Source organism: Mirounga angustirostris, unplaced genomic scaffold (genome assembly GCF_029215605.1).
Source record: "Mirounga angustirostris isolate CCGP_5_RB_7025 unplaced genomic scaffold, mMirAng1.0.hap1 SCAF_9, whole genome shotgun sequence".
NCBI classification, from domain to species: Eukaryota; Metazoa; Chordata; class Mammalia; order Carnivora; family Phocidae; genus Mirounga; species Mirounga angustirostris.
This window is the reverse complement of record NW_026991717.1, coordinates 123,084,529-123,661,244: the sequence shown is the minus strand read 5'-3', so window position 1 is coordinate 123,661,244 and position 576,716 is coordinate 123,084,529. Positions and strand designations below refer to the sequence as shown.

At 40.6% G+C, this 576,716-nt stretch overlaps 4 protein-coding genes, 3 long non-coding RNA genes, 1 other non-coding gene and 2 pseudogenes across 17 annotated transcripts; 7 read left to right on the top strand and 3 right to left on the bottom strand.

Moving 5' to 3' along the window:
- Positions 1-280,029: 280,029 nt before the first annotated feature.
- On the top strand, positions 280,030-336,669 carry SEL1L (SEL1L adaptor subunit of SYVN1 ubiquitin ligase). Of its 2 annotated transcripts, XM_064571444.1 has the most exons (21): positions 280,030-280,208; positions 284,784-284,821; positions 285,649-285,880; positions 302,182-302,349; positions 304,767-304,872; positions 305,799-305,961; positions 308,854-308,907; positions 308,998-309,057; positions 311,012-311,093; positions 311,472-311,626; positions 315,604-315,660; positions 318,033-318,101; positions 320,680-320,757; positions 321,845-321,907; positions 323,206-323,293; positions 323,613-323,761; positions 324,536-324,701; positions 325,266-325,340; positions 326,075-326,247; positions 330,001-330,129; positions 332,408-336,669. In XM_064571444.1, the coding sequence occupies exons 1-21, from the start codon at positions 280,139-280,141 to the stop codon at positions 332,615-332,617; spliced, it is 2,385 nt and encodes a 794-aa protein (XP_064427514.1). In that variant the 5' UTR covers positions 280,030-280,138; the 3' UTR covers positions 332,618-336,669. The 2 variants fall into 2 exon arrangements, with proteins under 2 accessions (XP_064427514.1, XP_064427515.1); XM_064571445.1 differs by lacking the exons at positions 330,001-330,129; positions 332,408-336,669 and adding an exon at positions 326,416-327,155.
- Positions 303,329-303,459, top strand: LOC123862794 (U4 spliceosomal RNA; annotated as a pseudogene).
- Positions 336,670-341,033: 4,364 nt separating the features above from the next.
- Positions 341,034-361,537, top strand: LOC135361640 (uncharacterized). The gene is made up of 3 exons (XR_010405294.1): positions 341,034-341,847; positions 349,156-349,279; positions 361,268-361,537. It is a non-coding gene; the product is annotated as an uncharacterized LOC135361640 (long non-coding RNA).
- LOC123861845 (uncharacterized) lies at positions 351,033-365,076 on the bottom strand. Its single transcript, XR_006795141.2, has 4 exons — positions 364,970-365,076; positions 355,436-355,615; positions 354,718-354,904; positions 351,033-351,904 (listed from the first exon to the last, which is right to left on the bottom strand). It is a non-coding gene; the product is annotated as an uncharacterized LOC123861845 (long non-coding RNA).
- Positions 365,077-365,254: 178 nt separating this feature from the next.
- On the top strand, positions 365,255-509,456 carry STON2 (stonin 2). 7 transcript variants are annotated; one of them, XM_064571442.1, is made up of 11 exons: positions 365,255-365,391; positions 366,181-366,301; positions 391,201-391,350; positions 391,985-392,112; positions 396,636-396,911; positions 398,756-399,031; positions 418,531-418,728; positions 449,494-449,664; positions 493,190-495,028; positions 501,010-501,212; positions 502,571-509,456. In XM_064571442.1, exons 5-11 carry the CDS (start codon positions 396,824-396,826, stop codon positions 502,652-502,654), a joined length of 2,859 nt encoding a protein of 952 aa, XP_064427512.1. In that variant the 5' UTR covers positions 365,255-365,391; positions 366,181-366,301; positions 391,201-391,350; positions 391,985-392,112; positions 396,636-396,823; the 3' UTR covers positions 502,655-509,456. The 7 variants fall into 7 exon arrangements, with proteins under 7 accessions (XP_064427512.1, XP_045757296.1, XP_045757298.1 ...); XM_045901340.3 differs by lacking the exons at positions 391,201-391,350; positions 391,985-392,112; XM_045901342.3 differs by lacking the exons at positions 366,181-366,301; positions 391,201-391,350; positions 391,985-392,112.
- Positions 466,302-468,230, bottom strand: LOC123861844 (gametocyte-specific factor 1-like; annotated as a pseudogene).
- Positions 509,457-512,072: 2,616 nt separating the features above from the next.
- LOC123862473 (translation machinery-associated protein 7-like) lies at positions 512,073-516,031 on the top strand. Its single transcript, XM_045902009.3, has 2 exons — positions 512,073-513,074; positions 513,687-516,031. Exon 2 carries the CDS (start codon positions 513,704-513,706, stop codon positions 513,941-513,943), a length of 240 nt encoding a protein of 79 aa, XP_045757965.1. The 5' UTR covers positions 512,073-513,074; positions 513,687-513,703; the 3' UTR covers positions 513,944-516,031.
- Positions 516,032-521,698: 5,667 nt separating this feature from the next.
- LOC135361639 (uncharacterized) lies at positions 521,699-532,720 on the bottom strand. The gene is made up of 2 exons (XR_010405293.1): positions 524,664-532,720; positions 521,699-522,700 (listed from the first exon to the last, which is right to left on the bottom strand). It is a non-coding gene; the product is annotated as an uncharacterized LOC135361639 (long non-coding RNA).
- A 128-nt stretch (positions 532,721-532,848) lies between these two features.
- On the top strand, positions 532,849-576,186 carry GTF2A1 (general transcription factor IIA subunit 1). Of its 3 annotated transcripts, none has more exons than XM_045901338.3 (9): positions 532,849-533,241; positions 537,067-537,168; positions 546,004-546,208; positions 547,992-548,056; positions 553,519-553,594; positions 554,732-554,865; positions 557,641-557,961; positions 564,772-564,861; positions 573,729-576,186. In XM_045901338.3, exons 1-9 carry the CDS (start codon positions 533,212-533,214, stop codon positions 573,834-573,836), a joined length of 1,131 nt encoding a protein of 376 aa, XP_045757294.1. In that variant the 5' UTR covers positions 532,849-533,211; the 3' UTR covers positions 573,837-576,186. The 3 variants fall into 3 exon arrangements, with proteins under 3 accessions (XP_045757294.1, XP_054369801.1, XP_045757295.1); XM_054513826.2 differs by lacking the exon at positions 532,849-533,241 and adding an exon at positions 533,558-533,712; XM_045901339.3 differs by lacking the exon at positions 532,849-533,241 and adding an exon at positions 534,261-534,958.
- LOC123862768 (small nucleolar RNA SNORA79) lies at positions 547,227-547,370 on the top strand. The gene has a single exon (XR_006795437.1). It is a non-coding gene; the product is annotated as a small nucleolar RNA SNORA79 (small nucleolar RNA).
- Positions 576,187-576,716: the final 530 nt, after the last annotated feature.

Below are 576,716 nucleotides of genomic sequence, written 5' to 3'. Positions count from 1 at the left end.
AACTTCCTCCAGTTTGGAGACTGTGTACTTCTTGTTGTATCCTCACAGGGCAGAGAGCAGAGAGGGAGCAAGCTCTCTGCTGACTCTTATAAGGGCACTGATCCCATTCATGAAGGCTTCACCCTCATGACCTCATTTCCCAAAGGCCCCACCTTCTAACATCATTACATTGGTGGGTAGGGTTTCAACATACGAATTTTGGGGGTGTACAAACTTTCAAACCATGGCAGGCTGTTAAGGAGAGGTTGTGCATAGGCTCAGGCTGAGAAGTGGAGCAAAGTTCAGTAATCTGAGAGAAGAAGGGAACCTTAACCAAAGCTTAGTTAACAAGTGTTTTGTTTCAGTTGATGAGTGGGGACAAAACAGTTTAGCTAAACATTTAAGAGGTGAAGAATGGAAACTTGAAGGGTCTGTGTCTGGCCTTATCATGGGCAAAAAAGGGGGGTGTCCATGAGTCCTATCTAGGTCATATGAGGAAAAATGGTTCTTTGCATTAAATCATTTCCAGGAACACAAAGGGTGGGAGGATTTCTTGATCTTTGTTCTTTACCAAGAACACAGGGCTCAGGTAAAACTTAACATGGTCAGTAAGAACAATTATAGAGGTAACAAGACTGTTTGTTTAAAATCAGATCTTCCAGAAATATCCAGTTTGAATGGAATTTCTTTAATGTTTGGACATGGTGTTTTGGCTTTTAAGTAATTGGGCATTTACTTTTTTTATAGAAATCTACAACACAACACCCTTCCAGGGTGCCATTAAAATACTGCATTAACCTGACAAAGCCCTCAATTTAAATATATTATAGTGTAAAAGTAATTGTCATGGTGAGGAAACCTCTTATTTATGACCAATTCAGTAAATATCTATTAAGTGCCTACAATGTGCATCCTGCTTATTACCTACATATTTATGCAGACAAATTCCACCAACACTCAATTCCCAAAATCCAACTTTTCAATAAAATCTAGTTTAACAGCTAGTTCAAGCAACCCTACAATAAACATAATTTATACGCAAAAGGAACTTTGTCAAGGAAAACTGTTCCTTTTCCCCCCGTTACCACATCTTCACCTGCGTTGTTTCTATATGAGTTGTACCAAGAGATATTTCTTAGCTGCTGGACAAAAATATCCAGATATCTTTAGAAAATTCCTGTTAGAGAATATGCAGGCAAAGGAGCATAGGAAATCACATAAGAAATTAAAGAGATAAAAAATTAATTACAACTTAATCCCTAAAATGCTTTACAACCTATACACACAGTGTACTGAGCCAACATAATAAGCAGTATAGATTTAGATAATCCATTTTTAAATATTACTTTTAAACTGTAATCTCCTTCAATTATGGAACAAGAATAAAGCATCATTAAGCATGTAACAATGGAAGGGTAAACTGGCTGAGTTACATGTTAAAAAAGCACCCCCCACCACCACCACGTAAACACTTAGGAAGGGCCCTCCTGCCTCTCCACCTACCCCCTAATTATGTTTCTCCTTCTCCTCTCTCCGCCCACCACCCAGAATTATTTCAAAGAAACTAAAGCTCTTATTTACTGAGTTACCAGAGTGTTAATCATGTCTAATGGTTTTAACACAAAAGTAGCCAAACTTTAAATGTGTTACTTAGAGGCCATTATTGCCTTGCCTCCTTTTGTCCGCTTGGATTTCTCCTCCCATCTTGAAATTCTCTCCTGATTCCGGTAAACTTCCCTCCCTCTATTGAAATCAGCACCTTTTTCAGTGAGTCTGTGTTGGGGTAAGAGGGTTGGGGTGCAATTTAGGAAAAGAACTGCAATAGTGCAGAGACTCTTGGCTTCAGAAAGTCACCTTATTAATCCTTATGTCACCACCACCACTGTAGGGAAGGAAAAATTTTCCCCGCTACCCTCTTCAGGTGTTTCATCTGTGCTTTAGAATTAAACTGACATAAAACAGATTAACAGAAGAAAAGCATACAGATTCATATAAATTTTATGTGACATGGGAGTACAAAGAAGTAGCAAAACCTAAATGCTTTTATACTGCATTGAACAAAGAGAGGCAGTTGTGGAAAAGTAACTAAAATATTCCGGAGAGGCTAAAGGAAGATAAGAATTATTTTGACAAAGTCTGTTTATACAGAACTCTCTCAGCTTTGGCTCCCCATTGAGGAATGTTTCTTTTCTCCCAATACAAGGAGAATATCTTTCACATGGGAGTTTTTAATCTCCTGTTTTCAGGAAGAAAAGGGAAGACTAGAATGCATTTCTCTTGCACCTGCTGTTTTTCAAGTGTCTTTAGCTCAAAATAATCCCTATGCCAAAGTAGCATATTTTAGGGTGCATATGCTGCCACTCTTTATCACCTAACACAGTGCCTGACCCATAATAGATACTCCATCAATATTTATGAAGGGAGTGGGGAGGGAGGAAAGGAGAGAGGAAGAAAAGTAGGCAGAGAGGTGATGTTACTCTTCATTAAAAGGGTAGAGAACTCCCACTTCTTGGGGGGAATTTGCCAAAGAGATCAAGCAGGAAATAAAGATATGGGGTGGCAGGGGAGTTCAGTCACATTTCCTATTTCCCTCCTGCTCTATATTTGTTTGCCCTACAAGGGTAGATATGAGATGGTTGGTTCTAGGACACAAAGAAAAGTCAGCTCTGGAAGTCTCTGCTGCCAAGCTGGTCTAAGAATTAATTGCTCTCTCTTAAACAAGTTCAGGGTCCATTAGTGCAGTGATGCAGTAAGGGCCTCAGGGCTCCTTTCTCTGGACTCAAGTACTATCGTCCATCATCACTGGCTGGGGACAGTTAAGCAATATGGGAGTAAATGGAGCTGGGGTGCAGTGTTTGTTAGCTACAAACACTAGAAACCACCTACAGGTCACTGTTTGGTTTTATTTCCCATTCTGCACAATTTTCTGAGAAGGTATGGGGTAATCGGTAATTACTTAGAATATAATGGCCACAGTTAATTGTTCCTTTTTCAACCATGTCAAAACAACAACAACAACAACAATAACAAAGGAATTATGGTAATTGAGCCTGTAAATGGGCTTTGTGTAGCAGGAGGCATAAAATAACACTTAGTACTTTATTTAGAATTGTTGTATTTTTTTGTATTTTTGTTTTGTTTTGTTTTGTTTTGTTTTGTTTTCGAAACACTTGACCATTTACCAATATGTTATTTCTACTGAATACTCTTAGGGGACTGGTCTGGTCATTTTCTAATCCTTCAAATCCATTAGGAAACAAAGAAGGTTGAGAGTGTGTGGTGTCCCAAATTTGTCACTGTAGTCAGTGAATGAGTGAACTGTGCCTGTTAGACCAACCTAACCCCCACTTCCATAGAGAAGCTGCCCCAGAGGAAGCTGAGCATGGCAAGATGTTCTTCACAGTTAAGCCTGCAAAGGCAGGTTATCATTATTGATCATTGTTAGTAATCCACACATTTTTGAGAATTACGTGTTCAGTACCCCCTCACCCCACAGCTTCAAAAACAGTTAACAAATCCTGGGGCTCTTCCTAGTTTTCTTGTCCTAAGAATTAACTATTCATAAGAAAATGTAAGCTACAAACTCAGATGTAGGAATGAACATAGGGCATTGTAGATACAGATTTGCCTATACATATTACATGATTCTGTGCTTTTGTATATGATGTAGGAAAGACGTTAGGGTTCGAAGCTGGTGGCCAAGAAAGAATTCTTGAGATGTCTTTTGTGCAAAAAGGTGGGTTTATTAAAGCACAGGGACAGGACCTGTGGACAGAAAGAGCTGCCCTTGGGTCCTGAGGAGTAGCCCATTATATACTTTCAAGTTGGGAGAGGGTTAGGGATAGCTTTGGAAGCAAGGATTCCAGCACCTTGAAGGTCTAGCTATTGTTAGGAAAAGTCATTTGCTACTGTTTAATAAAACCTGAATCATAAGACCCTTCATATATATATCAGTGGGTCATATGCTTGGGAGATGATAGCCAACATGTATCTTGGGAGTAGAGATAAAGGAAGTTTCCAAAGGAATTTTTAAATGTTAAACTAGACTTACAGGATCCTGGAGGGTCAGGCTAAGATTGCCTTTTGCCCTTAGCAAAGTATTAACATCTAGGCAGCTGAGTCCCTAGAGGAATGTCATTCTGCCTGTTTCAAGGGCTTGTCAATGGGCTGTAGGTAGTAAGGAAATTTAATAATTTTTCTTCTGCCTTTGTTTCCCACATCAGTATATACACAAACACACACACACACACACACTCACACATCTTCTAAGTCATGACATACGAATCTAACAACCCAGGCTACAAAGTAAAATATATGGATGCAAATGGCATCTTCCCAATATATTCCTGTGTAAGAATCTTTCCAGTTCTAATTGTAATGGAGGGCCTCCGTAAAGCCACTCTGTGGCTCCAACCTTTTAAATAATGTATTTAAGAGCTGTGTTTCTGTTGTAAGCATTAATTTCTTGTTAACATCTTGTACTTTTCCAATTAATGATGTGCCTATCCAAACTGCATTCAGTCCCTGAAACTTCAAGAGCTCATCCCCTGCTAATTGAGAGGGTGATGTTTAGGGTGGTAACAGGGGAAGTGATATGATGAATGGTCTATAAAACAGAAAAATCTACCCCTATTCCTTTTAGCAAAATTTCAACCATCTGTGCATGGAATGGCTCTTCCCAAGTGCCATACTGATTCTTAAAATTTTTGTTCTAGGAAGTCTGAAGAGGAGAAGAAGGTAGAGATATCTATATATACCAAGAAAAGCAGATTTTGAACATCTTCATGAAAAGATAGAGGTAATCCCTTGATGAGAAGTATGCTAATTGTTTAAAAATCTGACAATATAATCAAATTATTCCAATACAAAAAGAGAGAAGGCTCTACAGAAATGTGTTATTAATAAAAAGTCCAGAATCCTAGAATTATGTTGTCTAATATGGTAACTATTAGCCATAAATGGTTATTTAAAGTTAAGTTAAAATTAATCAAAATCTAAACATCAGCCCCTTAGTTGTACTAGTCAAATTTCAAGTGCTCAATAGCCATATATGACTAGTGGCTATTGTTCTGGGCAATGCAGACACAGAACATTTTCAACATCACAGAAAGTTCTATTTGATAGTACTATTCTATAACATGGGGTTTTTTCTAGAACTACTTCAAAATTTGGATGAATCATAAAGGGTTAAATAAATCAGTTTGCAACCCACATTAAGCTAAATCATGGTACTAAGTGAACTTTGAGTTATTATCATGACATCAGTGTCTTTGAGACATTCATAAGAAGGCAAAAATACCAAATGAAAATAAAAATTTTTAATGAAAAAGATTCTAGAAATTACAGACTAGTAAAATTCATGCATTTTACTGACACACACATACTAATAGCTAATGAGAATGTTGGTATAGTCACAAAGAAGAATGTGATGATTCTTAAGAACAGCATGAGCTTAAGACAAAATATACTCCCTTCTCTTTTTGATAAGGAAATTTGGTGAGAGAATGCAATCTTACCAAAGACTTCAGCAAAGCTGTAACAAAGCTTTTAGGACACCCTTGTGGGCAAAATGAAGAAATGTTTGCTGGCTAATAAAACTGTTATGTGTTTTCACAAAGGGTAGGACATTGGGACCTAAATGATATTGATTAAAGTACCCATGTCTGTCTGGAGGGAGGTCCTGAATGACAGACCTAAGGGTCTAGTTCTTGGTTCTATCCTATTCAATAACTTTATCTAAAGTTTAGATTAAGACATAAATGTCATACTTATCAAATGAAAGATGACAGAAATTTTCGCTGGAGGACAGAATCAAGCCATAAGAGATTCTTAAGGGAATGAAAATAAAAGAGAGAGAGAGAGAGAGATGAAAAGTGACATGATAAAATTTAGCAGGAATAAAAGTCAGATACTCTATTTAGTACTCTGGGATATTTCATCAGTTTGTACCACTACTTAAAGTGAGGTTCAGTAGGTCAAGTCCAGAAGGCTCTAGTTGATCTTGTGCTCTCTATAAGCCACAGATATCTGCTTCATTTTATTCATCAAATTGTAATTTGAGGCTGCCTTGAGAGAACTACACTGATAAGATCAAGAGAAGTCACAGTCACCCCAGATTCTCTACTGTTCAGGTAGAGAGAGAGCCAGAGCCTTATAGCCCAGCCAAGAGGGAAAGAGGGAGCATCACAGGTGGGAGGTTGCCTAAGGAAGCCCTCCTCAAAATCTCCAGGCTTTATGTTCTGTGATAAGTCTCTCATGGTTTCATCTCCTCATTACTCTTCTAAAAGAATTTCATCATAGTCTTAACTACCACAATATCAATATATTTCCCTTTAAGATCATTGGAAAGACATTCTTTTAAGAGAATGCATTACTTTTCCTGTACCCTTCCTCCTCTGGAAGTCATATTTAAAGGAAATACTAAAGACTTAGGGTGGATCTTGAGAAAGGTGGCTAGGAGCATAAAAGATTCAGGAAAAAAAATTCTCAATTCAATTCAGCATAGGACAAAGAGGAAGAAAGAGAGTGGAAATGCACACAAATTAATATGCTAATTGACATGTTATAAATTCCAAATGCAAGAAGGAAATAAAGTGCTTTGGAATTGTCTTTTATGTAAGGAATAGAGATTTTTATTTAGCCTCTAGAAAAGACTGATAGAGGACGTGATAGTGAGCTTCAGCTATTTGGAGGGCAATTATATGAAAGATGAATTAAATCTATTCTGTGTTACTCCAGAGGATAGAACGAGGGCCACTGGGTAGAAGTTATGGGAAGCATATTTCAACTCAATAGAAAGGATTTCCTAATAATTAGTTCTGTCCTAAAGTGAAATGAGATCCCTCAATAGAGCAATCATCATTCTCGGTGGGATGTTCAATAGAAGCCATATGTCGGTGGCACTTGGGAAAGACTCCTGCTACTGGCAGAAGATTGAACCAAATGACCTTTAAGAACCTTTCTACTTCTGAAAGTATATGAGTCTGTTTTCTACTTCCTCTCACCTGCTAGGTGGAAAACTAAGGAGTGGCCTGGCTACTCAATATAGGATCATAAATCAGACTTTCCACTGTTTTCTACCCCCTCACTGTCTCCAAGCAAGATAATGTAGCTACCCTCTCAAAGCCTGCAATGTGGGGGAGTTCATCATGTATTAGACTATTTCTGTATCTTGGATTTTCTTGGCTTTTATATAAACAACTTAATTTGTCTCACTTTCCTCTCTTGAATACGACACATAGCATTTGTTTAACCCTTTTCTAAGCATTAAATATACTATTGAAAGCACAAGGTGAGCTTATAGTACAAAATACAATGCAAACTAAGATACATGTGGCAATTTGGGACTTTAAGTGTTTGATTCAAACAAACATTTGTAGAGTAATTTCTTGGAGATGTATATTCAATTACTTATAAAATATCTTTATTTTCTTAAAAATGGTACCTAATTAAGGATTTAGCTGAAGTACTAAGATTCTTAATGTAAGGTTTGAGATTCTATTTCGTTCAAAGTAATCTTTAACACCTACTATTTATAAGATTTATTGCTAATCACTATGGAAAATACAAAGATGAATAAAGATAAAGCCTCTGCCATGAAGAAGCTTATAGTCGAATGATATGCAAATAATTAAAGCCTCCATAGAGTTATATGTCTTTTAGAAAGAAAGTTCAAAACTGGCCAGGTATTATCAAAACAGATTTCATCCAAGAGAAGAGCAAAAAGCCATACCATAAAGGGCCATTAATGCAGGAATAATCCATTTGTTCTTTGCTCAATAGATGTAAAGAAGTCAATAAAGGCATTTATACAGGAGTCTCATAACAGGAATTATATTTAGGGAAGATTAATCTAGCACTAATGTATATACTAGTTAAAAGAAAGAACAAGCTTGTTGATTCTTGTTAAAGGGAAACTGCATGAACGAAGTTAAGAGTGGAAGGCTAAACTGAAGACATCATGTGGGTCAATCAATAGCCTTTGGAAGTTGATAGGAAGTGATTGGAGAAGTCCATGAACTTAAAATGGAGAGGATGGATTAAAAGAATTTCCAGGCATCATAAGCTTAAATAAGTATAAAGAACTTGCTGATGGGGTATGCAGGTGGTAAGGGAGATTTCAGAGAAAAAGACCCAAAGTGAGTGTGAAGTATGGTTAATCTAATCCAGTGTTTCATCTTGGTAGTTTAAGTGAAGATGGCAACCATTGGCACTGACAGGGTGGGAGTATTGGTGGAAAGTCGAATTCCCAAGTATGAAAACAGAATATCAAGTTAACTGGGTGGGACATGGGAGGGAGATAGTTAAGTGGGGAAGAAGAAAGAAATCCAATTATTAAAAGATCTGGAGAGAACCGAAGAGACTGGATTTATTAATCATGTCTGTTTATATTCTGTATTTTCTGATGCTCAGACATCTGGGGCCTTGCAACTCTTTGAGAGATGGTCTCCACCAGCTAGCCAATTCCTAGACACTATAAAGGACTCTCCTGAAAGTGCTCCCTTCATAGGAAAACCAACCCATCCAAAACCCATTCCCCTTAATCACCTCCTATATCTGTCCCTTACACTCTAGGCCAAGATCTACCAGCCCTAATCACCCACGGCCAGGTACCAGACAACTCAGGACAACCTCTACCCTCCAGAGCCTGCTGAAATTATTCAAACTAGCCAGTCCCAAACTGCTTACTCTGCTTCTCCCACTCCTTCCCACAGAAACCACAATAAGGGTTCTTGCCCATGTTTTCCCTGTTGTCTCCTAACTGATCCCAGTGCCTCCCTGTGTGGCACTGCATAGTGTGGCACACTCCTTTGTCTTGGGAACTATGAGTAACTCTTTTCAATGGCAGTTGTCTCCTGACCTTATGACCTCACCACACATAAATAGTAATAAAATCAACACTTTAAAACACTAGAGATGACCAAAATGAGAAAAGAGAAAGGTATAAGTGGATAGTAAGAATGTCAAAAGGGGGCATAATTTTGAATGAAGACATTAAAGGCAGAGATCACAGCTTGTCAGGAAGATTGGAAAAGCTTTATAAAATAGAACTGTCCCTTGAGAAGCACAAGGAAGGTTGAACTTGATGTTGGAAGAAATATACCAAACTCCAACTTGTTTCCAAACTTCTAGGGAACCCAAGGGATTATAAGAGTAAGAAGCTAACCAGATATTTATCTAGTATTTATTTCTCTTATGGGAACAATCTGCAGTTTAAATTAAACCTCAGTAGGAGCTTCAACAATGGGTGTGTAGATTAAATAAGATTTAAACCCCCCTGCAGGGGGTTACCAGTAACAAAGTGAAAGGAAATCTCAGTTTCAGTTATTATGACCAGAGGTAAAGGGTTTGGAAGTAGGTTTTTAAATGACAACACAGTAGGGTGAAAAATGGTGGCAGACGCTGTTGCATTAGTAGGACAAGAGTATGGAAAGAGATAAGTGTATGGAAAAAGATGGAAGGGGGAAGGGCTGTTACCTGTGGTTCAACTATCCATAAGAGGGACTACAAAAAAAGGGGTTCGTGGTGCCACAGGGAGAATACCAGGTAAGCATAACTTCAACCCTAGAGGAATTTAGAGGACAATTTGGTAAAAAGTGTGCCATGTAGGATCTCTGTGGTCCCAAATAGGCCTCCCCAAATGATAGTCCAAGGAGAGTACTTTCTAACACTTTAAATCCAAGTGGAGCCCTGAGACTATTCGTTTATGGGTATAAATACAATGTAGATATCATCTATGCTTAGTGGTGACCCTAGTTGGGATCGGAGGAGTTGAACTTGTAGAAAACATAGAAGATGTTGCACAATCACCAGATATTTATCTGGTATTTATTTACCATGTGAGGGCGATTTGAAGCTTAAATTAAAGCTCAGTAGAAGTGCCAGCTATGATGCCATAGGGATGTATTTAGCTTAGAGGGTTTTTGTTTTTAATCTCCAAAAGGGAAAAGCAAAAATTTCATGAAAAATAACTTTCTTTCCATCTCAGCCCCTCTTCTATCTCCAAATTTATAACTGACATTAAAAAATAAATGTAACGTATCAGAATATTTAGAGAAAGGCCAGGGAATGAAGAAAAAGAATGGCAAGGTAGGTGGATCAGGAGTGCCAACTGGCTCATGGGCAGAGCAGGTTGAGATATGAAGTAGGATGCTCAGGGAGGTCTTACTGAGAAGGAAAGACCTGAAGAAATGCTTAAAGTAGGTGAGGGTATGAGTGAGTGGCTATAAGGGAGAAGCACTTCCTAGATGCCAGGGACTATGTAAAATGCTTTATAGGCATGAGCTCATTTTCATCCCTATGAAACATTTACTACCATTATCAACACTTGACAGATGTGGAAATGGAGCAGAGAGTGTAACTTGCTTTGCCAAGGGCACACAGCTAGTAAAGGACAGAGTTGGTGTGGGGACCAGGTAGTCTTATCATTAAAGCCATTGCTTCTTTCAAAGCTCCTTCTTCCCCTTTAAGCTCCAACCTGAATTTTACCACAATCCACCCTGCTATGTGGAAGGAGGAAACTCCAGAGAATGCCAGCAAGTTGGTTACAGGAATGTTAGTGCTCTGTCAGTTCACAACCTCTAGCACAAAGAAGGAAAAGAAAGCCTTGAGCGGGCGCCTGGGTGGCTCAGTCGGTTGAGCGACTGCCTTCGGCTCAGGTCATGATCCCAGGGTCCTGGGATCGAGTCCCACATCGGGCTCCCTGCTCTGCGGGGAGCCTGCTTCTCCCTCTCCCACTCCCCCTGCTTGTGTTCCCTCTCTCGCTGTGTCTCTCTCTGTCAAATAAATAAATAAATAAATAATCTTTAAAAAAAAAAGAAAGCCTTGAGCACCAGAAAGAGAACCCCATAGCGAGGTCGTAGCCTTCAGGGCAGTGATGTCACCCCTGTGAATGTTGCCCACTTGGGGTCCTGGAATGTCCCTGGAAGGAGGCAGAGAGGAGGTGAGCCTAAGTGAGGACTTCTCCTTAGTCTCTCAGAATACCCCATTTCCTCGGTTCTAAGGGACTGCCCATTCATTCATTCTGCAATGGCGGACTGCCTCCTGTGTTCACCATACCAGGCTGCAGGTACGCACAACAGACATGGCCGCTGTGCCCACAGTATTTCCAGTCCAGGGGGGAAGGAGAGAGTGAGGAGGTCACATCTGATGGAGGAAAGGGGAATTGGGAAAGAAATTTTAAGTAATCTATCACAGCTTTCTGGAGGAAAATATTACCAGCTAAATACATGCAAAGATTAGAAAATTAATTCTAAGTTTAGAAACTTTAAACTGAAAAATGATTCATCTTTGAAGAGAGAATTTATGGATTTATCACTTTTGAAATATCTGGAGTTAGAATCTGAATGTAACATATGGCCAGCAATTAGTTTCCCTGAGTGACTGCCCTGCAGTCATCCTACCCCTCAGCGAAGATATTGTGTTGTGGTAGAAAGAACTGAGATGGAGACCTGAGTCTCCCACTCCCATATCCAGTGGATTATCCATGGATTAGCCAGCAAGGCTGTAGAATCACAAAAGCCCTTAAAATCAGAGCTCACTCCCGGATGAAAGCAAAAGGAAATGTCAAAGAGATTCAAAGCATGAGAAAGACCTAATGTGCTATCGCTGGTTTGAGGATAGAGGGAGCAATGTGATGGGGAGTGCAGGGCCTCAAGGAGTTAAAAAAGGCTCTAGCCCTACAACCAGCAAGGAAATGGAGACCTCAGTCATATGACCACAAGGAACTGAATTTGGCAGACAACCTGAATGATCTTAAAAGCAGATTCCTCCCTTGGGGCTCTGGGAAGGAAGGCAGTTCTGCCTGTGTCTTAATTCCAGGCTTGTGAGACTCTATGCAAAGGACCTCACTGAGCCACACCATACCCAGACTACTGATATATAGAACAGTTATACAAGTGGGTATTATTTAAGCATTACAGTAGCAATAAAAAATTGATATGGGGCACCTGGGTGGCTCATTCAGTTAAGCATCTGACTTTTGATTTTGGCACAGGTCCTGGTCTCATGGTCTTGGGATCTAGCCCTGAGTCAGGTTCCATGCTCAGTGGGGAATCTGCTTGAGGATTCTCTCTCTCTCTGCCCCTCCCTCCCTCCCACTCATGCATTCTCTCTCTCTCTCAAATAAATAAATAAATCTTTAAAAATTGATATATAAATCATTGTAGGATTATGGCAAATCTGTTCTATGTTGTCATATAATCTTAAGCTTAAATCTCAGCTCATCAAGGGGACAAGTTACTATACCTCTCAAAACATGGGCTTAGGAAACTAAGCCCCCAGCCCTTAAAGGAGGTGTGGTTTCACTGTGAGAATTAAATTAGTTGAGATATAAGAAAATGACTGGTATATCAAACTTTTTTTTTAATTAACTGAACTCCATAGTTTATTCAGATTTCCTTAGTTTTTGCCTGATGAGCTTTTCTGTTCTAGGATTTCACATGACATTTAGTTGTCACGTCCTTTTAAGCTCCTCTTGTCTATAACAGTTTCTCAGACTCTCCTTGTTTTTGAAGACCTTGGCAGGTTTGAGGAGTACTGGTCAGGTGTTTTATGGAATGCCTCTCTACTGGAACTCATCTGATATTTTTCTCATGATTAGCCTGGAGTAATAGGGTTTGGAGAGAAGACCACAGAGGCAAAGTGTCATTTTCACCATATCACATCAAAGGTACATGTGGCCTACATGATTTATGATTGTTGTTGTTGACCTTGATCCTCTAGATGAAGTAGAGTTTGTCAGGTTTCTCTACTGTCAGTTTGCTCTTTTTTTTTTTTTTTAATTTTTTTTTTAATTATTTATTTATTTATTTGAGAGAGAGAGAGAGAGAAACAGCATGAGAGGGGATAGGGTCAGAGGGAGAAGCAGGCTCCCCGCTGAGCCGGGAGCCCAATGTGGGACTCGATCCCAGGACTCCGGGATCATGACCTGAGCCGAAGGCAGTCGCTTAACCAACTGAGCCACCCAGGCGCCCTGTCAGTTTGCTCTTTTATCCCCCCTCCATCCAGTGCTCTTTGGGAGGAAGTCGCTCTGCATAGCTCACACTTTAGGACTAGGGAGTTATGCTCCACCTCCTTGGGGGGGTGGTATCTACATAAATTATTTGGAGTTCTTCTTCATGAGAGATTTCATCATAAACTTTTAATACACTTAATGCACTTTTAGTTCTCAAAGGCATCCAAATTCTGATTTTACAATATCATCTTCCTCTCTCTGAATACAACCCAAAAACCTGATTAGAGAAAACAGAATTATCATCCAAGGGGAGAATTTGTAATCTCTCTCAGGAATGCGGCAGTGTTGTGCAGATAGTCATTTTCAGATGACATCTGTTCTAGTCATTATCTTTCTCCCAACAAAAGTAAATTTGATTCAGTTCAAGGTTTCAAGAGGTCACACAACTGTCTCTCAACCTCTCACTAAGCCTGTTTCTCATGTCCAGATGTCACAGGCGTCAGATCACAATCTTCAGCTTTGAAAACCAGTGTTCTTGAGAGTGCTTCAACACTGTGCATTTTTGACATAAGCAGCAGGACAAAGAACACCTACAGCATTTAATTCTCTGTCTGTATTAGTCTAGACAATGGTGGTGATCCTTGGCACAACCATAATAAGCCAGAGGAAAGAGTAAAATGAAAGAATGGAATGGACAGAAGAAATGAACTTCCCAATTACAGGGCAAGATGAAGAATAGACTGACCTGCTTGCTGGTTCTAAACTGTTGAGCTGCAACTCCAAACCACCAACCAGAGCACAGAGTGTAGAAATTCCATGAGAGAAGCTACCTCTGCAGTGTCTCCAGCCTTGTCTGAAGTCAGGAGGACGAGAAATGCCTGGAAACATTTTCTGCCTACAAAATTGTTTTAGTACCACTTGCACATTGGACAGTTTGGCCAGCTCTGGCAAGCTCTTAGAGGAACATCTGTGTTTCTAAGCCTTGGTTTAGCAGACCCCAGACCTCGCACCAGTGCCATCATTACCCACTGAAATTCAGAGCAATATCAGGTATTGACAGTCTCCTGGATTTTCACACCTAAAGGAAATACACAATTAAACTATGGGCAGAGGACAGGAAAGGGAAGAGAGGTGCCAAATAATTTTTATGGAACATTTACTATAAACAACGCAAAAGCTCAGGTATGGAAAATCTACATCAAGAGCTTGTTCTGAGGATGAAAATTCACTCATGGAAGGAGAGATAGAAGAAATAAAAAGGTCTCAAAACTCTATGAAACTGACATCACCAGTTTTTTCTAGAATTATATAGTCAACTATCTTCTTAGCTGTTTCTAAGATACACAAGTAATATCTTCAAAGGTTAACTATAGTTGTCATCATCCACAATGAAGGCTTGAGCCTTGATTAGCCTGTGAAAACAGTATCATCAGTCTCAAGACTTCCTCAACAGTCCTTCTAGCCCTGTAGTTCCTGGGATAATTTAAAAGAAGACCACATGGCTTACGGTCTCACACTTATTATCCTTGAGGGTGAGGGACAAAGTGTATGCAAAACAGTCTTTAGGGTACTCTATGCCTATCTCATAGATCTATAATATTTTTTCTTGATATATATATTATAAGAAACTCTTCTCCCAGTATAGTATTTAATTATGTCCCTATTCCAGCCCCTCCCAAGAAAGTAACGTGATTACTCACATCTTATGACATATCATGGGGCAAGTGGAGAGTATGATAAAGAAGAACATGATCAACTGGTTGTTTACCACTGCAAACTTTGCCCTTTGTCCTAGAAATTTACTTTGAAGACCCTCAGGATTTCTCGATATCTTGTGAAATTCCACAACAACACAATAGGTTGAAATTACAATGTCACAATGCTGTTGTAAACAAGGTGCATGTGTTAATTCATTTCATGTAACAATACTGAGAAAATTGTTATTGTTGTCCTTGTTTTACAAATGAAAAAAGTGGGGCATAAAGAGTTAAGTAAGTTAATCAAGATTATATAACTAGTAAGTGAAGGGTTGAGTTTTGACTTTGGCAATGAGAACACATATTCTTAGTTATTATACTGTTCTTTCCCAGGACCCAGGCATATTGGTCATCTGATGTATGGGTCCCTCCCTAAGGGGATTCTACTCATTGAGTAGGAGACAAGACAAAAACCAATATATGACAACATGAATGAATACCAAGAGCAGTTATGAACTGACACCTTTATACTTAAGTAGGAAACCAGACTTTCAACTGAGGATATCCTAAGACACCAAAGAAAGAGAAATGATTGTTAATCTGTCTTCTGACCTGAGCAGAGCCACTTGTCAACATGGATAATTCTAAACTTTATCTTTCAAATTTTGTCTTTCATGCACATCCCATTGTTTTGGTCCTCAAACAGAACTGGACTCTGGGTATAAGTGTCCAACAGATAGGAAACACTCTCCCAGACTGTATTGCTGAGACAGAGGCATTTATCTTTGTTAGGCAAAGTAAAGCTCTTAACAGAGAGTATACACCAGGTCAATAAAACAGAAAGCTTTGCAGACAGTGACTTGGGCTTCTGGAAAAACCAAAGGTCTGTCTAAAAGGTAGCTTGCTAAGGGTTGTTTAAACCTGTGCACTGGTTCATGGAGTCTGGAGACGAGGAGTCTAATCATCACCTGGACAATGGAAAAATCATGGGAAGAGTGGTGACAGAGAAAGCACCTCTCTGCTCATTTTTCTCCATGTAGCAAGTCAAGTTTTTGTTTGTTTTCAATTTTCTCTAGTTTACAAGATGAAAACTTCCTACCAACTAAACTTGTTTTCATATCTGTAAGTCCTGCATATCATTGCTCTTGACTCTGACAAAATGAATCTTTTCAGTCCTGCCTCAGGCCTCTGTCCTTGCCCTTCCCTCTCTCTGATATGTCCTTCACCACATTGCATTACCCTTATCTCTTGGTCAATTTAACCACTCTTCCTTACAGTCTTAATGGAGCAATACAATGGACATCTACTATAAATTATTCAGGGATGACTAGGAGGTGATGAAACAGAACTTGCAAGTTTAGACAATTGGTTCAAAGTTTGGGTGATGAGTGGAAAAATGAGGCCAGGGGCTTTAGTATATTTGAGGGAAATAGGTTTTCTGACACAGGGAACCCTAAGCATATTTGTACTTAGAGGGATCCTGGGCTCCATTTGTTGGACGAGAGAGGGAGATCAAAGAAACAATCAAAGGAGAGATTGACTGCAATTTAAAGATCAGAGAAGGAAAAGTTAACCTTGGAAAAGAGGAGATGGGGTTATCACCATCTTGGAGTGAAGGCCCACAAGGCATTAGACAAATTGGAGAAATTTGAATATCCTCTGACCTCCCACAGCCACTTCTAAGCACATAGTATTTTCTCACCTTCATTATGAAGATGGAAATGTGGGGTTGAGAAGACACATATTCCTGTCTTGGGGCTATAAAGATAAAAGTTATGCTGAATTAAGTCAGGTTGTTGAAAATGCTTATATAAAGTGCTTCATATGCTTGGCTTGAATGCCAAATGTAGTCCCTGAAAATAAAAACACAAATGTATGCTCTAAAAAGATAAATATCCTGTAGATGCCATCAGATATGAGCCAAAGGTAGGAAAGATACAATGAAGAAGTGTAGACTTTTAAGTACTCCATTCATTTTTCTGGATGGATCAGAAAAAATCTATGAATTGCCCCTGTAGACCTGTGAATATTTTCAGTTGCCATAACAAGGGAGGCAAGTTACTTGAAATTTTTAAATCTTGAACCCTAAGCACATGGTATATCTTAAGGAGTAAAACTGCACAATTTCACAGAAGGGAAAATTCTGACCTTAACAATATGTGATGTCCCAGTGGATATGAGGATTAAATGTCTCAACAGGCAGTTGTAATACAGCAGGGAACTTACAATAACCACTGAGGCATGAAATGTGAAAGAAATAACAAAGCGTGTTCAGGTTATAAAAGGCAGCATTAAATGTTTGCTGATGTGATTGTAAGAGCTGAAGGTTTACCCATGATACACTCTATACACATGAAGGTAAGGATGAGATCGTGTGTGGAGTATGACACTGCTCAAATAGGAGCCAGAAAGAACAAGGGGACAGAGGACTAATAAGCTGAATACAAAGAAAGCAGCAATGGTGAGATGCACTTGATAAAGCAATAGGAAAAAACCCAGATGGCAATTTGAGGATTTGTAGGCTCTGAAAAAGCCAAATGAAACTGTCAAAGAGGAACATTTTCATCTGCCAAGCCAAAGCAGAACAATGGAAGAAATGGCAGGAGTAATGGGGATTTCTAAAGCAGATGTTGTTGCTGGTTCCTGGCCTGTGTTTCTGACTGGATCCAGTTCTAGAATGTATCATGGCATGTACCACTGCTGGAGTCTGACTTGGAGACACAGCAGAGCCTTCTATGAGCAGCACAGTCGGTGGACGAAAGGGGAAGGGAGAGAGATCAACACTACACAGGTTGTTGAAGCCAATGAGAGAAAACAACTTTTGAGTTCAGTTCCTGGATCTCTTCCATGCTGTTAAGTCTCCATCTAGGCACTTAGTCTCTTGTGGTCTTTCCTTCTTCATTGGGGATGGAGAGACTTGGTAATGAGTATTTATTGTACAGAAACTCCACTAGGGTGTTAGGAAAAGTATGGCATAATCAGCCATTTTACTCCTTGTTAAAGCAGGCTATACAGAAAATTGAATAACTCCAGGAATCCCACTTGAAAAGTGAGTATTATAAGAAGATTTTAAGATTAAGCAAAAATAATGGCCTTAGTCCCCATCTCAGGATGTGGGGACCATATGATTCAAAGGAAACCAAATTTGACAATGTAAAAATGAAAGCACTTCAAAAAATAGCTTTGCTACAGAATTCTCAGTGGTAGTTCAGGCTTCAAATGAATACTTAATCTTTTGGGAAATCCATCCCAGTGGCAAATCTAAAACAGTTGATGTTCATCCCCACTGAGTCTAGACACAAAAAAGTGGGGAATCTTATAATGCTCTTGTATTCGATAGGATACTTCCATTGTAAGCAACAAAAACAAATGTGCTAACTTAAGCAAAAAGGAAATGTATTAGAAGGATGTTGGTAAGAGAATAAAGAACCAGGCTTGAAACCTGGCAGTTCCAAACATGTAAGCAGCAGGAAGGACTCAAAGAGCCTCTGCCACTGAAATAGTTGAACCCAATCATTTATCCTCCTTATGTCACTCTACTCAAGATTCATAGTCCCAGAGTGAGAGTCTGCTGAGATTAGCTTGGGTCATATGTCTGCCCTTCAGGTAGAGAAAAGTAGGGAACTTTGATGTACAGTCCCCCCAAGAACAGGCAATTGAAGTGAGTTAATTCCCTACAAGAATATCAAGAACTAATACAAAAGAAAAATGGATGCTGGGCAGTGTAAAACAAATAAAACACAAGCATTTGTTTAAATTTAAAAAAAAATCTTGACATAAGAATTTTAATGAAGAAGCAACTATGGGCTATTGTTACTAATACATGTCAAAGTAGAAAAGGGCAAGCCACGCTGATGGTTAATTTCATATGTCAGCTTGACTGGACCATGAAATGCGCAGACGTTTGGTCAAGCACTATTCTGGGTATGTCTGTGAGGGTGTTTCTGATTGAAATTAACCTTTGAATCTTTAGACTGAGTATATTGTATTGCCTTCCTAATGTGAGTGGCCCTCATCCAGTCAATGAGGGCCTGAATAGAACAAAAAGGTTAACCCTCCCCTGATTAAGAGGGACCTCCTTTTGCCTTGAGTTGACAGGTTTTTCCCTGCCTCCAGACTTGAACTGAAACATCAGCTCTTTCTGGATCTCAGGCTGCCAGTATTCAGACTAGAACTCACTCTATTGGCTCTTTTAAAGTAACCAGCCTAGAGAATGCAGGTCTTGGGATTTGCCAGCCTCCATAATTGCATGAGCCAATTCTTTATAATAAACAAACGAACAATTGATTCTGTTTCTCTGGAGAACCCTGACAAATACACTCACCTCCTTGAGTAAAGATATAGAAGTACATGTTTTCCTCCCCTGCTGTATTTAGAGTAGCTTGCCTTGTTCTATAGTCATTTCATTGATGCTTTGTATCATTTGTCTTTCTGCAGTGGGCACTGGACTTGAAATCAGAAAACTAATTTTAAGTACTAGTTTTGACATCAGTTTATTTTATTATTATTTTTTTAATTTAGGTGGAAGGCTCACCTTTATTTTTTTATATATTTTTTAAAGATTTTATTTATTTATTTGACAGAGAGATAGCACAAGTACGCAGAGAGGCAGGCAGAGGGAAAGGGAGAAGCAGGCTCCCCGCGGAGCAGGGAGCCCAATGCAGGGCTCGATCCCAGGACCGTGGAATCATGACCTGAGCCGAAGGCAGCCGATTTACCGACTGAGCCACCCAGGTGCCCCTGACATCAGTTTAATCTTGTAAGAACTTGTAAGAACATTTCCCATCTGCCAGATTTGGGCAACAATATTTATATAGCATGATGGCTTTGAGAAATAAATGACGTAATTAAAGAGAAAGTGTCCAGCTGATCCTGGTAAACAGTAGGTGTTCAACTAATGTTTGTAACACCCAATATGGAATATAAATCAGGGCAAGTTCCATGTCGTCTACTTTCTTGTATACATTCCCCAAAGAGTTAGGCATAGTAGATACTTGATAAATGTCTGTGGGCAAAAATGAAATAAGCAGATAAAAACTCTTTCTTTGGTTTCTAAAATCATACACACTGCTATGTGCATGAAATGAAGTGTGAATTACAGAGTTAACCAAATAATATCAACCACGAACACATGGCATGTGATCTCAGCACAAAAATGAGCAATTGGTGAACAACACTAGAGACCAAATGAACCTAACAGACTTATACAGAGCATTCTATCCAAAAACAGCAGAATACACATTTTTCTCAAGGGCACATGAAACATTTTCTAGGATAGACCATATGTTAAGCCACAAAACAAGTCTTAGCAAATTCAAGAAGATTGAAATCATACCAAGCGTCTTTTCTGACCTCATGGCATAAAACTAGAAATCAATAACAAGAGGAAAACTGGAGAATTCACAAATACATGGAAATTAAACAACAATCTCCTGAACAACCAATGGATCAAAGAAGAACTTAAAGGGAAAATAAAAAAAGTTTGAGACAAATGAAAATGGAAACACAACATACCAGAGCTTGTACAATACAACAAAAAGCAGTTCTAAGAGGGAAGTTTACAGCAATAAATACCTACATTAAGAAGCAAGAAATATTTCAAATAAACAACCTAACTGTACACCTTAAGGACTTAGGAAAGGAATAAACTGAGCCCAAAGGTAGCCGAAGAAAGGAAATAATAAAAATTAGAACAAAAATAAATGAAATAGGGAACAGAACAATAATAGAAAAGATTAACCAAACTAAGAGTTGGTTCTTTGAAAAGATAAACAAAACTGACAAACCCTTAGCTAGACTAACCAAGGAAAAAATAGAAGGGACCCAAATCTACAAAATTATATATGAAAAAGGAGAAACAACTGATACCACAAAAATTTAAAAGATCATAGGGGGCTATAAACAATTATGCACCAACAAAGTGGATAACCTAGAAGAAATGGAAAAATTTTTTAAAATGTACAATTTACCAGAACTGGACCAGGAAGAAATAGAAAATCTGAGTAGACCAATAACTAGTGAGGAGATTGAATCAGTAATCAAAAATTTCCCAAGGAAGAAAAGCCCAGGAGCAGATGGCTGCACTGGTAATTTTACCAAGCATTTAAAGAAGAATTAACACCAATCCTTCTTAAACTCTTCCAAAAAAATTGAAAAGGAGGAAACACTCCCATCTCATTTTACAAAGCCAGCATGATCCTGATACCAAAACCACAGAAGGACACTACTAGAAAAGAAAACTACATGCTAATATCCCTGATGAGTATAGATGCAAACATTCTCAATAAAATACCAGCAAACAAAATTCAGCAGCACATTAAACAGATCATTCACCACGATCCAATGGGATTTATCCCTGAAATGTAGAGATGGTTCAACATATGCAAACAAGTCAATGTGATATATCACATTAGTAGAATGAAAGAAAAGAACTTTATGAACATTTCAATAGCTTTAGAAAAAAACGTTTGACAAAATTCAACATCCATTCATGATAAAAGAAACATATCTCAAAACAATAAAGGCCATATATGACAAGCCCACAACTAACATCATATTCAATGGTAAAAGGTTGAAAGCTTTTCCTCTAAGATCAGGAACAAGACAATATTTGCACAACATATATCTGATAATAGGTTAACATCCAAAATATGTAAAGAACTCAGCTCAACAGAAAAAAATAATAACCTAATTAAAAATGGGCTAAGGACCTGAATAACTATTTCTCCAAAAGGACAACAGGTACATGAAAGGATGCTCAATATCACTAGTCATTAGGAAAATGTAAATTAAAAACACAATGAGATATCATCCCCTGCCTGTTAGAATCATCATCATCAAAAAGACAAGAGAGAACAAATGTTGGCATATATGTAGAGAAATGGGGACCTTTGTGCACTGTCGGTGGGATTGCAAATTGGTACACCACTATGGAAAACAGTATGGAAGTTCCTCAAAAAATTAAAATATAACTACCATACCATCCAGCAATTCCACTCTGGGAATATATTCAAAGGAAATGAAACTACTAATTCAAAAAGATATGTGCACCCCTATGATCATAGCAGCGTGGTTTACAACAGCCAAGACATGGAAACAACCTAAGAGTCCATCGATGGATGATGGATGAATGAATATGCAATGGAATATTATTCAGCCATAAAAAAATCAACAAGGAATTCCCACCATTTGCAATGAAACAGATACATTTTGAAGGTATTATGCTAAGTGAAATAAGTCAGACAGACAAAGACAAATACTGTATGATCTCACTACTGTGTGGAATCTAAAAAACAAACTAATTAAAACCAGCCCATAGAAAAAAAGATCAGACATGTAGATACTGGACGCAAAGGATCATGTCAGAGGAATTAGAAGAAGGTGGTCAAAATGTGCAAACTTCCACTTTTAAGATAAGTACTAGGGATATAATGTACAGCATGATGACTATAGCTAATGCTATTAGATGATATATAGGAAAGTTAAGAGAGTAAATCCTGAGTTCTCATCACAAGGAGAAATTTTTTGCTTTTTCTTTTTTTCTTTCTTTTATTTATTGTATCTATATGAGAAGATGGATGTTAGCTGAATTTCATAATTTATGTGAATTTCACAATATATGTAAATCAAGCCATCTTGCTGTATGCCTTAAACTTACACAGTGTTGTATGTCAATTATTTCTCAATAAACCTCAAGGGGAAAATAGCAATTTTGTAAGACATCTGCAGTCTTCTAGGAAGAGGAATTCAACATCTTGCTAATAAAAGTGTAATCCTTAAGATAAATGACAGGGCCAATGCTATGGGGGGGGGGAATGTATGTTAGGATAGATTTTCTGTCATCCTCAAAAAAACAAAATTGAAGTCAATGCTGATGATATCTTAAATGTTATTGACATAACTCTAGTGAGCATGCCTTATTTTACTATCATCACCATGGATCACTTCTCAATGGAAAATAATCTGCTGACAACTGGGAAAAGTAATATTTCTATCTCATATCTCAGGATTTCAAGGGTCAACTATTCTAGTTTAATCTCTTCTTTAACTATTCATTTGAATTATGCTTATATAACCTGAAAATAAACTTTTTGTCATGTCAAATAACAGATATGATGCAATCACTTAGTTATTTTGGCCTTGCGAGGACATAGCCACAGAGAAAGATGCACAGTAGTAACTCCTGATTCCAATAGTACGATTTTTTTGGTATGGCTAGCAAAATCTGAAGGCAGTGAAAAGAAAAAAATCTCCATAGAGTCATAAAATGTAAGTATATAAATTCTATAAGAGTATCTAATCCTTTCATTTTAAGAAAACTGAAACCCAGAAAGAATATGAAGATTTCTAATTTGTACAGGACTGGTTTTGAACATGATCCAGATTATCTGACTCATTCTTTAATTCATTCTTTCAGAAAATACTAATTAAGCATCATCTTGTGCCAGGCATTGTTTAGAAACTGAAAACACAGACAGAAAAGGACAGCATTCTCACGAAACTTATATTTTAGGAGAGAGAAACAACAACAAAAAAGTAAACAAATAACTAAGAGAGTCCTAGATAATGAAAAGTGCTATAGAGAAAACAATTTGTGATAATGTGTCAGAGTGTGATGTGGATGCTTCTTCAAAGGGAGTTGTCAGCAAAGAACCCCCCAAGAAAGTGACATTTGAACCGAATCAAAGATCACGAAAAACCAGTCTTGCAAAGACCCAGGCAAAGGACATTCAAGGCAGAGCCAGAGCAAGTGCAAAGTCCTTGGAATGGCATACACTTGACAGGTTTGAGGGACACGGAGAAAGCCAGTGTGGTTGTAACATATGGATGAGGAAGAAAGTGGTGACCCAAGACGGAGGTATTTACAGCCATGATGAGAAATTGGGACTTTATTTGGAATGGAAAGAATACTCTCAGTCCAGTGCTCTCACAGTCCAGTGTTCCCCATTATCATGAAGCTAAACATTTTCTGGCAACAAATGACTCTACTTCTGGAAAAATAACTAAAAAGCAGGTTTGGCTCCTTTGCTAAAGAATTTCATTTATCTGTAACATGAGGCTGTACGGTAAGCCAAATGATTCCATAAAACAGATTCCCTTGGATGGCCCAATCCATTTAATCTACCAAAGGGGTGCCATTTGTTTCCCTTGGGCTGATGTAGGATTGTATGTCCAAGTTGGACATTATGTAGTCGTCTGGGAAACAAAAGCCCAGCAAGTGAGTAATGACGGATGGCTTGCCTCTGAGGAGTACACTTCCTCAATGAATCTGCATCAGCTGCGCCAGGCCTTCCAGCTTCTTCTCCAGAACAGGGGCCAAATCCACAGGCTCCTTAGAGACAAGAGTAATTTTTGCTCACATTTTTTTCCTGCCTGAGAAACAGAGAGAGGCAGCTCTGTTTTAAATCAAGACCCCAATCCAAGGCTCACCTCCATCCTATAATGGAAGCTAAATGAAACAAGTGAAAGTTGTTTTGACTTACACCCAATAGAATTAGAAATTCATTCAGGCGTTCAGTGAGCAATTGAGGCGGTGATCATGGGAGTGGCCAAGTCAAGGTCTATCTCAGGTCATCCCATTTTCCTCAGCTGTTACTCTTTGTTACAGCAAATAGGATCCATTTATATGTCTGATTTTCTACAGTTTAATTCCTCCACAACATCAATTCCATCTCTCGATGAGGATCTGTTTTATAAATCTTTATCCCGTCTATCTCTGCGGAACAAAAGAGAGGGAAAGTTTAGGAAATCAGAAATTAGGTGTCTTGGTTGTGGGTCAGGTTGATGTAAGAATATAGACTTTCCCTTGTGCAGTCACATTTATCCTGCAAACCTTTATTTGTATTCTCAGAATGTCACAGAAGGAAATCAGATGCTGACTAAAAATAGTGATAATGCCTGGGGCGCCTGGGTGGCTCAGTCGGTTAAGCATCTGCTTTGGCTCAGGGCCTGATCCCAGGGTCCTGGGATGGAGTCCTTCATCAGGGTCCCTGCCCAGTGGGGAATCTGCTTCTCCCTCTCCCTCTGCCCCTCCCCTTGCTTGTGCCCTCTCTCTCCCTTTCTCTCTCTCTCAAATAAATAAATAAAATCTTTTATAAAATAAAATAAATAAAAATTGTGATAATTCCAGGAAAGTAATTAAAAAGCAAAATTCAGTGGGAAAGAACCACCATAATAACAAAGTATCATTTATTAAGCACTTAATAAGGGGCAACCACCATATTATGAGTGCATTAGCTACATTTTCTTACTTATTCCTCAGCATTACCCTGTGAAATGGGTAGCCCGGAAAGTGGCAAAGTGGAATCCTGGTCTTTGTAACTGCAAACCCTATACTCTTAACCAAAATTGGAAAATATGTTAGTTAGAGGTTTTTATTTGAAATGAAAATTAATTCTATTTTAAGAAATTAGATGAACTGGAAGCACTGAATGTTCTCTGTTTTATTCCCTCTCTCAGGGGTCAACAAACTGTAGCCAAATCTGCACCCCCCCATCTAATAATGTAAATAAAGTTGTATCGGAACATAGCCTTGCCCATTTGTTTATATATTGTCTATGTCTGTTTTTATGCTACAACAGCAGAGTTGAGTAGTTGCAACAAATACCTTCTGGTGCACAAAGTCTGAAATATTTGTCATCTGACCCTTTACAGCAAATGTCTGTTGACCCCTGACCTGTATCTCCAAAAATCCTCTTCACGCAAAGATTTAGCTTAACTACAATGGGTCCTGGGATATCTTTCTCATAAACAAATTACTATACAAGATGGATATTTTACATGGTGTAGCAGATGCTGTTGGTGCCCTGGCAGACTCCCTTCATCTCCTAACTGTTCCGAGTTTGGTTCCTAGCAGCTCACAGATGTATCCTTCTCATGAGAGTTGCTCTCAGGACCCTGACTGGAGACATTCCCCTAGAAATTCTTGCAAGTTTAGACCTTCCTTCCCGGGTCACCCATTGCCAATGACTGAATGAGGTGGAATATAAAACACTAGCTCCCTTGCTCCAAGCTGGGACAATCATGTGGCCCCATGGTCCATAGTTCCCTGTGGGATCAGGCTAAGGTTGGACTTTAGTAGAATCCCCACCTTTGCAGAACTTCCTTCCCTACCCCATCCTGTTTCCTCCATTCTTTGGGGTGTCACCTGCAGCACTCTCTCACCAAATCCCTTGCAGAAGAATCCTCTTCTTAGGCTCTATTTCTTAATGACCTACTTAGGACATATGACAAATATATACAAGACATATTTATTGTGTCCATATATAATTCAGAGGAAATGTGTGAAAATATAGTCTATATTATGCAATGATGTAATGAACTTGGGAAGCTGGAGTAAGGGTAGAAAAATTTTTCCTTTACCCTCTTATATTTGGTGATGGGGATGTGCAAATTAAACTGAAAAAAAAAAAAAGACAAATTAACTAGAGAAAGGGGTTTTTGTATGCACATGGGAGCCAACAAAAAAAGTAGCTGGCTCCCTAGATGGTTGAAGTTAGAGGTTTATATACCCAATTTAAATCAAGGAAGGGGGATAGAAAAGGCTTTTATGGAAAAGAATAAACAGTTCTCTTCAGGAAAGATAAATGGGTTTTTAGAAGAAAAATCAAGAAATAAAAAAATTTGTAATGTTTGTCTATACAAATATGAGTGGACTTTCTGTCTCCTTCAGGGCCATAAAACTCCCCCAGAGAAGGGATTTCAGGTAGGTTTTATTCTCATTTTTCCTTCTGGAAGGCGATCTCTCCTAAAAAAGAAATTTATGGTAGCCTTATTTCCCAGAATTTATTGCCTCAGGGAAGCTTCAAGAAGGTTTCTTTTTCTACCTGTTGATTCTCAATTGTCTTCATCTCAAAATAATCCTTATGCCAAAGTGGCATATTCTAATCTCCTTCCTTATCAACTCTGGGGTTCCAGCTGAATCCCATTGGGAAAGAAGAAATGGAAGGGAGGAGGAGGTGACATCTTGTGCTATTCTACTCTAAGTTGGACTAATCCTCTCTGCAGATGATTCATCTAAAGGAACCTCCACTTCCTTTCTTGTCCCCACCTGTGATATTGACTGTCATCCCCAGGACAGCACATCCTCTGGCTCAAGTTTTGGTGACTACAGATGTCAAAAAAGGATTGAGAACTTTCCATTATGTTGACTTCCCTGATGCTACTGCAAGATTTATCAGCCTTCTCCTCAGTCAGGAGAGGATTCAGAGAAAGTGGCAAATGACAACTGAACATAAAAGAAATGGTCCATTTAAAAATGTATTTTGTATCTGGTTCCTAGCCTGACATGTTCCTTGCCATGTGAACCTCAGAAGCTTACTGGAGTGAGAAAAATAAGAACAGCTTTCTTCTTTAAAACAGGGCACAGTTGTCACATACTTTTTAGCTAAATTGTGTACTATTTCTGAGGTTGAAAAAAATAACCTTCTTGGAATACCCTCTCTCCGACACAATCACCTCCCTCCCCGCCCCAGCACCCTGTGAGATACTGTACCCCGCTCCTGGCACACTCACACACCCCAGGATAGACAGCCCATTGGAATGTCTGCTAATAAACGCCCTGAGGCGTTCTCTTTAGCTGAACAATTAAGAATTTCTAAGAGACTGAACCATGTGTGACCTAAATTGGCTTTAAAAATGCTATTCAGAGCAGAGGGAGCAGAATTTGCAACATAATGCCTTCCACCTTGACATTAATTATGCACCATGGTGTTCAGAGAGCAACTCTGAGCCAAGAATATAAGTGTTTGTAAAGTAAACATGTCAAGCAAGGCAGAAAATTGTAAAGAAAAAAAAAAAGAAAATATTAAATCCAATGCTGTTATGATCCATTTCTCTACTCTTTTTTTCTTCATAAATCTTCTACATTCAACCAACAAAGGGATAGCATTTCCCTCTTCAAAGAGAGATACAGTGATTCAACAATACTTATTGTTTGGATTTCTTGAAAGAGAAAAAGAGAAAAGAAGGTGCCTTTTTCCACTTTGTGATTGAAAATAAAAGGGGCTTGCTGATTTAAAGAGCTGCCTAGGGAACCTGTAGAAAGCATTCTCTATAGAAAAATTCTGTTTCTAGACAGCCATATGAACTGTAATTTCAATCCCCTTTCTGCATTATCAAGAACATTTGCGTGACAGCAGGGTCCCAGCAGTTCCTGAGTTTACCTATTCCTAATCCTTACTTCTTCATTTGCTATTATTAGCCCTTGTAGGTGGCATCTTTATCAATTGTTAGAAATAAAATTCCAATGCCACAAAAGATTCTATCTTTAGCAAGAGGCTTAATGGGAATCTTCCACTGTTTTTAAGGAAAAATCCTCAGTATCCAAAATACTCCAGTGGCTTTCAACATAATTTTTAGCCATTTTTCAATGAAATCTTACTACAAGGTTGACTTAACACACACACACACACACCCCAGATAAAAGTGGAACATCCCTAGTTGAGCTGGGTACCACCCCTTGTACACACATTCCCCCCATGTTGGCTGTGCGCATAACTACAAGCAACTCTCCAGGCACCTGCCAAGCTCAGTTTAGAAATCAATAATTTAATCCATTCACAATATATTGTTGTCTTCTGGATGAAGTATTTATACTCACTGACAATAAGCCTATTAAAACCATCTCCTTTAAAACCATTCTACAGAAAAGCATCTCTGTCTAACAAAATTTCACTCACTGGATGACAGGTGAAATACATTTTTCTGGGAAATACTATCTTTACTTCTTCAGACATATCTTTGACAAAACATCTCTGCCAGGAATCTCAAGTTGGTAGAAGCCGTGAACACATTAGAAGATCATAACTCAGAAAAGGAAAAACTCAAGGAAGAACTTATTTCTGGCAAAGCTCACAAAATTCTTAAAGCAACCAAAGCTCTCTGTGGGTCAGAAATATTTAAACTTTCTTTAAGAAGGAAATTAACAAGCACTTGAGAGATGTGAAAGATAATTTGAAGATACAGAGTGACTGAAAAAGGTAATTCTATGAGGTCAAGTGTACAGTGTCTAGGGTATAGGAAGATGATCTCTCAGCGATAGATAGACCAATACATGAGAAAGAAACAAAGGGAATGTGACTATGTTTAGCTAAGAAAGAAATAATGTAGAAATTGAATTGTGTGTATATGTTTGAAATTCCACTAAGTTAAAAAAAAGAAAGTAGACTTTTTCTATGTTGCTCCAAGAGCAAAATGAATAAAGTTTACAAGAAATGAGATTTTACACGAACATAGAAAAGGCCTTCAAACTAGAGTTGATAAAACAGACCAACTTGGGAGGTAATAAGCTTCTAGTACTAGAGGCATACAAGTCAAATAGAGAACTGGGATTCTTGAGTGGGATTTGGTGCCTGGTAGACAAGACCTTAAAAGTCCTTACCAATGCTTGATATGCATATTCTGTTTTCACGACATATGTTAAAAGATAAACTGAGGCATATTAAAATTTTAAGAGTTTACTTGAACAAAATTGACTCAAATTGGGCAGCACCAAACAGGACATGGTTAGAAGCACTCCACCCATGGGGGCTGGGGAAAATTTTTATAGGAAAAGGGTGGAAGCAAAGTAAGGGAATTACTGATTGGCTTAAAGCCTAGTTGGCTGTTTGTGACTGGTTGTTTTTAAGTTGTGATTTGGTAAATTTGAGGTATGTACAGGCTTAGGTTTTGCTTTGCTTATATGGTTACCACAGCGTTAGAGCCACCGCGGTCTAGCGACCTAGACTAGCAGAAGTCAAAACACATTCTATCAAATGTCTTCATGAAAACGTCCATGAACAACCAAGAGTGCTCTGAGTCATCATCAATTTGTTGGATGTAGTAAAATCCACATATAACATGGGAAAAAATTAGGAGCATCTTTGGGAACTGTGATGTGACCTCCCAAATGGTTGTAAATTAGATTTTCTCTCACCATTTAAACCCTCCATATCTGATCACACATTAAATCTTGGAAATGAAGGTAGTCATCACATACATCACTTTTTTTTTTAACATAAATATGTTGTCTGAAGTTGTTTTCAAACTAATAGCCTTAAGTAATAGGGGGCACACACACACCCCCAAACACACACACACAAAAAAAAAGGCATTAAATCATAGAACCTAAGAATTTGGGTTTTTTTCCACATTCTTCGTTCTAAAAACTCTACATGATATGTGTATTGTTTAACTTCAGTTTGGGCCCCCTTTCTCTACCCTGGTTATCGTTAAAAAACAATGACAAACAAAAACCTTCTCTGAATGCTCCTCTCTTTTATTCAAACTTCAGCTCCCAAGTGAAATATATCTTCCTCAGACGGACCATTCCAATTTAAAGAAGCACCCCCTTCATTTACTTTTTATTTGTTCTTCTTCTTTTTCTAAATAATTGATTTATTTTTTTAATCTCTAAGTCTGCCCTAGATGAAATTTCCATGTTTGTTTAGTTCACCATTGTAAATTCAAGACCAAAACCACAGGAGTCTCCATAAACATTGGGAAAGATAATGAACAAATTTATAAGGAGAAACTTTTTCTGAGGTTGATTATGGAAAGCCTCTTTTTAAGCTTTTCAAGATGTATAAACATTTATTTTTAAGTGCTATTTAAAAATTTTAGTTATCCCTCTTTCCATTTTAAAAATTCAATTTTAAACCAATAATTAATTGAATAACTATTATGTGTTAATGTTATGCTAGGTATTGCATGGTATATTAGTAAATGTTCCAGATAGTACATACTCAAAAACTTCACTCTCTTTGGATATATAATATGTACTCAAACAACTCTCTGTAAAATTAGGCAATAAATGATATTCTAGAGATAGGAAACCTGGCTCCACACTCACAGACATACACATGTATGCATACATGTATGCATGGATATATACATATATATGATAAGTATGTGAAAGACTAATGTAAGGTAGTATACAAGAAGGGCTACATGGGTATTATAAAATAATTGGATATCATATGTAACTTTCAATGGATCTATATTCTTTAACATTAAACTTATTTTAAGTAAATTTTCAAAAATGTTTATAAACCCCAAGATATATTTTTTGGGTTTTACTACTTGCTATCTACCATGTTTATTATTCAGTTTTTTTAGCCAGTATTTGACATTCGAAAGAGAAAAATATTCCATTAGCAGAAGAACCCTTAAAAAAATCACCTGGAAATATTCCAGAGGACATAGAGACTGAGATCTGGTTAAGAATCAATCCAGAGAAGAGGCAGAGGGGAAGGTATTCCAGATAGAGAGAACAGCATTGCTGGAGTGAGAAATTGAAAAAAAATATGGTGTCTTCCAGAAACTGACAGAAATTCAGTATGGCTGGATTATGGTAGATTCGGGGTCGGTAAAGAGCAGAAGTGGCAAGAGATGAAGCAGAAGAGGTAGGCAGGAGCCAAATCCTGAAATCTCACTTAAACCCAAGTTCAAAGTTTGGAGGACTTTAGCAACAAAGAGTTGCTTTTGAATATGGCATGAGCAGTAAAGGAGCCTGTTTCCTTTGCCAAAAAAACTCTTTCTTCATAATTAGCTTGTGATGTTTAAAAAGTTTTTAAAAATTTGAAACAGGGGTGCCTGGGTGGCTCAGTCGTTGGGCGTCTGCCTTCGGCTCAGGTCATGATCCCAGAGTCCTGGGATCAAGCCCCGCATCGGGCTCCCTGCTCAGCGGGAAGCCTGCTTCTCCCTCCTCCACTCCCCCTGCTTGTGTTCCCTCTCTCGCTGTGTCTCTCTCTGTCAAATAAATAAATAAAATCTTTAAAAAATATAAATAAAATAAAATAAAATAAAAATTTGAAACAAATACAGCAAAATGTTATGATTTATTCAAACTGAATATTTTTTAATAGTATTCCTTGTACTTTGTGTTATGTTTAAATTTGCATAATAAAAACTTAAGGGCAGCACAGACTGATGCATAAATCAATCCAATAAATAAGGTTCTCCACTTTCTGCTTTTAAAACTCCAGTATTGTTATTGTGAGGAGAGTCATAAGTCCAGACAGTGGCCTTCTCTTTAACTCTTAGAAAGCAGAACCTTTGTAAGTTAAGGACTGCCTTTCAAAGCAGAGCTGACATAAGGATAAGATCTCTTGCTTACAGCAATTCATAATGTTGCTAATGTATATTAGCAGGAAAGAGTCATATTAAAATCATAGGAAGGTAATTCGATATCCCCACAATAAACAATAAAGTGCATTTATGCCTATTGAACATCTTTCTTACAAAAGCATCTACCTATTGATATTGCTGAATCATTTCCACCTACTTACTGGCATCCTGGCCTATTCTGGCCAACAGAAGATATCTACAGACTACCATGCACCAGCCTTTCATTCCAATTACAATCTCCGGTTTCTGAACATGTATGGTAATGTACAGCCAGTGTTTTTCCATTATACATTGCTTCTGTACTTTTAAGTGTACACCAAAGCTATAATAACGTAAGGCTCCTGCCTGGGGGTAAGGGTGCTTGTCCAAGAAGCATGAACCAGCCTCATCATTTAAGGTAGCCAATTTAGTTCTGAGCTCCAGAGTATGAAGATTAGATGACCTTCTTCAGAAGCAGTATTATAGATTTCTCAGCATTTAGCTATCAAGTTATCCAAATAGTTTAACAGTCCTCAAATCACCCATTTTATTCCAAGGTTATCTCTACCAAAAGAAATGACATAAAATTAAAGAATTACTGTGGACAAGCAGTTGTGAATGGCTCTATCAGATACTCCCCAGGGCCTTCACTTCATCAGAAATGGCGCTTTACAGTGCCATGTTTCCTATCCCTAGAATACCACTTACTGTACAGTTTTACAGAGAATTATTTGTGTTCCTTCTTCTCTTGGCAGACCATGAACTCCTTCAATGGACAGACTGACTAAGGATTATTCATCTTCCAAAATCTAGTAATTAACATATTGCCTGTAAAAAAAAGTAGAAGCTCAGAAAATATTAACCAACCTCTGTTGGCTTGGAATCATCTCTTTTCCAGAAGAACTGGGCTTTGTGGAAACCATTGCTGAATCAGACACTGGCAAGAACCATTTTATACCCTACTGGCATGTGGTTCACTCCCCATGTCAAAGGTGTTCCTTTCAAGAATAAATCTGCCAAGAGCAGAGCTCAGGTGCTGACAGCCAGCTGGGTGTATCCATTTTCATCAATTGCAGAACTTCCAATGTGGTTGGGGGTGTGAGTTGAAATTAATACAAACATTTTTTCCCAGTGTCCCTAGCACTGCGAGAGAAGAAATCTTAAAATTAAAGTTTCAATATTTGGTGAAAATATAATGAATTTATAATATTCCAAAAGAAATAAGGTTTGTCTAAATCGTTTTGCCAATGGTCTCAGAAATATATGCTATATCAACTTATTTAAAACAAAAACAGAAATTCAAGAGCTCCTTTAAAAACATGAGAATTGAGGGCCTGTACTTTCTGTTATTCTTCTAATCATCTATCGTCAAAACCACAATGAGCTTTCTTCATTAATTCTGATTTTATGGAGAACTGCAGCTGCCTGAGGTGACAGCAGCAATTACACTTTCAGAAGTAGTATGCAAGGTTACATGCATTTACTTTAGTTTTTTTCCCCCTTTTTCTTTTTATAGTGTTAGTTACCATTGTGTTCTGCACCCCTCACTATAAAAATAATAATCAAAAACACCTTGAAATATAATAGGTTGAAGGTTTATGACACTCAATGCCAAGGGAACGTCAATAATCTTGCTTACTAATGGAGGATGCAAGGTATTCTAGAAAATCCTGACTCCCACATGGCCCAAATGTACTCCAGCTAATGGGAAAATAAGAAGGTCTGATTCGTGACATTTGCCATGATTTTAATGAGAGGTGAGGAGGAGGGAGTAAATAAAACAAAGTTGCATAAAAACCCTGAGAGGTTGTGAAGAGTCAGAAGAATGAGAATGAATCTAGAGCAGAGAAGAACCACTCCAGAAAGAAAATCTCCAAGAAATGAAGGAAGAGGAGGAAAATTCCAGAAATCCTTCTGAATATATGTGACCACGGTTCCCTACAGAATCTAGAGCATGAATTGTGATTTAGAAATGACTGGTTTATTTTTTCCTAATTATACAAGGAATAATTAACCTTTGTGAAAAATATGGAGAACTATTTAAAGATTAACTATCACTTATTATTCCAATCCCCAGCAATAACTTCTGTGAACATAGTGTTGTATTTCCTTCCAGATATAGACACATATGCATGTTTCATAACATCAAGACCATATGAATATATAATTTTTGTGTCCTACATTTTATTTACATTTTCCAGTGCCATTAAAAAACTCTTTTAATACATCATTATATGGATGTACAATTGTGTACCCAAAGATTAGCTCAATACTTGAATATTTTTATTATTTCCAATGATTCAATTATTTTTAAAAGGTCATTGGGAATTCATAATTACCAAAACCTGGAAGCAAGAAGATGTCCTTCAATAGGTGAGTGGACAAACTGTGGTACATCCATACAATGCAATACTGTCCAGCAATAAAAGGAATGAGCAAAGTCACTGCAAAGGCGTGGATAAATCTTAAACACATTATTGCTAGGTGAAAGAAGTCAGTCTTAAATGGTGACATACTGTGTGATTCCAGCTATATGACACTGTAAAAGGTAAAACTATAGAGATGGTAAACGGATGCTTTGGGAATGGGAAAAGGGTTCAATGGGTGAAGCACAGGGAAATTTCTAGAGCAATAAAACTATTCTGATATTGTAATTGTGAATAGATACTATGCATTTGTCAAAACCCATAGGATTTTACAGCAAAAAAAGAGTAAACCTTAAAGTATGGAATAATAGAAGTAACTTAAAAATACTGATAGGAAATCAGGGATCCCGTGATGGGATGCAGACTGTAGCAAAATGATCTAACTGTATTACAAATGTATGAAACAACTTCATTGAAAGGGATGGGGAAACATTCTAAGCTAAGTAACTTTGGAACATGTGGATTCCATAAGTTAAAAGGCAAAAGGAATTATATATAAGCAGTGCATTCTTGCTGAGAAAACTGTTTCCATGGTGGTATGATTGACACAATTTTGAAAACACTCTACAAGTATAACTGGACTTGAAGAACTAAGTACATGGATGGTGGATGGTAAGAACCAAGTTTTTCCCTGTTGTAGTGGGAGGTTTGCAGATAAGCAATGGTGGAGGCTAAAGTGATCCATGTGGTCATGGATTAGAGTTGGAGACATCAGGATGAACTCATGTTTAGCTTAATATAAATACAGATGGTTACATTTAGAAATAGTTATAGGTATGTCTATATACACGGGTTAGTATACACACATATATTTCTTTAGTCTGTCAGCTGAAAGAGCCCAGAAACATCATCACCATAATGGGAATAAGCCCAGGTCTTGTTTTCTAATATTACTCTTCAATAACAGGGACAAAGTCTCCTTAGAGGAATTGTTGACTTTAGGACCAGAGCAAAAAAATATGCAAGGTGAGTCTGAAGCATTCAACAGTGGTAGAAACTAGGGAAGTGCTCAAAAAAACACAATGATGGATTATGTCAAAGGGACACAGGAACCAACTAAAAAAAATCTCCAAAAGCTGGAATAATTTGAGCAAGAAAATAATGAAGTATTAGATTATAGCCAAAAGTACAAAATAAATATCTATGAATCCATACTGTATCCACAAATAGATGATTAAATGAATAAGTTAATGGAAGGAAAAGACAATCTTCCCGTGGAAAAAAATTCCAAATTATGTAAATACTCTGGTCTTATGGTAGGTACATAATTTCCTGCTCCTTAAATGTAAGCTGCTTATAGTGGCTTTCTTCCAAAGAGTACAAGTGTGGGAAGGGGGTAAGAGAGTAACTTTACAGTGGAGAAACCTGACAAACACTACCTCTGCCAGGTAATCAAGGTCAAAAGCAACAGTGATAAGTCATGTTGATACTATGTACCCTTGATAGGATGTGACTTCATCTCTGTGGTTTTCCTCCCCAAACCCACAACCCCAGTCTAATCGTTAGAAAAACATCAGGCAAATTCTCATACAGGGGCATTCTACAAAACACGTGACCAATACTCCTCAAAACTCTCAAGGTCACCATAAACAAAGTTAAGTCTGAGAAACCCACAGCTTAGAAGAACCTAAAAAGATATGACAACCAAATGTAATATGATATCCTGGATAGGATCCTGGAATAGAAAAAGGTTACTAGGGAAAAAAATAAGGAAATCTGAATAAAGTATGCATTTTAATTAATAATAGTGTATCAATATTGGTTCATTCATTTTGACAAATGTATCATAGTAATGTAAGAGGTTCATAATAGGGGAAACTGGAAGTAGTATATGTGTAAACGGTACTATTTGTGCAATTTTCCTATAAATCTAAAAATATTCTAAAGTGAAAATGTTATTTTTAAAACCCTAAGGAACAATATTTTGGCCACAAAGTGTTGTCAATATTTTTGATTATTTTATGAGAAATGGAATCACTATTTAAAAGCAAATAATATTTGAAGGGGCAATAATGCCAATTGCTTACCATTAACTTTGCACTAATTTTACAGTGTCAGTGACAGTGTTTGAGAGTTTAACCCTCTGTAGAAGTCCTGCATAAAAGTGACTTAGATCTAGAATCTTCTTCACAGAAGCCAACTATTTAAAAAAGCTAGTTTTATTCAACCTAAAACAAAACAAACATAGTAGATAAATGTTCAAGGTAGATTGTGTGTGTGTGTGTGTGTATCCTCCCCTCGCTGTGTGCTTTGAGCAAGATATTTAGATGCTCTGAGCCTCAATCTTTCTCTTCTGTATAATGGTGATAATCAAATGTTCCACCATTGGGTTTAGAGGAAAACTAAATGAGATAATGCATACAAACCAATTAGTACAGTGGCTGGTGCAAAGTACCTGGTGTTAGTTCTTATTACTGGTTTTTAGTCATTCACTAATTTATTTAACAAATGTTTATTAAAGAACCACCATGTGGGAAGCACTCTGGAAGGTTCTGGAGAGACGATGGTAAATAAGACACAATCCCTACATGTAGGAGCTTATAGACTAGCAGTAGAGTGAGAGAATTGTGCAGGAAATTGCAATATTATGTGTTAAGTGTGAGGACAGGCTAAGATCAGGCTGCAGTAGAAACATAGGGCATGATCAAGAAAGCCTTCTTAAGGAAAGGAGCAGCTAAGCCTGAATCTGAAGGATTTGTAAGATTTAGCCCAGCAGTATGCCGGAGCAGGGAGGGACCCACTTGCCAGGGCCAATTGTGTACATCTCTTTTCAATTCCTTGTTCAGTGGCAACACATTGGTAGCCTGAAATGAGCCATGGTAAAAGTATTTACACCATGGAAATTGTCAAATGCTGCAAATCAGGGCTCTCCCTCCTGCTCGTTTACTGGCACAGCAATCAAATTTGGAGGAAATACAGAGGGAGGCAAGAAGCATGACAAATTTTGGAAACTGGAAGGTATTTGGCCTAACTAGTGTGTGAGGGGCATGAAGATAGATAAGTGGGGACCAGATCATGGTCATAAGCCAAATGAAGGTGTTGAGAATTTACTCTGAGGGCAATGGGGAGCCACTGAAATATACGGAGCAGAAGATGGGACTTAGTTTGCATGTTAAACTCCTTCTGGCTTCAGAAGAACGAGTAAAACTGGAACTAGATGTGGTGTGCAATTACCATTAACTTATATGGAATGATTTTTGAGCACTCCCAGACCCCAAAAATAATCTCTTTTAGGCTTTTCTGATACCTTAGGACACATCTTGTCAACAGATACACAAAATAAGTCAAAATAAAGCGCAGAGGCTCACAGACACAGCTCAAAGCTCTGGTGGCTTGAGGCTGAGATGCTGGTGTAGTTTCCAGGAAGGAGCTGGGAGGGGGCCTCTCTCGCTGCTGGGGGTGCACGTTGCCTCCATCTTGACTCACTGCAGCACAGATGCTGAATGCTATTTTCACTTTCTGCCTTTTTTCATAAAAAACAAAAATCCTCTTTGGATTTCTTTCACTTGGTGAAAACAAGTACTAACATAGGTCTTTTGTAAAAGTAAAGCGGTGTAACGATGAACTTTCAAAAAGCAGCCGATACCTGTAGTTAGTTTTCTGCTGGCAAAAAAAGGATAATACTCACTTCTGGCTGATGAAACCATTGGAGCCAAAAACTAGGGACAAGAAAGTGCATAGTATTTACAAGAAACTATGAGTAACACAGTGAGGCTTGGATGGAGATGGGTGGAAGGAAAATTCTAAAAGATAAGCCCAAAAAGTTGGGTGGAAGCCAGATCATAGAGGCCCTTGAACTTGGATTCAGTAGTGTCCAAAGTGCAGAGAAACTCCGAGAAAGTAAAAAATCATCCACAGAGGCATGAAAAAATATATTGTAATTTTATTTGTATTTTATTCTCTTTCCTTTTGTATTCATATTTCTGTATATATGTACTGTAATATATACTAATATACTTAGTAAGTGCCAGTATTTCACAAATAAATACATAAATCTACATACATGGGATGTATAATCAAAATTTTTTATTGATAAGGGTACATAATCAAAAAATTCAGAAACACTGCTACAGACAATGGGGAACCATGGAGATTTTTGAGCCGAGAGAATTGTGACTCAGTCACAATTTTGTTAGAGGAAGATGACCATGGCAGTGGGTGAAGAATAGATTTCAGGTGGGAAATTTGAGACAGCTGGACCAGTTTTTGGAAGACGGGTTGAAATCCTGGCTTTGCAGTTATGGGATCTTAAGTCACACAACCCTGCCAATTTTCAATTTCTGCAGGTGGAAATCGGAATAATAACACAATTTTGTGAGAATGAAGTGACATAAACATGTGGAAACATCCAGCCCAGTGATGAATTATAGATGTTTCAGCAACATCCACTGAAATTGATTCTGATGTTCTAATATACATAAGAAGTGGAAGCAAATGACCAGTTCCAAGATGCTGATCGTCTAAGATTAGGGCACTGTTGGAGGGACTAGAGAGTTGGAATTGACATAGTTTAGAAGAAGAATCAATCACTGAACAGGTGCAGGAATGGGGAAGAAAAAAAGCTGACTTGGCTCTGGAGTTTCTTGCATGGATGCGTGGGAAGATGGACACTCTCCTTATGATGGTACAATACAGGAAAAGAAGCAGGTGCAAGTCCTGGGATTAGTTTGGCGCGTGTTGAGGCAGAGGTACCCACAGCACACCTACTTGGAGTTCATTAGGCTTGTAAATTTAGAGCAAGAATTCAGAGGGGAGATGTGGGTGGTGTCTAGAATGAAGCTTTTCTGTGGGTCACAGGGCAACGAGCTGAGCTTCCTGGCCTCACAAGTCATCCAGAAAGTGTGCTCTATACCATTCGCAGATAGTTAACTTGCTTCTCGTGGTCAAAAGTCATGTGTTAGGAGTCTAATTAAATGCTAGGCAATTTCAACCCCATTCCCAGTGTTTTGCAGACACAGCCTTACATACACAGACACAGACAGGGGGTCTTTATTTACCCATGTGGGGTCTGTTAGGGCCTGATAGTGAGTCACAGTCTTTTATCCAATCTCCAGTCCTGGTCTCAATCTTTAATCTGTATAAAAAAATCATCCCTGATAGCTTTTTACAAAGATTCCTAGATCCCTTACCATAAGATTTTGATTCAGCAGGAATTTGTATTTTTTTCTTTAAAGATTTTATTTTTAAGCAATCTCCACACCCAACGTGCGACTCAAACTCACAGCCCCGAGATCAAGAGCTGCACGCTCCATGGACTGAGCCAGCCAGGAGCCCCATGAATTTGCATTTTTAACAAGCACTTAGATTACTTAATGTAGGCTCCCTAGAAAAGAGATAACTATCAGGATTTCCACTGTGTCCATGGACTCCTCCTTCAGTCATGAAAGCGGTAATCAGCAGGTCAAACAGGTCAGCAAGGAAATGTGATTTCTATTGCCCATTTAGGAATTGTGGTATGGGGAGTAGAATAAAAAACACAAGAGCTTTGCAAGAAAGTCAGTAGGAATCATTGCAACTGATTGGGGTCCTCTTTGAGTACCCGTGACTGTGTGAGGGCAATGATTCTCAGGGGAGTAGGAGGATTTTTGCCCCTACAGTTTTGTGGTAATAAACAACTATTCTGTTGCAGCTGTATTCTTCCTTTGTGTATTTTATAGCATCCCAACACTGGGAAAATTGTAAAATAAACATTTATTTACAGCCCAATACTTCTTGTCCTTGTGTTTATTGTAACGATTGAGGAGGACATTGGCCACCGTGTCCTCTTTTTTTTTTTTTAAGATTTTATTTATTTATTTGAGAGAGAGAGAATGAGAGACAGAGAGCATGAGAGGGAGGAGGGTCAGAGGGAGAAGCAGACTCCCTGCTGAGCAGGGAGCCCGATGCGGAACTCGATCCCGGGACTCCAGGATCATGACCTGAGCCGAAGGCAGTCGCTTAACCAACTGAGCCACCCAGGCGCCCACTGTGTCCTCTTTTTGAGGACCCTGGGGACAAATTTCTGTCCAGTCTTAGTGTTAGGGATAGCTATGGTTTTTCTAGGAATGCTTTCTATCTTAATCTTATATGAAATCTAAATTACCCAATTGACCAGATTCCCTTTGGTGAGCTAGATCTCTTAGAATAAAATTATCTGAGATCAAATGGAAGTTTCCTTATGATATCAATATACTTTCTATAATAAGATGATAAGGAGGGGCGCCTGGATGGTTCAGTCGGTTAAGCATCCACTCTTTTTTTTTTTTTTTTTTTTTTTTGACAGAGAGAGAGACAGCAAGAGAGGAAACACAAGCAGGGAGAGGGGAGAGAGAGAAGCAGGCTTCCCCCCAAGCAGGGAGCCCGATGCGGGGCTCAATTCCAGGAACCTAGGATCATGACCTGAGCCGAAGGCAGATGCTTAACAACTGAGCCACCCAGGTGCCCAAACTTCCACTCTTGATTTTGGCTCAGGTCATGATCTTAGTGTCCTGGTACCGAGCCCCACATGGGGCTCTGCACCAAACAGTCTGCTTGAGGATTTCTCTCTCTCTCCCTCTACCCCTTCCCTGCTTGTCCTCTCTCTTTCTCTCTCTAAAAGAGATAAATAAGTCTTAAAAGAAAAGATGAGGTATAAATTAATAAGCATTTGTGTACTACTTTTAGATTCCAAAGGATGTCACATATGTCTTATTAGAGCTTTACAACAGTTATTCTCATTATTTTAACAGATGAAAAATTGAGACTCAGAGCAACTAAATGATTTTCCTGAAATCACATAACTAGTAATGGGAAAACTAGAATTTTAGCAAAAATTCTGACTTCAAATCCAGTTCTCTTTCTGTTGCCTCTACAAAAAAGAAAAATCATTTTTATCATGCTCTTCAATTTATGAAACCACATATACATATATTTATCTACATGTACAGAGATGTATAAAACTCTATCTAATCTGCACACCAATCCTGAAAAAGAGTCACTTTTATTTATCAAATGTTTCACAGATCTGAGACACAGAGCTTTCAAGATTTGCCCAAGGTCCATCAGCACAAGCCATGGAGTCCGGACACAAACCCCAAATTCATAACACCCAATCCTGAGCCTTTCCCTAAACTGTTCCTAACGTGCAATCTGCTATGCTCAGGGGTAAACTGATATTCCTTCTATCCGACCATGGTCACTACCAGGGAGAAGCTAAGAACTGAAATGCCAAAATTCTTCTAATTCAATAATTTCATATTTATTATAATAAAAAGTAGTTATAGGATAGGACGCCATGTTCCCACCTTACCATGTAGTGGTGTACATGATTGTGCCTCAAGCAGAGTTTAGGAAAAAATAGATAATGTGGAGATTCTGAGAACATTAGGTACAAAGGCAGTACACGATGAGAACAGAGAGCCAAGGGGTGCGGGGGGCAGAAACCTTGATCACCAGCACTGCAACACTTACCATCCTGCCCGAGGAACTCAGAAACGAAGAAGGTATTCCACCATGTCTTTCCCTTTGCTTCTTTTCTGTGAAATGACAAAGTGGGAAAAAAAAAAAAAAGTTAAATGTATGTGTCTCCAATGGTGTCAATTTGTCAAGAGCCTAAACTCCCATTTAATGTGTTACTTTTCTTAAAATATCATCTCGAAAAGAAGAAAGTCACTGAATAATTTTTCAGCATTATACAAGAACACACCCAAAATATGTGCATGTGGACAGGCTTTCTTTCCACTCATCCTAGCTTCTGGGAGCTGCAAGTCTTCTTTCCAAGCAGATTGTCCTGATGGGTCATTATTAATGGCACTGGGGTACAAAAGTGGACTAAGTGGAAATGCGAGGCTAATCTGTCAGGTCCAACAAAGATAAATTTCCCAGCAGCACTGTCATATTTCACAGCACATGGTGTTGACAATAGATCTCCTGACATGATAAATTTTATGGCCAAATGTGGTGGCATTTTGCAACCTCGGGTCAACTAGGGCTGGTTGATCCTTCTCTGATAGGGTCAATTTTGATAAATTGCCCTGATGAACTCCCTATCAAAGATGACATTTCAGGTTAGCCAAATTCTCTTTGATATGCATATCCCAGTTAGCCTCAAGACATTTACTGAAGGAGTTTTTCTAGTTAAGAGGATGGACTGATACCAGATATGCCCTTCTCCTTTTATTATTTTGTCAGCCATGAAGAAGTAGGTAGTAGAATCTCTTTCCTGGAATATTGTGGACAGATGTCTTTCTGGGGTGGCACAAGGTGGAGGGCACAGCCTGGGAGGGGAGAGAGAGAAAGAAGATCATCTGCTCTTGTGTTTTGCATTAATTTCCCTTGCACAGAGCCGCCACTCAGTTTTTCTTTTGGGTTGTCTTTCCTCATTGCAGAGCCAATGAGCTAATGCGACATATTCTGCAAAGGAAACTGTTACTTATCCAGAGCAAGCAAGAATGATGTCTCCATTCACACAATTACTTAAGTGCCTCACATAAGGAAAGAAACCTTGAAAATGCGTGTGGGCCACCCCATTTCTCCAGCTTTTCGAGACAGGCTGATGAATGGCAGCAATAATAAAAGTACCTGGTCCCTGCAGGCTAATGTCACCATAACCTGTCTCCAATTACTTCAGTGTTACACACAAAGGCATGTCATGGTTCCGGCTCTATCACAAAATAATTGTGACCCTGGGCAAGTCACCAAACTTCTCTACGACTTTGATTTCTCATTTGTAAAGTGAAGCGTATTATACTACATGATCCCCATATTTCCTTCCACAGCAAACTTCTAGGAGGTAGTACAGCAATGTACCCAAGAGCATAGGCTCTGGAACCAGACTGAGTGCAAAACCTGGATCTTCCACATAATAGCTGAGTGTCCTTGAGCCGCTTCTGTAATCGCTCTAGACTCCATTTTCCTCACCTATAAAATGGGGATGATCCTGCCACCCACTTCAAAGGGATATGAGGAGGATCACATAATTTAATATATGTCAAGTGCTTATAATCATAGATGGAAGATAGTTTTCCAGAAGTGTTAGCTATTATTATGCTAGGATTTTATGTTATTGGTATTCAAAAAATGGTGACCAGTCCAGTACATGGGCTGTTATATAGTAAAATAGCTAACATTTTTTAATTCCTCACCTTCACCTGTAACTGGACTCCTTCGTGTGGACAACTTATTTTCTATAACAAGAGGGATGGAACTGTGTGGTATTGAACACAATATTTCTGTTTCATTTATGAGTTTATGTCACTACCATAACCACAAATGGTAGCATCCTACATTCCTCTCTCCTCTTAATTATCTCCACCTCCATCCCCTTCCCCAATGAACACACATACTCAAACTTTCATCATTATGCAACTTAGTTCCAACTGCTCAACATTTCTATACACATCCTTTCTTTTCCATTCCTATTATAATTGTATATGGGACATATTCAATAAAATTTTATGGATGATGATGTACCTGAATATGAGGATAATGGTCTTAGATTAGTAAGTTGTGTTATTTCCAAAGTATATACATAAGTCATATGTACTTCATTCATTAACATTGCAAATATTTTTGAGAGCTATCATACATCAGGCCCTGCAAAGGCTCTGTTGGGTCTGAAACAATGATGTAGCAGATCAAAACATTGTCTAAATTTAAACTCAGACAAAATTCCAATTATTATCCTATGGTTAAACCATAGAACGTTTATTTTGTAAGCAATTACTTACAGAAAATAATTCATTAAGCTACTATTTGTTTTCCTATCTTAGGATTTTGCCTTAGTCTATAGATAAAACTTTCTAGCTGTGACTTCTTCATTTGAATAGTGAAAGAGATTGGCTAGATAGCCTGAAAGGCCTGCTCCTTCTCTAATATTCTAGAGAACAAATGCAATCAGCTCCCTATGACTAGGACTTAAAGAAAAAAGAATAGCCTGGAAGTAGAATGCTTTCTAAAGTAATGACTAGAAGGATACGCACAAAATTGATTATTTCTGGGTGGTCAGCCTGTGGATGAATTGTATTATTACCTTAAAGTAATGTTCCCTATTTCTCCTCTCTATTTCTTTTCTGTTTGGTTGTACCATTATTATATGGGCTGCCAAAAAGAGTAAAATGTAGCCAGCTTTCCTGGAACACTAAGTCTGGAGAAGTTCTGAGAGGATATACTCCTGTCTCCCAATTGACTGATGGATCAGTTGAGCAACAACAGATGTATAATGGAAAAACCATAGACTTCGGAGTCCAAAGACTATATTTTAAGTCTCATTTTTCCCCTTTGGCTTTATATTCAACCATGGGCAATTCACATATCCTCTCTAAGGTTCAGGTTCAGCATCTATAAAATACAGACCTTCACAATTGGCAGGCATAACCCTAGGCTTGCTGGCTATCTATATCTATCCATGTAAGATAAATACTGTTATGCCTTACTTTCCAGATGAAAAAGCAGAATCTCAGTGAGGTTAAAAGAAATCATATGGGTAAAAGTAGATTATAAATCCCAAGAAATCATACAGGTGAAAGTAGATTATAAAAAATGTTGTAATTTTTATTACCCCATCTAAATATTAGAGTTTTTTGCCTGGTTGATTACGGTAATATAGATAAAATAAACTGTGATTGTGGGTAAATGTTTTCCTTCTCCTTGATTTGAAATATAGAAGAAAAAATCATGAGGACAGTGACACTTACTCTTCCTATTAAATTTTAAGCATGAAAAGGAATGGTCTGTGTCTATCATATTTACCAGTGAGTATCTCTAGCATGTAGGACTGTGCCTGGCATATAGCGGAGTTCAGTACGTAGAGTAAAAACCCATCCAAAGAGTGATGTGAGTTCAACTCTTCACTCACATAAAATGTCTGATCACATTATTGCAAGATTAACAAAAAAGCCATGTAGTTCACTAGGGTGGGAGGTATGGAGTGTACAACCCAAATTCATGTAGTCCCATGACTGTGGCTTAGTCCTACCTCATATTTATCTTCTCTGCCCTAAAAATTTTTAAATATTGATTCTGGGTCTTTTGGCTGTCTGAGATTTCCAGGATAGCAACAAAAATTGCCAGCATACCCTTATGCCTTTTTGGCCCCAATTCAGGTAAGAATGGGAGAACATTGGAAATATGAGGATCCAGCCTCCACATTTACCCCCAAAACCGTCCCTGCTATCTCTTCACCTGAACTTACTGTCTTCCCTTCCAACATAGTCCCCTCTCCCCACTTCCCTTAGATGGTAAGAACTTTAATCAGGGGCTGGGCAGAGAACCAACATCAATTACCAATCACTAATCACAGTGTCTTACTTTTGGTAAATTAAATAAATATATAGCCAGAAGGATAACCTAGATAAATGAAGGTATACATACAACATATTTAAGAAGATAAATGAAACTAGTATGTATTTGGGGCAAAGCGTACTCTTAACAAGACTTGATTTTTTTCTCAAAGTGAGAGAATGAGATCAGAGGAGAAGTTAAGTAAAAAGAGAAACAGAAAGACATCCATACTAGTGATTGACCCAGTTGTGGTTTTTAAAGATAGACCACATTTTGGGAAGAAAACTGACTCCCAGGCAAAAATCCCACAAACAGCAATTTTTTAAGTCTCCAGCTTCCACTATAAAATCAATTACTTTTGGGTGCATGGGTGGCTCAGTCAGTTAAGCATCTGTATTTGTCTCAGGTCATGATCCCAAGATCTTGGGATGGAGCCCTGCATTGGGCTCCCTGCTCAGTGGGGAGCCTGCTTCTCGCCCTCCTTCTGCTTGTGCTCCTCTCCCCCACCTTCTCTCTCTCTCTCCCCCTCTTGAGTAAAATAAAAAAATCTTTTTAAAAAATCAATTACTTTTCCATGAATACTAACCCTCTTCACTACTTTTACAATATATGTAAGAGAGAGTCTAGTTTGGAGTCAGTTAATTGGGTCCACTTGTGTTTCATAAGCACCACAACGTTATACAGTCCAAATCTGAAGGTACCTTCCCATACCTACCCCACCAAACTGCAGTTGGCTACCATCTTAGCTTATCAAATTTATGAGCTGTGAGTGTTCATGACCACTAACAGCTGTCTCGATTTTCCCTGGGTTCATGGCAATATTGGATGAAAAGAAATTCATAAGTGTTTGGCTTTGAAAAATCGTGGTGGCCTCCTGAGCCTAGAACATGAAAAGAGAGAAGGTTTCTGTTTCCTTCAGATTTGATTTTAACAAGACCAGACTGACATAATTTTCCGACCAAATGGGATCACTTTAAATACCAGGATATGAGGGGGAGGGGTTCCTCACTATATGACTTTAATCTTTAGTTTTTTTATCCAAAAACCATAAGACATCATTTGGTAAATATTTAATAGGTTGCTATAATATAGACAGTACTGTGCTAGGTCCTGCTGAAGACATAAAAAAATAAGATGACTTGCTTCCTATCCAGTTATGAGATATATATATATACATATGTATGTGTGTATATATATATAATATGTACATATATGGATATATTATATATATAAAACCTCACAATATATGGCAACACATAGATTCAAAGAGGGTAATGGCAATATGTAAAAAGGGAGAGTAAAGAAAGAGTGGAAATGCCAGAGAAAAATTAAAAATTAAAAGACATAAGCTCTGAGTTGGTCCCCCCCACCCAAAAAATAAAGCAGGCTTCAACTGATAGGAAAGGGTTGGCAGATATGATATAAACCAGTCAACTTGGGAAATATTATTAGATCATGTTTCAATGGTAATTAAGGGCCAAATTTTAAAAATCCTTAGAAATCAGGCTAAGGAATCCGGCCTTCATGCTCTGGGTAAGAAAAAGCCATTCACAGATTCTGAATGATGAAGGAACATCAAGGAAGTGAAACTTAGGAGAATCTATCTAGCAGCACTAGGGAGACTAGTTGAAAGGAGAGTAGCTTGGAAGCAGGAAGACCAATAGAATGAATTTCCTGGAAAGTCAGAAGGAGTATGAATGCCTGCTAATATCCCACTGATTTGGGTTCAAGTCCCACGCACTAGATGTGTGGGGCCATTTACCTAACTTCTCTTTGGCTTCACAGTGCCCCCATCTACAAAAGAGGAATAAAAAAAAGAAAACTTTAACAAGTCCTGGGTCAGGATTAAATCAGCTAGCATACAGAAAGTGCCTTGCAAGTAATTCTCTCAGTATTTGTTTATTGCAGAATGTCATTATTTTGCCATCACTTTTGAAGGATAATTTTCCTGATAATACAGTCCTGGTTGATAGGATTTTCTCCTTTAGCACTGTGAATATGTTATTCCACTACTTTCTGGCTCCATTGTTTCTGATGAGCTCTAAGTCATTCTTCAGACTGGTATATCCTACACACATTAGGTCATTTTTCTTTTGCTACTTTCGCGTTTTTCTTTTCTTTTTGCTTTTGGCTTTTCGACAGTTTCTGGTATATATTTGGGGGCAGATCTTTTTGTTTATCTTTGTTGGGATTCTTGGAGCTCCTCATTTTGTCCTTTTGGTAATGATTGGTTGGGCTCCTGCCTTTTAGGTAATATTTAAGTCAATCCAAACTTACAAAGTTTCTTCAATTTTGAATTTTAGCTTATGTAGCTTAGAACCAATTCTCCCCATTGTTGTTCTATTTTTCTTTGATATTTTGCCTCACCAACCACTTTACAAGTTACTCCACCACTTCTACACTTTACTTTTTCTCAAAACTCAGAGCAGATACAGTACTGGTTTCTATGCTGTAAAGATTTCATTTGTAAATTTTTTGATTACATATAATAAGAGCTCCCTACAAACCCCTAAGCATCTTGCTAAGTACTTTGCAAATATTCTCATTTCCCTCATGCAAAAAACCTATGAGCTATATACTAACAATATTCCATTTTACAGAGGAGGGAAACAGAGGCCCAGTGAGATTAAAAAGAGTGGAAATGCCAGAGAAAAATTAAAAATTAAAAGTCTGGTTCTTAAGCACCCTGTGTTACTGCCTCGATTGAAACATGCTTATTTAATTTCATATTCCTTTTCCCAAAGGCAGAAACTTGTTTTAAGTCCTCCAACCTTCATTGTAACTTGAGTATGATGAGAATGTTTTACATTTCCACTAGAGCCTCTATTTGTAGCCCCACACAAGAAATAATACTAACACAGTGTTTCACGTACCTTGACTTTGGTGATAGATTATCTGGATACAAATATGGGTTCATCCCTTTGCTACTTCTGTGGCTCTGACAAGTTATTCAAAATCACTGTGTCTTGGTTTTCTCATCTTAATTCAGCATAATAACAGTAACTACCTCATAGGATTTTATAAGAACAAAATGACATAAGAGATATAAAATTCTGGGGCAAATCTAGTTACAAATTAAGCTCTCAGTAAATATTGAAAATTATCATTATCTTGTCTCTCTTACATTGTATGTATTTGATTGCATCATTATCTTTCCTGCTTGTCTGCCTCTCCCTATTACATCATTAACCCCAAGAGGCAGGGACAATACCATTTTCATCTTGGCAGCTATATGGTTTAGTGGTGTCTGAAACCTAGTAAGAGCACATTAAATGTTTAAGGGATGGATGAATAAACAAGTCCATCTCAATGGGCATGCTAACATTTGACATCAAATGAGGCTTTCAGCCCAGAAAATGATAGCCAGGTGTTTTCTGTTAATTTTCAGAATGCGTAAGTTCACCACACTCATAGCACTAAACGGCCAAAGGCAAAGACATCAAGAACTCTGTGCAAATGGAGACAGAGAGGTGTCTGTGGCCCCAGCTCATTACACATCTCCAACCAATCTAGTTTATGTAATTCCACAGAAGCTAATGAGAAGCAATGAGAACTAATGACCCAGAAGTTCTCTTGAATTCAGAGTAATGCACACCAGTCTTCCTGGGGGTCAAAACACAAGTGTATTTGGGTCGTTGTCTTCATTTGTACATGTTGTTTCATCCCCTTTGTCTTGTAATGAATCATGAGGTCACATCACCCATCCTCCCTTCCCCTGTCTCTCATACTCACCCAGTCCACACAGGCACTGAAAAAAATATCTGCATTCACATGCCATATTAGCCTCTTGAGAGGCCCTCACACTTGAAAATGTTTTTAGTCCTAAAAAGAAACAAATGAGCCAGACAATATAATAGCCCTGTACCATAAACACAGTCACATACGCACAAAAGAGCTGGCCTATTGGTATTCTTAGAAATTCCGTTCAGCAACCATGCAGTGACACCACTTGGGTTTGAAGTTCAGTTCCATTATTTGCTCCCTGTGCCTCTTTTTCATAAAGTCACTTCTTTGAGCATTTGTTTCCTTATCTACAGTGAGAAGATAATAGTCCCTTTCTTGCTGGCTTGATGTCAGGATTAAAGGAGATAATTAGGCAAAGCATTTGCACCATGTCTGGCATGAAATGAGCAATTATTAATATTATTATTCTACCATGTGTCAGGCCCTGGGAATATTTACAGAGAAGATACTTAGATGGAAATACATAAACTGTACAAGAGAAATACAGATGAGGGAACAAGAAAGGAAGAAGGCAATGTACTATCTTTCTCATTCTACAGCCGTGGAAATTGAGGTTTGAGAAGTTCGAAGCCAGCAGTAGGTCAGTGTCCTTAAAATTAATTCAGCAAAATTCAACTTCCTAAATGCCTAATTTGTTCTATTTATCACATTTACTGGTTTAATGAAAATGGTTTTTATAGTTTGAACAGATGAGGAAACTGAAAATCAAATAGGAGTATACTAAGTGCTCAAAAGGAAGGTCGGATGTTTATTTCTGCTAATAAAACTTTCTTTGAAAACAAAACAGAAATGTCAGCATTTATTATAAGAATTTCTTAGTTTCTACTGATTTCTAAACTCATTTTAACACTATTTCTGTTTTGTGAGATGATAGCAATTTTAGGATTTTTTGGTCTATTTTTAAATTCTTCCTTCACATTTTCTGATTTGTTAAAGAGTATTAGCGATTTTTTTTTTAAAGATTTTATTTATTTATTTATTTGACAGAGAGTGAGATAGTGAGAGCAGGAACACAAGCAAGGGGAGTGGGAGAGGGAGAAGCAGGCTTCCGACAGAGCAGGGACCCCGATGCGGGGCCCCATCCCAGGAACCTGGGATCATAACCTGAGCTGAAGGCAGATGCTTAACGACTGAGCCACCCAGGAGCCCCAAGAGTATTAGCAATTTTAATCATATGATCTGCCATAATAAAAGATTCTGAATGGTCCCACTTCCTTTATATACTTTGAGCTTTTTAATCCTTTTACATCTGGTATTTCAGTAAACTTACAATACATTGACCTATCCCAATTGTTTCTCATCAGTAAACAAAGTTTCTGCAATTCCTATGAGGTTTTTTTTTCAGATTATTCTTATTTCTTTAAGATGCTCTTGGATTTAAGTTTAAATTTTAGTTGAATTTAAATGCTTAATGTGATTAAATCTTACTCTAATAAAAATAACTGAATATTAGACTTAATTTAAAATAGATTTAATTCCATTTCAAGTGGAAATTTTAATTTAAAATTAAAATTTAATTTAAAACTGTGATATTTCACATGTTATTGAATTTAAATTTAAATTTTAAATGGCTAGAGATACAGACTGAAAGCTGATATGCCATTTGAGATGTTGGCAACAGAATATTTAAGGGCTTAAAGTTTGAAAAAGTACAAAATGACAGTCAAAAGCATCCAAATTCATATCTAAAAGGAGAGGAAACAATTCTAACATGTATGAAAAGTTAAATTTTGGGAAGATAGCATTTCTTATAGAACTTTTTAAATCATTTTTTAAATTCTTTTTATTTTTTTATTGTTAAATTAATCCCCATACATTACATCATTAGTTTTAGATGAAGTGTTCCATGATTCATTGTTTGTGCATAACACCCAGTGCTCCATGCAGAATGTGCCCTCTTTAATACCCATCACCAGGCTAACCCATCCTCCCCCCCTCCCCTCTAGAACCCTCAGTTTGTTTTTCAGAGTCCATTGTCTCTCATGGTTTGTCTACCCCTCCAATTTCCCCCCTTCATTCTTCCCCTCCTGCTATCTTCTTTTTTTTTTCTTAACATATATCGCATTATTTGTTTCATAGGTACAGATCTGAAATTCAACAGTCTTGCACAATTCACAGTGCTTACCAGAGCACATACCCTCCCCAGTGTCTATCACCCAGTCAGCCCATCCCTCCCACCCCATCCCCCACTCCAGCAACCCTCAGTTTGTTTCCTGAGATTAAGAATTCCTCATATCAGTGAGGTCATATGATACATGTCTTTCTCTGATTGACTTATTTCGCTCAGCATAATACCCTCCAGTTCCATCCACGTCGTTTTTAAATTCTTTGACCATTTTCATGGGGTGCCTGGGTGACTCAGGCAGTTAAGTATCTGCCTTTGGCTAAGGTGATCCTGGGGGGCCTGGGATCCAGCCCCACATCAGGCTCCCTGCTCAGCGGGGAATCTGCTTCTCCCTCACTTTCTCCCTGTCCTCCACTCGTGCTCCCTCTTGCTATCTCTCTCTCTCTCTAATAAAAAATAAAATCTGGAAAATAAATAAATAAATAAATAATAAATTCTTTTACCATTTTCTCAGCTAGCATATCAATTTTAATTAAATCATACTCTTGCTAAACTTACTAATATTTTGTTAAAACTTTCACAAGAAAATTTGGCAAAAACTGGTTATTTGGTTAACAGGTCATCAGTAGAATTGACCCACTTTCTGGGGAACTTGCCCAAGGTCACATGCTGACAGATAGTACTGAAGCCAAAATCTACCTAAGACACTGATAATGTTCCTTTCTGTGCACCATTTTAGAGAATATGAGGTCAACAAAACTCAAATGGAAAGTCTACTTTAGCAAGTTTTACCAGATGCCAGGCAAAATGAAATTTTGGTTTTGACCACATAATCAGAAAAAAATAGGAAACATGTTATGGCTGTTTCCAGATATTTTGTGCTAAAGAACAAGCCTCTTTCTCGTGTCCTCTGCCTTCTCAGGTAATATTATCTTCCAAACATCCTTTTCTTTTAAGTAAGTTTTAAACCCAGCATGGGGCTTGAGTTCATGAGCCTGAGACCCTGAGACCCTGAGATCAACAGTCGTATGCTCTATCTACCTACTGAGACAACTCCTCTTAAACATCCTTTTAATCAAACAAGATGGGAGTTCCATTTTCTGGTTCCCCAGTATTTTATTTAAAACTATATCACTTACCTATTTAAAGAGCCAGACTTTGAAACATGCCATAACATTTTTTATTATCCATTTCACTCCTTAAAGGAGTTGGTAAAATGCTCTCTTTTAGGAGAAAAGCAAGATGATGCATTAAGGAGAAAAACATATTCTGATGGGTATCCAAAGAAACAGAAAAACAGACAATAGTTGCCTCTTTCTTCCAGAACTTAACAATTTTGTCTCATTATTTTGAATATATGGTTCCTGTTTAGAAAACTCCTGTCACCACTGTTTGTGATAAAATGTTACTAAAATACATATTTATACTATCTCTTTTCAAGAGTTACATAAACCCCTACTTATTTACAGAAAAATGTCATACTTCTCAATGATTTATTTCCTTTCTGTAAGAAAAAGCATTTTAGAAAAAGCCAAGAAAATTAGGAAAGAGCACGGGACGAAGCACCACACATTGTGTGTAGGTGTTCAGTAAATGGTATTTCATGTCGATAAGGAGGAGGAGGAGAGAAAGGAGGGGGAAGTATAATTCTAAGTACATTTGCCTTCTTAATTTATGCTTCGCTTCAAGACAGAATTATTTAGTCACACCTCTGTATTTAATGTAAAATCGGTGATGAGACCATCCCTAAAATGTAAATCGGGCAGAAGAGAAATAAGAACTAAGATCTATGTTTAACCATTTTCTTGGTGAGTAGAGAAGAAAATACTACTTCACATTCCATGATGCACGTGTTTTAGGAATTCAGAGGGTCAGGGATTTTTTTTATGTCTCAGGGCATGTCAGCCTGATTGTCATTTTAGTTACCAGTTGCCAGGTGCCTACTATATGCCAGCAATCTATTTACTTATTTAACCTTCCAGGTAATATTACCACCACTATTTTATAGATAAGGAAACAAAATCCAAGAGGTTAAGAACTTGTCCACGTCCAATGGCTTATAAGCAAAAGAGTCAAAATTTGGTAGATGGAATTCTGGAGCCTGAGTGAAAGTAGATTTTTTTTATTCTGAGAGGCCTTTTCCCCTGGTGACTTAGAGAGCATGATCTCTCGTGCCAGGCTGCCTACCTCCAAACCCTGCCTCTGCTATTTACTAGCTATATGACCTTGGGCAAGTTACTTAACTTCTCTGGCCTTTAATTTCCTCATCTGTAAACTAGGTTATTTAGTTTATTAAGTTTTATTTATATAACTTAATATATCTAAGGCAATCAGATCAATCAATACCCAGCACCAAGTAAGCACTATATAACTGTCAGCTATTATTATTAATTCTTGCTCAAGATCTCTTCCCTCTTCTTCTAGAAAAAAATAATCCACATTTCCCCTTAGGAAATCATTCCTCCACTACTCTTTGTCCACAGGGTTTGAATGGTAAAACTACACCCTGGTTCCTGACCATAAATATATGCTCCAAGCCAATTCAGTCAGAGCAGTGAATCCCCACGGTCACTGGTTCAAGAACAGATTTAAGACATAAGCTCATCCAGTGAAATTTTTGAAAAACCATTTAGGAGGGAAAAAGAAGCTCTTTCAATTGGATGGAGAGCTATCAGAATGTAAGTATGGAGTGTCCGGAAGTTACCTTGTAGAACAGGAATGCTTAAGAATAGTGTCTCATGTGGGACAAGGCATAAATAAATAACAGAGAAAGAGAAAACCAAATTAAAGGTATCATTTGAGCCCCTCCATCTAGCTTTGACTGACAAAAATCTATCCATGAACTTTAAAGATAAATGAGCCAATTTTACTCTTTGTTTAAATTTGTTTGCATTAGGTTTCTATAACTTATAAACAAAGGTATTCTTAGTAATGCCTCTGCTACTTTCTTTGAAAAATTTAAGCATCTATTTAAGCATCTACTCATTCTGAGCAACTACTCCTATACACCCTCCCTGCAGAAATAAATTGGGCCAAAGTCATGAGCACCATTAAATTTGGTTCCACACAATAATGTCCACTGTTACAGAAGAGGAAGCCAGGGCTCCAGAAATTAAGTATATTTTCTGAATTCATATATCGATCCATTTATTTGTGTGTTACTTCATTTTTTTAAAAAGTATCTAAAGTGGATTATCTAGATACAGGTAGCATTAAAATTTTCATGGGCCCGGTTTGAATTCTCTTGCTGTGCTAAATGATCAAGTTCCCAAGCTCTCTCTTAAAAAAAAGAAGGAAGGAAGGGAGGGAGGGAGGGAGGAAGGGAGGGAGGAAGGAAGGAAGGGAGGGAGGACTCAGCATTTAACCTTCATAGATAGACTCTCTGGCTCCACAGAAATGAGGCTTTTGGAAGTACAATTTTAGGTGCCAATTTAAAATTCCAAATGCTCCTGAGGCAAGAATTTATTTTTCATTGTTACTCCTTAGTATTACTAGATGTGAGAAAGATAAAATTAAATGTGAACTCTCTGATTCCCAACCAGACGGCAAGTCTATGACATGACATGAAATTTTGGGTGATTACACTGTCTCCCATGCCAGTGAAACTATTTCTTACACAATCCAGTGAAAACATTCAGATCCACACTCTAAGAAAAGGATCTTTTTTTTCCTCCATTTCAAAAGAGTTTACATAATTTATGACACAATGCACATACCAGGCACCACCATGAAAATAATTCCCTATTACTTCAGATTGGTGCAAGCCATATTGTTTAATTTCTTAACTTCCTCTACATGCAACTGTCTCACAAGCCATTTCAGGTTCAGTGATCGAAATGCTGGAAAAGGAGCAGGGAAAAGGGGGGATGATAAACTAAGAGATAAGAAGGTTATTAATAGCTGTAAAATTAGACAGCCTTGCTGAATTCAAAAGGATGGAGTTGGCGGTTTCATAATTGCCTCTGATTGATTGATATGACAAATGTAACAATAGCAGATGATGTACAGCAGAGTTCCAAACAGCAATAATTTACATACATCGAAACACAATGTTTTTTATTCTCTTTTAATTTTAGCTTAATCTTTGAAAGCATACCTGATTCACTGACTTCCATGTCTGTTTTTTTTTTTTCTGGAGTTGGGTTCTAGCTTGAGCTAGGGGAGTCACAGTAGGCTGGGAAGAAGACCTCTTCCCCAGAGCATTGGTTACAGTCACTGCCAAGAATCCCATGGAATCAATCATCAAAATATAAGTTGGAGAGAGCCAAAGATAATGAGGTGGGAAAAAGAGACCAACTAAGTCAGTAACTTGAGTAAAGGCACCAGGAGTCAGTGTAAGTGAATTCTGAAACAGGAGCCATTGGGCCTCTGCTGTCATAAAGCCCTAAGGCCATCATAGCAGAGCAATAATGGTTAACAGGCCAAACAACCCAAGGACACAACGTTGAACTAATGACATCCTATAATCCCCAAACTGAAGTGCCAGTGGAAGATCATTCATAGATGAGAAATTTCAAAATAATTACCAAAATTAATTTCTCAGTAATTCATACATGAAATATGAAAGAGTAGATGGAGACTATGCTTTGGAATTCTGCCAGACTTGGGTTAAAGAACAAGCTCTTTCTCTGACTATTGTGTGCTTTCCTTAGTAATTTTGCTTATCTGAAACTCAGCCTCCTGAGAATAATAATACTGCTTACCTCACAAGGTTTTAGAAAGACAAAACAGTATAATTCACATGAAGTGCTGAAAATATTACCTATTACACAGGAAGCGCTATGTACTTTTTTTTTTTAAGAACAGCTGTATTCAGGCACAAATGACCTACAATAAAAATGACACATATTTAGGCTGTACAGCTTGATGTTTTAACATATGTATTTTTTCATTAAACAAGCTCCACAATTAGGAAAATGAACATACCCATATAAAATCATATAGTATGGTAGATAGATACACACACACACATAAATATAAGAAATGATATAATATATAGTAGGTACTCATTTTTTGAGAGGGAGGGAGCCTAGCTTCTTTCACAAGTTCAAAACCATCTTAGCTTTGAGGATTTGCTAGGAGAACTCATAGGACTCAACTGCCCAGTGGCTATGATTTATTGCAACAAAAAGGATACAAAGTATAATCAGAAAAGGAAAAGAAGCATGAAGTAAGTCCTGCAGTAATAAGAGTCCTCTCCGAAAGAAGTCACACAGGACACACTTAGTCCCCCCCCACCCACCCCAGCAACAAATTATGACAACACATGTGTAATGTTATCTACCAAAGAAGCTTATTAGAGACTCAGTGCCCAAGGTTTTTATTTGGGTCTGGTCAGTTAGGCAGCCTCTGCTTAGCATGTTACAAATTTCCAGACTCTCAAAAGAAAACCAAGTGTTCAGCATAAACTATACTGTTTGTGCAAACAGTTTAAGTACACTGAGTCATTATTTTTTATTAACATATACTATATTATTAGTCTCTGGGTAGAATTTAGTGATTCATTTAACTATCCATTGCTCATTACATCAAGTGCCCTCCTTAATGCCCGTCACGCAGTTACCCCATCCCCCCACCCACCTCCCCTCCAGCAACCCTCAGTTTGTTTCCTAGAGTTAATAATCTCTTATGGGGGGGAGGAGCAAGACGGCGGAGGAGTAGGAGACCTAAATTTCATCTGGTCCCAGGAATTCAGCTAGATAGGGATCAAACCATTCTGGACACCTATGAACTCAACAGGAGATCAAAGAAAAGAGTAGCAGCAACTCTCTGAACAGAAAAGCAACCACTTTCTGGAAGGTAGGACATGCAGAAAAGTGAATCCGAGGTGATATTCGGAAAGACAGACCACGGGGGGAGAGGGCCTCTGTCAGCCGCTACCAGCAAGTGATAGAGCAGCGGAGCACAAAATCGGAACTTTTAGAAGTTGGCTCTGCTGATGGAGGTCGCTCCAGTGGCTAAGCGGGGGGTGGAACCCTCACTGGGACACTCAGGACCCTCGGGGTCACAGAAAGACCAGGGGTGCCTGAGTGCGGCAGAGTTCCCAGGTATTGGGGCGGGGAAGCTGGCTGCAGAGACGGAGCCGAGGCGTGGGCTCTCAGCTCGGGGTTGCCATAAACCGTGATCCACGGCACAGTCGGGCCACTGCTCCTCCAGCAGGGACCCAACAAGCGGCAGATCTGGGGAGACTCCCCTTCCTCCCCCCAGGAGGAGTGGCGCAGGAGCTCACTGAAGGAATATGCTGGATTTGGAGACTCAAAACAGGGTCAGGCGCCAGAGATAGAAATGCTCGGTCACAGGCCGGGTGAGCATGAGTGTGGCCGGAGACTGGGGAGATGGGAGTGATTGACTGCTTTTCTCTGGGGGCTCACTGAGGAGTGGGGCCCCAAGTTCTCGGCTCTTCTGGGGCAGAGATTGGGAGGCTCCCATTTTCACTCCCATCTTCCAAAGCTGTACAGAAGGCTTGCAGGAAACAAAAGCTCCCAAGAGCAAACCCCTTAGCCCGGCGCCTGGCAAGGGTGGGGCAATTCCACATTTGAGAACCACTGCAACAGGCCCTTCCCCCAGAATATCAGCAAGAACAGCCAGGCAAGACCAAGTTTATCAATCAATGAGAATGGCAGAACTCCAGCACTAGGGGAATACAGGACATAGAATTCATGGCTTCTTTTCCCATGATTCTTTAGTCTTTTGAAGTTAATTTTTTTTAATTTTCTTTTTTTTCTTTTTCTATTTATTTTTTAAAATTTTTCTTTTTCCCTTTTTCAATCAACATCTTATCAATCTCTTTTTTAAAAACCTTTTTTATTTTTCATTTTTAGAGTCATTCTATCCCTTCATTGTAGTTAACCTTATTTTTGGTATATATATAAATTATTCTCTCTTTAAAATTTTGGAATACAGTTTCTTCTAACAGACCAAAATATATGCTAAATCTAATATACGGCTTTGTTCTAGTCTCCTGCCTGATCACATTCTCTCCCTTTATTTTTTTAACTTCTTTCTTTTTTCAACCAACTTCTTATCAATTCCTTTTATAAAATCTTTTATAATTTTCATCTTTACAGTCATATTCCATCCCTTCATCGTATTTACCCTTATTTTTGTACATACATAAGTTTTTCTTTCATTAAGATTTTGGGAGGAAGTTTCTTCTAACAGACCAAAATACATCCAAAATCTAGTGTGTGGCACTGCTCTATTCACCAGCCTGATCATGTTTGATCATATTCTTTTTTTCTTTTTCTTTTTTTTTCTTCTGTTTCTTTTTTTTTTTTCTTTTTTCTTTCTTTCCCTTTCTTTTCCCCTGGTTTCAGGTCTCTTCTGATTTGTTTAGTGTATATTTTTCTGGGGTCATTGTTACACTGTTAGCATTTTGTTCTCTCATTCATCTATTCTCCTCTGGACAAAATGACAAGACAGAAAAACTCATCTCAAAAAAAAGAACAAGAGGCAGTACCGACTTCCAGGAACCTAATCAATACTGACATTAGTAAGATGTCAGAATGGCCATTATAAAGATACTAGTTGGGCTTGAGAAAAGCATGGAAGATACTAGAGAAACCCTTTCTGGAGAAATAAAAGAACTAAAATCTAACCAAATTGAAATCAAAAAGGCTATTAATGAGGTACAATCAAAAATGGAGGCTCTAACTGCTAGGATGAATGAGGCAGAAGAGAAAATCAGTGATATAAGAGACCAAATGATGGAGAATAAAGAAGCTGAGAAAAAGAGATAAATGACTACTGGATCACGAGAGCAGAATTCGAGAGCTAAGCAATACCGTAAGATGAAACAATATTAGAATAATTGGGATCCCAGAAGAAGAAAGACAGAGAGGGGCAGAAGGTATATTGGAACAAATTATAGCAGAGAACTTCCCTAATTTGGGGAAGGAAACAGGCATTAAATTCCAGGAGGCACAGAGAATCCCCCTCAAAGTCAATAAAAATAGGTCAACACCCCCAACATGTAGTAGTAAAACTTACAAGCGTCAGGACAAAAAAAAAATCCTGAAAGCAGCTCGGAACAAGAGGTCTGTAACCTACAATGGTAGAAACATTAGATTGGCAACAGACCTATACACAGACACCTGGCAGGCCAGAAAAGACTGGCAAGATAACATTCAGAGCACTAAACGAGAAAAATATGCAGAAAAGAATACTATATCCAGCTAGGCTGTCATTGAAAATAGAAGGAGAGATAAAAAGTTTCAGGACAAACAAAAGCTAAAAGAATTTGCAAACATGAAACCGGCCCTACAAGAAATATTGAAAGGGTTCCTCTAAGCAAAGAGAGAGCCTAAAAAAACATAGACCAGAAAGGAACAGAGACAATATACAGTAACAGTCACCTTCAGGCAATAAAGTGGCACTAAATTCCTATCTTTCAATAGTTACCCTGAATGTAAATGGGCTAAAGGCCCCAATCAAAAGACACAGGGTATCAGATTGGATAAAAAAGCAAGACCCATCAATATGCGTGCTGCAAGAGAATCATTTTAGACCCAAAGACACCCCAGATTGAAAGTGAGGGGGTGGGAAACCATTTACCATGCTAATGGACATCAAAAGAAAGCTGGGGTGGCAATCCTTATATGAGACAAATTAGATTTTAAGCCTATGACTATAATAAGAGATGAGGAAGGACACTATATCATACTGAAAGGATCTATCCAACAAGAAGATCTAACAATTGGGAATATCTATGCTGTTAACATGGGAGCAGCCAATTATATAAGCCAATTAATGACAAAATCAAAGAAACACATCGACAACAATACAATAATAGGGAACTTTAACACCCCCTCACTGAAAGGGACTGATCATCTAAACAAAAGATCAACAAGGAAATAAAGACTTTAAATGATACACTGGAAGAAATGGACTTCACAGATATATTCAGAACATTCCATCCCAAAGCAACAGAATACACATTCTTCTCTAGTGCCCATGGAACATTCTCCAGAATAGATCACATCCTAGGTCACAAATCAGGTCTCAACTGGTACCAAAAGATTGGGATCATTCCCTGCATATTTTTGGACCACAATGCTTTGAAACTAGAACTCAATCACAAGAGGAAAGTCAGAAAGAACTCAAATACATGGAGGCTAAATAGCATCCTACTAAAGAATGAATGGGTCAACCAGGAAATTAAAAAATTCATGGAAACCAATGAAAATGAAAACACAACTATTCAAAATCTTTGGGATGCAGCAAAGGCAGTCCTAAGAGGAAAGTATATAGCAATACAAGCCTTTCTCAAGAAACAAGAGAAGTCTCAAATACACAACCTAACCCTACACCTAAAGGAGCTAGAGAAAGAACAGCAAATAAAGCCTAAACCCAGCAGGAGAAGAGAAATAGTAAAGATCAGAGCATAAATCAATGAAATAGAAACCAAAGGAACAGTAGAACAGATCAATGAAACTAGGGCTGGTTCTATGAAAGAATTAATAAGATTGATAAACCCCTGGCCAGACTTATCAAAAACAAAAGAGAAATGATGCAAATAAATAAAATCATGAATGAAAGAGGAGAGATCACAACCAACACCAAGGAAATACAATTATAAGAACATATTATGAGCAACTATATGCCAGCAAATTAGATAATCTGGAAGAAATGGATGCATTCCTAGAGATGTATGAACTACCAAAACTGAACCAGGAAGAAATAGAAAACCTGAACAGACCTATAACCACTAAGGAAATTAAAGCAGTCATCAAAAATCTCCCAACAAACAAGTGCCCAGGGCCAAATGGCTTCCCAGGGGAACTCTACCAAACATTTAAAGAATTAATACCTAGTATTCTGAAATTGTTCCAAAAAATAGAAATGGAAGGAAAACGTCCAAACTCATTTTATGAGGCCAGAATTACCCTGATCCCAAAATCAGACAAAGACCTCATCAAAAAGGAGAATTACAGACCAATATCCCTGATGAACATGGATGCAAAAATTCTCACCAAAATACTAGTCAATAGGATCCAACAGTACATTAAAAGGATTATTCACCACAACCAAGTGGGATTTATTCCTGGGCTGCAAGTTTGGTTCAACATCCACATCAATCAATGTGATACAATATATTAATAAAAGAAAGAACAAGAACCATATTATCCTCTCAATAGATGTAGAAAAAGCATTTGACAAAGTACAGCATCCTTTCTTGATTAAAACTCTTCAGAGTGTAGGGACAGAGGGTACATACCTCAATATCATAAAAGCCACCGATGAAAAACCCACAGCACATATCATTCTCAATGGGGAAAAACTGAGAGTTTTCCCCTTAGGTCAGGAACACAGAAGGGATGTCCACTATCACCACTGCTATTCAACATAGTACTAGAAGTCCTAGCCACAGCAATCAGACAACAAAAAGTAATAAAAGGCATCCGAATCAGCAAAGAAGTCAAACTCTCACTCTTTGCAGATGATATGATATTTTATGTAGAAAACCCAAAAGACTCCACCCCAAAACTGCTAGAACTCATACAGGAATTCAGTACAGTGGCAGGATATAAAATCAATGCACAGATATCTGTTGCATTTCTATACACCAACAACAAGACAGAAGAAAGAGAAATTAAGGAGTCGATCCCATTTACAACTGCACCCAAAACCATAAGATACCTAGGCATAAATCTAACCAAAGAGGCAAAGGATCTGTACTCAGAAAACTAAGAATACTCAGGAAAGAAATTGAGGAAGACACCAAGAAATGGAAAAACGTTCCATGCTTATGGATTGCAAGAACAAATATTGTGAAGATGTCAATGCTACCTAGAGCAATGTGTACATTTAAGGCAATTTCTATCAAAATACCATCCACTTTTTTCAAAGAAATGGAACAGATAATCCTAAAATTTGTATGGAACCAGAAAAGACCCCGAATAGCCAGAGGAATGTTGAAAAAGAAAAGCAAAGCCGGTGGCATCACAATTCTGGACTTCCAGCTCTATTACAAAGCTGTCATCATCAACACAGTATGGTACTGGCACAAAAACAGACACATAGGTCAATGGAACAGAATAGAGAGCCCAGAAATGGACCCTCAACTCTATGGTCAACTAATCTTCAACAAAGCAGGAAAGAATGTCCAATGGAAAAAAGACAATCTCTTCAACACATAGTGTTGGGGAAATTGGACAGCCACATGCAGAAGAATGAGACTGGACCATTTCCTTACACCACACACAAAAATAGACTCAAAATGGTTGAAAGACCTCAATGTGAGACAGGAGTCCATCAAAATCCTAAAGGAGAGCACAGGCAGCAACCTCTTCGACCTCAGCCAAAGCAACTTCTTCCTAGAAACATCGCCAAAGACAAGGGAAGCAAGGGCAAAAATGAACTATTGGGACTTCATCAAGATAAAGAGCTTTTGCACAGCAAAGGAAACAGTCAACAAAACCAAAAGATAACTGACAGAATGGGAGAAGATATTTGCAAATGACATATCAGATAAAGGGCTAGTATCCAAAATCTATAAAGAACTTACCAAACTCAACACCCAACGAACAAAGAATCCAATCAAGAAATGGGCAGAAGACATGAACAGACATTTTTCCAAAGAAGACATCCAAATGGCCAATAGACACATGAAAATGTGTTCAACATCGCTCAGCATCAGAGAAAAAGTTGTTCATCTTAATGTTGAATTTTGAGAATTTTTATATATTATGGATAGAAGTCCTTCATTCTTTATGTGACTTGCTGATATTTTCTCCCAATCTATGGTTCATCTTAATTTTGCAGATTGTCTTAATTTTGAAGACAATCAACTTCCTAATTTCATCTCTAAGCTTCATGCTAATTTCTAATTTCTAATTACCATTTGTTCTTTTGGTGAGAATATTTAAGATCTACTCTCTTAGCAACTTTCAAGTATACAACAGTATTATTACCTATAGTCACCATGCTATATATTACATTCCCAGAACTTGTGGATCTTATAACTGGAAGTTTGTATCCTTTGACCAATACCTCTCCATTTCCTCCAAGGCCCTATGTCAGTTCTGAGCATTTCTTTCTAATCATTTTGTATGGTTATTTCCCCAGTCTCAGTAGTTCCTCATGCACGCACTGATCAACACTCAAGGAAAGGTTTGATGGAGGTCTTAAGATCACTATGACTCTCTCCTTTTGTTGGCTCCAGCTCCCTCGGCCTTCCCAGACTCCCAGCTGCATCTCTTTGACTCAGGAAGAGCTCAACAATATTCCTCTTCCCTGAGCCACAGCCTAGACAGCAATCAGGGAATTTTAGGGTTTGTCTTATTTGTCTTTTGTTGATCAACATCTCAAAAATAGTCATTTCATAAACTTAGTCTGGTTTTTAATTATTTCAGGTAAAAGAGTAAATTTGGTCCTTGTTTCTTCATCTTGACTGGAAACCCTATGTAACTTATTCGTGTCAACATTTTTCATTATTGAGTTACGTAAATAGATCTGTCTGTAATTTATTATAAGGTATTTAATGTACCATTAAAAGCAACCTATGTGTATATGTTTGTAGGTTTTAAAACAGTAGAGAGATCTTAGAGAACCTCTAATCCAAAGGACTCAAAATTTATTAGTATTGTTTTTTATTTGTAATTGTAGGCCACATGATCAAAAGTCCATGTAAATTTGGACTACATAAAGTTCATTTTGTTGATAAGAACAATAAACAGAAAATTCATAACTAGCATATAAAAGTACAACATAATAGGTGAGTTAGTGCATATCAAGCTTTACTCATACAATTTTACCTTTTTGTCAGTTATCTTTCATAGTGTCGCAGTTTCTGGATGTAATTTCAATTCAATTAAACTTGAACAGCTCAAAATTATGTAATTAAATATATTCATCTTCAATTAAAAATGATCACTGATTCAAAGTTGTTATCATAATATCTGGTAGCAATAACACAGGAGCACAAGAAGCCTATATTAGTTGATGTGTACCAGATAATTATTGAAAAATTGAGGAAGGGAAATGGGTGGGTAAAACATTTTTTATAGAATACATTCAATCAGGAAGACATATGATAGATAGCCTGCATGTAATGCAATGCCCTCCTTTTATAGATGAGGAAACTGAAACTCAAATTTAATATCCAGAGTCACACATTTTGTATGTGACTAAATATGGATATGAACTCAAATCATTTGATTCTCAGTATTATTAATTTATCTGCCAGTTTGCTCAAAATGAAAATTGCTTCTTTAGTATGGAATATTTATCCATATAAGAATTTGGGATCCAGGGAGAAGCCCGTGTTGAGTCTCAACTCATCAATTATTCACATCATCATGAGGCATCTCATCCATGATAGATGTTGTTTGGATAATGTAAATAAAAACTTCATTAATTAACTACTGTTTCTTTGAGCATCTTCCCCCATGCCATTCATCCTTTTAGGTGCTAGGGATACAGAGAAGAACAAGATAGACAAGAACTTACCCTTCAGGATTTTACCTTTTATTTGCAGGGGGAGAGGTAGAATGCAGACAAAACACAAGTACAGAAATATAAGATAACCTCAAACAGTGATGAGTGATATAATGAATACAGTGATGAAAAGTAGTTGTCATGAAGAATGGTACAATGGATTCATGATACAATTGGAGGTAGGACTCATTGGACATTTTAATGAAATGTCTGAGGAGTGAGGGAAAGATAGAAATGAGATGAGAGTGGTGGTGGTTATGGATAAAATGGACAGAGGAACTGGATAGAAAAAGGAGTCAAAAATTCTGTTCTGGCCTAATTCAGTGTGAAGTGCCTGTTAGAATAGTCCTTCTCAAACCTTAACATGCACAGAAATCACCTGGGGATCTTGTTAAAATGCAGATTCTGACTCAGTATGTTTGGGGGTGGGGCTAGATCCAACATGTCTGACATTTCCCAGATAATTCCAACGATGCTGGTACATAGATCATGCTTTGAGTAGCAGGACAAGCCAGTTGAATACAGGTAGAACAGAAATCTGGAGTTCTATAGAAAGGTAAGGGATTGAGTTATAAAACTTAGGAACATTGAATACATTTCTTAAGGGAAGTCCAAATGCATTGAGAATATATGAAAGAATGAGCAAACCAGAGAGTTTAAAGGAAAATCCTATAAAATCTAGTAGAGTGTATACGAAGCCAGCATGTGTGCAACACAGAATATGAGTGCAAAAGAAATAAAAAAAGAGAAAGGGATTGATGAAGGGCTCAGGAAACAGAGACAGGATGTGGGCTGGTTATTACACCCTAGATCTAGTAGTCAGGTAAGATGAAAAAGGCTTTCTTGGATTCCCTTTTCACTAATCCTGTCCTGATTCATCCTGGAGGAACCATTTGGAATTTTAGATTTAAAAAAAAATCTGGAGGGCGCCTGGGTGGCTCAGTTGGTTAAGCAACTGCCTTCAGCTCAGGTCATGATCCTGGAGTCCCGGGATCGAGTCCTGCATCGGGCTCCCTGCTCAGCGAGGAGCCTGCTTCTCCCTCTGACCCTCCCCCCTCTCATGTACTCTCTCTCATTCTCGCTCTCTCAAATAAATAAATATAAATCTTAAAAAAATAAATAAATAAAAATAAAAATAAAAAATAAAAAAAAATCTGGAAAGGCTTGGGGTGAAAACCAGAAGGGAAAGGCAAAAAGTCATTAAAGTTTGACTGGTGAATTCTAAATACAAAACTAACAGCTTAAAAATTAATCCTCAAACTAGTGGCTAACTAGACTATTTGGGAGGAAATGGAGAAATATGAGCACATCCAGGGACGGAAGAAGTTAAAACTATTGCTGAATTTTGACTGAACTCTACGTTAAAAAAGAAAAAGATCCCCTAAAGGGCCATTCAAAGTATTTAAATTTGAGCTCACCAAAGCATGTACTAATGTTTTAACAGCTGGAGTGGTTAAGCATTCTTCTGTTATAGCAGTTTTAATAGCTGATGACAAGAGGGCAAGGTTAGACACCCAGAGAGCTCAGCAGTCTCATGGGCAATACCTGAAGTGAGGGAGAGTCTATTTTGATGGGATGGAACAGTGTCTTCTGAAGAATATGCCAGCATCGTTGGCATATTCTGAAGAACAAAAAAATGTTTAATAGACTGTTCTATATATTTAAAGTGGATTTGCCCTTTACTTAAACTTGACCAGCAGACTCCACAAAAGCCCTAAGCAATAGTATTGCAGTTGCTGGGTTGCAAAAAGGGAAGAAGATCACCATCTATGAACACATATCTAGTGACTATAGCAGGAGAGCATGTCTGTTCTGTGTTCAGACAGACACCACATAAAGCAAAATAGGAATTTGGAGATAAAGTGAAATAGGGATTTAGTAATTATCTGGTCCATTCAGTCAAAGCAGGAAGCAAATTGGAAAATTGAGAAACTGGATTAGGCTCTGTTTCCCTCTCCCTTTCTTATGTAAGCTCTATGTCCTATTATGCCTAGTCATCTATAGACTTTCATGTTTCAGTGTCTTTTGCCTTTTATTGGGGCCTAAAAATAAAAAATGACATAGACATCCTCCCCAGAGCACATTATCTAGTAGAGCAGATGTTACACATTCTCCATGTAAATATGAGACAGAAAGCTCAGTTTTAGAGCTGCAGTATTCAAACTGTATCATTTAATAACCCAGAGTGCTTGTGAACCCCCAGGTTGCTGAGCCTCACCTCCAGAGTTCCTGAATCAGTAGGTTGCGGGAAAGAATCTGAATCTCCAGTAAGAGCCCAGGTATTGTCGCTGCTGTTGGTCTGGTGACTGCACTTTGAGAACCACTGTTTTAGAGGATTGCAAATAGGAATTTTGGCTGAGGATCTCATAGATAGCTTCAGTGAGACAGTTAACTATGAGTTGGGTCTTGAAGGGTTGAAGAGTACAGCATGGGATATGAGAGAAAGAGATATTAGAAACAAAAGTAATGTACTAATTAATACAGTAAAATTACAAGGACATTTCCTTACCCCTACCCTTTTGTGGTCCTTGAAGATCCAGGAATAAAAGACAGACAATTAAGATACTTCCATTTTCATAATGCTTAAAAAATTCAAAACAAGCACAGTTTCAAAGGAGCTCCTCCAGATCCTAATTTTGCAATATCTTCTCTAATATTCATTCCTATTTCTTTTGCTGCTTCATCACTATGACAATCCATATGCAGAAATGAACAAATGCATCATTAACCAAAATGCTAGAGCAGCTTTGGGGCTTTTCTTGTCCAAGGCCTGATTTTTTTCTTAGACATCCATAGTCACTATTTCTATTGCAATTGTCCTCTGACTACATATTAATTGAAGCCTTTGTCACTTTTTTTTTTTTTTTTTTTGCTATTGTCCAGGATACTTACACTTAAGAAGAAAAAGAGAAATAAAAATACTTTTTAAATGAAGTATGAAAAAATTTAATCAGAGGGCTATAAAACAATGTCGACGAGAACAATGCACAATGTAATACAGCAGTTCTTAAGTGCTGAAACAACAATGAAAGAACCAGGAGAAAAAAAAGATATTCAAATGCCATTCAGGGCATTGCATCCTGAAGAAAAAATAAAACTGACCCTTGGATCAATTTTGGAAAAAAGAGGAAAAATAAATTTTTAAATATTCTGTTTTTAAATTTGTGAATGAATAGTTTACCCCAATCCTTTTTTTTTTATATAGTTTACCCCAATTCTGACAACTAAGGGCCCTCAATGCAAAACCCTGGAGAAGAAAATATTTGGAGAACAGTGAGTGGTCATGTCTCCCTGGAGCCTAGATATGACTCTGGGAACAATAGAAAATAAAGCTGAAAATGTAAGTTGAGGTCAGCTTATTTATAGGACTTAAAATGCCTAAAGAGAAGAATCAAACTATATTCCTACCAAAAGAAAATTATCTTCTCCCAGAACTGTAGCCACTTGAAAGAGAAAGAACCAGGAAAATACCACAGTAGACATCTGATATACTTGTCTACTCAGCATCCCTCTTTTTATTTTTGGAAACTGTCCCTTTCCTACCCCATGTTGTCCAGCAAAATTGTCAGCCACAGTGCCTCACCTACCCATGGAAGCTGTACAAATGGACACAGGACCTGACCTATGACCTGACCCCCATTCCTTAAACCATGGTCGGCATTTACCAAGACAGAGACTATCAATTTTCCTTCCAAGAAAATGTTATATAAAATTTGGGAATGGAGAACTTCTTTTTGACTCTGCTGCTGTAGGCAATGAGCTTAGGGCCACAATCAACCCATCACTATGAAGGACACAAGGAGAAGCAGAGTCTAGAAATGGGGGCAGTGGTGGGGAGCTGACACCTTTGAGATCCTGAATCTAACAGAGGTAAACCCAAAGCTACCCTTGAACTTCCTGTTTCTACAAGACAAAACTTTCTCCTTTGTCTTCCTTAAATCAGTTTGAGTTGGTTTATGTTATTGATAATTACAGGAATCATTCGGCAATAATAAATGAATGTCTGTTTTGCAAATGGCCAGAAAAGAAAAAAAGCTACACTCCTTGTGAATCTTTGGGAGTCTTGTTTTTCAGGGAAGTCACTTCTCAGCCTGAGTTGTGGGAAGAGCTTTTAGGGTATCCTTAGAGGCATTATTCCCTCTATTTCTCTAGGAAGATGCTACTGAAGTCATAAGAGAATAAGAATAAAAGAGAGAGAAGGAAGGACTGAGGGAGAAAGGGAAAAAAGGAGGGAAGAAAAGAAGAAAGAAGAAACACTGAACTGAAATAAAAATCCAAAAGATAATTTCAGGCAGCGTTTGCAGAAATAGCTTTTGTCTAAGGAGCCTGAATTTCTTCAGAGATTAACAATTACATGCAAAGAATATTAGATTAAGTGATACCAAATCTGTTTGCATGTTTACCAACTCGTATTTCCATTTGAAAATCTGCTGCATCCATTATAATCAAACCAGACCCACCAGACCCACAAATTGACCCTTTGTTCACAAATTACACTTCTTACAACAAAGGGTCCTAGTGCCAACTTTGGAAAAGTAGTGCCTACACCCCACAACTCTGCTCCCTCCCACCATCCTGTGACTGACCTGATATCAATTACAGTTCAAATTAATTTCCCTTTCAGCTTGTCTCCCAATTCCCTTGCAAGCCCAGTAAACACCAAGATCTCTCAGTCACAAAATAGTTCAGCAAGAGGGTGTGGCTCCATCAAGCCCTGATAACCTTTCTTGCTGCAAGAATAATAGAATGGTGGCCTTCTTGGACTGCTTCCATCAATTACTATTAAACGTATCCTTCTAAGCTGTCAAGCCACTCATTCCTCCTTCCTCCTAGAGAGATGCTAGTGGATTGGGAGCAGCGGGGAAGAGGTGAAAAGCACAGGGTGGAGGAGGAGTGTGAAAGGGACTGCTGGTGCAGGCTAAACTAGCAGGGAGGGCATCAAACCCTACATGACCTGTGTGTAAGGACCACAATCACAGAAAGTTCACTTAATCTCACCAAGGCTATTAGGAGCTACATTTCCAGGTTGCATCTAGCTGCTCAGAAAGATAACTGCTTTGCGGACTTCAATATACCTTGAGAGAATTAGGTTTCTCTAAGCCAAAGATTGAATTCCTTCCTGCTTCCCCGCTTCTTCGCTGTAACCAGGGCCTCATGCAAGCAATTTTATTTTCCTTGCACACCAGGCAGATGACATCCTGCTAAGTATGCCAGAAGCAGGGAAGACTGAAATACAAGATCTGTGACATTGCTCACTAGCTTGTTTGCTTTGCTTACCTATTCTACTGAAGGAGCTGCTGCAAAAAGCCTTAATCAGAAAAACTATAAAATTAAGTGCTCTCTGTAGCTGCCAGGAGCTGACCCACACCAGCAAAAAGTGGTTTTTACTTTGAACCCTCCCCTATTTGCCTTGATGCATTTGAGCAGTTATAATTGTTCCCTGGGTTATAGAGGGACCACAGGTAAGGGAAAGATTTGTTGCTGAGCCCTTAAACAATCAAATGTCATCTCAAGGTTGGAGATATAATGTGGAAATTAAGTATTATAACTTCACCATCTGCAGATAGCTTGTTTTCCATAAAACAAGCTAATTTCCCAAACAGAGCCTGCCCCTCCCTGCTCCGTGTTCCCATAATACTGTGTTGCCATCTCTGCTATATCATTTGTGACATTGTATTAGAATTACCTATTTGCATACCTACCTCCTCGTCCCTACGTTAGGAATTCCTTAAAAGCAGAGGCTGTATTTTGTTTATCTTTATCTCCAACTCCTGCATAAAGTCCGCATGTGGCTGATGCTCCACGGATCTGGGTTGAATGAATGAAGAAACTTAAATCAATTTCTCATCTATTCCTAGCTGAAGGACCATAAATTTGTTCACAAAGATGTTTATTCACCCTAAAAACTAAATCAAACACACACACAGACACACACACATATAATCAATGAATGCATATGGGGCAAGGACTCTTTTTAATATATTAATCATTTACCAAATAAAAGTAGTAAAATAGTGGATGAAATTCAGATCACTATTGGGAGCTCAGAGGTTTGAAAAGTGTCTTCTGGAAAATCCCAAAACACGCTTTAGGCCAGGTGTGCCTATGCCCTCCCCAGCCTGCAGGGGGTCATCTGTGTTGGGTACTTACACAGTGCAGAGCCTTTGAAGGTCTGAGGATCAGCTGGTACAGTGGTGGGGGAGCTAGTCCCCAAAGTCAAGAGCACCACTGACCAGAATGAAGGGCCCAGGCCAGAGAGAAGACCATGGACCAAACCATCCAAGCAGCTGTGAGGTGTACTCTCCTTCCTTGGCCCTTCTGAACCTGTCTGCACAGAGCCCAGCTCACCACTTTCCCAATTCAGAATCCCTTTTCTTAAACCTCCCAAACAAAAGGAAATAAATACCTAAACACCTTGACTGCCTTGCTTTAGAACTTAGGAAATGAGACCCGGAGGGGCGTGACTCTTGTCTCCTTGTACCAAATCAGAACAAGGGTGCAGCTCCACAGTCAAGGCTAGTGTTCAGGGGGGTTCCCCTGCCCTGCCCTGGCCCCACTACCCTTTATGTCTTCAGAGCCAGTGCTGCTTTCAAGTGAGTAACAAGTTCAGTTCTCCAAGAATGACTTCTCAGATGGATCAGCCTCCATTTTTCCTCAACCATCATCCCTCTTAGTCCCAGGCATTCAGCATCCCTATATTTTTCTTTACTCCTCAGGGACTTGTTCTTGATCTTTCACTGATACAATGTACAAAAGCCTAATAACATAGAATTTTAACCTAAAGCTTAGTGCTCTAGCTCTGTAATTCCCTAGAAAGGGAAGAGGGTTAAGGGCTAATGGGACTTTCTTGGAATCCCTGAAATAGTATGTCAGGGCCTCCAAGGATGTCACTAGACTTGGCCTCAGTCCCCCAGGCAGACTACTGTTAGGAAAAGAGGACAAGAATAAGAACTGAAAATGTAGAAAAACCATCGGGCGTTTGCAGTAATACACAGGGCAAAGAAAGGTAAAGGAAAGCAGAAAGAGGGTTAGAGGGATTAGGGACCCCAAAGAAACGTCAGCTGCCTTAAAATGGGAGATACCCCTTCCGCTGGACATCTCTCCTTTATCTTGGTGTTGCAAAAAGACACGTGCTTTCTTATCAGGGAGACACGGGCCTTTTCATTTATTCTTTCATACATATATCCACCAAGTATTTCTCAAGTGCCCACCATGTACCAAGCATTGTGCTACATTTGACTTCTGGTTTTTACTTGGTAAGATAATTTCATTTTCTAGAGGCATAAATGCTTGGGAGAAAGAGCAATGAGAACTTTCGATTGCAGAAGCAGTGTATGTTGTGGTTAATGCACACAGCCTGAAATGAGCTAAATCTCAATTGGAGTCCAAGCTCTGAGACATTCTGTTACTCAGTCTCTTTCAGCCTCAATCTCCTGTTCCAAAAAATGGAGATTATGATCATTATATCCTCACAACATTTTTGCATGGATTAAAAGAGATCATGGATGCAAGGTACTCAGTGCACTTTGGGGCACAGAACAAACCAGCAATACATATTAATTACTATTTGAATAGAGGAAAGCAAAAACTGAACTGAAGGCAATGCTTTCCACTAAAAGGAAAGCATGGCATGGAAGTGTTAAATTTCAATATCATTTTATTTTATAGCAGCTGGAAGTGGCTGGAAAATTTAGTGCAAGAGAGAAAAGACAGGTGAGAAATCAACATATATAATGAATGATTTTTATTATCTCTGGACAGAATCACTATACTTCATTATTACAGAAAACCAGGAATTGTTAGAACAGTGCTTCTCAAGTTTAATGCATACCAATCACCTGGGGATCCTATTAGACTGCAGGCTGTGATTCAGTAGGTTTCGGGTAGAGCCTGAGATTCTTCATCTCTAATAAGCTCCTGGTGATGGCCATTCTTCAGGTCCACAGACCACATTTTGAGTCAAGGGGTTAGATAAAATTAGAATTCAAGCTACATACACACACACCCACACACACATAAATGTGAATAGTTTATTGCTAAGATGCAGGAATATATATATACACAGATAATATAAGCATATATATACATATACTGAAAGTACATTGTGTCAGCAACAAACTAGTAGCTGGGATTCCTGGTTTCCTGCTCTGGTTCGGCCACAAATTAGTGGCATGGCTTAGTTTCTTCTTCTGGCTTCATTTCATGTTTGAAAATGAAGGGATTAGGGCGCCTGGGTGGCTCAGTTGGTTAAGCGACTGCCTTCGGCTCAAGTCATGATCCTGGAGTCCCAGGATCGAGTCCCATATCGGGCTCCTTGCTCAGCAGGGGGTCTGCTTCTCCCTCTGACCCTCCCCCCTCTCATGTGCTCTCTCTCTCTCATTCTCTCTCTCAAATAAATAAATAAAATCTTTAAAAGAAAAAAGAAAAAAGAAAAAAGAAAATGAAGGGATTGAATTAAATGTTTTTTAAGTTTCCTTCCAGCTTAATTTTCTAGATGAACGTTTTTTCCACTGGGGAAAAAAAGAAATTTACTTATAATTGTATGGGATTTAACAGACATAGATAAAGTAATTTTTGATCCTCAGATACTTTGTTCACCTAGCCCTACAGGAAAATCCTCATGGAGACCACTGATAGGGACACATTTGAAATGGAGAAAATGTAGCAAATTGTTTCTCATAACCAAAATGTGAATGTCAATGAAGGGACCATACATAGATATTTAGAAAAATAGCATTAGATTTTCATTTAAAAGAACTTAGTTTGACTTGCTGTGATAAACAAAGCCCAGCATTTAGCCTCACATCTTTAACAATTCCAAGGAATTGATGGGGAAGGGGGGGGGGGTTCTGGGTGGGGTGAGGGCAGCAAGAACCTTTAAAAGCAGCCCTGGAGAAAAGTCACCTTGGCAAATTCTCCAGCTGGAAGCACCTCTTCAGCCAGTGGAAATACACTTGTTCGTATAACACAAGCTATGCAAATTGTTCCCATTTTCTTCTTACAAACCCTGTCAAGTTTGTATTATTGATGAGCTAACCAACTTCATAGCTAGCCTTTCACCTTGTCATATTTTCCTACATTCTCAGAGCTAATCCTGTCCGCCTTGTGCCTTTCCTGGCAGCATTGTATAATATGAAAATGGACACATTAAAAGCATTGTCTCTGATAAGAAGGGAAACCATAACTAAGCAACGGGATTATACCAATGATGAGTGAATCAAGACCGTTCTCAAATCCACTGACCCTTCTGTTTTCTTCTTTAAAAAAAAAAAAAAAAATCTTTTCCTTTTTCAGATATTGTGCCAAGGATTCAGAGGCATCTACAAAATAACAAATGGTTTGAATATTTTGACTAAATTTTTAACCAGGTAAAAAAAGACACTCTAGGTGACCCTGCCCAGGTTGTCTGTACAATCTTTTCTTATAACTCTGAAATATAAATATATAAAAAGGGGAATCCCTTTGGGCACACTGCTGGAACTGACTTAAGTCATGAATGGCCAGCCAGGTGCATGGTGCTGGATAACTTTGCATAAAGACAATATATTTATCCATTTCAGAGGGTGTGTTAAGAATCAATATTCTGAGGGAGGGGGGAAAGATGGTGGAGGAGTAGGGGACCCTATTTCAGCTGGTCCCTGGAATTGAGCTGGATATCTACCAGACCATTCTGAGCACCCACGAAACCAGCCTGAGATGTAAGAAGATCTGGATCTCTACAAACAGAATATCGCAGGCGGTTGGTTTTGAGGTACAAAGCGGAGAGCTGTGATTCTGCGGGCAGATATCGGAGGATAAACAGCAGCGGGAGGGTGCCTGGCCGTGCGGATCCTACACTGCTGGTGAGTGACAGCCTCGCGCACTGCGGATGGGCACAGACTCACAGACCGGTAGTGTCGGAGAAAGGACTTTAGGGCAGCCCCCGGGACTGAAACCCAGAGCGGCGGGGTCACGCGCACGCGAACTGCACCCCCCGGGATGGAAACCCGGTGTCGCGCCTGCGAACTGCAGCCCCCGGAGGGAAACCGAAGCAGCAGAGTCGCACGCACGCAAATTGGGAGTGGCTGGCGGTTTTAAAAGCACAAAAGGCAGAGACGGGCCCCGACCTGGAGGCAGGACTGGGAGTGCTGCGGAGGGGCGCACAACCTAGGATGCTGCAGTTTATAGCAGCATGGACAGAAATGGAGACAGTGTGGCCTGGAGGGCTCACTGAAGAACAGACTACGGTCTCTCTGCTCTGAAGCAGAGGGTTGGAAACGGTCTCTTCTGCTCTGACTCACGGGAGGGACGCAGAAAGCTGCCAGGGAAAGGCTCCAGAGAACAAAAGCCCCAAAGACTGATTCCCACTGAGCCCATCCCCCACCACAGGGGTGCAGGGCAACTCCGCCTAAACAGGGTTACCTGAGTAACAGCATGGCAGGCCCCTCCCGCAGAAGACAGGCTGGGAAAACAGGCCAGCAACCCTAAAGTCCCAAGAAAACAGGTGCATCTTGCTTGGGTTCTGGTCAATAATTCGGACTCTATACATTCCCTCAAACACCCATCAACAGAATGACTAGGAGGAGGAGCCCCCAAAACAGAAAAGACTCAGAGATTATGACTTATGCTGCAGATTTAAATGGATGCAGATATAGCCAAGATGTCGGAGATGGAATTCAGGCTAGCAATTGTGAAGACAATGGCTAGAATGGAGAAATCAATTAATGGCAACATAGAGTCTCTAAGGGCAGAAATAAAAGATGAATTGGCAGAACTTAAAAATGCTATCAATGAGATCCAATCCAATCTAGATAATCTAACAGCTAGGGTAACTGAGACAGAAGAGAGAATAAGTGACCTGGAAGACAATAGATAAAAAGGGAAAAGAGGAGGCCAGGGAAAAACAACTCAGAATCCATGAAAATAGAATCAGAGAAATAAGTGACACCATGAAGCGTTCCAATGTCAGAATAATTGGAATCCCGGAGGGAGTGGAGAGAGAGAGAGGACTAGAAGATGTATTTAAGCAAATCATGGCTGAGAACTTCCCTAATCTGGGGAATGAAACAAACATTCGAGTCCTAGAGGCAGAGAGGACCCCTCCTAAGATCAAGGAAAACAGGCCAGCGCCCCGGCATGTAATAGTAAAACTTGCAAATCTTAGAACCAAGGAAACCATCTTAAGGGCAGTTAGGGGGAAGAGATTCCTTACGTACAGAGGCAGGAACATCAGAATAACGTCAGACCTATCCACAGAGACCTGGCAAGCCAGAAAGGCCTGGCAAGACATATTCAGGGTACTAAATGAGAAGAACATGCAGCCAAGAATACTTCATCTGGCAAGGCTCTCATTTAGAATGGATGGAGAAATGCAGAGGTTCCACGACCGGCAGAAGCTGAAAGAATATGTGACCACTAAGCTGGCCCTGCAAGAAATATTAAGGGGGGGTTCTATAAAAGGAGAAAGACCCCACGAGTGACATACAACAGAAATTTACAGGGACAATCTATAAAAACAACATCTTCACAGGCAACATGATGACAATTAATTCATATCTTTCAATAATCACTCTCAACATGAATGGCCTAAATGCTCCCATAAAACGGCACAGGGTTGCAGATTGGATAAAAAGACAGGACCCATCCATATGCTGTCTACAAGAGACTCATTTTGAACCTAAAGATACATCCAGACTGAAAGTGAAGGGATGGAGATCCATCTTCCATGTCAGCGGACCTCAAAAGAAAGCTGGGGTAGCAATTCTTATATCAGACAAATTAGATTTTAAACTAAAGTCTGTAATAAGAGACACAGAAGGACACTATATCATTCTTAAAGGGTCTATCCAACAAGTAGATCTAACAATTGTAAATATCTATGCCCCCAACATGGGAGCAGCCATCTATATAACCCAACTGTTAATCAAAATAAAGAGTCATCTTGATAACAATACGTTAATTGTAGGAGACCTCAATACTCCACTCTCAGCAATGCACAGATCATCTAAGCAGAAAATCAACAAGGAAACAAGAGTTTTGAATTATACACTGGACCAGATGGACCTCATAGATATTTACAGAACATTCCACCCTAAAACAACAGAATACTCATTCTTCTCGAGTGCACATGGAACTTTCTCCAGAATAGACCATATACTGGGTCACAAATCAGGTCTCAACTGATACCAAAAGACTGAGATTATTCCCTGCATATTCTCAGACCACAATGCTCTAAAACTGGAACTCAATCACAAGAAAAAATTTGGCAGAAATTCAAACACTTGGAAGCTAAAGACCATTCTGCTCAAGAATGTTTGGGTCAACCAAGAAATCAAAGAAGAACTTAAACAATTCATGGAAATCAATGAGAACGAAAACACGTCGGTCCAAAACCTATGGGATACTGCAAAGGCGGTCCTAAGGGGGAAATACATAGCCATCCAAGCCTCACTCAAAAAAATAGAAAAATCCCGAATTCACCAACTAACTCTACACCTTAAAGAACTAGAGAAAAAGCAACAAACGACGCCTAAGCCACGCATTAGAAGAGAAATAATTAAAATTAGAGCAGAAATCAATGAATTAGAAACCAGAAACACAGTAGATCAGATCAATGAAACTAGAAGTTGGTTCTTTGAAAGAATTAATAAGATTGATAAACCACTGGCCAGACTTATCCAAAAGAAAAGAGAAAGGACCCAAATTAATAAAATAATGAATGAAAGGGGAGAGATCACGACTAACACCAAGGAAATAGAAACAATTATTAGAAATTATTATCAACAACCATATGCCAATAAACTGAGCAATCTGGATGAAATGGAGGCCTTCCTGGAAACCTATAAGCTGCCAAGACTGAAACAGGAAGAAATTGACAACCTGAATAGGCCAATAACCAGTAACGAGATTGAAGCAGTGATCAAAAACCTCCCAAAAAACAAGAGTCCGGGGCCTGATGGATTCCCTGGGGAATTCTACCAAACATTCAAAGAAATAATACCTATTCTATTGAAGCTGTTTCAAAAAATAGAAACAGAAGGAAAACTTCCAGACTCATTCTATGAGGCCAGCATTACCTTAATCCCCAAACCAGGCAAAGACCCCATCAAAAAGGAGAATTTCAGACCGATATCCCTGATGAATATGGATTCCAAAATCCTCAACAAAATCCTAGCTAATAGGATCCAACAATACATTAAAAGGATCATCCACCACGACCAAGTGGGATTTATCCCCGGGATGCAAGGGTTGTTCAACATTCACAAATCAATCAATGTGATAGAACACATTAATAAGAGGAGGGAGAAGAACCATATGGTCCTCTAAATTGATGCAGAAAAAGCATTTGACAAAATAAAACATCCTTTCCTGATTAAAACTCTCCAGAGTATAGGGATAGAGGGAACATTCCTCAAGCTCATAAAATCCATCTATGAAAAACCCACAGCAAATATCATCCTCAATGGGGAAAAGCTGAGAGCCTTTCCCTTAAGATCAGGAACACGTCATGGGTGCCCACTCTCACCACTGTTCAACATAGTACTAGAAGTCCTAGCAACAGCAATCAGACAACAAAAAGAAATAAAAGGTATTCAAATTGGCAAAGAAGAAGTCAAACTCTCTCTTTTCACATACGACATGATACTTTATGTGGAAAACCCAAAAGACTCCACCCCCAAATTACTAGAACTCATCCAGCAATTCAGTAATGTGGCAGGAGACAAAATCAATGCACAGCAATCAGTTGCTTTCTTATACACTAACAACGCAACTGTAGAAAGAGAAATTAGAGAAACGATTCCATTTACAATAGCACCAAAAACCATAAGATACCTCAGAATAAACCTAACCAAAGAGGTAAAGGATCTATACTCTAGGAACTACAAAACACTCATGAAAGAAATTGAAGAAGACACAAAAAGATGGAAAAATATTCCATGCTCATGGATCAGAAGAATAAACATTGTTAAATTGTCTATGCTACCCAGAGCAATCTATACCTTCAATGCCATCCCGATCAAAATCCCAATGACATTTTTCAAAGTGCTGGAACAAACAATCCTAAAATTTGTATGGAATCAGAAAAGACCCCGAATCACCAAGGAAATGTTGAAAAAGAAAAACAAAGCTGGGGGCATCACGTTGCCCAATTTCAAGCTATATTACAAAGCTGTGATCACCAAGACAGCAGGGTACTGGCACAAAAACAGACATACAGACCAATGGAACAGAATAGAGAACCCAGATATGGACCCTCAACTCTATGGTCAAATAATCTTTGACAAAGCAGGAAAAAACATGCAATGGAAAAAAGACAGGCTCTTCAATAAACGGTGCTGGGAAAATTGGACAGCCACATGCAGAAGAATGAAACTCGACCATTCTCTAACACCATTCACAAAGATAAACTCAAAGTGGATGAAAGACCTCAAGGTGAGATAGAAATCCATCAAAATCCTGAGGAGAACATAGGCAGTAACCTCTTTGACATCGGCCACAGCAACTTCTTTCAAGATACATCTCCAAAAGCTAGTGAAACAAAAGCAAAAATGAACTTTTGGGACTTCATCAAGATAAAAAGCTTCTGCACAGCAAAGAGAACAGTCAACAAAACAAAGAGGCAACCCACAGAATGGGAGAAGATATTTGCAAATGACACTACAGATAAAGGGCTGGTATCCAAGATCTATAAAGAACTTCTCAAACTCAACACCCAAAAAACAAATAATCAAGTCAAAAGTGGGCAGAAGATATGAAAAGACACTTCTCTGAAGAAGACATACAAATGGCTAACAGACACATGAAAAAATGTTCATCATCATTAGCCATCAGGGAAATCCAAATCAAAACCACACTGAGATACCACCTTACACCAGTTAGAATGGCAAAAAGGGACAGGGAAAGAAACAACAAATGTTGGAGAGGTTGTGGAGAAAGGGGAACCCTCTTACACTGTTGGTGGGAATGCAGGTTGGTACAGTCACTTTGGAAAACAGTGTGGAGGTTCCTCAAAAATTTAAAAATAGAGCTACCCTATGACCCAGCAATTGCACTCCTGGGTATTTACCCCAAAGACACAGATGTAGTGAAAAGAAGGGCCATATGCACCCCAATGTTCACAGCAACGATGTCTGCAATAGCCAAACTGTGGAAAGAGCCAAGATGCCCTTCAACAGATGAATGGATAAAGAAGATGTGGTCCATATATACAACGGAATATTACTCAGCCATCAGAAAAGATGAATACCCAACTTTTACATCAACATGGATGGGACTGGAGGAGATTATGCTAAGTGAAATAAGTCAAGCAGAGAAAGTCAATTATCATATGGTTTCACTTATTTGTGGAACATAAGGAATAACATGAAGGACATTAGGAGAAGGAAGGGAAAAAGGGGGGGGGGAATTGGAGGGAGAGATGAACCATGAGAGACTATGGGCCTGAGAAACAAACAGGGTTTTAGAGGGGAGGGGGGAGGGGGGATTGGTTAGCCCAGTGATGGGTATTAAGGAGGGCACGTACTGCATGGAGCACTGGGTGTTATACAAAAACAATGAATCGTGGATCACTACATCAAAAACTAATGATGTATTGTATGGTGACTAACATAACATAATAAAATTTAAAAAAAAGAATTAATATTCTCTTAGTTGTGTTACAAGTAATGGTAAGTAGACAAGGAAAGGATTTGATTTTTTTTTCTTTTCTGCCCAAGAGCAGCACCATTAATGGTAGATATTACAAAACTTAGATGAGCTATTCTTTAAGAAGATAAAGCACCTCATACTACATCCACCCTTGAGATTTGAGTTGTTAGAAGTCTAATGATAAATGGGACCAAATGAAAGGTGTGGCTAAATTAGGCATTATCTATGCATGTGCACATAATTACACAGAATATGTATGTATAATTTGCCTTTAAGGGTATTTCTGTCTATACCTGAAATTCCCAGGTGTCCTCAAACAAGGACAGCTTTGTGATGTCATGACTTTAACAGAGCCCTATTACCATAGGACTATCAGAACTCCTCTCAGAATAGCATTTAGTTCTGACAATTGAAGAAGCTAGAGAATTTCAATTAGGCCATAGTCTTAGCACCTTCCAGCACCTACAAATTTGAAAGTTATCAAGTTCCAAAGTGTTGCCAGTTTGCCTGAGAAGATGCTGACTTTTGGCCATGTTTTAAAGTAGCTTGTGTATACAAGTAAATATCTTTCCAATCCTTTATCTTCCAATAGTCTATAACATGGAAGTATATATTGCTAGGTCCTCTCAAGAGCAACTGAGTATAATCCATTAACTCATTCACTGGTTCATTCATTCAGTATATATAGAGAGAGAATGTCTGGTAGATATCTCCAGTGGCCAGCCTAACATGGCATCTGTGGCCACATGCATACACCATGCTTACCATCAATGACCTTGAAGTACAATGGAGAATTATTGTTAAGAGATGGAAACACAGGGCATAATATGGAGAGAAGCAGGAATTGAAGGACCAAGTGGGTACAGAGAAAGGATCTTGGAAGGTCAAATCAATTAGAAAATGTCTCTGGCAAGACTCTAGAAGCAAAGGGGAAAAGATGGTCCATCATCAGCCAAAGCAATTAAATACCCCTCCTCTGGCCACACTAAATAGGATTTAGCATGCATGACGGTCTCAGGTCAAGAAGATACTAAATATTCAAAACTGTGTGGCCTGTAGCTTCCCACAAGTTGGGGCATGCTGCAGTCACAGCTTCAGCAACCAGAAAACCAATGCCAGAGCCAGCGGAAGTACAGCCATGGTGGGCAGAGTAATGGTTCACCGGGGACAAAGCTAATGGGGATTTCCTGCTTGTTCCCACTATTCAGTTTTGCCACAGAGGCCAAGAAGCTGCACAGAAACCAGCATCTCTCAACATGTCACAACCCATCTAAGTCTCATTGCCCAATGGAAGAAATGGAATTAATTTAGTGCACTGAGGTCACCTTGGAATCTTCAGAGCCCATGTGCCCACTGACTGTTTCTCATGTCGCATTTTCTATGAGCCAAATTCCCCCATGTGCTCTATGGTAAGCCTGTACTCATCCTGCATTTTGGACATTTCCTAGGACTGCGGAGACAAGCAAAAGCAAGTTAGGACAGTGTTGAGATGGAAGAGAAATAATCAAAGACCCCTTCTCAGCCAGACATTCAAACCCTGGCAATTTCAGCAAAATAAAGGTGTGTAGAATAAGTCCCACCATAGCCCTGGCCCTGCAATGTAAGCAGGCAAATTTCAAAATTGTTAGTCTACTTAGAAAAAAGTTTTAACTTCATTTCTCACTTGCTGGTCCTTTGTCAGTGCCAATACAGTGTAAAGGTTAAGGACCTGGTTTCTGCAAATAATCTGGTTCCAATAATGATACATCCCCATTTAATATCAGGGTGATCTTGAGTGAATTCGTCTCCCTAAGCCTCAGTGTCTTCATCTGAGAATTGAGGTAATAACAATAGCTTATTCATATTGTTTTCTCTGTGTCTGGCACTATACGACTTGTAAATACTAACTCATTTAACCCTCTTTACACCCAGTGGGGAAGATACTATTATTATTACGACCTTGTGGATGGAGAAGCATGATGCACAGAAAAGTTGAGAACTTGCTCAGGATCACTTAAGTGATAAGTGGTAGATCTAGGATTTGAAGTCACATATTTGGGCTCTAAAACCTATACCATTCATCACTATACTGAATTCCCAAAATAATACCACCTGCCTGATTAAGAAGCTTATTTGAGCTAATTTTATGTATTAGTCAGCTAGGGCTGCCATAACAAAATACCACAGACTGAGTGGCTTAAAAAACAGAAATTTATTTTCTCACAGTACTGAAGAGCAGAAGTCCAAAATCCAGGTGCCATCAGAGTTGGTTTCTGGCGAGGCCTCTCATCCTGAGTTGCAGATGGCCACTTCCTCACTGTGTCCTAACATGACCTTTCTTCTGTATGCATGCATGGGGAGAGAGATCCTTAGGGCCTCTTCTTTTAAGGGCACCAGTCCTTAAAGGACACTCATCCTTATGACTTCATTTAACTTGACCTCCATGAAGGTCCTGTCTCCAGATACAGTCACATTGGAAGTTAGGTCTTCACCATTTTAGGGGGATAAAATTCAAGCCACACAGAACTTTACATACTAATTGATACACATGGTCAGCATTCACATTGTAGGCACACAACAAAACAGTACTAATTCATATTCCATGGACTTATTTGTCTAATCTTAGAAATTATCAGGTTTAGCAGAAAGATAGAACTGGAAATTTTAAGTTTGTTAGTGCCATTTGAGCAAGTCTGTTTGCCTCCTTTTCTTCATCTGTGAATTAAAATACACCCATCATCAAACATTAGTGTGACCATGTGTTCATAATTATATTCTTACTGAAATTAAGAGAGCCCAAGAAAGAGAACTTCTGTAGGAACCAATCCCCTTTGTAGGAACTAGTTATATCCTGGGTACTCGAGAGCGTCCTGTGATCTTCATGGTCTATAGATCCCTGAAGTCCTGACTCAGGGCAATTTAAGGCTTTCTCCTCTGAATGGCTGTTTGAAGTTTGGCTAGGCTCTATGTCTATATCCCAGCACTTTCCTCCAATGTTCTCCACTTCCAGTGGAGAGCTCATTATAAATGGGCCTTTTGTGACGCTTGTTAAATCCACAAGCTCATAATCTATGCAGTTCTGATTGTTGCTGTTCTTTTCAGAGAGGAGACCACTGCCCACCATGCAGTGCATTTCATTTGAGACCAAAGAGATCTGCTAAAGTTCTACTTTTCACTTATTTAATATCTTTTAATCTCCTGTTTCCCCGTTTGTTTTATGGTTGATCACGCTAATTCAGGTCCCACCTGAAAGCTAGTAATAAAGGCAAGGCAGACAAATTATCCCTCCACTTAGAAGGATGAATCTACAAGAAGGCCCTACTGTAACTCAGGTTTTCCCATGATCTCTCTGACATTCCTGTGCTGAGAGCTACGTAGTACCTAAGACTGACCTCCTGATGAATTATGTGTAAATGCCAGTTTCCTCTCTGTGACTAATCACTTAGGATGTCACCCTTCATATGCAGATGAACCTTATCCTAACCTCAAGTACTCCAGAATATTATTATGAGTAACTGATGGAGTTGTGAAAATAGCTTTCCAAGGGGTCTTTAAAAATGGATTCACTTCTACTGTAGGGTAAGAGTGACGTTGTACTTCCTGAATGGGGGGAAGTGGGCCAGATGACTCTGAAGAGTGTTGTTCTACCCCAAGATTGCCACAAAGAGCATCCAGGTGAGGGGATAGATAAATGAGGGTGAAATTCAACCCAGGTTCTGCTCACCAAGCTATGCACCTTGTCTTAGGGCTGTGTCCACCTGGAAGAAAAGCACTTTTCTTAATTTGCACTAAGTAACATAGGAGTTAAAGAGACCCTGCTCCAACCTACACGTCTATAAGTGAATCTAGATCCACATTTCAATTTGTTATAACAACTATTCTATTCTACAACAATTTAATGAGCATCAATTATGTGCATGGCCAATGTCCCCCATTCTTCCTGAAATCATTTGTGCTGTTTAGGAACTCTGATTTCAGAGCATCATTCCAAACTATATACAGAATAATGATCCCTGTGCCTGTGGTTTAAGGGAGTGAGAACCATTCACATCATTAAATATTGTCCAGTCACTGGGAGCATTTTCTTTTTTAATCTCTGAACTAAGAAAAATTACCAGATCTGAACCTTGATATAACATGACACGTGTGTCTTTATCATATATTTTGAATTCTCCCAGCTATTTCTTCCCCAAATACTGTCCTCTTAAAGCAGCCCCCAGCTGAGGAGTCAGAACACTTGATTTCAAACATTGGCTTTACAATTTGACTCACTTTTTGACTTTGAATACAAATCACTTAAGTTGGGTGCCTGGGTGGCTCAGTTGGTTAAGCGACTGCCTTCGGCTCAGGTCATGATCTTGGAGTCCCGGGATTGAGTCCTGCATCAGGCTCCCGGCTCAGCGGAGAATCTGCTTCTCCCTCTGACTCTCCCCCTCTCATGTACTCTCTCTCTTTCTCAATCTCACCCTCTAAAATAAATAAATAAATAAATCTTCAAATCACTTAAGTTCTCAGAGCATTACCTTCCCTCTGGACAGTAAAAGAAAAACTAGCCTCTGACTCCACAGGGATGTTGTGGAAATAAATGAGATGTAGGTCTACAGAGTCACTTTAAACTCTTAGGAATGAAAGAGCTTAAAGAGATATAAGGTTTCAGGAGTTATTCTTTATTTTTTCAGCTTACCAGTGAGAGAAAAAGGTTCCACTTTGGTAAGTCTGGAAGAATACAGCCTCACTGACTACTTCCCCAAAATATAGCTTTTTCTCTTCTACATTCACAAAGTCTATTGTAATTCTGGCCATTGCCTCAGTGAAATTAATAAGGATCTGCCATACCCTCAGGCAACAAACAAGAGTGGTCACACTCTGTGTGGGGTGAATTATCTGCTACCAGTCAGGCATCATACAATACATGCCCCTGCAGTGGCTGTGAGAAAAACTCTCTAATGAAACAAAGAAAGTGTTACATTACAGAAAAGAAGAAGTTGCTGAGTTGGAGTTCCCAGCTAGGATATTGATCCTACAGAGTCTAGAGAAGTCCAGAGGTAGAAAACTTCCAGCACTTTCTTTTAGGAGAACTAAAACCACATTTTGCCAGTGTCAGAGATACTCTCTCCTAATGCCAACAGTGGAGTCCTGAAGAGGATCACAAATAACCAGCAAAAACTCCTTATCCTCTCCTCTGCCCCAGGATGAAGAGTCCCTGACAGGTAATACAGATAAGTGCTGTACAACCTGTCTCTTTATCTTCCTTAAGAGAGCCGCATAATCCATGGAGCTCACAAAACCCTTCTGCGGCTTCGATCCCATTCTGACATTTGAGAGAAAAGTTGACAGCCATAGATTAAAAGAAAACACGATAGTGAAGAGATACGTACAATAGGTGGCTATGACTAAAGAAGTGTTTTGGCAAGAATTAGCTAGAAAGACATATTGGCATACTGACATGGGTCTGTAAGCATGTGGATTAAGCTAACATCTTTGTCTTGGTCTCATTGGGGCCCATGTTTACTTACAGGCTTTGATTTTCTTCATTTGCTCATTCAATAGATGTTCATTGAGCACTATAATGGAAATTGATGGTAGTGTCCCCAAATCTATTCTTCTCTACTTCCTGAGCAAGTAGCTGTCCAATAAGAACCTAAATTTTCCAACCCGTCTTACAGAGAGATGTGATGACCTGTTTGCACTGATGGAAAGTGAATGGAAGTGATAGGGGCAACTTTGATATTACTTGCTTGAAAGAAAATCCTTGACCTGGATGTCTGCTTTCTCCTGGCTACTTACTGAAAATCGCTGCCAAGCCTACCTACCTGCCAGGGACTGTAATGTGAGAAGAAAATAAACATCTGTGTTTTGAATCTTTTTGTTACATCAGCCTAGCCTTCACTTTTACAAATATAAGTGCCTTCTGGGTATTAAATCCTGTGCAACATATTGGTATTCAGCTTAGCAAAATTAGATGCCACATGTCCCCAAGGAATGTATAATCTAATATCTAACCTACTCTTCTGTCTGGAAACCCAAATCCATGGGACAAATGTCCACCATACTCAACAACTTCAACTCAACCTAGCAGCGCAGAGAGCAAGAGGGTAAGAGTGGATAAAGCAGGGGCTTCCATGTCATGCAAATCTGAGTTCAAACTCTTGCTCTATTCCTCACTAACCACACCCTTGGGACAAAACACTTAACTCCTCCAAACTCCTGTATTCTTCCTTGTGAATCAGGTGTACTAGAAATAATAATATATACTTAATAAGATTGTGGTGACAATCAAAAGGATTAGGCATGTAAATAGCTTAGATAGGGATTTGTGTATTACCAAGTGTGATTATCAGAATTTGGTCCTTCCACTGCTCTTGTTCTCTCTAAATTTCATGGGGGAGAGGCTTAAAGAAAAGGTAGGAGCACTGTTATCTTATTCAACCACATTATGTGAGGCAAGAGTCATCACTCCCACCGTGTAGATGAAAAACTGACTGTCAGAGGGAACGCCACTTAAAAGTGGCTCAGCCAGAATTTGTTTCCAGATCTGCCTGATTCCAAAGCCATACTACTACACCAAATGTATCACATTCATGGCCAGTAATCACTGATCAGCTATTAGGGGCAATTCTTCAAGGTCATATCATAAGGTTTCCAGCTCTGGACCCAGTGGATAAATTGGTTCCCTTTCCTATATTCCCATGGTACTTTGTACCTCTGTCATAATTCAGTTAACACTATCTCATAATTATGTTTGTTCATCTAGCATCCCCTACTAGAGCATGAATACTTGAGATAGGGACTATTTCTTAAACATCTCTGTCCCAGGACTTAGTATGATGCCTGGCATGTACTAGGCACTCTATTAATAATTTTCATGAATGATTGTCATGTGAATAAATGAATAGATATTAAAAAATGGAGTGTGAATAAAGAAAAACCTACTAAGGTAGTTATTTGTTTGATACAAAGGAAATGGAGGCATTCACTGAAAATAAAAGGATGGCAATGAAATATTTAATAAAATCCATCAAGCATAAGAAATTAATACAGAGACACCCCCATGATGGAAATGAATATTTTCCAAAAGTTATATGCTGATTGCTTTGACCTCAAAGACATAATGAAATGATATATATTGTCTATAAGGTCTAGTTCACAAAAGCTTTTAAATTTCAGTTGAAACTGAAATATTGTACAAATGCATTAGAAAAAAATATATATATAACAAACAATATGGTTGGAACACCAAAAAATAAAGAGAAAAAAACTGAAAAGATAAATATTTTGTTCTTTGGTGAAAGCAAGTTTAGTTAGAGAAAGATAAGGAAGTAAATATTGACTTTTAATGACCCTGAATGCACTTACTGTGCATTTTTCAGTGGGTTTAGAGGCTCAGTGCACTGGTTCTTTATTCTCCCTAATTCCACTTCAAAGCTTTCGGCTTTCATTCCATTTACTATAGAGATATTGCCGTCAAAACTCATATACTGAATAGTCTGGATTAACTTCTTTTTTTTTTCACAAGTGGGACAAAGAGAGGGAAATAAATATTTCTTAGAAAACTGGAGAAAAAATTGGGGAAAAAATGAGTTGCCTAAGAAAGGTTAAACAGGAAGAAAATAAGTAGCCTGAAAGAAAGTGGCTGCTGTGAAATTTACTGACCTATGAGCAGTAAAGGTTAAGAAAAATAGGGAAATGAAGCAAAATCTTTATAAGACCTTAAAAAACAAAAAGCAGAAAACAATGATTCATGGTATTCTTCCATGCTGACCAACAAATAATATCAGATTCTGGAAGAATTTGGATTGTTATTAAGAATAGACAAGAGGATCAGATACATTGTTGTAGAGGAAGAAATGAGGTATAACAGAATTTCCATTTACCATAATGGATTAATTTCAACTTGTTTTATTTTTATTTTATTTTTTTAAAGATTTTATTTATTTATTCATAAGAGAGAGAGGCAGAGGGAGAAGCAGGCTCCCCGCTGAGCAGGGAGCCCAATGTGGGACTCGATCCCAGGAGTCTGGGATCATGACCTGAGCCGAAGGCAGATGCTTAACCATCTGAGCCACCCAGGTGCCCTCAACTTGATTTATTTTTAAATTCAGAGAAACTGAACTGATGTTCTCCTTGTCTGTGGAAAGGTGAACACAAAGAAATAATGTAAAATGGGTATTTAAATTTGCTGAAACACAAGGAAGAAACTCCCTGACATGATATGTATACAAAAGCTAAAACGGCAAACCGAGAAATCAACATGGAAAATAAAACACTAAAGGGGAATCACCTTGAACCTTTTATGTAAAAATTTTGTTACTGTTAAAAAATATAAACTTGATTAATAAATGAAAAATCCCCCCAAAACTTTAAAGCTACCCACATGGGCTTAGCAGAGTGATTTTAGTGGTTAAATGAGTGAGAAATATTTATTTTCTGTGTCTAGAATAATGCTCCAACTCTCCCTCTCCCCCACCCCATCTCACGCTCACTCAAAAACGCATCAACATGAACATCACTTTCAGCACCAAGGACAGCAGCTCTAGTTGCCGTAGGTGTCAGTAACCATTAGAAACTGGGTCTATTGATGATACCCATCTCAGGAGCGCATCTGAACTCAGATTAGAAATCCCGGGAGCCTAGCTCAAAGTTGTAATCATATGCTCTACAATACTACTTTTCCTATTCAGACTATGATTTCTAAAACAGTGAATATTTTACTATGTTCTCAGAGGAAACAATGGCAAAACTGAGGATCATAGACTATCAGGTATGGAAAGACCCTTCATGAGTCTTCAACCTAGCCTATTCTGGAAGACTTAGAGTTTTTCCATCAGATTCCCAATAATCATTTGTCACATGAAAATGCTAAAATTAAAATTTTACAATCTAGTCCTTGACTCCAATATGTAACCATGTCTTAACAATAACTTGGCAATGGTACATCAGCTCATGGAACTTTTTGTTTTTTAATAAAAATATGACTAATAGATTCACATCCCATATGCCACATGCCAAATATTTCAAAAATATGACTGGAGTTTATCCTTAATTTTTTGTCATGGTGAGGGTTATATTACTTGAACTTCCCCTAGATACAAATTTAGTGGAAATAAGTTAGTTCATATTCAATTCAGGCATCACCTCTTGTAGGAAGACAAGAACTCGAAGTCTGGGCTATGGGCCCCTTTTCTTCACTCTCATGGTAACCCACGCTTACCTATAATAGTGCATTTATCTCATTATACCAAAACTACATTTTTAGATGTCTACCCTCTAGTTCTATGAGCACGTAAGAGTGGTGCAAAAGCCTCCCCATTCATCTCTGTGTTCTCAAAATGTGTTGCATGAAAGACATTGTACTATGCACTAGAGATGTAACTGTGATGAAAACATTACTCCTTATCTCAAAAGTTTAAAGTTGAATAAGTGAGAGATCAAAAGAAGAAGGAACTTATTACACTGTATCATAAGAAAGAGTAAAACAGGCTCTGATGTCTTACCAATGAGGGTTTAAATCTTAGTTCTGCCATTCCTAAAACATCTAGGAAAATTAATTAAATGTAGTTAAAAATGAGATAATGGTAATAATATCTACTATTTAGAGTTTTTTTAAGGATGAAATAATGGCAAATGGAAAATAATTCCTGGCCACAGTAAGTGCTAAGGATATGCACACAGCTATAATATTGATGGTGAGAGCCCAAGATACCAAGGAAACAAAGAACAACGGTGCATAAATTTGTTATATTTCCATCCAAGACTTAAGTGCTTCAGAGAGGTGTAAAGGCTGAAATAGTAGATAAGGAGCATTATGGAAAGCTTCCCAAAGAAAGTGGCATTTCCTTTAAGTCAGGAAAGATGAGTAAGCATTGACCACATGAAGAGGGGTAGAAAGTAATCCAGGTTGAGTGAGCATCTTTTGCAAAGAACTTGAGATAAGAAAGCACATGGTGCTTTCAGGTAATTACAAGTAGTCCTGTTTAACTGTGGCATCAAATCAGAGGCATGTTGAGGGGTGATCAAAGATGAGGCTGGAAGGCAAGCAGTAGCAGGCTCATGAGAATCTCAGGTGTTCTGCCAAGAATCTAACACTGTATCCTGAAAGCAACTGATAATCACTAAAGAATTTTATTCACGGAAGTAATGGCATAGAATTTGCATTTTAGAAAGATAACTCAATCTGTAATTTGAAGAACAAGTTGGGAGAAGATGTAATGGTGAAGTGGTGAGATCAGAAGCAAGATCTTTGGCTAAGAGACTGGGGCAGTAATCTGGGAAACAACTAAAGGTAGCCTAAATATTTTGTATCCCAGGGGCTTAGCACACAGTGTCTACACCAAATGAGTGGATAACAAACTTGTTGAACTAACTGAATAGTAAGAAAAGGAATTAATATACCACAGTGGGAAAGCAACATAATTCCTGGCTACATGGAATCATTTATATATATCCCTCACTTCTGTATTTTGTGAAGTCCCATATAATTAAAAGTTTCAGGAGCCCTTTGAGAGGAAGGTAAAGAGATAAGAGAAGTATGATCACTTGATAGATGAATGGATAAAGAAGATGTGGTATATACATACAATGGAATATTACTCAACCATCAAAAAATGAAATCTTACCATTTACAACAACATGGATGGAACTAGAGGGTATTATTTAGTGAAATAAGTCAATCAGAGAAAGACAATTATCATATGATTTTACTCATATGTGGAATTTAAGAAACAAAACAGCGGATCATAGGGGATGGGAGGGAAAAATAAAATAAGATGAAATCAGAGAGGGAGACAAACCATAACTTAGGAAACAAACTGAGGATTGCTGGAGGGGAGGTTGATCAGGTGATGGGGTAACTGGGTGATGGGCATTAAGGAGGGCACTTGAAGTAATGAGCACTGCGTGTTATACAAAACTGATGAATCACTAAACTCTACTTCTGAAACCAATAATACACTGTATGTGTAATCACTTTTTAGTACTGGTATTTCACAGTTAGGATTAGCACCCACTTTTATGTTAATTGTGATTCAGGTTTTATATGTGCATATAACTTATGTTTCTTGGTCTGTGATTTGACTTACAGTCTACCCAAATCCATGAAATTGCAGAAGATACTAATATGCATAAGCCTATTTATTTATATCAATGCAAACATATATACACATTTCTATCTCCATATTTGTACATCACACCTAATTTGAAAAGAAAAAGCTGCAATATATATATAAAAAAACAACTTGTTGGTATCAGATACTCTATCCTTTTCCTGGTTTCTATTTCTGGTTCCTTAAATTTTTTCTTTCTTCACTGTTCAGTTTGTTCAAATTGGTGCTTGATGTGGGATTCTCAATGCTCATGACCATGACCACAGCCAAATACATCTACATAGGACATCCCCTCCCTGTCCAATCTATTACAATTTCAAAGGACTTTCAAAGGGCCCTGTGACTTCTGGTGGCTTCCCAGAGGCTCTTTGTGTCTAATTTCCTCCTGACCCCCCATATCTTGGCATCTGTGTTGGAACAGGTGTGAGCAGACACAGGCAGGTCCATGGAGTCCACGGTTCAGTGCTGGCACAAGATAAGGGTTATTTTTTTGCAAGAGATAACTCCAACAATGTTTTCCAGGTTGCCAACTTCCAATTAGTGTCATCTTTTGCTCCATGTCCTAGGGCAAATGTCCAGTTTATAGTGAGTAGACACAGGCTGTTCTGAGAGATGGGCATTAATGCCAGAAAAGAGATGCATTTCAGCTTCTTTCCCATAGTCAAGGAAGACTGGTCTGTCACCCAAAGACACAGTCATTGCTCTCCAGTGCAAGGTCAGCTCCTTGTTCGTGAACAGGGATGCTAATTTATTTTCCAACAATGAAGCCAAATGTGCTTCCAGATGTTGAGCTATGAAGCAATTGTGATTGTTGAAAGCACATGAAAAAAAAAAAAAAGAAAGAAAATCCCACAGATAAGACTTACAAATCATCCTTGGGAGACTATTTTACTGGGGGACTGTGTTGATATAGACAGCAAGGCAAAACCTTCTGTCAGCCAGACTCAGAATGGTCTTTTAACAGTTATCTCATTATTAACAAAAAAACAAAAATTCTTACAGTAAATTCCTGAAGACCATAAATTTCTCTATAGCTATTGTCCAAAAAAGAGCAGGGGTGGGAAGTGGATTCTTTTCATAAGACTATGTTCACAAGGTGCCATAACACTGTTGGTGGGGGCAAGTCAATGTCAAATATGTTAAAAGGTAATTGGATAATGTCAATCATTTTTTTTGTTGTTGTTTGTTTTTATTGAAGAATGGGGTAAGCAATTATCAAGGAGAGTCTTTACAATGGCTACTGTTTCAAATGGCACTGTGTTTGGTAGAAGAACCTCATCCAGGTACAAGCAGAGACACTGTTGCCTGCTCCATTTTCTTACATGGGCCTGGCCCCCACATTCAGAAGCTGGACCTTAGTCAACACCTCCTTGACTCCTTTTTAGTCCAGACCACTGGCCACCTTTGATACTTTGACATACCCTTCTGTGTTCTCATATCTGATTCTGAAGACACTTTTTTTATTAACCCTTGATGAACTCTCTCACATATAAGTCTGTACTCTCATACTTTGACACACTCTTCTGTGTCCTCATATCTGACTCTGAAGACTATTTATTATTAACCCTTGATGAACTCTCTCACATATAAGTCTGTACTCACATTACGGTCTTACATACAATCAGCTATAACTCAGAGACATGCTTTGGTGTTCTTCCTAATCCCTAAGTTACCAATAACAGCCAGGCTATCATTCTGCTTCACAGTTTCCAGTGGGGGGAAAAAATGGATAACAGTCAACTCTTGTGCAAAGACTAATTTTAGATATGGAGTCACTTCAGGTATTAAAGTATTTGGCAACTTTCTTCTATTTTAAGTCCCACCTAAAATATCATCTGAATTCTACCCTCTTCCAGCCAAAAACAAACAAGCAAAACAAAACAAAAACAAAGCTAAGACATGAGGACAAGAGTTTTATGAGTGAGGCAGTGTAGGGTAGCAGAAGAGGGATAAGGCTTTGTAACTAGATAGCCTTGATTCTGAAGTCCAGGTTTACACTGCACACTTGCCTGCTATAAGAGCTTACACAAGTCACTTGAAGTCTCCCTGCCTCAGTTTCCTCATCTGTAAAAATGAAGATTAAATGAGAAAAGACACATATGGATATTAAGCAGAGACTCTGAGATGCAGAATCTCACCAGGTTTTTTTTTCTTTTTTAATTATTAATGAGGAATCTGAGTTCCCAATGATATTAGCACTTCTACAGAAGTTCTATTCAAATATAAGTATTTGTCATAACCTGAATGTGGCAAATCATATCTTCCAAAAATGGCCACAGCAATATTTACAGTCCCATTTGCTCTTCCAACATCTTGCCACACCCCTATCAGAAGGTGAAATCTATTTCCTATCCCCTTGAACTGGGCAGGCTATTGTGACTTCCTTGGCAAATAGAATGTGGTAGATGGGATTCTGCGTGACTTCCAAGATTAGCTCATAAAAGCAATACAGCTTCTTACTGGTTCTATCTAGGTACTTGTCCTTGGAACCAAGCCATCATGCTGTAAGGAAGCTTAGGACACATGGAAATGCCATATATAAATGTTCCAACCAGCAGTCCCAGCTAAGTTTCCAGCCAACAGCAAACACCAACTGTCAAGTGTATGAGTGAACAAGGCTTCAGATAATTCCAGGTTTTGGCCTTTGAGTGGCCTTAGCCAATGCTAAGATGACTATCCTCATAGATTGTTGCCCAGATTGTAGATTTGTGAACAAAATATATGTTGTTGTGTTTTTTTAAGTCACAAAATTTAGGGGTGCTTTGTTATACAATAAATAACTAGAACACTGAAGCTTAGTAAATTAAATGCACTTCTATTAAGTTTAAAGTCAAAAGAATTTTTAAATGATGTCATCTGAGATTCTTGGAATATTAACCTGTAACATATCCTCGAAAATTCTCCAGTCCATCTTTCTCATTTTGTGAAGAACTGAGGACCCAAGATATGTTGTGACTTACTTGAGATCCTATAAGTAACTACCGTTAAGGGTATGGCCTAACCCAAGTCTGGTTCAGTACTTCCCTTTTTCATAATACTATGAGTGCCAAACAAGTTTGTTGGGTTCAGGGTTCAAATGATCAGTTTGGGACAAATATTCTCTAAGTCTGCTAGAGTTCCGTACAATGTTTCTATGCCCTTCTGTGCTTCTTTCTTCCTTCTTGCTTAGCAGAGAGACTGATTTGAACTTGGTTGATTTAGTGTGTAATATTGGAAGGCAGAATGGGATCCAACAGGCTCAACTGTGCTAACAAGAATTTTTTAAAAAATGTGTCAAACCCTGAAATCAGCAGCTATGACTTGAAGCAAGGGAGAAAGAGGGCAAATGTGCTGAGTGTGAGGCTACTGTTTTTCTACAGTCACTTTTCTGAGCATAAATGCCTAGAAATTCTATACCATTGATCAAATGGTTTGGCAGAAGCCTGCATTTGGTGGGCAGAGAGTTTTCCACATGACGCTAACAGAAGCTAATCTATTATGATGGATTCACATACCCTCACAGCCCAACAATTAGACAATTTTATATCATGTGATTGATTGCAGATTCTTCAGTCATTGAAGACATGAAGATCTGTCTTTCTTCTTTGCTGCTAGACAATTAAAGTGACTCTTTAAATTGCTAACAAACTTTGTTTCTTGAGGCTAAAGTGTTCTCCCACTCTCATTTTAATGAAAACTCAAGCCAGTACTAAATGATAACTATCTATCAAAATAGCCCAAGCATTCTCTTGGAATGGATTTATGAAAGGTACATATATGCAAGTCTAAAAAAATATGGGAAACAACAGAAGAGAAAATTGGAATGAGAAGGAAAAAGAGAAAGGCAAAGAAGAGAAAAGAACAGAAGAAAGGACTAGAGAATTAGGTTAACTGCATTCATCATAGTTGTGGTTCAGTGTCTTTCTTTTAGTCTAAAAGACAGTTCAGTTAGACAATAAGGCTATAGATTATGTTGATTAGAATATACCATTTTGGGGGTGCCTGGGTGGCTCAGTCAGTTAAGTGTCTGCCTTGAGCTCAGGCCATGATCCCAGGGTCCTAGGATCAAGCCCCATGTCAGGCTCCCTGCTCAGTGGGGAGCCTGCTTCTCCTTCTCTCTCTGCCTGCCGCTTGTGCTCTCTCTCTCAAACAAGTAAGTAAATAATCTAAAAAAAAAAAAAAGGATGTTAACCATTTTCTCTTGAAGTTTTAACTCAGCACTCACAGTAATTCCAAAATCTTTTCTCTCTATTCTCCCCAAATGCTTGATATTAAATCAGGGGTCAGCAAAATACAACCCTCAAGTTATACCTGCTTTGTAAATAAAGTTTTATTGGAACACAGCCGAATGCATTTGTTTAGTATGTCTATGACTGCCTCTGCACTATAATGGCAGAGTTGCAACAGAAGCCTTACCACCACAAAGCTGAAAAGATTTACTTAAGGAAACTTCAATACTACTAAGTTTGTGGTACTCATTCTAGCTTCTGAAAGCTCTGTAGAATTTTTCTTTCCTGGTGTGGTTCTCTTTTTCTACTTGCTGGTGGGGGGAATCTGATTTTAAAGGTACAATTGAAAGGAGCACAGTTGAAAGGACTAATAATTCTACTATTTCAAGTAACATTGAGAATTTGCTCCAAAAAAACTCCCCACCAAGATTAACTCAAGAATCTGCTTATAGAGAACACAGCTAAGGTTTTTCGTAATTCTACCCGGTTGGTTTTGAAATATTTGCAGCATTTTGTAATGATGTGAATGATTTCACACATCTCTCTCAACTCCAAGAGAGTATGTGAAGGTGGGAATACCTTCTCTGAACCTATCTTTAGCCATTAACCACAGACAACACACCCACTTCTTGAACAAATTCTGCTTCAGTGAGAAAGTCAGATTTCTTTCTCATTTAGCTACAAACCACTGATTTTCTTATTCTAGGGAGAGATAAATGAGAAAGGTGAAAGTCAAAACAGCATGTCTCTTCTGTAGTTTGGTGCTAGATCTTTTGAGCTATAAAGATCCTAGGGAGAAACTTAGACCTACTTCACCCCCCAGAAAGGAGAAAAGAGCAAGAGAATGGAGTATAAAAATCACAGAAGAGAGTAAAGCTGTTAATCATTTTTATTGTTCTTACCTGCGTTGTTCTAAAGGGTCACATTAAATGGTTATCTAAGCAAAGTAGCTTATTTTTGATGTTTAAAATAGAATAAAATGTAGATACTGACTGGCTACTGCAATGGGACATCTGAAATTGCCCAAAGGGTGATAAAACACATCTGAAGAAGGACCCAGGAGAAGTAGCACTAATGCTGGTATTTGACACTCAGACCGATACACACACCAATGGCTTGAAAATGAGGATGAAGTCAGAAAATGAAAATAGCAAGTTAAAACATGAAGGATAGGGAATGAGGAAGCTTAGAGAGGCTGAACTTTTTGTTTGCTTTGTCTGAATTTATAGTGTGGATTTATATATTGCTCTGAAAGAAAAACAGATTGGAAAAACTTTGGAAATCATCTCCATACATACCTCAGTGTTCTGATGCCTTTCCAATGCACACAAGCTGGGTGCTAATGGCTCATTATAGCATGCAAGGCACATGTATGCTCTCACAATCCATAGGCAGTTACTCCACACTTGTCTGTAGATGGTGAACTTCCATCACATTTAATCGCCAGTTTTGTCAACCCCAGCTGGTTACATTCCCAGATGTTGACTAACTGTGAGGATTGATTGTCTTCCAGATGTGTTAGGTTTTCACACATCTCTCTCAACTCCAAGAGAGTATGTGAACGCTTGTTTGCATCAATGACCACTGATGGATCTCTCCCAGATGTCTCCTTGGCAGAAGTGCCCCCTTTTCTGAGAAATCAAGTTGAGCAGTGGCTTCTATAAACATTAAAACACATTCACCACCATTCTCCCCAATGTCACCAGTTGGTTTTAAAAAATGAAACACAGATGCAAATTAGCATACCTGATATAAATGATGACTTGATGATGTTATAAACTATAAAATAAACAAGCCTCAAACTTAAACCCAAAGGAAGTAATATCAGCAACACAGAGAGCTGTAGAGAATGGAATACAATGTTTCCCAAAACTGTGCAACTACTATAGTTTGGACCTAGAGATTTCATAAAATGTTGATTGTTTTTTGTTTAAAAATCACTTTTTGATTTCTATTTGCCTTTGATTTTTTTAATTTTATGTGAAAATACCAAGTACTTTCATAGATGAGGCTTGCAGTGTCCCAAACCAGACAAAAAGTTTGAACAAGTTTCAATTAAGCATCCAAGTTTAACCATTCTAAACTTGGTTAGAACTCTGGGCTATTGCAAATCCTCCATTTTTGATAAATCTGACAATGTCCCCACCGAGACAACATAAACAGTCAAAGGATAAACCAAAACTTGGAATAATCCCAAAGTAAGATTTCAAGAGTTTTTCTTTTCCAAAGCAGGAAGGCATTTGTTTTGTTTTGTTTTGTTTTTTCCTCTGCCATAGAGACTTCTTTTCAATCCATAATAAAAATGAAGACACCAAAATGTTATTTGGTAATTACTCTTACAGGTCATTAATATGGAATCAGGCAATTATACTACAACCAGCTTGCCACTGTAACAACTGAACTAATCCACTCTGTGATGCAGAATATCTGGATGGACAATGAACATCTCAATTAATTCTAAGCCTTTCCTAACATTCTGGATATCTAGAAAATTCATCATTTTCCCATTTTCTTTAGGACATTAAGCATCAAATACATAGCAACTTACTGTGAACTAACTTCAGGTAGCCATCAAAAAAGAGTTCCCAAACTCTATGTGTTTGACCCAAAGCATTTTTCTCATCCTGATAGTTATTAAAACAGAGTTTTATTAACAAAGAGTTATTAACACAGAGTTTTTAGCTCAGAGTCTGTATTTACACCCAGTTAACACAGAGTCTTCAGAATAATTTATGATGGGATCTCATATAGAAATGCCATAACTTGACTGAATAAAACATCAAAAACCAAAGTTTTAAAGAAAGATGTGCAAGAACAGACCTAGTCACCACACCACATCACTGGGGGGAAAAAAGCAGAAATCAAAACACAAGTTTATATATTCTTGGTCAAAACTTTTGCCCAGCAATCTACAAGCTCTTCTAAAACCATTTGACTGGCTTCTTTATCAAACAATTTAATTTAACTCAAAGAGAGAGAGAGAGAGAGACCCATAAAGAAAACTATAAAATTGTGGAACCAGATTTTCCTCTAGATTCATGATTTCCATAAAAATGTTTCAGGAGCACCCACTGGGAATGAGCCAGAGGGGAGAGAGTAAGGTACCTTGCAACCACCTCCACTTTTTTCTGTTTTATACATGAACATTCTATATAAGATTTCACATAAGAAAGGGGTGATGCTGCCTGCAATGAAAACCATTTTTAAAGTGGTCCTCAAATTATGGTCCCTGGACCAAGAGCACAGCATTACCTGGGAACTTGTTAGAAATGCAAATTCTCCATCCCCATCTCAAATCAACAGAATCAGAAACTCAGGAGGTAGGGCCCAGGATTCTGTGTTTTAATAAGCCCTCCAGACAATTTGATGCATGCTAAGGTTTGAGAGCCACTGTGTCATATGATTCTCAGGCATCACCTCCTCCCAGAAGCCTTTTGTAACCAAACACTTTACCTGCTTCTTCAGCCACACCCCACATACACTCACTCTACATGCTCACACAAATGCTAGGTTAGGTGTATATTTTAGTCTGTTTGAGCTTCTATAAAAATACCATAGACTGGGTGACTTACACAACAAACATTTGTCTCACAGTTCTGTTGCCTGGGAAGTCCAAGATCAAGGCACTAACAGATGTGGTATCTGGCAAGAGACTGCTTCCTGGGTCATAGATGGCCATTTTTCTCTTGTATCCTCACATGGCAAAAACAGAGTTCTCTAGGGTCCCTTTTATAAGGGCACTAATTCCATTCATGAGGGCTCCACCCTCATGACTTAATCTCTTCCCAAGGTCCCCATCTCCACATACCAATTTTTGGGGATTAAGCATCAATATATGAATTTGAGGGGGACACAAATATACAGTCCATATTGATGCAGTACCCTTCTGGATTTGTATTAATCAAAGCAGGCATAACCTTCTTTAGCGCTGTTATGTTTTTTATATATCTACCTCTCCTACAACAGTTTGAACTTATGAAGAACAACCATCATAGAGTACCCTTTTTTTTTCCATTTCTAGCCTTTAGCATAGTGGCTGACACAAAAAGGTGCTCAATAACCACTTCTTAAATGAATGATGGATACATTGATATTTATGTATTTGATTTACTTATTTACATTATACTTTCTCCAAATAAACAATTTGAGGTCTTACACAAGCACACTCACACAAATACAAGATGACTAAAATTAAACCAAGTGACCAAGACAAAGACAATGAAGATCACAGGGTTTGATCAGTCATCCTAGGAGTCATGCTTCTATGTCTATTAATGTTTGTAGCACCCGAGAGTCTCTGCTCATGACTGTTTAGTCCTTCCAAAAAATTCTCTGACCCTCAGCCTTCTTGTGAGAGCAGACTATGCTGCAGGCTACTGTACTAAGTAACACATAGGGATAGCTGTTTCATTAACAGTAGTAATTCTGAGAAGAGAGGACTGGGCTATGTATTCTAAAAAATGGATAGATGGGAGTCAGCAATACTAAGGAAAACCCTGGGTGTTTTTCATACTCTTTTCACCATAACCCACAATAAAATAATACAATTTCCCTTTTGCCAGAGTACACACATACATGGATATGTACACTAATGTTTCCTGAAGCCATTCATCCTTACTCCATATGTTGCCCTCTGGTATTTTCTATTTTATTTTATTTTATTTCACTAAAATTAAAATGTTTGAGATATAATAAAGAAATTTCATGAATCAGTATTGGGTTGCAAACAACAGTTTAAAAAGTACTATACTTTATTATATAATGTATTGGATGATTTTAATGTAATTAAGTGGTTTTTGATTTGTTTTCATTTGCTTTTAAGTAGATCATTGTTTTTCAAGTTATCTCTTCTCATACTTAATCTCTTCTTTATCTTTCAAATATAGAGAACATTAATGGGTCCCCCAGTATGGCCAACTCTGCAGGTGAATTTTCCAGAACTCCCAGGGATAGTTACTAAGCTATCACACCTTGGGTGTACAACCTGAGTGTTGCTTTCCTGAGCTGTAAAGCAAATGTCCTAATACCCCTCTTGTAGGATTGTGATTAGGATCAGGGAAAAAAATACACAAAAAGCATCTGACCATAGGTATTCAATCAATGATAATGATAACTGTTCTTATCATCCCAGACCCCTGAGAGGACCACCAGTTAACTACATTTAAGGCATTCTCAGATTTCCATGTTAAGAGGCACATCAAAATTCTATGCTTCAGATCAAATTGTGCAGAAACCAAAGTTCCTACCCAAACTGTGATTCCATCCCACAGGAACAATCTTTACAACTCCAAAACAAGTCACACCTGTCAGGAGCTGGCAAGGTCTCTTTTGTGATGATTTAAAATGTCTCCTCTTAAAGCAGACGAAAACAAACAGGAAGCAAACTGTAATACAGGCTAGTCCTTAACTTAAAAACTCAGGTCCTACATTATCAAACAGACGCCCACCAGCACTCTAGTCCTCGATGCTAACTACCCCATTCCTCCCAACTTTCCCAGAGCTTTGGAACCCTTTTGAGAATATTGAAATAGATAAAATATGTGTTCAGAAATTGAAGGAATGGAAAAGGCTATAAAGTAAGCACAGTTTAGAGCAACCAACTACTGGGGCCATGCCCTTAGGCAAAAAAATACACCTAATATCCGAGCAAATACATTGCCCAAATATATTTTCCAGTGTCTCTCCAGATTATGTTCATCCCCTTTTTCACTCTTCTTGAAATTTCACCATTCAGAGGTTTTATCAGTTTGATGAGCAACATTTATTAAATAAAAAAAATAGGTTGTTGAGCTATCAGTTACACATCAAGGCAAATAAAGTAAATGAGATGATTTTCCTCATAATGCCAGGCTAAAATCAGAAGATGAATTTAGGAAATTATAGAGCATGATGATGCTTCCAAAGAGCTTCTAGAATTAAAATCCCCACAGCACTGAAAGCCTGAAAATGACTCTTCCTTTCCTAGATCCCTAAAGCAGGACTTGGGGTACACTGATGTGGTGGTGTCAGTTGGAACAAGTTGATTTCCTAGAGCTAGAGTGTTGGGGAGAGTCAGCTAGTGGAAACTGGTTTTCATGAAAACCAAGAACCTCTCAAATGAAAACCAAAACTGAGCTGAGTTCTCAGTACAGCTCTGGTTTTTGGAGACCTTTCTTCTTCTCTGCCTGTGTGCCTTAACAGCTTCCTACTCATAATTAGAAGGGTAGCAGAAATAATAGCCAACATGAATTGAGCATATTCTATGTGAAAGACTCTCCCATAATAAATTTATACATGGTATCTCATTAAATCCTCACTACAGTCCATGAATATGTGTCTTTATCATCTCTACCATACAAATAAGGAAACTGAGGTTTTGAAAGGTTAAGTAACTTGTCCGTCAATACACTGGAGGTTTAATCTAGAACTTGTTAAGCTATACTGCTTCCATTCTTCATTCCCTGTGGAAGGATCTGGGAGATAATGTAGTGGAAAGATCTAGGAGAGGAGAGAGAAGCAGAAGGGCCAACTCTCAAGAGAACACTTGGGTACTATGTAGGTTGAATGGAACCTCCCATACGGTTAGGAATGCCTCCTAACAATGTCCATGCTCACGTCCTAATCCTCAGAACCTGTGAATATATTACCTTATATGACAAAAGGAACTCTGCAGGTATGATTAAATTAAGAATCTTATGATGAGGAGATTATCCTGTATTATCAGGGTAGGTTCAATGGAATCACAAGGGTCTTTTCAGAGGAAGGTGGGAGGGTCAAAGACAGAGAGAGAGAAAGATGGAAAGATGTTACACTGCTTTGAAGACAGAGGAAAGGAGCTGTGAGTCAGGGAATGCAGGCAACCTCTACAAAGTAGGAAAGACAAGGAACAGATTCCCTCCAAGAGCCTTTAAAAGGAGCTCAGCCCTGCTCACACCTTGATTTGGTTTCTTCTGACCTCCAGAATTATGTAATGAATACATGGTGCTTAAAGCCACTAAATTTGTGATAATTTGTTTACAAGAGCAACAGGAAATTAATACAGGTGCCTTTACAAAGAAAATGCATGGTTTTTTGTTTTTGTTTTTGTTTTCATGCAAATAACATTCAGGTTTGTTTGCCTTCCAGCCCCTGGCAGAAGCAACTCAAAGCTGCCTACTTCAGACTCTGGGTGGGAAACACCTAGCCTGCCTCATGTGGCAGTCACACCTCTGCCTCCCCCAGCACACGTAGCACAAGTCTGGCACCCAGAATTCTTTTCAAAATTGCTGAAACCTTTAGTTCCTTGGTGCTCCAAGCTTTCACAGCAGTTACTTATTCACATGTATTGTAGTTTCAAGGCCTTGTAACTTTTCTGATTTCACGTCTCCCTCTTCCAGTGACTTACACTCCTCAAGAGAAGGTATCATCTTGTCTTTTTCTCATTTCTGCTTCTCCAGCATACCACCATCCATGGTAGTGGTATCCAAGTATGGGGGTGGGGGGTGGGAGGGGGCCGTGGGAAAAAAGGAGCATGGGAAGATGGCCCAAAGCCCATCCATATTTAATGGTGAATTCCTCAAGCCAAGTATGTGCTTCACCCTCACATAATCTGCCCTGAGAAACAGCTATCTCTACCCCAAGGTGGAAAGTGATTGCTACTGTCCCCACACCATCCTCAGACTTACATCTTCTGTCTCACTGTGACCCGTTCTGTATTTAAAAAACTAAGTCTATAGAGCCTGAATTATGATATTTCTTGTGTAAAAAACAAACAAGATTTGTGGTATCTTTTTGTCTAAGCTTTGAAACTGATTTCTATCTGTGGGATCTGAAATGAATTTGACACTTGGATTTCAGCTGACCCTTGGATTTCAGCCATTTGAAGTAAATGTCCTTTTGTCTGGAAAATCTTACACTATTTCTGCCCAAAGAAAGCCTCCATCTCAGAAGTTCTCTAACAGTTACACTATGCTCACTGATTTGGTACCAATTTTATATATCTTGCATTGGGGGGCATCTTAGTGTCTTTTCTTTTTTTTTTTTTTTTAAGATTTTATTTATTTATTTGACAGAGAGAGACACAGTGAGAGAGGGAACACAAGCAGGGGGAGTGGGAGAGGGAGAAGCAGGCTTCCCGCTGAGCAGGGAGCCCGATGTGGGACTTGATCCCAGGACCCTGGGACCATGACCTGAGTCAAAGGCAGATGCTTAACGACTGAGCCACCCAGGCACCCCCTTAGTGTCTTTTCTTAATGCCTAATGTCTCTCTAACTAGAGACAAAGCCAATTGACATCTCTGGAGGGACTCCTGCATGTCAGGCACCGTGGTAGACTCTGGGGATGGAGTGACTTGAAAGAGCCACTGTTCCGTCTCACATGGAGTTGACAAAAAACAAGAATCAAGGTTTTTTCTTTGTCCCTTCGTACCCTTCCCATCCCCTCCACAGAGCCTAGCACAGAGAAAGTGCATGACCTATTTGTGTTTGTGGATTGACTTCTTGACCAAAATAGATAATAGGAGATCGAATCATGGACATATTACACCTCACGTGGTTAACTAAAACCACAAGGATTACAGGTAATCAAGCCCAAATCTTTGATTTTCTAGATGAAGACACTGAAGCACAGATAAATAAAGTTACACAACAAAATACACAACTAGGGACAGGATGAAGGTTGTATCCCTGTCTTCTGGCTCCTAATCCAGTGTGCCTTCTAATTGGAGGTGACAGTTATACTAAATTCTGGGGACAGCTCAGTTTGACTCAGCCTGAACTTGCTACAAACAGGTCAGTTTGACTCAACCTGAACTTGCTACAAACGTTCACTAAGCTGTGCACATGTCTGATGACACCCCCAGTCCTTACCCACGCCCATCCCCTCACTGTCATTCTCTTGGCAGTATGAAGCTGCAGCTGGTACTAATGACCTTCAGGGTCCCTGGCAAGCAATTTATTTCATTTTTTAAAAAATAAAGGAAATGTTAATATCACAAGATCTATGTCTAAAATGCCCCTGGGCAAGTTTCCTCTCTGACTTTATTCTCTCTCATTTTCAACTTCCTTTTTTTTTTTCCTTTCTCCACGTCAAGCTGTCAGGATGACTTTGATCTTGGAGACACGTGTCTTCTCCTTCCCTGACTCTGACAGAGCTCCCACCGGCCATCCTGAGACAATTCCACAGAAACCCATTAATTCTTTCACGTCTAAGATCAGTCCCTGTGCTCTGTCCACTGGGGCAGGGAGTGTCCCCAGCACAAAAGATAGGTGTAACTCCAAAGAAAAGTGTAAGTGCATACGCATATCAATTGGCCTTAAAAACCTAAAGCAGTTTGTTTTCATAGACCCAAGATCACCGTCTCCCACACTTACTATTTTAAGACAACCTTTGGAAATCAACTTTCATATCAAGCCGAAAACATAGCAAATAGAGCTCTGTGTGTTATTCAGAACAGTAGCTGCACATCTGAGCTGTGGCCCAATTACTTCCAGTTGGTAAGAATTGCATTTCAGATTATGAGGACATGGTTTCAGGTTAGGGAAGTCCTTCGGTTACAGGCAAATGGAGCAACTTGAAGGGATATTGCCCCTTTTAACCTTCCATTTTCATAAACAGTATAGTTAATTCTGGGTAATAAAAATGTGAAGTTTAATCAATGGCAAACAAACATTTTGGCAGGAAACTGAAGATGGTTTACCGGTGAGGACTAAACAAAAAGTATTATCTGTTGACCAGTCGACCCCTGCCAAGTTTTCTTCACACCTTGGTTCTTACCTCTCCTGCTCCACCCCCCTCCCCCCACCCCCTACCCCTCTCCAACCCTTACTCCTCCACCCCCCTCCCCCATCTGCTCCAGAGGACATGTGAGGACAGGAGAGAAAAGGAGAGAGATGCAGACAAGAATCAGAAGAACTGGATGATTGCCTTACAAATAATGAACTTCTATTTGTAAATTACCTACTTTTTGAGAAATTTCAGTTCATTTAAAATGTTTAATAGATGTGAAGAGCTCTGAGTTCTATAGAAGACAAGCAATGAAGACAAAATATCTTTGAAAACAAACAAGAGAGGGGAAACATCCATCACATGCTTGCCCTTCCATCTTCCAAGAAGTTGCAGTCCTGGGAGGGGAACCATAATTTTTATTTGAAAACTTCTCAGGATGGTTCTTTTGTATTTTCCCTTTCTTTCTTCACAGATCACAGCAGTAATTTTCTTTTATCATCACCTATTTATAGTTTTCTTTTCTCAAAACCTTGGCCAGAAGGAAACTGGGCAGAAAGCATTTCTTTCAAAAGCCATGTAATTTTGTAGCACTGTTCAAAACTATTAAGTACAATCATAAGATGCAAAAAAAAAGGAAGAAAGAAAGAAAAAAGAAATAACCCCAAACTTGTTTGACTCTTTTTTTTTATGTGGTCTGTTCTACCTTAAGAAGTGAAAGCCAAACAAATATTCTCCTCCTGCCCCCAGAATGGCTGTAGATAGAAGCACCACTCAAATACTATCTTTCCTATTCAGAAATGAACATGCCCCAGTAAAGGAAAACACTCAGTATAATGAAGTTGGCATAAATCTCACTCCTGTTTCCTATATCTCAGACATTTCACTGGAGTTTCAAAATACTCTGGAAAGATTGGCGTGTATATGGTCAAGATTTAGAGACCTGTCAACTAACAACATCCCCCTGGCATTTAGTCATTTCTTTTGGACCCATAGTAGAGTGGTTAAAAGATTATTTGTAGTCAGACATATGTGACTCGACATTCTGCCTCTACCTCTTGCTAATTTGATGACCTTGGGGAAAAATACTTGGCCTCTCTCAGGCTCAGTGCCCCATTCATAAAATAAGGATAATTTAGATCTTAGCAAATAGAAAAGGCTTAGCAGAGTGTGACCACTTGAAGCACAAACAATGCTTATTCCCTGTTGTACTGCCTTGTCCTGGGCTTGCACACAAGAAGGTGATACTTCACAGGCTACTATTAGTTTGGACCATGTGACTGAGTTCTGGACAATGTGATGTGGATAGAGGTCATTTCAGTCACTTCCAGACCTGGCTATAAAAGTTCTCTCTTCCTCCAGATCTCTTCATGACAAGCCTTGAAGTCAGGTACAAGCCTAAGTTCCTGTCAGCTTGGGTACTCAGGAGGCGCTGAGCCCCCCAAAACCTGCATTCATTGAAGGAAATCCCAATGATAGATAAAGAGGAGAGGGAACAGGAGTATGCAGGCAAACTTTCAGACCATGATGCAGGTCGGGTCTGACACCCAGAAGGGAGAGGGGGAAGGGAGGAAGGCTGGGTTGCAGGAGTCTCACATGGTGGTACAGCTCTGTGAAGATCTAGGTCAGGTGATACGGAGCTCCCAAGCAAAGAGTGCCCCCCACCACAGAGGAATCCTGTATTGGGCAGAAATATCCCTACTGTCCTCAGTCACTGGCTAGGAGCAACCCAGGAATGGGGCAGCCTCAGCATACATAGCACAGTGGATCACACACGTATAGCAGCTGGAGGTCATCAGCCCATATATTCCTTGTCTTGGGATGCCTTTTGAAGGGGGATCTGAGTAGTGCACCACCAAAGCTGCCACAAACCCTCAATAAGTACTAGCTATTTTTTACCATCCCATAACCCTTTGCCTCTCTCTATCTCCCTTTGATGGCATTAATCCAAGATGTCTGCTCACTAGAAAGTAATCTTCTTGAGGGCATCATCAATGACTTACTCATCACTATATGTCAGTGTTTGGTTGGTATATAGCAGGCACTTAATAAATGCCAAATGATGGAGTAAGTGACTGAGTGACAGAGTATGAATCCTTGAAGGAGTAGAGGTAAATCTGAGGAGGTTAATGTTGAGGGGAACTAATTCTGAGCATCATGGGCTACTTCATCCAGAGAGGTTACTCCCCCCACCCCACCCTCCACACCTAAAGTCAGGATTTCAGTACTGGGCCCAGTGGAAGACATTTGTATGCTCCGAAGGACCTAAGGTTATGGAGAATGGGCAATGCAGTGACATCCCCATCCCCTCACGCTGAGAAGCTCTATGCAGCTCTCTTGGGGCTTTAGATTTGCTGCATTTGGCTAGGAAAGGTAGGATAAAGTGGGAGAGACAAGAAGAGGAAAGATGAAGAAGCAGATAAAATGGGAGAGAGGGAGCAAGATGGTGGAGGAGTAGGAGACCTGGATTTCGTCTGGTCTCAGGAATTCAGCTGGATAGGGATCAGACCATTCTGAACACCTACAAACTCAACAGGAGATCAAAGAAAAGAATAGCAACAACTCTCTGAACAGAAAAGTGACCACTTTCTGGAAGGTAGGATGTGCGGAGAAGTGAATCTGAGGTGATATTTAGGAGGATAAACGGTGGGGGAGGGGGCCTCTGTCGGCCACTTCTGAGAAGTGATAGAGCCGTGGAGCATAAAATCGGAACTTTTAGAGTCTGCTCCGCTGAGGGACTTCGCTCCAGTGGCTAAGCAGGGGGTGGAATCCTCGTGGGACAGTGTGGTCTCAGGACCCTCAGGATCACAGAAAGACGGGGGGTGCCTGAGTGCGGCAGAGCTCCCAGGTATCAGAGCGGGGAAGCCGGCTGCAGAGATGGAGCGGAGGAGCGGGCTCTCAGCTTGGGGTTGCCATAAACCATGATCTGTGGCACAGTCGGGCCACTGCTCCTCCAGCAGGGACCCAACAAGCAGCAGATCCAGGGAGATTCACCTTCCTTCCCCGGGAGGAGTGGCGTGGGAGCTCACTGCCGGGATCTGCTGGGTTTGGAGACTCTGCATGGGGTCGGGTGCCAGAGATAGAAACGTGCAGCCACAGGGCAGGTGAGGACTGAGTGCAGCTGGACACCGGGGAGATGGGAGTGACTGACTGCTTTTCTCTGGGGGCTCACTGAGGAGCAGGGCCGTGAGTTCTCAGCTCCTCCGGGGCAGAGATGGGGAGGCTACCATTTTTACTCTCGGCCTCCAAAGCTGTACGGAAAGCTTGCAGGGAACAAAAGCTCCTGAGAGCAAACCCGAGCAGATTACTTAGCCAGGACCAGGCAAGGGCGGGCAATTCCACCTCTGGCAAAGACTTTTGGGAACCACGGCACTAGGCCCCTCCCCCAGAAGATCAGCAAGAACGGCCAGCCAAGACCAAGTTTACTGATCAATGAGAACAGCAGAACTCCAGCGCTAGGGGAATAATGCACATAGAATCCATGGCTTTTTTACCATGACTCTTTAGTCTTTCAAAGTTAATTTTTTAAACTATTTTTTTTTAATTTTTCTTTTTCCCTTTTTCAACCAACATCTTATCAATCCCTTTTTTAAAAAACATTTTTATTTTTCATTTTTAGAGTCATTTTCTATCCCTTCACAGTAGTTACCCTTATTTTTGGCATATATATATAAGTTGTTCTCTCTTTAAAATTTTGAGATAGTTCCTTCTAACAGATCAAAATATACCCTAAATCTCTAGTGTATGGTTTTGTTCTACTCTCCTGCCTGATCACATTCTCTCCCTTTTTTTTTTTCTTTTTTTCTTTTTTAAAATCCTCTTTTCTTTTCTCAAACAACTTCTTATCAATTCCTTTTATAAAATTTTTTATAATTTTCATCTTTACAGTCATATTCCATCCCTTCATCATATCAACCCTTATTTTTGTACATATATAAGTTTTTCTTTCTTTAAAATTTTGGGAGGCACTATCTTCTAACAGACCATAATACACCCGAAATCTAGTGTGTGGCACTGATCTATGCACCAGCCTGATCATATTTGATCATATTCTGGGTTTTTTTGTTTTGTTCTGGGTTTTTTTTGTTTTTCTCTTTTTGTTTTTGGTTTTTTTTTTTTTTTTTTTGCTTTTTCTTTTTTCTTTCTTTCCCCTTCTTTTTCCCCCGGCTTCAGGTCTTTTCTGATTTGTTTAGAGTATACTTTCTGGGGACGTTGTTACCCTATTAAGATTTTGTTCTCTCATTAATCTATTCTCCTCTGGACAAAATGACAAGACGGAAAAAAATCACCTCAACAAAAAGAACAAGAGGTAGTACCAACTGCCAGGGACCTACTCAATACGGACATTAGTACGATGTCGGATCTACAGTTCAGAATCATCACTTTAAAGATACTAGCTGGGCTTGAAAAAAGTGTGGAAGTTATTAGAGAAACGCTTTCTGGAGAAATAAAAGAACTAAAATCTAACCAAGTCGAAATCAAAAAGGCTACTAATGAAGTGCAATCAAAAATGGGGGTGCTAACTCCTAGGATAAATGAGGCAGAAGAGAGAATCAGTGATATAGAAAACCAAATGATGGAAAATAAAGAAGCTGAGAAAAAGAGAGATAAACAACTACTGGATCACGAGGGCAGAATTCGAGAGATAAGCGATACCGTAAGATGAAACAACATTAGAATAATTGGGATCCCAGAAGAAGAGAGAGAGAGAGAGGGGCAGAAGGTATATTAGAGCAAATTATAGCAGAGAACTTCCCTAATTTGGGGAAGGAAACAGGCATCAAAATCCAGGAAGCACAGAGAACCCCTCTCAAAATCAATAAAAATAGGTCAACACCCCGACATCTAATAGTAAAACTTAAGAGTCTCATAGACAAAGAGAAAATCCTGAAAGCAGCTTGGGACAAGAGATATGTAACCTACAATGGTAGAAACATTAGATTGGCAACACACCTATCCACAGACACCTGGCAGGCCAGAAAGGACTGGCATGATATATTCAGAGCACTAAATGAGAAAAATATGCAGCCAAGAATACTCTATCCAGCTAGGCTGTCATTGAAAATTGAAGGAGAGATAAAAAGCTTCCAGGACAAACAAAACTAAAGGAATTTGCAAACACAAAACCAGCCCTACAAGAAATCTTGAAAGGGGTCCTCTAAGCAAAGAGAGACCCTAAAAGCAACATAGACCAGAAAGGAACACAGACAATATACAGTAACAGTTACCTTACAGGCAATACAATGGCACTAAATTCATATCTTTCAATAGTTACCCTGAATATAATTGGGCTAAATGCCCAATCCAAAGACACAGGCTATCAGATTGGATTAAAAAACAAGACCCATCGATATGCTGTCTGCAAGAGACTCATTTGAGAACCAAAGACACCCCCAGATTGAAAGTGAGGGGGTGGAAAACCATTTATCATGCTAACAGACACCAAAAGAAAGCTGGGGTGGCAATCCTTATATCAGACAAATTAGATTTTAAACCAAAGACTGTAATAAGAGATGAGGAAGGACACTATATCCTACTTAAGGGGTCTATCCAACAAGAAGATCTAACAATTGTAAATATCTATGCCCCTAACATGGGAGCAGCCAATTATATAAGGCAATTAATAACAAAAGCAAAGAAACACATTGACAACAATACAATAACAGTGGGGGACTTTAACACCCCCCTCACTGAAATGGACAGATCATCTAAGCAAAAGATCAACAAGGAAATAAAGACCTTAAATGACACACTGGACCAAATGGACTTCACAGACATATTCAGAACATTCCATCCCAAAGCAATGGAATACACATTCTTCTCTAGTGCCCATGGAACATTCTCCAGAATCGATCACATCCTAGGTCATAAATCAGGTCTCAACCGGTACCAAAAGATTGGGATCATTCCCTGCCTATTTTCAGACCACAATGCTTTGAAACTAGAACTCAATCACAAGAGGAAAGTCGGAAAGAACTCAAATACATGGAGGCTAAAGAGCATCCTACTGAAGAATGAATGGGTCAACCAGGAAATTAAAGAAGAATTAAAAAAATACATGGAAACCAATGAAAATGAAAACACAACTATTCAAAATCTTTGGGATGCAGCAAAAGCAATCCTAAGAGGCAAGTATATAGCAATACAAGCCGTTCTCAAGAAACAAGAAGGTCTCAAGTACACAACCTAACCCTACACCTAAAGGAGCTGGAGAAAGAACAGCAAATAAAGCCTAAACCCAGCAGGAGAAGAGAAATAATAAAGATCAGAGCAGAAATCAATGACATAGAAACCAAAAGAACAATAGAAGAGATCAACGAAACTAGGAGCTGGTTCTTTAAAAGAATTAACAAGATTGATAAACCCCTGGCCAGACTTATCAAAAAGAAAAGAGAAATGACCCAAATCAACAAAATCATGAATGAAAGAGGAGAGATCATAACCAACACCGAAGAAATACAAACAAGTATAAGAACATATTATGAGCAACTCTATGCCAGCAAATTAGATAACCTGGAAGAAATGGATGCATTTCTAGAGATGTATCAACTACCAAAACTGAACCAGGAAGAAATAGAAAACCTGAACAGACCTATAACCACTAAGGAAATTGAAGCAGTTATCAAAAAGTCCCAGAAACAAAAGTCCAAGGCCAGATGGCTTCCCAGGGGAATCCTACCAAACATTTAAAGAAGAAGAATTAATACCTATTCTTCTGAAACTGTTCCAAAAAATAGAAATGGAAGGAAAACTTCCAAACTCATTTTATGAGGCCAGCATTACCTTGATCCCAAAACCAGACAAAGACCCCATCAAAAAGGAGAATTACAGACCAATATCCCTGATGAACATGGATGCAAAAATTCTCACCAAAATACTAGCCAATAGGATCCAACAGTACATTAAAAGGATTATTCACCACGACCAAGTGGGATTTATCCCTGGGCTGCAAGGTTGGTTCAACATCCGCAAATCAATCAATGTGATACAATACATTAACAAAAGAAAGAACAAGAATCATATGATCCTCTCAATAGATGCAGAAAAAGCTTTTGACAAAGTACAGCATCCTTTCTTGATCAAAACTCTTCAGAGTATAGGCATAGAGGGTACATACCTCAATATCATAAAAGCCATCTACAAAAAACCTACAGCGAATATCATTCTCAATGGGGAAAAACTGAGAGCTTTCCCCCTAAGGTCAGGAACGCGGCAGGGATGTCCACTATCACCACTGCTATTCAACATAGTATCAGAAGTCCTTGCCACAGCAATCAGACAACAAAACGAAATAAAAGGCATCCAAATCAGCAAAGAAGAAGTCAAACTCTCACTCTTTGCAGGTGATATGATACTTTATGTGGAAAACCCAAAAGACTCTACCCCAAAACTGCTATAACTCATACAGGAATTCAGTAAAGTGCAGGATATAAAATCAATCCACAGAAATCAGTGGCATTCCTATACACCAACAACAAGACAGAAGAAAGAGAAATTAAGGAGTCGATCCCATTTACAATTGCACCCAAAACCATAAGATACCTAGGAATAAATCTAACCAAAGAGGCAAAGGATCTGTACTCAGAAAACTATAAAATACTCATGAAAGAAATTGAGGAAGACACAAAGAAATGGAAAAACGTTCCCTGCTCATGGATTGGAAGAACAAATATTGTGAAGATGTCAATGCTACCTAGAGCAATCTACACATTCAGTGCAATCCACATCAAAATACCATCCACTTTTTTCAAAGAAATGGAACAGATAATCCTAAAATTTGTATGGAACCAGAAAAGACCCCGCATAGCCAGAGGAATGTTGAAAAAGAAAAGCAAAGCTGGTGGCATCACAATTCCGGACTTCAAGCTCTATTACAAAGCCGTCATCATCAAGACAGTATGGCACAAAAACAGACACATAGATCAATGGAACAGAATAGAGAGCCCAGAAATGGACCCTCAACTCTATGGTCAACTCATCTTCGACAAAGCAGGAAAGAATGTCCAATGGGAAAAAGACAGTCTCTTCAACAAATGGTGTTGGGAAAATTGGACGGCCACATGCAGAAGAATGAAACTGGACCATTTCCTTACACCACACACAAAAATAGACTCCAAATGGTTGAAAGACCTCAATGTGAGACAGGAGTCCATCAAAATCCTAAAGGAGAACACAGGCAGCAACCTCTCGACCTCAGCCGAAGCAACTTCTTCCTATAAACATCACCAAAGGCAAGGGAAGCAAGGGCAAAAATGAACTATTGGGACTTCATCAAGATAAAAAGCTTTTGCACAGCAAAAGAAACAGTCAACAAAACCAAAAGACAACCGACAGAATGGGGGAAGATATTTGCAAATGACATATCAGATAAAGGACTAGTATCCAAAATCTATAAAGAACTTATCAAACTCAACACCCAACGAACAAATAATCCAATCAAGAAATGGGCAGAAGACATGAACAGACATTTTTCCAAAGAAGACATCCAAATGGCCAATAGACACATGAAAAAGTGCTCAACATCGCTTGGCATCAGGGAAATCCAAATCAAAACCTCAACAAGATACCACCTCACACCAGTCAGAATGGCTAAAATTAACAAGTCAGGAAATGACAGATGTTGGCGGGGATGTGGAGAAAGGGGAACCCTCCTACATTGTTGGTGGGAATGCAAGCTGGTGCAACCACTCTGGAAAACAGTATGGAGGTTCCTCAAAAAGTTGAAGATAGAGCTACCATATGATCCAGCAATGGCACTACTGGGTATTTATCCCAAAGATACAAATGTAGGGATCTGAAGGGGTACATGCACCCCTATGTTTATAGCAGCAATGTCCACAATAGCCAAACTGTGGAAAGAGCCAAGATGTCCATCGACAGATGAATGGATAAAGAAGAGGTGGTATATATATATATATATATATATATATATACAATGGAATATTTTGCAGCCATCAAAAGGAATGATGTCTTGCCATTTGCAATGATGTGGATGGAACTGGAGGGTGTTATGCTGAGCGAAATAAGTCAAACAGAGAAAGACATGTATCATATGACCTCACTGATATGAGGGATTCTCAACCTGAGGAAAGAAACTGAGGGTTGCTGGAGTGGGGGGTGGGGTGGGAGGGATGGGGTGGTTGGGTGATAAACACTGGGGAGGGTATGTGCTATGGTGAGCGCTGTGGATTGTGCAAGACTGTTGAATCACAGACCTGTACTTCTGAAACAAATAATACATTATATGTTAAGAAAAAAAAAAGAAGATGATAGCAGGAGGGGAAGAATGAAGGGGGGGAAATGGAGCGGGAGACGAACCATGAGAGACAATGGACTCTGAAAAACAAACTGAGGGTTCTAGAGGGGAGAGGGGTGGGAGTATGGTTAGCCTGGTGATGGGTATTAAAGAGGGCACGTTCTGCATGGAGTACTGGGTGTTATGCACAAACAATGAATCATGGAACACTACATCAAAAACTAATGATGTAATGTATGGTGATTAACAACAATAAAAAATTTTTTTAAAAAAAGAAGCAGATAAAATGGAAGAGCATAGACTGGGGAGTAAGGAAGGCTACAGGATGCTCCAAGGTTTTAGCATCCTGATCCAAAGCAGGGGAATATTTGGATTGTGTGTAGGTACCCTATAAAATGTGGCTTTTGGGGAGAGACTTCGGTCCAGACCTCCAATCCTGAATGGCTGTGTGATTCCAGAAAACTCACTTAGCCACTCTAGTACCAAGAAGCATGTTAAATGAAGGTCAGGATCACATTTGTTCCTGTTTATGCTCTATACCCGGTACCCGGCATGGCTCTGGGAACATGACTGACACTCAGTTATGTCATAGTAAAGGTCTCAGAACTGGAGTTGGGCTGTCTGCATTTGAACCCTGGCTCTAACATTGACTGAATTTGTGGCCTGAGGACCCATGAAACTCTTCTGCCTTGCTTCCTCACCTATAAAATAGTTACATGAATGGTATGGAGATTGAAGATTGAAATGGGCTGTTATGAAGGTTGAAATGAATAATCCAGGTAAGCACAAAAACAATGCCCGGCACATAACATGCACCAAATAAATGTTAGCTTTTATTATAATTATTGTTATTTGTTGTATGAGTGAATCTTCCAGACCTTCCATTGTCTCACCCGCAGAAGGAGACTAAACATCTACCCTGTACATTCATTCAGAGAATTCAGTGAGATAGTATAAGTAAAAAGCTTCTTTCATTACTTGGCACAAAGTTGGTCTCAAGAAGGATCATTATTCCCAGTCCCATTCCCCCAAATCTTAACCCCAGCATCACTCTGAATTGAATTCTTCCCCTCAAAGGTCTTGTTCAAACCTGCCATAGCCCTTCCTAGGTCCCGGAATGCATATCTGGGTGTCTCCATAGCACAGTCCTAAGCCCTGAGCCAGGATGCTCAAGAGCTTAGGATTGCATTTTAGCCCCTTCACTCTATGTACCAGCCACCCTGAGCTCTACCCAGCCATCAGAACTTCCCTCCCTCTGGTCTCAAGATAGGGACTGCAGGTTGTCAATGGTGCATTTTCTGGAACAGAAGAAAAGCCTCAGCCAACACATCTTCCTTCCTGGCTTAGGTTCCTCAGCTGCTCTCTTCAGCTTCCATCCTTCACAGATGTGTCCATCAAGCTGCTTTCTGTAATGCATTCTTCATTGAATCTCTGCTTCTGGCTGAAGCATATTGTGATGCAGCTTCTATGAAGAACATTATGCAAACCAATGTTGAATTCTACTCTATCTAAATCTCTAACCTCAGGACATTCTTCTAGAAGTGTAGCAGTCCCAAAGTCGATAGAGATCACAGCAACCAAAAATAGAGTCATCTGTTTCCATTGCAGAAGATGCAAACCCTAGCAATGCTGTGCTTCCATTATAGATGAGCTTATGTTAAATGCTTCGGTGAATGCTAGACAGAGACAGCAAGGGTTAAACAAGAGCCACATGGCTCAGATAGCTGGCACCAAGGTTTGTAGAGCATTGAGACCATCAACCCTGCCTCTCGGGAAGGAAAGCCCTTCCTCTCTCCTTATGGGGCCTCTATGATACAATGAAAATACCAGGACACACAGTCTTGCAGGTAAAAAAAATGTATCTCACTGAACAGTGGGCCAAATATGTGGATTTGAGTTTGATATTAACAAGCCACACAAAATCATCCCTATCTCAGATCCTGCTCAGTAGGAAAGGGCACGATAAGAACCAGTCAGTGGGTCTGAAAGACATGTAATAGCTACTTCTTCTCACCTTTCATTCTTGTACTGATTAGGTCCTTGGGGTGTTATCCCAGACATATATCTCTGAAGAGGAATTTGGAAGATAAAGTGTAGGGATTTCTCTTCTTTAAGTTTAATGATGAGATGAAGAGTTTAAAAAAAAAAAAAAAAGATAAATTTGAAAACGACCAGGAAAGCAAGACTTGTAAGTGGGCATTGCCTATATATACGTATATGGGTATGGGGAGCAGGGGAGTGTCATTGGCTCCCCCAACAGGACACCTTCTAAGAAGACCAGTCATTTCCTTGTTGTTAAGTCCAACGGGCATTATTACCCTCATTTTATGAGTCTTCCCCACAGCTTCAACAACATTGCATTGTAAAAAGGCACTCTTTTCTTTCTACTCTGACAGAATGATTTTGTCCTTTTACACAACTTTAAACATCATATGCCAATGAAAACCAAAAGTTAACAGCCCTAGTCCAGACTTGTCTGGTAAGCTCATACTCACGCCTCTACCTGGCTATCCTACAGGCACCTCATTCTCAGTGTGTCTGCTCTATACCAAACTCATGGTCATGTTGCTGCCTACCACCCTCCTTCTTCTCCTTCTGCCCTCCATCCAGCTGCATAAGCCGCAAAACTTCCCTTGTCACCATATAGATATGTATACATATTTATGTGTGTAAGATTACAATTTATAATAAGAAATATATATTTGGTCTTCATCACCTTTTCTTTCACAGAGCTCCTAAACCCCTTGGAATTTCCTAAGTGCTGGGAGTACCTTTTGTTATGTTAATGAAGTGACTTTTGGCAAGCACCTAAGAGTAGGATCTGGTGGCTAGTGGAAGCAAGTATGTGATTAGAAGGTTCAGTCCCACCCGTCCACCTCTGGGTGAGGTAGAGGAGCTGGGGATTGAGTTCAATCACCAATAATTATGAAATATTTTATGGACATTTTTACTCTGAGAATTCCTTTCGAAGGCAGCAATGAAGCCACTGTGCTCATCTGCCTTTAGACCAAGTAGTGCTCCCCGTGTGTTCTGGGAAAAGATAGTTCTTCACTTCCAAACCCAAGAAAACACAAGAAATGTCTCTGTCCCAATTCTGATGCAAATCCTCTTCCACTCATCAGGTTTTCCATTGTCCTCTGATCTGTGTTCTGTGTTCTGTGCACTGGTAGGCCAAAAAAGGGTACAAATACGTGAAAAATCTGTGTAGCTAATATCACCCTCCCTGGTGAGAAACCATGTCTTCTGTGCCTTTTTGCATGTGGCCCATCAAAGGTCCTAACCCAACAATGGTCCTCAGGCTGTAGTTTGACTGTTTTCCCTCCCATTTGTCTGTATGCTACAGCACCTCTCAAGAATCTCAGAAAAGGTTCTGCTTCTAGACACACTGTGTTACCCTCACAGGCCTGTGCCTGTGACACAGACCATGAACTGGACTTTACCTCAAGAGAAGAAAAAAAAAAAAATTCTTGGTTTGACTCAAGACTCATTTTGCTTCAAAAGCAAAGTAAACAATGAAACCAAAACTTAAGATAACTTTTATTCCCAATTCCCTTAAGCCCAGGCACCTGATACCCAAGTGTGGTTCAGAGTTCATCCCACCCACAGACCTCTCATGCTCAGAGCCCTGCTGTGCTTTTGATGATTGCTGACTGCAAAATAAATCTGAGAGAAGTGCAGGTCTTGTCCTTGGGGTGGTCCAACAGCCCCTTTAGATTCACTGTTCTTTCCTCCATTGTGTGAAGCCATTGACCAATAGAAGCACTGTTCACTCCTACAGTCCCCAAGTCCCTGCATTTGGCCATCAAATATTATTTCAGGTGGTGTGAGGGTCATGCCAGAGCCCCTACAGGCCATAAATGACATGGAAGAAACAGACACTAAAACCACAAATGCCTGGTGTTCACTAAACTAAGCAATCTGGCCTCAAAGAACTCACAGATACTGTCACCCTTACACAATATTTTTCTCCCACTTTCTTTAGGCACAGCCGACCTCTATGTTAACCCTGTACATGCATGCTTTCTGCCTCTTTCCTCTACCTGGTGGATGAAATAAAATTCTTTGGTAAATTTAACTTCATATTTTGTAAGGATTAATAAGTTCATACTTAATGAGGATGAATGCTTTGTGGAAAGGAGTGCAGGTGAAAAGAAGGCTGGGTTTGGATCCCAAGACCTAAATTCCAGGACTGGCTCTGATAATACCTGGCTAGGTCAATTGGGTGAGTTCCCCAACAACTCTGAGTTTAATTAATCCCATTTTACAACATGGAAACAAGATTTTCCCTTTTCCATCTCCCATGTATATTGGGGCAATCAATGGGAAAACAGTAAGAAAATTGCACTGAGATAAAGGCAATGTATGAACCCAAGGTTATATGCCTCAGTGGTCATCATCACCATCATCACCATCATCATCACCATCATCATCATCACCATCATCATCACCATTATCACCATCATCATCATCACTATCATCATCATCATCACCATCATCATCATTACCATCATCACCATAATCATCACCATTATCACCATCATCACCATCATCATCATCATCATCATCTTCACACCATGTAGTGTCTTGATGCTTTTCATGTTGTACTGCTGCCACCTAATGGCAGAGCTGAATGAACCTGAAGCTTTCTTAAAGTTGCACAGTTGAGTTTTTGCTTAAATTTGTATTCACCTGGACTGAAGTCAGAAAATGTGCAGGCTCAAAAAAGAAAAAAAAATTAAACAGAAATGATTGCACTTGTTATACTTGGCAAGTGGAATTCAACCCCAACCTTGAATAAATGGGGCAGAAATGAGCCCAAGGTCTAGATTAAAGGGAAAGCCCACCAGGTGGTCTTATTCATTTTTTATTAGTCCAAATGTGTTTTGCATGTTAGAAACCATGCTCCTATTAACTTCCAGACATAAAGTGAAAACATTTAGGGCAAGCTGTGGACTGATTGTCAGAACTGGAGGGAGCGTGGCATTTTGAGACTCTTGAGACAGAAAGCTGGGTCTATCGCTGTGAGAAGTTGTTAGCAGCAACTGGTTGAAGCAGCTGTGTGCAAGGCCTGGCAGGACATCTTTCTGAAGAGGTTCAGACTCTACCCTCACTCCCAAAGGGGCAAGAATTTCTCCTCACACACTTTATGAAGAAACAAATGCTCTGACTCCTTTTTGGTCCCTTTCTCTAAACATTCTAGTTAGACATTCCATAGGGCAATAAAAAACTAATAACTAGCCAATTGCACTTTTCATTTCCATGGCAACTTTCCTGTGGAGGTATTCCAACGTTCTTATGAAAACTGGGAATGCTGATTGAGCTATATCCAGGAAATGAGGCGATGGCTTCATTTCAGGTCCAAAAGCAGAAATCTTCCTGTATGAATATGAATATCTGTCCGCCGAAAGTCAATGAAGCTCTGAGTGCATGGACTACACTTGGACAGAAACATGTCTCATTAAGACAACTAAAAGAGATTGGTTAACTCAGGCTTCACTCCAAAGGCGTGAAAGCCCAAACCAGGTTGGTAAAATTATTCCTCTGTCCCAGCGTAAATTGGAACTTTATAAAGATACCAGAAGATATTAGAGAATGACTGGTCTGATTATCCTTCAAAACAAGAACTAGACATATTCTACTATATCTTTAATTAAGAATAAATTTTCAGTACGATGGAATGTCTTGGTGAAAAATGAAAACTATAGTAAAAGAAAAGTAGAAGACAAAAATATAAATTGTTAAATTGGAAGAATCTACTCAAATTCATTATTTTAAGCAAGAAATACATTTTCCAACTTGGTAAATGATTCAAAAGCAACAGCTTCAACTTTTCCCAACATTCAGGCATAATTCTGGTCTGTACAACCAATTGGTCAACAGTCCACACCCACCATCTTGGCTAGTCTGGAAAGGTATTGTTTTTCAAGTGAGTCTGGTAAAATTACATGCATAGGATGAAAATAGAGTATATAATGCATTTACTATAAGCCTAGAAAAGTAACCCTAGGAAGGAATCAAAATAAAGGTAAGAATAAGAATATAAAAAAGAATTACAATAAAAATGAAAATAAGATTAGGAATAGAAATAAGAATAAACATGAGAATGAGAATAGGGACATGAAAAGCCACATTTTAATTCATTCTATTTGCATTATGATACTAAGTTCTATTGTAAGCATAATAATTTGTTAATCACTGAGACATTTTGTTTGTGTTCTATCTGCATCTTAGCATGGTTTTTGTGTGTGTGTGTTTTTTTAAAGATTTTATTTATTTGACAGAGGGAGACACAGCGAGAGAGGAAACACAAGCAGGGAGAGTGGGAGAGGGAGAAGCAGGCTTCCCACCGAGCAGGGAGCCCGATGTGGGGCTCCATCCCAGGACTCTGGGATCATGACCCGAACCGAAGGCAGACGCCCAACGACTGAGCCACCCAGGCGCCCTGCATCTTAGCATGTTTAAGCATTTTTTAAAACTTTCGGAGATTTGTGCTTTTAATTAAATCATCAGGAGAGCTTTATGAAACAACTTTAACTTTGCAGTCAATGTCTAAGTATTTAGGGAAATTTATTTTATTAAATCCATAAGTTTTATTTAACATGACCTAATAGTATGTGACTACTTAGAAGAGTGTTTATTGTTTACTGGTCAAAAATTATTTGATAAATTCATAATATCAATAATTTGGACATTAAATAAACATCAAAGAGGTAATAAAAAGGCTTTTCTGTATATAAGAGTCATCTGGGTATTGAGAATCTATTCACAGACAGTTATACAATATCCCTAATAGACGGTGATTTTGTAAATGCTCGGCTTTTCTTCTCAATAGAACTGATAGGAACCTTACTTAGCCCATTATCCAATCAAGTGGTCAGTTTCTGGTGATCCTTTCCAGAGAGTCCTTACCACCTTTGGGGAGATGTTACTTTTTCATTTCCAGGCTCTTATGACTATTATTGTTTTGTAAGTTGTCCATAGTTTTGTATCTATGATTCTAACTGGGTCTGTGTTTTATTTCCTCCATCTTATCATTTTCAGTGTTTTCTACCATGTTAACTTCATGGAAAGGATATGTCCCTATTGTCACTTTGGTGTGAACTGGGGTTTATGTTAGTGAAGGACTCCCTGATTGCTTGTCAGAAGTCCCTACTCAAATTACCTTAAACAAAACAGACAAGCAAAAAATATTGGCTCATGTGCTCTGCACAGGCAAGGGTATCACTGGGGTGATCAGATCAGGCACTCAAAGGCCGCTGGATCTCTTGTCTCTGCTTCTCTCTGAATGAATTCTGGCTTTATTTTCTCTTAACATAAACAGGCATCCTCCACACTATTGTAAATGTAGTTGCCTGTGTCAATGGACTCACATTCTAACAGTTGCCTGACTAAAAGACAAGTGTTTTTCTCTCCCAGCTTGAGTTGGAAAGATCCCGTGGAACGGCTGTTATTGGCCAGACTATGATCATGTCCAGCCTATGGCTAGAGAAGCTGGAGGACTATTATTGGCTCACTTTGGCTCATATATTAATGCTTACCATCTAACAAATGAGGTCTGTTTCCAAATTAAATAGGATAGGCTCAAGTATGGTCACTGGGGAAACTGTCATGATCTGGAATATCATGAACAACCTAATTTCTATCCAATATAGGGTATGCCAACACCCAGCAGTACCATGACAAGTTAAGGATCCCAACACTGATAACATCTGCTAATGGAGATTAAGACCCAACCACTTAAACGTTAAGTACCTACAGTCTGCATAAGGATATATAGACAGAAAGTTAATAATAGCCCAAATACCCATGATGTCTATTTTAGTTCATTCTAATAAACAAAATAATGTATCTTTGAAGTATACTTATGTGGCTCACCTAAAATGCTTTTTGGTGTGTAAATGAACAAATTTCTATTTTTGAGCTGTAATTTGTGTAGGCAAGGCAAACTCACACGTGTTCAAAAGACTAAGAGGTTGGAACAAATTTGTGTAGCTTCTGCCACTGCCAAGGCCTTTAGATGAATTTCAATGAATTAGATTAAGTCCCTTGGCCATATCTGTTTCCCCCATGTCATAATAAAACCTGAAATTACACTTAAATGTAATCATATAAAGATAAAATGTAAGTTGCATTAAGTCTTCAGGCTCCTTTTTGGATTGAGACTGAGAAAGACAATTAAAAGAAAATATAAAGATATCTGGATGCAAATTAAAATTCTGAGTGAGTGGTAAGAAGCCCCACAAGCACCAAAGAAGCGAGTACAAAGTCTTAGTTAACCACTTGATTGGAAACTATGTGGACACCTTGCAGATGTTTTTTGCCTAAGAGAACTGCAAGTCTTGGTGGAGCTAAAACAAAAACTTTGTGGTGTGACTGGCCCCCTTTAGTAAATTAGGAGCTTTGATATGTGCTTCTTGCCCTCTGAATTGTTTTTCCAAAAGGAGGAAAAGATTTTCACTGAGCCTGCTATATTTTATCCAATCTCTGCTTTTGATCAAGGTCACACATTTTTAAAAACACTGGCTAGGACTCCTTGATGCTTTGTCATTCTAAGCCCAACTCAGACACTGGAGGAGAAATGTTAGTTGTAAATTTCAGCACTTACTTCTAGAAGTCCATGCCTAAAGCTAAATACTCAGCCTCACAAAGACTCGAATGCCTTTTTACCTTATTCTTGCAAGCACCCTCATCTTCCTACTGGAAGGCATAGGAAATGGGATAATAGAAGATGGATTTCCATGAAAACAATAATTATTGAGGACCACCATTTGGTGCCTCGACCAGACTCCTGCCAAAAATTTGCTTGGAGTCCGGGAAACAGGACTCAGACAGGTAAAAACCACATAGCAGATGATCTAAGAAGGATATTTAAATCTAGTTTTCTAAAGCCACGTTGAGAGGTAGAAGTTAGACACCACCGTGCGAGACTCCCATTATTTTAGCCTCTTGCCTTAGACTCGGGAGCCCATAATGGTTGATGTGTTGGGTACTAGGCAGCTGTCAATACCAGCAGTGGCAAAATGCACACCCACCTCTACAGAAATCCTTCTGTTTAAGATCTCTGCTGTGTATCTCCCCCCACTATTCATTCCCCCAAATATTTATTGAGCATGCTCTATATTGCAGCCGCTGTTCTTGTCAATGGGAACACAGCTGTGAACAAACACAGATATGTTCCCTGTCCTCCGCGGCATTCATGTCCTGGTGGGGAGCGCCGGGAAATAAACATAGAAACCCACAAATTAGATAACTGCAGATCATTTTTATGAAGTAAATAAAACTGCTTTGTTTTTCAAAATGGAGGTGAGGGGATGTGCTACTTTAGACTAGAATGGTGATGGAAAGCCTTTCTAGTGGAAGACTAAGCTAAAATCTGAATGATGAGAATGAGCCAGCCATGTAAGGACCACATGGATGAGCTTTGCAGGCAGAGGGAACAAGGGACAAAGGCAGAGAGACTGAGAAGGGGAGAGGTTGGGTGGCTGAAGCTTACTGGAGATGTTGGGGGTGGGGTTGCAGTGTGTAGATTAAGTGGGAGAGGATGGAGAGGTGGGTAGAAGAGAGAACATGCAGAGCCCCAGGGAGGCTACTCCATTACCACCTATATCCTTTCATTATTATACATATAACAATATATTATAAAAGTTAATTTACTCTTCTTTCTCTTTGAGTAGATGGTGAGTTCCTTAAGTACACTATATCTTATTCATGATAATAATTATAGCTCCCATTTGTTGAGGAATAGCAGGCACTAAGCTAGCTACTTTGCATACATTATCTCCAATCTTCACAACAACCCTGCAAGGTAAGTATTAGCATAATTTTAACAGATGAAAAAAAAAAACACAGCTAAGTGATTTACCCAAGGCCAGACAGCTAGCACGTGGCAAAGCAGGCATTTAAATCTCCATCTTGTCTGGCTCTGAAATCCGGCCTCTTCTTACTATCTATCCCACATTGTCTTCAAGTCATTGTGCTTATTTATCTTTGTAGTTCCGGCTCCTAGCATGCTGCCTGGCACATTCAGTAGCCTCAGATAATCCAGAAACGTGTATAGCACTGAAGTGGAGTGAACTGAGCGTAAGCCCACACAAGAGGAGGCCACAGGTTTGGGGAGACTTTACAGGATGATGCATGATGGTAAAGATAGTCTTCTGTCTCGGGACAAATGGGAAAAATGATAGAAAGTGGCAGAGAGGAAACTGTACTTAATAAAACTAAATGAAAATGAAGTGGTTTCCTGAAAGCGAAATGTATGACACATGGGCACAGCTACATATCGTGTTCAGAAAAAATTAATGGGATTTTAAACAGAGAGGCTGCTCAATGTGCTTGCAAAATGGAGACACAGAAGAATGCGCCCCAAAGATGAGGAGAAAAGAGCAGGGAGGGAGGAGGATGGCACTGTTGTAATTGCCTGTAATTCTCACCCCCTCCTCCTCCTGACTTTAATTAGGACACTTGAGAGACACACATATTTGTAAGAGTGACAGAGCTAATTGAAGAAAACCACACGTCTCATCAACAACCAAATCAGGAATAATAATCAAAGCAGCAGAAGCAAAGTTGGAAGGCATGGAGCTGTCAAAAGCAGTAGGAACTCAAATACAATGAGGCATGTAATTTAGAAAAAGCGAGAGGGTTCTATGGAAGCATTAAAAATGGGACATGAGGGGCGCCTGGGTGGCTCAGTCGTTAAGCGTCTGCCTTCGGCTCAGGTCATAATCCCGGGGTCCTGGGATCGAGCCCCGCATCGGGCTCCCTGCTCCGCTGGAAGCCTGCTTCTCCCTCTCCCACTCCCCCTGGTTGTGGTCCCTCTCTTGCTGTGTCTCTCTCTGTCAAATAAATAAATAAAATCTTAAAAAAAAAAAAATGGGACATGAAATAAAACAGGTAACTAGACTCAAACTGAAACTTTCACACCCCCAATCTAGTCACAATTAAATCGGGTCAAAATTCATCTAGTCCTTTCAGCCTGTGTTCTGGGATGGCTGCATTATTCCATTTCACTGGCTAGCATGGTCCAGGTGAGTGAAAGAACCCACTCTCTCCCTGAGCTCTTCACGACTACACATCGCTCTCCTATCATCACAGTGGCCAGTGCCGTCCTAAGTGGAGATGGAAAACAACAGGTCCTCAGCCTTGATTTTTAATACTGCTTACACTCAGAGGTCATTAGTAAGTCATTCCTCAATCCTTTATTTGCAAACCTATAGTAAAAGTTGAATTAGCAGGTTCAAATGAGGAAGAATCCTCCTCACTCATCCCATTTCTTACCTGACTGGGCATCTGTTGCTTGCCTCCCCACCATCCATTCTCCCCTCTCTCACCCATTCTGCCCCCTGGGGCTCCATCCCCAGGCAAAATTCAGTGCATGAGGGTGGTTCAGGGTGGGCAAGTGACCCAAACTGACCAATCAGAATCTCAACACATTCCTGGTCCTGCTGGGACAATGATGCCTGCTCTTTCTCATGATCTGACTCTTGCAACTGTTTAAGCAATTGCAGAGGAGAACACTTCTCCCATACCCTCTTAGGTTCTCCAGCTGGGTCTGTGAAATAAACCAACAGCAGACAGATTAACAGAAGAAAAGGCACACATATTTATTTGATATTAAAAGTTTTGTGCAGTGTAAGGGGACTTCATAGAAAGAAGAGAAAATTCCCAAAGAAACAGCTAGGCTCAGAGGCTTTTATACCATTTGGACAAAAAAAGGACAGATTTAAAGAGAAGTGACAAGACAAAGGAGAGGGACTTTGAGCTTCTAGGGGCAGCAAATTGTAGGAAGGCAAATATAAGAGAAAACCAATGGTAGATAAGGTCTAGATAGTGAGGTTTGTTTGTGTGGACTCTTTCTTGGTGCCATGTCATTGCCTGTGATGAGGCTGTTATCCTCGTCCTGGTACAGGGAAGGCAGGGGGGAGGTAGGGATACCTTCATAAGTAGAATTTATGATCTATTTTGGGGCAGATAGAAAGCAGAGAGGTCACCCTGTGTCTGTTTTTCTTCTCAATTGTCTTCAGCTCAAAATAATCCTTATGCCAGAGTAGCATATTTTGGGGTAGCGTATTCTGATCCTCTATGTAATCTTGCTGCCACGTGGAGATTGAGAATGAACTAATTATATTTCAAGAAAAAGCTGGTGGGACATCTTTGTCACATTGTATGAGCCCTGGATCAACCATTCCTGAAGTCTGATCTATTCCTGAATTTCTCAGTTTTATTTACATATAAAACCAGGTGAATACTGGTTTTCATTGTTTGCAGACAGGAAGTCTAAACATAATTTATTCGTGTAATAGTAAACATAGCCATAAAAGAGTGATGAAAATAACAGCTGGTACTATTGAATGCCCTTTAGGTGCCAGACACGGGGTCCTCAATTCTCTCAATACATCCAGTATATATTATGATTCACATTTTACCAGCACAGAAATTGATGTTAGAGAGTTTATGTAGTTCTCCCAGGGTAAGCAATGACATTAAGACCCAGGATTTTCTTTGGAAGTAAATATTCTCAAAATTCATTGCAATGGCAACAAAAGAAGAGAGTGGATCAAAATGTAAATTCTAAACTTCTTGTGTTCATCAGTGAAAAAATAGAGAAAAGTGGTCTGCCTTTCTTTTTGCTTTTTCTCAGAATACTTCTAGATATCCCTGATAAATTCCATCAGGCTTTTCATCAAACCTCTTTCTTCACACATATCACAGATATGCCGATGTTTTCCTTAATCACAGTTCCACACAAGAGAAGCACACTGCAGAAATTGGAATGTTTGTCACCATTCACATTGGCAACCACCCAAATGGATGTGTAACGAGCAAAGGTCACACTTCCAGAGAGAGCTGCTGAATTTCAAAGCTGCTCAGTAGCCACTGCAGTATATACAAGTTCCCCAAAACTAACCACACAGAGTCATAGCAGAGTGCTATTGTCTAGATCAGGTGCAATATTCCTTCATATTCTAATTCCGTTACTAGAGTCAGAAGCTACCAGGTGGTTCCTGACTTCCTTTACCAGTATATGGCATCATCTGTAAATCGGCACTTATACCTCCTTCCAAATCTACTCCACTTTCTTTTCATCTTGTTCCTCAGTGCAAGTATGTCAGCCCTCACCACATCCAGCCTGCCACTTCTCAAATGTGTGGCACCATGGAGGGCAGCTCATGAGCTAGAACAGCGAGCACGGACCTTATTTCCCTCTTTGCTGTTCTGACCAAAATGCTTGAGTTGATGTAGGAGTAATAGAAAACCTGAATTCACATAAGAAAATGAAGAACGATGTCATGAACATGCAGGAAAGTTTGAGAACATTTTCACAGATGTAGCACCAATGGCACATATGCTGAAAAGAGCTTGACTTCCATGAGAGGTAAGTGAGGTGCTGAGGAAAATAAATAGGGGAGATCCCAGAACCAACAGCACTCCTGATGTGGAAGATTCTAGGAGGAGGCATAAGAACCCATGGAAAAGATGGGGAAAACTCACGTAGCATTTCTTAAGCCACCATAGCTCAGCACCATTTAGGGTAGCCGTGAGGTAGCTTCCAGTTTACAAGCAGCATCAGTCTTGCCCTGATGTGGCAGGCTCAGCACCAGGAAGGAAATGGAAACACAGAAGTCCTCCTATGTAAGGGAAACTCTATACAGAAAGAAAATCCCCTCCTTCTTCCTTCATACTGATGGATCACCAAACTGGTAGCCAACCCTATAGCTTAAAAACAAAAAAGATTCTCACAACATTCTAGTGAAAAATAAAGAGTACTTTTATTTTTTAAAGATTTATTTATTTATTTGAGAGAGCGAGAATGAGAGAGAGTACATGAGAGGGGGGGAGGGTCAGAGGGAGAAGCAGGCTCTTCACCGAGCAGGGAGCCCGATGCGGGACTCGATCCCGGGACTCCAAGATCATGACCTGAGCCGAAGGCAGTTGCTTAACCAACTGAGCCACCCAGGCGCCCAAGAGTACTTTTTAAAAGAAAATGCCACATCTGGACAGAACTCTAATCATTCTATGAATATGAGTTAAATATATATATATATTATATATCAAATAAAAAGATTCTGTAAAATGAAGAAAAGGGAATATGCACTCAAGATGCAGAGACAAAATGTATGTTTGAAACATTTATTTCAAGAAGCATAAATAAGAATTAACATTTACTTTCTGCTTACAATAAAATAAAGCAATATTCTATAAAACAAAAGAAAAAAAGATGAATATCCTCAACAGAAATGAAAACAGAGCTGAATGAGAAGCAGCAGGTAGTAAAATGAGAGCCCAATGGGAGAAAATAGAATACTGATAAATTAAAAATTACAGCAGAATTTGAAAATGGATTAGAAGTAGTAAGTTGACACTAAGAGAAATAAAATCAGTAAAATAGAAGACAAACTTATTCACCCAAATCCAAAGAAAAGAAAAAAGAAATAAAAACGACAAGAAAGATGATGATAGCTTTGGGCACAGAATAGAGATGCGACCAAGAATTTACTGGGGAAGAAAACAATGCACTGAAAGAGAATCAAAAATCAAAGATATAATGGGAGAAAACTGTCCTGAGGTAAAAGATCTGAATCTGCAGATTTAAAGAGAAACCATTAGTGTATGGAATTGAGTTTAAGTAATTGCTATTAATATGGTTACAAAATATAAGGTTAATGTCATAAATACTGAAAAGAATACATAATCAATATTCTAATTTAATTATACGAAACTAGGAAGTTTTGCCACAGGTTGAGGTTCAGATTCAGCAACAATTCTGTGGAGGTCTCAAAATGAGTTCCAACCACTCTCCTTTCCCAACTACAACCCAACCATAGTCTATCTCTTCTAAGAAAAATGCCAACCAAGAGACCATTGGGTTGATCATGGAAAGGGGGTTTAGGCCTGGGGTTCTGATGGGGTCCCACAGGATAGCTCAGGTACAGGATGTTTTCCTTCTGAGGTCAAGGGAATCATGCAAATCTGAAGTCAAGAGACATGAAACAAGGTCTGGACCTCATGTTCCCTGAGAGTTTGGACTGAAGAAATCCACAGAATCCAAAGAAGAAAGGGGGTGCCAGCCCCTGTGCATGGTCTTGGGAGAACCTGCTGATTTCCCTGTTTTATGAAAGCACCACACAGGTGGACTGGGTTCCTCCTTGACTCTGAGACTTGGAACCATAGCAACCAAAGATATCAGAGAGCAAAGAAGCTTTCTCCTGGCATTCACCAGAAGACTGACAGCTTGCCATTTGCTAAATCCTTGACCCACAGGGAAGAGGCAGGTGCTGCTGTGTCAACCATCACTCAGGGGCTTGTCACCTCTCAAAGTACTCATTAGCTTTACCCATGCACCAAGGGTAAATAGAGCATAGGCAAAGGAAATTAACAATGCACCCAAGGGAACCCCACAATTCAAAAGCGGAGGAAAACAAAGAAATTTCCAATTGTACCTTTAAAGGAGATAAGATTCCTGGAGGATATAGCTAAATGTTTAAGAAAAATTCAATGAAATAGCATTTAAATAAGTAATTTTAGCACCAAAAGAATATTTTGAACTAGAAAACATGGCTCTCCTATTTGTAAAGTGAATATATTGACGTGAGGAAAGGATCGTCATTATTGAAAACTAAATTAGTGACCTAGAAAATCAATTGGAAGAAATATCTCACAACCTAGAGGAAATAAACTTAGAGAGGGAAGTAATGAACGAAAAATAAGATTCTTAAAAGATGGACAAGTAATGGGAGTTTCAGAAAGAGAAAGAGGAATAGCTAGAGGATAGCCAAAAATAGTAAAGGAAAAAAATGTTCTTGGTTGGAACACTTGAGTCTGCAGATTAAAAGGGTTGAGTTGCAGAGTGATGAGGAAAGGAAAGGGGAAAGGAAGAAAAAGAGATGGACTTCGAGGGAGGAAGGGAGGGAGAAAGAGAGATCACTTCACAAAAGGAAAAGAATAAAACAGTTAAGGGTTGACTTTAGTTACCCCAAATTCATATGGTGAAATCCTAACTTCCAGCACCCAGAATGGGACAATATCTAGAGATAATGTCTTGAAAGAGGGAATTAAGTTAAATGGCATCATTAGGGTGGGCCCTAAACCATTATAACTGGTGTCCTTGCAAGAAGAGGATATGAGAACATAGACACACATGGAGAAAAATAGGTCAAGCCAAGGAGAGAAGCCTCACAAGAAATTGATGCTGCCGACACCTCGGACTGTACTTCTAGCCTCCGGGATTATGGGAAAATAAATGTCTATTATGTCAGCCACCCAGTCTGTGGTACGTTATGCCAGCCCTAGAAAATTAATATAAAAACTAACACTAAATTTTTCATCTGTAATTTTAGATGCTAAAAAACAGGAGAATGATATCAATTGGTTAATGAGAGAAAAGGATTACAACAAAAGAATCTTATATCCAGACAGCGGAAAGGAGTATATTTATAGATATATCAAGGATTTGGAAAGCACATCACCCACAGAACCCAACTGAGGAAAATACTTAGGAAAGGACGCTAATCAAATAAATGAACAGAACAGATGGCAAGATAAGGACGATGACAAGGAGAGAAAACAGCAGGAGGCAATAAACTTTGAATGGATATAATGATAGAATCATTAGGAATTTGTAACATTAGAATTCTTGAACTAGCTGAAACCCACAATAGCGTGGAATTAAAAATAATAAACTATCTCAGCAAAACTTTTGACTTGGGAGGGAGCAGAAGCTCACAATCAACATTTTTTTTAAAGATTTATTTATTTATTTGAGAGAGGGAGAATGAGAGAGAGAGAGTACATGAGAGGGGGGAGGGTCAGAGGGAGAAGCAGGCTCCCCGCCGAGCAGGGAGCCCGATGCGGGACTCGATCCAGGGACTCCAGGATCATGACCTGAGCCGAAGGCAGTCGCCCAACCAACTGAGCCACCCAGGCGCCCCCACAATCAACATTTTTATGGCACACTAATATGTATGGCATAGGTTCTGCTCTAGAAACTTTGATTAAATCCTCACAGCAACCCTATGAAGAAAATGATATTACTACCCCCACTTTACAGATGGGAACACTGAGGCAAAGATGCCCAAGATGACACAGCTAGTCAATCACTCTAGAGTCTGCTTTTCACTGCTGGGCCATGATGCAGTAAGGAGAGAATTAAAGGCACTCTAGTGGGTGTGTACGTGGGAGGGGAGTGGGGAGGTCAAAGTAATCTAAAACATTTAATTTATTACGCTAATCATACACATATAATTTATTATACAAACGGGGACAGTTTTAGATTAAAGGGGCACAAATACTAATTGTGCCAAGAAAAGAGGAACAAATCAGAACTAGCACAAGCAAATCAGGACATATAGTCACCCTATTATCTTTACATCTCAGCTTAATACTCAGAAGCAATACATAACCTTGGTTGAGGGGTATGGTTAATATCTTTATTTCATATAATAGTAGAGAAATACAGGCATATCTTGGATATACTGCGGGTTTGGTTCCAGACCCCTACAACGGAGCAAGTATGACAATAAAGCAAGTCAAATGAATTTCGGGGGTTCCCAGTGCCTAAAAAGTGACGTTTATACTGTATTGTAGTCTATCAAGTGTAAAATAGCATTATGTCTAAAAAACAATGTTCATATCTTAATTGAAAAATACTTTATTGGGTGCCTGGGTGGCTCAGATGGTTAAGCGTCTGCCTTTGGCTCAGGTCATGATCCCAGGGTCCTGGGATCGAGTCCCGTATCGGGCTCCCTGCTCAGTAGGGAGCCTGCTTCTCCCTCTGCCTCTCTTTCTCTGTCTCTTATGAATAAATAAAATCTTTAAAAAAAATAAAAATAAAAAATACTTTATTGATAAAAATGCTAACCATCATTTGAGCTTTCAGTGAGTCATAATCACTGATCACAGATCACCATAACAAATATAATAATGAAAAAGTTTGAAATATTGTGAGAACTACCAAAATGTGACACAGAAACACAAAGTGAGCAAATGTTTTTGGAAAATGGTGCCTACTGACTTGCTCCACAAAGCATTGCCACTGAACTTCAACTTGCAGAAATATCCGCAAAGTGCAATAGAGAAGCACAATAAAATGAAGAAAGCCTATATCTATTCAATTACATGTGTCGGGAATAACAAGATTGCAATTGATAGAAGACAAAAGTACCAAGAAATTTCTAAACTAACACAAGTAAAAAAGGAAACACACAAAACTTGATCAAAGGCACAAAAATAAAAAATAAGAAAAAAGAGGAAACAAATTAAGATGGAAAAAATAAAGCTAAGGCTTTCAATTCTTAAATTAAATGTAAACCACATATATTTTCTTATCAAATGACACTGTAAGATTAAGAACAACAAACAAAATACAAAAAACAAAGCAGAAAACAGAAATTTTAAATAAAGGGATAGCACTGACCAAGAAAGAAAAACTGATAAAATGAATTCTGCCAAAATTAAAAGCTTCTGCTCATCAAAAGACATCATTGAGAAAATTTTTAAATTTATTTATTTTAGAGAGACAGAGGAGGGGCAGAGAGAGAGAAGCAGACTCCTGTAGAGCGCAGAGCCCAGCATGGGGCTTGATCTCACCACCTTGAGATCATGACCTGAGCCAAAACCAAGAGTCCCATGCTTAACCGACTGCACCACCCAGGCACCCCAACATCACCAAGAAATTAATAAGCAAGCCACAAACTGGGAGAGAACATATGCAGTGCTAGCTGACAAAGGACTAGTATCTAGAATATATTAATAAGTCTTACAACTCAATAAAAGACAAAAGTACAGTTTTAATCATGAGAAAAGAACAGGCACTCCACAAAGGAAGATATACAAATTGGCAATAAGCATATGAAAAAGTTCTCTTCATAATTAGTCACTAGGAAAAGCTAAATTAAATCCACAAAGAGATATTGCCACACACCTATTAGAATGGCTAAAATAAAAAAGACTGACATAGTCAAATGTCAGTAAGGATACATTGGGGGTGGGGGGGATGGTAAAACCACTTTGAGACTCATTCTAGAAGTTTCCCATAAAGTTCAATATGCATCTACCCTATGAAGAAGCATTTCCACTCTTGAGTATTTGCCCAAGAAAAGAAATGAGAGCATATGTCCAAAAAAAGACTTGGACATGAATGTTTATAGTAGCTTTATTTATAATAGTCAAAAGCTGGTAACACACCAAATGTCCATCAACAGAAGAATTGACAAATTGTGACTTAGTCACACATGGGATGCTACGTGGCAAAGGAAAGCAATGAATTACTGATACATACATACTTTACATGGATGAAGCTTCTTTCTGTAGAAAGAAACCAGACACATGTTCTAATTAAGTTCTACAGACAAAACTATGATTAAAGAAATCAGAACATCGGCTATCTTTGGAAGAAGGAGTAGGGACTGATTGGAAAGGAGCACAAGGTATCTTCCAGAGATGATGTTCTGCACTTGTTATGAGCATGGGCACTTGCTAAACACATCGAACCATGTACTTAAGATCTGTGTGCATTGCACTGTACTTAAATGTTAAAGTTCTATGAAACTGTGCCTTGTAAGGTCATAGGCAAAGAGTCCTTAGGTAAAGAAAACAAAGCAGATGCAGTAATTAATTACTGATATTAAAGGAAGCAAGTTTAAAAGTACTAAACAGAAACAAATTGTATAAAAGTAACTGGACTAGTTATAGGGCAGAACACAACAGGTCTAAGGCTGCAGCAGTGAGGAACAAGGAAAATTGTGTCTCATCATCTTCCACAGGATGCAGGAGTTTCATTATTACATTCACAGGAAAAATATTTTTTGGCTCCACAGATCTTAAGAGAAACTACTAATAGAATGAAATATACTGTTTTCTTATTTATGAAGAAAAGCAACTTAAGTCCAGAAAACAAAGAAGTATCAAGAAAGTGTAAAAAACACAGGAAGCATGAAATAAGATGTTTGCTCTAAGACCTAGCAGCGGTGATATGGAATGTATATGGGGTTTTTTGATGTGGGGGGAATCAGAAAAAGGGAGGATAGACGATAAAACTGGCAAACTCTTGTCTAATTGATTAAAAAAGGAACAAAGAATCAAGATGAAATAAGGAATGATTTTTTTTTAATGTTATTATGTTATGTTAGTCACCATACAATACATCATTGGTTTTTGATGTGGTGATCCACGATCCATTGTTTTCGTATAACACCCAGTGCTCCATGCAGTATGTGCCCTCCTTAATACCATCACCAGGCTAATCAATCCCCCCTACCCCCTCCCCTCTAAAACCCTGTTTGTTTCTCAGAGTCCATAGTCTCTCATGGTTCATCTCTCCCTCCAATCCCACCCCCCCCCTTTTTCCCTTCCTACTCCTAATGTCCTCCATGCTATTCCTATGTTCCACAAATAAGTGAAACCATATTAAGGAATGATTTCTAAAAGATAATGCCTTTTTGTAGAGTTGCACGTCAGCACCATCTCCTCCACCATGCAGCCGGTAGCCAAAAACAGAGACGGGTGTGGGGAAAGAGCCTGGCTAGCAAGCCAGGTTAGCAACCCCTGCCCAGACCAGGTCACTGTGAGAAGGGGAGGAAGGAAGGGAGGGGAGCGAGGAGCTGTGCTTACTCCAAGGTCTCAGGTCTGCCTAAGAGACAATACTATTCAGCCCCAGCATCTTATTAGCAGCAGGGAGTAATTGAGAAGGGGAAGAGGCTTCAGGGAATAGAGAAGAAGACTAACAGCCTTGTAATCAAACCATCTCAAACTCAGTTCTCAATTTTGCTTGAAGAATTATAAATTTCCACATTAGAAATATGCATATTTTAAAATTAAGAAGTCTATACTATTATCCCAATTGGCTTCTACCCCTCAAAGCCATAAATAGGCCATCAGTTCTTGTTACTTTAAGTCTAAGCGTCAAATTATTACCAAAGCCAAATGCTGAATAAGACAGTACATACCTGGTTGATCCAAGCTGTTAAAAGTCCGGCAATATGTTCATTGTTCATGTATAGATACAATTTTATTTTGCACTAAGGGTGCATATTCTGGAAATGAAAAGAAGAGCTTAATGACGTAAAATATTCTTCACTGTCCACTACCTGTGGGTCTGGGTCTGAGATATAGCTGAAAGCAATGCAGTCTGTCACCGGGTTTCCTGTTTCAAATCACCTTAAAGGTTTTTATAACTACATCTGTAGCAAACAGTTCATCACAGGACTGATCTATTTTCTGCCCCATTACCTCTAACTGATGAATTGAATCTTTTTAATGAAGCAAATTTCCTTAAAACTCAAACTATGAATAAATAAAAATGTTATCCTGGAAAAAAATTGAAAAAAAAAAAAAATACAGGCTGACTTACAGGCCTTCAAGCCATTGTGCTAGGCCAAGATCCAGAATATAATTTGATTCTTAAAATAAGTATTGGGTCAAGGTTATGGTCACCAACTCCAAGCACTAACTCTGAAATACATATTTTTAAACCTGGCAATGATGGGAGAAGGTGGCCAAGAGGCTTAATTTAGACGTTTAAAGATGGGGTAGGGGATAGGTAAGGATGACTGCTATTCTGGGTTGGCATCAGGAATGTAGAGAGCTAGCCTAGAAAATAAAGCCTTGTTTAATAAAGAAATTTTGCCAGAGGGGCTTTTGAAGATAACATTCATTAGAATTCCAACCAATAGAGAATGAAAGGAGAGACTATGTGAAAAAGCAAAGGAAAAATCAAAGAAAACACCATCAACTAAATTTCCATAAATATAGCCTGTAAGGAATTATATTTTTTGTTCCCTAGGATACAAACAGCCACCAAATAGAGATCCATCCTTGTTTGACTTGAGGTTTGCTGTAACTATTAATCCTGGACAGTTGAATAGGCCCATAAGCACCCAAGATACGAGGGGAGATAAATAAGCAACTACTAACAACTCACTAACTCAATGCATTCACTTCATGATGAAGAGAATCTCTTTTAGGGCAAGAATTAAAGATGTCCCCATCCAACAAAAATGATACACACACACAAAAAAAATCCAGACCAACTGGATGTGATTATTGGACTCCAGTTATTATTTGGCAAGAACTCTCAAATTCAATGTTCTTACCCACATATGAATATAGAGAATCCATTCAAAGCACAGCTACTTCCCTGTTTCATCACAAATGGAAGTCCTGGGATCCTAGAACTTGCAACTGATTCAACACCAATATAAAAGCTTATTAAAAAGTTAAAACTTATTACCGCCCACTTTGGTACGCATGACCTGGATTATTTCCAAATACTAAGATGACAGTCGAGGATGCCTGGGTGGCTCAGTCAGTTAAGCGTCTGTCTTCAGCTCAGGTCATGATCCCGGAGTCCCAGGATGTAGTCCTGCATCGGGCTCCCTGCTCAGTGGGGAGTCTCTTTCTCCCTCTGACCCTCTCCCCTCTCATGCTCTCTCTCACACTCTCTCTCTCTCAAATAAATGAACAAAATCTTTAAAAAAAAAAATGATAGTTGAATGCTGATTGTTTGTTTGTTTGTTTTTGTATTCTGAAAATCCAGATTAGTAACCTACAAAGGGTACCATATCCTGCTTCCAGACTAGACATTCTAAATATGGCTTAGGTAAGAACAAAAAAATCTCAATGCAGTATTTCACTGGTGTCTCAACTCTTTCAAGTATCATAACAAAAAAAATTTTTAAAAAGAAAAGAATACAAAAAAGTTGCCTGCTATCATCTTCATCATTTTCCAAAAGATATACATTCATCCTGGGAGGTTTCCATACCCTGTTCTAGCAGCTCAACATCTTGGATAGCTCTGGAATGCTGTATCAAAAGGCCAAATGAATACAGAAATTGTATAATCCGACCAGAATATAAACTCCAAGAAGGCAGGGAGCATTTCTGTATTTCCCACTACATCCCCAAACCTCACTCATATCAAGTGCTCAATAAATTTTTGTGAATTGCATGAATAATCAACTAAGGGAAGTATGAAGTCCAAATGTACCAAAGCAGAAAGTTTTCAGGTTATCACTTGGACCTCTAACTGACAAAACGTGCAGTATGTCAAAGGGAATGTTGCAACATTGCTCAATCATGAAGCATAGTAGGGAAGAAGTCAGTTCTGGAGAACTTTGAACACCAGTGCTATGAAAGCTCCTCCAATTCTGATTAAAGTCATCCTGAATATATAGAAATAAATGTTTATAGCAGCAATGTCCACAATAGCCAAACTATGGAAAGAGCCAAGATGTCCATCGACAGATGAATGGATAAAGAAGATGTGGTATATATATACAGTGGAATATTATGCAGCCATCAAAAGGAATGAAATCTTGCCATTTGCAATGACATGGATGGAACTGGAGGGTGTTATGTTGAGCGAAATAAGTCAATCAGAGAAAGACATGTATCATATGATCTCACTGATATGAGGAATTCTTAATCTCAGAAAACAAACTGAGGGTTGCTGGAGTGGTGGGGGTGGGAGGGATGGGGTGGCTGGGTGATAGACATTGGGGAGGGTATGGTGAGTGCTGTGAATTGTGTAAGACTGTTGAATCACAGACCTGTACCTCTGAAACAAATAATATATTATATGTTAAAAAAAGAAGAAGATAGCAGGAGGGCAAAAATATAGGTGGGGAAATCGGAGGGGGAGACAAACCATGAGGGACGATGGACTCTGAAAAACAAACTGAGGGTTCTAGAGGGAAGGGGGGTGGGGCGATGGGTTAGCCTGGTGATAGGTATTAAGGAGGGCATGTACTGAATGGAGCACTGGGTGTTATACACAAACAATGACTCATGGAACACTATATCAAAAACTAATGATGTAATATATGGTGATTAACATAACATAATAATTTTTAAAAAGAAATAAATATCCACAAAATCATGTACCAAGCAGACAACAAGATAACCTTGTCATGAGAGCCCCCTTGGACATTGCCAGAGATGATTTGGACTGCAAGTAATAGACTACCAAACCAAGAATGGCTCAAGCAATAAAGACATTTTACTTTCTCACATGATGAAAGGTCTGAAGTTAGGTGGTCTAGGGTTGGGAGAACTGTTAAGCAACACTGTCGAGGACATAGGTTCTTTTCTATCCTTCTGCAAGTCTCTCCTCAGCATATTGGTTCTTCATCTTGAGGCTTTTAGTCTCATGATTTCAAGATGGCTGCCATAGCTCTAATCATAAAATCCTTGCACACCACTTCATGGCAGAAAAATATTACCATGAGAGATTTTCTTCTATGCATCATTGCCTGGAATCTGTTCTGCTCACCCCTAAAGCAAGTACTAGCAAAGGGAATTAGATTATGCTGCCTGCCTTAGACAAAATATGATTTATTCTTCTGAGGTTGTGAAGTTGTCTAGTTTTCATGGTGGGAGAAAAGCAAAGCTTATAAATAAAAAAGGATGGGGTGAGGATCAAGTTTAGATGAGCCACTAAGAGTAACGGCCTAGATCCTGAATTACTTTTAGAGCCTTGTGTGGCCTCTATGTAAATCTTGGCTGCTTTTCTCCATGAAAGATTTCCATCTCAGGGGTGCCTGGAGGGCTCAGTCAGTGGAGTGTGAGACTTTTGATCTCAGGGTTGTAAGTTCGAGCCCCACATTGGGTATAGAGATTACTTAAAAATAAAATCTTAAAAAAAAAAAGATTTCCATCTCTCTCATTCTCACTTTTGTCCTTGAGATAGGCTGAGTGAGCTTCAGGCTTTGGTCATAACCAAATAGCCTAATCTATATTCTAGGGAAAGGGAAAGGAGCTATGTTTTTTAATGCATATATTTATTTTTAATGCATATTTACATATGTGGTGGGGGTACACATACATAGATATGGGGGATGTGTATGTATCTATACACAACATAAAAGTTTATATCGACATCTATCTTTACAGCTGAACTTAGAAAATTATGTTGAACTCTCTAACAGAAAAGGCTTCCCTTATATACTTACTCAACTATGTGACAGACAGTGTGATGGCTTCAGTCTATTTACCCAGGGATTTCCCATCAATCAGCACCACTGAAAATAATTACAATTTCATTTAAATAAATGCTAACTACCCCAAAGCTAACAAAGGGTGGAATTAAATCCAATTTTGACATCCTCTCTTTCAGTTTGCAAAGAGCTGTTTCCACTGCTGTCCACTGCCTTGGAAGCTCTCATTTGCCTTGAAAGTCATTAGACTACAGCTATCCGCTAATGAGGCAGTAAGTGTTGGGAAGCAGCCTAAACTACTTCAGCATGTCCAAGTTAAAATAAGGCAAATTAGTAGTGAAATCAAATTGGTTTAAACTGTGAAGTGAGTGTGAAAACTATTCTCCTGAAAAGTAGTATTGGGTCAAATTGCTACACTGGGACATTGAGAATGATTTCAACTTGCAAGGGAAAAAAATGTTACTTTTAATGAATTTCATTCTTTAGAAGGCAGTATATCTTAATTATCTTAGAAGTCCAAAAGTTTTATTCATGGAAGAAAAATGATACCCTGAGAGGTAAGAGTCCATGGTTTCCCCATCAAAGAGACAAAATGTATTAACACTGGGACACACTGAGGAGAGGGAGAAGGGGGTGGATATTAATAATTGCTCTGAGATAGCAGGTGTAAAATAGGGTAAATATATGGTCGCTCTTAGTATCTGACCCCTTTAGGAAGGGTGCCAAAAACATGATGACAGAAGAGAATCTCTACCCCTGATATTTACAAAAATCTAGAAATCCACTTCTTCGGCACACTTTGAAGGGAGGGAAAGAACAAAGTATTACTAAAGTTACATGCTACTTGCTATATGATAAGTGTTACACAAGTTACATGGTACTAAGGACAGGGAAAACTAAGTTCCCTCCACTTTCTCCTTTCTCACCCACACACAAGACGTCCAGTTCCTCTCTTAAGCAAATGGTGGACTTATATTAACAGAAATGCAAAAAAAAAAAAAATTATCACTCTTCAGGGGTGCCTGGGTGGCTCAGTCAGTTAAGCATTTGTCTTCAGCTCAGGTCATGATCCCAGGTCCCTGGGACCGAGCCCCGCATCGAGCTCAAAGGGTCTGCTTCTCCCTCTACCTCTGACCCCCCCTCCACTCTCCCCCTCTGCCCTGCTCCTGCTCTCTCTCTCTCCTCTCCCTCTCCAATAAATAAATAAAATCTTTAAAAATATATATCCAAAACTTCAGATACAGGGATTAGATGACTCAAATTCATGTCCTTTTAGCTAAACCTGGCCCAGAGATGTGTTTTGTCTCGCTTCAGAGGTCATTCTTTTCCTTAAATCGGAATTATTTGCCAATACAGAAAGATTGGAGTATTTCACTTACACATTTGCATTTCCAGCTTGTACATTGGGTCTGGAGCTGGCTAGTTGCTGCCCCTTGTCTTGATTGTCTTTGATTGAGATGGAGTGTTGTATGCAAAGGGTTTCCTGGAGGTACTCCTGGGAGACACACTGTGAGAAAGTGAGAAAGAAAGAATCTGGCAGAAGGAAAAGTGGCCTGAAAGGTATTTGGTTTTGAGGCCTCGGGCAATCCTATGGGGAGCGCTGGAGTGGAGGCAGACCTTCAGGATTGCTGCACACTGAGGCACAGGAGTCAGCTCCTTGTACTCCCTATTCTACCAGAATTTGGCCACCAGCCACCCCGCAGATGGGGCATAACCTTGGATGAGGTACTTCCCTGTGGCTGAGGGCAATGCTCAGAGAGGAATGCAGCTGTCAGCCATTAACAGTCAACATTTCCAAGGCACACTGTCCCCGAGGATGAGGATCTGGGTAGAGCAATACAACATACACTATATCCACCTGAAACTAGCTAGCCCTCTCCAGTTCACCAAGCCTCCACCAGACCCATTTGCCTCATTTCCTGGTACCCTTGGCATCAATGTTTGCAACCCCCTCTCTAGATGGATCCGCCACAGTTTCCATTTTCTGCACATACTTCCATGAGCTCCACTCACTCCATCTCTAGAAATGGAACGTCTCCAAACCACCTCCCACTCGCCTGCTTCGCCATTCCTCAAGTTAGGTTTTTTCCATTCTGACTTTCTTATGTTGGCTCTAAACCTCAATTTTCAGTGTCCCTTAGCCCTTAGCCCTTTGAATGGTCCACTTGATTTGGTTGCTATTCCTCTTAACTGCTCTTCCTGTTAACTGACCCTCTGGCTTCATACACCAAGACTGCAATTAAGGGGGCCAGGTTTTTAGGACCAAATCATAGGTTCCACCTGTCTCCCTCTCCTGAGAGGGAAAGAAAATAAATGTTCCTTGGGTAGCTCAAAGCAGATTTCTCCAATATTCTAGGTATTTGTTTGTTCCAGACTGATGGAATTAGTGCATAGATGGACTACAAGCCTGGACTATATTAATTACATATTGTTGTGTAACAAATTACTCCAAAAATCAACAGCATAAAACAGCAAACATATTACCTCACAGTTTCTGTTGATCAAGAATCTAAGCTTGGCTTCCCTGGATATTTCTGCCTCTAGGTCTCTCACAGGGTTGCCATCAAGGTGTCAACCAGGGCTGCATTCTCATGTGAAGGTTCAACTGATAGAGAAGCTGCTGATAAGCTCACTCAGGAGATTATTGTCAAAATTCAGTTCCTCACAAGTAGTTAAGCTGAGGGTCTCATTTTTTTTCTGGCTGTTGGCCAGAGGCTTGCCTCAGCTCCTGACCATAGGACAGCTCACAACATGGTGCCTGGCTTCCACCACATGGAGCAAGCAAGAGTGAACCAGAGAGTGCCAGCAGGACAGGAGTTATGAACTTTTTGTAACCCAATCTTGGAAGTGACATCCTAACACTTTTGTCTTATTATATTCATTAAAAACAAGCAATAGGTAGGGGGAAGGGATTACACAAGAACATAATAGGGAGATATGGGGCTCATTGGAGGTTATCTCCGAAACTATCCACAACCTGGACCTTAACAAGAAGTTCACAGTCTAGTTAGATAAAAACAGACTATATATCAACATTGATTAGCCATGTATATGTTAATGATAAAACTAGATGAAAATATAAGTTTTATTTATGAAGCATTTATATATGAATGTCAAGTGAGAGGTCAAGGCAATTGGGGCCATTCAAGTAGCTCAGATGAACCACTTGCGGGGAGCTGGAATAATCAGGAAAGCTGCATGCCCGTGTTGTGCCTGGATGTGAGCCATCGGAATGAGGGTCCCATAACTAAAAAGGTAGTAATCAAGTATCCTTTAATGACATTAGGAAAGATGAGACATACAAATATGACACAGACATATGGTATATGGTTGAATGCCAGAAGTTAGTTCAGATGGACCTCTAATTGCAACCCACCCCCCTCCTTGGTATAAAGCCTATTAAGACTCTTTGAGAGTCCTCCCATAAGCAAAGGACTGAGGAGTAATGCAAAGAGAAAAATGTTAGGATGGGGAGAGGACAGAGAAAATGGAATGAGAGTGATTTTCGAGGGCCTTGATTTTATGCACAAGGCACTGTAGCTTCAGAGCGGGGACTCTGCAGGTTTATCTCCAAAGGGGCATAACCAGTCCTGAACCTGCCATTAACTTTAAATCAGAATAATTAACATTGAGAGCTTGCTATGCATTAGACACTTAAGTGCTTTCTGTCTCATTTCGAAAGTGAACCAACAAATAAGGTTAGCTGGCCACTCTCTGGTCTTCCCTTTCTACTCCCCTCTCCCTGCTTATCTCTCTTTCTTCCCATCCGAGCAAAAGGCTCTTTCTTCCCTTAATCATTAAATGTATTCTCAAGAGTCCAGACTCCAGTCACTCCTCACACCTCAGTGTATTCTGAAGTCACACCTAAGGTACTTTCATTATGAACCTTATTACTGACTTCTAAATGAAAGCCATTTTTCCTATAAAAGACATTTCAGGCATCAGTGGGCACATAGGAACCATATTTCCCATTTGGAGGATCAAGGGAGCGGCATTTCAGTTCCCCAAATGAAACCATATGAGGAGTTGCCTACTCATCAGGCCGGCCTTGGACTTGACCCATGTAATGGCTATTTGGTTAATAAATAGGGCCTTTCAGTCATACACACATTGACCTCCTGATCTGGCCCAAAGGGGCCACTGTTTTCCATTGGTTAATGAGGTAGACGTTGGCGTCTTCCTGTGCCAGTTGCAAGTGTGTGATATTTTGTTTCTCTTTAAATCCCCAAAATCTGAGAGAACAAAGTTGTCAGAAACTCCTGCTGGTAAGTATTGAAGACGATCTGAGCCATTAGAGAAAAAATTTGTTTTTCCTCTTCCCAGGGAAGCTGGTGAGGATCATTTAACAAGCCAGCGAGAGGCCTGGTGCTGGCTGCAGTCACCACCACCCCTCCTACCCACGGCTGTCCCTGTCAAATGTGCAGGCTTGCAGTGGGGCTGACACCAACTCTTCAAAAGCCCCCGCTTCTCCTCACTAGGAAAGAGAGACCCACTCATCTGGGTCCCCACCAAGAGTGTCCACAGTGCAGCTCTTCTTTTTGAAAGCTTTTTCTAGAAGAGGTTGGAAAGGAAGCCCAATGTCTACTTTTTATCGATAGTTATCTCTGAGGCTCTACCTTTACACCTATCGCCCCCTTTAACAATCTATTATGAACAAGGGATTATTATGTTGAACACTTTTTGTTGAAGCTTTTTGTTTTATCACATTCCTGTTTAAGGCTGTGTGTGTAACTGACAGAAGTCTGAGTGGCATCTTTAAAATAAGAAACCTGTCCAACCACACACCTTCTCTCTCATGGGCACTCCCAGCGGCACTAAACTTCCTTGGATAGGAGCTGCTATGCTTATTTTAAGTTCTTAAAATTCTGTAAGACTCAAGTAATTAAGTCTTGGACTCTGCTTTGGCCAGAGCAATGGTCATGATATGCCTGCTTAGCTCACAAAATGCTATTTTAATTGGATTGTGCATTTCCAAGATGGAAAATTTAAAGATCGCTAACTCCAACCTACATAGAACACAAAGAAGGAAATCACACGTTGGATCTTGTGGGGTGGATCAAACCATTTTGCCCTCTAACATTTTGGATTAATTCCTTTCTATGGGTCCTCACTTCTCCCTGCCAAACTGGTTCCAGAACCTAGACATACACATTCACACCCATAAACATACACACATGCATCCATGCTGCCATTAGTCAGGAAGAATCTTCACCTTGGCTTGTATAACATTTTCTGGGCTTCCACCCAAGAAAAAAAATCTTACTCCACTTTTAACAGCAGGACTTCTTCACACCTCTGCAAAAGCTAAACATCACACAGTTTATGGTATGAGCCTTAAAAAAAAAAATCTTTGTGTTTTTCTGACTAAAGGGAAAGAAAGGTCAACATAAATATTAAGAGGGAAGAAATTGGTTCTGGCAGCCAGGCAAAGTGAGAAAAAGGAGTTAGCATTTGCTTAGTACCAACTGAGTTCTGAGCTTTATTTTTGTGTTCTCATTTCAAGAGAATTTCTTTTTTTGTTTTGTTTTGTTTTGTTTTGCTTTGTTTTTGTATATTACGTTCTACATCTGAACACCCAACAGCACTTTTCTTAGAGCAATTTTGACCTACGTGTCCACTCAAACTAGTGTTTCTGCTTCAATCATCTCATTTGGTGGGAAGAATGAATTCAAAATGTTCATGTGGAATTTATCAGGCTAGGAGATTTGTAACCACATTTTAATGAGAAGGAAAAGGGAACTGGCGGTATTCTCTCTTGTGTTAATCATAAGGTAATGAGGTCGTCTTTCAGCAGAAGTTCTCATTTCTGGTACTCTTTTAGCATAAATTAGATTTCTAACATAGGAACCTAAGCTATAGACTAAAAAATGTGAATCTATGAGAAGACTGGATCTCTATAATAGTCTCTTTCAATTCCTGGTTTATCAAGAAAGACACAACTCAAAGCAATTATTTGTAATCCAAAGAAGGAAGGAATCTAAGAGACACTGTAATATGAAATAAGACTCTTTTTCTAATTTCTTATTTATCAAACATAATATGGGGCACCTGGATGGCTCAGATGTTTAAGCGTCAGCCTTCAGCTCAGGGCATGATCCCAGGGACATGAGATTGAGTCCCACATCGGGCTCCCTGCTCAGTGGGGAGTCTGCTTCTCCTTCTGCTGCTCTCCCTGCTTGTGCTCTCTCTCTCTAATAAATAAGTAAAATCTTAAAAGTAATAATAATAATATAGTGTTCAGACACTGCTTGAAGCATGTCAAAAATATTCTTATTTAATCCTAAGACTAGTAATAGTATTCTGTTCCTCATCTTATAGATGAGGAAACTGATAACAGAGATTAAGTAAATTGTCCAATGTGTCACAGCTGTTCAGTGTCTGAGGTGGGATTAGAACCAGGCACTGAGGGTAAAGAATCCATACTCTCAATCACTGTGTGATCAATTAAAAGCCTTTTGTACAATGAGTACAAAGCTCTAGATGTATAGCTCTGTGTATTTGAATGTGAGCCCGTGGATTGAAGCAGAGACCTGCAGGCCAGGACAACTAGCCAGGACAACTGGTCAGGTGCATGAGAGAGAAGTCTGGCAGTCCCGAAAACAAAGACCAAGTAAGTGTAAGACTCCCCCCATAAAATGAACAATGCATGGTGCAAAGGCACAGAGAGCCTGACTTGAGGACATGTTTGTTATTCTGCTTCATGAACAATTAAGGACTTGAACAAAGCCTAGAAAGAGTTAAGGAGAATGGTCACTATTTCTATAGATAAGCAAGGAAGATAAGACTCCCTTAGGCTAGAGAAATGGGGGACAAAAATCAAACGCATGTTCTCTGGATGAACAGGCCAGACAAATAAACCAAGATTCTCCTTTCACAAGACTTCTAGTTTGTTTAACTTACTGGCTCAGGAGATGACATAATCTAAAAGTATAACAACGATTTGAAAAACAAATCTAACAAGAGGAGTTAAATTCAGAGGTGATACATTAATGGTGAGTTACTTTCTATATCTCACTTTCCTTTATCTTTTGTAATTCTAGAGTTAAAGGTCTGTAATGTCATGAATCCATTTGCTGCCTCATTTAGAGTCTCCCTTGTGCTCCATGAGGTCCCGCACTAGGCAGTAAGCATCGTGAGAGCACAGACCCCATCTCTAACGTCCTTGTGTACCCCTGAGCACGCTCAGGCATATATACACAAAGTGCTCAGACACAATCATAAAAAAAAGATGGAATGAGAATGCCAACCCAAAGTTAGAGCATTGGAAATATTAATTTCATCTTTGGGGCACCTGAGTGGCTCAGTTGGTGAAGCGTCCAACTCTTAGCTCAGGTCTTGATCTCAGAGTCGTGAGTTCAAGCCCCATATTGGACTCTATGCTGGGCATGGAGCCAACTTAAAAAAAAAAAAAGAGGGGGCGGAGCAAGATGGCGGAGGAGTAGGAGACCTGGATATCGTCTCCTCTCAGGAATTCAGCTGGATAGGGATCAAACCATTCTGAACACCTACAAACCCAACAGGAGATCAAAGAAAGGAATAGCAACAACTCTCTGAACAGAAAAGCGACCACTTTCTGGAAGGTAGGACGTGCGGAGAAGTGAATCCGAGGCGATATTCGGGAGGATAGACGGCGGGGGAGGGGCCTCCATCGGCCGCTTCTGGCAAGTGATAGAACCACGGAGCACAAAATCGGAACTTTTAAAAGTCTGCTCCGCCGAGGGATGTCACTCTGGTGGCTAAGCGGGGGGTGGAACCCTCCGGGACAGTGTGGTCTCAGGACCCTCGGGGTCACAGAAAGACCGGGGTGCCTGAGTGTGGCAGAGCTCCCAGGTAACGGAGCAGGGAAGCCGGCTGCAGAGACAGAGCCCAGGCGCGGGCCCTCAGCTCGGGGTGGCCATAAACCGTGATCCGCGGCCCAGTCGGGCCACTGCTCCTCCAGCAGGGACCCAACAAGCGGCAAATCCGGGGAGACTCACCTTCCTCCCCCGGGAGGAGCTGGGCGGGAGTGCACCGCAGGGATCTGCTGGGTTTGGAGACTCCACCCGGGGTCGGGTGCCGGAGATAGAAACGCAAGGTCATAGGCCGGGCGAGCACGGAGTGCGGCCGGAGACCGGGGAGACGGGAGTGACTGACGGCTTTTCTCTGGGGGCTCACTGAGGAGCGGGGCCCCGAGTTCTCGGGTCCTCCGGGGTGGAGATTGGGAGGCCGCCATTTTCACTCTCTGCCTCCAAAGCTGTACGGAAAGCTTGCAGGGAAAAAAGGCCCCAGAAAGCAAACCCGAGCAGATTACTTAGCCGGGAGGGGGCAAGGGCGGGCCAATCCCGCCTCCGGCAGAGACATTTGGGAACCACGGCAACAGGCCCCTCCCCAGAAGATCAGCGAGAACAGCCAGCCAAGACCAAGTTTACCGATCAATGAGAACGGCAGAACTACAGTGCTAGGGGACTACTGCACATAGAATTCATGGCTTTTTTTACCATGATCCTTTAGTCTTTCAAAGTTAATTTTTTTTTAACGGTGTTTTTTTCTTTTTGAATTTTTCTTTTTCCCTTTTTCAACCAACATCTTATCAATCCTTTTTTTTAAAAAAACATTTTTATTTTTCATTTTTAGAGTCATAATCTATCCCTTCATAGTAGTTACCCATATTTTTGGCATATATATATATAAGTTGTTCTCTCTTCAAAATTTTGAGATAGTTTCTTCTAACAGATTAAAATATACCCTAAATCGGGCGCCTGGGTGGTTCAGATGGTTAAGCGTCTGCCTTCGGCTCAGATCATGATCCCAGGATCCTGGGATCGAGTCCCACATCAGGCTCCCTGCTCCTTGGGAGCCTGCTTCTCCCTCTGCCTCTCTCTCTCTCTCTGTCTCTCATGAATAAATAAATAAAATCTTTAAAAATAAATAAATTAATTAATTAAATAAAATAAAATATACCCTAAATCTCTAGTATATGGTTTTTTCTACTCCCCTGCTTGATCACATTCTCTCCCTTTTTTTTCTTTTTTCTTTTTTAAATCCTCTTCTTTCTTTTTTCAAACAACTTCTTATCAATTCCTTTTATAAAATTTTTTATACTTTCCATCTTTACAGTCATATTCCATCCCTTCATCATATCAACCCTTATTTTTGTACATATATAAGTTTTTCTTTCTTTAAAATTTTGGGAGGCACTTTCTTCTAACAGAACAAAATACACCCCAAATCTAGTGTGTGGCACTGATCTATATACCAGCCTGATCATATTTGATCACATTCTGGTTTTTTGTTGTTGTTGTTGTTTTGTTTTGTTTGTTTTTGTTTGTTTTTATCTTTATCTTTTTCTTTTTCTTTTTTTTCTTTTTCTTTTTTTCTCTTTCTGTTTCTTTTTCCACTGCTTCAGGTCTTTCCTGATTTGTTTAGAGTATATTTTCTGGGGACATTGTTACTCTGCTAGCATTTTGTTCTCTCATTAATCTATTCTCCTCTGCACAAAATAACAAGACGGAAAAAATCACCTCAACAAAAAGAACAAGAGGTAGTACCGACTGCCAGGGACCTACTCAATACGGACATTAGTACGATGTCAGATCTAGAGTTCAGAATCATCACTTTAAAGATACTAGCTGGGCGTGAAAAAAATATGGAAGTTATTAGAGAAACCCTTTCTAGAGAAGTAAAAGAACTAAAATCTAACCAAGTCGAAATCAAAAAGGCTATTAATGAAGTGCAATCAAAAATGGGGACGCTAACTGCTAGGATAAATGAGACAGAAGAGAGAATCAGTAATATAGAAGACCAAATATTGGAAAATAAAGAAGCTGAGAAAAAGAGAGATAAACAACTACTGGATCACGAGGGCAGAATTCGAGAGATAAGCGATACCATAAGACGAAACAACATTAGAATAATTGGGATCCCAGAAGAAGAAGAAAGAGAGAGAGGGGCAGAAGGTATAATGGAGCAAATTATAGCAGAGAACTTCCCTAATTTGGGGAAGGAAACAGGCATCAAAATCCAGGAAGCACAGAGAACCCCTCTCAAAATCAATAAAAATAGGTCAACACCCCAACATCTAATAGTAAAACTTACGAGTCTCATAGACAAAGAGAAAATCCTGAAAGCAGCTCGGGAGAAGAGATATGTAACCTACAAAGGTAGAAACATTAGATTGGCAACAGACCTATCCACAAAGACCTGGCAGGCCAGAAAGGACTGGCAGGATATATTCAGAGCACTAAATGAGAAAAATATGCAGCCAAGAATACTCTATCCAGCTAGGCTTTCATTGAAAATTGAAGGAGAGATAAAAAGCTTCCAGGACAAACAGAAACTAAAGGAATTTGCAAACACAAAACCAGCCCTACAAGAAATCTTGAAAGGGGTCCTCTAAGCAAAGAGAGACCCTAAAAGCAACATAGACCAGAAAGGAACACAGACAATATACGGTAACAGTCACATTACAGGCAATACAATGGCACTAAATTCCTATCTTTCAATAGTTACCCTGAATGTAAATGGGCTCAATGCCCCAATCAAAAGACACAGGTTATCAGACTAGATTAAAAAACAAGACCCATCGATATGCTGTCTGCAAGAGACTCATTTGAGAACCAAAGACACCCCCAGATTGAAAGTGAGGGGGTGGAAAACCATTTACCATGCTAATGGATACCAAAAGAAAGCTGGGGTGGCAATCCTTATATCAGACAAATTAGATTTTAAACCAAAGACTGTAATAAGAGATGAGGAAGGACATTATATCCTACTTAAGGGGTCTATCCAACAAGAAGATCTAACAATTGTAAATATCTATGCCCCTAACATGGGAGCAGCCAATTATATAAGGCAATTAATAACAAAAGCAAAGAAACACATTGACAACAATACAATAACAGTGGGGGACTTTAACACCCCCCTCACTGAAATGGACAGATCATCTAAGCAAAAGATCAACAAGGAAATAAAGACCTTAAATGACACACTGGACCAAATGGACTTCACAGACATATTCAGAACATTCCATCCCAAAGCAATGGAATACACATTCTTCTCTAGTGCCCATGGAACATTCTCCAGAATCGATCACATCCTAGGTCATAAATCAGGTCTCAACCGGTACCAAAAGATTGGGATCATTCCCTGCCTATTTTCAGACCACAATGCTTTGAAACTAGAACTCAATCACAAGAGGAAAGTCGGAAAGAACTCGAATACATGGAGGCTAAAGAGCATCCTACTGAAGAATGAATGGGTCAACCAGGAAATTAAAGAAGAATTAAAAAAATACATGGAAACCAATGAAAATGAAAACACAACTGTTCAAAATCTTTGGGATGCAGCAAAGGCAGTCCTAAGAGGAAAGTATATAACAATACAAGCCTTTCTCAAGAAACAGGAAAGGTCTCAAGTACACAACCTAACCCTACACCTAAAGGAACTGGAGAAAGAACAGCAAAGAAAGCCTAAACCCAGCAGGAGAAGAGAAATAATAAAGATCAGAGCAGAAATCAATGAAATAGAAACTAAAAGAACAGTAGAACAGATCAACGAAACTAGGAGCTGGTTCTTTGAAAGAATTAACAAGATTGATAAACCCCTGGCCAGACTTATCAAAAAGAAAAGAGAAATGACCCAAATCAACAAAATCATGAATGAAAGAGGAGAGATCACAACCAACACCAAAGAAATACAAACAATTATAAGAACATATTATGAACAACTCTATGCCAGCAAATTAGATAACCTGGAAGAAGTGGATGCATTCCTAGAGATGTATCAACTGCCAAAACTGAACCAGGAAGAAATAGAAAACCTGAACAGACCTATAACCACTAAGGAAATTAAAGCAGTCATCAAAAATCTCCCAAAACACAAAAGCCCAGGGCCAGATGGCTTCCCAGGGGAATTCTACCAAACATTTCAAGAAGAATTAATACCTATTCTTCTGAAACTGTTCCAAAAAATAGAAATGGAAGGAAAACTTCCAAACTCATTTTATGAGGCCAGCATTACCTTGATCCCAAAACCAGACAAAGACCCCATCAAAAAGGAGAATTACAGACCAATATCCCTGAACATGGATGCAAAAATTCTCACCAAAATACTAGCCAATAGGATCCAACAGTACATTAAAAGGATTATTCACCACGACCAAGTGGGATTTATCCCTGGGCTGCAAGGTTGGTTCAACATCCGCAAATCAATCAATGTGATACAATACATTAACAAAAGAAAGAACAAGAATCATATGATCCTCTCAATAGATGCAGAAAAAGCTTTTGACAAAGTACAGCATCCTTTCTTGATCAAAACTCTTCAGAGTATAGGCATAGAGGGTACATACCTCAATATCATAAAAGCCATCTACAAAAAACCTACAGCGAATATCATTCTCAATGGGGAAAAACTGAGAGCTTTCCCCCTAAGGTCAGGAACACGGCGGGGGATGTCTACTATCACCACTGCTATTCAACATAGTATTGAAAGTCCTAGACACAGCACTCAGACAACAAAAAGAAATAAAAGGCATCCAAATCAGCAAAGAAGAAGTCAAACTCTCACTCTTTGCAGATGATATAATACTTTATGTGGAAAACCCCAAAGACTCCACCCCAAAACTGCTAGAACTCATACAGGAATTCAGTAAAGTGGCAGGATATAAAATCAATGCACAGAAATCAGTGGCATTCCTATACACCAACAACAAGGCAGAAGAAAGAGAAATTAAGGAGTTGATCCCATTTATAACTGCACCCAAAACCATAAGATACCTAGGAATAAATCTAACCAAAGAGACAAAGGATCTGTACTCAGAAAACTATAAAATACTCATGAAAGAAATTGAGGAAGACATAAAGAAATGGAAAAACGTTCCATGCTCATGGATTGGAAGAACAAATATTGTAAAGATGTCAATGCTACCTAGAGCAATCTACACATTCAATGCAATCCCCGTCAAAATACCATCCACTTTTTTCAAAGAAATGGAACAAATAATCCTAAAATTTGTATGGAACCAGAAAAGACCCCGCATAGCCAGAGGAATGTTGAAAAAGAAAAGCAAAGCCGGTGGCATCACAATTCCGGACTTCCAGCTCTATTACAAAGCTGTCATCATCAAGACAGCATGGTACTGGCACAAAAACAGACACATAGATCAGTGGAACAGAATAGAGAGCCCAGAAATGGACCCTCAACTCTATGGTCAACTCATCTTTGACAAAGCAGGAAAGAATGTCCAATGGAAAAAAGACAGTCTCTTCAACAAATGGTGTTGGGAAAATTGGATAGCCACATGCAAAAGAATGAGACTGGACCATTTCCTTACACCACACACAAAAATAGACTCCAAATGGTTGAAAGACCTCAATGTGAGACAGGAGTCCATCAAAATCCTAAAGGAGAATACAGGCAGCAACCTCTTTGACCTCAGCCAAAGCAACTTCTTCCTAGAAACATCGCCAAAGGCAAGGGAAGCAAGGGCAAAAATGAACTATTGGGACTTCATCAAGATAAAAAGCTTTTGCACAGCAAAGGAAACAGTCAACAAAACCAAAAGATAACTGACAGAATGGGAGAAGATATTTGCAAATGACATATCAGATAAAGGGCTAGTATCCAAAATCTATAAAGAACTCATCAAACTCAACACCCAAAGAACAAAGAATCCAATCAAGAAATGGGCAGAAGACATGAACAGACATTTTTCCAAAGAAGACATCCAAATGGCCAACAGACACATGAAAAAGTGCTCAATATCTCTCGGCATCAGGGAAATCCAAATCAAAACCTCAATGAGATACCACCTTACACCAATCAGAATGGCTAAAATTAACAAGTCAGGAAACGACAGATGTTGGTGGGGATGCGGAGAAAGGGGAACCCTCCTACACTGTTGGTGGGAATGCAAGCTGGTGCAGCCACTCTGGAAAACAGTATGGAGGTTCCTCAAAAAGTTTAAAATAGAGCTACCATACGATCCAGCAATTGCACTACTGGGTATTTACCCCAAAGATACAAAAGTAGGGCCCCGAAAGGGTACGTGCACCCCGATGTTTATAGCAGCAATATCCACAATAGCCAAACTGTGGAAAGAGCCAAGATGTCCATCGACAGATGAATGGATAAAGAAGATGTGGTCTATATATACAATGGAATATTATGCAGCCATCGAAAGGAATGAGATCTTGCCATTTGCAATGACGTGGATGGAACTGGAGGGTATTATGTTGAGCGAAATAAGTCAAACAGAGAAAGACATGTATCATATGATCTCACTGATATGAGGAATTCTTAATCGCAGGAAACAAACTGAGGGTTGCTGGAGTGGGGGGTGGGGTGGGAGGGATGGGGGGACTGGGTGATAGACACTGGGGAGGGTATGTGCTCTGGTAAGCGCTGTGAATTGTGCAAGACTGTTGAATCTCAGATCTGTACCTCTGAAACAAATAATGCAATATATGTTAAGAAAAAAAAAAAGAAGGAGAAGGTAGCAGGAGGGGAAGAATGAAGTGGGGGAAATTGGAGGGGTAGACGAACCATGAGAGACGATGGACTCTGAAAAACAAACTGAGGATTCTAGAGGGGAGGGGGGTGGGAGGATGGGTTAGCCTGGTGGTGGGTATTGAGGAGGGCACATTCTGCATGGAGCACTGGGTGTTATGCACAAACAATGAGTCATGGAACACTACATCTAAAACTAATGATGTAATGTATGGGGATTAACATAAGAATAAAAAAGTATATATATTAACTTCATTTTTATTTACCTACTGACGTGCAGGCCTATAGGTCATTCCTATGATATATGATATTTGATATGATATTTCCCCCGAAATGAAGGTTATCCTACTTCCCACCAAATTTATCCAACTCTTGCTTATCCATGAGCATCAGATAGTCGGTGGATTACCCATAAGAACAGACCAGAAAGATTTGAAATTTTAAAATTCTATAGGAATAGTAAGCAGGATTTGAACCTGGGTCTGCCACATTCTAAAATACCTGCTTTTTAAGCTTCACCATGTTGCCTTTCTTAGAATCTTTACTAAACTGTACCTCCGTTGAGAGTCCAAAACACGCCTTTCACTACTAAAGACTATTATTTATTTCTTTGAGAGAGAGAGAGAGCACAAGCAGGGGGAGTGGGAGAGGGAGAAGCAGGCTCCCCACTGAGCAGGGAGCCCCATATGGGGCTCGATCCCAGGACCCTGGGATCATGACCTGAGCCAAAGGCAGACGCTTAACCAACTGAGCCACCCAGGTGCCCCTGCCACGCCTTTCACCTCTTACCCACCTATCAACCCACCTTTTGCCCCTTCCCAGGAGCACCCACAATGTGCCTCAGAGCTCCCTGCAGGTAGATGAGGTAGGAAAGAAGAAAGGCTGGAAGGATAAGTCTGCAACATAACTGACTATGTGCAAGTGAGGCTGCTGCCATTGGAAAGGCCTGCTGCAAGGTCGTCCCCTGACTGACATCCAGGAACTCACATTTGGGGAGGGTCCCCACAGTTTCCAAGACTGGTAAGAATGGCTCACTGCACCTAAACAATCTGTGCAATAGTTTATTCTCAACACCGTTTTTATACTGGGAGTCTGGAATTTTAACCTGTCAGGCAGAGGATGTCTACACAACCAGCCCTCAGTTACAAACCTTGGACATAGATTCTCTAAGAAGCTTCCCTGGAAGGCAGTGTTTCACATGTGTTGTCACAATTTGTTGCTGGGGGGGGGGTGATTAAGATCGTCCCATATGACTCCACTGGGAGAGGCTTGAGTCTGGTGTCCTCCAGACTTCACACCACATGCCTTTTTCCCTTTGCTCATTTTGCTTTGTAACCTTTCACTGCAATAGATCTTAGCCGTGAATGCCACCATGTGCCGAGTCTTGCAAGTCCTCCTAGCAAATTATTGAAACTGGGGGTGTGTGTTCTTGGGAGACCTTCAACACAGTATTCTTTGCAACTCTGCGGAAAATTTTCTTGGGGGGAAGAGAGAAGATTGAAGAATGAGTTGAAGTTTGAAGAATCTGGAGATTCCTACGTCTGCGCTGCCCCCTTTCCAAGGGTTATTCTGGAACTCTATTGCCTACACTCTGCTATTTAATATGTTTATGGGGGAAAAAATCCTATTATCCTCAAAAGCATTACACATTTTCTTAACTACAGAATAAGGATTTGCTGGCACTGCAAAATGGCCAGAAAGCATGGGTATAGAGCAGCCCCCAGGATCTGTCCTTAAGGAGATAGGCAACGTGAATGCTCTAAAACAGCTTCAGATACAAACCATGGCATCCTCTGGGATGGAAAAGCTCTCTATAAACAAAAGGTGATTTGCCTGTGCTTTGTTCTCAAAATAAACATGTTTTTGATGAAAATATGGCCTTTCTTGCTAGCAAAAAAATTTCAGGAGAGTTTCCTTTTTCTCCCTCCCCTATGATTAAAATAAGTATGTATCTGGATTTGTATTTCTGATGACAGCACAAGATGCACAGGGCCATCACCAATACCTCAGTCCTTGGAACATCTCCTGGGGAGCAAGGAAGGGCAATAAACATGACTATGTCAAAGAATGCTGTGGAGAATGAAACTATCTTCACAAGGAAAAGCAAACTCCAGACACTTTTTCCCTGCAGATATTAGATTGGGAGAAGCAAGCAGATAGATAAAAGAAAAGTCTATAATCTGAGTTCAATTTTCTTGATGAGTGCAGTTGAGTTAGTTGTTTTGTGGAGGCAGGTTTTTTTTTTTTTTTTTTAATCGTTTTGCTGCAATGCAATAAGGTTTGCATGGATTTTATCCAAACCAGGCTAGGGAGCTAGGGCTTTCTGCATCTATTGCCAGATTAGATCCTTGCCTAATAAATGAGTTTTGTGAATCTTGACTGTGGCAATTTACTCCAGAGAATTTCCTGCCGTCAATCTCTCTGGCCTGGGGAGATGGGGGAGGGGAGAAAGAGTAAGACGGGGGGCTGGGTTTATTACTCCCAATATGCTCTGTGCTGTTGTGCCTGGCTGTGCATATGCCTAGGACTCACGGCATATGGCCCAGGGGCTGCCAGTGGCCCGCTTAGCAGCTGTCTCCAGCATATTTTGACATAAAAGCCATTATATTTTTGGCCGGCTAATTGCTTCTTATTAAACAATTGTTGGAAGTTGGCTGATAACTTTTATGAATTTAAAATGAAAGTCTCACTGAGAACTTCTGAAAGCAAACAGTGCTTGGTCCACCTGGGAAAATGTGAAAGGGCTGGCATTCCATCTGCCACTTAGAACTCCTATCGGGCACAGCAACCAGGAGCTAGTGGGTGACAGTTTCCATGTCTCAAAGTACTAGGTTCCCCTGAAAGGCTATATTGTATGGCTTTGGGAAAGGACACACAAAACGTTACCCTCTTCAGGGTCTGTGGGGCAATACGATTTAAAAAACAAAATCTTTGGGGCGCCTGGGTGGCTCAGTCATTAAGCGTCTGCCTTCGGCTCAGGTCATGATCCCAGGGTCCTGGGATCGAGCCCCGCATCAGGCTTCCTGCTCCGCAGGAAGCCTGCTTCTTCCTCTCCCACTCCCCCTGCTTGTGTTCCTTCTCTTGCTGTGTCTCTCTGTCATATAAATAAATAAAATCTTTAAAAAAAAAAAAAAAAAAAAACCAAAATCTTCTTCCAACCCAGAAATCCTCTCCACAAAGGTAGTACAGAAAGAAATCGCTTCTAATTATTAAACATTAAGCCAGAATGTGAAGTACGTTACAGGCAATTAATTCACCAAGAGATTGCAAAGACAGAAGAAAATCTACCCTTTTATATAGCCAAGCAGATACAACCCATTGTATACATGTTTTCAAGAGAAATCATAACTAGTCCTCAAGTAAGGAGAGTGGACAGCAACATAGTGCTTTGTCACACAGAGTTCATCCTGACTTTACCTGGTAATTGGGGTGACCATCTCTGTGAGCTTAGCGACTTTATCTAAAAGGAATGGGGTTCTTTATGACAGAGGTAGTTTTACAACTTGGAGCAAGGCACTCACTGAAGTTAGTGACTTATCCTCCCAGAGAAACCGGGAGACAGGGATTCTACCTCCTTTGGTGCTTACATTTCAAGGAGTTGCCATTTCCAGGTCCTTGAGAAAGATATTCCTGGGTCATAAAGTTAACAAAAGGCTATTTCGTTTAAATAAAAAAAAATTACATTTCAAAGCGACAGAGAAAGTACACTTTACAGTTTTCTAAGGTAGATGTTCTTACAAGAAGGGAAGGGAAGGAAAGTGTTTAGGAAAGTGTTTCCCTTATTGTCAACAGAGCAAGTAAGCCTCTAGTCTTCACTCCTGTTTGTCCTCATAGGTCTTATTTTCCAATGACATGTATTAGAATTTCTCTAGGGACCTACGCTCTTCCTCAGATTCCCAAGCCACTGAAGACAAAATTAAGTGCAATGAATTATTTTGTTAGTTTTATAGCTGAGTCCTTCTTCAGAGAGAAAAAGACAAAAGAAAGGCAGGGAGGGATAAAAGAAGAGAGGAAAAAATATAAAGAAGATAAAAGGGAAATAGCATAGTAGTTTATAGATCTTTTTTCAAGTTTTATTTAGTAGTTATTACATGGGTATTTAACAGAGAGAGGAGAATTGGCCTTTAACAAGGAAAAAAAATGAAGTAAAGGTTCTGTTTCCATCAGTTTTCTTCTATTTCCAGGCTATACATGGATTCTGTCCTTAATTCCAGTTTAAGTTCCCCCAAATGTGGAGCACAGGGGGGAGGCAGGAAAGCCTCTGGAGCAATTCATCACAAATCCAAGAAAAACTCTTCAAACCGCAGGTCCTCTGGGCACACCTCTCCAGACATGCTGAACTTTCCACTCCTATAAGATACCAAGTCTTTCTTTTTAGAGCCTCCCGCATGGACCCCTCCACCTGAAACACCTTTATCCTCTTGCCCACTCCATCTCCATCTTCAACCAGTTAACTCCTTCTCAACCTTCATGTCTTAGCTTCAACACCATTTCCTCTGAAGTCCCACAGGTCAGGTCCCCCTCTTCCATGTTCCCACGGTCCCTGTGCCTCCCCTTCTGTAACACATCACACGTCTGGAACACATCACAAGTAAGGCAAATTCAGGTGCAACCAGGGGCCAGGCAGTAACGTTGTGTGGGACCTGAGACCAGAGTAACACATGCCCCACATAACAGGATACAATTCACTTTCTTCTAAAACATACACCGGCCAAAAAACCTGCTGGTCCAATTCTACTAAGTGGTTATGGAGCTATGGCCAAGGAGGGAGATGCCAAACACCAGATCATGTAGCTAGAGTTAAGGGATGGACTTTATTGGGGAACTTGCAAGTGGAGGCTCCTCCAAAAAAAGTTCATTGTCATTCTCTCAGCATCTCTCAGAGAGCATGCCCAGGGGAGGGGGAGGCTTATGGACACAAACATTTCTGTTCAGGGAGGGACACTGCACTCCTGCAACTCTCCCTTCTTATAGTGCAAGCAGGAGATCAGCCTCACCAGCGGAGAACACATAGATAGCGAGTAGGTCCCAGGCAGCAGGAAAAGGGAGGAAGTACCTGCAAAGAATTGTCCGAGTACCAGCTGCCAGTGCCTGGCCACCTTGGGAGAAGGTAGATGTAGGCTGCTGGAGAGTAGGGACCCAGTCCCTTAAGAAATTGTGTTGGGTGGGGGGGCGCCTGGGTGGCTCAGTCCATTAAGCCTCGCACTCCTGATTTCACTCAAGTCATGATCTCAGGGTTGTGAGATCGAGCCCCATGTGGGGCTCTGCCCTCAGCAGAGAGTCTGTTGGAGATTCTTTCCCTCTCCCTCTCCCTTTGTCCCTTGCCCTGCTCACGCTTGCTCTCTCTCTCTCTCTCTCTCAAATGAATAAATAAATCTTTAAAAAGAAAGAGAGAGAAAGGAAAGAGAAAAGAAAAGAAAAGAAAAAGAAGAAAAGAAATTGTGTTTGGGTCTAGAGACTTCCACTGGGGAAGGAGAAGCCTTTTTCCAAGTGCTAGGAGCTTCTGGGATCATTCGCCAATCTGCTCTCTCTTCCACAGAAGGTCCCCAGCCCCCAACTCTGATCACTCTCTCTTCCCCCACGAGATTGGACGCTTTCCATCTTTACATAGTCATCTTCTTGGAGCCCGACGCAGTGCCTGGCATATAATAGGAACTTAAAAAAAATGGATTTGTGGAAAAACATGAAGAATCAGCTTTATAACAAGAGGCAGCCGGGGACTGCAATCTAGATGTCCTGCTCTCTCTCAAAAATGGTAACGTCGGGGGCAGGGAGGAGAGCGTGCCCTGTCAGCGGGCTGTTCTGATTCCCTCCCACCCTCCTCCTTTTAGTCAAGCCTCCTTTCTTCTCCTGGGCTGTGCTATACCTCATTAATGTTAATATCTTATCTAACCTTTCCGCGGCTCACCGCCGTGATGGCACTTCTATTCCACTGCCTAATCGCTCTTACTCTTCATCTTTCAAAATGTCCACCCTAAACTTTCTCCTCTAGCTGCAGGCCATTTCATGCCTCTTCTGAGACTTAATCATCTTTCTCTTTGCCTGGTTTAGCTCAGAGAAGTGGACTGAAAAATGCAGAAGGGCTTTAGAAAATAAAGGAGAAATCCTGTAGCGGGCACATTCCTACAAGCAGTAAAAGGCTCATCCATCACTTATCTCCCTTTCCACCAGGAGCCGAGTTCCTCCTGGAGGAGGATTTGAGGTCCAGTCACGGGCAGGGGAATGAACAGATCTGCCTGCCAACCTGATCCCAGAATAAAATTAGAACTGAGAGCTTGCAATTTTTTCTAAGTACCTACACTGCCGGCAAAAGGCCAGTACTTTTCTATCCAGGCCACCCTCTCTTCAGGTCAATAAGCAGAGGAGATCTCAGATTTTAAGGGTCCTTTTGCATAGAGTTAAGACCACAAGGGAAGCATAAGGAGGTGAGAGAGTTAAGACCTGGAGTTGGCAGGCATTTAGATCTCAAATGTTTGTAGATATACTACAGGAGCATTCAGCTTCCTCAGGCTGCCCCTGTATTCGGGCTATTTGAGTCCACGGAAAACTATGAAGCAAACCATCAAAATAGGACCATGGCCATTACCACAACCCAGGTGCCTCCATTACTGAGCACTTTGAGGCACCCGGGGGCACTGGACAATGGAGCTGAGTAGGGAAAGCAATCAGCTGTGAAAATTTCAGTCCAGGAACAACTTCAGATTGCTCACCCTCTGATTAACTGCTCAGAAATAGGAATTCTGACTTTATATTCCATCCCTCATTCTGAGTCATGATTGCCCTGTAAAATGTTCTTATCAAGCACGAGGGGGAAAAAATTAATAAGCTCAAGGAATGACTGGGGATCGCTTCAGCCAAAGAAAGGAGGTAAGAAAATAATTTCTCTGATGTAACTATTAAGGTCAAGGTGGGGATTGGAGAGCAGATATCGACATTCTTAATGATACTCAAAATGCATAGCCTCAAGAAGAGAAGCAAGAAGTCTGGCAAGAAGCAGTAGAGGGAAGGGGGCAGAGGGAACCGAAGTACTCCGAAAGTAAACAGTGACTCTCAGTTTTGCCTAACAAGTCCATGTCAGTAATCTTGATAAACTGTGAATAGGAGGAATCGTGGGCATATGCTGTGACTATGTATTTATTCTTGTTTTTCCCTTTCCCAAAGAACACTAAAGGCAACACTCTGCTCACCTTCGAGAAAGGCAACATAAAAAGGCAATTTCAGAACAGCAGGGCAGGGCTGCTGACATCTGATAGACAGCCTGAACGCATTTTATCTTATCAGTGCCTCTCACTCCGGAGCTCCTCATTTTCCTTTATTCCCCAATGCAGCCATCTCTTGTTCTTCCTCAACTCCCTGATTCCCGCCTCGCTCGCTCATGGAAGATTTTCACAGAAAAACATGTTTTTTATTAAAGTCATATACAAAGCACTCCTGTGTCTCTGGACCTTCCAGCAGGTGTATATACTGGTTCGCTTTGTTGAGGAAAAGAAATCGGTGGCATTTTGTTCCATACCTGGACACCAAGATAATTAAACCAAGTATCTTCCTGTCCATGATAATCAGCATGGCTTGTTTTTCTTCTTTGGGCTCTTTGAATGAACACAGTTTAAAATTGTGTCCCGAGAATATTATCTTCTGTAGAAAGATATTCCAGTATGAACAAAATTCAACAAAGTTGAGAAAAGAAATGAAAACCGTGACCAAGGTGCTTCAAAAGAAATTGAACTCAGGAAATAATGAAATCATCCAAATTATTCTGGTCCGCCAGTAAATCGGGGTGGGGCAAGATGTAAGCTAATGCTTTGTGGGCTATCTGACTTAGCTACATACATCAATCAAACTCAAGGGAGAGCGAAGGAGAGAGAAAGAACTGATTATTATCAAATTAATAAACTGTGCCTAGAGATACATGTATTTTCCTACTCTTTCTTCAGACTGAGGATTAGCTTCATTGATCCCTGCCATAGCCATGACTGAATGATAGCAAAGCAAAGCAATATTTCATTCTGCATGATGAAGGTAGATACCATGCTATTGCTTCCTACTTTATTCTCAGAGACGATGGGAGAAGACAAAGGGTATAGCACAAATGTTAAGAGCACAAAGGGGGCGCCTGGGTGGCTCAGCCGTTAAGTGTCTGCCTTCGGCTCAGGTCATGATCCCAGGGTCCTGGGATCGAGCCCCATATCGGGCTCCCTGCTCGGCGGGAAGCCTGCTTCTCCCTCTTCCACTCCCCCTGCTTGTGTTCCTTCTCTCCTGTCTCTCTCTCTGTCAAATAAATAAATAAAACCTTAAAAAAAAAAAAAAGAGCACAAAGAACTCACTGGGACTCAAATCCCAGCTCTGTCATTTACTAGATTTGTCAACGTGGATTTTGTAAAGTCACCTTTCCAAGCCTTAGTTCTCCACGCATGAGGTTAGATAGTAATAGTTCTCACCTCCTAAGGTGCGGTAAGACTTGAGATTAATCCATGAAAACTCTTCTCAGAGCGGCTGGATCATACACATGGCCACACACACAGCTCACCACTCAGGGAGTGCCTGCTGCCATTTCTGTCATTACTAGCGCCCCCAAGTGTAAACATCTTGGTGAAAATAACATACCGAGGGCAAACTGAATAAACAGATGGTCATAAAGAGAGCAGAAATGTCCCTCTATATACTAAAGGTGAATGGCGTTTTTCAGATTTAAGGCACAGATATGTATGTATCACAATGAGCATTTTTTTCTCCATGAATTTGTTGAACAAATAATTCCTTCTAACAAATCCACCATGTACAAAAACAGATCATTTTAGAAACATTATCAGGTAATGACCCATTTGTAGCATCAATGAATTTTCCAAGTGTGAAGAGGTGAAACTATTAGGTAGACAGGCCAGAGGTAAAAGTAGAGATTTGGTGGGTTGAGGGTGGTGGGGAGAGTGAAGAGCCAGGCTGGATAGGGGAGGATAGTTTTAATGGAAATCATTTTTTAAGGCAGCAAATACTCACACAGGTTCTAAACTGACTGACATGTCACTGATATCAAAATGAGCTATTGCTCCATGCTGGCTCCTATTTTCCCTAAATAGAAATGTTCTCACTGCACGATACAGTATAGTATAAAGAACTCTCTGCCTCTAACCGCTACCCTTTTTTAAATCCTTATTTCAACATCATGCAGTTCTCCTATGTCCCCCCAGCCTCTGAGTCTCATATGTTTGTTTGTTTGTTTATTATGTAGTCAGGCTTTATTGACTATCTTGTGTCAGGGACTGTGCAGAGAACACAATGATAAATAGGAACACCATTAACTGCCCTAAAGGAGATTGCAGTCTAAAAGAATATACAAACATCGGTTATTATATCTTACTCTACATAATGTGTGTGCTTCTTCCTCATCTCTCGCCCCACCACCCCTACCTCCCTCCCCCTTCTGCTGAAGGCAAGGAAACCAATTAGCCAAGCTGGTTAAAATTACATTTTTAGTGGAAGCAAGCACATTCTGAGTCAGGGATTCTCCTTTTAGTAACATTCATGAAATTTATTTTTAATGACCTTGAAGCCTCTCGTTCAGCTGTTTGGAAGCCTTTTGTTTTACTTTATTATTTTCTCTAGTGTTCCAAATAGATGAGGTTGCCAGAGTAATGACCTCTGGATAAGTGAGAAATTCATGTATTATAGTAAATAAAAGCCGATGCAGTTAGCCAACACTTCCAAATGAGACTATCATAAAGAAAATACTAAGCAATGTTTGTGGTCTTTCTGTAATAGCTTTGGCAATAGACTGTCCTTCAAATTTTCACTTTAAAAATTGGTATCTAAGTTTAGAACAGTCATTTGTTCCAGATCACACACACATACATTTTTAAACATTAGCATTTGAGGGAAAATGAAAGGAAGTATTACTTCAAACAACAAGAATATCATATTAACTCATCACCCCCAGAGGCTGCATGGGCTGCACATAAAAATAGGTTAAAAAACAAATTGGGGACAGAAGGCAATATGGCAGTGTAGCTAAGGTTTTGGATCTTTCCAAAACAAACACAAACAAACAAAAATGGCAATTAAAATGCCAAACAAAAAAATCACCATAAATATTTTTTAAAATCTTTTTTTTCTTATCTTAAGACTCTTTAAAAAATAATTGGGTCTTTAAAGGAAAAATAGTGATAACAAATTGTAAGGTTATTATAACATAGGTAGAAGTAATATATAGGATATAATAGCACAAAAGATAGATGGGAAAATCTAGAAGTATACTAGTGTAAGATTTGTCACATAAACTACCATAATATTTTGTGAAGGTAGATTGTAATGAGTCAAAGATGTATATTGTAAATCCTAGAGCAATCACTAAAAATTAAAACAAAAAGGAATACCTAATAAGCCAGTAGTGGAGATAAAATGGAAGCAGAGAAAATGCTCAGTCGATAGATCAAAGATAGGAAAAGAGGTCACAGGGAACAAAGAAAGGGTGGAGCAAATAGACAACATATAGCAAATATTAAATTTAAATTCAACCAGATCAGTAAATGGGCTAAAAAAAAAAATCAAGATCCAGCTATATGCTGTATACAAGATATCCACTTTAAATATAAAGATATAGACAGTTTAAAGGTAAAAGGATGAAAAATATATGCCATGCAGATGGTGGGATGGTTATATTAATACCAGACGAAGCTAACTCCAGAACAAGCAATATACCAGGATAAATAGGAATATTTTATGAGGATGAAAAGAAAACATAAAAATCCTAAATGTACCCATTTTTAATCTACTAAATAACAGAGTTTAAAATATATGAAAAAACATCTTATACAACTGAAAAGAGATACAGACAAATAATTATACTGGATCAATACTCCTCTCTCTATGATTCATAAAACAATAACAAAAAATCTGTAGGTATATGGAAGATTTGAACAACACTACAAACCAACTTAACCTAGTTGCCATTTATAGAAACTCAATCCAAGGACAGTAAAATACACATTTGTCTCAAATGCACGAGGGAATATCACCATGAGAAACTCCATTTGGGGCCGAAACAAGTCTCAATAAATTGAAAGAATGAAATCATACAGAGGAGGTTATCTGGCCCCAACAGAACTGAACTAAAATTCAATAACAAAAAGATACCTGGAAAATCCCCAAATATTTGGAAATAAAGCAACACACTTCTAAAGAACCATGAGGGAAAGCAGAAATAACAAGGAAAATTAGAACTGAATGAAAATAAAAACATAGTTTATCAAAATTTGGGGGATACAGCGAAACAGTTCTTAGAGGAAAATTTATAGTATGAGATGCTTGTATTATAAAAGATAACTAGTCTAAAGCCAATGAATCAAACTTAACCATAGGAAACTAGAAGAGCAAATTAAATCCAAATTAAGGAAAGAAAGGAAATAACAAAACATGGAAATCAATGAAATAGAATGAACAAAAAAATAGAGAAAATCAATGAATCTAAAAGCTGCCTCCTTGGTAAGTTCATGAGATTGATAAATGTTTAGCATGACTGATCAAGAAAGAAAAAGGAAGGTGAGGGGAGAAAAAACACAAGGAATATTCCCTACCCCCAGAGTATATTTTATATCCAGCAATGTTTTAGAATGGCTAAGAACCAGTGACTGTTGGTTGCCACCCATTTTTCTCTCCAAATGAGAATGTTTATTGAACACTGAACATGTTTATTGAATGTTTATCCTGTCCTTGTTCTATCAAAATATGCTTGGGGAAGAGGAATAAATGGATAAATCATCTTTTTGTTGTGGTGGTTTTGAGTTGTTTTGTTTGTTTATTTGATGTTTGGTTTGATTATAATTTTCCCAATGAAGAATCACATCTGGAACTGATGAAACACGATCATGAAATCCCAGACTTTGAGCCATAATTGGCTCATGACATGATTGAATGGGACTTTGGGGGTGTCTATTTTGGGAAAGGTGAGTGCATTTCCATGTATGAAGAAAATGGAGGGCAACCACGTAGGTTGTATTATTTTCCCCAAGTATTTACTTCTGTCTTGGTATATAATCCTCTTCAGGAAAGTATGCCCATAAATGATATATAACCTGTTGCCATGACTTGCAGGTCCTTGAAGGAAGGACACAGTGTATTTCCCACCAGAACTCAGTTTCTAATTGCCTGGTTTGTTACTGAAAGTCATTGAATATATCACTCCAACAACTAAGAGCATAGTACAGTTTTGCATGGTCCCAAGCCTATGCAATTTGGGAGCCATATTTAAGACAAAAATACAAAATTATATAAAGTTAAGAAAAAATATTCATTTAAAACTAAAAGAGAAGTAAAAAAAAGTCACAAATGTTAAAAAGCTAACAAATTCATCAAACTTCACAAAATCCAGAAAAATGGATGGTATTTTTGGGCACCTGGGTGGCTCAGTCATTAAGCGTCTGCCTTCGGCTCAGGTCATGATCCCAGGGTCCTGGGATCAAGTCCCACATCGGGCTCCCTGCTCTGCGGGAAGCCTGCTTCTCCCTCTCCCACTTCCCCTGCTTGTGTTCCTGCTCTCGCTATGTCTCTCTGTCAAAAAAATAAATAAAATCTTAAAAAAAAAAATGGATGGTATTTTTATTAATTTACCAGCCTGATACGTATCCATGACAATTTTTCCTACATTATTTTGGCTTCACGCTCTGACTGCCTCCTCATGTGACAGTGATTTTGTTAAAAAGAAGAGGAGGAGAAGATGGAGGAGAAGGAGAAGAAGAGGAAAAGTTTCTTTCTAAAGAAGAAGGAGGAGGAGAAAAGTTTCTTCCTAAAGAGAGAAAAAAATGACTTCATCTTTCCTTAAACACATGGTTGATCAAAATTTGTGTTTTCACTATGGATAGTTTAGAAAAGTTTGTTTCTACTTCACAACTCCTTATGACTAATTTTTTACAGTGACTAATCATAAATACTTTGGATTTATGACACTAATTTGTCATTGACATCCTTGTTGTAACAGCCTAGTGAAGGTATTATGTTGGATCTTGAAACCTGGTATCATGATGATGGTGAATTGGCACATTGGGTGGAAGGAATCCTCTTAGAAGGGCATTTCTACACTGAGACAGCTAGTAGTAATTTACCTATGCACAGACTGATGGGAAACTACATTAAATATATCCTACTAAACTCAAACTAAATGCATATTAAATTCAGTTTCCCCTTGACAAAAGTGTTCTTACTCATAATATCTTTTGAACCAGCAATTCTATTTCTAGACATCTACCCCAAATACACAGAGGAGAAATTATTAAATAATATCTGTGCAAGACTATTATTTGTAATAGAAAAAGATTGTAGACAATTCAATTGTCACTAATAGGAGATTGGTTTAATAACATATGGTACATCCACAAATGGAATACTATGTAACTATAATGAGGAATAAAGAAATCTCTATATACTGCCTTGCAGTGGTCTCCCAAATAAGTCAAGAGACAAATGCAAGCTGTAGAAGACTGTGAATGATATACTCTATTTTATGTAAGGAAAGGAGTCGTATTAAAAGAGAAAGATTCCATGAACTTAGATACACGTATCAAAGTTTTTACAGATGAAGTGATACCAGATCCAGGGTTGGCTTTACAACAATCTTGTATGCATATATGGGAGAAGGCCAGGGAAGGGAGAAGGAAGAATAAAATGGCTGAAAATATAGATGAACATAAACTTTGACCTAGTATTGTCTTAATCCTACAGATAAGCAAATGTATAAATATATATCAACAAAGATATACAATGCAGCATTGTTTGTAATAACAAAACAAAACTGAAAACAGCTTAAATTTCCCTTAATAGAGGACTAGTTCAATTAATTAGGCTACATACACACAGTATAATTCATTCCCTTATCAGGCATGATGCTCTCAGGCCAAGATGAGTTCTCTGATGAGTTTCAAGGGTCATCTCACACAACAGGTAGATTATCAGCTAAAAAGCATCTCCTCCATTTTATACCCTAAAGAGTCAGAGTCTACATGACATTCTCCAGACAGTAATGCCTCATATGTCCCTGGATTACTAATTTGTTTACCATAAGCAATCCTAATCCAGAGATATCCTACTCAAACATTCCACGGATACTCTAGCTAACAAGTATTATTAGCCTATTGCCCAGAGGTCTAGTTGTCGTGCTTATAAGGAGATATGGTTGGATCATCTGCTTAAGTTTTTTTTTTTTTTCCTGGGTGTGTCCTCCCCAGGAATGAAGACATAAATGATCACAGGTCCCCATATGTACATACATGCTTAAGTATGCATGAAACCATTCTGGCATATGCACAAAAAATTATTAACGATAGTTATATCTGAAAAGTAGCCCTAGGGAATAAAATGGGAGGAAAGGGAAACTTTTACTTTTCTTCTATACTCATCTGCATTGTTTGACTTTTTTTAATAACACCAATATTGCCTTTAATACTTTTTCAAATTTATTAATTTTTTAGAGAAATAATTTGGATAAATTAGTAACATGATGAATAAATCCATGATGGGTAGTTTAAAGAAGCTGGAATATATCTGGAGAGAATTTTAAGGAAAACCAACATCTCTATCAGGATGCATCTTTGGTACCACCATCAGGAATACAGCCCTAAACAGTATGACCTCAGGTTGGATCCACGACAGCATATGAAGCTCTTGACAATTTCTTTTTTTTTTTTTAAGATTGTATTTATTTATTTATTTGACAGAGAGAGACACAGCGAGAGAGGGAACACAAGCAGGGGGAGTGAGAGAGGAGGAAGCAGGCTTCCCGTGGAGCAGGGAGCCCAATGCTGGACTCGATCCCAGGACCCTGGGATCATGACCTGAGCTGAAGGCAGATGCTCAACAACTGAGCCACCCAGGTGCTCTGGCTCTTGACAATTTCTGAGCCCCGGTTTCCTTATATGGAAAAAATATAAAAAAGGTCACCTACCTCATAAAATTGTTGTGAAAATTCAGAGAAACGATAGTTGAACCAGAATAGGTACTCAATGAATAGTCTTTATATAATTAATTATATTCCAGCTAAAGCCAGGCAAATTGCTCAGCAGTTATTTTCACATTGCTGTCCTAATTAACATTCTTTCCACAAAGACCAGCAGGCCTGGGAGCCAGCTCTGGCCTTCTCACCTCTGAAATTCAGTAGCGGAATTCCATCTAAAGTCTGGAATAAAATTAAACTTGATGAGTTGTGTCTATTCTCTTTCCTTTATATCAACCACTGCCAATAGCCCTCATGACGAACGTTTCCAAAACATTTCAGAACTGAGCAAGCAAACTCCCACAGCTATGAGGTTGAGGGTGACAGGGATCTGGAGTTCAAACACAGGACTTGTGCCATGCTGGGGGCTTGGGGGGAACCCCTAGGCAGAATCACAACCACTGCCCAAAGGCACAGAAAACAATCCCTGAGGGAGCAGACTGAGTGTGTTTCTGTCTTCATGTGCTTCTCTTTTCACTGACAGAGAAAAGAACCATTTTGCCAATCAAGCCGAACTTTTGCTCAACAGAACACTTCACCATGTCTGCCTACAAGTCTCTCTCAACGCCCTGCGCAACTAAGGCAGAAACATTCAGGTGGCGGGGCTGGGCAAGAAGAAAGGAGTGGTGGGGGAGGGCAGGAGGGGGGCGGGGATTAAATGCTTTAGCTTAAAGTATTTTATTCTTTTGCTGAGAATAAATACAAGACTGAGCTTCCTTCAGAGCTATTGATCCAAAGCCCCTTAAACACTGAGAGTCTTCTCCATTTAATAAACAAAGTATTTTAAAACAAAATTCACTTAATGAGCACTTGAAGTAAGAATGGAGAGGACTGTTAGGGTGGTTTTCTTTTCAAGTGGAGTCTTTTCTGAAAGCTACAGACTCACCAACAATAGCTGTCTGTGGCATAAATTGAATAAATTCATGTCTTCCTTGTTTTTCTCTAACGAACCTTCTGGAATCTTACACTCCAACCAACTGAGGCATCTCTTCCCTTGTACTGCAAACCCTTAACATACACACACCACCAGCCTTATCATCAGAGATAAATACTGCCGAACAGATGGTTCTCTGCTGAAAACTTTGATGCTAAATGTGGAAATCATACACGAGGCATCGAGTTCCAGGTATTTGGGAGAGGATATGGAGTGGAGGATGCAGGGAAGGAAGCTGTTGATAGCATAATAAAGTCTAGAAAGCAGGGCTTCAGATCACAAAACCATCTGTTCAAGTCTCAGTTCTTCCAATGACTGCCTCTTTGACAGAAACATAAATAAGTTATTGAACCTTGCTAACCTCATTTCCTCATCTGTAAAATGGACTTTAGAAACGTGCTTAATAAAGGCAACTCATATTGGGGTGCCTAGGTGGCTCAGTTGGTTAAGCATCCAACCCTTGGTTTCAGCTTAGGTCATGATCTCAGAGTCCTAAGATTGAGCTCCCATTCGAGCTCCATGCTCAGTGGGGAATCTGCTTGAGATTCTCTCCCTCTGCCCCTCCCAAGTCATGTGCTCTCTCTGTCTCTCTTTCTCTCAAATAAATAAATAAAATATTTTTAAAAAGGTAACTAGTGTTAACAGTTATTATTAAAATTTTAAAAGAAATATTATTTAAAATAAAATAAAAGGGCTTATACACATTAAAACATGGGCTCAGCAATCTTAGAGATAAAGAAAGAGATTCAACGAAGGACAGAAGGAAAGAAGAAAGCAAAAGAAAGAGGGAGGGGGGCTTCTGGGTGGCTCAGTCAGTTAAGCGTCTGCCTTCGGCTCAGGTCATGGTCCCAGGGTCCTGGGATCAAGCCCCGCATCGGGCTCCCTGCTCATCGGGAAGCCTGCTTCTCCCTCTCCCACTCTCCCTGCTTGTGTTCCCTCTCTCGCTGTGTCTCTCTCTGCCAAAAAAATAAATAAAATCTTAAAAAAAAAAAAAAAGAAAGAGGAAGGGTAGGCAGGGCAAAAGGCACAGGGGTGATTCTGGAAGGAGGGAGCCTCCAGGTATGTTCTCTACTCAGGCACTGTATGTTCTGGGTCTTGGGGAAAAGAGGAAACAACGCACATGCAGGAAAAGAAGGGCATGTTTCCTCCAATAACATCTAAACTGTTGAACTCCTGCCTGTCTCTAGATTTACATGTGACAACTAATGCTACCTTCCTCCCTTCCTCCAGTCTGACCACCCAACTTTAAATAGTTTCTTCAGTTTGGCAGGCTCAAGTTTTCCCTATTTGGGAGAAAAATTAAGCCCCAAATAATCAATATTTCCATGCCTCCCCACTTCTGCTCCACAATCCTAACCCACAAAGGGTTTTGTTCTCAACCACTATGCCTACTTTGAAGGAAGTTGTGGGGGGAAATGACACAGCACATTTCCCAGACTTGCTCAGAAGAAAAGGTTGCAGTGAGGAAATATGGGGGGTGCGGGGAGAGTGGAGAGGAATTAAAAGTCCTTGCAGAGCTGAGCTGTACAGGAAACCTTGCCAGGAAGACGTGATCAAGCAACTAAAAAATATCTGCAAGGTACTATGTCCTTTTTGAAGATTAGAGTTCTTTAAATTTAGCATCATTGTTACAGGGATAGAGCAAAGAGCCTGTATTATTTTGTAAGAAATTTCCACGTCCCAAATCATATTTTCTAACCTGGGAAGAGGAAAGGAAACTGAGCCCTTTCCAATCCCTGTTTCCTTTGGTAATAACATTGCATTTCTTTGTCCTGGAGTCTCCCAGAATGACACAGGCAATAAGGTTAGCTTTGACAATCATTCCCACCTTTTCTGTCAAACCCCTTTCCTTTAAATTTGCATGCCTTGAAACAAACTTTCGTGTTAGATAGACTTCCACCAGAAGCAAGAAGCTGGGAAGCTGTTTTATTCTTGAGCAGTTTTATTCTTCCCCAATTGCCCCCTTATTATCCCTACTGAGAGTTTCAGTGTTCTCTCTATTAAAACTCAATCTGCCACTTTAGAGGTTAATGATTAACTTTAATACGTCTGTACCTTTAATTACAATCTAGATTCTGGATCTAAATCAAATGTAATGGAAAGAATAGAATTAAGACAACTGGGCTCTAGTCCCAATACTCCCAATAACTAGTTGTCTGACCTTGGGAGAGCCTTCAATTTCTCTGGAACTCTATCTGTAAAACAAGGTGGTTCAAAGAGATGATCTCTAAATTTCTTGTGGCTCTAAAATTCTATGCCCATATGAATAAGGAACCCTCAGGCTCAAAAGCAAACTGGTTGCTGGTAGTCATTTTCTCAGCTTGTTAATTCAGATCTAACTGACGAGAACCTGGTACCAGGTTCCTTCCTTCACACACAACTGTCCTCTGGAAGAGTGACAACACAGGGGACAGAAGCCCTCCCTTGTACTGAGCCATCACCTTCTGAAGAGCCAACAGCCAGGCGTAGAAAAATGGGTCAGTCATGGTGAAAAAGACTGAAATTGCCTTCCCCATCCACTTCACTCCATAAGAAACATTGCATTGAGCAAGAAATGGATCACATAACGAGGCCATGCAGAGCCGAGCTGCGCAGAAAGATCCTGGGGTTGAAAGTGATCTGACAACTTGAGGGGTTAATCTATTTCCTTTCATCTGTTCTGTCCTTCCTTTAAGAATAGTTTACTAAACTCTCTTTGTCTCTGCCTCATTGTGAAGCAAAAGAATATCTGCCCTTTCCTTTTCTTCTTTACCAATTCAAGCAAATGATTCTTCTGCAAAAAAAGAAAAAGGAAATCAAACAGAAAATAAGCTTCCATTGGGGGAAAAGAAACAATTAGGGTGGGTGAGTTATCTAAAAGTGACGACATGGATGGGTACACTTATTAAAGCCTGACAGCTTGCAAATCCTCAAATCTAAAAAAGAACTACTTTACGCTTCAGAGGAGCAAAAAGCTGGTGAGGAGCTGAGCCATAGAATGAGCATGGAGTTTGTTTTGTTTTTGTTTTTGAGTCCCCTAGTGGAGGCTGTAAAAGAAACAGGAAAAAAAAAAACAGGACCCGAACTTTCAGATCCAACAGCTCACACAGCCTTTAGCAAAAAAATCTCTACCTTTTCTTTGCCAGATATTTTTATGGAGGCAGAGGTGACAATAAAAGGCTGGATAGGAAATTGACTCATCTAAGGGCTTGAGTAGAAGTGATTATGTAAGAGCCAATCAGGTGATTTTTATTTGGGAAAAAAAATGATTGTATAAAATGAGATGGGCTCAAGAATGTGGACTGGTTTTCTACCGGCAAGATCAGAATGAATAATTTTCCTGGTCTCAAAGCTCACATGTTGAGCACAGATATAAGCTAGAGTCTCTTGTCCCTCAAGAAGAAAGAGGATTGTTGTGAATACTCTGTGTGGATTGTGAAAGACCAACCCTTCTCCATGTACAAGATTTCCGCCAATTATAGGGTGGGTGTGGGGAAACTTCCATATTCATGTACCTGACTTTGGGTCCTTATCATACTTAATGATCTCCATTAAGGATCTCCCGGTGTTGGGACACCTGGGTGGCTCAGTTGGTTAAGTGTCTGCCTTCGGCTCAGATCATGATTCCAAGGTCCCAGGATCGAGTCCCACATCATCTCCTTGCTCAACAGGGAGCCCGCTTCTCCCTCTGCATGCCGCTCACCCTGCTTGTGCTCTCTCTCTCTTTTTCTCTCTCTGACAAATAAATTTAAAAAAAAAAAAAAAACAACAACTAAAGGATGTCCAGATGTTGTGTCATCCTGATTCACTCTGTGGCAACCCGATTTGCAACTCACCTCTTTCCCTTATTTTATTAATAAACAAATAAAAAGGCGTACATATGTGTGGTGCCCATGAACACAGATGGCTTTCCTGAAGGTTAAAAGTTGCTGGCCCCCAAAATGAAAGCCACAGGAGCAAACCGGAATTTGACCTACAACTGGGAGCATAGCTAATGCAGTCACCCCCACAGACCCATGAACAAAAAATAAATATTTGTTTTTGTAAGCCACTGAGATTTAGCAGTTGTTTGTTGTACAATGTTGTTTCAGCAAAAGCTGACTTATACAAAGAACTCTCTAGCAAAAGGGGTTTATATCACAATAGTACAAACAACTTGAAATTCAGCATTAGACATCCTCATTCTTCAAGACCTTTGGATAACTGACCACTAAGGGTTTGTCAATGTCCACTTCAGCTTAACGAATTCCCCCAGCCCAGTTCATCACAAGAACTTGTGTTGTTTTCCTTCCAATTCCATTCTCTTCCACACTTTGTCTCTCAAAGATTCCCACTCCACATCCTCGACTCCAAAATCTCCTCAATCTATTATGGAAAACAAGTCAGTGTTCTTCAACCCATGCCCTCACACTCAGCGCTCGGCCACCTTTCCATATTCAAATGAACCAAGGAGTCCAGCAGAACAGGGGGGCTCTCCCATAAGAAAGGGTAGGGGTATTTTTGTCACAGTGGTTTTTCTCCCTCTTATAAACTTATACATGGAAGAGATAAGTAGTGTTAAGTCCTAACTAAAACTAGGCTCCACACTTGTTGTCAGTTTATACTCTCCTCTGCCTCTCCCCTTCCCTTGCTTCTTTCCATACTCTCTGATCTCTCTTTTCTGCCAAGCCAGTGTCTTCGTCCAAGGATGTGGAGAAGACAATGTGTATTACCAACGAGCAAAAAACAATTCCCTCTTGTTTCCCCTTAAAGTTCAACTTCCATTAAGTAATGAGAATTTAGCCATCAATAATTAAGAATATCCCTGGGAAATGCTCCCATAGAAACTAACAGCAGTGCTTTCTGAATAGTAAGGCAGAATAGGATTTTCCCAGCTATAATGATTTTCTTTTTATATTTTCACAATCCCCAAGGAGAAATAAGCAGCCATTTTACCAAGATCCAGTAGCAATTCTGGTGCCCTAGGTAGCATGATTATCACAAAATACTTCAATGGGTTGGCCCAATTTAGGCTAAGTACTACATAACATGTCAATCTTGAAATAAATGACATAATGTCTTTGGAAATGTAAAACCCAATTGATTTTGATTCTAAAATTAGAAGGTTGAGTTGACCTTCATTTTCTCTTCAGTGGGGCAGTTCTCGTTCAGCTACAAATCACCACCTGACTGCCCTCATCAAACAGGGAAGAGGCTAGCAGGCAGAGGAAGTAAAACATTGACTTCCCTGTTGCATAATAAAATTACAAGAACATGAGAGGGAAGATATGTCTTCCTCCTTCTGAAGGGAAGAGGAAACTTGAGTCTATTTGTCAGATTTCCAAATACCACTTAATTCCTAAGAAGACAAGAGAATGTTTCAAATTTAAAAATCACAGCATAGACAATCATCACAAACATCAAAATAGAGCTGCAAAGAAGGGCAGCTGGTTCAAGCTAGGAAAAGATGTATTAGAAAGCTGAAATGCTTCAGAGTCCTTATGGCAGCCAACATTAAAAAAAAGTCAAATGAGTAGGAAAAGGTTGAGAGTGGGACGGTGGGAAGGGAAAGAATCTCAGAGAAGACAAAGAAGTTCAGAATCTTTCAGGAGCCTGGAAAAATGAACTTTCTTGTAATATGTTCAGTGAGTTACAGTGGTGAATGACTATTGTCCTCTAAGGTCCAAAGTATGTGAGTGTGCTGAGGGGCCACCTTAATCATAAACCAGGTCTGTGGCTCTAAACTACTCAACAGCCTTTTTGCTTCCGAAGAGACATAGAAACATAAGATATATAGAACACATCTTGTACTTCCATGGCCTGACAGCCTGGAAGATTAGAGTGTAGTAGATATAATCATCATAATTTCTTTCCAGAGCTGTTAAAATTGAAGAGAGAGAGAAGGAAAAGTAAAGGCTTCTCCACTAAGGGTATGGGATATTGGAACCATGCTTTGGGAAACTCTGTCATGCTGAGGGAGTAAGGGTTCTGGGGATCTGGATAACTGGGGAGGGTGGCAAGGAGGCCAAAAATGTTCTAGAGCTGTAGACAAGTGGAAAAAAAAAAAAAAAAAACTCCTACACACTGCCAGGGAAAGCCCCCAATACTCCTAATACTCCTATATGCAAGGCAATATGAGCTGGATGGAGACATTGTCTGTACTCCCATGGCTCCTCATTCCCCTTCCCTGGCCCTCTCATACCCTAAGAATGGCTTAGGTCTCTCTCTCTTTCTCTCTCTCTGTTTCTTCAATATGCACGTCCTTCCTCCCATCAATCAAGACTAATATTCAATTAGCTATAAGTTTTCTAATACTGACTCATTCTGTTAATTCAACAAGCATGAATTGAGAAACTAAAATATGCTTGGCTCTGTCACAGGAACATGGAATAAAGAGATAAATAAAACCAGAGGCTTCTCCTCTGAAGGAGAGTAGGGGAAAGCTTTCTGGAAGAGGTGACACCAATGAGTGTTTTAAGGAGAAACAGAAGTTAGTCAGGCACAGAGAATTCACCTGCAAAGGCACTGAGGTAGAAAACGGTACCCAGCAGTATGAAGACACTGGCATTTGATAATGACCTCAAGAGAGGGTTTTCTACTGCCAATTTTTGATAAATTTTGCCCCAAAGAGGAAGGTAATAAAAGGAAAATCAATAAATAGAGAAAGCCTAACTGACACACTTCCCGACTCATTGGAAGGACACAAGTCTAAGAATCCAGCACCAATGCCCAAAAGCACACCACAGAACTGGTCTGTGAAGGCCATCAGTCTACTTGGTATTTCTGTTTGTCCTGCTGCCATTTCTGCAATGGAAGTGTGATCTTACTGCAACCATGACCACCATTGTCAATGCTGTCACTTCTGTGTTCAGCACATCATCTTGCCATACAAAACGCTATTTTTGCTCCTGTGACTCTAGATTCAAAGTGCATGGTGGTTGCATCTGATTGGTGGTACCTGGGTCCCAGGCATTTTTAGATACAAATCAAGCTTGAAAGGTCGGTATCTGGCATTTTCAACTATTATGGACTCATAAGGTAGGGAATTCTCTAATGCATATGGGAATTCTCCTGTATATAAGAAAGAGGGGCAGATGTTGGGTCAAAAGGAATATGCACCTCATCTTTTCAATCCTGTGACCTCCTTACATCATACTTTACCCACTATTATGGACTGAATGTTTATTTCACCCTGAAATTCATATGTTGAAATTGTAACCCCTGATGTGATGGTATTAAGAGGCGAGGCCCTCCCTATTGTGAATTTACTTTTGTTTATACTACTCAATGATTACTGTGAGCTTTTAATCTGAAAATTTGTTCCATTCTTTAATTTTGTAAAATTATCAATAATAATCTTTTCCAAAACTGATTCTTTGAAGTTGAATTAAATTCTCTCCTTCTGGAACTCCCATCCAAACAAAACAAACAAACCAGAACAGAAGGGCTACTGGGAAGTGAAAAGATCATGAGGGCAGAGCTCTCCTGAATGGGATTAGGGCTCTTATAAATGAGACCCAGAAGCTCCTTCCCCCCTTCTGCCACATGAGGACATACAGAGAGAAGACAACCACCATCTATGGACCAGGAAGCAGATCTCACTGGAATCTGTCAACACCTTGGTCTTAGACTTTCCAACCTTCAGAACTTTGAGAAGTAAATGTTGTTTAAGCTACCCAGTCTATGGCCTCTTTTGGTCTAAACAGAATAAGGCACCCATTTATCTCCAGCCACAGCATATGAAATCATTTTTGTCATTTGGAATTGAAATGTCTCTGAATTCTTAAGTTCTAATATAGTTCCTGTCCTGGCAACTCCCTCAGTACCTTCCACTTCCTGTTCTTGTAAGTAAAGCTGAAAATAATGGACAAACCAAAGAGGTATAAAAGATGTCAAACTGACAGAAATGGGGAATAACTGATGTCAGTCACACAGGGAGATGAATCAAGAATAATTCCCAAATTTTTGGCTTGGGTAACAACAGGGTAGATGGTATCACTCACCAATTAAGAATGAGGAGAGAACTCAGAAAGCAAGTTACCATGTCAGTTTGGGACATGCTGTGTTTCAGGTGCCTGTGGCCCAGATGGGTCCAGTAAAGAGCTGAGTGTGTGGGTCTGGAACAGAGGGATAAAGATCTGGACTGAAAGTATAGATTTGGGAGTCATCAACTTATAGTTGACAACCAAAATCATGAAATCACCTCATCCACCTGCATTTCCTACATCAACGAATTAGACTTGAAGAACCCAACATCTCCCACTCAGTCCAAGCCTCCTCTTCCTTCACAATATACACCCAACCACCAAGAACCAATCACACCGGTCACTAGGAGCTACCTCCTTAAAACCTGTCCCTCCCCATCACTACCTCTGCTGCCTGCATTCACCTCTCACCATCTTTCACCGGGAATTAGTTTCTGAACTAATTTCTGACCTGTCGGGGCATCTGGGTGGCTCAGTCGTTAAGCATCTGCCTTCAGCTCAGGTCATGGTCCCAGGGTCCTGGGATCAAGCCCCACATCGGGCTCCATGCTCCGCAGGAAGCCTGCTTCTCCCTCTCTCACTCCCACTGCTTGTGTTCCCTCTCTCACCGTGTCTGTCTCTGTCAAATAAATAAATAAAATCTTTAATTTCTGACCTGTCTACCATCATAAACGTGCATGTGTGATTACACACACACACACACACACACTGCTATGGCAAAAGTGGCCTTCCTCAAACAAATATGACTATGTTAATCCTCTTATTAAAAACTGTCAGAAGCTCCCCATTACCTAAAAGATAAATTCCCATCCCCATTTAAGACATGAAGGGTTTTCTAGAATCTAATCACTCTCTAAATCTTCAGCCTCATTTCCCACCACCTGGAGCTTCCAAAATATGCTAACCTTCATGGAGAGTGTGCCTGTCAGAGTCTTGATTGCATCTTACATACATTTTCTTAATAAGGACACTGAATTTTAACCAATAAACAATTTATTACATATCAGAAAGAATCTCTTCTTAAACATAGACTATGAAAATGTTGGACCCAGAGTGTAAAATTGCCATTTGCCCTCATATTAATATAGCACTTAGAAAGGCAATTTAGGAGGTAGTGTGTTTTTTCAAAATGTGCTCAAAACCATTTAGGAAAGGACATAGTGGTCCTAATAATGAGATCCTTCACCACACCCTCAGATTCCTCTTGTTTATTATCCAAGGCCTGGAATAAGCCCAAGGACACCTGCTTCTTTTTGTTCTTGTTTGTACAACTCTTCCTTTGTTCAGCAAGGATTCTATACAGTTCGTTCATAAGTTCAGAGATCTATAAAGAACCTTTCTCCAAGATTAGGAGCCAGCGGTCAGCCTAAACCAACTCATCCTCTGAGAGACAGTGGGAGGTGGGAAGCTAAGCGCTTGAGCTGGAGGCTATGAGAAAGGAATGCAAAGGTTAAGCCACTTGAATGGAACACTTGGGTCCCCTATCAGCCAGGGCAGCTTGTTTTGATGATGCTAGGGAAATACCTACCAACCCCAGAGTTATTTTGTATATTATATTGAAACCTCTTGCTGCCCTATAAGATAAAATAAATGCAACAAATATTGATCAAAAATTGTGTTGCCTGGTATGAAACATGAGACTGTCTCTGTCTTCAAAAATCTGAACCATAACATTATTATCATTATTATTATTATTTAATTGTTAATATGTATTAACCACTTGCCACTGGACAGGTTAAAATATTTAATCCTTGCAGCAATCCTATAAGAAAGATTCTATCACCACCTTCATTTACAGATAGGGAAACCAAGGCTAGGTTTAAATAACTTGCCCAATGTCACAAGAATGGTAAATGGCAGCATTAATATCTCCTTCTAGGAAATCAATCAAAAATTAGAAAGATTCTAAAATAGTTTCAGTTAATAACAAATGTCTTTGAATGAATACATGAATGAGTGAAAACCCTAAAGTACAAAATTTGCTGTAGGAAGTAAGAGAAGGAAGACTTCGGTCCTGGGTCATAACAAGGTGTGTTTAGTAATGAGATTATATTTAATTTCTGTGAATGGGAACACCAGAAACTTTTAGACCATTATACTTAAGATGGCACCTGATCCAGTGGCCTACAATTCAACCCATACCCAAGATGGAGATTCTAAATAGAATTTTTCTTCCCCAGAAACAAAAATCGCTGAATATAAAGTCTCTGTCTAGCATCAAGAATATAGCAGTGAGGGCAAAAACCTAGGATGCAAAACCTCAGATTTTTTTTTTTTAAACTGACTATTGTGATAAACTATGTTGAATGGAGAAAATCATTCATTCATTCACCAAATCCGTATCAGGTCCTGCTACATAGTAGAGCCCATGCCAGGCATTGGGGAAACAGCAGAAAACAATACAAGGATCTATGTTCATATAATTTTTCTCCAACTCTATAACTGTGGCTTTTCACACTCATGGGTAATTTTGAAACTTATCCACATTGTTAACCCAGAGAGCGGTACAAAAAAAAAAAAAAAAAAACATAAACCACAGTAGAGAGAGAAGAGGTATCAAAGCCTGGCAGGTATCTTCAAAAGAAATCCCCAGATTCCCTCAAACAGGAGATTGAGAAATATTACCATAGGCAGAGAACCAGAGAATATTCCTCTTGCTAAGACCACAGGCCGATCTCATCTCATTTTCTTCCTCAAATTAGAAAGCTCTCAGAACCAGACAAAACGAGATCACTCCCTCTAGCTTGAATAATTTCTGGAAAGCTTAGCTGTTCTCAGCATGTCAGTAAAAGTGATCGCTGCATTTCTTTTTTGGGGGGGTATTTAAGTCTTTTTATGTTTTATTTTTTTTAATGTTATGTTAATCACCATACATCATTAGTTTTTGATGTAGTGTTCCATGATTCATTGTTTGCATATAACACCCAATGCTCCATTCAATACATGCCCTCTTTAATACCCATCACCAGGCTAACCCATCCCCCCACCCCCCTCCCCTCTAGAACCCTCAGTTTGTTTCTCAGAGTCCATAGTCTCTCATGGTTTGTCTCCCCCTCCAATTTCCCCCCCTTCATTTTTCCCTTCCTACTATCTTCTTCTTTTTTTAACATATAATGTATTATTTGTTTCAGAGGTACAGGTCTGTGATCCATCAGTCTTACACAATTCACAGTGCTCACCATAGCACATACGCTCCCCAATGTCCATCACCCAGCCACCCCATCCCTCCCACCCCCAACACTCCAGCAACCCTCAGTTTGTTTCCTGAGATTAAGAATTCCTCATATCAGTGAGATCATATGATACATGTCTTTCTCTGATTGACTTAATTCACTCAGCATAATACTCTCCAGTTCCATCCACATCGTTGCAAATGGCAAGATTTTGTTCCTTTTGATAGTCGCTGCATTTTTAATTAGCATCTCTGAATTTGCCTCTTGTATTTTTCCAAACCATCCCTGGTCTTAAAAGACAAGACCTCTGTGAACGGAGTATGAGGCTGTCTTTCATATTATATTCCTAATTATGAGCCTCCCAAAGGTTAAGAAAAGTGTTTTGTTTTCCTATAAAGTATATTGATCTTTCATAATGAGGGAAGACTCAAGGCAAAAATTAGTGTCTACAACAAAAAGCCACTCGGGATTGAGAGCTATTATTTCTTCTAAATTGTGGGGTTTGTTTTGTGTGTGTGTGTGTATATAACCAGTTTTCCTTGTATTTTTATACTCTCCCTCTGTGAGTCATTTCTGGAAGATAATGATTGGATAAGGTCAGAGGTCCCCAAATTCTCCATCTGTTAAGTATTTGGCAGAAGCAGCTCTTCTGTGCAATTGTCACTGTTATTATTGCTTATTGTTTAGGTCTGTTTCCTTTGAAATATGTATCTCACTCACCTCAGGAAAGTGGAACCCCTTAGGACAAAAGAGGGGCTTGGTGCACGACTTCCTTTAGGAACCTCGATGGCCTCAAGAAGTCAACTGAAACAATGGCATGTCACTCAGAAACAAAGGCGAAACCTCAGTGGAGTATTTAACTCTAAAATGAGATGTGGACCATTTTTTGCAAATGAATACTAGCAAGCTGAGCAGCCATAGCGCTCAGCCCTCGGGTAATTCCCTCCTCACACATCCGCACATGTCCTGGACGTGGAGGTCCCGTCCACTGACCATCTCTGACTCTGCAAGGCGAGCCAACCAGTCATGTGCTCTCTTGTCCTCGAGTCCACAGAGGGCAACTTTTCATGAGCATCCACTTTAGAAGATGCTGTGATGCCTTTTACTACAGGGGCTCCAGAGAAGTGGGCAACATGTCGACCTCTGGCACATTTGGAGCAAAGTAACAGGCACACTGGAGATGCACAAGAATGATCTGAGGCGGGAGTCAGCAAACTCCTTCTGTAAAAGGCTAGAATAGTAAATACTTCAGGCTAGCGGACCATGGAGTCTTGGTCGCTATGACTCACCTATTCTGTTACTCTGTCTTAGAGCCATAAGCAATGTATAACCGACTGAGTGTGGCCGGATTTAGCCCAGACTTTGCTCCTCCCCCCCATCTGTGTATTTTTATTTATTGTAAAAAAAAATCAGATAAATGAATATTCCAGGTAAATGTAACTCTCTAAACCCCCAGAGATTCTGTTTTATTTTTGCTTTAACTAGTTTAATTGAAATCTTACATAAAGCATATTTATATATAGGCTAACCTCCTCAAAAAGCATATTCATAACAAGACTTTCTTGTCCACGTGACTCAGGGCCATCATTTTAGTAATTATTTCATAATGCCGCAATTCACTAATGTCCTCTAAGAGGTTTTGGAAGCACTGGGCTATTTAATCCAAACCAGAAAATCCCAGACCTCTATTGTTCTTAGTCATTGCATCCACGTGTGATTTTCTGTCTCCTTGCTGTCTGGTGGTCTCAAAGCACTTTCTTTTCCATTCTGCCACCATGCCCTGTGGGGGGATTACACTGGTTTTTTACAACATAAGTCCAAGGAATATCCAGGGCCCAACTCATGCTCCAATTTTATTTCTTCTTTCCACAGAGCCCTGGGACTCAACCTGCTCCTCACTCCTTATCCTGCCTTACCAACTTTATCCATTTATGACATTTCCCTTCCCCTGATCTCAGAGTTGGCCAAAGAGTAGGACACAGTTCCCCAGCACCACTCTTCCTTCTGAAAGTGCTCCAGGAATCTGGGCACTTTAAGGACTCTTACTGCAATTTAAAAGAGATCTGGAATGGTAAAAGTAATAAATATAAGGATGCTACAAAGAGAATTCTTATAATCATGATCCTAAATGTAATATTTGATTCTCTTGCTGAAATGCTACCTGGAAGTCTCCTTCGGACTTTTGAGTTCTATTTTAATTTTTAAAAATTCATATTTATAGAAATTTAAAAATATACTTATTAAAACTCACAGGTCAAAGAATAAATCATTTTTTAAAATTAGATTATACTTAGAAGTGAAGGCTAATACAAAAAAGTGTGAAATGCAGCTAAAAGAGTAATTCCAGGGATGTTTATAGCTTTATATGCTATAATTAGGAAAAAAAAAAGTCTCAAATCTATTGGATCTACAACCTTAGTAAATTAAAAATAGTATAACAGAATAACCGAAAAGTAAATAGAAGGGAGAAAATAAAAATGATAAGGTAGAAATCAATGAAGTAGAAAATAAAAATGACATAGAAACAGAACAGAAAAGGAATTCTGGGGATGCCTGGGTGGCTCAGTCAGTTAAGCATCTGACTCTTGGTTTTGGCTCAGGTCCTGATCTCAGGGTCCTGAGATGGAGCCCAACAGACTCTGCCATCAGCCCAGAGTCTGCTTGGCCCTCTCCCTCTGCCCTCTACCCTTCCCCCGGCTTGTGCTCTCTCTCTCTCTAAAATAAATAAATAAATCTTAAAAAGGGGGGAGGCATGTAGTAAAAGGCATCAAGCATCTTCCAAAGTGGATGCTCATGAAAAGTTGCCCTCTGTGGACTCGGAGACAAGAGAGCACATGACTGGTTGGCTTGCCTTGCAGAGTCAGTGGTGGTCAGTGGACGGGACTTCCACTTCCGGAAGACTAAAAAAAGAAAATTCCTGCCAAAATTGATCAAAAGAAAATAGAGGGGTGGGAGGAGGTGTGGGAGAGAGTGAGGGAGAGAGAGAGAAGCCAAATTACTAAGATTACTTAATCTTAGACATTATAGTGGCAGAATAATGGTCTCCCAAAGTGCCCAGGTCCTAGTCCCCAGAACCAGTGACTCTGTGACCTCACATGGCAAAAAGGACTTTGTAGATGTGAATAAAGCAAGGACCTTGAGATGGAGACATTATCCTGGATTACTCAAGTGTCCCAATATATCCCCAAATGCCTTTAAAAATGGAAAAGGAAGGAGAAGCACTCAGAGTTAGGTGGTGTGATGAGGACCCTGCCCCCTGTTGTTAGCTTTAAAGATACAGGAAGGGGCATCACATCAAGGAATGTGGACAACCTCTAAAGCTGCAGAATACAAGGAGGAGATTCTCCCCAAGTTCACCTTAACTCTTAAAATTACAGACTACCAACTTTGACCACTTTGCAGTTCAAAGGTGAGGAGTATGTTGAACTCACCTCCAAAAAGGTCCTTACTTCACACTTTCCAATTTTGCTTAGCCAGAATCTCAGTGTTTCTCCAATTGTGATAGTGATAATAATGATGGTGATTTTGATAATGAAAGTAACTAACATTTATTACACTAACATTTATTCTTTTTTACCAGACAGTATGCTAAACACTTTACACACATTTCTTCATATAATGCTCATAATCTCATGAAATAGGTAGTACACAAAAATTTAAACCTAGAAAAATAATTTGCTCATAGTCACATAGTAAGAGCCAATACTTAACTCCAAACCATCCAATTATATTATATATTAGTCAGGGTGTGTGTTATCCTGTAATAACAAAAGCAACAAGACATCAATAGTTTAATACAAAAAAGTTTCTCACTCATACAAAGTCTGCTATGAGCTAAGGTGATAATTCAGGACATCTGTCCTCCACATGGTGGCTCAGCAACTAGGCACCTCCATCTCAACACATGCCTCCATGAGCACCATGCTAGAAGAAGAAAATGTTGGAATGTTGGAATGTACCACACCCACAATTAAATGCTTTAGCTCATATACAACCCACCTCAATTCAGCTTCAATCTATTGGTCAGAACAAACCCCATGATCCTGCATATTGGCTATGGAGTTGTAGAAATTTAATTCCCTCATATGCCCAGAAGTAGAAGAGTCAGATATGGATGAGCACAAAACATTACTATCACAGTTCATTCCTCTGGTCATCACATATTTGGTTCATTCTTCAATACCTTGGAAACACTAAATCCAACCCCAGAGAGAAACCGTGAAGTCCCAGCCAATTATAGCATTGAGCTTAAAGTCCAGGACACTGATAGACATCAGTAGTCTCTTCACTGGCAAGGAGGGAGGGATGACATTAATTTTTATATCAAGTGCCAACACAGAGCCCCTCGTGGACCAGATACCCGGGAACTAAAAAAGTTAAGCTGAATGAACCATTTCTTCATCTTCCCATTATGACCATTACCACAGACATACACTCAACACACAATGGTGGAACAAAGACCAGATAACCTCAGTAATCATTGCCATTCAGAAAGGAGAATAATGGTCAACTCAGATTTAAGGTAAGGAGAAGTAGCCTCCACCTTTTGACAGAAGAATCTATAATGTCATCAAGTAAAGATGTGGGTGTAATAAAGAATTTATGACCATTTATACAATCTACCATACTCTATGTATTCATTTCCTATTGCTGCTATAACAAATTACCACAAACGTAATAGACTAAGATAGCATGAATTTATTATCTCATTTTTCTGTAGTTCAAAAGTCTGATCTAGGTCTCAAGGGGCTGAAACCAGGATGTAAATAAGGTTGCATTCCTTTCTGGAAGCTCTAGGGAAATTATTTTCTAACCTTTTCCAGCTTCTAAAGGCCGCTTGCCTCCATTGGCTTATGGCTCCCTTTCTCCATCTTCAAAGCATCTATCTGACCATTCTTCCATTGTCACAGCTGTCAGACCACAGCTACGAAGTTCTCCAGTTTAAGGACTCATGGTTTGATTGTGTCCACCCAGATCATCCAAGATAATGTCCACTCCCAAGGCCCATAACCTTAATCACATCTGCAAAGTCCCTCTTGCCACATAAGGGAACATACGCCCAGGTTCCAGGGAATGCCATGGACATCTTTAGTGGGCCGTTATTCTGTCAGCCACACTCAGAAACTCAGCTTATTAAAGTTCTAACACATTGGGATGATGTCCTATCAAGACAAGTCTTCAGAGTTCATCAAATCAAAAGGGAGCTGTATTAGTCGGCCTTAGCTACCATAAGGAAATACTGGGTGTCTTAAGTAAGAGAAACCTATTTTCTCACAGCTCTGAAGACTGGAAATCTGAAATCAGGATGCCAGCATGGTCAAATGTGATGAGAGGTCCCTTTCTGATTTGCAGAAGGTCACCTTCTCACTGTGTCCTCACATGGTAGAGAGAGAGAGAGAAATCTTCCTCTTTTTAGAAAGCCACAATCCTATTGGATTAGGGCCCCACACTTATAACCTCATTTAACCTTAATTACATCCTAAAGACCACGTTTCTAGATACAGTCCCATTGGGGGTTAGGACTTCAACATCTATATGAATTTTAGGGGGGACACAATTTAGTCCATAGTGGGAGCTTTCACCTGAAAGTGACTCATGCTCACATTTTGGGGGGCAAAGCAAATCCCATGCCATGTCTGAATTCAAGGAAATAGTGAAACATGTTTCCCCCATATTCATGGAAGGAGAGGAGAATTGGAAATACTGGTAAATAATATCTACCCAGAGCCATGCACAGGTTTTAAGTAAAATCCTGACATAATCAGACATGTATAATAGAAAGATCTCCCTGGCATTTTTGTAAAGGATGAATTAGAGGTATCCTTGTAATCAGGAAGACTGTCTTGGAGGTTCCTGATATAGTCTAGGGGAAGAAGAGATGAAAATAAGGCTGTGGCATTAAGAATGGAAGGAAGCAGTGTATAGGAACTTAATACAGAACATGTCAGCAATGATTTTCTTCGGCAAAATGAATATGTAAGAAACACAAGTAATATGTGGTTATCCAAAATTATCAGGGAATATACTTTCAGTTACAGATAAGTTTCAGATAACCAGAACTTAATTCTTTGAGTTGCAAGCACATTTATTTTAATTGTTTGGGGATAAAAATCTTTCTAAGCTACTACACACAGAGTATACTGAAATGATTTTGTATGCTGTCAGGCTATCATTGTATCAGTTCATATAGTGAGCTTTAAACAAAAAGGCACCCAGGTGGGCAGATATGCTTTCCCCTACATTTTTCTCCTTTTTCTATATATTCCATATTCTCACTCTACCAAAGAAGTTGGTGGAGGGGGGTAAGTTGTCAACAGTACAAGACAGTTCGGTAAAGTGAGTCCCTGAGAACTGTAAACCCAAAATGCAACCAATGGGATTCATAATATCAAATTGAACCTTTCCTGTACCCAAGGAAGGAATATTTTAACAGAATAAAAGTTATTCACATGAATGTTAGAAAAAGAGGTGTCAAAGAGCAAGAATCTCAATCTATCACCAACTCTGCCCAGCAGCAAAGTATGCTCTGTCCAGCATATATGAGCATTCTGGTCCACTTGATAGTATAGGCATCCCTGTAAATTAATATTTGTCATTGTGGTTTATACATTAATCTCATGTGAGTTTGGTTAGAGTGAGTTGCTTAGAGATTGAGTTCCTCTTGTGCTGAAAATTCTGCTTTGAACCTACGTTAGGTATCTTAATTTGGGTTCAGCCCAAAAGCAAAGCCTGAGGCAAAGACTTTGTGTAAGTAATTTATTGAGGTGGTAATTCCAAGAATCAGAAATGGGAGAATGGGAAAAATGGGATAAGGATGGAGTCAAAGCCAATGTAAGGGTACATTATTGAGGTCACTGCTCTTAAGTACACTTGGACCTTCTGGGAACCATACAGAAAGCCTCCTAAAATTGCTTGCCTGAAGGACAGGTGGCTGGAATTTTTATCTATTGGCTCTCAGCCCCCATGGATTGGAGGTTGCCCCAAGAGTGTCAGATCCACACACATATTTCCCAGCTGTGCTTGTACATGCTGAGTGGGCTCCTACTCACCAGGATAGAAAATAAAAACACATGTCTTATGCTTCAAGCAGAACAAACACTGTTAGCACAAGGGAAGATGAGCCCACATAAAGCTACCTACTGCAACTACAGCTGAAAGCAAAGGTGGTCTAATGGGATATGACATGGGGCACCAGGGGTATCTGCTGTGCTGGGCAAAGAGCAAACCGTGAACTTGACCCAGCACAGCCCTGCCTTAGCAACCACCTGCTAACGTTTCTATCTCATCACACACTAATTGCACACTAAATCATTAAGGTACACTTTGCTCCCCAATTACAACTTCATGCATAGCCATGAGGTCATTTTGTCTTGTTTCTCCAAGAGCCATATTTAATCTTGAATCTAGAAGTTTCCTTTTCCATCATAAAAATTGGCACAGACTTATCAAGTTGTCAAGCTGACATTAAGCTGCTTTTGTGCTACAGAAGCAAGTCTGCCAAAGAAGCTGAGCACCACCAAACAAGCCAAGCCTTGGATCTAATTAAGTGGGAAAAAAAAATCCTTGAAACTACTTTTTTCTTTGGATGGGAACAAAACTAACAATCAGGGCATAAAAGTAAAAAAATGAACTAAAATAAGATCATCAGAAGAGAATATGTAAAAATGCAGAAGACCTGTGTGAGAGGCAGGATTAGGTTCCCTGCTAAGGGCAACATGGCTACAGGGCATCACTGAAGACTCCTGGTTCCAGAGGGACCTGGGCAGCTGGACTCCATTCCCTTCATCAGTTCCTCCCGGGGACTGTTATGTGCTCTTATTAACATGGACTTAGAAGTAAAGCAAATCAGAATTCAGATTTCCACCTTCATCACCTGTCCCCTGTGTGATCTTGGGCAAGGGATTTTAACTTAAACCTCAAGAGTCCTCATCGGTAAAATGTCTCTAGTAATTTTTAATCTGCAGGACTCTTGTGAGAATTAAATTAATAACAATAATTAATAATAAATAATAAAAATAATAACAATAAAACATTTTGGACAGTACCAGAGAGACTGTAAGTGCTTCATAAATGGTAGCCAGGGCTGTTCTAATTTTGAAAATGCTGAGCCATAGAGGCACTCTGGAAATACCTAATGTGAGGTCTAGCTCAGGGTCAGTGCTTTGTAAAGAGTGGTTCCCCTTTCAGTTGTGTTCACAGGAGCTAAGAGCTTTACCAAAACTGCAGGTAAGGCTTGGTTCATTATTCTGAAGTAAACGTAGACAATGGATAACTCGAGGGGTGCCTGAAATTCTCTGGAAAATTTACAGTAAGTGAGACAATTATTTCCATGACAAAGCCATGTTAAAGACCAAACACATAATGTTGGCGTTCACACCATCTGTTCTGCCCTTCTGAGGCCAACTGACTCCACCATGCACCAGCACCACCACCATCCCAACTCCATACTTCAGCCCCCCACATAAATAAGCCTCCTTTCTGTGGTTCCCTATCCCTCCTTATGAACATTTGACCTGCTAGACCTGATCTCATTTCTCTGATCTGAGATTCCCCATCCCTACCCCAGCTCCAGCTCCATTTCTCACTCTTTTCAATACAGCAACTCTAGATTCCTCTTTGAACTTCTTTGGTTCATTTGTTCATCATTTGCTCATTCCATGAGTATTTATGGAAAGCCTCTCTGGACCCCCCAATGTTCTGGGTATTGGGATACAGTGGAAAACAAACTAGACAAGTCCCCTACCCTCATGTACTTTCTAGTCTAGAGCAAAATAGACAAGAACAAATTAATACATATCATCAGGTGCCCCACATTTTCTCAGTGGAGAAACTCATTCCTGCCTATCATCCTTTAAAACATACAACAACAGGACTCTCCCTTGAACCCCAGGATGCAGACCCATATTTATGCTGTTCTTGTCATTCACATCATGGACCACTTTTAAGAAGACCCATGAAAGTCAAGGTTCAGGTGTGCAAAAATTTTACACACCAATGGAAAAAAATTAGAGGAAGGGGTATGGAATTTTATTTCCAAGGTCTATTACAAGTGTGCCAATTGCTTCTTTTTCCCTAAAGAGAAACTATCAGCAATTACAATAGTCTATTCAAGATTCCACAGATGGCTACTAACAACCCAAAATGATGTCCACTGGGGTGTTTTATCTATGACACTGGATGATTTTCTATCTTTTGCTGTGATCAGAGGGAAGCACCTGGGATACAGAAAAGCTTGCTGTAAGAAATTAGAAAAGAGGTCCATTCTTTGAAATCATGGCTCCTGGCATCCCCCATAAAACACAGTTCAGTCAAGCTGACGCTTCCTTTTCGGGTTATGCCCACAATTTTTCAGCTTTGTTATATTTCCCTGCTGTTTCCACTGCCAGGGTTTCACTGCACCAGTCAACCCCACACTGTCCTCTATTCTACAATCTATTAACCAATTTGACGTGCACCTCCCTGCTGGCTCTCTCCAGGTAAAGGAGGGACAACTCCTTCCCAGTCTAGCCACCATTTTAAATAATAGCTCCCAAACTTAACAGATGCTTTAAAATATATTTGGCATGGCTCAGTTGGAGAACCACATGAGCACCTGACCCTTGTTCCCTTCTCTGGTGGCATTCTTGGAGGATAGATAGACCATACTGGTGAGCAGCCACATGGCAATGAAATAGAACAGGAAGACTAGGCAGGAAGACTGCATTGACTACAGCTGACCATACATACTCCTCACCTGTCAAATTAAATACCTGCCTTTGTTTCTGCAAGAGAGGTCAGGACTGTTACTTTAATTTTAAACAATGGCATGGTAGAAACAGCTCATGTAGACTAGAGATAAACTAGACCACAGAACTTGGACTTCATTCCTTGGCACAGAACCAGCTCCCCAGCCATAAATCTTAGGTCAATTTCAACTCTTTTTTTCATCTTCTACATCCAATTAGTGTCCAAATCCTCTTGATTTTAATTCTCACCATCCTCCATCTGCCTCTCCTCTCCCTTCCCATTTATGTTCCTTACCTCAGGGCCTTTTCACCTTCCACCTGGACCATTGCCTTTGTCTCCTAAATGATCCTTTTACCACTAGGCTCTTTCTCAGCCCCTGACTTGCAAATATTCCTCCACCTTGTCTCCAGAGAAATATTTATCTTATGCAAAGTTTATTTTAATACTTTTCCTCTTAAAGGAGTTTGGTGACTCTTCAATCCTTACAGAATAAAGACTAAATTTAATCTGTCAAACAAGCCCATGATCTCACCCCTAACCAATTGTCTGACGCTCCCAGAAGACCATGCACATGAACTACTTGAGATTTTAAATATACTGCCATGTGTCTACCCTCCTTCCTGAACTGGCCTCCTTCCAAACCCCATCTCATATCTGCAGGGCAAATAGCTTACTCATAACTTGCTACTAGACAATAATCTTCAGGGCAAGGGCATTGTGTAATTTTTCTCTATCCCAGCACTTTATTTGGCATATGGTAACCACTAAGTAAGTAGTATGTGTTGAAAGAATTTATGGGCATGTGAAAAAAATAAATTAACTCTCTAGTGGCACTAGAGAGATGTGTTAGCTAAAATGTCTTCTTTCCCATTACTACTATCACATATTATTGAGACTCGTATGACTACAACTGAATCATAACCATGGCCACGTGGTCTTGTCGTCTTCAGTTCCACGTGACATTGGTCTATCCTGCACACTGTGGCCAGGTTACTAATGTAGGGACCAGTCTGACCATGACATTTCACATTTCAAAACCTGTTTAGAGGGGTGCCTGGGTGGCTCAGTTGGTTAAGCAGCTGCCTTCAGCTCGGGTCATGATCCCAGGGTCCTGGGATCGAGCCCCGCGTCGGGTTGCCTGCTCAGCGGGAAGCCTGCTTCTCTCTCTCCCTCTGACTGCCACTCTGCCTACTTGTGCTCTCTATCTCTCTGTCAAAAAAATAAAAACCTTTAAAAAAAAAAAAAAAAAAACCTGTTTAGAGCTCCCCACTTTAAACCCCATAACCTGATATCCAACAGCCTCCATGTTCTGGTTCCAACCCATCGGTTCAACCCTATTATCTCCACTGTGCTATAAGCCCTCTACTAAACAACCTACCAAAGTCAATATGTAAACATATCTTGATCATGCTGTGTCTTTTACTAAGAATTCCTTACCAATTAAGTATAAACCATCTCCCTAGATCTACTCCAAAAATCATCTCTTTCTAAAACCTTCTATTATCACTCCTGGCAAAAAGAACTCCCCACTTTTGAACTTCTGTAGCAGTTTTTTCTATGACTTCTTCCTGGCACCTATCAAACTGTATTCATATTACAGTTATTGATGAAAATGTTTCTGTTCAAATACAATGTTTCAAAGTCCTTGAAAGCGATAACTCTACCTTATCCACCACGTCATCAACAACAGAGTCCAACACACTCCTTGCACATGGTAAACTATCAATAAAAATTTGCTTGATTATTCAATCATCCAGCCCACTAAAGTCATAGGTCATTCCGGATAATACTATTTCTTATCCTCATAAATCAGTGTATCAATATGCAAAGTGTTTTCTCAGCTGTTATCCCATTTCCACTTCACTACAACCCTACCTAGCTGATAAATTAAAGAAAGCCTTCTTTATTTCAGAGATAAATCATAGTTCTATTGCAATAACTGAACTCTTCAGGGTTATTTAGTTAGCAAAGGGAGGAGGTAGAACTTGAATCCAAGGTCCTAGCTTTATATTCCCTGACTTTTCCCCACTATTGGCACCCTGTGCAAAAGTTTGGTACTGCCTAAAATGGTGTTCCTCATTCATGTGGATCCAGTAAAAGCAACACTCCCTCACCCCAATCATGTTTCCTGCCAAAGTTTCTCCAGGGTTTGATATGCTTTGAAGCAGAAAACAATGCCAACCCCAGTGTTCCTGGCTTCTCCCCAGCCACCTTCTGCCTGGGTTCATTGGCCTATTGCTCTGGGCTTATGCCTTACCTAATCTTTAAATCACTCCTTTAGGGCAACTGGTCAGCTTGGTAGAACAATACTACCTTCTATACCGTGGGGACCCATCCAGAACCCCACAGTAGGTATGAAGATTATTTCAAGCTGAAAATGTTTGAGATACAACAGATGCAGGAAAAAGCTTTCTCAAAGCTTCCCTTATCTGACTAAAAACATCAACTTCTGAGAAATGAAGCTGCCATATATTCCCTCTTAGTGGTGTGTGTACTCCCGGGAAGAAGATAGAGAGTAAACCTGCCATAAATCCCCTCTCCAGAGGAGTTCCGTGGCCATGAGGAAGATGGAAAGACCACTCACACCTGCATAAACAAACATCATCACAAACTTTCTTATCTTCTATTTGTTCTCCTAAAAACCCATCTGTCTTTCCTAAAGAAACCTATTTGTTTTTCCCATGAAAGCCTCTTTCATTCCCTCCTCACCCCTACTAAGTTAGTTATATAAGCCTCCAACTTTAACCATTTAGAAAGCTAACTACTTTTTTGTTAGCTCCCATATATATAATTTTTTTTCCTGTTAATCTGCCTTTGAATTTTTATTCACAGGACCCTAGTCATTAAACCAAAGAGGATATAGAAAAAGTTGTCCTCCCCAACAATATTATAATGAGGACCCAGGGGCCAAAAAGTAACCAAGCATATATCCAAAGTTGCCAGGAGCATGAAAACAGGGGTATGCGCAGAGTGAAATTTAAGCTAAATTCTCAAGCCAGAAAGAATCACAAGGTAGTAGGTAAGTTCACAGGTTCTGGAATCAGAATGACAGGTTCAAATCTTGGCTAGCTGCATCACCCTGAGCGGTTAACACAACTTCTGTGTGCCTCAGTTTCCTCATCTGTAAAAAATGGGTAATAATGTCTTTCTCATATGATCACTGTGAGCTTAAACAAACTCAGCAGTGCATGGTCCAGGACTGTGCCTAATATATATGTAGCAAGAAGTTTAGCTAAAGTAATAGGATGTTGAGCAGTAATTTTTGTATGTACCCAAAACTGGCAACAAAGGCCCAAAGCTATGGACAGAGAGACTCCCCAAACCTCACATTCTTTTTTTTTTTTTTTTAACAAAGCTGTCGACACCAAGGGCCAGATCAAGGTCATGGGCCTCGTCAAGACATACAGGGTCTGTAATGGGATGCCACTTCCCTATCTTCAAGAAAAGAAACGAAAAGCTTCAAGAGAACCCCTCGGAGAGCTTAAGAATGCCTACCAGAGAGGGACATCTCACACCCTGGATGGAGCTTGCGAGTTACACAACCCCTCTTCTGAAGCAGTCGGAGAGAGTTATCAGGGGAAGTTGACCTACAGCTCTTGATGATAGGTGATAGTCTTGAACATGGAGACTAGTGTCCATTTAAAGGTGCAAAGACTGCCAGAGAAGCCCACTTCATCAGAGTGAGAAGGGACTATGACACAGGGTACCTAAGGGGGTGAGCCCCACCCTCCTCTCCTGCAACAAAGATCTCAACATCTCCTTGTGAAAGAGCATGGAGGCAAGGCAGGGGCCCTGGGGCCATTCTGGTGGCCACCAAGAGAGGAGCTGCCGCCCTAAAAGGTGATTGGGGTATGAACCCATTTCAGGGCCTGGGGAGACTTGGCTGCCCTCTCTGGGGAAAACCTCAGTGACAGCGAGGACTGGTGGAAACTCATCACTAAACCACCGGCCATGAAGATAACCAGGGTGGCCTCCCCATCATGACAGGCAGCTGGTTTCCATGACATGCCTCTGCCATCTCCTTCCGAACTCCCAAATCCCACCAATGCAAGCAAAGTTAACCCCAAAAAAGAGAGGGAAGGAAGAGATGGCATCTTAATTAAGGCTGTTCCCCCTCACACTCAATCACATGGACATGCTGGAGAGAAGTGGAAAAACAGACGGAAGAGCCTCGGATCTCAGGCAATGGATCAAACCTGTACCAAGGCATTGCAGGGAGGGGAGGTGGGGATAAGATTTAAGTCAAAATAAAGACTAAAATTTAAGTTGGTCTCAACTTTTAACATCTAAAATTGGCCAGAAAATGACAGAATCTGTCATCAAGATTTAAGAAAGAGACTTTTGTCATAGCATAGTTAAAGGTTTATAGAACAAATAAAACCGTTTCATGCTGATGTCCCAATAGAGCAATTACATTATAAGCATCAGCAACCTAGAGAAGCCAAATCTGCCTGAGCTCAAGGCTACACGTGAGACCAGAGACGGAAGATGGAGCCTTGAATGTGTGCATATGTGTAGAGCTGTGTGTGTGGCAATTTAGGGAAGATCAAAGGCAGGAACCAACACAGGAAATCCAAGGAAATTACTAAGAATGGGTTTTGGGGCTGATGGTTTTAATTCACCCACAGCAGTGAGAGACATTATGGGTTGGCTGAGTTTAAAGGCACAGTGTCAAACCGAAGCCACTGGGGGCTCTGCTGGGGTTTTATGTAAATGGGGATAATGTGACAAATATTATTGCTTCCCAGCAGCTTTCTACTTCCTTGGTCACCCCTGCCTTTCAGAAGAAAAATGGTAAATGGTACCTTTCTTCCTTCCTATCCCTTTGAAGAAGATGGGAGGCTTATGGGGTAGAGGAGACCGACTTTCATCCCTACACTGGCATTTATGTCCTGGCCAAATTGGCATTTACGAGAAGACTTCACCACCCCAGGAGGATGAGGCTGGGCAGGACCACCTGCCCTGCACTGTCTATTCTAAGCAAAGCCAACTCTGTAATTGTCTTTAATCACTCCGTAAGTGGTGAGGTTTCTAAAGAAAAAGAAAAACAGTGTGAGGATTTTAAACAACTAGTATGCTACTCTCACCCCCAAGGCAGCTTCTCTCCAGGAGAATGATCTGCGCAGTGTGATCTGGGTGGGCGTGTCTTCTGGGTGGTCCCGCACCCTGGTCCAAACTTCCCAGCAAGCTGTGATGTGTGAGACGGTCCATGCCCATGGAGAAAGAAGGGTAGGAGCTGTGGCAGCTGCAGCCCTGACTTGGCTGCTAGAAAATCATCACACTTCCCTAAAGAGCCATGCCGGAGGGCAGGTCTTCACTGTCCTCCCGTGACCAAAGTCTGCAAAGCATCCATCAGTTTCTCCTCTCCTGGGGAGGAGTGCCATGAGGAGGAGTGTACAGCTGAACCCAGACTGTCCGAGTCTGCCCTCAGAAAAATATCCCTGCAATAGCAAGTGAGACTTAAAAAAAAAAAAAAAAAAAAGTTGATTCAGAGAAATTCTAGAGTCCCACCAAAAAGTCTGCAATGCATTGGGTAAGTTGTAATGTTATTCAGTGTGCATTCAGCTAGAGAGCAGTTATTTAGCACATCCATGAAGAAATCGGCGCCCAGGGTGGTCGACTTGCCACCTTCTCCCCTAGAATTCACTCCTTCAGGGAGGACTCAACTTCTAAAATATCTTCTTAGCTCACTGCTCCTCTTCCCCTCACCTTTCCCATATACATATTTTAAGAACTTCTATATAACTTCCAATAAAAAATAATACTTCATATAGAAAACTTGAAAAATATTAAAAAGTTTAAAGAAGACCCCCCCCAAAAAAAATACACCCCTAAATCAGCCACCCAGAGAGAGACTAACCATTAATATTTTGGTATGTCTGCTTCCAGACTTTTATGTTATGTTAGTTATGAATAAATACGTGTGTATGCAATTTAATAGAGTTAAAATAGAATTTGGAAAATTGAGTCTGCATTGCCTGGATGCAGTGTAAACTCTGGAATCCATTGCTTAGGTGTAATCTTAATCCCACCTCTCGTTCTCTGTATCTCAGCCAGGACACGTGAATAATATAGTATCTATGTCAGAGTGTTGCTACAAAGAATAAAGGAAATAATACAAGTTAAGCTTTTAAAATAGGACATAGGGCATGTGGGATGAATATACTTGTTATTAGTATTGGTTGTGATTTGCTTTTTTATACTACACGCATATTTGTTTTCTGTGTCTTAGGGGCAGCTTACAGGAGCGAACATTGTGCATCCCCATCAATGTGGCAGTGTCACACCTAAGACGCCGTCTGGATTGATACCATTCTCAGCAAACGCCCTGACCTTGCCGGCATTTCCTGGGAGATCCTGATGTGACAAGATAGCTGGGGCCAGCTGAAATGCCTGGAGGGGCAGGGAAAGGTTGTGGAGGTTTCAGCCAAGCCAGCATCACAGCTGTCCCCAATTACCACAAACAGATGTTGGCAGCTCGACTCATCAGAAATGCAACCCAATCACCTTGGCAGTCTAATCCTTTTACAGAAACTCCAGAGATGGGAAGACTCTGCACTCCCGATTCCTGTGGTCAGGTCAATGAAAGGTACTCTTCCCATCCTGGGGGAAAGCGTCCCCAAGCACAGACTCCATATGGCAAATCTCATGAAGATTAAAGCAGTGGTTTCCACCTGGGAGATCTTACTCCCCACCAGATAGTTGGTAATGAATGGCGACATTTTTGGTTGTCACAGTTCGGAGGAGGAGGGGGTTGCTACAGGCACCCAGTGGCACTGCGAAATATCTGTAAGGCACAAGACAGACCCCCAAAACAGAGGATTCTCTAACCCAGGATATCTATAGCGCCAAAGCTGAGAAACCCTGATGAAAGACCTCGAACACATAAATAAAGACCTTTAAGTTAAAAGTGGGAAAAGGCTGGCCATGGTGAAATAGGCAGTCTTGAGTATCTCTAACATAGATCACAGAGGCCAGCAGATAGGATGTATTTGTGAGATGAGGTAACTATATTTTCTGTACCTTTTCTCTAGGGTGGGTGGAGTGGGAAAAGGAGTCAGAGGATATATACTCTCCTAAATAAGGGCTGCCATCGATAAACCAACCAACTAACAGTGAGACTTCTGGGAACTTTCATGTTAGAAAATCTAAAGTCCAACCTCAGGGGATAAAACACTTCCTTCATGATGGTTAATTTTATGTGTCAACTTGGCTGGGCCATGGGGTGTGCAGATACTTGGTTAAACGTTATTTCTTGGTGTAGCTCTGAGGGCCTTTCTGAATGACATGAACATTTGAATCAGTAGCCTGAGAAAAGCAGATTGTTCTCCCACTGTGGATAGGTCTCATCCAATCCACTAAAGGCCTGGATAGAACACAAAGGTAGAATAAGAGAAGTCTCTTTCTCTACCTGTGGTGGCTGGGACATCGGTTTTCCATTGCCTTCAGATTTGGATTCAGCCTGGAACTTACATCATTGGCTCTCCTGGGACTTGCCAACTGCAGATCTTGGGATTTCTCAGCTTCCATGTTCACAGAAGCCAGTTCCTTTTGATAACTCTCCTTGTATATGTATGCGTGCATGTACATATATACATATTCCACTTATCTGGAGAACCAAGACTAATGTGCTCCTCTTGCTACATGGATGCTTTGTCCTCATTCTTCACAGCTCAATTCAAACACAGCTTCCTCAGCCAGACTTTCCCCGAGTCCCTGACCTCACCTCTGCATTCTCCTCTATCTCAGCTCCCCTTTGTTTCCTTTCCAGCCATTATATCAACTTATAATGAGTGCAGGGATCTTGACTCTCTTATTCACTATTCTATCCCCAAAGCTTAGCACAATGCTTCACATGTAGTAGATGGTTGATAAAACTTTGTTTAATGAATGGCTGATTGAATACCTGAATAGGGTATGGGTTCAGGGCAATTCCAATAGGTAAGCTCGTATGGAGCTTGAGATATTAATTTATTCATTAATTTAGCTTTCACTATGCTAAGTGCACTCAGCTGAAGGACTCTAATGTGTAATGAGAACCAACCACTTGCCAAGTGCTTTTACATCTTACCACATGGCTCTGAGATAAGTACTCTTAGACCCATCTCACAGATCAGCAAACTAAGTTTCAAGGAAGCTAAGGCAACTCCCTGCATCACCATGTCAGTCAGGAACAGCGAGGGAATTCAAATCCAGTCTTGAGAATTCTCTGCTTTTATAGTGACACATAGTATACAAACATTTAGAAAACATATGGAACCCTGTTCCCTGGGAGCTCACCATGAAGAATCAGAAAATATATCATTAAAACCAATAGGACATATTTCCAATCCAACTTGTAAGCATGCACTCTGTAGTGTCCTTCCAACTACAGCTGACCCTTGAACAGTACAGGGGTTGGGGCACCAACACTCTGCACAGTGGAAAATGCATGTATAACTTCTGACTGCCCCAAAAGTTAACTACTAATAGCTTACTGTTGACTGGAAGCCTTACCAATAACATAAACCACTGATTAACACATATTTTATATGTTATATGTACTAATACTGTATTCTTACAATAAAGGAAGCTAGAGGAAAGAAAATGTTATTAAGAAAATTTAAGAAAGAGAAAATACATTTATAATACTGTATTACATTTATTTTTAAAAATCCATGAATTAAGCAGACATCCACGGTTCAAACCTATGTTGTTCAAAGGTCGACTGTATATCAAAGTGCTGAGGGGACATAGACAGGACAGTGGAAAGAGAGGTGAGGTTCCTCAGGAAGATGTGCTCGGGCAGCTGGGTGAGGCGATGGGCACTGGCATCAGATGGACAGGAGTTTGAATTCCAGCTCTACCACTGACCCGTGTGAAACAATCAAGTTACCCATTTCATCAAGTCTAGGATACCATCAATTTAAGACATACTACTATTTACTGTGGAACTCACAAAGAAACAGCAATGTAGAGTAAACACTGTACAGAGGTCATGGCTTGTAAGCTACATCCGGATTTCAGAAACACTAAAATGTGAGAAAACAGGCATATTCAAATCATGAAACATTGTGCTTTATCTCGCTGAGCCTCAGTTTCCCCTATAGAGTAGGGATAGTAACCTTCAAGTCACAGGATTCTTGCAGGTAAGCCCACCGTGCAGCACAGGGAGAGCAGGCCCTGCTTCTTGTTGGACCCCCAGCTCCATCGTGCACTGCCCGGGGCCTCGCACACCTGCCAAGGGCCACCCCAGTCCAAGCCTGGTTCCCCTATGTCTCCCGGCTACAAACAACTGCCCCTCGGCACCCTTTGGGCCAGAAGGCAGCATATCTCACCTCAGGAGGAAAGACCTAGAGAAGATGCCCATGCAGGATCTGAGAGTAGACTCAGGGAGGCTTGAGCAAGGAATTCTAGGGTCCCGATTACACAGGGTGGGAGCAGGCTCAGGATGGGCAGGAACACTTAGCCCAAGGACCCTTCAACCCATGGGGAGGGGTGCAGCCAAGAGAAAGCAAAACCCGGGCCCCTTCGCCAGGTTGCAAGAGTAGACAGGTTACAGTGACCAGAGACAGTAATCAATGCAACATTCCTTGTTCCTCAACTGGTATCTAGCGGAGGCTCTACAAATGAGTGTTCAGCCACCCTAGCAGAGAAGAAGTCCTAGACAGCGTCCATGTGGTCACCGCAGCTAGCTCTTACTTGGTACCTACCATATGCAACACAGTGGGTTATATGCTTTCTATTCTTTTTTTTTTTTTTTTAATTAGGAGAATTGGAGATGAAACTGAAAAGCAAATTGTGATCAGACTGGGGGAGGCCCTAGATGCCAGGCTAAGACACCTTGTTCACAGGAGTGCGAGATTCACATTATGAAGCATGTTCCCGTCACAGACTACAGGGAACTCAGGGGATAGATGATTATGAAATGGGGGTCAATGATAAGGACCCCCAACTATGATTCTCATGGTGGGAAAAAAAAGTAAGCAATGGCAGGGAGAGAGACTGGAAAATAAAAAATTGGGGGTATTAAAAAAGGACAGGGGAAAGGAATCTCTTAGGAATTACATTTTCCAGAGGACTGGAGCAGGATGGTACCACTGGCAGGAATAGGGAAGTTTCCAGGGAATCTGGCTTCCAAGGGAGGAGAGAAATTCAGCTAGTTTAAAGTGACGATTTCACTCTCCAGGCTATTTAGAGCATCAGCTGTGTCCTTGGGCTTGTTTATACTTCTCTGCCTCGGCCTCTAGTGTATGTCAGAAATTGTCACCGTTGGTGCTGCTACAGAATTCTCATTACCCGGTGAAGCCATTATTTTGGTCTCATAATACCCATGAGACATTTTTTTTCAGTCTGTCAATGGACCCAGCTATTGCTGCATTGCCACAAAAACTACAATTTTGCTATAGTCCTAAAGTCTAAATAGGGATTTAGGATCCATCCTGATGAAACCTATATGAACTATTTGCTTGTCTCCACCCTGTCCTTCTACCCACATCTAGAAACTCTGGATCCAGAGTCCAACAGCTCTAGTATCACAGTAAATACACTTCTTAAAGTTGTTAATGTGAGACAAGAAAATAAAGTTAATACAACAGTGCCATCTAGTGAGTGACAAGTATTTCAAAAGGGTTCGGATCTCTCTTAAATATAGGATTCATATATTCTACCCAAAACAGATCCAAAGCAGAAGAGGAATGGTATTAAATGAAGGTGCTTTGTGTCATCATCAGCCTTCAGAAAAATCCCTCCATGTGATCTGATATTGCCAAATTTATGGGGAATCTTCATGGAGGCCATATAAATAGAATGAAGAAATTAGTGGAAATCCATGGTTTCCTCCAGAGTCCAATGTTAAATAACAAGAATCTAACACTGATCGGTGATGAGAGTTTCAACAGATTCCCATCTCCCGACACTGAGCTCAGCACCATCTCTGTGACCCTGAGCTAATAGAAACCATGCAGCCTCAGAACCACCAGGAGTACCTGTCTCTGTGTGCTTCATGCCCAGGGGACCTAGGGCAAATAAAACCTCTCTGGCCTTCTGTTTCTTCATTTGCAGAACGGCGATGATGATATAGTAACAGCCATTCATGGAGAGTACTATGAGCCCGAAATGAAGTATTTTAGGAAAAGCCTATAACACAATGGTTTAGCCCGATCAAAGTGAGTTTTCTTCCAGTCTGCCCTTTCTCCCATATCTGCTCATTTACCAAATGAAAATCAGATATCTCTTTGTCTGTAAAAAAGATGACATTCACGGGGCACCTGGGTGGCTCAATCATTAAGCGTCTGCCTTCTGCTCCGGTCATGGTCCCAGGGTCCTGGGATCAAGCCCTGCATCAGGCTAGGCAGGAAGCCTGCTTCTCCCTCTCCCACTCCCCCTGCTTGTGTTCCCTCTCTCGCTGTCTCTCTCTCGAGTCTCCCCTAAAAGGAGAGGGACCAAGAGCATTACCTGAAAGGAAGAGGAGATGTTCATCCCCCAAGAGGAGTAGCCTCTGCCCTTGATCGAGCCCTCCACCCTATTTTCTCCTAGCAACTTCTCTGTCATCATTCCAGGGACATGATTCCATCTGAGAACTGCCTCTGAGTTAACCACGTTGCCAGGTGGAAGAAATAAAAATCAGGACGCCCCTCTGGCTTTCCTCCTCCTCTCCCTTTTCCCTCTGGGACAGCCCACCATTTTAGATAAGACAGCAATGAGCAACATTTTTGGTGTTCCAGTTTATCTGGTTTAGGGCGTATTGCCATCCGAGAGGGCTGGTCTCCACCCTTTGCACACCACATGGCCAGATCTGCAAGCCAGTGGATCAAAGTTAGCACTTTCCAAAGTGCTAACATTACACTACCAAACATTTTAATTTTACTCTTTTGAAGTTCTATAATCCCATCCTTTTGGCTGGAAGATACAAAGTTAAACAGGTTTCTTTTGGAAGGGCTTCTAAGTCCTCAATATCCTAATAAGAACAAGTGAATTTCCGATAGAGTGTATACTATAGTTCACAAAATTACTTGGCAGTAGAACCCTTTCTGCAGAGTCTCTCTTGGAAATACAATCTGCAAAAGGCTAATTTCAGGTCTGTCTGGTTCCTGCTCTTAACTGCAGACTTTGCTAGAACCTTACTGTCTCATGAAGCATTTTCTAGTGCATCACCGCTCCCTACCCACAGTCCCAAATCCAAGCGACCACTGACGTTACTCCTCTTCTCCCACAACTCTGTAAATATTGATACCACAGCCTCTCTAACCCTTTGGTGTCCTTAATGGATTTTCCATGTGTCCCTTTTTACTTTATTGTAGGTCCCTTTGGATCAGGAAACTTGCTTTATGTGCAAGGCTCCAAGGAAGCTCATGAAAATCCCTGGTGCCTGCACAACGTGTGGCACAGAGTCATTTCAGGCAGGCAGGGAGGGAAGGAGGAAGGGAGAAGAAGGCAGGCCTGACTCTGATTAAAAAGATCATAGACCCAATGCCACGATTTGACTTCTGATCAATTACAACTTCTCTGGGCCTCATTTCCTCCTCAGCCAAACAAGACTGAAAACATGTGCCCTCACTTCCTCCTAGGACTGATGGAGGGCTCTAATGAGATCATCAGTGCAAACTCAGCTTTAACAGAAAGTACTAGGCCCGTGTAAATTGGATCATAATTAGCACAGGGCCAAAACATTCCTTTCATGTCTTCCCCAAAGAGGCAAGGGTGTCATGCCCGCAGTGCAAAGGGCTAACCCAGCCTGCATATACATTTAACTAGAAAGCACCTCCTAGTTCCCAAAATAATGCCTCTTTCTGAATCCTAATGCTTGGATTTTCTATGACACAAGATAGATGTTTCCATTAGCATTAAATACAATTTAAAATACTTAAAATGTGCAGATTATGGATATCAATTCCCTCCCTGGAAGAAATTTCAAAAAGGGAGAATTCTGTGCCTTGAAAATGAGGCTCAAAGAACCCTATGCATAGTTTTTTTAAAACAACTAAGTTGGGAGCCACGCAGGGGAATGATACCTTCTTCAGAATTTTATTTAGGGAAATACCCAGATTAACTTTTGCTGAATACCTACTCAATACAAAGTATGCCAAACGTTCTCAAACAAAGGACAAGCATATTTGTTGCTCCCCAGTAACTCCAGCTGTTGGGAGGAATCCACGCTATCAGATTAGAAAACCAGGCACCAGATCTAAGCCTGAATTCAACTAAAAAATTTAAATGATATTCCTAATAAGTGAGGAAATTTTTATGGGAACAGGATGAGGGTATCCACTTCATAAAGCCTCTCCAGAATCAAGGCTGTGGCTTGTTATCTGATTATCTAAATGCAAGCCATTTTTGTAATTACTTTTATTGTTAATAAATTCTACCCAGTTTGGATGAGGCCATCAACATGTTAATGTGAATTTCGATTTTGAAAGAGAAAACCAAACAGCAGTCACAATCGAGGTGCCCGAATTTCTCCCAATTACTGCCCCCAATTATTTCCACACCTATCGCTGACATGTTTAATCTTCTCCTGGCCTAACCGACAGCTCTCAGGGGAAGAAGAATGCTAAGGCATTGCTCAGCAGAGAGTATAGGTCCAATTTAAATAATTAGAAGCCTATTTCATTTCTTCTCTCCTTCTTGTAAGTGCACTTGAAAGGAATGCGCATGTCAAGCTTCATGCCTTTAACTTGTCCGAGGATGACTTATTGACTTTTCCTTAAGCCCCTTTCTTTACCAGCCCTTCCCTGTGTGTCTCCTAGGACACTGAAGATAATTTACAGCTATTGGATGATAATCAATAAGCAAGGATCATCTCTATTGCCTGGCTTAAAGGTCTTTGATCTAGTAAATCATCAGTTACGGCGGCCTGTGTTAGCCTTCCCGTTAACCGCACGACCTGGACTGGTCCTCTTATTCCTCAAGTAAGATGAGCACAGAGTTTTCTGCTGATGAGGTGGGTCTGCAGTTCACTTGGGCTTGGGGCCTGTCTCCACTTCCTGCAAAGTGCCTGCCCTCCTCTCCTCAAGTGGTTAGAAATCTCTTTCCATATGGCAAAGGCCTGAGTCATAATTTTGTTGCTTGACTTAGAGACATTCATATTTGTCCCCTTCATTGATTACAGGCCTCTGAGTGCCAGGCTTTATGAGGTTCTGGAGACTCAACATGCTCATCACAGTCCCTATATCGCTCCAAGTACAATTCAAAGACACTCACTGTAAATGAAGAGCCTCCGGTCAGAGGTCCTCATTCCACACGCTTGAAGTGGGTCCTAGGCATTTTCGTTGTTAACCCCTGAATTCCATTTGGAGCAATACGGTGATGGGGACAAGCACAGGGCACTGTGTTCCAGGAATCTGCACTGTTAACAAATTGAGTGATTCTTTTGCACATTGGAGTTTGAGTACCTCTGGTCTAGAAGGGATATAGGCAAGTAAACAACTAACTTGTTATTAAGTAAAAATGAAACAGAGGCTGGATAAAGCTACTAGTAATTTGCTGCAGGAGAACAGGAAAGAATAGGAAGGGATCAGAGATTTGCTGAGGTCTCTTGCTCATGAAGGTGACTAGAAGATAATGGTTGAGAATGGGAGGGATGATGTTCCAGACAGAAAGAACGGCAGGCCCAAAAATCTCATGGAGATAAGAGTGCAGCGTTTATTTGGGAATTTGGAAATAGTCTAATAAATAAGAACCTGAAATGCCCACTAAGGTATGATAGGAATTTAACTTGACAAGGAAATAGAAGTCAACCACAAAGATACTTGAATATAGTTCTTCAGACAATAAGGGCAGAGAGCTGGTCCAATATTTAAAAATGGATTTAAATAATCAGAAATTACAGAGGGATGGAAAGAAAATGGAAAGGTGACCAAAATTATTCAACGTTAAAATACCTTTGCCTACTGCCTACTTTGTATTTATCCAATCTTATAGTTCCTGACTTCCTACCATATGCCAGACCTAAGAGTAAGCTCAGGAGAAACAATGCTAAACAACATAAACATGGTCTCCCTTCTGTCATAGGGTTTACAGTTTAGCATTTACTGTGTGATAGCCGCTGGACTAGCAGATAAGAAACCAAAATGGCACCTTGAGGAATTTACAGTGTAAAAGAGGATCGAGTCTAACACACACACACACACACACACACACACATACACACATTTACACATGTCATAATAAACCACAAGAAAGATAAGAATAAAATGTTAGAGGACTAAGTGAAGAAAGACTACTTGAGAAGAGCCATAAAGCATAGACAACATTTTTGACCAACAGAAGTTGGAGAAATAATGCATTTTAGTTAGAAGTAAAGAAAGCAATTAATGAGAAATAGAGTGGAGGAAATGAGAGAGTAAGAACTAGGGTCAGACATGGCACCAGACCCTGCACATATCCCTTATCCCTCAACCTCAGGATAACCCCTCAAAGCAGGAGTATTACCCCCATTTTATATGTATGAAGAAATTCTTCAAGGAGTTGAATAACTTCCAAAGATAACAAAATGAGTAAGTCAAGAAGTCAAGACTCATTCATATTCATTCATTCAGTTTACTCAACAAATATTTATTGAGCAGCTACTATGTGACAGGCAGATCTGTCTTGCACCAAAGTTCCTATCATTTTTCTCTGCAACACTTTAAAAATTAATAACATTAAATAAAATTAACAGACAGGTAATGGCATGAAAGAGAAGAAAATGAAGACTATGGAAGAAAGGATAAATTTTATAGTATGCTTTATGCTTTGCAGAGCATTTTTATATACATACATTATATCATTTAATCTCCACAAACTCCTAAATACAAGGAAGAAAAGGAGTCTAATGCTTGGTAAATACTATGTATGAAATGTCTAAACTTTCATCTTTATACTGAATTCTTGTTTTTTAAGATTTTATTTATTTATTAGAGAGAGAGAGTGAGTGAGCACAAGTAGGGTGAGGGGCGGAGGGAGAAGCAGAGTCCCCACTGAGCAGGGAGCCCGACATAGGGCTTGATCTAGGACCATGGGATCATGACCTGAGCCGAAGGCAGATGCTTAATGACTGAGCTACCCAGGCACCCCCATCTTTATCCTGAACTCTTAAAATCTTAAATTCTTAAGGGCTTTTTGTTTTTGTGCCCAAGGGGTTTTTTTTGTTTTGTTTTGTTTTTTAATCCAAAACTAGTTTTACTGTTTTTAAGAAGAAAGAATAAAAAACAAAAGTGGCCCATAATCTCGCTGCCCAAATTTCTCTCATTAATTTTTTACATTTATTTTAAAATAATTTTAAGCAGAATAAAATAGCAAAAATAGAACAGAGGTCCCATATTTCCTTCACTAAGCTTTCCCTAATTTTAACAAATGATATAAACGTAGTACAATTATTAAGCCAGGAAATTATCACTGGCTCAATACTAATAACTGAGCTACAGATCTTATTCAAATTTCACCAGTTTTTCTCCTACGGTCCTTTTTCTATTCCCGTACCTCACACTGAATTCAGTTGTTGTGTGTCTTTAACTTCCAATCAAAGACAATTCCTCAGTCTACCCTGTCTTTCAAATGTTGATACTTCTGACGAGTACTAGTCAGTTATTTGGTAAAATGTCTGTTGGTTTGGGTTTGTCTATTATGTCCTGATGATTAGTTTGAGGTTATATGTTTTAGGAATATTACAGAATACCACAAGAGTAATGCTGTGCCCTTCTCAGGACATCCTATCAGGAAGAACATAATATCAACCAACATATCTTATAACTTGTGATGTTAACTTTGATCACATGGTTAAGGCAATGTCTGTTGGGTTTCTCCACTGTGAAGTTACTATTTCTCCCTTTGTAATCGATAAGTATCTTGGGACAGATCCTAATACACTATTTCTCCTCAAACGTTTGCCCCCTGACTTTAGCATCAATCCATGGATCTTCCTTGCAACAATTAGTGCTGTATTGTGGCCTGCTGGTGACTTACTATCTCCCACATTCCTTCTCCATAGATAGGTTGGAATTCTTCTGTAAAGAAGAGCTGTCTTTTCTCCCATTTATTGATTTCTTTGATTATTTACATCAGGATGAACACATAGATACTTATTTTTTTTTTTTTTTTTAAAGATTTTATTTATTTATTTGAGACAGAGAATGAGAGAGAGAGAGCACATGAGAGGGGGGAGGGTCAGAGGGAGAAGCAGACTCCCTGCAGAGCAGGGAGCCCGATGCGGGACTCGATCCCGGGACTCCAGGATCATGACCTGAGCCGAAGGCAGTCGCTCAACCAACTGAGCCACCCAGGCGCCCTAGATACTTATTTTTAATGTTATGGTTACTTATGATGTTTCTCACATTGACTACTTTAGCCATTGGGAGTTCCATTAGCTGTGTTTCTGTTTCCTTTTGTTATAGCTTCATCACTTTGTTTTTTTTTTAGAACTTCTCTACTTTCTGATATTATAAGATGTTCCAGGCTCATTTTGTATTTCCTTGCCCCAGCCTAGCATCAGTAATTTCTCCCCAAAGGAGCCCTGATTTTTTTTCATCAAAATGAGATTTAGAAACAAGATCTAGGCTCCATATGTGCTCATTGCTACTGGAATATGTAGGCATAATTGGGAAATATTAGTTTGTATACAAACCCATGCTTACACTTTCATTTATATATATTTATCAATTTATCTGTATACATATTTTAAAAACATGAGTCTATACAGATACTTCCAATTCTAATCCAATGCCACCAGACTGACTCCAGTCTTTCCTCTTTTCACTCCAAGTAGACCCATTACAGAACCCTATAATACAGCAGAATCACTCCAGAGTCTAGGACATGGAAAATCAGGCAAAGGAGGCTTGGGAACGGGATCTGGCTCCTGGGTAGGCACATTCATTGGATAAGGTTCTCTTAGGAAGGCAACTCTGAATTTTCCAGGTCAGGATTCATCCCAAATATTGTATGTCATTATTACCATCCACACTTTGGGCCTAAGTTACCATTCCCATAGATCTAAGATACAATAGAAAAATCTCTAAGAGTCTGTACCTGGCGTTGCAAGTTGGCAGCCTTTCGAGGCCTGCAAACCCATTTTGTTTGGGAAACATTGCCAAATCTAATCTGAATGCTTTACAATGCTGCATGGCAGCTCCCTATCCCCCATAGTCCCCATTCCTCCCTCTTACTTTAGACAAACTCTCTTCATCCATATACCTTATGTGCCCAGCCCCTAAGTGAGATTTTTTTTATATTGATCAGGCTCTACTCCAGATTAAGTTACCCAGAATATCTGGGATGAGACCGGGATAGAGATCATTTAAAGGCTCCCATTCTCACCCAGGGTTGCTAATGAACAACCAATGTTAAGAATCACTGGTCTAAGCCCTGTCCTCAATCTGTTCCATCAATATTTTTCTCATTTCTTGCATTTTTCTCATTCCTTGGTAGTGGTTGAATAGTGTTCCCCCAAAATTCATGTTCACTTGGAACCTCCAAACATGATCTTGTCTTTTCAGATTAAATTAGTCAAGAATCTCAAGATGAAATCATCTTGAAATTAGGCTGGACCTTAAATCCAATGACCAGTGTCCTTATAGGAAGAAGAGAAGACATGGGGAAACACACAGGGATGAAGGATGTGATAACGGAGTCAGACATTGAAGTGATACACCTACATGCCAAGGAATGGCAAGATTCCCAGGAGTCACCAGTAACTAGGAAGAGGCAGGGAAAGATTCTTTCCTAGAGCCTTCAGGGGGAATGTGGCTCTACTACACCTTGATTTCAGACCTCTATCCTCCAGAACTGTGAGAAATAAATTTCTGTGTTTAACCCACCCAGGTTATGGCAGCCCTGGGAAACTAATGCACTCTCCCATTAACTCACCTAATGTCTGTTGAGAATTACTCAAATATCCTAGTCTATAGATCTCCTTGTGCCTCCAGAAATAAACTGAAACTATCCTAACAATTGGAGGCACCAAAAGGACTATAGAAAGGAAGTGACTGCTCACAAGAGACAAGGTGAAATAGCTATGATAATCTAGAACCTTCCAGGGACCTATGGAACCAGTTAGGAAGAAATCCAAGCTTCCTTAATGCATTTTCCCATCATTTCATTTACTCTGTTAGTGGCAGTGGAGGACATGACTTTGATCTTTAATGCTAAAAAAACAGATTCACTGTTAAGCTAGTAAAGTCTTATTGCCTTCTCTCAGGTTGTCTCCCCTCTTTCCTGTGGTCTCTCTGTATTTCCCATGCTTCATAGTTGTTCTACCTCTCTTTTACTCCTGCTCCCTCTTCTTTTCAGCCAGATGGGGAGGCAGCTCAACATCTGAAAAGCTAGTCTTACTTCCCCTCAGGCAACTGCCACTTTCACAAAACAACCCTGAGAATGGCAGCATCAGCTTGGTGTATCTTTGAGCAAAATGGGTTCCACACCAGAAGTCATGGCTGAGTCATGGGCAGTGATGCAGGGATCCAGGATACACTGGCCACCCCTTGGCTTTTCCAACCCTTAGTACGACCTGAGCATCTTTGTGACAGTCAAGGAATGACAAGTAAGATTTATGATAAACATCCCCCAGCCATACCACCACAGGTCCCTGCTGTACTCATTCATGATTTATAGAATCCTTTCCCCACTGTGATTAAAAAGCCCTCAGTATTTTCCCTCCTTAAGAACCCAGTTCACTGATGGAAAAATGATATCCCCCAAATTTCCTACAAATTCAAAGCCATATATAGAGTTCACAAGGGATAAATTTGTTGTTATTGTCTCCTTTTCAAACTACAGTTATATGTTGATTTGTCTTCTCTTTGAATACTCTGCCAAAATATAATTCCTGCAGGAGGTTGGTGATCTGAGCTAACCTAATATTGGTTGGAGATATAGTGGGGGTCACCCCAAGAATTCTGGCATTGGGCTATATTTCAAATGGCTCTCCTCCTTATTAGCGGGGTTTGTCAGAAGTGAAAAACAGCAATGAGGAAGGAAAAGTCAGTGGGGAAGAATAATTCTAACAGTTCTGCCATCTATAATGCTTTCTACTGTTAATACTTCACAGACCAAACACCTCTATCCATGAGGTCCCCAAAGTTCTCTGCACATTCCAATAACTGGAGTGGCTTTTTAAAATCCTCATGTCCAGGAAACTTAAAAATCCTGATGCCCCCAAAAAAATATAAAAAAAAAAAATCCTGATGCCTAGCTCATCTCTCAGAATAATTGGATGGGAACGTCTGGGCATGAGAGTCTGTCATCCATAGTTGTTAAAGATCTCCAAGTGATGCGGCACCTGGGTGACTCAGTCAGGTATGCTTCCAACTCTTGACCTCAGTTCAGGTCTTGATCTCAGGGTTGTGAGTTGAAGCCTTGCACTGGGCTCCATGCTGGGCATGGAACCTATTTTTTTAAAAAAATCTCCAGGTGATTTCAATATGCAGCAAAATTTGGCATACCGTATGGTTGCCAAAATGACCAGACATTTAGGTCCTTACCATGGCTCTAAGACTGTGCAAAATGGAGATGTAAGATTATCTCTCCCTCCCTATCAAGAAATAGATTTTCAAAGACAAGAGGTTCTGAGATTCTTAGGGAAAAACATTATGTAAATTCAGGCTATTATTATTGCAGGTTGGCAGGTGTCTGGGATGTATATTTCATTCTCCTTAATCATCCAGATGAGGCCAAATGTCCCAGGGATGTGGAGTCAGCCCGTCATTATGCCTAATGGGTGCTGAGGATACAAACGCAGGTGTTGCGAGTGGCAGCAGGAGCAATCACTGCGTTCTCATCTACCACTGGGACAACCTTCAGCTGCACACTTTATTGGAGGCAAACTCCCACTAAGGTCTAGGATCTGTCACTATTTACTTCTGGTTCAGTATTGTGTATTGCAGAGTAAGTGGTCTTTGCCTTGCTGATTGCTGGGCATTAAGAGGAATAGACCTTACCCTTTCATCAAAGACACATCTAACCTCATCATGCAAAATGAGAGTTTAATATTAATCCAGTCATCTGAGTCTACTTCAACACAAAACATACCCCAATCTAACAGCAAAATCCAGAACTGCTGATATGCCTCGCAGGAACCTCCTGAGTCTTGTTTTTTCCTTACAGTAACTATAGCAATAAAAGCTTGGAGGACAGCATAAATATTTAAGGGCCAAAATAAATCCTTAAATGTTGAACAGCCAGGTTATGTGATGGGTAAACTGAAGACTGGTCCCAAGATGGCAGCTCGTCAAATAATGATAGAAACAGCAAAACCTTGGCCATTCCTTCCCTATCAGGGCAGCATTAGTGTATGTCAGCTTTGTAATAGCTTAACTGGCTAGAGCCAGCAGATGGTGTTTTTATGGCCCTATATACACAGTATTAAGTCATTTTAACTCTTTCTCCAAACTCAGGTTTCCAAACCAGGCTGCAGTTGTCCACCTCTCTCGTCCTCTGAGATGCTCATGAGGAACAGAGCTACCATTTATTAAGCACCCATTATGCACTAGACGCTTCTCATAGGGATTTATTAACCCCTATTTACAGAGAACAGCTATGAGGTGCAGAGCCAAGATATGAACTCTGTATGATTTCCTGGCTGTGATTCCTCCCACTATTGCCTCACCATCTTCAACCTTTATTTGCACTGATTAAATGCACAGGGAGGGGAAAATCAGCTGAAAACTGCATGCAGAATGTCCTCCATGACCAAGAGTGTGCAAATCAGTATGGCCTGTTCCTATTTGAAATTATTGCTACTTAGAGTTTCTCATGTGTTATTTGATATATCGATTATTCCATTTTACACTTGCAAGAAGTATTGTCTCTTCAGATATGAAATTTTATGACTTGCCTCTTCAATCGAATTAATTTCACCATGCATTGATTAAATCCTGTATAAGCATTCCAGTATTTTAAAGCAGTTTTCAAAAGGTAAAATCATGACTCTCATTCAATATCATACATGTCAAAGATTTTATTCAACTCATTAATTAATGAGGGAACAAGTAAGATACATATAGCCAATTTCGTAAATGAATGTTAAGGTTGCTGGGTCACACACAAAATTGATGGATGTCTTATGGGGGGCAGTAACCCATGACCTCTGAGGTTATCACTTCCAATAAACGGCCATTATTTGCATCTCTGCTGGACAAAAATTGACAGGTTAACCTATGCCCTTCTAGAGTTGTAAAATAGACCAGTCAATAGAATTTCAAGCCCAGAGCTGAGCTTAAGCACACAGTGATACCTTTGCTTATTTGCAAGTTTTAGATAATTCTTCTGACAGTGTTTAAGATACTGAAGTGGAAGAGATATGTGTAGACAGTCCTAGGAAGATCTAATCGCTATCTCCAGAGCCCTACAGTAAAGTTTCAGGGTACAAAACTTGGATACATTCATAACTTGAAAGGTGTCTGTAAGTAATCTGGTGATACTGTAGTGTAAATTGTATACACTTTGTTTTGACACAGAGAGAGAGAGCTCGCATAAGCAGGGCGAGTGGGAAAGAGAGAAGCAGGCTCCCCGCTGGGCAGGGAGCCCGATGTGGGTTCGATCCCAGGGTCCTGGGATCATGACCTGAGCCGAAGGCAGATGCTTAACCAACACAGGTGCCCCTAAATTGTACATATTTGTGCTAAAATAAATCAAAGGAAGATTATTATAAACTGAGTTACTTAAGGAAGGAAGACATCTTGGAAAAGGAAGTCATCTTTTGAGCAGAGCTTGACAGAAATTGTAGGACATGGTTTAATGAAGATGAAAAAGGAGAGTGATCCAGATCTGTGGGAGAGTAAAGGTAGACTAGGAGACGAATCTGGTCAACAGTGGTTTGCCACCTTGGCAGCACAATGCTTTCATGTGGGGAGCTTTTTAAAATCCCGATGCCCAAGCTGCACCCAGGCTAATTAAAATCAGCATCTCTAAGGGTGGGGTCTAAGCATCAGTAGTTCCTGAAGCTCCCCAGGTGATTTCAATGGAGAGCCATGGTTACTCAAGTGTGGCAGAACCAACAACACGGAGACTTTGTTAGATCTCGAGGCTCTCAGTGACCCCTTCCCCACCTGCTCAGTCATAATCTGCATATAAACAATATCCCCCAAGGGATTCATTGAACATCAAAACTTGAGATGCTGCAAGATATTCTTCTGCAGATTCCCACTATCCCTGACATAACCATTTGGACACTTAATTTACATTCAACATCCCAGGTCCCTCCCTTAGAGAGTTGATAATTCAGAGACAAATAGAACATGGGAATTAACAAGTATCCTTGTTATTATTATCAAGGAGTTTGGGAAGCACCGAAAGTAGATCCACATTTGTAGGACCATTTTGTTGATAGTCTTGACTACTAGATGGAGGTAGTTTGGCTTGATCTGTTGATCTGACAGTGGTTCTCAACCCGAGTCACACATAAAATCACCTGGAGATGCTTTTCAAATATGCAGCTGTCTTCATCCCAACTCAAGTCTATTTGGTCTGGCTTGGGGCTTAGGTATTGGTCTTCTTCTTCGGTTGTTTGGTTGGTTGTTTTTTAGCACCTTAGCTGATTCATTCTAATGTATTGTCAGGGTTGAAAACTCACTATGTTAGGAAGCTAGCTCCTCTAGAGGAAGGAATAAATGTGATTTAAAAAAAAAGATATTTTAGGAAGTGTTGTCTCACGATAAAATATAAAATTTAGTTAGGTATTTTAAAAGTATCTAACAATATCTGCTAACTAAGTCATGGCAATCAAATGCTGGGGATAGTTGTTGGAATGAAGAGGGAAAAAAGGTCTCTAAGGGCAAGGATCAGAAAAAGTTAATAACTAGGATTATGAAAGGGAGAAAATATGAAGAATTATTAAAATATGCTGCAAGATTATAGGATGGGAAGAGTTAAATAAATTAAAATATGCTGCAAGATTAAGGGAGGGGAAGGAGTTAGAGTAGAATCAGCCCCAAATTGGAAATTTGGAAAAAGGAATTAATTTGGTAGGTATAATGGTTAATTTTATGTGTCAACCTAAGTGGGCCATGGGCTACCCAGATATTTGGTCAAACATTCTGGGTGTTTCTGTGAGGGTTTTTGGACACTTAAATTGGTAGAGTGAATAAAGCAGATTGCCCTCCCCAATGTGGGTGGACCTCATCCAATCTATTGAAGGCCTGAATAGTGCCAAAATCTCACCTTCCCCTGAGAGAGTGAAGAATTCTTACCTGACTGCCTTTGAACTGAGATACTGGGTGTTTTTTTTCCCTTCTTACTCAGACTGAAGCATCAGTTCTTCCTGAGTCTCAAGCCTTCTGGCCTTCAGGCTGGAACTACACCATCGGCTTTCCTGGGTCTCCAGTTTGCTGAGTGCAGATCTTAGGACTTTTCAGACTCCATAGTCGCATGAGCCAATTCCTCACAATAAATCATATACATATAAAATATGTATGTATACATATTTAAATATATACACATTCTATAACAAGGGAGTCAGCCACCATCAATTGGTTTAATGAAGATTCAAAGACAGGGGAGCAGAAGAGAAAAAGGCTTACAGTATGCCCTCTCTGGAGGCTGTCAGCATTGGGAAGCTGAGGGTCCACTAACTAGAGGTAGGGCAGCCTACATGATTGATTTGGGGAACATATTTGTCTTTCATTGCTCTGAGTTTGGACAAGGGTAAAAATTAGGGAACCTAGCAGTCATTGACCAAGTCCTGACTCTTCTGGGCCAGTTGCTGCAGAGGTTGTGGATCAGTTCTATTGTCGTATATGGTTTGGCCCTTGTCTGTATATTCACTCTCTCATATGCTAAAAGAATGCCCGACTATATCGGGTTCCCACTTCCCGGATTCTTTTAATGGCTTTTTTTTTTTTATCTAGTTCAGTTTACTTAATACTATTTGGCCACATCCACATTTACACTTATACATTTAGATCTTTCCAGACCTTAACCTTATCTGAACTCTACTTTAGAACAGGGGAAATATTCGACAGTTAGGTTTTATTATTATCTGTTGACAAGGCCATCAGATCAGGAGACTACTGACAATGAAAGCTAATTTGTTATACTCACAGATCCCAAGAAAAGAGACCATGCCATTCCATGAAGGGACTACACAGGAAAGCAAGGGAAATGGCCAGGAGGTGGGGGTGAGGGGGGCCTGGGCAAGAGCCTTTATCCTGGTTTCCACGGGAAGAAACAGACAAATGAGGGTAAATGGGTTTAAGATTGGCTAGTTTGAGCCAGGGCATGGAGAGCTACCATCAGGAGCAGTTCTAGGACACCTGGATGGCTCAGTCAGTTAAGTGTCTGCCTTCAGCTCAGGTCATCATCCCAGGATCCTGGGATGGAGTCCGGCATCAGGCTCCTTGCTCAGTGGGGAGCCTGCTCCTCCTTCTGCCTGCCGCTCCCCCTGCTTGTGTGCTATCTCTCTCTCTGACAAATGAATAAATAAATCTCAAAAAAAAATAAGTGGTTCTTGAGAGGCTGGGGGAGGTTCAGGAAGAGTAGGTATGGAAGACTCCCGAATCCATAATGGTGTCAGGATTCTTAGCTGCAAGCAGCAGAAACCAGCTCTGGCTACTGGAAGCAAAAAGGACATTTATTAGAAGGGTATCAGCATCACTCAGGTTCCAGAGGAGACTCAAGAAGTGGACTTGGAAAATAGTGAGCTCCTGGTCTGACGGGAAGAACAATCTAGTCTGCTTCCTGCTGCTACTTTTGCCATAAAGCATGACTTCTACTGGGGCACCTGGGTGGCTCAGTTGTTAAGCGTCTGCCTTCGGCTCAGGTCATGATCTCAGGGTCCTGGGATCGAGCCCTGCATCGGGCTCCCCGCTCGGCGGGAAGCTTCTCCCTCTCCCACTCCCCCTGCTTGTGTTCCCTCTCTCACTGTGTCTCTATCAAATAAATAAAATCTTTAAAAAAAAAAAAAAAAGAATGACTTCTACTATTCTGATATCTTTATGAACACTTCCTCCAAGAGTCTACATTTTGGGAGATAGCCCCCAGTTGGTGTAGCCCAAGTCATTTGTCCACATTAGCTTGTGCAGGCATAGGAGGGAGGAGAATCTGGCTCCTCAGCTTCCCCAGTTGGGGTGGGGGTGGTTAGTATCTATGACACACTGTGACCTTATGTGAACTTCCTTCAAGTATACTAGGCAGTGAAGAACCTGGAATGTGGACAGCCAGAAAAATAAAAAATATCCACAAGAGTCCCCCCTCTCCACTCAGCTGTTCTTGCTTAGGACTGAAACCCAGACATTTAAAGCATATGGTGTGTAAGGTGTGTAATGCGTGTGGATACACATAGACACTGCTCTGGAAGAGGGGCAAGTGGATTGCTTCTATCCTGGTACTAGCAGGGGATCCATCATGGAACAGGTTTGTGCTTGGACCATGCTTCTTTCCCCACACTCTCCATCCTCCTCTACTGGACATTACTAAACATCCACCATGGCGGGTCACTCTAACTGGCCAAGGTGCATGGAGATGCCACCCCTGGCCTTTCTACTTCCCTTTCGTGAGTAAGGACCATAGTGCCCTTGCACAGGGAACAGAACTGGACATATGTGACTTTATTATTTGCACTGATATAAACATTGGTTAATCCGAAAACTGGACTCCAATTTACAAACATCCTACTCTCCTGTCATTCTTGAGCCTGCAATACCTACCTGTCAACTCTTCCTCTAAATTGTTATGGCCCACACATTCCCTATCAGACAACTGAGGATGTCGCTTTATCTTACTGCTTTGTGAATGTTAGTCTTATTCATTTCTTCTTTCCAGCATTTGAAGAGATCCTGAAACATAATCTTCTTTGAAAAACTGATTTTCAAAGTGACGTATTGGAATAAAATCCAGGCGAGTCAGTTACCCAGGTATTTTGATGCTGCTGTTCTGAGTTTGTGGCAACACTGGGTCATCAGCTGTGGGTTTCAGTGACCATTCATTCTGCACATTTGGTGCCATGTACTGTTATTAGTCTGAAAATGGAATTTCTTGATTCTGTCTTCATTCTCCACCACTCAATTCCTTTGATCCTAAGTTTGTATTCCTGCAATTGCTTATGCTAGTCCAAGTTTTTCTGCTTGGTGTATTTTTAAGTCTATTGGTGTCAGTGTAGTCAAGCTAAGATGGTATGATCCCACAAAATTGGGACCCAGACTCTTTGTTCAGTGTCCAACACAGAGTGCAGATGACTTCTTGGAATGAGATGGTGTTAAAGGTGGTGATGATGATTTGCAAATAAACAGAGAAAGTCTGTAGCTCTAGTTGGATCCAAATTAAAGAGTTTTTATTGCCTCGGAGAGAATGCGGACCACTTACGTCTCTTTTCAAAAACCAGTCTTCCAGTATCTGTCACCCCCTTCCCAAATACTATGCTTCACACCAGCTAAATCTCTAGGTATTGGGAATACAATTTACTGTTTCAAGCTGGGCTCTGTCTAAAGGCAACTATTTGCTTCTGTTGACTGAGTTTTTGTAATGGGTTAAAGGATTTCTGTGCGTGAGGTTTATTGAACACTTCGGCTGTATGGGGAATACAGGGGCAAATTTTCCGCTATTAACCTAGTTACTTCTTGTGCCACTGAAATATTCTTTTCACAGTGCCAGCTGGGGTTAGTCACAGCACCAGGAGAAGCAGCAAGGGCACCAGAGACATGAGAACTATCTGTCACATTAAATACTTCATACCATGCACCCATTAACCTCCCGATACAGCAGGACTGATGGCATAGGATTTGTAACGTGCTGAATATTTAAATAATCTCATCCCGTGACACCGACCAAGAACTACAGGTGGATACTGGGGTGGAAAGGCTACAAGAAGGTTGTTTCAGTGTGTAAAGTGACAAATACAGGCCCCTTTCTTCAGATTTACATTGCACTGTATTCAATACTAAATCCACGTTTCCTTATCTGGGAGGTTCAAACAACGCTACAAGCCTCCCGGGGCCCTGTTTCTACCTCAGGCACTTAGGCTTAGCCTATGGCCTTGGCAGAATCATGCAGCCCACCACGAGCTGCTGTTTTCCATCTCATTGAGTGGAAAGGACAATTCTATACACTTAACTTTACGATGCTGCCATGGGGCTAAACCAGGCATTGTTTGCAAAGAACTTTCCTGCTCAGAGCAAAGCACTACAGAGGCGGAGCCCTCTAGCTCAGACCAGCACTGCCCTCTTCAATAAGATTATTTTCCCCTCTGCCTTGCTATTGTCCAGTTTAGGAATGGAAAGAGCATCAGTGTAGATAATCATAAGAACAATGCTAGTTACTATCCTAACTGTTGTGATGTTAGCAGTTTACAGACAGCGAGGGCTTTGAATTTTGATTTCTAATTATGCTTCCTGTAGTAAACATACTTCCATTTTTTACATTTTGAGGTTTTGATATCTGGAAGGATATGACCTTGGAGGAACTGCTCCTCCCAGAGCCAGCCAGTTGCTAGACACAGGACACTTTTCTCCCTCAAGTGTGCATTTCAAATGCAAACCTACCAACCCAGAGCCCACACCCCAGCCTCCTCCATCAGGCTTTTGCACTCAGAGCTACTCTTCCCCTGCCCTCATTACTTCAGGGCCAGGTACCACATGACTAGGGACAGCCCCTATGGCCCAGGGCCCACTGAAATTAACCATTTGTCCACCAAATTAATAATTCCTTTTACTAAGTTTGGGGCTGATTCTGCCCTAACTCCTTCCCCTCCCCTTCTAATAAATGTCCTTTTTGCTTCTACTAGCCAGAGTTGGTTTCTGCAACTAAGCATCCTGACATCATTACAGATTCTGGAGTATCCCACACACACCCTTCTTGAACCTTCCCCAGCCCCTCAAGAATGATTCCTCATAGGAACTCTCTACGGCCCCCTCCCAGTTACCCACTAGGACCTACTACACACAAACAGCATGCCCTCTAAGTTCTTCATCTGTATTTCTTTGCCTTCGATTCCTTTTCTGATATACTTAATGCCTGAGAAATTTCCCTGAAACTCTGCCACTTACTCCAAATGTTCCAGCCACACAGAAGTCTCAGCAAAACGATCTGGATACTACAGGAGACACTACAGAGTCTGCAAGTGGACAAAACGCAAACTTTTCAACACTTCAAATGGAGTGCATCCTCATCATGTACCCAGAGCTATTTTTTTAGTTAGGTTTTCAGGGGATCTAACTTCTCTTTGTCAGTTTATGGTGTGGATGCTTCCCTCTCTCACTGAGGTGTTCAGAGTCTTAAATAGTGAGTGTGAAGGGCTTTGACAGCATCAGATGAAAAGTGCTAGAGAAATCCCTAGGGAGTTTCTTCTTTTTTTTTTTTTTTTGGCTCAAAAGATACAAGAAAATTAGAAAGCTTTAACAATTAAGCTAAAGTTTACCAGTAAACTTTTTGGTTTTTCTTGTGTGTCTGTGTGTGGTATGGTACAAAGGTTGAGTTTGTTTTTTTTTTTTTAATTCTCCTAACCGTAAATGAAAGAGCCATGTTGAAACCCCCTGCAGGACATGTTAAATTTAACTTCTCCATGATGGATCTGTGGGATATAAATAATCAAATTGTCTATGGACCTTGAATCTTTTCAAAAAAGAGGAAACCTGCCTGGACTCACGTACTTAGTTAATACTTCCAAGGGGAAATCTGGAATCCAAATTTTAGCAGAGTATGAAAGGAAACACCCCCCCCCCCCAAAAAAATACACATCTCCTGAGTGGAGTGTCCCTTCCCTGAGATTGAGACATAATATTCATTTGTTTTTTAGGGTTTGGATTTGGGATTAATTTAATTATGGCTTAGGAAGCCAAGTCCTCTGCTTTGAGGCAGAAAAATGATGGTGAACAGCAATATGCATGGATCAAAAACCTTTTCATTTAGAATGAAAGAATGAAATCTGGGATCCGAATTTTAGCAGAGTATGAAAGGAAACACTCCCCCCTAAAACACACATCTCCTGAGTGGGGTGTCCCTTCCCTGAGATTGAGACATAATATTCATTTGTTTTTTAGGGTTTGGATTTGGGGTTAATTTAATTATGTCTCAGGAAGCCAAGTCCTTGGCTTTGAGGCAGAAAAATGATGGTGAACAGCAATACACATGGATCAAAAGCCTTTTCATTTAGCATGAAAAGATGTGGACAGAGGGAGGACTCTGCACTGAGCCAAACTCCACAGTGACTCAGGCACCACCCCAGGGAGGGAGGCAGATATTGACCCTGGAGTTGTGTGTCAGTAGCAAACTGGTGTGTTTGACTGAGGCTGAGATCGGACGAGAGTGAGGAGAAACCCAGCAGTCCTGCAGCTCTGCCCCCGAATCTGAGTCTGTTCAATCGCCACCTTTCCACCCAAGCTTTTTTAAATGCAAAACTCACCCAGTCTCTCTTCACTGCCCAAACAGTTCACAATGTATCCTGTTTCCATTTTATATATCATAGAAAGTTTAATTTTAAACAACAACAACAAAAAATCTTTGTTTCCATATTTGAGAACAATTCCAAAGAACTCACCTAAGGAAACTAGAAAAACCTATGTGTAGTATATATCTGGAAAAGAACATGTCGGTTTCCTTCCATGTATTTTCTTTTTTTTTTTCCTAAAGTTATTTTTTTTTATTATGTTCAGTTAGCCAACATATAGTACATCATTAGTTTTTGAGGTAATGTTCAACGATTCATTAGTTACATATAACCCAGCGCTCATCACCACACGTGCCCTCCTTAAAACCCATCACCTGGTTACACCATCCCTTCTATAACCCTCAGTTTGGTTCCCGGAGTCAAGAATTTCTCATGGTTTGTCTCCCTCTCTGATTTCTTCCTGTTCAGTTTTCCCCTCCTTCCCCTGTGGTCCTCCATGCTATTCCTTATGTTCTACGTATCAGTGAAATCATATGATAATTGTCTTTCTCTGCTTGACTTACTTCACTTAGCATAATCCCCTCCAGTTCCATCCACATCGATGCAAATGGTAGGTATTCATCCTTTCTGATGGCTGAGTAATATTCCATTGTATATATGGACCACATCTTCTCTATCCATTCATCTGTTGAAGGGCATCTCGGCTTCTTACACAGTTTTCACCATGTATTTTCACAAGAAAAACAAATATTAATTTGTTAATATATAACAAAGTATCACTTCAAATAAGTAAGGGAAGGATAGAACTGGGACAACTGGCTATCCTTTTGGATAAAATCAATCCGGATCCCTGTAGGACTCTGTACCAAAATAAATTCCAGATGGATCAAGTATTTAAATATAGTTAATAATATAAATTTGTAAAAAAAAACAAATCAATGAATTTTGTTTATAATCTTGAATGGCAAAATCCTTTCAAGACATGACATAAAATTCAGAAGTATAAAGGAAATGATTGAAAAAAAATAAAGGAAATGATTGGCAAATTTAACATAAAAAATGTTAAAATTCTTTATGACAAAAATGTCATAATCAAAGTCAAAAGATAAGTGACAAACTTTGACAGTTTTTTAACAAATGTGACAAAGAGTTAAGGCCATGAATAAATCAAGATTTTTTTATAAATCTATTTTAAAGAGAGAGTGAAAAACCCAATAAGAAAATCAATAAAAGACCTGAACAAGCAGTTCACACAAAATAAAATAAAATAGCCCATAAATGCTTGAAAGTTTGAAACTTACTCATAATTAAAGAAATACAAATTTGAAAAAAAATTGAGTTAGTTTCTCCTATTATCCAGACTAAGATAAAAGCATTTGCTAATTTTTGGTGTTACCAAGGATGTGAAGAAATCCACAGTACTGGCAAGTGTGGATTGGCGCAATTTTTAAAAGACAACTGGCAATATCTAATAAACTTACACCTATAGAAATTTATCCCACAGATATACAAATATAAACATAGGTAAATATTTGCTAAGCATTATTTATAATCAGTAAGATTTGGGCAATATCTTGTATATCCATCAATAGGGAATTGGTTAAATAAATAATGGAAATCTATACAATAGACTGCAACCATTATAAACATTGGGGTAGATCTGTATGCACTGCTATTAAAAAAAAAAATCTTCAAGATAGATAGTTAACCACACAAAGGCTAGTTGCAGAAAAGTGTGTGTAGTATGGTTTAATTTGTGTTAAAAAAAATGTGCTTGAGATGCAGACTCATTGGACATTTCTGGAAAGAGATACAGAAAACTTCTAATAGTGATTTTTCTCAGCAGAGTGGGAATTTCATTTTTATTTTTACCCTTTTGTACTTTTTAAATTTTTACCATGGACCTGCTTTACCTTTACAGTGAAGATCTAGTTTAAAAATAGAGGCTCGTCTACCACTTATAATTAATGAAATCAAAAGTCTTACTCAACAAATATATACAATGGGGAGACTATTTACCAGAGTCTGAAGATATAAAGTTGTCTACAATGCAAGCCCTGCCCTCCAGGAGCTTACCCTATGTCCTGAGAGGTAAGGAGAGCCAGGTATATAAATAAGCAATTGTCCCCTTAGTTAAGTGCCACAGGAAAGACCCCTTCTTTCAAGATACCCAACGCTTTCCCAAACAGGACTCCAAAGAAGCCCACACTGGACTCTCGCACAAACCACAGCCTTTCTTGTGATCTCAGACACCAGAATAAAAACCCCACCGGGAGACAGGGTCTTCACAGCTCCCCCTGGAATTGGAATACAGCCATCTTTTGAAAGGCCTTTGCCAGCCACTCAATGAAACATTAACCTTTGAACTCATCTCTCAGACAGCCTGGGTCAAGGGATTGGGCTCTCAAACATGAGCCCACTCTCCACAGGAACTGCAGGTCTATTAAGCCCTACATACGGAGCAATTACGAGGAAGAGGGAGAGTGAACGCTTGAGGCTTTCATGATGGGCAGAGGGGTCCCGGCTATAGCTGTGTAACAAGTATTATTGGCAAAGCTTCATTGCCCCTCCCTCCAACCCCCCGCTTTAATGCTAACATCCGGCTTGTCAAAAGAGCTTGTTCGATAGCTGTAAGGAGAACTCAGAGGTAGAGTGATTTCCCAGCTCTCCATACTTCCAAATGGTGGGACTCCAAAGTCTGCATTCTTCCCACACAGCCCTGCTGTCAGAAACAAAAATCGAGGTCAAGAAACAATCCAGCGTATAAAAATTAACCAGGGCCCTTCAGAGCTCTGGGCCCCACGTGGTCCTTCCGCCTGCAGCTCCTGGTGAGAGCACACACTTTGCTGTGAAGATCAGCAAATGGGACTAATGAGGTGGTATAGTGTGATCCCACTGGGAATATGGCCTTGTGCAGAGATCCTAATCAAAAGATTTCACAAGCGCAGGCAGAAATTAAAGATGAGGAAAGTTCTGCTAGGTTGGGCAGGGGAGAATGTCAGCACCCCTCATCAGCAGCCCCAAGCGAACACAACTTCCATGAACAACTTTGGCTTCTTTTCCTTCAGACTATGTGTTCTCTCAACAGGCCTCCAGAGGGGCCCCTGTACATGAACAGCATGAAACAGCCCCTCCATCTTCACAGCTGCTACCCAGAGAACCACACAGAAATATTGTGAATGCTACAAATCAAGTGGGAAGGAATGACAGAGAAGTTCTCACCACTTGCCACGGCGGCAAAAGCCCCTTGACAGGTCAGGGTAAGGGTCTGGAAAGAAAGAGTCAGAGACCTCACCTTCTGGACCAATGTGACCAGACCTTGGACAAATCACAATCTCTCTCAGACACAGTGACCTTGTCTGGAAAACACTGCCTGCCTCACAAGCTATCAAAGTAAGAGACGGAGACAACAGGAGTGTACGAGCTCGTAAATGTTATGTTGCATTAGCATGTACCCCTTGCTCCCAGGTAGTTGGGAAAGAGAAGAAAACATCTCTGGGATATCATCCCTTCATAGTCAAGAAGATGAGAAAAGCGGACTATCTGTGCAATGGATGCTCGAATTAATTACCTTTTCAACTTTGGGGGAGGCACAGCAGATAATAAAAAAAGAGACTTATTTCACACTTAGTCTCCAAGAGATTACATAAATTTCACAAGTATTATTTTATTCTTTCACAGAAAATACCAAGGAAAGAGGAGTGTTAGTGTGATGGAACACTGTAATAGTCTATTGGTGAGAGCCTAGGAAGCTATTCTACAGTTTGGGGCCTCACTTTCCTCACTGGTAATAGTTCCTACTTCATAGGCCACTGGAAGCGTGTCCTTCATACTGAGTTCCTAGGAAGCCCTCGGTAACTGTTCTGTTGTCAACAACCCTGTTCTGTGCTGGAGAAAATGAGGCAGAGATGATGACTTCTTCTTTCAGGCACCAGAAAGTGGAGTGCACTGCAGAGAAAGACTGATCCCCAGTCTGTGTCTTTCTCAAACCTATCCCTTTCTTTTATTTTCTACAACACAAGGACAAAACCTCCTTACTAGTCTTCCTGCCTCCTTGTCCTGCTCCAATCCTTCATTACTGCTTTTTTTTTAATCATGTCTCCCTACTTCCCAAGGGTCAGGTCAAACCTTACATTTTCCAAAATGTATTTCACTTCCACTCAGCATTTCTAAACTGGGTTTGGGACCCTCCCCGGAGCCTCTTCTAGTCTCAGGCTCCACCCATTCGCAGCCCCACCCCCCCGCATTCTTTGGGTCCTCCCACTCATAGGCCCCTCCCACTATTGGGCTCCATGTGAGTAGCTACTCTTCTTTTACCATTCTGAACCAAGATGACTACAAATTTTACCTTAATTTTCCACAACATTTTGGAGACTAGACTGTAATATTTAATTAACATGACTATATTCTAGGCTCAGGATAACAGAAAAAAATTAGATTCAGGGAAGGATTATTCATTTCCCTGGACAAATGATAATAGGAATGTTGGAGTTCTTTAGTTTCTCCAGGAGAAACCCATCACTACCCAATTGGATAGACTTGACTCCCAGTCACAAACAGGAAGACTGCTCCATATACAACTCCGAGTTCTAGTAAAGGTACAGTCCAGGGTGAACTCCCCCCATCTTGGTCCTGCTCTTTTCTTGCAGCCTCGCTCCAATACAAGGTGAAGATCACTCTTGCTGTCCTTCCACACTGCTCCAGTCTTCATACCAACACAAAAACAAGTAACACTCTTTAGCCATAGCCCCTCTAAGTCGATACACAGGGGAAAAAAAATAAATAAAAAAAAGCATTTATCTAAAAGAAATAGAATCTTGAGAGATGCAAGAAGCCAACAATATAAACATTCACAGTCTAGTTCCTTAGAGTCACAGCCTCTCAAACACGTCTTCTGATTATGGGGTGCATTACATTTACCTAATAAAATTGTATATTTAAGGTTCTTTCCAGAACAAAGAAACAGGATGCTTGCAAAAGTATACTCCAGTCCTTATTTCATGCAAGACAGAAAATTGCTTAGAGCTTTGAAATGCAGGTTTGTCAGCTTTTGTCACTCCCCTCCAGGTTTTGAGAATCATAGGACCAGGCTTTAGCCAAGATTCAGACTCCCTGCACTTGGTGATTGCAGTCTTGCTACACTTCTCTGATGAAAGGAAGGAAGCACAGAGCTCAGGAATGGCAACTCAGATCTGACATTATTGCAGCAGAATATCTCATTTCTTTCCCCAAACCTTTTCCTTTTCATTGTCTTTTCCCTCTGCAGTGATAACTGAACTTTGTCACAACCCACACCCATCCTCTTCACCTGGAACTTCCTATCTTATGCTCCTTTGGAGCCCAAGAAGTGTGTGATGACACACAGCCTCTGAAGAGTCCCGACAGTGGGAAGGTCAAAGTCTCCCTAGCCCTGAAAGCAAAACGTCTTCTAGAAATGCCCCAATCTCTCTCTAAAGAAGTCCTTCTTTTGACACAAATTATAGAGAAGGAGGAGGGGAAGGCCCTGGAAAACAAATAAGCAACTTTTTAAAAAGCTTTCAGAGTCAAATGTAAAATTCATTAAGAAAAGTAATGGAAATTTTATGGCTGGTGCACAGATAAATTCATTGCTGCCTCTTAATTCATCAAGCCCGCATACAAGAGCGTATACCAAATTAATTGGAACTAACAGCTTCTCAGAAACTCTAACCAGCTGCACACTCAGGGTAAACTAGTCGGAACAAAATAAAGAACCCCTCCTCCTCCTTCTCCCAAGGCCTTGATTGAATTAAAGGCTAAGTTTTCTCAAGCCTCAAAATGTTCAACAACTTCATTCTTCCACGACTGCCAAGCCATCACCTACTGTTCAGGCCCAAGCTGGGTCAGAACTAGATACAAATGGGGTTTCCTTGGATATTAGGAATACCAATTCTATTTCACCATAGCTATAAAGACAAGATCAAAGAATTCTTGAAAAGAAAGATGTTCTCATGCTGACATTAAATGTTGTCTCATCCAGGTGCATAGATGGGGGGGAAGGCGGGTTGAATTTGAATTATTTACATCCCATTACTTTCTAGGATAACTTGGAGAGAAGGCTCTTAATCCTTTATTCAAGTTAATGCTCTCGTTCTTAGACATGGTTTCCAAGCAGGCTACCCAGTAAATCCAACAAGAGAAGCAAAGAGACTCTATAAGTCACTACAATTATTTCTTTAAAAAAGAACATGAAGGCCATGTCCTCTTGAAGACAAATCAGCGCTATCCACCTTAATCTAAAATAAATTCCTGTCAGACGGTTGTAAATATGATTTTATTAGTAAATATTAATTATTCATTTTGACAATTTAATAATGTTAATTTCATGAATAACAAGTAACATTTATTGAGGGCTTCATCTACGTAAGGTACTGTGTTAAGCATTATACATGTATTATCTCATAGAACCTCACAACAACCCAATGAGATCCAGACTACTATAATTCCCTTTTTTTTTTAAGATTTTATTTTTTTAAGTAATCTCAACACCCAGCATGGGGCTTGAATTTATAATCCTGAGATCAAGAGTCTCATACTCTACCAACTGATATTCAGAGAAGTTAGGTAACTTAGCCAAGGTCAGATAATTAGAATATCTGGTCCAACCTTAAGATGTGCAAGCTCAACCATCAGCTGAAAGCCTGATAGGTAAAAGGTGAAGGCAGAAGCCTGTAGGGTTTTACCCTCAGAGAGACCACAGAGAATTTGGGTGGGCCAATAGAAAAGCTTTATTTTAACAACCACATAAAGAAGGTGGTTTTAGTCAGAAAGTGTTAAGGCTGGATTTTGATTCCCTGTTTGGGATGCCAAATCTGAATTCAGAGGCTTTCATCCTCCTACAGCAGAGCCCTGAGGTTCATCCACATGGAGAGGGGACAAAACTTCCACATAAGTCTTCAAAGTACTCATTTGGAGTTACTTGTCTAAGAAAGAAGAGATAACATGGAAATTAACAACTCCTCACTTACGGTTATTAGAAGTGGTGGCCAGTTACTGAAGGAGGGAAAGTCTTCTAGATAAACAACTCCCTAATTTGAGTTGCCTATTCCTCTTGTCCCTCCCACTATGGGAAGGTCTCAGGCAACTTCAGAAGGCATCATTAGAGTAACAACAGCCCAGGTCAGTATTGTCATGGACTGGGGCAGCATGATAAAAGTATGAGGAGTCTTTCTCATAAAGGGACAAAAATGAACAAACCCTAAATAGGAAGTTATTTTTACTTGCATGGTGTTATCACAATTTATCAATATGATAAACATTTGCTGGTTGTCTTCAAATGCCAGGCTCAAGGTAAGATCTGGAGACCCAAAGATGAGTAATCATAAGTGATTCCCCCCTGCCTTTAAATGAAGAGAATGGTGATTCACATAAAAAATTACAGTCATTTTAAATAAGGGCCTTTGGGGCTGGATCACAAAGGTGAATGTTTTGATCCACCTACAACTTTTCAAAGATATCTAATTAGGCCTCTGGAGAACTGATCACTTCAGACTTGCAGCATTTTGTGTATTCGGTTGTTTTAATTGTGTTTTGGGATGACTGCTTAATGAGCCACTGGTAGGGGGCAGCAAGAAAGCAAATGCATATTGAGTTTGTTTCAGTGGTGGTTTTGGCAGAAACTCTATATCAGATATCAAGGATAAGAAAATCTAATTAATACCAGCTTAAACATATAAGGTATTTGTCTCACATAACAAGAGTCTGTAAATACTTCCAGGGCTGGCAAAAAAAAAGCCCCAAATTGCTACCAGATCCCAAGTCCTCTATCTTCTTCTCTGCCATCCTCAGCATGTTGGTCTTCATCATCATGCCAATTGCCTCCTGGTTCCTGATGGCTGCCACGTTCCCAGCCATCATGGTTGAGTTCCAGAGAGGAATAAGGAAGAAGGAGAAGAGACAGCAGATTTTGGCTTATATCTCATTGGCCAACACTATCACTGCTGACTTCAAGGAAGATTGGAAAATCAATTTTTTTTTGTTTATTGTTGTTGTTTTAAAGACCTAATAGAGACAGAAAAGAGAAAGAGGTTGGAAATGAAAGATTAGTCAATGAAAGACAGTCTCTTACTCCTCTCACCAATACAGAGAAGCCTAGACCAGTTTTTAGGGTTCCTAGATGTTTTTTAAAGGAATACATACAAAAAAAAAAAAAAAGAGGCAATTTCAAGAAATGCAGTATAGTTTCAATGTTTACATTGTGCATATCTAACAAACGGACTTTTTTTTTAATGCAGTAAGTACAGTAGAGCCTCATCTGCCAGTACCAACTTTGGAGACGCCAAGCCAAATGGTGCTCCTGCTTCTCCATTGCTTCCCCACACCTCCATGGTAAACCTTGCTTATGGGCCCCATAAGCAATGAGGATGGGAAAGGCCTGGAGGCCTTCTCTCATCAGTGTTCTTAAGAGAAATTTATGTGGAAAAGACTGTGACAGTCTTTGCCGTATAAATCAGAAGAAGGGAATCTGAAATCAAAAGGACAGAGAAAGTTCCTGGAAAAAATCCGTGAGTCATAAAGGGATATCATTTAATCATGTTCACAAAATAAGAAAAGATGACCCTAAAATATTTGCGAAGATTATGACTTAAGTGTTATTTTGAAGGAAATCGCAGATTTTTGCCTTATGCCATTTCCAAATGAGTGTCCTTCTTGTATTCATCTAAAACTGCATGCCCAGGTATATAGTAGCCGTGAGCCCCATGTGGCTACTGAGCACTTGAAATGTGGCTGGTCCAAATGGACGTGTACTATAAGTATTAAATGCACACTAGACTTCAAAGACTTAGTAAGAATAAAGAATATATCTCCTTAGTAATTTTTTATATTGAATACATGTTGAAATGATAATATATTGGACATAAGGAATTAAATAAAACATATTATTAAAGTTAAATTCACCTGTTTTTGGTTTTTTTTTAAGGTAGCTACTAGAAAAAGTAAAATTACCTCCGTGGCTCATATCTTTTACTGAGCTGGTCTAGAAGGATGATACCTTACACAAGCCTATCTGTAATAGGTGGTGTGGCGCCCCACACCCTGTCCCAGTGGCCCATTTCTGAGTTCCCCAGCAGCCTCCAAGGACAGTTACATCCATGCCACCAGCTTCCCCATTCCCTCCTCAGGGAAATATCTCTCCACTTCTCTGCCTGAAGGCCTTTTCTAGCACCCTAGGAGCTTGCTCAGGGCAACCCAGGATTTAATGCTCCCAGGAGCAACCTTCAATTAATAGGGGATGGTAAATAAATGCCCCATCTTAGCAGTCCCTTGGCAGGACAATTTTTTTAAAATTTATTATTGAAGTATAGTTGACATACAATGTTATATTAGTTTCAGGTGTACAACATAGGGGTTTGAGACTTTTACACATTACTCGATGCTCACCACGGTAAGTGTGGTCACTGACTGTCACCATACAACATCATTGCAATATTATTGATTATATTCCCTATGCTGTACTTCTTATCTCATGACATACTTAATTTATAACTGGAAGTTTGTACTCTTAATCTTCTTCACCTGCCCTTTGGCAACCACCAGTTTATTCTCTGTATTTAAGGGTCTGTTTGGTTTTTTTGTTTATTTTGTTTTTAGATTCCACATGTAAGTGAACTCATATAGTATTTGTCTTTCTCTGTCTAATTTCACTCAGCATAATACCTTCTAGGTCCATACATGTTGTCACAAATGGCAAGATTTCATTCTTTTTTATAGCTGAATGATATTCTATTGTGTAGATAGATAGATAGATGATAGATAGATAGATAGATGATAGATAGATGATAGATAGATGATAGATAGATAGATAGATAGATAGATAGATAGATAGATAGATGATAGATAGATAGATCCCACATCTTCTTTATCCCTTCATCTATCAATGGACACTTAGGTTGCTTCCATATCTTGGCTACTGTAAATAATGCTGCAATAAACATAGGGGTGCATATCTTTTTTATTTTTTTTATTTATTTTTTTTTAAGATTTTATTTATTTATTTGAGACAGAGAGAATGAGAGAGAGAGAGCACATGAGAGGGGGGAGGGTCAGAGGGAGAAGCAGGCTCCCTGCCGAGCAGGGAGCCCAATGCGGGACTCGATCCAGGGACTCCAGGATCATGACCTGAGCCGAAGGCAGTCGCTTAACCAACTGAGCCACCCAGGCGCCCAGGGGTGCATATCTTTTTTAATTGGTGCTTTCATTTTCAGTTTTAAAGTGTGTTCTACACAGTCTCTCAGAGGGTCCCCAGCGGGGCTGAGCCCTAGTTGCCCACAGCAATAGCTTTCTCATTAACACAGATTTTTATTGACTCTGAACCCTTTCCTATCTTACTCGTGCTTCCTGGGGTCACCTCGCAAATAAACTCCCTGCCCCAGTGCTTTCTTCACCTCTGCTTCAGGGGGCCCAAACTAAAAGAACAGCGCAAACATTTTCACAGCCCCTCTTTACAGGACCCATGCCAAGTATCCTTTGACTTTACAACTCACACCGAGGTTTTTTTTCTTGGGCTATTATCAGAGAAGATGTCTTTAATTACTATTGTTTTTCATCAGTTCATTTAGGACTCCATTGTCAGTGGCCTTAAAAAAAATGACCAAAAAAAAAGATTCTGCTCTAATTAAATAGTGTATCATTTGAAAGGGTTTGCATATTTTTTTTCCTTTCCAAGTAATTTGCTTACATTTAAACTGTGCTTATGTAGTGCTGTCTTAATTATCAAGTCATTAAAGACATTAACATGGCCATTTAAACCATTTTGTTTTGCTTTGGGGCAGTGGCAGTTTCTTTTAGACAGAATCAAACTCCACAAGATTATTAAACACGTTTCTCATCCGATCTGCAAAAAGGGGCACAATCAGCAAGATAGCAGTGTTGGCTGGAGACAGCCACCATTCCCTGCACTCTGTAAACAAGCAGCAAAGAGTAGGTACAGCTATAGGGAATGGGTATTCTGAATGCCCTGACCTGCAACACAGCCCTCGCTGTCTGATCCCTATGCCTGCGTTAACAGTAATGGCTCAGGGGTGCCTGGTGGCTCAGTAGGTTGGGCATCTGCCTTCCACTCAGGTCATGATCTCAGGGTCCTGGGATGGAGCCCCATGTAGGGCTCCCTGCTAGGGAGGAGCCTGCTTCTCCCCTCCCTCTGCCACTCCCCCCCGCTTATGCTCGCTCTCCATCTCAAATAAACAAATAAAACCTTTAAAAAAAAAAAAAAAGTAATGGTTCAATTAAAAAAAAAAATAGCTTTAGCATCCAATAGATCCAGATCTCAATCCTGTCTCCACCATCTACTAGTGTGACCTTCAAATCACTCATTCTTTCTGAGCCTCAGTTTCCCTATCTGTAATATGAGGATGGGGGCTACTACAGAGAGAGCACGAGGAATATTTGGCCCACATTTGTAACAGTGTCATGTTTAGATTTTTACACTGTGTTCAAATAAAATCTGTGTGTTTACACAGACACACCTAAATATACATATACATATTAAGGTTTTTAAAACCCTACATTTTTACATACTCTTCTGGAATTTCTTCAGTCTTTGATACACTAGCAGCCTTAGACATATCCTGGGCCTCTCTTGACCCAGACCCTGAAGAGAGTAAGAACCTGTATGGCCAACGGCGGCTTTCATCGATTCACAATGAGCATCAGAAAACAGGAACCTTGTTCCAAACCACCTGCCCTTTCTTTCTTCCCTTTATTTCTTCTTGGCAAGCTCCACATGCAACTGTCCCTTGAGCCTTCCCACTACAGCCTTTCGGCAGTCCCGGAAGTCCCTCGTCCTCTATCTTTGATCGTGTGTACGGCCGTCAAAACAGGCATTCATGTGGACTGGCCTTCCAGGAACAAGTACTTTGTGTGGCCTCAGATTGCCCTCCCTCGTGAATTATCTCCATGGAAGACCCTGAAAGTCTCTGTGCAAAGCCCTAGAACTAGCCCCTGGGTTCCCTAGCCCTGTTGGATAATGTATCCAGCAAAGTCACACGCGCATATGGTACTCGCTCATGGCCACATTTTCCTTTCTTCTACCTAATATGTTTCGTCTAGTGTCAGATCTTCTCAGGAAGCTGGGACATCATTCAGTGTTTCACTGAATTAGAAATAGTTATTGAGTGCCTGCAAAGTGCAGAGAGCAGTTTGCTAGATTCTAAAAGAAGGGAGAAAAGGTAAGGGCTACAAAGAAATTAAAAATGTAGCCACTTGACCTCCTGGGAATTGACAATCTAGCTGAATCTAGTACAGAGAAACCTATTAGAGGCACAAGAGCTTGTTAAATGAATAAAAGGCTTATGTACAATGAAAAGCCAAAAACATTACTTTGAGGATTTTGATGAGGTTTGAGATGCTATTGACAGAGAGATACCTAAAAATGCCCAAATCTTGCCTTAGCCAGCCTCCCTTCCACACCGTGAAGTCCCTCATACAAGGGACAATGACAAGTAGGAATTAAAGAACTCTGCTATTTTTAATGATCTGGAATGATGCTCTAAACTCCTGTGAAGGTTTGGTTGATAACCCGGGTAGGTGCATGCATTCTACCAGAAGGCCAAATGGGCCTTTGCCATCTTCCTAAGCCCATACTCAAATCTTGGGACCACCCCACCCTCTGGCTAGAAGCATTGTCCAGGGTAGGCACACACTGAGCACTCACAGGAGAGGTGGAAGAGAGAGTGAAGCTGGCCAGACCTGCCGAGGGCTGCCTGTCCAATCGCTGGTTACATTTGAAGGTCACTGAAGGGAGGCAGTACCGATACGTGAAACTTTTAACACATAGCCACCCTGATGGCTACTAGCCAACATGGCCCAAGTTTTTGTCTCTCTTCCTCCTATGCTGACATGAAGCCATGTCTCATTAAGTGACAAGAAAATGGCAGAGAGAAAATGCTATAAAACCCAAGGAGAAGCAAATTCACTTCAGGCCAGAAAAATAAAAAAGGTAACAGGATACTATTTGGCAGAGTTGCTTTTGCCTTAAACATAGCAGAGTGTTTCCCTACCAAGGAAGGCCAGAGATAAATCTGCTCCACCCCCATCCTTCCCCTGAACCTCCTAGGTATTCTTACCTCCTACAATCTCAATAAATGCTTGTTCCAGGAACAACCCAATTCTGTCAATTACCAGCAAGCTGATCCCTCTTCCAAGCATACATAAGAGAGGAAAGCTAGTTGGTTGTCTAATGATATTCTTTTCACAACTTCTTTCTGGGTATTTTCCATAATTGAATTGTCTGCAAACAAAATAAAGATTGCTGCTTCTAATAGTATGTGGCACTTCGTAAACACCTTTGAATGAAACGTAACAAAGCACTTGGAACAAATGTTCATTAACTTCCTAGGTCTGTTTGAGGGCAGGACACTCTACATTTCCTAAGAGTTCAAGCAATCTAAACACGTCTAAGAAGTAATGAGTAACTCTCGTTTACGAAGTATTATGGAAAACGGCATCTTTGACAAAAATTAATTTTAAAATGGTCTCTATTTCACTTAGTTAATATACGATATATAGAGAAATGTTATTTTTACATTAGCTGGAGGAAATGTCTTAAATATTCTGGGACCCCAAGTCCCTTTATCTATTCTATCTCATTCTATTACCTGAATATCTTTCTAAATATCTATCTACCGCCCAAATGGGCTTTGCTCCCTCATCTCTGTCTCTATGGATCTGGGAACAGTGATAAATGCAAGTTGTAAACTTATTTTTCCCAGTCACTCAGCTTTTTCTTATATAATGGGTCACACAATCAAGAGTCTTTTGTCTTAAAAATTAGGCCAGAATGGCAAAAACAAATCCATGAAATGAAAGATGTTGCATTTGGCATGCATTCATACCTGCCAATATATTTGCTACCCCATTATATCTTTTCCTGATTTCAAAAGAAATACAGTGTATAGGAAATGGAAAGAAGAGTCATTGTGCCCCTGGAAAAAGATACTCCAGACTGTTCCAGTTTTCCATTCCTACCTCTGGAATTTGGAAATATACCCAAAACATAGTTATATATTTTTGATATTCAAAAGGACCCTTGAAGAGTTTTGGAATTTGGATATCTAAAGCATCACACTCTGATGTCCCCCAAAGCTAATAGGAATAGTACACAAACTTTTGCCAGGGATCTACTGAAGAGGATTCTAGTCTAGGAATGCCGATTAGGCTAGCAATTGACAAATATGGGGCCTGGGGATTTCTATATCTTTGCTCCAATATTCGACTTATTGGCTGATACATTGTACCCCACAGACACTTAAACAGGTGTCCACATGATCTTAGGAAAATAACACTGTGCCACAGATTATAGGGGGCAGGAGGTGAGGGGGAGGAAACACAGTATTCAGCGGAATAATCCAGACCATCTATAAAGAGCAAATCCATTAGATGATTCCTGATCACTTGGTTTGGTTGTTGCCATGATATGCCAAACAAATGTACAAAAGCAGCAGCCTGCATGCTGCTAGATTCTAGGATTCAAAGACAAATGAGCTAAGGCACTTGTTTTCCACAAGGCCAGAATCTGTTGGGGATATCCAGAAAAGAAAGAAAGGAAAGGGCAAAGGGGAAGGAGGGAGTGAAGGAGGAAGAAAGAAAAAGAGAGACAGAGAAATGAGAGAAGAGGGGAGAGGAATGGACATAGAGTCTACCTGGGGAGTTAAGGCAAGAGGAGATGATTACTTAAACAGGCTCTAGAAAGATGTGTCAGCCTTCATTCACTCAAAGGACAAGATGATAAAGGCATCGAGGCCCTGGAACACTTGGGCAAGATATTTGCATTTTCTATTCTATGAAATAGAGATTGCAGCCTGAATCTACTCTTTTGAGGAATACGAGGAAAGAAGACTGCCAAATTAGTATCACATTCCTTGAAGACAGAAAATACGTTTTGATAACCTAGAACATTGCTTCTCAAAGTGCAAGCTCCAGACCAGCAGCAGGAACATCACCTGACAACTTGGTGGAAATACAGATTCTTGCCCCTCACCCACTGATTCAGAAACTCTGAGGCTGGGGCACCTGGGTGGCTGTCAGTTAAGGGTCCGACTCTTGATTTCGGCTCAGGTAATGATCTCAGGGTCCTGGGATCCAGCCCCGTGTCATGTTCCCTGCTAAGCAGGGAGTCTGCTTGGGATTCTCTCTCCCTCTCTTTCTGCCCCTCCCCCCACTCACTTATTCTCTCTCTCTCTCTAAAATAAATAAATAAATCTTTAAAAAAATAAAGGCCTTTGGGCGCCTGGGTGGTTCAGTCGTTAAGCGTCTGCCTTCTGCTCAGGTCAGGATCCCCGGGTCCTGGGATCCAGCCCCACATTGGGCTCTCTGCTCGGCGGGAAGCCTGCTTCTCCCTCTCCCACTCCCCCTGCTTGTGTTCCCTCTCTCGCTGTCTCTCTCTCTGTCAAATAAATAAAATCATTAAAAAATAAATAAATAAATAAAGGTCTTTACTGTGAGATTATATTTTTCCTACCTTTTGACTGTTAAATATTCATTCTTTTTATGGAATAATGGTATTTAAAGGACATGATTTTTTTTTTCAAATAAACTTAATTCACAAAATAGATGACAGCCCATATTGGTCCTCAAGATGGGTTTTTTTTTAACGTATCGGACCAAAAATCCAAACACCTGGAAACCACTGAAATTGAAAAGATATACATAGCTTTACCAGAAAAAAATGCCACGTGAATGTATTTTTCTACCCGAAGTCAATAATGTTTTACTTTTTATCTATTTGTATTCCAAAAATGTCTAAATTAAGGTTCAGATTCATAAAACCAAGTTTCAGTAGTACATAAATTTAATAAATGTCCAGCATCTCTAATGATTTTTTATTCTAGGATTACCATTTTCTTTATGAACTGTCATTTGGAGGATTTCTTACTTGTGAAATACATATATAATGGTATCTTCTCCAGATAGATGTGTGTGCAGGGGTATTTGGTAGATTCTCAAGATCCCCAAGCACCTTGCTGAGAGAATAGAAAGGGTGAGTAGAGACAGTATCATAAACTATTATTATTTATAATCTACATTCTTCATTCCATGCACTAATACACAATGTTATTTATTAGTGTATTCACTGTTGCAAGAATTGTTATTATTATTATTTCATGACATAAAACTGAAAATGGAAATTGGAAAATAAGAAAGAGAAAAATATATTCTATCTTGAGGACATGTGAGATTTACTACACTTAGTCTGCACATAAACAAAATGTATTTATTTCTATTATAATACCTTATTCATCAATGTGTTACATCGCCTCCTACTCCAGTAGCCATTGGAGCATTAGACTCCTGGAACACAAACTTCATTTCTTCCCATCATCTCCCACACCCTTCCCCTCATTTCTAGTCTTATTATAGACTTCCTAGTCCCAGATTTCAACCCCTGAAGCCTCAGATTATTGCGGGACAGAGTCAGCCACTTCTGCAGACCCAGATGGTTCAGAGGTTTCTGAGGATTAAAAAAAATTCTGAGTGCATCAGCTCAGACGTCCCCATCCCAAATGTCAGAATCCTCTTTCCTCCCAATCAGGGTCATGACCTGGTGAGGTAAACCTGCTGGGCTGTGAATTCAACCTTCTCGGGAGATCCACAGTTCTTATCATTAAATACTGAGCCTTCTCTTTAGTTTTTTCTGCCCTTCAGCTGCAAGAGTAAAGAGTACTTATATCTACCAAGGAGAACCTCTAGCTTTCACTGGTCAGTGACTTCAACTGGTCATCGATCATCCTCAGTCCTTCACCAGGGCATCAATACCTCCCCCCAGCAAGAGCTATTCAATTAGAAGTCCTTATCATTACCACTTCCCCCAGAACTTCCCTGTGCCTCAGTTGTTGAACCACCAGTGTTCTCCCTCACTCCTGTCCCATCCCAGCTCACCGCTGGCAGAGTTCTAATGATTACACAATTCCAGCAGGCCCAGGGCTAGCGTGACTCCACCTGCCACCGGCAATGGGGCTTTTCTTGTGCAATCAGTTTTTGTAGAGGCTGCTTCCTAGAAAGACTTGTGTCTCAATGGGCTTAAGCCAGGTCTCCTAGGGAACACCCTGAGACAGTAGATTTCCATGCAGAAAGCATACGGGTAGTGCTCTGCTGAACTGTGCCTGCAAGGGGTGAGGCACAGAACTGATCAGAGGGAGACGTTGAATGGGGACAGAGACCGAGGCCCATCACACAGGAGCTCTGAAGCTGAGCTGGCTCTTCAGAGTATGCCCACCTTGGGGCCACCTGTGTGTCTCAGTCGGTTGAGCATCTGGCTCTTCATTTTAGCTCAGGTCATGATCTCAAGGTCGTGAGATCAAGCCTGGTGCCAGGCTCTGCACTCAGTGGGGAGTCTGCTTGAGATTCTCTCTCTCTCCCTCTCTCTCTGCCCTCCCCTTGCTCCCTCTCGCTCTCTCGCAAATAAATAAATAAATCTTGCCCACCTTGGAGTAAGGGGACTGGGCCTTTGTACCCCCACATCAACTAGTCATGAATAGAGGGAGCTCAACATTGAATGAGGCAGTTCCTTTTCGGGGAGGGACTCAACTATGGGCACACAGCTGGCAACATTCCTGGCAGCTAGGGAAATGCATGCTTAGTCCTGAAGGGGGCATATGAGCAGTGCATGCACCCAAGGGTCTGCTTCATCCAGGGAATCAAAAACCAGGAAGATGCAAATGACAAAGATGGCCAGTGCTTCCCAGCCTGGCATTTGCTGTCTTCTCCAGCCTCATCTGCCACAGCACCTCTACTCAGACTTCTTCAGCCAAACTGATCTCCCAGGTGTTCCCTAAATAATCCACAAACCTTACTGCTCCTTGGCCTTGCCTCAAAGCTTACCTCCTGCTTGAGACACCCTGCTCCTCTCCTTCCCACTTTCCCACTGTTTTGTTTTCAACCCAAGCCCCATCTTTTCCAGGAAGTCTTACTGATGGCTTCAGGCCACATTGCCCACCCTGTGAGTACTAATCATGTGACATGGACAATATCCTGCATCCACTTGTTCACTATTTTTATGTGTATTTTCCCTGACTTTATCCAGACTTTAAGTTCTGCTACTTGCTAGGGGGTAACTTTGGACAGTGAATGAGTAGGTTTCTGAGCCTCAGTTTCTCTGTGTTAAACGTACAATTTATTTACTTATTACTTTAATGAATATCTGAGCACCGACTGTGTGTTGAGCCTAACAACAGACTGTTTCCTCAAGAGCTAGGAGGTGACCTTGTTTATAGGAATCATTAGCTCAACATGTAAAAGACAGAGAGGCTAGTGGACTTACCACAGCCATAGCAGGAGGACAAAACAGGAATAAGGTAAGAGACAGGTAGATTCTGGGGAAAATGGTCCTGAAGATAAGCAAGGTCCCCAAGTCCACACCCACCTTCTTCCACTGTGACTCTCTCTGAGATTCACTAACACCCGACGTCCGTAGCTACTAGTTTTAACCCAATTCTCCTGACTCCCCAAGAACATTCTCCTCCCTCTATCCAAATATAAAAACTACAGAAAAAAAAAAAAACAGCAAAAATTTAAAAATTAAAGTCAATGGTGAGGAAAAAGTAATTTTGAGAGTTTGTCTTTAAATCTGTGCTAGTTCCTTCAGACTTTAGAGCTCCAAGGCAATGACCAATCTTGAGCCCTAATTTATTTTAAGCATCCAGGTTCCCCACAGGTGTTTGTCTCATCGGCATTAAAATGGTGCCCTTAGATTGAACTTCTCCAGGGCTGCGGTAAATAAACATCCCACTTCTATGAGATCATGTCTCTTTTTCATAAAGTATCTTTGTTCTGTTCTCCTGGAGTTGCTAAATGTGTGCTTTCTCAATTTTGCAAATAGAAAGACCCTGGAGAAAAGAAGAGTGAGCAGAGAGGAGGCGGGTAAGCGGCTGAACAGAAAAATGCAGCAAAGCACAAATCTCAGCCCAGCCCTATCCACGCCCTGTCCCGGGGCTCATCTTGAAAGAAGCAAATACTCCCAAGATACAGACTTTCAATCCCCACCCGAGGAATAAGGTCGGCCAAATCTGCTGACTTCAGGCTAAAGACCTATGTCTCAGAAGAAGAGGCAATAACTGTAAGCCCCACCTGTTCCCAAGTTTCCATGGACCTGTGTCTTCTCTGCACTACTTCATCATTGAGGGGCTCCTTCTCAGGGTCTGGAAGGAAACCCCTCCAGGTTAGACCACAACAACTGAACAGTGACCTACCTTCATTCCTGACTGCGCTGCCCCCCAACTCCTTCACTGCCCACCAGTGCCTGGCCCGTGGCCCCTCGCTTCTGGATCCAGGAGCCCTCCTGGGTCCAGCTCTGACTTTATCCCTCAACACGGTCTTCTTTGCAGTCCAAGAATGTTCAGGTATCTTCTGTGAACACATCACAGGTAATAGCTATTGACCAATGAGGCTTCTAGAATTAGACAGTGTGCTCATCCTCAGATGAACCAAGGAGAGGAGAAAAGATGGTAAGGCTTCCCTGGAAACAAGGAGGGACCCTCTCAGCCCAAGGACACACACACTGCTGGAATCATAGCATCCCGATGAATGGCCTATGGGCTCTGCCGGTGGGGGTGGGGGGGCAGGGGCGGGTCAGTTGCTTTATGTTATAGAACAATTTGACCTTATAAGAGAACACATATAATAAATCAATAACTCAAAGATAATGAAACAATAGAGTATACTCAAAGAGTTAGGGAAGCCTGTGGAATTCAACTCAAGAACTAAATGAGGTCACTATGAGGTCATTCAGAGTCAACTCTTTTTCCCCAATCTAGTTTCTGACCTTCTGTGCTTCTCCATAAGCTAGTCCCTCCATTCAAACTCCCCTGGTAGCCAAAGTGGACGTATGAGCCTAAGCCAGCCTTCACCCCTCTGGATTTCAGTGTCTTTACCCAGAAAGTGAGGATGCTGGACCAGCTCCTCTCTGTGGTCCCTCCAGCTCTCTGCACACGAGATTAACATGCGGGCCTCACACGCATGCTCTTCTCTTACGGTTTCCAAGCCATCAACTACAACATCCACCCCCCCTCTTAGTAAAGCTTAATTCATGCTTAATTTTGTGGGGGACTTTCTGTACAGGTTGGTAACAGTCAAGTTGGAACTAAAAGCAGCACCTTTCAAGGAACAGCTAGCCGATGGTCACTCCAGAGAAGAGGAAGAGGTTTGCCCTGCTCATCAACATGCTCCAGTGGTAATTACCTCCACTAAACCATTCATCGTGCTTTACACACACGTCATCTGAATCAAACCCAACTTTGGCCTTAGTCTCTCCACTTCCGGGAGAAGAAAATTGTAGGTGGAGGAGTGGGGATTTGACATTAAACTTCATGCTCTTTCGCCTTTGCCATGCCTGCCGGTCTAGAGCATCAAGTAAAGGATCAGACCAGCCTGGTTAGGACATTATGCAGCTACTTCTTTGCCATACTACTTTCATGTCTTACCTATTGTTTATATATCATATCGTCTTCCTAATAATATAAAAAAATCTGCTCTTATTTTTGCTATAAAACTTTTATTGTTTCACTGGCTTTCACTGATGTATTTCTCTCTGTGTCAGATGCTTAATAAGTAAAATAAAATTCCATTACAAAGTCAATGAAAAAATTAACACCTATAAGTGTTCCCAGACTTTACTAGGTGTTATGCTTCGAGGGGAAAATTGAGTCATGGCATATTTAAGTCTATGCAATGATGAATAGGTCTGACTGTTCTCTTGAAATTTCTGCAATTCTCCTAGTCCCTCAAAAGAGACTCCCAGCACCCAGACCCTGTCACTTTTCTTCCTAGACCACCCAAGAGTGGCCATGTGTCACACCAGCTTGTCGTCCTGCAGCTTATTATGAAAGATCCTACAACCCATTCTGGCCAGCCAGTCCTTCTATCAACCTGTCCCTAAATTTCTTAGGCAGCCCATAAATGAGGCCAGCATGACTGCTATTCATTTGACATGAAGCAGATATTCTTGATTTATCCTTCTTTTTATTTTCCTCTCTACAAATGTTTTGAAAACTAAAAAAAATCCAGAAAAGTACAAAGCAAAAATGTAACAATCACCCAATTTCCACCCACTTAGAGTTGACCACTATTAATATATCATTTTGACCTCCACTCTTTTCTTTGGTTTTTAAATTTAAAAATCACTCATTTTGGTCAAAATGCTACATGTCTATTATAAAAATGTAAATAATATAGAAAACACGAAGCCAAAGATTAAAAAAAAAAAAATTAAAATCCCACAGCAAGGAATAACTGTCCGTATTAAGTTAAAATGATCACACATGTCTTTCAATGCCTAAACACAGAAAAAAAAAGACAGATAAATAGAGAAAGAGAGGGAAACTGCATTTATTAAAATGTGGTTATTCTTATGTGTGCATTATTTCATTAAAAAGTATTAATTTGTGGGGGGCAGAAAAGATGGCGGAGGAGTAGGAGACTTGGATTTCGTCTCCTCTCAGGAATTCAGCTGGATAGGGATCAAACCATTCTGAACACCTACAAACTCAACAGGAGATCGAAGAAAAGAAGAGCAACAACTCTCTCATCAGAAAAGCGACCACTTTCTGGAAGGTAGGACGTGCGGAGAAGTGAATCCGAGGTGATATTCGGGAGGATAGACGGCGGGGGAGGGGCCTCCGTCAGCAGCTTCTGGCAAGTGATAGAACCACGGAGCACAAAATCGGAACTTTTAGAAGTCTGCTCTGGGGCGCCTGGGTGGCTCAGTTGGTTAAGTGACTGCCTTCGGCTCAGGTCATGATCCCAGGGTCCTGGGATCGAGTCCCGCATCGGGCTCCCTGCTCTGCGGGGAGCCTGCTTCTCCCTCTCCCACTCCCCCTGCTTGTGTTCCTGCTCTCGCTGTGTCTCTCTCTGTCAAATAAATAAATAAAATCTTAAAAAAAAAAAAAAAGTCTGCTCCGCCGAGGGACGTCACTCTGGTGGCTAAGCGAGGGGTGGAACCCTCCGGGACAGTGTGGTCTCAGGACCCTCGGGGTCACAGAAAGACCGGGGTGCCTGAGTGTGGCAGAGCTCCCAGGTAACGGAGCAGGGAAGCCGGCTGCAGAGGCGGAGCCCAGGCGCGGGCTCTCAGCTCGGGGTGGCCATAGACCGTGATCCGCGGCCCAGTCGGGCCCCTGCTCCTCCAGCAGGGACCCAACAAGCGGCAGATCCGGGGAGACTCACCTTCCTCCCCCGGGAGGAGCCATTCAGGAGTGCACTGCAGGGATCTGCGAGGTTTAGAGACTCCACCGGGGGTCGGGTGCCAGAGATAGAGGCGTGCGGTCGCAGGCCGGGTGAGCACGAGTGCAGCTGCAGACCGGGGAGACGGGAGTGACTGACGGCTTTTCTCTGGGGGCTCACTGAGGAGCGGGCCCCGAGTTCTCGGCTCCCCCGGGGCAGAGATTGGGAGGCCGCCATTTTCACTCTCGTCCTCCAAAGCTGTACAGAAAGCTCGCAGGGAACAAAAGCCCCGAGAGCAAACCCAAGCAGATTATTTAGCCGGGAGGGGGCAAGGGCGGGCCAATTCCGCCACCGGCAGAGACATTTGGAAACCACGGCAACAGGCCCCTCCCCAGAAGATCAGCGAGAACAGCCGGCCAAGACCAAGTTTACCGATCAATGAGAATGGCAGAACTCCAGTGCTAGGGGACTACTGCACATAGAATTCACGGCTTTTTTACCATGATTCTTTCGTCTTCAAAGTTAATTTTTTTTAACTTTTTTCTTTTTTTTCTTTTTGAATTTTTCTTTTCCCCTTTTTCAACCAACATCTTATCAATCCCTTTTTTTAAAAACATTTTTATTTTTCATTTTTAGAGTCATATTCTATCCCTTCATAGTAGTTACCCGTATTTTTGGCATATATATACAAATTGTTCTCTCTTTAAAATTTTGAGATAGTTTCTTCTAACATTAAAATATACCCTAAATCTCTAGTATATGGTTTTTTCTACTCCCCTGCCTGATCACATTCTCTCCCTTTTTTTTTCTTTTTTCTTCTTTTAAATCCTCCTTTCTTTTTTCAAACAACTTCTAATCAATTCCTTTTATAAAATTTTTTATACTTTCCATCTTTACAGTCATATTCCATCCCTTCATATCAACCCTTATTTTTGTACATATATAAGTTTTTCTTTCTTTAAAATTTTGGGAGGCACTTTCTTCTAACAGACCAAAATACACCCCAAATCTAGTGTGTGGCACTAATCTATATACCAGCCTGATCATATTTGATCACATTCTGTTTTTTTGTTGTTGTTGTTTTGTTTTGTTTGTTTTTATCTTTATCTTTTTCTTTTTCTTTTTTTTCTTTTTCCTTTTTCTCTCTTTCCATTTCTTTTTCCACTGCTTCAGGTCTTTTCTGATTTGTTTAGAGTATATTTTCTGGGGACGTTGTTACTCTGCTAGCATTTTGTTCTCTCATTAATCTATTCTCCTCTGCACAAAATGACAAGACAGAAAAAATCACCTCAACAAAAAGAACAAGAGGTAGTACTGACTGCCAGGGACCTACTCAATACGGACATTAGTATGATGTCAGATCTAGAGTTCAGAATCATCACTTTAAAGATACTAGCTGGGCTTGAAAAAAATATGGAATTATTAGAGAAACCCTTTCTGGAGAAGTAAAAGAACTAAAATCTAAGCAAGTAGAAACCAAAAAGGCTATTAATGAGGTGCAATAAAAAATGGGGGTGCTAACTGCTAGGATAAATGAGGCAGAAGAGAGAATCAGTAATATAGAAGACCAAATGATGGAAAATAAAGAAGCTGAGAAAAAGAGAGATAAACAACTACTGGATCATGAGGGCAGAATTCGAGAGATAAGTGATACCATAAGACGAAACAACATTAGAATAATTGGGATCCCAGAAGAAGAAGAAAGAGAGAGAGGGGCAGAAGGTATAATGGAGCAAATTATAGCAGAGAACTTCCCTAATTTGGGGAAGGAAACAGGCATCAAAATCCAGGAGGCACAGAGAACCCCTCTCAAAATCAATAAAAATAGGTCAACACCCCGACATCTAATAGTAAAACTTACGAGTCTCATAGACAAAGAGAAAATCCTGAAAGCAGCTCGGGAGAAGAGATATGTAACCTACAATGGTAGAAACATTAGATTGGCAACAGACCTATCCACAGAGACCTGGCAGGCCAGAAAGGACTGGCAGGATATATTCAGAGCACTAAATGAGAAAAATATGCAGCCAAGAATATTCTATCCAGCTAGGCTGTCATTGAAAATTGAAGGAGAGATAAAAAGCTTCCAGGACAAACAGAAACTAAAGGAATTTGCAAATACAAAACCAGCCCTACAAGAAATCTTGAAAGGGGTTCTCTCAGCAAAGAGAGACCCTAAAAGCAACATAGACCAGAAAGGAACACAGACAATATACGGTAACAGTCACCTTAGAGGCAATACAATGGCACTAAATTCCTATCTTTCAATAGTTACCCTGAATGTAAATGGGCTAAATGCCCCAATCAAAAGACACAGGCTATCAGACTGGATTAAAAAACAAGACCCATCGATATGCTGTCTGCAAGACACTCATTTGAGAACCAAAGACACCCCCAGATTGAAAGTGAGGGGGTGGAAAACCATTTACCATGCTAATGGACACCAAAAGAAAGCTGGGGTGGCAATCCTTATATCAGACAAATTAGATTTTAAACCAAAGACTGTAATAAGAGATGAGGAAGGACATTATATCCTACTTAAGGGGTCTATCCAACAAGAAGATCTAACAATTGTAAATATCTATGCCCCTAACATGGGAGCAGCCATTATATAAGGCAATTAATAACAAAAGCAAAGAAACACATCGACAACAATACAATAATAGTGGGGGACTTTAACACCCCCCTCACTGAAATGGACAGATCGTCTAAGCAAAAGATCAACAAGGAAATAAAGACTTTAAATGACACACTGGACCAAATGGACTTCACAGACATATTCAGAACATTCCATCCCAAAGCAATGGAATACACATTCTTCTCTAGTCCCCATGGAACATTCTCCAGAATAGATCACATCCTAGGTCATAAATCAGGTCTCAATAGGTACCAGAAGATTGGGATCATTCCCTGCCTATTTTCAGACCACAATGCTTTGAAACTAGAACTCAATCACAAGAGGAAAGTCAGAAAGAACTCAAATACATGGAGGCTAAAGAGCAGCCTACTGAAGAATAAATGGGTCAACCAGGAAATTAAAGAAGAATTAAAAAAATACATGAAAACCAATGAAAATGAAAACACAACTATTCAAAATCTTTGGGATGCAGCAAGGGCAGTCCTAAGAGGAAAGTATATAGCAATACAAGCCTTTCTCAAGAAACAAGAAAGGTCTCAAGTACACAACCTAACCCTACACCTAAAGGAGCTGGAGAAAGAACAGCAAATAAAGCCTAAACCCAGCAGGAGAAGAGAAATAATAAAGGCCAGAGCAGAAATCAATGAAATAGAAACTAAAAGAGCAGTAGAACAGATAAACGAAACTAGGAGCTGGTTCTTTGAAAGAATTAACAAGATTGATAAACCCCTGGCCAGACTTATCAAAAAGAAAAGAAAAATGACCCAAATCAACAAAATCATGAATGAAAGAGGAGAGATCACAACCAACACCAAAGAAATACAAACAATTATAAGAACATATTATGAGCAACTCTATGCCAGCAAATTAGATAACCTGGAAGAAATGGAGGCATTCCTAGAGATGTATCAACTACCAAAACTGAACAAGGATGAAATAGAAAACCTGAACAGACCTATAACCACTAAGGAAATTGAAGCAGTCATCAAAAATCTCCCAAAAAACAAAAGCCCAGGGCCAGATGGCTTCCCAGGGGAATTCTACCAAACATTTCAAGAAGAATTAATACCTATTCTTCTGAAACTGTCCCAAAAAAATAGAAATGGAAGGAAAACTTCCAAACTCATTTTATGAGGCCAGCATTACCTTGATCCCAAAACCAGACAAAGACCCCATCAAAAAGGAGAATTACAGACCAATATCCCTGATGAACATGGATGCAAAAATTCTCACCAAAATACTAGCCAATAGGATCCAACAGTACATTAAAAGGATTATTCACCACGACCAAGTGGGTTTTATCCCTGGGCTGCAAGGTTGGTTCAACATCCACAAATCAATCAATGTGATACAATACATTAACAAAGGAAAGAACAAGAATCATATGATCCTCTCAATAGATGCAGAAAAAGCTTTTGACAAAGTACAGCATTCTTTCTTGATCAAAGCTCTTCAGAGTATAGGTATAGAGGGTACATACCTCAATATCATAAAAGCCATCTATGAAAAACCTACAGCGAATATCATTCTCAATGGGGAAAAACTGAGAGCTTTCCCCTTAAGGTCAGGAATGCGGCAGGGATGTCCACTATCACCACTGCTATTCAACATAGTATTGGAAGTCCTAGCCACAGCAATCAGACAACAAAAAGAAATAAAAGGCATCCAAATCAGCAAAGAAGAAGTCAAACTCTCACTCTTTGCAGATGATATGATACTTTATGTGGAAAACCCCAAAGACTCCACCCCAAAACTGCTAGAACTCATACAGGAATTCAGTAAAGTGGCAGGATATAAAATCAATGCACAGAAATCAGTGGCATTCCTATACACCAAGAACAAGACAGAAGAAAGAGAAATTAAGGAGTCGATCCCATTTACAATTGCACCCAAAACCATAAGATACCCAGGAATAAATCTAACCAAAGAGACAAAGGATCTGTACTCAGAAAACTATAAAATACTCATGAAAGAAATTGAGGAAGACACAAAGAAATGGAAAAACGTTCCATGCTCATGGATTGGAAGAACAAATATTGTGAAGATGTCAATGCTACCTAGAGCAATCTACACATTCAATGCAATCCCCATCAAAATACCATCCACTTTTTTCAAAGAAATGGAACAAATAATCCTAAAATTTGTATAGAACCAGAAAAGACCCCGCATAGCCAGAGGAATGTTGAAAAAGAAAAGCAAAGCTGGCGGCATCACAATTCCGGACTTCCAGCTCTATTACAAAGCTGTCATCATCAAGACAGCATGGTACTGGCACAAAAACAGACACATAGATCAGTGGAACAGAATAGAGAGCCCAGAAATGGACCCTCAACTCTATGGTCAACTTATCTTTGACAAAGCAGGAAAGAATGTCCAATGGAAAAAAGACAGTCTCTTCAACAAATGGTGTTGGGAAAATTGGATAGCCACATGCAGAAGAATGAAACTGGACCATTTCCTTACACCACACACAAAAATAGACTGCAAATGGTTGAAAGACCTCAATGTGAGACAGGAGTCCATCAAAATCCTAAAGGAGAACACAGGCAGCAACCTCTTTGACCTCAGCCAAAGCAACTTCTTCCTAGAAACATCGCCAAAGGCAAGGGAAGCAAGGGCAAAAATGAACTATTGGGACTTCATCAAGATAAAAAGCTTTTGCACAGCAAAGGAAACAGTCAACAAAACCAAAAGACAACCGACAGAATGGGAGAAGATATTTGCAAATGACATATCAGATAAAGGGCTAGTATCCAAAATCTATAAAGAACTCATCAAACTCAACACCCAAAGAACAAAGAATCCCATCAAGCAATGGGCAGAAGACGTGAAAGACATTTTTCCAAAGAAGACATCCAAATGGCCAACAGACATATGAAAAAGTGCTCAATATCTCTCGGCATCAGGGAAATCCAAATCAAAACCTCAATGAGATACCACCTTACACCAGTCAGAATGGCTAAAATTAACAAGTCAGGAAACGACAGATGTTGGCGGGGGTGCGGAGAAAGGGGAACCCTCCTACACTCTTGGTGGGAATGCAAGCTGTTGCAGCCACTCTGGAAAACAGTATGGAGGTTCCTCAAAAAGTTGAAAACAGAGCTACCATATGATCCAGCAATTGCACTACTGGGTATTTACCCCAAAGATACAAAAGTAGGGATCCGAAAGGGTATGTGCACCCCGATGTTTATAGCAGCAATGTCCACAATAGCCAAACTGTGGAAGAGCCAAGATGTCCATCAACAGATGAATGGATAAAGAAGAGGTGGTATATATATACAATGGAATATTATGCAGCCATCAAAAGGAATGAGATCTTGCCATTTGCAACGACGTGGATGGAACTGGAGGGTATTATGCTGAGCGAAATAAGTCAAACAGAGAAAGACATGTATCATATGATCTCACTGATATGAGGAATTCTTAATCGCAGGAAACAAACTGAGGGTTGCTGGAGTGGGGGGTGGGGTGGGAGGGATGGGGTGACTGGGTGATAGACACTGGGGAGGGTATGTGCTCTGGTAAGCGCTGTGAATTGTGCAAGACTGTTGAATCTCAGATCTGTACCTCTGAAACAAATAATGCAATATATGTTAAGAAAAAAAAAAGAAGAAGAAGGTAGCAGGAGGGGAAGAAAGAAGCGGGGGAAATCGGGAGGGGTAGACAAACCATGAGAGACGATGGACTCTGAAAAACAAACTGAGGGTTCTAGAGGGGAGGGGGGTGGGAGGATGGGTTAGCCTGGTGGTGGGTATTGAGGAGGGCACATTCTGCATGGAGCACTGGGTGTTATGCACAAACAACGAATCATGGAACACTACATCTAAAACTAATGATGTAATGTAGGGGATTAACATAAGAATAAAAAAAAAAGAAAGAAAAAAAAGTATTAATTTGAATTTTACTTTGAGTTTACAAAAGTAAAAGAAACTACAGTGAAACAACAGGAACTGTTGAACATCAAATAAATGTTTCCTTGCTTTAAAAAAAAAAATGTTTTTAAAAGGATATCTCCAGGGATACTTGAGTGGCTCAGTCGGTTAAGCATCCAACTCTTGGTTTCAGCTCAGATCATGATCTCAGGGCCCTGGGATCGAGCACCCGCCTCGGAATCTGCTTGAGATTCTCTCCCTTTGCCCCTCCCTCCCCGCCCCCGGTCATTCTCTCTCTCTCTCTCTCTTTCTCACCCCTCTCTCACATGCGTGCACTCTTAAAAAAAAAAAAAAACTCTGAGGTTAAGAAATTACTTTATTAAAAGACATCTGAGGATTGCAAGTCTTTTTTAAATCTACTAATTTTGGTACAAGTTTCTCTTCACTTGCTATTTGCCATGAAAGATGAAGCATTCCATCTTCTCACACATCTTCCCATCCCCCCCTTCCTGATGTTTGCTAGTTATATTATCATTTTTACATTGTTCGTGCTTAAGGCCTTCACACTTTGTTCTTTACCCTTTAATTCTCATAGCTGTTTACCATGAATTCTACATTTATATGAATTCGGTATTCCACGCAATATTTGCCAGGGATTCTCCATTCCTGTATTCTGTATTTTCATTCACACATGAAGTGGTTAGCTTTACCTACATGTAGTTTTTTTTTTCCACCACGAAGATCATATAGGTGCTGTATTCGTTAAATTCTTGTGTTTCAACATCCCTTTACACCTTGACGCCATCTTAGACAGGTAAAAGGATCCAAAGTCAAATGTTTCCCCAACAAGACTTTAGAGCTCTGGTTCCATTGTCTTCTGCCATTAAATACTGTGGGGAAACCTGAGACCAGCCTGTTGTTTGTTTGTTTGTATGTTTGTTTATTTGTTTTTCTCCTTGTAGAGGACTTGCTCTTTCTCTCTAGATTCCTAAAGAATTGCTTCTTAACTAAAATATGTCTTAGTGTTGAGCTTTATGCTTCTAATTTTTCTAGAACATAGTATAGTACGCCCTTTGGATTTGCAGACTCAGTTTTGTCTTCAATTCAGAGAACAGTTACTTCATTTTTTCCTTGACTATATCTTCAGAGACACACCCCCTACTTTTATGGTGATTTGCTTTTCTCCATTTTACCTCTATTAGCTTCCATTTGATTGCTTTAATTTTTGTCTTTTTAATTACACTTACCAAGATTGTCTCAAGCCTTTCTATATTAATAATTCAACTTTCAGCAATGTTTAAATATTTTTCTTTGCTGTTCCTAATTATTAGTTCCATAGTGACCTCATTTAGTTCTTGAGTTGAATTCCACAGGCTTCCCTAACTCTTTGAGTATACTCTATTGTTTCATTATCTTTGAGTTATTGATTTATTATATGTGTTCTCTTATAAGGTCAAATTGTTCTATAACATACAGCAATTGCAAAGAATTTTCTTCTATCCCTTATGTTTTTTTTCTAAAACAGATTTTGTGTAATATATTTCTTGCTTACTCACTCTGGTTTGTGGTTTGTTGTATCTTTTGCTGGAGCAGGTTGCATGGCTGCCATGCCATTTATATTTTGTTTATGCTCGACAGCCCTGAATAGACTTCCTAGCTGGTCCGATGTGGCGGGCTGACTTCTTGACTCTCTTCCCACTGTATCCGAAACCAGCTTATATTCCTGTCCAAGACACAGATGAGACAGCTCACCGGAGATGGTGGTGGGCAGGGCAGCTCTGGTTAGGAAACTGAAACCTGCTCTCTCTTCTACTGTCTTGGTATTTGCACTGTCCAAAGGGTCACCCCTTGGCAATGTGTGTATCTCATTCGCATAGTGAGACACCTTGCACTTCAGTGGGTTCCTCCACTTTCATGCCAAACCATGGAGCTACCCACAAGCCCACTCTCCTCTTTCTTCCAGGTTCCATTCCCACTCTCTCTCAGGCAGACCAAGAAAAATATAAGGTCAGTTTACACAGTTTCCTTCTCTTCATATTGGGGTGATTCGTAAGACTTCTCGGAATTTTACAGCCTCTGGCTTATCTTATCTTCTAGAGAGTCTGGCTTGTAGAGAGTGTCCAAGCCAGCTTGGGATTCTACTCTGTTCAAGCATCTTCCAAATGTCTCCACGGTAGCTAGTTTTTTTGTTTTAAGTTTATTGACCTATATTAGGTCTCTTTCCTCCTTTGGTGACTGTTTTTTGTTTGTGTTTGCTTTTACAATTATTTCATTGGGTTTGGGGGAAACGATGCAATGTGAGTCTACCATGTTAACCCCAAATTTCTCTAGATGTTGTTAAATTATACAACATACTCCCACGTGCACCCAGGGTTGCAAGAAGTTCCTGGCACACTAGCCATACCTATTTCCTTTCTCTCCTACTCAAGAATGCATATAAGAGGGGCGCCTGGGTGGCTCAGTTGGTTAAGCGACTGCCTTCGGCTCAGGTCATGATCCTGGAGTCTCGGGATCGAGTCCCGCATCGGGCTCCCTGCTCGGCAGGGAGTCTGCTTCTCCCTCTGACCCTCCCCCCTCTCATGTGCTCTCTCTCATTCTCTCTCTCTCAAATAAATAAATAAAATCTTTAAAAAAAAAAAAAGAATGCATATAAGGGAAAGCAAGTAAGAACCACCCCCTCATTCAGTAAGTACTGGGTGAGCAATTGCTCTCTGGGACACACTGTGCCAGACATTAAAATATAGTGATGAGGAGAACAGAGCACAGGCTGAATTGTCATGGAGCCTAGATCCTCATGAAGCAGGCAAACATTCATCCAAGAATCACAAGGTTAAATCAATTCCGGGTTTGTAAGATGAAAAGAATTCTGTGGATGCATTCGTGGTCACAGGGCCACAGTGATGTGAATGTATTTAATGCCACTGGACTGTTGCTTAAATATGGCAAAGATAGCAAATTTTGTCATTTGTACTTTCCCACAATTTTTAAAAATGAGAGTAAGTGTTATGAGAGGGAGAAAAACAGTGCTATGAGAGCATAAAAGAGGGTAGGTCGGGAGACCCTTCCCTGAGGAAGCAATGATCAAACTGAAAATCCAAAGGAACAATGGGATGGAAGTTATTGTAGGGATAACCTCGAAACCACTCCAATTTATAAAAAAGATAAATCGGGCGCGTGGGTGGCTCAGTTGGTTAAGCGACTGCCTTCGGCTCAGGTCATGATCCTGGAGTCCCGGGATCGAGTCCCACATCGGGCTCCCTGCTCAGCGAGGAGCCTGCTTCTCCCTCTGACCCTCCCCCCTCTCATGTACTCTCTCTCATTCTCGCTCTCTCAAATAAATAAATAAAATCTTTAAAAAAAAAAGATAAATCATTCACAAACGTTGGTACTTTATTATTGGTATGGCAGGATAATGTATTTGAAATGTTAACCAATATTTTTTCTCTATATCCATTTTCACGTTTCTATCCTTCTCCTCCGACCCACTCCCGAGGTTAGCCTAGATTTGTTTTGTGGGGAGAAGGGAGGCACAGAGACACAGCAAGGGGAAAAATCAAACAGCCTTCAAGATTCATGCTAGATTTTGGTGTTTCCAAAAGACCAGGCATTAGATGAAACAAAGAGAATTTGGGGTACAGGTGTTTAGAGAGAAATCATGAAGAAAAGAGCAAGGATCCCTCCCACTCCTAAATTTAAAAGATTTTCCCAAGCTTGAGATAGAAAGCCTCAGGGGAGGCAATGAGATCATAGAAGCTGGGGATGCAGAGGAAGGACCACTTTGGGCCAATCCCAGGGAGGCACTGAAATCTCCAGGTAGGCTTGAGATGAGGCATCAGAGAGCAGGAAAGAGGCTCCCCACTCTTAGGGAAGAACCCTGGGAGGCAGCAAGATTCAGAGAATGAAGAGCCGCCTGGTGTTTCTGGAACAACTAGACAGGGCCACAGCAGCTTCACAGAGTGGAATAAAGCAATCTTTGTGCCCCGAAAGGCACAGGAAGTAGGAAAATGAGCTAATGATTCTGAAACTTTTGGGAGAGAGGATGGATGTCTCCTTGGCAACCTGAGTGAACTGATAACCATGGACCAGATGAGTAATTGACTTCTCAACAGATGCCCACAACCCAGATGGACATCCAGGGCTTAAAGGATTGCCTCTGTGCACACACCAGTGTCTTCACACCACCCTCTGCCCCCTGCCGCACCACCCACCCCAGAATTAGAGACACAAAATGACTAAATGAAGTTTCTGCCATCCTAACAGAAGGAGGGAACAAAATGAAATGAGAATGACTCATAGGAGGATAAAGGAGGCTACAGTTAGGGCTGCCTGATTTCCATGCTAAGATCCACAGTAATAGCAAATGTCCCCTTATTTACTCCTTACAGTTCCCAGTAATACACCTGTGCATCATGGCGTGAAGATTTAGAATCACTAATGCAAATGTTCACTGCTGGGATGTCACATCGGTCCAGGGCATGCCACCAGCAAGGGCCCATGCTGGGCCACTCCAACAAAGGGATCTGCAATAGTCAGTTACAAGGCCTGATGCAAGAGCCAGCAGCCCCACCCTATTGTTTCAGCACATTGGCGGCTGCTTTCCTGTTACTTTCCATTTAGGAATTTGATACATTTGATATATTGCTTAATGACAGCAATAATGCCTTACGTTGTCTTTTTTCAATCTCCTGCTGGAGGGTCAACACCTAGAACAGTGCAGGTGCATATCCTTTTCTATCCACAATAGGTTGTCCACAATAAGTATTCGTGGAATGAAAGATGGCATCTTTGTATCTTCTCTCTAGTAGCATGTCTCAGACAGAGTATAGAATTAATCCGAATCTCAAATGGCAGCCGGAGGCCTAAATCTAACACTTGGCCAATTCCATGAAATTCTGGATATAGGCAAAGACAGCCTGATGCTTTTAGACCACTTGGCCTAATTTTTAAGACTCAAAAATTCAGATCCAGCTGAGTCCTAATTGCAAAAATATTCTCAACATCTGGAGTGTAGAACGCTTAATTGATCGTTCCTATCAATACCCAGTTGCATAGAAGCCTGGAGGTTAGAACCTGCCACTTTTAAAATATTATACTAAGCTATTTGGGCCTTTAAGTGTTGCGTTAAACTCAACAATAGGAAAGTAGCACTGTGTTGAGTGCTGAGAGCCATCTGTGTGGGGGGGAGAAAGACAGGTTCCAAATATGTGATTATGCCGCCCTCTCGTGGGGAAATGCCATAGCATCTGAAACAGTCCTGGGGAAAACTTCCTACCCTGCTGATACTGCTAGTAATAAATGTGTACTGACCACCTTCTGTGACTTTGTAAATGTCACAGATACTACTAATATCCCCACATTACAGATGAGAAAAGCGAGCCTCAGAGAAGTTAGTATGCCCATGTAGTAAGAGCATAACCGGACCCAGGTATGTCCAATTCCAAAGACCATACGCTCTCCTATATGATTATTATCAAGCATAATTTGTTCAGAGTTATATCTCTAGTGTCTTAGAGGTAGTGGATACTCACTAAATGTTTGTTCAATGGATGAATGAGAGAAGTAGCAATTACAGCTTTGCAACAATGTATAGTATATATCACTTGTTGACTGCCTGCTATGCACACATATCATTGGATGGTGCTCAAGCAGGGCAAAGTTAAGACTCGTTCTGATACAGTTTTTAGCTCATTATTTAAAAGCACCCTCTTTTTATAGATTTACGCATTCATCACTTAACAAGTATTTATTAAGAACCTACTACTATGTGCCAAACCTGGTTCAGGCTGCGGCGAGGCTTCCACAGTTTTAATGATGAGCCTAAAGCCTTGTGGCCACTTTTCTGCCTTTCCTTTCACTTCTCTAAGAGCTGGAACTGCACTGCCATCCTGCATCTATTTGCTGGGCAGTGTTTTGGAGCATGGGTCTTGGTTATTAACATTCTAGATTATCTAAATTAATAGCAAGTAGTATGTAATAGCTTTAAAAAAAAAAAAGAAGAAGAAGAAGGGGGTGGGGTCTGTATGCTGAACTTTTTTTAACTGCACTCCTCAAAACAGCCCTGGCAACAACATTGTCAGTATTTATTAATCCAAACCTCAGGCAGTTTTTGTAACTGTCAAGGGGCCCACTTAGGAATGGCAAGATTTAGGATTAAGGCATTAAGACCCCAAAGCTACCACCTATTTCCCAGCTTACTGAACCACTCTACAACCAAACATTCAGGAAACGTGAGCAGGGAACGGGAAATTTGAGGGAAGACCAGTTTGAGCATCGATCCAATATATATTACAGTCAATTCAAAAAATGGAAATATTTGAGTATATGTTATTGAACCAAGGTTCAGACAGCAAGAAATGCAAGTCATTCAATTCCTATTTATAAAACAACAAAGAAACTAAATAATCACTAAGATCCCTTTCATCTCCAGAATATTCTGATTGAAATTAGGTGAAAATTGCCTTTCTGTTTTCTTTTCTCCAAGATCAGAGAATCAATGTTAAACATACCCCACCGTGTTCTGAAATCTCAATCTTTTCTTTGTTACTGCAAATGTATTCATTCAATCAACAAAGATCTATTGAATAATGCCGTGTACACTAGCATAATGTAGCTTTGGGATTGGGTTTGAAATGGAAGGAAAACTGACATCACTGCTTTATATTCTCCCTTTGGCCATCAGCTCTTTGATATCCCTGGATGCTTCTTTCTCTCTTACAGGAGGAAGCATCTTTCTGAAAGGCCTCCAAAGTATAGCAGAGAGGGACAGAGGAGGTGACTTTGGTAGTGAGTTAAAGCCTAAAGATGTTCCTGCCTAAAAAGAGGCCATGAGAAGGGGGTAAGCAGGAGGTCGGTCTTGCAGACTTAGTTGATCAACGGCAGGATGCACTGAACTTCCCCTTCTCAAATGTGATGTCTGAGTCTACAAAGCTGAATCCTCCCATCCCCAAGCGTCACTGGCCTGTGTATCAGCTCTCTTCCTGAGAAATTGCTAAGGAAAAAAGTAGCACAAAAGCCTCTGCTGTCCACCTAGCCCACTGGCCACTGCAGGCAGCCAGAGACCACGCGGTGGTGGTGGACGGAAGTTCATTCATGCAGGAAGCCATTCATGCAGGACTCACTGATGGTCCTAGGGGCTCCTTCAAGTTATCCCCATGGCTGTCCGGGGAGCCAGAGATTCCCACAAGACCTATGCATGGGGACAAGTGGGTTGAGGGATTTGAAGGCACCCTCAGGAGACCCTGCTGACTAGCTTGTCACACATACCCCACAAACTTAGATTCCCCATATTCCGGTCTTATCAGAGCACACCTTCAAGTTTTTGGAATCCTGGTTGACCGCTAACTAGGTGTTGTCATCTTAAGCAAAAACTCTGACCTCTATGGGTCTGTTATCTTTTCTAAAATGAAAGGGTAAGATTAGAAGATATCAAAGGGCCAAACTAGCCCTAAACTTCCCTTTTAAAAAAGTCAAAGTAAATCGCCATCCTAGGTAACCCTTTAGCCTTCAAAATCAATGGCTTTGGAAGCTGCAGGTTTGCAAACTCAGCTCCATCTTCCCAGCTACCTGCCCACAAATTTGCACAAGACAGTTAATTTGCTTGACTGCTACCTACATGTTTAAAGGCCACTCTGTCCTAAGGTTGGATTTATTACGTTTCCTACAATAGTCCTAGTAAAAACTGGGATCTAAAGCAAAACTAGATAAATAATGAACGGCTGGGATGCCCCATGTGGACAGAATGGCTTACTTAGCTTCTGCGTGATTGCCTTATTTGGGTCATTTTGGTTGTGTGTAAAGATGCCCTTTTAAAGTCAACCCTATGGGCGCCTGGGTGGCTCAGTTGTTAAGCGTCTGCCTTCAGCTCAGGTCATGATCCCAGGGTCCTGGGATCGAGTCCCACATCGGGCTCCCTGCTCGGCGGGAAGCCTGCTTCTCCCTCTCCCATTCCCCCTGCCTGTGTTCCTGCTCTTGCTATGTCTCTCTCTGTCAAATAAATAAATAAAATCTTTAAAAAAATAAAAAATAAATAAAGTCAACCCTACTGAGCAATCAGTTAAAACTGCACATAACCTTGAACTTGAACCATTGTTTCTTTAGCTTCAAACACAAGAAATGCTCTTTTGTGGGCGGCTGCCTGGCCATCAGGCCTAAAGGGCAGTTTTTGTTTACATTCCTTCTAGCAATGGTTATTTACTCAACTCCCATTTGAGTACAACAAGCTGTTAGCTTGTCCCACTAACAGCAGCCCTTCAGGGGTGCTGCGGGATCCTGAGCTTCTCCTTGAGAGGTAACCACGTTTGTATTTCTTTGCCTCTGATCTATATGCCAGGCAAGCCCTCTCACATCTTCCTTCAACTCCTCCCTCTAATTTACCTTCCACAAATGCACCTGGCAGGCTCACCTCCCACCTGGTCACCTCCTGGGCTCAGCAAGGGCTGACACATCCCAGCCCACAGTCTCAGTATAGGCATTACTGTGGCTTTCTTTACTTAACTTTCAATGAATATATAAACATTCTACTCTGAGTATTCTGAGTTACCCCGATTTATTTCTCTCCATCCCTTCTTATCTCTCCCAGTTCACGGCCCCTGGCAACCTCACACAATCTCTGTCTTGTAAAGTATCCTTTCTTTTTTTTTTTTTTTTTAAGATTTTATTTATTTGACAGAGAGAGAGATAGCAAGAGCAGGAACACAAGCAGGGGGAGTGGGAGAGGGAGAAGCAGGCCTCCTGCCAAGCAGGGAGCCCGATGTGGGACTCGATCCCAGGACCCTGGGATCATGACCTGAGCTGAAGGCAGACGCTTAACGACTGAGCCACCCAGGCGCCTGCAAAGTATCCTTTCAAAAGGAGTGAAAAATTGAGGTCTCCCTGTTAAGCCAGAGATTCCAGGGTGCCTATAGGCTCAGGACTCTGGGATATTAGGTGATTTTCCCCTGAAATATCTATCTCCATCACCCCCAGCCCAACACTCTGAGAAAGAGTGCATGCAGTATGCATGCACCCCCATTTATTGCACCCACGTACATGCAGGCTCTGTGCACACACTGTCCATCATCTCCCACCCCTGTCCTGCTGGGGGTCCAGATGCTCATGGCCTCTGTCTTGCAATTCTACTCCCCACATGACACATGGCAACTGTTTTCATTATAAGAGATTGCGATTCGAGTGCCTGGGTGGCTCAATGGGTTAAGTGGCCAACTCTTGGTTTCAGCTCAGGTGATGATCTAAGGGTTGTGAGATTGAGCCCCGTGGGCAGGCTCCGCACTGGGTGTGGAGCATGCTGAAGATTCTCTCTCTCCCTCTCCCTCTGCCCCTCGCCACCCACACCCCCCACCCGTGCTCCACTCACACTCTCTAAATAAATAAAAATAAATATAAAGAGATTGTGATTAATTTTTTAATCCCCAGAATTGTTTACAATACCTCCTGAAAAAAGTGGGGAATGGGGGATTGTGAGTATCGTGTATATCCTCCAAGGACCTAGTCAAACTCACAAAAACTAAGGCATGTCTCTTTGAACGAGTCATGAACATCAGCAAGGAGCAAAGTTGTTGGAGTAGTTTTGTTACCAGTAATAATGCCAATGTTTTATCTCTGACTCCTGTGTCTTATTTCTTAATTGACTCTGAACCCGGAGAAGGAAGAAGGTGAAATTTATTATCTTCCTCAAACCTCATCAAGGAAAACAGATGTTAAACAGATAATATATAAATTAAAAGTTCACTGCAAACCGGAGTAAGTGCCATGGAATATAACCAAGTGAGTAAGAAAAACCTCAGTCCTGCTGGGTTCCTTCTCTACTCTCACAAAGCTACCACACATGCTGCACTTCTGACATGGGGAGACTGGGGTCCCCATCCAAGCAATACTGTGACCCCAGCTGAGTGTTCTACAATTTAACTCAACTCTGACACACTCTACCTGGAGACAGCACCAGATCCCTCAGGTGAAGGGCTCATTCCCACAAGACTGCCCCCCACCCCAATTCTGCTTCAGGTGCCTGTCGCAAGCCCAGGTTGTTCCACGTACTTCTAACCCAACAGCTGTAACCCACTAGACCTTCCTCTGGTTCTATTAAGATACATTAAAAAATATAAAATCTAAATAGATACCAAGGTAGGCAGGGAGAAAGCTTTCCAGTGGCGATGCTGAGTGCCAAGTTTGTGTTCCTCCACTAACAGACGCCAACAGACGCACCTACCAGGCCTGCCCCTAGCATTTCAGGGCTCAGGGCATGAGTACAAAGGGAGGCCCATAAATCATGTCTCTAACAAACTACAACTTATAAATTAAGCAAAATATGTTCTATCCTTCTGTCAAAACAGACACATCTTCACAAAAAATGTGCAAAGCTACAATTATCTAACTGCAAGTGGGCAAATATCAGACAGCTGAATTTAATTATTATTGCACATGCCTGGGTGTTCTGTTGTGGTCGAGTCTGGGTGAGTCATACAGACATTCATAATTTACAGATTACACATGAATTCCAAAATATTTATTTTTCTTGCCTTAATTTCAGCAATATCTCTAATTATGTTGTTTAATCAGATTTTCCACAAATTTTCTGTTCTATTGAGAGTAGTGCCCAATTATGTGATTTTTTTCTTGGGTCATTGAAGTTCTTAGATGGTTTTTTAATTCCAGTTTTGGGAAGCTACTCTGCTGAGGCTATAACAATTTGAATTGCCATGAAGTTCTTAAAGCATTTTTTACTAATATTTTCTAATTTTTAATGTGCCTTGTACCACAAATAATAAATTGCTTATGGACTGGCTCTGAGAAACACGGTAACCATTGGAGACATGGGCTTTCTCTCACCGAGATTCAAAAGTGATGGAACCGGGCTGTGTATGGTGATGTCCTTCCTAGAGTACAGCATGGAAAGGGGGAAATAGAGAATTTTATTGCAGAGAAACCTGATGTACACTGCCTCAGCCAAGTGATCAAGGTCAACATCAACAGTAATGAGTCATATCGGTCATATGTACCCTTGATATGACATGCTGGAGAGGGCCCTTCCCCTCCATGGTCTTCCTCACCAAACCCATCACCTCAGTCTAGTCAAGTCCCAATTGAGGGACATTCAGCAAAATACCCTACCAGTATCCCTCAAAATTGTCATTCTCATCAAAAGCAAGGAAGATCTGAGAAGCTGTCACAGGCCAGAGATGCCTAAAGAGACATGATTAAATGTAATGTGGTACCTTGGGCGGGATCCTGGCACAGAAAAAGGACATTAGGTAAAAAAGGAAAGCTGAATGAAGTATGGACTTTAGTTAACAAAAGTGTATCAATACTGGCTTATCTGTTGTGACAAATGTCCCTTAGGAATGTAAGATGTTGGGGCACCTGGATGGCTCAGTCCGTTGGGTGTCTGCCTTTGGCTCAGGTCATGATCCCAGGTCATGGGATCAAGCCCAGTATCGGGCCGGCTCCCTGCTCAGCCCAGAGTCTGCTTCTCTCTCTGCCTCTGCCCCTCCTTCCCCCACCCCTGGTTCGTGCTCTCTCTCAATTGCTCTCTCTCTCAAATAAATAAACAAGATCTTTTAAAAAAAAAAAGATTGTAAGATGTCACTAATAGGGGAAACTGGGTACAGAATATATGGGAACGCTGCTATCTTCGCAAACTTTTCTGTAAATCTAAAACTGTCCTAAGATTAAAAGTTTATACATTTTTTAATGTAATAGAATATATCGGACAAAATGGCCTCATATTAGGCCTCCCAGCACGAAAGGAGAAGCTAAGAAGACACTCACCATAGAGAAGGGGAAGGTGGTTTTGTGACACAATCATCCCAGGGCTCAGACTGTCCTAGGAGAGACCTGTCCGGGCACTGATTCATCTTGCCTCAGCCATCCTGATGCCATGGACATACTTTGCAGGAAATAGCTATGTGTATGTCACCAAGAGCCATCCATAAACTTGGGAACCTCAGGCCATTTTCCCTATGAGCCACCATGACTGAATCAGACTGGGTGAAGGAGCCCTCTTCCCTCCCACCCGGAGCGGGGAGCCGTATCAAGCAATGACCACCAGGGGGCGCAGGAGGCCATCAAGAGCCCCAGGCCGAGCGCTCCGCAGTCTGGGACGGGACCTGGAAGGGTGTGTCTGAGATCCGGCTCCCCTGGAAAGTAGCAGGCAACAAAAGAGCCACGCTTTTGATTTTCAGGTCATGGTAAGGATCGTCAGGCCGACTGAGGACATACCAGGTGTGCACGTCCATCGTCACAGCCCCGAATAAACTGCAGTACAATTCATTTTAATTTCTCAACTCCGTTCCAGCCCCTTTAGTAATAGCAGGCAATTTAATTTCATCTATTAGGGGTTACGTTTTCTTTAGTCTAACAAAGCAAATGTTTCTGGTTGCTTTGGTTTTGTTTTGGTCGCCTCCACTTGAAAACTGAACCAGTCCAAGATCTAGTCACCCCTCCCCCGCTCCCATCCCAGGGGACATCTTAAATTCTGGGGAAGTTGACATCACAAAGCGGCATCATGAGGGGGTGGGGGTGGGGAGGCATTCCTGGTCCCTGATCTCCTGCACTGTTCTCTGAGCCCAGCAGTGGCTCCCCATGCCGACCTGGCTCACAGGTTGGCCCTGTGACACGCAAGATTCTATGAGACTTCAGCCACGTATTTTATGGCTGTCCACCCTCTCTGTTCCCGGCAACCAGCCTGCTGGTTCTCAGGTTCCACTTTCCCTCTCCTCGGGCACGTAAGACCATTCAGATCCTCTCCACACCCCAAGCTGCTTGGGATCCTCCTGGGACTAGACGCGCCATGTCCCCATTTTCACAGCTTCTCTATGCCTCGTGATAGAAGGAGAGAATCTATGGGGTCTGTGACCTCCCAGAATTCGTATGTAAAGTCCTCCCTTACTGATGTGATGGCCTTAGGAGGTGGGACGTTTGGAAGCCATTAGGTTTGGACGAGGTCAGGAGGATGAAGCCCTCCTAAAGGGGACTGGCGCCCCATAAGGGCTCCCCCCAGAGCTTTCTCCCTCTCTGCGCTCTGCCCTGCACGGATACAACGAGAAGTCTGCGGGCTGCGCCCGGGAAGAGGGCTCTCACCAGAACGCACCTGTGCAGCGCGCTGGTCTCGGACTTCCAGCCTCCAGAACTGTGAGAAATAATAAATTCCTATTGTTGATGAGTCTCCCATTTTATGGTATTTGGTTAGAGCAGCCCTGGACATTCCGCCTGACGGCCAGCAGCCCACCCCACACAGGCACACACAACAGCAGGACAGGTCTGTGTGGGGAGAGGGACGGTGGATCGTGGAGCGCACTCTTCCTCCTCCCCTCATGGCCACTCGTCAGTTCCGCTGAAGCAATTAGGGGCTTCTTTGACCTCTCTCTTCCTTCCTATTCCTCGAATAGGAAAATAAATTCTTTTCTCTGTGCCACATCAAAATCTATCCTGCCTTACATTGCAGTGATAGAAATCATGAACTTGACATCTTTGTCTCACCCTATAAATTGTTCCCACGGCTATGGATGCTCTTTCCTTTAGCTACCAAATGAAGAAGAATGACAGCTATTCCTAGCAGTTATAAAATAGTGTATCAATTAATACTTTAAAAGACTCCCCCTCCCTCTAAAAAAGGGGGGGCGGGGCGCCTGGGTGGTTCAGTTGGCTAAGGTCGGACTCTTGATTTGGGCTCAGGTTATGATCTCAGGGTTGTGAGATCAAGTACCACCTCGGGGTCTGTGCTGAGCTTAGAGCCTGCTTAAGATTCTTTCTCACCTTCTCCCTCTGCCCCTTCCCCTGCTCTTGCGCGCACTCTCTCTCTCTCTTTAAAAAAAAAAAAGTCTTTGACCCCTCTAATTGTCTACCCTGGTGCAGTATGCAATTTCCTCCCATGCTCAAGAAGGAACATGGGAGGTGGCAGGGGAGGGTGGATCTGAATTTAGGCCCCTTTGTCCTCCCTGCCCCTCAGGCTCTTCTCCCTGGTGTTCTACCTCTATCCTGCTGTATCAGTCAGGGTTCAATCAGAGAAGCAGATTTCAAATGTGGGTATTTATATATATTATAGATATTTGTTACAGAGGTCTGATATTACACATTTGTGGGAGTTGATTAAATACTCTGTCTTTGCATCTGATATTGGAAGTTGAAGTCCACAGGGCAGACAGGCAGGAAGGTAAGATGAAGTAAAATGGGGAAAGAAGGATGTGCTGGAGCCCACACAAATGAGCTGGGGTCCACAATGACAGGCTAAACCTGCGTCAGTTCTTGTGGCTCTGACTTTGATCATTGCTATGCGCTCAACTGTGCTACCCCCAAATTCATATGTTGAAATCCTCACTCCCACATGATGGCTAATTTTATGTATCTTGACTGGGTCACAGGATGCCCAGATTAAACATTATTCATGGATGTGTCTGTGTGGTTGTTTCAGGACAAGATTAGCACTTGAATGGGTAGACTCAGCAAAGTTGATGAACACCCTTGGGTGGGCATCATCCAATAGGCTGAGGGCCTGAACAGAACGAAAAGTGGAAGGGACAAATTCTCTTCCTGCCTGCCTGCTTGAGCTGGAACATCAGTCTTCTCTTGCCCTTGAACTGACATTTAGCCCATGGAGCGGCTCCCCTAGTTCTCAGGCCTTTAGACTCAGACTATAATTACACTCTTGCCTATCCTGGATCTCCAGCTTCCAGGGGGCAGATCCTGGGACTTCTCAAGCTCCATAACTGCATGAGCCAATTCCTTATAATAAATCTCCTTTTATATATATATAAATTATCATATATATAATATAAACAATATATTTTATTATAATATATTATAATTAATACAATAAAAATAGGATATATCTATAAGTGTATATATAGGTATTTATACACATGTATCTATATATACACTTATATCCTACTTATATTATATATTATACTATATATTTTATATATGTGTGACTTATTGGTTCTGTTTTTCCATTTCCAGAGAACCCTGACTAATACACCCTAGCACCTCAGCATGTGACCATATTTGGAGATAGTGTCTTTAACAAGATAATTAAGTTAAAATTACTTATTAAGGTGGGCCCTAATCCCATATGGCTGGTATCCCTATTAGAAGAGGAAATTAGAATCCGAACACACACACCCCAAGGGAAGGCGATGTGAAGACATAGAGAGAAGATGCCATCTACTGGCCAAAGAGAGAGGCTCAGAAGAAAGCAACCCCACCAACACATTGATCCCAGACTTCTAACTTTCAGAACTGTGAGAAAACACATCTCTGTTGCTTAAGCCACCCAGTCTGTGGTATTTTGTTATGGCGGCCCTGGCAAACTAATACAATGATGGTGACATCCTCCAGAAACCAGAGCCCTTCTCCATGAAGCTCAAGACCCCCAGAGCTGGAAATGCTGAAGGATTCGAGGAGAGTAGAGCAATTGCAGGTTCTGCTGCCTCTTTGCACCAATTATCAGAATATTTTTCTTCAATAATGTGACACCTCCCCCAAAGGGAAATTTGAATGCTAAGACATAAGGTAAAAAAAAATTTCTCCACCTTGAAATATATGTGAGTATACTCACGTATTCAGACCAAGACAAAAAGTCTGGAAGTATGTAACACAAAATGTTACTAAGGCTTAATTCTGAATATTGCAACTTGAGTTGATTTGTTTTCCCTTTTTGCTTATTTACATTTTCCATTTTCCCCCCACTGAAAAGACATGGTTAGTAAAGGAAAAAAGTATGTCTGTGGGGGTGATATATAACAACATGTAAAGATTCTTGCAAAATAATACCAAATGAATAAAGTATCAGATTTAGTTATATATACTGTATGACCCTATTTTTAAAGTATGAAAAAAAAAAAAAACAACCCAAGGGGAGTAGGGGACAGCAACAAGAACAAATACCTAGAAAGAAACACATCATGGTGTTTTATTCAGAAAACCAAACCAGAACCGACTTTGTTTTTCTCTGTTGCTGCTTTTCTTAATTTCTAAAAATTAATACAATGTACATACCCAGTATAACCGTCTAACCTACAGTGTGGGCGAGACCTTCAAATATGATCTCTGTCCCTTCCACGATTAGGTTACATTATATGACACAAGTGAAGAGATTCTTACAAATATAAGGCCCTAATCGGTTGCCTCTGAGTTAATCAAAAGGGAGATTATCCTGGGAGGATCTGACCTAGTCAGGTAAGCCATTTAAAAGAGGGTTTACCATCCAGAGATTTAAAGCAACAGACTCTCTTTCTCTCCTGCTGGCCTTGAAGAAGCAATGAGTTTGTTGCCATGATTTTTATAGCTTCAAGGAAATGAATTCCGCCAACATTCACATGAACCTGGAGGAGGACCCCCAGCTCTCAAACACCTTAGTTGCAGCCTTGTGAGACCCTTGAGCAGAGGATTCATTTCCCCTGTGCTGAGACTCCTGACATGGAAGCTATGGGATAATAAATGTGTGTCTTAAGCTGCTAAATTTGTCATAATTTGTTAAGCACCAACAGAAAACTAATAGACCCAACTAGGTCTCCATTGAAAAATTACATTTTAATAAACAAACCATAGAATGGAAACCAAGAGATCTGGGTCTATATCATCACCATTACCTACCTATGTGATCTTAAACAAGTCACTTTTCAAGGCATGGGGTTTTCAAACATGTAATATGAGAGATAAAGGCTTGAAAATCCTATGATTCTAAATCTTGCCACAATCAACTCTCAGTTACTGTGCTTCCCACAGCCACCCCCGCCCCCGCTCTTGCTTATAATGGAGTCTTATAGTGTTAAAGATAGGTAGGTAGCCCATTAGTTAGACTGTCAAAATTTTTTCATAATAAAGAGATTCTCTTTATAGCAGTACTTATTCTTCAAAACATGGCACTTGCCTCACTAAAACCCAATTGTAATTTTAGAATACAAATATATAGCAAAAGCACTTGAGATCAAATATATACAAACTAAAATGCCACAAAGGAATGTTTTATGAAAAGGGAGAAAGTCCAACCAAAGAAGGATTAAACTGGAACTGTGCTTCTCAGAATTCAGGACTGGGTTTTGAAAAGGAAGATTATCAGACAATAAAGGCAAGCAATCCAACTACAGGTAAGGAACCAGCGGGATTAAAGCAAGTATAACAGCATCTGAAACAGAATCTATGTTTCCATAGACTGAATTGTGTACGCCCCCCACCCCATCCCAGATTCACATGTGGAAGCCCTTACCTGCCATGTGATGGTATTTGGAGATGGTAATCTCCTCCCAAATGGGGTCATGAGGGTGGAGCCCTTTGGTGGGGTTACTGTCCTTAAAAGAAGAGGCACCAGAACCCAACAGCATGCTCACTCTCTCTCTCACTGCGATGGACACAGGACCCAGCAAAAGGCAGCTTTCTGCAAGAAAGCTTTCGCTGGAGCCTGACCACACTGATCTCAGGCTTCTAGTCTTCAGAACCGAGAGAAATAAATTCCTTTTCTCAAAGCCACCCAGTCTGTGGTATTTTGTTACAACAGCCTCAGCTGACTCATACATATGTATTAGGGGGAAAGGGGAAAATAGGATTGGAGAGGAGAGGAGGGGAAAAGATGCTTGGTAGCCACACAGGGGAGTTTGAATTCACTGCCCAAGGTTATAGGAAATCCTTGTGACTTTTTGAGCCAGAGAGATTGAGGAAACTGAGTCTGATGATAATCTCATCAACAAGTTTATGGGACATGAAGTTATGAGGGCTATGACCAGGATGGTGACCATAGAAATAGAACGGAAGCAGGACTTCCAGGAAACATTAAGCGACATGAATTGCCAGGACTTCAAAATAAATTCAATTGTTATTAAATAATGAACTCAGTCCTTAAGCCTGACAAATGAGAAATTCTGATAAGAGGGGAATGGTGGGGATCTGGCCAATTAATGAGGAACTGACAAAGGAACCTGGCCCTCTTTAATAGGGGAACCTGTCTCCCTTGCTCGCCAAATAACCTCCCAAAGTTTTCTGGAGAATCAATAAAAAATTGAAAAAGTTGTTTGACCTTTAGAAGGACCACTCAAGAACAGAATACCCAGGTTGACCTCCTTTTCTTAGTTGCCAGCTAATCAGTACTGAAAAATTGCTAAAAATGCTCACTGTTTCGAGTCTCCAGCTTTTTTCTCCCTTCTCTTTCTTTTTCATAAATCCTGTTTTGTCTTTATTTCCTGACTCAGCATAAGAATCCCTCCCTCGTACGTATGCATGCCCTCCCCCTTGCATGCATATTGTGTGAAATATAGAAATGTCTCTGAGTTATTCTGTGACTCAAGGATGGACTTCCTCCTCTTCCTCCTCCACTTTTGTGCTTGGCCCTGAAGTCAGGTGCCAGGCTGAAATACTGGACCCACATTCTGAGCTGCAGACCAGGGCAAGTTTCTAAACATTTCTATGCCTTGGTTTCTTCGCCCACAAAAATAAGGATAACTAGAGTTTCTCCTTTGTATTATTACTGGCAGAAGCTTACAGGATAAGGACATATGTGAAGTGCTGCCACAGAGCTAGGCACATAGTGAGTGCACACAAACCTGAGTTCTTACCATTAGATCTCAGTGAGATAAGGAAACTTCCAGAATCCCAGTAGCAAGCAATAAATAGAAAGAAATGGGCTGTCAACTCTTTGAAAATGAACAGGAACATATTTTTGCAATTTCTGAGTCTTAAACTATTTCCAAACAAAAAGTTATTTTTTTTTAAAGATTTATTTATTTATTTATTTGAGAGAGAGAGAATGAGAGAGAGCAAGCACATGAGAGGGAGGAGGGTCAGAGGGAGAAGCAGACTCCCTGCCGAGCAGGGAGCCTGATGCGGGACTTGATCCAGGGACTCCAGGATCATGACCTGAGCCGAAGGCAGTCGCTTAACCAACTGAGCCACCCAGGCACCCCAAACAAAAAGTTATTTTTAAAAATTAATGAACAAGGACGGCCTGATAAGCACTGCAGATGACCTTCACCCCTCTCCTGGAGTTATCTTTCACATGAGGGACAGAATTCAAGCTGCCTTCCCAACTCGGTCATGTATGCATCGATGCTGGATAAAAAGTCCAGCATCATAATGAGGCTTACTTTGCAGTCTTTGGTTGTTAGGCTGCTTTCTTACGGTATTGCTTTTAATCTTCGTGACAGTTCTGAGAGATAAGCCAGGTTTAACAATCCTGATTTTGTAAATTAAGAAACTGAGCCTCAGGGATGTTACAGAACTTGCCAACGTTTCTATGGTGGCTGAACTGCTGAGCAGGCAGAGGGCACAATCCACAGTAGGGCTCAGGTCTGTTCCACGACATGGCTTTTTTTACATTTTTTATTTATTTGTTTATTTATTTTTGTAGCACATGGGACTGCTCACTTAAGTGTGTTTTTTAATACTTTTTTCCAAAATGAAGTCCAGGCATATTGCAGTTTCGGTTCCAGAACACTGCAATGAAGGGAAGGTCACAATAAAGCAAACATTGCAATAAAGTGAGTCAAATGAATTTTTTGGTTTCGCAGTGCCTATCAGTTATGTTTACACTATACTGTAGTCTACTAAGAGTGCAAAGGCATATGTTGTAGGAAAAAAAAATGTGCATACCTTAATTTAAAAATCTTTTCTTGCTAAAAGATCCTAACCAGCCCTGAGCTTTCGGTGAGATGTAGTCCCTGATCACAGATCATTGTAACAAATACAAGAGGCACATTGTGAGTGCACAATGAAGAAGTTTGAAATATTGCGAGAATTACCAAAATGTAACACAGAGACACGAAGTGAGCAAATGCTGTTGGGAAAATGGTGCCGATAAACTTGATCCATGCTGGGTTGCCACAAGCCTTCACCTTGTCAAAAATGCAATACCTGTGAAACGCAATAAAATGAGGTATGCCTATATATCTTAGTTTCCTATTGCTGCTTATTACAAACTTAGTGACTTAAAATGACACAAATTTATCATCTTACAGTTTGAATGTCAAAAGTCCAAAAATGGACTTTCCAGGGCTAAAATCAAGAAGTTGGTAGGGCTGTCTGTGTTCCTTCCGGAGGCTCCAGCAAAGAATCCATTCTTTGCTGTCCCTAGCTTCTAGAGGCTTTCTGCGTTCTTTGGCTCATGGTCCCCTTTTAGTAACAGCATCACTCCAAGCCCTGTCTCTGTCATCATACCTTCTCTTTCTGACTTTGACCTTCCTGCCTCCCTCTTGTAAGAATGCGCACGATTACATTTAGGACTCATCTGGATAATCCAGGAGAATCGTCCCATCTCAAGACACGCAATTTAATTACATCAGCAAAGTCCTATGCCTTCAAAGGTACCATACGCACAGGTTTGGGAATTAGGAACATTTTGGGGGGTGCATTATTCTGCCTGCCACGAGGTATCATTTACATACATTAAAATGCATGGGTCTTGAGGGCATGGGTCTATGAGTTTTGACAGGTGTGTATCTGTCACTTGTGTGACCCACGTGCTAACTGGACTATAGAAGATTTCCATTATCCAAAAGTTCCCTCCTGCCCGTTTCCAGTCCATTTTCCCCTTCCCACCCTCACCCCCAAGAAACTGCTATTCTGAATGCTATCTCTACAGGTTAGTTGCAACTGTCCTTGAGCTCCATAGGAATGAAATCATAAAAGATGTGCTCTGTCAAATAAATAAATAAAATCTTTGGTCTGGTTTCTTTCACTCAGCAAAATGTTTTTGAGATTCATGCATGATATGCGCATATCAGTAATTCTTTCCTTTTTGTGGCCAAGTAGTATTCCATTGTTTGTTTTTCTAAGACCTTCCCTATTATGAATTTAGTTACTATGAACATTATTACAGAAGACATTTGTGTACATATGATTTCATCGCTCCTGAGCAAGTACTTAAGAATGAGAACATTAGGTTAGAGGGTAGGTATGTGTTTACATGTACAAGAACTATGGTTAAAAATTTTATTCAGCGGTTATACCCTTTTATAGCCCTACCAGTTCCAGCTGCTCTACATCCTCATCAACATCTGTCATTGTTTCAAAGTTTAGCCATTTAGCGGGAGTGATATTTCGTTGTGATTTTAATTTACATTTCCTTGATGACTAAAGATGTTGAACACCTTTTCATGTGCTTATTTTCTACTTACCTATTTTCCTTGCAAGGGTATGTTCAAATCTTTTCCCTTTTTTTTTTTTGTTTCATTGTATTTGTATATTTATTATAGTATTTTGTATTTCTATTTATTACATTAATATATTTATAATATACATTAGTCACATCATATTTATGTTGTTCATGTTACTTAATTCTTATTTATCTTGTGTCCATGCTGATAGCCTGCATAGTTTTAAATAATATATTCATTATGTGTTTATTATTGAGTTCTTCATAAATTTTGGACACAAGTTCCCTTTAAAACATAGTGTTGCAAGACTGTTGAATCTCAGAATCTCAGATCTGTACCTCTGAAACAAATAATGCAATATATGTTAAGAAAGAAAAAAAAAAAGAAGAAGAAGAATGTAGCAGGAGGGGAAGAATGAAGGGGGGGCATCGGAGGGGTAGACGAACCATGAGAGACGATGGACTCTGAAAAACAAACTGAGGGTTCTAGAGGGGAGAGGGGTGGGAGGATGGGTTAGCCTGGTGATGGGTATTGAGGAGGGCACGTTCTGCATGGAGCACTGGGTGTTATGCACAAACAATGAATCATGGAACACTTCATCTAAAACTAATGATGTAATGTATGGGGATTAACATAACAATAAAAAATTAAAATAAATAAAATAAAATAAAATATAGTGTTGCAAATATTTTCTCCTATTTTCTCTGTGGCTCATTCATTCTTTTTCTCAGAGATTTTAATATATAGAAAGAGATAAATAGATATTGAAATGGATATAGATATGTGTGGTTATGTATATGTGTATTACGAATGTGTGCATGCATTCTTATACACAAACAGATATGTACACACACACACACACACACACACACTTCCCAGCTCTGGCTGCTAAGAGATTTCAGAAACATTAACACCCCAGTAGTAATGAGTACTCCTAGAATACAAACACCATTCTCCACTGAAAGAAAGCAGGTGGGCTTGGAGAAATGGCTGATTTAGGACTGGATCAGGGAAAGTAGAAAAAATATACATAGTGCAAAAGTGTGAGGATGTGCTCAAAAAGATACAGAAGTCAGTTTGAAGAGGCACCCGTTGGCTAAATCTGAGATAATCTGAGCATCAGAATAATAATGATAGGGGCGCCTGGGTGGCTCAGTCATCAAGCGTCTGCCTTCAGCTCAGGTCATCTCAGGGTCCTGGGATCGAGCCCTGCATCGGTCCCTGCTCTGCAGGAAGCCTGCTTCTCCCTCTCCCACTCCCCCTGTCTGTGTTCCCTCTTGCTGTGTCTCTCTCTGTCAAATAAATAAATAAAATCTTTTAAAATAATAATAATGATGATAGTAAGGATTTTTATAGGCTATTGAGTAAAGAACGCATGAGTCTATAACAATGTAATCAATTAAATGAATAAATAAATAAGAAAAAGCTCTGCCTGCATTGGAAAGCTAATAATAAATGTAGAAGGAATGATAGAATATAGAAAATCACCTTTTGGCAACCTTCATAGTAATTATTGATTCAGGCAAGAATCATGACTATACATGGTAAAACTAGTGGGTGAATGTTTAAGGAATAATGAGATATTTACATAATCTCACAGTATCTTCTTCAAGATACATATTAATTACAAAAGTCAATGCAGTGGAAACATCTCCTTAACCAATTGACCAACATTATCATTGCCAGGATTTGGAATAACCAACAGCATTTGGCTCCTGACATGCTCTCCTAAGAATTCAGCATCATTTCTGTGACGGTCTCACCAAATGTGCGTAACCTGAATCTAATCATGACACAAATTGACGTTACGGTACATTCTATGAAATAACTTGTTTATACACTTAAGAATTATTGGTATCGGGCGCCTGGGTGGCTCAGTTGGTTAAGCAACTGCCTTCGGCTCAGGTCATGATTCTGGAGTCCCGGGATCGAGTCCCGCATCGGGCTCCCTGCTCGGCGGGAGTCTGCTTCTCCCTCTGACCCTCCCCCCCCTCATGCTCTCTCTATCTCATTCTCTCTCTCTCAAATAAATAAATAAATAAATCTTTAAAAAAAAAAAAAGAAGAAGAGGATCTACTCTTTATAAAAAAAAAGAATTATTGGTATCAAGAGGTTCAGGAACGCACAAACACACACACACACACCTTCAGGCACTGTTTCAGGTTAAAGGACACTAATGAGATGTGACAAACTGGATGGACCTGATGATCTTGGATTTTCTATTGTTAGAAGGGACATAATTGTGGCAAATTAGCACAATATGAATAAAGTCTGGAGATGACAGTATTGAATCAGTGTTAACTTTCTAACTTTGGTAACAATTCTGTGGCTATGTTAGAGAATTCCTTGTTTTCAGGAAATACTAACACATGTAGGAATAAAGAAGCATCATGCCTGCAAATTTTTTCAGTTGTTTTAATTATATACATGTGTACCAGTGCATACACACGCTTTTCATGCATATATGAAATATGTACTTATTAATGTATATTTTAATAGATACAGAACACATATATTTCTTTTTTGTCAATGCAGCCCTTCAAGTTGGATTTATGTGCAATCAACATGGCATAGCCGGGAGCCTATTCAAGAATGAGAAATGATCAAAACCCTTATTTTGCATCAAAAATGTTTTCTAAACTTACTTCCAAGTGACTTGTATTTACAATAATATTGTTTGAATATTTTGAGGGTCCTTATCTGAAGATCCTTCTCTTAGGATCTTACAGTCTTAATTTTGCATTTCCATCTCAATTTCTAACCAGTGATGTGAACTTCCACTGAATCAAACTTTTGAATACAACTGTTTTCATTGGTTACTTTATCATTATATCCAAACTATTAATAAAGAGGTTTATGCAATCATTTGCTTATTCTCATGCAGGAGAGGGGAAGGCTCTGGGCCATTATCCAAGCCACACTTCAAGATAGCCAGTCTCAGAGTCATAAGAAGTAGCATTCTGACTATGCCTTAATATTGACCTAAAATCCTTAAACCATCTGGCCCCAGACACTTCTCTGACGTGCCCTCCTCCCTCTCTTCCACCATCTCCTCCCTCACTCGCTTCAGCATCCACAGGGCTCCTCACTGTCCCTGGAGCATAATAGACATGTTCTTGCCTTGGAACATTTATCAGGGCTGCTCCTTATTCTGGAAGGCTCTTCACGCCCACATTTTTTTTATTTTTTATTTTTTAATTCATGTGTAATTAACCTACAGTGTTATATTTCTTTTAGATGTTACACATATCAAAACCCCAATGAGATATCACCTTAAACCTGTCAGAAAGACTAGATCCACTCCCACATCTTCACGGCTCACTCCTCATCACTATAAGTCTCTGCTCAAATGTGAGCTTTACAGGGAAGCCTTCCCGGACCTCCCTGCTTAAATTTAAATGGTGGTCCCCACACACCCTCCAACACCCTATGCCCCTTCCTTGATTGTTTTTTCTTTATAGTAGTTGTCACCTTCCAATAAATTATCATTTACTTATTTATTTTATTCTCTTTCTCCCCTGGCTAAGAATGAACACTATGATTTTGGTCTATTTTACCGATTGCTGAATCCCCAGCACCAAGAACCCCGTGTGTCTCCCATTCGTTTTCAGAGAAAGAAAAACAAAGAGTAGCCCCTGACAATCAGGAGCAGGCTTGGCACTCCCAACCAGGCCATGTGATTCCCCTCTTGGACATAAATAATCTCAGAATACCAACCACAGACAGGTTACTCTGAGACAAAGCAAACCATGTCACAATTTTATTTAAGCACAAACAGAAACAAGTTCCCTGTGCCACTCATGAAGTACCAAACACTTCCTCTCTTGGCTAAAATAGGTAACTACTGTTTCTTCACCAATGATAGCTTTATCTTCATTCTAGTCTCCTTTCCTTTAAGGTAGGGTTTACTGACTGATTTCTTTTTTTTTTTTTTTTTAAGATTTTATTTATTTATTTGAGACAGAGAGAATGAGAGAGAGAGAGCACATGAGAGGGGGGAGGGCCAGAGGCAGAAGCAGGCTCCCTGCCGAGCAGGGAGCCTGATGCGGGACTCGATCCAGGGACTCCAGGATCATGACCTGAGCTGAAGGCAGTCGCTTAACCAACTGAGCCACCCAGGCGCCCCTACTGACTGATTTCTACCAAATCATGGAAATTGGGGGTACTTCTAACCGCATCCAATTTAGAGCAAACCCAGCTTCCCTGGATCCTCCCACCAATTACCCAACCAAAGCCCAAATTCTATAGTAGGTTCTTTCTAAAGCTCCCTTCCTGAGACACACCGTGCAGTGTTCTTCCTCATTGCAGGAAGTACTAAACCTAATGTGTTCAACTATAGGTGTGTCCTTAGTGGTCTTTGGCTGAAGGGCATTGACAGTGCCCAGAAAATATTTGTTGAAGGAAGGAAGGAAGACGTAATGGCTATCCTAATGTTCTTTTTTTTTTTTTTTTAATTTATTTATTTGACAGAGAGAGAGAGAGCACAAGTAAGCAGAGGGAGAGAGAGAAGGAGGCTCCCCGCTGAGCAGAGCCTGATGTGGGGCTCGATCCCAGAACTGGGATCATGACCTGAACTGAAGGCAGATGCTTAAATGACTGAGCCACCCAGGCACCCAGACTGTAATGTTCTTAACCCAGCATTCACTGATTGAATACATTGCCATCTACTCAGGAGTTAAGTACTCTGAATTTAATGGAGCTCTAAGCTGTGCATCTCCACCTTATGAGGTCCACTTAATCAAGCTCTTATTGAAATATAGCTTTAATCCAGTCTTTCTCCAGAAGTAGTAGTTAACAATCTATGAAAAACTTAGACCAAAAGATGCCTGTCCATTTATTCAGGGTATAAAGGTGTCCTGGCCTTTCCTTTTATCTGGCATGAGTCCACACTGCTTAGAAAGGATATACACCTCCAAAGTAAATGTCACTTCTACCAATGAAGTTGGTAGAGCCTGAACACACATACACACCACACCTATTCATTCTATCAGCTTCAAAGCTTAGGTATTTTGAATACTGTGCTCTGCAGTTGGGATCTATACTCTGATCTTTATGACAAGTATAACTATACAAAGTTACATGCACATTCAAAGCTTATTTGATTACTAACTATGTACCTGCTATTTACAACCCTGGAATTATAGTTAATACAATGAAGTACAAAACCATTGTCCATTTACTGAAGGAGCTCAGAATGTGCATGAGGAGATGCCAGGTACTATCTCATGATACAGTGCAAGGATTTCAATTTTCATTTGTCTGTGAGATATAAACACAAAAATAAGGACTTTAAGGCACCTCATCTATATCAAAGAAAGTACATCCTTCTCTAAGTTCTAAGGGGGAAAATATCCTGCTTCTTGTCTCTCCCTAATCCTGCCCTGGCAGATAGGTTGGTACAAGTGCTGACAGCCTGCGCACATGGCCAACCAAATAAATGCCTAAGAATAGCACAGGAAAGGATATACTTGACTAGAGTTAGTGACAATCACTGCATTCTCAGGAAAAGGCTCTAGGGGTTGTCTTACCATCCTTAAGCAAAGAGCACACTGGATTTATGTCCTCAGCATTTTCAGGAGGTTCTTAATATATGCTGGTTGCTTGATTAATGTCAATGGAATAAGGTCACCTCAGTGTAATCTGCATGAAGAGGCACTTATAATTTACCTCCATGGAGGTTTATGCTGTGTTGTAATGCAGAGCAAACAGGTTTTCTGCAACTTGGAAATCTATGACAGTGACACAGAACACTGATATGGACAAGTTAAACAGAATACAGACAGCTGAGCAAATATTAAAGAAGTCTATAAATTAATAAATAATATTAACATTTTGTACAAGTACAGTGAGTACATAAATTTAACTGGGAATGTTGGCTGGAAACCATGAGGAATGTATGCCTGGACTAGATAAGGCCATGCAGAACTCACAACCTTTTCACTAATTAATCATCATGCAACCTAGCAGGCTGAAAAAATAAGTTTGGTTTTCCCACACCATGTTCTAGACCTGCTTTGGAGACTTGGAATTTCCCCAAAAAGTCAAGGTTCTATGAGTATTCTCATGAGATATCCATTACTCATTGTTGGCTAAAGACAATAACTCTAGCAGCTCTAAACCTTTTTCATATTAAGGGAATAAAACTAATTGTATTAGTCTTTATACAAACTAATATTTTGATTTCCTTCTTTGCTTCAACCAAGCAATCAATAAGAAATAATATTTGTAGAACATTCTATAATTAAAAAAATACTTTTTTTCCTCCATATCTCTTTTGAGATATGAACCTCACAACAGACCTGGTGAAGAGAATATTATTAATATACTTATTTTACAGAGGTGCAGAAGAGTGAAGTAAATTTCCTGTATACTAGGGATGCAAACGTTCCTTAATATTTCCCTGTAAGATATTTTAAGATTAAACTTACAACTTGGGGTGTCCGGGTGGCTCAGGTGTCTGACTCTTGATTTCGCCTCAGGTTGTGATCTCAGGATCATGAGATCATGCTCAGCAGAGTCTGCTTGAGATTCTCTCTCCCTCTTCCTCTGCCCCTCCCCCTGTTCTCACTATCTCTCTCTCAATAGTTAAATAAAATCTTTTCTTGAAAAAAAAAGAGTAAACTTATAACAGATAGCAAGTACTTTCAAAATCTTATTATTAAAATACTTGATAAGTAAGACATATCTATCAATTGACAAAAATTATCTAGTGCTAATAGATGGCAAGTCCATTGCTATACACCTATATACTGAATTATGTAGTTGTCTCTGGCCATAGAAAGTTTGCATCCCACTTAAAAGGCAAGTTTGTGAATGTTCTGTAAACACTTAGAGAAATAAAGAATAACGAGAACTGGCCTGGTCAGAGAAGAGGCTCAGCCAAGATGAAACACAAGTGAAAATGGGCAGGATGCCATGGTTGTGGCTCAGAGAAAGCAAGGGCCATAGGGAGAGGGTAAAGGAGCCTATGACAAGGGAAGAGTGTGAGTGTGTTCATGTGGATATCAGAAAAGCAGTCAGAGAAGTGGGAAATGTGTTCATGCAGCACTTAGCACGGGGCCTTAAATATAAGAAGCACTTGGGAAAGAAAAAGATGAAAAAACAAGCTGAGTCTCAAGCAGTGAACATTCCCTAGCTTATCAATCAGATAATAACTGCTCCTCTTGTAGAAGGCAGAAATTTCTTCCCAGTACTTCCCCAATAAAGTAGAACTGTCAGCCCAAGTTCCTATTTTGTCAGAAGTTCAAACGTTTTTTGATTCTATGACAAAGGCAGTCATTGAAAATTTTTGAATAGGAATTTTAATTTAATTTGAACTGAATTGAAATCTAATTTTAAAAGCAAAATTAATCTGGCTCTATGTGGCTTTGGTGAGAATGAAAAGAGAGTGAGGTTGGTGAATATAGCTAGAACTCAGGTGCATCAGGCAGGTAAGGGAAAGTGAGACCCCCAGTAGGGAAGTTTTCAATGAGAAAGAGAAAAATGCTCACAATGACAGGGGCACCTGGCCAGTAGAGCATGCAACTTTTTTTTTTTTTTTTTTTTAAGATTTTATCTATTTGTTTGACACAGAGAAAGAGAGAATACAAGCAGGAGGAGTGGCAGAGGGAGAGGAAGAAGCAGACTCCCCGCTGAACAGAGAGCCTGATGTGGGGCTCTGTCCCAGGACCCTGGGATCATGACCTGAGCCCAAGGCAGACCCTTAACCGAATGAGCCACCCAGACTCCTGAGCATGCAACTCTTGATCTCGGGGTTGTGAATTCGAGCCCCACTTTGGCTGTAGAGATTGCTTAAAAAAAAAAAAATCTTTAAAAAGTAATAATAAAAGAGTAATTATATAGCTCAAATTGTTAGGATGTGATGATTGATAAGATGAAAAAGGGAGAAAAATATACCAGGATTTACTCTATGATTTAAAATCAAAGGAACTCTGAGGAAACACTGTTAGTGACAGAAATAGAGATGAATGCCAAGGAGGTAGCAGGAGAATAACAGGACAGTATTTTCCTTCATCCCTTCTGATGTGAATGTGGAATAGCAGTTAGCTTTTTGGGTTTTGCAGGGTTGTTGTTGTTGTTGTTGTTTTTAGCAGTTAGTTTTTTTATTCTCATCCTGAAAAAGAGGATTTTCTATCAAAAAAGATAGAAGAAAATGCCTGGAGGTATTAAGATATGTGGCCCGTGTGGACTTGTCCAGAACCCTGACCTCAGACTGAGCTGAGGACTGAGTTCAACTCAGGACTGAGCTGAGGGTGGGTGGATGCTAGGGAAAACAGAATTACACAATTTGATGAAGGGGCTGGAAAACCAAGCCACTGCCTGCTACCCAGTGGGAGCATGCCTGGAGGTGGTACTTAATACAAAAGACTATTTCGTTGTCTGCAATGCAATGGCCATCACCTTTGTCTCCAAGTACATTACTCCAGCCTCCGGAACTCAAGTCACGGAGAAAGAGAACAGTGTAACTCACGAAAAGAGAGGGATAAGGACAAAGGCTTGAAAGGGTTTTTGCAAAGGCTGTTGGCACGTTTTCCAGATGATTATCACTTGGTGGCCCTCCTAAAAATGAATACTAGCATTGAAATGATCTGCACCGGATGCGGGTTTATTTCCTTTTGTTTTATAAGGGAAAGGAGGAGGGGCAGTGAGTTCCATCCTGGTTTCCCTATATACATGGCATTGTTTTATCTAAATTCAAAAAAAAATACTTCGAACTCAGTCTAGATGTTGTATTTTTCCTAAGTGTTGATATCACTCTGTCCAATTCAAATTTTCTAAAAACAAAAAACAAAAAAACAAAGAGGAAGAAGAGCTTAACACATTACAAACTCTTAACCTTATAATGTGTGTTCCTTGATATATATGTATGTGTGTGTGTGTGTGTGTGTATATATATTGGCTCAAAAAAAAATACATAGGCTGTGGGTTCGTAGGCTTGAGCTAACGTCTAGCCAAGGTGTTACCTAAGCAAGTTCTCTTGATTTCAACAGCCACCTGCACTTTTTTAAATCTTGCTCCATAATGGGATACGTTTTCCGAGAGCACACTTCGAAAGAGGCCCATAAAGTGCATTGTGGGAATTGTAGTCCTGAGTTACTTTCTTTTCTTCCCGGCCCTGGACTCACGGTCTGTTTCCGGGATGGTTGAACCCAGGATCTACCAATTAGCTGGGGCCATGTCGTGAGGCCGTGGTCCAACCGGGAAAGCCCGTGTGGGAATCTCGCAAAATGATTGGTCAATGCCTGACCTCGGGGGCGGGGCAATAAGGTGGGAGGGAAGACTGCGGGGATTGGGCACAGAGCCCGAGGCGGCGGGCGGGGATTGGCTCCGCACTAGGGCAGGGAGGCCTGGGAAGGGGCGGGGGAAGGAGACCAGAGCAGGAAGAGCAGCGGCGAGGCGGCGGCGGTGGCTGAGTCGGTGGTGGCAGAGGCGAAAGAGACAGCTCCAGGGGGTGGCAGCGGCCGCGAGAGCAGAATGCGGGTCCGAGTTGGGCTGACGCTGCTGCTCTGTGCGGTGCTGCTGGGCTCGGCCTCGGCGTCCTCGGGTCAGTATCCGCCCCCTCGGACTGGAGGCCGGGAGCCACCGCCCCCCCACCCCCCGGCCTCCGTCCCGGGGCAGGGCCGTGGGAGCTCGAGCTGGAGACTCCGCTCTCTCTGGTCACACCTCGCACTAGCCTGTCACTCGCTGTCATTCCTCGGGCTTTGGCTGGCCTGGGCTAGAGGGGGTGTTTAGGGAGCTAGAAAGGGGAGGAAGAGAAGGGGCGGTCACCCTGCCCACACCTCTCCTCACTTAACAAACTTTACGCGACTCCTCGCGAATGAGGAATTGACTCTGGGGATGAATCCCGACAGCTGGCTTAGATCCGCAGTGACACCTGAGCCTTACTGGAACTTCCTCAACTCTCAAACAGACTCTGTGCTTGGGATTTGTAAATTAAGTAATTGGCACACCTGGGGTTATCGCTGAGCAGAGCCAGGTCCATCAAAACCGGGCTGTTGACAGTGGTTTGGTGGGTTGGCTTAGCACCTGAGGTGGCCCCCTGTCTCTTTGTCTATTTAAAAATGAAGACTTTTGATGTAACTGTGTCCACTCTCTATCCCTTTTTAGGAAATATCCCCGAGAAAGTGGTGTTTATCTCTGTCACAGTGTTTCTGAGTTGCCCCATGTTTGTTTAATATAACTTTGTGATTTTTTGAGAAAATCTTGGTCCCTATAAATTTAAAATGTATAGCAGCTGATTTTCATGTTTTGTATAGATATATAAATTCATGTGCTTTTGAACTGATTTTCCAGTTAGCAGATTAATACTATGGTTCGGAAATGTATTTTTCTTTTTTAATAGTTCAGTCTGCCTACATCAGAAAACTTTTATTTTGAAAGTGTTGATAAAGAAGCACTTAGTGTTTGTGAAGAAACAGTACAGTAAAGCTTTTGAATTTTAATCAGTTTAGTTAACAAGACAGCTGTTCTGTGGCTTTAAATTTTTTTGGAACAAGGCAGGGTATAAATGTCAACTCTCTTTTTTTTTTTCCCCAACAGAAAATTCCCCAGATGGCTATTTGAATCCCCAAATTATCTGTCCTAGTTGTAAGTCAATGCCGTAACGTCATTCTGTTTCTAAAATAAGAGGTCTAAACCTAAAATTCTATCCATATTGTGGTTTGAGATACCATTTCAAAAGCAACAAGCATATGCTAGTTACTTTACTGCCAACATCATGCTTTGAGGTCTGCCTTCCCCCTTTTTAGTAATGGTTTGCATTCATGACCAAATCTCCAAAACTCTACCTAACTCTTAAAGCACTGTTAGCAATTATTTGACCGAAGGAAGTATGAAATGAAACTGTTGAGTGTAATGGATAGAGTACCTGATGGGCCATAGACCACATGCATCAGAATTCCTCTTAGGAGTTTGTTAAACATGCAGTTTTAGGTCTGGAACAGGTCGGGGCATCTGTAGTTCAGCAAGCTTCACAAGTAATTCTTCACACTAAAGTGTAAGAATGACTCGTTAAAGAACATAGTAAGTATCCCTCTGAATTCAATTTGCAGAATTTAAAGAAAATTAAAGCCCTACAAACATTTTCCTGTGTCTTCCGTTAACTAGATTTCATATACTTAAGAGCTTCAGGTCAGTGGAGATGGTACTTGAAGAAGTCATTTAATCAACAGTTGGGATTCTTGGGATGTTATAATAGCGGATTACTAACACTGAAGTGTTAAATCTTCGGATTGTGTTGATGTAAGCAGAGGACTGGGTTCAAAAAATGTCTGCTCTGATTTCCATCGTAGCACCTGTGCCAAAGCATTTCTCTGGCAGAGGCAGAATCCATACTTAGCCAGAACTAAAACAGCAGAGATGTGCATGCTGATAGGTAATAAAGGCACTACTGTGCTCACGTGAAGTGCAATCCTAGTAAAACTCTTAGGTGAGGTAAAGTTTTAGAAATTGAGTACATGGATTTTCAGTTGACTTTTTTTTATTCATTAAATTGCTTATGTATACAGGAAGTCAGCCTCAGTATTAGTTTAAAGATTTGCTCCTATTTAAAAATCAAGTCTTGGGCCATAATTTTGCACTGACTTAAAGTTTGAATGTTAGTGGTTACCAAAGCAAGTTGCATATTTACCAGGTACCATCAGCCAACAAAGGGAATCTTGATCCTATCACTGTTAGTAGCTATTATTTCATATCTTGTTTTAGAGGCATATAAAAATACAACACTTTTATTCAAAATGTTTTTCCTGTGAATAAATAAAGGAGGAGGTTAAAAAGATATTTCTCCATTTCCTCAATAATGAAAAATGCTGTAAGTTTTCTCACTTAGAAATACTTGTTTTCTTATTTTCAGCAGGAAGAGACAAATGGTTTGCTTTTTTTTTTCCTTTATGCCAAACAGTGTTACAGAATCTTTTAAATTAGGTCCACTGCTAAGCATTTCAGGTAATAGTTCTATTATCAGATATTCAAAGAGTACATTTCAGACTGTAGATGATGTTTAATTTCACTGTTCTTTTGTTCCTTAAAACATTATTGTGAGTCAACAGGACAGATGGTATTATTCTCTTTTGACAGGTTGAGAAAGAGGAGGCTGACCAAGCTTGCTATATTGAACCATGTGTATAAAATTAATATGTAATGAAGCCAGGTGTTGAACTTAGCTCTCCAGCCCTCGATTTGGAGTAATTAAAAATCAGGAGTATTGTAGGATCTGCACAGATTCAGTGGTAAAGCAGAGAACAGGATGTCTGCTCTCTTTTCACCAAACTCTTAGGACTTTCTGTGTTTGAAGGTCTATCAATCTGTTTAGTTTACATGACAAATCGGAAAATGAATTTGTGATGATTACTTTTCCCTGAAAGAATATCCCTGGTACTTTTTGCAGTTTGGTTGGCTGATATAATAAAAATGAAAGTTGGTCTTTTTCAGAGGAAAGTATACAATTACTAACGTAACATAAACCATTATATTTTGGATGTCATACTGTTGAATGAGAAATCTATAACTTTTCATTGAATTCTTTTGCATTTTTTTCTTGATGTCCGTGTTCTGCTAAAAGCATTATTATTTTCTTTTTGTTTATGCATAACTTCAGTGTCTTTATTACCTGACTACTACATATAGATTATAAGCAACTTCTATAAGTGTTACGTGAATGGATATATCAGTGAAAGAGAAAATAGCTTATGCTTTAAGACTACCATCTGGAGTTGACTTTCCCAGTTTAGTAAATGAGAGAGAATTCTTTTATTTACCAGTAACCTTAGCATATATCCCTAGTTTGAAGAGAGGAGAGACAGAAGCATGATGCAATTCACGTGAAATAACCCTGATGTCACAGGTTTCCGTTGTCTCTTGGAGTTCAGAAACACATTTTGCTACTCGAATGTGTAATAGCTTGTAGTGTCTCAAATGTATATGTCTTCAAATTTATTTATAGGTATCTGTGTTATATACTTATTTGCTGCTTATGTGACCTGTTGTGAGAAGGTACTAAATTTCATGATTTAGTGATTAGTGATTTAAGAGTTCCGGCTCATCTAAAGTTTGGGGATATACTGTATACATAATTTACACATTTAACGTCTGTTCTTGATATATTAACTAGTTAATATTTGTGATTATTTAAACACATCCACACATATAAGTGAGCTTATAACTGAAGCTCACTCCTGGATAAAATCAGATCATTTTAAGAGTAAGAAGGAAACCGAGAGATCATCTAACAGTTGTTGTTGTTTCTAAACTGGCCAGGAATACAATAACCAAACGTGTATGGACACTGTGTTCAATGTATTTGTGTAAGAACAGGAAAAAGAATAACAATTAGCCAGAATAGAAGTAATAGCAGAAAAACACAGAGTAATAGAAGGAAAATTAACATAATTGGACAAAGCCAAAGCAGCAGATAAGAATTTGGAAGAAAGGTGTAGCCAGGGGCTGGATTCATTGTTTATTTAATATGAGATACTGATTTCTTAATAAATCTCATGTGAGTAAGTACATGATGGTATGATGCTACTTTTTGCTTTTATCTGGTTAACTCTTCAGTAGAGTAGAACACAAATCCTAAGTATCTTAGTCTGGCAACTCTACTGTCACATAATAATAATTGTTAGTGTCCATCTTTAGTAGTCTCAGTGAACAGTAAAATGCTAATCAGCACTAAAATAAGCTCTGTAACTCCAGATTCTGAGCAGAGGAAAATAATAGGTGGAACCCTGAACCACAAAATCAGAGATTTATTTTTATAAGTTTAGTAACTCAGTAGTAGACTAAATACGAACAGAAGAATTGGATGGTATCTGAAGAATTGCCTGGTTTTGGTGGTGGTGATGGTGGTGATGGTAGTCCGTCTTCTCACCCGGTCTTCTCACCCGAATAACAGATGAAGCTAGTGCCTTCCCTGGAGAAAGAGGAAGAACTACCCCATCTAACCCCTTGTTTTCCTTTTACCTAATCTTTTCTGTACAGTTGTTGAATACAACCATTTTTTAGATAATTCTAGATATATATATCAGGTGTCTGATTATTATTTGTTGTATTTATCAAGTGCTTTAACAATACCTGTGATTTCCAACAAGAAGGATGATGAAATTGTCTTAAAATTTCTTTACAGATGAAGAAGGCAGTCAAGATGAATCCTTAGATTCCAAGGTGTGTACTAAAATTTGCATTGGCCAGTATTTGATGCCCAATTTAAAAGCATGAATTATGTGTCTTAGGATATGAAATCTATCTTTTGAGCAACAGAATTGGATTAAGAAAAAAAAAAAGAAAGAAAAACATAGCTGGTATCAATACACTAGTTCTTCCGGGGTGGGGGGGGGAATCACTGACCTATAGGAGACAGAATAATAAATATTTTCATTCAGAGTGTTGGTTATTAGGTTTAATTTTAACTCGAATGTGCTGTGTGTGTAAGAGCCTGAAGGCAGTAACATTCTTACTGCCTAGTGAGAGATTGATTTTATTCCTTTTTTTAATTTTTAGTTTTTTTAAATTTTGAAGACTTAACCTCTGCCATTTGTTTCCACTTCTATCAATTTTTATAAATCTGTAGAGTTGATACATTTAAATTGTTTGGTTGAGTGAATAAGGCTGATGGTGTATCCAAGGAGACCATTCAGTTATGATCTCTGATCTCTGGATTTGAGGGAATATAGATAAACAGAAAGTTGTAGTACAGGGCTATCATAAGGGAAAGTATAAGCTATGTTGGGAGTTTGTAAGGGACCCTAATCCAGGCTTCAGGAGTTAAGGAATGCTTCCTGGGGGAAATAACATCTAAGTTAAAATTGGAAGAAAGAGTCAGGTTAGGCAAGTGGTGAAGGCCTGTGATGAACACATACCAAACTTTAGAGAGATGAGCAAGTATGGCACATTCACAGCTGAAGGAGATATATCTGGATTAGTAAAAGTAATGGTCAAATTGGAGACAGTCCTGATACTTTTTGAAAACTAAAAATATTTTGTATTTTCAGACTTCTTTGCCATCAGATGAGTCGGTAAAGGACCACAACACAGCAGGCAGAGTAGTTGCTGGTCAGATATTTCTTGATTCCGAAGAATCAGAATTAGAATCACCAGTTCAAGAAGAGGAAGACAGCCTCAGGAGCCAAGAAGGGGAAAGTGTCTCAGAAGAGATCAGCTTTCTAGAATCTCCGAATCCAGAAAACAAGGACTATGAAGAACCAACGAAAGTACGGAAACAAGGTAGTCTGGACATTTTCCTTGTTTTTGCCTAATTTAGGAAGGAGACAACTGAAATTTTAAACAAATGTAGAAAGATGCAGAAGTCTGGTTTTATTGACTGTGAACCACATACAATGTGTGGAGTGTAATAGTTTATGATTTTCTAGATTTTTATATATCAAAGTTATTCACAACAGTTTTGACCCAAGTTACATAAGCTGAATTTGATAATCAAAATTGCATTATTATGTTAATATCCTGACATTCTCTTTTTGTACTCCAGTATATAATTACCTGCCCAAGTGGTACACAAAATGGAAACTCAAGAAAGATTATCTAATATGCTGCTCTGGTTATTTTCAGAATTGTGTTAGGATTTTTACTACAATAACCTTCCCAATCACCCTAGGAAATTGATGTAGGTGTTTATCTAACTGAAGCTTACATAAACTTTGATCCCCTTCTAACTTTTATCTTCTTGACACCCTCTGTTTTTAAATTTAAAACTTGCTCTTTCTCATAATAGTGTGCGCTAAATAGCTATCTTTCTAAGAATTATTAATCCACTCCGCCCTGTCCCACCAACCTTCTGTTATTTTGTTTATTATTTCAAAGATCACTACGATACCCACTTATTACTCTGTTACTAGCCACTTTTGGAAATTGATCCAGATTTTACCTTTCAAAAATACAATCTTTTTTCAAAATTAGAATTTTTTTTATTACAAATATCCATACCCATGAATAGAAAAACCATGTCTAAAAAAATTAAAAGTACCTTAATCCCATCAGCTAGACAACACAGCTGTTAACATGATGGAGAAAACTCTTTTCAGGCTCTTCTCTAAATGTATAGTTTTAAGACTAAATTGGGTCAAAATGTATATGCTATTTTACAGCCTGCGTTTTGTGCTTAACAGTTTGTCTTGAACATTGTCCCCTATCATTTAGTATTCTTTTACAATTTTATGGCTATAAAAAAATTTTACAGGTAGGAGCACCTGGCTGGCTAATTCGGAGGAGCATGAGACTCTTGATCTTGGGGTCATGAGTGCAAGCCCCACGGTGGACATAGAGATTACTTAAGTAAATAAAACTTTAAAAATTTACATGTAAATATACCATAAATTAGAAATAGATTGTTTACAATTTTTTTACAAATTTTTTTTTTTTTTTTTTGCTGAGAGATCATTTTAGATGTATCCTTGTGCACATCTATGAAAATTTTCTGAGAATTAGTTTTTTAAAGTAAATTTGCTGGACTGAATGTAAAATTTTAAAAGACATTTGATCCCATACTGTTAAATTGTTCTTCAGAAAAGTAATTCTGCTTGCTTCCTTTGAAACGACTCCTTTTCCTGCGCCTCAGCCAAGTATGTATTACCATTTTTAAATTTTTGCCAAATATTATAGTTTAATTCGTTCTTTTTTATTTTTTTATGAGGGAGACTTCAAAATGTGCACAAAAGTGGAGGGTGTAATGACCCCCTTGCCCATCACCTAGGGTCAGCGGCCATCCACACTCTTATTCTTGCTGCATCTCTGCCACCCCATACGAATCTACTCTTTTCTTTATCTTAGAGTATTTACAGCAAATTCCATGTTATTTCACCTGTGTATGTATCTCTAAAAATACGGCTTTTTTTCCCCAACAAAATCACAGTGGTATTTTAACACCCACAAAATTAACGATTATTCTTTAATCACCCAATCCCCAGTCTCTCTGCAGTATTCCCTGTTCAGATATCTTTTTAGAACTGATTTGTTTGAGTTAGTATCCACACTAAGATCTTAGGTTTTTCTTAATCTATAACAGTTCTCTATCCCTTGTTTTTATTTCATTTTATTTGGTAAAGAAATAATATCCTTTGTGCTATCCAGTTTCCCACATGTACATCTAACTGGTCATGTCCTTGTAATGTCATTGAACTTGTTCCACCATCTGCTGTCTAGTCTGTAAACTGGAAGTTAACTCTAGAGGCTGAGTAGATTTAGCTCTGGTTTTTCATTGAGATTATCTCATAGAGTACTGTATACTTCCTATTACATTACATCCGGAGGCATGTAGAGTATCTGATTGTCCCACTTCTAGTAATTGATCAGTGAAGCTGGGTGGTGTCAGTCTGATCCAGCCATTCAGAAGTTCCTCACTGACCTTTCACCTAGAGATTGTGAAAACCGTTTTGTTTGTTGTCTGGACCCATTATTTCACTAGGAATTGCAAAGTGATGGCTTTCTAATGTATAATTTCTCCTGCATTTGTTACCTGGGATTATTTTATAAAGAAAAACTTTCCCTCGTCAACTAATTGGTTACCCTGAAACACAGTCCTTAAAAGCAGGATAGATGCTTGGTTCTTTCCCTTGAAATATTTTCAAATAATTTGGTACTCTAGCAACCTCCAAAGGAGGCCAGTAAGTACATTTTTGTTTGTCTGTTTCTGTTTGCTTTGCTTCTGAGCATCATTCCAGATCCATGGGTTTCACATATGTTTGCTTCACGCAATTGCAGTCCTTCTTTTTCATTGCTCACGTTATCCCATTTTTGCATACCGAGAGTCCCTTTAAGTCCATTCTTTTGGACTAATCATAGGTGACTTTTTTTTTGTCTCTTTTTTTTAATGAATTTTTTTTTTTTGATGTGGTGTTCCATGATTCATCGTTTGCGTATAACACCCAGTGCTCCATTCAATATGTGCCATCTTTAATATCCATCACCAGGCTAACCCATCCCCCCACCCCCCTCCCCTCTAGAACCCTCAGTTTGTTTCTCAGAGTCCATAGTCTCTCATGGTTTGTCTCCCTCTCCTATTTCTACCCCCGCCTTCATTTTTCCCTTCCTACTATCTTCTTTTTTTTTTTTTTTTTTTAACATATAATGTATTATTTGTTTCAGAGGTACAGGTCTGTGATCCATCAGTCTTACACAATTCACAGCGCTCACCATAGCACATACCCTCCCCAGTGTCTGTCACCCAGCCACCCCATCCCTGCCACCCCCACACTCCAGCAACCCTCAGTTTGTTTTCTGAGATTAAGAATTCCTCATATCAGTGAGAGCATATGATACATGTCTTTCTCTGATTGACTTATTTCGCTTAGCATAATATCGTAGGTGACTTTTAAACTTGTTTCTTTTTAGGCAAGATGGGATGTCTTAAATTCATCTTACAAATTTCCTAACCCAGAAATAAATCAGCCATTTCTCAAAAAACAAAAAACAAAAAACCCAAATTCCTTTTAGTGGGAAATTGCATTTAGACACTACAATATAGGCACCAGGGACATGCATTGCAACTGACTTGTCAGTACTGGTCACTCTTTTTGGTGAATACGGTTAGGAAATGTATCATTCATCCTGGTTCTTCCAGTTCGAATTAAATATTGTGGGAAAACCCAGTAGGTCAGATTGACAAATTGTGAACTCAGAAGACTCAGAGATCTTACCCAGTACCAAACTTGACTAATATCTTCAGAGATATAATTATCACAAGACACAGGTAAAATGTCGAAAGTCTGTGACTGCCAGGGCTACTCCCAGGTCCTGCTTATGTCAATTAGGATGCACCCTGGCCCAGATTACATACGAGGCCTCTAAATGATGCATATGGAATGTCACTTCCATGAAAGGGAGCTATTTCCATTACGAATTATCTCCAGTTTATTCCCTGATAATTGTATAGCTTGTGTGATATTTTCTAGGAAGCATTCCTTATAAATACATACATCCCAGGTTTATGTACGGTGAGCAGTCTAGACACACCACATCCATCCTGCTAAAGCGTTCCATAGGTAAGGAGAACCCTCCTGGGAGTAAATACCTTTAGATGTTTGCGAGGAGGTCTTTGATTAGCATGTTTCTAACATGATTTGATCATGTCACCTCTCTCTGTTTATATATAACATAAGTTACATATGCATGGCTTTAAGTTTGTGCAGTCCCAACTACATTAGAATTGGGTACTATGACAGTTACTTCTAGACTTGCTTCCTTTATTGGCCTCTCATCCATATCTCTGCCATATTGATCTTCCTAAAACCCAGATTTGATCCATAACTCCCCTATTTACAGCTCTTCATTATCTCCCTATTTGCCTGTGAGATGAAGCACAAACTCCTTAGCATGATTCCCAAAGCCTTCCGTGTGCAGCATGCCTGCTGGCCTCTGTGACTTCATCTCCCACAGCTCTGCCCAAGACCCTCTTACAGCTATATCAGACTCTTCACCAATCTTCAAATACACCATGCAGTTTATGCCTCTAGGTCTTTGTACAAGTTCTTCCTGCTGTTTGGAATACCTTCCTCAACCCTTTGCCCAAGGTTATCATATTTCTACTCATCCTTAAAGATGAACGTAAGTTTCTCCTTTCTGAAGCAGATCTGAACCACCCAAGGGCAGTTGAAGAGTCTCATGTCTTTAAGAACTTCCTGCTTGGTGTCCCTGCTTTCCCCCTTTCCCCCCTTATGGCAGTTCTCTTAGCAGCAGCCAGACCAGTGTCCCTTCCTGTTCAGAGCCTCCAGTGGCTTCCTGTCACATTCAGAATAAAATCTAAACAAGGCCTTACATGATCAAGTGCTTCCTATCTCTCTGATATCTTCTGCCACTTCCCTTCACTCACATGACTCCAGCCACACTTGCCTTCTTGCTGTTTGTTGACTGTTTCACACTTATTTCCAACTGTGTCTGAGATCCCCAGGACCACACCTGCAGCTCGATGATTCTCCATGAGACTCGCAGGACTGAGCATATAGTCATATTTAGGGCTATGATTTATTACGGCAAAAGAACACAAAGCAAAATCAATAAAGAGAAAGATACATGGGTGAAGTCTGGGGAAAACTGGATGCAAGCTTCCAAAGGTCCTCTCTCTGGGGAGTCACACAGAACATATTTAATTTCCCCAGTAACAAGTTGTGACAACACATGTGACATGCTGTCTACCAGGGAAATCGATTAGAGACCTAATACTTGGAGTCATTGTAGGGGGCTGGTCATGTAGGCAGTCTGTGCCTAGCACATACCAAATTTGCAGACTTGCTCAAGGAAAGCAGGTGTTGACCATAAACCATATTGTTTGTACAGTTGGGATGAGTCACTCATAACAGGGTAGTGGGAACCCTTCCAAAATCTTAAGTTCCCAGACACCAGCCAAGGGCTAACCTTATAAGCCTTTTCAAGGACAGAAGTTTAAGCCTGCTATGTGAACTCTTCTCTGCACAGTCTACCCCTTTGGTCATTGGCCATCTTGTCTTTATGGCAAAGTTACTCTCAGTAAGACCCGGACAATAGAATGAGACCAATCTGCAGTATTGATTTCAGTTTTTCCCTTCATGAGTCCTGCACTTAGCCAATTAACAAGTCCCATTAATCATAAAGGCCAGATGGCTTCCTCCTTAAATATCTATATTAACCTTTTTTACCTAGCCTTAAGCCATCAGTTCAGGCCCAGCACAACAGGCCAGTAAGTTGAAGCTGAGGCAGTGTTGTGATAGGGTGCACATACAGAACTATAGTCCCAGAGGGCACGTGTGGTTACCCTGGAAACAAAGAGTTTACCATCATTGGGGCGACCCAAGCAAGACATAGGTTAGGCAGGATGATGTGGCCTCCTGCCATGGGCATCTTGTCCTAGGGTTTCCAATCCAAGTAATTTAGTTCAGTTTTTAGTGTCAGAGGCAGTTCCAAACAGTTTTGTTGTCCGTGTGACACCAGTTCATCCACCTCATGAGTGTGGACAACATCTGGAGGTTTTCTGCATGGCACGTGCAGGGGCTGGGCCACCTCCTGCTGCCTCATAGTCAGCCCTGTCTAGTATGGAGCACAGGCTCTGCAGTCTGAATGCAGAGCACTCTCAACAGCTCGGAAAGTTGCATGGAGAGTTTTCCTTCAGGAAGGGGAAGAAGCTTCCAGAAGTAGTTTCAAAAAACACCATCATTTCTTCTCGCCTCACTCGTGCCTCTCCAGATGCGGGGATTTCAGTTTATTTTCCTTGGTTGTTACAAAATCAATATTTGCATTCAGTAATCATAATTTTTAATTTTCTCAGTCATCCCCTACTCTCATCCAGACCTTTTGCTTGGAGGGGTTCTGTATAAGAGGGGCAAAACATCTTCACAGAAAAGCATTTTTATACAGCTGAACCAGAAAAACATCATGTTCAAAAATTGGTCAGGACAAAAATCCTGAATTTTCAAAAAATTTCAAAATGGGTTTACATCACCTCCCACCTCTTCCACCCTGATCACTTATCCAGTAAGCGGCCTAGAAAAGATCAACCCCCTTGGAGGACAGCTGCATTGAATAATCAGATTGCACTAAGGCGTGTGCATAAGAGAGAGAGAGAGGTGAGGGAAGCAGTCAGGTAATCAGTCCCTTGTTGGAGATGGCATCTTATCAGGAGAGCCAGGCACAAGTTAAGACCTGCTCCACAGGGGCTGGAAGTCCCTCTGTCACTCGACCTGTCAGGAGCAAATAGAGGATCATAGTCCCTGTGATGTATCCTCTCCCAAAGGACAGCTTCGGACAATAGTCACAAGTTAAGAATGTGGTCAGTCTCTGTATCAGAAATACACAGCCAGTCAGCTTGATTTCAGGTGGTCCCATCAGAGAACAAGCCCTTTCCTGTGAACATTTGTCTTTGACCCACACAATCCAGCCAGGCATCCACGATTTTCCTCACAGTATGGGGCCCCACAGAGAGGTGGCCTGATGTGCAGAGGCCACGGCGTCTGAGTTCTGTTTATTGAGCCTATGGCTGCTCTCAGTTAGGTCCAGCTCATACCGAGGCTGGAAGCCTGTCCCAGATAGCATCAGGTTTTAGCTTCGAATCAAGTTCAAGCAAATAGGATCTGTGAATTCAGGATTTTTAAGCAGCCAGAGGCTTTTTTCAGCAGCAAAGGTGCTGCAGGGCCAGAAACTCCCAAGTAGCATGCAAGGCCGTGCCATACCTTTTGTCTTGTCAGTCTTGGGCTCGCACTACTGTACACAAGCTCTCTCTTTCTGTCTGTCTCTCTCTCTTCCTCCCTCCCTACACACACACATGCACGCACGCGCACATACACACAGGCCTGCACATCAGGCTCTAAGGTCAGACCTCTGCCTTCAGAAGCACTCACTAGCCAACTAAAACCTACTCTTTAGAGCTTCAAAAGTGTGTTTCCACCTGTAGATCACCTTTTTTTTATTGTCTCCCTTTTTACAGAGACTCCACTAAGCAAACATCCCTATTTTCTATAGCAAAACCCAGGAATTACAGAGACTTGTTCTGTTTCCAATACTCAAGCATTTAAATTCCAACCCGCCCACTGGTGGCAAAAAGCAAGGAAGTTTGTCCCACTAACACATTTCTTTTTTGCGGCTTCCCCTGATGAGGACGATTCCTCAGGCATGTATGGAATTATAAGCATTTAACATTATGTACCAATTTTTATCATGCATCCAAGTTGTGATAGCCACGAAATACAAAGCCACTAAAAGAATCCCTTTTTTTTTTTTCTTATTGCAAATTTACTTGAACTGCCAGGAAGTAAATTCATCATTTGTTAACGTTACAGCTACCAGGGAAGATCCTGGCTGGAATGCAAGGGGAGGAAGGGGAGTGGGGGAGGCCATGGCAAGAGCAGCTAGACTGAAAAAACTGCTGGAGTGCAGCCTTCTTCCCTTTTCTTTCTGCTTTATCTAAAATTTTGCTTCCGCCCTCGTGATGTGGGAAACAAAGGCAAAAGAAAAATTAAATTTCCTTATTACTTAACAGCCCATTCACAAGCCCTTAAAACAGGCAGAGTGACATTCTTCTAGGAACTCAGCTGTCTTGATCTTAATACTTTGCTAAGGGCAAAAGGCAATCTTAGCCCAACCCTACAGGATCCTGTAAGTCTACTTTAACATTTAAAAATTCCTTTGGAAACTTCCTTTATCTCTATCCCTCAAGATACATGTTGGCAATCGTCTCCCAAGCATATGGCCCACCGATATACATCTGAAGGGTCTCATGACTAAGGTTTTATTAGACAGTAATAAATGACCTTTTCCCTACAATAGCTAGCCCCCTCAAGGCCCTGGAAACTTTGCTTCCAAAATTCCTTAGAGACTTAGGCTATCCCTAACCGCCCCCCCCCACCCAACTTGAAAGTTGGGCTGTAATCAGGCACTCCTCATAATGCCAGTGCAGCTCTTTCCTGTCCTGTCCCCGTGCTTTAATAAAACCACCTTTTTGCACCAAAGACGTCTCAAGAATTCTTTCTTGGCCGTGGGCTCCGAACCCCAACATCATTTCTACATCATTAGGATCTAGTTTTACTCCACTTACCCCCATCCTGCCCCTCTACCTCACTTGGAGGAGAGAGCACTGTAAATTTATAACATTTTTGGCCCATTCACCTTTGGGAATTTGGAGGCCCTTTCTCCTATCTGGAGGAGAAAATAAAACCCAAAGACATCACTTTAGCCACCATGGCCAAAAGCAACTAGCCTGCTCTCCCAGAGTTGGATCTGTCATTTTCAGGTTCCACAGGTAACTTTTACCTCTCACAACAGTTAGCAGCTCAGCTGCTGCTGCATACCATGGATGACCCTGTAACTAGCTGGCCACCAAAGATTCATCATACTCTGTCCCCTACCCTTCCTTTCCCAAACAGTAATTTCACCATGAGTCAGGGTCATCCTAGCTAATCCTACTTCTGATGCCAACTGACTTCAGGGGTCCCCAAGACCTCCCCAGGGTCCGTGATTTGCTGGGAGGACTCAGCATGGAGTTCTACTCACAGCTTTGGGTTATCGTAGCAAAAGGTTACAAAGCAAAATCAGCATGGGGCAAAGTGCAGAGGACACAAAATGCAAGTTTCCAGCAGTCCTCTTCCAGGGAATCATAGAGGATGTACTTAATTCCCTTAGCACATGTGACAACACATGGGAAATGTTATCTTCTAGGGAAGCTCATTAGAGACCCAGTGCTTGGAGTTTTTCATGGAGACTAGTCATATAATCACCCTCGGCCTGGCATGTACCAAAATTGCAGGCCCCCAGAAGGAAAACACATGTTGAAGGTAAACCACATTGTACAGTTTAGGCACAATGAGTCACTACTATTAGGGTAGTGGGAATGCTCCCAAAATGTAAGTTCCCAGATTCTAGCCAACGGCCCACTTTTCAAAGGATTAACAGCTATGCCTGTGATTACTGTTTTCTGCACATCATCCCAGTAAACTTTTTTTTTGAAAATTAATGAATAGGGGCGCCTGGGTGGCTCAGTTGGTTAAGCGACTGCCTTTGGCTCAGGTCATGATCCTGGAGTCCCTGGATCGAGTCCCGCATCAGGCTCCCTGCTCGGCAGGGAGTCTGCTTCTCCCTCTGACCCTTCCCCCTCTCATGTGCTCTCTCTTTCATTCTCTCTCTCTCAAATAAATAAAATCTTTAAAAAAAAAAAAAGAAAGAAAATTAATGAATAGGGGCGCCTGGGTGGCTCAGTCGTTAAGCGTCTGCCTTCGGTTCAGGTCATGATCCCAGGGTCCTGGGATCGAGCCCCGCATCGGGCTCCCTGCTCGGCAGGAAGCCTGCTTCTCCCTCTCCCACTCCCCCTGCTTGTGTTCCCTCTCTCGCTGTGTCTCTCTCTGTCAAATAAATAAAAATCTTAAAAAAAAAATTAAGAAAAAAAAAAATAAATGGCCATTAGGAGGGGAAATTATTACATTGTGGTGTTTCCTATGTAGAATACTCATAGTTGTTTTAAAAGGGACATTATTATTGCAGATAACAAAACCCATCAAATAGTGGCAAAAGCAGAGGTTTATTTTGGTTCCATAGTTCAGGACTCTTGCCATCAAGGACTCCAGCTCCTTTCTCTCCTATTCAGTCTCCTTAGTAAATTAGCTTCATCTTCATGTTTGTTCCATTTGGTCACACCTGGTGATGGCTGTGCCTCCAGGTCCTGGGTTTTCAGGAAGAACTGATACCTGCATCAGAAGGGCAGAAGCCTCCCACAGGAGTCACTAGTAAAACTACCAAGACAATCACTTGACCATCCCTAGCTCTACAGAAGGTGAGGAAAGGGTTAAGAATTGACAGCCAATCTGCAGTCCGCCACCTGGAACAATGATAGTGTTAAGTGAAATGTCACACTGCAAATAATTCACTTAGTATGATCCTTGTATTGGTCAGGGTTCTCCAAAGAGAACCAAAGGCTGTCTGCTGGCAGAATTACTTCTTGGTCAAGGGAGGTCAGTCTTCGTTCTGTTAGGCCTTCAACTAATTGAATGAGGCCCGCCCACATTATGGAGGGTAATCTGCTTTACTCAGAGTCCATTGATTTAAATGCTAATATCCTCCCCAAACACCTTCACAGAAACATCCAGAATAATGTTTGACCAAATATCTGGGCACTGTGGCCCAGCCAAGTTGACACAATTAACCATCACAGGTCCCTTTTGTGAAAGAAAAGCCTTTTTTTTTTTTTTTTTCCATATATTTGCAAGTGAGAAGTAAAATTAACTACTTTTTTATTAACAGTTGTTACTTCAGGAGAAAAAAGGGAGTTTGTGGTGGTAGCTAAAGATGACAGTAATTTTTCTTTAATTTTGTATACTTTCCTATTGCTTGGATTGTCTTAGCTACAATAAACACGTTATCCAGATAGTCATGAAAAATTAAGTCAAATAATGAGCCTCTTGCTCTATTTTGAATAGCACAAAAGGAACTGAGTTTAAACTTAACTAAATCATGCTTAAATTGGGTTCTGAAATAAGCAGGTTGGTTGAGTAATAAGATGGCATTGCTACCTCACTGTCACTCGCGTGGGGGTGGCTGGGAATAAACAAACCTTAATTTAGTGATGAGATTTAACAGAAGATAAATGGTTAAGGAAACAGGCCATTCCCTATAACAGGTGCTGACTTTAATGAAAAGATTTTGTTGTTGTTTCTTTTATTTTGTATGGTTGTACAAGAAATTATTTGTGCAAGAAAACTCCTTTAGGAGACCATCCTTGTGGAAAAGTACCCCACCAGGGGCATTTGAAACTCTAAGAACGGTCTTTAAAGCCATTATTCAGAGAAGCTCACTCTTCTTAAATAGCATTTTTCCTGAGCAAGTTTCACTGTGTCTGGTTTCTGATAGTGCCTGTCACGTAAGTGTCATGAAGCTTGTCACTTTCTTCTGGGCACATAGGCCAGTGCTTGCTTCTGTTTCTACTTTAAAATGATTAGTTATTTCTCACAGAGAGAAGTGAGCTTGTAAACTCTGATCTTAATGTTTGATCATTCTCCATATTACTACATTTCACTCTTCTTCTGAAAATTAGGTTTTATTCCTTAAAGCAAGGCCTCCCTGCATTTAATCTGCTTGTTTCTCCTTCCTTCCCTCATATTTTCTCAACTGTAGTTAATAATTCTCAGCACTGAGTGAAAGTAATCTCTTGTAGCAAATTATATAACATTGGTATCTTCCCAAAGAGATTGCTATCCCATATTTCCACAATAAATACCTCTTTATTTGGCCTATACCATTTGCTTTAACTCAGGTATAGTTTACTTTGAATCATCTTATGTTTCGTTCTTAAAACTTTGGGGATTTTTGCTGATGGTTGGTTGGTTGAGTTTTTATCTTGGTGTTGACTAAAATTGATGAACGCTATATGACAGTTGGTGAGGTTGATAGCTTTTTAACATTAAATGATTGTATTTCAACTATTTACTACAAATACATTTAACTAAAATGTTACTTACCATTGTATGTTTAGAAGTACAAAATTGCTTCAAACAAGCAGCATGATTAAGTAGTTTTCTTATTAACAGAACACTCATCTAAACTTAGAGGTACAATATCAGACTTTATTGGCAGTGTAAAAGCTCCTAAGGTGAGAAATTTGCAAAGCTAATTAGTCCCTTGCCTTTGTTTTTATGGATCATTAAGTTGACTTTTTGGGTTTTGTTTTGTTTTGTTTTTTGACCTTACCATTAGAAAATGAGGAAGAGATAGTGTCACAATTCCCAGGACATTTCATTCAGTTCATATGGCAACGTTTACGCTGTTCCCTCTCTCTTGGATTCTTTCCATAGCATCAGACATGCTGTAATAGCTTATATTTTAAAAACCAAAACCCCCTCCAGCAATCACCCAACTTCCCTACACCCCTTTAATATTACCGCTCTTTGAAAGAGTTGTCTGTATTCACTAATTTCACTTCCTCTCTTCCCATTCTCTCATCCAACTGTCAGGATGCTCTGGTCCCCTCAAGACCTCTAAATCCACTCTGCTCCAGTCACATTCTCTTTGCTGAATACCTGGTCAGTTCTTGTTCCTCATCTTTCTGACCTCTCACATATTTTTTCCTACTCTGAAGATGCTTTCATCACTTAGCTGTTGGCTTTCTGGAATCTGCCAGATCTTGAAATACAAGGCTTCCTGACACCCAGTCTTTTGATCCCCTGCTCCCGTCTATACCAGGTTTCTGTGTAATGGCCGCACTGTAGCTGATTTAACCAGTCTCCTGTTGACAGACCTTTGAGTGCTTGTTGGTTTTATATCTTTATACACAAATACAGTCTTATACATATCTCTTTGTATCCTTATGGGAGCATTTCTACAAGTTAAATATCTTAGAAGTGGAAAAATGTGATCCAAAGTATGGGCGGTATAAATTCTAATAGGTATTCCTAAGGGTCCCTCTTTAAGAGGTTGTACTAATTGATACTCCTACCAGCAGTATGAAAGTCCCCATTTACCTATAATCTGGCCAGCACTGAATAACTTCAGGTTTGGGGTTGTTGTTTGGGTTGTCCTTTTTTTTTTTTTTTAGCTTTTTTCTAGCTTTCTTGGATGATTTTTACTAACTTTGCAAGAGCAATTCTTTACTAGTTTAAATATAAAGTAGTCTGTTAATTATTACAAATTCTCATATAACATAAGTTATAAAAATCTTACTGTCAGGGTTTAAATAGATTGTGGTATTGTGTCATTATTGCAGGGTCAAAATATGATTCCTTATCTAGAACTGTGAGTTTTTACAGGAAGGTGCAAAATTGAGTTAATGACACATTTTTCCCCCTTTCATTTTTAGAGTCAGGTTTGACTGCTGGCTATCATGAACTTAAATTGCATGATCAGTCAGTTTCATTGTGCCAGAGCAGTGATTACCATGGTTTTTAAAGCTGGTGCTATTTTTGTGGCAGTTTTTAAAAAGATAGCTTTGAAATTCTTGCAGAATTTCTCCATGAAAAGAAAACTGAAATTAACACTATTGTGAGGACTATCTACTTGAGATAATTGACTTGGAACTGGCAAGTCAAAGTCAGTAACTTTTAGAAGACTTTAAAACAAGTTTAAAAGGCAGTAGTAATTTCCCTGTTGTGATTTTGCTTGGAGAAGATACCTGAGAGATACAAATTGTCTTTCTAGTTACTTTCTAATAAACACATTCTTTAGACCAAGATTCACTCTCACTAAATTGGTGAACCATGGTGAACCCTGGGGGTTCTTCCCACTTAAGTTAGTCCTGAATCAGTAGTAGGTTAAAACCTTTTGTTGCCAAAAACCTTTGCATTCTTTCCAGTTTCTTTGCTGCTGTATAGTTCCATCACATGAAAGAGAATCCTTATATTTGCACCACTCAGAAAGTTTTCGCAAACTAGGATTCTTACGGCAAGCTATTTGTTTTTAAGACAAAAATTTCTATTATCAAAAAAAAAAAATTGGGGCACATGCATGGCTCAGTCGTTAAGCGTCTGCCTTCAGCTCAGGTCATGATCCCAGTCCTGGGATCGAACCCCGCATTGAATCGGGCTCCCTGCGCAGTGGGAAGCCTGCTTCTCCCTCTCCCACTTCCCCTGCTTGTGTTCCTTCTCTCGCTGTGTCTTTCTCTGATAAATAAATAAAATCTTAAAAAAAAAATATTCTTTTAAACTATTCTATTTTAATTTGAAATTCAGATTTACAAACTGCTATTTTACAGGTACTATTTTTCTCAAGCAAACCTGAATCTAGTAGCAGTGCATAGGAGAGCCGTTTTTCAGACTCTAGTTAAAATGACCCCTCTGAGGTGGTTGCTAAAGAGACTTTGCTTTTTTGTACTAAAGATTGTTTCTTATAAACATAGACAAATCAAAGTATGCCTCTTCTGGTCAGTGATTACCAGGATGGTGAATGACATTTACCTGGTGCCAAACAGTTTGAAATTAATTTTGCCTTTCATAACTTACTGAAAATAGTTTTCAAATTAGTATGAGTTCTTTGCACAGGCAAGAAGGAGCGTCCATTTCCTGCGCTTTCAGAGCAGGAGCTCCTGTGATAGTCGCAGTGTCATCTCTTGAAGGCCTATTACCTTACGTGGCAGACACCATGGTGGGTCCTTTAGGTGTACTATTTCAGTTCATCTTTGTGAGTAACGCTCTGCAGCAAGGACTCTTATCCCTATTTGTAGATAAGGAAGTTATCTGTAGATAATTTTACAGATAAGGGGAGAGATTAAGGAATTTGCTCAAAGTGTACAGCTAGTAAGTGGTAGGGTTTGAATCAGGCATTCTGTCTCCAGAATCTGTACTCTTAATCACTAAGCTCTGCTGCCTGATTACGTTCTCCATGTAAAAGCAACCCGTGGAAGTTGACATGTACTCACACTTAACCGTGTATGGTTCTGGGCTCAACAGTGGCCTTCTGGTCTTCTCATGTACTTCTCACTTGGTATTCTTATGTGTACTCTTGGCTTCCAGTCTGTGAACTGGAGAACTTCCTCTTTGACCACAGCTGAAAAGATGTCTAAGACATCTTGTTTTTGGTTTTGTTTGTTAAAACCACTTTGAATGTAGCAGAATCAAAGCTTAACTTGTCTCTACCCTGATCCATTTCATCCCTACCCAGTAACCAACTCCTCCTTTAGTGTTCTCCTAGTAAGGACAGCCATCCCCTCACTTCCTGAAGCCTTAATACCTGGGAACCTTCCATGACTCCTCCCTTATCATCTGCACATCTAGTCGATCAGGAAGTGGTACCATATGTACTTCCTTAGCATCACTTGAGTACATCCACTTCTTTCATTCCATTATCCTCTTCAGGCTACCATTCTCTCAATTAGACTAATGTCACAACTTGTAAACTGGTCGCCTTGCATCCAGCCTTTTCTCTATTCCGTTGTCCACTCCCTTAATAAAAATGTAAGTATGAGCATATCACTCCTGTTTAAAACTCTTAAGTGAGTTTCCGTTGTTCTCAGGATAAAGTCCATACTCCTTAATCAGATTTATCAGGACATTCATAGTCTAGCTTCTTTGTGGGCACTCACACTGCATGTTCTAACGTATTGAACTTTTTGTATTTTTTTCTAAAGTGCTGTGCTGTCTTTCATTTGATTCTTAGCACACATGGTTCCCTCTGTCTACAGTACTTCTGCCACCCCACCCTGAAGCAATTCATCCACCCTCTACTCCTACACGCCCGTGAAGTTCAGTGGTAAACCTCAGTTCCCGACAGGAGAGGTGCTAAGTTGTATAGAGCAGAGACCTCTGTTCCACCTTGTTTCCAGCACCTGGCATAATTCCGAGCACCTAGAAGATAGAAAGAGCTTAAGAACAAATTAGAGATACGGCCTCTACTTTTAACAAGCTCAGGGTCTAGTGGGACAAGAGTATGGTAAAGAAAGAACCTCAGCAGATATCATATGTGCTCTGATAAAATGCTGAAGTGTATGTGAGTGGTGAACTTTACCTGGGGGAGCATTTTCCCTGTATAGCTTTATACTATTAAAGAAACTGACTATAACATTCAGATAGAAAAAAGGGGAATTGTGCTGAGCAGTGGAATTGATCTGGTTGCATTTGCCTTATTTTTGCACACTAGTTAGCCAGGAGTTTTACGGTAGACTTCTAACATTCTAAGCTTTATCAGATCTTTTTTTTTTTTTAAAGATTTTATTTATTTGACAGAGACACAGCGAGAGAGGGAACACAAGCAGGCGGAGTGGGAGAGGGAGAAGCAGGCTCCCTGCTGAGCAGGGAGCCCGATGCGGGGTTCGATCCCAGGACCCTGGGATCATGACCTGAGCCGAAGGCAGACGCTTAACGACTGAGCCACCCAGGTGCCCCTAAGCTTTATCAGATCTTAAGACCTTCAGAAATTCTAAGCTAGATACAGAGCTGCCATGTACACTAAGCCAGCCATGTTCACTAAGTTGACCTATCCTTAAGTCATCCTAAAGAAAATTGATGCTGACTCTTTCATGTTCCCCATTTCAAATCATGTATTTTTGTCTTCAAATTCTGATCATTAGAATTGACAGTATTAAGTCCATGGATACCAGAAGTGCTATTCGTGTTTAGAGTTTTTTCTTTTCTTTTCAGCTCTGACCGCCATTGAAGGCACAGCACATGGGGAGCCCTGCCACTTCCCTTTTCTGTTCCTGGATAAGGAGTATGACGAATGTACATCAGATGGGAGGGAAGATGGTAGATTGTGGTGTGCTACAACCTATGACTACAAGGCAGATGAAAAGTGGGGCTTTTGTGAAAGTAAGTATTGCTCAGTAGGAGGCATGTCCACATTGCTTTATGTCTCAGACAACATTTTTAAGGCCTTTTTCTAGCCATCCTTTCCCCACCTTGGTCAGAAGTGGTCCCCGTCAGTGGTATAGATATAGTCTTAAAGAATGGACTTAAGAGCAGGAAGCATGCAGTATACTCACTTCCAGGCTATCACTTGGCCAGTTTATCACACTTGTGTTTTATTTAGAGATGATTTTCTGTTGGTGTGCTCAGGTTGTTCTGCAAACCCTCAGGCAGGCTGCTAAATTAATTAACGTAAAACGGTTTTTGGCAATAAAAACAGAACATTATGCTGAGGTTAATTAATAGTACTTAGAAGAAAAATAGATAATACCTTTTTTAAAATTTTTTATTGTTATGTTAATCCCCATACATTACATCATTAGTTTTAGATGAAGTGTTCCATGATTCATTGTTTGTGCATAACACCCAGTGCTCCATGCAGAACGTGCCCTCCTCAATACCCACCACCAGGCTAACCCATCCTCCCACCCCCTCCCCTCTAGAACCCTGTTTGTTTTTCAGAGTCCATCATCTCTCATGGTTCGTCTACCCCTCCGATTTCCCCCGCTTCATTCTTCCCCTCCCGCTACCTTCTTCTTCTTTTTTTTTTTCTTAACATATATTGCATTATTTGTTTCAGAGGTACAGATCTGTGATTCAACAGTCTTGCACAATTCACAGCGCTTACCAGAGCACATACCCTCCCCAGTGTCTATCACCCAGTCACCCCATCCCTCCCACCCCACCCCCCACTCCAGCAACCCTCAGTTTATTTCCTGCAATTAAGAATTCCTCATATCAGTGAGGTCATATGATACATGTCTTTCTCTGTTTGACTTACTTCGCTCAGCATAATACCCTCCAGTTCCATCCACGTCGTTGCAAATGGCAAGATCTCATTCCTTTTGATGGCTGCATAATATTCCATTTTTAAAATACTTTGAGCTTTGCGCAGTGGCAGTATTGTAACCAATGAGGTTTATCCGAGGTGCAATTATTGCTAATTGAAAACTTTTCCTAAAATACTTTGAGTGAAATATTCTGTGCTAAGGTAATATTTGACAGATACAGTATATTTAACTGCCCTAAATGTTAATGTCAGTTTTGCCTCTGAAGGCAAGCTATGTTTTTGGGAAGAACTTTCTGTTAAAGAACAAAGAAAATCTTGAACATACCTCTTTTGATGCCAGATGACATTTTCAAAATAATGGCTCTGATAGAATATTTAGGCATTCCTTAGAGATAGTCAAATATAGTCCATCTTTGGATGTGGGCCAGTACAATTAGGTACTCCTGTTTAATACATCAAATTTTGTTTTTATATTACAAGAAGTCACTTCTATTTCTATAAATAACTCCGAATGAAATATTCAAATGTCTCTTGATGAGTTTTAGATTTCTGTTAAAATGCTTTCTAACAGTAGCAAAATAATTTTGGGGAAATCTAATGCTATGATTTTCAGTGTTGTATCAGTACATAGGAAAAAACAGAATCTTGACTATTAAATCAAAATCTATATTTAATAAAAATCCTTTTTTTCAACTAATTTTTCATTATGTAATTAGTCACATATTTTCTCCTTGTAAAGACACAGCCTTTCTGGTGAGGCTAAAGTGTCCTTTGACTACAACAGTATTTTTTCTGACTATTTTTTTGTTTTGTTTTGTTTTTAAAGATTTTTTTATTTATTTATTTGACAGAGAGACATAGCAAGAGAGGGAACACACGCAGGGGGAGTGGGAGAGGGAGAAGCAGGCTTCCCGCTGAGCAGGGAGCCCGATGCGGGGCTTGATCCCAGGACCCTGGGATCATGACCTGAGGCAAAGACAGACGCTTAACAGCTGAGCCACTCAGGTACCCCTAACTATTGTTTTTGTTTTTGTTTTTTTAATTTTATTATGTTAGTCACCATACAATACATCATTGGTTTTTGATGTGGTGATCCACGATCCATTGTTTTTGTATAACACCCAGTGCTCCATGCAGTAGTACCCTCCTTAATAGCCACGTTTTTTTATTGTTCTCTTGTTCTTCAATTTTAGCTCACCTTTGCATATAATCATAAGGCTCTACTGGAATTTTAGTTGACTTATATAAAAAGTTTTAGAATTACTAGCAGAAAAGCACTTTCCAAAAACAGGTTGATACAGCTTTCTTTACAAGGAAGTGATTTTAATGAGTTTTATTGTTTTTTAAAAAAGTCTTAACTTTAGTCAGATAAGGCCACACATAAAAGCATGTGTCCTTAAAATCAGACTGCGAAATAGTGACATATCACTGTATTGGTAACTACCCAGAGGAAAGAATATATACTGATGTTTAATAAATAATTGATTTAAAATTAAAATCGATTTAAAAGCATCTGACATTTTCTTTTTAGCTGAAGAAGAAGCCACTAAACGGCGGCAGATGCAGGAAGCGGAAATGATGTACCAGACAGGGATGAAAATCCTCAACGGAAGCAACAAGAAAAGCCAGAAAAGAGAGTAGGTAGCACTGCCAGTCCATTCTTCCCCTGACTTAGGCCATTACTGAGATAAAAAGCACTAAGTACTTGTTTAAGTGCACTGCCAAAGACAGAGGATTTTTTTAGGCTGTATTATAAGAAAACCTGATATGACCTATAGACATTGGGGCATTACTTCTATCGGATTTCAGCTCTTCGGGCTAAAAAGATTATAAATACTCATCACAAGAATGAACAATAAGCAAAATGGAAATAATTAAAATTTATAATAGTTTCTAAGAGCCAAGAATATGTGTACTATTCAGAATTCAAAATGACATAAAACAAAAGGAATTGTTGTCAGGTGTTTTTTTGTTTTTGCTTTGTAATTATCTTGCAGACAAACACTAGAATTTAGGAATTTGGAAAGAACATAAAGTTCAGTTGACTGTCTTTTAACATTTTATGTCCCTTAATTTCAGCTGACTTTTGTTATAGTCTGTGCAAAGATTTTAAAAGAAAATTGCAGTGGTTATCATTGGATTATTTATTAGATACTACATTATTATAATTCTCTCTCATTCTTAGACTGTTCTAAAATATTGGAATAACAGAACTGGTACCTTACATAAAAAGAAAAGTAGCCCAGAATGTTTTCTACATATATAAGTAACATAATTTAGTGGAAATCAAATATCAGAGGGATTCTGTAGAATAAGAAAATTATTTATTCTGCATTTTAGTAGATTTTGTAAAAGAAAAAAAACAAAAATTATTTTAAGTTTTTTTTTTTATTTAAGTAATCTCTACACCCAAATTGGGGTTCAAACTCACGACCCCGAGATCAAGAGTCACACGCTTTTCGAACTGAGCCAGCCAGGCACCCCAGATTCTGTAAAAATTTTAATGGGAGTTCCAAAATATTGCTAATGTGTTTGTTTTTGTTTTAACTGCTTATGTTTAAAGAGCATATCGGTATCTTCAAAAGGCAGCAGGCATGAATCATACCAAGGCCGTGGAGAGAGTGTCATATGCTCTTTTGTTTGGTGATTACCTGACACAGAATATCCAGGCAGCTAAAGAGATGTTTGAGAAACTGACTGAAGAAGGCTCCCCTAAGGGACAAACTGTAAGTGTACTTTCATTGCAGAATCTCTTGGCACACAGCACTTGTTTATTTTCACAGTAGTTTACTCTTTATACTCTGCCTTCCCTGAACAAGTAAGGCTGGAAGGTAAAATGGCTTTAAATCCTGTGGCAGATCATTTTACCAATCTTCTCAGACAGTCTTCTTCCTCAGGGTGAGAACACTTGTGGTCACCTAAGGCATTTTTGCAGCTGCATCTTACCACAATTATACTTGTAGTTTTCCAAATTCAATCTGTACAGAATGAAACATAAAGGTAATTATTTTTTTATCTGAAATCACTCCCCATTGCCTTTTTTCCAAAGTTCAGATGCTCCAGCTTTTGGTAATCTTGGTGTTTTTTTAAAAAATATATTTTATTACAGAAGCAGTACATGTTCATTATAAGAAACTAGAAATACAAAAAAAAAAGCTAAGAAAGAAAACATCATATCTGTACCACACAGACCTGAACATTGGTAACATGTTAATGCATGCACACCCTTCTTGACCTTTCTCTTTGTGTATTTATACATGTGAACTTCTTATTAAAATGAGATGTCACTGTCTACTGTTCCCTTCCTTGCTCTTTCGATAAATAGCCCTCATCATTCCAGTCCAGTAGATGTAACACCCAGACTGTCTTCATAAGGCATAGAACCAAAACATTTCCTTTATCCCTGTTTTGTCCAAAGCACTATCCAGTCCAGGACTACACCTTCTGTTTGGTTGTTAATGCTAGGAGAGTCCCTGCCTTTCTTTCTTGTCTGTGCCCGAGATAGGGCCAGTTGTTCTGCAAAATGGCCTTCTTAGTTTGTCTGTTTGCTTCTTCCTTTTGTCCTTTATTTGGGGTCTTCATCATTTGTATTTCCCATAGAGGATATCACAGCTAAAGGCTGATGAACTAAAGTCAAGTATTTTTGGCTCAGACAGCCTTATAAGGGGATGTTCTGCATCCCATATCACATCACACCAATTGATAAATATTCTCTGCTTGATTTCGCATGGGTAATAGTAAGATTGACACCTGGATTTAGAAGGCCACCACATTTATTTTTAAGTGCTCTCAGTAATTCAGGTTTATCGGAGGTGTGGGATTTGCTTAAATATAAAATTTCTAGTCACGGTTAGCGGAAGTCTGTTTTTAGACTGTTTAAACAATAACAGGAATTGTGACCGTTTTTTTTTTTTTTTTTAAAGATTTTACTTATTTATATGACAGAGAGAGAGAGAGCAGGAACATGAGCAGGGGGAGTGGGAGAGGGAGAAGCAGGCTCCCTGCCAAGCAAGGAGCCCGATGCGGGGCTCGATCCCAGGACCCTGGGATCATGACCTGAGCCCAAGGCAGACGCTTAACGACTAAGCCACCCACGTGCCCCGTGACCATTGTTTTCTATAGGACTGAATATCTAAGTCTGCAACTCTTACACAGTTTTGGTTTAATTTATAAACAGGTTATATCTTAATTGTTCCCCCTTTGTTTTCAAAGCTTTTTTTCCCTTCTTTGTGTAAGTCAGATTTTATAAATTCACACACACATTCTTTATTCTGCAGACACATTTGGCTCTAAGAATGGTTGTACTTCTCAGGCATCGTTCCCCTCTAGTAATAGCACCCCACAGTGCCATAGTGCTTTATATGGCATATTGCAAAGCGCTCTCTCCATGGTAATTAATTCTAGCTGATGTAACAGACATAGCCCCAGGATCACACTGGCTCAACACTACAAAGAGTTACTCCTTGTTCACACCAGGGTCGATGTGGTTCCCCTGCCTATGTCACTCTCTTCCCAGTGCTGACTCAGTCAAGGGCCACTTCTGCCACATAGCTGTACCATCTGAAACATGGGGCTTTCGAGCCATCATGAAGGGAGAAGAGAGGGCTGGAGGATTTTCTATAAAGTTTGTTGTGTTTTTTTTGAAGATTTTATTTATTTATTTGACAGAGACACAGAGAGAGCGGGAACACAAGCAGGGGGAGTGGGGGAGGGAGAAGCAGGCTTCCCGCCAAGCAGGGAGCCCCATGTGGGGCTCGATCCCAGGACCCCGGGATCATGACCTGAGCCGAAGGTCCTTAACAACGGAGCCACCTGGCGCCCCTTCTGTAAAGTTTTTAATGGCCAGTCCTAAAAATGGCTTGCATCTCTCTTTGCCACGTCCTAAACACGTGACCCTACCCAAGTACAAGGGCGGGGAGGGGGCGGGGCGGGGACAGGGAGTGGCTGGGAAATGTAGAAGAGCTCATGGATTTTGATGAATGCTGGCACATGATACACCTGCCTTTCTGACTTTAGCTTTTACTTTCATGTCTTCAAGGATGGTCCTCAGTGGGCAAAGGTAGAACCTTATCAATGTATTGTTTGCTTGGTTGTAGTTTTTTGTTTTGGGGGTTTTTGTAATGAAAAATTGTGTGTGCTTCAGCATTGTGAAGTGACCTTTCTCTGTTGCCCCTGCAACATGACCCTTGCCGCCCCTTTTTATTGCTAGGATGTTTATCTTGGTAGCCTCTTACTATTTTCATTGTGTATTCTCCTTTGATAGGTAATGCGTTGATGTGATGATATAGGGGTTTTTTGGTTCTCATAATAGCTGTTGATCAAGATAAAGGAAAAGCCATGCTTAAGTGTGTTCAGCTTTGGTTTTGTAATTAATATTTTATTAAGCCTGTCTTTAATCTTCAAGCTAAACTTTTTGATTTGTTTAGTTGTATTTCATTGTGTAATTTGTAAAACCTTGAATGCATTTCTGAGGCTCCTCAATTAACCACAGTTGTACATTGGATTGTTCAAGTCTTTCAAGATCTAAAGATTCTTGCATCTTTTCATTGTTCATAAAACTATGTCTGTGGATAAACTTCCACTAGGGAAGAATTCTTACTTTTATCATTTTATTTCAGGCTCTTGGCTTTCTCTATGCCTCTGGACTTGGTGTTAATTCAAGTCAGGCAAAGGTAATATTATTAAAATTTTATTGTATACTACCATTTGAATTGGGTCAATGTGTGCCTGTGTTCACTTAAGCATATTTTGTTCTTTCCCAGGCCCTCGTATATTATACTTTTGGAGCTCTCGGGGGCAACCTAATAGCGCACATGGTTTTGGTAAGTAAGACTTTAGTAACATTGAGGAGCAGAATTTTTGGTTCATGAGGGGGGCCATAGCTTTTCTAGCTTTCATGAATGAGATGCACTTATATTCATTAAGATCAAATATTCAGTTGAACATTTTTCAAATTCTTGTTAATGGGTACAACACTTGTATCTATACATGGATGAAAATTTGCACAGTCCACAGTTTTTCTTTAAAATGATGACTTTGGCTGATTGCCCTTGTGATAAATGGCTCTTTTTTATTTTCCGTAAGTTGGAAATGTTTGTCAAAATCATTTCTTTGGTTATCACAGATTTTACATTGAAAATTGATTTATGTTTTACATTTAAATTTATACAAATAAGGAGATTGTTACAGGAATCAGCTAGAAAGGCACTTAACCTACACTGGTGTTGGAAGGAGAGGTTAAAGGAGTTACTTCTGAGGAAAGAAGTAACTAAAGTAATTCTTGAGGGATAAATAGCAGTGAGTATGAATAGAAGTGGAAGGGCATTCAGACAGTAGGAGCAATATATGCAGAAGGACAGTGATGAGGGAATGTGGTGCTTGCAAGAAAATACAGGCTCTTTAGTGTGGCTGGAGAGTAGAACATCAGGAAACTTATCAGGAATCACGTAAATGGTCTGTATGTCACGCCAAGGAACTTGGACCTCATCTGTACAGACATAAACTGCTGAAGTAGTTTAAGCCAGTGAAAAACAAGGATGTTGCTCCAACTTTCTGAAACATTCCTCACTAATTTTGAAGGTTTTTTTCCCATTGGCTTTTTTCGTCTATGGTAGGTAACATTTATTCCTCAAACAGTAACTGAAAAGTTCCTTTTAGATCAATTTTCCAGAAATTTAAAGCATATTTTTATATGGCAAAAATATGTTACATTGGGGAGGGTATGTGCTATGGTGAGCGCTGTGAATTGTGTCAGACTGTTGAATCACAGACCTGTACCTCTGAAACAAATAATACATTATATGTTAAAAAAAAAAAAAAGGAAAAGAAAAAGATAGTAGGAAGGGAAAAATGAAGGGGGTGAAATCGGAGGGGGAGACGAACCATGAGAGACTATGGACTCTGAGAAACAAACTGAGGGTTCTAGAGGGGAGGGGGTGGGGGGATGGGTTAGCCTGGTGATGGGTATTAAAGAGGGCACGTATTGAATGGAGCACTGGGTGTTATATGCAAACAATGAATCATGGAACACTACATCAGAAACTCATGATGTAATGTATGGTGATTAACATAATAAAATAAAATTTAAAAAAATTTTTTTAAAAATATGTTAAATATTTCTGACCAATATCTTTTTTTTTATTTACCAATCTTCTTGAATAGTGACTACGGAATAAGAACATTAAATATTATACACGTTATTATACAGTAGTGCCCTAAGAATTGTTAAAGATTGTAAAGTTATTTAAGTCTGTGCTGAATGACTCAAGAGAGCTCTACTTTTTTTTGTTCTGTTCTTTATAGTTAGCTATCTTCCTCCTCAGTCTGAAATCATTTTTTGCTCATGTTACTGTGCCTGCTCCTAGTAGTCTCTCATCTTCCCTATTTTGCTCGTTTGTTGCTTCTTTCCTCGTTTGGTAGATTAACCCATTTTTGTTAAAATCAGGTTTAAAATAAGATTAGAATGTGTTCTAAGCAAGAACCTAAGTAATTTTCTCTTGCACGTGAGATGTGCACATTTCATCCATAAAGTTCACGGCATCTATTTTGATTTCTTTGGGAACTTTATTATTTCCTAGTTCTTACCTATAGTCTGGTTTTTGGGGTTGCTGAATAAATTACCTCAGAACCTAAAACTCAGGATAAACGAGGTGGTAATATACTGGGATCAAGGGACTGCAGAAGTACGTCCTGAGCGCGGGTGGCTTCATTCATTCCGACAAGAATGCCAGTGAAGCGTGTGAACCTGCAGTCTTCTCACTGGAGCTTGTCTCACAGGGTTATCGGTACTGGGCTGGCATCGGAGTCCTCCAGAGTTGCGAATCAGCACTGACTCACTATCGTCTTGTTGCCAATCATGGTATCTATTTTTTTTGCCTTTCACCTTATCAGAAGAAACAGAAAACAGAATGGAATTAACTTCAAATACATCTGTTTTTGTTGTACTACTTGAAATAATCATGATGACTCTTAAATGGAATGATCTTTACACTAGTTGACTAAGATCTCCTTTGTGTGTGTGTGCGCGTGCATGTGCGCACGCGTACATGTACACTTTGGATTCCACTTACTAAATATTTTGTGGAAAACGCTGGGTCTGTATAGATTACTATTTTGTAATCTATAGATTACTGTTAGCATAGTGTCTGTAAGTGTTTGGCAGCTGAAATTCTACTTCCTTCTGTGGAACAATCCTTCTGACCTTCCTCCATGTTAATTACTTCATCGCCCTGTTTAGTTGCTAGTGATATCTCGCTGACAGGAGGCTCAGTAGTACAGAGAATACGGCTGCCTGACGAGGTGGAAAATCCAGGAATGAATAGTGGAATGCTGGAAGAAGATTTGATTCAATACTATCAGTTCCTAGCAGAAAAAGGTGATGTACAAGCGCAGGTATGTGTTTAACATCTCATGATGTTTGTCACTGCGTTGTAACAGTCGTGGGGCAAGCACTTACATCCATAAGAAACATTTCCATTGCTCTGAGCCGTTATTAACTGCATATTAGAATCACCTGAGTAGCATTATTTTTAAAAGTACCAAGAGTCTCATACTGTCAAGACATTTCCATTTGGATGCATCGAGGTTGTAGGCTAGGCATTGATAGTTCATAGAAGCTGGCCAGGCGATTGCACCATGGTTGGAAACCACTGCTTGAACAGAGCAGTGTCTTGATGATGAAGGCTCTTATTGGAGTCACCAAGGATGAAAACTGCCACTTTCTTTCAACAAAAAGTCTCTGGAACATTTGGAATTTCAGATGCCCTTCAGAGCCATTTACTGTTCATGTTTCCTTTGCTCATCTTAGACCATAATTTCCTCAAGGTCAAGGACAGAAGTAACCTTGTTCAATGTAAATTGTAATGGTATATCCATCAAAGTACCGTGTATAATTTGTTATTTGATAATCCTGAAATAAAAAAGAGGACTTCAACATTTCCCTTTTTTTCTATGCAGTTTACAGGTCTTTTCTGATTTAGACACATAGAGACATGAGTATTAGATACTTTTTAAGAACAATTGATTTTAAGACTTAACAGAAGGGAATCTTATGATTTAAAAAAAAAAAAAACTATGGTGAAAGATCCAAATCTTAGCTCATAGAAATTTTAATAAAGTTATCTTGTCTAATTAAACATCTGTCTTTTACATCAGAGGCCAGTTAAAATTCAAAACTATCTAAAAGCCCCAAAATAGGGAATTATTTAGCTCAATTATGACACTTCCATGTATGGAATTTTATGCAACCATTAAAAATTATGTAGAATACTACTTACTATGGAAAGCTGACTTTAGTGTATTCAGTGGAAAACTCAAGCTAAAAAAATCCATATGTGGTATAGTATATCATTTTGTTCTTTTTACTACTTGAATTGCAACCTTAATACAGAAAAGTATAAAAATCGGAAGCCTACAGCCCCCCTGATTGAGCACCAGGTGAGCCTCCTGTGAAGCATAGCTAGCATCCCAGCAGCGGCCCCCGCCCGCCCGGTGGGTTGCCCTCTGAGCTGACTTCTACCACTATGGATCAGTTTGTCCTGGCTTTGAATTTTACGTTAAAAAAAAAAATCATACAGCATTTTTTGGTATCAGCTTCTTTTGCTCAGCATTATGTTTATGAAATCAATCCATGTGTTTTCATGTAGCTGAAATTCATTCATTTACATTGCCCTGTAGTATTTCATTGTATAAAAATCCCACAGCTTATTTACCCATTTTACTCTTCCCAGATCTGGGCGATTGCAAATAATGCTCTGTGCATATTCTCTTGCATGTCTTGTGCATCAGTACTGTCTTAAATTTCTATACTTTATAGATCTTGATATGTGATAGAATACATTTCCCTGCTGTCATAGTTTTCATGATATTTAGCTCTAATATTCATTGTGATTCTTCTGACCCATGTGTAATTTTAGAAGTGCATTGCTTAGTTTTTCATATAAATGGGAGATTTATTACTTACCCTTTGTGTTGATTTCTAGCTTAATCCACTGTGGTCAGAATATTCTCTGTATGGGGCACCTGGGAGGGCACAGTCAGCTAAGCATCTGACTCCTGGTTTTTGCTCAGGTTGTGAGATCAAGCGCTGTGTCGGGCTTCACACTCATTGCAGAATCTCCTTAAGATTCCCTCTCCCTGGGGCTCCTGGGTGGCTCAGTTGGTTAAGCGTCTGCCTTCAGCTCAGGGCATGATCCCAGGGTGCTGGGATCGAGCCCCATGTTGGGCTCCCTGCTCAGCGGGGAGCCTGCATCTAAATAAAATAAGAATATGCTATGTATGATTTCATTTGTGTGGGATTTCCTGAGACTTGCTTTATGATCCATTGTTTGGGCAAATTTCGTGTGCTAAAGAGAATATAAATTTTTTTTTTTTAAAGATTTTATTTATTTATTTGAGAGAGAGAGAATGAGAGACAGCACGAGAGGGAAGAGGGTCAGAGGGAGAAGCAGACTCCCTGCCGAGCAGGGAGCCCGATGCGGGACTCGATCCCGGGACTCCAGGATCATGACCTGAGCCGAAGGCAGTCGCTTAACCAACTGAGCCACCCAGGCGCCCAAGAGAATATAAATTTTACAGTCTTTGGGTATAGTGTTCTTTATGTGTCAATTGAGTTATGTTTCTTAATCCTGTTGTTCAAATCTTGTGAATCCTTACTGAATTTGTCTGCTTTTTCTGTCCAGTGCTGAGACAGTATTGTTTAAATTGCCCCCTTGGTGTGCATATGTCTGTGTCTTCTTGTATTTCTATCAATTTTGATTTATGTATGTTAGGCCATGTAGATTGCATATAGACTTAATACTGTTATCTTTTTGTTAAACTAGCTTGTATATCATGAAATGTCCTCTTTTATCTCCAGAAATGTTTTTTGCTTTATTTATTTATTTACTTATTTATTAAAGATTTTATTTATTTATTTGAGAGAGAGGATGAGAGGAGAGAGAGAGAGCACATGAGAGGGGGGAGGGTCAGAGGGAGAAGCAGACTCCCTGCCGAGCAGGGAGCCCGATGCGGGACTCGATCCCGGGACTCCAGGATCATGACCTGAGCCGAAGGCAGCCGCTTAACCAACTGAGCCACCCAGGCGCCCTGTTTTTTGCTTTAAATTGTACTTTGTCTGGTACTAGCCAGCTATGCCACTTTCTTTTGGTTAGTATTTACATGGAATATCTTTTCTATCTTTTGTATTCATCTCTTATGTTTAAGGTATGTCTCTTGGAAGCATCATCGGACTACTTTTACTTTTTTTTTTATCCATTCTGACAGTCTTTTAATTGAAAGTAATGAATATTTGTGTTTACATTTTCTATGTTGCTTGCTTTCTTTCATTTTGCTTTTCCATGCTTCTTTATGTGTCTTTTCTTACATTCTCTTGGTTTCAGTGTTTTGGTGTTGTACCTCCTCCCCTCTACTAAGGTGATAGTTGGACTTTGTTTTACTACTCTTTTATCAAAGTCTAGTATGAATGAGCACTTTTACCATTTCTTGGACAATGCAAACTTTAGAGTACTCTGTATGTGTTATAATTCTATATATTTTTGGATCCTGCAAGATATTATTCTTGTATACAGTCCATATAATTAGATTTATTCATAAGTTTAACTTTCTTTTTTTAAAGATTTTATTTATTTATTTGACAGAGAGAGAGAGACAGCGAGAGAGGGAACACAAGCAGGGGGAGTGGGAGAGGGAGAAGCAGGCTTCCTGCGGAGCAGGGAGCCCCATGTGGGGCTCGATCCCAGGACCCTGGGATCATGACCTGAGCCAAAGGCAGATGCTTAACGACTAAGCCACCCAGGCTCCCCCTATAAGTTTAACTTTCCATCCCTCTTTACTTCTTACTGCCAGGCTTCCCAGGATAATTTTCCTTCCTTCTAAAGAACATCCTTTAAGGGGGGCCTGGGTGGCTCAGTCGTTAAGCGTCTGCCTTCGGCTCAGGTCATGATCCCAGGGTCCTGGGACCGAGCCCCGCATTGGGCTCCCTGCTTGGCGGGAAGCCTGCTTCTCCCCCTCCCACTCCCCCTGCTTGTGTTCCCTCTCTCGCTGTCTCTCTCTCTGTTAAGTAAATAAATAAAATCTTAAAAAAAAAAAAAATCCTTCAGTACTTCCTTTAGAGTGAGTTCATTGGTGACAAATTCACTTTTGGTTTGCCTTTATTTCAGAAAGATACCTTGTAATTAAAAGCAGGCATTTTCAGGTTTTAAAAAATGTAGGTTTAAGTAGAGTAATATCTTCAGGAGTTAAGACTTAAGTCTTCACTTTTTTGAATTCTGAAGAGAAGCATTTTTATGACCAAATGATTTCTTACTGGTCTAATTTAATGACACACCAGATGCTACCATTTACTTTTGCTCATTTTTGTTAATTTTCAGGTTGGTCTGGGACAACTGCATCTGCACGGAGGGCGTGGAGTAGAACAAAATCATCAGGTAACTTTCTTGTTCCCAGGGCTTTGTACTTCACGTTGTAGAAAGAAACAGTGCTCTAGATGTATTTTTTATCAATGACAATATCAAGTTCATGTTACTTAGTCATCACAAATGATCTTTCAAGATCCATCTAACCCCTGAGAAAACTGAAGACTAAAAATGTGCTTATACCTCATAGTTGTGGGAAGGGTTTTTTAAATTCTGAAACCTAGTTCTCAATATTGCCAAAAATACATACACAGTATCTTGGTTTCCTATGGTTATGTAGTAGAAGTACGTCTTAAAACTCCTATTAGAAAATATTTCAGGGGTGTCTGGGTGGCTCAGTTGGTTACATGTCTGCCTTTGGCTCAGGTCATGATTCCAGGGTTCTGGAATCAAGCCTCGCATCCGGCTCCCTGCTCCTTGGGGAGCCTGATTCTCCCTCCCCACCCATGAATAAATAAATAAAATCTTTGAAAAAAAAAATTTCATGGAACCGAGGAAAAGTCATTGTTGAGTTTGTGAGAAATTAGGAGTATACAACTATAGCAGTCAGATCTGTACCCAGCTTTTGTGTGCTTTATGCCCTAAATCTTGCTCATCTCTTCCCTTGTATCCATCAGTACACCTGCCACTTGTAGTCATCTCCTGCTTGCATTTCCTAAGCAGCAGCCTATGTTTGTAAACCACACACCTAATTCTGTGGTTCCCTTGCTTAAAACTCGAGTGGTCCGTGATTATCAGTTGCTTAAAAACCAAAACCTTTATTTAACATGATTTCCAGGATTTGTACCAGTCTCTGTTTCCCTTCCCTTGCTTTCTGAGTCACAGGCACATTTACCTTTTCTCAGGTCTTTGAAAATATGAAGAAACTATCTCAGTATTTCTGGAATGCTAGTCCCTCTGTCTAGAGTGAATATTATCCCACCTCCTTTCTTTACGTAGCTAATTCCTACTCATCCTCCAGAATTCATCTCCAATCTCTTCCCCTAAAATGTTTCTCTAGTCTCCTAACCCCACTCCAGGAATAGGTCATGTACCACAGTTAAAATTTCTGAAAATGTGTATTTATGGCCCTTACCCATTGTAAATTTGCCAATTATGTAATTAAGTTTTTTCCTCTGCTAGAACTTAAGTTGCAAAAGAACACGGACTTTGCCACTTTATTCCCAGCACCTGACGATGCCTAGCACATAATGAGTTCTTGATAAATGTTATTCTGCCATAACAGTTAAACATTCTAATTAAGGTTATTTCATTTCCATATCTCATCAGCTTTAAGAAGTAGATCATAAAATACACTTGTCACTTAAAACTATACCAAATACCCATGGTTTGTTTTTTTTAATTCAGATGGCATTTTGACTGCTTTCATTATCTTTAGGTCATTCAAATGTATGTCATTAGGCCAGATGAACTGGCTAATAAAAATGTCAGGTGAGATAATTCCGGATGACAAGTTTGCTGCATACCTTTTATACAAGTTTTGGGATATCCTTGGTGTATGCTGCTTACTTGTGAAATGCCTACACAACAATAAATTTTTTCACCAGCTTCTCAGAAAGAATAAAAGGAGTTCCCAGTATATAACTGCATTAATTCATCAATAGTTCGTGTGCCTGCTATGCGCCTATTCACTGCTAGGCATTCAGAATACAATGCTAGACAAAATAGCTTTGGTCTTTTTGTCCTTACAGAGCGTCAAGTTTAATAGAACTAGAATATTAGGTATTTTTTTAAATAATCACACCAACAGACATGTAATAAATTGTGATTATTGTTATTAAGGAGAATGAAAGGGTCCATAACAGGTTAATAAGTGGGAGGTGGCAGTTGTCTCTGAGGAGAAATGGATGACATTTAAGTCGAGCCTGGAGGTAAGATCATTCCAGGCCAGAAAGAGGGGTATGTGTGTAGGTCCTGAGGCAGGAAGGACCAGAGTGCAGAGAGCAAGCTGAACAGTACTGAGGTAAACAGTGTCTGATCACGCCAGTATAGCCCCTGCAAGACTTCGAGGGGCTGTAAGGACCAGCATATTAAGTGTTTTGAACTGTTGCTTTGGGTGACCAAACACTAAAGGCAGGAGACCAAGTAGGGGAGTGTTCCAGAAGTTCCGGGGGAGATAATGTAACTTAGCCTAGAATTGTGGTCGTGGAGGATCATGGGTGGATTCAAGCAGAATTTGGTGGTGAAAGTTACAGGATTCAGTGGTGGATTAGGCGTGAAGAGGGGTGGGTACCTTGAGCAACCAAGAGATGTCATGCTGCTATTTAAACTGAGATACTGCCATATTACCAGATTTTTTAAATGTTCCGAAATGATTATTTTGGTTAAAAGCCAAAGGCAGATTCTGTAAAAACTAATTATTTTAATAAATTCTTTTCTCACAGAGAGCATTTGACTACTTCAATTTAGCAGCTAATGCTGGCAATTCACATGCGATGGCCTTCTTGGGAAAGGTACTGTATGTTCTGTGACTGTTTTACATAATCGCAAGAGGTGTTTGCATAATAAGCACATGTTGTCAAACTCAACCCCCAAAAAACAAATAAGTCAAAAAATGGGGAGAAGACACTTCCTAAAAGAAGACATACAAATGGCTAACAGACACAGGAAAAAATATTCATCATCATTAGCCATCAGGGAAATTCAGATCAAAACCACACTGAAATACCACCTTACACCAGTTAGAATGGCAAAAATTGACAAGGCAAGAAACAACAAATGTTGGAGAGGTTGTGGAGAAAGGGGACCTCTCTTACACTGTTGATGGGAATGCAAGTTGGTACAGCCACTTTGGAAAACAGTGTGGAGGTGCCTCAAAAAATTAAAAATAGAGCTACCCTATGATTCAGCAATTGCACTACTGGATATAGATGTAGTGAAAAGAAGGGACATATGCACCACAGTGTTCATAGCAGCAATGTCCACAATAACCAAACTGTGGAAAGAGCCGAGATGCCCTTCAACAGATGAATGGATAAAGAGGATGTGGTCCATATATACAATGGAATATTACTCAGCCATCAGAAAGGATGAATACCCAACTTTTGCATCAACATGGATGGGACTAGAGGAAGATTATGCTAAGTGAAATAAGTCAAGCAGAGAAAGTCAATTATCATATGGTTCCACTTATATGTGGAATATAAGGAATAGCATGGAGGACATTAGGAGAAGGAAGGGAAAAATGAAGGGGGGATATTGGAGCGGGAGACGAACCATGAGAGAATAAGAACGCCAAGAAACAAACAGGGTTTTAGAGGGGAGAGGGGTGGGGGGATGGGTATTTATGAGGGCACATATTGCATGGAGTACTGGGTGTTACACGCAAACAATGAATCATGGAACACTACATCAAAAACTAATGATGTACTGTATGGTGACTAACATAACATAATAAAAAAAACAACAAAAATAAAATTTTTTTCTATTTTTCATAAGTCTTTAAAAAAAAATAAACATGTTGTAGTTACAATCTACAGTTTACCAAAAATAAACTGGAAATAAAATTTCCAATACAAGGATATCGTGTCTTGTGGTAAGGTAAGTGATTTCGAGGCATTTTCTTAGGTAACATAAGGGAAACAGCATTTCCTCATCAGTATGTTAATTTTCTGTTGAAATTAGCTATCACTGAGCTCCTACTTTGTGTGTATCATACACAATAATGAGGGATTTTTTTCTTTTTGCTGTGCAGTAGTTTTTTTTTTTGCTAAGTCTGTCATAATTGCCTGTTTTCTTCTGTGCTGAGTAGAGGCCACTAGAGTTTGTCAGCATTTGTCTGCAGGCTTTAATCATCCTCAGTGTGACAGCCATCACTCACCTGTCAGTGTGGTTCTTTTCTAAGCAAGGAAACACCGAAGTCTGGAGACCTAACAAGTAGATTCCATGTGACATGGCACCGTTTCAGAACTTCCTTTTTCATTATTTTGAAAACAAATACAGTATACATCAGTGGATATTTACATCCATAACCAAATCCTAAGGTTAGGATGCTCAGGTAGAATAAATCTGTCACAAAGGTTCTTACAAATAGAAAAAAAATCTCATCAGTATTTGCCACATAATCACAACCAGTTATTTGGGGCCTGAGAACCGTACATGTAGACATCCCAACTATTATAGCATCGAAATTAGTATTCCCCATCTGTTTTTGTTAAGCCTTTAAGAACTTTCCATTCTAGCCCTTTCAGTTCTTGCTCTGAATTCCTAATTAACCCTATCTCAAAAAAAGATTTCCATTTCCGTTTTCTTAATGTATACGTGGATGAAAACAGTCTCAGTCATTCTGTTCTTCTTTCTCTTGGCCATTTTATCATGTTCTGTACCTGGTACTCTAATCATTCAGTGCTTGAAACCTTTTAAAATAACCTTTTAGTTATTTCTTTTCCTGAACTTAAGACCTATCCTGTATCTTACCCTGAGGGAAGTCATGGTGGAAGAGAGAGGGAAGTGGGCATTGCCAACAGCACCCGTTTCTCTTGCACTGACCCCAAGCAACTCAACAACCATTTGACTGCCCTGGGATAGAGTGAGAGAAAAGATTCACCTTGAGTTAAAGGTTTTCTCCCCTGAGATTGATCTATGAACTGATTTTAATATATTCACATTTGTAAAAAAGTCAAATTTGTTATGGCAAAGAAGATATAATACTATTCTTTACTTTTAAGGTTTTGCTTTTAAATCTAAAATGTCATATGGGGGGCGCCTGGGTGGCTCAGTTGGTTAAGCGACTGCCTTCAGCTCAGGTCATGATCCTGGAGTCCCTGGATCGAGTCCCGCATCGGGCTCCCTGCTCGGCAGGGAGTCTGCTTCTCCCTCTGACCCTCCCCCCTCTCATGTACTCGCTCTCTCTCATTCTCTCTCTCTCAAATAAATAAAATCTTTAAAAAAATAAAATAAAATGTCATATGGGGAATTTTAAACTGTTCAAAGATTTCATGATATCTAACAAAAACCAGAATGAGATGAGAGAGAAATACATTATAGGTGAGAGGGGTATAGTGCTTAATAAAATTAGGCTCTGTTTTCCAGATGTATTCAGAGGGAAGTGATATTGTACCACAGAGTAATGAGACAGCTCTTCACTACTTTAAGAAAGCTGCTGACATGGTAAGACCTCATGATTCAGTGTATTGAAATATGTGCCATATTATTATTATTTTAATAAATAAGTCTATTATACTGAAAGATTAGTGTTAACCAACTCATGCCTCAAATTATTGAAAGCACTTATGTAAATGTGATTCATGGGAATGGACTGGCTAGAAAAAAAAACTTTCCAGTAAAAAGTAATTTATTTGGGGGGGGGGGACAAATTATTGAGTATTAAGCCTCTGTTTCAATTTCATTGAGAAGTTTCCTCATCAGGGAAATACTGATTTTAGTAATGCAATTGAGAGTTATTATAATTTGCCCTATTTGTTTTGCAACTTGAGGTTTAAAACTTACATAACTGGGTACTTTCGATAATCATAAATATAAAACTTAGGCTTTCTTTGGCCCAGAGAAAACTACATATGAATATTTAAGACCCTATATGCCTCCATTGTGTATGCTTTTCTCCTCACCAGCTACATACCACTTCAGTTCCAAATGTCAGTTGAGTATTTCCCAAGGGAGTGCTGTGACACTTTTTAAAAGATGGCCCTGTCCGTCCAAGTTTAGGTTGAATTTTGGATTTTTCTCTTTCAGGTCTCAAAACAATGATTATCTTTGTTCTGTGACACTCCAGTAATCTTAAGTGTATTTTGCCACCTGGTCCCAATATTGCTGTTTTACATGGTGGTTGACTTTCCACCATGGCATCTTCCTTCTTTATTGGGGAGGGAAGTTACCAATGAAAAACTACCCAAAAAGTGACCTACTTTTAATTTTAAGAAGAAGAACTACATTAGTCATGTGTTCTATCATAAACTCATGGAACAGATGGTCATAAGATAAGTCACCAAAATTTAATTCTAGATAAATGTACTGTTTCCTCTTTTTCAGCAAATTACTGAAGACCCACCAATACTCTGAAAGTCAGTATTACATTTAGCCTGCTGGGAAGGAGAATTTTGAATTGAAAAAATGCAAAGACATTTTTTGAATATGCTTGTAACTCATTTCTTTGGTAGTCATTTATTCTTGGCTGTTTGGGGTTTTTTTTTTTTTGTTTTTTAATGAGTCCTTTCCCTCTTTTGTCTCTGGTTTGCAGGGAAACCCAGTCGGACAGAGTGGACTCGGAATGGCTTACCTCTATGGGAGAGGAGTTCAAGTTGTAAGTTTTCAGTCTTAACATTCTGACTTAAACAAGCAGTCAGCTGGTGAGGTAGGGAAGTTTAACTAGCTAGCTTCCAGCCGGGTTGAAATCCTTCCTTTATGTCTAGAGCTGAACATTTTCCTGTTCTCTGAGTACCCAGCACCCTCCATACTAACTGCCTTCTTCGAATGGCTCTGTCTCTGACACTTTCCGCTAAAGATGTGAAGCTAGTTCTCATTCTGTCTGTGCTATCTGCCCTACCTATGCTTCCATCTCTCCAAGACTTCTCCCTCCCTATTTCTTCACTCGAGCCTGAGAAAGTGCTTGTCCCTCCCATTTAGAAGGACAAAAGCTTTCTGTTCTATTCTTTGCCCTTCTAGCTACTACCTCTCTTCTCTCCAGTCCGTCACTACAAAGCCAGGTTTCTCCAAACAATGAACTATATTAGTGGCCACCACTCACTCTTCAGGTCTCAGCAGTCAGGCTTCTGCTTCATGAAACTGCTCTATGCAGGTCACCAGTAACTTCCCAAATGTCAACTCCTATTGACTTTTTGGTTCTATGTCACTTGAACTCTTTCTTCCCTGGAATTCTGCAAGTTCTCTTGGTTTTCCTAGGCCATTGCTTCTCATTCTTCTGTACTACTTCCTCATGTTGGATGCCCCGAGATTCTCATTGCTGCCCTCTTCTCTATGATCTCTCCAAGTAAAATGTATTTAATTTGGGCCTGCCATGAAGAGTTAGGTTTAGGATTCCAATCTGTAGGTGTTCCCTGGCACAGAAGACAGTAGTGTGTTCTCAAGTTGATTCCTTCTAGTCATTTTAGGACACTAAAATTCAGTAGTGATCTTTGTTTTAATTTTTCTCAGAGGATAGTTATGATATTTGAAATCTAATAATCAGATAGTGCTTGATAAGCTACACAGGGAAAGAATGAATAAGGAGAAAATAATTTTCCTTTTTTAATGTTAGAAAAATTGAAGTTTAAAAAAGATATGTTGGTTAATAGGAAAGATAAGAGTGTTTCTTAAGTCCTGGTCTTGTGTTCCAAGGTTTCTCCAAAGAACCAGAACTAGCGTTGTGTAGGCTTTCTGAGAGTGAACATACAGATTGTTCACAGTCTTAAATATATTAACTCCTCTGTGACATAGACTACCATCTGTATATTATAAAAAAATTAGAAGGTAGTCTTTTTAATGGCTCTTTGAGAATATCTTATATGTGTTTTTTTAACTTTTTAATGAATGACTAACTTCTGAGTATATCAACCTTTTGAGTTTTCTCATCGTGTGACCATGTGACCTCTTTTCCTACAGAATTATGATCTGGCACTAAAGTATTTCCAGAAAGCTGCTGAACAAGGCTGGGTGGATGGGCAACTGCAGCTTGGCTCTATGTACTATAGTAAGTAACGTTGGCATTAAACGCTGTGTATACCGACAGCTAAATTACTAATTTTCCACCAGATGCCACTGTGATAAATGAGAGCTCTCGCATTCTGGCTGATTAATATTCTCCCAATTCAATGATTGTGCATCTTGTTTTTCATTGTAAATTATGTTAATCTGTATAATATACTAAACTGCATTAGTAGGATTCACATCTTTCCTGAGTAAGAATTCTGAATTTCATTTGATTTTACTCATTATTTAAGGCTTCTCTGGTGCTTCAGCTAAATCTTCTTTAAGACTATTTCTGACCTCTCGTGTGATTTTCCTTACAGATGGCATTGGAGTCAAGAGGGATTATAAACAGGCCTTGAAGTATTTTAATTTAGCTTCTCAGGGAGGCCACATCTTGGCTTTCTATAACCTAGCCCAGATGCACGCCAGCGGCACAGGTGTGATGCGATCGTGTCACACTGCAGTGGAGGTAAGGGCTTTTCTACTGACTTGTACACAGGAAATTAATTTTCTCAAGAGGAAAATCTGTCGTTTTAATTCTGCTTTTTTTGCATGATTTTTTCTCAAGTAGAAACAGACTCAACCTATTAGTTTTGATACAGTGAGGGAAGACTCAGGGCCTGTGTGTCACTGTCATGCTTCTTTATCTCATGTGTCTCTCCCCACTAGAATCCGCATCTATGAGGACAGGTGGTGGTGTCTGCAGTTTCTTTAGCACCTAGAAAGCATCTGAAACAACACCAAAAAAGTCTGTGTTGAATGAATGTTGTAAAGGGGAATGCTGATGTCTCCCAAAGGGAGCTTTTCCTTTTAGCTCTTTCATAACTGGCACTTCACAGTGGCATTTGATGAATGCTTGGCACAATTTCCAAACTGCTCTGTGCTTCAGTTTCCTTGGTTGTGAAACGGGGCACTATTTAATAGGACTTACCTCATGGAGTGGCCCCCATGACCTCATGGGAGCTCTAAGGGAAACTCTGTACCTACTGTACATAAAGCAAGCACTAGAACAGTGCCTGGCAAGGGTAATGGTATATAATTGTTTACTGTTATTTTTATAAACCTCTTCTAAAGACTAACTGAAAACTTCAAATAAAATCCCAGACTTGTGTATGTATTTAATAAAGCTACCAGGGATGCAGAGAGGTAACCCCGCAGTCACTTATAGCCAAAGTGCAAAACTGATTTTCTGGGATATGTTCCTTATTTTGTTACGGGTTTTTTTTCCCCCCTGTTCTCCCAGTTGTTTAAGAACGTCTGTGAACGAGGCCGCTGGTCCGAGAGGCTTATGATGGCCTATAACAGCTATAAAGACGGCGACTACAATGCCGCCGTGATCCAGTACCTCCTGCTGGCCGAACAGGGCTACGAAGTGGCGCAGAGCAATGCAGCCTTCATTCTCGATCAGAGTAAGGTTCACTGCCGTCCTGCCTTGCCTTTAGAATACAGAGGCTCACGTCGGGTCACCTGTTCATGCTTAAAGCGAAAAGGCACAGAGAAAAACTTCTTTATTGTTGTAAATTGACCTTAACAACACGTGAGTAATTTCCCTCAGCTCCCTAAGCCAGCCAAGTTAGTGTTACATGTTAGAGTTGACAGTAGAAATCGCTTTGCCATTCGTTTCACAAATCCATCTTCCAAAATACAGCAGATATAACAACATTGTTTTTCCAGCAGTACGTAGGTCCATAGAAGCAGCTCAGTAGTTAGTCTCCTTATTAGTTCTGTGGATACAACATGTTGCAGGGAAGTAGTGTGTCCTGGATAGAGGCAGTGATTCCTTTGAACTTGGTATTTTATTCTAATACTAGTTTAATGTCAATACAGTGCTTTTTTCATTTAATATTTGCCATATCCCAATTCTTGTTTAAATTATGTTCTACATAGCCACTCTGGCTTATAAATGAACCCTAACAGTCTAGTGCCTATCTTTCTTAAGTGCCTGATTTGTATATACTTCATCGTCCCCATAGGGGAAGCAACCATTGTGGGGGAGAACGAGACTTACCCCAGAGCTTTGCTGCACTGGAACAGGGCCGCCTCTCAAGGTGAGTGACCGCTACTTTCTGGGGAAGAGTTTCACCCCGGGACCTTTCTTTACTGTCTCCGTTTTGTTTTCTTACCTCCCACAAAAAACTAAATAATGTCATTCGTCAACTTAAAATTAGGCAGACAGACCCACAATATTGCTTAACTTGTTTGCATCATGATTTATTTATTTTTAAAATGGCAGTTCTAGTCTCTGGGTTTCTAAATTGAATTGTGAGGTCTTTGTACTGGACATTTATATCATGTTATGGTTTACTCTTTGATTTTAGTGTGAGGCCCATGTTCTGTGTAAAATGAGAATCGAATAGAATATATAATAGAATACTAGTCTAAAAGCCCTTTTTTTGAGTCTTTCTTTCTCACACGCTCCTTTCAACCTTGCCTGGCTGTCCCTTCTTCAAACCTGAACCGTGTGGGCCCGTTGAACTCCTGCTTTACGGTGTAAATGGCAGGTAGACTAGAACATGCCCATTTTGAGGAGTGTTACCCTGAAGTAGGGATTACCACCCACCTTGCTTTACCCCCCTGACTGTTACAAAGCCTTCCTCAGAAGAGCAACACCTCTAGTTTGAGTCTTTGTTGCATTTATAGCTTGGTTGAGGGTTCGTTGTGAAGTTCATGCACTACAAATCGAAGTTCCGTGTTTTGCAAGCACGCAAGCAGGAGCAGCAGCGGTTTGGTCTGTTGTGAGCACGCTTGACCTGCCGGCGGTTCTGCATTTCATTTTGTTCAGGCTATACCGTGGCCAGAGTTAAGCTTGGAGACTACCATTTCTATGGCTTTGGCACCGACGTCGACTACGAGACCGCGTTCATTCACTATCGCCTGGCGTCTGAGCAGCAGCACAGCGCCCAGGCCATGTTCAATCTGGGCTACATGCACGAGAAGGGGCTGGGCATCAAGCAGGTGAGTGTGGCTCCCGAGCGGTGTCCGCACGGCAGCCGGCGGGGGGATCCGCCCGCAGTTCTGCAGAAAACAGGCGTTCTTCGGAACGTGCGCCCACTCCAGGTACTAAGTCATGCGACGGTTCTGCAGTATTTCACAAGCCCATCCTCGCATCTCTTTCGCCATCAGACACACTCCGCTACACTTACGATAGCAAGCCAGGAACATTCGTTGAAATGGAAATGCGGGGCTGCCGCGATCGGGAACTCCTCGCTTGAGAAACTGTCCGTCCATCTTCAGCCAGATTCTGTTGTTTCTAAATTATTCCAAAGTAAATTAAGGTGTTTGCGACTGATAAACGTATTTCTGAGTCTCATGCCTTCCTAATACAGTCTAACATTCTCCAGACCTGTGGTTTGCCTCTGTGCCCTGAAGAGGATTTTGAAAAGCTGTGTGTTCTCCCGTACATGTTTAATTTGACATTAAAAATTATCATCATAAGCCCCAAAGTGTCTAAATTCTAGCTATTTTAAGCACCAACACTTGATAAAAAATGACTAAATTACTCTAAATACCAAAATTTTAATATAATACCCTCATTATTAATTTTTTAAATACACAGCAAATTTATTAAATGAAAATGGTATCTTTTCCTTTTCTTCCTGAATTCATATTTTTTTTTTTTTAAAGATTTTATTTATTTATTTGACAGAGAGAGACAGCGAGAGAGGGAACACAAGCAGGGGGAGTGGGAGAGGGAGAAGCAGGCTTCCCACTGAGCAGGGAGCCCGACGCCGTGGCGCTCCATCCCAGGACCCTGGGATCATGACCTGAGCCGAAGGCAGACGCTTAACGACTGAGCCACCCAGGCACCCCTCTTCCTGAATTCATATTTTCAGTCCATTATTCCCAAAGCATCCCATATTAATGTAATGTTTTTAGTGCTTAGATATTTTACTGATCATTTGATCATACTTATCTGAAACAAAGTGTACTAAATTCAAATTTTAAATTTTATTTCCTGTGATTATAGGCTCTAAGTGTTAAGAAAAGTTCATGAGATATTATTAGTCATAGTTGGTTAATTATCAATACAGTGATGAATAAATCAACATAATACTACAAATTTCACAAAAATTTTACTTTTGTGATTACTGAAAATGCATCATTTAATGAGATGAATGCAGCATCTTTTAAAAATTAGTTTAAGCATCATTGAGTAGATTTAGCATTAATTTCATTTTTCATTTTTATAAATATATGACTGGAATCTTGTTCATATAAACAAGTATATACGAAAGGGAGGAATCTTATAGCAAGGTCACTTAATTCTTTAAACTGCTTTAGAGTTACATGCTGTCTCTTTTGGGCTACTGTAACAGAATGCCATAGATTGGACGGCTTAAATAACAGGATTTCTCACAGTTCTAGAGGCCGAGAAGTTGCAGTACACGGTGGCAGCGGATTTGGTGTCTGGTGAGGCCCTGCTTCCTGGGCCAGAGAGAGCTGTCTTCTGGCTTTTGTCCTTAACCTGAGGAGAGAGCAGGAAAGGAGCAGCAAGCACTTAGAGACTCTTTTCAGGATGCTAATCCCATTCATGAGAGCTCTGCCCTTGTAACCTCATCTAATCCTGGTAACCTCTCAGAGACCTCACCTCCTAATCCCAACCATTGCAGGAGGGAGTAGAGTTTCCACAAAGAAATTTAGGGGGGATGCAAACATTTAGTCTATAACATGTGCCAAAAGTCAGAGTGATCTGTCATTAAAATTATTTTCAGTGATCTGTCACTGACAACTTAGTTAGGTCCCCCTTCAGTCTTGTTGAAAGCAGGGAGTTGGAAACTAGAGACTTGCAAAAGATGTATTTATTCCCTGGTCACTGGAGTCATTCACTTTCTCAGTTCCTGGGTGAAGTGCCGAAAGGCACTTGAAAGGTAAAATAAATCTTCTAAGGCACAAGATTTATCAAATAACTAATTATATTCCTTACTCTGTCACTTAGAGACACTTTATTGACCTAATGTGCTTAAGATCAAGTTGTTCATTTTCATTTTGCTAATGCACTATTTTTTGTCCAAGTGCCTTTTATTTTACCACATTTGAATATTAATTTTTTTAATTCCCATATGTAAATTTTTATATTTCACATTTATATTAATATTAGGTACTTGAATATAGTTTTATCAAGACTCTAGAACTGCAGGCAGAGTGCATTCAGCTTGGGGAAGATTCTGCCATGTTATCAAGTTACTGAAGCCTCTCTTGGTTGTCAGGCCAGTCAGCCAGATCAGACTTGGCTTCTGTCAACAAGTCTGACTTCACTTTTTTAATTCAAATGAAATTAATATGTGTTTGATGACTAACACAAAGATTGCACATAAGTTATGGTTTTTATGGGATACACTTCATTATAATTTACTAAAAGCAATCAAAATTAAAGTAACAACTCTGTTTTTGTAATAGATTAGAAGCTGAGAAAATCAGTGTGCCTTCTCATAATTTAATTTGTAATATCTTATATAAATTCTTGTGAATAAAGACTATGATAAAAAGCATAGTATTTCTTTGATAAGAATGGGGGTAGGGAACTATGGGATGCAACTTTTAAGAATAATCATGTATAAAAATCAGAATGATTCCATTAGTTTTTGTAAGACATTATGATCACCTTTTCCTATTTCTTCCCATTTTTTAAAGAAAGAAGCATTCATACTACTAAAAACTATTCAATTCAGCATCTAGTACAGTTAGAAAAATATTAAGGACTAAATGAGGATTGATTATATGGAATAAATAATTCAGGATGTAATTGATAAGATTTAATCACCCTATTAAATCATCCGCACAGAAGTCAATGTTATCACATAAAGTTTGATCCATGATCTTGAAAAATTTGGCAGTCCAAAAAAAAACTTGTTACACTTTTTTAAAAACCAGACTAACTATATTTTTAGTGTTAGTAACAGAAGAGAACCTTCTTTTTAACTAATGACACACCCTAGGGATAGTTTAGGGAACAGCTGAAAGTAACTGCTTATATTGAACTATGTGGAAAAAGTCCTTTTTAATGTTAACCTTTCTTTCCCGTGTCTTATGGAATTCTTTCCTTGGAGCTTGGTTGTTCTTTGACAATAGTCAGGGCATAGAAAAAGTGAGGTTGTAAAATGAAAATTTCACAACGTCCCACTGTGCCGTTCTGCTTTTATCTGCATGCAGAACACTCCAGTCTGGGCCAGAATTCATAATGACTTCTTTCACCTTTTACAGAAATATGTCTAAGGCAGGGAAACGCAGAATGGGTTTACTATCCATGCAAGTACCCTCTGAGAAATCATGAGCATGTTACTAGGTTTGAAGATTACTGTTCCAAACTGAAACCAGAAATTGCTTATACTGACTGAAGTTTTAAGAAAAATTAAATGAGACTTAGAGGTGGCCCCCGGAAATCTTAAGATTGACCTGTGTTATGCATAGGGATGCAGCTGTATGCAACGCATCTGCACAGCAAATGGGATGTCAGGCAGGAGGAACATGAGCTAAATCTTAAAATTTTTCAGTTAAATTTTTCAAAATTAAGCAGTTAGATAATTAAAGAAATATTACCCAATTACAGGTTGGGTTTTTCCTTTAGGTATGGGAAATTTTGAAATGAAAACTTGAAAAGTAAAATAAATCTTCTAAATATATAAACTGATACCCGAATGTATAAGCTAAATAATACTATTTTACTTATTTTAACAAGAGATGAATTTTGGTTTATTGCCTATATTCTAGGATATTCACCTTGCGAAACGTTTCTATGACATGGCAGCTGAAGCCAGCCCAGACGCACAAGTACCAGTCTTCCTAGCACTATGCAAATTAGGTGTGGTGTATTTCTTGCAATACATACGGGAAACAAATGTAAGTGTTCCCTGCCTCTTTTTTTTTTTTTTTAAGATTTATTTATTTTAGCATAGCATGCATGAATTGGGAGAGGGGAAGAAGGAGAGAATCCTCAAGCAGACTCCCCGTTGAGTGTGGAGCCTGATGTGGGGCTCAGGCCCAGGACCCTGAGATTGTGACCTGAGCCGAAATCAAGAGTTAGCCACTTAACTGACTGAGCCACCCAGGCGACCCTCCATGCCTCTTGTAATTAAAATACAAATGATGTAAGCTGCTCAGTCCAGAGGTTTGTATCTAAAAAGTTTGGGGAGAGGGGAGGAGTGTCCTGCCAGTGTCTGGTCCTATCCCTTTTTCCCCCAGGTGAAGTACCAGGAGATTGCATCGGGTGTGGGGTGAAGGTAGCCACAGAGCAGTACGTTTCCAAGTAGCATTGGATGGTGGCTCCAGGTGCTAAAGCAGTTTTCATTGATGCAAGTGTCTTCTGGTTTAGAGAAAACTGAGACCAACACTTGGCAATTTGGAACAGTAGTTAACTAAACTCAGTAAACAGTAAATCCGATGACTGCCCAGCAATGACTCAGCCCAGTCCCTTAAAAAGAGAATTTTTAAAAAAAGGGAGAAGTAGAACCTGAGAACCTGCCCAGGCTGTTGTACTTCAGGTTCTTCTGCTGGTGTAAAACATGTTTAAAACACCGCTAGAACTTCGTTCTGTAAAAATACCTTGAACTACTTAATTAAGCTAACCCACCCAGATAAGAGGTGGGTTCCCTATTCCTTTCAAAACTACTGACCTAAGTTACCTGTATTTCTGGGTAGGTGCTCTTGGGTTCTCCTGTTTCACATTTGCTTTACCTCCACTTCCTCATAATACCTGATGAAGTATTTAACCCCAAAAGTCCTAAAACATAGGCAGAAACAAAGGCTATTTAACTTGAATTCACTCCAGACCAGGATAGGATACTTCAACCTTTTGTTAAGATCTTTTAGGACAGGTTGATACGCCATTTCAGCATTCGATTCCAGAACGGGCTTTTCCTCCTGTGTGACACAGATGTAACTGGAGTCCATGCTGCTCCTTTTGCAACCCTGTCCTGTGCTGCCGAGGGCCTCCATGCATGGTGCTCTGGAGGACCGGAGGTGTCGGACTCCGTCCCCCTGATTGCTTATACATTTGTAATGGCAAATTTATAGTTGCTTGATAGCATGAACCAGGCATGCTGTACCCTCCAGTAATGGAAACAATCCTTGTTCCTTTAATTGAAAAGCTAACAGCATGGCAGCCTGCTGTTTCTGTCAGGGCTATTGCAGACCCTTGTCTCTCACAGTTTGTAGGACTAAGAAACTGCTGATTATAGTCCAGGATTTGGTCATGCATTATTCGATCTTTGTTGTTTTTTTAATACAGAAGTATAAAGAAGACAATAAAATGCTCCATAATCCTACCACATAGATATTCCAACTAAAAAAGAGAATGATAAGAGTGAGAAAGTCAGACGGTACAGAAAACACAAAATCTCCTATCACAGGTCCCACCCCAGGAAACACAGTTAATAGTTTCTTATAATCTTTTTCCAGAAAAATTTAGCACCTGTACCTACAAATATATATTACGGGGACATTTTAAATATAACTTTATTTCAGTATAAAGGGTTATACCCCATGTTTATTTCCTTCGTAGGTAGGTAGCAGTCCGAAAATATCAGGAATGACTTCTCTTAAGTGACACTAAAACAAAGTATCATAGATGAAGAACATAACTTTTAAGTTCAAATTCAGGTGTTAAAGATTTAGTGAAATCCTATTAAAAAGCATTAGTCATTCGGCTATTAAACGTTGGAATTCCTTCCATCATCAGTTACACGAGAGAAGACGTGAAATCCCCTGCTGTCGTTAGAACGGGGCTTCTCAGCGGGGTGCCGTCACAACTAGGTGACAGGCGTGCTGAGATACGATCATTCCCCACCTTGGCTCTCCACTGTCCCCAGTATTCCTTGCAAGTATTTTCTGTGAAAAATGGTAGGAAATGAGTGGGTTGGATTACTGATGGAAAGGAACCCTGTTAGACACTTTGTATCACCTACTGTTACAAAATTCGGTTCCTGAGACATGTTATTTTTTGAGTTTCAGTTGAAGGCTTTTAAAGCCACTTTTTTTTTTAATTGCATTGCAAAATGTTCCTAAAACCAGTGACTTTAATAAGTTCTGTATTCATCTCTAATTTGCAATGTAACTTTTTTCCTAGTTCCTTCTCTGACATTCTGGTGATCATAATGATTTTTGTATTATTCTCATTAAGATTCGAGATATGTTCACCCAACTTGACATGGACCAGCTTTTGGGACCTGAGTGGGACCTTTACCTCATGACCATCATCGCACTGCTCTTGGGAACAGTTATAGCTTACAGGCAGAGGCAGCACCAAGACATGCCTGTCCCCAGGCCTCCTGGGCCCCGGCCGGTGCCACCACAGCAGGAGGGGCCACCAGAGCAGCAGCCACCACAGTAACAGCCACCGTGTCCAGCCTTGGTCAGTGACAACCAAGGAAATTGTCTGTGGAGAACACTTGCATTGGATTTAGGACTTCGGATCAGTGGTCACCTCCTGGAAGAGGCACAAGGAAGCATTGAATTCCTAAAGCTGCTTAGAATCTGATGCCTTTATTTTCAGGGATAAGTAACTCTCACCTAAACTGAGTTGAATGTTTGTTTCAGTACCGTATGGAATAACAACTCTCAGTGCCCCCCCCCCCTTTTTTTTCTGGAAACATATGAGACACTCAATGTCTGCCGTACCCAGCTGTCTTTCTTGGGTCCTTTCGGTCACTCTCTCAATGTGCATAAGTTCTTCTATCAACCACCTTTAAGGTCTTGTGCATCAACACTAAAAACTGATCATTGTAAAAAGGAAAAAACAGTTAGTTGCAAGTTTAACCTTAACATGTTTGGAAGTCTGAAAATAGAACTTGCCTTTTAAGTAAAAAAAAAAACAAAAAAACAAAAAAAGTCTTCAGATCGTTTCAGAACTGCAATAACTGAGAAACTTACCAATCCACATGCAAGTATACATATTCAACATATTGGTTATTTTAAAAGGGAAGGCTGGGAGGTTTCTTATTATTGGTGATTGTCATACTTTCTACCATACGTCTCTCCTTCAAAGACTGAAAGGCGTGTTAAAGAGTTTGATGTGAACTTCACTTCTCTGGAATGGAATATATAAAACATTGTGAACTGACTTCTTGAGCTAACATGTGAATTTGCCCCCACTTACTCAGTGTAATTTGCTTGTTTGTTTTGAATATACAGAGCCTTGATCCAGAAGCCAGAGGATGGACTAAGTGGGAGAAATTAGAAAACCATATTAAAGAACTCTGGGTGGGTTACAGAGATGATAGACACACTTCCCCGAAAGATGAAGCATTTGTTCCCAGGATTTTACTTTGCATTTCTTACTGCAAAAGAACAGATCTCACCCTCCTGAATTCTTTAGATTTGAAATATTATTGCCAGGATGTGGCATACAGTGACTACCCTTATAAAACTAAAACTCAGAGAATTTAAGATGCATTAAACTCAGTGGTTGAGGAAAGCCAAAGCCTGTTTATACTGTTCAGGTCGATTTTTACTTCTGCAGTTTTCTATTACAGTAGAAAGTCAGCCACTTTCTTAGCTGTCCTATGCACCACCCTCCCCCACTGGTAAATGTAGGAAAATCAAGGCTATGACACTTGAGAATTGCCTGGTCAAATAGTGTGGAGCACAGCAACAATACAAAGAAAATCGAGGACTTCACATATCCTGCAAATGAAGAACTTTAAACTTAAACCTAATTTGTATTTTTATTGTCAGATGGTGGTATTCACCAGCCTATGTCTAGTCTGAGACTACGTTGGTATCTGAGCAGGCTTTCTATGCCTCCTGACCTCAGTCTGTTTATAGTAACCTTTCTACTATTTTTTCCATAATCCCTCATCTGCCAGAAAACTTGAAGAGCTTATTACCTGTAGAGTTGTAAGACTTTGGTTTTTGAAGTTGGGATTATATTTAGAACTAGATTTAATGAGTCTGTAATGAATGTGAAGGCTTTCAGTGTGAAGTCGTACACTCTTTGTGTGTGTTTTAGAGTATTATGAGAAACCTGGTAAGCAAACTTTACTCCCACATAATTGCTTCCAAATTTGAAGAGGTGGCCACAGAACCATATGTATAAGAGAGTATCCGAAAGGTAGGAAGTTTGACCCTCCAGAGCGTCCTGTTGCTTTGGGCAGCTCTTAAATAGAAAGATGAGTTTGACCTCTTACGCAGAGAGAGACTTGAGTGCAGTTGGTACAATATATTGGTCTTCACCACTGCCACTTCTCCCCACCCTTCGAAGATGAGTAGAGTTCACGGGAGCGGCCACGTTTCATTTCGAAGGAACTGTCTTAATGTATTTAAATGTTTTAAAACCCTCCAAGATGACTGAACTTCCCTTTCTCTCCCTCTGCCATCCATCCACTTGATTTCTGCTTTAGCCACATTTTTTATCTCTAGCTTTACCTCCCTCCATTTGTGCTTTGAAGAGACATTTCGTAAAGCAGCGTGCACTACCTAAAGCCAGATGGGAAGGCGCAGTCGTGTTCTTCATGCAATAACAAACTTCCTGCTAGGTTACCACTACCTGCCCTGTCCTTTTTATTACTGATATTCCACATAGCCTCTTCCTGGCTTGTTTCCACCACCTGCTTGTCCCCTGGGTCATTTGCTCCAGGAAATTTGAACAGTGTATTTAAAACAATTTTGTTCTATGGCTTTGTGACTTCAGTCCTTACGACTATCTCAAAATACTTTGCTCCCTTTTTCTTCTCTGTTCATGGGACATAATACCTAGGCAAGTAGGAACTGGGTTTGGTGTTTCTCCTAAAATAATGCTCAATACTTACATAATCAAATGGCATCCATTTGAATAAAATGACAGTAACTAAAGCTAGTTAATGTCAGTGACATTAAACTAACTCCGGGATTCAGGAGTTTTAATGTTAGAATTTAGAGTTAGCAGATTGAGTGCAGCTTCATTTCTCTGTGGTAGCCTGTCTCCTGACCCCTTTAGCCTGTCTTCCTGCCTTTGAAGGTGACGACAGTAATACTTGGCTTATATTCTCCTCTGCGTTTGGTTTGTGGTTAGTCAACTGTTCTCAGAGTTTTGAGACCATCTGTTTGCTTCTATTTTATGTTACAAAGGTAGCATTGGTGTTTGGGTTTTTTGTTTTCTTTATTTGAAATTTTTGTTTCTGTTTTCTGAGTAAGGCTTATCTTATTTTTGGTTAATATTCAGTGGCACAGAAAAAGTAAAAGCCTTTTTTTTTTCCCAAAATTCATTATTTTAGCACTTGAATGAGATTAACTTTGGAATCATTTACCTTAATACGCTTGAGGATTTGTTACCCTTGTGCATATAAGGTTAATTTGTGAAAGTTTTACTGCTAAGCTTTTCTAGCTCTGTACCATTGGGAAGTTGTAGAAACTTCTACTGTGATCTGACCATGATCGGATGCTTTTATTTAATTAAGGAGCTGCTGTTGCCTCCAGGAAACTTAAGTATTTTGTATAGGATTTTTTTTTTTTTTTTTTTTTTTTTTTGGCTTCATTTTTCCCTCCTTCTTTGCTCCTTACATTTGTTCTTCAAGCCAGCATTTTGGAAGTATGCATGCAAGCCTGTAAATGGAGACCACAACTCTTCATGTGTGTAGCATGTGTATTACTGTCTAGCTCCATCTGCAAAAAACTTCCTTTACAGAGGTTTGGACTAATGTTTCACATGCACATTTCAAAACAAACAGTGTCAGATAAACAGCCCCTTTACCTGCCAAGAAGAGCAATGTGGGCTACTTTGCCCCGAGGACAGCTAGTATTTGTTCTGGAAGTGAATTTAATATGTGTTGCACAATATTATGACTAGAAGAATGCAAGAAATTAAAAAACTTCTGTTTTCATGAAAATCTTTTTCCTCACTCATTGCTCTCCCATATAAATGAAAAATATAGTTTCTGAACACCATATTGTCTGAGCCACTACCTGATTTTTTAAATGTGTGTAGTCCTTGAAGCTAAATTTCTCCTTTCACTTTGTATTTCTAGAAAACCTAAAATATCCCAAGTAAAAATGATTTGTATTTTAAAGTGACTATTTACAGAAGCAAAACTCCCAATTCTGTGTGTATGAGAAGGATGTCCTGGTCACGTGCAGGAAAGCCTCTCACATGCACTGTTTTTCCTATCTGGAATGACATAAGCTGACACTAGTCTCTTTGATTTAAAAAAAAGAAATCATAATGTCAATACGATCAAGGTATAACCACTATCAATATTTAGGAGAAGTTTAAAAAGACCATAAGCTGGCATTGGAAGGAACACCATGGTAGACTTTTTTGTAAATTTATTTTGTATTTAATTAAATACAGTATAAAGGCTGGTGAAGTGTAATATAATTGTGTAAACAAATCCTGTTAATAGAGAGATGTACAGATTCGTTTTGTACTGTATCTTGAAACTTGTGAAATAAAGAATCCACCTCTGGTTATCCTGTATGCCGTAATGTGCCATGACCAAGCAACTTTCCAGTCAGACTTTTTTTTTTTTAATCTGAATGATTCCATTTTTGATGGACCTTTCTGGAATTTTAGAAGCTTCTGGGAGCATTCATTTGGGGCAGTTTGAATCCATCTTTCATTTACTTTTAACTCTCCAAATTCAGATTTTTATAAGTTGAATTTTGCCCTAGGGACAATATGAATTTGCTAAGAAATGTTACCTTTTTTTTAACATTAAAAATCCCCACAATAAGTCTAGTTACCATCTGTCATAAGTTATTACAATATTATTGGCTATATTCCGTAGTTGTACGTTATATCCTCATGACTTAAAACTAGAAGTTTGTACCTCTTAATCCCCTTAACATATTTCACCCTATTACCACTTTTTGAGTAATCTCTACACCCATTGTGGGGCTCAAACTCATGACCCTGAGATCAAAAGTCATGCTCACCGGCAAAGCCAACCAACCAGGTGTCCCTCTATTACTACTTTTTTAAGTCTCTGAGGTCTTTGACTTGAATTAGCCTGTGATATATAGTGAAATGTAATCTCAAGTGTGTTTTATTCATTGCCTTGTCCCAAAAAATTCTTAAGAGAGGGCTTACAGAACCACCCACAATGATAAAATTTACATGGATTAAGACGATTCTAGGTAAAGAAGTGAAAAACAACATTAAACCAGGAGTGAACTTGGCACATAAAATGCATGTTAGGCTACAAATCTGGCCCTAACTTCCTAGCAGCCAACTCAAAAGGTAAATTGAGCTAAAATGTTCCAGCTTTGAAGCATCAGATCCTTGGATAAAATGTCTGGATGATGCAAATTGTGGCAAGTGAGAAATCGGATCTCAAATTTTGCTTCTGGGAGTGCAATCAGCCACCCCACATGACCTTGACTGACCCTGGCTATAGTTAATGTGGGGAAATTGGACATCAGAGCTGTAACATCAGCAGTTTGGCCATTCAACTTGGGGTTGGTGTGATGCCTATTTATCACTTAGCCTCTTTCTGAGAAGTCACCAAAATAAGTTCTCGGTCTGCAACTGGGTGAGAAACAGCCTCTCTCCTTTAACTTCCTTTAAGATAGTAATTTTGATTGCTTATACTAGCCTTGACATTTGCTAATACTATGTAACAGCATATACGTGAATACATGCAAGTAAATAATTAGAAGTAATTTCTGTAGTAGAAACCATTAAAAAAAACTTTAGGCAAGGAAAAATGAGCTTTAGAATCTACCAGCTCAAAAGAAGGTGCTGTTCTATTATGGGTCTTACATTCTTCCCATGTCATTTCTGCCACCACTTAGAAAGTCATCAGGTTAATCTTATGATTGGATCCTGAAACTTCTACCAACCTCGTAATTTATTGTTAGTATTACATTTTGAGCCAAACTGTTGATTTTCCTAGTGGCCAAATATTTTTGGTCTGGATTAATTTCTTTTAAACATGACCTAGTGTTAATGCTGAATTGTGTATTAAACTCTTAAAACCCCACATGATTTTTTCTCGTAGAATGTGGTCAGCTAGTTGACTTCAGAACATTCATATAATTATCTTCTATTGTTGCTCAGCGCAGTTTCCCTTTGCCTTCTCCCTACCTCTCAATGGAACTAGCCTGTCAGGATTGAAAAGAACATCTCAGAAGTCTTGTAAGTGCTAGATATGAGGTTCAAGTATCCTAAATAAGGATTTGAACTTGGAACCTAAAGACGTCATTGATGTTTTTGCATGATTCAAGATATAAATGTGAACAACAGAAACCTCCATTCTTGGAAACAGATTTATTTCAAGATCTGAAAGCACAGCCGTGGGTTTCAGAGTTGGCACATCTGGGTTTCCCCACTCACCCACCCACCCCAGGCCCTTGTCTGTAGTTGTTTTTCTTAGAAAAATTTCATTAATTGAATTTTTTGTTCTAAATGAAATCTTTTAAAACAAATAGAAACTAATCCTGATTGTGCAAGGGGCGGGGGGGGTGGGGGTGGTGGTGAATGTAGAGGAATCATCCAGCTGGTCTTATAGTAAAGAATTTACTTGAATTTTTCCAACCTGCACAAATATGTTATTTTCTTTTTCCATACTCTTTGGACAATGCTCTTTGGCTAGCAACATCTTAAGCAATGCACAGAAATTGGCTGCCAGAACACAGAGGTGAAAACAGTGCAGGATTTTCCTATAGTCCCTGTTTTGACACTAAATTTAAAAGGTGCTCTAAGTGGACTGTCCACACTGGAGCTGCAAACAGCAGCCTCTATGAGTTCAAAGGCAAGAAAAAAAAGCAATTGAAGAAGCCTTAAGTTTGTTTACTTGGTATCTGTGTTGTCTCACTCATTTGAAACTTAAAAGCAATTAAAACTATATAACTTAACTGATACTTTGTGTCTTCGGGTTTGCTAAACCAAAGAAGAATCATTAGGTCTCACCAGACACTGTAAAATAAGTTAGGAACAGGACATTTATGCCTGAAAGCAGTGAAATAGAAGAAAGCCCCAAGAACTAGGATGAAACCCCAAACTTAATTACACAAGAATTAAATTGCATCCCAGCCGACTTACTACTAATAAAAGGGGCTTTTTACTGATGAGTCGTTGTTCTGGTGTAAGAGTCATGTTGACAAGTGGGACAGATGCATAAAGGGCCCCCGCACCACAAGGTGGTTCTTGCCTTCCCGACAGATTCTCCCACTGCCTCTCCAGAGGTGCACCATCCCTTCGTAGAAAAGATTAGTGATCAGTCCTGACCACACCGAATGGCCCTGCAATGCAAAGCAAGAGGGTAAGGACTCCATCATAACAGGGAAGGAGTTCTGCACTGGGCTCTTGTCCCCACAGCAGGTGGGTGGCCGAGGGCAAACCACTCACTTTACATACGCACCATGAGACAGGTTGCAAGGGATGGTCATTAAGGTCCTGGCCAGCCTTTGATGGTCTCAAATGCCAAAAGCAATGGAATTGAGTTATTTTTCCACTGACACCTGATTCTTACAGGACTCTGTGGTAGAGAAATGCCCTAAAGTGCTTGGCTCCAAATAATTTACAGGCAAAGTTATCCTATATGTTAAAAAGGTCAGTCTTAAAGCTTATAACATAGGGTTTCACTTCGTCATGCATGCAACAGCCTTTATTAATCACTATGTCCCGGGTACTGAAATGTACATTGAATTTAAAGATGAGTTAAGATCAGACTCTTGTGCTCTGGGGATCACCACCAACCACCATTTGATTGATTGACCACCAAATGTGAATAGATGACAGGCACCGAGTGCTTTGCATGCATTATTGAACTTAATCTGAAGTACTGCATGATGTTGATTCTATGTGTGTCATTCCCATTTAACAGATGAGGAAACAGGTCTAGGCTAAGCCATTTGCTTGAGACCACTCAGTTTAAGTTATAAAACTGGAATTCACGTAAGAGACTGTCTTCACTAGAAAACCCAAGTTCTTAAGGAGTGTGCTATGCTATCTCCTCAATGCAGCATGGGCAGGTTTAGAGTGGAGGTGTGAACACAGTGCTGTGGGGAACAGGAAAATGTAACAACCAAATCTTGAAGCGTTCTTCAGTTCACATGTCAGCCTTACTCTGGGCCCTGCTAACATGCTGTTCTATTTTCAGCATGTGTTGCTAAAGCCGTGTTCGCAGGCATCTACTGCTGCTTTACAATTTAAAGGCATGAAAAAACATCTAGAGCGCATGGAGGGAGCTTGGCTCATCTCTGTTCCACGCTGTCTGGGGCCTCTGCTGGGGCGGCTTGAATAGCTTCTGTTTGTTATCTTCCAGGGCCAGAATAGCCAAGACAGCTCCTCCACTCACACGTGGTGCCTGGGCTGGGACGGCCTCATCATGTGTCACCCTCATCACGTGTGGGGGGTCTCGGGGCCCAGGGTACCTCAAGAGCTGGGGTGGAGCTGCAAGACTTCTTAGGACCTGGCCTTGGAAGTCCCCAACATCATTTGCACTGCATCCTACGGGTCAATGAGCCACCTCGGCCAGCCCAGATCCACGGGGTGTGGTGCAGAGGAATAGATGCCACCCCTCCCCCCCCCACCCCACCCCCAGTGGAGAATCAGATGGGCGGACAGAGTGAGAAGGAATTGATGACAACCATCTTGGAGACGGGCCGCCATCATCACACATTTGTTCTCCTTCCTGGCATCAGCAGCCTTTGAATTTAACAAATAGTCTGTTGGTTATGGAAAGGTCGGTGTTTGACTTGCTTTTGATAACTTCTCTGTATACAACTCCAGCTATTAATTGTGGGGAGACAGGGTGACACGGTGAATCAGACACCGGGCTCATCCTCGGGGACTTCATTTAAAAATGGCCCCCAGGAGCTCACAACCAAATTTAGCACCAGACCTCCCACATCCCCTTTCCTGAAATAGCTGAACTGGTGAAAAGGATTAAGAGCGCCAGCAGGTTAGCGTGCGCATGCGCATTCGTCCCTGGCTTTGGGCATGCGCATTCGTCCCTGGCTTTGGGCATGCGCAGTGTTCATCCCGGCTTTGTTCAATTCCTTGCCTAGCCCCACATCAAGTCTGCCTCACCTGCTGTGTCTCCCTCTGTATTTTCCCTTTACAGCACTTATCATTGATTATCCACAGCAGGTGTTCAATCTTGGTCTCCCTGTGGGTAAATCCGAGGTAGCCAGACACCATTTCCGTCGGACTCACCAGTGTGTGCCCCGAGCTTGGCATGATGCCTGACACACAAATCAATTCGGTTAATGTTTGAATTTGTGGATGGACTTAAAAATAACATTATTAAAAAACAGTTAAGATCCAGTCAGCTCTTGAGAAAACCTGCTTAAATGCAGATGTATGTGAAGGGTTTATTACTGTGTGATTTACCCACTTGGAGTCAGAGTCCCCTGCTCCCCACCCCCACCCCCTCTCTGTTCTTCCCCATTGCCACACAGGGAGGAGAAATCCCTGCTAGAAAACGGCTCTCAGGGGAGGGAGAGCAAGTGGGTGCTCTCACGGGCCGTGGAGGCCCCCCAGAGGGGTGGCTGTGCTCCAGACATAGGGCAGGAGGACGCTACGCGGAAGGCAGCCCCCTGAAGGGACAGAGCCCTTTGCAAATGGAAAAGCGGGAAACACGAGTACGGAAGCCACAGCGCGGCCGGCGTCCTCTGCCCCGCACCGCTTCTCCGAGGGTGGACGTAAGTTGTGTTGGGTTATAATGTACATGCCCCAAGTCCCTTCTGCTGTTGTTTAATTGCTGTTCTATGGCTCTCGTAGCTAATCTTTTAAAATCGGCATCTTTTCCTCGGAGAATGAAGACTCTGTAGTTACCACAAGATCCACGAGAGGGCACCAAAGGGCTACCCCTGAGCAAAGGGGGCGGAGGAAAAACAGGTCTTTTCTGGGGATGCGGGAAATGTGAGGGGCCTATGCTCCCCTGCTTCCCCCACCAAAATCCTTGTACCTGCTAGAAGCACCGCAGAACCGTAATAACCACACCGGACCAGCACTGTGCGGTGTGAAATGTTCACAGAGCTTTTTCGCTTGTGTCACTGACACAAGGCATGCGTCCCCTAAAAATATTTTAGTCACGGGGGGTGGGAGGATGGGTTGGCCTGGTGGTGGGTATTGAGGAGGGCACGTTCTGCATGGAGCACTGGGTGTTGTGCACAAACAATGAATCATGGAACACTTCATCTAAAACTAATGATGGAATGTATGGGGATTAACATAACAATAAAAAATATATATATATTTTAGTCACTGTGGCAGGTTCAATGGCGGCTCCAGAAAGACATTTTCATGTCGTAACCCCGGTACCCGTGTATGTGGCCTTTTTCTGGGAAAAGTTACGGGTCCCCAGATGAGATATTCTGGATTTTCAGAGCAGGCCCTAAATCCTTCTGAGAGGAAGACAGAAGGAGACTTGGCATTGACAGAAAAACAGGGAAGACAGGGGAGAGCGTCCCTGTGAGGAGGAGACAGAGACTGGAATGACGCAGACGTGAGCCAGCAAGTGCCCGCAGTCACCGGAAGCTAGAAGAGGCCAAGGAACAATACCCCCCCCGAGTCTTGGGGGAGCCTAGCCCTGCTGACACCTTGGTTTCCTACCTCCCGGCTCCAGAAGGGTCAGACAGTAAATTTCTGCTGTTTTAAGCCACCATGTTTGTGGTGACTTGTTCCAACAGCCCAAAGGAACAAAGGCAGTCGCCCCACACCATGTATTCTCAATAGGGTCCCCAAAGGGGGAAAATTTTTGTTGTTGGGGGAGGGAGTATGTGAACAAGTCTGAGATATTACGATGGGTTGTCACCCTCCACAGATACACGGTGGATATGTGGCATTAAGATTTTATTCACGGGGAGCTGGGAAGAAGACGATTAGGAGAAAAATACTCTTAAAAAAGCTCCATTGGGGAATGGTAGTTTTTGAAAAGTTGAGAATCACTGCCCTACCCCTATGCTGCCCATACATCAGTACTACTTTTACTTGTTAAGATAATGTCTGAAAAAATTAAGATATAACAAAAACAAAAGGAAAGTAAAAAAACTAGAACCGATGAGGCATTTTAGACTCTTCCCTCTTTTCTAGCCCCATAAGCACACATAACATGCATGTTGGGCACACTATGTAACACTGAAAAATCAAGCTCACTGCCTTAAGAGAGACACACAGTCCAGAGAGGGGACAGACCAGGCCACACTTTCAAGCCAGTGGGTGAGGGGGTGACGGAGATGTGGCCCCGCCCCTCCTGCCTGGGGGAGGGGGGCGTGTGGCCCCGCCCCTCCTGCCTGGGGGAGGGGGGATGATGGAGGTGTGGCCCCGCCCCTCCTGGCTGAGTGGGTGGTGATGGAGGTGTGGCCCCGCCCCTCCTGGCTGAGTGGGTGGTGATGGAGGTGTGGCCCCGCCCCTCCTGGCTGGGGGAGGGGGACGTGTGGCCCCACTCCTCCTGGCTGAGTGGGTGGTGATGGAGGTGTGGCCCCGCCCCTCCTGGCTGCGTGGGTGGTGATGGACGTGTGGCCCCGCCCCTCCTGGCTGAGTGGGTGGTGATGGATGTTGACCCTGCCCCTCCTGGGTGGTGGAGGGAGGTGGTAGCTGGGAGGACTTCCTGAAAGAAGGGCTGGAGTGTAGAGGACAAGTTGGAGTCAGCCAAGAAAAGGGGAAGCAGGGGCTGGAGGCGGAAGAGACACCCCCATCTGAAAACAGACGCTTCCTCTGTGCTCTGACCCACACCCTCTACCCTCTCACTCCTACTATTACCATGTTGGCTAAGATCTTCCAGTCCTACCATTTAGCATCTCCATGTCATCTCTGCTCCCCTCCCCTTCGATCTCCCCGTATACCAGACTAATCTTCCTCAAACAATTTACAAGAGACATGCATTTCCTCTGCTCAAGAACCCTCCATAGCTCACCATTACAGGTTAAAGTGCTCCCCAAGCTTGCTGCCAGAATCCCAACAACCTGGCCCTTCTTACTCTACCGATCTCCTATCTAACCAATCCTGTATGTTTACAGATACTGTCACCCCAGAAGTAAAAACATTATCACATTGACACTATTTCTTTGGCTCCAGCTCACCCTCTGTGAGAACCCTGGACCCATCTCAAATTCCTTCCACTTAGTTATTAAGAGTCTCCAAGCAGACTCAGACATGGTCTTGGAATCTCCTGCTAACTCCAGTAATGTCTCCTGTCTTCTTCGGTGGGTGATATTTCTTGTGTATGGTGTGGGCCCCTGCCCCAAAGTGCACAGAGTTACTCCCCATGGAGAATGTGTCTCTCAGCCCCATTCCATTCATTGGTTCCAAAGAAACGTCACCATGTGCTCTGCCCTGAAGAGAGACATTCATGAAGCAGCACCTCCAGATTTATAGCTGCCCCTCAGACTCTCGCAGGAAGCTGGCACACAGGGACAGACCAAGGTCCAGACCCCAGGCTGTACCCCAGGCTGTACTCATCCATCTCTAGTCCACTGTCCCTGGGACATATCTTTATGCTTTGACTGCTCTCAGTGAGTTCTTTCCTGTGAAGATCCTGAGACAAAGCTGGATCCTCAGCAAATACAGCTTGGATTCTCCAACGGAGGCCGACCTGCCTCTATGTATAGGGCCCTCAAGCGCACTGAGTGTGCTCCTTCACCCCCACCCACCGTCATCTTTCCACCCTCCAGATTCACTGTGTTTATCATCTGGGCCTCTCTTTGACATCATCAATGCAGTCTCCTTGCCCCCCTGTGCTGTTTTGTTCTTTAAAACACTGAGGCAACAGAAGACAGAAGCTGTCGGACAGCAACCCCATGCATCATCCTCTCTACCCTGCTGTTGGATACAAGGACATGGGAAGCAAAGACCCGCTCCCAGAGGTCCATCTGTATGCTGCCTCCCGAAGCCTCCTTGTCCTCCGTCTTCCAGTCTTATTCCTTCCACACCCACGAGAAGCTGAGACCGAAGCCGGCACTTGTTGTGGGTGTGAAACAATTTCAATCTAAAACAGAACGGGAAGAAACAAAATGGAAAATCTCACACATGTGCCCTCAGGAAGACCAAACTTAAGGACTAAGAGACAGATTTCCCAGAAGGGCCTGATTTACAGAAAAGTGATAATGTTGGAATTTTCTTGGATGAGAAGTTGATCAGAGATTGTCTCATATCAACCCTGGGAAGCTTTACCAGAGGCATGAGCAGGAGATGACTAGGTTGGGTTCGTCCCACAAAGGGGGCTGACTTGAGCTTTGTTTGTGCCACTGGACTAGTTTTGTCTGCTCAGGAAGCTTTCAAAGCTGGTCTCCATTTTTTTTTTTTAATTTTAACGGACTTTAACTGATGTCTCCCTTCTTTCCATTCCCTGCCCACACACACAGCTACCCCAAACCCTCAACGGACTCACCTGCAGCTTGCTACAGTTCGCTTGTTCCAAATTGCAGTTCCTCGGCTATCCTCAAATAAACTCATATTTTTAAGCTTACCTCAGTTTACCTCTTTGTGCACAGGAGGTGTCTCTCAGTACAGTTAACTCAGAATGGGTAGGGAGAATGTTGACCACATAAGATGATCTCATTTTCCCAATAAGAATCTACAGAGCCTCTCACTGTTCGCTTGCATTTCTTTTGAGGGCAGATGACCATCTCTGAGTACCAGGAGTCATGCAATTCTTTCTCTGTGGACCATTCATCGTGTCATTTGCTTGCTTTTCCAATTGGGATTATGGATCCTTATTGATTTTTTATGAGTTTCCTATATATTAAGGTAATTAATCTCTTGCTGTAAAATGAATCACAGTGTTTCCCCACTTTGATATTTGTTGACTGTGGCCGTGGTGGTTTTGGTCACCAAGTTTTTGGTTGTGGAGTCAAATGTATCAATCTTTTCCTTTATGGCTTCGGGGACTTGAGTGATTATTAGAAAACTTTTTTTCTTTTTTTTTTTTAAGATTGTATTTATTTATTTGACAGAAAGAGAAAGAGAGCGCAAGAGAGCACAAGCAGGGGGAGGGGCAGAGGGAGAGGGAGAAGCAGGCTCCACTGAGCAGGGAACCCAATGAGGGGCTTGATCCCAGGACCCCCAGATCATGACCTGAGCCAAAGGCAGACATTTAACTGATTGAGCCACTCAGGGGCCCCACGTTTTTCTCTTTTTAAATGTATGTTTCCAACAAACAAAGAAAGGATGTCTTAGAAAATATGAACACTGATTACAACTAGATCGAGACCCCTAGGCTCCACGGGTAGGCTAATCATGGACACAGATCAAACTAATATTCTTTAAATGTTTGCTCAAGGGGTGGCTCAGATGGTTAAATGTCTGCCTTCGGCTCAGGTCATGATCTCCAGGTCCCGGGATGGGGCCCCACGTCGGGCTCCCTGCTCAGCAGGGAACCTGCTTCTCCCTCTCCCTCTGCCTTTCCCCTTGCTTGGGCTCTCTCGCTCTGTCTCTCTCAAATGAATAAATAAAATATTTTAAATAAATAAATAAATAAATAAATATTTGTTCAAAATCATTTAGAGAACAGGGTGGGAGGTGGAGAAGGCAGAGGTGGGAGGCAGCTCAGCCTCCCCTCACCATCCTGAGCTGTCCAGCTCACCCTGAATGTGCATAATTCATGCAAGAAACAAGCTCTATGTCAGAGGGACCCTCTTCCCTGGAAGGCAGCTGGTGGCCACCAGGACTCCCAGAGCAGGTGCCCTGGGTGGGTGAGGGGTCCTGTCCCTCCCTCCGGACACTCCCTGAAGCAGCCCTTCCAGCTCCAGGGTACGCCCTCCTTGAGAGGAATTCTTGGAAACACAGCGTTCGTCTGGTTGGTTGCATTTTATGGGTGGGTTTTAGCATCTAGGTGACATTTTCTTGCCCCTTGTGACTTGAGGGATCCGCCCCACTGGCCAGCCCTCCAACCTGGCTCTGCTCCTGATGAACGAAAAGAATAGACGCAGGTCAGAAGCAGGAAGCCGATTCAGCCCCAGGAAGGCTGGGCAAGGGGTGGCAATCATTTGCTAGGAGGAAAACAAGTCTGACGGACTGAGAAAGGAAACAGCTGGGTGTGGTGAAGGAAATGGCTCCCTCATCTCTGTGTGTGACCCAGAAAGGGGATCCAAGGGAAACAAGGAGGCTCGCCTATGTGTGAGCCCCATATGTATTCAGGGGAGAAATGCTCTCCTGTATTAACCAGATCTGAACTGGAGAAGGACCCACAATAATTTTTTTTAATTGTGGGGTTGTTGTTTTTTTTTCAATTTCAGCTTTGTTGATGTATAATTGCCATAGGCAATTCTAAGATATTTAAAGCGTACATGGTGGTGGTTTGATATTCATATTCGTTGGGAATGGATCCCCCACCTAGTTAATTAATACATCCATCACCTCACAAATGGATCTCTCTCTCTCTCTTTTTGTGTGCGAGAACATTTAAGTTCTACTCTCTTAGCAAATTCATTCCCCCTTCATGCCTCTTTTCCTCAAAGAATGTCGAAGGGAGGTTAAGCGTTATCCTAAACTGTTATTGGTGCCGAATGAGTAAATCAGCAGGGAGGAATAAATAGACTTTGACCGAGTGACAACATTTGTGAGGACTTCTTAAAATCCAGATAATCTAAAATCAAGAGAAAACTATGTTAACATTTCAAATGTTTGAATAAGTCAAGAAAGAGTCAAGGTTGTCACTGGAATGCTGTGTTCATTCATCCATCCCATGTCCTTAAGGCAGTCGAAGGGAGGCTCCCAGGGTCCTTGTGCTCTGAGGAGGATGCGCCTGGTCCAGATGCCAGCAGCCTGGGGACTAAAATCAGACAGTCACCCTCGTCCTCCTGCCGCTGGCATCCCATCTTTGCTCCCACATCAACGTGCTCAGTTCCAGAAGATGGGCCATGCCAGGTGTAAGTCAGGTGCCATGTCCTGTTGACAGCAGGGACTGAGACAGCGTTAGTGTTTCTCCACTTTGTTTCATTGCTGGTATCCTAAGGAACCATTGTAGATTTGTTCTTCCTCTAATCACCTGCCTCCACCCTCATAAAATTTTAATACCACACATATACTGAATATGTGTTTATGTACACTATGCATATCTGTGCTTTATAAATAGAGGAAGATTTCTTTGCCCCTGCCAAGAACAAACTTACACCCCTTTAGGGGTGATATGGTCCCTGTTGGGAATGTGTGGTGTAAGGGATTGCAGCACTGCTGATAACAGCAGAAGATGAGAGATCCTGTGAATGTGCATCAGTAAGAACTGGTTGGTCAAATTACGCCACACCCAAGGAATACGACACTACGTAGCCACAAAGAAATTAGGAGCCCTTCTGCATATTAATATGTCAAGATGCCCAAAATATATTAAGTGAAAAATGCAAGGAGCAGAATGTTTACAAAATGGTGCTATTCTCGTAAAAATGGAGAGGAAGAATGTATATGCATGCGTGTGTACCTCAGTTACCACAAGAGAAAAGATTTATGTGGTCCTAGTGACATTGGTGAGCTTAGAGGAAAAAAACCGAATGATGACAGGACAGAGATGGGAGATAAATTTTGGACTGTATACCCTGAACCATGTGATTCTGTTGCTTATACAAACATTCCATTAAAAGCAAACAAAACAAAACAAAACAAAACTGGGGGCACCTAGGTGGTTCCATTGGTTAAGCATGAGACCCTTGGTTTCCACTCAGGTCGTGATCTCATGGGTCCTGGGATGAAGCCCCATGTCAGCTGGCACTGGGAAGGGAGTCAGCCTGAGATTCTCTCCTTCTGCCCCTCCTCCAACTCGAGCTCCCACGCACGTGCACACACACTCTCCCTCCCCCTCTCGAATAAATAAATAAATCTTTTTTAAAAAGCAAAAAATCTGAATGTAACAGCATTTATACTTTTGGGGACATCTTCTTTAAACAGTGCTAGCAAAACTAGTAGTGTCCCCCTTTTATATCACCAATCGAAGGATCGTTGTCTCAGTAGTTGGATTTAAGACCTGCTAGAACCACAGGTGACTTTTGTCCCCATTTTCTGTGTCTACAACACAGGAGTCGGATTTTATCACCGTGGGGTTTTCCATAACACCTCCCCAACTGGAAGGAAACTCTGTGACGAGCTCGAAAATGGAGCTTCCTGGACTTCCCATTTTCATCTCTCTGCTTAAGCACACAGGTAATTCCCACATGGCCAGATGTGAATCCCCACTGTGGTTTTATACAATGACTTTTCACACTTGCCACAGTAACTTCTGTTCTTGGGCAAAGAGTCCCTGCCTGGTTTGGTGAATATCCTGCAGCCAAAACTTCCCCCAACATTCTTGCCTTCAAAGACTCATTTCCTAGGCATGGAATATCATAAGCCAGTGAGGAGCTCTTTACATGTGCAGTGTGCTGGATTCTTCCCCCTTCTGTCATTAAGGTTGCCACCCATTTGGATGAAGCCTCATTAAGCTCTTTTCTAAATTTACTCATCAGGTTGCCATCAACAGGTATTGAGTAAGTGTTAAGTATGGATTCATGCATTCAGCGCTGATTCCACTCTTGATAAAAACCCATGGCTTAGTCCAAAAGTCACTACTAGGGCACTTTGTTGATGATTAACTTGTATAAAATCATGAGCAAAACCCAAAAAACCATAGAGGTCACTGACATTCTTTTCATAGGTTGTGGAATCACTATGAATATGGTAGCTTTTCCACAGTCAAAAGCGGTGACATCATTGTGTTGGTATTGTCATATCACCTTGAATTTGTCAAAACTCGATTTATTTATTTATTTATAAGATTTTATTTATTTATTTTGACAGAGAGAGAGAGCAAGAGAGAGAACACAAGTGGCGGGGGGGGGGGGGGCGGGGGGAGAAGCAGGCCTCCCAAAGAGCAGGGAGCCTGATGCGGGACTCAATCCCAGGACCCTGGGATCATGACCTGAGCCGAAGGCAGACGCTTAACAACTGAGCCACCCAGGTGCCCCAATACTCGATTTTTTTAAAGATTTAAAAAAATTTATTTTAGAGAGCAAGAGCACAGGGTGGAGGGTGGAGGCAGAGGGAGAGGAAGAGAATCTCCAGCAGACTCCCCGCTAAGCGAGGAGCCCAATCTGAGGCTTGATCCCACGACCCTGAGATCATGACCTGAGTTGGAATTAAGAGTCGGACGCTTAACTGACTGAGCCACCCAGGTGCCCCAGTATTTGATTTTTTAGTGCTTGCAAATATGGTCTTCAAAAATAACTCAGTTCTGCCACCTTAGCTTTGGTGGAAGGACCCAGATCTTTCTGTAGTCAATGTATCCTTGCTGAGAATGGGGACACAGTCTGAGGATCTGTGGGTGGAACTCAGGATGTAGCCCCTCCTGTTGTGGTGTTGGGGTTGTGAGGGGTTGTGATGGGTCAGGAGCATGGAGCTGGTAGGGAGGGAGAAGTCATAAGGGGTAGGACCCGTAGGGTTAGCGGGGCAGCTGACCTCAATAGGTCTCTCTTGGGTGATGGAGGACCTAATTCCCCATGTCAGCCTGCTGCAATCATAGTTAATAACTAAAGGGGGTACAATGTGGCTCCAGCACCAGGAGGCTGAACTTCTAGTCTTCCAGCTTCAGTAGGCACCAGTCTGAAGCCAATCCACTTTCTTCACAGAGGGTTTCTCTTTGTCCACCTAACAGCTCTTGCTGGTGGCCAAAACCCTTGGGGATTACCAAATCGTAGTATAACATTTTAAAAGACAATTCTTATCAATTTAGTTGTTAGTTGTCATTTTGATCTCTGGAGGAAAATAGCTGGTTGTACGTTTGAGAACTCGAAGTCTCCCATTCCTTTGACGCTTATGAGAACTTGTTCAAATTTCCAAATGGAAGCAGAATTAAATGGAAATGTAATACATTATATTTTAGATTTATTCTGGAAATAATGAAAAAGGAATTTATCATTAGGCTGGGGGTGGGGGAGGAAGGTCTCAGAATCATACTAGAAAAAGCTGAAACATTAGAGAGACTAAAGGTCTAGCTAATTGAAATTGTTAGCCCAGCTGTATGAAGCATTAGCCCTGTCACTCTATAAAGAGCCAAATCTCTAGGCCCACCAGTCAGCCAGAAGCAGGGTACTGATTGACAGCCTCCCTAGGGCTGTGTGGTTTGAGGGGGAAAGAAAAGGATTTAGGGCGGGCAGAATCAATAGATTCCATTACAAACACTATATTTATTTTGTGCTCTTAACCCATTTTTTCCCCAGGCAATCAATAATATTCATTCAAGTGCCCAGAATGTCCAGAGCCTTAAATTAAGGGTTCCAAGTCTTTCTCCCTTGAGGAGCTGACACCCTAGCCAGAGAATAGACACACTAACACACCCACTAGTAAACTTAGAAACTGAGATATGACCAAGTACAATCATACACACTTTAAAAATTTTTTTAAAAAAGAAGATACCCGAAACAGAACCTGAAACTATTCAGTTTGTGACTGTCCCTCTGACAGTGAGACAAAAAATCTACATCAATGATTCCCAACTTTTCCCAGTAGAAAGAATCCATTTTTTTTATTTCAATAACCTTTAACTAATAGTTGTCATATTTTTGTATATTCAGTTCTTGAACTAGGAAGGCCCACAGACGTATTTACCAGTGGCTTGCAATAACTCTGACTTCCACCAAGAGGCGTCAGCATACATGTTTTTAACCACGAGTCTACAGAACGGCACACTATTTAGATTGATGATGTGACTTCTCGTAATTCTCTTAATTTGTTGCTAGGTCTCTCTTCACCATTAACGTAAGAATGGACTTTGAACAACGGTCGTGGAGATAGCTGTGGGATTAAAAAAAAAAAGCATAGGCTCTGAAATCTAAAGACATGATTCTGGTTCCTCCTCTGTGTTTGTGGCTCTGTGATCTACACAAATTATCAACCTCGAGTTGAAACAATGGACATCCTAATAACCCATGCCCTGCCTTCTTCATAGGGTTGTTCTGAAGAGAGAATGTCTTTCACCTGAACTATTATTCAGCTTAATCCTCTGCAAAAATCTCACCCCTCAGTTAACAATAATGAATGTTAAGTGCCCCTTCAGGGACGAGTACATTGTAGATGCTACACAATTGTTCATTTCCTGCCCCCCTAAATATTTCCCCAGTAAAATAAAAGATCTAGATCCGCACTGTCCAATACAATAGTCATTTGCCCCATGCGACTGCTGAATACTCGAAATGTGGCTAGTTTGAGGTGAGGTGTGCGTCAAGGGTAAAATTCACACCAATTTTCAAAGATTTAGCATGAAAAATAGATGTAGAATATTTTATTAATAGTTCTCACTCGATTATATGTTGGGATAATACTTTTGATATATCAGATTAAATAAAATATATTACTCAAATGAATGTGGTTACTGAAAATCTTAAATGATGTCTGTGACATGTGTCTTGACCATGCAGGTTTTCAACTTCTGTCCTGCTATGAGGTTCCATGTTTCAAACATAAACACTATGAGATGGGAAAAGAAGTTTCAGGGGAAGCTTGAAATTTAGCTATTCTGCTCCTTGGAAACTATCCTTCAGAAACACACTCATGAGTACCTGTATAGTGCCTGTGTTTATAGTATTGTGTATAGTTTGAAGAAAATACTGGGAACAGCTTAAATGTTCAACAATTGGGGACTGATAACTAAACAACGGTACATTCTTATATCGGACATGTATGACTATTAAAAAGGCAAGACATTTTCCATAAGAATCACCTGAAATGTTGTACCTAAAATTAATACAATGTTATATGTCAATTATATCTCAACTTCTAAAAATTAAAAAAATTAAGTAATCTCTACACCCAACGTGGGGCTCAAACTCATGACCCTGAGATCAAGAGTTCTATGCTCTTCCAAATGAGCCTGCCAGGTGCCCCTAAAAGTTTAAAAATTAAAAAAAAAAAAGAACTACCCAAGACACTTATTAAAAATACAAATCCCTAAAAACTCCTCAGGCCTCCCTCTGAGAAATTCTGACTCAGCGGGTCTGGGGTGAGACTGTATGTTTAAAAAGTGCCCCCAGGAGATTCTGATTCCCAGACAAGTTTGAGACACTAAAATAATGTGTGTGTGTGTGTGTGTGTGTGTGTGTATGTATGGAAAAGATATCCAAGATAGTGTTTGGGAAAATAGTACATGGTGACTTTTGTTTATAACACAGTAATTACGTGTCTGTGTAAATATACATATTTATGCATAGCAAAAGGTTTGGATGGCTATGAGCCCCGCCGAAACCTGTGGTTGCCTCTGGGAAGCGTAAGGGGAAGAGGAGACATCCTTTCCGTTTTCGCCTGGGTACTCCAACGTTTGTTTGTTATACATCATTGAAAGGGAGGAGATCGTGTGCTTTCGTCCGTTGCCAAGTGCTGGGGAGGGAGGCGCGGGCGAGGCTGCCCGCCGCGCTCACGGCCCGGCCACCTTGGGTTCCCCGGTGCCGGCGCGGCCAGGTCCTCCGCCGCAGCTCCGGCCTCGCCAGGGGCTCTTCTCCCTCCCCGGCCCGGCCGCGCGGGGGAGCCCGAAGCCGCCCTGAATTCAGGGCTGGGGAAGAGGGCTTTCGGGATCGCAGCTTGGCCAGAGGCGGAGCCAGGGCGGTGAGGTCACCAGCACAGCTGCGAACTATTTCAAGGAGACAGGTGGCCGTTCTGGCCTCGTCCTAGGCTGGGAGTTTGCTGAGACAGGCCATTGCAAGGGCGACCTCAGAGCCCAGCCTTAGAGCCTGTGTCTGGGAAAGGGGAGCGCAGGGTGACCCCCGAGCCTCAGGAGCCTGCAGAAAGTACCCCCCACCCCCACCCCTCAACGAAGGGCGGTCTGGTGGGCCCCGGAGGCCACCAGCCGTTGAGCAGTCACCGGGGAGTTTCGGCAGTCCCGCGCAGAGCTGTACCCTATCAAATTGGAATGTCTAGGATGAGGTCTAGGCATCCTGGAAAGCTCCCAGGTGATTCCAATGTGCGGCCAAAGTGGGAGACCACTGGGGTAAGACCAGTGGGTACTGCAGTTAAAGTCCCTGGATCTGTAGCATCCCCTGGAAGACTGTTAGAGATGCAGAGTCTTACGCCCCATCCTGGACCTAGTAATTCAGAACTTGCTTTCCTCCCCCCCCCAGGTCCCAAGAGATCTGTGGGCTCTTTAGGGTTTGGTGGGGCCAGGAGATAACACACAGGTTCTGGGGGCTTGTAAAATGTGTGGAATGCTAGCAAAGCTCTTGACTCCTGTGTGCTCCTCAGGGGCGCCTCTCAGAGCCTCATTCTCCTCACTGATAGAATGAAGATAATGAACTCTCCTTTTAGAGTGTTGTGATCATTAAATTTGACAACACCTGTAAAGTGCCTGGTCCTCAGCACTCAGGAAATATGAGCTCCTCGTTAGAATTGTTTTCGAGGGGCGCCTGGGTGGCTCAGTCGGTTAAGCGTCTGCCTTCGGCTCAGGTCATGGTCCCAGGGCCCTGGGATCGAGCCCCACATCGGGCTCCCCACTCTGCAGGAAGCCTGCTTCTCCCTCTCCCACTCCCCCTGCTTGTGTTCCCTCTCTTACTCTCTCTGTCAAATAAATAAATAAATAAAATCTTTAAAAAAAAAAATTGCTTTTGATCCTGAGACAGAACCTGTTCATTTGGCCAGCCTGGTATTAGCATGTGTTGGCCAGGCTTGTTGTCCAGCTTGTCCCCCATCCCACCAGCCTTGAATGTCTTTTCTCTCCAGGGACTCAGATCAGAAGGTCTGTGGCTCAATCCAAACAGTCTCTGACTCCAGAGTTGTTTTTCCTGTTGAAATCATGTGATTGCTCCATCACTGGGGAAAAAAAAAACAATAAAAGGGAGTAGGTTCTTATCATTGCCATGGAAGCTTTTCTGAGCCAGCTGGAGAAGAGAAGGGCTTGGGGAAGGGGTTTGCCAAATCTCCGCCTGCCTGGGCTTCTTGATTGCAGAATAGCCCCAGATTAAGTGTCTGAGAAGCCGTGTGAAGGCCCCGCCCTGGACGATGTGCGGAACGATATGCTTGAGAAGGACAAGTTGTGTACAAGGTTAAGCAACCCTGTGCTTTTAAGGGTCGTGTAGCTTCAGCCAATAATGGTACTGTTTCGTTTTGTTTTAAAGCACCATTCGTTCACTTAACAGTTCATTAAGCATTTTCTACGTGCCAGGCATTGCATTATCTCATTTCATCATTAAAGTTCCCCCTTGAGGCTGGTATTGCCCTCATTCTATAGGTAAGAAAATAGGCTCAGATGTTTGGTTCGAAGGCCCACCAGCCACTGAATGGCAGAATTGGGATTCAGATGAAAACTTTCCTGGACCTACCGCCCACTCTGGTTCACGTTACCTGACTGTTGCAGCCATGAGAGCTGGAGCTCTTTCTCGTTAAAGATGGGATGGTTTGTTATTCTTCGCGTGTTTTCCCCCTGGGGTTTAGAGGCACCATCTCCTGAAGGCCTCCGCCAGTCCCTTCATCCTCTGACAGGAAGCGTGTCAGTTCCACGATGAATCACAATTCTGCATTCGCCTGCAAAATACAAGAGTTTAAAATGATGCACCTTACTCTCTTTCAGCTTTCCATTTAAGAAACATTTATCAGGAATGTCAGGAAATACACAGATGACTAAAAAGGAGACATCAGTCCCACTTGAGAGATGGGAGCAGGAGAGAATGAGCTCTGGCCCCGGGGGGAGGGGAGAATAGTGGTTTTACGGGTCAAAAGGAGGGATTTCAGGCATAGGCAATGGCACATAGACATGGGATGTATCTCTGTGCTATTCTTTTTTTCCAGTTGCTAAAATCAAGGCCCCTTGAAATAATAGCCAATTGGGATTTTTAAGAACAAACTTTATTTTGAATTTTAAATGAATTCAGAATTATAATATTAATAGTACTGAATAATTTCTGGGGTTTTTTTAGAGAGGGGGCAAGGCAGAGGAGATGTGGAGGGAGGAGGCAAAGAATCTTAAGCAGGCTCCTCACCCAGCGTGAGCCCCACATAGGGCTCCATCTCATGACCCTGAGATCATGATGCGAGCTGAAATCAAGAGTCAGATGCGCCACCCAGGCACCCCAATATTGAATAATTTCTAATACCATGTGCCACCCACCATCCTAAGCACTTAATGTACCTTAACTTACCCCTCACAAGGACCCATTTTACAGGTGAAGAAATTGAGACACAGAGAGGCTAAGCAACTTGCCTTACAACTATTACATGACTGAGCCAGGAGTCAAACCCAAGCCTCTTGGCTCTCAATCTGTGCTCCCACCCACCTGCTATATTGTCTCTCAAATGCCAGATACCCTAACATATCGGTGCAGCCTCTGTCAAACTCATTTTTTTTAAAAGATTTTATTTATTTTAGAGAGAGAGAGTATGCACTTGCAAGGGGGGCGGGCAGGGGGAGAGAATCTCAAGCAGGCTTCATGCTGAGCACGGAGCCCTCAGGGCTCAATCTCACGACCCTGAGATCAAACCAAGAGGTGGACATTTAACTGAGAGTTACCCAGGCGCCCCTCTGTCAATCTCATTTTGAAAATTCTTTCTTATAATTTACTTCTAGTGCAGAGCAGGGCTGTATCCCAGGAGATGTGTAGCTCTACTACAAATATCTGTGTAGTAAAATAAAAATAATAGCTAATATTTATCAAGTATCTACTATATGTCAGAAACAGTGCTAAGTTCTTTATAAGCATCCCCTTATTCAATGCTCACCCAAATCCTCCAACGTAGGATTATTATTATCCCCACTTTATAAAATGGAACCAGGGCTCAGAAACCAAACTAGCATCCCACAGCTGGGAGGAGGCAGAGCTGGGGGTCAATCCCAGGTTGTCTAAAATCAGTTTTCCCTCCCAAAAATATTCCCATGGTGCCTCTTTATCTTGGGGGGTCATTTAGTTTCCTCCTTCTTAGTTTTCTTATATTTCAAGTAAAACTAATAAAAATAATATCTGTGTGCAGTTGTATATATCACAAAGGATACTCAGGGGTTCAATCTCATTTGACTCTCACAGCAACCTTATCAAGGTAGAAAACACATCTTCCAGCCAGGTCTTCTCTTGAACGCCACATATCTAATCACTGCATTCCTAGAATGCTATCTCTCTCAGTGTTGACCACACCCCTGCCTGCACACACTGCCCCTAGTGGGGAGGAGAGGATGGATGAGAAGAGCACAAGGAATATCCATCCCTCATCTACATGGCTGAAGACTGACCAGGGAGGGCAAGATGTCACTGCATCGGTCAGAGGCAAGAGAGGACCCCAATCAGAAGGGCCTGCTGGCATTGTGGAGTTGGAAATCCCTGGGAGGGATTCACCACCCCTGAAAACCTGGTGGGAAACCCATGGAGAGGATGGGGTAACTGCCCTGGGTGACAGCACAGAGTGAAGAATGCCTGCCCCCACCCCAGGTGCCCTCAGGTAGACCAGAAGCAGCACTGCAGTTGGAATATGGCCAGTCAAGACCAATGCATGGCCTACACATGAAGTTTAAGCCAACATTTGGCAGAGAACTGTCAGTAACCCAGAGCCCTAAATTCATCCTGTGTATGATGTGAGAGTCACCCCAAATCAGCATGCCAGCACCATTCTGGCAGCCCAATCTTGGGTAGTCCTGCAAAGGAAGTAACACAGAGGCCAGTGAGGCAATCTACGCTCCAGGTCACTCTCCTGGATGGAGGATCCAGCCATGGGCTACTAAAGAGATCCCATAGGTATGAATCTAAGAGCTTTTCAGGGCCTCTCATCAATTCCATGTGCAGAATAGAGGGTCCAAGAGTGCCCAAAGCAAGAAATGTAATGAGGGAAGAGGTACATTTGGATCTTTGCCTAGGCTCAAGATACCCCAACTAGATAGCGTGTTAGCCCTAGCCAGTCTCCAGAACAAATAGGAAAATTGTGGGGAAAGCCAGTGCCCCATTTACTAAGGGCAATACTGCGAGCAATACAAGTACTTTTCACAGTTATGGAAAAGCCCTAGACTGCACTAGTTTTGCCAGCCTCTCTTGCAGCTAGGGATGGCCATGCAGCTCACTTCTAGCCAATGGGATATAAAGGGAAGTTTACCAGATGGGGAGGAAGGGGTGTTTGAGAAAGATTTTCCTCCCTGATAAAGGAAAACTTCTCTCTCACCTCAGTCCACTTTCTTCCTTTCTTGTATATGCTTTTCTAAAGATGAGATACCTGGAGTTGTGGCAACTATCTTGCATTCACAAGACAAGCAGCCTAAGATAAAGTCAAAAGCCAAGGGTGGAAGAACAGAAAGAGCCTAGGTCCTTTAGATGTCATGGAACATCATACCTTGGGGCTGCCAGCATCCAGACTGTTTATGTCAGACAATTACATGTCTTTACTGCTTGAACCATTATAACTGGTTATTCTGATACTTGCAGCTGGGAAGCATTCCTAACTTAAACATAGGCTATAATCATCCAACTCAAGAGTGGGCTAGACGTTGATGACCAACATGCCGAGATTGAAAGAATCTCTTTTGAAAAGGAGCTTCCAGTCTAGAAAAGAAATAAATATGCAAACAGATATGACCCCATGATGCCTAGTAACATTTGAAAAGGTGCATAGGTCCAGTCAATTACCTAAGAGAATTCAATCTTATTTGGCCAAGTACGATCACAGATGGACATTCATGGATGGTGGAAAACATTCCTTTATGGACCTGCCTCTCATTCACAGAGATTCAATGACAGATAGGGTCCTACAGTCCCTTCTCTCCCAGACCTCCCTTCTTTCTCTGAATCTCCCCTCTGTGTGTTCCTCAGTCTTTTCTGCTGCATATCCAGGTACCATCTCCCCCTTGGTGGTTGCTGTTTATGGGGTGCATTTCTAGTTCCATCCTGGTTGAGCAGCGGAAGAGAGTTCTTGCAGTTGGCAGTTTTTTAAAGTTCTTCTTAGGATTCAATGTGCTTAAAAAAATTCTTCATAGTGGAACATCTGAAACTTAAAAGCCCTTTTTTCACTCAATATCGACTTTACTTAGGGCATAGTGTCAATAGGTTGTTATGGTCTAAGTTTCCCTTCCCATCAGGTGGTAAATGGAATAATCAAAACAGGCAAAGAAGACAGAACACCATTTCTCACACAAAAATGTCAAGATGACAAAGATACTTGTTGGAAATTGGGTCCAGTGTTACAAGATGCAGGAAGGCATAAAAGAAGGGGCACCTTTGTTGGCTTGGAAGAGACAGGGAAGGCTTCACAAAAGAGTAGCATTTGTGTTGGGACTTCAAGGATGATTAGGAATGTATTAGGATACTTGATGATAAATAACAAACTCAACTAAAAATAGTTTAGGAAAAAGACTGAATTGTAAAGATATTGGGTCTCTTTCACAACATAAAAGGAAAAGGTGAATGTCTTGAAAGAAGGAGGGGCAAGGAAATAGCTGGTCTACAGCACAAATGGAGTGGAGAATCTCTTTCTGCTTTGTTTGCCTGTTTCTCTCTGCATCTTAAGGCAGAGAAAGAGCGATGCCAATTTTTTGCTCTTCATAGGAAATTCTCAGGAACTTTGGCTGGCTCACCCTGGTTCAGTGGACTACCTGTAGACCAACCAGCTGTGATAAGAGGTGTGGAGTCATGTGAGAATTTGTCAGTGCCTGACAGAGACACATGGGTGAGGCAGTGGAAGAAGATCCCCCAGAAAAAAAGAGGCAGGTGTTTTAGAAGGAATCCTGTTGTGGTTTGGAGCTGATATGTCTTGCTATGTGCACGTGTGTGTATGTCTATGTATTTGTAGGGTACTAGGCAGATAAATAGAAATGAGCACAGAAGGGAAATGAAAGATGATAAGGTGGGTGTAGTTGGGGAATAGCATGCCATGTAGAGGGAATAGCACAGAGACATGAGAGTCTATGGTGCACTCTGAGAACTACAAATAGTTCTGTATTGGTGGAATAAAGTTAAAGAGGATAAGAGTTGAAGGTAGAGAGGTAGGCTAAGCCTGATCCAGGATGATCTTGTAACCCATGGTAAGGAACTAAGATTTCTTAGGTAATGAAATCCTATTGAAGGATTTTGAATAGGGGAGAGAAATAATCACATTGAGTTAGATCATTCTGATACCTATGAGATACCTATGAGAAGGATGGATCAGAGCAGTGTTTACAAATATGTGGTACCCAGCATGAGCAGACTTTATTTGGTGCAGAAGCTGGTTGTAGCTGGTTGTAAGTGGAATGGAAAAGGGACATTAAATTTCATTAGCTCAGGTAGTGAGAGAGTTATTCTTTTTGCAATTCTCTTTCAGTCTGTTTGATTTAGCCAAGGAGAAATGATCACTTTGGTGCTGATGTCTTTAATACCTCTCTTGATATTTCTCTTTATGAAAGAAAGAGCAGGGCCTCAAACTCCGAACTTTTGCAGCCAACAATAGCCAGCTAAGATTAGATAATGTGGTTTTACTTTCATTGTACTATTTTTGTGGTTAACATTCTATTTATGGCAAGTGATACTTGTTTTTCACGGATGGTAATGAGATAAAAATTCCTTTTCAATGAAGCTGAGCTAGAGGAGAGCCAATGCAAAGAAAAAAGTACATGATAGTGCAGATGATACATGGATATGGAAAGACTAGTGACAGTGAGACACAAATGACTGAGATTTGGGATACACTGGAAAAGAAGAAAATAAGATTAAACACAAGAGACCGGTAAGAAGGATATTGCAATAGTAGAGGAAGAGAGATTTTGAATTCCTTGAGATCAGAGAGCCTTATATTTCTTTTGTTTTGCACTCAGGAATAAGCCTTGCACTCAGGCAACAAGAATGACCGTCCAGTTAGTACCCTTATCAGCAATGCAAAACACTGTCACAGATGTTGAATTGGATCTTGATGTTAATTCATTCTTTCAAACATTGGTCCTCAAAACTTCCAATATACTACCTCAAATACAATTTTGGAAGGTGGGCAGTATAAATGAATTACATTTTTAAAAATGTTCTAAAAACTTACTCGTCCTTCAATTTCCTTTAGCTTAAATGTCACCTCCTCTGAGAAACCCTCCCTGATTTCTGTGTACACCCAGCTGCTCCTTGCCCTGGGCTTTCAATGAAACTTCCTACACATTTAGGCCAAACTTTGCAGAATAATTTCTTTGTGTGCCTCTTCATTAGGCTCTAAACTTCCCAGTGACCCTATCTTTCTTTTTATCCACAGCTCCTAGGACTGTTCTGGCAGAAAAATAAGCAGAAGCTCAATAAACATTTGTGCAACAAATGAATCTTGCTGTGGGGACACCACATTAAGGAAGAACACTTAGAAAGTCATTACATTTGATCGATTTCAAATTCAGTGAAAGTTCAAAGAAGAGAAAGATCAACATGAACTCGAAGGTGTATTGAAGGAGTTAAGGATGTTACAAGGCTTCGCTTGGAAACAGGAAATCTAAATAAAGATTCTTCAACATCACTTCAGCATCCTAATAGCAAGATTTCCCACTCAATAGAGTGTGTGTGTGTGGGGGGGGGGATACTGGAGGGAAGGAAGTAAGGAGCCAGGTCCTTATGAGGGATTTCTCTTGTGTCTTCTCCCTGCCTGCCTTCTTGAGACCAACCCTTTGGAATTTGGCTGACGTTGTCTACAGTCCCTCTTCCCAGAATTCCACAGAGTGCGTGGTGCATAAATATTTGTGGAATGGAAGCACCTTGCCATAAAAACAAAACTAAATGCTGTATTATTGACTGAAGTTCATTAAGTGTTCATAGAAGGGAGAAGGGTGGGAGCGGTGAGATCTTATTGAAGGATTTCTAGTGGATACAGGCTGGAGTCAGGCTAGGGAACATAAAGACATTGACTCTCCCACTCTGATACCCTCCAGTATTTTTCCATATGGCCAGTTAGGATGACTTCAGTCCTCTAAACCAGCAAAAGCTACACTTAGAGTAGCCAATAGCCACATGTGGCTATTTAAATTTAAATGCAATTAAAATTCAGTTCTTCAGTGGTACTAACCACATTTCACATGTCCAATAGCCACATATGCTAGTGGCTTCCAAATTGGGTAGCTTAGATAAAGAACATTTCCATTATAGAATGTTTGATTGGACAATGCGGATCTATGGAGTAAATCCCCTCTCGGTTGCTGACGGTGGGAGCATGGAGGTGAGACAAGCCAACTTTTAACTGTGTTTTATAGGCTTTTCTGTTCTTCTACACTTTTACACTGTCGGTTACTAACACTTCAGGATTTAACTAACATTTTCTTCATTGATGGTTTCCAAACTCTCTGAATGCCTGCTGTGTGCACGTTTTGTTTTGCTTTTTACAGCTCGGTGGTTTTTAGTATATTCACAAAGTTTTGCACCCATAACCACTATTTAATTCCAGAACATTTTCATCAACCCAAGAGGAAACCCCATATCCACTCAGCAGTCACTCTCCATTTCTCCTTCCCCTGACCCCTTGGCAACCACAAATCTGCTTTCAGTCTATATAGATTTGCTTATTCTGGATATTTCATCTAAATGGAAACATACAATATGTGGCCTTTTGTTTCTGGCTTCTTTTACTTAGCATAATATTTCCCAGGTTCATCCATTTTGTAGCATGTATCAGTCTTCATTCCTTTTTATGGTTGAATAATATTCCATTGTGTGGATGTACCACATTTTGTTTACCTATTCATCAGCTAGTGGATATTTGGGTTATTTCAATTTTATAGCTATTATAAATAATGTTGCTAAGAATATTCACGTACAAGTTTCTGCATGGGCATATGTTTTAAATTCTCTTGAGTATGTACCAAGGAGTAGAATTACTGGGTCTTAAGGTAACTCTGTTTAACTCTTTGAGAACCACCAAACTATTTTCTAAATTAGCTGCATCATTTCATCTTGTGTAGATGTCAGACCTTATTCTTCTCTTTACCTGACAGTGCCTAACATATAGAAACTACCTATTCACTATTAGACTGGGCAGATGATTACTTTGACTACCATCAAATATCCAGCCAGCCTGGCACTGGAGGATGCCCTGTTGAACGGCATAGGGATGTGGCCCCAGTCTCCTTAATGCCACTCTATTACCTGTAAGGAATTTTAGTCAATCAGTTTGTTGAGTACTTGCTACTGAGTTCCATGTACTAGGCCAGGCATTGGTAACGAGTTGGAATATTGTTGCTTTGTACTGGAATGAGAATATAACAGGGGCAAGGGGATCACTACCTTTGCCTGGGACAGTTAGTGAAAGCCTCACCGAGGACAGGACATTTTCGTTGAGTCTTGAGTGCTAAATAGGAGTCACCACAGAAGAAATGTGATGCAGGAGGCACAACTAAGCAAACATTTTGCGAGATGAGATAGGGGACAGACAGATTCATAAACAGTTCCTGCCCACGAGAAGATTCCAGGGTAGTCATAGTGGAATCCAGATTCTTCTTTCACTTATCCTTCAGAAGGCTAAGTTTAGTGTGATGCAACCAGGGCTATTGATTTAAGAAATTATCTTGGGTCAACATAGTTCTCCACCTAAAATAGCCTTTCTTCTTTGGAGTGATAGTGTGACCAATCCAAATGGAACTTCTGCTTTGGCAAAAGCCACAGCTATGAAAAGTGAGCAACTGGAATGATGGGCTGATGTCTCCTTGTGCTTCTGAAGCTTGGAGAGGGATGCTGGTATAAGAACCTTCCTCACACAGTCTATTTTGCTATGGTGTTCCCATCAGGTGAGGCTCCACCCAGGCCAGTCCATCTTTTCAATATAGAGTGAACTGATCGCTCATCCATTGAAATAAACTGGGCAAACTGAGCTAATTTCCTTCTAGGGTCCTGGGCTCCTCAAAGTAAATGACGTTAAGCTTACTCTAGGGTAAAAATCAAGCTGTTCAGAGTCGGTCAAGCTGGTTTTCACTCCGGTCTTTCTCTACCAACCCAAATTTCTCCCTCTAGAGTTCTGTCAACATAGGAGAATAGAACTAGAGGAAATACTTGTAGGAAAATGGTTACATATTTGTTTTCAAGGTATTAGCGCAACCAAAGTCAAAGATGCTAAAATATAAACTGTGCTACTTTTTTCTACTCACTGTTACCTGGATACTTAGAGGGGGCTCCTTTTATGAGTGGTAAAACAAAGTTCTGGCAGAACGCTGAATTTATAGTGGTTCTTCCTATTCTTTAGAAAGGCCCAGTTCAGGTGAGACAAAATGTTGGGAGGGATAAAGAACTATGGGAGAAGAAATGGAAGATAGGAACAATTTTAATTCGCTATGCTCTCTCTCCGTTCTAACTTGCGTCTCTTAACTGCAGTGTGGAATGACTGCTGGTGTGTCTTCCAGATGAAAATCTCTTACACTCTAGGCTGATGTCACTTGGTCATACGTTTCACAGGACATGTGGACATCTTTAGATCAGCTGTTTATTGTACTTATGTATTAATATATGCAAAGCACTTAGAAAAGTGCCCGGCAAACAATATGTGCCATAGAAAAGTTAGGGTTATTATTATTATAATTATTATTATTACAATTACCATTATCATTTAGCCTTGTCTCCCTAGCTAAGTATTAAGGTCCTTGTAAATGAAGATCTATCTCACCATCTTTCTCGCTCTTACTAATTTGTTAACGTGATTAGGACCTCGCACAAGTCGCTTCCCTTTTGGGAACTCTGGTTGGACCACACGGAGATAGATTGTGCGTCAAGTCCAACCTAAGTCCACAAACACAGTTTGGCGCCCACTGTTTACAAGCCACTGTCCTGCGTCCTACGCCTTTTTTTCAGTAAAATGTATAAAAATGAACACGAAGTCAAAACCCCATGTAGGAGTGAGGCCGGAGAAGCAAGGATCCCCGCCGCCCAGCCTTGGTATGGGGTGTGGGAGAGACTCCAGGGCGATCCCCACTCCCCGCCACCCTCACGCTACTTGTGCTACTTTCCGCTCCATCGCGTGCTTCCACAACCGGCCTCACTCGGCGCAGAGGGGCAGGATCCCGGTTTCGTGTCTGTCTCGGTCCGGAGGTGCAGCGGGGACGCGAGACAGCGGCGCCGGGGGCACCGGGAGCAGGTCCAGGCTGCGCCCCGCCCATCCCACCGCCCCGGCTCTCGGCCACCCAATCAGGGCGCGGCTCGGGCGCGCGCCGCGGCCAATCAGGAGCGGCGGGAGCGGCGCCAGGAGCCGGCGGGCGCGGAGCGAGCCTAGAGAGTCGGGAGCAGGCGGCGGCGCTGCGACCGCGAGGGAGGGCAGCGAGGGCCGCGGGGCCGGGCGAGGATCCCCCGGCCAGCCCTGCTCGCTGTACCGCGGCGGCGTTCCGGCCGACGCTTGGGAGCCTGCAGGCGGCGTCGCAGGTAACAGCGCCCGCGTCCCGCGGTGGAGGGCGAGCGTGCCCGGCCGGTGGGGCTCCGCAGGTGGAGCGAGCGAGGGGTGGGGGCGGGGGCGGGCCGCCCGCGAGGTCCTAGCGCCGCGGGTGCTGCCCCTCGCCCCTCGGGCCCTGCCCCTCGCCCCGCGGGCCCCCACACCTCCGCGCGTTCCTCGGTCGGAGCCCCGGGGAGGCGCGACATTTCCACCAGCCCGCGGTGTCGAGGGGTGGGAGGGGGTGAGGTGAGCCCGCCCAAGGTGGGCGAGGTGGGGGGGTGTCGGGGAAGACACCTGCGAACCCCTCACCCCTACGCGGACACTATTTGAGGACGGGTGTCTTCCCTGAAATGTGAGTCCCCGCGACATCTTTATTGGCCCGAGTGGGGAGGCGACAACAGGTGTCCCTGGGGACGGTGCCTCACCCCCCCCCCCCCCCGCGTGAAATCCCGGCCTTGGCTTCCGCCCCACCTTCGGGGTGTCCGGAGACAGGACCCCTGCCTGGCCTCTCAGGCGCGCTGCCCGCTGGACAGCGCCCAGAGGCGGCCTGGACCCGGCAGACCCGGGCTTTGGATGGAGTTTCCTACGCGCGTTGCCAAGCAATTTGCTGGACACCCGCCTCTTGCTGGGTGAAGAAGAGTTGAAGATGAGAGATAGAGAGAGACCGAGAGAGAGGGAAAGAGAGAGAGAGAGAGAGAGAATGTGTTAAGTGCATGTGTTGTCCCTACTGAAAGGAGCTCCCTAAGGGCTGTGGGTGAATCATTAACTGTCGTCTTGTGCAGCTACTGGCCTCTGAAAGGGAGAGACAGCCTTTCTCTCAGGCAGATCCTTCATGCTCTATGTGCCTCACTCTCAGATCCTTCATGCTCTATGTGCCTCACTCTCCTCATCTGTAAGGTGGCGGTAAGTGATTTCACCTGCTCGATAGCTTCCTTTCGAGGATTAAGTAAACCAATGCCCGAAAAACACAGAGCCCAGTGCTAAGTACCCAGTAAATGCTGGCTCTTATTTGTTATACGAAGTGGATGGTCTTTTAAAGAGTAAATCAGATGTGTCCTAACTGGCCTAGTGACCATTTGGAGCTCTGAACAGCTTTCTAAACTCAAAGGGGAGAAATGCTATTATTAATGTTTCTGATGGTATCATTTAAAGGTAATACATCCTTTGAGGGATTAAAAAAAACTCCATAGGAATGGTGAAAGATAAATGGATTCCAATTAGTAACTGAGAAAAGCTTTGTAATCTTGAAAAAATTGTTATGAGTGTCGTGTGAGAAGAATATCTTGGTACTTTGTTGACTGCTCATCTTTGATTGGTATGGCTGATGGGGGAGGATTTGAAGGTTCTTATACTTTCCAGTCCTCCCTTAGACAAGTTTAAAGAGTGGGAAAGGAGGAGAAAAACAAATAAAAAGCCCAACCGCACAACAAAGAGCCAGCAGCTCATAGAAACCTAAAATTGCCCTTCCCACTTTAGGCAGTTATGCCGGTGTCTGACCGGGGTGGTCTGGTGCAGTTCTTTGCCACTGTGTCACTTTTCTATCCTTGTTCTTTTCCTTGTTCATTTACCGAAAAATATCAATATGTAGCTGACTTACTTGGAATTCTGAACCCTCTGCTCCTTAACATCCTATCCTGTGACAAACCCAAAAGGACCTTTCCTAAGGTTCCCAAGGCAGTGTCAGTGGGAGTCTGCCTGGCTTAGCACACCACACTACCTGGGAAAGGTACAGACAAAATGCTTCAGTTCTGCAAGCACCCCAGTGCTTTTGCCAAGAACCTTCGAATAAATCCATCCACTTAGAGGAAGTGATTATCTTCTCAGGGGGTAAGAAGCCCACTTCCAGATGCAAGTCTTTCAAGTGTCAAATTAATTCCACAACCTTTTAAGTTGTTGATAAGTAGACTTTTACTCTCTCCACCAGAATGGGATGATCTGAAAGCTTGCTGATGGAGGAGGGAGGGAGGTGTGTGGGGCACGAGAAAGATTGCTGAGCTCAGAGCCAGACCCACACTCGGTGAAAACTGTTTCTGTGGCTGGGAAACGTAGACAAGTTGCCTTGCTTTTCTGAGCCAAAGTCTCCCACTCTGTAAAATGACGGCTCATTTTTTTTTTTTTTTTTTTTTTTAAGAGGAGTTGTTCTAAAGATGGTGCTAATGAATGCAAAGTTCCAAGGACATAATTACAGGTCTGTAGCATCCAAAGGGGATCCTACAGGTAGGAGTTGATCAGTTATACTTAGGAACGAAAAAAGACTTGATTGAGGGGATAACACCTGAGCTGAGTGTAGAAAGATGAGCAAATCTCTTGTGCAGATAGGATTGAGGTGGGATTGGAAGGAAAGGTAGAACAGAGGAGGAAGACATTCCAGACAGAGGGAATATGGGGGATCAAATGTGCCGTAATGGTCAGCTTAAGTAAAATAACAAATAACCCCCAAATCTCAGTGACTTACAGGGCTTATTTCTCACTTATGCTGCAAGTCCAGTGCAGGTCAGTTATGGTTCTGCTCCTTATCTGTTTTCATTCTGAGACACACACCCCCCACCGAGGCTTAAGAAACAGCCTCTTTTTGGGACAATACTGATCTTATTTATGGGAATGGGAAAAAAGAGAACATGATAAAACAAAAGTATGGCACTTAATATCTGCTCAGAAGTAGCAGCAGACATCACTTCAACTCTTATACTCTTGGCCAAGGTAAGTCACATAGCCAAACCCCATGTCAGTGGGATGGGGAAATACGAACCTCCTGCAGACAGTGAGGTATGGCTGAGTAGGAGGGAAAGTGCAGAAGGAAACGGCCAGGGAGGTGGCCCAGAGGCAGATGATGAAGGGCCCTGGGTCCTGTGCCAGGGGTTTGGAACTTTATCTTATGGGCATGGAGCAGCCACTGAAGGGTTTTTAAGTTGGGGTTTGACATGGTCAGATTTTTCAGGCCAAGCACATGTCTCTAGTGGCAATGTGGGGAGAAGACTGAAATAGGTGAGATTAAAAGTGAGATGGTAAGGGCCCGAACGAATTCAGCAGCCTTAAATATCTCTCACTATCTGTCACATGACTTGAGATTCCACTGCTAGAAAATTACTCCCTTCTTTGTAAGTCCTCTCCTAAAATGCACATGCTCTCTCATCTTTTTTTTTTTTTTTAAAGATTTTATTTATTTATTTAACAGAGAGAGAGCACAAGTAGGGGAGCAGCAGGCAGAGGGAGAGGGAGAAGCAGCCTCCCCACTGAGCAGGGAGCCTGATGTGAGGCTCGATCCCAGGACTCTGGGATCAGGACCTGAGCCGAAGGCAGACGCTTAACCGACTGAACCACCCAGGTGCCCCCATGCTCTCTCATCTTAATGTCATCTAAAGCTGCGGTTCTCAAACTCTAGTGTGCCTCAGAATCACCCGGAGCCCTTGAGAAAACACAGATTTGTGGATCCCACCCCTAGAGTTCCTTAATCAGTAGGTCTGGGGTGGCACCTGGGAATTAGCATTTCTGACAAGCGCTCAGGTGATGCTGATGCTGCCAGTCCAGAGTCCACACTTGGAAAACCACAGTGCTAAAGGGAGAAATTAAGATGTGGTTGAGGGAAAGGCCTGAATAGCAGGGCCTAATGGAAGGAGGAGGAGTCTGGAAGGTCCCAGCATTCTCCATTTGGCAGATTTGCTGAAGGCTGGCAGTGACAGTGGGGTCTGTAAGAGTGACTGAGTCTCTAGGTTTTTATTACATGGTGGATGTAATTCTCACCCAGAGGAAATGAAAGAAGCTTGGATTCACAGAAGAAGCATATAAGTGCTACTTTATCCCCTCCCTTTGTAATTCTGCCCTGATTACTCCCTGGCCCCCCCACCCACCATCAGTGAGCACACACCCTTTTGTCTGTCTCGAGACCTCTCACTCAAGTCTGTCAGCGTACATCAGTCCTGATCCATCACACTTCTGCTCATCTCAGCTTTAATTTCTTCTGGAACTGGGGTTTGCTCACTGGGTGGACATTTGGCTGAATTTTTAAATAGCCAGACCAAGAAATTTCTTGCTTCACTTGAGGTCATCTTCATGAATAAACATCTGTACCATATGATCATGCAAAGTGTGATCAACCTTCCCAAGATAAATAACCCCCTGAGAACTCAAGATGTCCATAGTTTAGCTTATACTCATGGGTGGAGCAGGTCGCAACAATGACTCACCGCTCCTGTAATGAGAGAGTATTCCAAGAGTGGACGTGAAGGAGAAAATATGTTGGCATGTACAACATGACACGGGAAATAAAACACAGTGAGGGTTTGTTTTCTTTGTCACTCTATTTTTCTCAATTCTGGATGTGGAAGAAGTGTTACCCCTGCCAGGGTCCTGATAATCAGTGACATGCCTGCCCACACTATGTGAATACATGACATACTTTCAGAGTCAGCATTTTGAGTGCTGGCTAGCAGGTTACAGTATTTGTTTCGAGGTGGTATGAGAGTAAAACGGTCCATTGGGGTGGATAGACTGTACTAGGAAGTACGTGAGCATGAAATTTGTATCAAGTAAGAAATGTCAGGGTGGCCCTGGACTATAAAATGAGATGTGAATAATATTTGAAAAGACCCTTTCCCTAATTGTGATTTGACAAACCACACTTACAAGGTGTGCTTTCTGAAACAGCAGAATGCCCGAGGATTCTGCACACCTCCAGAGGTGGATGAGAAAGTTTGGAGCTATGACCTATAGCCAGGAGGCCTGAGGCCATCTCTGCTGGCCTGTTTCCTTGCCAGGTAATTTTGGAACAGCCAGTTGTTCCACTTCCTCCTGTGGACTTGGCCTCCCCTTGGTCAGCTCTGCAGTGAAACTCTGTAGCTCCCTCGATCTCAGGTCTCCAGGAAGCTTGGTCTAAAGTTGCAAAATATGTAGCAGACCAAACCCCAGGCCCACGTGAGAGTCAGTGAGGGAAAGGGACACTTAAACTAGCCAGGAGGGATCTAAAATGCTGAGCATATTCATTAGGAAGTGTTACTTTCCCCCATGGAATAGCATTTATCTGGCAATTTGATATTTAAGAAAAATACACATTAAACCACTACATAAATAGTATCCTCTCTCTGTTTATGTTGAATAAATGTTAAATGTGTCTCATATATTTTCTCACATCTCTAGCAGTGTCAAGAGGTAGATTTCTTGTGCTATCGCTGGTTTTCTGAAATGCGATTAATGAGAAACAGTTGGCCAAAAATCTATAGACAGATAATAGAAGGACGGGATTGAAAACTCAAAGTTCCTTGAGTTTTTTTGTTCATTGTGCACACCTCCATGGCCTCAGCTGGCCTCAGACTAACCCCGACTTGTGCTCTGAGGTGGCTTTGCTAACAGGTAAGGGAAGGTTAATGTTCTTTGTGCAGTGTCCTCATAATGAGTGTGAAGCTACTTTGCAGATTGCTAATGGCCCAGTAAAATCTTTGGAAGGCAGCTTCATGGGAATGGCATTGGGCATCTTCTGGGTACAAGGCTCTGGGGAAGATGTTAGGAATTCAGAGAAGTGTAATGCTTATTCTTTCGACACAGCCTCTAATCTGAGGGAGAAAGGGCATAATGTTTATACAGAATTAGTAGTCAGATAACAGTGAGATCAATAGTATAATCAAAGGGGGCACCACATGCTGTGAACTCAGAGACGAGGAATCTTTCTGAGGTTGTGCTGGGCTGGGAAGGTTCATAGAGGAGCAGTCCCGCTTGATTGGAGGTAGAAATAGGGTTTCGGTGGGCACAGTGGGTTTTAGGGAATGGGCCCCGGTGAACTGTGGCTCTGATAGTCTGTACAAGCTTGTCCAGGTCTGTGGCTAGACTTCTGTGTCTGGAGTGATGGAGTCAAGTAGGAGAGGACAGGGAGGTCTGAGGTAGACCACTTCTTTTTTTTTTTTTTTTTTTTTTTGAGGTAGACCACTTCTTAAAGTCTTCCTTTCTTGACTGCCATGTGATCGTCTAATTCTAATGTTCTGATGGCTCGTATTACATCCTGAAAAATGAAGCCATTTGGTGATTTGTGAGCAGATGAGTAACTCTGGACTCTACTTTGAGCTCTTAACATGTTCATTTTATTAATAGGAGAGCACTATGGAGCTAAGGATGTCAAACCTCTTTATAAATAAAATCTAATCCCGTCATAAACTCTGTCAGACTGGCACGCAGTTGGTTGGTCTCACTCTGCTTGCAAAATGACCTGGGAAGGTCAAGCAACTTATTTCAAGTCATGCAGGAATCCCCTGGCACGTCTGTGTGCACTGGACCCACCTCCCCGGATTTTTGGTGGTGTCCCGCTTAAGTTGCTTCACAGATATTCATAAGAATGGGGGCACTAAGCACTCGGAGCCCCTTCCATCTAATTAGGACTTTCTCCATCTACTCTTATGTCCCACGGGGGCTCTCGGCTGGCACCCCAAAAGACCCTCGTTGATTTTAATTTGGGGATGGGATAATTACACACCCTTTTCTTTCAGGCTGAACCCCGGCTCTCACCGAAAGGGGTGCCATTTTCGTGCTGTGGGTCTGTGCACACACACCATCTGAACAAACTGGCCTTCTCAGCACTTTCTGGGCCAAATGCCAGCCAGTATAGCAGGACTATCAGTGGCTTTCAATCTGCCCGAACTTTGAAGTGAGACACCAGACCCTTGCCAGCCTGATAAAAAATCACTCCGTTGGTTACCCTTTGAAGTTAGCTAATTGCTTAAAAAAAAAAAATAAAGTGAGATGCTTTAAATGAAAACAGATTTTATTCCTCTGTTTGCTTTAGAAACTAAATATATTTGTCTTTCTTGACTTGAATTTTTAAAGGAGAAAGATTGTAATACCATAGTTAAGTGGATAAGGCTAGGGTGATCCACAGCCGGTGAGCTTTTTCGTTTGTACGTTATTTAAACGTGTGAACCAGAGCTGTCAGAAATACAGTTTTATTTGTGTATTTTCCCACCCTTGGCCAAACATAAAGTATTAATTTTTTTCTACATCACTCCTTGTCCTTACATTTCCTTCCACTTAAGACTCTAAATAGTCGAAGGGTATGAACAACTTTTATTAGTGAAATTATCAAAATCACTCTCAATAGCCACCATTCATCGAGTTTTGCTATGTTCCACGTCTTCTGCTAGCGTTTTACTCCACATTATCTCACTTAATTTCCGCCTCAACTCTGTGAGGTCGGGAATTAGTAGTACCGGGGGTTAAGTAACCTGTCAGAGGTTGTCGTGAAGATAGGGCTTTGACCCCACCGCAACCTCCTAATTCTAGAAGCTGTGCCCTTCGTCACTATTGTATCTGGAAACTAAAGGAAAAGTGCTCTAAAGAGTTAACAGGGGGGCGCCTGGGTGGCTCAGTTGGTTAAGTGACTGCCTTCAGCTCAGGTCATGATCCTGGAGTCCCTGGATCGAGTCCCGCATCAGGCTCCCTGCTCGGCAGGGAGTCTGCTTCTCCCTCTGACCCTCCCCCGTCTCACGTGCTCTCTCTCATTCTCTCTCTCTCAAATAAATAAATAAAATCTTTAAAAAAAAAAAAGTTAACAGGGGCAGTGCATGCACTCTGAGCACACCCACAGAGATCCTGCTAGAAGGAAAACCGTCCTTGTTTTTGCTGTCAGTTCACATTGTTAGCAGGGCTGTTGACACACACTTGCTTCTCTTCTACCTATTTCTTTCTCCTTAATATATTTGGTATGAGAGTCACATCTAAAAGGGGGGTGGGGAGTGTTGGGAGGATCCATTTGAGTAAATTCAGCACATCCCAGGCACTCACCAGAAGCCTAATTGGCCCAGTAGCCTCCACAGCAGGCCCCCTGCCTCAGCTGCACCATCCATCACACTCCTGGAGCCCTCCTGCTCTGCTGTTGGTCGGTGTTCGGTTCCTGACCCCTGAGCAGGCCTTGGGGAGGCAGTTCCAAGGAGACAGAGTCATTTGCTGTCACATACTAGACTCCGCTGGGTGACCTGGCTGGTCACAGCACAGTGCTGGGGGGGAGGGGGGCTTTGGTCCCTTGTCATTTGGTTACCACTTTCCATTGAAGAGGACAGAGAATGCCAGGAACTTGGCAGAGGTGGGCCCCAGCCCTAAGAAAGCAAAGTAGGTTCATTTCTGCACTTCCAGGGGGACAAGTCTGTTTCATGGATGGAGCGTGGTGAGTGGTTGAGAGGACAGACTCCAGAGCCAGACTGTCCAGGTTTGAACTGTGTGGTCTTGGGCAAGCTGTTTAACTTCCCAGTGTCTTAGTTTCCTTATCTATGGAAAGGAGATAATAACGGTGCTTGCTTCAGAGAGTTCTTAGGAGGATTAGATGAATTCATTAGTTGTAAAGCACTTTGAGAGCAATGTCTGGGAGATAGGAAGTGTTACATAAGTGTTTTATCAAGTAGCGCATAAAAAGTGGTAGGTGAACATCATTGTACATTGGTAGCCCGCGCTGTGATAGATGAAGTTCACCTAACTGCTTTAGGAGAAATGGTCCTGGCAGGTCGTACACAAACGGTGTCTTATCTCATGTATTAGGGGAGCTTGCCATCTTAAGCATGGGAGAAATCTGTTTGCACAGTGTCTTTTTGTAAAATGAACATGAGAGAAACCGTGTAGGAGGAAGAGGGAGGTCCAGGATGACTTGATGTTTTTGTCACCCAGGGCCATGGCAAAGATGGAGCTGCCATCATGTTGGATGGGGAAGGCTTCTGGATGAGCAGCTTTGGAGGGAAAGTAGCTATTCAGTTATGGATACGTGACTTTTGAGAGGCCTATTAAACATGGAAGTGAAGGTGCTCAGTGGGCATCAGAGTCAGGGGAGAAGTCAGGGCTGGAAACATCTGTGTGGGGGTCCCTGGCTGGAAATGGGAGCTAAAGCCGCGAAAGGATTAAAGCAGACCTAAGAGGAGATGGGGCCGTGGGGCTGAACCTGGGGGCATTCTAGCTCCAGTGGAAAAGTCAAGCCAGCTCTCCTTTTCCGGTTTGTTCTTTTCTTCGTTCTCTAGTGTGAAATGAACTATGATGCTGGCGTTTTCCTTTGGAGAGTTTATTGCTTGAGCTCTGTCATGCTTGGACTTCAGAGTCAATAGACTAGGGTCAGATACAACTTGACCCCTTCCTCCCCTTGTGCCCTTGGGCAAGCGCCTTATCATCTGAGTCTCAGTTTCCTTATCTGGAGATGGGAAATGGTAGTAAAAATGCCCATTTCAGAGGTTTGGGGGCTCAGTGAGTGCAGCTGTATCAATGTAATGAAGCTGTTAATCGTTTTATCACAGTAAAATTCTCACTGTTCGTCCGTCGTGTTGGATGTGAGGAGTGGTGACAGCTCACGCATTTTTAAAGCCCTTTGCATTTCCCCTGAACTGAAAACCACATTTCAATTTAACCCATACTGCTATTTTTTTTTTGTTCTTATTAAAAGCAAAAGAGGTCAAGAAGATACTGCAATAAATTCTGCACACATATGTCAGCCTTGTATGCTTTCTCTGTAATTGTAACACCTCATCCAGAAATCAAGTCTGGCCCGTGGATGCGGCAGTTGGTATGTGAACCACAGATACACAAGCATTCAGAGACCCGAAAACTGAAACACAGAAAAAATGGATATCCTGGCAATGACAGCCTTTCAGTATCGTATATGCTAACCTCATGTGTGCTCTTTGCCACTGCGAGCCAGGTGAGAAGGCTCTCGCTTTTCTCTACTAAACTGACCCTTCCTTACTGTTTTAGATTCCAGTTTTATACTTGATTGGAAAATGCACCCAAGGCCTTGATTTCACTCAGCAAATAATATGATTCTGGATCTGCTTTTTAAAAAGTCTCCCTCTCAGAGCGAAATAAGAATCCAGAGGCAGGGAGAATCAAATTCTGCAGTCTCTCTCTGGATTCTCTAATTAGCATGTCTGCTGTGTTTGCATTTATGGGTTTATATGCTTTGAACTTGTGGCTTTTCTGTTTTGCAAGAGTTACCGTCAGTGAGACATCCACCAGAAGACATATAACTATTAGTGGTGGCAGGACCAAATACACATAACGGTGTGGTTGGTTTCTAAATCCCTGCTAGAATTTTTGAGAAAACTTCTCCAGATGGAGGTGGGTGGTATGAGGACTGAAGCAGAAAAAGTAATAGGAAAGAGCTTCCAGTGATTAAATTTTTCTTTCTGGTCTTTCAGGTTGAGGAAGTGAAGAGAATAGGCATAAACGGTGGGAAATTTCCATCAACTTGGAAAAAACAATAGAATAAATAATTCTTGGCCACGAGGTGAGAGCTCAGAGAGTCACAAGGTCAAAGATCCTGTCCCATTTGTCTGTGGTGACAAGCACCCCCCCAAAAAAAGGAACGCCTCACCTTAAACAATGAAGTGTCCCTGGGAAGCTGAAAAAGGTACATGCAAAGGGAATTTTTATAAATCACATCATTTCATAAGTTCAGCAATAGTTATACTTTTTTTATATTTCCCAAGTTTTCTTTAGTGAGAGTATTCCTTTCATAATAAAATATACATTAGAAAAATAGATGCAAAAAAGGGAAATTCACCAGGAGCGTGGAGGTGGGTGAGTTGTCACCATTTAAATGTGCCGAGTGGGTTGCATTTTTATAATGAAGATTATTTTGTCCTAGAAGTTGTAACACGTCCTAACTTATCTGCTCTCTAAATTTACAATCTCCGAAAAAGTACTGGGTGTCGACAGTACCTGTCACCCATCGAAACCCAAGACCCTCACTAGGAAAGCAGAGCCAGCCCTCAGTCAGCAGACAGTTACTCGCCTCTTGCACCATGCCAAGCCCACCCAGGGTGGCCACCTTCCTGTCCCCTGTCCCCGTCAGCAGTCATGAACTAGGGATGTTTCTCGTTTGTAAGGGGGCCCGCTGCATGAGGATCATGTCACAGTCAGCCTGGGGCCCTGCCGTAGCTGCTCCCTGAGAGGCCTGACTTTTAGCGTTGGGCTGGGTTGTTTTGGTTTATATGCCTCTGGTCTGTTTTGTTGGGGGAGGGGGGAGCTGGAGGGGAGGGATTCTTAGAAAAGGGAAGGAGATATCCTCTGCATTACTGAAAACGGAAATAAGGAATTATCAGTTCAGGGTCAGTGGAAGCCACAGCGCCTGGCTTCCTTCTGCTCTGCTCTTCTGGAATGATTTGGTTTTGTTTTGAACAGTCTGAAAGTGACAGGAGCTAGATAAATTTTTCTAGGGTGGAGCTTTCCACAGGGAGCCCAAGAACCCCCTAGGGGATTCGTGGAGGGAACTTGGGCGAAGGTGTCTGTGAAGCACCCGAAATTGTAAATATGTTGCATGTATGTGTATTTACTTGGACATGAGGGTCTCTGGCTTAAATGATACTTTAAACACATCCAGAGATCCATACTCTTTTTTTTTTTTTTTTTTTTTTTTAATTAAGAGCAGTTCTAGGGGGGGACATTCAAGTTTTAATTGTACATCTTGGCCTTGACCCAAACTAGAGAACTGTTTCTAACATGTGTATGACATGTGTATGTAGTGGGAGTATTGGTGTCAGTGTGAAAACAATTTAGGCGCACCCACAGAAGCCCACACTACAGCAAGGTGAGGAAGGTTTCACTTCTTCAAGTGCTGGAGAGCTCGAAGTCCAGAAATGCATGCTCCCTGCATTTCTATCTAATGCCTCCCATTCCCCTTTTCAGCTGTCCTTGAGCTCACGTACAGCTGCCCTAACTCTGTGTCACCTGAAGACTTTGCTTGTTGAAGTGAACACAGTATCTCTTTTACCTGGTCTTCCTCTGGGTTCTAAGTAAACCAGGTTGATTTTGCGGCGGAAGGTTGGATTTGGTGCAGGCCTTCATGATGGTGACAGGAGGAGGCATGCTCAGTGACCTCTCCAATGTCTGTTTATCTCATGCCCTGTGTGTGTATGTTGACCTTCACACCCTTGCTTCTTGTTTCTCCTCCCGTTGTACATTCTCTCTAGGTGACCTACTCCAAACCCATGGCTACCAGTGACCTTTCAATCTGTGTTATTAATACTTATTTTTCTTCTTCTGAGTTCTTGATCTGTTTAACAGACCCTAAGACATCTCAGTGTGGTTGTCCCACAGGCCCATCAAGCTCACTAGGTTTAAAACTGAACTCCTCATATCCTACCACCCCTCAATCATTCCTCCCCATGAAGTCCTTCTGAAGGATGGTGAATGGCCAGAAAAATATCCAGTTTTCTAAAGATCTTTTTCTTTTCCATTTCTTTTTTTGAAGATATTATTTATTTGAGAGAGAGAGAGCACAAGCAGGGTGAAGGGCAGAGGGAGAAGCAGACTCCCCACTGAGCAGGGAGCCCAATGCAGGACGTGATCCGGGGACTCTGGGATCATGACTCGAGCCGAAGGCAGACGCTTAACCGACTGAGCCACCCAGGCGCCCCACTAATCTTTTTCATCCACCTACTACATCACTACTCCCTCAACCTAAATGAGCTTCAAATGACTTTATCCCCATGTCTTGATGATCTTTCATTTTCAATGACTCATAAAAAACATCTTTCCTTTTTATCCCTCATCTTGCCATGCCTCATCACTGTGATTACAAGCTGGTCTTCCCACCCTCCTGTCTGTCTTCCTCATTGCTTCCAGAATGATCTTTCTAAAATACGATTGAATCATATCATTTCCTCGTTTAAAATTGTTTAATTGATCTCCATTACCCTATGACAAAACCCAACCTTGGCATGGCTCACAAGGCCCTGTCTGACCTGATTCCTCATCTTTCCAGCCTTTTGCCTTACTATTCTCCAGGCTTATTTCTTCAGTCAGACTGAGCTGCTTATAGTTTAGAAAATACAACATGCTTTCATTCATCTCGTAGACTTTGTATGAACATATCACATTTTATTATAGCCATTTTACATGGGGGAACTTATTAAAAACTGTTACACTTCAAGTTTCTAAGTCATGTACAAAACACTCTAGCTCTCTGCATCACCCCCATCCTGGCTTCCTGCCCCATTCCTAATACCGCTCCTGAATCTCAGGCAATCCCTGAACATAAAATTCATTTCTTAGACTCATCTTCGCCTCATGCCATGTCTTATTCTTATCTTCAGATCCTACCCCATCTCTGATACATATATACTCCAGGGGTTGGGGTCAGTAATGAGTAATGTTCAAGAATGGAGCTGAGGGGGAAGGTCTGGGGATGAATATAAGAGACAAGGATGTCTGTTGCACATACTTTTCAGTACCCAAACTGGTTTTGTATAGTAATGTCACTGTTTAAACATGGCTAAGTCGAATGTCACCCTCTAGTTAACCATGATACATTGTCTTGTTCTGTTGTTATCGATGCCATACTGCTTGGAATCTCCTTTTTCGCTGCCCCCAGCTAATTTCTGTTCATCTTTCAAGCCCCTGCCCAGGTACCACCTTCCCTCAGTTTTTCTTCACTGACCCCAAGACGAGCTAGGTGCCACTCCTCTGTGTGCTCATGGCACTGTTGGATTCTCCTGGGGTGCCCTGATCACACTGTACTGTGAATATCTGTTTAGTTTGCCTATCTCTCTCTCCAAGGCAAGGTCTGAGTCTCACTCCTCTGTTTCTAGAATTTCACTAGAACATGCCTAGCGACAGGAGGTGCTGAAGAAATCTTACTGAATGAACGAAAAATGTGTGAACGGATGATGTCCTGTGGCAGTGAGAATTCTAAGAACCTGCAGAAGCTCCATGAGCACAAATAACCCACAGTCCAACATTTATTAGGTCATCTCTTCCATTTTCTGTGTATGTGGGATTGCATACCAGTACTGGTTCCTGGCGAGATTTAACCTTCCTTTGTTGGTCACCTCTTGGGCACCACCTCAAATCCTCTTAGCCCCACTTGCCTCTGGGTTTCCTTGGTGACGGGCTCTGCTGGACTACACCATCCTACCATCCAAGGCCATGTTGGGCTTACTCCCACCACTTTTGGACTCAGTCGGAGCATCACCCTGTAGGGCGTGGGATCTGGCTTTCCCATCTGCTGCTGAAGGAGCCAGACAGTACACCCCAAAAGTATGGGGGAAGTTGGGTCACCATGGAATGAACTTTGGCCCAGTGGGGAACAAGAAACAGGCAGGACGTGGCAGATTCTTTCTCTCAGAGCACTGCTCCCTTTGATGGAAACTTTTGGGAGGCTGCAGTCTCTACCAGCCTCTCTGGGGGTGTCTAATATGACCAGTGAGAAGTTTTGTTTCTTGTGAAGGCATGACTGGTCCCGTGCCATTTTATATTTGATTTCACTGTCTCATTTCTTTTTCTAACTCTAGCTTCCCTGGGATTGCCATAGAGCGCTGGCCTAGAAGCTTGGTCTCAGGCTGTGATGTCTAAGGAACCCAGCCTAAGACATTCAAACCTACCACTATTTCCTTAGAGAAATAGGGGCCAGTAAAGGTGGAAGAAGAGGGAGGAGCACTATAGGACAGGTGGTCTCTAGTGTATGGATCTGACAGGCCTTAGCTGGGAGTCTGAGCCTTCAGCCATGTACCCCCTGCCCTCTCTTCCCATGCAGCATTGACTGCCCTCATTTAGGGGAACAGGGCAGATGGGTCCATTAGTAGTAAAAGATCCATCATTTGGAACCTGTGGATCTGGTCCCTGTGTAGGCTGACTATCTGTTTCATGATTTCCTATTTTTAAAAATCTTTCTAATTAAAAAAAAAAAAAATCATGTGTCTTTATATGTCATTTATGTAGCAGAATATTATACAGCTGAGAAAATTGATCCTGTGAGGATGTGTGATATATTCTGGGTTTAGAGCCGAGCTTCACCACTTACTGCTTGTGTAGCTTTGAGAAAGTTAGCTGATCCAAGCTTCAGTTTCTTCCTCTGGAAGTGGGCGTTAACAATAGCACCCTCACGGAGCGGTTGCAAAGATCAGCTGAGATAATGCACAGAAGGCCGTCAGCACAGGGCCCTACAGAGTAAGCTGGCAAAAGCTATTTGCTGGAGGTATTACTATTCTGTCTTTAAAGTACAACTTGAGAGTGATAGAGAGTTAATCTCTGTATGGGAAACAAATGTAAGGTGATATTTTTTAGCCCTTAAAGGTTTTTTTTTTTAAAGATTTGTATTTATTTATTTGACAGAGAGACACAGCGAGAGAGGGGAACACAAGCAGGGGGAGCAGGAGAGGGAGAAGCAGGCTTCCTGCCGAGCAGGGAGCCCGATGCGGGGCTCGATCCCAGGACCCTGGGATCATGACCTGAGCCGAAGACAGACGCTTAACGACTGAGCCACCCAGGCGCCCCTAGCCCTTAAAGGTTTGATTGGGTTTCCAAGAGGTGCTTTTTTGGTAAATGTCAGGCCAATTTTAATCTTGCTAAAACAGGTGGGAAGGCATGCTAAATAAACCCTTCCACAGAAGCAGTGTTTACCTGCTAGGTATTTAATTTTGTTGGACATGTGAGAGTCACATATGGTTTGAGACTAGTTAAATCTATTTCCGGTCTTTCAAGTATTTTCAAGGTTGCAAATGAATTTATATTAATTCCAAATTAATAAATATGTGGAAACAAAAATGGAAAGGTTTTACAACTTTGCTGTGGTCATTCAGAGAATTTGTGGCAGGGGAGATCCCAGGAAATAGCCTCTTGTTCCTTCTCTGAGGTGAGTTTCAGTTTGTGCCAGGTGAAAAGAAAAGTGCTTCCTCCATAGAAACTTGTAATGGGGATTAACAATGTGTGCACTGGTGATTTTTTGCCTTCCTGTACAAAGTTGTATTAAGAGTCATTAAACTTTAAACTGTAATCACAGTATATTATTAACTCTTTACAATGGGGCTTCGAGTCTAGCTGCTTTACTCTGTTCTACAAATGCTTGTTGCTTTCCTTCTGTGTCATTGGCCCTGAGCTTTGGGAATATGGTGACAAAGGTCATAGACCATCCCTCAAGGAGCTAACACTCCAGTTAATCTTCTTAAGGGTCAGTAGTGACCATGCAAGCCCCGTAATGTCTCTCCACAACATTGGACACTAGAGAAACATACCTTCTTGAGAGTTCTCTTGCTTTCATGACCCTAGAGGCCTCTGGTTTTCCTCTTAATTCTCTCGCCGTCTAGCTCTGTCCCTTTGGGCGTCCCCATTTTTCCTTCTCACTTCTTTGTTTCCCCATAGGTAGGCACGCTACAGGACTCAGCCATCTTCTTTTGTCTGTCTTTTTCTTCCTTTGTTGATAACCTGTTCCTTCCCTTGGCTTCATGTATCATCTTTTGGATGTGTGTGTGTGTGTGTGTGTGTGTGTCTCAAATCTAACTTTCTACCCCTGATTTTTCTCTAGGCCCCAGATCTGCATTTCCTATATCCACCCTTTTGTTTCACAGTCCTTGAATGTCAGGATATCCCCAATTAAAACTCACTGCCCACCTCCACTCCCAATTAACTCCACGCTCCTCCTTTCCTTAGGATATTTCCCGCCCGTCTCTGCCCTCAGTTCGGGCAGGCCGTCCCCCTGATCACCCAGGCGTCATTGTATTTCCTTTCGCTGTGGTTTCTTTTGTTCTGTTGAATGAAGAATAGCTCAAGGATTCTTATGGCTGTAAGCATTACCTCCATCTTCTTTCCCAGTCAGGGTTCTCTCCTGAGCATTTGAGATTTCCCTGCTCTTTTTTAAGTGTGGATGAGTGGCAGAAAGACGTGTGCGGGGCTCCAGGGGCAGCATTCCCATAAGGAGGCACTGTTCCCGTTGCCTGGTACATACGTGAATGGCGCCTCCCAGAGTTGTGCAGCGTGGCGCTTCAGGGGTGTTAGAGTGCCAGGGGATGGAGTGCTGGTGAGGGCTTCTGGAGTTTGGGGGGAGGGATGCTGAAGGGTGGAGTGGCGGGGAAAGAGTTAAGGGGAGTTGGCAGTGCAGCCCAGGAGGAAAGTTATTTCTATGAAAGAGGGAAATATGGGGAAATAGTTTTTCTCTCTTCCTCTACCTGACAGAATAAAGCTCTGTGTTTTTCTAGGCAAATCTGCACTGAGCTGACTTCATTTAGAGCCACCCACCAAGCTTGAGATCGGTGGCTTAGACCTTGGTTTTCCTCTCATTCTAGCTCTTCTTGATATGGGGAGCATTGGCAGGAATTTCTAAAATGAAGGTTCCACGTTGCTGCCGCTGCACCAATACATTGGGATAATCCCAGATTCTCTTGTGACCACTGGACTCTTTTAGATCTGGTTTCCATATGGCCCAAAGGGGTTGGTCACAGCGCTGGTCCCACTGTTGCCCCGTTTGCTGAAACAGCCCAGATGACTGGGCCACACCAGCAGCAGGAGAACCGTGGAGCCGTGGTGTCTACCGTTTGAGGACCCTAGCCGCACCTGTCCAGGCAAGTTGCTGTCTTCAGCTGCATTGGTTGCGCCATGCACCCTCCACGGACGCTGCTCACGTAGATGATCATGCACATGGAGTCCCACAGTGGTCCCATGTGACGTCCCTGCCTCCTGTACCTCCTCTCGTTAGGCATTTCCAGGCCAACTAATGCCTCGCAGCCGGCTGGTCGGGCCATTTCCTGTGTCAGACTGAAGCTCACACCACTACTTCCTTTTTTCCCCAAATTTCTAGGGTCTCCCCCTTCCTTCCACTTTCACTTCCTGAATGCCATGACCACAGGCATGAAATCAGCAAGTTCTTGCCTTGTCTCTCTGCCAGGCTAACTCCTGCTCATCCTTAGTAGAAATTATAATGGTAATAGATAACATTAATGAGATGCTTATTTTTTCTTAAAGATTTATTTATTTATTTTAGAGAGAGTGCACGCACGTGTGTGAGCAAGGGGGGAGGGGCAGAGGGAGAGGGAGGGAGAGAATCTTCAGCAGATTCCCTGCTGAGTATGGAGCCCTACTTGGGGCTCGATCTCAAGACCCCAAGATCATGACCTGGGCTGAAATCAAAAGTTGGATGCCCAGTCAACGGGGCCACCCAGTCACCCCAATGGGATGCTTATTATTCCCTGTATTGAAAGTCTCACGTCCAGCATCTTTCTTCATCCTCATAGGACTCTCTGAAACTATTAAGTAAAATTCAGGTTTAGAGAGTTTGAAACATTCTCATGATTATAATTAACAATGAGGGGCTTGGCCTGCTTGACTGCAAACAGAGCTTGTGCTCTGAATCAGTGTGCAATTTATCTTCCTAAAACCCACCTTGGATATAGCCTCTTCTAGGAAGCCTCCCTAGGCTCCTCCACCCCTGTGACCTTTGGTCATCCTCCATAGTAACCCATGCTGTCATTCAAGTTCAGGGCTTCTTAGAGGTGGTGGAGAGAGACCTATGTTCCTTCCTTTTTCTGTGGTTCCCAATATATTAAAGACTGAGGAAGTTCCAAGAAAGGGTCAGAAAATATTTTGACTTTTCTTGTGTATTTGCCTTTAACTAAATTAAAGCCTTTAATACATATTCATACACAGAAACCCACAATGAAATATAGTTTTGCTATACACAGGATAACTATAGGAGTTACAAATCATGTTCATTGAACTCTTCAGGCAGAGTGGTTTGGTAATGGGACATGAATTGAAGGTTGTAGGAGGCACCTCTTTCAATTGTTGCAGTATATTCCTGTGACTAAATGTGTGCTTCCATTTTTAATCATATTAAAGACCTTGGGTCGCCTGGGTGGCTCAGTCGGTTAAGCATCCAACTCAGGTCTTGATCTCAGGGTTGTGAGTTCAAGCCCTGTATTAGGCTCCACTTAAAAAAAGGATAATATTAAAATCCTTCACGAGTCTGGGGCCGTGGGCTGATTGGCCTCTCTGGCTTCTGTAATATCTATTTCTCTATCCCTGAAACTAGCACAGAGTTGGGGCTGACACATTGTAGGCTCTCCGTTCTTGTTGGTTGACTGAATGAATGAGCCAATGATCCTTAGAGAACAGTCTGAGAATTTAGAATGATTTGGGTTGGAATCCTAGCACTACCATTTACTAGCTCTGTGACCTTGAGGAAGTTACTTAATCTCTCTGTTCTCAGCTTTTGTCCTCTCTAAAGTGTTGATATTACTAATAGCACCTACCTCAGAAGGTCAGTTGGAGGAACAAAGGGGATGATGTGCCTCATCTATGGGATGACAGAAGTGAGCTTGCGCATGAAGAGTGCTTGGGGACAGGGTGGGGGAGGTAGGAGATGGGTCTGTGGGCATCGTTGTTAATAAAGGGAGAGCCGCTAAAGCTGCTGCCCTGCGCTGTGCCTCTCCCTCCCCGAGCGGCCATGCAGAAGAATGACTGGTGGCCCCAGGGGCGTTGCCAGAGCACCTGACTTTGTTTTTGGGGGCCCTCACCCTTTCCCCATTCTGTTGCTTGATTGACAACAATGTGCAGACCTTACTTTTGGAATAATGCTGCAATCGCCTGACTACTCTCACCCACATTGTCTCACTTAATAATTATTCAGAATTGTAAAATTGCCTGTGGTTTCAGGAAATTCCTGCCTTTGTTATAACATGTCTGGTACCTGCCCCTCTCCTGCCGACAGAGTTAGCACTGAGGATATTTGCTCCTAAATTTACTGAGTTCTTTAGCAGCATTTTCATTTTTTTTTCTCCAAGCCTGGGATTCAGAGCATCTCTCATGGAGAACACTCCGTTCCAAACTCTTTTTCTGTTTCCACGAGGCCAGGTAGAGAATGGTCTGGTTGGTACGGGACCTCTGCCTCCCACATGTCCATGTACTGAAGAGCAGAGCATGGCAGCACTCCCTAACTTGGGCTCCCTCCTCTTTTCTGTCCAGTTGGAGTCACAAGGTCCTGGGATCTGAGTGGAGCTTCATGGTGTGTCTCCACACTGCCCATGCATACGAGAACATCAGCCACCCTCCTCTTTGGCTACAGTTTCTCTCTAGATGACCTGATCCATTCTGTGTAATGATGACTTTCCAATTTCTATTGCTAGCCCTGAGCTCCAGATTTGCATGTTGAAGTACACAGTTGACCTCTCTCTTGGATGTCTAATAAGCATCCCAAATGCATCATATTTAAAAAGAAATATTTATTTTACCCGTAGATTCTGACTCCTTCCCTCAACCCAGTCAATGGCAGTACCATCCAACCCAGTCCTCAACCAGAATCCAGGAGTTACTATTCCACCTTTGCTCTCCCTACATATGGTATCCATTAGAAACTTGGAGACCCTGCTTCCAACATCTATCTCAGATATGCTTCATTCTCTCCATCTTCATTGCCCCCATCCTGATTCTGGCCACTCTAATTTTTTTTTTGATAAATGAAACTACTTTTGTTTTCAGTTACAGTGTACTAAGTCACATTAGTTTTATGATATCTTTATTACCCTGTACATTTATAATCAGTAGTAAGAGAGTTCTTAATGCTTTGACAAAAAGTTTTAAAGATCACAAAACAATCATATTTTTCCCTTTGATAATGAAAATTGCTTTGCATACTTTCAACTAACATGGTCATTTTTTAAGAAAAAAAAATGTTTTTTTAAAGATTTTATTTATGTATTTGATAGAGACACAGTGAGAGAGGGAACATAAGCAAGGGGAGTAAGAGAGGGAGAAGCAGGCTTCCTGCAGAGCAGGGAACCTGATGTGGGGCTCGATCCCAGGACCCTGAGATCATGACCTGAGCTGAAGGCAGATGCTTAATGACTGAGCCACCCAGGTGCCCCAAGAAAAATTTTTAAAAACTGTGTTCCAATACATAGAAAATTTACCATCTTAACCATTTTTAAGTGTTTTTTAAGTTCAGTGGCATTAAATACATTCACGTTGTTGGGCAACCATCCCTACCATCTATTTCCATAACTCTTTTCATCTTTCGGAACTGAAATTCTTTACCCATGAAACACTACCTCCCCACTCTCCCCACCCCTACCCACTTCAGCCCCCAGCAGCCACCATTCTACTGTTTCTGTGAATGTGACTACTCTAGGGACCTCATATAAGTGGAATCATATGGTATTTGTCCTTTTGTGACAGACTTATTTCATTAGCGTATGTCCTCAAGGTTCATCCACATTGTAGCAGCATTTCCTTCCTTTTGAAGGTTGAATAATATTCTTTTGTATGTAGATAGCACATTTGTTTATCCATAACCCCAGGGATAGGCACTTGAATTGTTTTAGGCTGCTGTACCTTTCTTTCTTTTTTTTTTTTTAAAGATTTATTTATTTGAGAGAGAGAGAGTGTGTGTGTGTGTGTGTGTGTGTGTGAGTGGGGAGAAGGGCAAAGGGAGAGAGAGAATTTCAAGCAGACTCCCCACTGAGTGTGGAGCACAACGACATGGGGCTTGATATCATGACCTGAGCTGAAACCAAGAGTTGGATGCTCAACCAACTGCGCCACGCAGGCGCCCCTTCAGGCTGCCATCATCTTTCATCTCAACTGTATGACAGCTTCCTAACTGTTCTTTCCACTTCTACTCTTTCCTCTTCCCATCTGTTCTCCACTCAGCTTCTGAAAAGGCGCATTAAATTTTGTTGTTCTTTAAATCCTTCATTGACTTCTCATCGTGCTTAGCATAAAATCTGAACATCTTAGTTTGGCTTGCAAGATCCTATATTCCTAAAAACGAACTGCCTTTACAACCTTATCTTAGGCTCCTTGCTCACTCTACTCCCAGTTCAAGGTTTTTCTTGTTTGTTTGTTTCTATCTCAGACTCTGCCTTTGGTTCCCTCTACCTTGAATACTTTCTACTTCCTGTCCAGTCATGGTTGGCTTCTTCTCATCCTTGAGGTAGTAATTACATGTCACCTCTTCAGAGAGATCTTCTTCTATCACCCTAATAACTAAGATCCCTTGTTATTCCTTGTCTTAACCCTGTACTGATTTGTAGGTATTTTACTTGTTTATAGCTAACTTGTTTCATCCTTTTGGATATAAACCCCTTGAAGGCTTATCTATTTCATATTTATCTCATTTACTTTTTGTATCCTGAACATCTAGCAGGTGTTTGCTAACAATTTAGTGGATGAATTAATAAATATCCTGTTTAAAAAAAAAAAGTTTGAGAGACGATTCCACAATCTGTTCTACTTCTCCTTGCCTTCCTTTTTGCTCACTCTCCCCTCATCCAGCCTTTAATACATTCTAAAATGTTAACATCCCTTGTTGTTAGGAAGAGTCATTGGTATGATATCATCATTACTGCACCAGTAAACTGGTTGAATATTCATTAGCCTCCTGATGTTCAAAGGAAAGGTACCCAAAATTGTTCTTTAATTTTTTATATTAAAATGATCACTCTTCCAGCCTTGCCCCATGTCTCTGGAAAGACAAGCTAATTTTGTAGTGGTCTAAGTAACTAAGGAAGAAATCCTATGTAGTATGTTCCAAAGTGCTACATGTGTAATTTTGTGTTCTTTTGCTGTTTGTATTATTTTTAATTTATTCCCTACTAGGGATTATAGTTGATGTCAGTTGAAGTGCAGTCCCTTACCCATACTGGGAAGTTATTTTTAAAAGACTTGTCCCTCAAGATTTTGAGCTTTAGAATAAATTCTCCCATTTTTAAACTATGAAGCTGGCATGGGATGGGTGGGTCCTCTATCCACAGTATCACAAAGTTGAAATTAAGGATTGGCCCACTGTGTGCTCACTTGGAACTGAGTCTTCTCCAAACTTATGCTTGTTGTTGGCAGGATTCAGTTCCTTGTGGCTTTAGGATTGTAGTCACCCTGTGGTCATCTCTGTCTCAGTAATGGAGACCTTTCCTCTCACACTTTGAATTTCTCTGACTACTTTTGCTACCAGTGAGAGAAAACTCTCTGCTTTTAGTCACCCCAGGATGTGGATATCATATGGGGGTCATCTTAAAATTCTTCACAGTTAATCTAGAATTGCATCCATCTTTATGTATCAGAAAACCTTATTACAGTAGTTTAAACAATATCTTTTTCACATAATAAATACAGAGATGAATGATTATTGATACTGGCTCAGTGGCTCAGTGACTGTGATTCTCTTGTCCTTTCATTTGTGGTTGCAGTGTGATTATCTTAGCTCCAGCCATCACAACCATATTCAAGATAGGAAAAAAAGAGAAAGGGAGAAGGATCGGGGCTGCATGAGCATTATGTCTACTTCATGGAGACATGCAATGCAAAGCAAGACAAAACAAAGACCAAAACACTCTCAGAACTTTAGTTCTCATCATACCTCTATCTGTGTCTCATTGACCAGAATTTGATCAAGTGGCTACCGCTAGGTGCAAGGGAGTGGGAAAGCAGGAATAGAAATTTTTTGTGACTGGCTTAACCAGTAATGACCCATCCCCTGGTGCTGGATGAGGAGAAGAAATGGATATTGGGTATCCAGCTAACATAACTGTTATACCTATTTTCTGAAAGGCAGAATGTGGTGTAGTGGAAAGAGTATAGAAGTTAGAGTCAGGAGACTTGTGATCCTGTCCCAACTCTGTCATGGTTCACTGTGTGACCTTAGGTTAGTCAAGCAACCTCCCTGAGTCAGTACATGTATCTGTCAAATGAGAGAAATATCTGCTTTACTTAGGGTTATTGTAAGAATGAATTGACATAATCCATGAAGTTCTGTGCATCCTGGAAATATATACTACTAGTAATTTTGGGGTTTTGGTATAAAAATAAGAGTATTTCTTTGATTTCAAGAAATGTGTGTGTGTATGTGTATACACACACAAATACACATATTTAAAAATATTTTATAATCTCTAAAATGAGATGCATTTTACAATCTATGGCATCTTAGTTTCAGTGAAATATAATAATATTTTGTTTAGCTTCTTGGAAAGTCTTAGGGTTATGCCTAGGAATATGGCCACCATTGGGGCCCGCAAGATTCCTATAGACTCCTAGGCAACTGAGAGTCTTATGATGGAACATCTAAAGTGATAGACCTATGGCTCTAAAATACAGATGGAAAGAAATTATCCATACCAACTCCTTACTTTCATACAGGCAAAATATTAGTATTCCTATTCCAAATATGAAACTAAAGTGAGCTGAGTTTACCAAGATGGAGTAAGCCAGGACCTCCTAAGAGTTTGAGGTATTAGAAAGTCTTCTGTAGACCTTAAAGGGTGACTTCCTGCCAGGGTTATTCATTACATTCTGAATGTAACACACTGGTCAGGCACCTGGGAACGTCCTTCAGGGTCACTGCCTCAGGAATGCACCAAAGATCAGATACAGCCTGTTTTTTAGGCCAAGCATGACTTAGAGACTTGATTCTGAATGTGGAGCCATAGAGTTCTTTAATAACACAGCTATCAGGATTGTTTATTTTGAAGAAAAATCACATAATAAAATATTTGTAATTATAACCTTGAGATACACATATATGCATGCATGTAAATATATATATATTTATATGTGTGTATTTGTGTATGTGTGTATGTGTATATAATACACAAATAATGACTTTAGAGAGGACAAAAACAGACATGTAGGGATGGGGAATTATGGTGTATGTGATTGAAAGAGAAATAGTGGGGAGTTGGTTCACAGAGAATCATGGATACATACTGATGTTGGTTGAAATATGATATATATTCCTTTTGGAGTTCTTATGTATGGTTGACTTGAGGCTAGGGTGTTCATTTTATTCAACAACTTCCAGGGGAAGAGGAGTGATCAGTCTTGTCTTTTTTTAGTTTTTAAAGAATAATATATTTAAATGAAAGAAAAAATGGTAAAAAGATAGTAGAAGCATACAACCAAAGCTACTTACCTTTTCCTTTGGGAACATCAAAGCACCTGTTAATTAAAATGTGTGTGTGTGTATGTTTGTGTGTGTGTGTGTTTTCTCCAGTGTTCAGATTCTGTTAAAATGAACTCTGTTCTCTCCTAAAGAAAAAGACTTGAGAAGAAGGAAGAGAAGCAGTGTTCCAGGTCTTGAATCTGATATAGGTCTTTGTCATAGGGCAATTGTGCCTTCCGGGCTTGTGAAGTTGTGAAACAAGTGGCATGGTTACTTTAACTTCATGATTAAATCTTTGTGATTTCTTTAGCCCACTGTGACAGAGGTCTCAGAGTACAAAACCATGCTGGATATTATTTTGTATCATACATTGCAAATTCTGAGTGCGTAGTAGATGTTCAGGAAGTTGGTTGAATGTCTTGCTTTAGAAGAAAGCTTTGCAGAAATACATACGATCTATGTGGTCTTAGTTTTTCCTTCTTTCTTCCCAGTTTTCTTTTTGACCTTGAGATGCTTGTCTTTGATCAGAAAAAGGCTGAGGCCTTACTTTAGGGTTTGGAATCGGCAGTAGGACCTAGTTTGAGATGTTTCTGCATAAACCCCAAACAGATGGCTGGATAGCATTTGCCAGTAGCCTCAAAACCCAACAAGTGGATGCAGACATGTCCAAAGTAACTATCTAGTTGAATACATATGGCAAAGAGATAGAAGAGGGAGCTGTGTAAATTCTCAGATTTAAATAACCTTTGTGGCTCACTAACCAAACAAGAATTATGTTACAGTATTATAACTCACAGTTATCCTAACAAAACGAAACATTTTCTCAGCTCTGAAGGGATGGAATTCATCCATATAGCTATATGAAACCCTCCTTTCCTTTTCGTATGATTTATGAAAGTTTTCTTAAACTTCTAATTAACATTTCCAGGACATCAGTATAAAATCACCCTAATTTAGATGATCTGAACTGGACTCTTTTTTTATTTTTTAAAATGATTACAAGTCAGAAGGAAATATTTCAGGGGAAGACTTCCAATTTGGGCTGTAACTGGTAACAAACTAGTCTTTGTGCAGTGTACAGCCATGAAACTACTGGATAAAATGTACGAGGCAACTGTTTTTAGGTATTGGTCAACAGAAATCACAGTATTTCAATCCTGAGAGAAGGAAAGCTCATGAAGTGAGCCTGATGATTACCTTGGCTCTCTTCCAGGGGAGAGTTTCCTGATGCAGCATCATATGCTGGAGTCTACACTGAGCACAGCAGTCCTGCTGAGCTAACGAAACAGAGATCAGAGTCTGGGGCAGTTGAAGCAGCTGGAATCTGCTGGACAAGGCATTAGAGAAGAGAGAGTAGCATGGGGTAAGGGGGAGCAGAAATGTGTCTGGGTATACCCCGGGAATCCTTGGCCTGGCTGGAGTGCAAATGTACAGACTGAAACCATGTGAGATTTACCAAAAGTGCTGGCTCCAAGGTTGAGACTGGGACCAAAATACTAGAGGTCAAGCAATATTGGGAGTTGACAGTCCAGCCCAGCCACACTGGGAAGATCTCCTTAACACGTTATTAACATTCTAAGCATTCAGAAAAGACACAGAAAGTCTTTGTCTTAGGGGTAAGGAACAAGCTTCCAAGCAGGGTTGGTAAAACTCTTTTAAAGAGTTAGATGGTAATTGTTTCAGGTTCTGTGAACTATACAGCATCTGTTATAACTACTCAAATTTGCTGTTGTAGAGCAAAAGAAGCCATAGACAGTATGTAAGTGAATGCACATGGTTTTGTCTCAGTATGACTTTATTTACAAAAAAGGGCAGAGGGCCAGCCTTGGGTCATGGCTGCAGTTTGCCTGCTGCTGTTCTAGAGTAAGACCTACTTCAGACCCACCCTAATAAGGCGTGGAGCCAAGTGCTGCTGAAATCCGCCATGGAGATTGAGTTTGGAACTTGAGTTCTGCAGTTGTTAGAGGAGCTTTGGAGATATCTTTGGCTTTTCACAGATCCATCCAACAAAGTGGAAGCCTATACAAGATGAATGTGAGCAAGCATTTTGACTTCTGTCAAAAATCAGCTCTGCAGAGGAAGATCAAATCCAGAATGTCTTCAGTATATCATCAACAATTAATAGGTATGCAAAAAAAGTCAATAGAAACTAATCCCCAAATGGCCCAGATGTTGGATATGGCAGACAAAACCTCTAATGCAGCTATTACAAATATGTTCAAAGAACTAAAGGAAAACATTGTCATAATGAGTGAACATATAGGGCATCTCAGGTGAGAAATAGAAACTATAAAAGAATCTAATGAAAATTTTAGAATAGAAAAGTGGAATAACTGAGATGAAAAATTCACAGAATGAACTTAATGGAAAATAAAGATGATAGAAGAAAGAGTCAAGGAACTTGAAAACAGATCAGTAGAGGAGGAGAGAAAGCCAACTCCTCATCAGAAACAATAGAGACCAAAAGACAAACTACTGAAGGAAAAGAAAAGTCAACCTCAAATTCTATGTCTACTGAAAAATATCCTTCAAAAAACAAAGATGGAATAAAGAGTGGACTATTTTAGAGCCATGCTGTTCAATAGAAATAGAGTATAAACCGTATATGTATTATTTTACATTTTCTAGTTGCCCCATTTAAAAAATGTTAAAAGAAACAGGTGAAGTTAATTTTAATTGAGCCCTAGCACAGAGCTCAGTATACATTCCTGATGATGCTGGTCCCTGACTTTGCCCAAGACACTGAGGTCCTGTTGTGGCTGATAGCTCCCATCTCCAAGCTTCTTGTCAATGCAGTCTGAGGAATGTTAGTCTCCTGTAGGCACATTTCTTCAGTCACTCTCCCCTCTTAAACCTTAGGCAGCTTACCATTTCCCTCTGAACTCTTCTCCTCAGCTGTTAAGTCTACCAGTCCTCTCTCCCCACATTTCCTCAGTAGACACCTCAGCTTTTATCAGACTGACCTCTTCACTGGTCTAGAAACAAGCCCAAAGAGTCTGACTCTTATTCTTCCCTTATGCTGATCCTCTGTCCCGAGGATGTCCTTAGATATCCTTACTCTTCCCTTCTGGTAGTCCAGAACCAAGGATATCCTTCCAATCCAAGAAATCTCGGTTTTTTTATGGTTCCAGCCCTTGCAGATCTCTCTCTGGCTAGACAGCATTTCTGGTATGTCCTGTAGCAGAATTATTTCCAGATTTGTTGTGTTTGCTCTTCTGTGTCCCCAGCTAGATTGCAAGCTGCTTGAGGGTCACTGGCTCAAAGGTGCTTAGTATATGTCCAAACACATAGGGCTCATGAATGTATATCAGAGGATTGGCACACAACAGACCCATTTCTGTGACTCCCATCTTATCCGCCGACTGTGTTTTCCACCCCCAGATTTTAGTGTGTAAGGGATGCTGAGAAAGAAGCTGCTCTCCAAAGTGGCAACCCAGAGACTTCAGTGAAACTTACAGTGTCTCTTGGTCATTCCTGCTGCTGATATTGAGTCACTACCCATTTGTGGTGATTTTAAGCCTCACTTTATGATTCACATTCTAAAAATGGGGTGAGGTTTTTATAGAGAGCCCAAATTCCAGTGTGAACTTAGCCTCACAATTACTGGGTTCCTCTGTGGTTTCCAGCTGCTGGTACAACCACATCTTGTGGCTTATTGGATGTGGCTGTTTCATGGCAAATACCCAGAATCCGTTTCACAGGATTATGGTAGGTGGTTCGCTGTAATAAACTTGTTCTACCAGGCTTTCTTGGGGCTGCTTATTATCCGTAACCAGCCCACGTCTGGATCTGGGATGGACAAGCTAAGGAAGTGTAGATAAGGCTTTGGGGCTTCTCTTTCACTCATACTTTCTGAGTAGTAGTCTTGGTCCCTTAGCCAGACCGTGCCTGTATCTGTAAAGAGGAGGTTGAGTGCTTGACTCCAAGTAACATCTGGGAGAACTGGTCTAAAAATGATTGAAAAGAGAAATCCCTAATGCCAGAATGTGGAAATGACAGAAACGGCAGGGAGAGGTTTCCATGAAATTTGCATCCTAGTCCCAAGACTTCACTAATGAGCTGGGTGACTTCTGGCAAGTGATTTAACAACAGCAGTGATGACTGTAGCTGACATTCATACGGAGTTTGGACTGGAGCCCGGCATGTAGTAAGCCCTCTGTGCGGTCACCTGTGGTTACCATCATCATTGTTACCGAGGGCTCATTACTCCCAGTACTAAGCACTCCGTGTATATTATCTCTCTTAAGCCTTAAAATTATGAAGTGAGTCTTGTTATTCCTGCTGTACAGGGGTGAAATGAGGCTAAAAGGCTGTACAGGATTCAAATCCCAGGCCCATGCTCTCATTCTCTGTTGCTATGTTTGATTTCCTTAGGCCTCCGTTTACTCATCTGTGAACTTGAGAGTTAGACTGTTGGTCTTGAAAACCTTTGAGCTCTAAAATTTCTTGGTATTTGTCCCATTGCCTTCACCCTTTCCCTTCTCCTCTTCCCTTGTCCCCTCTCCCCCACCCCCCCCACACTCATCTGTGAATTTTGCTGGATTCATCATCACGGGGTTGGGAGGATGTTTTCCCCATTGAGCTATGACGCCGCATGTGTCAGCACATGGACTTGTATTGTGGCTTTTTTGTTGTTGTTGGACCTGGCTTATATGCTGCTGTTATAGGGAGAGGAGGAGTCTTGACTCTTCTCTTTTGCTGTCTTATCTTGGCCTGCAGCCACAGACTCATGTTTGATAGGGCTTGAGAACAGCTTTCAGGGACAAGCCCGCCAGAGGCAGCTCTAGGGTCTCTGGGCTCTGCGTGGTTCTCTGGTGAGATCTGGTTTTGGAGCTCTGTACTCTCCAGGCTGTTTGCACACGTCTGGTCCCGTGGTTGGTAAGAATCTTTGGAGAGGGACTTGGAAGAGAGATTTCCAGGCTTTCCATTCTCTGCACAGCTGGGGTATCCTGGCAGATTTCCACATGGGGAGTTTTCACAGATCGTTTCATTATGGTTCTGTTGTAATTGATGTTTGTAAAGTACTTTAGTTGGGTGATTTTTGCATATATTCTGGTACTTTTGTGTGTGTGTGTGTGTGTGGCTGTGATCCAAAGATCAGAGTGTTTGGCACCAGAAGACCTAGGTTTCAGGGATGTATCGATCACTTCCTAGCTTGGTGCATCTAACACACCTGCTTATTATATCTCCAGTTGATCATTCTGTGGATATCAGGGAGAAAAAAGAGTCCATTTGTCACTGTTCTGGGATGTGTGAATTCTTCCAGTTAGAAGCCTGGAGGAAACATCTTAGGGCACCAAACAAGGGCCTGGAAACAATGAAAATGTTGGATAAGCCACTCCTCCCACCCCAAATTTCTTCATCTGTAAAGAAATTATAGTTATATCTGCCTTACTCAACTAAAATGGCTATAGAATCAAATGAAGTATCATTTGGCTCAGGTCATGATCTCACAGTTGTGGGATCAAGCCCTGCATTGGACTGTGCTCAGTGCAGAGTCTGCTTCAGATTCTTTCTCCCTCTCCCTCTGTCTCTCAAATAAATAAATAAAATCTTTCAAAAATATATAAAAAAATATGTTTCTGAAAATTATAAATGTATGCAAGCAGTTATTTTTAGGCAGTATTGTACAGCAAAACTGTTTTAGCTCCCAAAAAAGACAAAAACTATTACATATTTCTGTTCTGGTTAACCCCAGCATAGATTATTTATAGCAGGTAATAATCTATACTATAATTTCCTCAACATTTTTTTATTATGCACCAGTCAGAAGGCTATGAGTTAAATTTTTCTAGACTAAAATGAATATTGGAAGTATTCCATTAATAAGAACTGATATTGTTCAGGACAAATAGTAGCTCTTTTGTGGAAACACATTAATTTTGCATTATTTCAGATTTTATTTATCATAAGAGCAAGAGCTAGGTTCAGATTGTAAATGGACATTAATAGTACAAACAGAATTATGAGTCTATTAAGTATCTTTCTATATGCATAGAACATAGTTGTGATGTGAGTAAAGGCTAGACTTTTATGTACTAATTCAAATTGGCCTAAATTGAAAATATGTTTCTTTAACTCACATTTTTTACTAAAGCAAATATTCCCTTCCCATTTACTCCAAATGAACAAGATGACTCCATTTCTATTTCTCTTGATTGGTAAACCATGCTTGGAGGTACCATCTGGAGGTGGTTGGGTTTCTGCCAAGGATTTAAATCAGGCTTGCAAAGAGCTACCTGCCTAAGGCAAGAAAGTGCTATGATTTAATAGGAAAGAACATGCTTTTATTTTACCATCTAGTAAAAGAAAGTGAAAATACTTTGAAAAGTTTTAATTTTTGTTTTACAACAATGGCATTGTATTATAAATAGAAGTATTTCCAAAATATAATAATTGGAGAAATTTAGGATCTGATTGCTAAAACTTGCATGATTATTTACAAGTCTGATATGAAGGCCTATACAGAGATCTTGATGCTAAAGGCAGATATTTCTGTACAAGACATGGGGACAAGACAGGGCAGAGAGAATACAAGTTGGAAACCACCCACACCTTTTTGTGGGCAGCGTTGAAAACCCTAGACCTGTGTGGGTTGGATATAATGTGATAGTTGTCCTTTTTAATTTTTATTATTTTTTTAAACAGATTTCTGCTCGGCAGATTAGCCAAAGGCAAGAGGGGCCAATCTCTCTACGTTCTGAGTGCCACCCTCTACAAGATCCTCGCACCAGAGCCAAGACCCAAGTCCACTGTGCTACCATACCTCCACCCCAGACATTACTCTGGGGTCTGTCTGAGGCGATCAGTGTGAAGATGATCAGTGCCTTCCTAGCATGACGACCTTGGACCATGTGATCGCCACCCACCAGTCAGAGTGGGTCTCCTTCAATGAGGAGCCACTCTTTCCTGTCCCTTCCGAGGGTAAGGAGCACTCTCATTTCTTAAGTGAAAAGATCAGCAAAGAACCACAACTGTTTATAATGACTTCTGCTTGATCATTCTTTGGGTGGCATCTTAATATGTGAAAAAGAGCCGGTTTGTCACTTTCCTAAGGTGCACATTTTTCCACTTAGGAGCCTGGGGGAAGCATTTTTAGGAACCTTTGAGTCCCAAACAAAAGGGCCTGGAAACACCAAAAGTATTGGGTGCTTTCTTCTAAGGAGCATAAACTTCGTATTTACAAACTACTTTGTACTCGGCCTTTTATGGTGTCACTCCCAACAGCAGTTTGGAGTTCCTTGGTTTTTAAAACATAGCTGTGAAGAGTGACAGGCACTAGAGACAGATTGCTTGGGCTCAGATCCTGGCTCTGTCACAGCTGAGTGATATGCCCTTGGGTAGACGGTCTCTTTAACCTCTCTGTGTAGTTGTTTATTTGTGCAGTAGGGGTAATCACAGTACCTTCCTCAGGGGGGCTGTGAGGATTAAATGAATTAATATATGTAAAGTGCTTAGAACAGTGCCTGGCATGTAGGAAGAGCTCAGTTAATTGTCATCCACGATACGATGAAGATGGCTAAATTGACTTCTAGGGACCTGGTCCTCAGGGATGAAGGTCAAGGTAGGGGACGGGAGATGTTTGCAGAGCCTTGTCGGCTGCTTCTGTCCCACTGCAGCTACCACTGCCAACTGCTATCAGCCCAGCTTCATTGAGAGCACCTGGAAAGCGTGAGTTGACAGGTGAGCCGTCCAGTATGGTGGCCATGGGGCTATTGAGTCCTTGAAATGCAGCTAGTCGGAATTGAAATGTGTCTTAAGTATAAAATACCCACACTGAATTTCAAAGACCTAGTGAAAGTAAGATATTTCATTAATAACTTTTATATTAATTACATGTTAGAATTATAAATTTTCAACATAAGGAGTTGAAATTTATATTAGTAAAAGTAGTTCAGCTCTTTTTACTTTTTTGTAAATGTGGCTACTAAAAAAATTAAAATTACATATGTGGTTCAGCTTTTATTTCTGTTGGGCAGCGCTAGTCTAAAGGGTTTGGTTACATGCAGGTAGACTAGGTTGTGTGGCTAATGATGGCAGAAAAAAATTTTATATTAGTACTTTGATTTTTAAAAAGTTTTCATATAGTAAAACTGACCGCTTTTGGTATGCAGTTGAGAAGTTTCAACAGATGTCTAGATTTGTGTAACCACCACCACCATTAGGGTATAGTTCTTTAAAAAAAAATTTTTTTTGAAGGCTCTTATGTGTTTCAGGACCAGTAAAGTGCTAGAAAGTTAGGGGCCTCATTTAGCTGGGCCTCATTCAGCTGGTTGTTGGTACAGAGTTTGCACCTGGCAGTCTGCAGACACGTGTAGTGTGGACTGCATGTAGTTTGAAGTATGAATTTGAATGTGTTTAGTCCAGACAGAAGCTCTCCTGTTCAACCAAAGTCTCCATCAGTCCCTGTTGCCTTTTGCTTTTCTTGTTCGACTCAGTTATATTTCTGTTTGGCCTCTGTAAGCATTGTTGTCTGTGACTGCCAAGGCCTGGAGTAGATGCTAGGATAAGAACAGTGAATAAGATTTCCATTCTCAGCTTGCCTGGATACTGAATGTGGGCATGCTGAGGTTATCCTTCATACACATTATTAGGAAAACACTCCTTTAGCATAGAGGCAGTTGGGCGTGGCTGTTTCTTCATCCGCACCCACCGGAATGGTGAGTCTTGTGATCACCGCTTACATATCCTTGGGATTTTCCTCCATGAGAGTTTTGAAGGGTGGCCTTCCTCACGTGATTGATGGTGGTGTCTGGTATGTGTTTCAGGGGGCGTCGAAGAGCACCTCCCAGCACTGTCGTCTTACTCAGACCAGTCTGAGAGCTCCTCCGGGGAGAACCAAGCGGCAGAAAGAGGCTCTCAGGAGCTTTCCCACTCAGAGCAGGATGACTCCTCTGAAAAGCTGGGCCTCATCTCTGAAGCGACCTCCCCTCCTGGGAGCCCCGAGCAGCCCCCACCTGACCTGGCCTTTGCCATCAGCAACTGGGTTCAATTTGAAGACGACATGCCCTGGGCCAGCACATCACCATCTCAGAAGGAAACAGGTGAGACAGGTGGGAGGCTGGAAAGGGTTTGGGCTGAGGTCCATGCTCACCAGGGGAGCTTTGCCATGAAGAGGTGTGTAAGGACTGCTGGGAATCTGCTTTACCAGAGCCCTCAGGCACCGGCCACACAGGATTGCTGGCAGAGATCTCTTCTGGCTTAATTCTACAACTAGGCTTTGTTACCAAAGCCTATGGAAGGATTTATGTGCTCTGGGCCATTTTTAGCCTTCTGTACTTGTCCCTGGCTGTTGACCTGTCTTTGGAAGTATGCATATTTATTTACCTATTAGGTATTGGAATTATGTTTACTCAGCCCCTAAATTATAAGCTCCTTACAGGCAGGAATGAATGTCTCTCAGAGCGTGAACCACCATCAATTTCTAATAGAGTCACTAGTTAAACACGGATCTTCTTGTGTCCCAGACCTGTTAGAGCTAATTCTTCAGGGGTAGGGACTGTCATTAATGATAATTCTCTTACTTTGTGGCATTGCAGTAGCCAGAAGCTGCACGGCGGAGCTTAGCGAAGCCAGAGTTATGAGTCCCCTCCCTGGTGACCTGGCTGCTTATTTTATTGTGCACTAAAGCATGCCAACACTGACTGGATAGCCTTTGTGACTGTCTTAGTTCTCTATTTGCTGTGTAACAAATTACCACAAACTTGGTGGTTTAAGCAACATAACTTTATTTTCTTATAGTTTCTGTAGTTCAGAAGTCCAAGTGTTGGACGTGGTGTCACTGGGCTAATTCAAAGCATTGGCAAGGCAGCGTTCCTTCCAGGAGGCTCTAGGGAAGAATCTGTTTCCTTGCCCTTTCTAGCTTTTGGATGCTGTCCACATTCCGTGGCACGTGGCCCCTTCTTCTGCCTTCAAAGCCAGCAATGCTGCATCTCTCTGTGCCTTTCTTCTGTAATCTCATCTCCCTCTGATTTCTGCCCGCCTCTTCCACTTTTAAGGACCCTGTGGTTACATTGAGCCCACCAGGATAATCCAGGATAATCACCCCATCCCAGGGTCCTTAACTTCATCACATCTGCAGAGTCCCTTCTGCCATGGAAGGTGACCTATTCCCAGGTTCTGGGGATTAGGACATGGGCATCTTTTGGGGGGCATTATTTTGTCTACCACAGAGACCTACTAGAGAAAAGTAAGGTAGATACATTTTATTTTGTTGGTGGGTTAAATGTTTTGCTAGTTTTAATTTTTAAAAACAATTCTTTTGCCTTTCAAACATGTTTTCAGCACCAATAAAGCAATTGTTAAGAAAATATAAAACATAATTCTATATAATTGACACTTCCATTTTTACATAATTTACATATTATGTATACTTTTTATATTTTTATATTTTTATTTTTTTTTTAAGATTTTATTTATTTGAGAGAGAATGAGAGAGAGAGAGAGCACATGAGAGGGGGGAGGGTCAGAGGGAGAAGCAGAGTCTCTGCTGAGCAGGGAGCCCGATGCGGGACTCGATCCTGGGACTTCAGGATCATGACCGGAGCCAAAGGCAGTCGCTTAACCAACTGAGCCACCCAGGTGCCCTGTATTTTTTAAAAAGATTTTATGTATTTATTTGAGAGAGCGAGGGAGACACAGCCTGTGCACGTGCATGAGCTGTGCATGGGGGAGGGCAGAAGGAGAGGGACAGACAGACTCCCCACTGAGCAGGGAGCCCGCCCGACCACGCAGGGCTCATCCCCAGGACCCTGAGATCATGACCTGAGCCAAAGTCAAATACGTAACCAACTGAGCCACCTAGGCACCCCTCTACTTGCTCATATTTAAACATCAGATTTGGGGGCACCTGGGTGGCTTAGTCGTTAGGCGTCTGCCTTAAGCTCAGGTCATGATACCTAGGGTCCTGGGATCGAGCCCCGCATCAGGCTCCCTGCTCCACGGGAAGCCTGCTTCTCCCTCTCCCACTCCCCCTGCTTATGTTCCCTCTCTCGCTGTCTCTCTCTCTCTCAAAATAAATAAATAAAGTCTTAAAAAAAAAATACTGTATTTAAAATGTTGTTTGAGGGGCGCCTGGGTGGCTCAGTCTTTAAGCGCCTGCCTTGGGCTCAGGTCATGATCCCAGGGTCCTGGGATCGAGTCCCGCTTCGGGCTCCCTGCTTGGCGGGAGGCCTGCTTTTCCCTCTCCTGCTCCCCCTGCTTGTGTTCCCTCTCTCACTGTTTTTTCCTCTCTGTCAAAAAATAAATAAAAATCTTTAAAAAAAAATGTTGTTTGATTCCTGAGATTTTTGATTCCCCAAATTTTGTACCCAAAGGGAGTGTGCCTCACTTGCCTTACCCTAGTCCCAGCTCTGCATTCTCATAAGGTTATGGAATGTATTGATATTACTAGAGAACAAGTAAGAAATGACAATTTTCAAATGTGTTGAAAGCATTATTGTGACTTCAAAACTGCTCAAACAATAATCTATATGTTTCCATATGTGAGTTTAACTCATCGTTCTAGAGGTGGAGCCTGTAGGCTGCCTCAGGAGGAGCCTGTAGGCTGGTTTTCTAGCAGACTTGAGGCTTGATGTGTGGGCAAGAAGCAGGAATAAAGCATGTGTAGGGCCAGCCCCACTTCAGGTAGTGTTCCAGGGACCCAAGAACCATGCTCAGAGCATCAGAGTGGTAAAGGAAATGGGTAATAAATCCAAGGCTCCAATTCCACCTTTCCTGCCAATACCTAGCCTGACCCATCAATTTCCCTATTACCCAAACCAGCCCCACCCATGTGGGCTAATTCCCTCATGGGTTTCCTCACACAGACTGGGTTTGACAACAAGGAAGAGTGGTTGATAGAGCTAAGGCCATGTGATAAGGAGAAAGGAGGCTTCGACCCTGTCAACATGGGTAATGCAGACATCCCCCAAGATAGACAGTTCCGTTCTGATGGCTATTGGGCAGCTCAGATTTTAATTTAAATCCAAAAGGTTGGGGTACTGTGCATTGTCAGTAATATATATGTAACTGTGGGCATTACACCAAAATAACACAGATGTTTAACAGAAGTCTGTTGCAGCAAGTATCCTCATAGTGATAGAGACAGTCTGAGGCTTCTTGCATTCACTGCTGCCTGCTCTGTTCTTTTGGTAATACTGAGTTTTCCTGGTGTGATAGGCAAACTAATGGCCTCCAAAGATATCAGGTCCCACTCCCTGGAACCTGTAAATGTTCACTTACTTGAAGATAGGGTCCTTGCAGATGTGATTAAGTTAAGGATTTTGATTGTTTTTATTTTTTAAAGATTTTATTTATTTATTTATCAGAGGGAGGGGGAGAGAGAGCACAAGCAGGGCGGAGCGGCAGGCTGAGGGAGAAGCAGGCTCCCTGCTGAACAAGGAGCCTGATGCGGGACTCAATCCCAGGACCCTGGGATCATGACCTGAACCGAAGGCATTCGCTTAACTGACTGAGCCACCCAGACTCCCAAGTTATGGATTTTTAGATTGATATTCCTGGATTATCTTGGGTGGGGGCCCCTAAGTGCAATCACCTATGTTCTTTTAAAAGGGAGGCAGAGGGAGATTTTGCCCACACAAAGAAGGCTATGCAAAGACAGAACAAAAAGGGATTTGAAGATGTGACCTGGAAAATTGGAGTGATGAGTCCACAGCCGAGGAATTCTGGCAGCCCTGAGAAGCCTGGAGAGGCGGGGAATCTGTTCTCCCCCAGAGCCTCTGAAGGGAGGGCTGCCAGGCAGACATCTTGATTTCGGCCTAGCGATTCTGACTTCAGACTTCTGGCTTTCAGAACTGGGAGGGAAGAAAGTTCTGTTGTTTTAAGCCACAAAGTTTGTGTTAATTTGTTATAGCAGTTCCAATAAACGAATGTACCAAATCTCCAAAATCCTAAAACGGAACCATTTGCATAAGACTGAAAATGAGTCAGTCTGGGCTAGGGGAGCATCTATAATAGTGCAGGCCATTATTAAGCATCTGTGTTATCCAGTATGTTTTATTTCCAAAGTTTATAGCCTTTTATAATTTATTCATTGAGTCACTGAATATTTATTAAGCACCTCCTCTCCGTAGTTATCTTAGGTGCAGATATTCAAATACAAAACTGGGTAACAGAGTGCTCAGAATTTAACAGAAGTCCATTGAGCTTCTTCCTGGGTCTTTTAGTAGGAATCCACAGCCAACGTATGCTCCCATGATTCCCCCATCTGCCTCCAGTTGACCGTCTTTCAGTTACTGCATGTCTTAAAAAAAAATTTTTTCCATCTCATGGTAGCTGAAAATTTGAAGGTACTTTGAGGAAGCAAAGGAAGTAGTAGATGTGGGGAGAATTGCTTGCCTAGAAGCTTCATTTTATAACCAGGCTCATCTATCATCTCTTCCTGGGAAGGATCAAAGTTTGAATTTAAAGCATTTTCCCTCATTATTTATCATTTGATTGTGGGTCTTCCCCAGAGCTCTTGTTCAGTTTTGCCCTGGATCAATAGTGCCCACTTGGAGAAAACCATGTGTTGGCTGCATGGCCAACTTCTATGAAATGAGTGGCCATCTGGTTCTTTTTAGTCTAATCTGACAATATAGAAATGATTTGTCCAAAAATTTCTCATTTATCCACTCTAAAAAATGCTTCTCTTAGTGTATTAATTTTCAGCAAGCAGACCCTGGGCCTGTTTTGGGCTATAGCTTCACTCTGTGTATATCAAGTAAACTGTTTTTTAGTGTGGACAGCCCATGATTGAAATAGAATCGGGGCAAGAGAGATCCTTGATGTGCTGTATTTAAACATGCAGGAATTGGGAATCTGTTGGTGAACTGTGGAATGTATCTGTGTGTCTCAGTGCATGTAGGTGGTGAAGTTCAGCCAGAAATAAGGAAAGTCTGTGGAAACTGTTTTCGGCTTCAGCTATCTTTCTAGCCGCATTAGTATCACTAGAGCAAACCAATTCTCGTCCCTATAATGTAGCTGCAGTTTCTTTGTTTCTTCCCACTTCATTCCCATGTCCTGTCTGCTTCTGTTATGTGCCTAGCACTTTCTGGTCAGACATCTCTGTGTCAGGAGAAGGGGAAAAATGTGCATTTTGGACTTGGGAGAAGGAAAGTTTTCTCTACCTTTCAGAATTTCTTCTGGCTGGTCTGAGACTTTAAATTGACATGAGACAGATTCATAGGAGAAAATAAAATATAATTTTGTACTATGGGAACCCCCATAAACAGGAGGTTCATAGGCGGGTAAAATGAGGTATATATGCCATCCTGAGCTAAGGAATGGGAGAGGGGCCTGAGGCTTCAAAGGGGAGGAGGCCGATTCACAGGACGGTAAGAAGAGCAGATGCTTGAGAATTAGGTATTTGCCCTGCCATGCAGATGAGTCACTCGGATAAAATTTATCTCTACTGGTAATAACCCTTAGTCTGGGAAAGATACTCCATTTAGATTCTTTAGGTAGTTAAAGGAAGGGCAAGATTTTCTCTCTAGCCCACAGGATCTCAGTTGCCTTCAGCTCAAAAGAGTCCACATGCCAAACTGGCACATTTTGAGGAGACCTGTCTTGAACCCCTTCAGCCCCGTCCCATGCAGCCTCTTTGTGAATATTTTTTATGAGATGATCATGATCTTGACCTAAGAGAAGGAGAATGAGAAAGGAGGATAAATGGAACGGATTAGTGCTATTCCTAGTCTGGATTTTGGGAAGCAAACAGTGGAGCCTTACTAAGCCAGCTGGTCCATACCCTCACATCCAGGCTGGCAAGAAGTTGGGAAAGAAAGCACACATGGAGTCGTTAGGTGGAGAAGTGTTATGTGGCGTACTCCTTTTCCATCCCCTCCCCCAGTTCCCATTCCTGCACTGTTTACAGTTTTCCTGGCAGACAAAGAGCAAAAAAACCAAAAGAATTTATCTTTTAAGCTGTGCCACCTACAGATAAAACCAAGAGAGCATTGGATTTCAGCCTGGAATGGGACTGTACTACTTGCTCAAGTTAAAATGCAAGGAGGCTGAAGGCACAGTGGAGTAAGGGACAAAGAGACTGTCACTAGTGGTAAATCTCTTATTTTCGTGGCATATGATTGTCGGAAGCTGCCCTGGGGCACTTAAATAAGACAGGGAGTTGCTCCTCCCCACCTTGGTGACCTGGCTCCTGATTTTATCTTGCACTGAAGCATACCAAGGTTGACTGGACAATGAGGAGCAACAGCTGATGGGAAAGACAACTCCAGAAATGCTTTAAGTCCATCAGGGGGACACCTTTGTTTTGGATTTCAACTAGTGCAAGATTTGAAATGAGTAAGTGCCGTCACCATTGGTCTGGGAAAACGGAGACACATCATCTCTCTCAGAAAAAATATGAATAAAATCAGTCAATTGAGTGACAAAGCCTTTTGGTAACTACATATATAAGAAAGATTGCTGGCATCAATTCTTGGACCTGAGGATGCTAGGAATGAGGCGCATATGAAGTTGTGCCCCTTTTGTAAATATGGGTTCCTCCATTAAAACCTCTGAAATCTGCTGGAGGCCGAATGTGGAATTCATATCTCTTTGACTTAATAAGAACACTTTGGCTCAGGCCATGTTGATAAGTATTCTCTTTAAAAAAAAAAGATTTTTATTAGAACCTTAACTGCCAAACACTTAAACTTAAGACTTAAAGGAGCCACGAGAATACTGTTCACATCTTAGTCTGAAAATGCCATGTGATTGAACTGGGTTACCCACTGGAAAATGTCAAGAAATTTAACTGAACACTCATATGCTGAGCCCCGAATCCTAATGCACAGATGTTCTGCTAAACCTTAGAAGAGCAGCAGAACACAGCAGATCCAAAGTGTTAAATAAGAAAAAACAAAACAACCCACCAAACTTCTGGTGAATCTGTTCAAATCAAAATAGAATCTTTATATTGTTCTCTAAAGAAATATTTTTGAAAATGAACCTAACCCCAGGTGGTATTTTATTCACATTGGGTCCCTTAGCACTAGTGTTTCTGAGTTTCCCTGGTGGCAAAAAGTTCTCCTAATTTAGTATTTTGTCTCCTACGTTTTAAAATTCCACCATGTGCCAGGAGGAATGTAGCAGTCAGCTTACATATCACCTAAAGTCTTTATAAAGATCCTCTCAGAGCAAAGGCTGATTCCATGTATATGCATTTTACAAGTGTATGTGTGTGCTTAGAATATGTTTGCAAATGCATGCAGATAAATGGACTTGAAAGAGCAAAGTTCATTCCCAAAATTAAAAGGAAAAAATTGTGGCACTATTTTCAGCATGAAGCTTCCTGTTCACTCATCGTGTTATGCACTGACCTTCCTCCACAGACATGGCAATTTTGGGCAAGGCCAAGGCTGAATTGGACCCATTATGCAGATGCTGCAGGATACGCATAATTACAAGCATAAAAAAATTTTCATTTCCGGAACATTTGTTGCACAGCCCAAGCAAAACACTAATATTTCCTTGTGCTTCGAATGTCTTCCCCAAAAGCTTGGGCTAAGGCCTTCCCATTGTGTCTGGGGAAGCTAATTATCTGGGACCAGAGAAAGAGCCGCTTGTTTGAGGGAAGACCAGGGATGATGTCAGCCTTTAAGAGGGAGGCAGGGGTGACAGCTGAGAGATTTAATCCTGAAGAAGACTAGCCCAGTGGTTAATTTCTGTTATACTTTTTATTCTGGCTACTGAGGGGGAATTGGTGGGTGGGAGTGGACTAAGATCCCAACCATTTGGTGAACATGTAGCCAAGGCCCATTGCATTTGGCAGGCATATGTATTTCCCTCTTCAATAGAGGACGTTTTATTTTCATTTAATACCTTGAATTGTTCTCTGCTTTTAGGAGTAATTAATGACCTTTCCGGAATCCATCTTTGACAGTGATGTACGGAGGAATGGATTCTAACAAAGCCCTTCTTCCTTGGGGCCTGATGCCCTCTGCCTCTCTCCACTGGGCACCACTCTGCTCTAATCACTACCTCTCCTGCTGTTCCTGACAAGCTCATTTCTGCTCTTGCTGGTTCCTTGGCCCCCAGAACTCTTTCCCTACATTTTCACTCAGAGCTCTGCTCAAACATCATTTCCCCTCGCCCCCACCCCCTTTTTCCTGCATTAAATATCTTTATAGCCCATGTTTCTACCTGAAATTAGGTTATGTTTGTTTGTCTATTGTCTCTCTTCCCCACTAGAGGAGAGAGATACTGTCTATCTCATTTACTCTCTATCCCAGAATATGGAGCATGGAACTTAGTAGGTACTCACTTAGTGTTTGTTGGATTAATGAATGAAAGATGAACGATGTATATGAAACATCCCGCAGAATGACTGACTCCCATTTATGGGGCAAATGAGCTGTTAGGTAGAACTTGAGGCATGGAATCCTCAGTGAAGATGTTATTATTTTTTTAACAAAATGGGCAAAGAAACTAGGCTGGCCTCTTCCCCGTCATGCCCTTCAGTTATCAGCTGTCATCAGTTTTGATTTCCCATTATTATACACAGAATGCACACACACAAATGTGCGTATACATAGCACACAGATACACATACATATGTATACACACATAGTATATGTGCATTACATGTGCTTACATACACATGTGTATATAATATATGCATAACATAACTATGATACATATACAAACACACGTATTTTTCCTTCTGGGAGCTGCCTTAGAAAGCACAATTAAAACTGTCCATTAATATTTTTGTCATATTTGAAGCTATCATCCTGCCATTTGGGCAGGGGAGAGGATCTTTTGAAAGTGACTTCTTCCAGTTATCTAAAAGGGACTTTAAGTATTTTACAAAAACTCCAATATTCCCCTCTTCCAGAATGTGCTAGCTTACCCAAGGGGTCCTTGTGGCCTATCTCACCCTCAGCATGGGACACAAAACACAATAAACTGCCAAGCATGCATTAATTAACTAATTCATTCATGCAAAAAATATTTAGGTGCTGGGAATGCAATTATGAGAAAATTGGCCATAGTCCCTGCTCTCCCCATGCGGAGGTTACCTAATGGTTGGGCAATCTGTTACCAGTGAAGCCTTCTGGGGTAAGCAAGAGCTCCTCTGAACCAGTCCTGGGACAGGTGCTTGGTATTGCCAACTATGAGCTACCAGGGGACCACAAATGAAGAATGGAATTAGATCTATTTTATATTAATGCGTGGGCATGTTTACAGCATTGGAGAAATCATATAGCCCTAGTGAGTAGACATCAAAGTATAAATAAAGAATATGGCATCAAAATGTATATAAGTATTTAAATTTTAGTCTAGGATCCCAAAGGATAAGGAAATATTGTAGTTGCTGTATTAATTGTTTTAGCTGACAGCTTGTCAGTTTATTATTCATTCAAACAGTGGTGCTTTGAATTCTCACTATGTGCCAGTCACTGTTCAGGGCACTGGGGATACAGTGGAATATTCTGGCCCCATGGAGCGTACTTTCTGCTGGAGAAGCCATATCAGAAACACAATAAGTATGTAGATACAGTGTAAGTGTGTTAGACAGTGTGGTTAGCAGGAAGGAAAGAAACATGAGGGAAAGAAAGAGAATGGAGTGAGGGAGGATGTGAAGTTTTACATAAGATCAGGGAGTGAATCTCTGAGCAGTAACTTGGGTGAAGACATGGGGGAAGTGAGGAGTGAGCCTTGCAGAAATTGGGGAAGGAGTTGTCCAGGTGAAAGGAACTGTAAATGATGAGCCTCTGAAGGGGTGCGGTGTCGTGTTGGTGGTATGTGACTGGAGTGGAGTGACATGGGGAGAAGAGAAGAGTATGGGGTGGAGAGGTCATGAGGACTTAGACCACGAGGTGCTTTGAGGGTACAGGGAGGACCTTGGCTTTCGATGTGGATGAGGTGGGAAGCCATCAGAGTTTGAGCAGTGATGTGGTGAGGTCTGACTTTGATGTGAACAGGTAATTCTATGAAAGCTGTGTGGCTCTTGCTCTGGTGAGAACAGACTGAGAGGAGGAGGACACTTGGGGAAGCAGGGTGACTTGGTGGGGGGCCCCTGTCACCTTCCAGAAGGGATGGTTTTTCCATGAAAGGGATGTGCAAAAATGACCTCCAAAGGCCACAGGAGCCCTAAGGCCAGAGAGAAAGGCCAACAGGTCCACCTTGATAAGAAATGGTTTATTAAAGGGACTTAGGGACAGACGCATGTCTTGGGCAGCTGCAAGCTGAGTAGGTCTCTGTGACCCCACTTCCCATAAGACCTGCTTTTGTAGTCCTAGAGGCTGGGGAGTAGTGCGGGTAGACCACCCAGGGGGAATGTTTGAGAGCAGTTGTGTGTCACAGTCATCTCTCCTGCGCTGATTGAGGACGTTAAGCCCCAAGGGTGTACTTAAAGGTGAGATTAGACAAGAAAGAATGTTGGGGGATGGGGCTGTGCTCAAGAAGATGTCAGGTCGTCATGCAGATTTTTCCGCAGATCTGTCCCCGGATGGCGTTAGTCTGGGTCACACAGCAGTGTCTTGGGTCAGGGTGGTAGCTTGGAGATGGTGGGAAGTGATTGGATTCCAGATGTATTTTGAATGGAGGACTAGCAGAAGTTGTGATGGGCCAAATGTGAGAAGAATCAAGGGTGGCTCAATGGGTTTGTTCTGAGCATCTAGAGGGATGAAGGAGCTGGTGTGGAGGGGATAACAGGAACTTAGTTTCAGATAGGTAAGGTTGGAGACCTAAGTGGAGATTTCAAGCAGATTTGGACCTAAGTTTAGGTCTGGAAGTAATAACCCACTTGACCCCTTTTCAGTGCTTCCTTTGTGCAGACACTTTTCCACGTGGGTACAGTTTTAAGTCCCATTTTTAAAGGTGAAAACTTCACAGCAGAACAGATAGATTAAGTAACTTGCTTCAGGATGCAAGACCAGATGTAGAATGAGACAGGCAGTCTGGATCCAGGGTCCTTGTACTTAAGCTCTTAGGAAAGGAGGAGTCGCAGATTTCTATCTTTTTTCACTTTATTCTTTGCTGGATGGATGTGGCTGTGAAGAGCCCTGTTGACAGCAATCTGCTGTCCTCTGGCCCAAGTATCAAAGGCCTGGCCCCTGGGAGAAGAGTCAGCTTCAGGCTCCACACTTCCTCTCAATAGTTCAACTCATCTTGTGGCTGAGGACATTCACTTCAGAACCTAAATAAAGTGATTCATCTGAGATTTCTTTTCTTTCTTTTTTTAAGATTTTTAAAATTTTTTATTTGTTAGAGAAAGCACAAGCAGGGGGAGCAGGCAGGCAGAGGGAGAAGCCGGCTCCCTGCTGAGCAGGGAGTCCAAGGCGGGACTCGATTTCAGGACTCTGAGATCATGACCTGAGCCAAAGGCAGTTACTTACCTGACTGAGCCATATATCATATCATGTAGATATGATATATGGTAGTATCTCCTACACATGGATGTAGGATAAAGTAGATGGTCTTTCACTCTCTTTATGGTTCCTTTTGTAAAAAGAAGTTCTTAATTTTAATGATACAAAATTTGTTTGTTTTTATGCTTAGTGCTTTCTGTGTCTCGGTAAAGGAAATCTTTCCCTATCCTGATGTCATGAGCATATTTGGGTATATGTCTTCTAAAATATTTCTTTTTTTTTTTAAGATTTATGTATTTAGGGGCTCAGATAGTTAAGAGTCTGCCTTTGGCTCAGGTCATGATCTCAAGGTCCTGGGATTGAGCCCCACATTGGGCTCCCAGCTCAGCAGGGGGTCTGCTTCTCCCTCTCCCTCTGCCTCTCCCCCTGCTTGTGCTCTCTCTGTTTCTCTCTCTCTCAAATGAATAAATAAAATCATTTAAAAAAAAGATTTATGTATTTATTTGAGAGAGAGAGAGAGAACACATGTGAGTATGGGGGAGAGGGGCAAAGGGAGAGAGAGATAGTCTCAAGCAGACTCTGTCGAGCTTGGAGCCTGATACAGAGCTTGATTTCACAACTCTGAGATCATGACCTGAGCCAAAACTAAGAGTTGGACATCAACCAGCTGTGCCAACCAGGCATTCCTAAAATATTTCTTGTGGAGCCTTTTATGCTTTATATTCAATCCACCTAGAATTGATTTTTCCATTTGGTGTGAAGTAGGAGTTTAATTTCATTTTTTTCTATATGATATTTTACTATTATTTCTAATATTTTATTCATTTTTAACATGTTATTAAAATTCTACTTTGTTCATATCTAAGAAGTGTGATTCTGCTTATTAATATGAGGAAAAATATGCAAGGATTTTGATTGAGAATGTAGTAAATCTATAAACCAATTTGGGGAGAATTAACATCTTCACAACATTAACTTTCTTGAACCTAATTATATCTCTCCACTTATTTAGATCTTCTGTACAATCTGTTAATAAACTTTAGGAGTATCTCCTCTGAGGACTTGTGCATCTTTTGTTAGATTTATTACGATATATGCTTGATATTTTTGTTGCTGTTATACATGCTACCTTGTTTTAAGTTTAATTTTCTATATATTTCTTTAATTTTCAGAAATGCAATTATTTTTATATATTTATTTTTAAAAACACAAGTACTGTGCTAAAATTATTTGATAATTTATTAGGGTTTCCTGGTTATTTTCTGTACACAAAAATATCATCTGCAAAGAATAGGTTTGGTTTTTGTCACTCCTTTTTTTTTTTTTTTTTTTTTACTGCCTTACTATGTAGGTTCTGACCACAAATAGAATGTTGAATAGAAGTAGTAGCGGGTACCCACCATCTTGATCAGGATCTGCAAGGGAAAGCTCTCCAGCAGTGCACGGTGTTTGCAGAGGGTTTTGGGGTTAGCTCTCCTAGGTTTAGGGAGCTTCTTCTGTTTCTAGTCTGCCAAAAATTACTACCATGAATAAATACTAAAATTTACTCAGTGTTTTCTCTATATGTATTATGATGATATTATGGTTTTTTACTCCTTTAATATATTATTATGGCGAGTTACATTAATTGATTTAGTAACGTTAACCCACACATTATCAACAGGGTGATATTACCTCTAATGGGGCTAAAAATAGTTCTTGGGGAGGGCAAAGAAATCTTATTCTTTTTATGTGTATAGCATAGTTATATATACAATACATGATAGATATACAGTATATCTGTCTTATTAAAATTTAAAAGGGAATTGATAAACTGGACCTCATCAAAATTAAAACTTTTCCTTTATAAAAGGCCCTGTTAAGAGGATAAAGAAAGAAGCTATAGACTGGGAGAAGATATTTGCAAACCACATATCCAACAAAGGACTGGTATCTAGAATATATAAAGAAAACTCAAAACTCAACAGTAAAAAACACCAAGCAATCTAATTAGAAAATGGGCAACAGACATAAACATATGTTTCACTGGGAAGGATATACAGATGGCAAATAAGCACCTGGAAATATGTCCAATACCATTATCAATAGGGAAATGCGAATAAAATGAGTTATCATACACACATATTAGATGACTTAAAAATAGTGGTAATACTAAATGCTAGTGAGGATGCAGAGAAATTAATTGCATATTTAGTTTTATAAGGAACTGTCAAACTGTTTTCCAAAGTCATTGTTACAGTTTACATTCTCACCAGCAATACATGAATGACCCATTGTATGACCTAGCAGATGTACTCTGGGGCATTTACCCCAGAGAAATGGAAACCTAGGTTCATATAAAAACCTATACAAAAACCGTACATGAATATTCAAAGCACCTTTATTCATAATAGCTAAGAACCAGAAACAGCCAAACTAACTGTGGTTAGTCCATACCGTGGAACACTACTCAGCAATCTAAAGGAATGAAGTGTTGATACATTCAATACCTTGAATGAATCTCAGAGGCATTATGATGAATAATAACAGCCAATCCTAAAAGGTCACATACTGCATGATTCCATTTATATAGCATTCTTGAAATGACAAAATTATAGAAATGGAAAAACAAATTAATGGTTGCCCTAGGTTAGGAACAGGGCATGAGGGGAAGAGGTAGAAATGAATATAAAAGGTCAGCATTCCTTGTGGTGATGGCACTGTTCTGCATCCTGACTGTGATGGTAGATACATAACCTACACACTGATAACATGACATAGAACTAAATACATACCTAAGTACAGGTAAAACTGGGGAAATATGAGTGAGATTGGTAGGTTGTATTAATATCAATTTCCTGGTCATGATATTCCACTGGGGAGGGGGTACTTCAAGGGAGAGGATGATTGGGGAAAAAATTTGTCAGTGGAGCAGTAATGAAAAAAAATTGAGAAATACTGTGTTAAACCGACCTTGCATTCACTGGATAAATCCAATTTAGTCATGATGTAATTCTCCTTTTCATCAGTCTCTAGATTCTCTTTGATAATAATTTATTTGGGATTCTTGTATCTATGTCCATGATTGAGGCTGACCTGTAATTCTCATTTTGGATAATATAAGTATAAATCAGATATACTTTGTCAGGTTTTGATGTCAGGAAATCCTTACCTCATAATGTGAGTTGATGAGTGGTCTCTCTTTTTTGTACTCTGAAGGACTGAAATATATTTTTTTCTTTAAAGTTTGCTCATAATGTGAGTTGATGAGGGATCTCTATTTTTTTGTACTCTGAAAGACTGAAATATTTTTTTTTCTTTAAAATTTGATAGAATTTTTCAGTAAAACCACCTGGCCTGACATTTCCTTATGACAGTTTAAGGATTGATTCACTGTATTTGATGATTATTGGACAAGTCAGGTTTTTGACTTTCTTCTTGAATCAGTTCTGAAGTTATAATTTCCTAGAACTTCTACAGTGTTATCTTTTTTTCAAATGTATTGATGTAAAGACATTCATTATTTCTCCTCATTGCCTTCTACATGTATATAGCATTTGTAATTATGTCTTTTTTCATTCTTAAGGTTATTTGTGCCCTCTTTTTTCTAGATTTTTCTTGACAGTTTTTCAATTCTATTACATAGTCTTCTTAAAGAACCCTTTATCGATGTACTTTTTAAATTTCAGTAACTTATGCTTTTATGTTTGTTATTTCCTTTCTAATACTCTTTATTTTATTTTGCAGCTCCTTTTGTAACTCAATAAGTTGGAAGCATTGTATTAAATTTCAGTTCTTTTTTAATATAAGCAATACAGCTGTTCCTGATAGTACTGCTTACCTGCATTCTTAAAGTTTTCACGTATACTATTTTCATTATTGTTTGGTTCTGAATATTTTCTAATATTAATATTTCTTCTTTGACCAATAAATCATTTAAAAGTATGTTTCTTAGTTTCTAAATTTTTCAAATTGTCTTCTCTCTAGTTTAAATAGATGCTAGTTATATCTAGATAAGTGGTTTGGATAACTAGAAACTTCATTGTATTGTGATCAGTGTTCATGGTCTGTTTGATACCAGTTTTTGTTATTTGTTAAAATCTGCTTTATGTCATAGCATGTGGTCACTGGCCATAAGAGTTCTAGGTGTGGGTTATGAAGAATATGTATTCTTCATCTGTTGGTCTATGTATGACCATTAGATCAGCTTGTTCATTTTGTTGTTTATATCTTCTGTTTCCTTGCTGATTTTTCTGCCTGCTTGATCTATCAATTACTGAGAGAGGTGTGTTTAAAAATCTCCCATTATGATGATGGACATTTCTTGCTTTCTGCAATTCTGTCAGTTTTTGTATTAATAATTTTGAGACTAAGTTATTAAATATATACCAATTTAGGATTGTTATCATATATTTCTGATGAATTAAAACATGTAATTTTATTGTGACCCTTTCTAGTACTGCTTTTTACTTTAAAGTCTATAGGCTACAATAGATCAGGTTCTTTTCATTAATATATTGTCTTGTATGACTTTCTCATCCCTTTACTTTCATCGTTGACAAATCTTTGTATTTTAGATGTGTCCTTTGTAAACAGCATATTGGATTTCATTTGTTTTTTCAGCTTGATAGTCTTTTTCTTTTAACTGGAACTTTTAGTCCATATATGTTTATTATCAAGCACTGATATAGTTTATTTCTGTAATACCGTGCTTCTTTTTCTCATCTTTCTTTCCTTCTTTTAAATTAATTGTAGTTTTTGTTTGTCTAAATTGTCTTTTTATTCCATTGACCTCTGAAGATCTCCTTGCTGTGCATATAATCCTATTTGACAATTATTTTCTATCAGCTCATTGAAGTGTGCATTGGCTTCTCTTATTGAGAAGGTGGTAGTCAATCTAATCATCATTCCTTTGAAAGTAATCTTATTTAAGATCTTCTCTTTGTCTTTGGTCTTGTATGATTTTGATGTCTACTTGCACAGTTATTTTTGGTTACCCTGCTTGAGATACCATGGAATCTCTAATCTGACAAATAAAATCTTTCATAAGTTCTGGGAAGTTCTCAGTCAGTGGTTTTGTTTTGTTTTGTTTTTTTAAATATTGCCTCTCATTCTCACACTCTTCTTAGGAACTCAGGTTATATAGATACCTACAAGACCTTCCCGCTTTCTCTCCCATGTATTTTTTTTTTTTAAGATTTTATTATTTATTTATTTATTTGAGAGAGAGAGAGAATGAGAGACAGAGAGCATGAGAGGGAGGAGGGTCAGAGGGAGAAGCAGACTCCCTGCCGAGCAGGGAGCCCGATGCGGGACTCGATCCCGGGACTCCAGGATCATGACCTGAGCTGAAGGCAGTCGCTTAACCAACTGAGCCACCCAGGCGCCCTCTCCCATGTATTTTAAAGATTTTAATTTTAAGTAAGCTCTACACTCAAACATAGGATCTCAGACTCTGAGATCAAGAGTCGCATACTCTATGGACTGAGCCAGCCAGGTACAGTTCCCGTGTGTTTTATTAGCACCACGCTATAACCAACTGAGCTAACCGGCCACTTGGTTCCCGTGTGTTTTAGTCTGTCTTTCATGTTTTCCTCTCTGTCTTTCTATGCCTTCTGGACAATTTTGTATTTACAGTGATATTTTCCTTCTCCAGAAGCTCATTTAGTTCTTTTTTCAGTTCTGTGTGTTCTTTTCTAATATTTTCATTTTCTTTTATTCTTTTCTTGTATCCTTAAGCATAGTGAACATACTTATATTTCCTGCTTAGTAATTCTAGTGTCTGAATTCTTTGCAGGTTTGATTCTGTTTGCTACACCCCTCCCTCCCCTCCATGTGAAACTGAGGAACATTCTGTCTTGGAAGGCTGGCTTTGAGGTATCTTCCTCCAGAAAGGATTAGTATTTGCTCTTCCCAGGTGCCTGAGGTCACTACCAACCTGGAAATACTTCAGCTGTGTTCTCAGACTGGAAGGTTTTCAGACCACACAAGTAGTTTTAGCTGCAAGTCCCTATGTGGGACAGCTTATAGTTATAAATTCTCAGGAGATTTGTTTTCTCTACCCTGCACCCAGGCTTAAGGCTGACAATTTTCTTTGCTATCCTTAGCTTGGGGGTGGGACTTATTCCTAATCTACCCTTGAACAGATCCCTTTGGGAATTCAAGCTTCATGCATCAAATCTTCCGTTAGATTTCCCATCTTGAGTTAGTCCTAGGTTTTTCCTCCTTTTGCCTTCTTCACAAGACATTTAAAAAAACTCAAGCTGAAGAGTCTCCCTGGTTTGTTCAAAAGCCCCAGAGTATGAAAATCAGGTTGTGTGCTATTTACCATTCTGGGTTCTGACTTGAACTTGGCCTCTGACAATTCTTTGCTTTCTTGCTCGTGCTGTAATGTATTTTAAATAGTGTTAGTACATTTTACCTAATATTTTAATTCTGTTTCCCTAATAGCTTAAAGTGTCTAATCCTTTATACTATAGGAAATAGCAGTCCTATAAAAAGCCATTACAAGTTCAGCTTCGCTTTTGGCTTTTTGGCTGTTTATTTTTTCTTCTTTAGCCTTTCGAGTTTTATAGGTACAAATTTAAACAGTCTTTACTTAGCATGGACTGTTAGGAGTGATTTCTGGTGTTTCTGTTGACATAACCAACAAATATTCATTGAGTACCTATTCACACCAGGCATTATTCTAGGAATGGGGGTGCAGAAGTAAACAAAATGGGCCAAAATCCCTGCCTTCCCACCAAGGAGCTTAAATTCTAGTGGGGAAGATACTGGATATGTAGTACATTAGATGGTGATAATGCTAAGGAGAAATGAAGCAGAAAAGGGACTTTGCATCTTCGGAGAGAAGAACTCAGGAATACCTTACTGAGAGGGTAACATTTTTAAGAGAGAGCAGGGGTGAGCCATGAGCACTCCAGACAGAGAAGACCTACATGTCTTGTAACTGTCTAAGAGAATACAGAATGAAAATCCTCTGTGGTTTCATATTTGTTCCATGTCACATATATTGCTATTTATTCTTTTTTCCCAATTTTCTCTTAACCCAAATTTCTCTAAAGCCAACTCTATAATTTTGATTCTCCAGCTAGGAGAACTGACCCTCCCTCCCCTTTTTAAAGATTTCACTTACTTTATTTATTTTTGAGGGAAGGAGGAGGAGCAGAGGGAGAAGGACAAGCAGACTCTGCGCCAAGCACAGAGCCTAACACAGGGCTCGATCCCATGACCCTGAGATCATGACCTGAGCAGAAATTGGACACTCATCTGAGTGAGCCCCCCAGGCTCCCCAGAGAACTGACCCTTCTTGAACAAGCTATTTAACCTCTCTTGAGTCAGTTTTCCTTTGTGTCAAATAAGACCACTGCCTGTCTCTCAGGATTGGTGGTGAAATGCGGTAACATTTGTAAAAGTGCCTGACATTTCATGAGGACTCAAGAAATGCTAGATCTTTCTCTTTTGTTCTTCCTTCCCTGTCCGCACTCCCTTCGGCGCTTGTTTTTGGTACTTGTCAATACATTTGCAACAAGATCCTCATGTAACACCAGGGAGAAACCATGTGGTAGGTTATTCACTGAAGACAAATGAGGAACATTAGAAAATTTCATTTAAAAAAAAGAAACTTTCCAGAGTGGTTTTGAAAGGCTGAATTTGGTGCTCAGGGTTCAGGAGAGAGTCAAGCCCTGTGCATTTCCCCCTGGAAGTTCTTGTTCATTGTATTATGAATCAGCAGCTCCAGGAATCTCAATTTGTATATGTAACAGTCTGCAGAATCTCCAGTTATAGTCAGGCTCAAGCAGGAGCATATCACATTCCTAGGCGAATACATACATATTCACCTATCTTCTCTTATCCCTTAACCTAACCTAGCTCTGATTTTGCAGTGTAATTTGGTGAATTTTCTTGAGATTGTTGGCATGCCACTAAGAATGGGTAAGGGTAAGGGTGAAAGTTTTGGTTTGGATGAAGCTAAAATCTCAGTTTAGAAATAGAAGTAGAGCTGATAGATCACTACTTTGCTTTAGTGAGATTTTTCTTCAATTTGAGAGTCATGAGACCCCCTTCTCTGTGGTACTGACTCACCGTGGGCTCTCAGTCCATCATTTTCCCCTGTCTATCATGAGTGATATTGCCATCATTTCCTTGCCTTATATGGCCGTTGCGATTTCATAGGCTCTGAGCACCATCAAGGTAAGACAAGCACTAAAGATAAACAGAGCACAACTATTTATGTTGTATGCTTTTGGGTTTTGGTCTGTCCCCAGCCCTACCATTGACTGTGCCCTGCTGGACGTGCCCTTCCTTCGACTCCCTGAGGAGATGCCCTCTGACCTCCGAGAGCAGCTGGACCACACGTTCTGAAGATACCAGTAGTCCTAGTTTTGATCCCTCATACACAGACCTGCAGCTCATCAGTGCTGAGGAGCAGAGGAGTGGCAAGGCTTCTCAGGCTGACTCAACTGGTAAGATGGAGCCCAGAAGGCTTTGCATATCACTTTTGGTGACCCTTTGCTGCTCCTAAAATCTCTGCAGCCAGCTTTGTTTGCAGAATGAGTTCAGTGTAGCAGTCACCCAGTCAAAAAGCTAGAATACAGAGTGGTTCAAAATTGCATTAGGAAAAAACACGTACAGAGATTGGCAGATTGGTTGGCAGAGTGTTAATCCTGGGAAACCATTTGACATTATATCTTAATATGCTGTTTTCTCATATTCAGTACAAGTACTGTTCCTTGTCAGTTTATTTTCTCCTTGCATGACCAAACTATATGTAATATGCACAAGGCTGAATCTTTCATCCACTCACCTGTGCACCTTCCCTTTTCAGCAAGAGGGAGGTAGATTTAAGCAGAGAAAAAGCAAATGTTATGTGAAGCAGAATGAGAGTCAGGACTCAGCCACTGTGTCCAGACTACAAATCATTTTGCAGTTATGTTTATTCTGTTGTGCTTGACTCGAGCTATACTTCAGTCTGTAACATCCTGTGGTCTCATTTATTAAATTTAGAGGTGTAAGAAGGATGCTGCTGACTTTGCAGGTGGAATAAGGGCCTGTTAACAAGCACTGTACTTGGGTTAGATTTAGGATGGCATTGAATAGATGTAGTGTGTTCTTGGTGTTTTTTTTATTTGGCCCAAGGGATTATTTTCCTTTGAAAGTGATAGAATTACCGATAATTTCTCTGTGGATGAATTTGCCAGGTGTGTCCAACAATATTTGTTTTTCTTCCTCAAAAACATTGTTTAGGCATTTGTCTCTGGATCGCTTTTCAAACTTGGGTAACATTTGCCCTTATGCTGTGTGTTATTGGAGGGGTCTACACATAGAGTTCTTGCAGACTAAAGGGTTCAGACAGGATTTGGATTGGTATTTGGTAATACTGCAAGGAATCCTACTTTATCACAGTCTGTCTTCGCAAGCCACAGTCCCTTAGAGCATTTTGTTTTTACACACTCTCCATTCTGGTTAATCTCTGTGGCTGATGATCATGGTCAGTGGCTGAAATGTGTCCCTACAACTCCGTCTCCACTGTGGGGAGCCTTTCATGGTGGGAAGGCACCATCAGAAGCCGAGGCAGTTAGGAAGAGGCTGTACTCTGCCCTCTTCCTTCGCGTCTCCTGGCTCTCAACTGCCTTTCCCAGCCTTCCCCTGGGGGATGCATATAACACACTGGTTAGGAGCACGCAGACTCGGGTTAGACTGCTCAGATCCTCCTTCCATTTACCAGCTGTGTGACCTTAGGCAAGATCATTAGTATCTTTATGACTCTGTTTCCTTACCTGAAAATTGGAGATAGTAGTCGTACTTATGAATTTGTTGTCCATTCCAAGTGAGACGGTCTATGTAGGACAACTTACATGATGCCGGACACAGAAGTGATCAGCACGGATGGAGTTTCTCCCTCTCCTGCCCTGGGGTTCTTATCGCTTCAGAGAGGGGGAGGTGGGCTTCCCACTGTGGAAAAGTCAGGATCTCTAGGCTCAGGCTGTTTTTTTTCCAGTGATCTCTCTACTTAGATGCAAATCCCTTCAATTCCCAGAGGTTCCAGGGATGAAAATCAGAGTCCTACTCTGAGTTGGGCATGATTAATCTTTCTCCAAAGCTTATAATTATTTTCAGTGTCTCCCTTTTCTGAAGCCATGTTAACAGTATTACAGTTCCCACTGAGAGAACCTCTTCCCTCATTGTTTTGGTCAGGGTCCTGGCAGTAGGCAGATGGCATCCTCGAAAAGTTTATCTGAAGAGGGTGTCATGAAGGGACTGCTTCCAGAGGCGGCATGAGGTAGAATCATGGAAGAGGGACTTCCTGACAGGTGCTGTGGCTGTAAGAAGGACAGAGCCACCTCCAGAGATTTGGCGCAGTGGGGAGTGAGGGGGGACTAAATGCCCAGATCTTGTGCTAGGGCTTCCTCCTAGCAGATCCCAGCTGGAAGTCAGAGGTCATTCCACAGGCCATAGAGCTGCTGGAGAAGGGGGAGGAGAATGGATTTGGGGTGAGGGTGTGGGTGAAGCAAATGTAGAATAGCCAACACACTTTAGCTCAATGGCCAGTGACTCTGGGTGACTCTGGAGAAGCAACGGCAAAACTAGGACTGTAGAATGAGGAGTGATGAGCTTAGTTCTCTCCTTCAGCAGGAGACAGTTTCTGTAGCTACAGGAGGCTAGAGGGGGCCTTTTGGCAACCGTCCCTTTTTACAGAAGTAATAATAAATCATAGCCAGCACTTCCTGAGTCTGTGCTATGTGCTAGTATATGATGTGTGTCATCCCCAGCCTTGACAACAATCCTGCAAGGCAGATATCTTTCTCCCCATTTCCTACTTGATCCCGAGTCTGGAAGGTGAAGATGCTTGTCTGAGATAATACCACTAAGAAATGGATGAACCTGGATTTCAGCCAACGGTCCAAAGCCTTTTACCGTGATTCCCAAACCTGGAAGTGACCCAGAGTTATCGTGTTTATCATTTTGCTGTCTTACCTTCCAGACCTTCTGTACAGATACATGTACTTTGCCATGAGGTTTATCTTTTTAAAAAAATTTTTAAAAGATTTATTTATTTGAGAGTGAGCATGTGCACACACAACTGGGGGAAGGGGCAGAGGTAGAGAATCTTCAAGCAGACTGCCTGCTGAGCGTGGAGCCCCATGTGGGGGTCGATCTCACAACCCATGAGATCATGACCTGAGCCAAAACCAAGAGGCAGTCGCTTAACAGACTGAGCCACCCAGGCGACCCAACTGTGGAGTTTATTTTTGACATAAATAGAATCAAAAGGTTTTTTAAATAAGATGTATAGTAGGTGGAGTCTGAGGAAGAAGTTCATGTTTCCTTAACAGATGTGAGCACTTCTAGATAACTGCTGGGTTTGTGTTATGGAAACAAGTTTCTAGACACTCCACTTTGAAAAGAAATCTCCTCATTCGTTAGTAATCGGCCAAGAGCCCAGGTTGGCCCAGGGGCATGCCTCCATCTCCTTCCGACCTCACCTGCACCCAATCTTCCAGGCCCAGAAGTGGCAAGCAGCAAGCCTTGGGGGCCTGGAAAAATGAGAGGCAGTGAGGTGAGTGGCCCAGGCTGTGTGGACAGTGTCTGGATGCAGCCCCAAATAGAGAAGCCCCAGGAGCCTCTTTCTGAACACCCTGACCTGTGTAGTCAAGGGGGACTTTGGCATTGAAAAGCCTTTAACTCATCCTGGGTAAGGAAGAACAAGGTTTAGGAGAATGACACGGTATTTCTTTTTTTTTTTTTTTTTAAAGATTTTATTTATTTATTTGACAGAGAGAGACACAGCGAGAGAGGGAACACAAGCAGGGGGAGTGGGAGAGGGAGAAGCAGGCTCCCCGCAGAGCAGGGAGCCCGATGAGGGACTCGATCCCAGGACTCTGGGATCATGACCTGAGCTGAAGGCAGTCGCTTAACCAACTGAGCCACCCAGGTGCCCTATGACACGGTATTTCTAAACCTATGGCATTTACCTTCTACTTCAGTAGTGGGGAAATTATAAATGCTTTCATTTGAGCGCTTGAGAGCTTCAAAGAAATCCAGACACACTGAAAAGCCCTCCAGTCAGGTGGCTACCTGTCCGCCACCTGGCACCAGGCCTGCGCCAGTGGTCAACCTCTTGGAAGGCTCTACTGGGAGGCTGGGTGGTTCAGTCAGGGTACACTAAATCCTTGTGAGGGTAAGGAGCAGATTCTGGTCTGTCTCTGTCTCTGGGCACATCCTCTCCCCGGAGCCGCCGTTCCTCATCCATGAAGTGGGGCCGAGTGTCTCTGCCCAGGCTGGGCAACAGAGTGTGTGTGGAGGTGCTTCATGCAGCGCAGAGTGCAGCAGGAATTTTTTAAAAATCCTAATTTCACAGCTCTGGGCCTCATTTCCCTTTGCCATGGGAAAGAAGGATAATTACTGCCCCAGAGGACGGTAAACCATACACATGGTGGGAAGAGACCTGAGGAGAGTTTTGCAGTCTTCAGAAGTGATCCGTGAGGTCATGCAGAGAGGTGCTGTGGGAAGTTCATTGTGGTTGCTTTCTGGACCAAGGGCTTGAGGGTCCTGGGGAGCAGCTGCCTTGGGGAGACTTTTGGTCTTTGCCCCCTGCCCCATGCCTTTTAGCACTGCAGAGGGAGGTATAGAGGGGGGAGAATCGCAGCCTCCATCAGGAGCGCCCTCGGCCCCAGCTGGCCTGGGCTTTCCCTGACAGCTCGCTCTGCGAGCCTGCAGCTGGGGCAGAAGCTCTGTGATTCATCTTCTGTGTGCAGAGGGTTATGGGGGCCCAGGCCCAGCCTGTTTTCCTCGGCCCCATTGCTCTGTGCTGGGCCGCAGCAAGCCGCAGACTCCTCCCCGTCATCTGCCGCAGGACTTCTGCACGGCGTTGGCAATCCCAATCCCCAGCCTACTTGTGGGAGGGCATGGCTCTGTGATCAACCTGCACTTTCTTCTCATTTTCTCACCAAGGGGGTAATGTGGAGGAGGAAGGCAAACAAATCCCCTCACCTTGGTTACATCACAGGGTACGGGGCAGAGCTGGAGAGCATGTTGATATCTGCTCTGGGATTCAGCTCTCCAGAGCAAAAGGCAGGAGAACTGGGAACAGGCAGGATCCTTAATAACACTTGTTTTCTCTCTCACCCCCTGCCTCCCCGGAGGCCCCCTTTCCCTGGATGACAGATATACCCTATCATCTTCACCAGACAGCCTCCCTCTGTAACGCCGATAGTTTTCCATGGGATGATAAACAGGAAGAGTGTCGGGGGGAATAAAAATAAGCCTTTGGAAGTCGGTGGCAAGCAGGAAAGAGAAAACACAGAAATGTCTGCAGGAGCACATGCTGTTGTTAAGTGGTGGACTTCCATTTTGGTTTTCTTTTACATACAAGATAAGTGGAGAGTTCAAGTGTGGGATTAGAATGCTCCGTTTGCATCAAGCCTGGATGAAGCACACATAGCAGGTGTTTAATAATTGTCCGTTGAATGGATCCTTGAATGAAAGGAGTGAGACTGCAGGTGGGGAGAGTCATCTGCATCCCAGACATCTGTGTCCCATTTGGGTTTAAGAGTCCAGCATTCCCCCCCAAGTGTATCCCATGTGGCCGTTCAAGAAAAACCAAGATGCCAAGGGCCAGTATGTTAAGTCATGCTGGGCCCCCTCTGTTGGAGATTCATAGCGAGTGTTAGATTATTAAAGACTTCCAAAAGTTCTGAAATTGTATGTAGGTGTGTATATGTGTAATTTCTATGTATACATATATGCACATAATTTCTATGTGTACCTACACATAGAAATACACACATATATTTATGTACACACATATATTTACGTATATATGAAAATACATTTAGCCTTCCATTAGCTCATACTGCGTCCCTGGTCAGATCTCAATGTTCAGAAACCCAAAATACATACACTGGCAAATTTGACTTGGAAGTTCTTGCCATTGCTAAAGTGTTGGGAAACCAGAAAAAAATATTTTGATGCATGGGTCCAGATTTACAAAGTTAGCCCTGCTATGTCTCAGGCTCTGCTATACCTCTTGGCCTTTCTTTTAAATTCTGGATTCAGCAGAACGAAGACTACATTTTGCCAGACTTTCTTTGTACTTCAACCTTCGTGGGTTTTAAAACAAATGTAGATCGTATGTTCTTGATTCATTTGCATTGACCTGATCACAGTGGAATTCTGTCAGAACAGTAGGATATCCCCAGGGATCTTGGACTTTTTTTTTCCCCCTCAGGAACAAGTATTTATACTAGGTAGAAAACTATGGACTTGAGACCTCAATTTTTGTGACAAGATCTTTTTAGATGCTCAGAAAGTTTCTCTGGTAATTGTTAGTTAAGGATGGTGGGAGAGCATTATCAGGGCTGTGTGACTCCTTATAAGATAGGACATTTTTCTCTGTTGTCGGTTTTCTCCTAGTCCTGCTGCAGTTGGTAGAGCACTAGACAGGAATTGGGGCCCAGATTCCCAGTAAACAGTAATTATCATTGTGCATGATGGAGTCATGGGGGGGTTCTTGTTCTCAAGACACATTCGTATTTCATGACTTTTTTTTTTTTTTTTACCTTGACTATATTTTCTTGGAAGACAAAAATAATTTGTTTTTAAAATTCTTTTGCCCAGCTACAGATTTCAGCAATATTCATAGTCTTCCAGTACAGTAGTCTCCTCCTCAAAATCAAAAACAGTAGAACATTTTTTAAGAAATAAATTACATCCTTTTTGTCTTTCAATAATATATATAAATTTGGCCTCATTTCTGTATTTAGGGTGTCCCAGGATCCTTGATATTCTTGTCTCCATTAAGTTGTTCAATTTGGATTTTAATCAGTGCTGAAAAACAAACAAATGAAAGAACTCCCTCTAATGACTGGTTTCTTTGAAAGTTTCTCCAGAGAGGTTCAAAAGTTTCTCAGAAACACAAATGTTTATTGAGTAAAACTGGTATTTTACCAGTTGTTACAGATACAAAAATGAGTAAGTTATGTGATATCCCAGGACTCCTACAAAGAAATGATAATCTGCAAACAGATTTTTTGCTATTAAAAGGATTTTCATACAGGGGCCCCTGGGTGGTTCAGTTGGTTAAGTGTCAGGCTCTTGGTTTCGGCTCAGGTTGTGATCTCAGGGTCATGAGATCCAGCCCCGAGTCGGGCTCCACACTCAGCCTGGGGTCTGTTTGAGATTCTTTGCCTGTCCTTTTCCCTTTGTACCTGCCCCTGCTTATGCTCTGTCTCTCTAAAATAATTTTTTAAAAAAGGATTTTCATAATTTCAATTTTTTTAAAAGATTTTATTTATTTTTTTTGAGAGAGAGAGAGCACGAGCAGAGGGGACGGGCCTAGAGAGAGGGGGAGAACTCCCTGCTGAGCAGGAAGCCCGACTCAGGGCTCCATCCCAGGGCTCTGGGATCATGACCTGAGCTGAAGGCAGTTGCTTAAGTGACTGAGCCACCCAGTCATCCATCATACATAATTTTAAAAATAGTTTCTATTTATAGAATAACTATTACGTGCCAGGAATATGCTACACACACACACACACACACATTATCTCATGTAATCTTCACGCTCTTAAAAAAGTAGATATTACTACTTTATGGATGCAGAAACAATAGCTAAAGAGATTAAATGGTTTGGCTAAAGCCATACAACTTAAAGGGGTAGTGTAGGGGCTCAGCCCAGCTGTCTCTTCTGGGCTCACCTGCCCAGTGCCTGGTACCATGAGAGGTGGTGTTTATGACCCAGTGAACCGTGGGAAGCAGTCACGGAGAGCCTTCTGCACACCTGCTCCTGCCTCCTGGCGTTCCCAGGGGGCTAAGTACAAACCTGCCTTATGTGCTCATCTCTGGATGGCAGTGCCTTGTTTAGGGATCCCACTCGACCGAAGCCTTCTTGGAAGCAGGAACCCCCTTGTGTTCATTTCATATTCCCAGAATGCTGCCTGGCACATTGAAATTATACAGTGGATCTTTGTGGAAGAAATGAACAATTCTGATATAGGGCTGCAAGACCCTTCTTCCCAAACCTGTTCTCCAGTTACTGACACCTAAGGGTATTTGCCGATTGAAATGTGGCTTCATGATGGGATGGAATTAAAAGAGAACAAGTAGGAGCATCTAGTGTGGAAGGACACCTCTTTTCCCATGTTTTCAAATAGTCTCCATTCATTTTGTTTCTCCTGTTCTGTTTTGGGGGATTACTATAACCTTTTGAATGTGTTTTAAAAATTGATGTACATGGATGTGTGTGGGTATGGTGGGGGGAGTGCTCCCTAAGTTGGGAGTCTCAGATTCTCACCAACCTTATACTTTCTGCATGTCCCTTCCCTACTTAGCCATCTCAGACACTGGAAAGATGGTGAGATGGGGAAGGCTTTTCTGTGGTAGCGAAATGGGTTCTTGTGGCTGTTGAACCAACTGTGTGGAGCAAAATCTGAGAAAGACAGGCAGAGTTTAAGATGTTGTGTTCCAGGGACGCCTGGGTGGCTCAGTCAGTTAAGCGTCTGCCTTCAGCTCAGGGCATGATCCCAGGGTCCTGGCTCTCGGCTCAGTAGGGAGTCTGCTTCTCCCTGTCCCTTTGCTCCTCACCCCACTCGTGCATGCACACTCTTTCTCATTCTCTCAAATAAATAAAATCTTAAAAAAAGAAAAGATGCTGTGTTCTAATCAGAGAATCTGAACTAGATATTGTGGGACCACTTAATTAAAAACCTGTGACCTTCAACCAGAGATTCTGCAAGTCCCTTGTAGAGTTGCTAAAGCACTAATCCTAAAGAGCAGGTGACGGCTGAAATGCCTTTTATTGATTACCTTCTGTGGTGTTCTTTTGGCCTTATGGTCCTCTTTTTATAGATGAGGACACCAATGCCCGGAACCACACATGAGTTAAGTGACAAAATTGGGATTGACTCCCAGAGTTGCCAACACTCTGCAGCTCACCCAGTCCCATAGGGCAGGGTTTAAGATATTGTATCCTTTCAGTTCCAGACAGATGATCAAAACTGGGTATTTGCAACCATGTAGAATACAGAGGGTCCATGAATTTGGATGATAGGTCTTTATTGTCTCTCACCTCTGGGGGCTTAGTGAAATGAGCATATTCAATGATTCTGGATGCAGGCAACAAACCCCAGTTGATATTAGCAATACCGCCCACTTGATAATCGAGAGAAATCACAGGTGTTTCCATAGTAGGTTAGAGTTGTGACAAATATCACAAATGATCACTTATTTCATTGCTCCTTGGAAAGCATGGTAGTCATTGGTTGTATTACTGGTAGGGTTAACATGCTGCAGTAATCCAGGTAATGTATATGGTGGCCTGGATTAGGTTAGAGGAAACCTAACAGATTCAAAAGACATTTAGTATTTAGAACAGATGGAATCCCAGTCATACTGTTTCTCTCATTAGGCTTCAAAATGTTCCATTTCTATGTCTCTACTTACTCTTGCTTTTTACCCTGAATAACTCCTTTTGTTCCCATGTGACAAAGTCCTACAGATTGTTTAAGATGAAATTCAAGTGAGGTTTTCTCATGCAAAGTCCTTACTTTGTGCCTTGTATGGTCCTAAAGACTGGGTATTCCTGAGTGAGCTACCCAGAGGAAGTTCTTCCTCGGAGCTTTACTCGAGGTCCCGGTCCCTGTTCCACCTCTGTTTCTGGTTGCATGGTCCTTTCATCTCTGGACCAAAGTCAGGTCCTTGAGGGCGACAATGATATTTTCATTCTTGGATTGTCCCAGCAGTCTGGTCTCCAGCATAAATGCCTGGAACTAAGGAGGTGTCCAGTGGATGTTTTTAGTTCCGTCTCTCTTTGCCCCATTGCATCTTCACGATACCCTTGCCTCTGACCTCAGAAAAAAAGAAAAGCTTGCCTCCAGACACCATGGCCCCAGGTACACCTGTCTAGAAAGAGAACTTAGAAAAATAGAAATGAGTTTATCAGGTCATAATTTTGAATTGTTTTACAGAATATTTTAAATGTCTGTCATCAAATTCCCCCGTTAAGGATGTTATCGCCCACTTTAAGTAGCTTTCCCGGTGAGTGATCAACATCACTGATTGAAAGGAGATTAGAAATTGCTCACTAAAGCTCTTGTGCAAACCACTTGACACCCAGCAAAGTCGGGCTTCCAGAATAATTATGAGCTATGCTTTTCTCAAGTAATAAAATGCTAACTCGAGCACAACAAAATATCAGTGGACATAAAGTGCCCAGACCACAGAGGCTGGTATGCCGTGCCCTTTCAAGCATTCATTGTCATTGTTCCTGAAGCTTTCTGGAAATAGATGTCTTTGTATTTGGTCTGGGCTCATAATAATTGGTTTGGATTCTTTAACTATCACAGACCTTTACAGTTAGAAGAAATTTAAGAGATTACCTAGTAAAACGTCTTCATTTTATGGGGGAGAAAACCAAGGCCTAAGTATTGGCAGCAGAGCCAGGCCTTATAATTCCTTATCCCTCACCCACCATTTGAATTATTATTATTATTATTATTATTATTAAAGATATTTATTTATTTATTTTAGAGAGCGAGCGAGTGGTTGGGGGAGTTGCAGAGGGAAAGGGAGAGAGAACCTCAAGCAGGCTGTGCTCTGAGTGCAGAGTCCGACGCAGGGCTCAATCTCACGACCTGAGCCAAAACCAAGTCAGAGGCTTAACCAACTGAGCCACCCAGGTGCCCCCGCTTTGGATTATTTAAAAGAGATTGGCCCGGCACAACTGGCTCTTTTTCATTTTATTCCTCTCTGAATGTTTCATCATCTTCTTCTTTTCTTTTTTCCTGAATGAAACAATAGATCCTCTTTCCTAAGGGTTCAGTTCACTCGTGAAAAGGTTAAGAGCTCTGGAGCCAGTGGAGACGCAAGCCCTCAGATCCAAGGAACCGTTTTTTGTTTTTTTTCTTAATAATTTTGACATGAGATGTGACCATGGAAAGTCTCTAGACTCCCAAGCTAATGTGTTTTAGATCACACAACTCCTTTCCTGGTCCTGAAGTCTGGTGGGGCAAGGTCTAGGTCTTTGTAATTCTCTTTGGGGGCCCTTGTGCAGTGAGCTGCAGGCCATCTTACTGACGACACGCTGAAGAGCTTCTCTTTACAGATCTGTTCTCACCCACCTGACTTTACTGCAGGGGCATCTCTTCCTTCCATTTGCAAATTCCTCAGAGCTTAGAACAGCTCCTTATTAATGTTTTATTAACATAAGCTTTCTTGAAAAATGGGATTTAACTTTTCATGCTTGTTTCAAGGGAGAAAATGAATTCTCAGTGACCCACAAAACAGATTGTGGGTCAAGTGAGGGAACAGATTTTACTATTTCCTATAAAAAGGCAGCTGTCTTTGGTAGAATTCACATCTGCCATGAGCCTCAAGAACAAATTCTTGTCACCACCTTGGGGTTCATCTAGAAACAGAGAGAAGTGCTAAACACAAGGTTATAAACATCAACAAGATGTCAGCCCTTCCCGAAAAATAAAATAAGATGAAAATTGAGAGGGACGCGAGCCGTAAGAGATGCCAAACTCTCGGGAACTCTCTCTTGTTGGACAGGAGGTGGGAGGAGGGATGGGGTGACAGGGTGATGGACATTAAGGAGGGCACTTGATGTAATGAGCACTGGGTGTTGTATCCTACTGATGAATCACTAAATTCTACCTCTGAAACTAATTAAAGAAAAAAAAAAAGATGTCAGCTCTCCCCAGTGGTAGCACCACGGGTTGCTCATTGGCTCTTTTGCTGTGAAATGGACAATTGATTTTTTTTTTTAGTTTTTATTTTTAGTTTTATGTGGAGTGTTATGGGTATTAGTTTACTAGGGCTGCCATAACAAAGTACTGTAGACCGGATGGCTTAAACAACAGAAATTTATTTCCTCATAATTCTGGAGGCCAAAATTCCAAGATTAAGGCATCAACAGAGTTGGTTCTTCTGAAGCCTCTGTCCTATTCTTCACGTGGTACTGTCTCTGGGTGTGTCTGTGTCCTGATCTCTTCTTCTTATAAGGATGGTCATACTGGACTAGGGCCTACTCTCAAGACCTCATTTTAATTTAACTACCTCTTTAAAGACCCTATCTTCAAATACAGTCACATACTGAGGAATTAGGGGTTAAGATTTCAACATATAAATTTGGGGACACATAGTTCAGCACATAACACTATGCAAACAAAAGTTAGAAGTCTTCTCCCTTCCCTGCTCAAGATACACAGATTGACGCTATAAACCCATCCTCTGTAGTCTCTGTGGGGCCATCATTAACAGTGCCACTTGCTGTAGAAACTGGAGTTTGCATCTGATGCTCAACTACCTCCTTCAGCGGTAGTAAGGAGAAAGGAACTGGTTATGCCTCATAAATCCCTCACTGGGTGGCTCAGTTGTTTAAGCATCCGACTCTTGATTTTGGCTCAAGTCATGATCTTCGGGTCACGGGATCGAGCTCAGCGCAGAGTCTGCTTGAGACTTTCTCTCTCTCATAAGTAAATAAATAAAATCTTTAAAAAAAAAAAAAATCCTTCACTCAGCCTTTTCACCTGCTTATCTACAGAATGTCTTGGTGGGTCAGCAAGGAGCAATTTATCCTGCTCGACTGGTTGGCTTCCATGCCAGTTCAAAAGTAAATATGTTAGTTCACAAAAGAAGAAATGCAAAGAAGTACTATGAAGAGATGATTAGTCCGCTTTCAGTCATACAGATTAAACAAGAACGTCTGTCTCCTTGGTAGAGTTTAAATGATTGAAAGCATCTCGTGTGGGGAGTGGAGAGTTGGGATTTTGCACGCCAGGAGTGTGGAAAGACCTTCCTAACCCTTGGTGTCAGTTTAAATGTCACACTCTGTAACTCCTAGTTTATCCCTAGGAAATAACTAGACATGTGCCTGGGTGTACCATGCAGTATTGCTTACATTAGTAAAAGCAAATGAAACCAAATAGCCAATCACATAATCAAATAAAATGGAATGCTGTGCAGTCATAGAAAGTGTCTCAATTATATTTTTAATTGAAAAAGGTAGGTTAGAGAATAATCATTGTATATTGTATATACATTATACATTTTGTGTAATGTATAATCATTTTGCTGTATTGGCCTATATATAATTTTGCTGTATTAGTGTGTGTGTACATATGTATATATGTGTATGTATATCTATGTGTGTGTGTGTGGATATACATATATATTTGTGTTTCTAAGTATATACAAAAAAGTTTGATAAGATCTATCCCAAACTGCTAATATTGGTTATCTCAGGGACTTTCCTTACTGTGTATATTTCTGTGGGATCTATATTATGTATAATATTCATAGATCACTCTAAAAAATCAGAAAAGATAAGAATGAAAATATTTCCATTTAGAAAATTAAATATGTTACTGGAGCTATTTTTAAATTTTATTTTATGATGTGTCTGGGGGCAGGCTTATTTGTCAGGGGTGGGCTGTTGAATGCTGGTCTCTTTGCTTTGGGGTAGGGGGTTAGTATTTCAGATATTGCTGTCATGTACTTGTGTTTCACTTTTCAGCAACATAATGTTAGTTGCGTATTCTTGGCAGGACGTAGATATAGTGTAATGGAAAGCTACAGTTCTCTGGGTTGGATAGAGTCAAACACCATCTCTCCTACTCTCCTGCTCTGTGATATTCAGCGAATTATTTAATCACATTGACTTTTAGTTTTCCAACTGCAGAATGGAAATAATAATGGTAATACTGAGCTTGCAAGTTTATTCTGAGGGTTAAGTGAGACCAGGTACGTAAAGTTCCTGGAATATAATAAGGAGTAGCCATTCTGGTGATAGCTGTATAATGTCATTTTCAGAATTCCCCATATTTTAAGAGGTAGGATTCAGTCTGTGGGAAGAAAATTTCTTAAAGTTGTGGAAAAACAGCTAAGTCAAACCCAAAATAAGTTCTGTTTTATGTCCATGGCTGTTTTTTATAAACCACCTTTACAGTAGGGCAGTTTCTTTTGTTCTCTCAGATCCCATTGATTGAAGGGTGGCTCACTCACATGCTTTGTGAAACCACTTTTGTCTTTGGCTTTTTTTTTTTTTTGGCATGGAAATCCAGAAGAAGAGCTTTCCTGAGAAGAGGTGGGAGGGAAGGTGGGGAGGGAAGGTGGGGAGGGAAGGTGGGGAGGGGGGGCTAGGGAGCAACCACCAGGAGTTGCTCCCCCTGCCCCTTCAGGATTGGCTTGTTTGTACAAATTGGTTGCCTCAAGCAACACGTTATTAGTTTGAGCCAGAATGTATCCAGGGAGACTTACTGCTTTCCCTTTGCCAAGTAATTGTCCTTTTCCTGCAGAGGATGCTGGGATTGTGGGGGCATTTTCCACTTTGGCATGTTTCAGTCCAGTTTCCCCCCCTTTCACTGAGTGCTGTTTGCAAGGCACTGTGTCATTTCACTGCATTCAGAAAGCAAACAGTTGTGAGCTATTAATGTTTATTTTCAACTCCTGGATTTTTTCCTCCTTCCTTAAATACCTCAGTACTGGTGTCTAAGGAAAGAAGATTCTATTATTGGTCACATCACAGTCCCTCTCTATGATGGAGCCCCCACCACCCCCAGCAGCATGTTCCTGCCCCACTGACATCAGGCTTGGCCAGTGAAATGCAGGTGGAAGTGAGACTTCTGGCATCAAGTTCTAGATGCTTCCACCACCAGTCCTTTTCCTTCTGTCAGACTCACCACATGCCACCCTCAGACCCTGTCTTGGACCCTGTTTTGGTGCTCTTCTGGCTTCACTTGTCCCCAGTCCCCATCTTCTAGATGGTAATCTGGGTAATCTATACCCAGGACTCCAGAATCCTCTTCCTAAACAGCCCCGGGCCTGCGTCCCGGCTTCTTCCTGGATGTGTATACCCTGTGCCCCTGCACTGCTAGTATGTGCAGCCCCGGGCCTCCGGGGGCTGGGAAGAGAGCTTGAGTGTGTGGCTAGGATGGGGTAGCCTTCATGGTGCAGGCTGGGGTGGGCTGGGCAGGAGGAGGAGGAAGGGAACAGGCTTCAGGCAGGTCCCCTTCCTCCTGCATGCCGATGTTTCTGTGTGGAGCCCCGAGGAGTCTAACAAGTTGCCGTTCTACCTTGGCCTTTCTGGGGTTGTTATGAACATACATCCGTCAAGGAGGATAGGACATACTTTATTTAATAGGTTTTTTTTAAAAGATTTTATTTATTTGAGAGAGAGAGAGCACGAGCTGGGGTAGTGGGAGAGGGAGAAGCAGATTCTCCACTGAGCGGGGAGCCCGATGTGGGGCTCAATCCTACGACCTGAGCCGAAGGCAGATGCTTAACCGGCTGAGCCACCCAGGCGCCCCTATTTAACAGTTTTTAACTTGGTCTGTACTTTTAAATACTGAGACATACGTTAGCCAGCATCTGAATTCTTAGGGCAGTGCCCGCCAGTGCTGGGGATGCGTCCGATGTTCTAGACAGGGCCTGCTCTTTTGGCTCGGGCCTTGGAATGATGTGCAGCAGAGCTGCAGCTAATTCTTGATGGATGTAATTGGAGAGAGAAATCCTTGTAATTGTAAGCCACTGAGATTCTGGGTTATCTAGTCACTGTGGCATAATTTAGATTAAGGTCACTAATTCCAGCATGAAGAGGTGACGTTCATTGAAGGTGTCTGACTTGACCCACCTTAAATATGATATTGGCACAACTTTTTGTTATTACATGCATGGTAGCGCTACCCAGGAGAGTCTGGAAGAAATCCCAGGAGTTGACTGGAGTTCTCTGAGTGGGCACATATAGACCCTGTACCTGCCCGATTGCTCTCATTGCTGCTGCGGAATTACTAGCATTTAGTGAAATTCGAGGCCCTTTTTTCCAGTAGTGATGGTTTGTGTTATCAGTACATCTGTCTTGCGTCATTTCCCTTGTGACCCTCCAGATACCGAATTCAGGGCCAGACTGGGAAAAAACTTATAAAATGAGAAAATACAAATGAAGCCCCCAACATGAAGAATAGTGGACAGTATTTTTATTAAAAAAAAAAAGTATTATCTATGAATTTACATTCGAATGTACCTATTTGTCTCCCATCTTGTACCAAAAAGAATGATCCCAATGAATGGTTTCCAGATGATACCTGCTCAGATCGTATCAAGTATGAGGCACTTGCTAGAGTTAAGAATAAGGTCTTTCTGACTCAGAACAAAGAAAAGTCACCTGGACCTCACTAGACAAGTAAAACCATGAACTTGGCCTTAGGAAATAAAATAGAGACATTCATAATAGCAGTTATGGTAATTTTATTGTAGGTGAAAGACACTTGGTTTCAGAAAGCTTTCAAATATATAATTTTATTCATTCTTTATCACAGCCTGTGAGATAAGCAGAAAAATCTCCCTTTTCACAGAGGAGGAAACTAAGGCCTATTAAGTTTTAGTGATTTGCCCTCTGTTCTGCTACCAATATTAATGTTGGTATTAGGAATATTAAGACATCAATCAATGTATTAATATGTATTATATACACATTATATTAATGTTACACTTTATATTTTATATGTTTAATATACTGCATATTATATATTGATATGTATTAATAACAATTAATTAATTTACATAATTCCTTGTCCAGGAGACTAACTGCTCAAACGAGCCCAAGATTTCAGTGGTTCTACACAGTTCCAAGTTTATTTCTCATTCACAGCACTGTGAATGCAGGGTGGGGACAGGGGCTGTACTCCAGAGTTCAGGGACCCAAGCTACTTTGTGTCCTCAGAGTCTCCTCCAGTCAGGTGGGGGGTGGAGGTGCGCATTTTGTTGGCAGAACTCAGGGCCTGGCCACGCCTTACAGCCAGAGGCTAGAAAATGTGGCCTAACTATGTGGCTGGAAAGCAGAGAATAGCAATATTCATGAATACAAGAAATCTCTGCCACAAAAGTTATAGAAATGCATATGATTATAGGGCCCTTGTTTAAGATCTATCTACCATTACATTTTCCCCCAGCTTTACTGGGGAGTAATAGACATAGACTGCACTAACCATATTTCTAGTGTACAGTGTGAGGAGGGTAATGAGCATATCTGCTGTGCCCATTTGTTGCTGGTGTCCATTTGTGACCCTCCCTTTCTCACTGTCCCCCCACCTCCCACCCCACGCACCCACTCTCTGCTTGTGCAGATTTGTTTGTGCTTTCAAGAATTTTGTAGAAATGGAATCGTACAATAGGCTCTTTCATTTGGCTTCTTTCACTTAGCATAATTATTTTGGGATTCAAGCATGTTGCACGTATCAGTAATTCATTTTCTCTCGATGAATTGCGTTCCATTATATTGGTATACTACAATCTGTTTTATTTCAAACAAACAGGTGCAACTTTTCAGCTGTAAGTCATTCCTTCTTGATACTTTGCCTGACAGTCTGAAAAGGCTAAAATGCCCAGTCTTCTTTGGGCAGGTGAGAAGGAACAGCCCCGAGTGTCTCCGACATAACCCTAGTCGCAAGAAAAGGAGGAGTAGATGGAACAGATGTGGTGCTTTTCTTGTTTTTGAATCTTAGATTGGGTAGACTATTAATCAAGTACTGACCACCTAATGTAGACCTAGCACTGTGCCCTGTGGCCTCGGGAACACAAGAGAAACATGACGGCTGATCCCAGGATTCGATAGTCTAAGATCGGCACTATCATCTATCTGCTTGTCCCCTGGTCCTGGAGCTGCCATCCACACTGTGTGCCCGGTTCATGCCAGCATGGCAGCCCCGTGCCCTCCTGTGTCCACAAACGTTCTGTGATTTCCCCTGCCCAAACTTTGCCCTCCTTACCCCAACATCCATGGCTCACACTGGGGTAGAACCTTTCCTAGCCTCAGTGTCTCACCTATAGCATGAGGCTGATGATGTGTATCAGGAACTGTTTACCAAATGAACTGTTTCTTTCACTAAATGAAATAAATTACTATTATTGAAATAAAAATTAAATCTTACAAAGTACTTACCCCATGCCTAGTGGATAGTTCACGTTCAAAAATTACATGTTTCCTTTCCTTCTGCCCTTTCTCCCCCCAAGCCCCTGAACCCTGCCTTCTGGCCTTATCTTACCTTTCCAGTCTGATTTTTAACCGCTTCCTCTATCAAATGTGCTCTTCATCCAAACCAAACTCTTTTTTGTTCCCCAGGCATATACCCTTTGCTTTCCTCCCTTTGGACCTTGGTTTATGGGGTTCCTTTGCCATGGGCACAAATGATGTTCTTCTGTCAAGGTCCAGCCCAAACACCTGCACCTCTGGAAAGCCACCTTCGATTCCTCGTCATGCTCCCCACACGTACACCAACACCCCAAGGTGGGAGTCACTTCTCTGTCACAGCAGCTCCGCTGTGTCCCTGACCACTTTTTGCTTTATCGTATTCATCCCAAACTGGCCTGATTGCTGTTCTGTGCCTCAGGGCTCTTTCTCTTGCTAGTCCCTCTGTCTGCAAGAATGTTCGGCAAGACTTGCACACATCTCGCTCCCTTCCTCCATTCAGGTCTCTGCTCATCTGCCACCTCCCAGATCACCCCATCTAATGCAGGGCTCCTGCTCCCAACTTACGCTCTCCTTACCCTTTTTGTATTTCTCCACAGCACTTAACCCCACCTGATGAAAGTTGCTTGCTTCTGGTGGTCGTGCCCACATGAACTCCGTGTGCGCAGGGACTTTGTCATGTCACTGGTGTATCACTAGCACCTGGCACGTAGCAGATGCTTAATAATTATTTGCTGAACAAGTGAATATTCCCCACCAGATTACACTGTAGTCTCTATCAGATGGCCTTGGGGGTAAGAGCTATGTCAGTGTCTGATTCATTATTAGATCACCTCAAACACATTGCCTATAATAGTATCAGTAAATAAAGACAAAAGTCAACAGTGAGGAGAAAATTCCCCAAGGCCCACATGACTCAAGTTCACGTTCATCCAGAGCTTATTGAGCATCTACTGTTTACCAGGAACCAGATATTTTTATGTACGTTGTCTCCTCTGAAGCTCATAGCAATTCTAGTTAGAACCTTGGAAGGTTCCATGACTTCTTCGGCAGCTGCCTCCCTTCCTGTCACTGATGGAGCTGCACCACCTCTTGGCTTGAGGTCTCGCTTAGCGCTGCTGTTGCTGATCATCCATTGGTGGTCAGAGCCCTCTGCCCTGCTCCTTTGGCTTTCATTCATTCACTCACCCTACCCTGAGCCATCTTGTAGCTTTCAGCCCTTGTTGCTGGTAAGGAAATACCTCCTGCCTTCTCTACCTGTACAGTGTGCTCTTTATAATTCCTTGTCCTGGGGGATTCTGGCTCCCCTGCTCTCTCTGTAGCCCTAATTTCCCGAATTTTGGGAGGACTGACATAATCCCCATTCCCCTGCATTACTTTCGTGCCACTGTTGAGCTGCCATCACTCCACACTTTTAGATGAACCTCCAGTGCCTACTTCTACCACTATCTGTCCGGGTCATGCATGTCACACTCCTGACTTTGGCCCTTGACTTACATCCTCTCCAAGCCTACTTTTCCCTTAAGGATATTTCTAGTACTCTGGAGTCATGGTGTAGTGAAATGAGCACTGGACTAGGAGTCAGAAGAGCTCATCTGGAAGCCTTGCCCCGTAAACCTCCCTGTCTTCATCTGGAACATGGCGATAATGATACCCACTCTTCCTGACTACCTCACAGGGTTTATTGAGGAATAAAGTGAAGTATGCAATGTCAAGTTACCTTATAAGCTGTGAACATTATGGAGATGTCAGCTATTTTTGGCAATTGCCCCCTTTAGCTATTCTGCGGCATGCCAAACTTTGGATCTCATTTGCAGCTGGAACTTCTCTGGGTGGCTTTCGGGCTTCACTTGCTTTCCAACCCAGGCCGGACCCCAAGGGCAGTTTTTTCTTCAATAGTCTACCAGTAGCCTTAGAATTCTTTGGCTCCTTGACCTTCCACCATACTCCTTGGACAGTTGTCAATCCTGGGTAACCCCTACCAGATATTCAGAGTCCCTGTGCTGCTGAGCTCTGCTAAAAACCAAAGTCCTGAATTGATTCTTTGCCTCATCAAGAACGTTGCTCCTTCAAGTACCACCCCCCTTGCACGTTGTGTATCTCTTTCTCTCCCCCATCCCTAGATTCTCTCTCCCCTAAATATGCTTCATTAATTCTTACTCTTAACAAAAGTTTTTTCAGTCTTGCCTTTGCTCATGTTGACGTTTTTTGAAAGACCATCCTCGATTAAGTTTCAAGTCCTAGTGTAAATTTTGGCAGGACTGACTCCATAGTAAATCCAAGAATATTATTTATGAAGCTTGTGGAACCCATGGGCATGGTCTGAAATCCTGGTCTTCCTCTAATTTAGATCTTTTTCCCTCCCTCTAGTCTGTCCCATTATCTCCCTTTTAGATGCAGGATTTTTCACATGGCAATGGGACTGACAGTCCAGCTATGTCCACAGAACCAAGGGAAAGAACAACTCTTAAGAAGTTAAACAGGCTCTGTTCTTCACCCAGCATCTTCCTCCCGTGTCCTCTGTCTCTCTGGACCCTCCCTGCATATCTCGTTAGATGGAAACAACAGGAAGTGTTGGGGTGGGAAGGGGCAGGCATACTTTGTCAGTTTTTAGGGCTTGTACTGAGATCTCCTTCTCCCTAGCTTCTTTTTTCTTTCTTCCCGTTCTTTCTCTCTTCCTTTTTTCCTTGCCTTTCCATTACCACAGAGTTGGTTTTGGAGAGTGTCTTGGAGAGTGTCTCTGGTCAGTCTTCATACAGGGAAAGGATCACCATTTTTAGTGCCGACTCTTGTAGTTAAAATTGGCAGCAAGTCTTTTTTTTGGCTGGGGGAGTGGAGGAAGGCATTCTTTTTTTTTCCAGTTTTATTGAAAAACAATTGATATACATCACTATATAAGTTTCAGGCGTACCGCATAATGGTTTGAGATACCTAAATTGTGAAACGCTTACTACAATTAGTTCAGCGAACATCCATCTTCTCGTATAAAAGAAAAGAAAGAAGAAAAGAAAACTTTCTCTTTGTGATGAGAACTCGTGGGATCTACTCTCTTAGTAACTTCCCTGTACGTCCTGCAGTGGTGTTAGGTATCCTCAGTGTGTAGTACATTACATCCCTGATGCTTACTTCTATTAGAAGTGAGGTGGCTTGGCAGTGGCAGCATGTCTTCCTTCAGAAGAGCAGCCTGGTTCCCCGTGTGGCACACCCCCCGCTGTCTGTCAGGTGTTTCCAAACTCCTGTTGTGTTTGTCCTTCCTCGGTGTTCCCTCGGCTCTCTCTCTGCCTTCTGCCGGCCGGTGCTTCCTTGCACCAGCCTCACTCAGGGAAGCAACAACAGCCCCTGTGCTTCGGATCTCTAAACGAAGACACGTCCCTCTTTCCTTCCAGATGCCCATGAAAGGCATTTTGGAGGCAGTTGGCAGAGAACTGGAAGCAGAAAGGGAGGAAGCTAGGAAGAGCTTGCTGAAGGCCTAGAGTTCTGGTTGTTGGCCCTCGGAACAATACACGGTGGTTGTCGTCACTATTTTAGAGATTCTGGAAACTTGGTGAAGATTCTCATCTTAATGAATTCAGGGCTGGATGATGAACTTAATACATTATCAAATTCCTTTGTTTGGAAAGCTCTGTATAGTGTGTGGTGGGACTTAAATGGTGTCCTAATATTTAAGTAAATGAAGAGAAGGAAAAAAGGGAAACAAGGAGCAGTCTTTCAACAGATCTAATACTTCACTTCTGCTTTATAGGTACTTCTTAGATTCAGCACTTCCAACAGAGAGGAAGTGGGCATTGGTTTGACCAGTTACGAATGCCCTGGAGGTGGCACGGTGGCTTATGGAAGGCTGGTTTAATGGAATCTTACGCGGCCTTTAATTATCAGGATTATCTTTAGCCTCATTGCCGTGCATGAACCTCAACATCCATTCTCACTGGAGCTTTCAGGGGCCATGTAGCACCTTCCTCACTGCAGAGACTGGCTTTAGAACAGCAACTTGGACAAACACATATTTACCACCTGCTTCCAAGGTGAGGAAAGAGGCAGTTTTGGAACAGGTGTGCAAAGCTAAATCTTTTCTTCAGATAGAAATCTGAGTATTACCTGTGGTGACAGACTGTTTCTCTGCTTTTTAAATGACATACTTTCTGCCAGAGAGGAAAAATCTAAATCTATCCAAAGCTAGAAAATAAAATCATGTGGCTACTAAGTAGTGCGACACCATGGAACATGAAGAACTGTGCCTCACCAGGGACCTGAGACGGTCGTTTGCCAGGGTCCCAAGTGAAGCTGAGGTTCTCACTATGGTGGTCACTGCCTGACACCTCTTGTTTTGAAGGATGCACTCACTCTCTAGAGAGAGAACACATGCAATGTTCATGCAGTGAACGAGGCATCACTTTGCCATCTACCCACTAGTCCTTTGGCAGCTAACTGCCTAATTTGAACGTTAGCTTTGCTACTTACTAGCAGTTTGGCCTTGTATAACACACTTCATTTTTCTGAGCCCCAGTTTCTTTGTAGACAAAATTAGAACCTAGTAACAGTTTCAGAGAGTTGTTGTAAAGGTCAATGAAAACACTGTATTTAATACTCCTAGAAAAATGCTTGATAGAGTAGATGTGTTTCATAGATGTCAGCTCTTCCAATAAAATCATAATTATTATTATGGTTACTATTATCCCCATGTCTTGGATCCGTAAAGGACAAATGTATCTTTTTTCCCTATGACAACTTCTTCCCTTTTTGCAAAGAGCTAGACACGATCAGTCCCAGAAACAGTCTACTTGTCAGCCTAGTTCTACGAAGATGACAAAGAAGTTCAAAGCACTGAGGTCTATTTGATATACTCAGACCCATTCAGAAACCTTAATAGTAAAATATTGTAATATATGAATAATGATGATTGTATTCCCTGGAATTTCTATCCCCAAAAGAGGGAGTTAAAGAATATTAAAAAAAAATAATAACTTTAGTAAGAAAATGATTGGGTTTTCTTTGCTGGATTCAAAGATAATACTTGCTTAATGCTGTATATAAAGTACTTATTCATTCATTCATTCATTCACTGTCTGTCATTTATGTGCTAGAATCTTGGACGTTTTAGAGTGTGAATGTGACTTTTTTTCAGAATCATCCCAGATCTGCAAAGCAAGCTGGATGTTCTCATTTGCTGGTAGGTGGCCTCAGGCAGCTCAGCCTGTAGCTTCGAGCCCAAGGAGGGCCTGGCCTACAAAGCGCACCATCTGTATTAGTAGGTGCAGTAAGAGCCATGACCTCCACCAACCTTCCCCCTCGCCCCACTGGTGACACTGAGGAACTTCCTCTGGAGTTTGGTTTTGACAGGCCCAAGAGCTGGGAGAAATCCAGTCACCTCAAAGGGCTTATAACCTCACATGTTTATGACCCATTTTATTGCTGACTTTTGGTTTCAAAGGCAGATCTGCTGTGTTGTTTGAGAAGAAAAATCAGTCTCTTTCAGACAGCCATGGGGTTTGTTCCCTGGGAAGATGACAGGCCAAATCTTCATTAAGCTGTTGAGGAATGAAGGAGGGAGGGGCTCCTTTTTTCCCTTCTACAGTGGCTGGCAGCAGTTAGGCTAGGCTGTGTGGGCTCCTGGGAGCCTTTTGTTTGGTGTCTATGGCTCTAACCTCAATTAGCTGCTATGCATGCAGAGCGGGGAGGATGCAGCTTTTCAACTTACTTTGGTGGCTACAGCGGGGTTCTCTTTTTCTCCTCTGTCCAAGGCTGGAGATATGCATAAAGTCCAAGTCTGTGGAATCATTTGAGTCTCCAGTCAAAGTTCATTGCTTCACTGGTGAGCTTCAGGTATGGAAGAAAAATGGCTAGGGACTAACGGTTTTACCTGCTCCTGGTTCTGTGAGCACACCCTGCCATAGTGTTGAACTCTGATCGTGCAGAAAGTCTCTGCTGAACTCACCAAGGCATGAGATCCAATCCTGGCTCTGCCCTTTTCGGGCAGTTTCCCAACCACTGAAACAAGTTTAGGGCGACCCGGTAGGGCCTCTGAATGGGAATAAATGAGCGTAGATGTAAAGAACTCAGCACAGTGTCTGGCACATAATACTCTTACCCACATATCCAAAGATGTGCAGGGCCGAATCCTCCTTGTTGCTTCCAGCAAGTATGCCAAGCATCTGTGGCCATCACAATGGAACAGTAAAAGTCTAAATTCACCGAGAAGGCTCTCATTTGCTTCAGGCTTCAGGTGTGGTACACATGCGCACACGTATACACACGTACTCACTCCTGTCTCCGCGGCACTGGTGCCTCGGAGGTGGATCCCTTGGCCCCACTTGCATGTTTTGTTCTATGGTCTCCGGTGGTGCCATTTCAGGGCAAACCAATAGGAAATGATTAAGCAGACCTTCACTGTGAGCAGGACGCCTAGTCACAGTCTCTTCTGCCTCTTTCCTTGCCCTAACATAGCCACTGGGCAGCTTGTCGTGGCTCATTTTCCAGAAAGGTAGCGAGAAGTCAGTTACATAGTTCCATCTGCAAGGCCAGCTAATCCTGGGGCATGGTGGGCTTTCGAGTAGGTGCGAACAGATGGTGTGAAAAGAGAATTCCTGGGGCACCTGGGTGGCTCAGTCGTTGGGCATCTGCCTTCGGCTCGGGTCATGATCCCGGGGTCCTGGGATCAAGCCCCGCATCAGGCTCCCCGCTCCGCGGGAAGCCTACTTCTCCCTCTCCCGCTCCCCCTGCTTGTGTTCCCTCTCTCGCTGTCTCTCTCTCTGTCAAAAAATAAATAAAATCTTAAAAAAAAAAAAAGAAAAGAGAGAATTCCTGCCCTGGGGGAGACAGTCTGGGAAAATAAAACTAGCACATCTGAAATAATTAGCTACCAATTAAGTGTGAAATCGTGTGTTACTGACCCCGTGTTACTGTGCAGTGTGGGTGGGGGTAAAGTGGAGGGCAGCACTGTCTCCCTAGGTCCCTAGGGCATTGCCTTGGTGGAGGATTGAGCAGTGTTGTAAATATATACGCATATATTTGTTAAATAAATAGTAACAAAACAGCTGCCTCTAACAGCTCTTCCCGCATCTTTTCAAAGAAAATTAGCTCTGAGTTTTAATTTTAAGCATTTTATTATAAAACATTATTATAACATTAAAAGGCATTTTAAGAAAAAAAAAAAAGCCATCCCTAATCCTGTATCCCTAATACAATTAATTTATCAAAGACTTAGTTTCTTTGTTATTTCTTAGTTTCATTCTTAGTTTCTCCAGTGTCCAGCCCAGTGCATGGCACACAGAGGGGGCTCAGTGAATGTTTGTGAATGCCCCCCGCCCCGGCCCCCAGCACTATTTTGTATTACAAATATCCAGACAGTGGTTTTGTAAAGGGTGCCACGTCAGGTTCTCTACCACATCATTTCATTGACTTCTCACAGTGCAAGGGGTGATATACTGCAGCTCAGCATGGTTAGGCGACTAGGGGAGTGCTTGGGAGCATCACCATTAGACCATAGAGCCTTCCTGAGTTACAGTAAGGATAGAAAGGTGGTGCCTAGGCTAGCATGCTCCCCCCACCATGCCTGCCTGGACAGCACCGTTTCCCCTTTCCCCCTGCCAGGCTCCACAGAGATCGTGCTTATTCCCAAAGTATCCTTGCCAACAAGTTCCATGACTTCTGCCTACCTGCTCTTCAGGTAAAGCAGGCTTGCCTGTTGGTACTTGCATAGCTTTGAAGAGTCAGTCATAGATCCAGTTGAAATAGGATGAATTAAAATGGATCAGGTTCTCTTGTTTAGGATCTCTCCCCTCCTTTGCTCTCTTTCTCACTAGATAGTTGAAGCCAAAGCTAGGCTGATTGGTGCATACTTTTGGTCTCAGTTCACTGGACATATTAGTTTCCTAGGGATGCCATAGTTACTTAACTACAAACTGGGTGGCCTAAAACAAGAGAAATTTATTCTCTCATAGTTCTGGGGGCTAGAAATCCTATACAGTATGTCAGTAGGGCCATGTTCCCTCAACAGTCCCCTCCAACAGTCCCCATGAAGTAATGCCTAGACACTGATTCTCAATGCCTGCTAAGTGCACAGAACCGGAGTAATCAACTATTCTATCCAAAAATCAAATATGAGGGCGCCTGGGTGGCTCAGTTGGTTAAGCGACTGCCTTCGGCTCAGGTCATGATCCTGGAGTCCCTGGATCGAGTCTCGCATCGGGCTCCCTGCTCGGCAGGGAGTCTGCTTCTCCCTCTGACCCTCCCCCCTCTCATGTGCTCTCTCTCATTCTCTCTCTCTCAAATAAATAAATAAAAAAAATCTTTAAAAAAAAAAATCAAATATGAGTTTGATCAAGCCCCTAGATCTGACTATGAGTTCACAGGAAATATAGGGGCAGAGGAACATGTTATAAATCACACCATCAAATCAAAATGTGATTGTGGGACAATCTCTATGCCAAAAGAACGAGCTGCTTTAACAAATAAATTGCAAGGAAAAAATAAAGGTGGAAAAAAGAAGCTTTAGATTAAAAAAGACAACATTTATCAATCAATTGCCTACTTGATTTGAACAAAGTACCAAAAAAACACCTTTAATAGAGTTGGAGAAATTTAAATACTGATAGGATATTGGATATTAAATAGTTATAGTTCCCTTTTGGATATAATAATATTTTGGTTATGTTTATACACAGAATCCTTATCTTTTAGAGATACATACAAAAATGTTTGTGGATAAAACGATATGATCCTGGGGATTTGCTTCAAAATAATCCAGAGTAGGTAGGGAAATAGGTGAAACAGGATTTGAGTGAATTAGTAATTGTTGAAGCTGCTGATGTATGCATGAAGGTTTGTTACACCTTTGTCTCCACTTTTATATATGTTTGAAATTTTTTATAATAAAAAGTTTAAAAATAGTTTTATAATTATGCTAAAAGTAAGTAGTTCAGAAGGTCTGATAAAGCAAGAAGAATGGAGGAAAAGGTCTGTGTTCACATGAAAATAAGCGGGTCTGTTTTCTACTAGAATTATGTTCACCTTCTAGTTAGTATCCTGATGGACCTACCTTGGGAACTGCAGCTGAGCAGGCCATGAGCTGGGAGATCGTGAACAACAGAAACAAGTTGGTTCCACTTTTAAAGTAATTATCACACTCTCCCACCAACATATTTAGAGAGCCAGAAGCAGTGATGGTCACTACCTGATACTCGTGTTGTGCTGTGCCATTCATGAAATGGTTTACAGTTAATCTTCAGTCACAGCCTTATGAGGCGGATGATGATATTTGCCTCGCTCGTGAGACTGGGAAGCTGGAACTCTGACCTGTAACTTGATCAGAACATAAGTAGGACTGGGACCCAAGCCCTGTCTTGGATGCAGTCGAGCACTGTGTTCCTTCCCAACTCCTAATTGCAGAACAGCCAAAGCAAACGTTTATGTCTTTTAGACGTGTGCATACGTCAGAGCAGGGCTGTGCTTTCTGTACCTGGTGCAGACTTCTTTCTGCAAGAATGGTCACTGCTGAGTGTAATGGAGAATAAGAAGTAATGCAATGGACATGAAGATTATGCTAACAGGATGGGGGACAAATGCCCCCAAAATGAACAAGCTCCTACCATATTCTCGGCACTATGCTGAGAGCTGTAGTCTAAGGTGGGTATGAGAGTCAGAGCTGGAGGAGGGGAAGAGTTATGTCCCTGTCTTTTTTTCTTTTTTTAACCCTTAGAGTAAAATGCATAGTATCCACTCAGCTGTAACCACACCAAAGGCATGTGAGTCTCTCTTCCTCCTTCCTTCTCTCAGGTGGGTGGGGAGGAAAAAAAAAGAGAGAGAGAGATAGGAGGATCAGGTCGAAGCATGGACATCCTGAACCAAAGCTAAGGCCTGGAGTGATGTCTCAAACTATAGAGATGCTTCTGCTACCATGTTAATGGGGGAAAGTACCCAGTGGACTAATTTTGAAGGCCTGTGGTTTTTACAGAAAAATAGATTGAGAGAATAAGGTGGTATCGATTCACACCATTCCTCAAATGACCTCTTAAATTCTAAGGCAGGGAAAGCTACGTCTAATTAAATGTCCAATGCTTGGTCTAACTTGTATATTAATACTATCTCAGATTTGTGATACAATGTATTTCGTATATATGTATAGAATATGTTGGAGTCCCTTAAGCGATCATATGGGGTTGAAATGTATGTACATTTAAAAATTATTTCATGGCTGAGATAGTGTAACAAGGTATATACCCTTAGAGAAGACCCACATATTTTCTGGATTTGATTTTATTGATCAGTAAAAAGAGGGGTTTGTAGGAGCCAATCTCTCAAAATCTCTGAGCCATGGAACCTCATTTTGTTATTTTGAATGATTATGAGATTTGTTGTAGCTCTGTTTTTACAAGATTTTATTATGCCTAGAATGTATAGAAAGGCAAGGTGAGGTTTAGGAACAGAACCCTTAATTACAACATTATTCTTTTTTTTTTTTAATCCCCTATTCTTTTTTAATTATTTTTTTTGATGTAGTGTTCCATGATTCATTGTTTGCATATAACACCCAGTGCTCCATTCAATACGTGCCCTATTTAATACCTATCACCAGGCTAACCCATCCCCCCACCCCGCTCCCCTCTAGAACCCTCAATTTGTTTCTCAGAGTCCATAGTCTCTCATGGCTCGTCTCCCCCTCCGATTTCCCCCCCTTCATCTTTCCCTTCCTACTATCTTCTTTTTTTTTTTTTTAACATGTAATGTATTATTTGTTTCAGAGGTACAGGTCTGTGATTCAACAGTCTTACACAATTCACAGTGCTCACCATAGCACATACCCTCCCCAATACAACATTATTCTTAAGGGGAAATGGGATCCACTTTATAGTGCCAATTTGAGAAGTAGTGTGGCAAAGATCAGGGTTGCTGACATCACGTTTACTTAATTGATACAACGTGAAGCATTTGTTGTGAACTTGTGTGCTGGATACGCACAGTGAGATGGCTCTTTCAGTCTGTGAATGGGCTAATGGTAACACCTACCTCACAGGGTTGTCAAGAGCAAGGTTTAGTCAAATTAATACATAGAAGGCATTAAGAAAAGTGCCTGGCACAGAGTAACTGCTCAATAAATGGGGTTCTTCTGGGGTGTCATTGTCATCATTGTTATTGATCCTCACAAAAACCTGTGATATGAGGTAGGTTTTAGATCCTTCCTGTCGTATCCATGAGTATCAAGTGTGCAGGTTACTACACAGAGCTGGCAAGGGAGGCTGAGCGTCTGACGCTGAGTCATGAAGCATACTGTGACCCACACAGGGGTCCCTTTTATAAAGCAGTAATCCCATATTATAGATCGACCTTTTACTTTTCTTGGCTCCAGTTTATCAGTAGCAATTCTCTGTGGTGATATGGAAAATTTCAACTATATAAAGATTTTTTTTTAAGTGCCAGATAACACATCGTGGGCCTGCTTTAATCCTAATTATCTTAAAAGTATTCATATATGCTTCATATGCATAAAAACTTCTAAAGCAGATTCCTAAGAAATTCCTGACAGTAGTTACCTCTGGGGGATGGGACTAGTGTTTACAAAGAAAAGGTCGATTTTTACTTTTTATTTTATACCCTTATATACTGTTTGAACTTTTTTGTCATGAATTTTTTTAATAAATTAAAAAAAAGACAAGGAAAGTATCCTAGTCCATTTGGGCTGCTATAACAAAGTACCACAGACTGGGTGGCTTATAAAAAACAGAAATTTATTTCTCATAGCTCTGGAGGCTGGAAGTCTGAGATGGGGTGAGAGCATGGTTGGGTAAGGGTCCTCTTTTGGGAGGAAAACTTCTTGTATCCTCACATGGTGGAAGGGGCTAGGCAACTGTGTGGAATCCCCTTTAGAAGAGTTCCCATTCATGAGGATTCCACCCTTGTTATGTAATCATAGGCCCCACCTCCTAACACCGCATTGGGCATTAGGATTCCACATGTGAGTTTTGGAAGGACACAAACATTCAGATTGTAGCAGAGGGGGAGAAAAATAACAACAATAACCCATCTCTAGAACAATGTCTCCCAAACCCAAAAGATCCCCTCCTCCCACTCCAAAAGGCTTTGGGAAAGGAAACAGGGCACACTAGGTCCTGAGCTTGGAGACTCACAATATATGTTAGTAAACTAAAGATTGTGAAAAGCCACCATAAAAAAAACCTATATAGAATATTCTTCTTAACCTTTGTTATACCTGTTAACATCCTGCAGAATTATATCTCATGGCATATCTGTTTTGGAACTGGTATAAAAACTTAAGAAAAGGCAACCTAGCCTTAGGTCAACTACAAGTGGAGAAAAGGTGACTAGTTCTTTAGGAATTGTGGGTGAATAGCTGGTGGTAGTGGTGTGATGATACTGGGTCTTCGATTCAGGCCAACCTGGGTCCAAATCCTGGGTCTTCCATCCCCTTGCTGGCCGAGCCCTCGCCAGGTTACCTAACCTCTGAGTCTCAGTATGTTCACGTGTGAGAGAGGAAGAAGGATACCTCCCTCCGAAAGGCATTTCAGGATTAAATGAGAAAAGTACCCGGTCTGTGGTCCGTACGCCTCACCCTTGGCTCCATCTCTCTATCTCCTTCCACTGAAATACAGACAAATTGCTGAAGGATCCCTCCATTTTCGAAAGGCTTCACTTGAGGATTTAGCAGAGGCCAGGCTATCAGGTAACAAGTTCTTGCATCTTCAATGGGAATCCATTTCTAAAATCTTGATCTCTGGATACCTATTTCAAGAATGTGTCTCTTGTACAAGGGAAGGTTCACCGACTCTGGGAGACTGTTGAGAATCCTGTTTCCCTAAAAGTTAGAGCCTAAAAGAGAAATTCATTGTCTAAATCACACACCTAGGTTTGCCTTGCTCCAGGCCTTTCCAGGCCCTGCACCAAGGTTGCCCCTTGCTCTCATTTCCTGTGCTAGTGTTAATGCTCACACACAGTGGAAACCAGCTTCAGAGTTGAATTTAAAAGTATGTGCACTAAAGCATTGCCTTTTCAAAGTAACCTTTGTACAAAGCTCCTGGAATCTAATTACCCAAGTGTTATTTACCTCCCCCAAAATACCTGCGCCTGTGCAGATTGAGTTTAAAGTTCAGGAAGTATTAACAAAAGGAATCAGAAGCAAGATCTCAGGCACAGCCTCTGAAGAATCTCCCTGTCGGTGCCTGGCCTCTCCCTCCTGGGTGTGCCCGCCTGGGAGGCCAGTGAGTAACCTGCACTTTTTTTTTTTTTTTTTTCCATCTTGGCCCTTCCCACCCAGACGAGAGGACGGAGTGGCAGACAGGCAGGCAGTCGGCGGTGAGCCCTGTTCAAGCATGCACGGAGCATACCTCTACCTGCACCCAGGGCCTGGACCCCTCGGCACTCCTGCCCCACCCCAGGAGGAGTCAGAGCCCCTGCGAGGGTCCGGAGGGGACCTCTGCTCCCAATGGTAAGGGCTGCCAGCAGCAGGAACACTTCATTCATTTCATTTGCTTTGGTGTTGGCTTTTCTTTCCAATTGCGTTTAGATGGGAGAGTTTCTGATGGAGTTAAAGGTGTTTTGTTTGGTTGATTGGTTAGTTCTCAGTGGTCCCAAGACAAAGAAATGCCTTCCCCCAGCAGGGTTTATTAGAACTTGTAACCTGATAGCCTGGCCTTGAAACAAAACTTAACATACTAATTACTTCTGGTTAGTATAGTTTACCCTTTGGCCCTCTTAAAAAAAAAAATATATATATATATATATATAAATATATATACCGGATAGGTTTTGAAGGAGGAAAAGTGCTAAGGATTGTGACCATTTTAATACATGGGCACCTCTGACTAATTGAAAAGTAGCTTGTTACTACAGTTTTAACATAGACCAAGATGACGTTTTGTCTCAAAACGAGCAAACAGAAAACCCTTTTAAAAAGACTTCAGCGTTGGACGAAAGATGCTAGCAGAGGGGCTTGAGCAAGGGAGTTAAAAGATAAGTTGGTCTAATTAAATATATATGAACGTGGAAGTATTGAAGCAAATCTGTAGTGCTCTGGGAAGAAGGGAGTCAGATGTTCGATGTGGGATTCATGTGGTATTTAAGGGAGAAAACTGAGATCTTTGTATAGTGTGCTGAGACTTCTTTGAGTGGAGCATTGGAAGGCAAATGGAGCAGGCTGGGAAGCAGGTTTTCTGCATGGGGCTGGTGCCAAGGATTTCTCCCTCAATTGCTGTGGGTGAGAGTAATTCAGAGTAATCAAGTGCTGCATTGTTAACAGGCTTCTGAGTTTCAAATATTTATTCTAAACACAGGCCGTTGACTGCACTGAATGTGAGGGAATAAAGCTGCTGCCCCTGGTTCCTGGCCTCGCCGAAACTTTAATACCTGGGGAGATTTCAGGAAAAAGGTTGTAGGAAAGATAAAGCTATGTGAAATGTGAATTTGATACTACACAGAGTATATTTGAGATCGCCCTGTTCCTTGAACAGCCATGAGGAATTATACTGTGGTTACATTAGAGTGTTAAGATGCTGAGCTAAGGGGTTTCATAGGAGAATGGTGCAGAAACTGCAATAGAAATTGTCCAAAGCCGAGACACTCCCCTGACACATGTGGAAGTTTGCCTTGTGCCCGGATGTTCCTACAAATGCAACACGGGTTCGTCCTTGGCATCGCTATGCAGGCAACGTAAAGATTCTCTAGGAAGGAGCACCTGGGTGGCGCAGATGGTTAAGCATCTGTCCTCAGCGCCGGTCATGACCTCCAGGTCCTGGGATCGAGCCCCACATCGGGCTCCCAGCCCAGGGGGAAGTCTGCTTCTCCCTCTCCCTCTCCCTCTCCTTCTGCCTCTCCCCTTGCTTGGGCTCTTTCTCAAATGAATAAATAAAGTCTTTTTAAAAAAAAAAAAAAAAAGGATTCTCTAGGAAGAGCAGCCGGTACTTCACATAGCTAGGTTTTTTTTTTTTTTAAGATTTTTTATTTATTTATTTGACAGAGAGAGAGATAGCGAGAGCAGGTACACAGCAGGGGGAATGGGAGAGGGAGAAACACGCTTCTTGCCGAGCAGGGAGCCCGATGTGGGACTCGATCCCAGGACCCTGGGATCATGACCTGAGCCACCCAGGCGCCCGACAACACATAGCTAGGTTTTTAGAGCAGCATTAAAAAGCACTACTAAAAAGTAGTGTGCCAAGAAGGGTATGAAGTTGTGGTGTGTGTGTGTTGTGTGTTCAAGTGGGGAGGAGCACAAGCAGGGTGAAGATCCCCTTCTTAGACTGCATACACCTCTTCTGACATTCTGTCTTTTTCTGAAAAGAAATCAGTAATTCTTCATCGTTGTCACTATCAATGTTCCTGTGGTGATAATACCAGTAGCTTACTTTCTTAGAGCTTTGGTTTCCTCTTAGCTAATTAATCAAAAGCATAGTCTGACTGCAGCCCAATCCTCCAACTCATTAAAAGACCATCCAAGAATGCACTTACTTTTATGCAGAGTGAGCAGAAGATGGGGGTGGGAACCCTTATGGTGATTTCACCTGGAGATGCATTTTGTGACTGTTCAGTTGTGATTGAAAAACAGATGCCGCTCGGAGCTGCCCATGGAGTGAACAGCACTGGTAGCAGTTCTAGCCTTTGTGAGTGTTTGCAGTTTGGTTACTGCATGTTCAGGCAGAAAACATCACTATCCCGGGGGCCGCCTGGGTGGCACAGTCGGTTAAGCGTCCAACTCTCGGTTTGGGCTCGGGGTCCTGAGATCGAACCCCATGTTGGGCTCCGCACCCGGTGGGGAGTCTGCTAGAGATTTTCCCCCTGCTTCTGCTACTTGTTCCCTCTCTCAAATAAATAAATCTTTAGAAAACCAAACGAAAACCTCACTTAGTACTGCCGCACCTGCTTGTCTCCTGGATCCCGTGCCCAGTGCTCGGGAGTGGAAGGCCGTTTAGAGGAGAACGGGCAGTGTTTCCTCCTGTTGATGGCCTGTTTTCAGAACTTTGTAGAGTTTCTTCTCAAACTAAATTAAATGCAGTACCTTCTTGAATTTGGCTTTTCTGAGGCATCTTTATGGTCAATTTAGCATTTCTTTTCATTTCATTGTGTTTTTCACTCACTCCTCTTGCTTAACCTTTTGAACAGTGATAGCAAGCGGAGTGAAAACTGGCCATACAAATGGGAACCAAATATGCACTTAAGACAACCTTGTGTGTGAGCAGCTCATGCTTTCTCCTTCCATCCTCCATGTCCCTTCCGAAGAGCCTCCAGGCACTACCCAGCCCTGGCCACTTCTCTGCCATCCTGTATTTTCTGGTTACTGGAATTCTTATCCCTACCGAACCTCACAAGTAGGTGTTTAGCGAAGTTAAGTAGAACTAACCCAAAGGTCATAGTAATTTTTCTAAAAAAACAGAACTGTAATAACTCCTGCTGCATCCCAGCCAGGCTACATACATCTTCAGGCGTGGGTCAGGGACACAGTTGTGGATTCAGCCACCATCCTTTTACTGCACTTCCTAAGTGGGCACAGTCAAGCACGGCTGAGTGAAGCAGCTGGTGGCTAGAATATAATTAGCCTCAGCCTATAATCTTCAGTAAGCGCCAGTTTCCTGCTCCTTGGGGCGCTTTACCAGCCTAGTGTGTTATCTTTTTCCTGTAATATTTCTTACACTTTGGTGCTCCTCATGTCAAGGCTGTGGAGTCCTTTGCAGGATGTAGCCCTGGGGATCCTTTGGTCACATTTATCTGTAGGCACATCCTACGCCAAGAAGAGACATCGCAGAGAGACTCGCCCTGAACAAGTCCTCATAAGGATGGCATGTCATCCACATCATCTTTAAAAACCTCAAAGGATAATATGAAATAGTGCTGAGAAGAAATAGATTTCTTTTGCTTTCATTTGAGACTGAGGTCTTGAGGAATAAGTAAGGTATGTGTATGCAGGCAGGAATAGAAATGAGGAATATCAGACAAAACTTCACCCTGAGAAGTGTATAACTTCTTGAGATTAGGTGAAAACTTTGGCCTAGAAATCCTATTTGGCTTAAGGCAACCTTTTCTCCCTTCGGTTGTGTAATAGACTTTGAAGCTAGTCTCTTGTGATAATGACCTTGTAGCTCCCCTTATCAAGAGGTAAAGTCTGTTTATCCAGCCCCTGAATCTGAACGAGGCCCTGTAACTTACTCGGGCCAATAGAATACGCAGGAGTGAAAGTGTGCATATGTACCAGTCCCCAGCGTAGGTCTTAAGCAGCCTCACACACGTCTACTTGCTCACCTAGAATCTAGCCTGGTCACCCTGTGGATGCTCCTGGACTCAGTTGCTGTGGCCCAGAGACCCTTGTTTCCCTGCTGATAGTGATCTTATACCAGATATGTGAAGGGGATATCCTAGACCAGCCAGCTGACCTGATACGTGAGCGGGCCCAGCAGAGATCACACAAACTGATCCAGAGACTCAGGAGGAATAATGAGTGCCTGTTGTTTTAAGCTACTGAGTTTTGGAATGGTTTGTTATGCTAACAACAACTAATGTATTCATGTGGTCACCTGGAGATGGTACAACTATTTTCACTTTTTGGTCTGTTAACATCATCACAAATGCTTAGTGCAGCTCAGCATAAGAAATTCAGTCAATGTTTGGAAGGGTTCTATTAGATGGGGGGCATTTCCAGTTCTTGTGATCATCAGCATTACTTTGAGACCTTTTTAACATCACATGTCGGGGCGCCTGGGTGGCTCCATCAGTTAAACATCTGCCTTCAGCTCAGGTCATGGTTCCAGGGTCCTGGGATGGAGCCCTGCATCGGGCTCCCTGCTCAGCGGGGAGCCTGCTTCTCCCTCTCCCTCTGCTGCTCCCCCTGCTTGTGTTCTCTCTCTCTCTCTCAAATAAATCTTCAAAACAAAAAAATCCAACACACGTCTGGGCCTTATGTCAGATTATTCAACTAAATATCTGTATGTGGGGACTAGGAATCTGTAATTCCGAAAGCTCTAGTGATTATCCAGGATTGAGAACCAATAAGCTAGTGATCTTGTTGGTCCCTTCTGTTACTGAAAGATGCCGTGAATGCAGTTCTTCTGTACTTAGGAAAACAACACTCCCATGGTTCAGAGTTCCTTGTTATACTTCAAGCCACATAAGTAAACTTTGTCATCAACTTCGGACAATCACACTGACCTGATCTTACATGGGGGAAAATTCACAGGTGCAGACAGATGGCTGCAGTTATATGTTGTTTACTATTGTATCCCCTGAGATTTACAATGTGGTATAGACTTCATGAATAAGTCTTTGGCATTGAGGATGTAATAGGACCCTGCTTTGAGGACGTTATAGTCCAATGGGGAGGAAATATCAGAAATCTTTTACTTGTTACATATGAAGAGAGCAAAGCAAACAAGTTTGTTTTTTTTTTTTAAAGATTTTATTTATTTGACAGAAAGAGACACAGCAAGAGAGGGAACACAAGCAGGGGGAGTGGGAGAGGGAGAAGCAGGCTTCCTGCCGAGCAGGGAGCCCTATGAGGGGCTCAGTCCCAAGACCCTGGGATCATGACCTGAGCCGAAGGCAGGCGCTTAACACCTGAGCCACCCAGGTCCCCTGCAAACAAGGTTTTGACCCTTAAACTACAGGTGAATACAACACAAAAATCTCTGTAGCATACAACAGTATGTGTTTATTAACCCCTCTGTCTGCAGGTTAGGGTGGGGAGAATCCACTGATCTTGGCTTAGTTGGGGGTGACTTTATTCAACATGTCCCTCAACCTTTCCCTGAGATCAGCTATTAGCTTGGGCACATTCTTCTCATGGTGATGGCAGAAAAAAGCCACAATTAGCAAGTTCATTTCAAGCTTCTGGTTATGTTATTAATCTGTTAACATCTGTTGATCAAAGCAGGTCACATGGCCAAATCCATTGTCAAAGGCCAGGGAAATATAGATTTGCAGAGAGAAACTGTAAAGTCAGGATGAAGTCATTTCTTTAGATCACACATTTGCTACCATCATTTCTTTCTCAGGCTAAAAAAAAACAGTTTTCATGTAGTCAGATCATTTGGGACCTTTTCCTAAATCTTAGCCCAGAGTTGCAGTGGTTAAAAGAGATTTGGGTGAATATCCCTTTCTGATGGGCCCATCTCTCCCTGGATTGCTTGTTGAAAGACCTTTAGCCTGTGCCTCTGGTTAAGATAGGAAACTAGTGTTCTTAAATATGATTGAGCTGCTCAAGTGTTCTCCAGGGCAGGAACTATGTTTTACAGTGTTACTAAGAATAGCAACGGAGTACAGTTAGCATTGAACAATTCGGGTTTCAACTGAGCAAGTCCACATAGACATGGGTTTTTTACAGTACCGTAAACGTATTTTCTCTTCCTTATGGTTTTTTTTAAGATTTTATTTATTTATTTGAGAGTGAGAGACAGCCACAAGCAGGGGGAGGGGCAAAGGAAGAGGGAGAAGCAGACTCCCCACATGACCCTGGGATCAGGGCCTGAGCCGAAGGCAGACACTCAACCGACTGGGCCACCCAGATGCCCCTCTTCCTTATGATTTTCTTAAGGAAAGATTTCTTACTTTTAATGTTATCAATAAGGCTTCTAGGCAACAGTTGTCTATTAGTGGTCAGGTTTTGGGGAGTCAAAAGTTACATGTGGATTTTCAACTCTGTGGGGTGTTGGCTTCCCTAACTCCCAGGCTGTTCAAGGGTCAACTGTATTTCAGGCCAGTGATGTATAAGCATTGCTATTGATCAGTCTGTGCCTTTGGATCTACAGAGTGTATCAGATTTACCTCTGAGGAAACTGAGGTACAAAAGATTATGGAACTTCCATGAAACCGCATCTCCTGGCCATCCAAGATTAGCAACCTGTCCCGTTGGTTTTTCCACTTTCGCTCGGCAGCCTGATCGATGCTGCCTTGTTTCACAAAAAGCGTATGAGGATATCATTACCGAATGAGTTTAGCTTCCTAAGAAACCCCTCCCTCATAGTGCTTATGCTCCGTGGGAAAAAAAGAAGTCCAGCAGGAAGGTATTCAGTACTGTAAGATTTCTGCACTGCAATGTTAGGGAAAGTAAGCTGGATTATAAGTCCTTTCTAAATTCTCTTTCCTAAGGTTTCTTTGTTACTGTCTTGACCACAGAAGTAAAATGGAGTGGGGGCTGTTTAGATACAAGTCCTCAGTACTGCTTCCATGGGTTCTCTGAGCCCTCACCTGTTGTTTCTGTTGCGGAGTGACTGACTGTTCAGCAAATGCCTGCAGTGGTTCTCTGACAAACAGGGCTATTTCTATTTTATGTGGAAAGCTGACTTGATTAAACAACTCATTCAAATTAATGCTTTGTAGAAGGCATGATATGGGAACAGGCATTTCTAATGGTGTTCTTGTCAGATTAGCACGTGCAAACAATCAAATAATGGCAGTGGCCCAGAATATGGAGAGACCGCTACAATTAATGTATAAGCTGGTTATCTTGGATAGGTTGTCTCCATTCTGGCGATGGCTTTGCTGAGAACCTCATGTGTCTCCCATATAATGCTGCATAATATGTTGTTATCTGAGCAGTGATTTAATATCCTACTCCTCCTCTTGCTCATTGCCAAGGGCCATATCTGCATTGTTTACCACTGAAAACCTAGGGGCCAGCACAAGAGAATCTAAATAGATATTGGGTGAGTGCACGAGTGAGTGGATACTAGGACTACAATATCCAGTGCCTAAGACAAATTTAGGGTTCTTTCCAGGTAATTCTGCCCCCAAAAAGGGGCAGTGAAGGGTTAATGTTCTCTTTGGGAGCTGGAGGGATTTGGATATGGATCTCAGCAGAGCTGCTTGAATCACATTCTTTCTGCTACTATAGCAACAGGTTGAGAATTCTGCAGGCTTTGTCGAAAACTGCCTCCTGCCTACGTTGGAAATAAGAAATGCCTGTGTGCAGGCGACTTCATTGTCTGGGGGACAACTTTTTTTTTCTATGATGTTTCAATGAAGCAGCTTCTTTGCAGAGACAAAGAGGCCAACACAAAGCAGGGGCTAAGAATCATGGAAAGGCAGAGAGAGATCTTGTTTTGATTGGAGGGACATTTCTAATCTTTTGTCTCTTGAAGAGGTATGAAGTGGGGAAGGATTTGAAGTTTAGTGGTAGTCGGTAGTATCTCTTCCTCCCTTCTTCATGAGACTTCTCTTCTGAGAGACACCCCCTGGCAGCTTTTGGAAACCTTTCTTACTATCCTTGCTTAACAAATAGGGTGGTGGTGAAGCTCTTGGATTATTGCCCATGTTGTGTTCACTTCTAAGTTTGGAGAAGCCAGAATGGACCAGAATGTGGGTTTTCCCCTCTGTATTCACTCTGTATCTTTGTTGTGTACTGAGAAGGAAGGGCAAGCTAACTGAGACTGAGAAATGGTGGTGTTAGTCTTTACTTGGTGTAGCAGTGTTGTAAAGAGAGGGACGAAGATGGGAAAGCTGCTGAGGAAAGTTGCTTGGGTGGTATTAGATTGCCAGGAGGTGTCACAGGCATTGAAAAACTGCCCTGTGAACTCAGGGCTGCTTCTCAGGTGTGGTTAAGCTTAGCGTTTAGGGCTAATTGTAGTTCCTGCTGGGCTAATGGGTGAAGTCAGTAGACCTTAAATATCACTTTGAATTGGTTGGATCACATTGCCACAATACCGTTTTTGCTTCTACATCTTGTTTCCACTTTGCATGTAGACGGCGAAATCCGCCTGGTTCCCTCTTTGTTCCTGGTTCACAAAAACGTTTTGGTCAGAAATACCTGAACGTGTCCAGCCGTTCTGCAGAAGCAGCACTAGGTTCTTTTATTAAAAGTTCAATTTTAGGGGCACCTGGGTGGCTCAGTCGGTTAAACACCTGACTCTTGGTTTCTGCTCAGGTCAGATCTTGAGGTGGTCAGATCAAGGCATTGGGCTCTGGGCTGAGCTTGGATTCTCCCTCTCCCTCCCCCTCTACACCTCCCCTTCTGTACCTGCCCACCTACCCCCATCACCCTCACGCTCTCTCTCTCTCTCAAATAAATAAATCTTAAACAAAAATTTAAAAGTTCACTTTTAAAAATCTTTTATCCCCAACCCACTACATACCATTTGAATATGGGATAAGCCCTATGTCTGTATGTCTCAGAGTTCCCTCAGCTCTGCTTTTTAAGTCTGGTGTGGCCACCGAGACTGCGGTCTTGTGGTGTAGTCCTAAGGGCTTTAGGCTGAGAGCCAGCAGCCCTGGGGGTCTAGTCCTAGCCCCAGTGGCCTTGGGCAGCTCATAGGGGGATCTTAATTCCTTTTCATGTGGAATGAAAGATGTGGATGACATTGCTAACATTTCATTCACGTCTCTCCTACACACAAAAAAATTGGTACTGCAGTTGTTTGAAAGGTACAAAAAAGCCTTTGCTTTATTGAAGATCTTATAATTTGCAGCTCCCTTAACTCCTACTCATACTTCAGGTTTCCACTTCAGTGTCGCTTCCTCAGGGAAGCTTTTCCTGACCCCTACCCCCCCAAACCCCCCCCCCCTCCCCGGGCTAGAGCAGGGCTCCAGGCTTATGCTCCCTGCTAAGTGTATTCTTTTATTTCATCACACTTAGCACAGTTTGTAATGATCTATTTCTTGCTTGGGGTGGGGGGGTGGTTTGTTTTTATCAATTTTCTCTCTCATTCTGAGACTGAGGACTCTGGGAGGCAAGCACCCAGTCTATTTTATTCACCATTGACTCTGCCTAGGAACCACTCAGTAAACATTTGTTGAAGGCTCAACAGTGCTACATTAGGCTTTCTGGAGGGTACAAAGATGATTATGTGACCGTCTCTGCCCTTAAAGATCTTCAGGTTTACTTTTCCTGTTTCTCTTCTCTGCCATCCCACCCCACACCCAAAATATGCTGCAAGAAATGAAAACAAAAAACCCTGGGCTCTTGTCATTGACCTGATCATGAGACAGGTTTTAATTTTCCTTGATTGGACTGATTAGTCTTTTGTGACAGAATCCATGAACTGAAGCAAGGTCCTGGAAGGAGGTTATAGGAGATAGTACACAGAATGAAAGTGGTGGACAAAAAAAAAAAAAAAAAAGGAAAGAGAGAGGGAGGGAGAAATGAGGACAAGACAGCAAGAACATTGAAATCATGGAATTCTATCTTTTTAATTAATTTGTAAGTGTCCTTTTTTGACTGATGGGCTTTATAAGCAAGGACATGTTTCTTAAACAGACTTCTTACCTTAAGTGTTGAGTAATGGAAACACAAAAAATTTGCAACCAAAAGCTGATTATAAGCACACAAAAAGTTGGCTTGGCTCCAGAAATCTCTTTCCTTTAAAAACCAGAAGGATACCAGTTTTCAAGAGGATTGGCAGGTTCCTGGAAACCAGTAGAGTTATGATCAATATAAGCATTTGCACTGGGAAACTAGAGCTAGCCATTGCAGATCTAAGCAGCAAGCCTAGACTAGATGCTGCCGGGAGGGAAAAGCAAGAATTCCTTAGGTTGGAGGTGTGATGGATATTCATCAACCAGGTACAAGAGGCATGGAGGGAAGTTGATTGAATTAGAAAGTACAACTCCTTCTGGTCTCACTGAGTTTGCAGTTTATAAGGGGAATGACTTAGGGGAGATTTACTGATTACGTTTCTGTAGAAAGCATGAAATCTCTAGCTTCAAAAAGCCAAATAGCTTCAGTTTATCTTGAGAACAGGTAGAGAGGTAGAGAGTATGGACAGTTGAGATAAGGTAAAGTTTCCCTTCTGGCTCCTCTCCTTAGAAAGTTCAGCTTCCACGGCAAAGGACAGCTTTTGCCCGCATAGTTGCCCCAGCTTCCGTTTCTCACCAAAACCCACAGATACGGAGGGTCTCGGTAGCCTGCCTTTACGCTTGGTCCTCTTGGGAGCTTAAACCCCTGCCAGACTATATCCCTCCCAAAGCCATTCCAGGAAGAAAAGGATGACTAAAACAATCACACAATCGCTCTTCTTTATGAGGAGGAAGGAATTTTAGCCAAGAATGCAAGGTGTGCCTGTGGGCTTTGTGCCTACGCTGCACAAATCCTACACACGCCCACACCCACACACACGTATGTCCATTCTGCTTTCCACTGAATTGGCGGGGACAGTATGGTATGCCTTGTTGGCCAAAGACCAGGAAATAACTGTGTTAGGTTGACAGGTAGCCAAGCCATCAGGCTCATGTGTCTCACTAGACAATGTTAATTGGCCCCTCCTTCATTTACAAAAATATACTCAACAAAGATAATATGTGGGAACGTGGTGCTTTCCTATCTGATATCCCCTTCCGAGTGAGTTCCAGAGAAGGTCTGCTCCAAGCTCTGTCTTGGTTTCCTAGGAATTTGCCCCTTTCCAGCACTTTCACACAATTCTTTACAAAGCAAATCCCTTTGTTTTCAGTGGCAAAACTTCTCTTTAATCTCGGCTCTACCACTTCCTACCCGTACAGCTTTTGGGCATGTTATTTAACCTCTCTGAGCCTCATTTACTTCGTCTTTATATGGAGTCAATAAGAATGTCTCTCTCAGAGGAGCCTTGTGGGAAGGAAATAAGATCATCTAAGAAAAGTTTTTTTGCACAGTGTCTGGCACATTGTTATTGTTTTTAGTCCGATAAAGAGATCTCACCCTTTTCTCTTCTTCTTTGCCCCTCCTGAGTTAGAAACACCCCTTGACATTTGGTACTTCTCAGTATCAGGGTTCTGTTCCAGTGTGGGGAGAGGAGAGCAGAGCAGAGATGGCTGGGCAGGAATGGGGCTGATGGAGACCTGTGCCCTTGTTCTTTACTCCCTCCTATCACATTGCTCTTTCCACCATACGACAGGTTCTGTACCTGTCGATGGCTGGATACAAAACTAGGTGCAGTGCAAAAAGGAATGTGGATTCAGCTGTGTCTTCCAGAAGTGGTAATCTAAGTTCCAGGCTCCCTTTTACCTGTTTTCCAAGTCTGTAACACCTCTTGCTGTTTAGCTCAAATCCTAGCTCAAACCTACCACGTGAACTAATGTGAACTAATGTTGAATACAACAAGCACTCTAGGGATACCAGTGGTACCTCTATATTTGATCATGGAAGACAGGAGTAGTCATTGAAGCATTTGGCACTTAGAGGAAAACACTTCTGAAAAGTCAAAGAGCAGGTCAGCTAGCAAACTTTCTGAGCTATCCAATCTCTCAGGACTCACGGGCTTAAGAGGAAGGAGTGTGAATCACTGGAGCTGGAAAGAAGGCACAGGAGAAAGGACACAGGAGCTCCCTTGTCCAGCTCCCCTGTGAAAGAGTGGCCATTACAATGCCGCTGAGTAGAGCGGCTGGGACGCTGAGCTGCCGTAGCCCTCGTCTCTGGACCCACCCAGTACAGGGGATGATCAGACCTCCATAACGTATATAAAGCACATGGCTTTAAGTGCTGGCATAAAGTCAATACTCAAGAAATGTTCACCATGATTAGCTCATGAATAACACCTGGCTGTTCTGCAATTGGATGCAGAATTCTGCTTCCATGTCACCACTTGTTGCTGATGCTGTCTGCAGCTCTGATTAGTCTTGACAGTTTGTAAGTTGGAATTGAATGAGCCGTTTTGAGGGTTCAGAGATACTGTTCTGCTGTTACCGTAGATGGTGAGAAAGAGCATATGAAAAGCAGGCTCATCACACCATGAGCGGGCAGCTCTCTGGGGATGATGGCAGGACGGCACTGTATATATTTTTATCTTTAACGTGAATTCATATTTTATTGTTTCTTTCATGAGTCTCATCAAGGCAGTGTCTTATTCATTCCGGTGAAAGTGGGGTGGCTTTCATTGCTATCTTTCACAGTAAAAAAAGTAGAAGAGTAGATATAAATTATAGAGTTTTAAACACTAGACAAATTCAGGGTTATCTGATCCAACCCCCTCACTTTCCAAATGGGGAAATTGAGGCCCAAGTGTGTTAAATGAATTCTCTGAGTGGGGCAGAGGGACAGGTCTTCCAGCCCTAATTCAGGGTCCTCTATGTGTGGTCTTTTGGTTTATTGCTCTTCCAAAGTGACCATGGGCATCAAACGATTTGAGAGCCATTGTTTTTGAAATGTAAAGGTGGTCATCTGTGTGGAGGATTCTCAAACAAGATAATGACACCTTTCACCCAGTCTCTTCCTGTCTTTGGCACGTTATCCCTGACTCGACACAGGAAATACACATCTGTTATGTGAAAGAGGCAGTGATGACAGAATGAACAGTTCCTGTTTTTCCCCTCTGAAGGAGAACTCCTCCACTAACCTCTGTGCGCTTAATACACAGTCATGATCAAAACAGATTCAGATCTCTGAACTCCATATCTGGCCCAGAGGATTGATTGAAGGAATATTTCATCATCTATTGAATATCCATCTTCTATGGAACCTCATCCTCTAGCTCTGGTAATTCAAAGAAAAGGTCAGATCTACAGAGCACAAGACCTGGATATTTATGAGTAGATTTTTCTCAAGGATGATTGGTTAAGTGATTTTTAATTCTTTTAACTAAGCAAAATTTCAAGATATATGTTGATAAAACAAGAAGGTATGGAGAAAATATGCATTCAAGATATAGTACCAATTGTTCAAAACCAAGATTCAAACATTGTAGAATTATCCAGACTAGTTTAAGTTTTTCTCTTGATCTATAGATTATCTTCTTAGCAGTTCAGATGCAACATTTGGCATTTCCTTCTCTGTTTAAAGCCAATAATTACTTATTTATCAAGCAACTGCTATGTGTCAGACTCTATAATGATGCTTTTCATGAGATCGCATTTAATTTGCATAGTACCCTGAGGTAGGTGTGGTTTTTCTCATTTTATTGATAAGGGCACTAAGGGGTCAAGGTAACCATATTTTTTGGGTGTTTGATGACCTATTTCTGTTCCCATGGAAGCAGGGCATAGTAAGGTTTTAGGCAAATATCAAGGAAAGATTGTTAATCCAGTTGCTGAACCAAATAAAGCTTGACTATCAGAAGACCAGCCTATTCTACCTGGCAAGTATCATCCTAGAAACCCGCCCTCTGAATTTTGAAGTTGCAGCCTATTAAAGGAGCCATTCTGCTCCTGATCCTCCCACAGTCCCTTAGCATGTATGTCTATGGGTAAAAGATGTTCTCTCGGTAAATCTGGTTTCTTTTGAGAACTTATGTTTCGTCCATCACTTCTTTCAATTTTCCCTGCACCAATAGCTAGCTACCCTTTCTTCATGGGCCCCTTCATGGGCATTGTTAGGGATGGATTCAGAATTAGAGCATGAGTGTCTAGGTCTCCTCTGACACCAAGAGGCACATCTGTGAATAAATGCTCCAGCTACAGTACTTGGGACTCTATGATTGTGTTTTGTTCTTAGAAATAATTTCTGGGTCTGAGCTGGATTGCATAAATCCAGAGACATTGCAAGTCTTGTCACTTACTAATGGTGAAGCCTAAAATCTGTAAACTTTTTTTTTGTGAAGTCCTTTCAGAACCAATTTACATTCGACAGACAAAAGCCATTCTCCTCCCTTAGTCACAATAATAAAAGCTAAAGATATAATAGCTTCAGATACAGTATCTCATTTACCAGCCACACCCATCAGAAAGAATGTTAGTCCCTTCTTATGTATAAGGAAATTGAGACTCAAGTAGACGCTCCTGTGTTCAAGATCACATGCTGGGAAATGTCAGAGTACATTTCTCTAACTCTGAAGCCCACACTATGGTGTATTGTCCCTTTTTTAAAAAAAGGAAATACAGAAACTTACTCACCAGCTTTGACTCTGAGTTTTGAATGTTTTTGAGAAATCAAACCCCGTCAACCTCAAGGAATGAAGATTTGCCACCACTAAGGTCATGTTGAAGAAAACACCATAGTTTCTAAAACACTTCCAGAAGATGCATCCAGAAATGCCTAATGTTACAATTGTATCAATGCAATATGTGTATGATTTGCCAGCTCAGACTCGTTTGGAGGTATAATTTCTTTTTGTTTCTTAAAAATCTCTCTTGTTGGGCGCCTGGGTGGCTCAGATGGTTAAGCGTCTGCCTTCGGCTCAGATCATGGTCCCAGGGTCCTGGGATCGAGTCCCGCATCAGGCTCCCTGCTCCCTGGGAGCCTGCTTCTCCCTCTGCCTCTCTCTCTCTCTGTCTCTCATGAATAAATAAATAAAATCTTTAAAAAAAAAAAATCTCTCCTGTTAATGTTGGCCTGTGCTCTTATTTTGTGAAACATGAAGGGCCTGAGCACGTGATTACTGAGATGATTTCCCAAACACCCTTCCAGTTAAAACAGTGTTTCTATAGATTGTCACCCCTTTCCCCCCTGCTGCCTATTCAGGATAATTTAATTTTTAGAAGTGCTCCTTATTTAAATAATATTCTACACAACGTATTATTTGCTCTTCCACTTAAATTATCAGTACTCATTATTATAGTCATCAGCACACACACAAAAAAGTAATTATCATGCTTAGGCACAGCTGCAGAGCTGTCTTTGCTGGATACTTTGTTAAGGGGTTAATGTACCTTTTTATTGTCTGCTTTATTGGAGAATGTGCAGTTTTAGCTAGATTTCCCCTTCTTCATTTCCCTAGGAGCCAATGAGTTGAAAATGCCATTGTTTTTCCTAATGTGAGTGTCTGGCAGAACCAGCCCTGGGATGTCAGAAAGCTCATAGTTTTTTAAAAAAATCGTACTTCAGTCATGAAAGGATGAGGACTGAGTTTCAAGAAGGTGAAATTTCTTGTTTGCACAGTGTGACTAGTCAAGCTGTACTTTTGTGCTTAGCACCAAATATAAAAATAGATGATGTCACTACAGAGAGAGTGAATGAAGGAATCAGTGGGATTCTTTGGTTGTAAGCAACAGAAATGGACTCTGGCTAGTTTGAAATTTTCTTAGGAGGAGAGTGTATTGGAAGGATATGGAGGGGCAAAGAGAAGAATGTGCTCACAGAACTGAAGGAAAAACAGAAATCAAGCTGAAAAGCCATACCCAGAAAGGTGGGTAGAACAGAATTTGGGTCTCTGGCAAGGACTCTCAGATGGTTTCTTCTACTGCTGTCAACCATTTTCAGTTTCATTTTCATTCCCTATAGAGTAAAATTCCAGAGAAAGAGCTTTGTGGTGACTTACTTAGCTTATTAGCCCTTGTGGCTTTGGGGAGGCTTGGGCCTTGTCTGGCAGCCCCACCAGTCAATCTCTAATAAGGCAGCCCCTAAAAAATGCATTTTAAACAAGAGTCAGAAAGTAATAACTATAAAGGAAAAAACTGGTAAATTAGACTACATTAAAATTAGGACTGTTTACCAGTAGATACTATTTTTTTTTTTTTAAGATTTTATTTATTTATTTGAGACAGAGAGAATGAGAGACAGAGAGCATGAGAGGGAGGAGGGTCAGAGGGAGAAGCAGACTCCCTGCCGAGCAGGGAGCCCGATGCGGGACTCGATCCCGGGACTCCAGGATCATGACCTGAGCCGAAGGCAGTCGCCCAACCAACTGAGCCACCCAGGCGCCCCGGTTTACCAGTAGATACTTTTAAGAGAGTTAAAAGCAAGCTACATCATGAGAGGAGAAACTTGCAATAGACTTATCTGACTGGAAACTCATATCCAGACTATATAAGGAACTTCTACATATCAACTCCAAAACAGCAGACCCCCCAGTGGAGAAAAGCCTTGAAAAGGTACTCGCAAAAGAGGATATCCAAATGACCAGCAGGTGTACAACTTCATAGCCGTCAGGGAAAGCCCAAATAAAGCCACAATTTGACACCACTTTACACCTACCATCATAGCTAGAATGAAGAGGACATGGGGCGCCTGGGTGGCTCAGTTGTTTAAACGTCCGAAGAACCCGCTGGTAGCAGGAAGAAGCAAGAGTCTTCTAGGGTCGGGATGCCTGGGCGGCTTAGTCGGTAAGCGTCTGCCTTCGGCTCAGGCCATGATCCCAGGGTCCTAAGATCGAGCCCCGCATCGGGCTCCCTGCTGGGCAGGGAGCCTGCTTCTCCTGCTGCCTGCCACTTCCCCTGCTTGTGCAATCTCTCTCTCTCTCTCTGACAAAAAAAAAAAAAAAAAAAAAAGGAATCTTCTAGGGTCTGGCATTTGATGAGATAGATACTAAGTTACTGGGCATTTCCATTGTTTTTCCATGGGCAGAACATACAGCAGAGACGTGGGAACATGCATGCCTGAAGTCAGGTTACTCTTATGTGCCATAACTCTGTTGTTTGTAGGGCTGTTGTTGCTACAGTAGTTGGCTGTGCCCCAGACAAATGGGGTGCTGGTCTGTTCCCACTGAGCTTTCTCCTAGTCTTCATCGCAAAGGAGGGGTAAACCGCCTGTGCTCTCAACCAGAGTCTCTTGTCCAAGGTTCCTGGTTTGACAACATCCTGCTCAATACAACTTGTGTCTTCACAGCTTGAGATATGATGACTGATTTTTGGCCCAAGGAAGCTGGTGGTGAGCATTGAAAGGACAAAGTAGCCAATTTGCTTGCGACATCAGGATGATTCTTTCTGCCTTTGATAAAATGATAACACTGCAGACCCTGATCTGGTGGTTTTTATCATAGGAGCATTATAATAGCTTTTCAGAGTCCAGGGAATTGATGTAAGTTTTTTCCATGTTGGAAATGAAGGAGCTGAATCCAGGTGCTGGGTCGGGCACAGTCTCCCCATATCCAAAGAGCATTGAACTTTAAATGGGTGATTTATGTTGTCTTTTTTCTATGTGTGTTTTATACTTGAATAAAAATTTTATAAAAAGAGAACAGAATAATGAAAGCCCTCCAATTCATGCATTCCCTGGAGTAACCATGCCTCCTGACTATCCCTCCCTAACTGTAAGACTTTGGGCAAGTTACTTCTTTTGCCTCCATTTTGTCATTTATAGAAGGGAGAAAATAGCAGTACCTACCTCACTGGGTTGTTGGAAGGCTTAAATGAGATAATCCAGGTAAAGTGTTTATAACAGTGCCAGACACACAGAAAGCGGAAAGTAACTGTTAGGTTCATATATTGTGCAGTAAGTTCTCCATACTAGGTATGCTAGGGTTGATGTAAAGAAGTATAAAACCTGGGCCTCAAAGAGCTTATAACAATCGTAATTAGAAAGACAAGGTATGTAACAGAACAAATCATTGACACTCCAAGAGGGTATTGGGAAATTACAGAGAAGAAAAACCTAAGAATTCAGTGGAAGGAAAAATTACCGTAGGTTGGAATGTTCTGGGCAAAACTCATAGAGTTGTGAGAAGTCAGAAGAGGGGCTGCCCATGGAGGGGGCATGACAAGAAAGAAGTACAAGGAGATTTATTTCTACTTCTGGTACTGGTTACATGAATGTAGTCGGTGTATGAAAACTTTTGATATGTACGCCCTTCTGTATGTGTGTTGTACGGTATGATTTTGAAGCCTGGTTGATATCTGATCTGAGGCAAGTTACTTCACCTCTGTGAATTTCATTTTCTCCACCTATAAACTATACTTAATATCTTACATAGCGTTGTCACGAGGATTAATGAACAAAGAGTATGTAGAACGCCTAGTCCAGGACGGCACAGTAAAATAGTTCATGTACCTGATGTGCTAACTGGGCTAGAAGGTGACAGACTGGGATAGACCTTTCCCATGTTAAGATTTGGAACCTTTATCTGGGGCTTATTGCTTTGTCGAGGGAATGACCTCATGCCATTATTGGTGTTGTGAATGGAACCTGTCACAGTTTGTCAGTGTGATGGCGCAGTGACTCAACCGCTGGGACAAAGGGCACTTCTGCTTATCAGAACCGCTGCTCGACAATTGTCCCACACCGCCACTGTCCCTTTCCTTTTCCTGTTTAGTCAGAGCTCCACCTGCGAGTGCGAGTCAGTGCCCGATCCAGGTGTGCATCAGTAAACATTTACCGAGTGTCTGCTGGCTGTCAGGTATTATGTTAGACGCTGATGGAGCTAGTAATAATGAACAGAAACAGGCTCAAATGTACACAAAATAAGACCTGGGCTTTGCCTTCCAATAGCTATAGTCTAGTAACAAGATATATGTGCTTCTTCTGAAAGCTGTTTATTTTCCCCCTCCTCTCCCCTCTTTGTCTCTCCTGTTATCCTCCACTCACCCACCCCTTCCCCCTCACACACCAACCCTTCCCTGAACTCCACTCCATGGAAGCAGGCTACGAGCCATTTAACATGGCCTCTATCCAACAAAAGCAATCAACTCGTAGCATATATCTTCTTCTTGGCTCCTCGAAAACTCTAGACGGCCATGCCTTCCATTAATTATGATAACAGAAGCAGCCATTTATTAGGTGTCTGGTACCTGCAAGGCATTATGCCAGGCGCTTGCCTACATTATCTGTAACTCTCACAACATGCTGCAGGGCATCATTATCCCATTTTATAGGTGAGGGACCTGAGGCTCGGAGAACAGAAATCACTTGCCTGACGTTACCCACAGCCTGTTTGCGGTACAGTGCTCTCTCCCGTGTGCCGTACTCCTTGTGGAGCTGTTGGCAGTGTTCGCTCTGATGATTAAACATTGTAAACACCCTTCTGCGTCAGTTCATCAGTCAACTTTTCACCTATAAACCTGTGTGGTTAGGAGAGGCTGGTGCCAGGGCCACTCTTGCTGTAATTATTCTAGCTTGACTGGAAATGTCAATAAAGAGCCACTCAGCCTCGCAAACAACTTCTGACCTCTTGTTTTGTAAATGCCTTAATATTCAGCAGCACTAACCTGCTGTGCCATCAGGAGGGATACTGAACCTATTTCGTTATCTATATTAAAATCTTGGATGCAGGTGCCTCAGGAAGAGCCTCTGTGTATTGAGAAAATTCTGCCACTTTGGCCCTGCCTTACTAGGCAGTCTCTCTCGGATTAATTTAGTACTTGCCACTAGCCTCTGTTCTAGGAATCTGGAGACCAATAGGGCCATGTGATGCAGGTTAAAGGGAACGTTGCCATGAGCTGGGCATAGAGGAGGCCCCGCGATCAGGTGCATGTTCTGGGTGGTTTTGTGTGGAAAGGCACAATGCAGAGTGGCTGTTTTTCCCACTAGTCCAGGTGTTTTGGGGGCCTGGGCTCTAACCCCGTGGAAGCCACTCAAACTGAGATAGCCAACTCTATGTAACACAGTCTCATGGCGTATGTTGGGCATAAGTCATGTTCACACGAGGAGGGGGATCAAAAGCCAGCAAATCACTGTGGGTTGCAGGTCTAGTCTTAAGCTTTCCAAGCCTTAGAAAGGTAATCACATTCTTGTTTTGAGAGGTAAGCCTTTCTGGGGATTGACGCACCATCTACAGTAGGAGACGTATATTGGCAGTCTGACTGACACCAGTGATTTGCTCAGAAATAAAAGCTACTCTTAATTTGAGTTTTCTCTGCCTGTGCTTAGATTTTTAGGTATTATTTCCAGTTCCCACAACCACCCCTCAAGCTGTTGGATAGTTACTCGCATTTCACAAATGTCAATACTGAGCCAGCATCCCCACCAGGTAGACTTGGTTCCAAATCTTGAGCTCTTTCCACTCTTTCTCAGCACCTGAAAGCACTCTGTCTGCTGTTAGATTTCCAGTGGAGATGTCAGCCGCTTTGCCAGTTTGGCTTCAACCAACTCAGGCAGAATTATCAAGCATTTCCCTTTTTGGGTTCACACAGCACTTTGCATATACCTATAGGAGCACTTTGTATTGTATGGTAATTGCACTGATAATGTCTTACTCGTTTTTTTGATGTAGGGCCCGTTGCAGTTCCGGGCAGTGTTGTGTAGTGGAAGGACTGGGTTTAAATCTTGTGTCTGGTTTCGCTAACATTTTATCCTCAGCATGTGACACACCACTTGTTAGCGAACGTATATGCTCAGTAAGTATTGAATGAACTAATGAATGAGTAAATACAATCTTGGCTATTATTTTTCCTCTGTGAATCTTTTTCATTATTAAAACTGAAGGATAATTGTATCTACTTTATAGGGCTCATATGAGATTAAATGAATCAGTGAAACCAGGGTAAATGATGGTGTGATAGTGACTTTTGAGATTCAGGTAGTGGTTTTAAGATTTGTCATGTTGCTGTATGTCTGAACAGTTCACTTAGGTTTATTGCTACAGTAGTACTCTATTATATGAATATGACACAGTTTGCTTAGCCATTCTCCTGTTGATGGGTAGTGGGGGTATTTCCAGTTTTTTACTATAATTAATAAAGCTGCTATGAACATTCTTGAACAAATCTATTTGTGGACATATTTTTCACTTCTCTCACATATAAACATGGTAGTGGAATTGCTGGATCATAAGTTAGGTGAATGTGCAAATTTATTAGGCTGCTAAACCATTTTTCAAAGTGATTTTACCGCTTTATACTCTTACCAACAATATAAGAGAGTTCTAGTTGTTTTCCATCCTGTAACATATGATAAGATCATGCTTTCCAACTTTAGCCTTTCTGGTGGATGTGTCGTATCTCATTATAGTTCAATTTGCACTTCCTTAGTGTCTAATGATGTTGAGCACCTTATCATGTGCTCTGTGGCCATTCATATAGCTTCTTTTATGAAGGGCCTGTTTTTTTTAATTGGTTATTCTTCTTTTTATTATTGATTTGTGGGACTTCTTTATGTATTCTGGATATGTCTTTTTTTTAATAGCTTGCCTTTTAACTTTTTAAGTGATATCTTGATAAATTGATTGAAAAGATGCAATTTATTAAGTTTTTTTTCTTTCATGGTAGTGCTTTTTGGTGTCATGAGAAATCGCTGCAGCCTGCAAGGTCATGAAATTTTTTTTTTATGTTTTCCTACAGAAGTGTTACAGTTTTGGTTCTCATATAGATCTATGACCTTTCTCACTTTAATTCCTGTATATATATAGAGAGAGAGGAAAAGGTTAAGGTCTATTTTTTCCCATATGTGTGTCTAGTTGCTCCAGCACACTTTATTGAAAAGAACTTCCCTCCCCCATTGAATTCTACGGCACCTTTGTCAAAACCCAGATGAGTATATATGTATGGGTCTACTTCTCAACTCTCTATTCTCTTCCATTAACTTATTTGTCTTTCCTATTATACTATCTTAGTTACTGAGTCTTTATAGTAAATCTTAAAATTTAGTAATAAAGCCCTCCAACATTTTTCTTCTTCAAGATTATCTTGGCTATTGACAGGCTTTGATAAAAACTGAGTTTGTCAGTTTCTACCAAAGGGGAAAAAAAAAAAAGTCCAGGGATTTTGTTTGGATTTGCATTGACTCTATAATTCAATTTCAGAAACTTTTTCATCTTAACATTTTGAGTCTTAAAATCCATTAACACGAAATCTCTCCATTGTTTAGGCCTTCTTTAATTTCTCTCATTAGTGTTCTGTAGTTTTCAAGTATAGAGGTCTTACATGTTTAATTTAATCTGTGTTTTTGAAATTTTTATGATATTGTAATTTTTAAAATTTCATTTTCCAGTTATTTGTTCCTAGTATTTATTTATTTTTAAAGATTTTATGTATTTACTTGAGAGAGAGCATGAGAGAGCGAGTAAGAGAGCACAGGCAGGGGGAGCTGTAAAGGGAGAGGGAGAAGCAGGCTCCCTGCTGAGCAGGGAGCCCAACATGGGGCTGGATCCTAGGACCCTGGGATCCCGGCCTGAGCCAAAGGTAGACTCTTTTTTTTTTTTTTTAAATTTCAATTCTATTTTATTTAAATTTTGATTGTATTTCAAATCTCATCCTCTTTTGTATATATTTCAAGGTTATTTTTTATCTGTTTTAAAGGATTAAACATAGTTACTGTAAAGTCTGTGTCTAATAATTCCATTTATCTGAAATTCTTAAAGGTCTGTTCCGTTGTTTTTTTTTTTTTCTTATTCATGGTACCTGGTTTGTGTTATTTATTTATTTATTTATTTATTTATTTATTTATTTATTTATGTTAATCACTGTACATTACATCATTAGTTTTTGATGTAGTGTTCCATGATTCATTGTGTATAACACCCAGTGCTCCATTCAATACGTGCCCTCCTTAATACCCATCACCAGGCTAGCCCATTCCCCCACCCCTCTCCCCTCTAGAACCCTCAGTTTGTTTCTCAGAGTCCATAGTCTCTCATGGTTCGTCTCCCCCTCTGATTTCCCCCCCTTCATTTTTCCCTTCCTACTATCTTTTTTTTTTTTTTTTTAAGATTTTATTTATTTATTTGACAGAGAGAGACACAAGGAGAGAGGGAACACAAGCAGGGGGAGTGGGAGAGGGAGAAGCAGGCTTCCCGCGGAGCAGGGAGCCCAATGCGGGGCTCGATCCCAGGACCCCGGGATCATGACCTGAGCTGAAGGCAGACGCTTAACGACTGAGCCACCCAGGCGCCCCTATCTTTTTTTTTTTTAACATACAATGTATTACTTGTTTCAGAGGTACAGGTCTGTGATCCATCAGTCTTACACAATTCACAGCACTCACCATAGCACATACCTTCCCCAATGTCCATCACCCAGCCACCCCATCCCTCCCACCCCCCACCACTCCAGCAACCCTCAGTGTGTTAACTGACTGAGCCACCCAGGCGCCCCTGTTACTAGTATTTAGATATATAATTAGCTTTTTTAAGTAATGACTTTGTATCCTGACACCTTGCTGCATTCGCTCATTGCTTCTGTGGTTTTGTTGATATTTTTGGATTTGCTGAGTACACAATCATGCCATCTATGAAAAGAGCTTTATCTCTTTCTTTTGCTTTTCATTCCCTTTCCTTACCTTGTTGCCATGCATATGGACTCCACTACAGTACTGAATAGATGCGATGAGATTGGGGGAAAACATTCAATATTTCACCATTATGATATTAGCTGAGGTGTGTGTGTGTGTGTGTGTACATAGATACACACACACACACACATATGCCCTTTATCAAACTGAGGAAATTGTCCTCCATTTCTAGTGTGCTGAGAGTTTTTATTACTGATGGGTGTTAAATTTTACTTTTCTTCATCTATTGTGATGGTCTCACAAGGTATTCTTGTACAACACATTATTCTGTGCATGTGTGAATAACTTCTCTAATATTCTGCAGAAGTTCAGAGGAGTTGCGTAAGAGAACACAAGTCCAGACACGTTTTTCAAAGTGACCACCAGATCCTAGTGCTGTGTGCAGTTTCGTGTCCCGTGAGTCCCACCTGCGTCCTACAGTTAATTTGGGAACACTTTGGACTGATGTAATTTTCAGTTTCTCCTTCATCAGCCTTTATAATAGCGCAGATGTCTCTTATCGTGGTGGTAAATGTGGGACTTTGGGTGCTCCCCCCGCCTGTTTGCCTGTATCTTCTAATTTTTTTTCGGTGAACATAGATTGCTTGTGTTAAAAGAAAGTTTTTAACCCTCTGTGTAATTAATAAGATTACAGATTAGTAGACTTTAGACCCAGTCCTATCAGTTCTTTCTGAAAACTTTTCCTCTATACTCCTAAGTTTTGAGACATTCCATGTTCAGGTGGAAAGAAGCTGTCCCCTTGCAGAGCTGTACGATCACCATTTTTTCTTTTTAAAATATTATCATCACAGGACTGATTGTACACAGGGCTCATGATAAAATGTTAATACTGTGCTGTGCAACCACGGTGGTAAATCTCCATTGAAAGCGACTTCAAAGGCACCCGAAAGTGGAGTGTTACATCTGTGACTTTATTTCTTGCTTCCTCAGTACATTAAGCCTAATTTTCACCCTTTCCTTGTGTTTCAGTCTCCTGTATAAAAAGTACTGTATTTTCTGCCCATCATCCTTTGTGATAAAACTTGAACATGTATAGATCGACTGAAAAAAGAATTCATTTAATGGTAGATGACTAAACTCTTCTTTGCTGACCCTTCTATCCCTTAATTTCTGGAGATGTTCCTTTTTAACTCTTTCCCAACTTTGGGTTCCTAGGTGAAGTTCCCAGCACAATTCAGCTCAATAGGCTGTTATGTAGTGGCCAGAGTGGGAAAATAAACACAAAGAGATCATGCCTGTGTGTGCTGTGATGGAAGTGTAGATCAAAGACTTGAGCCCTGCTCGGGAGTTTAATGACTTCCAGCAGATTAGTCTGAGTCCAGGGTGGTTTTACTCAAAGGTAACTCTCTCTAACCTTGGCTTTAAATTCTGGCATTTTTGTCTATCCGATTAACAGTTGAGGATTTAGAGGCCCAGAGCTGGAGAAGCCTCTTTCAGACCAGACTGAGAGTGATAGCTCTAAGATGTGGAATAAGGACCAGAGATAGGCTGTTATTTCCAGTGGCTGTGCTTTGTTTTCGTGGAACAGGAAGTCATTATCTGGAGAGCCACAAATCCTTGAGAATACATTTCCACTTCCAGAAAGGGAAGTGTCTCTAGCCTGCGAGCACTTAGAGCAGGCTTTATCGCTGGAGCTACAGAGCCTCCCCCCCGCCCGCCCCCCCAGAGCCATTCTAAGTCACTGCCTTGTCAAAATAATCATGGGGGTTTTTTTCTTTCTAATCACAGATTCCTGATAGAGGGAATGTTTTCTGCTTTTTCTCCATGTTTAATGTGAATATCGGTTACTTCCATTGCCTGATGTTGATTATTAAAATTAAAATGTTCACACGAAACAAAGAACAAACCTCAAAATGAAGAAATAAGTGCCCTTTTTCTTTCTTTTCATTCATCAGTAATAATGAAAGTAATTGAAGATGGATAGCATGCCATATTCTGCAGGTGGCATTCCCATGCATTCCCATGTCTTCTCATTTGGTTGTCACAGCCATGTTGTGGTGGACAGACCAGATTATTTTTATTATGCTTTTTAAAAGTGAAGGAGCTGAGACTTGGAAATGGAGTCACTTGCTCAAGATTAGGTAGTTAAGCAGACACAGAGTGGCGGTCGGCCTTGCGGGAACCCACAGCGGTCAAGCTGAGGGTCATGAACTCCCAGTTCCTGGGTTCAGACTCTAACTCCACCACTTATTTGTTTGTGACTTTGGTCACTAACCTCCATGCCTCAGTGTCCCCGAGGTAGGACCTACCTTATGTCGGTGTTCCAGGATCAAATCGAGAGTTTCAGTGCAGTCTGGCAGAGCACCTGGCATCCAGCACATGACTGGTGAGCGTTAGCCCAAGCCACTGCTGTGGTCTTGAACCTGGAGGTTGGTGGGTGGGTGGGGTTATTATCTTTCTCTCCTTCCAGCTCCCTCTCCTGCCTTAAACCTCAAGTCTACTCCCCAAGTCACCAGAGAACTCCAGACACACTCCAGAAGTCACCAGGGGCTATGTGGGTTTAGACAATCCAATCCCAATTTAAATACCCTGAAGAAAAACTAACACCATAAAGATCTCTCTCCTTGGCTCAATGTTGCCCTGATTCTGAAGACGGTTGTGCTTCTCTCCACTGACACATGCCTTACCCCCCTTAATCTTAACCAGAAATCTTAAGATTTTAGACAGAATAGTTACATTCCTCCTCTCTAAATATTTTCGGGACTATTTATTCTTTATTTGCTAACAGCCTTTATCAAATGCTGACTGGTGTATTTGCCCCTGTCTGCTCTTGAGGATAGGATAGAAATTCCTATGCTATGCAGTGCGTGCTCTTGAAAAGTCTCTGAGGAAGCAAACCTCTGTTTTATGTTGTGCAACTTGCCCTCTAATGTAACTGAGGTTCATGCTTTGAGGTGGGCAGATGATTCCACCTTTATGTCCTTCACTTGACTTCTCTCATTTATGCAAAGAAGGGGCAACAAGTAGGCAAACGCACCAGTCGGCCATTAGTCCAGCTGCAGAGGAGGTTCGGTCTGACCTTAGGAAATGCCCTCAGTGTAGGAAGCAAAGGTTACTATTTTTAAAGAGTGGAAGGCAGCATGTTTGTCAACATTTCAGCATGTCACAGCCAGGCAAGCTTTCGATTTGAAAATAGAAATCCTGATCCCGTTACCTCATCTCTGTCTGCTGAAGTCCCTGACTTGAAATGTCAGTAGGATCACATTTACTTCCTGAAACAAATGATCAACATTGATCATCCTTTATGCACGATCACAGTTTCTTACTACCTTTCACATATCCTGCACGTCCCCACCGAGGCAGCCAGACATTGCATATATGTACTGAAATGAATACCAACTGCCCTCCAGACTCTCTTGGTGTACGTAATGCTCGTAGTAACAGCTTGGTCGGATACCGCCAACAGCTGCTGGCCCTTACTGTCTTGCACGCTGCCGGTTTGGAATGTTGTCCCATAGAAACTCTCATCTATGAATATTAAGCAAAAGAAAATGTGGGTTCTGAAACTGTACATGCAGAAGAATCCCTGCTCTGTAGATAGGTATATGTTCATGAATGTGGATGTGCACAGTCAGACAGCTTGAAGGAAACACTGTCATAGTGACATCAATAATCTCAGGCGGCAGCAAGATTCAGGTGCTTTGATTTCATCTTAAGCAGCCTCCACACCCTGCACGGAGCCTGACCCGGGGCTTGATCTGAGATCATGACCAGAGCTGAAATCAAGAGTCAGATGCTTAACTGACGGAGTCACCCAGGCGCCCAAGGTGCTTTTAATTTTATGTATTTCTGCACCATCCAAATTTTCTAAAATATAGAAATGTTCCTTACTATTCCTTAAGATGTTCCTTAAAATCATTAAAATCATCAAAAAAGTTCATCTTTATATTACAGAAGCAAATTGTTACTTAGTTTAGAACTTGGTGACTGGAACAATTATAAAAAGCAGTGTGCTTTAAAATGAATTCACATTATGAGTGCCTTAGATTCAGTGGGCCTTAAATCCCGAGTTATCCCCAGCCGAGGCAAAAGACACTCAACCCTGGTCCTATGGACAGTTGGGGAACATGTCAGTTAAGTGGCACCTGTCAGCTCAGGAGGTAGAAAGGTATGAGTGTGTTCTTGGCCTTCCACTTTCCCCTGTTCTCTGGTTACTTGATTTCATGTACTTTATCAGAAATACTAATGGGCTCTGGGAGACTTTTGAAAAGGCTGTGACCTCTTTGATCTGACATGTAACCAAGCCTCTCAACACACAGGTTTTGGTTTAATGTATCTGTAAATAGTCTTTATTCCAAGATTGCTTTTTGCGTTTCTGTCTCTCTCTCTCTCTCTGTCTCATGCAACAGCTGCCCAGTTAGGACCTACTCAAACAACATGAGAAATTGTAGGACTTATTTGGAACCCAGAACTACCTCACTATCTGAATAGTAATTACAGACCTTACCAAACAGCAGTTAAGCACTTTTGAAGGTTTAGAAACATTCCTACATATGTGTTATTTCATATTTGCTTCCAAATTAGAACAGAGATTATGACTATCCCATGTTACAGGTGGGGAAATGGCACAAAGAGACTTGCCCAAGACCATAGCAAGTTTGTGGCAGAGCCCGGACTAGAAATAAAACCTTCTGTTTCATGGCTTTATCGAAGCTCCCACAGTGCCAAATGTCTCTTTCCAAGTTGTTCCCCAAGGGTACCTAGGCTCTAAGGAATAATCATTATAATAATAACACCAAATATTTATAAAATGTTTACTATGTTAACTTTACATAAATTAACTCAGTCCTCACCACAACTTAAGAGGTTAATATTAGGGGCGACTTGGGTGGCTCAGTTGGTTAAGGGTCTGCCTTCGGCTCAGGTCATGATCCCGGGGTCCTGGGATCAAGCCCCACATCGGGCTCCTGGCTCAGCGGGGAGCCTGCTTCTCCTCCCTCTGCCACTCCCCCTGCTTGTGCTTGCTCTCTCTCTCTGTCAAATAAATAAAATAAAATAAAATAGGTTAATATTATTATCTCCATTTTACAGTTGAAGGAAAGCCCTAGTACACTTAAGTAATTTGCCCAAGGTCACAGTGTCAATAGATGGAATAGCCAGGATATGAACCAGCCTAGAGCCACAGCCCATTGACCACTTGGCAGTGCAGTCAGAACCTATCCACTTCCCACCTGTTTTTGCCTACGGTGCCCCAGACCAACGATGACAATCCTTCAGAGAAGAGTCTTAAAATTCCTCCCCTCCAACCTTACCAGAGTTTGAAGTATGTGTCTTGTATTGTTTAAGCCATAGGAATACTGTTCTATTTCCTTGTGGAAAGAATGAAGGAGAATGGAGAGGAGCAACAAAATAGTTTGGCTCAAAGCCAGACACGTTTGGAACGTTCTAGAAATTTATATCTGCCATGGTTCCTACAAAGATCTTGTCATCTGTCTCCTGCCTGGCTACTAAATAATTTGGATTGCAAGCAACAGAAGCCCAACTTTACTAACTTTAAGCAAAAGGAATTTATTCTAAGGACATACTAGTTTACAGAATCAGAAGAAAACCTTCATCATGGTCTCCAAGTACAGCAAAAGAGGGCAAGCCCCAGTGCACAAGCACCTTTCAAGTTTCTGCTTGTGATCTATTTGATCCTGACTAAAATAAATCACACGCTCCAGCTCAGAGGCAGTGTGGGAAGGGACTGCCCAAGAGCATGGATAGAAGAAGGAAGAATCTGAGGCCATTTTTGCTTTCTCCCACAGATGGTCGGGAACCTTGGCAACTTTAAGCCTCAAGTCAGCAAGAACTAATGTTCAGGCTCTTCAGCGTGCCTCTATCTGAATACCTCAGCTCCCACTATTTTCCTGTGCTGGCGTCAGTCTATCCAAGATTTCCAACAAGTATCTGACTTTGCTTGGGTCATATGCATCAGGGGTGGAGCACCTTGATTCCTGAAGACTTGAATGAGAGGGGGGGAAAAGGTTCGGTTGTGAAGTGGTTACCCAAAATCGTGGGGGAGGGATGCAGGAGAGGCAATATGCGATTTCTTCCATCTGTACTGTTCACTCTATTGAATGTGCCCTTCTGCTCTGAATTATGTGGGTTGAATTTTCCTCTAAAACTTTATTGAAAGCAAAAGTAACAGTTTCAACATGTTACTTGAACAACAGGACATTTAAAACATTTAATTTAAAGACACTTGCTGAGGGGTGCCTGGGTCATGCAGTCGGTTAAGCCTCCAGCTCTCAGTTTTCACTTGGGTCCTGGTCTTAGGGTTGTGAGATGAAGCTCTGCTTTGGGCTCCATGCTCAGCATGGAGTCTGCTTGAGCTTCTCTCTCTTTCTCCCTCTGTCCCTCCCACTCGTGCTCTCTCACTTTCTCTAAAATAAATAATAAATCTCTAAAAAATAAAATAAAAAATAAATAAAGACACTGTGCTAGTGATGACCCTGGCATGGGTCAGGATCTCACAGGCTCACAGATCTCCCTTCTTCCTGCCATTGCTATGTCTTCGCTGGGTGCCGGAGTCCAGCTCCAGCCGGGGTGGGTCTCTCATAGGAAAGGACGGCGTCGGCGAATGAGGAGACACAGACACAGGATCAGGTTGCAAGCATCTCCTCCTGACAGCTTCGGAGGAACTTTATTTATATGTTAGGATAGTTTTGTTTTTCCAAATCTTAGATCATTTTCTGGATTACAGCCATAGCCTTCTTTCATTTTTCCTTTGTAATGATTAACATGACCTTTATTGATTTCTGCTTATTGGCTTTCGCTAAAACTAAAAAACAGTACGCAAAGAGAAAGGTGCTAGACAGAGCGTGACCGTCTTGTTATTTTGTTCTATAGAAACTAATTCTTCGTGGAATTAGTTTCATTATGATTGCTTAGATAGGCGTAACTAAGATGAGTAGTCACTTTATCATGAAACCCCAGAAATATTCCCACAATTATAAAGATTGCCATAAACAAAATGAAAGAGAATAGCAGGAGCCAGCTGTGGAGTCTCCTGTTTTCAGGATCGTCCCCCATACTTGGACTTTGTCAAACAGCATGAGTAGCTTGGCTCGCGCCAACTGGGCACCAAGAGGATAAACCAGAAAGGGAGAGAAGACTGGTGGTCTGATACTGAGGTCATGCCAGTTCTTGACCCTGGCAGGAACTCCGACATTTATTTAGGTTAATTTCCTAATTTCTGCAGAATTGGAAGACTGTTCTTAAAACTCTCCAGAAAACAAGGAGGAGTGGTGATGAAGTCATATTTAGCTAGGTTCTAGGCAACAGGGAAAGCCTGAGGTCATTAGCATGATCACAGGGGAGCTGGGGCATTTAGGATTGAATTACTGCCCAAATAATAGGAGAGTTTAAGGGAATAATAGATTCTTCTTATTTAGCAAGATACTTCTCCCTTTGGACTGACAACCAAGACCATTTTTCTGGTTACAATAGTCCACTTTTACAAAGAACAGGGAAGAGGTGATATCTTTTTGTATATGTGAAGTCATGCTAAGTATTTGAAACATGCCTAATGTACTATATCAGTTTTCTCCAAATGTTTGGTCATGTTTCTCCAAAGACTTGAGCATGAGTTTCTAATGTGTGTGTGTGTATCTGTGTATAATATTATTATTTATAAATTACAAACATACTAGGTATTTTAGTAAATGTTTTATAACATGTAGACAAACATTAGAAATGTTTAAAGGATGGGTTAAAAAGTAAACAAAATTAGAAGCTCTGATATTTTCTTCCCACACCCCAGTGGATCATTCCGTGTACATCTTTGGGTGCATTCCCCCACTTTGGGGACTACTTATCTGGAATATGAAAACATCTTAGACCTGCCCAACAATTCCATAGGCAATTCTTAGTACCAGAGGGATAATAGAAAGTTGGATGTTCTGTCTTGAGCAGAGTGTACTCAAGACTTAACACTTCTCTTATGTGATAGACTAGTGCTGCTTTGTTGTAGTCACAATGACGTTGTGAATGCAGACCCTCCTATCTCTTGTCATCCCCAAGCCTTTGGGGATTTATCTATGCAATAATTATGGAAAGATTCGGACTCATGGAATCATAATCTGAGACAGTCCTCTCTCCTTCTCCATCCCTCTTTCCCTTCCTTCCATTTTTCTTCCTCCTTTCCCTCTTCAATATGTCCTTCAATCCTCATCAGATTAATAATACAACTTCAAAGGCATTCTCTCTCTCTCTTTCTTCCCCCTCTCTTTTTTGCTTCCTTGAGAACTCTGAAATAATGTTTACATATTTTTTATTGTGATAGCTAACATTTATTGAGCTGTGGGCCAGTTAAATTCAGTGTCCATTAATGATCCCATCTACCCTCACGACTTTATGTTATTTGCCTTGACAGTTGAGAAATCCTGAGGTTTAGAGAGGGTGAAGTAGGGTGCCCAAGAGCTCATAGTTTTATAATGGCAGAGCCAGGTTGACCAGACTCCAGGGCCCAAGCTTTACCCTCTCTTGCCTACAGTGACACAAAACAGGCAGTAGAGACCAGCACGAAGCCAGGAATTTAATCTGTTATTACTTCAAACCACTTTTAAACTAGCCTTTCCCTTAGGAGTCTTGTGTCCACCCAGGAGACGCTGGTGTATATATGCTAGACAGTGTGGATGCTATACCAAGTCAGGAAAAGTACCGAGTGGGTGAACCATCTGGAAATAGCATTTCACTGTTTGCCTGCAGATTATCTACCTCATGAGGGCTTCTGAAAAATTTGAGATGTTCAGAAATACAAATCATCTCTACCTGCAAGAATAAATCTATTGTCTTGCTAGAAATTAGTTGCTGTCCTATTTTTCTAAGAAATTATCTTAACTTGATGTGTTGACAGTTTATAAATTTCATCTACCATCAGTCTGTATAAGAATGTCTCTTGGGCTACCTTGATGGCTCAGTAGGTTAAGTATCTGACTCTTGATTTTGGCTCAGGTCATGATCTCAGATCTCATGATCTCCTGAGATCGAGCCCTGTGTCAGGCTCCACACTGAGCATGGAGCTGCTTAAAATTCTCTCCCCTCTCCCCTTGTCCTTCCTCCCACCCTGTGTGTGCATGTGCTCATGCTTTCTCTCTCAAAATAAATAAATAAATAAATATAGAATGTCTCCTTTGATCTTGGTAACTAAGCAGGAGCTGGATAAGTACTGAAATGAAAACAAATTACCAACTCCAAATTTAATTGAAAAGAAGTAGCTTATTTCATTACAGGAGCTGTTGGTTGTTTTGTTATTGTCATTGCTGGAAAGTCCATATAAAATAAAGTAATGAGCTTTGGGCAATATAGGTGAAAGGGAATCATTTATAGAGATCTTTTCAGCTAGTGGAAATTGCCCTTAACCTTTGTATGGGTGATCTTAGACCAGCTGATGGTACCCCTGCCACCAAGAGACCTTTTGAATTTCTCCTGGAAGCTATATTATAGCCTAGCAGTTCACACATAGAAGACAGGCTTGATACAGACTCAGTCCGAATGTCCGCTCTTCTCCTTATCCCCAACAGACATGTACCCAAGCCTGTGTGATACTGTGTGAGAGCCCCCGGCTCTGTTTCTTTGCCCTTATCACAAGCCCCCTGCTGAATTTACAGAGTCAGCCTTGGAGAAGTAGCAGTTCCTGTCACTAAGGCTCAAACGGGTTGTTGCTGGGCTGTTTCCTCATGTGGTAGCCAGAAGAATAGTGAGTAAGGTTAGGGGGGCACACATGGGTGAGACTTCCACTGTGGCAGAGGGACAGGCGGGCCTGATGAGTCACCTGTCCTGGTCACAGTAAGGACATGGACACTGTCCCAGTGCCCCTACAGATGGTCCTTGTCCTGGTCCCCACCTCTGGCACTTCCTGGGTATAAAAACTCTGCTCAACTCAGAGTCAGGATGGAGACCCTCTTTTCCCCTCCCATACGTTCTCCCTTACAGTAACTTCTGGATGCTTCTCCTTCTCTTTTAAGCTCCTGAACCAAAAGAACCTTTTCCACTTCTCCTTTCGCCAGAGATGAGTTGTTTTTTTGAATTTCTATTTGAGTATAGTTGACACACAATGTTACATTAGTTTCAGGTGCAGAACATAGTGATTCAGGTTCTTTATGCCTTATGCTGTGCTCCCTGCGAGTGTAGATACCATCTGTCCCCATACAATGCTACTACAATACCATTAACTATATATTCTCTATGCTGTGTCTTTTATTCTTGTGACATATTCATTCCATAACTGGAAGCCTGTGTCTCTCACTTCCCTTTATTCATTTTGCCCATCCCCCCACCCCTTTCCCTCTAGCAACTATCAGTTTGTTCCCTGTATTTATAGGTGTCATTCTGTTTTTGTTTCTTCATGTTTTTTAATTCCACATATGAGTGAAATCATATGGTATTTGTCTTTCTCAACCTACTTACTTCACTACCATAATACCCTCTAGGTCCATCCATGTTATTGCAAATGACATGACCTCATCCTTTTTTATGGCTGCATAATATTCCAGTGTGTGTGTGTGTGTGTGTGTGTGTGTGTGTGTGTGTGAGATATCTTCCTGATCCCTTCATCTATCTATAGACCCCTTAGGTTGCTTCCATATCTCAGCTATTGTAAATAATGCTACAATAAACATAGCAGTGTATGTATCTTTTCAAATTAGTGTTTTCATTTTCTTTTGGTAAATACCTAGTAGTGGAATTAATGGATCATATGGTAGTTCTATTTTTAATTTTTTGAGGAACCTCCTTACTGTTTCCCACATTGGCTGTCCCACTTTACATTCCTACCAGCAGTGCACAAAGGTTGCTTTTTCTCCACATCCTTGCCAACACTTATTACTTGTCTTTTTTATTTTAGCCATTCTGACTGGTGTAAGGTGATAGCTATCTCATTGTGGTTTTTATTTGCATTTTCCTGTTGATTAGTGATGTTGAATATCTTTTCATATGTCTGTTGGCCATTTTTTAAAAGATTTTATTTATTTGAGAGAGAAAGAGCACAAGTGGAGGGAGGGGCAGAGGGAGAGGGAGAATCTCAAGCAGATTCCCCACTGAGTGGGGCACCCCAGGCAGGGCTCGATCCCAGGACTCTGAGGTCATGACCTGAGCCAAAGTCAGATGCTTAACCGACTGAGCTACCCAGGCACCCCTCTGTTGGCCATTTGTCTTGGGAAAATGTCTATTTAGGACATCATAGAAGAATGTTATGGTCCATTAAGCAGAGCTTCATTGCCCATCCAAAAAGGCTTACACCCTAGAAAGCCCTTTTTGTTCACCCCTCTTTGGTGTGCTCAAATGGTCAAGGATGAGAGGGAAATACAGGGGCTTTTTGCTGTGACAATAACAAATAAATAAAACACAGGTAAGTTTCTCAGCAGGCCTTATTACTAGTTAAGTCTTTGATATACTCTAATGTATAAAACGTTGAGATTAATTTATAAAATAGAATGTTGATTTTTCAGTTTGTTATAGATATTGGAATCTATCCCTGCTCCCTGCCTGTGACCTCTGCTGGGGAACTGGACGTGGTTCCCTCAGACAACCGCAAGGTGTTACAATAAGATCTCTGCCCTGGTGGGAGTTGAAGAATAGCGTCTTCATCTAAGACAACATGAGGAGGTGATATCAGAAAGGCATAGTAAGCCAGGGAACCAGTAAGCCAGTTGAGTGGAGGTTTAGTTCTTAGAGGAAGAAGCCAAAAGCAGGGATCCAAAGATTGAGTACTGGCAAAGTGAGCAGGGGCAAAACAGAAGCAAAGGTTTAGAACCAGAGAGAACAGATTCATCAGGAACACACAAGTTCCTGGGACATTCATCAAACTTAAAGTCTGATGCTTGCTTTTCTGAGCAAAAAGGAGATAAAATGTGTTGGGTTAGCTCATCTTGATCAACAGGGAGGGAGTTAGCAGGGCAACTCAATACTGCTTCCTAGGTCCTCTTAGCAAATAGAAACTAGAATGTAATGTCAAATGCTCCTGCTAGGGATTTGGTCAAATAGTTAAGTGGTAGTTCTATGAATCGGCTTCTTTACTTTGAGGATATCTCTGACCAGCATCAGTGCATCCATCCTATCTCCCGGAGAATGCTAAGTACAGATGAATAGACTCAAACCCTCTGGCTCTCTTTATCAGTGTATTGTGATGACTAAGCAGGTCTCAGCTTTTTTTTATCCCAGTTAGAAGCTCCCTTGATAAAGTTCAGACGAATGACTTTTCTCTCACCCTTACACATTCACACATCAGGGGATGACATCACCTGACCTTATGCCCAAAGGCTTCTTTGTATAAATGGATGTAAATCCTTGTTTTAATTTCTTTTCCCCTACTGAACAATGCTCCTGAAAAGCTGTGGGTCAAGGTAACTCTTGCCAATCTCAAAGGCAATAGGATTTTAGCTTAACAAACAAGCATTAAGAAAATACCAGAGTTAGTGAAAAGTAGGACTTTTTTTTTTTCTAAGATTTTATTTATTTATTTGACAGAGAGATCACAAGCAGGGGTAACGGCGGCCAGCGGGAGAGGGAGAAGCAGGCTCCCCACAGAACAGGGGAAGTCCAATGTGGGACTTGATCCCAGAATCATGACCTGAGCCAAAGGCAGTCGTTTAACCAACTGAGCCACCCAGGTGCCCAAAAGTAGGACTTTTTAAATGTCACCTTGGGCAGTCCACTTAAACTTCCTGAGCCTTGGTCTTCTCAGCAAAATGAAGGGGTCAAGTTTCATTATTTCTAAAATCTCTTCAAGCCTGAAAATTCCATGTGCCTCTTTTTACTCTATAGATCGATCCACAAATATGTAAGGGCCTGCTCTGCATCTGAGGCTTTCAGTATATGCTCTTGTGTAACGGTGACTATGGTCTCATCTTGAGAAAACTGCAATAATCTCAGAATATGTGTTCTTGCCACTGAAAATAACTTCCAATGAATAGCTCTCAGTAAGTTTTTTGCATTTGTCATTGAATGCACACATTAGGTTAACAAATGGGGAAAGAAGATGACAGAGTATCTGCTGTATTCAAAATATCATAGAAACTTAATCTTCCCCCATAGTTCTGACGACTTCTTCAGATTAGTGACTTTGACTACCATTGTAATCATTTAATTTAATCCTTGGGGAACTTAAAATAGATTGTGGTCTAACATTGAAAGAATCCTCCATTTCTTTTTTTTTTTTTCTTTTCACTTTTTTAATTTAAATTCAATTAATTAACATATAGTGCAATACAGAGGTAGAGGTTTCAGAGGTAGAAGTCAGTGATTCATTAGTCTGATATAACACCCAGTGCTCATTACATCACGTGCCCTCCTTAATGTCCATCACCCAGTTACCCCGTCCCCCTGCTTCCCTCCCCTCCAGTAACCCTCAGTTTGTTTCCTAAGAGTCTCTTATGGTTTGTCTCCCTCTCTGGTTTCGTCTTGTTTTGTTTTTTCCTCTCTTACCCTATGATCCTCTGTTTTGTTTCTTAAATGCCACATATGGGTGAGGTCATATGTGGAATTATTTATTCCATTATCACATGATAATTGTCTTTCTCTGACTTATTTCGCTTAGCATAATATCCTTTAGTTCCATCCACACCATTGCAAATGGCAAGATTTCTTTTTTTTTTGATGGCTGAGTTGTATTCCATTGTATATATATATATCACATCTTCTTTATCCATTCATCTGTCGGTGGACATCTGGGTTCTTTCCATAATTTGGCTATTGTGGACATTGCTGCTATAAACATTGGGGTGCAGATGCCCCTTTGGATCACTACATTTGTATCTTTGGGGTAAATATCTAGTAGTGCAATTCTTGGGTCATAGGGTAGCTCTATTTTCTATTTTTTGAGGAACTTCCATACTGTTTTTCAGAGTGGCTGCACCAGCTTGCATTCCCACCAACAGTGTAAGAGGGTTCCCCTTTCTCTGCATCCTCACCAACATCTGTCATTTCCTGACTTGCTAATTTTAGCCATTCTGACTGGTGTGAAGTGGTATCTCATTGTGGTTTTGATTTGTCTTTCCCTGATGCCAAGTAATGTTGAGCATTTTTTCATGTGTCTGTTGGCCATTTGGTTGTCTTCCTTGGAGAAATGCCTGTTCATGTCTTCTGCCCATTTCTTGGTTGGATTATTTGTTCTTTGGGTGTTGAGTTTGATAAGTTCTTTATAGATTTTGGATACTAGCCCTTTATCTGATATGTCATTTGCAAATACCTTCTCCCATTCTGTGGGTTGTCTTTTGGTTTTGTCTACTGTTTCCTTTGCTGTGTAAAAGCTTTTTATCTTGATGAAGTCCCAATAGTTCATTTTTGCCTTTGTTTCCCTTGCCTTTGGAGATGTGTCTAGCAAGAAGTTGCTGTTGCCAAGGTCAAAGAGGTTGCTGCCTGTGTTCTCCTCAAGGATTTTGATAGATTCCTTTCTCACATGTAGGTCTTTCATCCATTTTGAGTCTATTTTTGTGTTTGGTGTAAGGAAATGGTCCAGTTTCATTCTTCTGCATGTGGCTGTCCAATTTTCCCAGCACCATTTGTTGAAGAAACTGTCTTTTTTCCATTGGACTTTCTTTCCTGCTTTCTCAAAGATTAGTTGACCACAGAGTTGAGGGTCCATTTCTGGGCTCTCTATTCTGTTCCATTGATCTATGTGTCTGTTTTTGTGCCAGTACCATACTGTCTTGATGATTACAGCTTTGTAATAGAGCTTGAAATCCAGGATTGTGATGCCACCAACTTTAGTTTTCTTTTTCAACATTCCTTTGGCTTTTCGGGGTCTTTCTGGTTCCATGCAAATTTTAGAATTGTTTGTTCCAGCTCTGTGAAAAAAGTTGATGAAAAAAAGCTCTTTGATAGGGATTGCATTGAATGTGTAGACGTTTCTAGGTAGCATAGACATTTTAACACTATTTGTTCTTCCAATCCATGAGCATGAAACGTTTTTCCATTTCTTTATGTCTTCCTCAATTTTTCATGAATGTTCTATAGTGTTCTGAGTACAGATCCTTTTCCTCTTTGGTTAGGTTTATTTCTAGGTGTCTTATGGTTTTGGGTACAATTGTAAATGGGATCAACTCCTTAATTTCTCTTTTTTTCTGTCTCATTGGTAGTGTATAGAATTGCAACTGATTTCTGTGCATTGATTTTATATCCTGCCACTTTGCTGCATTGATTTTATATCCTGCCACTTTGCTGAATTCTGTATGAGTTCTACCACCATTTCTTTTTTTGTTTGCACCAGTAAAGACATTAGGAAGCTCTTAGGTACTAGCAGTTGTCCCCGTAGTGTCGAATGAGAACCTGATTTTTATACATGGCTTTTGTTTGGCAGCAGCCCAACTCATAATATAAGTAATTTGGAGGTAGCAAGTGGAAGAGATAGTAATTAAAATTATGCTGGATTTTTGGCTTTGGCTTTATTTTATTAAGTCAATAAAATGGAATTCTGGATGATTGTTACTTTTGTTCTGAAAATAATTAGTTTTTGCCTATTTCTTACTGGAGAAATTTGCTGGCTTCCCCGCTCCCTACCTTTAGTGTTTCCAGTATCAGCCACATCAGTCATAAGTGTCATGGGAAAGATCTAACTACTGCTTTATCAACATGGATTACAGCTAAACTGTTTTCTTTCTCTGAGGTTAATTAGCAGGAGTGCTAAAGGTGCGTTTTGACCTTTTATTTCTTTATTTTTGTAAGCAAACAGTATTTTTTTTTTTAAGATTTTATTTATTTATTTGACAGAGAGAGACAGCGAGAGAGGGAACGCGAGCAGGTGGAGTGGGAGAGGGAGAAGCAGGCCTCCCGCCGAGCAGGGCGCCCGATGCCAGGGCTCGATCCCAGGACCCTGGGATCATGACCTGAGCCGAAGGCAGACGCTCAACGACTGAGCCACCCAGGCGCCCCAGCAAACAGTATTTTTAATACAGATTTAATATTTTTTAAATCACCTCTTACCCCATAGGAGACATCTGTTTTCACATCAAAATATTATGAACTATTATATTTCAAAACTTTTTAATACATGTATGCTTTATATCATGAAAATGTACCATTCTAGTAGTAGTAGTAATAACAGCTGACGCCTACTGAACATTTATTACTTGCCAGGCACAATTCTAGCATCTGTATTTTCCCAATAACCCCGCCAGGTAGGATTTAATATTTTCTCAGGGAAAACTGAGTTGCAGAGAAATTAAACAACTTGCCCAAAGTCATTTAGCTAATAAGCTGCTGGTACACAATTGAAACCAAGGCAATCTGACTCCAGTTTGTAGGTACCTTTTACTATTCACTCAACAATATATATCATGATCAGCTTCCACGTAAATAAACATGCATCAGTAGCATTGTCTTGATAGCTGCATGGGATTCCGTTTTCGGGGTATGATACTTAATATGACCAGTCTCCCATTATTGGGCATTTAGGCTGTTTCCAATTTTTCTATGATACAAACATTACTGTGATAAACATACCACTATATACTCTTTGCATGCCTGTCTTGTTCTTTCCTTAGATTACACTCCTGTGAATAGAGTTTTTGGATCACATTTTTTGAGACTTTTATACAAATTTTCAAATTGCCCCTCAGAAAGATTTTTTGAACACTTCCATCAGAGTGTAAATTCCTTTGTGTCACAAATAATGATTATTAGTCATACTAAATTTTTGTCTCTTTGACACAGAGATAATTGTATTTATTGTTTTATAAGGTTAAACTTCTTTCCCAAATAGTTATTAGACATTTATATTTCTTCATTAGCAAATTATCTGTTCTTACCCTATTTTATTTTATTTAATTTTTTGGTGAGGGTGTATCTTTTTTTTAAGAATTTTTTTTTTTTTTTTTTTTTTTAATTTGAGAGAGAGCAAAACATGAGTGCGGTGGGGAGGACAGAGGCAGAGGGAGAAGTGGACTCCCCGCTGAGCAGAGAGCCTGCCTTGGGGCTCCATCCCAGGACTTTGGGATCATGACCTGAGCCCAAGGCAGATGCTTAACTGACTGAGGCACCCAGGTGCCCCAGGTGTATCATTTGTATTAAGAATACACTGTCATATTACAAAAAGGATACCAAGTTTTTGTCATGTATGATACAAATATTTTCCTCCAGAAATTTTACATACAGGTAAGTTGTTTTTTTACATATGAAAGTCTCGAATAATATAATAAAGAGGTTTTAATAAAAAGAGGCTCAGAACTATGGACTCAGAAACAAACTGAGGGTTTAAGAGGGGAGGGGGTGGGGGGATGGGTTAGCCTGGTGATGGGTATTAAGGAGGGCACATATTGAATGGAGCACTGGGTGTTATACGCAAACAATGAATCATGGAACACTACATCAAAAAAATTAATTAATTAATTTTTTAAAAAGAGGCTCAGAAAATATATGACCTAATCTTTGCAAAAACAACTGAAGATGTCTTTCAGTCAATGATAAATGATGGAAAAGTAAGAGCTTACAAATAAGGAAGTCAGTGTTAATAAGGGATTATTTTTTAAAGTTGTATTTGTCAGTCCTTGGGTTCACCCCAAGAAATGCTTTATTTTCATGTGAACTAGAGACCACTTTTGCTTTTCATCTGTAAAAGTATCTTTATTAAGACATTTTTTCTTTATAAATGATTTTGTAGAAAGAAAATCTCATTTCCCGAAATTTGACGTAGGCCCCACTACTGCCCCAGATGATGGATTTTTAAAATGGATTGTAATCATGGGAGATGAAACTGCCAACAGAGAGAATATTTTTTAACAAAGTCTTTTGATTCTTTTTAATGGCTGTCAAAGAGAATACAGAATCTCTAGAAATTAATTTAATTAAAAATTTTCCCTGCAGATTTAAAGAAACTTCATTTAAATTGTATTCCAAGTCTAATGCTTCAAAACTGTCTAGGACTCTGTGTGATTTTAAATAACTTCATTTAGAAAGGAATTTATTGTAAAAAAAAATTATGTTCCGTGGGAACAAAGGCTTTTTTTTTTTTCCCCCCTCCTTTCTTTTTTGGCTTCATAGAGGAAAATGAGAAATGCTATTTTGGGGACAAGATTCTCAACGAAGGGAATCCTTTGGCAGCAAGAATAAACAGCTTTGGCAGAAAAGCACCCTCCAAAGGAAAAGGACTTCGGCTTGTTCAAACTAGGGAGTGGTGATGAGCCCCAAGGCAAAAAGGATATCCCTGGTACAGGGTCTGGGTCAATACCAAGCTGTTTGGGTGGGAACAGTACTGTTACAAAAGTGCCTTAGAGCGGCTTCATAAATAATTGATGAGTTTTGAGATGCACTCCTTTTCCAATTGTCTAGGGAGGATCAGTTACTGTACCAAGGAAGTGATTATATTTTACTCAGGGCCACATTGTTCCCTTTAGCCTTTGATACAATAATAGTAGTAGTAGTAGTAGTAGTAGTAGTAGTAGTAATAGAAATGATAATGATAATAAAATATAAATCCTAAAAACCTGGGTTGTTTACTGACCCTTTTCCCTTCATTTTCCAGAAAATAAATCACACATCTGCAAAAGTGGATTAATGATTAATTTGAAGGAAAGTCTCATTTTTAATTTTAAAATGCTTTGAAATCCTTTTGTAGTTGCTGTGCCTACAGAAAACACCTTTTTTTACCCATTATATATCTGGGGTGAGTGTGGATATGTGTGTATGCATGCTCACATACTTAGCCTACGTTTTCAAAGTGACGTTTTCAATAGAGGGAATTACTCTTTGTTTGAATAAATACACTCGGAAAGATGAATAACAAGCGAGCCATCCCATCCACATGTAATTTCACTTGCAATTACGTATGGCATTGCTGATTTCGTTTGGTTAGATATTTGTGAAGGTTTAGTGAGGTGGTCAGAAAACTCAACTACTTGACTCAACCACTGAGCATCGATTGATTTCTCTTTGATGCCAGATTACTGGCAGTAGAAACAGTGGGTGGAATGGTAGCAGAGATCCCAATATGCATTCCTCCAGGGACAGAGAAAATAGAGCTGCCCCCATGCAAAGTCTCTTTTCTCACTTAGTCAATCAACAAACCTTTTACCGAGTATCTACTATATGCCAGACACAGATTTGTTTTCTGTGCCATTCCTTCATCACAGTCCACTCCTTGCTAAAGGCTTCAATTTCCCCCTCCCTTTCCACAATCCCAGCAGATACACAGGGTCTTTATGCTACCTGAAAAGTTTGGCTCTTTCCCACATGGAAACTCAAGTCCTGTATCACCTCCCTTGAAGGCCCTGCTAAGGTGGAGTTTTATTTATAATAACCCCCCTTTCCCCCCATAAGATAAATAAGCCCAAGATGGAAAAGTATTTTAGAGGAAAAAGAAGAGATTATATTATGAGTGTTTTCTCATGTTACTGTGTACTTGTAAATGTTTTAATGGCTAGGTATTATTCTATTGTATACCCTAGTTTCTTAACATTTACCCAAAACTTGGTTCACAATTTGGATTTATTTCCCTAGGGCAAAATTACAAAGTTACTGTTTATGCACATTTGTAAAACCCTTAATACAAATTGCCAAATGACTTATAGAGAGTTTATAGCAACTTACAGTCCCATTAAAGTTCTGTTTACTGTTCATATCATGGTACCCTTACCCTCACTGAAGACTAAAAACTTTAAAAATCACTGACTGTTTTTAATTTACATTTTTTTTATTACTAGTGAGATTGGACACTTTTTCACATGCTTATTAGACATTTTTAGTTTCTCTCTCCTGAGCTATCTGTATATGTCCTTTGTCTATATTTCTATTGGAGTTTTTATAGTCTTCTTATTCACTTGTATGAACTTATTTCATCTTAAGGGTGTTAATAATTTGTCTTTAATATTTATTGATCACATTTGGGCAAAAAACCCTCCAATTACATTATTTGCAATCACTTAGAACAGATAATTTGTTTTGTTCAATGAGATGAGATCAGCTTTGTATCATTTTATGTAGGAGGTGGTTTTCAATGTCTAAAAATTATTGTATACCTTAGAGCATAGTAAGGACAACATCTATTCTAGAAACTTCTATCAAAGGGAGAATGTATAAGAGTTAAACTACAAGGGACCTTGGTCCTATCGGTGCTTCTATATCGATAGACCCATTTGAATTCTTACTGCATTTGATGTGTGGCCCCTGTGCTGTGCTTATTACAAAATTATAAGATCTGTGCCCAAACTAGCACTTGACACAGGTAATGAGCTGCTTTGGAATTTCCAGATAAAATTCTAGTCATCCTTCACTCCCATACCTCAGTTTCCCAAACTTCTAAGAGGCCCTGAATAGCAGCCCTCATATGTTCTCCTTTTTCTTTTAGACAGTTCTTCCTCAGTCCAGGAAGATGAAGAGGTAGAGATGGAGGCCATCAGCTGGCAGGCCTGTAGTCCAGCCATGAATGGACATCCTGCCACTCCACTGACCTCTGCTCGTTTCCCCAGCTGGGTCACTTTTGATGACAATGAGGTCAGCTGCCCTTTGCCACCAGTCACCTCTCCCCTGAAGCCAAACCCACCACCTGTTGCATCTGTGATCCCAGATGTGCCTCATCACTCAGCTGGGTCATTTAAGAAGAGGGAACGTCCCAAGAGCACTTTGATGAACTTTTCCAAAGTTCAGAAGCTGGACATCTCATCCTTAAACCATCCACCTTCCGTAACCGAGGCTCCACCTTGGAGGGCAACCAATCCTTTCCTGAATGAGACTCTGCAGGATGTCCAACCCTCCCCTATCAACCCTTTCATTGCTTTCTTTGAGGAGCAGGAGAGGCGCTCCCAAAACAGTTCCATTTCCAGTGCCACAGGCAAGAGCCAAAGAGATTCTCTCATTGTCATCTATCAGGATGCCATCAGTTTCGATGACTCAAGCAAAAACCAGTCCCACTCTGATGCTGTTGAAAAACTCAAACAACTCCAGATTGATGATCCTGATCGTTTAGGCAGTGTGACATTACCAGATGATGACCCTATAGCCTGGGTTGAACTAGATGACCACCCACCTGGTTCAGCACTGTCCCAGCCCAGGGATGGGTGGCCAATGATGCTAAGGATCCCTGAGAAGAAAAACATCATGTCATCTAGGCACTGGGGACCCATCTACATCAAACTGACAGACAGTGGTTACCTGCAGCTGTATTATGAGCAGGGTCTAGAAAAACCGTTCCGTGAGTTCAAACTGGAGATCTGCCATGAAATTTCGGAACCCCGGCTCCAAAACTATGACGAGAATGGCAGGATCCACAGCTTGCGAATAGACCGTGTCACCTACAAGGAGAAGAAGAAATACCAGCCCAAACCTGCTGTGGCCCACACGGCAGAGAGGGAACAAGTGATTAAGCTGGGCACCACCAATTATGATGACTTCCTGAGTTTCATCCGCGCTGTTCAAGACCAGCTCATGAACCTGCCAGTGTTGTCAATGGACTTGAGCACAGTTGGCTTGAACTACCTTGAAGAGGAGATTACTGTGGATGTCAAGGATGAATTCTCTGGCATTGTGAGCAAAGGAGACAACCAGATTCTCCAGCACCATGTCTTGACACGGATCCACATTCTGAGTTTCCTCTCTGGGCTGGCAGAGTGCCGCCTGGGCCTCAACGATGTCCTCGTCAAAGGGAACGAAATAGTTTCCCGGCAAGACATCATGCCCACCACCACCACAAAGTGGATCAAGCTCCATCAGTGCCGTTTTCATGGGTGTGTGGATGAGGATGTATTCAACAACTCACGGGTTATTCTGTTCAACCCTTTGGATGCCTGCCGGTTTGAGCTCATGCGGTTCAGGACAGTATTTGCGGAGAAGACCTTGCCTTTCACACTCAGGACAGCAGCAAGCATCAACGGGGCAGAGGTGGAGGTGCAGAGCTGGCTTAGGATGTCAGCCGGCTTCTCCTCTAACCGAGACCCGCTCATTCAGGTTCCCTGTGAGAATGTGATGGTTCGTTACCCTGTGCCCAGTGAGTGGGTGAAAAACTTCCGCAGGGAAAGCGTCCTGGGGGAAAAGTCTTTAAAAGCCAAAGTGAACCGGGGGGCGAGTTTTGGCTCAACTAGTATGTCTGGCTCTGAGCCTGTCATGAGAGTAACTCTGGGAACTGCCAAGTACGAACATGCCTTCAACTCCATTGTGTGGAGGATAAACCGACTGCCTGACAAAAATTCAGGTAGGTAGTGGTTTCTCTTCTGTGAAAACTGCCACATGGTCACACGAGAGCTGGGGTCAGAGTTCTGCATTCTGTTCCCCTATGAAGGGCTGGGTTTTGTTGTGTGACAGAAATAAGGTTAACGGAGAAGTGGGACCAGAGAAGCAAAAATACTTGAGCAAAAAGTAAGTAAGAAACACGAATGACCTAGTTCACTCCGTTTTCTCACTCCCTTATTATCCTACTTCTAGAAAACTCTGCGTTATTCTTCTCAGCTGAGCTGCTAAGCAGATTTGCATAGCAGCTTATGAATTTGTATTCTTTTTCTGACTCATTCAAGTATTACCTGTGATGCCGGAAGCTGTCTATTTCTAGATCCTAGAAAGTCTCTGGATTCTGAAGAGGTATCTTTCTCACTGCCTTGAGTAGGTAAAGGGGCCAGTCATATATACACTACAGGTGAGGAGTCAGACTAATAATTCCAGTCTCCCTGTGCGAGACCTGTCGGTCATAACATCTCCAACTCAGAGTTGGGATTTGAGGATGGGGAAGAGGACAAAGGGCTTCTGATCAGACTGAAGATCTGGCCAGGACCAGAAAGGCCAAAAGGGCTGAAATTCTATCAGACACAAAGTAAAGGAAGGTATGTTTGATTGAAACAAAGAAAGCAAGCTTACCGGCCCGAGCTGGGTTGCTCACAGCTATCGGGGATGCTGTTCTGCCTGAGTGAGCACAGAAGGCGATGACTTTCCTCGGGGGTCCAGTGAGTTTAATGAAATGACAAAACCAGAGAGTAATCCAGCCAGCTGTAATAGCCTTATTTCTTAGAGTAAGTCTGAGTGACCCCAGTGACAGGCAGTAAGCCCGTGATCCTATGGTCCGTTAAACCACTTCTCTTCTTGTTTATTGTAAACCTCGCCCATTTGTTAACGAAAGTAGCTATCCTAGCCAAGCGGAAAGGGTAAGCTTTGGAAGAACTCTTGACGGAGATGTCCTTCTCTTACGCAAATCCTCTTCTTCCATTCTCACTATTAAACCCCGATCGTACATTTGGAGTCTTCATTTCCTGTGCCAAGTGTGGCTGTGCCATCCTACCCGGCATGGGACGTGATGTGACTGCAAGAGGCAGGACGGTCTGGCCACCTCCCCAGGCCGTCCAAGCCGTGCACACACACACCGGGGCATTCTGTGCCAGACGCTGGGTGTAGTGGTGCAAAATGAAGAGACAATGGGACCTCTGTGTTTGCGGCTGGATTTGCCAGACACCCCCACTCCCACCCCCGTTTCTAAACTGACAGGATTTTTAAAAACAAAGTCTTCCTCTCTGTGCTTGCTTATTCATTTCTCCCGAAATCGGCACTGTATTCTCCTGGTGATAGCACTGTGATTTCTACCTCAGCCACGGAACCCGTCTGAACTGACGGAGGAAAGGAAAAGCCCTGAACTCTCCTTTGGCACAGAAGCCCTTGAGAAGAGAAGTAAGGTGGAAGGGGGCAAGTTACTGTTGAACCTGCTGGAGACTTGACATCCTAAAAGACAAGGCCTCAGGCTTATGTTAATCGGAATGTTTGGCCCTTCAGTTTGTGAAGCATGGATTCAGATCACTTCATTATGGAATTACTGAGTCTTCAAGGTGGAAGGCGCCTTGGGGATAACTCAGTCAAACCTCTTCCTTCTAGAGATGAGAAAATTAAGGACCGGGAGCAACATGACTTGTCTGAAGTCACAAACCCACATCCAGGGGTCTTTTCTCAATAACCAAGCTGCCTCTTAGTGGAGGACACCAGATAGACACAAACGTGAAAGAATTTCCTCTAAGAGAAGAGAGATTTGCAGTTTTCTCAGTGTGTACACATCTATCTCATTTGTTTCAAAGTTCTTTCTCTCAGATATTTAACAGTACTGTATGAGGGGGTTTGGGTTATAAGCAGCAAAGACAACTGAGAAAAAAAGATTGTTGGAGGGTGGCTCAGGGAACTGAAGGAAAGGTTGGAAAGGATGAGCATGCAGGCTTACATAGGATAGCTCTTGGAAGCAGAACTGAGATGTCTCCTCAGGCTGCAGCCATTGGGATAAATCATCACAAGCCATTTTCTGTCCTTGTGCCACTTGGCTCAGGAGTCAAGGGGAGGATAGCACATTTTGACTGACATGCAGTGCTGGGGAAGATTATTTCCCAAAGCAAGGGTGGGGGGAAAGATTGTTACCAAAAGAAAGGGGGAAATGGGTGCAAGACAAGGGAACATGTAGGTCTTCAGCAAACACTTGCCTTAATGTGTCCCAGCAGGTTAGTGCTCAGTAGCCTCAAGGCCAAGGAAATGCAGCTTATGTATTGCAAACGTATTCCCTGATTACTGGAACCTTTATTTGTGAAAGATTTTTTTAAAATTATTTATTTATTTGACAGAGAGAGACACAGCGAGAGAGGGAACACGAGCAGGGGGAGTGGGAGAGGGAGAAGCAGGCCTCCCGCGGAGCAGGGAGCCCGATGTGGGGCTCGATCCCAGGACCCTGGGACCATGACCCGAGCCAAAGGCAGACGCTCAACCATCTGAGCCACCCAGGCGCCCCTGTGAAAGATTTTTGAAATACAGGACAGCATAAGGATCTTTGGGAATGTTTCTCACTTAAGCTACCCCCCTATCACTGCTTTTGCTGTTCATGGTTATACATTTTTATTTTATTTTATTAAAGATTTTATTTATTTGTCAGAGAGAGAGCACAAGCAGGGAGAGCAGCAGGCAGAGGGAGAAGCAGGCCCCCCGCTGAGCAAGGAGCCCGATGCAGGGACTCGATCCCAGGACCCCAGGATCATTACACTAGCTGAAGGCAGATGCATAACCAACTGAGCCACCCAGGCATCCTGGTTATATATTTTTAGTAACAACCCCCCCCCCCCCCACACACACACCCAGAAAGGTCTTCTTATACTACTCCTGGCCAATGGTATATTTCTGGATAGATTCAGGAAATTGGTAAGACCCTTTTCTGGAAACTTGAGATGTACAGGATCTGAATTGCAGTTAGATGGCAGGTTCTTAGCATCGCCACTGCTCCCTGTGACCAGCTCCTATTCTCCCCATCCAGTGTGCCCTCCATTAGTTATCATCCCTTTTCTGAGCTCATCTTGGTCTTCAGACAGCTTTGGGAAGGTGCCTTTTACAGGTGATTTTTCATGATTCTCACCCCTCCATTTACAGTAAAGGAGAGCAGAACCTCTGCATGCTTACTCCTGCCTGCGGTGGTCCTGTCCTCTAGCCCCCAGCAGGCAGGGCAGTCAGACCGTAGGCAGCATGGGACCGCAGGTCAGCACCCCTGATCGCTGCAGCTGTCTAGCCGCCAAACAATTAACAAGCTGCCGCTGGAGTCCAGCATGGTTTAAACTGGCAGGTCCAGCCCAGCCGTGTTCACGTACAGCCACCCCTGCCTTCCCACCGGGCTATTCAAGGACCTCTCTCACCCTGATCCCTAGAGCTTTTCTTAATCCTAGAAGGTACCAGAACAAGTCCTACTGCTTGCCCAGATCATCTGCCAGGAAACAAAACATTCTGTCCTGCATAGGTAGCTTTCTTTGCTGGAACTCCAGTTCTCTAATATTAGACCAAGAGAAAACAATTTCAATATAGTTTGCCTTTTATGGAAAGTGGAAATCTGAATTTTTTTTTTTTAAAGATTTTATTTATTTATTTGACAGAGACAGAGACAGCGAGAGCAGGAACACAAGCAGGGGGAGTGGGAGAGGGAGAAGCAGGCTTCCCGCCGAGCGGGGAGCCCGATGCGGGGCTCGATCCCAGGACTCTGGGATCATGACCTGACCCGAAGGCAGCCGCTTAACGACTGAGCCACCCAGGCGCCCCTGGAAATCTGAATTTTAATGTTAAATTTTCTCACCTTCATCAAGGAAGATGACAAAATGTGTAGGCTCACTTAGTTCATTACCATAAATTATACTAGCTCTCAGGATTGCACTTTCCTACCTGTCCACCAGCCCTACACATCCATTAGTTGATGCTGGGAATCACGAAAGAATGCCACATTCATAGAGTTTGCTGTGAATATACTTTGGAGGGGTGAGCGGAGAGGTCAGCTTTATGGAAAGTAATGATTTCTCATTATTCCAACAATGTGCAAATAAGGGTAGTTAGGTAAAACTGTTGTTCAAGTTGCCATTGAATTAAAGTAAGAAACTCTTCTGTAATTTATAGTGATCTAAATCTATAGCAATACACAGAGAGGAGTTTAGGACATAATTCGGCATCAGATCTGAGTTTTATTCCGAGTGCTGCAATTTAGTAGCTGTGTGACCTCAGGCAATTTACTTAAACCTCTCAAAGAAATCTTATTGTCCTCATTTACAGAGGAGGGTTATTAATACCTAGCTCATTAAGAAAGAAATTAGATAATGCTTTTAAGTGTTCAGGACAGTCTCTGGCCTGTAATAAATGTAACGGATAGCTATGTAATTACAAATGTAATTTTAAAAAAAATCACATGGATTCATTTTAGATAATGTAATTTTTACTATTATGTGTATCCAACTTAAAATTTCTTTGCTAGAAGCCAGTGCAAATTTCTCAGTTTCCCAGAGTATTACTCTTTGGAAATAACCACTGAAAAATGTTATTTGTGAAGTAGAGCAAAACAAATACTTCACTCTGTAATGTTTTCCTTGGAGAGCGGGTGTGTATGTCCTCACTCTCTGAGATTAAAAAGTCCTGCCCAGGCCAGTAAAGAAAATTGGAATTGTTTATTTGGGGAAGCTCAGATAACTAAAGGCCATTGCTATTACATAATGAAGTCAAAGCCATGTCACATTGTTTATCCATGGCAAGTTGCTGTATGGGGGTCCTACAGCTCACTTCTCCACTCATGTCACCCTGCCAACCTGGTCTTGAGGTTGGGGACCCTATGGGAGGCTGTGACTCAGAGTGGTTGAAACACCTTGGAGTCAGAGTGCTTGGGTTCAGTCCTCAGTCTGCCACTTTCCAGCTTTGACCTTGGCTAGTTCGCTTTCCCTCCCAAAGCCTTTGTTGTGGCCTCATCTGTAGAATGCAATGGCTATGACCTCAAGGGATTGTTACGAAGATGCAGGGAGAGGGTGTGCGGGCAGCATTTGAGACAGTACAGAGTGCTCAGCAAACCATGCTTTCAGAGGGTATAGCCACAGAACTGATCTCTCTCTTCACTCAGACATCTAATAACAACCCTCAAATGGAAATCCTTAAGTTTTCCATCCAAGTACAGTAGAACTAGCCATAGATGGATAGAATTGAAGAGCAGGAAGGGACTATGCCTGGCACTGTCCTTTACTACCCATTCCATTTCTCCACTTTCCAAATCGGGATTTGAGGCGAGGAGAACAAAAGACTTGGGTGCAGGATCTCCGCCACTTTGCAGGAGCGCTAGGAGCCACACGCAGTGCCCTGTTAGTCTGTGTCCTACCCAGTGCACCATGCACACCCTTCATGCATCTACGCTGTTTATAAGGGCTTCGTCATTTACATGTGCCATCCACCCACAAAAACGTGCCAAAGCATTTTTGCAAAAACACGAAATGCTGTTGAGAAAACTCATCTTTCCAAGGGAACCCATTCCTTTGCTCCACGTGGCTGTCATTGATGTTTTATTCGGTGCTAAGTGCTGCTCCCTTTTACTCCTTTCTGCCGATCTCCAGATCTGTGCCTCTGTTTCTGGCATTGGTGCTGGGTTCCCATATCGCCCTGACCTCAGCGGGCAGAATGACCCGTTTTTCAGGCTGTGGGTTTTATTGCTAGGATACAAGGCTACTGCAATGAGATAGTTCTCTCAAAGGGTCTGAGGCACGGGCAGTGTGATTTCTGTGGAAGTAAATCCTCTGCTCAGCACTGGACGCTCTGAAAGACTGCCCAGTGCTGAGCTGGCAGGCAGTCTTCAGGCCTTCTTGGTAATTGAGGTGGCTCTGTGGGCCTCTCCTTCCACGTCTCTCCGAAGAACCTAATGTCTAGATTCTTTTCCTTTCATAGCTTCTGGTCACCCACACTGTTTCTTCTGCCACCTTGAACTTGGCTCTGACCGGGAAGTGCCTTCCGGATTTGCCAATCATGTGAATGTTGAGTTCAGCATGCCCACAACTTCTGCCTCCAAAGCCACTGTAAGATCCATCTCCGTGGAAGACAAGACTGACATCAGGAAGTGGGTCAATTATTCCGCACACTATAGCTATAAGGTAACCTCGGGAGGCATCTGGCTAATGTGTCCAAGATCATTTGCTTGCTCCTCTCCCCTCCTCCCCCACCCCCATCTTGTTCCCTTTAGCAGCGCCTGCCATGAGTGCAAGGTGTTCTCTTACTGCCTTAGAGAGAGGTACACCACACATGGCTGTGGATGAGTCTGCTCTGATTTGAATGACTAATCTAGTGAGCAAGAGAAAGGTTGGAAAAAAATAAAGAGGCAGACGAAAGAGGAGAGTATAATGTCTTTCAGTCATCATGAACATCAAAAGAGTCATGGGGTAAAGGGATTATTATTATTGTATAATATATATTATTAATTGTACATTATATAATATGAATATTATGATTGAGTATATCATAATATTATATTCTCATTCATAATATATGTTACAGAAGTTGTGAACTTGGAAAGTGAGGGGAGTTCAGGAAAGTGCTAACCCAAAGCATATATTTCAGCCTCAGAGTTGATGAAGTAGATCTAAGTAAAGTCAGGACACATATGACCTGGTCACTGGGCTATAATCGAAAATCTTAAACTACCAAAAAGAACAAATACTCCATCTTGTGGCCAGGAAAAAAAAATAGCACTTTCATCAAGCATGACCCTAGTCAACTGTTTTGTTTCCTTCATCATAAATATCCAAAGTGGTAAAGAGAGGAACAGCTTTAATTGTGAAACTCTCTTGCTTAACGTATTTCTTTTCTGACTTGTCAAAGGCTTCAGTGTGTGTCTCTTTCAAGGCAAGATGAATTTATTAATCCCTTTACAGTTACAGCTACAGTATTTTACAGAAAACACCGGTAGAACTGTAAACACTACCGTAATTACCAGTTTGGAGACTTTGTAAAGCAATAAAGTAATAGTATAAACAGCCGGCTGAAAAAGAATCCATTCATTTGGTAAACCTTTGTGCTTGCCTGCTGCATGCCTGCATTATGGGGATACAGTAGTAAAGGAGGGCCTGCCCCTGTCCCACGGAGCCTGTGGAATGCTGGAGCTGGGCACGTGTACCAGGGACGTGGAAATATGCGTAGGAGGAGCACCGAACTCCCTAATGAGTTGAGAACAGCTTCACAGAAGAGGTGACCTTTGAGCAGCTGTGCAAGGCAAAGAATAAAAATTTTCCAGGTGGACTGTGAGGAAGAGGGAATTCCAGATCGAGTGAAGAGCATGTGCAGAGAATCATGACGTCCTCAGGGCCAGTAGCTCCAATGTGGCTAAAGCCCAAAACAGTGACAAAATTACAGGGAATCTCAGAGAACCTGGTGAGGTACTCTCTTTGCGATTATTTCTTACTGGGATGTTTTTCTCCTCTTTCTGATATTTCTTTCCAACTTCTGCTCTCAACAGGTGGAAATTGAGCAAAAGAAGAGTTTGAAGCCGGACTTTGAAGGAGATGAAATGGAAAATCCCAAGGAGTGTGGGGTCCAGTGATGAAGCCCTCTTGCAAGGGGGCCTGACCCAAGCGTCATGATAGGATGTCTTCCTGAGCAGCCGGAGTTTAAGGCAGTACCCACCATGGCTACTCTGTGCTGGGAACAGTATATTGGACCTTCCTGTGTGTAGTTACCTGTAATCTAACAGGAAACCTTGAGGTGATTGCGTTGGAGAGCCTCTGATGTGCCTGAAGCAGCTGGTTCCCCTGACTTTGGGAGCTTATTGTCTAATTAAGCCTCCCTCTCTTTGCTCTGTTTCTCTTGTAGTACTTGAGTGTGGCTTGTTGTGACTACTGGAGTCAGGAAGAGAACCTTCCACATCAGTGTTGGCAGGATTTCCTTCTGGTGTCCATCTGTCACTTCCATGATTTTCTAGAAAACACAGTCTTGAGAATCCCCCTCTGTCACGCCCTCTAGAAAAGGTTCAGAAGAGGTACAGAACACATTTCCTCTTTGGGTCTCCTAGGCTTGGGTATGTGTCTCCATTCTTTCAATGTTAACACTATGCAACAAAAGTTTTCAAGACATTTCCCTCCCAGTTTTGGATTGTTTTGATGGAAACACTTTTTCCATCTCTCTAGTCCCAGGGTTCACCACCCTGAGTCACAATACACAATGGAAAAAAGGCACAATAGGATACTTTTTTATTCTGTGATTAGCCCCACATTCTGCAAAGGGTGGCTATGGAAGGGAAAGCAAAATTGAGCTTATTTTTCTTCATTCTGGGGGAAAAGGGACATTAATTGTAAGATTATATTCAATTCAGGAGACATTTTCAATCTCAGTGAATTCTCAAATTTACACTGAAAAATATAGGCCATTTCCGATTCCTGAAACAAATAGATCTATCTATCTATATATATTATACCTCAGGCATTTGTCAGGAGCATTTGGGAGCTCTTGTTATACCTCAAGCCTATAGACAGTTGCATGTCTCTTTAACTCAGAATTTACAGGAAATAAAGTGGAAAAGATCATTTTAAAAGCTATTTTAAAACTGAGCTTGCATGAGCTTTTCCCCAAAATTCAGAGTTTGATAATCACAGTATTGTAACAGATCTACAAGGCAGAAGTCTCTAGGGTAGAGATGGGGGAAAGCCATATTTTTCTAATGTTGGGAACATTAAGTTCCAATTCCAAGAGTCTGGGATACTCAGTCTTCTTTCCCTTCATAGGTTCCCGTTTACATTCTATATCTCCACTTCTTACTTGTATCTTGGTGTTTTCTTACCATACACGGACCTATATTGGCCATCCCAAATGGGACACCTGCTCAACAATTTACAGGAACGTTCTATCTGCCTGTTTCTCCTATGAAGAAGAGAGTAAGGGGACTGAAAGCATGCTTGTCAGATTTGTCAGATGACACAGAGAAATAAACGATATATCCAGCCTCGACTGGCAGATTTAGGATTAATTTATTCAGTGAATATTCATTGAATTATAACTATGTACTGACACTAGAATATAGACATCATTCCATTTTTCTTAACTACCTGAACATAAGACTGAAACTAAAAGGATGAAATTCAGTAGACATTAATGAGAAACTATATTCTAGTTGCTTAAATGCAGCCCTCTAAATACAGAGAGGTATTACTTACATGTATGTTGATGGGAAGGGTATTGAAAAGTCCTAGTTTCATAGCAGTTCATGTCAAAATAGGAGTTCACCATTGAATCAGGAGTGCATCATGACCGTTCACAAAGTCAGTGCATTCAGCCTGTGGTAACAGAAGCCCAGGGAGCCCTGCATGCTGCATTGGTCAGTCCACATCTGGATGGAGGGTTGAGTTCAATTCTGGGTACCATAGTTTAAGAGAGACATTAATAAATTGCGTCCAGAGGCAGGTTACCAGGGTTGTGAAGGGTCTGATGATACAAGGAAGAGGGGAATAGAATAGGAGAGAATAAAATAATATAGCTGCCTTGAAATTTCTGTTGAGTTATAAAAAAAAAAGGAGAGGAATTAGACTTACCCTGTGTAACTTCAAAAAGGGCAAAAATAGGAACAAAGAGGAACTTTATAGATGACAGATGTTTGCTTCAACATAAGAAAGAATTTTTTAATAAGAGTGGTTCTAAAGAGAAATAGACTCGAGCAGTAAAATTTCCTGTTGTGGCAAATGCCCAAACAAAGGTTAAAATAATCATCCGTCCCAGATGCTCTGAAAGGGACATTGGATTTGGGCTGGATGGCTATCAAGATCCCATCTGCATATAGGTTCATCTCAATAGTAATAGGACTCTCTAACTCTAGTTGTTTTTTTCTTTGATAAGTGGTTTTGTGTGCTCTTTGAAATACAGTGGGGTTCCCTGGAAGTCTTTGTCAAGTGAGGCATAGCCCTTCCCCTGTTGTACGAGAGGCACATGAGATTCCTCATAGAAACGTCAAGATGGGCTGAAGAGCTGGCTAAGTGAAGGTCATTCTGGCACCTTCCTTACCCAAGGTCAGCGCTCATGTACCCTCTCAAGATCTCTGCCTCACCTGCTGGCATCACATGTGTATTGCTTATTGAACTTTTTCCCCCCACCTTAGTTAATTCTCATTGCCTTTGTGCTTTTACCTGGATTTTTTTTTTTAAACCAAAGGTTAGGAAAATCCTTCCATGCTATCTACATTCAGCAAGCAAATTATTATTAATTTTAAAAAATCTATCACCTTGATTTCATCAAATTTGCTTTCCCACTACTATTTTTGGGAAACTAATTATGGGTAGCATTTAGGGGTTTGGGGAATATAATACTATATATTTTTAGAACTAGTGTTTTGTTAATAGTCTACATAGAAAACACAGGCAAATTACCTTTTTGGTGTGTAAATTCTAAGTTTGCCTCTCTGGACCTGGATTGTGTGTGTGTGGTCACAAAAATCCTTGTCTGTGTTATCAATAATGTGAAAATATTAAAAGTAAGTTCATTTTACCAACACATAGTATTACTATTAGAACATAAATTAGATGTCACATGATATTAAGAGCTACGCTTTCTTTTGAGTCTGGTGGCTTGCTTTGTGACTTTATTGTGAAAGAATAAGAAATGTACTTGTTACGATAGGTCAAACGAGAAGTTAAGATATTTTGGGGGGGCATTAAACCCCCTTTGACACTCTTGTAAACATAATACTAGTTATTTCTTACCAAAATTTTGCATTTCACTTATATTAAATATTACCTGGACAGTTTTTTGGTTTTTTTTTTTTTCCTATTTGGTTCTTTCCCCACTCTCAGCATTCCTGCATTATTGGCAGGACTCAGAACTCTTGAGAATTTTTTTTTATGTAATATATTTCTTATTTGAAATGGGAGTAATTTCTATTCAAATCCAGTGGGTGAGAGCAAGAGTTTATTTCCCTGGAAATTAATACCCCCAAGAAATATGATCCATGATGGCAAAGAATGTATCTTATTCCTTGTTTTCAATACCTAGAGCAAAGCTTGGGGGTATAATAGGTTTCAGCCACTTTAAATCCTTGCTGATAGGACAAACATACATTAATGAAATAAAAGGAAATTATTAGGGGGTGCCTGGCTGGCTCAGTTGGTAGAGCATGCAACTCTTGATCTCGGGATTGTGAGTTCGAGCCCCATGCTGGGTGTAGAGCTTACTTAAAAAAAAAAAAAGAAGAAGAAATTTTAGGTATTCAATAAGTGTTTGCTGAACGAACACTGGCCCTGAAACTCTAAGATACTTAGCCCTTACTTATCTATCATCAGATACTTATATTAAAGCAAGCAAGCATGCTTTATTTCCTGGAAGACTTAAATTTCTTTTTATTCCTGCTTCCCCTGTCCACTAATAATAACTGTCAGCACTTAACGTGCAGCTAAATTTAAACTACAGTGTACCTTACTCATATTGAAAAACATTTTTGTGCCCAAAATACAATAGCACAGATGCTATCCGTAGTGAAGATTATTGACTCAATTTTGTTCCTGCAAGCCCGACAGATCTTGCCCATTTGAATAGCCAGCAGGAGAAGAAAGCATGGCCAGTCTTGGTGTGCGAGGTCCTTGTTTTCCCCAACATTAACCACTGACCAATGTTACTGGGTACTTCCTTTGTCACCCTAAGAGGATGGAGGTTTGAGAGAGTGAGGATGAAACTCGTGAAATGAAATCATGATTTCACAGCTGCTTTCAGTTTCATTATAAGGTTAGTGGTGGGAAAGCACAGGATGATCTGAATTTTTTTTCTTAAAAGCCTTGGGAATATTAAATTAATTTGAGTAAGAAGCACTGCCACCTAGCCTACTTTTAGAGTTCTCCCACTTGGGGCTGGTAACTTTAGCTCTTCTACAAATGGTGATCGTAGTTAATTCTAGCATTTCTAGACTTTAGGTCAAGAATGCAATTTATCAGAAAATTTGAACAAAACTGATCCAAAAGATTATATCCACACAAAAAATATATCACCTAGTATAAGCAAATCATCTTTAACACCTTATACCAAGTCCCATCCAAACCATGGCCACTCTTTATATAAAATTAATCATGGTATTCTTACCAAGTTTTAAAGATGTTTCCTAAACATTACCAATGTTTAAGTGCCAATTCCCTACAAATCACCATTTCTTCATCATTTCTTAATTGAGCTCTTTGTAAATGAAACTTCCTTTGGATATTGTGACTTGTATTTATGTATTTAAGGAATTAAAAGTGGACAAGATGTAGAAAATAAATGTATTAGTAATATTTTCCCATGTATTAACTAAAGGAAGGACTATGGAATTGTCACATTTCTTGTATTGTGCCTTAGCAAATCTGCTTGAGAGCCTAGTCTTTTGTTTTTGTTTTAAGAATTGGGGGGAAAAAAACACGTATCTGCAATTCCAGGTCTGTAAAGACAGAAATCATCCGTGGTAATGTGTTTAGTGCCTGGACAGAGGCAAATAATAACTGTGTATAATGAAAAGCTATAAAAGAACAGACTTAAAAATTAGAATTTCAATATGAAAAGACAAAGTGTAGAGAGGTGACAAATACAGCATTAGCCACCACATCTCAAAAGACTTGAACTAAAGGGCATCCCTTAAAAGTAAGGAGCTCTAGGAAAAATAAAAGATTATGTAGCAGGGATAACAGTAGAACGATTTCAGTTCAACAAATGTTTATCAAGTGTCTACTCTGGTCAAAGTTCTGTGCTGTCAGCCAGCTTCCCTAAAGGGAGGTAAGGTCAAAGCCAAGGACACTGAGCATTGTTGATGTGAAGTCATTGGAGGGAAGTGCCCTTTATCAAGGGAAAATTAGGGTTTCTATGAAGCTTTGAAGGACATAGTCATGGAGACAATCACCATGTGAAGTTAACTTGCTGGTTTCACAGTTGGGCCTCAGGAACCTCAGCTAAAAAAATGAGAAAGCTGAACTAATGGTCCCTGCCGGCTCCAGTTTTATGGATTATTTTATAAAAGATCCTTTGGTGCCATTGTCAGTGATACTTCATGTCAGTAGGATTCTTCATATAGTCTTAAGAACCAAGAACCAAGATCAGCTGGCCCATCTTTTTCCTTTTCATGTATCTATCCTTTACCGTCTGCCCAGACAACAAACACAGAAAACCCTGCAGGCCTCTATTTTGTAGCTGGAGGATCAAAAGGATGGTGACCATCAGTTAGAACACTGCTCTGTAAGTTACACCGGCATCACCCAGCAAAACAGTGCTGTGAGTGTGAGGAGGAACAGACCAGACAGGGCTCCGAAATGGATGGTAGGATTTGGGGATCACTTTGAAGCAGAAGTAGGTCTAACCCTCCAAGGTACTGAGGGGCCACATTAGGATTATCTAGGGTTTATAGTTATGTCCTTTTACACAGAAGACTGTAGAAATTGAGGGAGGAAAGAAATGCTCCATAAACATTCTGGGACTATTTGTCAATCAGTTAAGGCAAAATGAGATGAGATGAGAGCAAGGGTCAGTTCTCTGTATCCCCACTGTCTATTAGTAACATGAAAACGTAGTTTAAAATTTTTTTTAAACATCCTGAAGCTACAAAATACCATCTCTTTTATGGTATGTGTTAGTATGATTTTAGTGTCTTGTACTTAGAATGGGGTCAAATGTAATGGCTCGATTCTAACTGAGCAAGGAATTCTAGCATCCTCTTCCTGGTCAGTCCTATGTGCCTCAGATCAAACCCTCAGTGCTAGTCATGGACATCATCTAGCCACCCTCATCTTGCCTCCATGTGCTTCAGGACCAGCAACCCCAGGTAGTATCCAAAGCAAGCAGATCTGGGAAAGCAGATGTGCCGCACAGATCCTGACAGCAACCTGTTGGACCAAAGGGTTTAAGGGTTTTGAAGTATGAGGTAAAAGAAGGGAAGATTATGAGCTCCTCTGACCCTAAGCCAGCATTCATTTGACCTTTGTGTCTACCTGCCAACAGAACCTGGAGAAAACTTACCATATGCAAGAAAATAAACAGAATCAGTGTTTTAGCCAGGGAGTGTGATAAAGGAGATCTCCTCACCCTCCATTTTTGTAATGTCCATCAGTGAATTTCAGTATGTCAGGATGGATGGATCCAAGATCCAATGAGTGATTCAGCTGATCCAAGGCTTTTATTTTCCTTCCTTCATCATCCATCCTCATTTGATGTAACCTCTTGTACTAGTGTGACTAATTTTATGTAAAACCGGTTTACTTTTCTTAAAAAGAATATGTGCCTACGTAATAAAGTCTACACACTGGCTAGCTTTATAGAGGTGAGGTTTTGTTTGTAATTGTTCTGCTGATTATCGTCTGTAATACCCTTTTCTTGAGCTATGAAAATGAGCTATTAATAAAAATTTTTAAATAAAATCTGTCACTATGGAAGATTTAATGAGGTGAGGCATAAGGAAAAATGTTTATTATAAAGAATGCCCATCACCCAGTTAATATGTTAATGATCATAAGATGACATGTTAACAAGTGACACCAACTGCTTATCCTAGTTTATCATATATATAATTTAGTCAATTCAAGAGGTATTTATTGCGTTCCTATTTTCTGGCCAATTCTGTCAGAAAACAAAATTATATAATCCTTAAGATTTTCTTGGCAATAAGTGCATACACAGATAAGTGAGAAATATAAAAGTACATAATCAAATACCATATCTGCAATGTGTTCCTGGCATATTGTCAGTGCTCAACAAGTAACTGTTCAATCGATGAATCCAAATGACTAATGTCAACATAAACTCAGATGGGAAAAAAAAATCAATATGGACTAGAATACTTGGAAGGTTTTCACAGAAAAGATGACTTTTAAGTGAGACCTGGAGGTCTCAGTGGCAAGAGGAAGGGAGTTTAGAACTGGGAAGAGTCATGTCAAAGTGGCATGCTGGATGAGTGGAAGGTGAGCCTGACCTGAGTGAAGGGCTCATGCACATCAGAAGGTAAGGTTGGGGGGCGCCTGGGTGGCTCAGTGGTTAAGCAACTACCTTCGGCTCAGGTCATGATCCCAAAGTCCCGGGATCGGTGCTCGCTTCGGCAGCACATATACCAAAGTCCCGGGATCGAGTCCCAAATTGGGCTCCCTGCTCGGCAGGGAGTCTGCTTCTCCCTCCTACTCTCTCCCCTCTCATGCTCTCTCTCACTCCCTCTCTCTCTAATAAATAAATAAAATCTTAAAAAAGGTAAGGTTGGTAGCAAAGGCAAGCTGAGGGAGGGCTTGCATCTAGCCTGAGGTCGACTCAACCCAGTAAATGCTATGAAGCCATTTTAGAATCTTACTAATAAAGCACTATTCTAGAAAGACTCACCTGTCTACAATGTGCCGGGTGGTTTTGGACTAGAGAAAAGCTTAAGGGCAAAGAAAACCAAGGGTTTTTTTGAGTAACCAAGGAAAGAAATAAACCAAGCTTTGTGTTTTGTTTAGTTCAAATAGGCCATGGACATCTTACTGCAAAATAAAATGATCTGTAATTGGCCCCCTGTTGTTGAGAGAACTGTGTCCTCAACAGAACACAGAATTCTATAGCCTAGCCAGTATGAAATTACCTGGTATTAATAACTGATAGCAGGTGCACAGAAGGATTAATAGCCAAATAACAGCATAAAATTTTCTTAGCTGAAGAATAATATCCTCCTTTGCCCTATTCTTCCATCCTTATCCATCCAGAGTCCTCTTGAGTAAGTTTTGAGACCTGTCTAGGTCCCACATTGACAAAAGGTTTCAGCCTGCTAAGGTTCCCCTGTACTTTAATATTCAAGTGGAATAATTATGCAAGTAGTTCTCTGAAGCCAAGTGTGCTCCCTAGTGATCTTCAGGATTTGTGGGAAGAGAAGTTGGGAATGAGAGGAAGTGAAGATGAGAATTTAAATGTCCTCTGGGTCATTTGTCAGCTCTTTTCCAAATTCCTCCCACCTTTTTCTTGATCACCTCTAACTATTTCCTCTTTATTCCTCCATGCTGGACAGCGCTTTCTCTATTCCCAAAACATAATATGAGTTAGCTTTTATGTAGTGTTTATACTCCGGTGCAACCATGTGTACTAAGTATTTTAGATACATTCATATTTAATGAAGGCAGCCCCTCTCTCCATTCTGCAAGGTACTAATAATTCAAGGCTGATGGTACAACTGACATTTATTAAAGGTTAGCAATTAATAGTGAGTACAGCACAAAACAGGAAAGAACTTAAAAGTCAATACCAGACATCCCTGCTCTGAAAGTTCACTGCTCACACCCCACAGAGGGACTCCTTGTTATACATCTTTCTCCCTCGCCTCTAGCCTGAGTAAATGGAGCCAACACCTCAAGTCCCCAAAAGATGGTCTCCCTGACTGCCAAGGGAAAACTGAAAAATTCTTAAAATCTCATGTTAAGTGCGGATTAAGTTCTAAATTCAACACTCTTGAAAATCAAAGTGCCCCTAAAATAAAGTAGACTAAGGCATAAGTCTTCTTTAATGAAAGTTGCCCTATGACCCTCAATTAATTTTTCAGCTTCTTCATTGAGAATACGGACAGAGTCATCACTGCCCCAAATCCCAGCCACCTGAACAATGTGTTCCAGTTCACGGTCAATGTGGGGAAGCCATTAAAATGAGTCACAATTATTTCCTGAGTTTTACCAACATGAATTGACTGTTTCAGGCTTGACAGCATCTTTTCTCTGCCTCACAGACCCACTGAGTGGAATGGCAGACCAAATAACTTGAATAGAAGTATAATGAGTCTCCATTATAGTTTACTTTCTTATGCAAAGCAAATTTTAGTTCCACTCCATTGCATCCTGTCATGGACCCACTGAAGCATCTTTCCAAACCAAAGAGAAGTCTATCCTAGATCTCCAAAAAGAACTTACATAAACTCACATTTTTTTTCTTTAGAGGTCTAAAAAAATTTACAGATACTATTTTTAGAAAAACTCAGAGCTGAGGGACGCCTGGGTGGCTCAGTTGGTTAAGCATCTGCCTTCGGCTCAGGTCATGATCCCAGGGTCCTGGGATCGAGTCCCGCATTGGGCTCCTTGAGCCTGCTTCTGCCTTTCCCTCTGCCGCTCCCCCTGCTTGTGCGCGCTCTCTCGCTTGCTCTCTCTCCCTGAAAATAAATAAAATCTTAAAAAAAAAAAAAAAGAAAAGAAAAGAAAGAAAAACTCAGAGCTGAAAACCATGTACTTTCCTTCCCCACACAGTCTAGGTTAACAGAAGGGAATGAGATAAAATATCTTCTACGCTTGTAGAAAGCAAACCCCAGGGGTTACTTTTTTTTTTATCTTCTTTCCTCTCCCTCACCTCTTCCTCTTCTTCTCTTCCTCTCTGTTCTTTTCACTAAACGCTATAAAGCCCTGAGAGCCTGGACTCGTGTGGTGGCATTGGCGGATAAAGGAACGTATCTCAGAGACTGAAATGGTCTCCAATTATTTCTTCCCACGTTGAACTCTTTTTGAACAAATTGCACATCTCATTTGCCGCCTGTTAACAGTTGTGTGCTGCCTTTTAATATTTTTTATTTATTAGGTTTATCCTTCTCGTTAAAAAGCAATCATTGACTAAAAGAATTGGTCTTCTGGGCATGCAGCAAAAATGTACTGAAAGCAACATAGGAATCAGCAGACATAAATCAGCATACTCTTATCTATGCTACTCTGCCACCTACAGGAAGGTTGTGAGTGGGTCACCCCACTTTCAGGTGACAGCAATGACTAACATATCTGCAAAGTACTCTTCTTTGGAATAATTGCTAATCAATATAGTAGTCATTCAAGAATGTTTGAAACACCCATTCTGTGTTCTATTAGGTTCCAAGGATGCAGAGGTAAATGAGACATGGTCCACCCCCTCCAGAAATACCTCGTTCAGAAGATGGTTTTGATAGCAAATGCACCATCGGGAGCAAGGGCAGCACGTTTGACAACTTCATTTGAGTTACAAAAGGGCATCCCACTTTCTGGACTGGTAAAGCCCCACATCAGAACATAGAGAATACTGTAAGTAGATCAAGCCCGGGGTTTCACCTCCGCCTTCTCGGAAGAGTCCTTCTGTGCAACGTAGAAACTACATAATAGTATGTGGCCTCCTCAGTTCTATAGCTGGTATCCAAATCATGAGCGTATGGATACCTATTTTTTTAAAAATAGACATGAGGGGCGCCTGGGTGGCTCAGTTGGTTAAGCGACTGCCTTCAGCTCAGGTCATGATCCTGGAGTCCCTGGATCGAGTCCCGCATCGGGCTCCCTGCTCGGCAGGGAGTCTGCTTCTCCCTCTGACCCTCCCCCCTCTCATGCTCTCTCTATCTCATTCTCTCTCTCAAATAAATAAATAAAATCTTAAAAAAAAAAAAATAGACATGAAAGGGGAGCCTGGGTGGCTCAATCAGTTAAGCGGCCGACTCTTGATCTCGGCTCGGGTCTTGATCTTGGGGTCATGAGTTCAAGCCCCTTGTGGGGCTCCCTCTGGGTGTGGAGGCCACTTAAAAAAAAAAAGTAAAAATAGACATGAAAATATCTGGAGCCTAGAATTTACGAAAACATAAATCCATACATAAGGAAATACAGAAATAGTAACAATGTTTTAATATTTCATTTTAATCCCTGTATCAGTGAACGTAGGAGAGGAGATGAGGCTACAAGAAACAACAAAGATGATGTATAAAGGGTTTGAATGGAGGTCTGGCCACGAAGGTGGCAAGAAGCCCCTGAAGCAGTCCAAGAAACAGGCCAAGGAGATGGACAAGGAAGATAAGGCATTCAAGCAGAAACAGAAAGAAGAGCAGAAGAAACTCGAGGAGCTAAAAGCGAAGGCCGCGGGGAAGGGCCCCCTGGCCACAGGTGGAATTAAGAAATCTGGCAAAAAGTAAGCTGTTCCATGTGCCCGAGGCAATGATGATCCTTAATTCCATTCCTGTTTAAACATCTGGATTCCCTGTCATAGCATCTGTTGCTACCTACAGCTGGAATGAAGTGTTGTCTTAGATCCTGTTGTACATTTAAGAATAAACTTTTGTAAAAAAATAAAAAAAATAAAGGGTTTGAAGGGAAAAAAGAGGAGCCACAAATGGAAAACCAAAACCAATGAAGAGGGGATGGTTGAAGGACAAATGAGCACACCCTTAATCTTGAAACTTTAGGAAAAGGTCATACGTATATTTTAAACAAGCACATGCAGAAATGCTCTTAAGAATGGTTTTGGGAGGTTGCACTACATTGACACATGCTATGAAGCAATGAATTTGCAGCAAGAAGTATTTCGCATGCACTTAGAAAGTTGCATTTGTCATGTGATTACAGACTATTCTTATCCACTCCCTGATATTATCATCATCATCAACAAAGACAATAAATAGTTGGGGAGTTCTTAAGATTATCAAAATAATTGGTTTTAGGGGCACCTGGGTGGCTCAGTCGGTTAAGCATCTGCCTTTGGCTCACGTCATGATCCCAGGGTCCTGGGATCGAGTGCTCCCTGCTCTGCGGGAAGCCTGCTTCTCCTTCTCCCACTCCCCCTGCTTGTGTTCCCTCTCTCGCTGTGTCTCTCTCTGTTGAATAAATAAATAAAATCTTTTTTAAAAATTGGTTTTAGCCAAGTACATTAGAAAGCTTAAATATTGTCATTCTTGCCCTCAGAAAGAATTATATATAGCAAGATAATGTATAATGCAAGGTATATACAAAGAGTGCTACACGACGGATTTTAGAAATCTGGGGAGGAATTCAAATGAATTATTGCAATCGGAAAAGTTTTGGAGAAGGGATATGTTTTGGGCCAACTCTTGAAGGAAAGGGTACCACTTCAAAAGGCAAAGTAGGGCATGGCCAGGAGGGCAAGTGCACAAGTAGGGGGAACACCATTATGTAAGTAAAGTAGGCAGAACTCAGTATAAATGGTGGATTTAGATATAATCAGTATATCTATTTGATGAGAATAGTAGAAATAAAAATGGCTAACTAGGACAGACTATATTTTCCTCCAAATAAATGCAATAAATAACAATACTTCCAGTCCCAAATGCTCTTCCAGAACCTTCCAGCCCCCATCAAACTGTGGAGTCTATTTCCCCACCCCTTGAATTTGGGCTTTGAATGGTGGGTCTAACGACTGCTCCAACGAATAGAGCACAGTGGATGTGATGCTATGTGACTTCCAAGGTGAGGTCATAACAGGATGCAGTTTCTGCCTCCTTCTCTCTGAGTTCACTCACCTTTCCACCCTGGCTCCATGTTTTGAGGGAGCCCAGACCACGTCCAGTGACCACATGTAGGTATCCCACTCAACAGTCTTAGCTAAGGTCTCAGCTGACAGCTGGAATCAAGCAAGACACATAAGTGCATGGAGATTCAAATGATTCCAGCCCGCAGATTTTGAGGCTTCCAGCTGAGGCACCTGATGTCACAGAAAAGAGATAAGCCATTCCTGCTGTACTCTGTCCGAATTCCTGATCCTCATAATTCATGAGCATAATAAATAATTGTTTCAGGCCAATAAGTTCTGGGGTAATTTGTTACATAGTAGTTACATTCTAGTTCTAGTTACATAGTAACTAGAACACTAACATTAATTGAGTAATAATCGAATGCCATGTACCACGTTTGATGCCTTATATTTTATATCGGCTAGCTATTTCTGTATAACAAACCATTCCAAACCTCAGTGGCTTAAAACAATAGTTCTTGCTTATTAAGCTCACATATCTGTGGTCTACTGTGGACTGGCTGACCTAGGCCGGGCTCGCTTATGTGCTTAAGTGTTGCCTGGGAACCCTGCCCTAGCCTGGGCTTGGCTGGGGCATCTTAGTTAGGGCAGATCCACTGTATGTGTCTCTTATCCTCCTCTTGGAATTGACAAGTTTGCCTGGGTAGGTCATTTTCATGGAAAGGCAGGAGTGGAAATACTTAGGCTTCTTAGGGCCTGACGTCAGAAATGGCACACCATCACTTCTACCAAATTCTTTTTTTTTTTTTTTTAATTTTATTTATTTATTTGAGAGAGAGAATGAGAGAGAGAGCAGGAGAGGGAGGAGGGTCAGAGGGAGAAGCAGACTCCCCGCCGAGCAGGGAGCCCGATGCGGGACTCGATCCCAGGAGTCCAGGATCATGACCTGAGCCGAAGGCAGTCGCTTAACCAAATGAGCCACCCAGGCACCCCACTTCTACCAAATTCTGTTGGCCAAATGGACTCACATGACCAGGCCCAGATTAATGGCGAAAGAGAACAGACCCCATCTGTTTAATATACTGCAAAGTCACAGGTGAAGGGCGTACACATAGGGAGGGGTGAAGAACTGGAGTCATTAATTCAATCTATTGCCTAATTATCAAGAAAGTACCATTATCATCCCCCATCTCATTCATGTCATTGAGAAACTGAAGCACAGAGACTTTAAATAAGGTGACTTAACTGAGTTCCTGGAGCTTCCAGTGAGACTGCTGTTCCTGTTGCTTCTCATCACTGCAACTGTCCAAGACACCAAACTCTCATATGTCTTTGATCTTTAGGTGCTAGATCTCAACTGGCTGCAAGACTGCTGGGTCGTCTGTGCTTCCCACCTTAAACCAATTCCTAACCTTCCTCTAATTGGACCTTAGCATCACTATGCCAATATGTGTTTTTCCATGAGCCTCAGGAACTGCTAGAAATCCCAACTCTTTTCACCCATCACCCCAATTCATCCATGAATACATCTCCCTCTTACACTCCTCCCTAGCTCCCTCGACATTTCCTGTGCCTCTAAGATTCAAGATCTGTCATCAGTACTCTTAATCTATGATATCCTCTCTGGACAGTCCCTTCACTCCCATCTGCCTTCATTTCCAACCCGACTGAAACACTGCTATTCCCCTGTTCCAGGCACATGCTCCCACTGCCCTGAAGTCCTCGCAACAGGATGTCGTTTTTTTCTCTTACACCACGTACCTGTGGGCTTGAAGATGAGAGAGAAGAGAGGTATCCTCTTTGCTTCATAAATCATTCTTCCTCTTCAAAACTTGGATCCTATGGAGTTCATGCTATCACACTACAACCCCAAATATTGCTATCTCCTTGACCTTCATACAAAGCTTAATTTAGCTTATTTTGCAAGACTAACTTGACCTGGGTTCTTTCTTGACTGTGTGTCTGGAAATCATAAGCAAAACTTGAACTGGTTCCCAAGGTTAATATGAGGTCACTACAGACCAATTCTCTATCATTTATGAAAATTCTAATATTCTAACCAATCACCGTGAAGTATAAATAACCACTGCCTTCCCATTATATAAACTACCCCTTACAGAAGGGGCCTTCCCCTCTAACCATATACCCTGAGCCTCATTCCATGTTTTGGTTTGAGGGCTCCTGGTTTGCAAACTGTATTTTGGTGTGTGCACGATAAACTTTTATGAATTACTAATTGGTCATTCACTGGTTTTCTGTTATTTATGAACTTCTGACAGTAGTTACTTGCTGAGGCCCAAGACACATGGCTTACTCTCTAGGAAGATGTTCCAGGAGTTGCCCACATCACCTCTTATATTTCCTGGATCTAATGTAAGCACAGGGTGACAATCAGCTGCAAAGGAAGCTCAAAAATGTAATATCTTGCTGGGCAAGACCAACTAACATTCAGGGAATTTTATTACTAAAGGAAAGGGAAAAATGGATATTTGGGAACAGTTACTGATCTTTGTCACTTTAGTTAAGCCTCTTACCTACCCACTCTATGCCTTTCCACAAGTAGCTGACTGACACCAGAGAAGAGCACCACAGCCATTATGATTCTTATCCTAAATCTGAAGAAAGCAATTGATAACAACCTTATATACTTTTTAAGATACCTTTGATGTTCTGCCTGCAAAAAATGACTAATTCATATTTTCTCCTCTTTTCTCCAACCTTCAACGATTCCTTCCCACTTTTTACACTGTGTTCTCAGCTGATAACTTACCCTTGTATTTTACTGAAAAATTGTAAACAATTACAGGAAGTTCCTTTGCTTCCTACTACCAAATCTATCAACTTACCTACACATTTCCACCGTCAGTTCTAACTTTCTTCTCATCCTCTGTCCTTTTACAGTATATGGAAGCTTTCTATTCCCAGCAAAGATGAACACCTCCCTTTTTGCTCTGAAGCCTATCCTCCCTGGCCTTTCTCAAAGAGTGATGACTGCAATAATATGCAATTTCTTTTGTATCATTATGATTTTTTTTTTCCCTGTTGACTATTCCCAGAAATAGTCTCTAACAAATCCCACCTTCAAAAAATCATTTGAGGAAAGGATTCTGGGAAGCTGGTGGAGTAGGAAGCACCAGGAATCAGTCTCCCCACCTAGACATCAATTGCATTGGCAGAATCTGATATAACCATGTTGGAACTCTGGAGTCTATTGAAGGCTTGCAACTTCCAGGCAAAGGCTTGGATGGTAAATTGCAGTTAGGTTCAGTCAATGTCAGCTCTTAGCCACAGGAGCAGCTACCCATCCCCCATCTCCCAGGCCTGTGGCAGGCAGCCCTGCACAGACTCCAGAAGCAGCTTGTGTGTGCTTGCCGGAGCCAGAGTAGACACAAAAGACCCTGTCCTCCCAACATGGGGAGTCTGTGCTCTGACTGCTGATTGCTACTTTTGATCATGGAGATACAGAGAAGCTATATTTGCTCTCACCCTTTTCTCACTTCATCTTTTCTTCTCAGTTCACTCCAATTTGTCTTCCATCTCCATTACTACACTATAATGGCCTTTGTCAATGTTCTCTGACTTAACAAATCTAAGATCTTTCCTATCTTGTCTTATGTGCTTCTCAGCAGCATTTGACAGCTTTAACTACTCTCTTTTTGCAACATTCTCTAACCTTGGTGTCCACACCCACCTCCTACCCTCACTCCTCCCATTCTCTTGGTTTATATGCTACATCGTTGCCAGCTCCTTCCCAGTCTTGTTTTTTCGGCTCTTTCTCCTTGGTCCAGTCCATAAATGTCAGAATGCCTCTACTCTCTCCCCTTACATTCTTCACACAATCTCACACATCCCCATGGCTCTAAGTACCTATATATGCTAAATGAGTCCCCAATATTTATTTCCAGGTCAAATTCTAAACTTGTATTCAACAGTTTATTTGATGTCTTCACCTCAGTGCTCAACAGACATCTAAACCTAACCATAACAGAATTTTTCTCCCCTAAATGTGTCTTTCCCTCAATTTTCCCCAACCTAAATGGCACCACATCTTCCCAGTCACCTAAGAGAAGCCTATGTGGCATCTCTGATTGCTCATTTTTCTAAAACCCCATGTTGTACCCAAAGCAAACCTTACAGGGTCCTTTTTCAAAACATGATGAATCTTTCTATCTCTACTCTTCTCACCTGGATTTCTACAAATGCCTAACATATAATATTCTACTTATTTATCTTGTCTGTTGTCTGTTTCACCAGCCTCATGAGCTTCATGAGTGAAGGGAATTCGGTTTGTTTTGTCTTATGCTGTACATTCATGGCTTAGAATAGGGCTTGATGCTCAATAAGTATTTGTTGAATGATTGGCAGAAAAGTCTAGTGGGAATCAGACATGCAAAAATTGAATTATAATACATTCTTTTATTTTTTTAAAATAAACATTTTATTTATTTATTGATAGAGACAGATAGTTACAGAGATATCGAGAGTACAAGCAGGGGGAGCAGCAGAGGGAGAGGGAGAAGCAGGCTCCCCGCTGAGCAGGGAGCCCGATGCGGGGCTCGATCCCAGAATCCTGGGATCACGACCTGAGCCGAAGGCAGACGATTAACCGACTGAGCCACCCAGGGACCCTATAATACATTCCTTTAAATGGGAGTATGTACAAAACTTAGGAAGGAGAGTATTTCCAGATCTTGAGAATTAGAGACAGCATTAGTATTTCTTTTTGGATGAGAGAAAAATAAGCCAAGAACAAAGAAAATTGTGAAAATATTTGTCTTAATAGTCCCTTTAAAATGTACACTGAAGCCCAATACACAAGTAATTACATCAAATATTATCACTTTCCAAATAATTTACAAAAATAAATATAGAGAAACAATGATGGGGGAAATAATGGAAGGAATTAAAACTTCCAGGAGCTGGGTTTCTCTAGAAAGGAAAAAAGGTAAGTGGAGAAAGACATTGTTAAGTGTGTAATGTGAATAAAGATTCAGAAACAAATTTTTAAAAATTCCTTTTTCTGGAGGAATGAGAATGGAGATTGGTCTCAACTTTATAGGACAGCTATGTGGGACCTGTATAAAGTCAGAGAGATAGAGGGGACAACCTATCATGGGTAGCTTGTGACTATCAATTCGTATTTAAAATGTAGAAATCCTAAGACCCAACAACTCCATTTCTAAGAATCTATCCTACAAATATAATAACAAAAGTGTATAAAGGTACATTCACAAGGACATTGTTGCAGCAAAGTTTAATGTAGCACAAAAGGGAACAGCCTAACTATTCCTTTGTGTACCTACAGAGGTGTCATCAAAGTCATCTGAGAATGTGAAATTTACTGGTCTAGAAAGAGGTCTGTGATATACTGGGTCTATGAAAAAGGCAAAATGGAGCGCCTGGGTGATGCAGCCGGTTAAGCAACCAACTCTTGGTTTTGCCTCGGATCATAATCTCAGGGTTGTGAGATCGAGCCCTGGCGCGAGCCAAGCTACTCATGCTGTTTGACAAGGTCCAAGTATGGGGGACGATCCTGAAAACAGGAGACTCCACAGCTGGCTCCTGCTATTCTCTTTCATTTTGTTTATGGCAATCTTTATAATTGTGGGAATATTTCTGGGGTTTCATGATAAAGTGACTACTCATCTTAGTTACGCCTATCTAAGCAATCATAATGAAACTAATTCCACGAAGAATTAGTTTCTATAGAACAAAATAACAAGACGGTCACGCTCTGTCTAGCACCTTTCTCTTCGCGTACTGTTTTTTAGTTTTAGCGAAAGTCAATAAGCAGAAATCAATGAAGGTCATGTTAATCATTACAAAGGAAAAATGAAAGAAGGCTATGTCTGTAATCCAAAAAATGATTTAAGATTATCTCGATAAATTGTAAAAAAACCATAATCACATGTTACGAAAGTATGGAAAAACAAAATATCCTAAAATATAAATAAAGTTCCTCCGAGGCTGTCAGGAGGAGATGCTTGCAACCTGATCCTGTGTCTGTGTCTCCTCATTCGTGATGCCGTCCTTTCCTTCGAGAGACCCACCCCGGCTGGAGCTTGACTCCGGCAGAGCCCCATGTGGGGCTCCATGCTCAGCATAGAATCTGCTTGAGATTCTCTCTCCCACTCCCTGTCTCTCCGGCTTATTCTCTCTCTCTCTCTCTCAAATAAATAAATAAATAAATCTTTATTTTTTTTTAAAAAAGAAAAAAACAAGTTGTATATAAAATTTAAGGCATGATTCCTTTTTTGTAAAAAACAAAGTGTACTCATATTCATCTACATATATATATCCAGAGATGCTTTGTGGGCATAAGAAAAAATACACGTGTGATTGAAATGTATGACTGGAAAGACAGAAATATGTGCGCTTCATCTTTTATTTTATGTAATTTTTTTTATTTGAGAGCTTTTGGTAATTTAACTTATCTTGTTTTGTTGTTGTTTTTCCTCCCCAATAAAATATTTTTTGAATGTCATGATTGGTTCAGGAAAAAAAATCAGAGGGCTAAATATGGAGACTAAGAACATACTGAGATTTTGAAAATGGTATGTATCTGATAATCATTATCCAATCACATTTTTATAAAGTCAGACAGAAATTCCGATTTGATTTTTTAAGCCAATATTGGAAGGGTGAAAATACATTAAGGGCACTGAAAAGAGGCTATGTTTGGTATTCTGTAACTACGGTATTAAAAAGGAAAAAGAAAAGCAAAGGAACAGTAATGGAGACAATGAGAGGCAAAGAGGGAGGGAAGGAGAAAGGAAGGTAAGTTCGGGGAAGAGGGGAGACAGGAAGAAGGGATTTGGAATTGATTGTATCGTTCACTAAAATTAGAGAAAATTAAGAAGCTATTATGTAATGAATTCTATCCTTGGAAAATAAAATGATTGTTAGTGATAAATATCCCTAAGGAGGCTACAAAATATATGAAGAAATGAAACACCACCCAGGGACTGTGGTTTCCTAGTTCTGTGTTCTATCTGGGCTCAGGTGTATTTTGTCTAACAGTATTGATTGTCTTTTATCACACACTACAATATATCTGAAGGCTGGAAAATCTATCATTTCAATTTAACATTTATTGAGGAATGGTAATGCATTCTACACTTGACAAATGAGCAATTATATCTCTTGACTAGAGATTTATATAAGGCCTCTAGTTTTAAACAGTCTGAGTCATTTCAGGAAATAGATGATTTTCAACAAATTTAGAAACAGAAATCAGTTATTCAAATGATTTAACGTCAAAGAAACTGGTGAAAAATTTACTAATTCAGAGTGTAGTATGTGTTTCATCTCAAACTTGGAATTGCTTCCTTCTTTGATTCTAATTTTACAGATGGAAAAAATAAAAAAAAACCTACATGTCCGAAAGAGAGATGGCTTTGCTTTATTGGTGAACTCAGTTCAGAAGTATGTTCTAATTCCCATTTGCTCCACTGTTCAACATGATCTAGACAAAGACAAAATGGAACCCATTTAATTTTCTGTTCCATCAATATTATTATTGTTGTTTTTATTGTTGTTATGGTCTTCAATATTTACTGAGGACCTACTTCGTGCCAATCACTGTGCTAAGGGGCTTTACATGGATTAACTCTTAATCATCACACAACTCTCTAAAGTAGGTAATATTACTAAACTGCCACTTTACAGATGAGGTAACTTGCCCATGGTCAGAGCGGGGACAAGCATCTTAGTCTACATGACTCAAAGTCCACACACTTGGTTACTTGCTATACCACTATACCTTTCAGTATATACTGCCTCTTCTGAGTTATTATTGTGCAATGACATTAGCACATGCCCAATTTAATGTATTTTTTAATCTACAGAATCAAAGTTATGCCACTGGCTTATTAGGTAAAATATAAAGAATTCCTCTTCCTAATGTTCTACCACTAAAAACAGTCATCTTTCATTTTCTTGTTTTATGAAAGCATTTAAAATGTAATGATAAAGCTAGACATAAATGTTTTGATTATAAAGAATCTTGCTAGAAAATGACTGTTCTTGACAAATTCAGTAATTGAGTAGGTGCTACTTAAAATGGGAAATGGATGATTTTCAACTGATGTAAAAACAGAGAAATCAGTTATTTAAATGATTTAATAAATGCTTCTTGATGATGCTTTTATGAAGGCAGTTTTATTTAATCAGGGCAAAGTCTCGGTTTCAGGTCTCAGTTTTGCATAAGCTACAGAGTTTCTCTTCTCCCAGACGAAGTTTAACACATTATATAATTAACATACATTTGACAAACTTAAGGAGCAACATGATTGACTCAAAACCTTTGCATTCTCCTGGACTGATAGTTTCTTATTTCTAAGACAGGTGGAAAGAGCCTTGAACTTGTACCTCTAAAATTTCACAAGTAAACAGCAATATGAACTTGGACAAGTCACTGCTGAAGGTGAGTCTCATTTTCCCGTCCACAATGAAGGGATTATATTACTTATCTCATTGGATTGCTGCAAGCTTTAAAGGAAGTACTGTGTGATTAAAGCTTTTAAAGTAAATCCATTATTATTATTGTTGCTTCTCATCGTGGCAGGAACACAAAATAGCAAATTCCTCATTTTTTTTTTTTAAATCTCCATTTTTCCTGTTTAAGCATCTATCATGTTTTGCCTGCTGGCTATCTCATTACTTTGAAGAAACATCCTACAAAAATAATCCAGAGCCTTGTTCACAACAAGGTATTTGAACTGCAACCCTTGATTTTCTCACAGAAAACTGTTAAATCGATCAGTCCTCCCATTCTGGTCTGGAATCTCTGAGCGACTTTCTGCTCCCTCCCTTTTTACAAGCTGTACTACCTCTACTACCAGAGGAAGGTAGATTCTGGGAACTGAAAATGGTCTATCTAGTTCCAGTTTATATAATAATTCTCTAAGATATGGTTTATAAATAAACTACAGATTTATCTATGATGTGTTTTATTAAAAAGTTATCTACATAGAATTATCTGCCATATCAGAAGCCTCTATCAAATTGAAGATGTATGAATAAGAAGATAAAGGTGGCATGTAAATAAAAGATAATTTTGGGGAGCCTGGGGGGCTGAATTGGTTAAGTACCTGCCTTTGGCTCAGGTCATGATCTCAGGGTCTTGGAATTGAGCGAGGCTTCCTGCTCAGTGAAGAGTCTGCTTCTCCCTCTCCCTCTGCCCCTCTCCCCTGCTCATGCATTCATTCTCTCTTTCTCAAATAAGCAAACTCTTTTAAAAAAAGATAGTTTGTCTGCTAGAATACTTTTATAAAAACATCAGAGTGAGTACCTTATTTTTCACCATTTTTAACTATCCCAATCACAGCTGTTCAACTTGTGAATCAAGATAAGGTATATGTGGCTGAGGTCCAAGAATCAGAGAAAGAAGAAACCTATGTAACTAAACAGTGTTTAATATTAATTACCTTTATAACACAGTACCAGGCCTTTTTGGGGATATGAACTGTTTTTCAACTGGAAGACAAGCCGTCTGGAAAAAGAACCATCACTGGTTGTAAAATAAAGCTTCACTGGACCTATTTTTGATATTTTACATGAACAATTTAATTTAATTCAGTAACTCTTTAATTTCATCAAATATCCAGGAAGTATGCAAATTTCCAATTGTGTCATAATTGTCATTTCTTTTACAGTTATTTAAATTAGGATCCAAATAAGTTCCACACATTGTGATTGATTGATATAACTCTTGTCTTTTAATCTATAGGATCCTCTCTCTCTCTCCCTGAATTTATTTGTTGAAGAAACTGGACCATTTGTCCTATAGCTTCCCAGCGTCTGGATTTTGCTGATTGCATTCCGGATATGTAGTTTGCAATGTCCTTGCACCTTCTGTATTTTTTGAAAATTGTTAGTTGGAACTACAAGCCTAGTCAGATTCAGGGTTTATAATTTTGGGTGGTGGCCGTGAAGGTAAGACTACCTTATTGGTGGTAGCATGTTCTTTATCAGGACACATATACATCTGGTTGTTTCCCTTTTTGTGATGTCAGCAGGTGTCAGTGTTTAATGCCTCCATCTCAATTCATTAGAGGTTGCGAAATGGAGATACTTTCTCATTCTTTATTCACTTATTAGTTGGACTACTTCTTCAATGAGAAACTTCCTCTCATCTACTGTATTAGTTTCCTGCGGCTGTTGAAATAAATAACCATGAACTTGGTGGCTTAAACACAACAGAAATTTATTCTCTTGCAGTTCTGGAGGCCAGAAGTCTAAGATAAAGGTATTGGCAGGGCCACATTCGTCCCGGAGGCTCTAGGGGAGACTCTGTTCCTTGCCTCTTCCAATTTCTGGTGGCTGCGGCATTACCTGTGGCTGCAACTATCCAGCTTCTACCACTGTGGTTACATTACCTCTTCCTTCTCTTTTGCTCACCTCTATGTATCTCTTATAAGGACACCTGTCATCAGATTTAGGGCCTACCAGGGTAATCCAGGATGATCTCCTCACAAACTCCTTAACATAATTATATCTGAAAGACCCTTTTTCTGGGGCACCTGAGTGGCTCAGTTGGTTAAGCATCTGCCTTCAGCTCAGCTCATGAGCTCCGGGTCCTGGGATCGAGCCCCGTGTTAGGCTCCCGGCTCAGCCCAGAAGTCTGCTTCTCTCTCTCCCACTGTCCCCACTCCTTCTCTCTATTTCTTGTTCTCTTTCTCAAATAAATAAATAAAATCTTAAGAAAAAACAGACCATTTTTTTTTTTTTTTTTACAAGTAAGGTAACATTCACAGGTTCTGAGGATTAGGACATGGACATTTTCTTTTGGGGGTCACATTCAACCCACGATATCTACCATTTGGTACTCGGTGGTAGAGTTCATGTAGGAAAGGCTAGATAAGTCCTTGATTAGTTTTCTTCATTTACCACTCTTCAAAATAATGAGTTAATTCCCCAGCATCCTCCAATAGTGACCAATTAGCATTTTCATGTTTCTTTAACAGTATTATAAATTAATGGATTTAAATATTTGATGTACTTCAACTTGCTATTAAGTTCTATCCTATTGGTACTCCAAGTGTCTCACGTTTGGCCAGTAGAGGCCTCTTCATGTTGGCTCCTAAAGTCTTTTTTTTTTTTTTTAAGACTTTATTTATTTATTTGTGTGAGAGAGGATGAGAGAGAGCACATGAGAGGGGGGAGGGTCAGAGGGAGAAGCAGACTCCCTGCCAAGCAGGGAGCCCGATGCGGGACTTGATCCAGGGACTCCAGGATCATGACCTGAGCCGAAGGCAGTCGCTTAACCAATTGAGCCACCCAGGCGCCCGGCTCCTAAAGTCTCTTGACACGACACCAGCAGTCTTTGGTATCTTCTGTTATGGGTTGAATTGTGTCCTCCAAAAAAGCGATGTTGAAATCTGAACCCCAGTATCTCAGAAAGTGACCTTATTTGGAAATAGGGTGGTCATTAGGGTAAACCCTAATCCAGTATGACTGGCATCCTTACAAAAAGGGGAATTTGGGACACAGAGACAGATATGCATAGAGGGAAAACAATGTAAAGACACAGGGAGAATGCCATGTACAGATGGAGGCAGAGATTGGAGGCATGCGACCATAAGCCAAAGAACACCAAGGATTGCAGGCCAACACCAGAAGCTGGGAAGAGGTGAGGAAGGATTCTACTTAGAGGGTCAGATACAGCATGGTCTCGCTGACACCTTGATTTCAGACTTCCAGGTTCCAGGAGTGTGAGAAAATAAATTTCTATTATTTTAAGTCACCCAGTTTGTGGGACTTTGTTACAATAGCCCAGGGAAACTAATACATCTTCCTTGTGACCTGTATGAAAAGATATTCTGGACTCATTTTGTATTAGGTTGGGCAATAATTGGCAATTTCCTCTGGCTCAAACTGATGTTTTTCTTGCTCTAATCCTGGAGTCAGCAATATCTGCAAGGAGCCTTGATTCCTTTTAGTGGAAAATGGTATTTCAAGATCATAATCTGAGAGCTAGAGATGCTCACAGTTGCTAGATTGGTCACTGTGTTTAGGCTCTTTCAGAGCTATGTATATTTTACAACTAAAACACTGGGTTTGGGTTTTGTTGTTTTTTAGAAAAAAGACATTTCTTGGTCCTGACCTGGACTCAGAATGAGACATTTCTCCAAGGAATACTGGTCTTGAAATGCCATAATTTAGGCATTAGGTGTACTCATTGCTACTGGATTGGTTATTCCTAGGCCTTTTCAGAGGCAGGGTAAAAAATAAGACAATGCATCATGATGCTTCTAATTCAAATTCGGGATTACAGAATTTTACTTATCTACTTGTATCTTACATCTGCATTTCCTTTCCTCCATGTTGGGAATCCTGGTTTTCAAGAACAATTAAGATGATATAATTAGAACATCACATAATTACTCATTTTATTTATCTCACATTTCACATTTAAAAAACCAGAATACATATACAAACATCATCACAGCAATACAGAGAAGAGTGAAAAAAAAAACTTTTCTATTTCTTTGTTTTTAGAAAATATCTCCCTACAGATGTATAGTCAAATTACTGTTTTTTAAAAATATTTTATTTATTTGAGAGAGAGAGCATGAGAGAGAGAGAGAGCACAAGAAGGGGGGAGGGGGAGAGGGAAAGGGAAAAGCAGGCTCCCCGTTGAGCAGGAACCCATGACCTGAGCTGAAGGTGATGCTTAACCTACTGAGCCACCCGAGCACCCCAAATTACTGTGTTTTAAGGTCTCTTGAAAAGGTTCCCCTCTGTGTGTTATGAAATATACTATTAGGTTTATTTGCTTCATTTTATTTCAGTTTTGAGACCATGTACAATTAATTTTATTTTATAAATAAGTTAATTTCATTTTATAATTAAGTGAATAGGTTTCCAGAGTCAAATATAAAAAATATATTTAAATAAGCCTAGTTTCTATTCCTGTCCTCATCATAATATTTTCTCCTTGTCCTTATAGGTAACCTTCCTTTAAAAAAAATTATGGTTTGGGGCGCCTGGGTGGCTCAGTTGGTTAAGCGACTGCCTTAGGCTCAAGTCATGATCCTAGAGTCCCGGGATCGAGTCCCGCATTGGGCTCCCTGCTTGGCAGGGAGTCTGCTTCTCCCTCTGACCCTCCTCCCTCTCATGCTGTCTCTCATTCTCTCTGTCTCAAATAAATAAATAAAATCTTTAAAAAAAAATTATGGTTTAATCTTTCCTTTTTTTTTTTTAATGTAAGCAAGTGTATGTACACACAATGTTATAGTTCCTCTTTTCTTAGATGGTAGCATACAAAGAACACTTATCTCTACTTGCTTTTCTCACTTAACACTGTATCCTGAAGATTAGTCTATAGTGGTATATAGAGATATTCCTCATTCCTTGTTATAGCTGTATAGTATTTCACTGTGTGCAAGTACCATAGTTTATTCAACCAATCCCCTTATATGGACATATCAGAGTGTTTCCTTTCTTTTGGTGCTACAAGCAGTCCTATAATTGAATAGTCCTGGGCATATACCTTTTCATATTTCTGCTACTATATCTGTGGGATAGAGTCCTAGAATTGGCATTGCTGAGTCAATGAACAAATTCATATATAGTTTTGCTAGGTATAATTGTACACATGTATAACCAAGCAACTTGATGAATTACAATGATAGATCAGCATTTAGCTTAAAGAATTTTTTTTTTCCAGAATTATTTGAGAGAGAGAGAGGGCGAGCATGCATGAGTGGGGGTGGGGGGAGGGGTAGAGAGAAAAGAAGCAGACTCCTCGATGAACGTGGAGCTCAACACGGGGCTCAATCTCATGACCCTGAGATCATGACCAGAGTCGGAAATCAAGAGTCAGAGGATTAATCGACTGAGCCACCCAGGTGCCCCTTAGCTTAAGGAATCTTATCTCACAACAGCATATATTATATTTACATACAAAAATTACTCTGTATACTCACCACTTAAGTTATCAAAATTTAGCCAAACTTTTTGTGGATAAATTAATCATCAACCACTGGCAGCATTATTAAAATCTCATAGGAGTGTTCTATAAAGTGAGTTAAAAAGATCTTTCCCTTGCTTTGATGTTGTTAATGTAACTTACCATTAATAATAAAAACATCCACCCAATACTTACCAAAGCACTTTCTAGTACCTTTGATCTTCCCAACAATCCATATTTCATCTTATCAAGCACAGAGAAGTTTAGTTACTGCAGAAGGTCTCACAGTAAGGTAATGGCATTGTCAAACCTGACTGCACAGATTCTGCACTAAGTTATTTTTGCTAAGCCACCACTAACTGGCTTATATTTCCATATACAAAAAATGATTGCAAGTTAGTTGCTGTTTTAAGACATGAAGTAGCAATTTTAAACTGTAAGTTAGAAGGAAGAGAACATTAAAAAAAAGTTAAAAAAATCTCAGTACATGTATAAAAGTAATTGGTATGGCCAGTAATTTCTTTTTATACACTGCATCAAACATCAGTGCATGTGGAAATCAACAGGTGTTTTTGTTTTGTTTTTGTAAAGGCCTAAAAAATATGTGAATTCTGAATATAATTTTTTGGTAGTACTGAAATACAGTGCTTTTAATATCTTGAATGAATGCTGTCATTATGCACCATACAATAGGGGCTTTCATTAGGATTGTTAAGCTTGAGTTACAAGATCTTCCCTCTTCATTTCTGTTTTCTCCAAAAGTGCCCAGTACTATTGAGTATATAAGGGCTGCATGATTCCTAAATATGCCAGATAATTAGCTTTATTGATCTATCTATCTATCTATCCATATTTAAGAACATGGAAACTAAAGGTAAGTTACATAATGAGATTTTAGTTCAAGCTAATTTCCATGAGCAGTCTTTTTAGATTTTTTTTCTTTCTTGGCATTGTTGCTGAAATAGTCATTTGGACAGTAAAACATTTTAATGTTTGGACATATAAGGTTTGGTGTCATTTTGTTTATGGTATATTAAAATTTATGCACTAAATTTTTCCGTTGCTTCTTTTGTTTGGCAGTTATCCAGTGTTTAGTCAGAATATTAACATTAAAAGAAAGAAGTAACTTTTATTGTCCAGTACAAAACACTTAGAAGTAAAAAAAAAAAAAAGATTCATTACAAAGAAAGAGATCACTATATGTATCTGTTTAAATACACGGCTGTTACCAAGTATGAGTTCACAAACTGAAAATCCAGTGTAAATGTTTCAAACATGGTACAAGGAGCTGCTAAAATTAGAAAAGTTATTTAAGCTCCCCTCCCCCAAGAAAAAGTTCAGATAAAAACAATTTAAGTATAACGCTAAATCTAGTCTTACATGGGAGGAGCTTTCTATTCATAGATTTCCAGTTTTGTGAATTAAACAGCTGTAGTCTCCAAATTATTCAGACCCAGTATTTTGTTGCAAGACAGGAAATGTCTCTTTCTGAAACTAAACTGGCTGGCACACATATATAATGATTGAAGGCATATTACAACTGAATGAGGAATGGAAAACAGTAAATTGGATGGAATCCATGGTGGTTAGTTAAATGCCAGGCACACTGGAGAAAGAAGGGAAGAGATCTGGGTCAGTATTAGTCAAGTGCTTCAGCACTGTTACAATTTAAAGTGTGTAAAAACAGAGGCCATCTCAGAGCCTCGGAGAAGTATGAAGTATGTCATAAGGAGTCCAGAACTGGGTTTTCTGTCTTTTTAATCCAGTAACTGTATTTTGTTACTTCACAGGTCAGTCTCAATCAGAGCAAAATGGTGACTAATCCCCTTGGGAATAAGTCCATGGAGAATAAATCTCATAGATTCTAACCCATGTTTTGTATGCAGTGGTCTTTATCTTAACTGATGGCAAAACATTTTATCATTTAGTCAAGAATACCAAGGGGTTAGGGAAGAAAATGAGGTGGAAGGTGAGGGATTCCAAGTGCAAATACTTGGTAGTATGTATACATAAAGAGGTAAAAAGAAGTCCTAATAAGCCAGTACCAGTAGTGGTACTGTTTAGTATAACTTTTCGGGCTAATGGTCACCTGAATATTAAATGAATTACAAAAGGTGATGGAACCCTATTTTTACGTATCAAGAACACTATGATTTCCTAGGACTGTTTTTTAAGTGCCTTCACGCAGGAAGCCGTGCAGGGAACTGAAATGCAACTGGTAAGGCAAGAACGTAGGATCAGCTGTGTTAAAAGAAATCTCAAAATTAATTGATATTCTCTATGCCCATCACAAACATACCGACAACTTCCCATTTCTGAGTATTAATGGCCTCTGCTTTCTCTAATTTCTTCCTTCAGGTCCTGGCACGTTGCATCTTTTCCTCTCTCTGGTAGTTGTCTTTGAGATTTTCCAAATATGCTTTCAGTTGCATACAACTTTGACATTTCGTTTTGGTTTATGAAGATAAACTCCCTCACTTGTCCAGACTACATTCCATGTCTCTCAAAATTCCCAGGGACAAAGAGAATTAGGTACTGTGAGTTCTGCCTTCTAAACAGAATTCTCTGTTCTGCGTGAAATGTTGCCATAAAGGCGGGATTTGCCTGAGCAGAGCAGGTCAACGCCTTTTGATTTATACTCCAAGACATGGACTTCTTTTGCCCGCTCTCTCGCAGCGAGAGGCCACGAGAGTTGGTGGGTCAAGGGGAAGTATTTCAGATGTTAGTCATTACACGCAGGCCATGTGGTTACAGAATTTTGGCAGTATTTTAAAAAGAGGGGGAGGGGTAAACGTTATCGTGCTGTCATAATCCAGTGGCTCGTGTTTCGCTTATTGTTTTGCATTTCCACCACCGTTATAAGTCACTTAAAGTACTAGTAGGCTAGTAGGTGGCCGAACCTTGGGGAAACTTAAGCCCAGAAACTTTTAGCTGTACTGGTGGAGACAACTCAGCCGGTTCAGGGGTTACTAATTCTGAAATGTGTTAACAGTGGGCCCAAATCAGCTTTCTTCCCGTTTAGGAAGACGTACACAATTTTGCAGGCGAAAGGCCCATCCTTCAGGAGAGCAACGAAAGCCTCAGAGCTTGAAGTCCAAAGACTAGCTCAAGCCCCGAGATGACTCCGCATTTAAAACTCTGCCCCGAGTCCGAGCGCTCCCGGGGCCGGAAGCGGGGACACGTGACCGGTCCTCCGCAGCCATTGCTAGCGAGGCAGCCGCCACCACCCCTTCCATATTTTCTAGCTTCTCTAGCGCCGGGAGACGCAGAAACACCTGACAAGAGTCGGTCCCAGGTAACTCTGGACTGGAGTGTCACCAGAACTCATGCCTTTTCTAGCAATGCCTTGCAAGTCCCTCACCCGAAAAGAGCTGTGGGACACTTCCGCCTGGGTGGCAACCACGTGATCACGCGAGACTTGGGGAGCGGGCAAGCCGACTTGACTACTCCAGTCCCCTGACTCCGCCCGCCCTGCACCCTCCACGGCGCGTGACGACGCGGCCCACGGCGGCCTCCGCCCCGGCGCGCCTGCGCACGCGGCTCTCGCGGTGTCTCGCGCTCAGCCCCGCCCACCCCTGCCCCCGCCCTTTCCGCCCCTCCCTCCCCCTCCGCCCTGTCTCTCGGCGGCAGCGGCGGCGGCGGTGGCTCGCGCAGCTCGTTGGCTCACTATATAAAGGGGAGAAGCGGGCGGACCGGACGGCTGGAGCTGCAGCCGGTGGCGGCAGCGGCGGCGCGGGGAGCGGCGACCGGTGGTGGTTTCCCTCCTTGGTGCGGGGTGGGGAGCCGGCAACGCCCCCCGGACCCCAGAAGGGTCGTGGCTTTTTTTTTTTCAGGGCGATTCTCGAGGTTTTTAGCTGTGGGAGGACTGCCCCCCTCCTCCTCCTCCTCTCACCGCTCCCCTTTACTCTTTCAGGATTCGATTTTGTTTGAAATTTTTACCCCCAATCTTGCGGTGGCTTGGGCCACCCTCCGGGTTTTTTGGTTTTCTTTTTTTCTTTTTTGGTTTTGTTTTTATCCTGTTTTCTTGGGCTTGCCCCCTCTTGTTTGTGTTGTGTGTGGAAATGGCGAACTCGGCAAATACAAACACCGTGGTAAGGACGTGGTTTGGTGGCCGGCGGGGGCTTCGTCCGGGCGGCAGCAACGGCCGGACCGGGCGGGGGCGGGGACGACGGCGGCGACTCCCGGCCTCTACTCTCCTCAGCCGCCCGCGCGGCCGCCGCCGCTTCCCGCCTCGGGCGGAGCGGGCCGGGGCGGCGGGCGCGGGGGGGCGCCTCGGGCTCGCGGCGGTGGCGGCGGGAGGGCGGGGGCGCCGGCGGGGCCTGGGGCCGCCGCGGGGCGGTCCGGGCCGCGGAGGCCGTTGGGCCGGGGCGAGCGCGCGGCCCTGGCCCCAGACCCCGGCCGCCGGGAGGGAGGGCGCATGGGAAGCCGCCGCTTCCTCCCTGAAGCGGGCTCGGCCGCGCTGTCTCGAGAAGGCACCCCGAGCAGCCTCAAAACAAAAACCGCGTCTGGGGAATTGGGCGAGTCCACAAGACCCACCGTGGTCCACTTCAATGCAGTGGAAGGTGAACGGCTTACTTGAGGGGTTACTTGGGGTGTTTCTGGCTGTTGTGCTTAGGGAGCCTTCACTGGGGCCATTTTATATTTCTTAAAAAAAAAAAAAAAAAAAAGACGAAGGTTGAAAAGCACTTATCTCGGTTCCTTCCGAATCGGTAAAATGGCGAAGGGGAAGCAAAACCCCCATCGTATCTTCCACTAGCAAAAGCACCAAAGCAAACAAAAAAAGCTTACAGTGGTCAAAGTGCCCCTGCTTTCGCCTTGAAATTTGCCTACTTCTCCCCATTTGTCCCTTTTTGGTTACTTGCGATCACGTAGGTTTGCAAAAAGCAGTCACATAAATAACCTTGTCAGTCACCAACGCAATGTGATCACTAGTCCACCCCACTCTTATTTTTATTCTGACATAAAACACGTTTTTGCCCGGTCCCAAACGCCGCAGACAAGCCCGCGGCCGCCCGACTCCGTACCGTTGGCGACTCGGGTCGATCCATCATGGCTGCGGCCGCTTACCCTGCTTTTCAGTCCCTGAGCCTTGTGGTCCTCCTCCCTTTGGCTGCCCTGTTTATATAGAGCCATTGCCGCTCTCTAATATAGACTCTGCCAGGATGGGAAGGTGCTTTTCAGGCCTACGTCACCGCCTCTCCATTTAAACACTAGATCCGGCTTTAAATAGTGAGAGCTGCTGAGAGCGGGGCTGGGAGGTGCGTGCTCCCGAGGCGAGAGGCAGGAGCGTGCAGAGCTCAGTTTATTTCTAGGTCCTTTCCTTACGCTGTAATTTCGCACCCAACAGGGCAGCTTTCAGAGTCCCAAGTTTTTTGTTGTTGTTTTGGTGCAGCAGCTAGGGTTTCCTGTCTTTGTTAGGGGAAAATAGAATTGCTGTACCTTCCTTTTATTTTTATTTTTGCTTTTAAACAGAATTGTGGCTCAGCTGTCTAATCGTTTTTGTATTGGAAAATGCGTTATTGTCGGGAATTTAAAAAAAAAAATGCTTCCTACATGAACTGTTAGCTGCAGGGTATACTTGACTTTGGTAGTGTTCTGTTCTTCAAGTATTCAGAAAATATGTTAGAAATAAAGCTTCTAATATGCCGTTGTTTTTCTATATTAAATGGAGACACGAAGCTTTTTGAAGAAATAAAGTGTCTAAAGCCTCAACATAGGACCTTATGTACACAGTACATTTATGTATAGGCGAATTGTGAGTAATGAGAATATAAGGAGGCTTAGTGCAAACTGGATCTCAAAAAAATTGTAAGTTGGCAGTATTTTTATTTCATTGGATATTAATATTCTAGATGGAAGTTAATCTGATTTACTTTCCAGTGTTCCCCCAGGGAACTAACACTTTGGAAAGGAACCTTCTAAATAATCATTAGATAGTGACAGTCATGGCTCTTTAATTTACCAGTTTGGAATATCTGTGTTTTGAAAACCAGGACAAACCTAAATTACTCTGTATTTTGTTAAAAGGCAAAAACTTTGGCTTAAGTAAGGTTTAGCATTTTAAATAACTTGGAAATTGCTTATTTCAGGGAGTGCCTATGTACCCCCATGCTTTTAAAAAACATGAGTATTATGGTGGCTTATCAACTTATGAACAGTTCTGCTAAATTATTGTGTATATGTCATGAAGAATACACATTTCCCTTTAGAGCTTTTATGAAATTAAATGGTCAAATTGTAGGTTAACTAAGGTGCATAAGCAAAATCCTAAAACAAGATAAATTCATTAAATAGGGAGTGCCAGAAGAAAGCAAGTTTTGTAGCTGTAAATGTCTGGATCTCCAAGCTGAAGATTTTTAGGAGTGATTGACTTCAGAAAACACCAAACATCCAGTTTGCTGAAAAAATAATTTATATCATCAACTTAAGATTCATAGTAACAATTTAAAATTACACCACCTCTTTATAGTGCATTAAGAATTATTATTGGCTTAAAGAAAACCACTTTTTAAATGTTATTTTTGTAATTCAGTGGTTAAATCACCATAGATAAAATGATACTTATAGTCAGTGACAATTTCCTTATATATAGAATCAGAATGTTAAAATAAGGAGGCCTTATAGAGTTTCACATTTTGCACATGAATAACTTAAAAGTTTACACAGGCAGATTTGGTAAAATAAAGCAGGTTAGTGAGTGGAATAGCAAAGGTGAGAACCCAGATATATGAATTGTTTATCTGGTTGTGGTGAAAAGGAGCAAATTTTAATGGTTGAGGTAAGTTATACAGAGGAACTCATTATTTGTAGTTTTGGCAGTGTAAGAACACATTTTCTTAGAGGGTTCTCCTGTGATAACAGTATTGCTGTTAGAGATGCTAGTGAAACATTTGTCTTTGAGGTTTGGTTATGAGAGCAAACCCTTGGTTTTATTGGGTAACTAGTAGTTCTTACCTTAAGCAGGCTATAAAACACAAATAATGACAAACATTAAAAGAAAAAGGCTGATAACCTTAACTGTGTGTGATAACGGATAGGATTTATAACAAGACAGCTCTAGTTTTATCACACTGACATGCAGACTTCTTGCCTAACACGTTAAAAATAGGATGTGGGTTGGGCAAATTACTATTACCTTTTGATTTTTAAAAAATACTTTATACTTTTGAAAGTGCTTTCACATTTATTCTCCTTTTATTCTTCTGGCAACCTTCGAGAAACAATCGTCTCCTCCAACCCTTCCCAAGTAATACCAACAATAATAGTAATAATTAGAAAACATTGAGGTTGTCCATGATTCTATTTCATGGCATCGTCTAGGCAGTAGTTGAAGGAAAGAAATCCTGGGAAAGAAGTCAGTGTGTCTTGTGCATCTGGGGCTTTAAGACCTGTTATTGTGGGTATATGAACGTTTAATGGTGTAGCTTAAAGGCACAGACTGGTTGACAGAAAATAGAAATTACGTGATTTTTAAATTAGATTGCAGATAATATCAGGCAAATGACTGCAGGACGTAAGTTTAAGGCTTAGTGAGGAGGTTGTGAGATCTAACAAGTCAAAGGAAAGAATAATAGGAACCAGTTATAAGCAACCCATAAGGCTATTTTTTGGGTCACATTAGGTGTTTTGATTATAACAACATAGGAAATTTTAACTGGAAATTGTGTGGACCTTGTATGTGTAAGGACTTCCTGTGTATGAATTGCATTAGTATTTAAGACTTCTTTTAAAATATGCAGTCATAAAATAATCCATTTTAATTGAAGCAAATGATGTTTGTTAGGATGGCCATATCTTTAAAGTTATATTTTCTAAAATAAATTTTGATTAGTTGGAAAAATGACTTGTATTATATTTAATTTGTTTTGAATATGTGAAAAATGATCTTTTTCAACATTTTTATTTTTCCTTTAAAGCCTAAATTGTACAGATCTGTGATTGAAGATGTTATTAATGATGTGAGAGACATCTTTTTGGATGATGGAGTTGATGAACAAGTTCTTATGGAACTAAAAACTGTGAGTTTGCCTCTTGTTGTTGTTTTAATAGTCATACTTTTTTTTTTCCCCCCCTTAAAATACTCTCTTTAGCCAGAGACTGATCCATAATTTTTCCATGGGATGAGCATTCAACTTTGCTGCAGGAGGCAGTGTGTGGATAGGTGAAGGAGGCTAGCTTTAGATAGCTCTACCATCCATCCTTCCTCTGCTCTTAGGCACACTGTATTTCAGTTTCATTATGTGTGATATGGGAATTGGTCAGACTTACCTTACAGGTTTGTTTTGAGAATTAAATATAATAACCATATGAAGTGCTTAAGCACAGTGTCTGGCAATAGCATTCACTATTACTAATGGACTGTTAACATTGTATATTTATGGTCTAATTATTTGACATACCTGTAGTTTTGTTTTTTCCCCCCTTTTTTTAATGGTCTTAATGTACCTGTATTCTAGAAAGTGTTGTGGAGATTAAATAAGTGCTTGATAAAATAATTTTATGTTCTCTTTTTTTTTTTAAGATTTTTATTTTATTTATTTATTTGAGAGAGAGAGAATGAGAGACAGAGAGCACGAGAGGGAAGAGGGTCAGAGGGAGAAGCATACCCCCGCTGAGCAGGGAGCCTGATGTGGGACTCGATCCCGGGACTCCAGGATCATGACCTGAGCCGAAGGCAGTCGCTTAACCAACTGAGCCACCCAGGCGCCCTAATTTTATGTTCTTAAGTCTGATTTTTTTTTTTAATGTGGACCAAATATTAGGTTTATGATGTATTTGACATTGGGAGCTGGTTATCTGTCTCTTGGATTTCTTTGGATTTAAGCAGGAATAATTAGATATTTTTATTTAGCATTTGTGTTTTCTTGGTGTTGTAATGACTCATGAGATTATGGAATATTTTTGCCTTATTGCTCAGAACAGTGGTTCTCAAAATAAGGTCTCTGGAGTCCTGAGGTTTCCCCACAGATTGTTTCAAGAGGTCCATGAGGTTGGCCAGATGCCCAAGTCTGAATAATCATAGTTTGTCATATTTTCAGTAAAAGTTGTGTTCTGTGGCCAGTTAAACTTGCTACCCAAATGCACTGAGTACTTTTCCTTGAGATAACTGTTCCATATCCACAGTGCTTTATGTATGCTTCCCATTTTGATGCAGTGAATATTAAAAGGATGTGTACTGAGGAGTCGAGATGAGATCACTGTTAATATTAAGAAATGCGATTATTTGATATTCTTTAATGAAATGTGTTAATATTTGGAATACTGCATAATTCACTGAACTTATATTTTCTAAATGACCAATGCATGATGTTGCAAAATCCCTTCAAAGTGAAAGATAAATTAATGGATTTTAATCTAAAAGTATGAAAAGTTCATTGGTGTATGGTTTCAGATTCTACATTGCAGCTAACTTTAAAGAAACCATCACTTAAAATACTTCTTCTTTTCCCAGCTGTTTAGGTGTGCAAAGACAGATGTTCTTCATATATTCAACCAAAGTAATAAGATGGTTGTATACGCAGATAGGAGAATCTAGCTATTTTTCCTTTAAGCTATTTGTCACTAAATTTGATTTGGTTATTTTTGTTAAAAAATGTATTATTTATGTTAACATGTGATGGATACATTGCTGTTTTTAAATGAATTTGTAAACAAACAAAAAACCCAACTTAGTTAATAATTTCATAAAAGCTCTTTGAGGTTCTCAGTAATTTTTGAAAGTGATGAAGGATCCTGAGACTCAAAAGTTTTAGAACTGCTGGCTTAGAAATTGGGTATTGAGCTCCTTGAGGACTGTGTACAAATAAGTAATCATAATTAATGTTAAGAACATTTGTTTTGTTATCATTTATCTATTCAGTGGAAGTGTGAGGCTGCAGTTTAGGAACTTATTTTAAATAAAGTGAACCTCACCTTTATGGTGATGAAATCTAAGAGTATTTAGGCATCTGTGGGTAACTTCTGTGGAGTTTTTGATAAGAATCTGCCTGTGTGAGGAAGGAAAAATACATACATTTAAGTGAAATGAGGAAATTTGTATTTACCTTGAGAGAAATGTAATGGTTATTAAAAGTGAAGAGTAGGCATCCAAAAATACAAGTGAAAGAATGCCAACTCTTGAGGCCTGAGTTGGAAGAATGGCAATATAAACTGCTTAAATAGCATAAAGTATCTCAGGATATGAATAAGAGAATAAGATTCCTTTGCGTTATGTGGAGCAAATACTTTGCAGTTTATCTTACACTCATATAATGGTTGTCCTTGAAGTACTTTGACCTTATGTAGAAGATACAACATTTTTAAATGTAGAAAATCAGTTCCAAAGTCTTTAATCTACCCTAAATCAAACTAGCAGTCAATCCAGGTTGTTTGTTATCTACTCTTGTAGATAACAAGTGTGGGGAATTGATTTTTCCTACTGGTCCCAGTAGAATTAAAGGATTCTCTCCAAAGAGAAGGAGATGTCTTTGAGATTAAATAGATCTACCTGTATTTTTATTACATTTGACTGTTCAAATATATATTAGTGTAATATATATATAATGTAGTATATATGAATATTATATATGTTTTATACATTGATTTGTTTGATGGCTAGTTTTTAATGATAAAAATGGTGAATTATTCTACTTTGAATCCCTAGCCTCTGTAGAGCACAGTGCCTTGCATATGTGGTTGGTATTCAGTAAATATTTAATTAAATTAGTTAATAACAAACATGGCTCCAGAACCATGTAGTTCCATGTAACAGCCAGTAACAGAACAAAGTAGTTTAATATTTTTGCTGTTTTTCAGATGGAGCATACTCTTCTATTGTGGGTTGTAACTGGATTTAAAAATAAACTGTTGGGGCGCCTGGGTGGCTTAGTTGGTAAAGCAACTGCCTTCGGCTCAGGTCATGATCCCAGGGTTCTGGGATCGAGCCCCACATTGGGCTCTTTGCTCAGCAGGGAGCCTCTTTCTCCCTCTCCCTCTACCTACTATCCCACCTGCTTGTGCTCTCTCTCTCTGTCAAATAAATAGAAAATCTTTAAAAAAAAATAAAACTCTTATACTAAATTGAGTTTATGTTATTTTAATTCTCTGTACTAAATTTCTTCAGGATCCCATTAGAATTTCCAGAATGTGCCCTATCTGTGGTGATAAATGTTCCGTATCTGTGCTCTCCAGTATGGTAGCCACTAGTGACATGTGGCTATTAAGCACTTGAAATGTAGTTAATGGAACTGAAGAACTGAAATTTTAATTATAATTAATTGCAATTTAAATCACCATGTGTGGCTGGTAGATATTGTATTAGACTCTATAGGTTTAGACATTCTTGCTGACAAAAACTAACATTAATTTTGTGTTTTATGGTTTACAAAGGACCTTGTCATTAGTTCTAGCCCCTTCCTCCCCACTTTTTGGCTGTTTCACAGGCTTATCAGAAACTTCACCACTGCTGTGAAGGATGCAATGGTGAATTAGATGATGAATTAAGATGAGTAATAACTGTGCATGTAATTTGAAGTTTAACCAGATAATGCTGGAAGAGAGGCGATTAAAAAAAGTCAACCCAATTCTCAGAGGTTATCTCTTGAAACACTTTGGACCTACTTTAATGTATAAACTATGGGAGATAGAAAAAAACACCTAAAACATAGTCTTGATAGTCCTTAATCTGTATTTGAATGTAAATTGTGTTTTGGATTAGTGAGTAATTGTGGGTGGGAATGACCGTCTGTCTACAAATCCTGTTCAAAGTGAATGATGAAATCATCCTCATTTCTACACTGTGAGACCTATCCATATCTAAACAGCAAGTACCTATAAAACATGACCTCTCTCCTCAGTAAAATAAAGTGAGAAGAATTTCCTCAATTGGAGACAAATCTGAAACTCGGTTTATTGGTCTCTAGATCAGGTTTGTCAGCCTTGGCACTGCTGTCATTTGTTGATTCTTTGTTGCAGAGAGCTCTTCTGTTCTTTGTAGAATGTTAACAGCATCCCTGGCCTCTGCCCCCTAAATGCCAGTAGTACTGCTCATTTCTGACGACCAAAAATGTCTCCATGCATTGCCAGATGTCCCTGGGGAGCAAAACCACCCCTGATTGAGAACCGTTATTCTAAATATACTCTAGTTATATATAAACACTTGGGCCATAACTTGAACAATAATCTGTTACGTTCTATTTCATTCATCCTTGGGGAAAACGCTGTACCCCAACCCCATTTCAAGGGAGCCCAGAAATGCAGTTTTCTTGTATTTATTCAGGAGCTAGATGTTTTGTGAAAGTAGAATCCTTCAAATTTCTAGCCTGGCAAACTGCCAGGAAATAGTAGATTTAATCGCAAATTTGTAGATCAAAAAATAGACTCAGAGGGAATATCCTTTGATAAGGTCATTTAGCAAATGATAGAGACTTGAACGTAGGCCTTTTGTCTCCAGATGACATACACAATAACCAGTAAAAAGGAAGGTACCAGAGTTGTGACTAGACCTTTTGTAATAGCAGCAGTATACTGTAGAGATTAAAACTTGGACCAGAGCTGGGATTAGGATGAGGCAAGCGAGGGGTCTAGGGTGTAGAATTTAAAGGACATTCAGTCTTCACTCTCAGGGTCCAGGTTCCTTGACTGGGAACACTGGAGTCAGACTGCCTGGATTATTTCCCACTTTTGTCTGCTACGAGTTGGTGGTCTTAGATAAATTAACTTACTGTTCTTCAGGTTCTTTTTCTGTAAAAAGGAGATAGTAACAATGTCTGTGTTAGAGGATTTTGTAAAAATGAGTCTGTACGTGTAAAGTTACTCGCAAAGTACACAGTAAGAATACAATACAGGATTAATCTAGTTAATATGATCTATAGATGTACATTAGAGCCATTTGGGGAACAGAAAATGAGTTTTCTCCATGTCTAATTTCAGAGACCTGGCAAAGATTGATGAAATAGGATTGCCAAAAATAAAAGCTACTGTGTTGGAGGGAAAATAGTATTATAAAAATAAAGAGAATTCTTCTGTTTCCTACGCAAAATAAATAAATACATAACAATTCAGTATTCTTGATTGTTGTCAGTAGTATTAATATGATCACTGTTGCCGAAAACAGTATTGCATTGTTTGTTTTAAATAGCTGATATTTAAAAAACAGTATTTTGATAAATACAATTAAAATCATAAAGAAGAAATTGGATTAAAACATTTAGCTGATTTGAATTTTATATTATTTGATATTATAAGTTTAATGCTAAGTATTTGTACAGTACTATATTTGTGTTTTTCACGTTACCTAGGATAGTATTTGGTACTTAGTAAATGTGGCTTCTCAATAGACTACTCCAACACCCTTTTTTCCTCTGCTGCCTACCCAGCCCCAGCAGTTGGAAATGTGTGGGGCCATGTTTGCTTGTCTTAATGACTAGTGGGCACCTTTGGCATTTAGTCAGCTACAGCCAGGAATGTTGTTTTTTCTGTACACTTCCTGTGGCACTACCCTGTACAATAAAGAATTGTCCTGGCCAAAATGTCAGTAGCATCCTTACAGAGAAACATTATGCTAGAAAACAACAGTTTGTTTTCCCTTTTCTTCTTTGAAATTACTAAATGTCTGATAAGTTCTTAGTCATTTTGTTAACTCCTGAATAAGTCTCTGCCTTGAAGGAGTTCATACTTCAGTAGAGAAGGTAGACTTAGTGTGAAAAGTATGATAGAAATATTTCTAGGGTTTGGAGGCAGTGAGTGATTTCTCTTGAGGCTGTGTGACTTTGACGTTTCCATTGTTTAGGGAATCATGAGGGAAGACTACTAGTCGGAATAGTTTACTAAGATTTAGACACGAGATATGTATGGTATATTCAGGGAACTGCAAGTACTTTGACACTGTTAGGAAAGTAGAATGCAAGTTACAGTAGCAGAGAAGTAACATAATTCTGTATTAAGGAGCTTGATCTTTACGTGAGAAAGATTCTCTGCGGTGCTAGTTAAAATGCAGATTTTTGGACCTCTGCTCCAGAGATTCTGACCTGATAGAGGCACAGTCTGACATTTTCTTTTTAATTCAATAACATATACCAAAAAATAAAAAAAAATTAAATTGACTTTTAACAACCCACTAATGGGTTGCAGTGTGCACTTTGAAAAGCATTGGTTTAGACTTTAATAGCGTGCATTAAAGTGACCTGGACAGGTTATTAAAACAGATTTTTGGCTCCATCCCCAGAGTTGCTGAGTCAGTAGGTCTGGCGTGGGGCCTGAGAATTAGTATGCCTAACAAGTTCTCAGGTGATGCTGATGACCACATTTTGAGGACCACTGATTTATAGAGGATAGATTGGAAGAGCAAGTTTTCACTACAAGGTAGACCCTGTGAGGAGGAGGATTTTTGTCAGGTTTGTTCACTGTCTGTTCTCAGTGCCTCTAATAGTGTCTAGTACATAGGAGATCTCAGGAATCATTTGTAGAATTTATGACTTGATGTGGGGAGCTCAGTGGGCTTAGTCATTACACTTTATGGTAGTACTGGTGAGAGGAAAGGACTTGAACCAGGGCCATACCAGTAAGGATAGATTGGAACAATGCTTTCCCCTGCTCAGCAGGAAGCCTGCTTCTCCCTCTCCCATTCCCCCTGCTTGTGTTCCCTCTCTCGCTGTCTCTGTCAAATAAATAAATAAAATCTTAAAATTTTTTTTAAAAAATCATGGTTTAAACAACTGTATCTTAAAGCATATAAACAATGGTACCTTGATTTTTGGTTTACCAGAGGCCAGGTTTTGTTTTGTTTTAGAACACACAAAAGAAGTGTAGAAGTTTTGGGTGAATGCAGACTGTTCAGGAACCTTTGTATGAAATATGTTAGTTGGAATGTATTTTATTCAGTGTGTAAGTGTCCGTTTTGTCCTGTGTGCTATGCTAGATGCCTACTCTACAGAGATGAACCAGATACAACTTGAGCTCTCAGAAAATAATTCTTTGTTACCCTAGGAGGAACTCTAGCTGTTTTTAATTTGAGATTTTTCAGAGACTTAGATTTCTTAGCTGGAAGTGATTTTAGAAGTAATTCAATTTGTCCTCTTTTTATTTTTATTTTTAAAGTTTTTTTTTTTTTTAAGATTTTATTTATTTATTTGACAGAGAGAGACACAGGGAGAGGGAGAACCGGACTCCCCGCTGAGCAAGGAGCCCGATGTGGGACTCGATCCCAGGACCCTGGGATCATGACCTGAGCCGAAGGCAGATGCTTAACGACTGAGCCACCCAGGCGCTCTGTCCTCTTTTTAGATAAAGAGGAAAATGCCCAAGAAAGATACATAATTTGTCCACAAAGCCGAATAGTGGCCAAACCAGGACTGTGTTTCTTACTTTTGGTGTAATGCTCTATTACACTATTAATAGCACCACAACCGTAATAATGAAAACTAACATTTATTGGTCACTGAGTTTATGCTAGATTCTGATCAACGTTTTGCATAAATATGTTACTGAGTCCTTACAACAACCCGTGAGAGAGAGATTGTTACTCTCTCTATAAGAATAGGCTTCAGGCAAATCTAAATAGCTTGCTAAGGGGAATGGTTGCTTTGGGAGATTGACCTTTAGTTTACTTTTTTAGCAAGCCATTAGAGATATGCTGGAAATGTTATTAGCATGTAGCTACAAATATACAATTTCTAGAACAGTTGGAAGTGTTGGAAGATGATAAAGATCATTGTGAGTATGGTAAAAGGATCCTTTTTGAAGGATCTGATAGAAGTCTAAGGTGTGTTAGGCAATATTCCACGAGCATATCCTAGGGGAGAAAACAAAATGTGTGTAGGTGCTAGGTGCTTGTGTACAAAATGACTGAATTATTATTTTTAAAATATTTTCTTTGAGAAAGAGAGAGTACAAGTGTGCTCAAGAGTGGGGGCGGGGAGGGGGGAGGAGGGACAAACAGACTGTGCAGAGCCTAATGCCAAAATCAAGAGTCGGACGCTTAACTGACTGAGCCACCCAGGTGCCCCCAAAATAACTGAATTACATTTCATTTGTATATCTGAAAAATGGTTTGTTTCTTTCTTGGGCAATTTATTATAAGGGTTGAGGTTCTCCACATTGAACACTAAGTCTGGTAGAGAGGAAATGTGTTAGGGAAAAGTATGAAATAGTCATAAATATTTTATTTTCTGTCTTTTGCCCATGTCTGATTTTTTTTTTCCCCATTGTAATAGCTGTCCTAGGGTGAGAGGAGAAAATAGAGAAGTGGCAAAGCAAAAAAGGATTGTTATTCCTTGTCATGATGGAAGATGGGGGAGAATTTCAAAAGGTGTGGAGGGTTGAGAGTGCCTCTAAAAGCATTGGGCATTGCTGTTTCTTTTTTCTTGCATAGGATCAGACAGATGGAAAGTTAGGCTTTTCTAACTTGAGGATTGCCTCTGTAACGTTTCTCATTGTTCAGATCAAGAAAAGATGAATTTATGTTTTATATGTATAATTTAAAAATTAGATATTTCATTAAAGGGAGATTTCCATGAAAATAGTGAAGAATTGATTTGATGTTAAAAAAAAGGTAATCTTTGATTATTAAAAAATTGCTTATATGAAATTCTGCCTGGGATTACTAAGGAATTACTGAAGAAAGTTTGAAGATATAAAAAGAAACAAAATTTTTCATTACTCCAAAGTAGCAAAAAATAAATTTGATACTTTAAAATTAATTTTCATTATTGTATATACTTGGGTAAGAATTAGATTGGTTTATTAGAGATTGGTTTTATCAGTTTTGAAAATGAAAGAATTTTATAAACAGATTAGTAAAATATGGTTTGTCCACATGTTCAGAGTTATCTTCACTAACATTCACTTAGAATGTTCCTTACTTTTCTTTGCCTTAGTTGTGGGAGAATAAACTAATGCAGTCTAGGGCAGTAGATGGATTTCATTCGGAAGAGCAGCAGCTTTTATTGCAAGTTCAGCAGCAGCATCAACCCCAGCAACAGCAACATCACCACCACCACCACCATCAGCAAACTCAGCCACAGCAGACGGTACCTCAGCAGGCGCAGACCCAGCAGGTCCTTATTCCTGCATCACAGCAAGGTGAGATTGGATATATTTTTCTGCTTACAACTTGGAAATGAAATTTGTCATTTTCAAAGAAGAGAGATACTGTAGGTTTTTCCTTTCTATTGACTGAGTGGGTAGTCTGTGTGTATTTACGTACAAATTTTGTATAAAACGTGGATTCTGTATTGTAGTAATGATAAACAAATAGTTAACTAGTTGAGAGCCTAAGATGATATAAGCGTATTAATATTTTTTTTGAGGAGGCTACATAATGGTGGATATCCTAAAATACATCAGACCTATAAAGATTTATTTACTAAGGGTTTCGTTATTTTATGTGGTAAAATCGTTACCTACTTTCTTTATGAAATTGATTTGTTTCTTCAAAGACATTTAAGTTTGGTTTTTATAAATACATCTTAAACACTGGGGGAGTTTTGTAAGTGTGGCAGTCTGAAATTTCAATTCCCTAATACTTTAAATGTAAATTGACTGAATTAGATTTCTTTTAAGTGAAGAGTATATGTCCATAACATAATTTATTTACTTAGTTTAGAGGTAAGAAAAACCAAGTATTTATAGAGTGTCCATAGTGCTTTGTACTGTGCAAGTAAATTTATAGATTTGTTTCATTGTGCTTTAAAAAAAGGCTTTGTGAAGTAGCTCTTCCAACATTTCTGTGCTAAGGAAAATTTGGGCCCTGAGAAGGCTAGGAAGCTTGGTCTGTTACATGTAATAACTATTTTCTGTCTTGACACATATGTATTTGGTTATGAAACTTACCTAGCATTTAAGTTTTGTAAATCTTGTTACTGGAGAGGAGAATGAAGATAAATGAAAAGTTTTATTTTAAGGTAACGGTTTAGTTACCCATTTGCCTCATTTGAGAGTATCTGAGAATATATAAGACTTAAAATTGATAGTGATATATAGTAAGTAATGCATGGTAGAAATGTCTGTTTGGATTGTTTTGCTGTTTATACCAAATAAGACTTAATATTTGGTTTTATTCTATACCTGCATCAAATAATTTTATCCTTTTGATCTGTTTTGATGACTGTTCCTCCTATTGCCTTCAGGCCTGGCACTAGGATTTTAGGTCATCATAAATTAAAATTTGATTTTCTTCACTCAGAGAATATTAGGATAATGGGATTATCTGTTTATTCTCTGAAATTTGTGGAATCAAACACTTAGCTCCTTTTATACTTATGTAACATTGCCATTCTTCCTTTCTTCCATTTTTTTTTAACATTGCCATTATTTCTGATTTATGTTTTTTAAAAAGTTGGTGGAAGTAACAAGATTCTGGCAACTGTCAAATGGGGGAAGAGGGCTATGTAGATTAAAGACAACTAGTTAATAGTTTTTTTGAGCTCATTCTTAATGGGTTACTAACTCATTCTAACAGTAGTAGTATATCAACAAAACAATATTGAGTTAGCAAGACAATTAAGTTGTGTTTGAAAATTTCCAGTTTAAGAATGCACAGAGCTGTGTGTGTGTGTGTGTGTGTGTGTATAAATATATATTAGGTATCTCATTACTTCATGTTCCCAAATTCCTTTGTATCCTTAGGTGTTGTTATTCAAATCTTTTTTTTTATTTTAGAGAGTTGATGTTGTCTAGTATAAGATGGGTATATCACAGCTGTTATTTGCCGTAGAAATTGATAACAGTCTGAGGTATCAAATAGGTGAATGCATTTGAATGCAGAAAACAGGAAAAAAGTTTTCAGCATTGTATAGTATTCTTAGGATTATGAAACAGCCTCATGGTTCCTTGTTTGCACTTGTACTTTTTTTTTTTTTAACAGCTGCTGCACCACAAGTTATAGTTCCTGATTCTAAGCTGATACAGCATATGAATGCGTCAAACATGGTAAGACTCAGAACATAGCATTTTGGCTCTACTTATTCTAACTCAAAATTGTGATTATGCCCAGGTATGTTCTGTATTAACAACCTGAAGTTTATTCAAAACTTGAACAAAATGGCTGTTTTATTTGGTTTCCTAATTATTGGATTTAGCAGCAGATCTAAAGTTTAACTTGATATTTAGACATAGAGATTCATAAAATTATGCAGTTTTCTGTTGAAAATACCAAAAGAATGATGCTTTGTGAGAGCTCTTTCATCCCAGGCTATTTTTGGAAAATGGGTTTAGGGGACCTACCAAACATAATATGCCAATTATAGTTGTTTCAGAAGACCCATTAATTACTAGAGGTCAGGAATGCTAAGAATTATAAACTTTAAAAATGAAAATGAACTGTTTGGATAGTTCAGGGTAACTGTTTTTAAGACCAAACCTTTAAAAAAATTTTTGCTCTGATTTAACAATAGCATAGCTTAATAAGATTTATTACAATGTGTACATTATTACTTTAAAATATATTTTAACCAACTGAGTTTATTATGCATTAGTCTTTTGGTATTTCTAAAGGATATTCACTGAACCTAAGTCCTCAAATTTTCAAATTTCATTTAGGGCATGTAGTATTTCCCATCAAATACAGTACCATATAACTAAAATTAGAAAAACTGCTTCAGATTCTTAGAGAATCTTTATCTATATACTTAAAGTTTTTTTTAATAAGACATTAAAATGAAGTTTTATTAGAATAATTATTCCAGCACTTTCTCATAAATGGCTTTTCTTTGTTCTGTTTACAGTAAACGCACTTGTTAGTGGAGTCTCACCTCTGACATTCTTAAATTAATCCAAATCTTTTATTTAAAGGCAAGAATCGCTTTTAAAAAAATCTCTTACTGCTAGCAATGAGATTTTTTTTCCCAGATAGTTTTTTTTTTTTAATTTTTATTTATTTGAGACAGAATGAGAGAGAGAGAGCACATGAGAGGGGGCAGGGTCAGAGGCAGAGGCAGGCTCCCTGCCTAGCAGGGAGCCCGATGCGGGACTCGATCCCGGGACTCCAGGATCATGACCTGAGCCGAAGGCAGTCGCTTAACCAACTGAGCCACCCAGGCGCCCTCTTTTTTTTTTAATGAAAAAGCAAAAATATATATTTTTCAAAGATTTATTTATTTTAGAGAGGGATGGGTGGGGGCGGCGTGGAGAGGGAAAGAGAGTCTTCAGCTGACTCCACACAGAACGGCAGAGCCTGATGCGGGGCTTGCTCTCACAACTCTGAGATCATGACCTGAGCCAAAACCAAGAGTTGAACACTTAACCAGCTGTGCTACCCAGGTGCCCTGTAAAAGCAGTATTTTAAAAAATCACTTCTGTTTGGTGAGTAATGAGTAGTTAACCTCAAAGCTCATCTGTGATTGATAAGCCAGATAGGAAACAGGGCTTACGTACTAGACAAATGACTCCTTTTTAAATATACCAGCCTTACAAATTTATAGCTTGACAGAATTACAAATTTCTACATGATAGTAGAAATTACAGTTTTTAAATTCACAAAAGAATCAAGGATATCTATTTGTCCTTGTAGTTCAGATTGCTGGAATCAGTTCTTCATAAAAATCACAAAATTCCAGCCTATCATGGAATCACAAGAATTTTTATCATTCAGAAAATTACATTTCAAGTCTAACGCCCCAAATTTCTTAACCTCCGTTCTTAAAAATGAAAGTCACTGTAGGATCTATATTGCAGTTTATGCTATTGAGACTGTTTCCTAGGGAGTAACTTGTGTCCTTTCGTTTTTTAAGATTTATTTATTCATCTAACAGAGAAGGAAAGAGAGAGCATGCGCAGACACAACGCAGGTGGAGGGACAGAGGGAGAGGGAGCAGGCCCCCCGCTGAGTGCAAAGGCAGACACAGGGCTTGATCCCAGGACCTTGAGATCATGACCTGAGCCGAAATCAAGAATCGGCCACTTAAAACACTAAGCCACCCAGGCGCTCTGACTTTTGTCCTTTTAAAACAGAAAATTTTGTAGAATGACTTGCAGTAGGCCCATCTGATTTCCAAGAATTTTAAGTTTTGAAAGAAAATTTTGAATTAAAATAGTGTTTAAAGAGACTGGGGCAAAATTAGTGGCCCATCTCTTACTTGTTATGTCTCCCTTGATTCTGAAGAGCATGTATTTAAACAGATCATAGGTCAGAAACATCTATCAGTAAAAGGTGTTAGCATTTATGGGTATTTTAGTATTTTAGTTGATGTTTTCAGTGTTTGCCCCATGTATTTTTTTTTTTTTTTTTTAAGATTTTATTTGCGAGAGAGAGAACGAGAGACAGAGAGCATGAGAAGGAGTGAGAGGGAGGAGGGTCAGAGGGAGAAGCAGACTCCCTGCCGAGCAGGGAGCCCGATGTGGGACTCGATCCTGGGACTCCAGGATCATGACCTGAGCCGAAGGCAGTTGCTTAACCAACTGAGCCACCCAGGCGCCCCTGCCCCATGTATTTTATATGTTCTGAAGTACAGTCACTGTAGGCTCTTTACAAATAAAAGTTTTTTGGTTTTGTTTGTTTGAATTATTATTACTGATTCAAAGATACCCATTTGATTGATTTCCGTTTTCTTTTTTTAATTTAAATTTTAGGTAGTTAACATACAGTGCTATATTGGTTTCTGGAGTAGAATTCAGTGATTAATCACTTACATACACTACCCATTGCTCATCATAACAATTGCCCTCCTTTTTTTTTTTTTTTTTAAAGGTTTTATTTATTTTTTTGACCGAGAGAGACATAGCGAGAGCAGGAACACAAGCAGGTGGAGTGGGAGAGGGAGAAGCATGCTTCCTGCAGAGCAGGGAGCCCAATGTGGGACTCCATCCCAGGACCCTGGGATCATGACCTGAGCCGAAGGCAGACGCTTGACGACTGAGCCACCCAGGCGCCCAACAATTGCCCTCCTTAATACCCATCCCCCTTTAGCCCATTCCCTCTTCACCTCCCTCCATCAACCCTGTTTGTTCTCTTTTGTTAAGAGTCTCTTATGGCTTGTTTTTCCTCCCTCCTCTTTTTCTTTTCCCCCTTCCCATATGTTCATCCGTTTTCTTTTTTAAATTCCACATATGAGTGAGATCACACAGTATTTGTCTTTCTCTGACTGACTTATTTCACTTAATGTAATACACTTTAGCTTCGTCCATGTCATTGCAGATGGCAAGATTTTATTCCAGTTTTGATTTTTTTGATTTTTTTAAAAGCTAGGCATGCTTTGGAAATGAACATTGAAAAGTTACGTACTTTGGGGCACCTGGGTGGCTCAGTCGTTAAGCGTCTGCCTTCGGCTCAGGTCATGATCCCAGGATCCTGGGATCGAGCCCCGCATCGGGCTCCCTGCTGGGCGAGAAGCCTGCTTCTCCCTCTCCCACTCCCCCTGCTTGTGTTCCCTCTCTCGCTGTGTCTCTCCCTGTCAAATAAATAAATAAAATCTTAAAAAAAAAAAAAAAGTTATGTACTTTAATAAGAATGTAGGATAGTGATAATATATTAGGGAGAAAGCTATTTCAGGGAACCTACAAAACAGGACCTTATATCAAACCAGTTTTGCAGGTTCTCTTTATGAAATAATTGCTCTAATGCATTATTCATTTTAGGGTTGTTTCATAAAATACAAGAAGAAATTTTCAGTAGGCATTGATAAAAGATGGATTGTGTATGGTATGTCAGTCAACAGATATTTATTGATAGCATCTTGAATGTGCAGAGGTTTGCAAGTGGTTATTGTGTCATGTATGCTGTGTAGAAACTACAGTTGTCACTTTGCCAGTAGAGGGAGATCTATTAATCTTATGAAATCTGAATATTAATATTTCTGAAGAGAATTTCTCAGTAGTAAGTGGTTGTTGATGTGTTCCTTAGACTTAAATTACCTTTCATTTGTCTATACAGACAAGATTTATTTAAAATAAATGAAATGCAGAAGCTGCATTTCATGAAAAGAACCTGGTGGGGCTATGTCTGGATTCTGGGGACATAGTGGGAATTTGGGGCTTTAGATGTAGAAACTAGTTAGGCCTATCAAATGGCAACAAGAAGCACATTTTCTTAGAACACTGTATTTGGAGTCTAGACTAGATAGTAGTGTCATGAACCTACTTGCGTATAATTTTCCAAGAATTGTTGACTTCTCTGGCATTAGCATCTTCAAAGCATAGTTAAATTTATTTCTCAGAGATTACCAAATAGAGGTGTTTCTAAAAATGTGTATGTTAGATTGGTATGTGAAGGCTTGGTCCCTTTAAAAAGATTGAAGGATGAGGGAGAAAAATTACCTCTATATATAGTTACAGTGAGATGCATGGAACTACTTTGAGTATAGAATTAAAAAAACAGTAAAAATGTGGTGTAATTCTTTTGGAGGAAAGGGGAGAGGAGAAGTCTCCAGAAGCAGTAAATGAAAAATTTATCCTGGATTTAAAGAGATTCAGAGTACACCCATGTATTTTTTTTTTTTTTTTGACTTAAATGTCAGATACTACCTCCATTTTAAAATGTAGAAATTAAAGTTGGTGACTTTTAAGATTTTTAGGTATTTTTTTGTGTCAATAAAACTATTATTAATGTATGTTTCACCTACATATAGTGCCAATATTGTCATCTTAGGGCATCGTAGAATTGCTAGCTAAAGAAGCTCAGCCTTCTGATACAAGGTTTTCTTTAAAACCCTGTTGATTCTAGTATAAATTAAAAATACTAAGAATTCTAAAATGAAGATACTTAACATTTTGCTTCAAGTATATTACAGTTGACCTTGAACAATTTGGGTTTGAACTGTATGGGTCCATTTATATGCAGATTTTTCCGATAAATATGGTTATTTTAGATAAATAAGGTATATATTTTCTTTCCTCTAGCTTACTTTATTGTAGAATAAAATAGATAACATATATATCATACAAAATAGGTGTTAATTGACCATTTATGTTATTGGTAAGGCTTCTGGTCAACAGTAGGCTATTTAGTTTTTGGGAAGTCAAAAGTTATATGTGGATTTTCACTTGTGTGAAGAGTTGGTGCCCTTAGCCCCTGCATTGCTTAAGGGTCAACTGTAATTGACAACAAGGAATTGGGAGTAAGGATATACAGTAGGAAAAGAAATAATGGAATGGATATTTTTATAATTGTATGGCATTGTCAGTATGTGTGAGGTTTCCTTAGAGCACATTCTCCAGGGGAAAAAACACCCCAATTATATTATCCTGCTTCGTTGTTTGAAGTATTTAAGTAAGGCATTTAGGCTAGATGATCTTCATTGTATCATTTTATAAAATGGGGTTTAGTCTTGCTGCTAAAACTTTTCATTTTAGTATGTACTAAACGATAAACTTCAAATACTGTGAAAATGTGCCAGAGAGAAATTGAGGTACTGTTATGCACATATGTGGTTTTGATTGTTTTTCCTTTGTTTTTTCAGAGCGCTGCTGCTACAGCTGCTACCTTGGCACTCCCTGCAGGTGTGACGCCGGTTCAGCAGATACTAACAAATTCAGGTAATGAGGAGTAACGGAACCATTATTTATATGTATGACTCAGAAAATTGTACCATCTAGTCTTTGTTTGGGCCTCATTGAAAGACAAAATCAGTATTTCTTTTACCATTTGACTTACTTAGGTTATTAAAAAAGACTGAGTACTGTAGCACATTAAGTAATAATTACTGCTGAGGATGCAGTAGAGAAGATGAAAATTGCGTTTGAGCTTTTGATCTGTGAATGAGAATCCTATTATTGAATAAGTATGATTATATAGAAATATTTTTTTACATAGATTTTTGTTAAACACACTTAACCTGCCATATAAGTTAAACTTACTTGAATGAATTAGTGATATCAAACTAAATCCTGTAGTATTTTATTGCATTCTGTTTTACATAATATCTCTGCATAGACTGACAAAATTTACTTGTGATTTTTGGCATATTAATGTTGGAAGAATTTATTTACATGGGTTTTAAGTTATTCTCTCTGATTTTAATTATAGAATTTCTTGTTATTTTGTTAATAAGATTCTAAATTTGTAAAGAACTAGAGGTTTATCTTGTTACATATTTTATTAATATATAGTTGTTGCTTTTTAATTAATTGAAGATTCTGTATCATCTAAAACAACAAAGAGAGGGAATCACTTCTCTGTGTTTAAGCCAGGCATACACTCAGTATTATGTGGCAATGATAATTCAACAAACTTTTGTTTTAAGCATTTTGAAGCTAAGTATCCTGGTGCTTTGGCTCAAGATATTAATGAACTGTTATACTTTCATGTCTTCAGAGCTTTCAAAAGAAACAGCCTTTGAAACATATGATCTTACTGGTCTTATATGACTCTTAACATGTTAGTAAAGATAATTTAAACTTCTAATCAACTTTTATATCTCTTAAAACTTTATTGGAAAAGAGCTTTATAGGGATGATGAGTAAGGAAAAACATTTTAAGCAATGTATTTGAACATGGAGGGAACTGAGAGAAGGTGAGGATTATGTTTGTTGTGTATGGCAGCCCTTAATTGTTAGACTTCTTGCTCGATCATTTCTAGGGGATTTTGGTGGCTTGACATTCATTATGAATTCATTTATTTTGAGATGGTCACTGCTAAAATGGTAACTTGTAATACATACTTTCTGCTTTAGGCCAGCTTCTTCAAGTAGTCAGAGCAGCCAATGGTGCCCAGTATATCTTCCAGCCTCAGCAGTCAGTGGTTCTCCAACAACAAGTTATACCACAAATGCAGCCTGGTGGAGTGCAAGCTCCTGTTATACAACAGGTAATAGAATAATAAGTTATGATCATGATGGGGTTCTTTTTTCTTCTCCTGTATGAATTCTTCGGGTGGTTCTCCTCCCGTTTCCCATGGCTTTATCTCTACGAATTCTTAGACTGTTCTCCAGTGTTGTACATCCTGTCGTTGTAAATTCCTTCTGTATACCTTACAGCTTAACTTACATTTAATATATTTAAGACTAAATTGTTGTTTCTCTGCTTATCTTTCATCATTCCTCTGAGTATGCTTTTCTGTCACCCTCCATCCAGCCTCCTCAGCCTCCCAAGTTATCTGGCATTCATTCAATAAGCATTTACTATGTGGCTGTGTATCAGAGTCTTTGCAAGGGACTGGAGATTTAGGAGTGAACAAGGCAGACATGAATCCAGTTTCATGAAGCTTATGTATTTTTATTTTTATTTTATTTATTTATTTATTTATTTATTTATTTATTTATTAAGATTTTATTTATTTATTTGAGACAGAGAGAATGAGAGACAGAGAGCATGAGAGGGAGGAGGGTCAGAGGGAGAAGCAGACTCCCTGCCGAGCAGGGAGCCCGATGTGGGACTCGATCCCGGGACTCCAGGATCATGACCTGAGCCGAAGGCAGTCGCTTAACCAACTGAGCCACCCAGGCGCCCAAGCTTATGTATTTTTAATATGCAAAGTATCATGAAGTCCTACCAATTTTTAATAGTTCCTTTTTTCCAGACTGCAGTTTTAACATGTTTGCAGTTCCTTCATGTTTGAAACTAGTTTTCTTTTCTCGGACTTCCTCATCATTTCCTTACTTGATGCTTTCCTAATTTCCCACTTAAAATACTATTATTATTCTCTCAATAGTGTATATACTATATATACTGTGTGTGTGTATAAATAAATACTATATATTATCCTCTTAATTGATTTCCCTGACTCTAATCTTAGGCTTCCTAACTCGTTACTCTGTATTTTATAGTTATTGTTCTAAAAATCTTAAAATCTTTTAATGACTTCTCATTGCCTGTTGGAAAAAGTCTAAAACTCCTCAGCATGGTTCATAGGATCTTTGTTTTTTTTATGGATCTTATTTTTTTGATCTCTTCAGGTTTATTTCTTGCCATGCTTCCAACTATCTGCTTCAACTGCTATTTAGATCAAAGTTAGATCTTTGTACCTACTTCTGTGCTGGGTGTTAAAACTCTTGTACCGTGAGTACAAAGAGGAAAGAGAAATAGTTATTTTCTTAAAGAACTTAGGTACTTTAAAAAAAGAGACACATTACATAATGTCCATATTATAGTATGATAGTAGAGGTAAGGTCAGAGAAGCATTAATCTAGTCGATTTACAGCTTTCCAGATTTTTGTTTGATGCTGTTCTTCTACTTAGAATGCCCTTTGACCTTCCTTCTAGCAACTCCCTTTATTCCCCCCAACAAAAAAAAGCAACCGAATGGAAAAGCCTGGCTAATCTTCCAAGCACAAAAGAACTCAAGTATTACATATTAAGAAGGCTTCCCTGACCATACCTTGTCCCTCAAGCTGAATTTAGTCCTCTCTCCTGTGTTCTCTTAACACCATATCATACTTCTGTTACACCTTCTATCTTTTGAGTTGTGTTACTGCTTTGTCTATTGCACCATTAATCCATAAATTTCTTAAGGGAAATACTGTCTTATTTTGCATTCCTTGAACCTAAAGGCAAGTAATTGCCATTCACTGTTTTTTATTTATCACTAGGTATTCTCTTTTTATTTATTAACACATGTAATTATAGATACATTTATTGTAAAAGATACAGTTAATATTTGTTATTATGTTCTTTTGAGTTATGGTTTACTTTAGAATTCTAGATGCAGAAGCAGAAAGGAACTTTAGAAATCATCTGATCTGGTGTGGTTGCATGGTTAGAATCAGCTGGAGAGCTTTTTTTTTTTTTAAAGATTTTATTTATTTAATTGACAGAGAGAGACACAGTGAGAGAGGGAATACAAGCAGGGGGAGCGGGAGAGGGAGAAGCAGGCTTCCCACTGAGCAGGGAGCCCGATGTGGGGCTGGATCCCAGGACCCTGGGATCATGACCTGAGCTGAAGGCAGATGGTTAACGACTGAGCCACCCAGGCGCCCCAGCTGGAGAGCTTTAAATGATTAGATTTCATCTCACACCAATTAAATCAGAATACTAGGAGTGGGGCCCAAGTACCAGTATTTTTAAGCTACCAGGTGGTTGTAATTTGCAGCCAGGGTTGAGAACCATTGATTCTAGTTTGACAGTGAAGTGACGAAAGCCAAAAGAGGTTAAGTGACATGCCTTTGCTATATCTCAATCTGGGATCTTAGACAAAACTGGGGCCCAAGACTTCACATCTTCAGTGCAGTGTTCTCCACAGGGAGGCAGTGCAACATAATAATTAGAGCAGAATCAGAAAGCCTGGGTTAAAATTTTGCCTCTTCGTGACTACAAGCTTGGCAAGTCACTAAACTTGTCCATACATCAAGCAAGTAAATTAATCATATGTGTAACTCTTGGTTTGGAATTTGCCATGTACATAGCAAGTGCTCAGTAAATATTTTCAGAAAATCTTTTTTTCCTTCAGAACTTTGAATGGTAAAATAGAAGTGGGATCATTATACTAGTTAAACTCCTTTTATGCTTTGGTGGTTTTTAGCCATATGAGATATGGCCATTTTTGGTGATTCTTCAGCATTTACGCCTATTTCTCTGTACCACAAAGTGAAACTGGGCTACTTGGTACTCCCACTAGTTTCTTTAATATGGTTTTCTTTTGCCTTAGGTACTGGCCCCTCTTCCTGGAGGGATTTCACCACAGACGGGTGTCATCATTCAGCCACAACAAATCTTATTTACAGGAAATAAGACTCAAGTTATACCTACAACGGTGGCTGCACCTACCCCGGCGCAAGCACAGATAACTGCAGCTGGCCAGCAGCAACCACAGGCCCAGCCTGCTCAAGCACAAGCCCCACTGGTGTTACAGGTTGATGGAACCGGGGATACGTCATCTGAAGAAGATGAAGATGAAGAAGAAGACTATGATGATGATGAAGAGGAAGACAAAGAGAAAGATGGAGCTGAGGATGGGCAGGTAGAAGAAGTAAGTTTGTAGTAAAAGAATTGAAATGAGAAACTACTCAGTCATTTCTTTTACTTGGTGCCAAACTGATGAATTATATTCTATTTTTTCAGAGGCTGTTAAGGTGTTATACAATATAGGATTTTAAATATAAAGTTAGATTGTTTTAACCTAATAAGGTTTTTAAATGGTTCTGGTTGTATTTATCATCATAAAATACTGTTTCTTATAGCTAGTAATAAAAAATGTTATCATATTGAGTTGTATTTATAAAGGGGGTAGAGAGAATGCAAGTAATTCTAATTTTCTGGCTTATGCATTCATGATGTGATTTAAACATAAGGCATTGGTAGAACACATAAAATGAGGTTAATCTTTGCCTCAGTAATTAAAAAGGTATGGCAACATCTGGGAAGAGAGGAGACTTGAGGAAAAAGCTAAATGTCACAGACTTATTCATAACTTCCTTTTGGTCTGTATTCTATACTAGTTCCTTACATCACTTTATCTACTCTTAGTATCTTTCTTGAGTTAAGCAAACCATTCTTATTCATCTTTAGTTATATATTTCTAGAAGCATATAAATATATCTTTGTTTTTCTCAGTGTTCCTGCTTAACCGGTTACTTGTGTTCAAGATGTTTTTCTTTAAAAATTTTTTTTATTTTTTAAGATTTTATTTTTATTTATTTGACAGAGCACAAGCAGGGGGAGCAGACAGGCAGAGGCAGAGGGAGAGGGAGAAGCAGGCTCCCCGCTGAGCAAGGAGCCTGATGCGGGGCTCGATCCCAGGACCCTGGGATCATGACCTGAGCCGAAGGCAGTTGCTTAACCAACTGAGCCACCCAGGTGTCCCTCAAGATGTTTGTCTTAACCACAGTTTCCTTTGTTAATTGCTTTCTTCAACTTAAGATGTAATTTTGTTTATTTTAGGACAAAATTCTTTAATGTTTTTAAAAAATACTGTTTCATTAAATATTGAATAGATACAAATGAATAAAAAATATTTTAACATAAAAACACCCTTATGTCCACATCTAGTTAAAAATAATCCCATTACGGGGTGCCTGGGTTGCTTAGTCAGTTAAGGTCCTACTCTTGATTTCAGCTCAGGTCATGCATGATCTCAGGGTCATGGGATTTGAGTCTGGCATCAAGCTCCACACTCAGCTCAGAGTCTGCTTGAGATTCTCTCTCTCCATCTCCCTCTGCCCCTCACCCCTGCTCACCAGTGCTCTAAATAAATAAATAAGTAAAATCTTTAAAAACATATAATCCATTATTTTATTAAATTCCCTTGAGTACCTCTCCCCAACCCGCATCCTCTTCCTTGTGTCATCAGAGTAATCGTGCTCATGAATTTTGTGTTTATCATCAACTTGCCTTCATGTTCACCATCTGTATTTATATTCCTAAAGAGCATAGTGTTTGGTGTTGAATGCCCATTTATAACATAAATGGAGTAATTCTCTATTCTTCTGCAAGTTGATTGCCCTTTTTTTCCCCTCTCAAGGTGGTATTTCTGAGGTTCATCTAAGTTGTTGTATATACTGGTTAATTATTTTCACTGTTGTATATACCATAGTTTATTTCTCCATTTCTTTTCTGATGTGATGGGCATTAGGGTTGTTTCTATTTGTTTACACTTACAGTTACAAAATATTTTGGAGTGTGTCTTCTGGGGACACATATGCATGACTTTTTTTTTTTTTTTTTTTTTTAAGATTTTTTTATTTATCTGAGAGAGAATGGGAGACAGAAAGCATGAGAGGGGGAGGATCAGAGGGAGAAGCAGACTCCCCGCCGAGCAGGGAGCCCGATGCGGGACTCGATCCTGGGACTCCAGGATCATGACCTGAGCCGAAGGCAGTTGCTTAACCAACTGAGCCACCCAGGCGCCCACATGACTTTTTTTTAAAGATTTATTTATTTATTTATTTATTTGAGAGAGAATGAGAGAGAACACATGAGAGGGGGTAGGGTCAGAGGGCAAAGCAGACTCCCTGCCGAGCAGGGAGCCTGATGCGGGACTCGATCCCGGGACTCCCGGATCATGACCTGAGCCGAAGGCAGTCGCTTAACCAACTGAGCCACCCAGGCACCCTGCGTGACTTTTTTTTTAAGTGTTATACCTAACCATTGAATTACTGGATTCTAAGGCATGCACGTTTTCAACTTTACAATAAAATGCCAAATTGTTGTACTAATATGTCTTCACCAATACTTAATATCATCAGGCTTCTTAATTTTTGCCAGTCTAATAGGTAGACAATGGTGTTTCTTTTTGGTTTTAATTTGATTACTGATGAGATTTAGCATCTTTGATTCTTTCATGTTTTCTCTATAGACAATCAAATATTAAACATGAAGTTTTTCTTGCCTCATTGGCTTAGCCCTCTAGAACAATATTAATTAGAAATAGCAGGCAGCCTTATCGTGTTCTTAATTTTAAAAGGAACCCTTTCTGTGGTTCACTATTAAGTATAATGTTTACTATAGGCTTTTTTTTTTTTTTAAAGATTTTATTTATTTATTTGAGAGAGAGATGAGAGAGAGAGCATGAGGGTGGGGGAGGGTGAAAGGGAGAAGCAGACTACTCACTGAGCAGGGATCCCCATGTGGGACTCCATCCTGGGACTCCAGGATCATGACCTGAGCTGAAGGTAGTCACTTAACCACCTGAGCCACCCAGATGACCTACTATAGGCTTTTTATGGGCATCTTTTATCAGGTTAAAGAAGGTCCCTTTTATTCAAATTAACTAAGCTTTGCTTTGTTTTTTTTAAATTCTAAATGAATGTTGAATTTTGTTAGTTTTTCTGCAACTGTTAGATAATCATAAAATTTCTTATCCTTAATCTGTTATTTAATAACTAATTGCACTAATTGGTTTTCTACTTATAGCCAATTTTGTGTTCGTTGGGTAGCACAACTTGATCATTCTGTATTACCCTTTTGATGAATTCCTCAATTCACTTTGTTCAGGACTTTTTCATGTACGTTCATGTACTCTCTGTGATTTTCTGTTCTCATACTCTTCTTGCTAGGTTTTCAGGTTTGTGATAGCATTATAAAATGAATTCTGGTGAGTGCTCTGTCTTCCTTGGACTTCCTTTTTTTTTTTTTTTAAAAGATATACTTAATTCTCTGAATATTGGAGTATGCTGCTAAAATTATCTGATCCTAGTAATGTCCTTACTCTGTTCCAAGTTATTTCTTTTTGAGACAGTTTGGATAAATTTTATTTTTCTAGGCTACATATGTAAATTTTTAAGTTAACATAAAGTTAATGATAATCATCTTTTTGATGCCAGAATCCTTTGTAGTCATTTTCTTTTTTATATTCTCATTTCTGATTTTGTGCCTTCTTGCTCTTTTTTTCTTGTTCAGTCTAGCCAGAGGTATGTTGATTTCATTAATGTTTTTTAAGAATCAACTTTTAGCTTTATTCTCTCTAGTGTGTTCTTTTCTGTTTCATTAATTCTTGTTCTGACTTAACAGTTTTATTTGTAGAGTTATGATCTGTGTAATGTGTGAGGAACCACCTTTGAAATTGACTGGGACTTGCTTTATGTGGTCAGTGTTTGCATATGCTTCCTGTATATTTTGAAAAGACTTTTTGCAGTTGTTGGTTGTCTCCTATACGTACTATTAGAATTAGATTCTTTGGATATTATATATCCTTACTCATATTTTTTGTGTGCTTACACCATCATCCATTAGTGAGTGAGATAGGTTCAGATCTCCTACTATGATGGTGTATTTATTTGTTTTGTCATTACGCTTTTTATATTTTGAACCTAAAAGTGGATGCACATAAGCTTAAACGTACACTTTCCAGTGAATTGAGCCATTTATGATTATGTAGTTTCCTGCTATTTATCTCTAGTAATTTTTTTTTGCCCATACAGTCTGTTTTGTGTGATATTAATAGAACCGTACCAACTTTATTTTAGTTAGAGTAGCTCCTTTCATTCCTTTACTTTCACATTTTTTGGATCCCTAAGCTTTAGGTGTGTCCTTTTTTTTTTTTTTTTATTTAAGATTTTATTTATTTATTTGACAGAGAGAGACACAGTGAGGGAGGGAACACAAGCAGGGGGAGTGGGAGAGGAAGAAACAGGCTTCCCATGGAGCAGGGAGTCCGTTGCAGGGCTCGATCCCAGGACCCTGGGACCATGACCTGAGCGAAAGGCAGATGCTTAACCGACTGAGCCACCCAAGCGCTCCTAGGTGTGTCTTTTTTTATGTGGAATACTGCTATGTATGCTATCATTTTACAAAATTTTTACATGGGCCAGGACTATTCAGTAGGAAAAGAATGGTCTTATTTAATAAATGTAGCTTGGATAATTGAATATCCACATGCAAAACAGTGAAATTAGACCCTTACCTCACACCTTACACAAAATTAACTCAAAATGGATCAAAGACCTAAAAGTAAGACCTAGGGGTGCCTGGGTGGCTCAGTCGTTAAGCATCTGCCTTTGGCTCAGGTCATGATTCCAGGGTCCTGGGATCGAGCCCCACATCAGGCTCCCTGCTCAGCAGGGACCCTGCTTCTCCCTCTCCCACTCCCCCTGCTTGTGTTCCCTCTATCGTGGTCTCTCTCTGTCAGATAAATAAATAAAAATCTTAAAAAAAATAAAATAAAATAAAAGTAAGACCTAAAACTATAAAATTCTTAGAAGAAAATAGGGCAGAAGCTTCATAACACTGGGTTTGGAAATAGTTTCTTAAATATGATACCAAAAGCACAAGCAATAAGAAAAATAACAACAGACTTAATAGATTAAAAGCTTTTGTATGCCCAAGGACAATATTCACAAAGTTAAAAGCCTATAAAATAGGAGAAAATATTTGCAAATCCTCTATCTGATAAGGGCTTAATATCCAGAATAGAAAACTTTTAAATTCAACAACAAACAAACAACTCTATTCCAAAGTGGGTAAAGGACTTGAATAGGCATTTCTCCGAGGAGGATATACAAGTAGCCAACAAGCATGTGAAAAGATGTTCAACATCACTAGTTATTACAGTAATGCATATATCAAAACCACAAAGAGATACCACTTCACATTTACCAGGATGACTAATCAAAAGAGAGAAAAAAGGAAATGGATGTTGGTGAGGATGTGGAGAAATTGGAACTCTTTGGCATTGCTGGTGGGAATGGAAAATGGTGTAGCTGCTATGGAAAAGGGTTTGGTGGTTCCTCAAAATGTTAAGCATAAAATTATCGTATGACCCAGCAACTCTTCTAAGTATATGTATAAGAGAATTGAAAACTGTTATTCAAATAAAAGCTTGTACATGAATATTCAAAACTGTTTACAAAATCCAAAAGATGTAAATAACCCAAATGTCTATCAATTGATGGATGGGTAAATTAAAATGTGATTTATCCATGCAAAGGAGTATTATTTAGCCATGAAAAGGAACAGAGTACTGGTTTATGCTACAACATGGATGAACCTCACACATTATAAGTTAAAGAAACCATACCACACGTTGTTACATGTGTATATCATATGTTTGCATTTATATGAACTATCCAGAGGTAAATACATAGTGACAGAAAACAGATTAATGGGGGGCTGGGGAGAGGTGGGGATGGGATTGAGTGACTGTTTAATGGTAAAAGGTGATGAAATTGTTCTGGAATTAGATAGTGGTGATAATTGCATACATTATTTATGTACTAAGTATGACTGGTTGTACACTCTAAAATGGTTAAAATGGTGAATTTTGTTATATGAATTTTACCTCAATAAATTGTTTTTATATTTACATTGGTGATATCTATTTTAAAGAATACACACACACACACGTGTATGTGAGGTATAAGCCTAGACTTAATATCATCTTGATTATTTTCCTTTTTTTTTAAAGATTTTATTTATTTATTTGAGAGAGAGAGAATGAGAGACAGAGAGCACGAGAGGGAAGAGGGTCAGAGGGAGAAGCAGACCCCCCGCTGAGCAGGGAGCCCGATGCAGGACTCGATCCCGGGACTCCAGGATCATGACCTGAGCCGAAGGCAGTCGCTTAACCAACTGAGCCACCCAGGCGCCCCGATTATTTTCCTTTCCACTTTTATTTTGTCCTATCTTCTCTTTCTCTGTTAACTAGAAATCTGAGTTATATCTTTTATCTTCTCAAATAACTGAGGTCGGATTTAACATAGTTGGTCATTTTATGCTTTAGTTAGATCTTGGCCTTTAATTCTCTTTGGGACTGAGAACCCCCTTCCACTTCACCCTTCCCACATATATCCTTTTAATCTGAATGCCTTAGTTAAACTACAAGCCTCCACCATTACCATCACAATGGTAGAAATGCTGGTATTATAAATAGAGTCTTAGTCCTCCACACAGAGACAAGCCAGATTCCTAGCCTGTTTTATAGCCTTTTTTTCCTCCTCCAACTTCACCACTGTTTTCCCTTTTACTCTGCTGCTGCTGGTGGTACATAGTACCATTATCTCATTAAACCTTCATATTTTCTTAGGTCCCCTTCTAGGCATCTTAAACAGTTATTGGAGAGAGTAATCCTGTTCTGAAAGAATGAAGGAAATAAACATCTTTTCAGACTTTAAAGTTATATAGCTTAACTATTTTTATTTTTGATTTCTTACTGGAATTTCAGTAAAATTCGCAAAGTCTTAATAAGTTTGTGGTGTATATATATGTGTGTGTGTATATGCTTCTGTCTGAACCTTCATTCTCAGAGAACATCAAGGTCATTGTATTTCTTTTCCTTGAATATTAGAAGGGCCTTTTTCTAATAATACATGAAGTATAAATAAGTACTCTTCTTTCTTATTTGTAGGAGCCCCTCAACAGTGAAGATGATGTGAGTGATGAGGAAGGACAGGAACTCTTTGATACAGAAAATGTTGTTGTATGCCAATATGATAAGGTAAGGATTTTATCAGGTTACTTACATTTTTTTTGTTGTAATTTCTTCCCTAAATATCTTTTCTACCTTGTTCAAACATTTGGGCAGCTGATGGATGCCTCTTATATTCAATATAAATAGGGTGAATGTAGACATTGTTATAGTTTAGTAGATTATTTTGGGGTTGTCCTTTAACATTAATAACCCAGTAGAATAACCCTGTTTTCCCTTTAGTTTCAACTACCCCAAACCTAAAAGGCTTTAATTGAATTTTGTCACTTTTTTTTTTTTATTACTAAGGCGAGAACTAGGGCAATAAACGGGACTGCTAACTAACAAAAGATATGTTTTTACTGAAAATCATTTTTAAAATTATTTAGCTTTGCTGTATTTTTGGCAGCCTTAGGTATTTTTAAACTAGGCCTGTGAGAATTAGCTATTGAATTCTTGTTTTCCTAATTCTTCAAAAGGAAGCTACTTGCCAAGTATTTTTGTTATTGTTATTGGCATTATTGTTGAGATTTTGTTAATTATTGAAACATTTAATTTGGAATAAAACTCTTTTCTATAATCATTAAATTTATAATAAATCCACAAATTATATTGCATTTATAATTTAATTTCAACAGTGGTCTTTACCAAATGATGAAAACCCTAACAGAAGCAATTGGGCTTTTTGTTTGTAAGCATACTCATTCACTAAACAAACACTAAGTGTCTGCCTGTGCCAGGCACTGGAGCTGTAGTTATGATCATGCAAATTTGTGCCTTGCATGAATTTCCTTTACAAATGATGAAAATCTTACATTTGTGTTGCTTTTATAGAAATGAATCTTATAAGTAGTCGTGCTTATTGCATATAAATAGCCATACTTTTTGGAAACCTATCTATAGGGAAGTGTCAAAACAATTAATCTTATCATTTTGTAGTGAAGAGGTACAGTCAAGCCAGTTACTTGCAGTGAGATTACAGAATAAAGTCAGTGAAGTCATTCATAAACAGAATTATCAGAGCATCCACTTTTGTACTGTGTGACTTTTGGGTGAGCATTCTTAAAACCTTACACCAGGGACATTATAATATAATTTTTTGTTACACTTGCGTAATGGAAGAGTATTAATGTTAAAATAGATACCAATAAACCTTATATTGTCAGGAAATGTCAAAGAAACCTCATGCAACCAAATTAGCCAGAACACAGTTTTATGGTGACAAGATGTCAGATTCAGGCAAGAGAGACCTTTACCTTAGCTAGATTGAAGAATATACTTCTAAGTATTTTCATATTGTGAGAATGTATTGTATTCTTGTTTGGTATTGTATTCTCCTTTGGTACAAATTGTACACATAATATTTTAAATGTTAAAATTGGTTTGTTTTGCTCCTAAGACATTTTAATGTTTTAATGTTTTAGACAGAAATGGAAAACAGCTTTAAGTAGTGTGTTGAGTAATAAACACTTTAAAGTTCACAGAGATCTAATTTTTAGACCTTGAGAGCTTGTTTGGAGGTTCTAGCAGGGGAGCACAGAGATCTAATTTTTAGAATCAAATGAGCCCAAAGTTTTTCTATACTTGCTTTTTGCAAATTGTCAATATAGGAGGATGCAATCAGTTTCTTTAGTTGTCTGGGGAATTTCTTTTTCCTGGCTACTCATCACTTTCTTGCTTATGTAATCCCATTGTCTTTCAAGATGGAGTCACTCGGTTCATGCTGGAAATCAATTTATGTACCCACTTTTCGGATAGTTACTACTTTCTCTATAGGGAGTCAAAGAAAAAAGGAGACAGGTTTTTTTCACTCAACAAATAGAGTGTCTATGATGTACCAGGGCACTGCACTAGGAGGTTGAGATACAGTAGTAAACAAAGTAAAACAATCCCTGCCATTGGGAACTTTAGTTAAGGGAAACGGATGCTAAAATGTAATAAATAAATTATTATGGTATGTTAGAAGCAGATAATTGGTATGGATAATTGGTAGGAAAGGGGACAGGTTACAGTTTTTTAAAAGGTTAGTCTTGTTAGATCTTTTGAGAAGATGACATTTGAACAAAGCCTTGCCTTGTCATTATCTGGTTAACAGAGCCTGCCTGTTTTGTGTGAGGGGTGGCATGGAGGCCAGAGTGGTTGGACTGGGAATGCAGGGGAAGGGATATAGTTAGTAGATTAAGTCAGTGGTAAGTGGGGCAGGTGGTATGGAAGTTTATGAGGACATGGGCTCTTATGAGCGAATTGGAAATATTGGAAGGTCTCAAATAGACAGTTGTAGTATCACTTACATTTTAATTCTAAAAAGATTACTTTGTCTTCTTTGTTGAGAGTGGACTGTGTAGAGGAAGCAGAGTTGAAACAAGGAGACTAACAGAAGGATATTATAGTAATCCAAGTGAGAGATAATGGTGACTTAGGCTAGGGGGATAGTATTGGAAGTGATGAGCAGCAGCTGAATCTTGGGTATGTTTTGAAGGAAGAGTCAGCAGGATTTTCTGACTCTTCTTGACAAGTGGTAGAAAAGAAAAAGAGGAATCAAGAATGATTCAAGATTTTTTGATGAAGAACCAGAAGGAAGAATGGAGATGCCATCAACTCAGATAGGAAAGGCTGAAGATGGAGCACGTTTGGGTGAGGAGAGTAATTAGTTTTGAACATGAGAAGTTTGGTATGTCTGTTGGACATTCAAATTATCTATCTTAAGATGTTACGTTTAACATCTGAATCTCATAGTGTATTTTTAGACCAGAAATATAAGACCACTTAACACAAGAGTTTCTGCCCTAACTGCTATTTTAACTTTATTTTGCTGTATTTTCTTGTAATAAGAAGAAAAATTTGATAAATATTAAACGTGTGTATAACTTAACTCAGTGATGTAAAGGAAAAGCATGAGAGTAGTTTTCAAATACATAAAGTGTTGTTTGATTTTTTTTTTTTTTTTAATTAAGTCCCAGAAGATAGAGCTAGGATCAGTAAGTGGAAGTTTGGAGGAAGCAGATTTCAGTAAGGGATGAAGTATGAAAGACTTATAAGAGAACAGGCCCAGAGTGGAATAACTTAATTTGCAGTTCTTTGTCCCCCGCTTCTAATCATACTCAAGCAGAAACTGAACAACAGCTTGCCAAGAATATGCCATGGGAATGTTTGTATTGGGAGGTTAGAGCATGGAATTTTATGAATGAATTCTCAGAAAATATCTATACATAGTGAGCATTTCTGGATTATTATATGAAATGGCCTGATTTAGTAAAAAAATGTCTTGGATTTGAGAATCATCTTTGCCACAAAATGCTCCTGGTAAATCATTGAACCTCTCCAAGCTGTGATTATCTTTTTTTGAAAATGGAAGCCTTAACTACTTGATTTCGAGGTCCCTTTAGATCAGAGAAGAGGGAGAACCATGGGTCCTTCTCTGAAGATATGGAGCTTAAGCTGAAAATTGAATGAAGCATGGGACTTATTGGGAAAGGGAAAAAAGGTCATTTCAGTTGATTAAGTTTTATAACTCCTTTTCTCCTTAAATCTATGAATTGCAAACAACTAAAAACTATAAATGAAAGTAAAGACGGTAGTGCCCAGGGTCTGGCCCAATTTGAACACTGCCCTTCCCCCTTTGGCTTAATTGCAGATGCACATAGGTTTTGAAATCTATAAGTGACTGGATGATCAGCATTCCCTCAGATGTATTTGTTAAATACTGCTATGTGTAAGGTTCCATGTTAGGTCTTGGAGAAAACTATAAGGGGTTTTACTTTGGTAGAAGAAATTCTTTGTAATTGTATATACTTAGAAATGATACTAGAAATGTGTTTGGGAATGACACTGAAAATTAATTATTAGGAGAGACTACTTTTAGCTGATATGATTAGGGAGCGCTTTGAGAGAACACAGTATTTTTGAGGTGGGTCTTGAAATCGGAATTGAATTTGTGAAAATGGGAGCAAGGAATGATACTTCTTTTGATTGAAATACAGTCTTTGAGGAATATGGAAGTAGGAAATAAGCTTGGTAGGTGAGTTATTACCAGGTCATTTAGAAATAGAAATAGTCAAGCAGAGGGGATGGAAGGAAGGTGAGAGTGAAGCCTGGAAATCAGTTGGAAAGTTATTATGATAAATCAGGTAACAAGAGGCTGTTGATATGATAAACTAGAAGATAATTGGTGGCCATTGAGAAAACAGTTGCCTGGTGTCCTGTAGATAACTAAAGTAGAATTAGAGGTTAGAAATATTAATATTAGTATGGATATTAATACTGTTGGACCATAGTATTAGAAGAGTTAGCAATATGGAAATTGTTACTGTATGTGAGGAAGAGAATGGTTGTAAACATGATTCCAGTATTGAGGATAGATAGTGTCCTGGTGGTCTAGATAAGAATGAAAAAAAGCCGAAGGTTAAATAGTGTAGACATAAAAGGAGTTATGGAGAAAAGGCAAAACAGTGGTCTAGAAGCATCAGGGAAAACAAAGGGTATTCCTATTTTAAAAGTTTGCCAGTATAAAATTTCCTGTGAAAAAAGGGACACATGTATATATAAACTTGGCAAAAATAAGATACTTTGCAGAGAAATGTATTATTAATGAACACAAGTATTAAGAACTGTAAAATAGTACTAATTGCAGATACATTTATTTCTTTAAAAACTCACCTGAGTGAATAGGATTTTTGTTTGTTTTTTGTCAAATTTAACTTTATTAAGAAACCAGTTTGGGGGTACCTGGGTGGCTTAATTGGTTAAGTGTCTGCCTTTGGCTCAGGTCATGATCCTGGGGTCCTGGGATGGTGCCCCACATCGGACTCCCTGTTCTGTGGGGAGCCGGCTTCTCCTTCTCCCTCTCCCTCTCCCTCTGCCTGCAGCTCTCCCTACTTGTGCTCACTTGTGTGCCCTCTCTCTCTCTATCAAATCAGTCAGTCAATCTTGTAGAAAAAAAAAAAGGAAACCAATTTGTCAAAACAAACAAAACAAAAAACCAATTTGGCCAGCCACAATGGTATGAAACTAGAAATCAATTACAAGAAAAAAACTGGAAAATTCACAAATATTTGGACATTAAACAGCATGCTACTGAATAATCATTGAGTGAAAGAAGAAATCAAAAGAGAAAACAAATCTTGAGACAAATGAAAATAGAAATATAGCATACCAAAACTCACAAGATGTAGTAAAAGCACTCTTAGGAGGGAAGTTAATAGAGATAAATGACTATATCAAGAAACAAGAAACATCTCAGCCTAACTTTGTATCTCAGAGAACTAGAAAAAGAACAAATGAAGTCCAAAGTTAGTAGCAAGAGAGGAAATGACAAAGATCAGAGTGGAAATAAGAGAGTAAAAAGACACTAGAAAAGATCAATGAAACTAAGAGCTGGTTCTTTGAAAAGATATATTGACAAACCTTTAGTTAGACTCACCAAGAAAAAAAGGCTAAGACTCAAATAAAATCAGAAGTGAAAGGGGAGTTGTTATAACAGATACCACAAAAATATAAAGAATCATAAGACTACTGTGAACAATTATTATATGCTAAGAAAGTGGACAGCCTAGAAGAAATGGATAAATTTCTAATCAAAAACATTCCGACAAACCATCATGAAACCAGATGGCTTTACTGGTGAACTCTACCACAATAAAGAAGAAATTCTTCCAAGAAGAATTAATACCAGTCCTTCTCAAACTTTTCCAAAAAATGGAAGAGGAGGGAACACTTCTAAACTCATTTTATAAGGTCAGTATTACCCGGACACCTAAACCAGACAAGGGCACCACAAGAAAAGAAAATTATAGGCCAGTATTCCTGATGAACACAGATGCCAAAATCCTCAACAAAATATTAGCAAACTGAATTCAACAATATATTAAGATGATCATATACCATGACCGTGTACCAAGTGGGATTTATTTCAGGGGATCCAAGGATGATTCAACATACACAAATCAATGTGGTAACTGACCATATTAACAAAATAAGGATAAAAATCATACGGTCATCTCAATAGATGCAGAAAAAGCATGTGGCAGAATTCAACATCTGTTTATGATAAGAATTCAAGAAAGTGGGTATTAGAGGGAACGTAACTACCTCAACATAAGAAAGGACATACATAACAAACCTGCAAGTAACAAACTCAAAGGAGAAAAGCTGAAAACCGTTTCTCTTAAGATCAGGACCAAGACAAGAATGCTTATTCTTGCCATTTTCAACATAGTATTAGAAGTTCTAGCCAGAGCAGTTAGGCAAGAAAAAGAAATAAGCACCAAATTAGAAAGGAAGAAGTAAAACTGTCACTATTTACAGAAGACCAAGTATTATATATAGAAGACCCTGAAGACACCACCAAAAAACTGTTAGAAGTAATAAATTCAGTGATGTTGCAAGATACAAAATCAGTATACAAAATATGTTGCATTTCTATATGCTAATAATAAACTATCAGAAGGGGAAGTTAATTCCATTTATTGCATCGAAAAGAATAAAATCCAAGATATAAATTTAACCAAGATGAAATGTGTGCAGTGAAAACTAAGACACTGAAGGAAGTTGAAGAAGAAACATGGAAAAATATTTTGTGTTCATTGATTGAAAGAATTAATGTTAAAGTGTCCGCTACCCAAAGTGATCTACGGATTCAACAGTTTTAGTGCAATCCCTATCAAAATGTCAATGGCATTTTTCACAGAAATGGAACAGATAATTCTAAAATTCAAAAGACAGAAAGAGAGAGGCATCGTGCTTTCTGATTTTATATTATATTACAAAGCTGTAAGAATCAAAACAGTATGGTATTCGCATAAAATCAGACATGCAGATCTATGGAACAGAAAAGAGCCCAGAAGTGAACCCAAACATGTATTCAATTCATTTACAACAAAGGAGCTAAGAATATACAATGGGGAAAGGACAATCACTTCAATAAATGGTATTGGGAAAACTGGACAGCCACATGCAAAGGATGAAACCAGACCACTATGTTACAACATACACAAAAATCAACTCAAAATGGTTAAAGACTTGAATGTAAGATCTGAAACCATAAAACTAGAAGAAAACATAGGAAGTAAGCTCCTTGACGTGGGTCTTGGTTGTAATTTTTTAGGTTTGGCACCAAAAGCAAAGGCAACAAAAGCAAAATAAACAGGACTACATTAAACTATAAAGCTTCTTCACAGCAAGGGAAACCATCAACAAAATGAAAAGGCAACCTACAGAAGAGAAAATATTTGTAAATCATATCTGATAGTTAATATCCAAAATGTATGGAGAACTCATACAACTCAATAGCAAAAAAGCAATTCAATTTAAAAAATGGGCAGAACTGAATAGACGTTTTTCCAAAGAAGACATAAAATGGCCAACAGGTACATGAAGAGACGCTCAACATCACTATTCGTCAGGGAAATACAAATCAAAACCACAATGAGATATCAGCTCATACTTGTTAGAATGATTGTTATCAAAAAGATAAGAAATAATAAGTGTTATGTGTGGTTGTGGAAAAATGGGAGCCCTTACACACTTTTGGTAGGAATGTAAATTGGTATAGCCACTATGGAAAACTGTGTGGAGGTTCCTTGAAAATCCAAAATAAAACTACCGTATGATTCAGCAATTCTGCTTCCTTAATAGTTATTCAAAGGAGATGAGAACACTAACTCTGAAAGGTTTATGCCCTCCCATGTTCATTGCAGCATTATTTACAAGAGCCAAGGACAGGGAAGCAACTTAAGTGTCCATCAGTGGATGAATGATAAAGAAAATGTGGTATATATTTATATACACATGATATAATATTATTCAGCCATAAAAAAGCAAGCTTGTCATTTATGATAACGTGGGTGGACCTTGAGGCATTATGCTAAGTGAAATGAGAGAGAAAGACAAATATCATATGATCTCACTTTTGTATGTGGATTCTACAACAACCAAGCAAAAAAACCCAACAACAACAAAACAAAAACTGAACTCATAGATACAGAGAACAGATTGGTGGTTGCTAGAGGCCAGAGGGTGGAGATTGGGGCACATGTTTGAAGGGGGTCAAAAGTATAAACTTGAAGTTATAAAATAAATAAGTCCTAGGGGTGTGATACACAGCATGGTGACTGTAGTTAATGCCATATATACTTGAATACATACTTGAAAGTTGCTAAAAGAGTAGATCTTAAAAATTCTCATCACATGATGAGAGTGAAAGCTTAATTGAATAATTGAGGAACTCTTATCAACAGTGAAAAGCCTCTGGGTGCAAATCCAAGAATTTTGGAGACTTTGCAGCAGTGGTGGTATCATTGAAACAGTTTCATATCTACATTAGGGGAGAATGGCACTTCATTTGGATGCAAGTAATCATAGTCACTGCATGAGAGTCTACAGTGTGTTAGGAACTTCCTAACTGGTGCGATGTGCTCAGAAGATAGTCTTACACATTCCTGCAGAGAAAGATCAAGGAACCGTAAATTGCTTTATTTTGTTGCATGTAGGAAAATAAATGGTGGAATTGAAACATCTACAGTTTTAAGGGGGTCTCTGAAACTGGGCACCTGGAAGATGGCTAGACGTGGGTCTTTTTCTAAACGTGAAATTAATGTCAATAAAGTACTCTTCCGTTCTCAAAAAAAAAACTCTCATCACATGAAGAAAATTTGTAGCTATATGTGGTGGTGGGTGTTAACTAGACTTATTTATGATCATTTTGTAATATATACAAGTATCGAATCATTGTGTTGTGCAGCTGTAACTACTGTTACATGTCAATTATCTGTCAATTAAAAGAACAATTTATAAATGGAGTAATGTACAAGACGAAAGATGTTTTGGTGTATGAATGGGTTTTTTGTTTCCTCTGTGTCTTGATTGTATGTATCTCTTACATTCTTTTTTTGTTTATTTAGATACACAGAAGTAAAAACAAATGGAAATTTCACCTCAAGGATGGTATTATGAATCTTAATGGAAGAGATTATATATTTTCCAAAGCCATTGGAGATGCAGAATGGTGAAGAGTTGGTTCTTTTCTTTTATAAATAAAACAAACTTAAAAAAAATTTAAAGTGGACAGTTTGAAACTTGGGACATACACCAACCAAAACTTAATTTCTGCATGTCAGAAAAGTGCAGTAGAATCAAAGCTACTGGAACAAAGAGACCTTGACAACAGACACTACTAACTGGCAAGCCATGGAACTGTAGCACCTGGGGTTGTTGGGGTGGGGGAGGTTGGGGTTTTGGAAAACCATAATTGTTGATTTTAAATACAGGTACCTGCCACCAGTAATTAGCATGTAAAGCTTTGTCTATATTCCTTCCTCCAACTTGGGTTCAATCAGAAGATACTTGTTGGAACGAACTGAAGAAAATTCCCTTTTGATAGATTGAACTGAAACTGCTTATTGTATGTGGTTATATTTGGTAAAAATTGCGTGTGAGCTTTTTACAAAAGGGTAAGAATTGTGTTGAATTTTAATTCACTTCTATAAGGAAACAATTTAGAACTCTCGTTGTAGGTCTTAAATATTTTTACTAGCTATTCTCCCTCAGTAATATATACCTCTTCCTTCCCTGCTTTATGAAATATCTGTTTAAGAGTTAAAGGAAGTAATCAGTGAACACAGTTTGGAGGCAAAATTTGACCCAGGAATGATTATTTTAATTAGGTTTTCATACTTACTAAATGTAACTTGGGCCTCATTGAGTTGAACAGAATTAAAATGGCAGCTTTGGTTTCCTTACAGAAAAATACTTGTTTCTTTTAGTCCCATACCTTATAAAGAAACCCCAGAGTGCCTCCTCAGGAATACAGTTTTATTTCACAGAGGTACCATCTAGCTGAAATTACATACATAAGAATAGATATAGATTTTTTCCTGTTGGGCTGAAGTATATGCTTATACATATGTTTAATCTTTAAGCGAAACAGACATTTAGATAACATTCTGTGCATTGACTGAAGCATTGGGCAGGTAGTGAGGACCTGGATTTTTTTTAAACAGTTTAGTAATTATAAAAGTTTCTTGTGTTTACTAGTAAAGAATTTAAAAACTGTTCTAATTGAACAAATTTTTTTAATTGCAACTTTGTAATTTGAGGGAGAAATTTAGGGGTTAGAGGGGGTTGGGCCACTAAGTACATATTTACCTCTCTTTCATTTGGTGGCCCTTCCAGGCCATTGATAATGTAGACATGGGCTCCAGTTTGCACATCGAGAAGAAAGCATAGAAAATTTGACTTGTATATTAAGAATAATAGAAATGTAATATGTATATTAAGAATGCACAGCTCTGTATTCTATAAGGGGCTCTAAAGAACAATATGGCAATGCTATGTTCTGTGTGAACTAGTTGCCTGGGAGAACTGTAGGAACATTTGTCTTCATCTATGTTTTCTTACAACTAATTCTTTTTCATGGTCTATCTTGACAAAATTCACATGGTTTAAGTTACTTGTATATTGATTTTTTTTTTAAGTCTTCCATTTTTGTCTTCTTTTTATTTGCCTTTGTGTGTTTCCAGAAATAACATATTAACACTTTACATTGCAAAGAAAAACTGTGAGCTATTATATGTTTTTTTAACACAAATCTAAAAAGGCTAATCAATTCTTTTTTTTTTTTTTTTGCCTACTTCCCACCCCACGTACCAACTTGGTCCCTTTAACTTATGTTCTGAACTTTGGTGTAAATGATGGTTTCTAGCATGCTAGTAGTTAGGTTCTATTCAGATACCATTAACTGGTAATACGGTTTTAATTTTTACTATATTAATTTAGTTTTTTTGGAGGGGAGGTTTATTTGTTTACCCCACTACTCTCAAAGCACACACAGGTTTTTCTGTTTGTTTTTGTTAATGAATCTGGGAGAAGAGAAGGGAGGGAGTGAAATCAAGGAAGTCCTGTTGTTCAGTTGTCCTTCAGTATAGTTGCTAATAGGTTTATATTTACCCAGTGAAGAAGTCAACGACCTGAACTACCTATAAAAGTTTAGCAGTGCTGCAATGTTGATTGAACCCCTTTGGCTATATCGTAGTTCTTCTGCTACTGAACCTTGGATTACTATAGGATATACAGTTCGTGTTTTGGGCCCTCTATGTAGACAAACATTTGTATTCATAGTAGAATTGTATACTGGCCTGTTTTTATAATGTTATTTTCAAATATGAACAACCACCGCTTTCAGAGTGACTCACTAGGGTTATTTTGAAGCAGGAAATAACCATTTGTATTTGCACCTGTGTATTGCATATTAATTATGGCATACTTGGCAAATGCTTTTCTTTTACCTGTTAAAATTCTGAAAGCCGGTCCAAACAACACTGCATACCAAATTGTGCTCTTATGTATTACTGCATCGTGTTCCTTTTTAATCAAATAGAATGTTTTGGTTTTATTACAGTGGCTTGCTATAAGAATGCCACTTGCTTATCTTTTACTGTACTTGAATTCTTAATCATGCTTTTACATTGTATTTAACAAATCATTTCATTAGGTTCCATAAACTGTCATTCCTTTGAAAAGGCAAGGATTCCCACTTTCAGAATTTTAAAATGAAAATAACATGTTTATTCAAAGAGGGAAAATAGTTCAGACTTGGTATTATGAAAATAAGTAAAGGTTTCAGAAGAGGATTTGTTTAGATTTGCACAGATGGTGATGGCACCTTTTACTACAAAAAAAAAAAAAAGGAAAATTTACACAAAATTACTAGGTAAAGTGTGGAAATGTGTGCCTTTCAGTATATGTACTCTTTTTTTGGTGGTCCTTTGGAGTATCAGACCATTTGAATTGCCTGAGAGCACATTTAATTTCTGTGGAGAGCCACATTGGGCTAAAACAACTTTAATGTGCAATTAGTTTCTAGAGTAAAATGTCTGTTGTATGAGGGGGAT

Bases quoted from the DNA above. Each gene is read 5' to 3' on its own strand.
- SEL1L (XM_064571444.1), top strand. From the start codon at position 280,139: ATGCGGGTCCGAGTTGGGCTGACGCTGCTGCTCTGTGCGGTGCTGCTG. The intron at 309,058-311,011 runs GTAAGTAAGACT...CTTGTCTCACAG, and splicing joins TAATAGCGCACATGGTTTTG to GGTTATCGGTACTGGGCTGG. The intron at 324,702-325,265 runs GTAAGGTTCACT...TCGTCCCCATAG, and splicing joins AGCCTTCATTCTCGATCAGA to GGGAAGCAACCATTGTGGGG.
- STON2 (XM_045901342.3), top strand. From the start codon at position 396,824: ATGACGACCTTGGACCATGTGATCGCCACCCACCAGTCAGAGTGGGTC. The intron at 399,032-418,530 runs GTGAGACAGGTG...GTCTGTCCCCAG, and splicing joins ACCATCTCAGAAGGAAACAG to CCCTACCATTGACTGTGCCC. The intron at 449,665-493,189 runs GTAAGGGCTGCC...TTTTTCTTTTAG, and splicing joins GGGGACCTCTGCTCCCAATG to ACAGTTCTTCCTCAGTCCAG.
- LOC123862473 (XM_045902009.3), top strand. From the start codon at position 513,704: ATGAGGCTACAAGAAACAACAAAGATGATGTATAAAGGGTTTGAATGG.
- GTF2A1 (XM_045901338.3), top strand. From the start codon at position 533,212: ATGGCGAACTCGGCAAATACAAACACCGTG. The intron at 548,057-553,518 runs GTAAGACTCAGA...TTGTTTTTTCAG, and splicing joins ATATGAATGCGTCAAACATG to AGCGCTGCTGCTACAGCTGC. The intron at 564,862-573,728 runs GTAAGGATTTTA...TTGTTTATTTAG, and splicing joins TTGTATGCCAATATGATAAG to ATACACAGAAGTAAAAACAA.